Source organism: Pristis pectinata, chromosome 11 (assembly GCF_009764475.1).
Source record: "Pristis pectinata isolate sPriPec2 chromosome 11, sPriPec2.1.pri, whole genome shotgun sequence".
NCBI classification, from domain to species: Eukaryota; Metazoa; Chordata; class Chondrichthyes; order Rhinopristiformes; family Pristidae; genus Pristis; species Pristis pectinata.
In genome coordinates this window covers 39,402,290-39,979,005 of record NC_067415.1, presented here as the reverse complement: position 1 = coordinate 39,979,005, position 576,716 = coordinate 39,402,290, and the positions used below count along the sequence as shown (strand labels likewise).

The 576,716-nt window shown below is 39.1% G+C and overlaps 12 protein-coding genes and 1 long non-coding RNA gene across 25 annotated transcripts in view; 7 read left to right on the top strand and 6 right to left on the bottom strand.

The window, feature by feature from the left end:
* The window catches only part of gab2 (GRB2-associated binding protein 2), a 207,298-nt gene extending 184,465 nt beyond the window's left edge, over nucleotides 1–22,833 (top strand). Inside the window, exons 4-11 of one of the 2 annotated variants that reach the window (XM_052026219.1) lie at nucleotides 4,945–5,167; nucleotides 11,206–11,804; nucleotides 13,282–13,376; nucleotides 15,382–15,667; nucleotides 17,708–17,798; nucleotides 19,576–19,678; nucleotides 20,868–20,990; nucleotides 21,334–22,833. In XM_052026219.1, coding sequence (XP_051882179.1) covers nucleotides 4,945–5,167; nucleotides 11,206–11,804; nucleotides 13,282–13,376; nucleotides 15,382–15,667; nucleotides 17,708–17,798; nucleotides 19,576–19,678; nucleotides 20,868–20,990; nucleotides 21,334–21,474 — 1,661 coding nt within the window. In that variant the 3' untranslated portion in view covers nucleotides 21,475–22,833. The remainder of the gene's footprint in view (nucleotides 1–4,944; nucleotides 5,168–11,205; nucleotides 11,805–13,281; nucleotides 13,377–15,381; nucleotides 15,668–17,707; nucleotides 17,799–19,575; nucleotides 19,679–20,867; nucleotides 20,991–21,333) is intronic. The other variant, XM_052026220.1, reaches the window with a different exon arrangement.
* Nucleotides 22,834–34,940: 12,107 nt separating this feature from the next.
* Nucleotides 34,941–89,343, bottom strand: LOC127575949 (ubiquitin carboxyl-terminal hydrolase 35-like). Of its 2 annotated transcripts, XM_052026217.1 has the most exons (12): nucleotides 89,223–89,343; nucleotides 83,443–83,548; nucleotides 80,982–81,675; nucleotides 76,318–76,453; nucleotides 71,799–71,928; nucleotides 67,732–67,833; nucleotides 65,670–65,828; nucleotides 63,655–63,848; nucleotides 55,140–55,233; nucleotides 48,042–48,148; nucleotides 41,892–43,143; nucleotides 34,941–38,437 (listed from the first exon to the last, which is right to left on the bottom strand). In XM_052026217.1, exons 3-12 carry the CDS (start codon nucleotides 81,661–81,663, stop codon nucleotides 38,270–38,272), a joined length of 3,024 nt encoding a protein of 1,007 aa, XP_051882177.1. In that variant the 5' UTR covers nucleotides 81,664–81,675; nucleotides 83,443–83,548; nucleotides 89,223–89,343; the 3' UTR covers nucleotides 34,941–38,269. The 2 variants fall into 2 exon arrangements, with proteins under 2 accessions (XP_051882177.1, XP_051882178.1); XM_052026218.1 differs by lacking the exons at nucleotides 83,443–83,548; nucleotides 89,223–89,343 and adding an exon at nucleotides 78,238–78,438 and having other exon boundaries at nucleotides 37,638–38,437; nucleotides 80,982–81,109.
* A 213-nt stretch (nucleotides 89,344–89,556) lies between these two features.
* On the top strand, nucleotides 89,557–104,841 carry LOC127575952 (BTB/POZ domain-containing protein KCTD21-like). 5 transcript variants are annotated; one of them, XM_052026227.1, is made up of 3 exons: nucleotides 93,267–93,621; nucleotides 100,493–101,283; nucleotides 103,746–104,841. In XM_052026227.1, exons 2-3 carry the CDS (start codon nucleotides 100,528–100,530, stop codon nucleotides 103,752–103,754), a joined length of 765 nt encoding a protein of 254 aa, XP_051882187.1. In that variant the 5' UTR covers nucleotides 93,267–93,621; nucleotides 100,493–100,527; the 3' UTR covers nucleotides 103,755–104,841. The 5 variants fall into 5 exon arrangements, with proteins under 5 accessions (XP_051882186.1, XP_051882187.1, XP_051882183.1 ...); XM_052026226.1 differs by lacking the exon at nucleotides 93,267–93,621 and adding an exon at nucleotides 89,557–89,920 and having other exon boundaries at nucleotides 100,493–104,841; XM_052026223.1 differs by having other exon boundaries at nucleotides 100,493–104,841.
* Nucleotides 104,842–104,956: 115 nt separating this feature from the next.
* On the bottom strand, nucleotides 104,957–120,549 carry mitd1 (MIT, microtubule interacting and transport, domain containing 1). The gene is given in 11 exon segments (XM_052026230.1): nucleotides 104,957–105,217; nucleotides 109,483–109,546; nucleotides 110,991–111,106; nucleotides 111,926–112,009; nucleotides 112,433–112,453; nucleotides 112,455–112,505; nucleotides 112,508–112,548; nucleotides 112,551–112,571; nucleotides 115,191–115,292; nucleotides 116,508–116,663; nucleotides 120,402–120,549. Coding segments are annotated over 10 exon segments (741 nt in total). The 5' UTR covers nucleotides 116,653–116,663; nucleotides 120,402–120,549; the 3' UTR covers nucleotides 104,957–105,121.
* Nucleotides 120,550–120,705: 156 nt separating this feature from the next.
* On the top strand, nucleotides 120,706–129,693 carry mrpl30 (mitochondrial ribosomal protein L30). Its single transcript, XM_052026229.1, has 5 exons — nucleotides 120,706–120,868; nucleotides 123,388–123,471; nucleotides 126,059–126,205; nucleotides 128,887–128,960; nucleotides 129,506–129,693. The coding sequence occupies exons 1-5, from the start codon at nucleotides 120,833–120,835 to the stop codon at nucleotides 129,636–129,638; spliced, it is 474 nt and encodes a 157-aa protein (XP_051882189.1). The 5' UTR covers nucleotides 120,706–120,832; the 3' UTR covers nucleotides 129,639–129,693.
* Nucleotides 129,694–133,643: 3,950 nt separating this feature from the next.
* txndc9 (thioredoxin domain containing 9) lies at nucleotides 133,644–143,694 on the bottom strand. Of its 2 annotated transcripts, none has more exons than XM_052026746.1 (5): nucleotides 143,545–143,694; nucleotides 136,684–136,902; nucleotides 136,185–136,303; nucleotides 134,906–135,160; nucleotides 133,644–133,885 (listed from the first exon to the last, which is right to left on the bottom strand). In XM_052026746.1, exons 2-5 carry the CDS (start codon nucleotides 136,870–136,872, stop codon nucleotides 133,771–133,773), a joined length of 678 nt encoding a protein of 225 aa, XP_051882706.1. In that variant the 5' UTR covers nucleotides 136,873–136,902; nucleotides 143,545–143,694; the 3' UTR covers nucleotides 133,644–133,770. The 2 variants fall into 2 exon arrangements, with proteins under 2 accessions (XP_051882706.1, XP_051882707.1); XM_052026747.1 differs by having other exon boundaries at nucleotides 136,684–136,882; nucleotides 143,545–143,657.
* Nucleotides 143,695–150,570: 6,876 nt separating this feature from the next.
* Nucleotides 150,571–206,981, top strand: eif5b (eukaryotic translation initiation factor 5B). The gene is made up of 24 exons (XM_052026385.1): nucleotides 150,571–150,729; nucleotides 156,510–156,614; nucleotides 156,715–156,805; nucleotides 158,449–159,106; nucleotides 165,745–165,959; nucleotides 168,023–168,173; nucleotides 169,022–169,144; nucleotides 173,242–173,328; nucleotides 175,338–175,412; nucleotides 175,661–175,986; nucleotides 182,673–182,780; nucleotides 184,392–184,502; nucleotides 184,642–184,709; nucleotides 186,051–186,192; nucleotides 186,873–187,004; nucleotides 189,228–189,410; nucleotides 191,709–191,870; nucleotides 193,382–193,513; nucleotides 197,818–197,949; nucleotides 198,277–198,353; nucleotides 200,182–200,346; nucleotides 200,642–200,780; nucleotides 201,088–201,249; nucleotides 206,503–206,981. Exons 1-24 carry the CDS (start codon nucleotides 150,695–150,697, stop codon nucleotides 206,608–206,610), a joined length of 3,687 nt encoding a protein of 1,228 aa, XP_051882345.1. The 5' UTR covers nucleotides 150,571–150,694; the 3' UTR covers nucleotides 206,611–206,981.
* A 5,359-nt stretch (nucleotides 206,982–212,340) lies between these two features.
* Nucleotides 212,341–279,818, bottom strand: rev1 (REV1 DNA directed polymerase). Of its 4 annotated transcripts, XR_007957201.1 has the most exons (24): nucleotides 279,655–279,818; nucleotides 269,588–269,654; nucleotides 267,689–267,821; nucleotides 267,259–267,427; nucleotides 262,758–262,904; nucleotides 261,246–261,952; nucleotides 260,286–260,384; nucleotides 257,521–257,637; nucleotides 256,345–256,477; nucleotides 255,740–255,868; nucleotides 248,526–248,680; nucleotides 246,067–246,186; nucleotides 243,744–243,964; nucleotides 240,612–240,784; nucleotides 235,056–235,158; nucleotides 231,862–232,024; nucleotides 228,525–228,700; nucleotides 226,697–226,930; nucleotides 226,487–226,568; nucleotides 224,886–225,073; nucleotides 223,167–223,323; nucleotides 216,866–216,968; nucleotides 214,513–214,650; nucleotides 212,625–212,764 (listed from the first exon to the last, which is right to left on the bottom strand). XR_007957201.1 is itself a non-coding variant. In XM_052026764.1 (23 exons), the coding sequence occupies exons 2-23, from the start codon at nucleotides 269,642–269,644 to the stop codon at nucleotides 212,653–212,655; spliced, it is 3,678 nt and encodes a 1,225-aa protein (XP_051882724.1). In that variant the 5' UTR covers nucleotides 269,645–269,654; nucleotides 279,655–279,818; the 3' UTR covers nucleotides 212,341–212,652. The 4 variants fall into 4 exon arrangements, 3 of the variants coding, with proteins under 3 accessions (XP_051882724.1, XP_051882725.1, XP_051882726.1); XM_052026764.1 differs by lacking the exon at nucleotides 214,513–214,650 and having other exon boundaries at nucleotides 212,341–212,764; XM_052026765.1 differs by lacking the exons at nucleotides 214,513–214,650; nucleotides 279,655–279,818 and adding an exon at nucleotides 270,316–270,404 and having other exon boundaries at nucleotides 212,341–212,764.
* pdcl3 (phosducin-like 3) lies at nucleotides 263,786–513,922 on the top strand. 2 transcript variants are annotated; one of them, XM_052026771.1, is made up of 6 exons: nucleotides 263,786–263,792; nucleotides 501,779–501,905; nucleotides 504,024–504,114; nucleotides 507,467–507,610; nucleotides 508,231–508,439; nucleotides 512,716–513,922. In XM_052026771.1, exons 1-6 carry the CDS (start codon nucleotides 263,787–263,789, stop codon nucleotides 512,853–512,855), a joined length of 717 nt encoding a protein of 238 aa, XP_051882731.1. In that variant the 5' UTR covers nucleotide 263,786; the 3' UTR covers nucleotides 512,856–513,922. The 2 variants fall into 2 exon arrangements, with proteins under 2 accessions (XP_051882731.1, XP_051882730.1); XM_052026770.1 differs by lacking the exon at nucleotides 263,786–263,792 and adding an exon at nucleotides 494,089–494,276.
* lonrf2 (LON peptidase N-terminal domain and ring finger 2) lies at nucleotides 346,214–382,351 on the bottom strand. 2 transcript variants are annotated; one of them, XM_052026767.1, is made up of 12 exons: nucleotides 381,299–382,351; nucleotides 367,928–368,046; nucleotides 367,705–367,827; nucleotides 366,842–367,003; nucleotides 366,111–366,318; nucleotides 365,682–365,781; nucleotides 360,530–360,644; nucleotides 358,153–358,274; nucleotides 355,692–355,850; nucleotides 354,101–354,263; nucleotides 351,265–351,414; nucleotides 346,214–349,528 (listed from the first exon to the last, which is right to left on the bottom strand). In XM_052026767.1, exons 1-12 carry the CDS (start codon nucleotides 382,017–382,019, stop codon nucleotides 349,364–349,366), a joined length of 2,307 nt encoding a protein of 768 aa, XP_051882727.1. In that variant the 5' UTR covers nucleotides 382,020–382,351; the 3' UTR covers nucleotides 346,214–349,363. The 2 variants fall into 2 exon arrangements, with proteins under 2 accessions (XP_051882727.1, XP_051882728.1); XM_052026768.1 differs by lacking the exon at nucleotides 355,692–355,850 and having other exon boundaries at nucleotides 346,215–349,528.
* LOC127576282 (uncharacterized) lies at nucleotides 381,430–399,363 on the top strand. The gene is made up of 3 exons (XR_007957202.1): nucleotides 381,430–381,558; nucleotides 392,756–392,821; nucleotides 399,262–399,363. It is a non-coding gene; the product is annotated as an uncharacterized LOC127576282 (long non-coding RNA).
* Nucleotides 396,018–429,306, bottom strand: chst10 (carbohydrate sulfotransferase 10). The gene is made up of 6 exons (XM_052026769.1): nucleotides 429,184–429,306; nucleotides 426,329–426,446; nucleotides 422,564–422,658; nucleotides 406,809–407,043; nucleotides 399,493–399,598; nucleotides 396,018–399,317 (listed from the first exon to the last, which is right to left on the bottom strand). The coding sequence occupies exons 2-6, from the start codon at nucleotides 426,432–426,434 to the stop codon at nucleotides 398,780–398,782; spliced, it is 1,080 nt and encodes a 359-aa protein (XP_051882729.1). The 5' UTR covers nucleotides 426,435–426,446; nucleotides 429,184–429,306; the 3' UTR covers nucleotides 396,018–398,779.
* A 19,782-nt stretch (nucleotides 513,923–533,704) lies between the features above and the next one.
* Nucleotides 533,705–576,716, top strand: part of LOC127576163 (neuronal PAS domain-containing protein 2-like) — a 51,037-nt gene continuing 8,025 nt past the window's right edge. Inside the window, exons 1-3 of the mRNA XM_052026555.1 lie at nucleotides 533,705–533,835; nucleotides 534,127–534,317; nucleotides 572,186–572,239. Of these exons, the coding sequence (XP_051882515.1) occupies nucleotides 534,160–534,317; nucleotides 572,186–572,239 (212 nt within the window). The 5' untranslated portion in view covers nucleotides 533,705–533,835; nucleotides 534,127–534,159. The remainder of the gene's footprint in view (nucleotides 533,836–534,126; nucleotides 534,318–572,185; nucleotides 572,240–576,716) is intronic.

Sequence of the window (576,716 nt, the reverse complement as noted above, 5' to 3'; positions counted from 1 at the left end):
ACAATTTCCTCATTCATTTTTTTTAATAGCTTGAGATATATATCATTCATATCTGGTGATAAAGTTCTCATGTTCAAATATGCAAATTTGCTCTTTTACCATGCTTATTCCTTTCTCCTTAACCACAGCAGAAGTGTCGACCCTTCATTTGTAAAGACAATAACGTTGGGGCATAAACAGTAATTGCAGGAATCTTCTCCAATACAATTAAAATAATGCATGGAAAATGGATGAGGAGTCCATCTGAATTCCTGAAATGTGAATCTGGTACTCCAGACTCCAAGGAAGGTGACTCTTCTTGTACACTAACCCTGTAGTGTTGAAACAAAGATTGATCTTCAAAGGGGATCAGGTCATGTTGGGGTTTCTGTGTAACTTTGGATGTCTGATGATTAGGGGAAAGGATGGCTTGAGTCAGGAGGTGATGTACAAAACTGCAGGAACAAGAAAGAGATGGCCTGGAAAGAGAGACTGTTACGGCAGCTTGTTTGTTGGTGATGGTGTGTAGTTGGTATCGGAATGTGCAGATTGTCCTTGCGTTTCAGGGTTGGCTGATATGAACCAATCGTTCTAACTCCTTGTGCAGCTTCAATATGATACTGAAGTTACCATGCTGCTCTGTTGTATGTTAATGAATTTAAACAACAATTAGTTTTTCATGGCAAATCATGAAACTGATACATCAAGACAGTCTAATCTAAAAATTGGTGGTGGTGGTGATTGAAAAATCACATTTATTTTACAGTTTTGCACCTCCAGTTTTACCTCTGACATTATCATAATTGCTTTGGCCTCCAATAGAGATATTTTTATTTAAATTACAAACAACATTTACAAAATGATTATGCTAGGTTGGTCCTCTCTAATTCAAGTTAACCATAAAGTGCTTTGGTTTGAATGTTGGTTTCTGTTAAGCCATTGTCTGGAATATTCTGCATCAGACCCAGTCACCTTTGTACACAAAGAAGTTGCCAAATTATTGTGGAATTCCATCCTACCAGATAGCTTTGATTCTTAGGCTGTTCTGAGCTTTCGGATTTCCGAAGCATTTAAGTGGAAACCAAGCCTGAGTAATGAAGGCAGTCCTTTCAATAAATTGTTGTACTTTGTTTCCTCAGTTTTTCAGTGCAATTATATTTAACTTGCTTATATCTCAATGGTCTACTGATTTCCATAATCCAATATCATAGCTAATAACAATAATTGATGTATACAGGTTAATTTTTGTAAAATTATTAGTGGTGAATGATTTAATATTTCTCCAAGCTATATTTTGAATCACTGGTTGCTTTCTGAGTAATAAAAATAGCTTCTGTAAAAAAAAATGTAGAAAGTATGATTATGTTTCATTAACCTGCTGTATTTCATCACCAGAACCATAAGGTTTGTGTTACTTGTAAATTCAAAAATGAGTTAATATCTATTAAGAATGCATTTTTACATTTAAGCTTTGACTTTAGTGTGTTTCAGTTCTGTTTAGTATACAAGAACTTAAGAATAAGGAACAGGAATAAGCCATCTAGCCTTCAAGGATGCTTCACCGTTCATCAAGATCGTGGCTGATTTCCTACCCTGGGTAACATTTTCCAGCACAACCCTCATATCCCTCGATTCCCTTGTTATCTAGAAATCTATCACCCACCGTTTTAAATGAACTCAGTAACTAAGCCTCTACAGCCCTCTGAGGTGGAGAATTCTAAAGATTCATCACCTTCAAAGTGAAAAAAATCTTTCCTCATCTCAGTTGAGACGCGATTGTGCAAATGCAGCTTAAAATTGGATTCGTAGCCATACTGAAGTGAACTTATGATATCATCCTTCCTCCAATATTCCCCTTCCCCCCACACTGGTCGCATTCTGCACTTCCTATTTGCCTTGGCTATTTTGTGCACTTCTCTCCATTGGATAGTTTCAGCATTTGGCTCTTCATTCAGAATTAGTAATTAGATTCAGTAGCTCTGAGATTGATTTAAAAGGTCATTCCCCAGGCTGGTAACGATGTTAAATGTCAAACCAAAGCAGGATAAAAATATGAAATAAAAATAATTCTGGAAGTATACAGTGCTGCATCTATAATGAAATAAAGAAGAATCTAACACTTCAGTGTTTCCATTATACCTTAAGGCAGATTTTGTTTTGCACCATTTGGGAAGCTCAGATGCAGAAAGCATTAAGTCATGTAATGGCCTTCCAGAATGGATGCATCCTTTCCAGCCTTGATTACAGTGACAACTATCCAGAGACTTTGGTTAATAATTGGAACAACGATCCACAATAGATATGTCCACACCTGAGCAATTTCCAAGCAAAGGCACTGCCTGCTTGAACTCCTCAAGGAAAGGAAAATGGGCCAATAATGACATATTTTCAGTAACTTTCATTGTTATATCGTATGGCTGAATAATTGCTCGATGGGTTTGACCAACAATGATGTGTGATAAGACCTAACATATCTCATTGGCCTTAAGCTAACCCTCTAAGAATCCAGGAGAAATTATCAATATAGAGAGCCCCCGCCCTTCAACTGTGGATGTGACTCAGTCCCCCCATGGACATCTCAGAAAGTTAGTCAACAGGTTAGGACTTAGTATATGCAAGCATCAGTCTATCTTCCAGCCATTTTGCATTGCTAATTTTATGGCTGAAGTACACTAAAATGGCAATGGATCTTTGATATTTATTCCTCCAGTACTGTGTACACAAATTGTCCATGAAGAATAACTGAGAGTATAGTTTGCTTTGTATTAACCCCTCTGTGAAAAATACATCTAATATCTTAAAAGAAATTATAAGTATAACCTATTAATATATAAGTGGGGACTTGCACAATGATTTAAAATATTTCATACCTAGATCAAATATCCTACTCATAGTAGTCATACCGTCATAAATATTTGGATGCAATGTGACAATTGTATGTTTCTGATTAATTTACATCTTTAGAAAGTGTGTATTATAATTACAGTGGTTTCAGCAACATTTTCACATAGTCCTGGTTATTAAGAAAATACATTCCTGATATGTAATGTTTGACTGCTTGTTCAACCAAATGCCTGATAATTGCGATTCTGGTTAAATCTAAAAACCGGATAATACCCAGGATTTTCCACATTTCTTTTTCATTTTTGTTTGTAGTCAGAGAGCACTTCACCCACCAGCTAAATGTAATAAATAGGTTTCTGTTGTCTTGAATGAATGCTTTCAGCTGTCTGGGTCAGAAAGGACAGTGACGTGGTAACTCCTTTAAGGAAATCAATACATGGTTGTTTTAAACATTGATGACTCACTCTTTCTCTGGGGAATGAAGGCTTTTATTGAATTTCAGATTCAGTGACTAATGTGCAGTCTTGAGTAACTCTAACCTAGATAATCTCAAAAGATACAGCTAAAAAACAAGTTATCAAATTGTATTCAAGGATGGCAGGCCATCCTCTTTGACTTTCCCTTAAAATGTTATGCAGATTGGGTATGTTTGGTGAAATTAGAATGTTATGAATCAAGTATAAGCAATGCCTTTATGTTAATTTTGTGTTTTGGGAGAATAGCTATGCTATGTTTCTCTCATCAATATCTCCCCTACTATTCCCTCCTGTTTCCTGGATTCAGTGATCATGACAGGTTCCTAGCCCAAGGGTATTAAATCCAGAATGATAATTTTCACACAGATCTCCAGAGGCCTAATATGCACAAACTCCTTTGATCTTTTGCTGGGTTCTTTAATCCATGTTTGGGATGTGGGTGTCACTGGCAAGGCCAACATTTGTTGCCCATCCCTAATTGCCCTTGAGAAGGTGGTAGTGAGCCATCTACTTGAATCACTGCAGTCCTTCTGATGAAGGTACTCCCACAGTGCTGTGGGGGCAGGGGGGCAGACCCGGGGAGTGGTTCCAGGATTTAGATCCAATGAAGTTGAAAGAATGATGATCTGTTTCCATGTCAGGATGGCATACAACTTGGAGGGGAACCTGTGAATGGTGGTGATGCCATGCACCTGCTGTCCTCCTCCTCCTTGGAGATCATGGGTTTGGGAGTTACTGTTGGAGTAGCCTGGGCAAATAACTGCAGTTCATTTTGTACAGGCTGCAGTTACTGTGCCCTGGCAGTGGAGAAGAATGATTTGATGGATGATGGGGTGTCACAATATGGAAATCTACTTGTTGCTACTATGAACTGTTTGTGCTGTTTGCTATTCACTCAAATGCTTGCACAGCTGCAGTAGGATCAGTATGTGGGGAATGTGCCCGGTGCTGTCAGCTCATCCTTGGATTATGACAATCAGGTTGGGAAAGGAGTAATAATTATTGGAAGTGGAATTATTGGTTTATTATTGTCACATGTACTGAGATACAGTGAAAAACTGTGTTTATGTGCCATTCAGATCAATCATGCCATACATAAGTATATCGAGGTAGTTAAAAAAAAAACAAAATGCTGAATATAGTGTTGCAGCTACAGAGCAAGGGCAGTGCAGGTAAGCAAATAAAATGCAATGTGCAAACTGACATTTAATAGACTGAAAACTTCAAAGCCTACTTTGTCCAAAGTTTTCTGGCTAGTAACTTGAAAGTGTATACAGGTTTGCAACATGTGGAATCCTACAGATGGATATACATCTTAATATAACCTAGACGATGCAACCAATCATTTGCACAGATTAGAGAATGCTGTTAGCGTGCTTCTATAAGGGCCTCATTTAAAACTAGAATTTATCAAATAAAGATAATTATACCTTTATCATAAATTACAGATGAAGATGTCAAGTATAATGCATTGTCTTATTTTTTTAACGAGTGATCTATAATTTGATATTTAATTGGCATTTTGTTATACAGATTTGTTTTAACATTGATTTCGACTTGTCTATTTATTTCCACTTATTTCCACTGTGATCTTTGAGTTAGAACGGAATCCAATAATAAAATGATTTATTTCTGTTCCATATAGATGTTGCCAGAAATGCAGCAGTTGGATCACAGGTTCCTCGTTCATCTATTGCTAACTTTGGTCTAGTTGGAGAACATGGTGTCCAGAGCTCTGCACATGCCAGTCAACCATCGGTATTCACATTTGAAAACCCAATCCAGCTTCAGTCTGTTCTTTCATCCAGTGCACCACAAGACTACCTCTTTCTCCACCAATGTATGAGCAAGAAGACCGAAAATGCTAGGTATGAATCTTTAGTTGAAAACAGCAAAATGAAAAAAAACCTCTATATTTAGATCTTTAAAATAGCAGTCCAATACAAAAGCATTAATATCTGGCTCACAGTACTTGCTGGTGTCTGAATAGATAATAAGCAGAGCTGGACCTGTTTTGTATAGCATTAAATTAGAATCAAAAGAATTTGGAACTGAGCTCAGCCACATTAATTTACAGTGGATATTAGAAATGATTCATGAGCAGATTTACTTTCCTGTCTTTTGTTATTATTTCTTCAATTGATTGAGTGAAATGAGTGTGACAAAATAATTTGATCAGGAAGTAGGTGATGACATCTGCAAAAAAACAGTTTTTACACAAACTGCTTGAACATGATTTTCTCGACTCTGCTTATGGATTGAGACCTGATGGAAGTCAACATTCGTGTAGGGTCAAAAATGGTTTCTGTAATTCATTGGTTCAGAACCAGTGAGCGAGAAAAACAACAGCAGCAATAAATTTTACACACAAAAATTTTGAAAACATTAGTGTTAAGGTTTCATGGTCTATGGAGAAAGTTGAAGTGTTACATGGAGACTTGTTTTCTTTCAGGCATTTAAATAGTTTATTGGTGGCCTCTAATGGCAAGAAGCCAGCACTGCAAGTATATGCACACAGTCACATTGTCCCAGATTTCCAACATTTCCAAGATAAGTGCCAGCAGCTCCAGAGTTCTCTGCAATGCAGAAGTTCTGAATTTACAAGTCAAGCCAAGTTCACTGCTGGACTTGCATGGAGCAATGCTGGAGCAAAGGTTTGCTGAGATTCCTCAACAATTAAACTGGGGAATCTGCTCTTGGATCCTGTGTCTGGTCTAACCTAGCCCAGAGTCTGAAGCCCCTTTCATTTCAATTGGGTTGTGGGACAGCAGGGGAAAGAGGCAAGGAAAATAATTTATATTATTTTTTTTAAATGAATATTTTTTAATATCTTTTAATTGCTTATTTCATTTTCACTCATGTTTAGAAGTTTCTGAATTTCAAAAACATTCAAAAGTATTGAAAATCCCTTGAGGGCAAGGTTGAAAACATGAATTTGCCATCTGTTAGGGGCTTAGACAGAGATTTCAGGGGCTGGCCTTGTTTCCAGCTATGCCTTTCAAGGTACTTCTGCTTTTCAGGGCTTCATAACCTGCTTCATAGTCATTTCAGACAGCAATCAAGGGGTTACTGGATGGGACCAAAATGGCAATCTGCACCTGGAGTCAGAGGCTGTAGGAGAGGTCTTAAATGAATACTTCTCATCTGTATTTACTGACCAAATGAATCAGATGCATGGCAGAATAATCTCCTCTGATCTGAATGAGTGCATCTCCAACAACACTGACAGAGGTCAATGCCATCTAGCAGCCCACTAGATTGATGCCCCTTCCTAGAGCTTATGCACTTAACTCTCCTTACCATGAGTGTAATTGGTATTGGTTTGTTATTGTCAGTTGTACCCAGGTACAGTGAAAAACTTGTCTTGCATACTGTTCGTACAGATCAATTCATTACAGTGCACAGAGGTAGCACAGGGTAAAAACAATAACAGAATACAGAGTAAAATGTCACAGCTACAGAGGAAGTGCAGTGCAGGTAGCAAGGTCATAACAAGGTAGATGTGAGGTCAAGAGTCCATCTCATGGTATAAGGGAACCATTCAATAGTCTTATAACAGCGGGATAGAAGCTGCCCTTGAGCCTAGTGGTACGTGCCCTCAGACTTCTGTATCTTCTGCCTGATGGGAGAGGAGAGAAGAGAGAATGACTCGGGTGGGTGGGGTCTTTGATTATGCTGGCTGCTTCACCCAAGGCAGCGAGAGGTAAAGACAGAGTCCATGGAGGGGAGGCAGATTTCAGTGATGTGGCTGGAGAGGAACTATCTATCGGAATCATTGTAGTTGGAGAGAAATGAGGGATAGTGGTAATGAAATTGTAGGATCTCAGAAAGGAAGAGGAGGTATTAAATGTCTAAGCAGGCTTAAAGGCGGATAAAGCCTCAGGGCCTGTTGAGATGTATCCCAGTGCAATGGGAGGAAGTGGAGAGATTGCCAGGGCTCTGACAGAAATTTTCTAGCCACAGAAGAGGTGCCAGGTGACAGCAAATGCGGTACATTTATTCAAGAAGACCAGTAGGAATAAGCCAGATGATTAGAAGACAGTGAATTCAACATCAGTGATAGGAAAATTATTGGAAAAACTTCTGAGTCACGGGATTAATCTGCACTTAGAAAGGCAGGGATAGTCAGCATGGTTTTGTGAAGAAGTTATCCAGTTTGACTTATTGGATTGAAATTTTGGACAACAGTGAAATTGGTATTGCTATTCCACACAAAAGAAATGTTCCTCACTTGGCATCCTTCCACATATTTACCCAAATCAATTTGCATCCTATTGTTTCTAATTCCATGCATGTTTTTGTGTCATCTCAAAGTCGTGAATGTTTCGTTAATCAGGAAGCTACAGCAGCCCCTCAGAAGGTCTGTGTCAATGAACTGTTGGCAGCCTTGCTCTGGGAGAGAGCAAGCAGTTGCCATTTGAAGGAATGGGGGAGGAGAAGGCAGGGGAATCCATTTGGAAAAAAAGTGACTAAGGGAGGGACCAGAGAGAGGAAACTTGTGAAGGGGTACAAGTGTGAAGAGAAGGATAGGGAAGGAATCCAGAGTAAGGAGGGGTGAAGTGGGCAGCCAAGGAAGGAGGCAGGATCAAGCATGTGGGTGTGTGTGTGAGGTCACACTGCATCTGCATACATGTGTATGCTGGGACTCCAGTTGTCTTCTTGCCAGGAGTGACCAAGAGCTCGCACTTTCAAATGCAATGGCAAGCTCACAAAACAAATCATATATAGGTGTCTTCCCCTTCTCAAGAGTGGAATCAAGCCATCCATGACCCAGAGGGACTGCCTGAGAAGAAGTATGGCCTCAAGTGAATCACTAGTGATGATAATCATCAGAATTCAGAGCCACACAGGACTCCACAAATGTTCTGGTCTGACTTCTGTTGATAATTCCCATCTGCTTAGAAGCCAGCATCCTGGGTATTACATGGATCTATCACTTCAAAGTAGAACATGTACCTCTTCAGCTCCCTATCACTGTCGATAATTCCACAAACCACCTTCTGTCCTAATTATCCATTCTCAGCTCATCCCCATGTCCTTCAATTTGCTTCTCCTCAAATATGGGTGTAATGGTCTTTAACTCTGTTAATACTACCTGCCTTAGTCTGCTAAATGATTGAAAATTCCACACTCTTGTGTAAAGAAAATCCTGCTGAGCTCTTTTGGTCTGTTAATGGAGATTTTATTTTTATCTCCTTCAACTCGCCCATGTGGAAACAATGTCTCCATGCGCATCCTATGATTTTAAAGACTTGTATCAGGTTTCCTTTTAGCCTGCTTTTAATTCCAGGAAAAGGAGCCTCTACTTGCTCAAGCCATCTCAGTTTTAAAAACCACCTTGTATAGGATTTCTTCACATTCAGTTTTCTATGTCCTTTAGTATAGAATCTTGAAATATGTACTGTATTCCCAAGTGAGATCTGATCATAGTTCTAAATTCTAACATTACCTACATAGTTTTGTTTTCTATTCCTCTAGAAATTAACCCCAGTAATTTTCTTACACTATCAATATGCATTGCTGTTTCTGGCAGTTTTTGTATCTGCATATATATGAGCTAGTGACATTTGTTGGAATGTCCTCATGAATGGATGTCAAAGACCCAATCAGCGAAGAACACTACATAAAGTAAGACATTCCAGTACATTGTACATTTCATATTCTTGGAACACCTTAAAGCACTTAACAGCCATTACTTTTGAAATGTAGCATTACCGTTAAGTAAGCAAATGTGATTGCAAATTTGCAAACTCTTTAAAAGAGATGAATGACCAATTAGTCTGTTTTGAGGTGTTAACTGAAGAAGGACTGTTTGCCTGGCCAACAGGAGAACTCCTTATTCATGGAATGTTTTATGTACCTGAGCAGGCAGACCAAGAAAGGAGACAGATGAATATTATTCCTATACAACCTCACCTGTCACTACAATTATGGTCTTTTAGTTTAAGACAGAGCAGGGAAAAGACCCTCCATACTTTCCCTAAAGCCATCAGATAGCTTTGGAAATCTCTTTCTACCAGCACAGTTCACGTACAAACATATGAACTTGCAAATTAGGATTAGGAGCAGGAGTAGGCCACTGGTCTGACATTCAATAAGATCAGGGCTAATCTGATTATAACCTCAACTCCACATTCCCCTACCTGAGTAACCTCCTCCCTCCCCCCACCTCCCCACCTTGCTTATCAACAACCTTTCTACCTCTGACTAAAAAGTATTTAAGGACTCTGCTTCAACCTCCCTTTGAGAAGGAGAGTTCCAAAGACTCATGATCCTCTAAGAAAAAGAATTGTTATTGTCTTTGTTTTAAAAATGGCAAGCCAGTATTTTTAAAAAGTGACCCTAGTTCTAGATTGATCCACAAAACGAAACATCATCTTCCCTTCAACTTGTCAAGAGCCCTCAGAATCTTGTTTCAATTTTGTCACCTCTCACTCTTTGAACTTCCAGTGGATACAAGCCTGGCCTCATAAGACAACCTACCCTTTCCAGGTATTTGTCGATCTGAATTGGAGTAAAGCCTCACACTAGAGTGATTTATGTGTAACCTTTGATGATATCATTTCATTTTCTTGATGCTGATTAGTATTTGCTTTGAATCTCCATTACATGGACAGCTCAGAGCTCTACTCAAAAAAATATCCACTGACTTCCTATTTGGCTTACTATTGGAGCAGTTACGCTGGAGAAAAGCATTGTAAACTTCGAAAGTATTTTGGGTGTTTCCTTCCTGCCGGTCAATCCATTTCCATGCCTACATATTATGGCACAGAAGTACTGAATGTGCTGGAGGTCAGACCTTGTGCTTTGTCAATGGACTCGCCACTGAGGCCAGATATGGTCCCAGCTTGTCCTTAGCTAAGGAGCCAGATTGATTTCACACCTGGACCTGTAGATTAACACCAGCCAAGGCAGGAGACTGCAGTTTGATAACTTTTATTTCAATGGGGTCACCAGCTTTATTAAAGAGCTACGTGAAGGTTATGCTTTTTGTTTCTTTTTCTTTATTTCCCTTTATATTTGTTTTTAATTCATTAAATGTACTGCAACTATTTCTAAAAGTTTCTAACCATCAGAGCATCCCCATAGCTGAGGTATCTAAAACCAGTGGACGTAGGTTTAAGGTAAAGCATGGGAGGTTTTAAGGGTATCTGAGGAAGAATTTTTTTCACCTGGAGTGTGGTTGGAATCTGCAATGCTCTGCCTGAGTTGGTGGTTGAATCAGGGACCCATGTAGAGAGAATTTGAATTGCAAGGCACAGAAAGTGATGGAGCAAGTGCTGGTCAATGGGATTAGCAGAGGTGGGTATTTGATGGTTGGCATAGTCATAGTGGGCCAAAGTGCATGTTTCTGTGTTGTACGACACTATGATTCTTGGAACTGTATGGAAATGTCTTTGATCACACAAGCTGTCAGAAGGGAATTCAGGGTGATCTTGGGGTATGGGACCTCAGGATACACGGCTTAAAATTCAGTTCTTGTTTCACGGATCATCTGCAAGGATGTTGAAACTTTTGCCACTGTGAGACTAGGATGATGAGTGTGTCTTGAGTGCATTTTGGGCCACTGACTTTAAACCAAAGTTTTAAAGTTTCTTGAAAGCTGATGACATACATCATCGATCCTCTCCCATTTTTCCTCAGTTGGTAATTATCTTACAATGGCAGAGCTCCATTTTATTTATGATATTTTTTTAAAAGTTTATTCCCCATCTTTTCCATTCTTATGGTTAGTTAACTTTCCTTATCATATTTTACTGTTTGGTTTATAGTTTAGTCACTGAATTCAATATTTGTGGTAAGGTGAAGAACATAATCCTGGGGTGGAAAATGAAAGCATTATTGCAGTGATTAATTGGATGAAATACTGAACTGATTGCTGTTTGTCTCTGTTTGTATGATGCAGGAGTGCCAGTTTTTCTCAGTCTATGCACTTGCCTGGGTCCACAAAGAGGGATGGAGAGACCACTGCACAAAAATCACCACGGGGTTACTCACATTGTGTCAATGGGATCAATGGACAAATTCATGGATTTCATAGTTTACCAAAACCAGCAAAACAACACATGGAGCAAAGAGACACCAGTACTTACGACTTGCCTAGGAGTCTGGGGTCTGATGAAGTGGTCAGATTTGGCTCACCAGGGTTAGACAATGATGATGAAGCAGTGTACACATACAATACTCCCAATAGCACTCTTTGTAGGCGGCTTAGTGAGATTTCCACAGACTCTTATGATGTTCCGTCCACACCTACGTCCATCTACCATATTCCAAGGACATTCACCTTTGACAAAAACCACAACACGCTATCCACAGGCTCTGGTGAGTCAGCCTCTGTACCCCCTCCACGGCCACCAAAGCCTGCACAAGTAGATTGGAAGCCAGAAAGGAATAGCCCTAAGCAGCATCCTCAAAATGGCAAGGGCAAACAAACAACGTCTGCAGCAACAATCCCCAGAAGAAATACCATTCCTGCAGCGGATAGCAACAGACTTCACAGAGGTAAATGATTTGAGTGCATAAGTAAAATATTTTGAAATAACTTGCCCTTCAAGTTACCCTTCTGGCTTCAGGTGGATCACCTCCCTACACTCGGATCTTGAACCAAAATTCCATCTCTCCAAACATTATTCCTGACCAATGCTCGTGGTGGTTGCTGGAGTAATCCTGATCTTTCTGGTTTCACTCATCTCTAAACTAAACAAAAAGCAGCAAACCTCAAATCCGAGAAATAAAATATTCCTGGAGACACTGTGCAGTTAAAGAAGCATCTGTGGAGTAAGCATGAGAGTCAACAATGTGGGAACTAAATCAAGAGTTTCCAACACTTTCTGTCTGTGACTTAAAAGCAAATTACTAATGTTCAACAGAACTGAAACCTACAATATTATAACCCAAAGCTAAAAATGCCACACTTACAGATATGTAGGGTGAATGTTAGTGTAGTAATGATGCCAAATTATCCCTATTTAACAAACAGTATGCATAATGGCATTTTAGTAGTATAGAGCATGCAAGCTTATTATGTGCAGCCACACAGAATGAGAAAGGGCAGGTTTAAAATATAATCACTGAGTTTAGGAAATTATCAAGCAAGATAATGTAGGAAGAGAACACGAGTTATCCCTGTCAGGCCAATCTTGATAGTCAGGTGAGGGTAGTACCAGTGGCAGGCTGTAAATATGTCAAAGTGTTGCCCTCCCTGCACTAGACGTGCAACTGGGAAAAATTGTGATTGAAGAACTTTCTGACAATTTAAAAGAGGAATGCCCAAACAAAGAGGGAGACAGCATTTACATTTGCTGATACCAGTTCCAAACCCATTTGAAAACTAGAGCTGGAGAGGAAAAGCATTATACTATACCAATGGGAATTTCCTTGAATGGGAAGGGAGAAAGAACTTTGTGTCACTGTAGTGGATATTCTGGGAAGTGTGGCCGGTGGGAATCACTGGAACAACTGTAAGAACAGGGTTCCTGCTGACCTTCCTTCAAAGATACATTATCTGTTCAGAAAAGTTCCTTCTTAAATTCCTCCTTTAAATCTATTTGAACACATTAATTTTACTTCACTATCAAACCGATTGTTTTTGCGCTGCAGTCTTTTCAAAAGTATACAGCTGCATTACTAATTGCTTTCAAATTTGCAAAATGTCTACTGTCAGAAATCCTGTTTCAAGGTCCAGTTTATGATTTACAATCTGGTGGTAACCTTATTCCTACCCACCAGTAATAAGTATAAATAATTTAAGCATGCACTCCATAGAATTTTGCTAGTGGTAGTTGCTACATGAATTTCCGATGTTGCACTGCTGCTTGCAAAGCACCCACTGGGAACATGGAAGTCAAAAAATTTCCTCCATGTATGTATCTTTTATGAAACAAGTACTGTGTTCAGCTAAGTAATAATATAGTCCCTTTTCTCTGTGGATATGTTGACTTATTTTAAAAAATTCTAACTAGTGTTTCTCCTTTATCAGCTTCTTCGTGTGAAACATATGATTATCCCTGTCTTACTGCAAATACTGAAGGCCGTTCCGTGGAGTCTGTTAATGATGGATTCAGCTCTTACTTGGTAGGAAGAATGATTATATTTTTACACACCATTACACACATTGATTTCCGAATCTCTGACTCTTTGGTGAATATTATGTTGTATGATGTATTCTGCTGTAAATATTGCTTGTTCTCGAAACTAGAAATTGTGGTTGAAATGATTGCAGTCTCTATCGCTACCTTGTGACAATTTCCAGGGTCTGCATTTGCGGAGTCATGTGTAGGAATCCAGAAATTGATGTCAATGATCCCCACTGGGTGTAGTGCAGTAGTCTCTTCCAATGAAAATCTTTGAAATCCCTGCTTGACAAAGAACTATGGACCCTTGAAAATTATTAAGCCTCTTGGCATCAGGTGTAACTGAGCTGTTAACTGTGTAGTAAGTCGCAATTATTGAAGTTACAAAGTCTCTGCCCTTAACTAATTTTATACTTAAGGAATCTAGAATTTCCCTGTTTCGGGGTAATTGTTTTTATTTTTAAATCCTTCAATAGCTGTTTTTGAAGTTTATACTTCAGCTTTTTAGTTTCACTCCATTCTTGATCCAATCATTATTTCTCTTTCACCCAAACTTGTTAATTGCAATTTGCCTTCAAAGTGATTGGCTGCTCTGTCTTTGGCAACAGAAAATTAGCATTTGCAAAGTAAAAGTCATGCCACAGAGATCATTGGATGTGCACTTTGGCACTTGCTGCAAAATATGGGCCAATGTTTCCTAAACTTCACTTCTGTCATTTCCCTAACTAGACACTGAAACAACTGCTCGTCTGTACTAGAAAGGGAAAATACTACAGTTGATAAAAATCTGAAAAAAATCTGATGAAAGGTCATTAACTTCAAATGTTAATTCTGTTTGTCTCTCCCTCCCTAAAAAAGAAGAGGTATGCTTGAGATAAAGGTGAGGAGTCTAGAACGAGGGGTCACGGTTTCAGGATAAGGAGTAGGCCAGTTTGGACTGAGATGAGAAGAAATTTCTTGATACGGAGGATGGTGAATCTTTGGAATATTCTGGGCCAGAGGGCTGGGTAGGCTCAGTCTGTGAGTTCATTCAAAACAGAAATCAATAAGTTTACAGATATTATGAGAATCAAGGAATATGGGGATAGTGTAAGAAAAAAGGCATTAAAGTGGATTAGTCATGATCTTAATGAATGGCAGAGCAAACTTGACAGTTAACATAACCTGCAGCTACTCCTACTTCAGCTCTCAAATGCTCTCACTTTCAATGGTTTAGTTATGTAAATCCCCGGGTTACTGTTTCCACATTCTCCTTATGTTGTGAATTATCTTCACACTTGTCTTTTTGGATGTTGGCATCAAATGAGTTGTGTAACTAAACTTAATGTTTTAAACATATGCAGGGACATTAGAAAGTAACAGTGATTAGTAAGGTAAACAAGATGTTCTTTATTGGTTTCCCTTTGTCCAAATAAGCCCTAATTCAGCTCAGAACCCAGGAAAAGTCGTACATCAAACCACTTACAATTTTACTATTTTGGTGATCAGTTGTAATTCTTCATCTGCCACATTACACCTTTGGGTGGCACACGGTGCGTCTAATAGTTGCTCCCCGGCAGTGCCACAATCCCGGTACAATCCTCACCTCAGGTGCTGCCGGGATGGAGTTTGTATGTTCTCCCTGTGATCCTCTGGGTTTCCTCTGGGTGCTCCAGTTTCCTCCCACATCCTGAAGATGTGCAGGTTGGCCAATTCATTGGGCACTGTAAGTTGCCCCTAATGTGTAGGTGGGTGGTACAATGTGGCAGTGGTTGATGAGAATGTGGGAAGAAGGGCCAAAGGGCCTGTTTCCATATTGTATCTCTCTTTATAGGACCTACAATTTATCAGTCTTTCAGTTCATTTTCAGGTCTCCTGAGCTAAAGCAATTTAGACATTGAAAGAAAGTAAAGATAAATTATTTAGCTTTTTGGTTTTCTAAAAACACAACATTATGCAAGATGCATTGAAACGTATCTAGTTATGCTTTTGAAATAAGTTGAAATAAAGTTCTTGTGCCTTCACAGAGAACAAAGTTCACAGCATCCCAGTCAGAAAGTGTGGAATCCGAGGACAACTATGTGCCAATGAACCCAAGTTCCCTGTCCCCGTTTGTTACAACCAGTTTGGAAAGTCATCAAGATGTCTACATACCCATGAGTCCTGGTCCCCACCACTTTGACTTCTCTGGATTCTCTTCGGCTACATTTCCTACCCGCAAAGGAAGTACAGCTTCTTTCTCCTTCAAACCTAATTTTCCTACAGACTTGCTACCACCTCCGGTCAACCGGAATCTTAAACCAGACAGAAAATGTGAGTTTTAGTGGCTTCATCTTCATATATCTGGAAAGTATTCTTTTTTTGGTAATAGATTGACAAAGGTAGTGTGGTACAGTGATGACATAGCGGTTAACTTGGCGGACTAGTGATGCAGAGAACATGACTAATATTTCAGAATCCCAAGTTCAAATACCATCTCGGTTAATAATATGGCTTTTAAATAAAAATCCTAGCCTTGAGTATGATGACCACAGAACTCACAGACTGTCGTAAAAATTCAACTGCTTCACAAATGTCCTATGGGGAGGAAGCCTGCCAAGCTTGCCCAGTCTGCTCTGGATCTGCCAAATGTGCTTGAATCTCAAATGTGTATAAGCCACTCAATTACAAGGCAGAAAGGACAGACGATAAATGTTGGCCTTTCCAGTGAGACCCATAATTGAAAAATGAATAAGTTAAAAAATATACTTTTTAATCTGCAACATATAATCATAACACATTATTATAGGTTGAGTTATAAGTTCCAGTGATGCAGTGATTTACCTCATATAAGTTTGTTAAAGGGTCGTGAGTATTGCTGACAAGACCACTATTTGTCCTCTGGTTGTTTGAGTAGATGGGCCTTGCTGAAGAATGAAAGAAATATGATACATGTTCAAGTCAAGCTGATGTGTGACAGGGAAGATGGAGTTCTCATGAGGTTGCTGCTCCATTTTGATGCAAGTCAGGTGCTAGGAGACTCTTGATGAGTGATCTCAGTGCACCAGTAAACAATACATACTGCAGATGTAGTCAGCAGTGCCGCATCAAATTCTAATGCAAGGATACTTCCAGAAGTTGGCTTTGATTTAGCAGTGTAAGAGTTAGCTCATCTCCCCAAGGAATTCTTATTCATCATATCAGAAACAGCCTTGGAAAACGTCAGAGATTTTTAAACATTCTTGCGGAGACAGGAGCGGTGAACATTACCCTGACTCCGCAATGGACTGGCCATTCCACCCATCACTCCCTCCCCTAGAAACCCCTGCCCCAGCCACACTTAAGACCCCATCTGAAGCCTTGACTGCAAGCTACTGCAGTTATCAATGATGAATTTCACCACCACCTCCACTGCATCAGCACAGCCTTTGGTCAATTGAGGAAACGAGTATTTGAAGGTCAAGGCCTCAGACCTGACACAAAACTCACAGTCCACTGAGTAGCAGTCATCCCTTCCTTCCCATTTGTTTTTGAAACCTGGACAGCCTGCAGCAGGAACCTCAAAGCACAGGGAAAATATCATCAACGTTCTCCACACAACCCTTCGAGCTCACTGTTAAGGACAGAAAACAATGTTAGTGTTCTTTCCCAGGTCAATATCCCCATCATTGAAGCCAAGTTGCCTATTGACTATAATAGGCTAGCCATTGTCATTCACAGGCCCAACACCAGACAGGCACTCCATTCTAAGCTTGTCATGGGAAAAGATTACCAGTCAAAGGAAAAGATTCAAGGATGTGCTCAAAGCCTTCCTGACATAATGCAACATCCCCATGGATACCTGGGAATCTCTGGCCCATGACTACTCAAAGTGGCAAATAAGCATTTGAAATAGTACTTGAGAAACTCAAGGCCATGCATCGGGAGCATGCAGAGATCCTTCATGAAACATCAAAAGGATCGGACCAGGTCACAAGCTGCCGACCTGCCCTCCCCTTGGGCCACCAACTGCCCCATCTGTGGAAGAGTCTGTAGATCCCACATTGGCCTTATTAGCCACCTCAAAGCCAGAGTGGAAGTAAGCCATCCTCAATCCCAAGGGACTGCCTAAAAAGATGACTGCATTTCCTTATTGAAATGTTCAAGATACCTGTAGCTATGCAACAAATGCTGGGAAATTGTTCAAATATTAATGGGGATCAATGTTGGATCAGCCTTGACCTCCCAGCAGGGGAGTGTAGTGTCAGGGTTTGATCTTAAAAATATAATAGTTTCAAAAATATTTCAGAGATTTACACAATTTGAAATGCTCATGTTAACAGTTACTAATTAATATTATATTTCTCACTTATATCATTTGTGTTTCTATTTTAGCCAAGGCAGGACCTTTTGAAACCAGAAACCACACAGTCATTGATGAACTTCCCTTCAAGTCTCCCATTACCAGATCTTGGTCCAGACCAGTGTAAGTCTTTATTTTAAAACACAATAGATCACTAGTTGTAACCAATGTATAATACAATTAAACCTTTGCTTCTTGCTGAAAAAAAAACAGCCAGTCAGGTAGCATCTATGGAAAGAGAAACAATCAACTTTTTGGTTCCACAACCGTCCATCAGGATTGTACAATGACAATTCTGACGAAAGGTCACAGACCCAAAACTGTGACTGTTTTCCTTTCCACCGATGCTGTCTGACATTTTCTGTTTTTGTATCAGATTTCCAGCATCTGCAGTTAATTTCGGTTTTCCATCTTTACTTTTGGATTACAGGCCATCCATGATATTCAGTAGTCCTCGAGCACTATTCTTGCCACATCCTGAGATCTATCCACTGCCAAATCTGGGCATTCAACTTCTCTCTTCAACAGCACCATTTCACTCTAAGTTTTGTCCTAGTCTGCAGTTCCATTTCATCCTTTGCCATATCTGCTGCATTAATAAACCACTTCATTTTTCTTCCAAGATTCCATTCTTCTACAACTCTTGGGTACTAACGATCCCATTGATCCTTCTTCCAATTCACATTCCTCTAACTCTACCCAACCTCAGTTATCTGCGAGTCCATTGCTCCCTCATTCATTTTCCTCTGAGTTCAAGCAATTAGTCCTCAGCAACATCCTCAGTTTCACCTGCTCATAATACCAATAGAATTAATTCTGAGCTTGGCTTGACACTTCTGCCCTTACCCTTTGTCAACTTCTTCAGTCAGAAATCTGCCCCCGTCCCCAACTATTCTCCCTCCGTACAGTAGACCCTATCTCCTACTTTTAGAATTCTTGTTCCTCTGGCTTCTTACATTCTCTTTGTGTTACTGCTCAGTCTACCTCCAAATATCCATTCACCTATTTACATTTACCTGGTGTTGGGCTTTATCTTTACATAGAAACACAGAAAATAGCAGGAGTAGGCCATTCCGCCCTTCAGTTCTGCTCTTTCATTCAATATGATAAAGGTTGATCATCTATCTCAATGCCATATTCCCTCTCTTCCCATATTAAGAGAGAGGGGTATCTTTGTTAGTCACATGTACCTCGAAACACGCGGTGAAATACACCTTTTTGCGTAGTGATTTGGGGGGCAGCCCGCAAGTGTCGCCACGCTTCCGGCGCCAGCATAGCATGCCCACAACTTCCTAACCTGTACGTCTTTGGAATGTGGGAGGAAACCAGAGCACCCACAGGAAACCCACGCAGACACAAGGAGAACGTACAAAAACTCCTTACAGACAGTGGCCGGATTTGAACCCGGGTCGCTGGCGCTGTAAAGCGTTACGCTAACCGCTGCACTACTGTGCCTGTCCTTTTGCATCTAGAACTTTATCTTTTTGCTTCTTAAATACGTTCAGCAATTTGGACTCCACAGCCCTCCATGGTCGGGATTTTCTCAGGTTCACTACTCTCTGAGTGAAGACATTTCTCCTTATCTCAGTCCTAAGTCTCTTGTTCTATAACCTGATTCTGTGACCCCCTCATTCTCGGCACCCCAGCCAGGGGAAGCATCCTCCCATGTCCAGTCTATGCACAACCAATAGTAATATAGAGGCATTAGAAGTTAACATATTTAAAATAATTTATTCAGGTTACAGGATTGTAACAATGTTTCTTACAGTAGAAAATATTCATAAACCGCCAACATCAACATTCCTAGAATTGATCGCTCTACTTAATTTTATTGTGAGAAGAATATACTTTGACTACAATTTTGTTTCTCTAATGAACATTGTTCTATGATCGGTTCCAGAGCTGCTGTAAACCCCATTTCTTCACAAAATTGCCGTCCGTTGTCAACACAGAGTGTCACCAGCACTGACTCAGGAGACAGTGAAGAGAATTATGTTGCAATGGTAGGTGGGTGAAAAATATGTGCCACCCAGTTCAATCACAAATTACATAACTGAAGTGAGCCAAGATATAATTCTAGCTTTGATTATACAAGCACATTAAAATTCAAGACAGTAACAGACTTGCCTGGGCTTTCCATGCCATTCTTTATAGTTGTAATACCTCATGCATCAGCTGAAATACATAAATATTTTGCTTAACAAATCCAAATGATACAAAGACTATTTTTTTCCAGTTAATTTTTTGAAATGCTATTTTATTTTCTTAAAGTCCTCCAAATTTCATGAGCATGCTTCTATAGGCAGCTTAGGACTTGGCATTTTTGAAGGACTTTCCTATTTATAACCTGAGATTTGCCTCCTGCAATGCATGATGCACAACTGATGTACCTCTGTATTAAGGCACACTGCAAACCTAGCCCTAGTGCGCCATCAGCAGACTTGCCTAGATTGGGAGACCATTCCCACAGACAAGTAACAATCTAACTCTCAGAATCATGCCTTTCAACCAGCATTCCAGATTCTGTGTCCACACTTGTCTCTCAGGTTCCCATCCTAAAAATGTCTAAACGAATCAAAATAATAGTAATGTTCAGTTTAATTTGGCACAATCCAGCCAGTTCTTTACCCTGTATCTTTGCAAAACCTAACTGATTGTTCTCTTGTGTACTTAAAATTTGCATATGTTTGTGATTATCGTCAGCCTGATCTGTCTATAAGCTCAAGTTCATAGGTCTGATAAATGAAGTTGAACCTCTTAAATAGGGTCCCATGCAGGAAATTAAATTTGCAGGCATTTGAAGAGGCGTGTGCACTCATCAATGTTATGAGACAAACGTACGCATGCATCCATAACTTTGTTATGTATAATTTTGTTTTGGACACACATTCATGGAGCCCACGATCCTGCCCGATTCCTCTCATAACGAAATAATATGCTTACTGAGGAACTGATTGGAGAATGAATGAACTGTGTATGTGACTAATCAGTGAGAAAACATTTAATTTGTCATAAGCAAATTTATCTATAGCTTTAAAAAAAATGTTTAAATAAAATCATTAACATCATCCTTTTATAAACCTTAAACAGTGGTAGTTTTTTTTTTTAAGAGATATAACTTCCTAATTATTTTGTTAATGAATCAGTTCAAGCTGGAAACAACATTATTTCATTCAATTTATTTTAAAATAGCAGAATCCGATTTCTACCTCCCCAATGAATGCTGTGACTGGCAGTCCTATTACCAGGAAGATCGGAAGTGTTGATTATTTATCCTTGGATTTCCAACCCAGTTCTCCTGGTCCTCATCGAAAGGTAAATCTTTGGGTTTTGATAACATAATGCAACTTCATTAATTTTTTTTGTTTGCAAACATTGTATAAGTGTTCTTGATTTAAATCTGTCAAGTGTAATTTGCTATAGGTTAAAATATCAGAATGGAGGAAGATGCATTTTTTTCTTGAATTACCTCAAAAAGGCAAAACCAACCTACTCGTTTCACTTATTTTCCCTCTTCTCGGCTTATCCATTTTTTTTAGTCATCCAGGTCTTTAGGTATACTAATCAGTCTGGATTAGAGTCAAGTAACAACAAACATATTATACTTGTCTTCAGTGAAATCAGTTATTATAATGACCTGTATCTCATATCTAACCAGCCTTCCACGTCGTCCGTGACATCAGATGAAAAAGTGGACTATGTGCAAGTGGACAAGGAAAGGACCCAAGCTCTACAGAACACCATGCAGGAGTGGACCGACGTGAGGCAATCCTGTGAGGCTCTGAAGAGTCTGAAGTAGCAATACATCTGATGAAGAGTAGAAAGATAAACTATTTTCTTAAAAAATCTGGATTTTCTGGTACAAGTTATGTCAGAAATGGAGAAAAGGTATTATCTTACGAAATGCCTCAAAACTTTTAAAGTGGCTTCCCTTCGCCTTTTGATAAAAGCAGCCGCTTTATTCCACCTGTTCACATCAGAAGGTTCATTCTCAGAACAGTTCACGGGCATTAGCTGAAGCAGGTTTCACAGTCCTCAAGCATTCACAGCAACTAATTATCCTCTGTTGTCCTTTATTAGAATAAAATACTTGTCTCTCTGATTAGAATTCTGCAACACAAGGTGAGATAACCAACTATTTTTTTGCAACACTGTTATAGAGAAGTTTGTGAAACTAGCACTAGTGACAAGTCTATGACCACTTATTTAAAGAATCCCATGGGAACTTGTAATGTTTGCTTACAAAATTGAATTGGGATAGTTGACGCAGAAATATTTAAACAAATAAGAACATTCCAAATCATGTACACTTAATAAGGACTGAAGCATCATTGAATTATTTCAGCATGTGATAATTAGCTGAAATAAACTCTCAGATGAATTTTTAACTTGTAATTTAATCTTAAAATGCAAAGCAAAAAAAACTGCAGGTGTTGGAAATCGGAAATAAAAACAGACATGCTGGAAATGATGAGCATTTTTCAAGCAGCATATGTGGAGAGAAAAGCATGTAAATGTTTCAAATGAACCTTTCATCAGAACATAAAATGGTGATTCAATGAAAATTGGGCTATTTCAATAACAGTTAATTATTAAGCATTCTGGTTTAACCTGCAAGCGACAAGTTGAAAACCAAACCCTAACAACTGAGGAATTTCCACCTCTTTCTATTTGAGGAGGTAGCTCACAAATGAAGATTTCTACTCCAGGCAGGGTACCCCATAAAATATAGGAAGGTACTTCAAGAAATGACAGGGCTCTTTAGAAATTTTAAGGAGCACACCAGATGGAATTTTCATGATTTCACAGTGTGGAAGACTGAGTAAATTCCTTTGCAACAAGTCACTTCACAACTGATATCACTATAACTTTAAAAATCGTTTAGCAAAAAAGCAGGGCAGTTCATGACTTTAGTCTTCAAAAACCACTGAACGATGCATGTTTGCTTACCATTATGAATTTTAATACTAGCCAACATAATTTATAATATTTAAAACATTAATTCTAAGGTTGATTTATTTAAAATGACAAATACCTAGTTATGTATGGTGAAATGATTATTATTGGAAGTGGTGTTGTTTACAAATCCTTCCAAACAAATTGAATCGTTTTCATTATTTTATTGTTCTTAGGCAAAAAAGCAAAACAAATAGATTTGAATTCACTCCTGTGTCAACTTGTTGTGAAATCTTTTGTTCAGTAATAAGCATACATAAGTTTTATGACAATGGAAAAATTTATCAGCTGGATCATAAGAGTTCAAGATGTGAGGGGGGAAAGAGAGTTGAGGCTTAGGCTGATAGTGTTAATGGGGAAGGGTAAGAGGAGGCTCAACGGGAGCATAAATGCCAGCATGGACTCATTGAGCCAAGTGCCCTTTTTCTGTGTGATGAATTCTCTATAAAAACTCATTCACAAAAATGTTCATTTAAAAAAAACAATTAATGAGTTTTCATGATGCAGTAGTGGGCTTGAAAATGTAACCTACTGATCTTTTGTGATCCCTGTCCTGGTCAAAACTTCACAAGACCACATTTAGTTAAGATTATAAATGGGAAGATTATTTTTAAATTATTTTCATGCCATTACATTTTGTAGTGGGACGAGAAACTACAGGGATTAAATGTTCTAAATCTTCACAGCATCCAGTCCAAACATGGACTGATGGGCTGAATTTCACAGGTGAGTTGAGTTGGATATCAAAGCAGTATTTCACATCAGGGAGCTCTGGTAAAAGTGGAATTAGTGGGCCAATCAAGGGGAGTGAAACCCAGTGGTTAGAATCATAATTCACAAAAACAGAAGATGGTTGTGGTAATTGGAGGTCAATCATCCCAATTCCAAGACATCACCACAGGAGTAGTTCAGGGCGGCATCCTAGACCCAACTATTTTCAGCTGTTTTGTCAATGACCTTTTCATCAGAAGGTCAGGAATGGGGACACTTGCTGATTGAATAATGTTTAATTCCATGTGCTACTCAAAAAATGAAGCAGCAAGACCTGGACAACATACAGGTATGAGCAAGTAACAATCGTGCCACAGATAAACCAGGCAATGACTATTTCCAACTAGATGAGGGTCTAACCACCTACCCTCGATATTCAGTGGCACTTTCGACGTTGAGTCCTCCGCTATTAACATCCTTGGGTTGAGGGATAGGAAAGGGGGAAATAGGGTCACCAGTAACCAGAAGCTCATCTGGACCTGCTGCGTGAATACTGCGGCTACAAGAAAAAGTCTGGAAATGGGTGTCCTGCAGCAGGTATCTCACCATCAGACGTGCCAAGGCCTTAGCAAAGTCACAAGGTAGAAACATGAAGGGAAACTCATCTTTTATCAAAACCTGCAATTCCCTATCACCAAGAAGGACTCGGATGCATGGGAAAACCAAAACCTGCAAGTTATCCTTTAAGTTGCACACCATCCTGATTTTAAAATATATAATTCATTTTTGTCCTAAATCCTGGAACTCTATAGCCAACAGAACTGTGGAAGTACCTTTAACAGGTGAGCTGAGGTGGTTCAAGAAGGTGGCTCACTATCACCTCCTCAAGGACAATTGGATCTGGACAATAAATACTGGCCTTGTTATGAATGCCCAGGGTCCAAAAATATTGAATTACAGAACTGGGAACACCTTTAGAAGTAACACACACAAAATGCTGGAGGAACTCAGCAGGTCAGGCGGCATCAATGGAGGGAAATAAACAGTCGACGTTTCGGGAAGGGCCTCGACCGGAAACGCCGACTGTTTATTTCTCTCCGTAGAAGCTGCCTGACCTGCTGAGTTCCTCCAGCATTTTGTGTGTGTTGTTCCAGATTCCAGCATCTGCAGAAACTCTTGTGACACCTTCAGAAGTATTACTTTGACTATGAACTGTTTTGCGATATCCTGAAAGGAACGTGCAATGTGCTATATAAATGCAAGTCATTCATCCCTTCGAAGTATAATGTGCATATCATATGGTCATTAAAACACAGCAGGAATAGAAGAACTGAAACCGACCTTCCAGCTGAGATCATGATTTGTTTCTTAACTCTATCTCGCACTCTCACTCTCTCTCTCTGTGCCACATTTCTTATTCACTAACAATAATCTGTATTGACGGATCCAAATGTTTCACCATCCATATATATTTTAGTGGGGAGAAAGTTCTAAATTTCTGTTTGGTAAACATGTTTACTAAATACCGTTTACTCTCTTTCAATTACTCTCCAAATACTGCAAAAGCAATTTTAATTATATCCCCAGCCATGCACACTTTTGATGCCTCTATCAGGATAAATAGGAGCCTAGGAATTGGATCATTAAGTGCCCTTTTAGTTCACGTGCAGAATCGATTTAATCTCGTAGATCTCGTCCCCAATAATTTCCTGATGAAATCAGGCCTACCTTGAAATCACATCAGGTGCTTTCACGTGCTTTTCATGTTAGCATACCTGACCGCCCTCTCTGCCCCTCTGTCTCTCCGCCCCCCACCCACTCTCCGCTCCTCATTCCTCCATGCACCCCACTCTCCGCCCCCCCGCTCTCTTTCTCTCTCTCTCCCGTAATCACACTCGTACTCTCACACTTTCTCCCTTTCTCACTCTCCCTCACACTCGCTCTCTCTCACACTCACTCTCTTGCTCTCCTTCACTCTCACAATACTCATGAGCACATTCCCTCTCACTCACTCTGTCACACACTCATTCACTCTTTCACACACACACTTGCTCTCTCTCACTTGCTGTCTCTCTCTCTCTCACACACACACACACACTTGCTCTCTCTCACTTTCTCTCTCTCTCTCTCTAAGGTATAACCTACAACCACGGCAGAACAGTCTCTGTCACTGCAGAACATCAAAGTATAATGTTACTTTGTTGCTTTTATCATTACTTAAAGGACAGTCTGTTCACAGTTGGAGAACTTAAGAAATTATTGTTCACCTTCGAAAGTCGGGAGTGCTTTATTTAGCTGGTGAGATACTTATGCAATGGATTCTTCATCGATGATATTACTTCAGGGTGGATTGAGAACCATCAATGAAAGCCCTACTCTCACGGAGTCTTCAGAGATACAGATAGGATGTTATATCTCTCTAATCTGTGTGTTTACCTGCCTGGTTTTCCAAGGCCATTAATGAAATATGTCATATTCTGTAGAAAGTCTTTTGACTTCCTCACCAAATGATCTTTCTAAGCTACCACAGGAGAGTTTTTTTGCCTTGTTACCAATTTGCTGTTTCTCACACTTCATGCCTTTCACAATATTTAGTCCAGTCTCACTACCAGTCCTGTCTTTTCATCATGATAAGATGAAAGACAGCAAGGCCTCTTGAACTGGCAGCATCCCTACTGAAGCTCAAAAACTTGGCAGACAGGAACTTGAGATACAAACTCATCTCTTGCATCCAGGAAGAGGAGGATATGCCAGGGGAGGTCAGAACTGAAAGTATGGGCTGTTATTGTTGTACTAGTAAGTGGCTAAAGCTTATGTCTGCAAATGCTATCAATCATACAATTGACAACTTGTTACTTTCATCCTGTCCACAATTACCAACACTTTCAAGCAAGGAAACAAATCTGATCGCAGAAGCTGCAGAGGGATCCCTTGGTTGTCAACGTCTTCCCTCAGGCCAACATCTCCAGAATCGAGGTTCTAACGATATTCCACATCTAAACAATTCCACATTGATCACATGCCAGATGGCAGACTCCCAAAACCTATCCAGTATGCAGGTAAAGCAAGTAATGAGGAAAGCTGACATAATATTATTGTCTATTGTAAGTAAAATTAAATTAAATTCAATAGTAGGGACATTTTGCTTCAGTTATGCAGAGTATTATGTGTCTCATTTAAAGAAGGATGTTAATACCTTAGAAGCAGTTCAGAGCTGGCCTACTAGAATATCACCTTGAATAGCTGGGATGTTTTATGGGGATGGGTTGGAATAATTAGGTTTGTATAGAACCATAGAACACTACAGCACAGAAAACAAGCCCTTCTAGTCTGTGCCAAAACTTTATTCCCCTAGTCCCATTGACCTGCACCCAGTCCATAACCCTCCAGACCTCTCCCATCCATGTATCTATCCAATTTATTCTTAAAATTTAAGAGTGAGCCCACATTTACCACCTCAGATGGCAGCTCGTTCCACACTCCCACCACTCTCTAAGCGAAGAAGTTCCCCCTAATGTTCCCCCAAACCTTTCACCCTAAAGCCATGTCCTCTCGTACTTATCCCTCCTAATCTAGGTGGAAAGAGCCTACTTGCATTTACTCTGTCTATACCCCTCATAATTTTGTAAACCTCTATCAAACCTCCCCTCATTCTTCTACGCTCTAAGGAATAAAGTCCTAACCTGTTCAATCGCTCCCTGTAACTCAACTCCTGAAGACCCAGCAACATTCTAGTAAATCTCCTCTGTACTCTCTCACTCTTACTGATATCCTTCCTGTAGTTAGGTGACCAGAACTGCTCCAAATGTGGCTTCACCAATGTCTTATACAACCTCACCATAACATCCAAACTCCTATACTCAATACTTTGATTTATGAATGCCAGATTGCCAAAAGCTTCTTTACAACCCCGTCTACCTGTGACACCACTTTCAGGGAATTATGTATCTGAACTCCCAGATCCCTTTGTTCCTCTGCACTCCTCAGTGCCCTACCATTACTGTGTATGTCCTACCTTGATCTGTCCTTCCAAACTGCAACACTTCACACTTGTTTGCATTAAATTCCATCTGCCATTTTTCTGGCCCATTTTTCCCGTTGGTCCAGATCCCTCTGCAAGCCTTGAAAACCTTCCTCGCTGTCCACAACGCCTCCAATCTTAGTGTCATCAGCAAATTTGCTGATCCAATTTACCACATTATCCATCAGAGTTTCGAAAAGGCAACTTGATTGAAGCATATAAGAAGAGCCTGAGGGGTCTTGACCGTATGTGGAGAGGATATTTCATCTTGTGGGAGAATCCAGAATGAGGGCTCATTCCTTAAACATGAAGGGGTGCCCATTTATGACAGAGATGAGGGGGAAATTATCTTCTCTCGGACAGTCATGAATCAATGGGACTTTCTTCCTGAAAGGGCAGTGGAAGGAGAGCCTTTGGATATTTTCAAAGAAAAGGTGGATAAACTCTTAATAAGCAATGGGATGAGAAGCAAAGGGATGAAAGGGTACTCTGGGTAGACAGGAATGCAGAGCTGAGACTGCAAGCAATTCAGCTATGAGCATATTAAATGGCAAAGTGGGCTTAACATGACGAGTGGACAACTCAACTAATTCATGTTCTTAGTACTTAGTATGTAGTATATAGTAATGTAACATATGTAGTAAGCTCTGTCACAGCTTTATCACATCGGGTGGTCAGAGAAAATGTTTTGATTATATTTCTCAAAGCCTCCTTCAAAACAATGTAACACGTGCGGTGTCACGGGAATTCCTTTCCTGAGATCATTCAAAATGAAAATTTGAACAGCGTGAACCTCGTCACTTGGGCATCACATCAAACCCACCAAAAATGGTGGAAGGAGCCCAGCATCTCTCATGCTGTCCACTTGCCTGCCCTGTCAAGGACCTCAAACTCACTCCACTTGTGGTAGTTGACAGACATTGGCTTCATCAGCCATCTCAAAACCCACAGAACTCGGTCATCCTTGCATCTAAAGGATCTTTTCAGCAACAGAAAAGTGTTCCACCTCTTCAAAATTAAGGTGCCTGTGGATCATGAAACGATTTCCTTCATTGTTTCGAGAAATGCACTCTCTTCATCCACAGGATTCCCTGAAGATGAAGTATGGGATTTAAGCGGTACTCTCTACTTCTCTGGCCATTCACCATCAGTGCATTCCTAAACCACAACAACGGAAGGCAAGAGATCATACTAGGATCATGACGGAAAATGTCACTGAAGATGAAATTTTGCTGCCTGCATCAGTTGGAGAGGTGGTGCCTTGCAGTACATACCAAGCAGATATGGAGACTTTATTGTCTGCTGCATGCTATACAGCTATGCCAGTCAAAACACACCAACCACTGTTACAAGAGGAAGATCAAGGAGAACGGGAGCTGAGATGTTAGAAAGCAGTGAGGGGAAGAAGAGGAGCAGAAAGAAAAAGGAGACCAGTGGAGTGATGTTCTTGAGCAAAAAACAAACAGCTGGAGGAACTCAGTGGGTCGAGCAGCATCTGTGGGGGGGGAGGATGTTTTTGATCTTGTGTCCACACCGTGTTCTCCCAGCCAAATGGAGGAGGGAGGCATTGGCCCCACAGGAATATATAGGACTCCCCTAATGGAGAGACTATTTTCATATGGATTCTGCAAAACCTCTAATGGGACCAAGCTAACCTCTCCAAAGTATACATCAATGTAGTACAGCAGTAGGCAGCTGCAAAAGGCCACGTGACACAAAATTCCCTCACGTCCCGCTGTGCATATCCATCTGAATTGATGCAAACTGAATCTTGCTCAAACTACTGCGCAAAATACACTTTACTTCCATACATTAAAGAGAAAAATTATAAAATTCCTTCGGCGAAACAAACCTTTGTGCTTCTCTTTTGTACATGGGTTTCACTAGCTTATATCCGAGTATCTCTGTACGGCTGCAAAATGGTTGCTCGAACATTATTCCCTTTCCCTTAGCATCCATGCAGATGCCCCTTGATCAATAATAAGTAACTCTTGCCCTCGTTCAGCTTGTTTGGACTGCTGCCCAGACCAATTGAGGGAGTAGTCTGGCATTGCTAATTGCAGGTTACAGTTGATCATTTTGCCTTAAACGCTGTAGCGGGAGCTGAGTAGATGGGAGATATTAATATCCTAAGCCTGCACACCATGTGGCCTTATAAGGAAGGGACTGGATAGACAATGATGCAATGATTTACTGGCACATGAGCTGCAGTTACATCGCTTCAACTGCTGGTTTTAACTACCTTGATTAGATTACCCATCTTTCTGCTTTATTCAAAAGGAATACAAGTCAACTTTACACCACTTATGAGGTGCCCAGTTACTAGTTTTAGTATCTGTCCACAAAGCACGAGGATCTCTGATTGTGTTTATACTTAATATCAGTCACTACATTCCAAATTATAACATATTACAATAAGCTCATAATTTCACTACTTTTTTTTTAAAAACAATTACCTTAAATCTGTGCCCATTGTTGTCTTACACTCTGTCAACAGAAAACATTCTTTTTTTGTTTGTTTACTCTTACAATTTTGGACTCTATTGCATTTCCCATCAACCCACTACACAGCAAGAAAAATAAGGTAATCCTTGCTTTTCTAATCTTCCCATATAATTGCAGTAGCTACATCTTTTAAAAAAAAATGACTCTGACATTTCTCCATCCTAGCAGATATCTGACCCTGATTCATATTAATTTGGAAGATGTACCTCTTGACCAAACTATGCCATATTAGGGGGAAAAAAAGCTAATGATGTTCTCCCCTTTTTTAGGGAACAAAAAGATTGACATCAAACAAAATCATTTACAACAAATCATAGGTAACTAATAATGCAGCCAATTATGGTTAAACAAATCTGTTGCTCATTACTTTGATGCTTCAAATCCTTTCGCATTTCATGAACTAAGGTTACCAATATGTTGTTCTTGGCCAGAATGAAGTAGGTTTCAAAAAAAAAGAAAACATACGTCTAACCTTGAAAATAAAGCAAATTTAAATTGTACTCTGGCTTTTATGTTTATTTTCCCCTTTAACACAGGAATGCAGCTATACTTTTCATAAGGATGTTCAACATGAAACAAATCTAAATTTGCCAAAATTTAAGGACTAAACAGATAATATTTGTAGATAAACTAATTGTCATACTTGTTCATTATGTAATTTTTGGTATCTGTACTTCAGTTATCTTTAAATGCTGCTCTGATCCAATGTAGATTTTCATAGAAACGCATTCAAGTGGAAACAACCCCTTTCATACGAAATAACTGTTGCAATAATTGTTACCTACCATTGAAGAATTGATATTGGAAGGTTTAAAAAGAGATGCATTGTGAATCACAATGGAGATGAGTGCGATAGTGTTTGCCCGTGAGGAACTTCTAAAATTGTAACAAAAATTACAAATAGACAATGAGGGCATTAGTTGGAATAGCTTCAAACTCATCTTTCTTCTGTCCATTATTATTTATGCCTCAGGTAATTAAACACTGAAGGCAGTTCATTCACTTTATATTGTCATTATGGTGTCCTAAAAAAAATGCTCTACATGTTTAGAATTTTATTCATTGTAAAATGTAAAATTATTTTTTATTTAATGAACATGTCAGTATCTGTGGTATAAATATCATAGTAATAACAAATAAAACAATGTGGAAAATATACATATTTAGTTGAACCACAAATGTGGATTTGCAATGAGCACTTACTATTTTAAACTCCTGTACTGTATACATAGAGACTGCACTTCAGCACATTTAAGTAAATACTCTTTTTTTTCCCTGCATTATTAGTATTTGAAATTTTCCTTGGACAGATTCTTTCCTGAAGTAATGAAGTACTAATTCTTTAATATAATAAATTAATACCGTTTTGACTTTTGATCTAGCCTATCATTATACAACATTAAAGAGGTTTGAAAGAATTGAAGAAACCCTTCAAGTCCAGCTGCATCCAAAATAATGCCCATAGTACAGAATCAGAAAGATGTACATTACCCAGTTACCGAAAATTCCTAAAAGGAGCTACCATTTTGTAAATGCACTATTTTGCAAAATCTAACTTCTGGTTTTTTGACTGTTTACAGTTATTATAATAAGCCATTTGTTTCAAGGCAAATTGCTGTTTTGTTTCTGCATACTTTATAAACAACATTGTGATGTGAAGTGAAAATAAATCCACGCTGATACAAATCAGTGTTATGCCTCTATAAACCATGTGCATAGATAAACTGAAAATAGTGTCTTTCCTCATGGTGTCATCCAATATTGTGATTTATTCTGAAGGAAGTCATTTTGCAAAGTGACAACTGCCTAGTTAGGCATGCTGTCCATGGTCCCTGCTGTAGCAGTCCAATAATTTCAAATCACTATTTGGAAAATTCTTGTTTGAGAACTTTGGCCAAGAAGCCCCATCACAATAAAAACAAATTGATCAGGCAGCTTACTGCAGTCTGTGATTTTAATGCATTCAGTGAAAACCCCAGCTATTTCTATTAGCAATGAGGCCAGTGCCAGTCTTACTCATTAGTATACGGAAATTGTACCTGGCAAAAACTGATACCAATGTGCAGAAAGCAATCACATGTCCAAGTTCAATCCTTTCCTATTTAAATTGAAGTACAAACATTACATGCCATAGGATAGTATGCTTGGTGTAGTTTCACTGATCATTGGCTAGGTTATGAAAGGAAATCAAGATGGGTCCATGGAAATTACTGGTGAATGAGTGGCTTTCACCCATGGGAACGATAGAACTAATGATATAAACTGCCATCTCACAATTTTGATACTATTTCAGCCAAGTTTCATGGTTAGTTGATAGTGGATATTAAAATATTAAAAAGGTAGCCTTGGAAACCTTTAGATATTCCATACACAAAAGCCACTTTAAAGGCCTTGTGCTGTGAATGTGTACTTTTACATTTGAAGCAGAAGTTTCCATAATGCAAAGTTGTATTAAAATGGGACTTCCCCTATCACCACACCCTCAAATGCCTCCTGCCAAGAGGGAAAATGCTGGAGAAACTGTGGTAGAATTAGATGGCATTGATACATTTGGGGAGGATTGGGGCATTAAGGGATTATGGGGAAAGGGTGTGAAGAGATCAGTGGAAGAGCTGTGGAGTTTAAACATGTATGAAAACTACTTCATCAATGTACATAATCTGTAAAATAGATCCATTTTCTACATGTATGCTTTCCAATTCATTGGTCATTCTTTGAAAGTACAAAATCATTAAACAGTTTAAAATCATTTATCTTATTGTTCTTCCTGTAGGTTTGCAGTACTAAAACAGAATATTGGCTTCTATGGTGAGCTGTGACCCTAAGTGTTACATATTGTTATGAAATGTGACATTTGCAAATAAAAAAAAGGGCCTCAAAAATCCCAAGCATGGGATGGTGAAAATCTGAGTTCACTTGTAGGCCAAACTAATTTTGCCAGCCTTTTTCCTATTCAAATATTGCATTCAGAACTGCAAGGCACCATTTGTTTGGTGCACTGGAATATTGGAGTACCTAGAGACTAGATGACATGGACCTTGTGCCACTAGCACCACCTCCAACTGCAAGGTCAGGTTAAAAAAAAAGGTCCACTGCAGGAACCAAATTCTTTATGCTAATTCCACCAACCCCACCCTCAAAAACAAACCGATGTGGCATTCTTCAACTGTGGCAGAGACTCAATAACTTCCTTCTCTCCAGAATTGTCCTTGCTACTGGATTCTCACATTAGATGCCATTATCACTTCAAAGACCAAATTTCAACTGCTGCCAGTAATCTGCTGGACCATACAGAAGGAAAACACCAAGTTCCTCAGAACTCATTTGATGCTATTTGTTAGTGGGTTGCTGCATGAGCTACAGGGCAAGATTGCTAGTTATGCAAATCAAGGTCCTGAATCAATATTGATACTTAATCTGTAGTACCAAACAAGCAACATGCATATTCAACCAAAGCATGGTAACATGAGCTTTGACAACCTGTTAATTTCTCAGTGATTAGAGTGAAACCTCAAGTTTAAAGCATTCTAAATTTACTTTCATACATATAGAGCAAGCATTATGATGGTGCAGTAAGTATTTTTTTCAAAAAGCTTATACAGGCAACCCATTTTATGGGGGGGGGGGGGCAAAAAGGAGGGACTGTGTGCAGGACAGTGGAAGGTGCATTCCTGGAAAGCTATTGTGATTTTCCTCATCACTAATCCACATCTCAGCATGTGTCAAGAGGTGAGAACTCAAAACAAAAAAAGTTTTTCAATGCTATAAATAAATTTGAGAAGTTTATTCTGTTTTTCAGATCATATGGTAGTGATTTGTGAATTCTGTTAGGGCAACTTTGTTTCCCCAAACTGCTGTAACACAGGGGTTGCCTACATCTTAAGTTTCCTCCATACCCAGTGGCAGGTTCTTCCATCTCTTGGGCCAGAGTCCAATTACTAAAAATGGTAACTAATAAAAGCTACAAGTTTAGTATCAGTACATTTTTAGTGGAAGGGTCAGTTTTGTTTCCCCAAGGTAGCAAAGTGAATTTCATTCATCTGTTATACAGCAATACTAAAGAGCTTTAATAGAAAAGCATGCCTGTTCCAATGCAAGATCATTCTCTACAGCAATAAAATTGATAGTAGTAATACATTTGAATAAGCTGAAGGGGGCTCATTCATCACTTGGACTTTGAAGCTATAAAATCAATACACTAATGTTGGGCCAGTACTTGCTGGCCTGCTATCCTTCACACCAGCATGTAACTAGTGACCAAAGTTACATGGCTAACTAATTTGCATGCTGCTGGTAGTAAAGAGTTAAATGCTAAATTAAAGCAAAAAGTAATTTATCTTCCCCCTTTGCCTCAAATCTTTGCCATACAATTAATAGGGTCTTGATTTGAGAGCTAGGTCTTGCCTGTTGCAAAATCCAAGAGGCAATAACCTCATCATAATACTGGGTAGTCTCCAAGACTGGACTCCATAGAGTCCAGCAAAAGAGTGAACTGACAGATCTCAGCCATCCAAAATCAGTCAGTATACCCTGAACTTCAGTGCACATTTCAAAAAGGCACCAATTGGAATTGCCAGCAAATGGGAAAAAAGTGGTGGTTCTCCACCTCCCCCCCCCCCACCCAAAAACAAAAATCACTAGCTTATATTAAAAAAATAAAGAACAGAAAATGCTGGAAACAGTCATGTCAGGCAACTGTCTCTTCCCACAGATGAGGATGTTTCAGGTCAAAGACCCTTTGTCAGAGCTGGAAGAGAGAAACCACATTTTCCAATGGCACAGAGGGGCTTTTTGGGGTGTGGGGGGAGGGGAAGAAAGAAAAAGAAAGAAAAAAAGTGGGGAAATAACTTTTAAAATTAACTTCATTCAATTTTGTTAAAACCACATAGAAACTTAATTGGTACAACTTTAAAATATTATGAAGTGCAATTGGTCAAGTTTATTCACAACTTCTATTACTGCATCCATTTCCCCCAACCACCCTCCCCCCCCATATACACAACCACCAAAAAAAAATTTCTTAATTGACAGAAATTAATAACAAAGGATGAAGCATTATAATCAGTGTTTATTGTAGTTTTTTGTAGATATCTATTACTCACACAATGATAATTAGCACTGCTGAATAAATACACCATGATTTTAGTTTGAATTATTCTGGACAGGTTGATAACTGATTGAAAATAAATGCAACTCAGATAGCAATGTTTTGATGGCCAACTTCATTTGCACATAATAGAAAAATGTGGATGCAAAGAAAGTTACTTTTGTTGTAAATAAAACATGGCACTCACTTTATAAGCTAATGCTACTTTTGAAAATTACTTATTAGCAAAAAAAGTCTTCTTTACAACATTAATACAGGCAACCCACACGTTACAGTGTGTGGGGTGGGGGCTGTGGCCAGGCAAGGTTGCATTCCTACAAAACATTCCTCATTGCAGTTTTTCTGAAATACAATACTGTGTCATCAGTGCACATGTCAAGAAATTAGGGTTGGAAAAGTTGTACTCCTTGCACAGTTTGGGGGGGGGGGGGGGAGCAAGAGTGGATTTTATTTCATCTCAAATGTTTTTGGTGGTGATTCGTTAATTACTCAAACAGCCGTAACTTGGGGGTTGCCTGTATTGACTCAAGTGATGGCTTATAAATAGTTTAGTTGAAAATGTTGATTAGATCTTAAAACGCAATACAAAAAAAAAGAGTAGGCTTTCTCTAGTCAGTTGCTCAGTGGCAAAGTGCAGAATCCAATGTAAATAAAGAATAGAATTGTTCTATTGCAAACCTGATTTAGAAGACAAATGCAAGTTGTTCAAATTAGCATTTTCTATAAACCAACTTGCAATCCATGACAGAAAAAGGGCAAAATTACAAATTTCAGTTGTTCTATTTAAAATAAATAGCTCAAAATTACCCTATTGTATGCCCCAGCCATAAAATACATGCAAAATTTGAGACTTAAATTTCGATGGGAAAAGACAGTCCTATAACTATGATAAAGTTGAAACATTAAGATTTTGTCACCTCGAGGATTCAACTGCAGTTCTCAAGTAAACCTTGTGCAGCTATTCAAAGGGAAACTCCAATCGAATTGTAATGATCAAATCAGATCACAATAATAATTTTTAAAAAATCACTTAGTGCCTCGAGACCAACTAGTTATTAGTTTTGAAAATAAGAGCAAAATAATTTGCAAGATCTTGTAGATAAATTACAGAAAGGTTCTAGAGATGGCAAGCTTAACTCAAGTCTGAGCTGTTGGTAGTATCTAATGATGTTCAAAAGGTAGAGTTCATACATTGGAAAGCTCAAATGATTTCTAGTACATACAGCAATAACCAAAATACTGGATCTGCTACATCAACTTTATGTTTCCACACTAAAAAGGAACCTCAACATAATGTACAGTGACCAGTAATTCAAAATTCTAATCTTTCAGGAATCAGCTATTTGGAGAAGCCTCTGCTTCAGAAACTTTATTCAATTTACTTAACAATTCTCAGCATTACTTTTCTTTCTGTACTTGAATAGCAAAATCCAACCTTAAATTCAAAATTGTCCTAACCATGCTCAACCTATTGCTGTGCTTGTTGTAATCAAGTTGTGCAACTGCATTTCTACATTTTGATTAGTATACAGAATAAGTGATTAATTTTAAAAACTGGCACAATAAGAACACAAGTTAGGAGTTTATAGACTCAAATCATTCTTACCTACATGACTTTCTATAAGATTCCATTGATTATACCTCCTTAACTACATTTGAACAGCACCAAATATCTTTTTTTCTTTGTACATGGGCCAAGCTTGTAGCCACTGATTGTTGATTTGAGTTACTTATTGGGCTTTGTATTGTGAAAGTGAACAAAGTATGATCACTTTTCATTATTTAGGCAAATTGCAGTGAGCTGATAACAGAATTTGTCCATATTGGTTTGAGGTAAAAATTCAAACAAAGGTTTAACTCAATCAAGAATTTTCCCCACCCATAACCCTTCCTCCAGCCCAAGCCCACACATTTTTAAAAATACTCAGTCATGCAAAATTCAGATAAAGATGCACTTCTCTGACCAAGAAGAGATTCTCTTTTGCCATGTCCATATCCAACTCCATGATTTCATACAAGTTTGTTTTTTGTAGAAAGATTTCTTGCCCATCTTTCATCAGTCAGGCCAATCTTCATTCCAGACCCAAGAACAGGGAAGATGCTTCTCTGATTTTAATAATCTCCATTGACACTGATGTAAAGTACTACAAGTAGGAATCAAATGAGAAAATTCCATTTTGTATGCAAGGGACAAAAGTCAACAGAAATTAACTACCCCAGCTTTCCATTTTTGCCAGCAAAATCTCTCATCTGATCATCAATATTTACTAAGTTTAAGAAATATTGCACTGTTCAAAATTCAGCATGGATATTAGTACTTAGAGACCATTTATAAAAGGTCCTATAAGATGCAACTTTTTAGGATATAGAAAAGAACAGCAGCACATGAAACAGAATTTAATCAGGAAAGTCTCCTGAAAATTGCTAGTAACTGGAATAAATTAAAATTTAAGCAATATAATTGTACAAAAGCTAAACAATCTCAAGTGCAAAAATTAATACTTCTAGGCAAATAGTTGGACACTTTACCTGCCATACAAAAGGACTACCACTTCATGGTGAAAAGCCAAATATGACAGACACAAGATTGCGTATTACCATAGTCTTTGATTCCCCTGCACCCACCCCCCCCCCCCCCCCCCCCACAATGAGAGTAGTTGGCTTCATTTCAAGTTCCAAGTGTCTGCACGAAGTTAGTGATGATGAGAGAGAGGCATGGGTGAGTACTGTGGGCAGATTGTTGCTCTATGCCAGACAGGCTGCCAAGTGCAATATTAGAATCCATAGTTCTTTACAAGTATCCTAAAGCAGATTAACAGTCTATCACTGACCCCAAGAATCCAAACAATTGGTACCATCTTTAAAGCCAATTGATGCAAGGAAAAAATTCAAAGAAATTTTTGTACAGTAGTAAAATGCAAAAGCCTATAGCTACCTTCATGAATTGGGTAATTTATGAATACCTCAAATCCCCAGAGTAGATATGTAATGTTTTCCAAAGAAAAATACATTATATTGGAAGTGAAAGCCGGCATTTACCAAACATGTTGAATTTTATTATACTCCATTGTTTAAATGCATTTTGTATTTTTAAAGAGCAATTGGACAAAAATGTCAATTGCTGCTTCCTCAACAATCCCATAATCCAAAAATTTACCAAGTAGTAGGCAAATATACTGTACTTGAGCAACCATAAAGGCAAATCCCCATTGAACCCCCCGAAAAGATTGTTGTGCAACCACCACAAAGTAAATAATGTATCTGAGGTAAAGAGGATGAAGGCCTTAATCACACTTAGAAAATCAAACGTCCAAATGACCCCAAATCACTTCCTCCTCCAGCAGCTGGGCCACAACTTCCAGAAGAACCACCATTTTCATCATCATCAAAACGTCTCCACCATGATGGCATAGTAACAGGTGTTATACAGTCAGCTCTTTTCCTTGCTTCCTTTTCTTCTTCCTAGGAAAAGGTTTTAATATGCTTTCAATTAACACATCTTAAATAACTTACACTCCCACCCCCACCACACTTTTTAGCCCTTTAATTGTCTGGTACATTTGACTTTTCTGTTAGCCAAATTGTTTGCCTTCCTGTAGTTCCTGAAGCTGGAATGCCTTGTGGTCCACTCAAGCCTCACATCAGTACTGCTTACAGGCCCTTTGTGTACATATTTGCTGCCACATTTCCTTATATTACAAAAAGAGCTTCCTAGTTTTCCTCCAGAAATACCCAACTGCTTTTAGGCTCATTTCTGGTGGTGGTGTAATGTTGGACTAGAATGAACAAAAGGCAATCATGGGGAGATACAGCATAGAAACAGGATCTTTGGGCCACTAAATCTGCATCAACCAACAACTTTTGTTTATACACTAACTGACCCTAACCCATTTTACTGTTTCCATTACTCCTTTCATAGTTTATGCAATCTTTACTCTTAATCTAACCTCTGGAGCCCTGACATGTTCAAAAATCTCCACTGTACTCCTTACAAGGCCAATATACCCCAAGGTGCATTGCTCAGAATAGTACACAGAACTCCAGATGAGTCTAACGAATCAAGAGAAGAAGGTATCAAAAGCAACTAAAATGTTGCCATTAATCTTGAAGATTGCAAGACAATGAAGAAATTATGCTTTGCATCTTATTTGGGAACACCAGCTTGGTGGATAGGATACTATATTTATAGCCCCTGACCTGATGCAGGGTTTCAACCGGAAACACCAACAGATGCTGCTCAATCTGCTGAGTTCCTCCAGCAAATAGTTTGTTGCTCCACATTCCAGCATCTGCTGTCTCATAGGTGTACTTTTTTCTGGTCTTTTAAAGGATACATTAGTCTGTATTCTAACAACAATAGCAAATTGAAGGGTAGGGTTGATTTGGTAAGGTAGACATGGTTGGAGAATCAAGAAAACAAGTGTTATAATTTGATCAATGGCATTCAGGACATACATCTTCCAAGAAAAAAAATACATTCAAGTATCTACTATATTATAAATCAAAGCTTTCAAGAAACAAAAGTAACAAAAGCATGTAAAACAAACAAATTATTATACATATCTAGTTTATCCTAATTGAAAAGGCATATGGAGGTTCTAATGACACTTTTGCATTGCAATTAAATACTTGTGATCTACAAACATGTACTTAACGGCATTATTCCCTTTATCTTTCTCTAGCCTTTTACAATCTGAGCAAGTGAAACAGATTGGGAATACATTTAGCAGCCATTTGGATAGGTATGGATTGGTTAGCCAAAAGCAACAAGGATTTGTTAAAGATAAATAGTGTCTAACTTACTGGTTTTTTGATGAAGTAAGCAAAATAAAAAGTGGAGGGGAGATAGTTACAGAATCATAGTGCACTGAGAGACTTATTCCATGCTGTGTCTCTGCATCCACATTGATCAACCACCCAGTTAAACTAATCTCTTTTTTTTTAAAATTATTCTTCACATTCTCATGAACTGCTCCCAGATGCTACCAGTCATCTATACACTAGGGGCAAATGTTGCAGTGTATATGTATTCCTAAACATTTGATGTAGTTCCACATAATAGGCCCATCATCAAGACCGAAGGCCATGGAATAGGTTGTGGGCTGTAGAAGCCCAAATAGAAAGATGGCCAAGTAAAAGGAATCACAAGTTGTGAAAAGATTGTTTTCCATACAGAAGGCAGGCATACAGTGAAATTTTCCAGCAGTGAGTACTGGGATCACTGGCTTTATTTACATCAATAATTTGGACTTTGGTATAGATGGCACAAATCTTCAAGTTTGTAGATTATACAAAATTTGAAAGTGTATGCAACCAAGGACAGCAAGGCATAGTTGAGCAAAATGGGCAGATGCATAGCAAATGAAATTTAAATATTAAATGAAGTTTTACATTTTGTAGGAAGGCAAGAGGCAATAAAAATGGAGGGGCAAAATTTTAAAAAGAAACACAAGAACAGGAGACATGTAGGTATTAGTCATGGGCTTATTGGGATAGTCAGCATGGCTTCATGTGGTGGAGATCCATCTCACACATTTGATTGAGCTTTTGTTTTGAGAAGGTGACAAAGATGATTGCTGAAGGTAGTGTAGTGAGTGTTATCTACATGGGCTTTCATAAAGCATTTGACAAGGTCACTCATAGTAGGCTAGCTCAGAAGACCAAGTTACATGGGATCCACAGTGAATTGGTAAATTGGATACAAAATTGGCTTAGTCATAGAAGTCAGAGGGTAGTGGTAGAGGAGTGCTTTCCTGACTGAAGGTCTGTAACCAGTGGTTTTCAGCAAGGGTCAGTGCTGGATCCTCTTATTTGTAAAGTATCACACAAAAAGGTGATTTGGATGGACGTGTAGGTGGTCTGATTATTGAAACAACAAAAGTTAGTGGAGTTGTGGATAGTGAGGAAAGTTGAAGGATATAGACCAGTTAGAAATATGGACAAGAAATGGTAGATGGAGTTTAAGCTGAACAAGTGTGAGGTGATGTATTTTTGGAGGAGATCAAATGCAAGAGGATCATGTATAGTAAATGGCAGGACCCTTAAGGGCACTGATGTACAAAGGGATCTTGGGGTGCAAGTCCATAGCCCCCTGGAAATGGCAACACAAGTGGATAGGGTGGCTTGCTTGCCTTCATTGGTCATGACAGTCCAAAAGCTGGCAAGTCAGGTTGCAGCCATATACAAAAAAACTGGTTAGGCCACATTTGGAGTATCATGTTCAGTTCTAGTCACCACACTATAGGAAGGATGTGGAGCCTTTGGAGAGGGTGTAGAAGAGGTTCACCAGGATGTTGCCTGGATTAGAGTGTATTAGCTAGAGAATGGGTTGGACAAACTTTGTTTTCTCTAGACTGTCAGATGCTCACAGGCAACATTATAATACTATACAAAATTACAAGAGGTGTAGATAGGGTAGATAGTCAGCATCTTTCTCCCAAGGTGGAAATGACAAATACTAGAGGGCATAAATTTAAACTGAGAGGTGGAAAATTTTTTTTAAAGTGGTAGGTGCCTAGAGCCTGCTGCCTCCAAGGGAGGTGGTAGCAGAAGATATGATAGCAACATTTGAGGCATTTAAACAGACATGAATAGGTAGGGAATAGAGGGATAGAAACCACATGCAAGCAGATGGTATTAGTTAGACTGGCTTAATGGTCAGTGCAGACATGTACTGTGCTGTACTGTTTTATGTGCATAGTTTATTGAAAGCAGCAGTGCAGGTTGAGAAAGTAGTTAATGCAGCATTCAGCATCCTGGACTTATCTAAAATAGCTCCATTTGTAATCTACTAGATTTATCAATTGTTATGAAGCCTTACAAAAATTAATGCAAAATGGTAAGAGTCATAATATCCTTAAAATCAAGTTTGGTAAACCAATTAGTTTCAAAGTTAACATCAGTCTAAATTACCTACCTGTAAATATTGAATGTTGTCCCTGGAGATGGCTTCTATCAACTCTTTGTTTAATCCTGCTTCTCCATACAGTCCCACATTAGCTGAAACAGGTTCACCATCAGAGCAAGACTGTCTTGTTAATCGCTGTCTGTAGAACAACACATAAGCAGTGTCTTTGGGAAAGTAATTTGTAACATTGCTGATGGATTCAAATGATGAAAATGAAACTCTGGTGTCATTATACAAATACCATTTTTCATCAGCTCTACCCTCAGCATCCAAAATTTCACTTGGGCCAATTACAGAGTTAGCATCCACACATTCTCTTGCATAGCAATAGTAATGTCCACTTTCAGAAGATATCCCAGAGTGCACCACTACAGAACAGAGGTCATATATAATTGACAAATATGTAGTATCCTCTGCAAAAGGTTTCCAGTTTCCCAGTTCACATTGTTGATTTTTACCATGAATTGTGTGTTCATCCTTTGAGTCAATCCTAATGGGTAGTTTAAGGACTAAAGGAACAGATACATTATCCAGTATCTTTCTGCGCTTCATAGTTACAAGATCAAAGGAGAATCGTAATAAAGTCAAGATAAGATAATGTGGATTCCCAGTTAATTCTACCACTTTTTCTGCTTCCTGTAATGAGGTACATCTATTACAGTAATATCTGTTATCACCCGACAGCATTTCTGGTGAAAGAAAGTAGTTAATGAGGTCAGACACTGATCTACAACTTGCTGAGTCGCATACTTTCTCCCCAGAGGCCACTGCAAAATCATTCCGCAGCATGGAACTAAATGGAGAGGAATCATAATTTTGCATTACTCTAGATGAAGGATCTTCCTTCTTTCCTTTTCCATGGGAACCCATTATTTCAGATGGTACCATTCGCAATGAAGGCTCTTTAGGTTTTGTTTGTGTCTGTTTATTTGGAGATTTAGCAGTCATGTGTTGTTGCTCAACTTGTGATGCCAAATTATCTGCACCAGTAATCTTCATTGTAATATTAGGGTCAGTTGAATGATCACACCTTTGTAGAACCTTGTTAGGTGGTGGAAATGCAAGGGAAAGATCTGTAAAAGCTTCCTCTCGGAAGGAAACATTACAACAACAATGACAAAGGATCCTAGTCACCATCTTCCCACCAAACATTCTTTCTATTAATGTTTTCCCTGGATCTTGACCTTCTATACGAGTTTCAATGCCTGAATGTCTCTGTCCATATGAAGTTCCTTTCCTAGTCTTCTCTTCTTCATGTAGCCTTGAAAATAAAATTAAATATTTAGCTATAAAAAATAGGGTTGGCAATTTCATGATATCAATTAACCTTCCGGTTAAGAACCCAAACTTAGTTCTAGACATTACAAACTTGGAACAGCAAATACAAATGAATTACAACTACAATATAATTTTAGACAGTTATGATTACTTATTAATTAGCTCTTCTGATGATTTAACAGAAGACAGACAAACACCATTTCCACCCCAAGCACAGCAGGTCAAAAGCAAATTTAAATAGTCTATCCATGGCAAAATAAATGACGACATTAAGGGCATTAATGCTTCAAAATTTAATCCACCTGCTACGATACAAAATATAGCCATCAAAATTTGAAGTTTAATAATTCTGTATGTTTTCAAGTAAAATATTTGAATTTGCGAGCACAGGCATGATACAAAAACAAAAAAAATGCTGGAAACACTCAAAAGGCAGGACACACCTACAGGAGAAATGGAGTTAACACTTCAGGTCTGATGAAGGGCATTTGATCAGAGATGTTGACTTTTTCCTTTTGCAAGTGCTGTCTGATCTGATGAGCATTTCCAGCATTTTGTTTCAAGTTTGAGATTTCCAGCATCCAAGATCATCCAATGCACACGGACACAAATAATCTGCCACATTTCAGAGGGAAACCCAACTGGATGAATAGAATAAGAAATGGGAACAGGAGTAGGTAATTTATACCTCGCTACTTTCCTGCCCATCACTTTATTCCTGTATTCTCTTAATATCCAGAAATCTAATCTCTTGAATACAATGAGCATGCCTCCAGTCCTCTTGGGTAGAGAATTCCAAAGAATTAACTAACCTCCATGTGAAGAAATCTTTCAGTGCCAAATCCCAGAATCTGGAGGCTGTGAGCAGCCGCGCACACCCACCACCCCCCCCCAAAAACACATCCCTCTAGATTGCTTAGACAGGTGAAACATCCTTCTTGTTAAGCCTCCAATGTCACCTTTCATTCTTCTAAAATAGAAAATAGACTTCTAAACTATTCAATCTTTCTTTGTATGACCAACCAGTTATTCTTGGAACCACTCTGGTGAACCTTCACTGCATTTTTTTTTTATATAGCAAGTATGTCCCTCTTAGTAAGAAATCAGAATTGTACACCATACTTGGGGGGGGGGGGGGGGGGGGGGGGTCCAAAAGATAATGGGCAAGACATCCCTATTCTTGTACTCAAAAGCTCTTGCAATAAAAGCAAATACTGTTTTCATTGCAAGAGCTGCTTCAAACTGTCTGTCAGATTTGATTAACCAATTTATTGTTGTATACATCTGGGTACAATGAAATTCCTTGTTCACATGAAGCTCAGTAAACAGTTTACATGGTAATAATAAATGCATCAATGAGCACAACATATGCACATTATGAACAAGGACACTCCTTGAACAGCTTTCTCCAATTTCATTGCAAAAAGTATTTAGCAATTCTGTTTTTCCTGCTTAAGTGGGTAACTTTGTATTTTTCTTCCATTATACCCCTTCTGCCCAGTTGAGAGTACTCAGCTTATCTATACACCCTGAAGACTTTTTGCATCCTCAAAGCTATCCACATTCTCATTTAATTTCACATCATCAGCAAATTTGAAAATTTTACATTTCGTCTCCTTCAATGTAGATCGCGAATGATTGGGCTTCATGGATTTCTTGGGTGTAGGATGTTTCCAATCAAATTTACTGTGACGCCACTGCATGGATACTATGCAAAGGCTTTAACTAACTAGGTCTTCAACTTATGTCCCAAATAATTTTTCATTATTACTGTTAGTGATTATTCTGGAACTAGGTGGTTAGAAGGCATTAAAGTGAAAAACCAGTCTTCAAATAAAAAAAGCAAGCAGAATTTAATTGTGAACCAGTTTAAGGCCACCTAAACCAATCACAGGGGTGGGACATTTGGATTCTGTGCCATTGCAACTATGCAGAGCAAGATAATGGATGAATGTTCATGTTAATCCTCTTGTGGGAACCCTCATGATGAAATCAGAAGGCATTAAGTGGCCATCTCCAGTATTAAAACATTGTTAAAGGCATATTCCTGCTACATAATTCAGGGCATGACTGTTTCGTCAATTAACATTCTAGCTATATGCATATTCAGGGAGCCATCCCTCAACATTAACAAAAGGAGATTTTTGGGAGTCTGGTATTGTGCTCAGTACCTCTCAGACCAGTCACAAGAATTTGAATACTCAGTTCTGCCATTTGGATGTGGTCCCATTGCAAATGAGAATCTGCAAAGTTATCAGTCCAAATTCAAGATGTAGTAGGTAACTATAGGCACTGAAACTGTAGTTGCAGTTATCGTCCGTGTTTAAGTAATAGGCCTGTGTGACGAATAAAGACCTTTTATATCTATCAGCTTCAGTGCCTCTAGTGACTCACAGTCACAATATGGTTTCTTTTATTGATTCATCTGCTAACTAGATGAGTTTTAATTTTATTTTTACCTCTTATAACAAAGTTACAGGGCAATATAATTAAAAAGGAATGAAAAGTATAAATTTAAGCAACTTTCATCATTCTGTATGCTTCATCTGCCAGCTACGTGGTGACTAGTTTCAAATAATATGGCACTGCAAGATGTGAACTGGTTTGTATTAAGGCAGAGAACTGGCTAATATGTTTACTGGCTTCTGAAAATTTACACTGTCACTTTGCATCATGTACAACATAATTACATAAATCAGTTTGTACAGTAAATTCCCAAAGTCTTTTGTTTTGGAATTAAATTACTTTCAAGAATAGATTCTGCAAAGGATGCAACTATGATCTCCTTTTATTATGAAGGATTGCAGTCATAGCCCGAACTAATTCCATCAGATTTCCATGATGTCCAGACAAGCAGTTATCCAGACTGAAATTTCTTCCTGCTCCAGAGAAACCAAATTTTTTATTTTGAAAGACCAGCAAGCTGATATCAGAACACTAAACTGGTAGCTCCTGCACCAATAGGTATTGGATTAACTACAACTCAAATTGACTGATGCCTGCCAGCTAATGAGACAGAACCACCCAGATGATCTGCAGTAATGTGATATATCAGTACATTTTCTTCCATTTAAGATGCAGAGATCCCAAATGAGCACACCATTATTTTTTTGGAAGTGAATGTAAAATCTAAAAGCTTCTCTAGCAGAGCAAAACCCCCTGACCAAAGCTTGTGACAGTCACATCAGATTTCACTTGTCCTTAAAAAGGCCACACTTGCTTAGCATTCACAATGACAGTCACTTTAATATCTTGCTGATTCTTTCCACCTATTCTAAACTAATTTTTGTCCAAAAATAGGAGGTTCATTTTCTGCCATCAACCAACCAACTCTCAATATCTCCCTCTACTTGAGGGAATCTTGTCTCCTAATTCCCACATTACTCATTTCCCATCTTCTGATATCTTAAATTAAGAGGCCCATGACAAATACAAAATGTAATGGTACAGATGTGTCCTTCTCCCAAACAGAAGATTCATTTAATCAAAAATGGAGTTACTCATGCCCTTTCTTACATTAGGTCCTATTTCACTCCTCCTCCCCCCCCCCCCCCCCCCCCACCTTACTATTTTATTCACCTACCCTTCAGTCCCTTTATTTTCATTCCTACTAATATTTTCATTTCTTTCCTCTACCAATACAGATGACTAGCAATGATTGACATTAGCTTCAATACTAAAGTCAATTTCAGATAGATTTTCTGCTACAAACATGTAGTTTACAAGAGGCCCTTGCAAATGTGGTGGTAAAGGGAATACTAAGCTCAGCTTGTTCAAACAATTAGATCTTAATCTAATTAATTGCATAGGACACAGCCAGGACTAGATTTTCTACATGTTCAGTATAAAATTTTGTATGAACCAAAGTAACAACTTTTCATAGCATCATAAAGATGATAGTTCACCCTCATCTCCCAAGAGAAGCTGGCTAAAGGGGATTAAGGGGAGGAATACAATGGAAGGAACGTAGAGCACATAGGGGGTAGAGGCAAAATGAAGATGCGCAAAAGGAGATTAAATATTTTTCCTGCAAAACTAAACTCGATGGGGCAAGAGAATGGACATAGAAGCAAAGGGAAGGAAGTGAAAGGTGAACAGTAGCAGAGACCAGTACTACCTGCTGGTGACAGCAATAATAAAAGCAATAGAGACTTCAAAAGTTAGTGACACCATGCACATAAATGCTACACAACAGCTAACATCCACTACAGAGCAAACAGTTTTGCTCAAGAGCATGACACAAAGCTTTGCAGGCAATCATATTGATACAGCTAAATCTTTCAGATAAAGATCAAGACAACAAGGCAATACAATAAGTAAACATGGGGATTGGCAGGTAAAGTAGGCTTGCAATTAGGGGAAAAGTCTGTTGCTAGTTTAGTTTAAAAAAAGGAGAATAAATAGGAGAACATTAAAAGTGGGGAAAAAAGGGACAATTTTAAAAGTATGAGTTTTCCTGAAAGTTTACAAATTTCAACCCAAAAAAATGGTATCCCCGTCTTTAGAAACAGGACAAATTAGAAGACAGATTTACCCCTTTTCTTTAGATCTGTCAGGATAAGATAACAATTTGAGAGAGACTCACTTAGATGGAAAAAAAGACTTGAAAGTCTAGCCACAGCTGGTTGCCACTGGGAGAACTGGAGAAGGAAACTACAGGTGAATGATTACCAAGTACAATGAGCTTAAGATACTCATTTACAATTAGAACTTATAACCAAACAGCAGAAAGTTGAAATTGCTGTTTATATTCAAGAGAAGATCAACTACAACCATTAAGTGACAAATAAAAATCAAAAATGTGGTCATCATGGATTGATAGTGTAAATCAGATGCACACCAGGCAAAGAAAGGAACACTTAAAATGAGTCTTCAACTAACCTGTCCAATAGATATCTTAAATACTCTGAACAGTCTTGTTGCGCCCCTTGATTAAACCATGGAGGAGATGAAGCTTTCAAGAAACTACTGGGAGAGATGGCAGGTCTCTACGTATGCAAAACAGAAAGGAAAAAAATTATTTCTACTAGAGCCAAGGAGATCCATAAGTTGTTAAGATGTGTGTTCCTTTAAATTTATGTTCCAGTCGCACAATTAGTCACAAGAATAAATTATATGACTAAGCAGCTAATCCAATATCCTTCCTTTTCCATCTACAAAAGATACACAAGCATGCATAAACATTATTGGTAGTAGAATATTCATAATCTGAAAACATTCAGTAGACCAAATCTTACATAAACTTTAAAGTTGATCAGTAAACGATTACTGCATATACTTACTTCAGCATTCTATTAATCTGTTCATGTTGCATATCTGATCAGGTGAAACAAACTGACTTTTGTTGGTCATCATCCACCCAAAAATTATGTATTTGACAATTCAAATCAGAAGTGGTTGAAAATAAATTAAAGGATTAGCAAATCCATGGCATCGTGGGTAACTTTTCTCCTTTAAATTTACAACCTCTGAAGGAAATTTTCCAGAAATAAAGGGAATTCAAAACATACACCAGAACCTGTCCAAGAGGAGTTAATTCACCTCAAGAAGCACATTTTCAAAGAGAGACCCCACTGGGAACAATTTCAACCCATTAACACAGGTCAGTCAGCCTGGAACATGCTTTCTGCAAGCTGGCAAACGGATTAATGCTGGTCTTTAAACACAGATTGAATTTACGATCAGCAAAAAAGGGAAAGATCCTTCAAAATAAGATAACAGATAAGATAGCTGTTTGGAGGAAAAGATCAAATTATTGGAAGCATACAAGCCAAGCAAACAGTGATGAGATAGTTTGGCTGGATAAAAAGATATCTGAAAATGACTGTTTACATTCTGAATTGGCAGCAGCAACAACAACAATCCTGCAAGTCAGGGATCATCTCTACTGCACGTGGATCCCTAGATAACCCAGTAGTCAGATTCCAGAATCAAACTTGACCAATCTGTAAAAGGCAAGGATATTTCCTTTCAGATCAGTTGCCTGCTGGCAGGGTTTCCCCACCCGACCCTTTCTTCCCTCTTTCACTTTATAGCTTTGAGGGCAAAGATTTCCCTCTAAGCAGGCTATGGCTGTTGGAGTACGTAGTGCCACATTTTTAATCTCCACCCACCCCAAACAACCATAGGATCACTGACCATCTGGGAGTCAAGAGTTTATTCTCATCTTCCAGAATATGGCATCTGCATACAATATTGGATCTAGCAAAGTTGCTGCACAAGCATCATTGCCTCAATGGTGGGGACTTCATTCTCTTACCAATCAGCTAGCCTTTTCATTTGAAGAACACCTCACCCCCGGCACGTTTCTTTTCCCCCAAATTCCTGCATTACTCATTCCCTGCCAAGTCCTCAGTGAAGCTATTGGTACAATGATCTTCCACTTCCTGGAAAGATCATCCAGAGGCATCATTAGTGGTACCTACCAGAATCTGTGCTGTTGGTCAGTCACACAGGTTTCACATCCATGCAGATGTGAAGTTAGGACTGCATTATAAACTAGGACCTGGTCATACTTCCCTAGATCATGATCAGTAAAAATAGTTTTCCCCAAAAGAACTATTTGCACACTGAAACCCATGCAGAGTCTCCGATGACATTAGCACATCAACAATGTCCTTAGCCTGTGTCTCCATGATGTGACTCAAGCCTAAAGGGAGGCTACCAAAGAACCTTAGTCTACTCAATGTTAAGTGAAAATTCTAGGTTTCAACAAGTTTCTACAAAAGATCCAGCGATGATAGTACTTCAGTTTGCTTTAGTATGGTCATCAGCATGTAAAAAGGACAATATTAGATGCTTAACTTCATGTAGAGAAGATTAAAACGCCATTCTACAATTGCATGTCAATTTTAATAGGGAGACCATTAATGAGGGCAAGAGTGTGGTAAGAGTGTGTCAGGAAGGTGGAAGAGGGCAAGGCAATAACAATCTTGGCAAGGCAATAACAATCTTGCCAAGGCCTTGTTTGAATGACTAAAGGATCAGTTTCCATACCTCTACAAAGACATCTGATTTGGTGTTCTTCAAATCTAGTAAACTGAGAAGACTCCAAAAGACTTGAAAAATGGCAGCAATGTTACCTTTCTTTTAAAAGAAAATGTATAAAACAAAACATTACCCTGTGCTCTACATCAGGAAAAATATCTCACCCATACCCTCCAAATCCAATTTACTACTGCTGAAGAAATTCTGTCCAAATCTCAATGCAGTTTCAGGTCATCTTGCAGTACAACTAATATCTTAGTTGCCTGCCAAATCCAGAAAAGTTAAATCAGCAACAACAAGACCTTCAAATTTGTCAATCATGAAGTCCTGTGGAAGATGCTAGCTTGGTCTGGCTGCCCTCCAATAATAAGGTTTCAAGGCATCTACACACTGAATAAGTTGTAGTTTGTGGCCAACAGAACTAGAGAAGCCAATAGTACACGTTGAATACACTGGGCATTGGAAGTGATAGAATCTTTAATTGTAGTCACAATATAGTAGTAATGAGAAAAAGGCAGATCACAGATTGGATAATTAAAGAAAATGCTATTTTATATACACTATTGGCTTCTCTAGTTCTGTTGACCACAAACTGCAACTTATTCAGTGTGAAGATGTCTTTGAACCTTATTATTGGAGGGCAGCCAGACCAAGCTGGCATCTTCCACAGGACTTCATGATTGACAAATTTGAAGGTCTTGTATCAGCCTTTTGTTTGTGAAAAATACAGGATTAAGCTTGATGCCAAATCTCTGAACCCTCAAAAAGGTCAAATCAAAATGGCAGCCAGAATGGTTAATGCAGTACAAGCTGCAGACCCAATGCTGAGAATGAAATTTCAGCTCATGCAGATTTAACTCTAGGATAAGCAATAATACTGGATCTATAACTTTGGAATAACTTGAGACAAAAAAGGCAAGAGCAGACACTTGTAACAAATATGCATGCCACTGGCCTCTAAATAAAAGTGGTTAAAGAGAATGATTCCTTGTAAAATGCCATAATATCCTCCATGATATTATGTAAAAGTCACAAACCAGTGATAATCCTGACCCAAAAGCAGATTGCCCAATTACACCATAAATTCAGAATCAGGTTTATTATCACTGACATGTCATGAAATTCATTTTACAGCAGCAGTGCAAGACAGACATAAAAATCATAAGTTACAAAAATAAATAAATAAATAGTGCAAAATAGGAATAATGAGGTAGTGTTCATGGACCATTCAGAAATCTGATGGTGGAGGGGAAGAAGCTGCTCCTGAAACTAAGTATGGCTCTTCAGGTTCCTGTACCTCCTCCCCAATGTTAGGAACATGAAGGCAGCATATGAAGGAATGTCCTGGGTAGAGAGTCATTGATGATGGATGTCACCATCTTGAGGCACCACCTCTTGGAGATGTCCTCTATAGTGGGGAGGGTTGTGCCCATGGAGCTGGCAGAGTCTGCAGCCCCTTTCAATCCTGCACATTGGACTCTCCATACCAGGCAGTGATGCAACCAGTCAGAATGCTCTCCACCATACATCTGTAGAAATTTGCAACAGTCTTTGATGACATACCAAATCTCCTCAAACTCCTAATGAAGTAGAGCCACTGGCATGCCTTTGTGATTGCATCAATGTGTTAGGCCCAAGATAGATCCTCTGAGATGTTGCTGCCCAGGAGCTTGAAGCTGCTCACCCTCTCCACCACTAACCCCTCAATGAAGACTGGTGTGTATTCTCCTGACTTCCCCTTCCTGAAGTCCACAATCAATTCCTAGTTCTTGTGGATGTTGTGTGCAAGGTTGTTGCGACACCACTCAACCAGCCAATCTATATCACTCCTGCAAGCCTCTTCATTGCCAGAGATTCTGCCAGCAGTGTCATTGGTGAATTTATAGATGGCGTCATCTTATTTAAATAAAATATCCACAATCTGCCTTCCTGATGCATGCAGTACTTTCTGGTTTCACCAGCTTGCCCAGATCCCATTGTATACCAATTATTATTAGTTTTGCCTCTTATATAAAGTATTGCTTACTAAGTTAAACACTTATTTTCACCTTATAATCCACATCATATTGGTTTATTATTGTCACTTGCACCAAGGTACAGTGAAAAACTTGTCTTGCATACCATTCATACAGATCAATTCATTATACAGTGCATTGAGGTACAGGGCAAAAGCAGTAACAGAATACAGAGTAAAGTGTCACAGTTACAGAGGAAGTGCAGTGCAAGTTGACAATAAGGTGCAAGGACATAACAAGGTAGATTGTAAGGTCAAGAGTTCATCTCAGACTCCTATATCTTCTGCCTGATGGGAGAGGGGAGAAGAGAGAATGACCCAGGTGGGTAGGGCCTTTTATTATGCTGGCTGCTTCACTAAGGCAGCGAGGAGGTATAGACGGAGTCCATGGAGGGGAAGCTGGTTTCCATTATATGCTGTGCCCACAACTCTCTGCAGTTTCTTGTGGTCCTGGGCAGAGCAGTTGCCATACCAAGTTGTGATGCATCCTGATAGGATGCTTTCTATGGTGCATTGATAAAAGTCAGTGAGCGTCAATGAGAACATGCCAAATTTCTCTAGCCTCCTGAGGAAGTAGAAGTGCTGGTGAGTTTTCTTGACCATGGCACCTACACAGTTGGACCAGGACAGGCTATTGGTGATGATCACTCCTAGGAACTTCAAGCTCTCAACTCTCTCACCCTCAGCACCATTGATGTAAACAGGGGCATGTACACTGCCCCCTTTCCTAAAAGGGATGGCCAGCTCTTTTGTTTTGCTGACAGAGGGAAAGGTTGTTGTCAGGACACCATGTCACTAAGCTCTCCATCTCCTTCCTGTACTCCAACTCATTGTTATTTGAGATACAGCCCACTACAGTGGTATCACCTTCAAACTTGTAAATAGAGTTAGAGCAGAATATGGCCATGCAGTCATGAGCATAAGGAGTACCGTAGCAGGTTGAGGATGAACTTTTTGGGGCACTAGTGTTCAGAATAATCGTGCTGGAGGTGTTGCTGCCTATCATCGCTGATTGCGGTCTGTTGGTCAGAAAGTCAAGGATCCAATTGCAGAGGGAGGTGTTGAGTCCCAAGTCTTGGAGTTTGATGACGAGTTTGCTTGGAATTATAGTATTGAAGGTGGAGCTGTAGTCAATAAACAATAGTCTAACATCAGTGCCTTTACTGTCCAGATGCTCCAGAGATCAGTGTAGGACCAGGAAGATGGCATCTGCTGTAGACCTGTTTCAATGGTAGGTGAATTGCAGTGAATTGAGGTTTTCTGGGAGGCTAGAGTTAATGCATGCCATGACCAACCTCTCAAAGTACTTCATGATGGAGGATGTCAGAGCCATTGGTCAGTAGTTATCAAGGCATGTTGCCTTGTTTTTCTTAGGTACTGGGATGATAGTGGTCATCTTAAAACAGGTGAGAACCTCAGATTGAAGCAGGGAGAGGTTAAATATGCCTGCAAATACCCCTGCCAGCTGATCAGCACAATATCCGAGGACACAGCCAGGGACACCTTCTGGGCCAGATGCTTTCCTCAGGTTCACTGCAGAAGACTGCTCTTAAGTCCTCAATGATGACCACAGGTTCAGTTGCATTGGAGGCTGTCAGGGTGGGTGGTGACAAACCAATTCCCTGTTCAAAACATGCATATTGCATAATTGCTTAACCCATCTATATCCCTTTGAAGATGGTCACCTCTTCACATCTATACTCAATCTTTTTTCTTCAACAATTTTAGATGGAAAAAGTTTTGTGATTTAAGTGCTTCTAAAAATCCAGCCACTAAGTTTGCCACATTCATACATCTTTGCTATCAACCCTTCTATTAGCACCAATCTTGAGAACTTAAGTCTCTACATACACTATAACCCACCAAGCAAATCTTGGTTACTTCTATTAAATAGGGGTAGTTATACAAAAAAAAAATACTTGATTACCACAAACAGCAGGAAAACAGATGCTCTTAGTAGACAGATAATATCTGTAGTAGACAGATGCAGGAGTTGGCCAGAATATCACCAAAAGAAAACACTAGAGTTCCAACAACTAACACCAAGATGAAGAACCAGTTGAGGAAAACTGAAGAGGGGTTGGAAAAGTAAATATTTTTGGATACTGTAGGACACTGGTGCCAACAGAAGTCAGTCCAAGGTGGCCCACTCTTGTATATATTAGGCACTATTTTAATACCTCAATCACTGGTACAGTTTCATTTTCTTCCATCTCCATCCAGCCTAAATTTCTAGTAAGTACCATATTAGGGGGAAAGGATATGTACTTAATAAACCAATAATCAAATTACCAAAAAGGTTTAGAAAATTGATTAGAAAAATGAAGTTGTCATAGTTCAAAAGAACACAAGCAGCACCTGGGTTACGCAGGGGCTCCATTCCTGCAAATGGTCTGCAAGTCAATTTCTCCACAAGTCAGTAACATTTGTTTTCTACAGCTACCTATAGCATATATTAAAAAAAGAAATCACTCAACATACTTTCCATGATTTCTTTAATAAAGAAATGACCCTCACATTACCCATAATTAAACTAATGGAATACATACTGTATCTAGTCATTAATAAACATGAAACATTAATACCAGCTTGAAAATGCTTTTTAAAAAAGTATGGAGAATTTCCAGAAAGTCAGACTTTTCACAAGTCAGGTCATCTATATCCTAATGAGCCCCTGTATGCCAATATATTTGCACAACTTAATTAACAATAGAACATTCAGGTATATCCTTGCTCCCCCATGCCACAATCTAATCTACAGGCAAGTACATTTATATCAAATGAAATAAAAAGCCTTTTACCTCTCTGCACATCTGATTTTCAAATCCCTATTCATACAATTTCTGAATTCCAGTGCCTATCAATATACAGCTCAACATTCAGAATAGTACCACAGATCGCCTTTTGAATCAAGCTACATAAACTATAAAAAGCTCCCAACCCAAAACACCAGTGTTTAAGCAAAGTGGAAACCATACCTGACTGTGCTCCAGGAAAGCAAATAACCATTGAAGTTTCATCATTAATGACTGTGAATCACTCTCCTTGAGTAGCATTACAGCATGCCTGAAGCTAGAAAGGGAGCACAAATTTTGGTTAGATTGACAAGAGCAGGTGCAACATGCAATCAGGTCTATGAACCAGATCTTCACAATTCTGAGCTCATTTAATAGAGATCCACATTTCCCAGCAAAAGTGAAGCCAAATAAATCAAATGACACTGCTGTGGAAGAAGTGTTCAATTCAGCAAGCCTGGAAGGTGCTGATATTTAGCAAGAGGAATACAAATAAAAAACAAAAATATTCAATGTTATTTAAAAACATGCTCTCATTTCTTGAGACACTAGTGCAAGTTCACTCTGTAACTCTTTGCTGAATTAATGGTATTTCTAAGTATCAACTCAAGAATTTGGTAACACTGTACAAAGTTGCTAATGTTTCCCTTCTTAAGCCAGACTCCAGGTGGCACCAGTATCTCTGCCATTTCCTGCACTTCTGCTCTCACCCCCACACCTCCCAGACCCAACAGGGACAGTGTCCCTCTTATCCTCACATTTCATCCCACCAGCCTATGCACCCAACACATCATTCTCTGCTACTTCTGCCATCTCCAACAGGACCCCACTACCTAGAACATCTTCCCCTCCCCATCCCTTTCTGCTTTTTGCAGGGACTGCTCTCTGCAACATCCTACTTCACTCCTCCACACCCCCACCCACCCCCCCCCCCACCAATCCTGGAGCTTTCCACTGCCCCTGCCATAGGTGCAACACCTGCCCCTACACCACCTCCATCCAGGGACCCAAACAGTCATTTTAGGCAAGACAGATTCACCTACACCTCCCTTAATATCATCTATTGCATTCGGTGCTCCAAGTGTGGCCTCCTCTGCATTGGAGAGACCAAACACAGACTAGGTGATGTTTCACAGAACACTTGCACTCTGTCTGTAACTGTGATCTGCATCTCCCCATTGCTAGTCACTTCAATTCTTCCCCCCCCCCCCCCCCCCCACCTCCATCACAGATATATCAGTCCTCTGCCTCCTCCACTGCCAGGAGAATTCCAAGTGCAAACTGGAGGAACAACACCTCATTTTCCATCTTGGAAAATTGCAGCCTAACAGCATGAATATTAAGTTCTCCCACTAAGTAAACCACCCCACCCCCCCCCACCCCACATCTTTTCTTCCCTTTCATAGCCTCTTTCTAGGCTTCCCCCCCCCCCTCCTTACCTTTGACCCATCCCCCAGTGGATCTGCTCTCCCCTCTTCACCTGTACATCACCATCTCTTACCTGTGTCTACCCATCACCACCTTGTGCCCATCCTGCCTCCCCTATTTTGTCCACTTATCCCTGCACTGCTTTTCCCTCCTATATGTCAGGCTTTCTCTTTTCCAGTCTTCAGTCCTGAAGAAGGGTCCTGACCTGAAACATTGGCCACCTGCTTTTCTCCATGGATGCCACCTGGCCTGCTGAGTTCCTCCAGCATCAGTGTTTTTCATCTAGGTGGCAACCAAGATTTTTAATCAAGTATTATGGCAAAGACTCAAAAGAAAAAACTTATGCAATAATATTTCCCAGTATTGCAACTACATGCAGTACTACAAAATGATGAAATTCAAGTTTCTTAATCTAGCTGGACTGTTTAGGCAAGGAATTTTCCAATAGTGCTCCAAACTGGTTTACCCACTGCGAGTGTACGTCCTAAACTAGGGAGAAAATATCATCTTGACCAATTTTCATGCATTAGGAAACAACAATATGAAATTGTTAAACAATTCACCTTTTGATTTTTTTTCTAAATAATCACATTTTTCCTTAAATGTTTGCATGTAAAAGGACATTTGAATTTAAAAATGCAATACTTTCCCTGTTAATAAAACTCTGCTGTCCCATGTAACCCAGGAATATTTTATGCTTACATGCACATTTTGGCTCCTTTGCTTTCATTTCACCCCCTTGAATATGGCTTTACCTTCCCTTTCAGTTATAATGTTTCTTCAATTCTTCCCAAAAAGCTTTATACCCCTTTTCTATTCCAATCCAATGCTTCTCAGCCATCAAGCTCTCCAGGAATCATTGAACCCATGTTGCACTGACTCGTAATGTATGTAGAACAGAAGAGCACAGGAATAAGCCCTTCAGCATCTATACTGACCATGATGCAAAAATAAACTGGACCTATCAGCCTGCACATGATCCATATCCCTCCATACCCTGCAATGCTCACATGCCTCAAAAGCCTCCTAAACACCACTATTGGGTCTGCTTCCACCACACTGCTTGGCAGCATGTTCCAGGTACCCACCACTCTTAAAAAAAAATTACCCTACACATCTCCTTTAAACTTTCCCACTCTCACCTTAAATGCATGTCCTCATGTTTGACATTTCTACCCTGGGAAAAAGATTCTGACCACCTAGCCTATATGCGCCTCTCAATTTTATACACCTCTATCAGGTCTCACCTCAGCCTGCAATGCTCCGGAGAAAAGAACCCAAGTCTGTTCAACTCCTTTATAGCTAATGCTCTCTAGGCCAGCAAAATCCTAGTAAACCTCTCCTGCACCCTCTCCAAAGCTTCCACATCTTTCTTGTAATGGGGGTGACCAGAACTGCACACAATACTCCAAATGTAGCTAAACCGAAGATTTATATTGCTGCAACAAGACTTCCCGACTCTCGTACTCAATGTCCCAACTGATGAAGGCAAGCATGCCATATGCCTTCTTTAAGATCCTATCTACTTGCATTGCCATTTTCAGGGACCCATAGACTTCGACACCAATATCCCTCTTTACATCAATGCACCCAATGGTCCTGCCATTTACTGTATACTCTCCCCTTACATTTGACCACCTAAATACAACACCTCACATTTGTCCAGACTAAACTCCATTTGTCATTTCTCCACCCATATCTGCAACTGATCTGCATCCTGCTATATCCTTTGACAGCTTTCTTCACCACTAATTTTTGTGTCATCCACAAACTTACTGATTGTCCAAGTCACTTATATATCTCAAGACAAATACATCCTTCCCAAGGCACAGAAACCAAAACTATCCGATGCTCCAATGAGATTTCATTAAAGCTCAGTAACAATTGCAGGAAGATTTCCTTAAACTCTGCATCAAGAGCCAACAAGCCATTTGCCTTTCTTATTGCTTGCCATATCTTCCTTCTGCAAACCTATTCCCCCTCCACCACCTCAAAATTCACTGGATGCAGTAGTGCTAACTGGCCAATTTCCAATGTCCATCATTGCCTATCTTGAAAACCCTTGAGAATAAAGCAGTGGTATTCCCAGATGTTGAGGAGGAATATCCTGGATTGAAATCTAGGAACAAAGAAGAATATATTTAAGTTAATATTATGTGCTTTTTGAAAGGGACTTCCAAGGTGGCAACTATGTATTCAGTCAAATGCTGTCAGCACCAGGTCTTCTTCAGTCTCCTACCAGAGGGAGAGTCTCAGCTGATAAGTCCTTGCCAGACTCCAAGGTGCAGAGGATCAACAAGATGTACTCTCCACATCCAGCTCAGGCGAGGTGCAGGTGCAGGTCACGATCTGGTTTCTTTTCATTTCTACTACCAATAGCATAGTCTCCTTAGTTAAGCATGGATGGATCAATTTTCTTGGAGCTTTATTTCTCAATGAGATGTACATTTCCTGAGACTTGAGTACTTCAGTTCTCCAAATGTTTGTCATTAATTATCCAATGGTAAACCTTTCACTGATCCGTGCCCCTTTGAACATCATACAAAAATTCTGTAATACATCTTCTCAGGGATCACTTAATATAAAGATTACTCATTAACCCAGCCTCTAGCTTATTGACTCCATGTGGTCGTTTTCTTAATAATACAAGTTTTTGAATCATCCTCTAAACCATTTCTGACATTCAACTTGTTCAGTCCAAGTGAAGATCAAGGCCTCTCCAGATTATGTGGCATTATCTTGGCTTCTGACATTGTCCATTTGACAAAAATTTTTCACCAATCACAATGCTAAATTGTTAGAGTGATTTGGTCATTACTGCCATCTCATCTGGTTGCCCTTCTTATTCCTTTGGTACTTTCATTTTCTTCAAGCAGCTCACTTTAACTCATCTCCTTAGCTCTTTGAAAATCCATGTCTCATTCACCCAAATAACATGTTTATCTCTCCATCTTCCAATGCACTAGATCCTATCCTCTCCCATGCCCGAACCTATCTTTCTCTCCCATCCACCCTCCATGCTTACTTCTCACTTGCTTAACCACACTCCAAAAGTAGCCGACCACCCTTTAGTCTTCATGGTAGCCCAACGTAGATTGTTCCCTCTCACATCAGTCACTCATATATCCTGTTTTAGCAAGTTACAACCCCAATTCTAACTTCATTTTCTCAAAAGCTTACTGGAGTGTTTATGCCAACTTAACCAATCCACATCTCCAAGTGTGAAACTTGCCTAACAGGTTTTTAAGCACAAACAATTCTATTCATTACATTTACAAATATATTGTACAAGAAAAAGCAATTCAGGAATGATGTGCACCCTTTGAAAACTAATAACTGGATTTAGATCACAGAGTACATGAGCAGTTTTGAGCATCACATCTTGGGAAAGACGTACTTCCAAATGAAATTGTTCCCGTTTACCATGGGTTAAATTCAGGCTAGATTGTAGAAATTGGGAATGTACTAACTGGAAATTAAGTAGTCGGAGGGATTGCTCAAAGTTTCACTCAATATCATGGAAACAGAGCAAACCCATTTTCATAGTAGTATTATTAGGGGAAAGAATCTAAACATTATAAATCAGGTTTTCGGGAATGAAGTTAAGAAACTCTTCCAATAACAGAGGACAGTGGAAGTCTGGAATTCTCTGCAGACAGAATGCTAGATCAAAAGTACAGAGGGATTTTGGGCTCCAAGTCCATAGCTCACAGAAAGTGGTCACACAAGTAGGTAGGATGATAAAAGGCAGCATATGGCATGTGCACCTTCATTGGTCAGGGCACAGAATATAACAGCAAGGAAGACATGTTGGGCCACATTTGGAGAGTGGTGTGCAATTCTGGTTGCCCCATTACAGCAAGCACATGGAGGCTTTGCAGAGTGCAGAAGAGGTTTACCTGAATGCTGCCTAGATTAGAGGGTATGAGCTACAAGATGTTGGACAAACTAGGGCTGTTTTCTCTGGAGCAGAGGTAGGTGAGGGGGAGACCCAATAGAAGTTTATAAAATTATGAGAGGTATAAGTAGGTACACAATCAGAATCTCTCCCCCCTCCTCCCCCAAGAATAGAAGTGACAAATACTAGAGGTCATGCACTTAAGGTGAGGAGGTAAAGGTTTAAAAGGTGATGTGCAGGGCAAGTTTATTTTATCATAAACAGTTGTAGGTGCCTGTAATGGGCTGCCAGGGATAGTGGTGGAAGCAGATATGATTGTGGTGTTTGAGAGGTTGTTAGATTGACACATGAATATGCAGAGAATAGAGGGATATGGACGATATACAGGCAGAAGCTATTTAGTTGAATTCAGCATCATGTTCAGCACAGACATTGTGGGCCAAAGGGCCTGTTCTGTGCTATACTATTCTATGTTCCATATAATAGTTAAATCCATTCAGCCTCTGATTTGAAGTTATGGTAACCAAAGATATTACATAGAAGCTGGTATACAGAGTTAGGCCACAGAACAGCACAGCATAGTACAGGCCCTTCAGCCCATGTTGTTGTGCCAATGGATACAAATCTTATCCCCATTCTATCTATCCCCCTCTCTACTTTGCCTCCCATAACCCTCTAGTTTTCTTTCATCCATGTGCCTAAGAGTCTCTTAAATGACCCTATCATATCAGCCCCTACCATCCCTCCCTGGCAGTGCATTCCAGGCACCCACCAAACCCAACACTGACATCCTCACTGAACTTTCCTCCATGCACCTTAAAACAGGTGGCCTCTAGTATTGGCCATTACTGCCCTGGAGAGTAGATGCTGGCTGTCCACTCTGTCTATGCCCCTCAATCCTATATATACACCTTATCAAGTCTCTTCTTATCCTCTGTCTCTCCAAAGGATAAAAGCTTCAACTTGCTCAGTCTCTCCTTGTAAGACACATACTCCAATCCAGGCAGCATTCTTGTAAATCTCCTCTGCACGTTCTCCAAAGCTTCCACATCCTTCCTAGTGTGGCAACCAGAACTGAACACAATATTCCAGATGTCTAACCAGGGTCTTAGAGTGGCAACATTACCTCTCCGCTCTTGAACTCAATGCCCCCAACTAATGAAGGCCAGTACACTATACACCTTTTTAAACCACTATCAACTTGCACAGCAACTTTGAGGTCTACGTACTAAAACCCCAAGATCTGTTCCTCCACACAGCTAAGAATCTTGTCATTAACCATGTACTCTGCCTTCAAGTTTGATCTTTCACAGTGTATCACTTCAATTCTCCAGACTGAACTCCATCTGCCTCTTCTCTGCCCAGCTCTGCATTCTGTCAATGTCCTGTTGCAACCTACAACAATCTTCTGCACCATCTACAACACCACCAACCTTTGTGTCATCTACAAACTTACCAATCCATCCTTCTACTTCTTCATCCAAGTCATTTAATAAAAAAAAAAAAATCACAAAGAGCAGGGGTCCCAGAACAGATCCCTGCACAACACCACTAGTCACCCACCTCCAGGCAGAATACTCTCCATCTACTACCACCCTCTGCCTTCTGTGGGCAAGCCAATTCAGAATCCACTCAGCCAATTTTCCACGGATCTTATACTTAATGACCTTCTGGATGAGCCTAAGTATGGGGAACCTCGTCAAATGCCTTACTAAAATTCATATATACCACTTCCACTGCTCTACCTTCAATCTGTCTTGTTACTTCCTCAAAAAACTGTTCACGAGGCATGAGCTGCCCTTCACAAAGCAATGTTGACTATTCCATAAGACTATGAATCTCCAAATGCTCATAAATCTTGACCAAGTATCTCCTTTGATAGCTTGCCTACCACTGATGCAAGACTAAATGGTCTATAATTCCCAGGATTATCCCTTTTACCTTTCTTGAACAATGGAACAACATTTGCCATCCTCCAGTACCACTCCTATGGCTAGGGAAGACTCAAAGATAGTTGTTAACACTCCAGCAAGCTCTTCCCTTGCTTCCCATAGTACCCTGGGGTATATCCTATCTGACCCCAGGGACTGAGCTATCCTAATGCTTTTTAGCATCTCCAACACTGCTTCTTTCTTAACCTCAATGTGCTCCAACACACTTGCCTGTTCTATGCCAACCTCCCCTCCGTCTAAGTCTCTTCTTGGTGAGCACTGAAGTATTAATTTAGGACCTCCCCTACCCCCTTCCCTCCCACCCCCCCCCCCCCCACCCTATCCCTGAGCAGTCCTACCCTCAACCTAGTCATCCTCTTGTTCCTCACGTGTAGAATGCCTTTAGGTTTTCCTTAACCTTACTTACCAATCCTGTTCACCAAGGTCGTCTCATGCCCCCTTCTAGCTTTCCCCAAGTCCATCCTTCAGCTCCTTCCTGGCTACATTATAACTCTCAAGAACCCAGACTGATTTTTGCTTCCTGAACCTTAAGCTTCCTTCTTCCTCTTAACTAAACCTTCCACCTCTTGTTAACCATTGTTCCTTCACCCTACCATCCTTTCCTTGTCTCAGTGGGACAAACCTACCTGGAACTGATTGGGCTTGAATTATTCACATTTCTACCAAAAATGGATTCAATGGGATTAAGTAACAAATTTTAAAAATAATTTACTTCAAAATTATATTAATCTACATGAATTCAAGTTAAAAAACAGGACTTGGAGATTAGTACACATCATATCTAAATACCTGCCATTCGGGATGCCTAAAACAACGTTACTTTTTTAAAATCTTGATAACCATTACTGTTCTAATACACAGGTTTATTTTGAAAATTAACATCAAGCTCTTTCTAATGAATTCCTAATTTACTGCTCTTGAGACATGACACAATTACCCATGTAAATCTTCAAATATGAAAATTAAAAGGTCATACGTACAAAGCATCAAAAGGGCACAAAGTAGCAGCTGTATCCAATTTGGACAAAGAATTTCAGATCCCAGGGGTGTCTCCTACTCAAACTTATTTACCACTGCTCTGGACAAAGTTTCTAGTTCTTTACAGAATCATTTGATTGACTTCCTGGCTAAAATGCACAAGAAACTTGAATGTTATCTGCCTCACTGAAAATAAATCCTGTTGAGGAAATGAAAACTGCCATTAACAGCACTGAACTGCAGTTCATGGTCCAGATCATTTCACCTCCTAACTAAAACAGTCATTACAAGAAAGAAGAGTGACTTCCTTGCAGAGTTTCGAGAACAGGATTTTAAAAATAAATCTGGCCTAAAAGAGCCAAAAATTTCACAAACAAAATTAATGGTTAATAAAAGCAACATTCACCCACTTATTACCAATCCAAGTACATTAGATACATACTCAGAAGCCATGAAAAGGGCCTGAATGACACTGTTCATGTAGCAGGTATTGCCAAGATTAGCCAGTCCTGTCTTTCCTGTATCTGATTTTGCAGTAAGTCTTGGATACAAAGGTTCCAGTGTATTTTTTTGTGACGTCCAGGCATTCTGATTGAGTAGCTGCTTTATTTTTTCTTCATTTGGAATTGGAAAGTCCTAGAACAAAAAAGGCACACATTCTTCCCAATAACATTAAGAAAAAAAGATAAAGTCTTTTATTTTGTGCATGATGTTACCCCATCATCAGTACTTATCTGGTAAGAAATAACAGATCTCTTACACCAGTATGAAAATAGCATTAAATGATTTCAGGTAAACCATCAATAGGAATGGATGCAGAATTAACATCTCTCCCTACAGGAGATGTCTAGATCCAGGGTTCAATCATCCAAGCCAGAGGAGAAATTTCACCACCCAGGAGAGTAGCAAATCTTTGGAATTCCCTACTCAAGTGCACTGTAGAGGCTCAGTTGCTAAGTCACACTTTTAGTTGTTAGGAAGAAAAAATAAGGAAAATGTAGTGGGGGAAAATATGGCTGATCTCTTATCTCCATGCTAAGATTACTGTATAGAGGAGCAGACATGAAGGATGAAACGCTGAATCTCACTTCTATTCCTAGTGTTCTTATTTCACAAGAAAATGCCCCAGAAATAATATCATATGAATACAGAGTCTCTCTCAATACTTCATTTAAATTTTTGGACAGAAGCTGGGTTATACAGTTTATATAGATTAGGTAATTAGTTTTATGAAAGACAGGAGCTCAACACAAATTAGAGTAGTTGGAGATGCAAGCAAGAAATAAAAAGGACAATTTAAGATAAAGCAAAAAGAACAGAATAAATGCAAAAGAAAATATTAAACCAATGTATTGTCATCCAATTGCATAAATGGTGTTATTGAGATAACCAATTACAGAATGTTTAAGTGATGTGCCTAGTAAACTGTACTATTGACATGCCCCAAACCCAACTCTTCTGCATCTGGGTATACCTTGAGGCACACAACTCAATTGTAAATGCTAATCACCCACTACTGCATTGTAGCGGGAACTTTTCCTAACCAATTAGGAATCCCAACTACGGTGCAATATATTGTTACAGTGCACATTACATCAGGCTTAACGACAGCTTCTATCCCACTGTTAGAAGACTGTTGAACAGTACCCTAGTTCAATAAGATGGACTCTTGACCTCACACTCCACTTCATTATGGCCTTGCACCTTAGTCTGCCTGCACTGCACTAAAACTGTATTCTGTTATTGTTCTTCCCCTTGTACTACTTCAATGCACTGATATAATGAAATGACCTGTAGAGACAGCATGCAAAACAGTACGTGACAATATTAACCCAATTTACAGTGGGCATCAGGTTCTTATGAGCCAAATTAGCTAGGTACTGACTACAGAGGAATTGTTCATTTTCCTGTAATTATCACTATCACCGTGAAATTAGACTGCACAAGACCACATTTTTGTGAGCAACTCTAATTTATGGCAAAATTCTTTTTTTTTTTGAAGTCCACGATTTCCTTCTTCACTTTCCATATAATCTATTCAGTTATATATGAAGAACTCCAGATATGCACAATAGTGCCTATGATAGGCAATCAAAGCCTCAATTACTTCTGGGATTTTTATGTGCCTATGGCCTGAATTATCTACAAACCATTCATACAAACATAGGCCTTTACAACACTTGAAGCCTGCTTTAGTATTGAGAAGGGTCCTACCTAAGCAAATCCCAGTCTATGATATCAGATGCTGGGAATCCTTGTTAGGCAAGTTCCCTTCATGTTTACTGGGCTCTCCCTCGAGTCATGCCCTCCACCCCAGCTGGTAACCACCACATTATCCCCACCCTCAACCACTGATCTGTTGACCCAATCACAGATCTTACTTTATATAATACATCTCAATGCAAACAAAATGTTAACCAACATTAGTAAAATGATCAAGTTATTCTAAACACTTACCTTAAGTGCCTCTATGACAGGTTCATATAGGTCAGGGAAGCCTGAAAACCGGAAGATCATGCAGTGTACTAATTCAGACAGTTGTTGCCGACAGCTTATACCAGAGTTGGACTCTTCTTTAGAGAGTGACACCATTAATTTGGGAATGTGAGGAACAAGCTGTGGAGTAGTGATACAAGTTACAACAATTAAAAACTAATCTTTAAGTACTAACTGGAATATTAGATTGTCATACATTTGAAACGTACTTTAAATTTGTACTTTTAATGCCAGGGACATTCAAATCGGTCAAAGTTTTTGTCAGCTGTTCTGTGAACAGAGCTTGATACAGTCTACAAATGATCACATTAAGACATGCAAGATCTCAATGCTGTGCAGGGCATTGCCACTTTGAACTGGGACAGCTTTGGGCCAAAAGTGAACACTATTGCCCTAATATTATCTCCAACAAAGATAGTCAATTATGTGATTACATCCATAAAAGTCTATCCCAACTACCTTGTGCAGTCTCCAAGCATGAATAATGATTTTTTTGGGGGGGGGGGGGGGGGGGGGGGGAGGTGTGAGGGTGGTGGTGGTTGGAATTTGTTATCAATCACCTCCATTCTGACCAGGAATAACATTACCACTGATAAGATTTCCTTATTAGTCACATGTGCATCAAAACAGTGAAATGCATCTTTTGCATAGGACGATAGGATGTTCAGGGGGCAGCCTGCAAGTGTCACCACGCTCCCAGTGCCAAATAGCATGCCTACAACTTCCTAACCTGTATGTCTTTGGAATGTGGGAGGAAACCTGAGCAAGCCCACGTAGTCATGGGGAGAACATACAAACTCCTTACAGACAGCAAGAGGAATTGAACCTGGGTCACTGGCACGGTAATAGTGTTACGCTAACCGCTACACTACTGGGTACTGCTAAGGTGTACCTGCTCTCCCAGTACAAATCCATGCATCATATTCTCTACTTAAAGCAAGACAACTCAGCCTATGGAATTCTTGGTACACTGGCAACACAACTTAAATGAGCAAGATACATCTGCTGAAGAATAGACAATCTAAACCACACCTTGCAGCAAGTTCCACTTCAAAATTTTCTGGTTAAATAGAAACACAATGACATTTCACATTTAGGAGAAAATGAGCAGAGCAAGAACCTTACAAATGAGAGAGTTGCTAATTCTACAACTAAGGACTAGGTCACATATTCAAAATTTCCTGTGCACAATTTAAATTTAACTTAGTCTTATAGCAAAAATATTACAATTGAAAATACAGCTGGAGTTTTCCCCCAGTTGTTCAACCAGTTTTAAAATCTCCTTGAAGCTGACATATTGCCTCTCAAAGCAATGCTTAAAAGTAGATCCAAGTAGTAGTTAAACCTAGAATTAACAAGCATGTTCATAATTCAAAAATAACCTTTTAACAATACATTTAGGCATTTCAAATAGCTGATTGGGTAGAGTTTTTACTTTAAGTGCCTAGTTGCTACTCATTCAAAATATATTTGAACATTTTTTGTCAATGCCAAGCAGTTTAATCCCCTTCATTAAGGCAGCAGACTGTTATATTGAATTGAAAGTCCATTCAGTGAAAACAGCATCTTTGCATTCAGTCACTCAAATTGTCTATGTGAAGCTATTCAGATAACCCACTCCATAGTAATTCTTGCAGAATGCCTGTAGCTAGTTTCCATTAGTTTTGTCCCAGCTTTTCATAAATTTCTCAGCCCTGAAACAATTTAAAATATTGAAAAACCAAACATGCTCCTTTAGAAAAAAAACATCCTCAAAATATAGATGTAAACTACCTAATGAACCAATACAAGCACTTTAAAATTTGTATTTCAAATAATGAGCAAAAGCAGTTTTGAATTTGTGAGCAAAACACTTATTCCCAGCAAGATATACAGTTTTGCTTCCAAACCACAATTATCAAAGCATTTCTATTAACATTTGTACATGCTTAAAACCGCAATTAAAAAAAATCAGCCAGAAACAAACAAGATATGGTAAACAATTCCAACACCAGCCTCCCAGATCAAGTTTAATAACACATACCACATGGAAAGCTTCCGGTGAATGTTGAAAACTTAAAAGCATGTATTTCAGCACAGCAAGTGCTCCTGCTCTTACAATTGGGTAAAATAGCCTTGAGAACACCTGGAAAACAAAGTTTGTGTATCAATAAAGAGGACAGATTTGGCTTTAAATAGAGGCATGCAAAAGTTTGGGCACCCCGGTCAAAATTTCTGTTACTGCGAATAGCTAAGTGAGTAAAGGATGACCTCATTTCCAAAAGGCATAAAGTTAAAGATGACATTTCTTTTTTATTTCCATCTTTTACAGTTTCAAAATAACAAAAGAGGACGAGGGCCCGAAGCAAAAGTTTGGGCACCCTGCATGGTCAGTACTTAGTAACACCCCCTTTGGCAAGTATCACAGCTTGTAAACGCTTTCTGTAGCCAGCTAAGTCTTTCAATTCTTGTTTGGGGGATTTTCACCCATTCTTTCTTGCAAAAGGCTTCTAGTTCTGAGAGATTCTTGGGCTGTCTTGCATGCACTGCTTTTTTAAGGTTTATCCACAGATTTTCGATGATGTTTAGGTCAAGGGACTGAAGGCTGTGGCAAAACCTTCAGCTTGTGCCTCTTGAGGTAGTCCATTGTGGATTTCGAGACGTGCTTAGGATGGTTATCCTGTTGTAGAAGCCATCTTCTTTTCACCTTCAGCTTTCTTTGTTAAAAAACAGACGATGTGATGTTTGCTTCCAGAATTTGCTGGTATTTAATTGAATTCATTCTTCCCTCTACCAGTGAAATGTTCCCTGTGCTACTGGCTGCAACGTAAGCCCAAAGCATGATCGATCCACCCCATGCTTAACAGTTGGAGAGGTGTTCTTTTCATGAAATTCTGCACCCTTTTTTCTCCAAACATACTTTCGCTCATTGTGGCCAAAAAGTTCTATTTTAACTTCATCAGTCCACAGGACTGGTTTCCAAAATGCATCAGGCTTGTTTAGATGTTCCTACGCAAACTTCTGATGCTGAATTTTGTGGTGAGGACGCAGGAAAGGTTTTCTTCTGACGACTCTTCCATGAAGGTCACATTTGTGCAGGTGTCACTGCACAGTAGAACAGTGCACCACCACTCCAGAGTCTAAGTCTTCCTGAAGGTCTTTTGCAATCAAACGGAGGTTTTGATTTACCTTTCTAGCAATCCTACGAGCAGTTCTCTCTGAAAGTTTTCTTGGTCGTCCAGACCTCAACCGTTCCTGTTTACTACCAATTCTTAATTACATTAGGAACAGAGGAAACTGCTACCTGAAAATGCTTTGCTATCTTCTCATAGCCTTCTCCTGCTTTGTGGGCATCATTTATTTTAATTTTCAGGGTGCTAGGCAGCTGCTTAGAGGAGCCCATGGCTGCTGATCGTTGGGACAAGGTTTGAGTCAGGGTATTTATAAAGCTTTGAAATTTGCATCACCTGGCCTTTCCTAACAATGACTGAACAAGCCATAGCCCTAACAAGCTAATGAAGGTCTCAGACCTTGGTAAAAAGTTATGAGAGCTCAAATCTCTTGGTGCCCAAACTTTTGCATGGTGCTCCTTTCCTTTCTTCAACTAAAAAGGTACAAAAATAATTCACTAATCTTGCTTAAAATGTTGAAAAGAATGTTTTATCTTTACCTTTGAGATCAGTTCATCTTCTACTCACTTAACTATTCACAGTAACAAATTTTGACCAGGGTGCCCAAACTTTTGCATGCCACTGTATACAGAAAATTCTAAACTAGTCCAAGCACTAAGAAAATATTTAGCTATAAATCACTATTGTAATATGTCAAAACAAGGTAACCAAGAGAAACTCTGCACCATAACAGTACATTTTCAATCATAAATATTGCACCATAAAATCATCTGATCTTTTAATTCATTATTGCATTTAGTGAAGTACAACAAAACCTAAAGTAACAGAACATTGCACCAATGTCTTCCTTGTTCCTCTGAGCAAGTCAGTTACCATCGTATTAGTACAGATGATGTTCAAAATTTATAACAAACAGGACTTAGATCCAGAGTTTGAATTCTTGAAGTCAGAGACAACTGTGAGGGGGAAAATGGGGTTTCAGAAGACCAACCCACCATCAGATGTAATATCCCAAAACATACAATCCCAGATTTTGTGGTAGCGAACTATTGCACTTAGTGCCATTGCACCACAAAACTGGCAGGAGCTTCAAAATTTTCCTGCACATATAGTCGATACAGAAATCCTGAAGTGGCTGCCACTGACTGAATTCCATGGACCATGTTGTTTGTAACATTCTCCAAACTAGAGAGCTTAAATTCGTGACTATTCATGAACTAGTACTTGTGCAAAGTGATGTCATTATTACCTAGTGTACAAAGATTGTTTTTTTTTAAAAAATGCAAGTGAAGGACTCAAAAAAAAAAATGACCCAAGAAAACACTAATTTTATGGATGTGTTCCAATTCCTTTAATGAATATTTCATAGGAATTTTAAAGTCTATTTAAATGTTTAAGGTATTTCAGCTTTTACCTTAGTGCTATACAAAAGGTAGGCATATGCAGATACAACTGTCTAAATTTTTTCTTGGTTTTCTGTTTGAGAATTGATAGGTTGCTGGGCAACTGGTATGACAAAGCTGCTGGACATTAGAATTCAGTTGACTAGTTAAACACATTTACTGGACCTGAGCATCGCTGACAAAGATACATTTTATCATCTACCCCTAAATGCCCTTGAGAAGGGTTACCTTCTTATACCCCTGCAGTGCTATTAGATACTGACTGAAGGAATAGAGACATTTTCAGGAATATTAAATGCAGGAGGGGAACCAAAAAAAGTGATAATCTCATTGTGCAGCTGTGTTCTTTCAATATGGCAAGTACACAAGTCATTAGAGAATTGCTGCAGTGGGTTTTGTAGATCATGTACCAGTGGTGGAGGGAGTCATTTTGTATAATAGAGAACATGGCATCAGACTACTTTAACCTGGATGACGGTGAACACCAAGTGCTGTTGGAGCAGCAGCCATCCAGGTGAGTGAAGAGTAATCACACTATTTGTACAAAGCACAAATCAGGAAGTACTGTTGCAGGATATCCAGTTTATAACCTGCTTCTGAAGCCGCAGTACTTACTACTATCAGCAAATTCTAGGTCACATTTTATATTAAAAAAGTTATTCTACAACCAAAAGAATTTGAACGAGAATTAAAATGTTTTCCAAATCAAATGACTTAAAATATGTGAACAGGTAGAAAATAAATAGATACATAAAAAAAACTATTCCTTAAAATAAGGAAATCAATTTAAGGGCTGGTTTACTGTATCAACATAATTCCAGGTCAGAAATACCACATCCAAAGTAACATTCTGATTTTGGAAGTGATGGAGAAAAAGTGACTAACTGGTTGCTCTTGCATACAAGTGGTATGGATTCAATGTGTAGAGTAATTCTAGCATTGTGATTCTGCTTCAAGTGTTCAACCCCAATGTTGAGGAGAAAAATATTGCTGTGTATCATTACAATTCTTTCCCCAATCCACCTTCCTCTCCCACCACCCAACTTCCAAAGTAATCATCCTAGAAAAAAAGTGGCAAATTCTAATTTATGTGCAGGAAAATGATTAGAAATGAAGACACATTAAACTACTGACATAAGCAAAATCTTTTACATTCTCCCTTTTACTACATCCATTAGCAGTTATGATCTTTACAGTTCAAGTAAGTCTTTGCTGAGTTAAATTTGGTTAATAAACATAGGTCGAGCTGACCAATGTATACATTCAGCGTGCACCCAAAAGGAACCTCTCAAAAATAAGGGTCAACACTACAAGAAACAACTGCCACCATCCAACTCATTTATTAAAATTTCAGAGGGGTCTGGTAGGTGCTGCATTGAAATCCATATGATAATTGTAGTTTTATAATTAACAATAATATTCTAATAGCTAAAGAAATATTGCAGTACCAACTCAATTGCATTATCATCATCTTTGTTTTATGGCATTGCACCTTCCATCCGAAAATTGACTATTTTAAAAGCAACCTTTCAGGTGTTGACCTCAAATTTCCAAATTACCAGTGAGATGAAACTCACCTGTTCAATTTTTGAAAGTGTGACTTCAATCAAAATGCTGAACTTTTTCACAGCAGCCAAACCTTTCAGTAAGCCAATAATCCACTTATCTATGTTTTTGGCTAATGGCCATGAAAGCCAATCAATCATACTACAATTTAAAAAGATAAAAAAAAGTTAGAAACTGCTATTATGTTGAAAAGGACAGTCATCCCTAAAAACAGGATTGTCATTCCAAAAGTCCATCCTTGCAATCTAAACAAAAAAAAGTGCTCAAATGTTATTCCCAAATATCCTTTCCACCTTGTACTCAAAAGGTGGCATATATACCAGATATGATTTCTAATAAACTCAATTTATTACCAATTTACTATGAACTGGGAAAGTCTAAACCTTGTAACAGAAGATTGTAGAGAAATGCACCCTATGCTTGGTCATTCAAGGATGGACAAAAAAAAACTGACAAAATACTAGCTTGTGAACTTATGAATTAAAAATAGGTTTCCACAATTCAGCATGAAGACAAATACTGCAAATTGACAATAGATAAAAACATGTTTCAGGAGGTAAATGCAATTCAGAGACAGAAACCTTTGACTTTCAAAACTTAAAGGATTGCATGATGGAAGGAAAATTAAGAGGCAAAGATTTCTGGCTTTGTATTTAAAAGAAGAAACAAGTTCTGGAGATGGTAATAATGATTGCAAATTTTAAACTTGAAATTTTAGAGATAGGAAAACCATACAAAGTAGGGTTATTTGGAACATAGGTAGTACAAGAGGGAAATCTGGAGATACAATTACAATGGAAGTATCGATATTATACAAGTAATAGTATTGGTAGAGAGCAATACTACCAACGAGCAAAACTGGGTGGTGGTAACAATCTAACAGATGAATAGCAATCACAGCATTGAAAGCTAAAGGAATAGCTCCAACACAGCTTTGTGGGACATTCTATTATGGAAGTCTTTAAACTACACTATCAGAGTCTGAAGACTTGACCATATCAAAAGGTAAGGGCAAAAAGGCATATGAAAAATACCAAATCCACCCAAAGTGAGCAAAAAAAAACAATGATTAAAAAGGGATGAAAATTATACTGGTAATTACATTAAATTTTAAAACTAAATACAGTTTTGATAACAAAAGATATAGATGTAAAGCCACTAGAGTGGCAATTTACTTTTTGGAGTGACTTGAAAGCAAGAGGAATGGTAAAGAAAATGAAACATGGAACGTGTTAAAGCAACTCAATTTGAAGTCTTAATTTATTCACTGGTGTGGTGAGGAGGGTGCAAGGTTACAGAGTCAATGTGAGCTCAAGGCTTTTTAAAAAAAAAGAATGGTGCAGCAGGCTTGAGGGACTGAGTAGCTTACTCATTTGTATGCTCATGTTAGCATGAATTTAAGGCTTGAGTAGATAAGTACACGAGCAGGAAAGAAGATTACTTATTGCCAGAATGTCAAGATAGGACGAGGTTTACATGGACAGGAATTTGTTGGGTCATGTAGGTTGTTCTTGTGCCGTAGATGTTTGCAGCCTATTATGGATTTGTGCCTACATAAGTTTTTGGCCGGTCAATATATAATAGCCTGTACTTGGGCAAATTTGGCTCTCAATACCAACTGATAATGCTTCCTGTATTACACACCTTCCTAATGCACAACTGAGAAAACAAACAAAATAGGACATGCTTTTACAAATTCATTTTAAATCTAGCAATCTTTTAACTGAATGTTTTCTGCAAAGTAATGAATGTTACTTTGTCATATACATGACTTTCTCCTTCTAGTGCTTCATCTGCAGCAAATATTTCTCAAAACAAATTAGCTACAGAAAAAAATTCCAGTCAGCAGCAGTTGGTATTGCACTTAGTGTTTTCGCTAAAATAAAATGCAAGGAGAAACACCCAAAACTTGCATCTAGTGGGCTAAAAGTAGAAAGCAAACTTATAATCACATTATCAAAAGTAAATCTTAATAATGGAAAATGATAATTAAAACTTTTTGAAGTACACTGACCTAGTCCAAACTTGATCTTGATTCTGATTATTGTTATCAAGTAAAATCTCAAGCAATACATTTATGGGTTGGGCATTAGAATAAATGGATACAGTTACCAGTAAATGAATATCTTCAGTGATTACTATGTTGTTATAAATCTATGCCCAATTCAGTTTTAAATCTTCCCAGTCCTAGATTTCACAAAATTGCTTTGGATAATTAAGCTATTGCACAGGGATACACAAATTCTCCCTCTCTCTAGTCCTCTATTACCCATAAAGATTATGTACAAATAGTAAGAAAAAAAGATTTCATAGGTCACACATTAGAACTTAAATGCAATAATTCCTACATGTATTTAACATTAATGTTTCCTGGATCTGGGAGTAAAAGATGAAATGAAAAGAAATACATGTTGGTTGATGAAGGATTATTTCAGAACCAGAGAATAGATGGCCCAACCCAGCAGAAGTGAGATTTGTTCAGCATAACAATTAAACAGCATTAAGACAAATTAAAGTTTCAAGGGTTTTTAAAAACAAACTATAACACTGGGTATAGAACATGGGCAGTTAAAAAACCTTAAGATTGACAGCACTGTGGCATCTGTGATAGCACAAAACAGACGTAGCTGGACATTTGTAATTTTCAATAAATTAGGTTTCTATTTTAGATCCTTATTGCCAAGTACAAGTGGCTAAAAGATGGACCAATAACTTGCTCCCAAGTAGCTCAGGTTTGTCACCTATATTCCATATCCCCTTATTCCAAGATTCTTCAGTTCTACAATATTTGAAGTTTTCAGATGTCTTGAATTTCTACAAGTTGGTCTGACTTCAGACCTTCATCTACTTTCTAATTTTCCCTCAAGGAATGCAACACAGCTGGTGGTTAAAAGAAAATACTTATTCACTTCTGCATTACATTAGAGTCAGAGTACTACAGCACAGAAACAGGCCCTTCAGTCCATGCCAACCTGATCTTCTGCTTAGAAGCATCTACCTGGACCATATCCCTCCAAACCCCTCCCATCCATGTACCTCTCCAAAAATCTCTTAAATGTTACAATTAAACCTGCATCTACCACTTCTGCCAACAGCTCATTCCTCACTGGCACCACCCTCTGAGTGAAGAAATTCTCCTTATATAGTTCACCTTTCACCCTAAATCTATATCCTCTAGTTCTAGTCTCACCAATCCTTGGGCACTAAGCCCGTATGCATTCACCTTACCTATACCTTTCATAACTTTGTACAATTCTGCAAGATCTCCACAAGGCTGCGTCCTCAGCCCTCTACTCTACTCCCTATACACTCAACTGTGGGGCCAGATTCTGCTCTAACTCCATCTACAAGTTTGCAGATGATACCACTGTTGTAGGCCACATCTCAAACAGCGATGAGACGGAGTACAGGAAGGAGATGGAGAGTTTAGTGGAATGGTGTCATGACAACCTTTCCCTCAATGTCAACAAAACAAAAGAGCTGGTCATTGACTTCAGGAAAGGGGGCAGTGTACATGCACCTGTCTACATCAATGGTGCTGAGGTCGAGATGGTTGGGAGCTTCAAGTTCCTGGGATTGAACATCACCAACAGCCTGTTCTGGCCAAACCACGTGGATGCCATGGCCAAGAAAGCTCACCAGCACCTCTACTTCCTCAGGAGGCTAAAGAAATTTGGTTTGTCCCCTTTGACTCTCACCAACTTTTACTGATGCACCATAGAAAGCATCCTATCTAGATGTATCACGGCTTGGTATGGCAACTGCTCTGCCCAGGACCACAAGCTGCAGGGAGTTGTGGACACAGCCCAGCACATCACGAACACCAGCCTCCCCTCCTTGGACTCTGCCTTTACCTCTCGCTGTCTTGGTGTAGCAGCCAGCACAATCAAAGACCCCACCCACCTGGGACATTCTCTCCTCTTCCATTGGGTAGAAGATACAGGAGCCCGAGGGCAAATACCACCAGACGCAAGGACAGCTTCTACCCTACTGTGTTAAGACTATTGAACTGTTCCCTTATACAATGAGATGGACTAGGATCTCACAATCTACCTTGTTGTGACATTACACCTTATTGCATTGCACCCTGTAGCTGTGACACTTTACTCTGTACTGTCATTGTTTTTACCTGTACTACTTCAATGCACTCTGTACTAACTCAATGTAACTGCACTGTGTAATGAATTGACCTGTACGATCGGTTTGTAAGACAAGCTTTTCACTGTACCTTGGTACAAGTGACAATAATAAACCAATACCATTCTCCTGTGCTCCAGGGAATAACGTCCTAACCTATTTAACCTTTACCTATAACTCAAGTCCTGGCAGCATCCTTGTAAATTTTCTCTGCAGTCTTTCAAGCTTATTGATATCTTTTCTGTAGGTAGGTGACTAGAACTGCAAACAATACATTCAACTCGTTTTAGATTAGTAAGGAAAACTGCAGGTTCAAACTTGCATGTAATCAGCTGCAGTTCAATAAGTGAAAGCCAACATTTTGACAATCTGCAACGACACAAAACAACTTACTTGGTTAAAGCAGTCATCATCTCCACATCTATGATGCAATCATCATTCGTCAAGTTTTGAATGACCCCATCCATGATTTCCAATGGAACATACTGGACCACAGTGGCCAATGCATTTGATGGCCCATCAGATTCATCTGCAGAAGACCCACAAACAACAACTTTTCCTTTAGAAAATGCATTTGAAGATTTAACCATGCTCTCAATTTAAAAAACAAACTCTGGTTTCTTTGTATTTCCAATCAAAGTTACATCCTACTAAAGAACAATTAAGACTCATTTCCTGGCAGGTTACCTCAAGAAAAATTAAATTTTCAAAATTGTATTGCTGCATATTGTTATTTGGTCTAGTTTGTTCCATAGCCTTCTCTTGTGCCATTAAAAACAGCTTTTAAAAAAATGCACCATGCTTTAAAAAGAGACAAAGGCAACAGAACCACAACAGTTAAAATGGAGAAAGGTTAAGAAATTGTAATGCACCGCACAACATTTTCATTTTCTATGGTGGTTCAGTATTTGATCAGTCCACACAGCATCTTCACCAGTAGGTCAGTAGTGGAAAACAGTCTCATTCTATAGAATGGAAGCTAAAAAATAGAGGCTGAAACTGTAGTGCAGTACTGAAAGGAGTGCTGCACTGATATGGGTGCTGTCTTCTCCCTCAGAAGATGCAGAAATATCCCAAGATATTCAAAATACACTGGAGACAGTTTTTGCCCTCACTAGTATGTTAATTCATTAACCAGTGTAATAAATTATCTGGTCTTCTTCACATTGCTACTTGCAGAATCTTGCTGTGCCAGTTGTGTTGCTTGATTGCTGCTTTATTATGGCTAGCCTGCAGGACCAGATGAAATTTCAAGTATTAAAATAGGGTTGTATTAGATCAGTTTGGGCAACCATGATGCAATTCTTCTTTCTCCATAGATTTCTTCCCCCCCTCTTAAAGTGAGCATTAAACCCTGGCAAAACATTTGGTCATTTGTCCTAAGATCTACTTGATTTGATCAGTAAATTTTGCTTTAAAGTGTTCTTTTGAAGTGCTTGTGATATTTAGTGAAGTTGAAGCCATCCAAGTTTTTAACTGTACTGGAGTAAAAAAAAAATCATTTTTTCCCCCTACCATCTGGCTCTAATCATAAACAATTCAGCTAGCAAAGAACAGCCACTAGGTGGCTTTAAATTCAGGCAGGGAAAATCCATTACTTAAACTAGTCCCAAGAAATTAAAAATCATATACAAATAGACTTTATTAATAAAAATAACTTCTATAAAAAGGAATAAATGTACTAAAAGATACTAAATGTAGAGAAAAAGGACTGTAAATATTAAATGTTCCTTCTGTTTACCAGGACTGTGTAAACAGGTTTCAAGGCCCTCAAGTTGTGCAACCACTCCAGAGTACAGGCAGTACACAGAATCAAAAATAAAACGACCTAAACTTTCCATTCTTTGTAATGGAATATCACATGCAATATGTAGCAATGTAGAAAACCAAATAGGTTCACTAGGAATTCTCAGGTAAGCAAATGCTAGCTCAATTGCAAATGCGTACTTCAGTGTTGGATTGAACCATAATATACTGTAAAGCAGAAAGCCAGTAACCAGCCAAGCATTTTTTTGGGGGGGGGGGGGGGGGGGGGGGAAGAAAAAAAAGGGAAAAAAAGAAAAGAAAAAGGAGGCTAAAGAGCACCTTTGGTACTAAAGCAGTAATGAAATCCATAACCACTGATGATAAAACCTTTAACCTCACTATTGAGGTGTGGAAATCTGCTAAATAAAAAGCATACTAGAGAAATAGAAAATTGTGTAATTCAAATTGCAAATGTTTATCCAGGCCAAAGAACTAGAAAATGTCAAGGACACTTTCAATGGATTGACCAAAAACTTGGTCTTCAGTCAGTAGAGTTAAAACACTCACCTTGTCAGCAGTTGAAGTTCATTTCACCGGAACCAAACTTTGACACAAGATGCAGCCATACTAAGTTGTAGGTTTAGCATGATGAACACATTTCTACACAAAAACTTTGTTTTGCAATTGGTCAATGCAATGCAATGATTTCCTTTTGCAAATTAATAAGTCCAAACGTTTCTAAGATGTCATAGTTATTTCTCCCATGTTCTGAATAAAGGAAATAAAGCAGGTCTTTTGTTAAGAGTTCACAAATGTCAGATGACATTTTCAAATTGTTATTGGATTTTCTAATTTCAGGAGCCGAACAAGTTTCATTGTACAGCACAATTTCCTATTCACACATTCAGGTAGGATGCCAATTTGCATGGAGAGTTTCAAGAAAGAGTGCATTTTCTTAGCTGCAAGAATATGGAACCCGCCAAGGCATCAAAATGTGACATGTAACCTGTCGAATCAGGTTACTGCACAGACCTATGAGAAATGATGCATTCAAAGGATACTGCAAGTTTGAACACCAGAAACTCATGGTTGTTTGCAGCTGGACAAGGCCAAAAGATTAAGATTAGTGTAGCATATAAACAGTGTGCAGGGTCTACTGGTAGGATTTTAAGACACTTACACACATGGGATTTCCCAACACTGTAAAGAACACTAAGTAGGCAAAAGTATCACACATTTATGCATCACATAACATACAGCAGCAACATTTGGTCAGCCTACTACCACAAAAGTCATGACCAAATCATACGAGGTCAAGATTCCATTCTAAGTTAATGATTCCAACACAAAAAGATCTTCAGAGTTGTTGAAATAGAGTGTAATTAAATTTTTACCATATTATGTTACCTAACCATTCTAAATATTTTAATTTAACAATGCTTAGTGTTTGACACAAAAGGTTCAGGTAAAAAAAGTAGTTTTTGGATTGGGTCACATGTATAAACATTGTACCACATTATAGAGAATGACTTATCAAAAGTGCCCTTTTATTTGATACACAAACCACCATCAATGCAATAATCAACTGAATGAGGCATTGAAAGTCACAAGACCTATAGTAGGGAAATTAGTCATGCATGACAGAAAGATACATATCACAACTACCAAACAAATTAAAACCAGGTAAAAAAAATTAATGCTAACATTTTACAATCAAAATTTAATATTAATGGTTTTCTCATTGCATACAGTAGTTCTATCCCCACACAAAAAACATGCAGATGTAATATTTATGCTGCAAGATTGATCACATTTTGACTAATAATCTAGAATTCATGCAACTTTTTAAAAGTCAGATTTACTGGTGCTTTATGCTCATGGGACAAAGTTATGGAGTTAACCACCACTTTCTGGACACAAGCATTATAGTGTGGCCCAATGTTTACCATGGATTAAATATTGAACTGTCAGAGATGCAGTCCTTTGCAATAATTTAATTGAGGTTATACCTACCTATTCTGATGGTTTATATTAAAGATTTTTAAATTTAAAATGGCAGAATAAACAGGTAACACTTCCATTATCTTGGTAAAATGTTCTTATGCCAACTAAACCCAAAAACAAAAAGGCATTCAATGAAGAATTCCACAATCCAAAACGTGTTTATATTGATAGGACAGCAATCCCACTTCAAAAGTGGAACATTATCCACTGAGCATTACCATCACACTCAAGTGCCTCATACTGCAGTTAGTCTGAAATAAGAAGTCATTGCATGATATTTTCTGTTTGTGTTGGAAGCCATTCAGCAGGAAAATGTTGGAAAAGCAGAACAATTTTGAGAACAACAGTATCAAACTATTGAAAACAGGTGAAGAATAAGAACTTCTTGCTTAAAGTGTTGAAGACAGTGTACTTTGTAATTTTAGTTTCGGGTTTAACTTCCCAGAAATCAAACAATGTGCCACAAACTGGAAGAACCTAATTTTACTTCTAATGATCCAAATAAACTTGCATTCAATTACTACTATAACCGGTTCTGCATTATGGACTCAACCACAATGAAATTAATTTCACTTTTGCTTTAACATAAAAAGAAATGGAGCTCCAATTTGAAGCTAATGCTCTGCCCCATACATTCCATGGACATTCCCTTGCAGCATTACTTACCATAGTAAATACTACTAAAAAAAAGTGTGGCATAAAGAAGTCATGGTTATCATTGTCTCTTTCAATAGAGCTACTTCAATGCAAAGATATTTGGGGGTTGGGGTAGGGGGCATATCTCCACATTAAAATCATATATTGTACCACTAAATACTGTGGACTTAAGTACCTAATCCTTACCAAATTAGTAGACCAATGCCAAGATGAAAAAAAAACATTTCCCACAGGAAGGAAGATGGAAGATTTGTTTTATTCCCAGTTCTTCTATGTCTCCAAGCCTAGTATGCAGATGTATCAGCCACCACCACAAGTAGCAACAAAACCTGCTGGAGGACCTCAGCAGGTTGAGCAGCATCTGTGGAAGGGAAAGAATTGTGGACATTTCAGGTTGAAACACTGCATCAGGACTCCTGACCAAGGTTTCAACCTGAAGTGTCCACAATTCCTTCCTTTCCACAGATGCTGCTTGAACTGCTGAGTTCTTCCAGCAGATCGTTTGTTGCTCCAAATTCCAGCATCTGCAGTCTCGTGTCACCATAAGTAGGTTGGTTTGCAAGCAGAATGAGAGGAAGGATTGCAAGGGCAGGAGGAAGAAAAATAGCCAATAATTATTCCCTCAAGGTTAAAACATACATGTTCCTTACCAGTTGATGAAATAACAGTGAACAGCTCCCGCAAGGATGGAATTATAGCTGCAGTTTGTGTCCGCCAGATTCTATGCAACAGCCCGCTTACTTTGTTTACTTCATCCAGGAATTCCACGATTTCATCTTCTTCTTGTGATCCGCATTGGAATTGCCCTATACTTCTAACAAGTTGCTGACAGAACACCACTTGGAACTTTCCACTAGGAATGCACTGAGGATATTCAGCAAGAATTTTACTAATGCAGGCACACAACTTTGATCTGGGTTTCTCACACACTATGCGGAGAAGCTCAATCTGAAGGACATGAAATACTTCATCAGCAGACACATCATCCTGAATATATTTTAATCCTAGCTGAATGTACTCTAAAATTTCAATGCTTCTTTTGCTCAATGTTCCATAACCATCTTGCAGGAGCTTCAAGATAAATTTTACATTAAAAAAATCCTCAAAATCTGCAGTGTGGTTCTGGGCAAAAGCTTCGAGAACCTCCTTGCCCACATCCTTTTTGAATTGTGTATCACCCAACAGGATGAACTTTGTCGACAACTCAAACATGGCTATGCACTGTTTACTGTTGAGAGGTTCTTTTGCTGCTTCTAAAATACGTCTTACAAGCACATGCTTTACAGAAGTTGGATGGCGGGACAACATCATAGCTTCCAAAATCTTGTCCATGTCTTTTCAATCCTAAAAGAAAAAAAGCCTATATTAATTCTAATTTCACTCTTATAAAATTACAAAATATAAAAGAAATTCACACCAAAAAGGATACCCACCCATTTTAAAGTGTTCTTTCAATGGTCAGGCAAGATCCTGACTTTGCCATGTGCCAACACTGATAACAGTGGTGCAAAAGGTACCATGTCATGACCACATTTGATGGCTTTGAAATGGAAATATACCACACAAGGTTAACCAGCAGTTATAGTATTGGTGGGGTTCAGTTGATTTGTTCAATCACATTTAAGTCTGTAATTACTGACACCCATCAGTTGATAATGCTAGAGTAGATCAGCATACCTCAAGCAAGGCTGCCATGAACACAATGACCTCCGCTGTTGTGAACGTGGCAAGTGCTATTCCTTGATACTTAACCTGAAGATGGTTTTAATTTTGTTACTGCAGATGTATTAACAAAAAGTGGTACATTTTAAAATCATGTTACTCCATAGCTTATGACAATTTCATTTTTACTTAAATAAGATTAGCTACAATGATCGATCTGGGTTGTTAGATTGTTAATGTAATCAAACTAGTCAACTAGTCTGGAAAATTAGATTCCATGAGATCCAGTGAGCAATAGCTAACTGGATTCATAATTGGCTTGATGGTAGGAAGCAGAGGGTGATGGCAAAAGGTTGTTTCTCAAACTGGAGGTCTATGATTAGTGGTGTGCAACAGGAATCATTGCTGGGACCTTTGTTGTTTACGAATGATTTGGATAAGAAAGTACAAGGCACAGTTAGTAAGTTTGTGGACAATACTAAAATGAGTGGTATCATAGACAGTAAAGAAAGTTATTAAAAATTACAGGGGAATCTTGATTAGCTAGGCAAGTGGACCGAGGATTGGCAAATGGCTTCCAATGCAGCAAGTGCGAGGTGTTGCATTTTGAGAAGCTAAACTAGGGTAGGACTTGTACAGTGAATGGTAGAGCCCTAGGAAGTGATGTAGAACAGAGGGACCTGGGAGTACAGGTACACAGTTCACTGAAAGTCACAGGTAGACACTGTGGTGAAGGTGGTGTTTGGCCATCATCTGTCAGGGCAATGAGTACAAGAGTTGGGATGTTATATTGCAGTTGTACAATATGTTGGTGAAGCTGAACTTCAAGTATTGTGTACAATTTTGGTCACTTATAGGAAAGTGATTGTTAAGCTGAAAAGACTGCAATGATTTCATAAGAAAGTTGCCAGGACTTGAGAGCTTGAGTTTAGGGAGAGGTTGGACAAGCTAGGACTTTCTTGGAATGTAGAAGACAAGGGCTGACCTTAGACGTGTATAAAGTCATGAGGGGCATAGATAGGCCAAATGCATACATTCTTGTTCCCAGCAAAAGCAAACCAAAATCCAGAGGGCATAGGTTTAAGTTGAGAGGGAAAAAGATTTAAGGGACCCCAGGGGCAACTTCAGAGGATGGTGCAATTATGGAACAAGCTGTCAGAAAGTAATTGAGGTGGGTACAACAACAATATTTAAAAGACATTTTAATAAGTACATGGATAGATAAGGTTTAGAGGGATATGGTCCAAACAGACAAATAGGACTGGCTTAGGTGGGCACCTTGGCCAGCGTGGAGAAGTTGGGCCAAAAAGCCAGTTTTCATGTTTTATTATTCTATGACTAACTCAGCAGTTCCATTGAATGGCTAAAGATTTGCTCAATAAAACAAAACAAGAAATCGCTAATCCTGCTTCCTGGTATAGAACTGAAGGAAAAGGGTTAAAGATTTACCTGGTATCCTCCAATTTATTTATACTTTGATCACACCATGGTTCTCATACAACAAACATTCAATATTGCATATGCCTCCCATGGAAAGTGCCAAGTAGAGATCATCCTGCAAATAGATAAAATAAAATTTTTAACAACACAGGTCAAACTATTGTACCAGCAATCATCTAGTTCAGTGGCTTTAAGTAAAGCAAGCTCTCCACCAATTCAACAACAATTTGCATTTATATAGCTATATAACAAAATGAACACCACAGAATGGGGGAGGGACCAGAAACTGAAGCCAAGAGCAAAAATGATGGAGGTGACACTACAGATAGACAAAGGAGTTTTTGTAGATGGGGGGGGGGGGGGGGGGGGGTAGATTTAACAAGACAGTAGGAGAATGTTACAGCAAACAGGGCACATTAGGAGTGGCAGAAGGTCACTGCTGGAGAACAGAAACAAAACATGTCTTGGTTAAAGTGCTGGCCTCTTGGAAGATATGCATTTAATTGAAAATAAGTTTTAGAAACAGGAGACAGCAATTATAAGAATGATGGACAAGGGAATTTTTGAAATACATTCATACACACTGAAGCTTGACTTTCTAACAAACAGACCACAGTGAGGATAAGCAGCAATACCTCTGACACGATTATTCTCAACACTGGTGCCCCACAAGGCTGCGTCCTCAGCCCTCTACTCTACTCCCTATACATTCATGACTGTGTGGCCAGATTCTGCTCTAACTCCATCTACAAGTTTGGAAATGATACCACCATTGTAGGCTGTATCTCAAACAGCAATGAGTCAGAGTACAGGAAGGAGACGGCTTAGTGGAATGGTGTCATGACAACAACCTTGCCCTCAATGTCAACAAAAGAGCTGGTCATTGACTTCAGGAAAGGGGGCAGTGTACATGCACCTGTCTATATCAATGGTGCTGAGGTTGAGCGTGAACATCAACAGCCTGTCCTGGTCAAATCATGTAGAAGCCCTGGCCAAGAAAGCTCACCAGCACCTCTACTTCCTCAGGAGGCTAAAGAAATTTGGTTTGTCCCCTTTGACTCTCACCAACTTTTACTGATGCACCATAGAAAGCATCCTATCTGGATGTATCACAGCTTGGTACGGCAACTGCTCTGCCCAGGACCGCAAGAAACTGCAGAGAGTTGTGCACACAGCGCAGAGCATTACGGACACCAGCCTCCCCTCCTTGGACTCTTTACCTCTCGCTGCCTTGGTGAAGCAGCCAGAATAATCAAAGACCCCACCCACCCGGGTCATTCCCTCCTCTTCCATCGGGTAGAAGATACAGGAGCCTGAAGGCACGTACCACCAGACTTAAGGACAGCTTCTACCCCATTGTAATAAGACTATTGAACAGTTCCCTTATACAATGAGATGGACTAGGACCTCATGATCTACCTTGTTGTGACCTTGTACCTTATTGCACTGCACTCTGTAGCTGTGACACCGTACTCTATGCTGTTATTGTTTTTACCTGTACTACTTCAATGCACTCTGTACTAACTCAATGTAACTGCACTGTGTAATGAATTGACCTGTACGATCGGTTTGTAAGACAAGCTTTTCACTGTACCTTGATGCAAGTGACAATAATAAACCAATACCAAGCGTGTGCAACAAAAGGCTAATATTGCCCACAGATGAGTAACCATATCAAAGGGTTAACTAAAACCTATTTAACAAAGTAAGTCCTGAAATTATACATAAAAACCCTTGTTGGTTTAAGTGTCACGTGCCAACCTATTGAATTATGGCATAAACCAGCTGTATTCATTACATTCTGAAACATAAGAATGCACTTATGACTCAGCATGTTATGCAAGGAAAAGGTAGCTGTTACATTACAACACTCAAGAGTATAATTTCAAACAAAATTATAGCATTGGTGGGAAGGACCTTCAAGGGCAGCACAGCTGTACAGCACATAGTGCTGCTGCCTCATAGCTCCAGTTTTGATCTGAACCTCCATCACTGCACAGTGTTTACATATTCTCCCTGTAAATGTATGGGTAGCTACTGTACACTCTCGTTTCCTTCAACATGACAAAGATATGCTAGCTGGTAGAGTTACTCGAAATTATCCCTAGTGTAGGTGAGAGTTTGAGCAAGAGGGGATTGTAGGAAAGTATGCAGTGGAAGGGGATTCCTGGGATTGAGCATATGCTAGCTTTCAGCAATGGACTCCTATGTCATGAGGATATATGAGAAAGGAGAACCAGAAAGTGACAGCAAGTTCATTGAGCCTCAACTTACAATATTGAGCCTGTTCATGTCAAAACTTGAAACCATTGATTCAATTGGAAACATTCAGCATTACATCACTGTTCTGAATAGGAATTCAGAAGTACCCCGTACTTCAAGGCCTCCGTGAAAAATAGAGCATCTTCACTGACTCACAGGAGTTCATGACCTATAACTAATCAAAATGGAGAAAAGCATCTGGGTTGGTATTGATAATCTTAAGACTTCATCACAAGCATGCAACAGGCCAGTGAAAAGGGGCCCCAAGCAGCACACCATCAGCAACAAAGTTTGCAGACCCACATGGGCCTAATGAATCACCTCAGAATCCAGAGAGTGAGAGTAGAAGCAACTCATCCTCATGCTAGAAATGCCTAACATTTTAGGATAGATAACTTAATTTACAGGTTCTTAACCCATTCATTTAATATGAAAGCAAAGACAATTAAATTGCAAAATGATTCCAACTAAACAAGTTCAATAATTTTAGCAACAGCTTCCATGAATATAGTGCAAGAGAATCAGAATTAAGTTTATTATCAATGACTTGTATGACATGAAATTTGCTGTTTTACAGTAACAGTGCAAGACACCCAGGAATTTGAAGCTGCTCACCCTTTCCACTGCTGACCCCTTAATGAGGACTGGTGTATGTTCTTCCAACTTCCTCTTAAGGCCACAATCAATTCCTTGGTCTTGATAATGTTGAGTGCAAGGTTGTTGTGACACCACTCAACCAGCTGATTTATCTCACTCCTGTAAGCCTCCTCATTGCCATCTAAGATTTTACCAATGGTGGTGTCATTTGTGAATTTATAGATGGCTTTTGAACTGTGCTTAGCCACACAGTCATGAGGGTCTTCAGGGCCCTGTACCTCCTCCCCCCTGATGGAAGCAGCAAGATGAGGGCGTGTCCCAGATAGTTAGGATCCTTAGTAATAGATGCCACCTTCTTGAGGCACCACCCCAATGGTGGGGAGGGTTGTGCCCATGATGGAGCTGGCCGAGTCTACAACTCTCTGCAGCCTCTTGCTATCCTGAGCATTGGAGCCTCCATACCAGGCTGTGATGCTTTCAGAATGCTCTCCACTGTACATCTATAGAAATTTGCAAGAGTCTTTAGTGACATACCAAATCTCCTCAACCTCCTAATGAAGTAGAGCCACTGGCAATGCTTTCTTCATGATTGCATTAATGTATTGGGCCCAGGATAGATCCTGGGATATTGACACCCAGGAATTTGAAGCTGCTCACCCTTTCCACTGCTGACCCCTTAATGAGGACTGGTGTATGTTCTTCCAACTTCCTCTTAAGGCCACAATCAATTCCTTGGTCTTGATAATGTTGAGACACCAATGTTGAGACAAGGTTGTTGTGACACCACTCAACCAGCTGATTTATCTCACTCCTGTAAGCCTCCTCATTGCCATCTAAGATTTTACCAATGGTGGTGTCATTTGTGAATTTATAGATGGCTTTTGAACTGTGCTTAGCCACACAGTCATGAGTGTAGACAGAATAGAGCAGTGGGCTAAGCATGCATCCTTGATGTGTGCCTGTTGATTGTTATCGAGAAGGAGATGTTATTTCCAATCTACACTGTGGTCTCCTGATAAGGAAGTCAAGGATCCAGTTGCAGAGGGAGGTACGGAGGTACAGGTTTTGAAGCTTGGTGATTAATATTGAGGGAGATGATGGTATTGAATGCCAAGCTGTAATTGATAAACAACAACCTAATGCATATTTTGCCACTGTCTAAGTGGTCCAAAGCAGAGTGAAGAGCCAGTCAGAGTGCATCCACTGTAGACCTGTTGTGGCAGTAGGCAAATTGCAGTGGGTCCAGGTCCTTGCTCAGACAGGAGTTAATTCTCACTATAACCAACCTCTCAAAGCACTTCAGTTGATGCGAGTGCTACTGGGCAATAGTCATTGAGGCAGCTCACCCTGCTCTTCTTGGGCACTGGCATGATTGATGCCCTTTTGAAGCAGGTGGGAACCTCAGACTGCAGCAGAGAGGTTGGAGATGTCCTTGAACACTCCAGCCAGTTGGTCAGCACAGGTTTTCGGCACCCGGCCAGGTACACTATTGGATCCTGACGCCTTTCATGGGTTCACCTCTTGAAGGATGTCCTGACATCGGCCTCCAAGACAGATCAGAGTCACTGGGTGCTGTGAGGATTCACACAGGTGTAGTGTTATTTGCCCTTTCAAAGTACACATAAAAGGTGGTGAGCTCATCTGGGAGTGAAGCATCACTGCCATTTATGCTGGTTCCACCTTATAGGAAGTAATGGCATGCAAACCCTGCCACAGCTGTCATACATCCGATTGTGTCTCCAACTTCATGCAGAATTACCTTTTCACTCTCACGATGGCCTTCCATGGGTCATACCTGGACTTCTTGTTGGATTCTGGATCACTGGTCTTGAACACCACAGATCTAGCACTCAGTAGACTGTAGATTTCCTGGTTCATCCAGGGCTTCTGGTTTGGGAAAACTCAGCATGTTCTCTAAAGCACACACTCATCCACACAGGTCTTGAAGTCGATGACAAGAACATTATGTCAAGAGCATTAGTAACCAAATAAAAACCTTGCTGAGTCAGAGCAGAAATAAAAGAACACAACTTAAAGTTTTTAAAAGAGAAAATCCATGGTGTCTAAGCAATCGAATGCACGGGCACTAATGGGTGATCACAAGATCAGAATTAGATTACAAGTAGATGTCAAATGGAGGAAATTATATTAAGATGATAATAACATGAACAGTGTCAGGGCTGCAAGCAGGTCAAAGGATTATAACAATTACAACTGCCCCGAATATTTTTAATTCAGTCTTTTTCACGAAGGGGCAGGTATTCTGAAAATGCTGGAAACATTCGGCAGGTCAGGTAACAGCCATGAAGACAGAAACAGGACCAACGTTAACTCCATTCCTCTCTCAGTGGATGTTGCCGAAGGCTTCCAACAATTTGTGTTTATTTCGGATGGCCCGCATCTGCAGGGTTTTTCTTTGCTCTCTGACTGGAAGCCGAAATTGAGATGGGCACAAACGAGAGGCTACAACACACTGGAGGGCTTTGATTAAGGAGTGATTGGTAACGGGGCAAACGATTGCAAGGGCAGAGGGGTTATCGGTTTCAAAAGGACGTTTTAAATAAGTGACATTAAAGGCAAGTCTAAAATCAAAAGCGCAGGAAACAACTGCAAGATGACTAACGGCGTTGACTTGATACCCAGATTAGTGTCATCTTGAGAGGACCCAAATCTGATGAACGCTTCACAGGCGTAGTGACATTTTTTTAAAAAATGAAACTTTAAATTTAGTCTGAAGTATGCCTGCGCTGTTCCCGCAGCGACCCGATGATATCACTACACTTGATTGAGCCCCACCTACACGGCGCCAGGGACCCGGCCACTCCTGATAACTGCAGCAGGCATCAAGTCCCGGCCACTCGCTCCCTCCTCCTACTCCTTTCCCTCATGCCGCCCTCACCCCAGCGCGTCTGCAAACCAACGCCACTCACCTTCAAACTGGCATCCGACCGACACCAAGGGGAAGACATTAAACTTGAGGACGCCTGCTGCCAACTACAAGTTAGTAACCCCACAGCTACTGGAATATTCCTGCTCACGCTCTGATTTAAAGACGCCAGCGCGCACGCGCGCTCGTCCAGAACCTTCCGTTCGCCACAGGCCACACGCTCCCCCTGCCCTCCTCCCCAATGGCCAATCAGGTCGAGGCTGATAAACAGGCACCGCCCCTAAATATCTCAATAACCAATCAGTGCGAGGCCAGGCAAAGCTGCATCGTCCACACCCGCTGCGCATAAGTTAATGCTGTCAGGACCACATGTCGGGTTTTATGCAGCTGCATGGATCTTACACTGTGTTAGCGTTAGTTGAAAAGCAAGAAAAAAAATTGCTGGGGAGCTGAAGTAAAGACAAAAGGTGCTGGAAACGCTCAGCTGGAGAGCGAAACAGAGTTCCAAGAGAGAGAGGCAGAGGTCGCAACGTGTCCACACCCAGAATGGATGACCGCTTTGCGGAGCACTTGAGCTCGATCTACAGGGGCGACCCTGAGTTTACATTAACCTGATAGTTTAATACTCCATCCCACTCCGACCTCTCTGTCCGTGGCTTCCTGCACTGTTTTAACGAGGCCCATCGCCCATTTGGGCTCTTTACAGCCTACTAAATTCAATAGTGATTCCAACAATTTAAGGTAACTTGCTTTCTCTGTTCAAAGATCATTCATCGTAATATTAACTCAGTTTTTTGCTCTCTCCACTACCACTATCTGATGTGCTCGGTATTTCCTGCAGCTCTGGCTTGCATTTCACCACTATTGCGTGTTACTTGTTTGTTTATTTTCCACACGCTAACTTTCTTCATGAACGAACAACCAGATGACTTCATCAATAGCATATCCCCACAGCAACTCTAGTCTCATTCTGTCCTATTCGTATCTCCCCCACCTTCCTCAACTTAAAACTAACGTATTTTTCTCTTTTTCCTCAATTCTGACGAAGGGCCCTTTGAACTGAAGCACCATCTCTGTTTCTCTTTCCACAGATGCTCTAAACCTGCTGAGTGTTCCTAGCAATTTTTTTCTTCCTTACTTTCAGCTTTGAGCTATAGTTCCACGGGCTTCAATCTTTATGATAAGCCTATTATACGGCACATTATCAAAAACACATTTGATATGCCAAATATGATGTTTTGAAAGCATATCAACTGCATTTACCTCCTCAATCTTCTATTATTTCACCAATATCAAGTTTGTTAGACATGATTTTTCTTCAATAAATCCATGATGTCTTTCTCTAATAAATTCACAGTGACTGCTAATTGTGACCCCAATTATTGTTTCCACAACTTTCCCTACCAGCCAGGTTAAACTGACTGGTCAATAGGTTTAGCATTTATCCCTACACCTTTTAAAATATTCCAGTCCTGAATCTAAAGATGTTTGAAAGATTATGGCCAAAGGCTCTATAATTTCCTCCCTTTCTTCCCTCAGCAACCTTGGACCTGACCCATCTTGAGCATGTAATTTATTCTACTTTAAGTACAGCTGGCTTGCCTAGTACCTCCTCGTCAATTTTCAGCTCATCTAGAATCTCAATTACAACTTATTTTGCTGAGTTTTCAACAGCTTCTTATTGCATGCTCTATTATTTCCATTATTTGCAAGTTGTAAATCTTCTATGTATTTTCTCCAGTACTTAGTTATTTTAAGACATCCAACTTGCTTGATTACCACTTAATCTTTCACCCTAAACATTTATTTCACTCTGCCACCAATGACAGTTAATTTTGTTCACCAAATGCACTACAGCGTCTAAATAAAGGCTCCTTCAACAGTACCTTCCAAACCTTTAATCTGCGTGGCCTGAAAACTCAAAGATACAAAGTGCATTGTAATGCCAACAACCTAGAAGTTTCACTCCATGTCATACAATCTCCCAAATTGTATGACATGGAGTGAAACCTCTCAATTTGCCATGTTTCTACCCAACTGACCATCCATATCTTCCTTCAGTCTTAAACTTTATCTTCAAACTTTATCACTGTTATCTTCAAACACCATTAGCATGCCCCAAATTGAGCCCTATGTAACTTCCAGTTACAAAAATACTTGTTAACCATTACACTTCCTACCACTGAGCCAACTTTGGATCCAGTTTCCCTACTCTTCCTTGGATCCCTTGGCTTTTTATGACCAGCCTACTATGTCAAAAGCTTTTGTTGAAATCCATGTAAACTACATCAAAATCAGTGACCTCATTGACATTCTTTGTTGGCTCTTCAATGAATTTGATCGTTAGTCAGACACAAGCTACCCTTAGTAAAAATCCATGCTGACCGGCCTGTATTGATTAATTAAATGAAGATTTATACTGTCCCATCAGAACTGATTCCAATAAGTAGCCTCTCACCTAAGTTAAACCAACTGGCCTGTAATCACTCCAAGAATCAAAAGATCTACTTCTGTCAGCATTTCTCACATACTTGTATTCAAAGAATTGAATAAAAATATGGTCAAAGATGTTGCTTTAGAGGGGAAAGAGGGAGATGGAAAGATTTAGGGAATTCCAACCATTGCCCAGTAGCCAAAGGCATAATCTCCACTGCCTGGGAACGAGATGTATCGGGAGCCAGAGTTAGGGGTTGGAGCCAGAATCAGGCAATTGCAGAGTGTTTGAAGAGTGAAAAGGCTGGAAACCTTTACACAGTTAGGGAATGGCCTACAATCATTTTAACATGGGGAATAAAATTTTAAAATTGAGGTGTTGGTGAACTATAGAACCGTAGAACCATACAGCAGAAAACAGGCCCTTCAGTGAATAAGGTGATGAGTGACTAGGGGTTAATACCATTTGAAATATAGGCAAAGGAGCTTTGGATGGGCTAAAGTTCATAGATGTGTGCAAGCTGTAAAGCCAGCTTGGAGAGCATTGGAAATCATTAGACACTCAAGGTAACCAAAACAAGGAAGAGAGTAATGCTGAGGCCATCTTTATTATGGAGAAGATACAAAGTTATAGACTAAGGCCAGATCAGAGTTAAATATTAATTGCAGATTACAAGCAATCTGGTTTAGTTTAAGATGGTGGCAATGAATGGACTCTTGGTGGTAGGGCTAAAGGATGGTAATTAAATCATTGGTAAAGGAACAGCATTTGTGATAAATGCTGTAGACAATGGTTTTTGTTTTCCTGATGTTTAATTGGAGAATATTGTGACTCATCTGGTACAAAATGTCAGACATGTTGTTTGACAACACAAGGATAATGAGAGTCGAGAGTGGGGGGAACAGAGATGGACATTGTCATGGTTTTGGGAAAGATGTAGCTTGTTTTTCACTTTACTCAACATGCTCTTGTGATTTTTAGTACATATTTTCCCATGAAAAGCTGGTATCTTAATTATCAAGCATAAATGATTAAATAATATTGAACATTGCAAATGAGGGATCATAACAGAAATAATCACATTTACAACTATTGTAAACTTGACAAATATATTTTTATTTGCTGCTTTAAATGTCAGTGCTACACAATTATTACAGGAATTTATTCAGTATCAACAATGTACAGTCAAATCTTATGGAAATAATTTGGTGTTGTAATTTATGTGACAAAGTCTGTTTATGAAAGGAAAATATAAAAAGCAAAAAATGCAGGAAATACTCAACAGTCAATTTAATCCCTATGCAGAGAAAGACAAAGTTAATGTTTCAGGTCATTGGCCTCTCATCATAATTTTTCTGATGACTTGAAATATCATAGCTATTTCTCTCCTCAGACCTATGGCGAATTTGCAGCATTTTCTGGCTTTCAGATTTCCAGCACTTGCTGTATTTTACTTCTGAACTTAAACATCGTAGTCGATGTAAATATTAACCACGTAAATTATTGAGACCCTAGAGACCCTAAGTTATTATTGTGACTTCGTTTTGATCAATTTAGATGAAAAAATCATGAATTATAGTTCATAATTCTTCCATTGACCTGAAACATTAACTCAGCTTTTCTCTTTATTAATACTGCCTGCTCTGCTGAGCATTCTAACATTTTCTGTTTTATTTCAAATTTCTAACAACTGCAATAATTTGCTTCAGGACTTTTTTTGGGGGGTGGACTTAAGAATTGTTTCATGGCACCCAACAACACAAAACCTATGAAGTTTTAATTCACCCTGCGCAGAAGACGAAAGAACTGCGCTAGCTTTAATGCTGATTACAGCCATCCACACGGTAATGCGCATGTGTGTTGCTTTGCAATCTGGGAGTTGTGGTTCATTATTGGGATCAAGGTGGAGAAACTCACGTAAAACACTGGCAATAAAACTACAAAGTCCGGACGCCGATGCGCTACCAGCTTCCACCACGGGCTCGTCACGAAGTTGGGTTGAAGCAAGGTGAGTGCCGTGCACTGTGCACAATGCAGCGTTTGTGTGAATGCAGGTGCGCCTCATCTTCGCAGTGTTCGGCGATGTTGTAGTTGCGGAAGCAGAGATTCTGGATATGGTTGCATTAAAAAGTGCATGTTCGAATGGTGCTGTAATCTTCCGCATCTAGTGCGTTTCAATCGGAAAGGGTTTTTTTTACATAACAAATCCGCTGTCAGCGTAAATTATGCTTTCACGACGAAAGTAGTGGATACGAAAACAGGTTCATAGCGCAACACGGGGTCATGACTGTTTATTTAGAAAGTACGTGCTGCGTTAAAGTTAAGTTTTGACGTGTGTTTGTTTACCTAGTTGAATATTTAGCTGCTGGAATGGTTTTGACCAGCAGAATAAACTTCGGAAATAAGATTTCTGCTTGGTGTTAACGTGCTACTTTATGGGAATGTCTGTTCGAAGAATGTGATGGACGTTTAGTGTGCAATAAGTAACGCTTATCAATCAGAGCCTCCTTTTAAAAAAAAATGAATGCATTAAATATGTTAATAGTTGTCACAGAAGATGTGAGTGATTTTTGTTTTAACCTTGTTGCAACAGATATTCCTCTAGGCCATGTTTTGACTCAGTTGAGTATTGGCAACAGTGCTGTTTTTATCTCTTATTAAGATGCTACGGTACCCATTTGTAATTTGTGGAACTGAGAAATGATTAGTTAATAAAAAAAGTTGAAGAGGACTGTGAGAACAGATTGCATTTTATGAAATCACTTTAGATATCTCAATTTTAAAGTAAGCAGAAAAAAAATAGATTGACTTGTGAGATATGGTTCATTTGAGGTTTATTTTGCACTTTTCTTTGAAGAACAGTCTGATTTTCCTCTGCTTTCCTCAGTCTAAAATGTGTATTTCCTAGATATGATTCCACAATAACATAAATAATAAAACACATTTCTGTGAGGAAGAAAAAGAGGGATGGCAAGATGTGGGAACCTTGGTTAATGAGAGAGATTGCAAATTTGGTCAAAAGGAGAAAGGAAGCATGTGTGATGTTTAGGAAACATCAGACAGGGACTTGGAGGAATGTAAAGGAAGCGGGATAGAAATTAAACAAGGGAATCTGGAGAGTTAAAATGGGTCATGAAATGTCTTTGGCAAGTTGGATTAAAGAGAATCCCAGGGCAGTTTATAGATACATTAAAGACAAGAGGGTAACCAGGGAGAGGCTAGGACAACTTAAGGACAAAGGAGGGAATTTATACCTGAAGGTAGAGGAAGTGGGCGAGTTACGAAATTCGTACTTTGCATTGGTATTCACCAAGGAGAAGGATGTGGAGGATAGCGAGATCAGTGAGGTATACACTGATATTCTAGGGCATGTTGATATCAAGGAGGAGGAGGTATTTTGGGGCTCTTGAAGGACATTAAGGTGGATAAGTCGCCAGGGCCTGATGGGATCTATTCCAGGTTATTGAGAGAGGCAAGAGAGGAGATTGCTGGACCTTGACAGGAATCTTTCCATCTTATTTAGTCACAGATGAAGTCCCAGGACCGGAGAATAGCTAACCTTGTTCCTATGTTTAAGGGCAATAGAAGCAAACCAGGAAATTATAGGCCAGAGGGCCTTGCATCAATGGTAGGGGAATTATTGCAAAATATTCTTAGGGATAGAATCTACTCACCCCTGCAAAAGCATAGACTTATTAGGGATAGTCAGCATGGGGATGTCATGTCTTACAAACTTGATTGAGGTTTTTCAAGGGATGACAAAGTTGAATGATGAAGGCAGGGCAGTGGATATTATATGCATGTACTTTAAAGTTTCCAACGAGGTCCCTCGTGGTAGGCTGATCCAGAAGGTTAAGGCATGTAGGATCCCTGGAAACTTGGTAGATTGGATTCAAAATTGGCTTGGTCATAGAAAACAGAGGGTAGTGGTGAAGGGATATTATTCTGACTGGAGGTCTGTGACCAGTAGTGTTCCACAAGGATCTGTGCTGGGACCTTTGATGTTTGTGATATATGTAAATGATTTGGACAAACATGTAGGTGGTTGGATTAGTAAATTTGCAGACGACACAACAATTGTTGGAGCTGTGGATAACGAGGAAGCTTGGCAAAGAATTTCGCAGTACAGAGACTAGTTGGAAATGTTGGCAGAAAAATGGCAGATGGAGTTTAATCCGTGTGTGAGGTTTGCACTTTAGGAGATCAAATGCAAGAGGAAAGTAAATGGCAGGACCCTTAGGAGCAATGAAGTACAAAGGGATCTTGGGGTGCAAGTCCATAGCTCCCTGAAAGTGACCAACACAAGTTGATAGAATGCTAAAGAGGGTGTATTTGCCTTCATCAGTCAGGGTACTGAGTATTAATGTCAGAAAGTCCTGTTGCATTTGAATAAAACTTTGGTTAAGCCAAATTTGGAGTATTGTGTGCATTTCTGGTTGCAACATTACAGGAAAGCTGTGGAGGCTTTGTGAGAGTGCAGAAGAGGTTCACCAGAATTTTGCCTGGATTAGAGAGTATTAGCTGTAAGAAGTTGAACAAATTTGGATTGTTTCTTCTGGAGCGTCAGAGGCTGAGGGGTGACCTCATAGAAGTTTATAAAATTATGAGAAACATAGATAAGGTAGATAGTTCAGAGTCTTTTTCCCAGGATGGAAATATCAAATACAGGAGGGTATATCTTAAAGGTGAAGGGGGAAAGTTTAAAGGAGATTTACAAGGCAAGTTGATTTTTAAACAAAGAGAGTGGTAGGTGCCTAGAATGCATTGCCAGGGGAGGTGGTGCAAGCAGATATGGTAGCAACATTTAAGAAGCATTTAGACAGGCATGTGAAGAGGCAGGGAATAGATGGATGGCAAGCAGGTGGGATTAGCTTGGACTGGCATCATGGTCAGCAGAGACGTTGTGGGCCTAAGGATCTTTTCTTCTGCTATACTGTTCTATGTTCTGAGTGGGTTGAAGAGATATGTGAAAAGGCCAGGTAAATGTGATTATTAATATTTTCTTGCATCAAAGAAAATGTTTTTTTAAAAAACCTGCTGCAACAAATGACTTAGCTCTGTGTGGTAGGACAGTTGTAGTCCATCTAATCCCTTGACGTGGTTCAGTGAGACCATAGCTGACTTATGATCTAACTATACAAGTTTGGTTTTTTCTCATTTCTATTGACGAAAAAAGTACTTATCTCAGATTTAAATTCTACCATTGACTTAATAGAATAAAGTTTCAATATTTCTACCATCCTTTGTACATCCCTCCAGAAAAGCCTGGCTCTCTTTTGATTATATGCTTTAGTCTAAGATTCCCTAATCAGTGCAAGATTTCTCTCTATTTACCCTATTGGTTTCCTTTCATATCCTTGGAACACCAAATAGATCATCCATTAATTATTTATTCCAGGAATATAATCCTAGTTTGTGTAATCTGTCTTTGTAATTTAACCTTTTACATCTAACTGTCAATCTAGTAAATTGTAGTGCCCTCTCTCCAAGGCCACAATATTCTTTCTACCTTATTATGCCCAGAACCAATCAGAGTATTTTGGGTGTAACCATGGCTATGCTGCAACATAACTTCTACAACTTTGTATTCTCGTTCTTTGGATATAAAGGTAGCAATAATATTGATCTGTCTAATTTTCTTTTGGACCGGGACGTGACATTTTAATAATCAATGTGCTTGCAGTTTGACTCTCTTTGGCCCTTCGTTGCTTCCAGCTTTTCCCAACTTAGAAAGTGCTCACAAATGAAGATGGAGAGGGAGGGAACTGCAGGTTCTGGAAACTTGAAATAAAAATAGAAAATGCTGGAAAAACTCCGCAGGTCAGGCAGTATCTGTGGGAAGAGAAATAGTTAACAGTGAACCGTTCCGATGAAGGCCATAGACCTGAAATGTTAACCTTTTCCCTTTCCACAGCTGCTGCCTGACCTATTGAGATTTTCCAGCATTTTCTGTAGAAAGTGGTCTCCTTTGTCCTCCCAACTTGGCTGTTCTAATATCCTCCTGGCTCACCAATTTTGTATTCTCTGAAATGTTGTTGTCCAAACTGCTGCCTGTGCACTTTCTAGTACCAAATCCTGATTTCCCACTGTCCTAATATTCGTGACCTACATTAAAGAATGGATCAGAAATTTTCCAATTTTGTAATTCTCCTCTATATTTTCAAGTCCATTTGTGTTTTCTTCCATCTTTCTAATCTTCTGAAATCTCTGCATCTCTCCAATCCTACCATCTTGATGTTATGATATTTGAGTGCCACACCTTCATTTGTCAAGGCTATAAGCTCTAAAACTACTTTCCTTCCCTAATACTCTTTTCACCTTTAGGATGTCCCTTGAAGGCAGCTGCTTTGACTGTCATTTCTCTAATATCTTCAAGGTTCAGTGTTAAATTTTAATTGATAATGTTGTATAATGCAAGTTTTGTTCTGTTATGACACTAAATACAAATTATTGTTCTAAACTCTAAAGTGGATGATCTCATAATTATTTAGATTAAAATTCATGCCCAAGTTTTTTTTGCCAATTTACTATTACAATCTTTATAATTTGGTGCTTCCATCTATAATTTTTTTTATCATCAGTAAACTCTTTCTTGTGTTTTTTTTTTCCATCACGTAAATGGGCTACGAACGGAGCCCCATCACAGATACTATAATTACCTCCTGTTAATTTAAGTATGTACCCATTATCTCTGTGTATTCTGCTGCTCAGCAATTTTCCTAGCCAGGAGAATAATTTGCCTCCAATTCCTTGAGCTGTAGCTAGCAGTCTCTGATGAGGGACATTTCCAAAGGTCCCCTAAGTCCATATAAACAGCATCCACAGATATACCCCTGTTCATTACTTTAGTCGCCTATCAAAAAATTAATTGGGCTTACAAGACCATGCTAATTTTTTTCTTAACAGCTAAAAATATTTAAATTGTTCAGTCAACACATTAGACTTACTGGTCTATATAATTTGCTTTTTATATCTCTCATTTTAATTACATTTCTAGAATTTGTTATAGTTTTTTTAAATGATTTACATTTACATGAGGACTCTTTGAAGTCTAGTCCCTATTGCATTGGCGAGGATACAATAATGACCAAATAATCTGTGTTTTAGATGGTTACGGGATAAATTTTGACTGGGTGATTAGAGAAAAGCCCCTGTTGTCCCAAAGAATGCCTTAGAATTTTTTGCGTTTAGGGGTTTGATTTCATGACTTGGTTAAAAGATTACATTTCTGAGACTGCAGCACTTTTTCAATATGGGACTGGACTATCAGCATAGATAGACCCGAGTCCAGGACTTTTTTTTTGTAAAAATGAAGCTGCCACCACTAAACCATGATGGTTAACGTGCACAATGCTTTGCATAGGATGTATTTTTTTCCCATGAATTTGGTGTTTCAGTAGAATGTCAAATTGTATTTTGCCATATTTTCTACTTCAACTATTAATTCTGAAAGTAAGTTCTGTTGTCTCATCTCTCATATAAAGATGTTTCACCTGCCTTCTGCTCTAAATCTCTCGCATTTGATCCTTGATCTGTGACCTCGTCTTCTTGAAATCTTGATATTGGGCACTATTGTTTCGGTCTATGCTATCCTATCCTTGTATTAAGCTAACCACCTATAAAATTGGCTTCAGCAAAAAACAAATCAAATCTGTCTGTATTTATTTCCCTTAGGAGAAGGCATACAAACCCATTTCATAATGTTGTTTGTCTTAGGCCATCTTCAGTGTCACCTAACCAAGGCCATTCCTAAGATATGTGTTTAAGTGAAATAAAATAATTCTGTACCTGGACAGTACTTATTGACAATTTCTCTTGCCAGACAGAACTTATTGACAATTTCTCTTTTCACTGCTTTATTTAGCTTCTCATCTTTCTTTTAAAAAAAATGTCATGAACTAGTTTGTTTTGACTTTGTTCAAGTAGTGACCATGATTTGGAGAATGTTTTTCCTCATTTACCCATCAGCTTGATCTTTTAATTCAAAACAAGACACAGCCCTGCTACCTCCGAGGCTTAAAGAAGGAGCCTCTTGCATCTTTTGAAATTCCATTCCCTTTTCTCCATTTAAATTCCATATCAATCAACAGGTGAATAAGTAAAACTGACAGTAATAATTTTGTTGATCAATGTCTCAGATTGAGACCCTGTATACAAGGTTGAGACCCAAAAAGTCAACCATCCCTTTACCTCCAAGGATGCTGCTGGATTTGCTGAGTTATTCCAGTAATTTTTATTTTGCTCCTGATTCCAGCATCTGCAGTGACTTGTTTCTCTGTAATAATTTTGTTATTCCTTTGTATGTAATATGATCACACATTTCCTCTTTTATTGTTTTGTTGTTCCAACCTATTCACATCAAAAAAAATTGTACGGAGGCTAGAAGCAGTAGTCTTTTTCTGTGATTAAAATACCAAGTTATATATAAAGTAGACTTGAGTTCCAACCATATTGAGTCTTTGCCTTTCCTTAGTTGTATCAACCTTCTCTACAATATGTATACCCTCATTTACCAATATTGACACGTGTCCCCCTTTTCCAGATTTCCTCCTTTAGATAATTATTTAGTAATATTAGCATGATCTGCAAAATTAGAAGAGGTATTCATTATTGGCCACATAAGGTGGTGCCTGTAAGAAAGCCAATCTCTTCTCTTTCCAGCTATGTTGAAGAAAGAAACAGAATCACAAAATGTGCAATATGTGGCTGCCAATGAAGTAAAGAAACAGAATTATGTCGTTCCAACATATTCACATCAAAAAAACATTTGTACGGAGGATAGAAGCAGTACTTCTGTGTGGTACAGAGTGTTTTTGATCTTTGCATTAAGTACTGTTTCATAAAATCTTTTTCTCTTTTTGTCTCCTTTTATGAAACAGATTATAGGGAATTAAGATAACAGTATCAATTCAATATGTCTGATCCTATAACATTAAATGTAGGAGGAAAATTGTATACCAGTTCTCTGGCAACTTTAACACGATACCCAGACTCGATGCTGGGTGTAATGTTCAGTGGGAAAATGCCCTCAACTAGCGATCAGCATGGTAATTACTTCATTGACAGAGATGGGAAAATATTTCGATATATTCTAAATTTTTTGCGCACATCAAACCTCGACCTCCCAGATGATTTTCAAGAAGTTAGGCTTTTGAAGAGAGAAGCTGATTTTTACCAGATCCAGCCCTTAATCGAGGCTTTGCAGGAGAGAGAGTCTGAGAATGCCAAGGCGGAAAGGAATGCAATGCTCAACATTACTCTGGACCAGAGACTGCAGACTGTGTACTTCACTGTTAAACCAGCCCCACAAATGTACAACCTAACCTCATGTAGTACAGAAGTCTTTGATGCCAACATATTTTGCACATCAGCTGAATTCTTGAAGCATTTGAGCTCCAAGTTTTGTTACTTTGTTAATGGTAGACTTTTACCAATTGGTTATGAGAAAAAGGATCCACACCATTTGACATTACAATGGGTTGGACATGTGGCAGTGCTGCCTGAAGATGAATACACAAGACAAAACTTAAAAAGACTTTGGATTGTGCCTACAAATGAGCAAGTTAACAATTTTCAGTTGTTCGTAGAGGAAGTGCTAAAAACAGCAATGAGTGATGGATTCCATGTAGATTCACTGCAGCCAGATTCCTCTGACTTCATGAATTATAAGGTACTTCGTCTAGTCCGATATAAATAGAAAACATCTCTTAAAGTATTAACAATTAAACTTTTATTACTGTGACACAGTAAAAGCCTTAAATTATTTTTCTTCTAAACTATATGGCACTTTAAGTTCAAGGTTGCTGCATTTACTAAACCTGTCTTTGAATAATAAGAGCATAACAATGTAATCTGTGTGATAGTTTATTTTATGATGATATTGGCAAATTCCAACAATTTATTTTTACCCCAGCTTTTACAACTACTGTAGTGTTGTATAAATAGTTTTGCAATGCATTGTAAAAGAAATGTATAGCCTTGAAAAGAATACTTCTAGTAACACTCTAATTGTTTAACTTCTAAAACAAATATCACCCATTATTTTGGTCTATATATTAAATATCATGCTTTAGCTGAAGGACTCCAAAGAATCACAAGATTTTTTTAACAAAATAGTTTTCTCAATTTGTGGTGAATAAATGAGTATATTTCTTAACATGCATGATGTAGATGCAGTACAGACATCAAAGAAAATGGGAACAGGACAATTTACCAGATAGTTACTGATTGAACACTGACTCTGGTATCATGTTACATTTTATAAAATAATTTTACAAAATATTATGGAATTGCTGTTTGTTAAGGACATGGCATTCCTGATAAATTGCAATAACTGCTACAAGAAATGTAGTCTATGCAGAACCAGGTAGATACAGGACTTGTAATAAGAACAGAAAAGTAGCAGCTGTGACTTCCTGAAAATAATTTAAGGGATAAAATCCTGCTTTGGAAAATGCAATGAAACATTATTATTGCCGACCAGAAGTTGGAAATAAATGTTATTAATAATTGCAACAAGCATTAATAGTGGCTTGTGAAAATGCAACAACTGAGATGTTCCAGAAAAAAATGGGGACAGATAAGTTAAATTTTTTTTTGAAGATGGAGGTTGAAAATAGCAGTTTTGAATGGAATAGGGATGGTGCTTCAGCAAAGTACACCATTAAAGATGTTAGGGACGTGGTCTGGAAAATTGCAAAATGGTTTGAGGAGTCATGGAAGTATTCAGAATTGCCTTTGGATAGGTGGAGTTAGAATGCAGAAGAGGTACTGCAGAATGAGTGTGGTGCTGGTTGGGGTAGATGGTGGCAAAAACAGCTGTGCATTATTGAAGTTGAAGACATCCATTTGTTCTTTGAGATGAGAAGGTTCGTTGTGGAATGCAATTCTGAAATACTGGGAGGATTTGACTGTGGAAAGAGATTAATGCGGTCAAGCCAGATTTAATGAAGAATGGCTAAACCACTGTGCGAAGTTAACTTGAGTTACAGAAGTAATGGCTAAAACTACAAAAGTGATAAGAAGGAATGCCAAATGCAATGTGAAAGAACAGCTAAACAACATCAGAGTTGTCCTGGTTGGTGGAGGGCCAGAAAGAAGAGTGAATGACAAAGCTGAAGGACTGTTTTCCCCAGGAAATAAACAGCAAGGCAAACAAGTGATCAAAGAAAAGGGATGAGATTACAAGCAGGCAAGGATGGCAGAGATGCACAACAGGATCCTCTGGGTGAAACTGAATGGACAGCAGTCAGAGAAGAATGGGCTAGGAGAGACTGTCAGTTAACCTAATTAATCAAATCCAGATAAAAACCTGATTATTGTGTGAACATATTTGCATGAAGTACATGTATTTATATACTTAGAACTAAACATATAAAGAACAAGTGTGTATCAAGAATTAGCTAAATGTTCCTTTCAGCAAACTGAAAAAATAAATGAGGGCAATATGGCAGGTATAATTTACTTGAACTTTTAATAAGGACAGCACGGGTGCAGCTGGTAGAGCTGCTGCCTCACAGTTCCAATGACCTGGGTTCAGTCCTGACCTCTGGTACTGTCTGTGTGGAGTTTGCACATTCTCTCTGTGATGGGTGGGTTTCCCCTAGGTTGCCCCTCGTGTGTAGGTGAGTGGTAGAACTTGGGGAAATTGATGAGAATGCGAGGAGGATACAAAGGGAATCCTGTATCATTAGTGTGAATGGGTCAATGTGGACTCAGTGAGCAGAAAGGTCTGTTTCCAAGCTCTCTATATTAATGATCCTAACACTTGGTAAAGATGAGATATTTTGTACAATTATTATGAAAATGAAGAAATTGGGAATTAATGCTAACTGAGGACTGGAGTACGTTAACTCGCAATCTAAAAGAGTGAGTTAATCATTTCAGAAATATTAACTAATTAATCAGTCTAAGGTTGGAAATTGGTTAAATGCTTCATGCATGTTTATTACATGTTATAATTATTCATTTAAAGAGCATGAACACTAAAGAAGTCGCTAAATGTTCCTTATGTGAACGTTCTTGTAGCAAACTGAAGAGGTAAAACAATACAGCAGGTATAATTTATTTGAAGCATTCAATGGTAATCCAGCTCATTTAGTGGGCCTCATTATGCTTGTGTGTCATTCCCAGGGAGGATGAAGATGCAGTTCATAGTGATCAAAGTAACATGCTATGAATTGTTCTATACATGGGCTCATCTTCATTGCTGTGCCTTGGAGAAGGTCTACCACTGGGCTGTTCTGCTGCTTTTTCTCCATTTGTGGAAGTGGCTAAGAGGTTTTCCTGCATGGAGAATTTGTTGTTGTTCGATTATAATTGCTTTTGCATATTCTATCCAGTTTCTATATCTAGCTTCAATAATATGGTCTAAGGACTTCTGGTTTTGACAGTGCCCCTGATACCTTGAAGTCCTGGTGAGCTGCTCCCAGCTGTTGCAGTACTTTTTTCTTCAAGTGGAAGAAATTACATAAGCATTGCTAAACCATTGGCACTTTTGAATCAAACTTAAAATTCAAGCAATGCTTGAAAGATTGTGTGACGTCCTAGCTTTTTACTGCCTAAAAAAAAAATTTGAGTTTTTCAGCAGTTGTTCAAACTATTCTTCTCTGGACAAATGCTTGTGTATACAAGCTTTAAATTAGTGGCCACTTGGAAAATCATGAAAATGTATTTTCTTTAGCCTGTTTTAAATGACTTGCTTTTGTATTTGCATGTCTACATTGAGATATGAACTACTACTCCGTGGCTAAAGATGTTTTTAATAGCTAATGGTAAGGCTCGAGTACCAATCTGACTTTTGAAAATTATAAGAGTCCACAGTAAAATTATATTTTCTTTCATACCCTTCTTCGTCAATGAAGAATTTAATGTAAATACTATGATGTTTACTTATTACTATTAGAAATGGAGGCATGGAAAATTAAACTGACAAAACAATAATCTTGAGTGGCAAGAAGAATACAGGCTGATGAAGAGTTGTTTGAAGACCTGACATTTTTCTAAACTATAATTTGTGGTCATTATTACCACTTTTGTTAAATTACTGCATGTATGAAGATGAACTAAATATGAATATGTATTTAATATTTTTCTATGGTACATTGTGTAAAGCTGACATGAGAATGTATATCAAATGAAATTCATGCTATTGGAAGAGGAACAGCATGTGGTCAATTTCCAACATTGTTGTAATCTACCTTATTAAAATTGCTTGTTCTTTACAGTACTGGTCTTGCACGGAGTTTGTGTATATAGTAGCCATACCTTGACATTAACATGGAGCTGTAAGACAAAACTGTTATCAAATGTACAAACTATTAAACGTTCAAAAAAACAGCAGAATTGTTACATTTAGCATTTTAAGTTTATTTTTTAGTAAGAAAACTCTTCAGTGTGTCAGATATTCAAGTGATAGTAACTTAATAACTACAAAATATTTAAATCTTTTAAACATCAATTTCATAACATAATAGTAATAAAATCATTAGAATAGTCGTTGCTCCAAGTTATGAATTCTTTGTATGCTTGATATGGAAAATGTCCACTGTAGTTTCGTGACATTGTCTCAGGTCAAAATCACAGTAACCAATCGAAAATCGTCCCTGGAGACAAAACATGAAAATGATCTGAAGAATCATTTATGTTATTTTTTAAAAAATGAAATCTCACCATTTTCAGTACTTCCAATTTAAAGAAATAGTTGTGTGACAAATTGACCAAATTGTGTCATTCACCAATTTGGTGATTGTCAGGCGGCTCTTTGTTTATTTTTATTTTCTCTCCCTGTTCTCTGCTGTTCTTTCCTCCACTTCTTGTTTATACTCTCATTGATTTCTCCTTCGTGCACTTGATGTGTCAGTTGCCCAAATGATTCAGCTAAGTACACTTAATGAAAATATTTTCGGATGGTTGATTCTGCACTCAAGATTTGCAGAAACAATTATTTTGGATTCTTATTTTAAAGTTAATTATCAATATACCCTTGGATAAAAGTTAATTACAGCTGCACAAAAATTAAATACAATAAGCAATTTGTACACTCAGTAACCAGGAAAATAGCTGATACCCAACGTGTTGGAAAGTCTTTTGATTCATTATGTCTGTGAATACTGGAAGATAAGATATGGCTGGAAGATAAGATATGGCTGCCAGAAGTCAGGTCTTGGAAATAGAAGGGATATTGTTTAACTTGAATAATTTTGCCATCAGTGGATTGTATATGCTTTGCATTATTATATTGATATCTTTTGTTGATGAATAAACTAAGTTTCTGCATTTTCAACCTACTTTGAAATAAAGCAGGTTATCGGAAGACACAAGCCACTGCAGTCGCTGGAATCTGGTGCAAAAAAATAATGAACTGTTGAAAGAACTCAGTGGGTCAAGCAGCATCTGTGGAGACAAAGGGATATTTGATGTTTCAGGTCAGGACAGAGTGTAGAGGGAAGATAGCCAATATATAGAATTGAGAGGGAGGGATGTGACAAGTGGAACCAAATTGGTGTTGGAAGGGGGGGGGGGGGGGGGGGATGATGGGCAGGGTAAAGATGAGAGGCTAGTACGTGATAGGTGGAAACATAAGAAAAGAAAAAGAAGAAAATTTTAAGCAGATAGAGCCAGGTAGGGTAGGGGAGAGGGAAGGGTAGAGGCAGGCTGATAAGTGATAAGTGGAACCAGATAGGGGAGGGATGATGGGCAGATGGAACCAGATGGGGGGAAGGGGATAAGTGAACTAAGGGAGAAACAACCCATATAGATAGATATGTGGGTGATGAGCTGATGGAACCAGAAAGGAGAGAGTGATAAATCTTGGTGGTGGTGTAGAGGACAATGGGAAGGGAACGCTGCTGAACAAAGAGTTAATGGTTATACTGCCGTTGTAAAAGATTAAGCCATCTGTACCCCCCACTCCCGCAGGCGTGAAACAATAAAGGTCTGTTGATTACTTTTAACTTGGTTCTGGACTTTTTGGGTCACAATGAGATGTGACTTTAACAGTGGGGGTGGGAAGGAGAAGGTGGAAAAAAGGGAGAGACCCTGGAAGGACTGGTGGGTGTAGGAAAGGAACATGGGGAGTTGGTTTCCTGAAATTGGAAAATTCAATGTTCAAACCATTGGGCTGTCCAACCATTCTATCCTTGCCCCTCACCCATCTGGTTCCATCTACCCATCATTCCTCCATGACCTAGTTCCACCTATCACCTACTGGCCTTTGTTTCAACAATTCCTCCCCCCCCCAAAAAAAAATCTGGTTCTACCTGTCACCTACCAGCCTCTGTCTCATCCCTCCCTCTCACTTCTATATACTGGCTATCTTCCCTCTACACTCTCGGTCCTGATGCAGGGTCGTGACCAAACTCATCAACTACTCCTTTGCCTTCACAGATGCTGCATGACCTGCTGACTTCTTCTCGCAGTTTTTTTTTGCTGCATTATCATTGTATATTATTGAGTTTGCTTAGTAAACCAGAATAATGGGAAGCACACGCAAAAAGCACAGCTTCACATCAGAAGCGAATGTTATTGGTACTGAGTCTATAAACCCATATAGGATTGACTTAAATTGCAATCAAAAGGTAACTTTAGTAGATCCAAATTTGCATCAACTGCCAAAAAAATTGATGAGAAAGACATTTCAAAATGAACTTGTATAATTTAAGCCATAAAAGTAATACAGATTTTACCTTGGTCAACTAGATAAAACAAAAAGGCAGTAACTGTAAAATATATTCCTCACACTCAGGTGCCAGGGAGATATGGCACAATTTGGGACACACTGAACATTTCTCAACAGAAAAGATAATGATGAAAGAGTTTGTTTAATTTTTAATGCTTATTCTATGCCTAAAAGGCACTGAAAGGAAGGGTAATTAATATAGAAATAAAACAAAGGCAAATTTGCTGAAGCAGTTATCTTCTGTCATGCTGCCAGAAACCCCTACCTTTCAGGCGTGCCTATTGATAATTCTGACATTTTAAGACCATGTTTATTTCTGATCTCCCTTACTCCATTCTTCTGACCATTACCTGATCTGCCTCATTCAATGTCTTGTATCTTGATGCTCACTATGAACAATGAAGGGCAAGGTTTCTCCCCAGTCAAACATGGATTGAAATCACACTAATCATGTCAAATGGAATCAGAAATAAGGATTTCAGTATGCGGAGAAAGCAGTTGCTTTCCGTGAAGTTTGCTGTTTTGCTGTAATAAAAGACATTATCTGATCTAATGTGGCTGCACTGGCAGGGCAGAAAATGGGCACATTATGGGAGAGAGAGAAATAAATTTGTTCTGTACAGCAGCTGACAGGGTTATTGCATAAGCTAAACATATTGTCTTATCTGGTATTTAACATATTAGTTCCTTTCTCTTCCCTACATTGCCTGTCTCATTTCAATTCCGTTGTATTTGTTCAAGGTAAATCTGCCTGTGTATCCTTGGTGCTCCTGATCATGGATTCAAAACCATCAAGTTGGATCATACTTAACCCAACCCTTGACATCACTCTTCCCTGTGCTAGCCCTGTGACTGCTCTAACTTTTTGTGGTGACATGGTTGCTAGTGGAGAGCAGGCATATAAAACTAAGGGTTCTAACTTTTTCCAAATGTCCTAATGGTGGTACTCGGCACACCTGCTGGCTGACCATCAGCATGATGCTGCCTGTCTGTTTACATCATCCGCATTACTGTTTACCTCCACGTCTGGCCTCGTACTCCACTGCTGGCTTTCCAAGTCTCATGTTGAATAAACTTTCATACAAAACTGCAATTTTTTGTAAAAGTTGTCATCTCTTCTCAAACACTTTCATTACCATTACTTTTAAAAGCAATATTTAAGATACAGAACAACAACTTCTACAGTTCATGGATGCACAATGGAAACCTGGGAGTGCAGTCCAAATAAACTCCACAGGATGTGCCTACAAAACCTGGTTTGAATCTGTGTCAGGGATTAAGTTTCCAGTTCTCACCCCACTAGTTGCTACTAAAGGTAGAAGAGAAAAATAGGCAGTTGGCTGCAAGTTAATTTTTAATGGATGATAAATTTCTGACAAATGATATGACTCAAATTTTTATTTTCACAGTGTACTGTTTGCTTTAGAATTTAGTATTGCAAATTTACTTAACATGTTTCTTTTGCATCTTATCTCTCTCACTTAATTCCATTTTTCTGCCTAAAACTCTATTTGTTTCCAATGCAAGAGTCAAATACATGTTTGGTATTCCTAAGTTAGACTCCTCAGTGAGATTTCTTCAATCTGATTGTAGGGTAACACTACTGTATTCCCTGTTCCAATACTACAAAACAACCTGTAGAGGGTTGCAACACTTGATGCATGACGATACTGAGGTTACACCTATGCCTGTCAGCATGGTGATTCGTTCAATGCTAATTCTTCATTGCTGACTGCAAAATCCAGGTCATTCTTTAGCCTCTATGAATCCTACTTTTCTGAACAAGGCTTGTCACTTACTTTAACTGTCTTCCCTTCTCAGTGTCCAATACCTCTCCGAAGATTACTGGTATATTATTGTTGTGTTCTGGCCAAACTGGAAGTCATTGCATTTCCATAACCAAGGTGAAGGGTTCTGGAAGGTCGTGGTCTTAATCTTTTTGTATGAAAATAAGTCGGTAAGTGTTTAAAAGGTGACAATCAGGCCCAGCATGCTGAATTAGTAGTTACTATAGACAATCATGAGCACAAAGTGCATCAGGTAAGAGGTCATATTGTTGTATGTTAATTCTTAAACGTATTGAGCTTGGGACAGCTGCCACCTTTTTCAATATTTCATCTATATCATGTAGAAATAAGATCATTTATTTTGAATTAGTGTGCCTTGATCGTCAGACCTCCTTCAAGAAACAAACCTGTGTTTTTTTAAGTAATCTAATCCTCTTCCAATCTTGATCATCCACCCATTGTTGAATCTGTCATGGATAAAATATTACAATTACACACTTTTTATTTTTTAAAAAGTCAGTTTTCTGAAAAGTAATGCAAAGTGTATACTTAATAATGTTCTTGTATCTAAATTATGGCACAAAGAACATTAAAACATCAGTTGTAAAAGATACTATTACATTTAGAAACTGGAATCAGAAACATCTGTAAATATACCAATCACGTTCAATTGAAGTTACTTTATATTTCTACAATTCATAATTGAGGTATATTTAATTTTATTGGTCTGCACTCATTTCATTTTTTCAAGGTTGTGCAGGGATTGGGAAGAATGGGAGCAATATGTGAACTATACCTTGTACAGAATAAAAAATCTACTTAATGTAGAGAAACTTAACTAAATCAAGGTATTAATATAACCAAATGCTGTAAAGATTGGACAGTATGTATCAGTACTGTGAGTGGTTTTAGTAGACAAAGGATGACTTGAAGAACCTTACCTGCACTCAATGACCTTGGTCTATTTACCTCAGTGTAAAAACTGAAAATGCACAACAGACTACCAGCGTGTGTGCAAGAAAGAATCAAACTTAGCTTTTCAGTTAGATCACCTTTCATCAGAATGTTTTTGTTCACATGTAATCAATCTGAAATGTTAACTCTGTTTCTTATTCCATAAAAGTTGCCTGCCCCTGCTTTGTATTTTTGATAACTGTCTTTAACTTTGTAGGTGTTTTTACTGCTTTCTAGAGTTACCTGATAAGAGATCATAACAAGATTAAAAGGAATGGATAGTGTCCTATTTTCCCTGCAGTTACTGAGAATTAAGTCTTTGGAATACAATGCTAAAAGTACGGTGGGTGTTAATTTTTTGCATGCCTTCAAGACAGAGCAATGGTTTCTGACTGGATTAAAGATTGAATCATAGTAGTTAAGTCTTGTTCTTGATAATGTAATACTTTTGAAATACATAATACTCATTGAACTCTAGAATAGTGCAATAAAGCAGGAAGACATCTGGATCATCAAATCTTCATAACTTTTTGAGCAAGCCAGTTACTTTCACTCTTCCCCTCTTTTACCAAACACATGAATCTTTTTCTCCTTGTACCTAATTCTTTTAGGAAAATTATTAATGAATCTAATTCCATCACCTTTTCATCCAGTGCAATCCATTTATTATTACATAGCATAATTTTAATTTTTCATTGTCTCTGTCATTCCAAAGGTTATATAAATGTAAATTTCTTCTTAAAAAGAGGAAACATCAGGACAAAATTTTAGTTCTTATTAAACAAATCTCAATTAACTTTAGTAGCTTCTTTGGAGGCACAAATATTAGAAGGGTTCTCCACTGTCTCAAATGACAAGTGAAGAATGCTAAAACCTATGAACAAAAGCTAAATAAACACTAGGCGTGACAAAGTAGTAAAATAAATTTCTTACAAAAAAGTTCCACAAATAAGTTACCTGATTTCTCGATCATGTATTGAAGAGGAGTATTTCACCTCCAAGGTTATCTTGTAACTCTGCAATGACTGTTTTATTTCCTCAAGACCACTGGTCTGCTGCAAGTTACCACCACTCTAAAATTGAATAGGTGTAGAATAGATGAAATAAAAGAATATATATAATATAATTATAGTTTGAAAATCTGATGATACAAGTATGGTAGGAATAGCATTAGCGATACTGCATGCAATCTCCCCATAAATTAGACTTAGAATCATAAAAATATAACTGTCCATTTATTTTTGGCATTTCCTTATACTAGTTTTTTCCTCCTTTCTCTAATGTTCTTTTGCAGCATCCATAGCCTGAGGACATAAACGATCTGCTCTAAGGGTACAATCAATGCCCTTATAAAATTAGCCAATAGCTAACATACAAAATAGGCAAAGATGCTCCTAGTTTCATATTAGTTATGCAAACTATGTTCAAGGTTTTTGAATGATGACCAGGCTTCAGATAGCTTAATGATTAGCTAAAGAGCAGTTTGCCCCAGGAGTGCACATGGTATGGTTAAAAGACAAAATCTGTTCTTGGGTCTTCTAACAGGTGCTGTAACTCTGATTTAAAAACATAGCTATCTTCACAGTTAAGTCTTTACTGCTGAAACTTTTATTTTATCCCTTTGGAAATTTCTCTTTGATCAACGTCACATTGAAACAGCTGAAGTTGCTGTGCATACGATGTAAAAGCAAATCAGGAAAAGTGTTAATGTAAACACCCGTTTCCAAAAAAGACACTTTCAATATACAGTGAAATGAATTGTAAAACCTGACACTGGTACTGTGAACATCTTTAATAATGTATTTGCAGCAATCTAGCTGTAGTTGTAAGCTTGCAATAAAAACTATGGCCCTTCCAGCAGTAACATAATGATTCACTTGTAAGTTACATACATCAAGTGAAGTCAGTAGATGGATAGTTTTCACACTGCAAGGTCCTTTTATAAGCATCTCACAGAATCTCAAGAAGTTGTATAGCTAAAAAAAAAAATGCCATGAGTATAGTTTTTGTAGCTTGTAGAGTTAAATCTGCTTTGCATTAAGTTTAAAAGTAGTATGCTTCAATGTCTTAGTTACTTTCATCTCAACCAATTTGAATCTTGTAAAATATTTAGATTTGAGAATGGTATTCCACAACTTGATAAACTCCCATCTCCTTTCATTTAACCGTAATAGAGATAACATTAAGTCCATTACATTTACCTATATAATCACAATGTCTGGTAAATATGGTAAGACCGTAAAACAAAAAACAACTTTCTTAACCTATCTTCCATGAAAGTAGTGCTGTTTGGGACACTGTAGTTTAAAAAAAAACAAAAATGGTGATCTTGTTTACAAATTAGGCAAACTTCGAGAAGGCAACAAGGCATTCTAATGGCTACAGTAGGATAATATCACCTGATGAACATGCCTGATGTAATGGATCTTCTACCCAGACCTCAGTAACAAATGAATCCAAGTATGGTTTGAACCAATTTTTTCATAGCTAAACCCAGTAGCATCTTCTGGAATCTGATCTGTTCATGATATTTTCCTTCTAAAATACAGAAAGGTAGTACAAGATTATTCACACATTTGTATAATATTTTTAGCTTTGAATTATAATTGAGGCACAAGTATTTTCTAATTTCCAAGATGGACAGTCTGCAATGATAGAATTTACTACTCATTCATTAAGAGCAAATACTAAACCACAGAAACACAGTAGTTTCATTTTAACATGGCACTTGAAAGGCATGAAAATTAGACATAACTTTTGGCAAAATATTCTATACACAAAACAATTTCTATTTTTATATTTCAGATTGAAGTTCTTTATAACAGTTTAATTTTTTAAGATGAATTCTTTTTGTCCAGGAAAAAAAATGTCAAATTACACAGCCAACTTTTTATAACAACCATGCTCTTGTTGAGGCTTCATTAGTTTGTTATCAGGAAGAAATCTGACTTCTCAAAAAATGATGATAACAAAGCTACCATTTTCATGAGGTGATTTTTACTTAAAAAACCATTATCAAGAGACCGCGATGAATATTTGGAGGATGCAAGTTCAGATACTACAATGGCAATTGTGAAATTTTATTTTCAAATTTTAAAAACCTTCTGGAAAGTTAAAATGAAATATAAATCTGTTTGTATTGTCATTACAAACGAAACCAATTAATTTATAACATTCTATAGAAAAAGAAGCCTTGTCCCAATAAACTGGTCTGCATGGATACAATTGCAATTCCCACACTTGTAATTGGCTATTAGATAGTCACAAAAACTGCCCTCTGAAGCCTTTATTCAGTTTTAACCAACAGCTGCAAATAATTTCCTTGTTTTTCCATATTAGATGTACATCCCATCATATGAAGATTTAGGAGGTTGCATTCTCCACAGAAAATGTGGCTGAATGAGTCGAAGAAAAGGGATTGGGGTATAGTTACACAGATGCAGGTTATTTTAGTGCAATTATTTTCTTAAGTAAAAGCACCAGATTCATTTCCAGAGCAACAGGACGGAAAAGCAAACATTATGTGGAACTTACATTGCCATAGTTAAGAGTATTGTACAGAACTTGGAGAGCAAGAACATTTTACCAGTGCAGTGGGTTGTAGCGTAGGGTTGCCAATAGTTCCATTAATCCACTGTAATGTGAAGCAGTCTATTGCTTTATGCAGATCCAAGCTGACCACTCTGCTTTTATATTCTGTGTCTCAGCTGATAAAAGCAAATATCTCATTTGCCTCCTTAATCACTCTGGCTGTGAACTTAAATAGTGAAAGGAAAATTTACTGCACTATGACTTTGATACAGGATGCCAATTTTCCATAAAGCAACAGAGGCTAAGGGGTTGGGATAGGAAATTCCCAAACAGAAACACTCAGCACATTTTAAAAAAAGTACCAGGATAAGCACACAAAGTGCCCTAAAGTAAAAAGCCATAGACTTAAAACTGGAAAAGTCGGAGTTAAAAGTTAAAGACCTTGCCAACATTGATCTAACAGAACAGATGACCACCTTCTGTGCAATGTGGAGCTCACTGCCACATGTGAGTGGGAAAAGATTGCACAGAATATGATTCTGATGAAGATGGGTGATAAAAGACTTGTGTAAAGCATGAACCTGTCACGTGGTGTTAAATAGATTGCTTCATTGCTATAAATGTTTTAATTTCTTTTGTCACATGAGTGGGCAGTTAATCAGCTCCCTGCCTCTCCTCAAAACATTTTTGTGCTGTAGGGGACAATGTGTAAAAATTGTGAGGGGTGTAGATACGGTGGACAAGCCATAACTTTTTTCCCATTATGAGCAATCCAATATCAGAGGGCATGCATTTAAGACAAGAGGGGTAGGATCAGAACAGATATCAGGGGTACATTTTTCACTCAGAATGGTGGATGTCCTGGAATGCGTTGTGCCTGATAAGTTGGTGGAGGCAAACTCATTGGGGGCTTTTAAGAGGGGCTTGGATGGGCATATGAATGAGAGGAAAATAGAGGGATATGGGCATTCTGTAGGTAGAGAGGATTAGCCATGTCGGCACAACATTGTGGCCGAAGGGCCTATTCTGTGCTGTTACTGTACTGTTTCTATGTTCCATAAACCCAAGTAGGCTCCACTGAAATGCTTTTGCTATTTCTATGGTGGGGGGGGGGGGGGGGGGGGGGGGTGGAGGGGAAGTGTAGATTTGGTGAGATATTGACATAACTATACTACCTCATTCTACAACACAATCAGGTGTTCTATTCCCTTTATCCTTCCTTATTTCCTCTCCCATTCGGTGGGGGGAGAAAGGTATTAGGAAGGAGTAATTCATGTTCGCATTATACTTCCATTGATTCTGTGTGAGCCTATACAATTATCCTACACCAGTCAATACATCAGTCACGTGACGGAATGGAGGATTTAGCTGATATTTTCTCCCCTCACCAAGCAGACGTTGTAACTGTATTTAGTCCATTCCCAGTGAAAATCTGTTAAATCAGCCTGGAGTAAGAATTGAATATTGGATTTTCCTTTTTCTGTATGGCACATTGTAGCTCAAAATTGACTATTCTTAAGTTTTTTGAATTGATGCAAACAAAAAGTGTACTCAAATGATTCCATCTGACTTGAGAAAATATGCCAAATATGGGACTTACAAAAATATTACTGCAAAAATAGTTACTTTCTTTGAGGTAATTCAGCTGTTCTTTAATTTTTTCTGCTCGATCCATGTAGCCTGTTATCTTCTTTCGATAATGGACTTTTTTTGCTTCATCTTTTGTAGCTATTAAAACAAATAAATTCCTTAATTAGTATGGCAATCATGTCATATACAGTGTAAAACAGGTTTGCTTCCAAGTTCTATTCCTCTCTGATTTCTTGAAGTCGATGACTCATACTTGGATGCACTCGATTGGTTTTGCAACCCTATTGTATCTTACCCAAGTGCTTATTCATCATTGATAGCTGAAAGACCATTTGTCATCGTAACTGAGACCACTTTTACTTTAAACATAGACCTTTCAATGTGGGGATCACTGTTACAACCTGCTTGAAATGCATTTTGTATTCCTCTTCTAACCCAAGGCATGTTGCCGTTAATCGTTGTGCTCCTGCAGCTAACAAATTGGGGTTTAAGCCTTGTGCTTTCAAGGCTAATATGCTTGAGAATCATATCCAATGTAGATTTTGTACATTGAACAATCAAAAGAGCAAGTACAAAAAAATTGCAACTATTGAGGCCATAAGCATAAAACCCACTTGGGGCCCCTTGCATTACTTTTCTTGAAGTAATTTATTCTCCTGCTTCTCAGTTGGTGCTTATGTTCAGTTTATTTAGCTTGTGTAACCAGCAGCATTTTCATAATTATTAATATTTACTGCAGAAAAAAGTAGAATAGTAAAAGTACTTATATTTAGAATACAGCATTAAACAAATGTTCTTGTGAGATCAAAGTTTTGCCAAGTAACATGCAATATAAAATGTGGAGTCAGGCTAGTATATGATTTACACAGCCATGTAAAATACACATGACTTTGTAGTATAAGGCATTGAGAGCAGGTGGATCACAACTCACCAAGTCTGCATTAAACACACTGTTTCAGCATTAAACGTTGACTGAGGTTTACTTCTATGGATGTGATCAGTATCATGATACTGCTCAAGTCAAGATAAAGAGTATTGGCGGTGAGTTTGACATATGCACTTTCAACTTCACCGTGAATGATCAGAAGCAGAACCTTATTTTCTTCCATGGAAAGAGCATCTCCATTATCCATTTTTTGTCTTTTTTTTTATTTGTTGTTCTTGATGTAAGACCCTATTGATTAGAGGTGGAAAAACTAAACCTGCAAACTTCCATTCTGATTTAGTAATACTGCTTAGAATTAAAGTTACGGGAAAGTGAAGATTTTTTTGAAAGTTCTAGAACTCATGATATTTCAAAATTGCTGAATAAACTAAAGTAAATAACTGAAGGAACTTCAGAGGCTTTATTACCTTTCAGCACTTCCATAAGAAGATGGATGCCCTCCTGATAGCAAACCAATGCTGTTTGCAAACGGGAATCATTGTCCAATTCAATAGCCCTCTTCAACACAGTCACAGCTGAGTTCTCCATTCCTGCCAACACACTCTGAGACATGGCAGCAGAATCTATAAATAATAGTTAACAAAAGTTTATAAAACATCTTTAAAATTAAAAGAAATGGTAAACTCTGCTGCTGCAGAAAGCTAATTTTCATGGCATTTGTACCCTGGGTATGTATGCCCATGACAATAAACTAGAATTTGAACTTGATTGGACACTAGGAATAAAACTTAATGTTTTATCATAAAGATGGGTTTACTGTTTTTAGATGTATTAAGGAACATATTTCAGGCATTGAGGCTGTTCTAATATTTAATAAGAATATGGTCTTGATTCTAATTAGAGAAAAGGGGTTGAATGAAAAGAAACTGTCCCCTTTAATATTTTAAACTTTGATCAAGTCCCCCTCAATCTTGTACGTCGCACTGAATAAAAACACAATGTACAAAAGCTAAATACTGCATTTTCTGGAAATTTAAAACATAAATACAATACTGGAAGTACTCAGCAGGTCACACAGCATTTTTGAAGAAAAAGTTAATTTTTCAGGTCAATGACCTTGCATCAGAATTGTTAAAAATGAAATGTGTATTTACATATAAGTGAAGAGAAGATATGAGGAACAAAACATGAAGGTCTGAGAAGGTAGATGTCAAAAGGGATGAGGGTGCAAATGCAAGAGGGAGTGGTAATAAGTCAGAAAGTAAGAAAAGGGACCAAGAGGTGAAATGAGAATCTCCTCTGAAGACCTGCATCTGAAATCTATAACTCTGTGTTCAGTCAGGAAAGCATCTTACTCTTCCTAAGGTATAATAAGACGGTAAGATATAGGAGCAGAATGAGGTTATTCAGCCTATCGAGTCTGCTCTGTCATTCAATCATGGCTGATTTTGTTTTTACCCCATTCTCCTGCCTTCTTCCTGTAACCCTTAATTCCCTTACCAATCAAAAACCTATCAACCTCTGCCTTAAATACACCTAATGACTTAACCTCTAGCACCCCCTCTGTGGCCAATGAATTCCATAGATTCACCACCCTCTGGCTGAAGCTAAACACCTCATCTCAATTTTAAGGGACATCCCTTCATTTTGAGGCTGTGCTCTCAGATCCTAGATTCTTCCTACTAATGGAAACATCCTCTCCACGTCCTCTTATCCAGGCCTTCAGTATCTGGTATGGTTCAATGAGATTTCCCCCTCATCCTTCCAAACTCCATCGAGTACAGGCCCAGAGAAATCAAATGTTCCTCATGTGTTAACCCTTTCATTCCTGGAATCATTCTTGTGAACCTCCTCTGGACCCTCTCCAGGGCCAGCACATCCCTTCCCAAGATACGGGCCCAAAATAGCTGACAATCTTCCAACTATGGTTCTGTGAAACACCTTAAAGCCTCAGCAGTATACCTTGCTTTTTATATTCTAGTTCTCTTTAATGCTAACATGCATTTGCCTTCTTTTGGGCAGGCACGGTGGTGTATGCGGTTAGCGTAACACTATTACCGTGCCAGCGACCTGGGTTCAATTCCAGCCACTGTCTGTAAGCAGTTGTACATTCTCCCCATGTCAGTGTGAGTTTTCTGCTGGTGCTCCGGTTTCCACCCGCATTCCAAAGACCTACTGGTTAAGAAGGTGGTGGCATGCTATGTTGGCGCCATATCTTATATCTTATCTTACTACTGACTCAACCTGCGTTAACATTGAGGGAATCCTGAACTAGGACTCCCAAGTCCCTTTTGCACTTCTGATTTCTGAATTTTCTCCCCATTTAGAAAATAATACCCAGACCGCTGACCATTCTTCAGGTGCATTTAATAAGGACTTTGTAGAAGAGTTGTAAAACATGAGAGAGTGAATTCTTTAATTTTCCAATGAAAAGTATTTTGCCTTTAAGTTGTGGACCAATGAGACATTTTCTTTTTCAATGGTCCAATGAAGAAATTGCAACATATCAGATACAAGGGCTTAAGAAATCATGGAGGTTGTATTTGGCTCATGAGAGGTAAAGCTGTATTTGTTTTGAGAGTTACATTTTTATTTCTCCACTATTAGGGTACGTGGGCAGGAATATCTGAGGCACATTAGTGTTTGTGGGAGGGGGTTTGAGACAAACTGATGAACTGGGGGGGGTGGGGTGTGAAATGACAAAATGGTGACCTAGATGAGGGAGTGGATCCATTCACAACGAGGCAACAAGCGATGGGTGGGTGTGGGAATTGATTCTGTAGCAGCTGGGTGAATAGGGGTGTGGAGGAATACATGAAAATCTGGTGGATGATGGTGGGGATCCACTACACAGTGGTAGATAGGGCTCCAGGGAAATATGGCAGCTTGGCATGACCTATGGAAGGTATTATAAATATTACAAATGTATTTTTTTTTATCAAATCTGCATTTTCTTTTGGTGCCTAAAATAAATTTGTGATATATAATTATGATTTGTTAGCATGCTTCTATTTGAATTAGGCCTGCCCTGTATACTTATCCTTCAATGCTTAGAAAATATTCTGGTCCACAAAGAAACTGATGTTTCAGGTTAGTGATTCTGCAGCAGTAGCTCATCCAACTGAAATGTTAGCATTTGGGGGCAAAACAGAGTTGGCTGACCTGCACAGTATTCCCAACATTTTCTATTATTATTTCAGATTTCCAACAACATCTTTTTGGCCAACTGCTTTTATTTCTAATGTTATTATTTCATGAGTGTGAATCTTAGCTTAGCATTTCTTATGATAGACTTTGTGAAATGTCATTTGGAAGTTTATTCAAATAAAATCCACGGGCATACCCATGTCAACTACTGTATTCACTTCTTCAAACAATTCTCTTGTCAGTTACCACACTTTATAAATTCATACTGGCTTTCTTGGCATCAAAAACATTGTACAAATGTAGATATGATATAGTGTGACTGAGTTAGGGGAGGTGGCTCCAATGTGGAAATTGAAAAAATCAGATTTAGACACAAGAAAAAGTGAGACTGAAATCTTTGAAGACCCTTCACCTGAGAAATCGACATCATTCTTTGACATTTCCGTCATCTTCAACATTCTCGACGTGGCCTCCTGTACGTTGGTGAGACCCAAGTGCAGACTAGGCAATTGCATCACCGAGCACCTGCGCTTCATCTGCCATGGCTACCTGGCGCTCTTTTGCTAGTCATTTTAATTCCCCTCCCCATTCTCACATTGATATGTCTGTCCTTGGCTTCCTCCACTGCTAAGGTGAGGCCAAACACAAAATAGAGGAATAACACCTGAATTTCTGCCTGGGTAGTCTATAACCTAATGGCATGAATATAGAATACTTCAATTTCAGGTAATCTGCTTTTTCTCTCTTGATCTACCCAGTTCCTTCTACCCACCACCCAATTTTTTCCCCTCCTCAACCTACTCTATCACCCACACATTCCTCCACTGTTTCCATTTACCCATCCCACCTCCCTTATTTGGTTCCATGCTCCCTTTCCTATCCAACTCCATAATCTGAAGCCCTTTGTTGCCTCGACCCCGTCTCTGTCGTTACTTCCACCCTTCCTTCCCCCACCTAACCCCATCTGCCCATCACTCCTCCTCAGCTGGATCCCCCTATCGCTCGCCAGCTCTTACCCCACCCTTCCGCCCTCTATACTGGCTATCTCCCCTTCCACTCTTTCAGTCCAGATCAAGGGTCTCCACTCGCTGGGTTCCTCCAACAGTTTGTTTTTTGCTCCTCTCTATAATTACGTTTATAATGCCTCTTGCCCTTTAGTCCCGCATCACTCACGTCGCTTTTGTTTTGTTATTTGTCCCTGCTTCGGTACTTACTGTAATCCGGAGCCCAACAGCTCCCGTGTTTTGGAAGGCCACTCCGGGAAGTGCCGCCCTGCCAGCCACGGTGACAAACAACACCACCCGGTCGCTCTTGTCAAGAGCCGTGCGAAAGATGGCAATGTAATCGCATCGTAATACGGCGGTGAATCGGGAAAATCAAAATATCAGTAAGAATGGAAACAGAACTGCCGGCGAAGCGGGAATTGGAGGCAGAGTGGGGCCTGTACCCGGCCACGGCCCGGTGAGGGCGGGACACCCATGCGCGCCTGCCGTGGGTTTACGGGGAGGGGTTCGGGTGATTGGCGTGGAGCCGGCGTCACTGCAGACTGACGACGTTACGCCTGGTCTTTGCCGAACGAAACCCAGCTGCGTTTCGGCGTTTCCTACCGAATCAGCCGTAGTTGGCGGTCTACGGGTTTCAGGCGATGGCCGTCCTCTGCCGGAACATTGGCCGACTGACGGTAGGTTTGTCGGGCTCACCGTCATTTCATGCTGAGGCTGTGCGCGGAGATGTAAACGAGCCGCAAGTTCTCCGGGCCACGTACTTCTCCTGCCCTTGTAATTGTCAGGTATTTGGAAGGAGACAGTAGATATCATCATAAGTAAATGGCAGTCTCCTTCCACAAAGGTCGGGTGGGTAAATGTGCTCAGCGGCGCTGCAGATAGTGCCGAGGCCTCACGGTCCCAGCGACCTAGATTCGGATCTGGCCTCGGAATGGAGTTTGCACGTTCTCTCTAGCCACATGGGTTTCCCTCGGTGCACCAGTTTCCTCATGCTGATTGTTAGATTAATAGTTTCCTGCAAATAATCCCAGAAAAACTGCCATTACTGTTTGTCTGTTTTTACTGGCAACATGGTAATTTCAAAGGCTGCGCCGTTTCGATGGGAGGTCACCAGAGGCATGCCCCTTTGGTGGAATGGGAGGCAATGTGCAAAATATATTGACGTTGCACGCCCTTTTGTTGGGTATTGGATCTCTGCCACCACCTCCTCATTGCTTTATTAACACCCCATGGTGGTTGAAGTGTAGAAACATAGGCAGAATCTACCTATAGTGTTTGTAGGTTTTAAAATAATAACCTTTAGCCGTTTATTGAAAACTCATGAGAGGCAATCTACGAAGAGCCCCTGTTAAAAATATATATATTGTTTTGAACTGCTTGTGTCTCATGTATTTGTCTCTACACTCTGCAACTGGACTTGTTGGATGTCAAATATCCACAGAAAACGCATGGTCTACGTCAGTGTCGAGAATGAGACAGTAAAGAATATAGAGTCATCAGATTTGACAATATTGTGCTGTACGAGTGTGCTAAATTTCTAGGTTCACATCCTAAACTGAACATGAGCTTAAGGCCAGGAAAAAGGATAGTGGACACAAAATTGGCTGCACGCAGAAGACAGTTTGCAAATCTTGGGACAATAAATACGGGTTGATCCCAAGCTGGGTATATTGGAATCAGAGGCTACGATAAAGCATGGGATTAAAAGGGTGGAGATGTTTTGTGGGCAAGCAACATTATTAACATAAAGGACAAGGGTGAAGATGTTCCTTATGAAGCCACATGTGAAAGAAAATAATCTTGTAAATAAAAATTGAAACACACAATTGCATGTCACTGGAAAATTATATACCACTCATTGAAATATTAAATAAATTGCAAAGCCATTTCAATTCAGTGGCATCAGAAATTATGAAGAATTAAGTGTGGGAACTTTGCTCAAAGACTGGGAAGACAATGATAATTAATAGTTGTTCTGAAAAACCTATCATGGCATGGTAATTTAATTTTTCTGATTGTTTGCTGAGGAGGAGGTTAATTTGTGGACCTATGGATAAACATATCCAGTCCATGTTAACAAACATGCATAATCCAATATTCAAATGCTTATGCAGGATAGCCACATCTAGGGAAAAGGCCTCTTAAAAATGTGAAGGAGTTTTGGTTAGCACTTGATAACTTAAATGCGGTATAACAGTCAACAGCAGGAAGAATGGCAAGAGCTCCAACATTGAGTCTGGGTCATATACACACAAGTGGCATGAAAAACGGTTATGATTGGAAACCCTGCTATAATTTTCCAATGTCACACAATTGTGTGGTTCTATTTCTATGAACAATATTGTTTTCTACATTCACATTATGGCTTCATTGACATGGGAACCACTTGGCTCAAGCCCGTCAGTTAAGTGCTGCAAAATGTTTTAAATGTCATGAGCAAGGGTTCTTTATGAGATACCAGGCAGAACACCATGAATCAGAATAGAGGCAGTCCAGCAAAGAGGTTTACACAATATTGAGATGGATGAGCATAGAGTTATACTGCATGGAAATAGATATTTTCCCTAACTGTTGTAAAACTAACAGAATTATGTTCACTGGCCCCAAAGCGTTCCCCTACTGACACTTCAGCCACTTGCCCAGTCTCATTTCCCAAGAGGAGGTCCAGTGTTGCCCCCTCTCCAGTAGGGCCAGTGACATACTGCTTGAGAAAACTTTTCTGGACGCACTGAAGGATCAGTTATGAGAGTGGTATTTGGGGATCAATAATTGGTAATTATCATTCTATACAAGTGCCGGGCAAGAAGCACGTTCAAGTTTGAAATATCTACCTCCCTGTAATTCATTGCCAAGTTTCCTACAATCAATACCCTTGGTTAGCTACCGGGTTTAACTGGATCAAGTGTCAGATCGTGGCTACTGAGCTGGGTGGGGGCAGAGTACTAATATTTCAAACATTTAAATTTTACAAATGTACTGGGTTTGTTATTACCCATTTTACATTTACAATGAAGGTAATTTGTTAGTATTTATCAATTTGTAAACCACTTGCTTTTGTGACTTCTTCCAGCAATATTTCTAAGAACACTCCCTTTTATTTGAAATTTTCCATGGATCTAGGAAGCTAATGTTGAATTCAATTTGTTGCATGAAGTAAATGAATTACTTTAAGACTTGCTTCAATTTATTTTTCCAGAACTTAGTGGAATCAAAAGCTGTTCCATCAACATGGCCTGGATTCATACGATTGAAGTTTACAAAAACTCGTATTCCAGCAAAGGTGAGAGCATATTTTGTATCCATTCTATAAATGAGATTTATTACTAGATGGATGACCTGTTAAAACTGCAATCTTGCTTAGCTGGTGGTATCATCTCACACAGCTGCACAAATGTTTGTAGTCTTTCCCCTATTTCATTTTTTTATTATTTGACAGACCTGTTTTATAGTGGAGCTATCTCTTAATTTTCTTGCATGTCAACTGTCTTATGTCATCTGGTGTTACAAGCAAATCTTGTATAACTACATTGGTAAGGAAGAGAGATGGAAAAGTTTTAAGTTGATAGAATTCATTTTAGGACTTTGAGGTCAGGAAATATGTTGGATAAGTGCAAGTCTTTAAGGCTGGAATTAGGAAAGTAAAGGCTTATGGTAGGGAAAACATTGAGAAGGATTGGATTGAGGGGAGGAAGGTCAGAGACTGGGAGAAATGAAGAGATGAGAGATAGGGGAAAGAGGATGGATTCCTCTAGTAAACTTGTAAATAAATTCAGCTTCCTCCTAATTATTCATGGAAAATAATTGCTGAAGTCCACAATTTTGCCTCTACATTGGCACGTCTTCCCCCACCCTACCCATCTTATAAAATTTATACTTCCTGCTGTCTACTGTCAACCATCTTTGTGTATTTTGTACTAAGTCTCTCAGAAGGAACATTAAATCATATAATTAACAATGAGACAGTATTAGTACATCCCAATGAATAAGATTGTATCTGTGCATATATATACAAATATGAAAATATTTACTTTGCAGAAAGCGCAATACAGACATGAATTAGCACTTGGAAAATTATATGCTTACAAATGAAGTTTGGATGGATTTGTCAATAATAAATTATGTATGATTGAAGGAAGTGCATTTGACATTTAACAAAAACTTGTTACCAAAGTTAAGGTTATGGGATTAAAGTGAGCATGTTCCTTGCCAGTTCCACAACCATAAAGAATAGTGGAAATGTTGTCAAATTCAAAGGAAGTACTGTGTTTTCCAGGGGCTGATATTTGATGTATATTTATGATCTGGAGTTGGGTGTACAGACAAGATTTAAGACAAACCTTTTAGTAAACAATGAGAATGGTGACAAGACTTCAGGAGGCTACAGATTAGTGAAGTGGGCAGATGTTGTGAAACAGATTATGTGTCTCAGAAGACAAGGACTCTGAACACAGTCTTAGAGAGAAATTATTTACAAAAGACAAACGCAGGGAAAGGGTAACGGGAATAACACACACACAGTTTATAGTGAGTGTGGGAAAATCGCAATGGGGTAAAATACACACACACACAAAACGAACTAGGTACAGACAATCAAGGAAAAACAATACAATACCCACCAGTGTAGGCACCGCTCTATGCTACCAGGGATGCTAACTAAAATGCTCCCAACACTTTTAACAGTGCACACCTCACCAACGATTTCTCCAGCACCGTTCCACGGTTCCTCGGCCTGGGATGAAGCAGGGTGATCCCTTGGGGCAGGCAAAAGAGAGTGAGCTGAGCACATGTGGCACTCTTTATAGTGCTGGAGGGCTGGGGGTCCAGCCCAGGTAATTTACAAAGGCCAATGGCCCGGTGCCAGCAAGGACTAATCAATCACAAAGGCCAATGGCCCAAGGCCAAGTACAAAGGTGCTTAAAGGGACCAATGGTCAGGTGTGCACTGATGGGTGGGGGGGGGAGCCAAACCTTGATTGGCAGTGCTGTCACATGACAGGCACGACCCTCCACAATACAGCAGACACATGGCAAATGTAATTTTAAAGCAGTGAAGTGGTATCTCTTCGTAGGAATAATGAAGTGAGGCAATAAGATATTTAAAAAGGGTTTGGGAATGGTGAGACTTTGTGGCGTACTACACAAACCTTGAAGGAGATTGTTTAAAGAATATGATATTCTTGTAATTTATTAAAGAGACATTAAAAGACCATGAAAGTTGTACTATATAGTTTCAATATTTGGGCTTCATTTGGAATATTCACTTCTGGGCACTGCTTCAAGAATGTTGAGGCCTAAGGCCTTAAGGAGGATAAGTAACTTGTATGTTATGGAGTTTACTATCTCAAATCCTTACAGGTTATCTTTATTTTTGATACAGAGATTTGCTGGAATGTAGAGAGATTTCAGAGAATCCAGAGATCAAGGAAGAGAGATGTCAGTTGTATGGAGACGGGAGAAGCTGATCCTGTTCTACTTAGAGCAGAGAAGATAGGGAATGGTTTTAAAATTGTTAATGGTTTTGATAAAAACATTAAAACTCCCCTGCAGTATAAGGGTTGGCAACTAGTGGGAAAATTAGTTGGTCAATATGGAAAAATATTTTTCCTTTACATGTGGAGTGGTTTGCTTGAAAGTGTGTGGAATCACATTCAATAAGGATTTTCAGAAGGGAATTGGATAAATACTTGAGAGAAATTCTGCAAGTTTATGGGAAAAGAACAAGGGAATATGATTAGCTTGATTCTAAGTCCCCACAATTTGAGAATTCTCATTCAGCATCTTGTGTTTTGGATTTAGCTCTGGTTGTGAGAGTCCTATAACTAACTTGATTTATCTGTATAAACATGTATTTGTCATCATTGGATGTAGATGTTTGAAGTGGAACCAGCAGATCATGAAAAATATAATGGTGATCCAGACCAGCCACACCAACTGCACATTATTACCAGAATAAGATGTACAAAACGGCGTCCATATTGGGAAAAGAAAATTGTTCATGACCTTGGATTGGATAAGGTGAATTATCCTTTGCATGTGTTGTCTCTTGTGTTTGTTCATAATACTATAGTCTGTGATTCAATACAGAAATAGAAGTTTTGTTTTCAGTTTTTAGCTATTGAATCACTTTTGGATTTTTGTCCCTTGTGTAGTCCAAACCCAGCACTCTATTGCATCTTTGCTATTTAGCTGTGGCATCCAACCTCTTTCCTGAAAATGAACTACCTGACCTTTCAGCCCTCCCATGGGTCATTTCTAATTAACATCCTCAAACTATTAATCTTAAAATCCATCTGCTGATAGCTGCACAATAATAAGCACATGTTGGTTCACTCTGGTGATATCAGTTCCAAAGTTTCACTTTATTGCTTTGTTGTATTCCTACATCTTGTAGCTGTCTATACTTTTACAAAAATATACAAAACAGTAAATGTAAAAAGATTGTTACCTCCTTTATAAGCTGAAAAGCCTAAATATATCCAATCATTCTCATAACTCAAGTGCCTGACTGTAATGGTTAGCCCCATGGTTCTTCCCTACATAATCTTCATTGTCTGAATCTCTCAATTTCAGTAACCAGAACAGGTAAACAACTTGGAGATGGAGTCTAACTGGACTTATCGTCCAGTGTATTGATTAAGTTTAACAGCATTCTGTTGGCTTTGTTGTTACCCTTGTTGCTACCCTTTATTTCTTGAATAGTTTGATTCTTTGGGTTTTTCCACACTCATTATTGAGCTTTTCCTTCATTTTTCATAGCATACATTTTGGCCATTTTTCCTGTACACAACATTGTAAACTTAATGCATTAAGTTTGGAGTGCCATTATTCAGCCTACTTGCAGTTCATCTGCATAGCCCCCTTAATTTGCTGCAGTGTTTCCTTCTAATGGAACTACTTCTAATGGCTCTGGTAACTCCAATGCTGAAGGATTTACCAATTTATGTAGATGGTCACTTCCTCAGTTATGGTAGTGAACCAGGATCCTCCCTGTCTAAAAGAATGTTGACTTAGGAGACTAAGTTGGTAACCTTGGTGCACCTCTGAGCTATTTTACATGCATTGAAGCAAAACAAACTTGATTTTAGTTGTTGACTTTTTGCACTTTTTTTAAAAATGGGCCAAATTGAGCTGATACCAGGTACTTCAATAGGGAAGAGCTAGACAAAGTTGAGATTAAATGCTGAAATGAAAGGAACAGCTGTATTTCAAATTCAGCCCTGAACTTTGTATGGAATGATCTTTGTTCGAACAGTGACTCCATGGCTCCAGGTTTGATCCTGATCTTGAGTCTATCTATGGAATTTGGATGTTCTCCCTTTGAATGGGTAGGTTTCTCCTGGGTGCTCTGTTTCACTTCTATGTCCCAAGGTTAACTGGCTACTGCAAATTACCCCCGGTATAGGTTAGTTTTCAAAAGAACCAAAGGACAGTTAATGAGCATGTGAGAGAATAAGTTACACCAGCATAAGTAAATGAAAGGCAGAATGGAACTGATGGGATCGCTGTGTTAGGTGGCATGGACCAGATAGGCTGAAATGGCCTAGTATGTCATAAATAAGAAGGGCCCCTAACTGTCCCCTTACCCCCATTTTAGAGACATTTCTAAAAAAAAAGTTCAAAGGTTTTTGACAGTCATGAATATCGGCATCAGTGGTATACTTGGATGAATACAGTCAATTCTATTCACTGGGTTTGTTTTTTTGTGCATGCATACTTTCATATTCAGCATTATTACTGGCATTCCTTGTTCTGCTAAAATATTAATCAAATCCATCCTTTTTGTTCATTTTTGACATGGCTTTTAATGATTTGGTCCTTGCTCATGGTTATAATTAATATTTAACTTAACTATTCCTGTAGTCATCAATATCACCTTTTATTTGGGATGTGGCATCAAAGGAAAAGCTGGCAAGAATTGAAACTTTTAAATCAGGAGAAAAGGGCAGGAGTCAATTTTGTAATCATAAATAGAACAATTTAGATTTCCTAAATGTTTTTGCTACCCTAATTGCTACAGAAGAAAACATTCTTCAAGGATAGGTTTAACAGAGGGTGGAACTTATTGTCACAGAAGGCTGTGGAGGCCAAGTCATTGGGTGCATTTAAAGTAGAGATTGATAGGTTCTTGATTGGTAAGGCAGTTAAAGGCTACAGGGAGAAGGCGGAAGAATGGGTTGAAAGAATCAGCCATGGTGGAGCAGACTCGATCGGCTGAATAGCCTAATTTTACTCCTATATCTTATGGTCTTATGTTTTCTGGAGACTTGTCTCCATCCACATAACTTAACACAGATAAATATTGATTTTTCTTTTAGTTTATGCGTACTTAACAAAAATCTTACTAATAGTTGAGTACATGCTAACCCAAATCAGTACAATGCTTTGTAGTTACAACACCTTGGCTGGGCCAGGTAAACAACCTTCCAGGCCTAGAAACAGCAGATTATTATTTTAAATGCTACTTCAATTTGCCTAGGGAGTGGCTGCATTTGTTGCAGTAAGACTTACTGTAAGATTTTGTGCTGATAACTAAACTTGAGTGGTGAACTAGAATTAAGATAATGTATACCATTGAGAGTTTATAGGTAGGTGGGCTTGTGCAATCAGATTTCCAAAAAGACAGATTTCTTAGATTCACTTCAACTGACTTTGCTACCTTATTTTTCCTAAATAACTAAAATATTCTCTCTTACCAGTCAAATCAGCCACGGATCCATAAGAATGTTCCATCAGTTAATAATAAACTGAAAGTCATCAAGCACCTTATCAGGTATGTGAATACATTTTCTTATAAGGTATTAAACAAATAAACTTTTCCTTTGGCTTAAGCTTAATCACGGAAACCAGCCTCCCCTCCATGGACTATATCTATACCTCTCACTGCCTTGGTGAAGCATCCAGCATAATCAAAGACCCCACCCACCCAGGACATTCTCTCTTCTCCCATCAGGCAGAAGATACAGGAGCCTGAGGGCACATACCACCAGGCTCAAGGACAGCTTCTATCCCGCTGTTGTAAGACTATTAAACGGTTCCCTAGTATGATAAGATGGACTCTTAACGTCACAATCTACCTTATGACCTTGCACCTTATTGTCTACCTGCAATGCACTTCCCTGTAGCTGTGACATTTTACTCTGTATTCTGTTATCGTTTTTACCCTGCACTACCTCTGTGCACTGTAATGAATTGATCTGTACAAACAGTATGCAAGACAAGTTTTTCCACAGTACCTTGGTACAAGTGACAATAATAAACCAATACCAAGTTTAAATTTTGACTAAAATTTGGTGACAATGTTCTGTTTATTTCCAGAGTGCAACCTCTGAAACTACCACAAGGACTACCAACAGAGCAGGAGCTCGCTGACACTTACCTGAAGAGCACTGGGGAATTGATAATAAGACGACACCTTCAACCATTGAAGCAAAAAAGTCATGAATCTTAAGTTGCTGATTGTCCTTAACTTGTACATGAAATAAATTTTAGATGGTTTCTAAAGATTGAAGTTTGCTAAAATATTTTGTAGAAATAAAACCTAAATCTCACATTCTACATTACATCTGCTTAACACCTGTCTAGAGAGTTGGGGGAAAGGAAGATAGATCATTAAATCATGTAGTAATGGTTTTCAACAAAATGTGAGAAATAAATAATGCATTCATCCTACCCTGAGCTTAGTATAATTAAGAACAGGATTTCCTTTCTACTAGAAATTACCAATGAAACCTAATCCATCTCTCTTCTGCAGCAGGTCTTCATGAAGGATAGACCTAGATTTATTGAGAATGGAAGAAATGTGGGTGACAGATTGTTATGTTGTGCTACCCTGTTTACGTGCCTTCAGTCTCTCACATTCCAAGATTCTCTGCTTTGACAGATTTTCCCTACAGTAATTGGTTTCCCCTTTCATATTTACATCTTCTGGACACTTCTCATTCTCCTTTTTACCCATCTCTTAATCATATCCTGTCCTCCACTTGATCACAGATCAGTCTTTCTTGCCTGCTTTTATTTTCAAACTTGTTCATCTGTGATATTTTCCTATTCCATTAAAAAGTTGACTTGAAACATGTACTCTCCACAGGAGTGCTCCACATAGATGTTATATTATTTTCAATTTTCAACATCTGCACTGTTTTGCTCTGATACAACAAAAATATGCTTTGGTAAGTGGCCTACTGTTTTCAGCTATTAAATATTGTTTCAAATGAATGATTTTTCTGGAACAGGTCTCTGTGGCATTCTGTTGGACTTTCTCTCATGATGTAGCTGACTTAAGCAAAATACATCACAGGTAGTTGGAAGTGCAGGCAAATAACATTGTGGCTAGGACAACTTGGCATAGGACAGAATCTCCTTAACAATCACACTTAAGGATTGAGAAAGGAAGAGCAGAGAAGGAAATTGAGTTAGTCAAATCAGGACAGAAAAATTAGTATTTTGCAAAACAATTTAACATTTGAGTTCTTGAAAAGTTGTTCCCTTTCTGGAGTGGAGAACACAAATGTTATTTCCAGTGTATAAATCAGCATCAGTTGTACAGCACTTAACAGTGTAAACACATTTATAATTAGCTCGACAATTTTTGTAGTCAGGTTGTCAAATAACATCAGTTCAAAAATTTAATGAATCTTAGGTTGAGGTGCTATTTTAATAAGCTTTAAAATGGAATAAAATGTTGGTCTAGATGCTTGTGGAGATTACAAATGCTGAATAGTGTGCATATTAAACACTATTGCAGCAAAATCCAGGCTAATATGTATTAGTTAAGTTTGTTTTGCATTTCACTATGTAGTCAGTCATTGCTAGCTCTTCTGCCCTGTATTGAAGATGGATGGATTGTCATCTTCCTCACATGCCCAGAGGTGCTCAAGTGCCTGTTCTGAAACTGTCACTTGAACACAAGCAGAAGTGGTTATTTATGTAGAGCTGCAGAAAAACACAAATTTATAACGTGGTATAGTGCACAAACTCACAATGCAGAGTATGACTTTTGTGAGTGGGTTAGTAATTCCATGACTCCAGAAACAATTCAAATTGAACCATGTCAGTTTGGAACTAGAGTTCAGAAACATTTTGGAAATAAGGAACATACAAATCTGACAGCATTGTTAAAATAAATTCAATGTGTTCACTAATCCTCCTTGGGCAAGGAAATGTGCTACTAGCAGGTCTGACCTATGTAATTGTTTTCTTCCAAAATGATTGACATTGTTGTATTGAACTGCTACTACAGTGTTTTAAGATTATACACAATCTCCTCAGGTAGTGAGGCAGAGGTTTAGGAAGGGAATTCTGTAACTTTAGGCCTTGACAACTGTTTGTAGGGCCAACAATGATGAAACAATTAAAATGGATGAAGCCAAAATTTGAGTGTGCTTACCTGTTGTAGGATTTGAGGATTAGAGAAATTTTAAAGATGAGAACTATAAAGGTGATGCTTAACCCAACATTATGTTTGTGAATAAGACTTGAGGATAGGTCAACAGAGTGAGGTACAATTTTCAATGGTCTCTAGTTTATAAATGCAGGAAATCAGCCACATCTATATGTAACAAACAGTATGAGTGAATGTTTAAGCAGTACCTGAAGGCAGAGTAAGGTACTGAGGTGGAAATTGCTGATGGTGTAAAAGTGGTCAGAAGCTCATCTTGGGGTTAAATAATAACAAGACTGAAGTCTTTTGGCTGGAGAGGGGTTTGAAATCTGACTGGATCATTACGGACAGTGCAGACCAGAAGTTCACCACCATCTGTTTCTGCTGCAGAATATTACACCGCACATAAGCAAAATCCATGGAGAAATTCAATGTGGAGCATGCTACATATCCCAGGAGTCAGCTCTTATGAATGGCAGACATCAGTGATGCACTACCTCTGATACACCAGTACCTCAAACCCAGCATCAACCTTGCAGGCTTCAGGGCAGCAGTGATCCTTAACCTTCCATACATGAGGAGATATGCAACTTATAGAAGATGCCTCAGGCATTGGCAAGGTATCACCAATGATGCCTTCACAAAATCCTTCAAATCTACAGCCAAGATAGATGAACCAATAGCTGCATCCTTTCTCAGGCAAACATCAAGGCAATTATCATGCTTGACCAACTTTGACAGACTGCATTTTTTGCATGCCTGAACCAAGGACTATTCTAAACTGACACAGCATGCAATTCCAGCAGACACACAAATGACATTTTTAAAAAATATTCATTCAAGGGATGTGGGCTTCACAGGCTGAGCCAGTGATTAATTGCCTAGCCCTAGTTGCCCTTGGTAAGTTGCCTCCTTGAACCCTTGCAGTCCTGAAGTGTGGTTATACCTACAATGCTGTTAGAGGGAGAGAGTTCCAGGATTTTCACCCAGTAATGGTGAAGGAACAGAATATATTTCCAAGTCAGGATGGTGTGTGGCTTGGAAGGCAACTTCCAGGTGGTGGTGTTCCCATGCATTTGCTGCCCTTGTCTTTTGAGCTGGTAAAGGTCATGGGTTTTAAAGATGCTGTCTAAGGAGTCTTGCTGAATTGCTGCAGTACATCTGTAAAATGATACAAACTGTTGCTACTCCATGTTGGTCGTGAAGTTAGCAAATGAGTGTGGGTGGGTGCCTGTCAAGCAGGCTGCTATATTCTGTATGGTGTTGAGCTGCTTCATCCAGGCAAGTGGAGAGTATTCCATCATGCTCCTGACTTGAGCCTTGTTGATGGTGGACAGGCTTTGGGGAGTTAGGAGGCGAGTTACTCATCGCAGGATTCCTGGCTTCTGACCTGCTCTTGTAGCCACATTATGTATATGGCTACTCCAGTTCAGTCTCCAGTTAATAGTAATCCAACCCCTCCCCCACCCTTGCTATTGATGGTGGGGGATTCAGTGATGGTAATGCCATTGACTGTCAGGGGGTGATAGCTGGATTTTCTTTTGTTGGATATTGTCATGCTTGGCACTTGTGTGGTGCGAATGTTAGTTGCACCTATCAGCCTAGGCCTGGATATTATCAAGGTCTTGCTGCATTTGGATGTGGACTGCTTCATTATCCAAGTCGCGAATGGTGCTGAATATTATGCAGTCAGCAAACATCCCTACCTCAAAACCTTCTTGGTGATAGATGGTAATCCCTAACCCTAAATTGCTCAATATGCCAGGAAAGCATCTGAGAACCTACCAAGTAATTTAGTGCCTCTAACAGGATGACAAGAAGACAGAAAGGCCAAGTACAAGAGCATTCAGAAAAACACAATCAATACTCGCACCCACCCTGTATACCTCCACCCGTCTCTCTTGTTGTATATTCTGCCAATTCCTTAGAACCTCTCATCAGAATTGTACTGAACAAAATCATCCTTAAAAGAATGTGACTGCAGCAAAGCAGATAAATTAGATGAATTTAAAGCTTAATTCATGGAACCGTATTCTAATCATCTGCCTAATAGTTAAAATCCTCCAGTCACTATTTTGCATTGCAATAATATTTGCTTTTTTATTAGTCTATGAAAATTAGTAATAATAATTACTGAAATTAAAATTTAACAATGAGTAAGAATAAAAGACTATGTGGATCAAGAAACATGCTTAACAATCTAATCATCATCTGAATCAGAATCATTGTTCTTTCCTCTAATTGTCCTTTTCTCCATCTTTGTGATGCTTCCACATTTTTTTTGCATCTGGAAAGGTGGGTCCATCAAATTTCCACTAAGAAGAAAAGAGTCAGACTTTAGTTAATTTTATTTTGTTCTTTTAAAGTTCAATTATAAACTCCCCTAGGAAATTATATTTCACACTTATTGGAAAGATATGCCTGAATTTGGAGCAGAGAGATAAAATTACAGTAACATTTTTAAAAAGTTGGGTTAGCCGTAGGCAGGTGGCAAAGCAAGAGATCTGCAGTATAGAATTAAGTACAGCTTTTGGTGAGAAAATGGCAGGTGAATGATGGGATACCCAGCCATTTGTTGGAATACTATAACTTGGAAAAATAATCACACACACTGTAAATTATGAGATGCAAGTATCATGAGTCAAAATTGCCAATTTAACTTCAGTAATTTAACTGAATATGTAATACGGAGCTATTTCACCCACATTGATTTCAATGAGTTCTTACAATCTGCCAATTAATTAACACCTTTGGCTTAAGGATAGCACTTTCATATTTCAAGTGTGCTCATAGCACAAATCTAACCAGCAGTGCAATGGAAATTTTAAATCAAAGTCTCAGTTGTCTTTGCAGATGGACATAAAACATCCTACTGGACTTTTTTGATAAAGATCAAGGAGCTCTCCTGGTATCTGACCCAACATTTATCCCTCAGTCTACAACATAAAAGTAGATTACCCAGTCATTATCTCATTGAGGTTTCTGAGACCTGTATTTGTGAAAAATGACTACAGCATTTTCTACCTTTTGCAATAGTGGCTCTGCTTCAGATAATGTATTTGGCTGTAAAGTGATTAAAATGGGGAGGTATCTGACAAAACAAAATTCTATCAAGCTTCTCTTCCTAAGCAGTGATTGCATTTTACAGCCAATTATAGCATCAGCTTAAAGCTGCAAATGTTGAAATACATCACGTCTATTTTCTTTGAAAACCACACACTTAGTTGGACTTACAGCTATCTATCCAAAGCAATAAAGATTAAAAGAAACACATCTTATAGAAAACTGAAAATGAAATGTACCAGTATACCCTCATTACAAAATAAGGAGCCTACCTGTAGTTAATGATGGCAGCACAACCCAATCTCCATTCCAAAGTCTCTGTAGTGAAGTTATCTGTGCAACCAAGGTCATCAAACCCAACAATGTAATCTTTTGCTTTCCCATCTTTCACCAAGACCATTGTTGGAATTATTTTGATTCGTAATTTCTCCGAAAGGAAAGGAGCTTTTTCTGCATTTAATTTAATGAACTTCGTTTCAATGTGTTTTTTAGCCAGAATAGTCAAGTGCTTGTCTACTATCTTGCATCTGTACACAAGAGAATAGATTTAGTTTATATAGTTTTGACATGCATTCTTGGTCATTTCTAAATACAGAAATATTTAGCATTAGCAGGGAAATAAAATGCATCATAATAAGTCAGTGCAAAATGGTGATTCAATGGAAAGCTAAAATGCCAGGGAGGGACAAGAACTTGCACAGGATGATAGCAGAGTGGAAAAAAAAAGGGACAACTGTAAGATTTAGTTTACCCATTAATCCGGTAAAAGACAAAAATCAAAAACAGACATTTTCTCAAAGCTAATGCATTGAAAACATTACAGTAACTTAAATGCCGTAATGACTGATGTTAAAGCAACTGTTCAAAAAAATTAGTAGATAATTTGAATGAAAGAGCTTGTGCGAATGTGCCCTTAACGGCATGGATCTCTCTAGGAGACCAACTTCACAGTGCTGTATTCCCTGAGGCACTACTCACAAGGTACCAAGTTATAAATTATCCACAAATAATTAATGAGAGGCTGGAGAGTTAGGGCTTCCAGCTTTTCTTTTTACTTTATTCTTGTGTTATTCTACTACTGCAATAGCTGATCTTACAGCTCAAACTTTCTTTCGCATCCTCTGCAGCTTAAGAGACTATTCTTTCAGTAGAACAGCTAGTGTACTCAGCAGATATATGAGCACATTGTACAGGAAGATTTTAAGCCACAGTTGAAGGCTGTAGATTCCTGGGATTTTTATCTGGACTGGCAGCTGGAACCATGATCATGAGTTAAAAGATTAGCTGTACCACAGCAACTGCGTAACAACAATGCAGCAAAGAGCAACACGTAAAATCAGCAAATTAATAAAGGTGAATAGGAAATGAAGAGTATTCACTATATTTTAAGGGATAATAAGGTTGCATTGTATTTTAATTTGCGATTAATTTATTTAAGCTTAATGAAATAGCAGTAATGCACCATAATGATATTTATAATTATCCCATTCCCCCAAGTTCAACAAACAAAACTTGCTTTGTTATCTTCCTATTCAAAATGTAGTTTCTCACCTAAAGGTGGTATCTCTATAAAAGTGGCAAACCACATTTTTACTCTCCTTAACCTCTTGAAAAAAATCTTTTTCACTGGGAATCTCCTTGTATTCACCATGGCCCTTTGAAAGCCATTCCTGTAGACAAATGGAAGGCAACATTAGAAAACATTTATGTTCTTTGTAATCAAAAAAATGAAACCATAGCTCCATGAAATCAAGTCAAATTGAAGGGACTGTTAAGCTCTCATGAACCACCTGATATAAAAATAAATTGTGCTTAACAAATCAATTTACTGTTAAGAAAATATACTGTATTAAACTTTACCTTCAGGAACAAATTTAAGTCAGTTCCTTCTCTGCACTATAAAACACACAACATTTAAGCATTTGAGATAAAATTCCAACTCAGCAAAATTCATGTAATTTTCTTTAGCACTAGTTACTGTACAATTTGCATAAGCAGTTCCATTTAGTACAAAGTGATGAAAATATGTGTGTTTTTTTAAACTTTTCACCTGTTTCTGATGCTGTGCTCTCTTCATTGATTCAAGTCTTCTTTCTCGGAGTTTCTCCAGTTCATCTCCATCCATCTTTTCATATTTTTCAATCTCCGTATCTAGATGTTGTTCAACAATTTCTGTTGTTTGCAGCATTTGCTGCTCAATGACTTTACTGAGCATAGCCACTGAGGGGTTACTTGCCATGCTTGCCAATCTGGAATATACCTCACAAAACTCAAAAAGAAAATAACATGCTTTTTTTAAATAAATATATATGGCATTATGATAGTACTGTTAAATTTATTGTCTAGTAAAAATATATCACAATTAAGAATTCCAACTAATTGTCTTCTGTATAAACTGATTAAATATGTTCTGCGTGCACATAAAATTTGCATTAACCCCATATCTCTTAATATAAGAAAAATCTCTTGAGCATACTCAGTGACTGAGCCTCCAAAGCCACCTTGGGTATAGAATTCCAAAACTTCACACTGTGTGAAGAATTTTTTTCTCATTCTGTCTTAAATAGCTGATCCACTATTTTGAAACTGTGACCTCTAGTTCCAGCCAGAGAAAATATCAATTCTGCATCAACGCTGTCAAACTCTATAAGAAATTTGTATATTTGCAAGAGATCACCCTGTCACTCTTCTGACCTCAAGAGAGACCCAGTCTGCTTAACCTCTCCTCAGCTGACAAACCCACCATCCCTGGAATCAATCTGGTGTCTAGCTACAACAAATATATCCTTCCTTGGGATGGAAGCATAGACTCCATACAATGTTCCAGATGCAGTTTCAGCAAGGGTCTATGGCATCAGAGCAAAACATCTTTACTCTTGTACTCAAATCCTCTTGCAATAAAAGGTCAACATATTGTTTAGTGTCTTAATTGCTTGCCAGTGGCTCTGACGTTGACCATCATGAAGGGCTTCGAGAGGCTGGTCATGGCACGCATTAACTCTAGCCTCCCAGAAAACCTCGACCCACTGCAATTCGCCTAACAATTCATCTATGGCAGACGCCATCTCCCTGGCCCTACACTGATCTCTGGAGCATCTGGACAGCAAAGACACTTGCGTTAGACTATTGTTTATTGACTACAGCTCCGCCTTCAATACTATAATTCCAAGCAAACTCATCACCAAACTCCAAGACCTGGGACTCAACACTTCCCTCTGCAACTGGATCCTTGACTTCCTGACCAACAGACTGCAATCGGTAAGGATAGGCAGCAAAACCTCTGGCATGCTTATTCTCAACACTGGTGCCACACAAGGCTACATCCTCAGCCCCCTACTCTACTCCCTATACACTCATGACTGCGTGGCCAGATCCTGCTCTATCGTTTGCAGATGATACCAATGTAGTGGGTCGTATCTCAAATAACCATGAGTCGGAGTACAGGAAGGAAACAGAGAGCCTAGTGGCATGGTTTCCCTTTCCCTCATTGTCAGCAAAACAAAAGAGCTGGTCATTGACTTCCAGAAGGGGGCTAGTGCACACACTCCTGTTTATATCAACGGTGCTGAGGTCGAGAGGGCTGGAAGCTTCAAGTTCCTAGGAGTGAACATCACCAATAGCCTGTCATGATTCAACCATGTAGATGCCACAACCAAGAAAGCTCACCAGCACCTCTACTTCCTCAGAAGGCTAAAGAAATTTGGCATGTTCCCCTTGACACTCACCAGCTTTTATCAATGCACCCTAGAAAGCATCCTATCTGGATACATTATGGCTTGGTATGGCAACTGCTCCACCCGGGACTGCAAGAAACTGCAGAGAGTTGTGGACACAGCCCAGCGCATCATGGAAACCAGCCTCCCCTCCGTGGACTCTATACTTATCACTGCCTTGGTAAAGCAGCTAGCATTATCAAAGACCTCACCCACCCAGGACATTCTCTCTTCTCCACTCTCTCATCAGGCAGAAGATACAAAAGTCTGAAAGCGCATACCACCATGTTCAAGGTCACCTTCTAATGCTGCTGTTTTAAGACTATTGAACTGTTCCCTAGTACAGTAAGATGGACTCTTGACCTCACAATCTCCCTCATTATGACCTTGCACCTTATTGTCCATCTGCAGTGCACTCTCTCCATAGCTGTGACACTTTACTCTGCATTCTGTATTATTTTACCTTGTGCTACCTTAATGCACTGTGCAATTGAATTAATCTATATGAACAGTATACAAGTTTTTCACTGTACCTCGATACAAATGACAATAATAAACCAATTGCAATGTAGAAGGACATCTGGGCCTCTGAATAGCAACATCTTTCAATCTCTTGGCCTTGAAAAATCGTTTGTGAAATTAATTACCTCATTCCCCATTTCTTCCTAATTACGTGAGAATAATATTTGTCTTTCAACTTTTGCTGTTTTTTCATCATTGTTTCTTCCCATTCTGAATTTTAAAAAAAAATCTCCCCTTCTTCAGCTGTAACTCTTCCTTTATTTTTAGGATTGCTCTCTCTTGTGGAGTGTTGACTCCTGTAATTGTCTGTCAAGAACTTCCAGACCAAACAAAACCTCAGAAAATAATTATTTTGAAAAAGAAACCAGGGCCATGAAAGCAATAAGGAAAATGAGGGGAAAAAAAGCATTTTTACAATACTCCCATCTGACAGACTTTTACATTGTTTTCACATTTTAACACAAGCATGATCCATTGCAAACAGTCCTCTCTGCTTTAATTTTTTAAAATTGGAGAAAAACAAACCAAGATGGCAGTATTCAATGACCTAAAATGACAATTAGAAGATTAGTTTAATATAATTAAAATTATACTGTGTCTACAGACACATGGAATACACTTTAAATGGAGTAAACAATTTTTTTTTTCAAACATTATGATTTTCAATATATTAGGGTAATTTGTGGAATTGTTAAATTTTCCCTCACACTTTAAAGAGAGAATGGCAAGGAAATCGTTTTGGACAAGAATGGAGACAGACGTGGGTCCATCCAGGTTTCCATAAAAACCTTTTATCTGGAGGGAGTCTGTGGAGTGAAGTAACTGGCACAGAACAGGAGATGAGGTCCAGAGCAGATCAGCCACGACAATGGGCAGGCTTGACGGGTGAAGCAGCCAACTCCTGCTTCTATTTTCTTAACTTCTGATGGGATCAAAGATCCACTTGAAGTGTGAATGATAAGTGGACTATAAATGACTGGTGGTGTTTTCAAATTGGAGCTGTCAGTAATCGTGGAGAATGATCATTGAACGTAGGGGCTTGGTGAGATGCAAAGACAAGTACACAACGGACCCTGTCCTAGTTTTGGGATGGAGAAAAAGGGGTTAGATCAGAAGTGCAGTGAATGAATGGTCACAAAGGACCCATCAAATATAGAACATTACAGCACAGTAGAGGCCCTTTGGCCCACGATGTTGTGCCGACATTTTATCCTGCTCCAAGATACATCTAACCCTTCCCTACCACATAGCGCTTCATTTTCTATCATTCATGTGATTATCTAAGAGTCCTTTGATGTCCCTAATGTATCTCCCTTCACCACCTCTGCCAGCAGTGCATTCCACACACCCACCACTCTGTGTAAAAAAAAACTTACCTCTGACATCCCACCATACCTTCCTCCAATCACCTTAAAATTATGCCCCCTCATGTTAGCCATTTTCACCTTGGGAAAAAGTCTCTGACTATCCACTCGATCTATGCCCCTTATGATCCTGTACACCTCCATCAAGTCACCTCTCATCCTCCTTCACTCTAAAGAGAAAAGCCCTAGCTTGCTCAACCTATCCTCATAAGACATGCTCTCCAATCTAGCCAGCATCCTGGTAAATTTCCTTTGCATCCTCTCTAAAGTTTCCACATCCTTCCTATAAAGAGGTGACCAGAAGTGTACACAATACTCCAAGTGTGGTCTAACCAAAGTTCTATAGAGCTGCAACAATACCTGGCAGCTCTTGAACTCAATACTCCGACTAATGAAGGCCAATACACCATATGCCTTCTTAACAATCCTATCAACCTGCGTGGTAACATTGAGGGATTTATGGACGTGGACCCCAAAAGCCCTCTGTTCCTCCACACTGCTAAGAGTCCTGCCATTAACCTTGTATTCTGCCTTCACATTTGATCTTCCAAAGTGTATCAATTCACACTTTTCCAGGTTGAACTCCATCTGCCACTTCTCAGCCCAGCTCTGCATCCTATCAATGTCCTGTTGTAACCTACAGCAACCTTCTACACTATCCACAACACCATCAACCTTCGTGTCATCTGCAAACTTACTAACCCACGCTTCCACATCCTCATCCAAGTCATTTATAAAAATCACAAAGAGCAGGGGCCCCAGAACAGATCCCTGCTGAACACCACTGGTCACCGACCTCCAGGCAGAATACGCTCCATCTACCACCATCCTCTGTCTTCTATGGGCGAGCCAATTCTGAATCCACACAGCCACGTTTCCCTGGATCCCATGCCTCCAGACTTTCTGAATGAGCCTTCCATGAGGAACCTTATCAAACGCCTTACTAAAATCCATGTACACACCACATCCACTGCTCTACCTTCATCAATGTGCTTTGTCACATCCTTACTCATGAGGCACGACCTGCCCCTCACAAAGCCATGCTAACTGTCCTTAATTAGTCTATGCTTCTTCAAATGCCCACAAATCCTGCCTCTAAGAATCTTCTCCAGTAATTTGCCCACCACTGAAGTAAGACTCACTGGCCTGTAATTCCCAGGGTTATCCCTACTCCCTTTCTTGAACAAAGGAACAACATTTGCTACCCTCCAATCATCTGGCACTACTTCTGTACCAATGAGGATACAAAGATCATCGCCAAAGGTACAGCAATCTCTTCCCTCGCTTTCAGTAATAACCTTGGATATATCCCGTCTGGCCCCGGTGACTTATCTATCCTAATGTTTCTCAATAGTTCCAGCAGATCTTCTTTCCTCATGTCGGCATGCTCTAGCACAAGGCCTGTGTACACCATCCTCACAAACGTCAAGGTCTCTCTATCTGGTGAATACTGAAGCAAGGTATTCATTAAGGACCTCCCCTACTTCTTCCGACTCCAGGCACATTTCCTCTTTTATCCCTGATCGGTTCTACCCAAACTCTAGTCATCCTCTTATTCTTCACATACGTGTAGAATGCCTTGGGGTTTTCTTTAATCCTACTCGCCAAGGTCTTCTCATCCCCCCTTCTAGCTCTCCCATGTCCATTCTTAAGCTCCTTCCTGGCAACCTTGTAACTCTCAAGAGCCCTGTATAATCCTTGCTTTCTAAACCTTAGGTAATCGTCTTTTTTCCTCTTGACAAGATATTCTACGTCTCGTCAACCATGGTTCCTTCACTCTACCATTCTTACCCTGCCTCAAGGGGAAAAACCTATCCGGAACACCATGCAAGTACTCCCTAAACAACCTCCACATTTCCATTGTGCACTTCCCCAAGAACATCTGTTACCAATTTACGCTCCCAAGTTTCTGCCTAATAGCATCATAATTCCCCCTTCCCCACTTAAATACTTTTCCATATTGTCTGCTCCTATCTCTCTGCAAGGCTATGGTAAAGGTGAAGGAGTTATGGTCACTGTCTCCAAATGCTCTTCCATCGAGAGATCTCAAACCTGATCAGGCTCATTGCCTCGTACCAGGTCCAGTATGGCCTCTCCTCTAGTCGGCCTGTCCACATGCTGGGTCAGGAATCCTTCCTGGACCCTCCTAACGAACTCTGCCCCATCTATCCCCTTTACACCAAGGAGGTGCCAATCAATATTGGGGAGTTGAAATCACCTATGACAACAACCCTGTTACTTTTGCACCTTTCCAAAATCTGCCCCTCAATCTGCTCCTCAGTGTCTCTGGTGCTACTGGGGGGGTCTGTAGAATATTCCCAATAGAGTGACTGCTCCCATCCACCCACACTGACTCAGTAGACGATCCCTCCAGGACATCCTCCCTTTCTACAGCTGTGATACTATCCCTGATCAGCAAAGCCACTCCCCCACCTCTGTTGAATGAAATAGAGACTGTACAAGCAGGATGTAGTAAAGTTAGCCATTGGCAACAATGACGATGAAATTTCTCACTCAGAACAAACACATCAATGGCTTTTTTGATTATTTTCTACAGTTATTTGTGACAATTTTAACGTATACAAACCACCAAATTCCTTTCAACCTGTCACTTATAACTTAGCACCACTTTGAAAGTTTTGCCTATTCACTCAATCTAAAAGAAACTAATTTAACAATGTCATCCACACTCCTTACAACACTAATTGTGTTTTATACAACTTAACATGTTATCTAAATCATTCTCAACATGCCAAATTGATGCAAAGCTCAATTCCTGTTCGTTTGACTATCCACCCATCGCTCCCACTCTTTGTCTTCTATTGTTCAGCCAACCCTGAATAACGGTGTGAACAAACAGACTGTTAAACATTCTTTCTATGACTGTGCAGGTTTCCCCCAGATGCTCCGCTTTCTTCCCACATCCCAGAAACGTGGGGACTGGGAAGTTAATTGGCCACAGTAAATTATCCCTAGTAGTGTGGTAGAACCTGGAGGAAGTTGATGTGAATGCGAGTAGAAAAGCTGGGGAATCGGATTGCTCTGTGAACCGGCATTGACTCGGTGGGCTGAAATGGGCTCTCTTTGTGTCGTACGGATATATATAGATAGTGAGAGCTGCCGTGGACTGTGTTAACTGACACCTCAGGCCCAACCTCCCTCCGTTCGGTCTCGGTGCGGCCCTCGCCCTCCCACATGTTCCTGTTTCAACCCACATCAGATCAGCGGAGAAACATAAAACTCCAGGATCACTCCCCACGCATAAACACACTTGTCCCCGCCGGCCCGGAGAGACTCGGCTCCTCTACTTACACAGCTTCATCCCACTCGCACAACCGACTGTTTCCGCTTCTTCCTACGTCGCCGCCGGGTTATGGGTCACGGTTGCTGCTTCCCTGGCAACAGCCGTCCAATTGGAGCAAGGGAGAGAAAGCGAGCTCGCAGCACGACGCCGCGGCGGGGAGGGCGGGGCAGAGGTGCCAGCGTTGTCCAACCTTTAGACCTTTTGTTTCTGTTGGAATCACTGCTGCAGCACATTTATTAACATTTCAGTATCCTCCCAATTATAGGAAGGTTGAATTATTACCAAAATCATCAAGTCCCCCTTTACTTAATGTTAATCACCGTTTAAACTGCAAAAATCTGGCCACCAATTTGAAATGCTGCCCTTAAATGGGGTAATCTTATATGATCTAATATAATGAAATTTTCAGTATTATTTTTATTTTCTACATATCATATCTGTGCACAAACTTACAGCGTTATTGAGTCGCACAGCAATAGAAACAGCCTATGCTGTCGGTACCGTCCATAAAGTACCTGTCTATACTAATCAGATTTTCAGGCAATCAGCATGCAGCCTTCCATGCCACGACATTTCAAGTGCCTAGTCAGGTATTTCTTAAATGTTTTGAGAGTATATGCCTCCACCACACCTTCAGACAGCGCACTCCAGATTTCAAAGATCCTCTGGGTGAAAAAAGATTCTTCCTTAGCTCCCCTGTAAGCCAACTACTCCTTACCTTAAGCCTATGTCTTGGGAAAAGTCTTACTGAAATCCATATGGACACTATCAATCACACCGCTCACACTGGCACACTTAGTTACCTTTCCCAAAAAGAAAAATAATTAGTTAAGCAGGATTTCTCCTTAATAAGACTTTGCTAACTATTCTTGATTAATTCCTGCCTCCTGTCCTGTCCCTCAGTACTATTTCCAATAATTTCCCTACCCAGATGTCCCTACTCAATGACTTGTAATTACCTGGTTTATATGTTGTAGCCTAAATGTTGTAGGCTTCCATTGTTGACCGAACAATGGAAAATATACTTCACAGATTAAAAGAAACCTTTGTGATTTGAGAAAAATCCTTTCAATTTTTGAAGTTTGCCAGCAAAAAATTCAACGACTTGCATTCATATAACACCTTTGGAATAGTAATTGGAATCAAAAATGCACAAGAGGCCAAAATTACATCAGTGCAAAGATTTGGAAGGATGATACAGCTGGACAAGGTTCCAGGGATAGAGTAACAATGCCATGGAGGGGACATGACAGAAAATAAGAGGAAAGCAAGAGAATGATGCAAGTATGGGGGAGGGAGAGATGTAAGGGAAACTTTGCCCAGTGGGCTGCAGAAAGAGGAGGAAGCAAAAGAGACAGCTGAACAAGGCAACTTTGATTTTTTTTCTTTATTACATAGGCTTGAAATGTGCTCCACTGGCATGTCAATTATTGATTGGCAATACAACACAGAGATTGTTTCTTGGAACATTTTTTAATTTAGATAATCTTAAAGGATAAAACAAATCTGAAAACAGATTCCTAAGAATATATTATGCTCAATAGCATATGAAAGTAAAAACCTTTAAAATTGAAAATTAGGCAAATGCACCTTAGCAAGACTAAACAAAATGAAAATGAGAAGGAATAACAAGGAAAGCAGAAAAGAACTTGAAATAGTTATTTTGATCAAATTACGCTTGGATGAATTATTTAGGCTTTTCTTTCTCTTTCTGTTGTTAAAAACCATTAGGCATCTTACAAAAAAATTCTCACACTCTGCAGAGATACATGTGCAAAAATGTAAGTGGGAAGACAATCATAAAACCAGTTGTATGTGTTTAAAACTCTATTTGAGAAGGTGAGAATCAGTGAAATACCTTACTTTCACCCAGAACATCAAGTTCCTCTGATAGAACAGAATTCCAAGGAATTTTCAGTGCTGAATAAGACCTTCCATTCCTTTTGCATGATAAAATGTGCAGCTAATGATATGATTAGGTAGTGTTGCTTGATTTATCACACATGTGAATAAAACAGAGCAGTAAACAGTGCAAGAACAAGCCCTTTGGCCACTATGTCTGCACTGGCCATGAGACCAACCTAAATTTAATCTCATCTGTCTGCACATGGTTCATATCCCTCTATTCACTACCTGTTCATGTGTCTGTATAAATACCTTGTAAACAATGCTGTCATATCTGCTTCTACCACCTTCCCTGGCAGTATATTCCAGGCACCTACCAGTCTCTGTGTAAAACAACGTGCCTCGCACATCTCCTTCGAACTTTCTCCCCGACCTTAAACCTAGTCACACCTTTCCACCCTGAGAAAAGTATTGACCATTGACCCTGTCTATGGCTCTCATAATCTCATTGAAAGCTAAGTCCTAAATAATTACTTTTTGTCTGTATTTACAAAGAAGTAGGAATGTGGAGGATAGCAAGTTCAGGGAGGGATACATTGATAGTCCAGAGCACATAAATATTAAGAAGGTGGAAGTATTAGCTAACTTGACATGCATAAGGGTGGATAAATCCCCCAGACCGAATGAGATCTATCCCAGAATGCTATGGAAAAGAAGAGAGGAGATTTTTGGCACCCTGACAGAGATTTTTGCATCTTTGTTAGCCACAGGCAAGATACCAGAAGACTGGAGAATAGCTAACACTATTCTTTTATTTAAGAAGGCAGCAGGGATAAGCGAGGTAAGCACTGGCTGGTGAGCCTTACATCAGTGGTGGGACACTTATTGGAGAAAATTCTAAGGAACAGGATTTATGTACATTTGGACAGGGAGAGACTGATTAGGCACAGCCAGTGTTGCTTTGTGCAGGGAAAATTCTCTCTCATTAATTTGATTGAGTTTTTTGAGAAGGTAACAAAGGAGATCGATGAAGGCACTATGGAAGATATTATTTATGTTGACTTTAATAAGGCATTTGACAAGGTCCCGCATGGTAGGCTGCTCAAGAAGATTATGGAACATGGGATCCAAGGTGAGCTGACTAACTGGATCCAAAACTACCGTGGTGTTAGAAGGCAGAGGCTAATGATAGTAGGATGTTTTGCTGAATGGAAGTCTGTAACTAATGGTGTACCTCAGGGATTGGTGCTGGAACTTTGCTGCTTGTGATATATAGTAACGACTTGGATGTGAAATTTGTGGATAACACAAAAATTGTTGTGTTGGGGACAACGAGGCAGGTTGTCTAAGGCTCCAGCAGGATTTAGATCAATGGAAAATTCAGCAGAGCATTGGCAGCTGGAATTTAATCCCAAGTGCAATATGATGCATTTTGGGAAGTCAAGAAGGTTGAGGACATAAAACAGTAAATGCAAGGGCACTAAGGAACATTGAGGAATATAGAGACCTAGGGGACAAAGTCCATACTTCCCTGAAGGTTACAACACAGATTGATAGGGTGGTGAAGATGGCATATGGCATGTTTGCCTTCATAAATCTGGGCATAAAATATAAGAGTTGGGATGTTATGTTGTATCTTTACAAAACACTGGTTAAGCTACACTTGGACTATTATATGCAGCTGTTTGCCACACCAAAGGAAGGATGTGTCTGCACTGGAGAGAGTGCAGAAGAGACTCTCCAGGATGTTGCCTGGATTGAAGGATTTTAATTATGGGGAGAGATTGGATAGCCTGGGCTTGTTTTCACTGGAGCAAAGGAGATTGAGGAGTGACCTGATATACATTAGATTATGAGAGGCATAGATAGGGTAGATAGTCAGATTTATCCCCCCATATCAAAACAGAAGGCCATAGGTTTAAGGTGAGAGGAAGGATAGTTTTTTTTAATCCAGACACTGGTTGATAACTAGAATGTGCTGCCAGAGGAGGTGATGGAATCAGATACAATTAAGGGACATTTAAGGAGCATTTAGGCAGACACTTCAGTAGGCATGGCATAGAACGATACTGTCCTAATGCAAGCAAATGGGATTAGTATGGAAGGGCCAAAAGATCGGCATGGATTATGGTAGGCCGAGGGGCCTGTTTCTGTTCTGCAACTCCACAAAGTGGCAGGACAGGTGGAGAAAGCGGTTAAGAAAAGTATTGGGATTCTGGACACAACCGTCCCCATCATCGAGGACATCTTCAAGAGGCAGTGCCTCAAGAAGATCGCATCTATCATGAAGGATCCTCACCATCCAGGGCATGCCCTCTTCTCATTACTGCCATCAGGAAGGAGGTAAAGGAGCCTGAAGACCTACACTCAACATTTCAGGAACAGCTTCTTCCCCTCTGCCATCAGATTTCTGAACGATCCATGAACACTGCCTCATTATTCCTTTTTTGCACTATTTAGTTATTTTTGTGATTTATGGATTTTTATGCCTTTGCACTTTCCTGCTGCCACAAAACAACAAATTTCACGTCATATGTCAGTGATAATAAATCTGATTCTGATTCAAATATGGTGCAGTGTACAAGAGCAAGGAAGTCATTATGAACCTTGATAAAACATCAGATTGGCCACAACTAGAGTATTTTGTCCAGAACTGGAAGTCATAATTTAGAATAAATGGGAAGGCTTTGGAGGGGGTGTAGAAGCAATTTACTAAAATGATTCTAGATGGGTGACTTTAGTTATGTGAATAGACTGGAGAACTGTGGTTGTTCTCCTTGGTGCAGAGAGGTTTAGCACTTCAAATACAAGCTATCAAAATAGTTAATTATTTATTATCAATTTTAACATTTTGCAAAAAGCTATGACAGTAATATTGACGTTAGGTATATAATATAGTAAATAAATACATTAGGATTAAGGTAATCAAAACTTTTGAATCCAACTATTGCTAGCTGCTCAAATAAAACAAAACTTTCTCTTCCAATTTGCAGGAGAACCATCATTATTAGATATCCCACCAGTAACAAGCACCAAAATTTTAATTGTCCAGCCATATCATCCCTCTAATTGCAAGAAAATTGAAGGTGCTTGGCATTCCAGGGTCAAGGTTCAAGTCATATCAAAGCCAATGTTTAGTAGCACGTTCAAAGCCTGTAATGTATACCATAAAGACATAATACTAAACATGATAGCAATACCATTACCTGTATTTCCCCAAATCACACAATGTTTTTATATATAATTTCTTCACTTTCTCCAAAATTTTAAATATTCCACATCTAGGATCATCACCACTAGAAATAGCAGAGTCAGACTCACGAGGGTAACTAAGCATGAACAATAAATAGTGCCCTGTCAGAATCAATAAATATCCTGAAAGGTAAAAAGACAATTTTCAAAGTGTTTAAATGCTTAAATGTAAGATTGCAGAATAGAGGAATGAATAGAGAATAGAAGAATGAAAAGCAGCATCCATCATCAGGCAGAGGTACCGGAGCCTGAAGACCTACTTCTCAAGGTTCAGCACAGCTTTTTCCCCACTGCCATCAGGTTCTTGAACCAACCTGAAAAACCTTAACACTACCTCAGACTATATATTTTTTTTATCTTTCTCTTAATCTTGCACTAGTGTCGTTATGTTTATTTTGTTGTTTATTTTGCACACATGTAAGTTATGTATAATTTATGTTAATTTAAGTTTATGTTAACTAACGTTTTTCCTTGTCTTGCTGCTTTGAAAACCTAACTTTCACGGCATTTATACCCTGTGTAAGTATGCCTATGACAATGGACTTGAATTAATAGATTTTAACCTTTTGATAGGATAAGTAACCTCCAAGCTAAAATGAAATATAAGCAATGAGGAAATCTTTCTTGACCTGAGAAGTTTCTGTTGCCTCCCTTCATTGGGAAATTTGGACTAAACTCTTATAAAACTACAGCTTTGCCTCTCACCTAAAGGAAAACTATTTAAAAAGGAATATAAGACACAGGGGCTGGAATCTGGAACAAAAAAACCAAAATGCTGGAAGAACTCGGCCAGTCAAGCAGCACCTGTGAAGGCAGAGATGGTGGACCATTCGATTCAAGGCCCTGCATCAAGACTTTTTTGCTCCTAAAAAGGAATATATAATGTTTTTTCTACCTCACAGTTTGATCATTTTTAAAAATTTTGTATTACTGAGATGGAATGTGTTTTTTTAAGTAATTAGCATTAAAAATAAGAACCAAAGCTTGCATCCTCTTTGTAACTTGCTTTCCAGACTAACTTTGTCTCCTTAGGAAATTTAGTGCCTTCATTCAACCATATGCCTGCTGTCTTTGCTGTTAGTGAACTTCCACAACACTTTGGAGGGACAAACTCCAAGGCAGAGTACAAGGTAAATGGCAGGATTCTGGGCAGTGTAGAGGAGCAGAGGGATCTGGGAGTTCATATCCACAGATCACTGAAAGTCGCCTCACAGGTAGATAGGGTAGTTAAGAAAGCTTATGGGATGTTAGCTTTCATAAGTCGTGGGATCGAGTTTAAGAGCCGCGAAGTAATGATGCAGCCTTACAAAACTCTGGTTAGGCCACACTTAAAAGTACTGTGTCCAGTTCTGGTCGCCTCATTATAGGAAGGATGTGGAAGCGTGGGAAAGGGTGCAGGGGAGATTTACCAGGATGCTGCCTGGATTAGAGAGTATGGATTATGATGAGAGACGAAAGGAGCTAGGGCTTTACTCATTGGAGAGAAGGAGGATGAGGGGAGACATGATAGAGGTATACAAAATATTAAGAGGAATAGATAGAGTGGACAGCCAGCGCCTCCTTCCCAGGGCACCGATGCTCAATACAAGAGGACATGGCTTTAAGGTAATGGGTGGGAAGTTCAAGGGAGACGTCAGAGGGAGGTTTTTCACCCAGAGAGTGGTTGGTGCATGGAATGCGCTGCCTGGGGTGGTGGAGGAGGCAGATACATTGGTCAAGTTCAAGAGATTGTTAGATAAGCATATAGAGGGATATGTGGGAGGAAGGGGTTAGATAGTCTCAGGTGTGGTTTGAAGGGCCCGTATTGCGCTGTATTGTTCTATGGCAACACCATTCCCGTGCGTGTCATCTCAGCATCACCTAATTCACATCACTCACATCCTTCTGCTTCCGCTCGAATCATTGACCCTTTGAACCTACAGGTGGAGGTTACCAACGCAACCAATCAGGCCTCAGCGTTAGCTGTGCGTCAGCACTAGCCGCGCAGGCGCAGACCGGCGCAACTACCATATGTCTGAAAGAGATTTTAAAAAGTGACAGAGTGAGAAAACTGCGGAAAAGATGGGAAAGAAGCAGAAAAACAAGAGCGAGGATAAGTGAGTGTTTAGGCGCCAACAGCCCTATTTATTCGCAGTAGAAAAGGCAGGATGTCCTCAAGGATGGAGGCATGTTGCTGAAGCCGACCGTCTAGGCCACTGCCTGGGTGCTCGGTGCTCGAGTACGGACGAGCCCGTGTTCCTGTCACCAGAGTGACGCAGGCGCTGCGGGCAGGCGGGCTGTGGCTGTGGCTGCTGTGTTTCTGGCTGTGGTTAACGTTCCTCCGTTCTGTGGAAATGCCAGAATTACAGGCCCCTTTCTCACCCTTTTCTCTTTCACCGTCTTAATAGCCCTGGCGATTCTTTATGGATGTAATATTTAGTTTTCATTGACGACATCAATCCAGTATATTGATAATTTTAGAAGTGGGTGTGTTTATAGTTACTCTTCCCCACCCCCACGCCAGGGATCACAAACCACACCATTAAATATTACTTTTGTACTTTCTTTGATGCCGACTTTGTGCATGAAGTCTGTATTACAACTACAACTGCGAGGTGAAAATTCTTGTGAACTTGTAGACTCAGAATTGAGTTCAGTAAGTAATTCACCTATTTTAATTTTTCCAGCCATTGCTTGTAAATGCTGACCCAAAAAAAACCTTTGGTTAATGAAAGATTTCATGAGGATAGATTGTATCTGAGTACATTCAGTTTTTTGAGGTGCCTACAAGGAGTTGCATCGAAGATGGTGCCTTTGCTTGTCAAGGTGTTTGACGAAATTGGTTAAGAAATTAAAAGCATGTGAGATCCAAGGGAAAATGACAAGTTGGATTTTAAAAAAGTGCATAGTGGCAGAAAGCAAAAGGCAACAGTCAGAGCAGTCAACAGAAATTTTTATGACTGGAGAACATAATAGGGTTTCATAGGGCTCAGTGCCAGAACTCCTTTTTATGGTGTATAGAATTAGCCCCCTTGTGCCAAGTTATGGCTGGTATTCTATTTCTTGATATTCCTTGATTTCCTCTATCCAAAAAGCCATTGATCTGTATTGAATGTACTCAGTGAGCCTCCACAGAGAATTCCAAAGATTTGCCATCCTCTGGATAAATATATAAATGATTTGGACTTGCATTTTGGCACTATAAGTAAGATGTTTACTGATGATCCAACATTGGCAAATGAGATGGAAGTTCTGAGATGTAGGAATACATCACTTGACTGGTTAGCTAGGCGTAAAAGTGGCAAATGTAATTCAATGTAGAGAATTTTGAGGTAATATTTTGGGGAGGGCAAACTAGTCAAGGGAATGCATTATAAATGTTAAGATACCAAGGAATGTCCATGAACAGAGCTTGCAGTGCATGTCCTCAAGGCTCTGAAGGTAACAGGACAGATAGTGTTAAGAAGACATGTACAGCATACTTGCATTTATTCGGCCAGACATGAAGTACAACAGCAGGGGGAGGTCATGCTGGAAGTGTATATAAAACATTAGTTTGGCCACATCTTGAGCTATATTTGGTTCTGGTCACCATAAGTGCAGGGTGTTTTAACACGAGTGTGTGCAAAGGAGACTTGCTGTTGTCAGGGCTAGAGAATTGCGGTAAGAGTAGAGAATGTTTAGACTGTGGATATTTTTTTGGCATATAGGAGGCTGAAGGGAGGTTTAATTGAGGTGTATAAAATTACGAGAAGCTTAGATAGGGTAAACAGAAAAGACTTCATTTTCCCTCAGCTGAGAAGTCAGTAAATGGGAAATATGAATTTAAGTTGATTAGTGGAATGATTAGTTGGGTGTTGAGACAAAAGTACTTGGCTTGGTGAGTGGTAATCATCTGGAACTCTGCCTGAGAGAGCGGGAAGGCTGAAACACAACACATTTAAAAAGTTCCTGGGGAAGCTGTGGATGAGAGCAGGGAAGTGAGGGTAAACTAAGTTGCTCTGCTTTCGGTTGGCAATGGGAATGAATGGCTTCCTCCTGCGCATTTTTTTTTTAGAAACATCTATGATTAATGGAACAGAAATATCAGTATTATTTCAATTCCTGAATGCTTTTGAGTATCTGTTAGAAACGGCATGTGGTCCTCAATCTCATTTGTTAACTGCACGAGCAGCAGCAACAACTCCCTCAAAATAAAGATGAACATAGAATACAGAGCAGTACAGCACTGGAACAGGCTCTTCCACCCACCATGTCTGTGCTGACCATGATGCTAAACTAACTAATCCCATTTGCCTGCACAGGATCTATATCCCTCTATCCCCTGCCTGTTCATATGTCTGTTTAAATGCCTCTTAAATGTTGCTATCCTATCTGTTTCCATGACCTCGCCTGGCAATACATCCAGGCACCGACCGCTCTGTGTTTTCAAAACAAAACGTGCCTTGTAAATCTCCCTTAAACTGTCTCTTTCTCACCTTAAACCTATGCCCTCTAGTATTTGACATTTCCACCCTGGGAAAAAGACTAACTATCCTATCTATCCCTCTCATAATTTCATCAGGTTGCTCATCAGTCTCTGATGCTCCAGAGAAAACAATCCATGTTTGTCCAACCTCTTGTCATAGCTGATACTTCCCAATCCAGGCAATGTCCCATGAGCCACTTTTATGCCTCTACATTTTTCCTGTAGTGTGGCACCAAAACCACACACAGTATTCCAAATGTGGCCTAACTAAAGTTTTATATAGCTGCAACATGACTTCCTGACTTTTATTCTCAATAGAATTGTGTCAGGCTGTTAAAACTGGTAAGCTGGAGGCTTGGACAATTGATCAAAAAACATGAATCAAAATCTCACTGCTGCTAGGGAATTAAAATTTAGTTAAATAATCTGGAATAAAAGATCAGGATCAGTAATGGTGGGCTACAGTACTGTTTGAATTGTTGTAAAATCCCATCTGGTTCACCAGTGGCCTTTGTGGATGGAAATTTGTCATCCATTTTGGTCTATATGCAACAACAAACTCTCTGTAATGTGGTTTGCTGATCTGCCATCTGAAATGATCTGTCAAGGTACTCAGTTTATGGACTGTTGGGAATGGGCAATGCATGGCTGAGCTGTCACTGTCCCATAAATGAATAAAAGAAATGATAAGGTGTAGAAATACATTTAAGAAAGATTAGAAAGGCAAAAAGGTAGTATGAGATATTCCTGGTAGATAAGGTAAAGGAGAATCCTAAAAGATTTTGTAAGCATATAAAGAGCAATAGAGTGGCTAGGGAGAGGATAGGCCCCCTTAAGGATCAGTGTGGTAATGTGTGTGTTGAGACACGGGAGATGGGCAAGGACAGAAATGAATACTCGTCTGTACTTACCATGGAGAAGGACATGGAAGCTAGTGAATTCAGGGAAGAAAAAGTGATATCCTGAAACAGACCATCATCACAAAGAGTGGTCCTGAAGCACATAAAGGTAAATATATAGCCAGGGCCTGACCAGATGTACCCTAAGACACTAGAAGGTCAGGGAAGAAATTGCTGGGGCCCTGACAGATTTCTGTATCTTCTTTGGCCATGGGTGAGTTAATGGAAGACTGCAGGGTGCCTAATGTTGTGCCTTTATTTAAGAAGGGTTGCAAGGACAAGCCCAGGGAACTACAAGCAGGTGAGCCTTGCATCAGTGGTTTGCATTTGTAAAGGCAAGGACTGATCATGGGTAATCAGCATGACTTTGTGCATGGGAAATCATGTCTAATAATTGAGGTTTTGAAGATGTAACCAAGAGGATTGATGAGGGCAGGGTGGTAGCCATTGTCTACATGGACTTCAATAAAGCTTTTGACAAGGTCTTGCAGGGTAGGCTGAACCAGAAGGATTGAACATGGGATCCAGGATGAGCGAGCCAATTGGATACAAAATTACATTGGTGGTAGGAGGTGGGGGGTTGTTTTTAAGATTGGAGGCCTGTGACAGTGGTGTGCCACAGGGATTAGTGCTGGGTCCCCTGTTGTTAGGGAAAATTAATGATTTGGACATGAATGTAGGTGGCATGATTAAGTTTGCAGATGACACCAAAATTGATGGGATAGTTGACAGTGAAGGTTACAACAGGATATTGATCAACCAGGAAAGTGGGCAAGGGAATGGCGGGTGGAATTTGGACAAGGACGAAGTGACGTATTTTGGAAAGTTAAACCAGGACAGGGCATAAACAGTGAATCACAGGACACTGAGTTAGTGTTATTGAACAGGGAAACCTCAGGGTACAAGTAACTAGTTCCTTGAAAGTGGCAGCACAGGTAGACAGGATAGTGAAGAAGGCATATGACGTACAGTATTTGCCTTCATTGGACAGGGCATTCAGTAGAAGAGTTGAGACATGTTACAACTGTACAAAACACAGGTTAGATCGCATTTGGATTATTGTGGGCAGTTCTGGTTGCCATGCTACAGGAGGGATGTGATTAAGCCAGTGAGGGTGCAGAAAAGATTCATAATAATGTTGCCTGGACTGGTGGGCTTGAGTTATGAGGAAAGATCAAATAGGCTGGGACTGTTTTCCCTAGAGCGAAGGAGGCTGAGCAGTGACCTTATAGAGGTTTATAAAATTATGAAGAGCAAAAATAGGGAAGGTAATCACTTCTTTTTCCAAGGGTAGGGGAGTATAAAATTAGAGGGCATAGGTTTAAAGTGAGAGGGGAAATATTTAAAGAGGATCTGAGGGGCATATTTTTCACACGGTGGCATTGCCTAGATTAGTGTGTGTTAGCTACAAGGAGAGATTGGACGAACTTGGATTGTTTTCTCTGGAGCAACCTGAAAGAAGTGTGCAAAATTATGACAGGCATAGATAGGGTAGATAGTCTTTTTTTCCCAGTGTGGAAATGTCAAGTACTAGAAGGCATAGATTTAAGTTGAGCAAGGGAAAAGTTTAAAGGAGATTTAAAAGGCAAGTTTTTTTTAATGCAGAAAGTGGTAGGTGCCTGGAACACTCTGCCAGGGGAAGTGGTGGAAGCAGATATGATAGCAACGTTGAAGAGGCATTTAGACAGGCATGTGAATAGGCAGGGAATGGAGGGGTATAGATCAGTGCAGGCAGATGGGATTAGTTTAAATTAGCATCATGGTCGGCACAGACATAGTGGGCTGAAGCACTTGTTCCTACGCTTTGCAGTTCTATGAAATTCTCTTACTATTTTTCCAAAAAGCTATGAAGGTTAGGTCAACTTCACAACCGATTTGGAAAGATTTTTATTTTATAGGGTTTTCAGTATTATGGAATTAAAAAAAGGTTATATGGAGTTAAAATACAGATCAGCTGTGATGCAGTTGAATCACAAATGGGAAGGATTACGTGACTGACCTGCTCCAATTCCTGTATTCCTTTTGCTTGGCAGCAATTAAAGTTCCAAAGGTGAGCATACCATCGTATTAGTCATCAGCAGTCCTCTTGAATACTGAAATGTGGTTCTTTCAGGTCTTGCCATGAAACATGACCTTGTAAAAGGAAGTGATCCAGTCAATGTTTCTTCATTAGAGCAAAATTTTAATTGCAGAGATGCAGGGGTGGGTTTGCATCCCAACTACTTGGGTAGGATATACTTTTTTTTAAACCTCTTTCCTCATTTGGGGAGATTTAAGTTGTTGACTCTAGCAATGCTGCTTGACCAGAAACAATTGTATTTCCCTATTTGCTTTTTCTAAAATTCTTCACAATTTAAAATACCCTGAACCTAATCTTAAGCAATGGGAATAGTTCCGATATCTTTGTGTTCTTAGCCTGGTATCAATCTCGAGAATCTATGCAGTACTCCTGCATGGCCATTGTATCTTCCCTGAGGTGTAGTGCCAAGAACTGTGTGAAGATTTTTAATTTGTATATTTTTGTTCCTAGTGCCAAAGATGACATTGACATTGATGCTTTGGCGGCAGAGATTGAGGGAGCAGGGGCTCCCAAACCTAAAGCTGGAGGCAAAAAGAAGAAGAAGAGAGAATTTGAGTAAATATGAATTTGTTTTCTTTTGTATTTGATAAATTTTGTGATTTTTGTTTTACATTAATAGAAAAAATTTGGTTTTCCTTTTGTTTTCAAATTTCAGGGAAGATGATATACTGAAAGAACTTGAAGAGCTGTCTCTCGAGAACCAAGGGAAAAAGGATCATAAAGAAGCAGCTAAATCTTCAGCAAAAGTAAGTATTTAACGTTATGATTTTGATATTTCCAGAGTTTGTTTTCTGGAGTACAGGGTTACTATAAAAATCTGTGACTAAACTTCATTATTAGTTTTGTTTTGGAAAATTGTATATTGAAATTACACATTGTGTTCCTCTCTTGTAAGTAAGAGCAGCTCAAAATCTTAAAACCATTCAGGACAAAACGGCTGCTTTGTTACCACAACCAGTGCACTGTGGTTGGCGTTTGTCCTATCTACAAGATGAACAGCAGAGGCCTGCCAAGTTTTCAGTTACAGTTTAAACTCTTGAACCCTACTCACCCATTGATAGGGGCAGGAGGTGTGTGGGAGTTCTCCCACCTTCAAGTTGCTGTCCAAGATGCACAACATTTGGATTTGGAAATGTATTGCTATTCTTTCATTGTTACTGGGTTAAAATAATAGCATTATCTGCCTAGCAGCACTGTAGGATTACATAACACGATCTGAAACATTTCACCAGGTACTTGAAGGTGGGTGGAAACTACTGGCCTGGTTAGCATGGATCACATCCCCTACCTTGCATAGAGCCCCAAAATAAGCTTTTGTCATTGCTTGTTTGTTTTTTGGGGTAACTCCATCTCTGAGGAGCATGTTATAGAGAAGTCCTGTGAACAGAGAACAATGTAGAATTGTTGAATCATTGGTTATAGCACAGATGGAGCCCATTCCGCCCATTGTGGCTATCTCAGCTCATTACCAGAGCAACTCATTCTTCTCTTCTAAACCCCTAGTCTTCTCTCCTTGACCTTGCAAATTTTTCTTTCCATATATTTATCCATTTCCTTCGTGAAGGTCACTTCTAATCAGGCCGGAAGACTGTAACCACCTGGAGCTGATTAATCATAGTACGCCATGCTATAGTCTGAAAATGTGCTGCTTTTGGAGTTAAAAGGGTTCCAGACAATCCACGATCATCCTTTTACTACAAGATTTGTAATTTTGGAGGAGTACATTCAAAACCTTGATGTGTAACTTGTTCTAAAATGCACCCTACTTTTAAGAGCTGACTATCTAGGTTTTGTATCTTGTTTGAATATTTGTACACATCTGTCAATTATGCTTGTGACAGCCCTGGCCTTACCTTATCAGACATCCCTTTATCTTATCCATCCCTCCTCCCACCCTGTCTGCACCTTAAAACTAACTTTCTCTTCGTAGTTGTGATGAAGGATCTTCGACTTGAAGCATTCACTCTGTTTATTCCCCTTGCTGCTCAACCTGCTGAGTGTTTTCATTTTTTATTTCAGATATCCGGCATCAGCAGTTTTATTTCCTATTTTCAGTTGTAAATTGGGCTTTAAAATTTGTTTACCTTCTTCCTCCGCAAACCCCCCAACCTTCAAATTGTGTTTTCTCTTGGCGTGCTTTAAAAGCTTATTTTTTTTATTTATTAAGCATTTGGCTTGTAGATTACATTCTGGGTGAAGTAATAAAGCAAGCACTATTTTAACCAAAAATGTAATTTAAAGCCTGTGCTATTGCAGCATTCCCTTCCCAGCCCCCAGCAGTTTGATCAAATGAGTTATGTCAGGTAGTGATGAGAGCAGTTTTTCATTTCCTTTCTGGAATAAAATAATTTTTGTATTGATTTCGTTCAAACATATTTTATTTTAACAGAAAGAGGAAAAAGGTAACGAACCCGAACCAGTCAATAAAAAAGATAAGAAGAAAAAGACTCTGAAAAGCCAAAAATCTAGTTTTGATGATGATGAAGTAGAACAAGAAGAGGTGGGACTACCAAAAGCCAAAGGTCAGAAGCAGAAATCCGATCAATCTGATGATGATGATGATGATGATGATGAATTGGGTGAAAAGGCCAATAGGAAGAACCAGAGACTTCTGCAAAAGCTGGAGCTTTTAGAAAATGAAGTACTTGAAACTAAGAATCATCAAAAAAATTCTCTTGAAGACAGTGATGAAGAACCTGATGAGTTTCCTCAAAACAAGAAGGAAAAGAAAAATCAAAAAAGTAATCGGCTCAAGAAAGGTGAAAGTGATGAAGAGGATGCAGAAGACTCTTCGTTTAAATTAAAAACCGCTGCCCAGAAGAAAGCAGAAAAGAAAGAAAGAGAGCGCAAGAAACGTGAGGAGGAGAAAGCTAAACTTCGAAAGCAGAAAGAAAAAGATGATGCTGAGCGCCAGAGAAGGGAAACCGAACTGGAATCTAAACTTCAAAAAGATGCCGTTGATCTTGCTTCTAAAAAAGAAAGTGAAAAATCAAATGTTACTCCAATTACTGAAGTTAAAGGAGTTGATGACACTGGAGGTGCTGAAGGTATTTTTTCTCCATAGTTGATTGATAAATTGGGTTCCAAAAGCAAAATAGTATAGTTGCTAGAAATCTAAAATAATATAAAATCTTGGAAATTCCGAGTAGATGTTGGAAGCATCTGTGGAGAAAAAATAGTTAACAATTAAATTCGATGATGTGATTCAGAAAGGAAGGTAGATAAATCTGAGAGGGTGGTTATGTGTGGTGTGACTTGTGTGGTGTCCCCTCACTACCTATTCCCTTTTACATCAATAACTCCTGTAATCCTTCTTCACTTTTTGATTATGTTTTAACCAGAAAATTGTACTCTTAAAATGACTTAAACATAGAAAATCATTCTGAATACAATCAGATTTTAAATAAAAATGATATAAAACCAAAGAGATATTAGGATGGGGGTCTAAAAAAGCTATATACAAAAAAGGATCTGAAAAGGGGAGAAATGTGTGGAAAAAGATTCAATAAAAGGAGAAATTGCAGAAATTCAGACCCAGGTGGCAGAACCTGTAGTTGCCATTGGTGAGATGTAAGGAGTGTTGGATGTTGTACAATTCTAAGTTCTTGGTAGGTTTGAGGTCAGGAGGTGGTAACTGAAATTCATGGAAAATTATGCCTGGCACACCACTGCAGCATTTTCAATTGATCAATAATTGAAGTTGGTTTCTGTAAGTTGTTTATTTGGCCAGGCTAAGCTTTTAATTATTTAATTTGTACATCATATGTCCCTGAATCATGCCATCAGTATAAGGGAATCTAATGTAACGAGTGATCATGGTTGACAAATGATTTTGCTTCCCTCTCCTACAATTCGCAGTGATGTGGTCAAGATTTGATGATGCAGCTTGTAGAGGAGAGTTGATGTATGCTGGCACTCTACCAAGTGGCTATGTCTTGTTAATATATAACTTAAGTTGCCAGAAACTGCAATGGCACAATTTTAAATTTCTCAATGACAAAAAAAAATGTGGAACTTAAGTAAATATTGAGAAGAACATGCAAGTTGATGCAATGGATAGATGTTTGGCAGATGAAATTCAGTGTGTTACCGTGTGTGGTAATGCATTTCAATAGGAAGAATGAAGAGGGACAATGCAAGTCAAGTGGTAAAATGTAGATTATTAAGTTTAGGGCTTTTGGTGCCATTAATTGCTTCTCTCTCCATTAAGTTCCTTATTCTCATCAGAATTTTGGTTCCCCAATATTTTCAGTGTGCTCTTTGTGTCTTCTGTAATGAAGATGGACTAAAAATGTTTGCTTAACATATCTACCATTTTTTCTTTTCCTATTATAGTTTCCCCTACTTTTAAGGGGCACGTTCTTCATTAATACCTTTTGTACTAGTTGTAAAAGTTCTTACGAACATTTCTGTATGTTGTCTCATTTACTCATTCTATCAATTTACTGTTTTTACTCATTCTTAGATCCTTGCCAGTCCTCATTGCCATTAATCTTGTCAAATTAATGCAAGATATTTTGCCTCTAATCATTCTCTACTTGACCATAATTATATCACCTTTACAATGGAGTTTCTAATTCCTCAAAGGAGTGTTTATTAAGTATGAATTTTCCATTATTTCTCTGTTTGCAATCATGTTTCCACTTGCATCTGCTAATTTCCCAGTCTCCTTTCAAATTGTCCCTTATTCTTCCATAACTGGCATTATTTATGTTTAAGGCCCTTGTCTTGGACTTGCATCACTTCAAACTTAAGGCAATGCTTTTTATCTTCTGTACTGTTACCAAATGTTGCATTCTAAGTACCTGTTACCTTGTCGGTCCTTCATATTGTTCTAGAAAATACTCAAGTGCACACTGTGGACTTTTGAGTTTCTTCTACTTTGGTTCGCTCAATGTTCGTGGCAAATAAGAATTACTGCATTTTCTGGTGCTTTTCTAATTTCTTGACCCTTACTCCAAAATTATAAGCTGTAGGTGGGCCTGGAAAGAACTTCCATCTGAGTTTTGTTCCTAATATTATTTTGAACTACCTCCTATAGTAATTTGGCATCCTGATTTTTTTTTTGGATCAGAATCCTCTATCTGATAACTTTTCTGATCCTTTATTATTAAGGCTGCTATAACTTTCACAATTTATCTACTCTTAGAAAGGTTAGGTACCTTGGAATATTTACTTTCCAAACTTGTTCGTCCTATAATTCTCAGCGATTCTGACTAGATCAAACCCATTTAAATCTATTTGTCCTATTACAAGTGCTTTAGGTATTCAAATCCTAATTTTATTTTTGTTATTTTCCTTGACAAGACCTTAATTACTAATGCTCATATTGTTACTGTCCCTTTCTGAAACAATCTGCTTGATTTTAATCACGAATCTACAGTCTTAATTTTTCTTTTGAAACATGTAGATTTATCCTCGCTTGAAACCCCCAACCTCTTATTAATTTAAAGCCCTATTTAGCATCCTAATTATTCAATTTGCCAGAACACTGATCCCAGCCAAGTTGTACTGGAGTAATTTCCCCTTCACATTATCTGCAATGGTTCTGCTGATAGATTGGAGAAGTTGGGGTTCTCCTTAGAGCCGAGAAGGCCAAGAGGAGATCTGATAGAGGTGTTTAAAGCCATGATGGTTTATATGGAGTAGATAAACATAAACTATATTTCCACTGGCTGAAGGGACATTAAGAAGAGGTTTTAAGGTATTATGGTGGTGCAGCAGTTAAGTTATTGGAACCTTGTAATACCTGGACTGAAAAATTCAGAGATCAGAGTTCAGATCCCATCAACTTCCACTTTGGCAGCAGCAAGATTTAAATTTAGTTTATAATGTGGAAAATGGGGGAAGGAAAAGCAATTAACAACTAGTCATTAGCAATGAAGACCATTTTTAAAACAAAAACAATATTGCCTTAAAAACCCATCTGGTTCACTAATGTCCTATAGGAGGAAATCTTTCCTTACCTGGTGTGACCTATATGTGTCTTCAGACCCATTCAATGTAGTGGGTTCTTAAGTGCCCTTTGAAATGGCCTAGCAAGCAACTCAGTTGTACAGTTGCTACTAAGTTCAAGTTCTTGTAAAACTGAAGTCATTGGGCATCTGGGGGAAAACACTCCAGTAGCTGGAGTCATACTTTGCTCAATGAGGTTTGTTGTACTTGTTAGAAGTCAATCATGCCAGTGCCAGGACATCACCGGAGAAATTCTTAAGAGCCGTGTCCTAAGCTCAGCCATTTGTCTCATCAATGGTCTTCCTTCACATTATAAGATCAGAAATGGGGATGATGGCACATTATTCAATTTAATTTATAACTCTTTGGCAAATAGTACATTGCAAGATCTCGACAATGTTCAGGCATGAGCTGATAAACGGCAGATAACATGTCACAAAAATGTCATTCCTTAATGCAGGAATAAGTAGCAAACTGTGGGATGTAGCAGATATCAGGGGCTGCAGCATGGAATACTTGTGAGGCTAAGAAGCTGAGAGTGACTGTTGCCATGATCCATGGCTAAAGCAGTCCAAGCACGCATATGAGGTAGTATTTGAGACTGCAGGATGTCCTAGATCTCATTGACAACCAAGAATTGTGTATCAGTCCTTTAAATAATAGTTTCAGGAAAAATGGGTTAAGGAAAGCTCAATGTTCTGAATTTTCATGAGACAACCAAGAGAAGGCAGATGCTAGAATCTGGAGCAGCAAATAATCTGTTGGAGGAACTCAGCAGGTCAAGCAGCATCTGTAGGGGGGAAAGGAATTGTCGAAGGTCCTGATGCAGCGTTTCAATCCGAAACGTCAACAGTCCTCCCAACAGATGGGACCACTGAGTTCCTCCAGCAGATTGCTTGTTGCTCTGAATTTTCATTATCTAGATTGAATAGATTTTTTACAAAAAAAAGCAGTAGGAAGAACAAAAATCCTGTTGCGGAATGAGCAAACAAATTTTTCAGCTGGCCCTATGGCATTGAAAGCTGTGAAAAAATTGCTTCACTGTTTTTAAACAGCAAAGCACCATTTTCCTGCAGATGTGTGAACATATTTCTTACGTGCAGTCTCTAAAGGCATTTACATCACTGTTAGGAAATGGGTATTATTTAAAAATCTTGACTACAATAATACTGTGAACAAAATTCAGAAACACTGGGTGGAGATAAAAATTCACAGGTTTATAATCTTCATTTTGGTTGAGAGCCAGCTCTAGGACATTTTCATGAGTAGGTTTCTACGAACAGCTTACCTACGATGAGCTATAGACTGAGATTCACACAGCATGGAAATGAGCCCTTCAGTTCACTGAGCCTCCGCTGACTATTAAGCACCTTTTGCACAAATCCCATTTTTTTTTCCTCTCATATTGCCATCAATTCCACCCAATTCTCCTGCAATTAGGGGTAATTTACTGTAAACAATTAACCGCCGCATCTTTGGAGTATGGATGGCAACTAGATCATCCAGGAGAAATCCATGCAGTCACAGAGAATATACAAATGCCATACAGATGTTCTCCATATGTCTGCGTGGGTTTCCTCTGGGTGCTCCGGTTATCTCCCACATTCCAAAGACGTATGGGTTAGGAAGTTGTGAGCATGCTATGGCACCGGAAGCATGGCGACACTTGTGGGCTGCCCCGAGAACACTATGCAAAAGATGAATTTCGCTGTGTGTTTCCATATACGTGTGAATAAAAGATATTTTATCTAAAGTAAGGATTGAGCCTGAAATGCTGGAGCAGTGAGGCGGCAGTGCTAAACACTGCTGCCCCAGTTGGGATCCCTGTTTTAGAGTATTTAAACTGTGATGTGATTACAATTTAAATACTAGCACATAGTTGGCAATGGAAGTAGAATTGCACAAAACATTTAAACAATATGGGTACCCCAACTCAATGGAAAATCACTTTTGCCAAACTTCCTCCTTTTGAAGGGAGGGGAATTCTTGCACCTTTCTTTAGCTTCAATACCCTCCCGCCTCAAAGTACTTCAAACAGACAAAACTCAATGTCCATGCTCACAAATCTCTGGGACATCTATTCTTAACCGTTCCAGACTTCATCTACTCTTGTCATACTTCTGCACACTCCCCTAAACACTGTCAAGCATGTTATTTTTGTTTTTTTCTTTTCCCCTTCTGAATATATCATCGTGCTTAAATGCAGCATTGCAACCACACCTGCCTCATATTTCCTGATGCACCCAGTGACCAATATTCTCTGCTAGGCAGTTCTAGTATTTAGCTTTCATTACTGCTAAGCCCACACCAATGGCATTTTCTTTTTCAACTGCTCACACATTATCCACCTCTCTACGTCTTCAGTCATCTGACATTTAGATCTCAGGCATCTGTGAAGACTTTTCTTGTTTTACATATTTTATCACATTCTGTTATATCATTGCTCAAAATTACAAAATGAAAGAGACTCTTTACTATTTTATCTTTGAGCCAACGCTTCTCCACTTATCTCGCACATTATCCATTAATGGACCACTTTCTCAAAACTACCAAACCCCTTGCTTTGTCTCCTTCTCCTATAGTCATCTATTTCCAAAATATATTTAATATCTTATGAACAAGACAGGAAATGAAGAAGTGATGAGTTTGTTCAAGCAGTGGGGACTACAGTACAGTAGGATGTGTAATTTTCTGTTCCTCTATTTGGAAGAACATTCAAAATGTAGAGTATCTTTAGCATGATTCAGTAGTTCTGAGGAGAGATGTGAAATGATACCATTAATTTAAATGGATTAGATGAGGGTAAAAGATCTAGTGGAGCTTTTTACAATTATGAAGGTGAGAAGAAAAAAATTTACTCTAGTTGAAGAGTTAGTAGATAGAAAATTTAGGAAAAATTTCTATGTACACATTTGTTAAAGCAAATAATATTTTGCACAGGAATAAATTATAAACTTTTTAGAGAAAAGCAGTTACAGGAAGGGAGAATGATCCTGGGTGTAGTGTTTGATTGCTGTAGAAAAGACTGCTGGAATGCAATGATGATTGATTTTCAGCTAGAAGATGGCATGCAGTGAGTTCAGAACCAGATTATTTTCTATGGCAGATTTGGCCAGCCCCTGATCGAAGCAGGGTTGTAGATCTTCATGGCATTCCTGCTGATTGATTAGCCAGACTGTTGCTGATAGGGGTAGGCTAGCACTGAGTCATGGCCCTTTTGCTGTGCTCCAGCAGTCTCTGCAAGCTAATCCATTGCTAGGTGAGCCAAGTCTCTGTGTTCCTTAAATCCAAAAAAAACTGCAGGAAAACTGAAATAAGAATGAAAAATGTTGGAAACGCTCAGCAGGTCAGGCAGTAGAATTGGAAGTTTTCGGTCAAAGACCAATAATCAGAAAATAAATTGGCTTTAAATTGCAGAGAGGATGGGGGAGATATGGATAGAACAAAGGAAATATCCTTGATAGGGCAAGGTCAGGGTTGCAGGAGTACATCCAACCTTTTACTTTTCTCCCACCCCACCCCCACCCCCCGGACCACTGTACCTATGGTATCCTGATGAGACTGTAGGGTGTGAGTGCTGGTCCTGTGCTACCATGAACTGCCTCAAAAAATGCCTGTGAGATATTTAGAAAAAATGAAATCAAATGTTAATTTTTTTTTGATATGTGGAGATCATGTGGGCTGAAGGATTGAGGGGTTCAGAATAATGACCATTGTTTGTCATTTGCAGGTGAAGAAAATGATGGGGAGAAAAAGAAAAAAGACAAAAAGAAAAAGAAAGAAAAAGATGAAAAAGAGAAGAAAAAAGCAGGTCCCAGTAAAGCTACAGTAAAAGCAATGCAAGAAGCACTTGCAAGGTTAAAAGAAGAGGAAGAAAGACAAAAAAGAGAGGAGGAAGAACGTTTACAACGGTTGGAAGAATTGGAAGCCAAACGTTTAGAACAAGTATGCTCTTTCAAATGTAATGTAACTGTAGATTTTTTCTGTGAAAAGGCAGTGAATGGTTAATTGTCAAACTAAATATAAGCAGTAGTCATAAATGATAAACTATGGCAAGAACAACTTGCATTTATAGATTGTTTATTATGTCTCTCAAACATAGTGTTTACCTGCAGCTAATTGAAGTTAATTAGATGCAATTCTGATTTAGCTCAGTGTGGTAATGTAAATGGCCAGTTAATACATTTTGGTAGTTTTTGTTATTAAGGAAGTGCCATGTGATGCTATTCCCTTGTCCTTTTGAATAATATTTATTATTATAAGTGATCTGGATATGATTGTGGGAGGTATGATTAGTAAGTTTGCAGATAATAGAAAAATTATAGCTGCTAATGATAATGAGGAGGGTAGTCTTTGGACACAGAATGATATTAATGAGTTTGCAAGATGGACAGAGAAATGAAAAATGGAATTTGATCTTGGAAAAATTGTGTGGTGATGCACTTTGGGAGGACTGATAAGGCTAGGATATGTGATGAATAGAAGAATCCTAGGAAGTACTGTGGAACAGAAGGACCTTCATGAACATGTCCAAGGATCCCTGAAGGCAGTAGCATGGTGGTTAAGAAGACGTACAGAATACTTGTCTTCATTAGCTGCAGCATTGAATATAAGGGTAAGGAGGTTATGGTACAACTATTTGAAATGTTAGTTAGGTCACGGTTGGAGTACTGTATGCAATTCTGATCACCAGACTATAGGAAGGGTGTGATTGCACTGGAGAGAGTACAGTGGAGATTCACCAACAAACAAGTGAAAGTACCTGACCTTTGTCCAGCTTTTTTAGCCTTTACGATTGTGATAATGATTCAATTCATCTCTGGTCAGAGTTGGTATCCATGTAGTTGATGGTTGTGGGACTTAAAGATGGTGGTGCTATTTGAAGGTAAAAAAGACACTACTTTTTACTCATTACCTGCTGAAAGTGTTAATTATCCTTTCTTTAGTCAAATCTAGATATTTTCTGACACCTTTATATCTGAATCTGGAAAGTATGGGCACTGGGAGATAATGGGTGGATCGTAGGCCTGGGTCAGTAAGATTTGGCCCATAACATTCTGAAGGGGCCTGATATGGCACCAGCTGACATCTAACTTGAATTGTGTTCTCTTCAGTTGTTTGATGTTTTAAAGTGTGATACTGAAGAACCACTTTAGGTATGGTTCCTTTTGAAATATGACAGTTAGTCTCTGCTACATGCAAAAAATAATTATAAATATGTCATGGCAAATAGTTAAGTAATGGTTAGACAATACTTTGAATTGATCATATGAACAACAAGTAGATGGAGATCAATTGAACTAATCTAGAATAAAAACAAAATGCTGGAAGTACTCAGCAAGTCGGGCAGCAACTGTGCAAGAGAAACAATTAATGATCTTCCATCAGAACTGGAAAAAGTTAAAGAAAAAATGTTTCGAGTTTCAGTGAAATTGAGGAGAGGAAAAGAAAACAAAAGGGTAGGTCTTTGAATGGAGTTGAGAAGGGAGGGGATTAAATGACACAAATGATGCCATGGGGTAAAGGCTAGTGAATGGCAAACCGTGTGTTGAAGGAAAGTGTAAATGGAGGAGGCAAATGAAATCTGAAAGTATCAGGAAAGAGGAAAAAGTGTGTATGTTGGAAATGTGAGATACATTATTGGAATGTTGATCACTCATTTGTTGAACTTGTTGCAAAACAAAATTGCATTCAAATAATGAAATTCCAGGATGTATACCGGTTGAAAAGTTAAATTATTTTCATTGGCCAAAATACATTCTGCTAAACTATTGTCTAAGAATATTGCCTTTTCACACAGGTAATATTTTGATAGCCTTTGAGGTAGGAAAGATGCTTGAATAGTCTTGGTTGAATTTTGCAGTATTTCCCTGTGGTCGGGTTCATTTGTTGGTATATCTAAGATGGAAAGCCCCTTGCGAGTTCCGTTGTTTACTTGTATTGAACCTAGTATAATTAGGTCGCCAGTAAACATTTTGCTAAATATACTAATGTTTTTGGATTTTCAGGAGAAATTAGAACAGGAGCGAAGAGAAAAAAAGAAACAGAAAGAAAAAGAAAGGAGAGAACGTCTAAAGAAGGAGGGCAGACTGTTGTCAAGATCCCAGAAAGATGCCAAAGCAAGAGCTGAGGCTACACTTGAACTTCTTCGTGCTCAAGGTATGCATAAAGTAGGAGAAGCCTACACTTAAATGTATCAAATAGTGGTAAGGCACCTGAAGTATTTGCATCAGCAGGGGATGTGTCTTGTGGGTATTGGAGATGAGATCCACAAGATGTTTTGTTACAGCTGGTAAAACAGTACACTTGTTGCTAATGCCAGAGCTTGACCTGCTTATTATAATGTAACACAATAGAGCTAGCACATTTTTATGAATGGCAGCTATCTGAAGCTGCTCCAGTGGCCTCTAAAATTAGTGGACTTTATGAAGGTCAGCAAAGCAGGAAAGAACCATGAGATTGATTTCTAATACTAATTGTCTTATTTAGCAAGGAAGACTAGAGAAGTTGTACTTTCAGCCTGGAAAGAATCCTGTGAGGTGATCTTGTAGAGCTCCACAAAATGTTTTAAGGGAATGAAAAACGCAAATTCATACTTTACCTGAATTTGCAAGATTACAGAACTAATAAAAAGATTACATCCGTACATTTTTACCTGAATTGAACAATGTACAGAATAGACATTCAAATGAACTAGTGAGAGGAAAGCCCTCAAAAGCATTTAAGAAGTGAATTGAGACATTTCACTGAATGGAGGAATTTATTTGTACCAAATTCTCACCCATAACTGCCTAATTTTGCTTGAGGACTTAAGACAACTACCTTGCGTCCTGAAGGGTAATTTGTCCTATTCTTACAAAAATGTAGCCTCTTTTTAAAACTAGCGGCTGTTGGTTGTTGTGGACTATAAAAAAAAACATGGCTTCCATGGTAATGACATAAGCAGAGAAAAACTGAATTGATAATTATTATGGTACTATATTTCAAAATTTTACCTTGGTTTATAGGTGTGGATGTGCCATCCAAAGATTCAGTGCCAAAGAAACGACCAGTCTATGATACAAGGAAAAAGAAAAGACAGCAGGAGAACAAAGAAGAAAACAAAGAAGAAAATAAGGAGGAAAATAAAGGTATGTGGTTTGTGTTTATTTAGATGAAATATCTTAAATTATTAATGTTTGTGGATGAGTTAAGCCACTTCTATAAAGATATGTAATTAGCTGTACTTGTTTTGCTGTGGGTCCCAGCATCATGCATTTAGTAAGCATTAATTAAGGATACATGGTTATCACAAACACTTCATGTATCATACAGTATTTAGTCCTGCAAGTCAGAGACATCTTAAGTTACAGAATACAAGTGAGAAATGAATAATTTTATATTAGTTAAGAAGAGCAATGGTGGTGGGAGGTCGCAGTAGGGATATTCAGTGAGAAATTTATTTGAATTTTTTTTCAGCTTAGTTTTTAAGAAGGTGGGCACATGCAGCATGTTATAGACTGAACAAAGCATTCCCCAACTCAGGATCAAGTTTCTGCAGATCTGCAACATCCAGTTGTGAATGATCATGGGCAGTTAAGCTACTAATGGCATGAAAAAGCTTTAGTAAGATTCCTCTCCTCAATGATGGCAGAACCCAATGTGTGAATACAAAAAGGTGGACACGTTAATGGCTGTCATGAGGTGGATACATGGCAAGTTGCTTACTCTGGGATACCCAGCCTTTCGGCATGGTAATTATCTGGCTATTCTGGTTCAGTTTCTTGTCCATCATGGGAAACTTAATGATGGTAATGCCATTGAATATCAAGGTTAGGTGGTTAGACTCTAGTTAGACTGTTGTTGGAGATGATTGTTGCACAGCACTTTGTGGAGTGGATATTACTTGCAACTTATCAGTCCATGCCAGAGTATTGTTTAGCTCTTGCCATGTGCAGGCATGAATGATTTCATTTGCTGAGTTGCTGCATGTAGAATTGAACATTGCACAATTATCAACAGACATCCCACTTTTGATCATATGATGGAAGGAAGGTCATTGAAACAGCTGAAAATGATTGGTCCTGGGACACTGCCCAGAGAACCTCCTGCACCGATGTCCTGATGCTGGGATGATTGACCCAAAACAACTGCAAACATTTTCCTTTGTGAAAGGTTTGACTCCAACCATTCTGATGTTTTCCCCTTGATGCTCTTTTAATTCACCTTTACCAGAGTACCTTGACGCTACATTTGGTCGAATAATGTTGAGGACAATTGCTGTCACCTCATCTCTGGAATTCAGCTGTTTGATCTTGTCTTGACCAAAGTTGGGATGAGGTTTGGAGAAGAATGGCTCTGGCAAAATGTAAACTGAGGATTTGTGAGCAAGTTATTGGAGACAGAGCCCAGTTTGATAACACTATTGACAGTATCTTCCATTCACTTCAACAGATTGATAGTAGACTGGGCAAGAATTAGCCAAGTCAATTTTGTCTTGCTTTTTGTGAACAGAAATTACCTGGGCAACCTTTTACATTGTTGGCTACATGTTAGTTTTGTAACTGTACTAGAACAACCTGGCTAGATGAATGACTAATTCTGGAGGGCAAGTCTTCAATACCAGCCAGATGCTGTTTCATTCCTTATCCTTTCTCAGGTCAAGAAATGGCTGAGAGCACGAGGTATCGTACTAACTTACTTGAATTGGTGAAGGTGGGAGTTTGGAGATGAAACCTGGATGGATCATCTACTCTAGTTCTGGCTGAACATGATTGCAAATGATTCAACATGGTTCTGCTAAAGACCTGGCTTGGTACTACAATCATTGAGGCTGGTTCTGTTCTCGGAGCCCCCAACTAACGTTGGCTGTGTAATTGTTCATGACCTTTCACAGCTAGATCTGAGCTAGGTTGTGGAATTACTTGGCTCTTTCTATGTAGTCCTGCTTTGCAGCTTCACTAGGTTGGCAATTCATTTTGGGTAAGCTTGGTACTACTCCCAGCGTGCTGTTCTGCATTCTCTGAGCCAGGATTGATCTTTGGCTGGATTGGATTAGTAGGATGAGGAATCGTAATCAGGTTTATTATCACTGATTTTGATGACATGAAATTTGTTGTTTCATGGCAGCAGTAGAGTGCAAAGACATAAAATTACTATAAATTACAGAAATAAATAGTGCAAAAAAAAGGAATAATAAGGTAGTGTTCATAGACCATTCACAAACCTGATAGCGGAGGGGAAGAAGTTGTTTTTGAAGCATTGAGTGTGGGTCTTAAGGCTCCTGTACCATCTCCCCGTAATAATGAGAAGAGGGCATGTCCCATTCAGCAAGGGTCCTTAGTGATATGGATGCTGCCACCTTGAGGAACTGCCTCTTGAAGATGTACGTGATGGTGGGGAAGGTTGTGCCCATGATGGAGCTGGCTGAGTCTACAACCTTTTGCAATCTTGTGCATTTGAGCCTCCATACCAGGCTGTGATGCAACCAGTTGGAATGCTCTCCACCATGCATCTATAGAAATTTGTAAGAGTCTTTGGTGACATATCGAATCTTCTCAGACTCCTAATGAAGTGGAGCCGCTGGCGTGCCTTATGTGTGATTGCAACAGTGCGTTGGGCCTAGGATAGATTATCTGGGTGTTGACGCCCAGGAACTTGAAGCTGCTCACCCTTTCCACTGCTGACCCCTCAATGAGGACTGGTGTGTGTTCTCCCAACTTCCCCTTCCTGAAATCCATAATCAGTTCCTTGGTCTTGCTGACATTGAGTGTGAGGTTGTTGTGACACCACTCAACCAGCCTACCTATCTCACTCCTGTACACCACCTCGTCACCATTTGAGATTCTACCAATAACAATGGTATCATTGGCATATTTATAGATGGTGTTTGACTGTGCTTAGCCACACAGCCATGAGTGTAGACAGAATAGAGCAGTGAGCTAAGCACACATCCTTGAGGTGCGCCTGTGTTGATCGTCAGTGAGGAGGAGATATTATTACGGATCTGCACTGACTGTGGTCTCCCGATAAGGAAGAGGGTGTTGCGGAAGGAGATAGAGGCCCAGGTTTTGAAGCTTGGATTTGCATGACTGAGGTTAAAGATTGTGTTCATGTGCATTCCTGCTGCTGATGATTCACGCCTAATTTCCAGCTGACAGATCAGTTGCAAGTTTATCCTATATATCACAGTTGTTCTGCATAACACATTGGTGTCCATGGTGTGAAGATGGGACTTTGTCTTCACATGGACTTCGTGGTGGTCACTTCTGGTACTGTGCTGGAGTAGTTTGGTGATATCAAGATCAAGTAGGTTTATCCTTTCTGTTGGTCCTGTGCATCTGTTCATAAGTAGCTGAAAAGATCTGATCTGCGTTAATGAATTTTACAAACAAACGTAAAGATACAACTATGTAAAACAAAATATTAGATTACTTTTTTAAAGATATTCTTTTCACTTTTTCCTTGCCTTCTTAACACACAAACCTTCATGCAGAACGGATAATCTACTTCCAGACCTTCAACACTGCACCTTCAAATTTGAGTAAAAGAAAATGCGTTACATGTGCTCGAGGAATCTGCCATTACTGCAGACTTCTGGATTTGTGTTTATTACTTTACTATGTTATTGAAATTTATGATATTTGAATAATCTGCACTGCAGCAGTGCAGTGCCATCTGCCTCTTGCTTTTTTCTTCTTAAATCAAGTGTATGGATAATTTTTATTTCCATAAAAACTTCTCTATACTTGCATTTAAAACCTTTTCATAGTTGTCATTAGAAAGGGGATGCAATTTAGAGCAAATCATATTTAGCTAATTTTTAAAATTATATTTCATCTATGAGTATCTTCATTGTTACTTTAAACCAGATGGCTGACATTGAAAAGTTGTAGCTCTGAAGATGTAGTTAGCTACAGGTACATTTTGCATTTGACTTTTTTCTTCATTTATACAACATATCTAAATAGTGTTGGGAATGTAATTAGGAATTTGCCATTAAATCAGGTGCTGAAAAGTGATTTTTTTTTGAGAACACAATATTATTTTGTTACCTGTGTTGAAGTTTGTTTTTGAATGGAAGTATAAAATAATTCTGTTAATAAGAAACCCAAATGATTAAAACAAAATGTTCTTAAAATGGAACAAATTTTTGCTTTTGCTTTCTTAAAAGGAAGTTCCAGCATGATGAGTTGATCATTTTTTTCAAATAGTAATAAATGCTAGAATATATTTCACCTTATTACAGAAGCTTTGGTCAGTCCAACCCCACTACTTGAAGTTGAAGAACTAGAGGTGACTGAGGCACCAGAAATAGCCCCAGAAGCTATAATAGGTTAGTACTTTTATTTGTAACTTATGTGCAAAATGCTGCAGCCTCTTGTATTTTAATTCTGTTAAGGATATCATGTTGAATTCATGATTGTCTTGCTTTGCTTCATAACTACTTAAACTGGAGTGAAGAACAAATGGTTACAGGAGAAATGTCACATCTTTTGCATGTATATTTCTTCAATATCTTTATTGGACCAATTTAACACAGGATGGAGCAATGATGAGTTTGATTTGTTAAGCTGAAGTGCACGTGATATGATGGGTTATTTAATCCAACTGTTACATCTTGTACTTGTCTTTTTTTAATTTCACATTTTTGGTATCTTTGAATTATTCAAGCAGAATGACCTCCCTTCAATGCCATGTCTTTAATAACTAACTCGCAGTACTTTGTTGGGTGTTCTTTTAGGGAAAAAAAAATTCCCAGTCAATTTCATTTTTTTTAATCCAAACTTGATATCCTGACTTGATAATGACCCCTTCAATGTGTAATTAGTTGGGGTTGGTGCAGAAGTAATGGGAACTTCTGAGTCATAGAATGTTAAGAGTACAGAAAGAGACCATTCAGCTTATAGTGAATGTGCCACACCTTTTAAAAGGCCTATCAGATTTAGTCCTGAGCCTTTTCTCCCTCCAAATACTGCAAATTATTCCTCTTCAATTACATGCACATTTGCCATTTGAAAAATCCTACAGAATTTGATTCCACTGTCTTTTCAAATTGTGTGTCCTGATTCACAGCTCGATGTGAAGTGTGGTGTGGGAGAAAAATCATCCCTATTTACCTTCTAGTTCTTTTTGCCAATTATTTTACCTTCTCGTTTCCAACCCACTTGTGAGAGGAAACTGTCTCCTATTTGCTTAATCAAAATCCATTATAATTCTGAATACCTGTACTAGATCTCTGTTTAACTTCCTCTGCTCAAAGAAGAAAAGTTTCAACTTCTCCAATTTCTCCACTTGCTGTGATATCCCGAGAATCCTCATCCAAACTCTTTTGAGAGCCTTGACATCTTTTCTAGAGTCTCGTGTCCAGCATTATGCATGCAGTCTAACTGGGGCTTAATTGGTCATGACAGTGGCTTAATTAGACATCCTTGCTCTTATATTCAATATGCATATTTACAAAACACAGTATTCCATACACTTCTGCCAAAACAGCTTCCCCTGACAGCTTCAAAGATCTAAATGTGCATTCCCAAGTTCTTTGTCTCTTGGAAGCCCCTCCTTCTCAAAATGGTAGCCTTTAGATTTCAGATTAAAGCAGAAAATACTGGAGGTTAAAAAGGGAAGGTTTTGCATCTTCTGCGCTTCCATGAAGTGGGGAGGAGGGGGAGAGTAGGCATTGGGGGTGATTGAAGCTGGAAAAGGGCATCTCATCTCATTGGAGTGCTGAATTGGGAGGGGTAGAAGGTGTGTTTGGTGGTGGTGTTGTAAAGATAACACAAGTATTAAAGGATGATGGGATGGGAGGAGAGGTCAAGGGGAGCTCCATGCTGGTACTGGGAGGGCAGGGAATGAGGACGTGTGTGAACTGACACAATAACGGCCCTTTCAACTATGGTAGAAGGGAATTAGTTGAGCAAAAAGGAGCATTGACATCATTGGAATAGATGCAAAAGGACAAAATTGGAGAAGGCAGAAGTATCTGCTTTTATGATTAGAGTTTCCTTTTGCAACATTGCCTGATAATATATTATTTTGAGAATCTGTGTGAATGGAAATGCAAAATAAACTTAACTTTACAATTTAAAATTTAATTTAAAAAACACATGGTACAGTTCAAACACAACAAATGGACCTTGTCCGTTTCCATTTTCGGAAAATATTGTATGTAATTCCTTGAATTTGGAATGTTCATAAATTTGTTTACTTTTCTAAATGATTTAATATAATAGCCTTTGTGAAAGTCATGACTTTTATTTCTGTTGTGCAAAAATTCTACTTACCAAAGCTTAATGTGATAAAGTTGAATATTTTCACATTACTGTTTGAAATCTTTTTTCAAAGTACCCGAAGAAAAAAGTGATGATGCTGATCTTGATGACTGGGAAGCTATGGCAAGTGATCATGAACAAGAAAAAGGTGTGTATCCACTCCATTTCTTCCTACCCTAAAAGCTTTAGAATAAATTCAATTAGCTCTTTTGCTGTCGATACCCTTTCTCCCTAAAAAAAAACTTGTACCTTATATTTATACCAGGTGTTTTGACAGTAATTTCAGACTTTTTTTTAACCCCACTAATTGCTGTCTGTATCTGTCTGGTACCTTTTTTTTTGATAGTTAAGTAGTTTCCTTGGTTAATACTATTAATTTGAAAAATCTTTGATTAGAAGTGAAAACTGTCCACATTGAAGTAAAAGAAGATGCTGAAGTGGAGGAAAATGAAGAGGATGAGGAGGAGGAGGAGGATGAAGAGGAAGAAGAAGAGAGTGAAGAAGATGGTGCAAGTGAGGAAAGTGAAGCTGAAGAGGAAGAGAAGAGTTTTGATGAAACTAGGACAGTATCACAGAAAGTGGGTAAAGAATCTGAAATGGTAAAAAATGAGAAACCAAAACTGACAAAAGAAATTAGCTCAGATTCTGAACTTGAATCTGATTCGGATGATGGCCGAACAAAAGAAGAACGAATATATGATGAAGCAAAGCGACGTATTGAGGTAATGTTTTTCCTTAAAACTAACTCTTGTCTGATATTTTAATGACTAGGAAGACATTCTTGAAGAGGCAAGGATTGTAATGTATTACTGCATGTAAGTTTTATGCCACAGCTTTTAACTTTTTAAAAATTTGATAACAAGATGAGCCCACCTCTGGCAAGATGATCATTTATTATTCATTCCTGTCTGTCCCTGAATCAAGAGGCTCTCCAGGATATTTCAGAATATGAAGTAGACTTCATCAGTGAGTCTCGTGTCACATTTAGTGGACTGTATAAGGTTGGCAGATTTCCTTTCCTAAAGGGCACTGGTTAACCAGATGTTTTTTTTTGCAATAGTTCTACAATTTTATCATCATTACTCAAACGTGGCCTTTGTATTTGTCTCACTAGGTCAAACTTAACTTTGGGCTTCTGTTTCCCTGGAAGCTTAAACAATTTTAGAGTGTATTGCTTTCTTATTAATGTTAATGTTCTCAATTTATTTTTGAGTCTCCCCTTAAAGGTGGCAATCTTCCCAGCTACAATTCCAAAGAAAGTTCATCAGTACCTTTTCAGACAGATGCTTGCTTGAATATTTGAACACTGATGCTTGCATTTCTTTCATTAGAACCTTCACTGCTTCTATTCTGATGAAATATTATCTTCATTTTCCTTCCATATATGCTGGCTGACCTGTTAAGTATTTTCACCATTTCTTGTTATTGTTAAACTCTGTTTTGAATCTAGAAATTGTAAAATGTTTAATTGAAGTATAGTGTCCTCTTATTTGAGTTTACATTAAGTTTTATTGGAGGAGTGTAAAAGGCCAAGAACGGGGTTGGAGTGAGAGTGGTTTAGAGTAGTAAAATGATAGACCAATGCAAGATTTTAATTGTGTACTGAATACAGGTTACAAATGAAAACAACCTCGTATGGAACAGGACTTCCAAAATGAAAAGTAAAATTGGCTGTCCCATATAATTGACATTGGAAACCAATTTTCCAATAAATGAATAAAGAAGCTGTGGCAACGAAACACCTTATCATGCCCAGGAAGAGTCGCTGTACATTGAAGGTTGTTACAGTCTTCCGCATAAGCTGTCATATGTTGTTAGATCACAATGTTTGACAGTCCTAATGCAGATGTTGCATAAAGCACTCATACAATATACTGTATGTCTGATTCCTCCATTAAAGAAAGGACTAAATTAAGCAATACAAACTGCTGCTAAACCTGGGTGAGATGGAAGGATGATGGTTACATTTCCTGAATCTGCTTAAGAGAGTACAGTGCAAAGAGGGAAGATGTGGGTGATTGAAGAGACTAAGATCTAAAGATGTTTGTGCAAGAGTTTTGGGTTCTATGGAGCAAAGGCAGATGAATAAACAATTCACATCTGGCAAGGCAACGTTGACAAAAGAACTAAATTTCCACAGGTGAGGTGAGGGTGACTATTTTTGACATTAATGCAATGTTTATGACTAAGCATAGTATCAAGGAGTCCTTGAACCAGGATAAAAGATTTTGACGTACTGAAGTTGTACCTAACACCATAGAAAATGGTTGAGGTAGGAAGGCAATCATTCCAGTTTTTGTGTAAAAACACAAGAATTCCTCAGGACATTGTGCTAGCCCAAACATCCAGTATTGTATCAATAATGTTTTGTCCAATGTAAGATCAGAAGTGAGGATGGCTGCTGATGGCATTCTTCCATTCCATTCATGACTCAGATAACGAAGCAGACCCATGTCTGCATGCAGTGCTACCTGGACAACTTTAAAGTATGGTTTAGTAAATGGCCAATAACCTTTATTCCATACCATGACCATCAATGGAAGTGTCTCACCACCACCTTTGGCATTTGTCAACTTTACCACTGCCAAATTCTACAGTCTTGATATCCTGGGGGTCATCATTGATCTGAAACTTATTTGAACCAGCCGCATAAAGACTGATTCTGATTCTCCTGGCAATGAAACATGTTATAGAATGTGATAGAATATTTGTCAGGACGAGTGCAGCAAAAACGAGAAGCTCAATAGCTTTCGGAGCAAAGCAGCTACTTGATTTGTGCCTGATCCACCACTTTAAACATTGTAGCCTTGCTACTGGTGTAAATATATATATATACACACACACACACACACACACACACACACAACGCAGAACCGTACAGCACAGAATAGGCCCTTCAGCCCACAATATTGTGCCGACATAGCTAATCCCTTCTCCCTACACAATGCCCATATCTCTCCATTTTCCTCTCATTCGTGTGCCCATCCAAGCCCCTCTTAAAAGCCCCCAGTGAGTTTGCCTCCACCACCCTATCAGGCAACGCATTCCAGGCATCCACCACACTTACCCCACATGTCTCTTCTGAAACTACTCCCTCTCACCTTAAATGCATGCCCTCTGGTATTGGATTGCTCAGTGGGAAAAAGATATTGTTTGTCCACCCTATCTATGCCCCTCATAATTTTATACACTTCCAACAGATCACCCCTCAGCCTCTGCTGCTCCAGAGAAAAGAGCCCAAGTTTGTCCAGCCTCTCCTGACAGCACGTGCCCTCTAATTCAGGCAGCATTCTAGTAAAACTCTTCTGCACCCTTTTCAAAGTCTCGACATTCTTCCTACAGTGAGGTGACCAGAATTGCACGCAATACCCTAAATGCGGCCTAACCAAAGCTCTATAGAGATGCATCACAACTTCTTGACTCTTATACTCAATACCTCAATTAATGAAAGCAACCATTCCATTAGCTGCCTTAACGACCCTATCTACCTGTGTAGCACCTTTCAATGAGCCTTGGACTTTCACCCCAAGGTCTCTCTGCTCTTCAACACTGTTAAGGGTCTTGCCCTTAAGAGTGTACTGCCTCTTGACATTGGTCCTACCAATGTGCAACACCTTACATTTATCGGATTAAACTCCATCTGCCATTTCTCTGACCACATCTGCAACTGATCTATGTCACACTGTATCCATTGCCAGTCTTCTACACTATTCACAACTCCACCAATCTTGGTATCGTCTGTAAACTTACTAACCCAGCCATCAACACACTCATCCAGGTCATTTATGTACATCACAAACAGCAGAGGTCCCAGTACAGATGAACACCACTACTCACAGGCCTCCAGCCCAAATAAATCCCTTAAACCACCACCCTTTGTCTTCTGTGGGCAAGCCGGTTCTGGATCCACACAGCCAATTCTCCTATGACCCCATGCATCCAAACTTTTTTGATTAACCTGTATGTGGGGCCTTGTCAAATGCCTTACTGAAGTCCATGTAAATGACATCCACAGCTCTACCTTCATCAATCTCTCTCGTCACCTTGTCAAAAAAACACAACCAGGTTAGTAAGACGCGAATTGCCCTGTACAAAGCCGTGCTGGCTTTCCCTAAACAAGTCATTGGATTCCAGATGCTTGTATATCCGATCTCTAAGAATTTTCTCTAATTTCCCTACAACTGATGTGAGACTCACTGGTCTATAGTTCCCTGGATTTTCCCTTGTTTCTTTCTTAAGTAGAGGAACAACATTAACCACTCTCCAGTCATCCGGGACCTCACCCGTGGTCAAAGAGGACACACAGATGCTGGTCAAGGCCCCAGCAATTTCCTATCTCGCCTCCCTCAGTAACCTGGGGTATATCCCATCAGGCCCTAGGAACTTATCCACCTTGATACTGTTTAGGAGACCTAACACTACCACCTCCTTGACCTCTAAATGCCCTAATATGTTTACACCCTCCATTTCAATTTCTGCATCCTACATATCCCTTTCCTGGGTAAACACTGAAGAGAAATACTCATTCAGAACCTCACCCACATCCTCTGCATCCAAACATAGATTCCCTTCTTTATCTTAAGTGGTCCTACTCTTACCCTCATTGTCCTCTTATTCCTTATGTAGGTATAGAATGCCTTTGGATTCTCCTTAATCTTACTTGCTAAGGCCTTTTCATGGCCCCTCCTGGCTTTCCTAATTCCTTTCTTGAGTTCATTTCTATCTTCTTTATAGTCCTCAGGTGCTCTATCTGATCCTAACTTCCGAAGCTCTACATACTTGTCCTTTTTTTTTCTTGACTTAAGTTCATCACTTCTGGACATCCAAGGTTCCCTTATTTTGCCATTCATGTCCTTCCTTCTAATCAGGACATACCTATCCTGTACCCTATGTATTTGATCCTTAAACACTTTCCACATGTTCAACATGGGCTTTGCAGCAAAAAGGTGTTCCCAGTTTACTCTACCTAGTTCCTGTCTTATGCCTTCATAATTAACCCTGCTTCAATTTTAAAACCATCCCACTAGCCCCATACCTATCCTCATCTCTAGCTATCCTGAAAGTTAATGAGCTGTAGTCACTGTTCCCCACTTGCTCACCCACTGATAGGTCAAGCTCATTACCCAATACCAGGTCCAAAATAGCCTCTCCCCTTGTTGGACTGTCAACATATTGATTTAAGGACCCCTCCTGGATACAGCTAGCAAATTCTGCCCCATCTAACCCCCTTTCACTAAAAAGGTCCCAATTTATATCAGGGAAGTTGAGGTCTCCCATGACCACAACCCTGTAATTTTTACCCTAATCTGTTTGCATATCGTTCCTCAATGTCCCTGTGGCTATTGGGAGGTCTATAGTACACCCCCCTTCCTATTCCTGAGTTCTACCTAAATAGACTGTGTCCGAGCCCTCCATTATGTCTCCGTGGAGTGCAGCTGATATATTATCTCTAATTAGTATTGCAACTCCTCCCCCTCTTTTTACACCCCCCCCCCCCCCCCATTCTTCTTAAAACTTCAAACCCCTGGTACATCGATCACTCATTCCTGTCCCTCCCTGAACCAAGTCTCAATAATGGCCACAACATCATAGTTCCATGTTCTGATTCATGCTCTAAGTTTATCACTCTTGCCCATAATACTCCTTGCATTAAAGTACAAACATCTCAACCATTTGTCCCATCACATCTGTTATTAGGAATCTGCCTAATACTACATTTCCTGACATCAGCCCTCCTGCCTGTTTCCCTCACTTACTGACCTGTTGTTCCGGTTCCCATCCCCCTGTGAAACTAGTTTAAACCTTCTCCAGTAGCATTAGCAAACCTCCCTGCCAGGATATTGGTTCCCCTCCAGTTCAGGTGCAACCCTCCCTCTTGTACAGGTCACCCCTTCCCCAGAAAAGGTTCCAATGATCCAGGAACTTGAAACTCTGCCCCCTGCACTATCTCCCCAGCCACTCATTTGTCTGTGCTGTCATCCTGTTCTTTCCTTCACTAGCTCGTGGCGCTGGGAGTAATCCAGAGATTACTACTTTGGAGGTCCTGCTCTTCAGCCTCCTTCCTAACTCCCTATACTCATTGCGCAGGACCTCTACCCCTCTCCTGCCTATGTCATTTGTACCAATGTGCACCATGACCTCTGGCTGCTCACCCTCCCCCTTAAGAATATTCTGCAACTGCTCCAAGACATCAAGGACCCTGGCACCCGGGAGGCAGCACACCATCCTGGCGTCTGTTCTGTAGTCGCAGAATCTCCTATCTGTCCCCCTAACTATCGAGTCCCCTATGACTATCGCTCTGCCTGACTTCACCCTTCCCTTATGAGCCTCAGAGCTGACGACAGTGCTACTGGCCTGGCTGCTGTTGCCTTGACTAGATAGGTCATCCCCCTCAGCAGTATCAAAAGGGGTATACTTGTTGAGAGGAATGGCTACAGGGGGACCATGCACTGACTCATTTTTCCCCCTACCTCTCTCGGTGCTCACCCACCCACTACCTGAATCCTGCACACTGAGTGTAACCTGCTCAGCATCCCAGATGATCCTTAATTCATCCAACTCCAGCTCCTTAATCCGGTCTTTCAGGAGCTGAAGTTGGCTGCAGTTCCTGCAGGTGTAGTCATCAGGGAGACCATCAAGTTCCATGAATTCCCACATCCCACAGGAGGAGCATTCCACTGCCACTTCTGCTATCCTGCCTACACCGTACTAAGGGACCCTAAGACCAAAGCAGAAATAGAAAAGGACAAACTTGCCCTTCTTACCTGTTGGTTTGCTTCAACCTCCTCTCGTTGAAGCCTCTTGACTCAAAGCCTCTAATTTCCCACTGTGACTCTAGCCCACTCCGCTAGACCCTATCTCTCTTATGGTTAAAGACCCCAAGCAAGGGGAGAGAAAAAAAGCTCACCAGGTCAGGTGACTCTCCACTCTTTCCGTTGCTGCAGCTTCCCGTGCCTGCACACTGGCTTCTCACAAAATACTAATACTTAAGACAGCTTCTCCAGAACAATCCAAACCTATGTCCTCTATCACCAGTGTCAAGGCCAGCAGCTGCATGTGAATTTATCACCTTCGCATTTCTCTCCAATCATATGTCATGTTGACTATCCCATTATTGTCACTGGGTCAAAAATCATAATCCCTAGTGGCATTATGGATGTACCTTCAACATGCTGCTGTGGTGCAGGGTGGCATACCATCTCACGGGGTGATTGGAATGGGCATCTCAATGGCCTTGTGTACGGATTAAATAAAACCGCTATGAGGCAGGTAGAAGTCAGCCATGATTTAGTTCATCTGCAGAGTGACTTGTGTTTCTGCAATTAATTTTAATAATTGTATTTATATGTGCATTTTCTTGTTATGTTGTTTGATTTAAATTTTGAAAACGTTTTCTTTGCTTTCTCAGAAACGCAGAGCAGAAAATGCCATGAATGCAAATACTGAAAAACTGCGAGCACCAGTTATTTGTGTTCTTGGACATGTTGACACTGGGAAAACCAAAATTTTGGATAAGGTATGTAAAATGGATCCTGCGTTTGCAGAGTTGCAGCATGCAAATGAGTGTACTGCAACTCGGTGTGCGAGTTACTGACCTCCTTTGGCACTGCACATGGAGTCAATTTTAGGAGTTGATTTAACTGTTAAGTGGTCTTTTGGGATTTTTACTGGTGTTTATACTTGTATCAGGCAATATCTTGGCAAAATCTGAATGTGCTCCATTGTCTTAAATCTTTCCTGGAGTGTGAAGCCCATTGCTGCAGATAGTGGTATTCCTCCTGTCGTCTGGCATACACAAGTGAAGATTCAATTTTGTTGGTGTGACGTGGTGCTCACAGTATCATTTGGTTTAGACAAGTTAGGAAGAAAAAAGGTATTCCAAACTAAAGCACCTTGGATGATTAAAGATATTGAAATCAAAATGAAAGAGGAAATGAAAATTTATGATAACTAAGTATATACTATAATAGAAAGTAGAGGGAATACACTGCAAAGAAGAATTTAAGAAGGAAATGAGGGTTTGAGAAAACATCAGCTGATAATGTGGGGGGAAGAAATGCATTTTATTAAAACAAAAAGAATCAAGGGGCTAGGGTTGATGAGAGACTATTAAGGAACAATACATTTAATGCTGGAAGTACTAATTGGTATACTACATGTGTCATCACAAAATTTGAGGTTGCCACCAATTTTGAGTATGAAAAGCAGAGATGGAACTAGGAAACTGGAATTGGTTGAAGCAACTGTGGGCATCAATAGATTAGTTCTGTGGTGTCCCTCACTGGTATTCATGCTGGTGTGCCCATGTACTTGTCACTGCTCTTGTCATCAGAGTGCCTGCTAGTATTCAAGTGCTAATGCACCTGTTGCAGACCAACAGCAATTAAAGTTTTCTTTTATGAAAATTGCATGTATGCATACATATATGAAACAAACAACTCTAAAATAAACACTCTACATAAATTTTACCTTATGTCACTTGAAATCTTTCTTCCAGCTTTTCTAAAATAATTCAGTAGAATTTATTAATATGCTTCTGTCTTCGTCAATATTATTCAGCAAGGTAAATGCTAATGATGCAATCAGAGAAATAGTGCATACTGCTTTCTTATGCTATGAATCTTGGAGCTATCAGACTAAGCACAAACTTAGGCTTTCAGGTTAAAACAAAAATGTAATGATGCAACAAATAATCTGCTGGAAGGACAATTCCTTTCCTACCCCAGATGTTGCTCGACCCATTGAGTTCTTCCAGCAGATTTTGTTGCTCCAGATTCCAGCATCTGCAGTCTCTTATGTCTCTAAAAATGTAATGACCTTGTGAAAAGATGGAGAGTTGCACAGGAAATTTAGTAGATTCAATTGTAATTGTGAACATCCATTTAGTCTTGTTTTGAACACTTAAACATTTCCTTTACTGGGATTAGAAATACTGAATGAAAAATTTTAAAAGGTATTTTCAGTCTCTCAATTGTTTCATCAGTTAACATTGATGAAATATTCACTGGGGTATTTCCATGATGAATACTGGTATAGAAAGCGAGGTTCATAGATAAGAAATGTTTGGATAGGAAGATTTTTAATGAGAGTCTTTTTATGTACATTGTGCCCTTTTTGTTATCCTTAGCTTCGTCATACCCATGTCCAGGATGGTGAAGCAGGGGGTATAACTCAGCAAATTGGTGCAACCAATGTTCCTCTTGAAACGATCAAGGAGCAAACTAAGATGGTGAAAAATGTAAGTATGTAAGAAGTGAGAATTAGAATAGATTTCCTCTATAGTACTTAGACATAGTGTAAGTGAAATTTCCCATTTATCTGCAATTAGAATTCATTAAATATTTAAAGAAATAATCATTATTTGGTAACTCTTTTAGTTTGACAGAGATACCATTAAAATACCAGGAATGCTGATCATAGATACACCAGGCCATGAATCCTTCAGGTAAATATGTTCTCTTTCCTTTCTTAAAAAAAAACAATGTAAGTAACACAGAAATGGACCTATTATGAGCAAAGAAGCATCCATTGTAAAAGTGTAGCATTGGTGTTTGAGGTTAGAATGGGAACAATGTTTGAAAAGAAACCTAGATTCTGTATAATGCAATGAAGTTAAATTAGCACTGATATTCTGGCAATGTTGGATGTTAACTAGTCTGTTTTGGCATACAATGAGTTCAACTGCTAACTATGCTGAATCTACACACATCAATGGAATGAAATCTGTTTAGTTAACCCATTCAGAAGAAATTGAAAGAGTTGCTCTTTCCATAAGTACCTTGAACATCAAAAACATTTTGGTAGCCCTTAATATTTTTCTGATTTAATAATAAATGTATAAATTCATTATATCAAGGTTGATTGAAATTGAAATTGCTGTCCTAAAATTGAGAAGAATTGGATCTATTATAACTCATTAGCAGTTCAATAAACTTCAAGCCTTCAGTTATGTCCTATAAGATTTCTTTTCTGCCTTTTAATGAAATTAATTTGCATAGTACAGCCGGTCTGTTGGCTCGGATAACATGTTCATTATGAATACTTATCTGCATTTTACTGCAAATCCTCCATGATTGCAGAGAAGTTATAATTCAGATGATAAGTTCAGTACTCGTGCAAGTTTTTAATAAATGATGTGTATCTGTTAACATATCTGAATCATTAAGTAGGTTTTTTTTGTTTCTTTGCCACTGGAGTTTATTTCTAATTGTTCTTTCCTAATTTCACTGCTAGTACTTATGATTAATATCTTCAGCATCTAATGATTTTATCTCATCAGTGAAGCAATGATTTATCCAATACAATATTGTGTGTAATTCCTTCCCCGCATGTTTACTTAATTCATGATTCCAACTGTATTTCATATTCTTCATATTTCTTGATGCCATAGGCCATTTGATCAATTAAATCAATGCCAGCTCACAGAGCAATCCCATTTCCCAATATTCATTACCGTAACCTATTTGCTGTCCTCTTATTCCCATAAACTTCCTCCCAGATTGTACCATCTATCTATACCAAAGGATAATATAAACTGGCTAATTAACCTATGAACCCATACATCTTTAGGATGAGGGAGGAAACTGGAGCATATGGGGGAAAACCTATGTGTTTGCAAGAAGAACCTGCAAACTCCACACAGACATTGCATCTGGCTCATTGAAGCTGTGAGGCAACTAGCTCTACTAACTGTGCCAGTGTGCTGCCTTGGACGGTTATGAATTTCATGCTCTTAAATTAGAGATTCTCTATATGGAAGTCACTGTTGTTTTCTCCCCACTTGTAGTAACTTAAGAAATAGAGGAAGTTCTCTCTGTGATATTGCTATCCTTGTGGTTGACATCATGCATGGATTGGAGCCCCAGACCATTGAATCTATTAACCTGCTAAAAGAAAAAAAATGCCCTTTTATTGTTGCACTTAATAAGGTGAGTGATGACTTTAATAAATGGAAAAAGTAAGCTAGGCTACTACTTTTATGAAAGTTGAGATTGTTTGTAACATAAATGTTGTTTCTTCTCTGATTTTAGTCCCATTTCTTCTATTCAAAAAATGGAAAGATGAAATTAGCAAAGAAGGCAATTTTTTCGTCGTATTTTAATGCATGTTTTCAAACTCCATGGTCTGGCCCCCCTCAGCATTCTAATGTTCTCCAGCTTTGCAGCCCTTTGAGATTTCTGTTATTTCAATTCTGCAAAGTGGTGTGAATATTATTTTCTTAATATATTTGTGTTACTTCATAGAAAGTAACACTGCCCATCTTCATTAGAGTCCCTCTAGAATTTACACATGGCTTGCCACATTAGTACTTCCACAAATTGTCAAGAAGTAGAAGTGACATGAAAGGAAACTTATTTTGTCTGCACTAAATCTTGTGTGAGCTGGGAGGCCTATTTGCAAGTGTCTGACATCTCGGTACACCCATATGTTGATATTTAATATGCAACTCCAGCAGGATTAAACTGCATCTCAAGTTAAAAATAAAGATATTTTTGGCAGGTTGGGAATTTTTTTCCACCACTAGTATTACTAAATGTGGGTACATGGCATAATTACAGTTGAAGTAGTACTTCATTTCTGAAATTGTTTTTGTTTTAAAAAAATTAAGATTGACAGATTGTATGATTGGAAGAAGAGTCCAGATACAGATGTAGTTGCCACATTGAAGAAGCAGAAAAAGAATACAAAAGATGAATTTGATGAGAGAGCCAAATCTACTATTGTGGAATTTGCGCAACAGGTTTGAGATTTGTTTCTATTATGTATCTTTTTTTAAACAATGTGGGGTGGTAGTGCCCGAAGCGTTTTGGTTTAGTATTTTACTTTTGAATTTGTTATTTGGAACCTTTGCTTGTCTGAGCGTAATACTTTTCATTTGTGGAATCAAATAATGCTGCAGCACAGAAAGGGACCACTCTGTATGTTGTGCTAGTGCTGGATATTTGGTAGAGCTATTAAAGTAATTAGACTCTCCTGCTCTTCCCTCGTGGGCCTCCATAATTTTTTACTAATCTATATCAACTTTCCTTTTGAATATTCCCATTAACTCAACTTCCAGCATCCCTTTTAGGCATTGCAAACTAGAACATAACTCATTTTTTTTATAAAATCACATTGAAATTTTTGGTTCTTATGCCAGTGCCTTTTATATTTCATGGCTGTTAATCATTCTGCTTTTGGAAACTACTTTCCCCTGTTTTGCTCTATTTCAGTCTAATTTTCCAGAATCTTGTCTAGTACTATTTTGGTAAATTATTGTGGTACCCCTTCTTTTCTGAAACTGAGCACCAGATTTGAATGCCACTTCAGTGGAATCCCGACCAGTGCCTTAAAATAACTTCGCATAATTTCCTTGATTTTTGTATATTCCAAAAACTAAGAATTCTGTATCATTTATTAAACAACATTCTCATCCACCACCAAAAGTCCATGTCCAGATGTCGGTTCTGGATAGCATCTAAAATTATACCATTTAATTTTGCACTTCTTTGTACCAAATTTTGGCTGCCACACATCTGCTTGTTTCACCAGACTGTCGATACCATTGAATGCCTCACTCCGTGTAAAATAATAATTCACACCAGTCACTGTTTTCTGCCCCTTTTGTGTTGTAACTATAGTGTTGCTGTGGCCTTAATCCTATGGATTTGATGATGCTTATTATGCAGAACTTGGTCAAACCTTCCAAGTCCATGCACACATCAACGATAGTACCCTCAAAATTCTGTGTTATTTTATCAAATAACAATTGAATTAATCAGACACTATTAACTTTAACAGGTCTATGTAGACTTCCAGTTATTAATCTGTAGTATTGACTATTCTTTTTGTGCTGCATTGCTGTCTGTAAAAGCATCCCTGCTGACAGCCCAGCTGCTGTGTGGTGTCTCAATGACAGCAATGATATCATAGACCACGCCCCCCCCCCCCCCCCCCGCCCATGTCAACCAAAGCTTTGCGTTCATCTACTACTTGCATTAAAATTGATGCAGTTTAGCTTTGAATTCCCTTGATATTTACTTACTCACTTGTTCTGTCTACTGGACTTCCTAACTATTTCTACTCTAGGTTAACCATACCTCTCCATCTAAACAGCTACTCTGAGCCCCCTTCCCCTGCTAACTCAGTGTAAACCTTCCTCAACAGTATTAGCAAACCTCCCATCAAGGATGTTGGTTCCACTCTGGTTAAGGTGCAACCTGTCCTGCTTGTACAGGTCTTACCTTCCCCAAAAATAGTCCTAATGGAGGAACTTAAGGAATTTAAAGACCATCCTCCTGCAACATCCCTTCAGCTAAGCATTGATCTCACCTAGCTATTCCTATATTCACTAGCTCACGGCACTGGAAGCAATCCAGAGATTACAATCTTTGAGTCCTGCTCTTTTAACAATTACCTAGCTCCCTAAACTCCTACCTATGTCATTGGTACCTACATGTACCATGATCCCTGGCTGTACACCCTCCCCTTTCAGGATGCCCTTCAGCTTCTGCTAAACATCCATGACCCTAGCATCAGGGAGGCAACATACCAACCTGGAGTCTCTTTTGTGGCCATAGAAACACATACCTGACTGCCATTGTCAGATGACATCACTTTGCATTCACCCAAATCACATACCAACCCAGAATGACTGTATGTTGCAATTCCTTCATTAGTTCAAATCCTGAAATTCAGCACTAACAATGCTACAGGTTCGGAGAGTTCAAAGGTTATAGAAGTTGTTCAGTGCCACTTCAGAGCAATCAATGATGGAAAAGAAAGCAATTTTCATTGTTTTTGAACTTGAAATATAGGGAATTTCTACAAAGAATCAGCAAATGTTACGATTCAGTGAGCAATACCATTGGAGCTCACTTCTTTTGAAGTGTTTTAATTATCATCAGTATGCCACTTTAGTTATGGTGAAGTTATTCAATCCTAATGTCTAAACTAGTTCACAATGTAAAAATTTGTTTCATAGGGTCTGAATGCCTCATTATTCTTTGAGAACAAGGATCCACGTACGTTTCTGTCATTGGTACCAACATCAGCTCACACTGGAGATGGTATGGGGAATCTTATTGCACTGTTGGTAGAGTTAACTCAGACTATGCTTGCAAAGAGACTAGCATATTCTCTGGAACTAAGAGCTCAGGTTATGGAGGTAAGTTTTCAAAATCTATGATAAAACTGAAATAAGCATTATTATAGCTGGATGATTCTAAATTTACTTTTAAACTAAAAATTGTCAGAAAAGTCATTGCAGTTAATAAAGCAGCACACTTTCTTTGTTAGTTTATTTATAAGAGGCAAAGCCACAGACAGCTCTTGGGTATCTTGATGCAATATCTTTTTGCCATCTGAGAGTTTAGAAAATTAAATGTTAGCATGCTGCTGCTGACTTTGTGGATTCGCAACCAAGCACATTTGTTTTTTGCACCATAGGTGTATTTTACAGTTAGGATAACTGGGTTGCAATCTGGAGTAGGAGACTTGTTTCTCACATTTTACTAAACCTGAATATATTGGGACATTAGTGTTCCTTGCTATGGTTAAATGACTAAGACCAGGAATTGAATCTGTACTCATTTTGGTCTTAATTCAATCTGAAAAACATTTCATTGTGTATGTAGTACTTGAGTCATTGAGTCATTTACTTGATATAAATTTTTCTTCTCGCTAGCTTACTGAATCTGGGTAAAATGTGTGGTCTTCAGTTTATCCTGATTTTAATTCTCCTATTTTATAACCAAGAATGGTGAATATAAAATCAGAAAATGATGCAACTGTCTGTGAAACTTGTGATATTTATAAAACAAGTAAACTAATACCTTATTTTCCTCCATCCAATGAAACTGTCCTTACCATGGCAACCACAAGTTTTGAGTAGTGTGAATCATTTTTGGTTTTTTTTTGTAGTCTTTTGATTTGTTTGGTGTATTCAATTAGAGCTATGGTATGATGTTATATTGCCTATTAAGATCACAGGTTCAGCTGCTGTTTGTATGAACTTAGCTGATCTTAATTGGATTGGCTGCAGACACTACTGTTTCCCTCTATCCATAAACACGACCATAAGACACAGGAGCAGAATTAGGCCATTTGGCCCATCGAGTCTGTTCCGCCATTTGATCATGGCTGATTTTATTTTTTTTTTCTCCCTCAACCCCATTCTCCTGCCTTCTCCCTGTAACCTTTGATGCCCTTACTAGTCAAGAACCTATCAACCTCTGCTCTAAATATACCCAGTGACTTGGCTTCCACAGCTGTCTGTGGCACTGAATTCCACAAATTCACCACCCTCTGGCTAAAGAAATTCCTCCTCATCTCTGTTATAAATGGATGCCCTTCTATTTCTGAGGCTGTGCCCTCTGGTCCTAGACTCTCCCACTCATTAACTATTTTTCCCCAAGAAAGGGAAAAATAATCAGCTAATATTTGGGGAGTGAAACAGAGTTAATGTTTCAGGTTGATGACTCAAGTTGTGAAGAAAAGTCATCAACCTGAAACACTAACTCTGTTTCTCTTTCCACAAATGCTGTGTATTTCCAGATTTGTTACTTGTAACCAACTTGTGTTTGTTTGCTTTGAGTATTATTTATCAATATTTGATGGAAAATGAACATTTTATATACATGAGGAAGTGTCCATGTTCACCTAATATAGAAAAACCATAAAGGTGCTCAAAGTAAATTTGCATTTACATCGTGCCATATCACATCTTGAGGATTTACTAAACCATTTTATATCCTAGGATTTCTGAAGCACAATCATTTGGACTGGTATGACATTGTTTACAATGAAGTACCATAAACAGCCAATGAAATAAAGGAATAATTCACTTTTTGACTTTGATATTTGAAGGAGGCATGTCATTGTCTTACTGGAGCTTGTGTCTAATTCAGCAATCTCACCTCTGAAGGTTAAAATTCAAGCCCAAATTAAATTTCAGCGCATGATTTGCACAGATAAAGGAAATAATGCACCGTACATTAGTGCTGTCAAATCAAGACCCATGCCAGACAATATCTGACTGATTCTCTAATGATTCTCGTATCTAAGGTGACTTGTAAAAAATGGTGAAGTATCAGAGGACTGCATACAATCATAAAACTAGTGCTACATTGTGTATGAATGGGTTTTTGGAAGGGGGAGCCCAGTAACAAGAAAAGTTGAGAGAGTTGCATTTAAGTAACAGCTTTCATATCCTTTTAAAGAATCTCAAGTATTTTATAGCCAAGGAAGTGTTATCACTGATCTAATGCAAAAACACAGCTGATTTATGCATAAGTAAGCTACCACAAACAGCATTGTGATGCTAACAAACGACCAGTCAACATGTGGTGTTAATTGAAGGTTAAATATTAGGATCTAAAATAGAACTTGCTGAATAGCAAAACTACAAAATGTATATTATAGGCAGTAAATTTAATGCCTTTTCTGGGTACTCCCTCTCTCTTAGGTAAAAGCTCTTCCAGGAATGGGGACAACAATTGATGTGATTCTAATCAATGGTAATATGAAGGAAGGAGATACAATTATTGTTCCTGGAGTTGAAGGTCCTATAGTTACACAGATTAGAGGCCTTTTGTTACCACCACCTCTCAAAGAATTGCGAGTGAAGGTACGGAAAATAGTACAGATTTTTAATACTGATTCTGGTGTTTGACTTGCTACATTGATGAGTGGTATTATTGTAACATTTAGTTATATGGCTTTATGGTGGTAATATCCCATACAATAGAATGGTAAAAAGCTCTCTGAAGCAACATCCCAACGAAACGCCAAATTTCATGTCGCGTTTTTAAAATCCATTGAAGTAATTTTCAGCAGAGGCTTGATCCATTTTGGTATTTGTTGAGCTGAAAACAATCTGTCTGTGCTTAAGGCTTTTAACTTTTGTATGAATGAATTTTAAGTTTATGTTTAAAAAAAAGACTGTCTCTTGTTAAATATCTAATTAATAAATTAAGTAAAACTCCTAATTTTTTTCATATGCAATTTGCACAATGAAGAGAAATAGTTATTGCATGCAGTTTTGATAACTGCCCCAAAACCCCCCAAAAAATGCATCTGTATTGATCATGATGGGGAGAAGAGTGGCTAGAATAATCTTAAGGATGAACTGCAAATAAATAGTAGATTTTAATCTCCAGAATCCATTGAATTAAAAGTTAAGTGAATAGTCATTAGGGTATAAAAATTAAATGGAATGGATCTTTCATATTCATTAGAAACTTTATTTTAAATGTGTATTTGTTAGAAGAAAAATATTTTGGAAACTGAATAAACTATCAGCTAAGAAAGCAGAAGGATGTGATATTCAAAATGTAGTTCCAGGATGACTTGGAACACAAAATTTAGTAGATCTTTGTGGCTTGCATACTTTTTACTTTATGAAATTTGAGAGTGGGAATTGTTTCAAAAAATGCTAAAAAAAATTATATATTTTAATAAATTAAACTGCTCTAACCCTAGCTGGATGTAGGGGTACATTGCTACATTTATCGGGAATAGAAAAGGAACTCATTCTAAAGAAATTCATTCAGTAGATTGTTTGGTTGGGATGACTAAGACAATAAAACTAGCCAAAATTCATAATGTTTAATGTTAAATTGATTCACTATAGGAGTTGTAGGTTAAAGTATTTTTATGCTGATTCACAACTCTAAGCTTCAGATTTGTTTTTGAATGAAAACACTTGACAGTTTACGGTGTGAAAAAATTGGAACTTTGCAACTTGCAGATTTGGCAAAATTGCATTACAGGAACATTTCTTCGGTATTTGATTAAACAGATAGAAACTGAGCTTCCTTGATGGATACAGAGACTTCAGTCTAGATGGTACTGGAGCTCAAAATGGGGGGGGTGGGGAGAAATCAAACCAGGTTACTGTTTCTGATTACTCCTGTTCTAGGATCCATTCTGGAAGTGAACATATAACACTTTTATTAATCTGATTCTCATTTTTAAGAGTAAGTCAACAGTTGAGCTGAAATGGGCTGAAGGAAATTTGCAATGTAATTTGAGTTGTTCTTGCCTGTAGCCTGCTTTGCACCTGAATCTACCAGAAAAGAACATGGGATTATTAAATATGATTTTTCAATGATTTTGTGATGTGTTTTTTTTTCTCAGAATCAATATGAGAAGCAGAAGGAGGTCTGGGCTGCACAAGGTGTGAAAGTTCTTGCTAAAGATCTGGAGAAATCGCTTGCAGGTTTACCACTATTAATAGCTCACAAGGATGATGAAATTGCTGTTCTAAAGGTCTGAATTTTGGTTACTTGACAACTCTACCATTTTGAAAAGAAAATACAGTGTAGCCCCATGATACGGAAAGGTTGTATTCCTAGAAGACTCTACCATGATTTTCAATAATGCAAACCCTTTTTACCCATTGAATCCCACGTTATACGTGGAGATGCTTTCTTACTGGAAGCTTTTTTTGACAGTAATCCCTCATGGGTATGCAGTCTACAAGCAAGGGAACTCTGATTGTATTGTGGGCAGAAGAGAAATTAATGAGAAATGAATATTACGTTGTTTAATAAAGTATCATTGTACAAGTATCAATAGAAGAGATTGCCTTGTGAGTTTCCAAAGCAAATTTCTTTAGTGGCCTCCAGCTGTAAACTAATTCAGTTCCGTACATACGTTTTATTTATTTTTACTTTTTCACATAAATTCCAAAAGAGTGAATTTTCATTCAGTGTCTTAAATTTTTTTTGGTAGTAATTTGTGAATTTTGTAAGGGTGAACTGCCACAGTGTGGGACTACACTGTAACTGCAGATGCTAGAAATCTGAAATAACTGAATGCTGGAAATGATCAACTAGCATTAGTGGAGAGAGAAACGAGGTTGATGTTTCAGGACTTTTTATCAGAACTGGGAAAAATTACAAATCAAACATATTTTAAGTTTTTGGCAAGGGTGGGAGGGAGAGAGGGTTATAAGGGACAAGGGAATGTCTGTGATAGGATGGAGACCATGAGCAGGGGATTTACACAAGTTGTAGGCGGCACGGTAGCGTAGCGGTTAGCGCGACGCTATTACAGTGCCAGCGATCGGGGTTCGATTCCCGTTGCTGTCTGTAAGGAGTCTGTACGTTCTCCCGTATCTGCGTGGGTTTCCTCCGGGTGCTCAGGTTCCCCCCACATTACAAAGATGTACGGGTAGATTAATTTGGGTTTAAAATGGGCGGCAAGGACTCATTGGGCCAGAAGAGCCCGTTACCATGCTGTGAATAAAAAAAAATTATAGTATTGCTGCCTGAGAGAGGGTGATGAAGGCTTGGTAGTTGCAGCTAATCTGAAGCAGATGGAAATGGGGTGAGATGAATGGAGGAGAGAGGTAAACAGAAAAGAAAACATGCTGGAACTGTGAAGTTAAAAAAAACATTGCAGTTTCTGGAAATCTGAAATAAAATGTGTTTTGTGATTTTTTTTTTCAAGAGCTTATGTTATCAAATCCCAATGTCAGTATCAAATTTCCCAACCAGCAGCAAATACTTTGTAGTCCTCTCAAAGAGCTTAGTACAGTTTCCAGGACAAACATTTTTTTTTTCTTTGTGGCAGTATTCAAGGAAAAAGAAATCTACTAAATAGTAACAGATGTGACGGTAATTTAGTAATGATGGGAAATATATGTGCTGCTCTAATCATCAATCGTAACAAAAGACTAAGTTAAGCTCTATTCAACCTCAGTGATATTTGATAGGGGCAATCACAATATTCTGTACATAATCTATGAGAGAGAGAGAAAAGAAGCCATGCTATACACAAGACCAAGGGACTGAAGTGAGATCTGCATTGTGAATGTCTCTGAGCAAAGGTAGCTGAGGGGTTGCACGTTAATACATTCTGAATTGGTGAGCCACGGGTGTGTGATCAGTAGAAAGAGCCACACATAGGAGAGGCTGAACACCCAGTTCAGGCAGGGAGGGAAAAGCGATTGGTGTGTCTTCTCAATACATTCCACAGCGGTCAGTTACAGAACAACATTGGCTTTGGACTTTGCAACACTTCACCAGACTTCGGGCATGCATTTAAGGTGAGGGGGGTGGGTTCAGAACAGACGTGAGGGTTATGTTTTTTACTGAGAGAGTGGTGGATGCCTGGAATGTGTTGCCTGATAGGGTGGTGGAGGCAAATTCATTGGGGGCTTTTAAGAGGGGCTTGGATGGGCACATGAATGAGAGGAAAATGGAGGTATATGGGCATTCTGTAGGTAGGAGGGAATAGCTATGTCAGCACAACATTGTGGGCCGAAGGGCCTGTTCCGTGCTGTACTGTTCTATGTTCTATATAAAATACTGGAAATAACCCAGCAGGTCAGGCAGCATCTGTGGAGAGAGAAACATTGTTACAGATTGCTAACACTTCATCAGAATGGGTCATTTCTGATAATCTGGAAGGGCTGGTTATCTGAAATTGTTGAATTCGTTGTTGAGTCTTGCCTAGTTGGAACATTATACAGTACCTACTTGGTCACTTCAATTCTCCATTCCCACTCTTAGTACTTGCACTACCAACAAAATCCAAAGTCAGCTTGAACAGCATCACATCTTCAATCTGGCCACTTCTGATGTAAGGTCATCAACCTGTAAAGTTATAACTTTTCTTTTCACTGGTGCTGCCTGACCTGCCTGAATTTCCAGTATTCTGTTTTACCTAAGATTTCCACCAACTGTAGTGCTTTGTATTTCTAACTTCCAGCATGAGATTTTTTTCCTTTTTCTCCTTTTGCCCCTCTTCCTCCTCCAGACAGATCAGCTGTGATTAACAAGTCTTCATTACTCTGACACAGCTGGAACCATCACCTGTTGTCACTCATTCTCTCTTCATCTCCACTCTATTATAGACATTCCCCAAGTTTCTTTCAACACTCCCTTTCTGCAACAGCTTCTACCCCACTGTGATAAGACTATTGAACAGTTCCCTTATGCAATGAGATGGACTATGACCTCACGATCTACCTTGTTGTGACCTTGCACCTTATTGCTCTGCACTTTCTCTGTAGCTGTGGCACTTTACTCTGTACTATTATTGTTTTTACCTGTACTACATCAATGCACTCTGTACTGACTCAATGTAACTGCACTGTGTAATGAATTGACCTGTGCGATGGGTTTGTAAGACAAGCTTTTCCCTGTACCTCGATACAAGTGACAATAATAAACCAATACCAATAAAACATATTCGATCTCTAACATTTTGTAGTTCTGATGAGAGGTTATCGACTTGAAATGCTGGCTCTGTTTCTCTCTCCACAAATGTTGCCTGACCTGCTGAGTATTTCACAGCATTTTCTGTTGTTTTTATAGCAGATACTTTAAAAATTAGTTTGCTTAAGTTTTAAGAACTTGCTGAAATCTCTTAATCTTGCACAATAGTATGTTTTTATTATCATCATAAATAGCTTATTAACTCACCAATGCTATAATACTCCAAATTAAAGATTTGTAACAGAAAAATTAAGTTATAGAAAAACTGATGTACTCGCATGATGTTTTGTGTTTGAAGTGTCTGTCATATTCCTCCATGCATATTTTCCTTAAGGCAGTTTTGATGCCTTGGAAATTGGCTGCTTTCCTGTATTAAATTGACAAATACTTAGTTGGATTCTCTTAGTTTTGCTTATCAATTCTTCACATTTTTTTGGTAACTTATTGCCTAGGTGTTTAATTGTACTAAACAAGTTGTAGTTTTTTCATTATTCTGAACTCAGTCCCCATCTGCCTACACTAACCTGCTAAGGATACAAGAGCTGACCCTTGAAATTTTGCAGTCTGATAGTCGATGGTATTTAAAAACCCCTCATGTAGGCTAAAATATTGCTTAAATTATTGTTATAAAAAAAACAACTCTGGACATGTTAGAGTACTGATAAGTTAAAAACATGATGATTACTATGAAGTTCGAGGCAGTGGGGAAGAATCCTGCACTTCATTCAGAGAGCCCATTCAAATGAATAGGATCATGCTTGTGTTAGCCAAAGCTGGTGCAGAGCTGTGAGGCTGAATGCATTCAGCAACTCTCCCCTGTTTTCTTCCATTGGCTAGGATGGTAGATCCAGCTGTAGAGTAGCAGGCCAGGTGCAGTGGTATCTGACCTTGTGCTCTTCTCTGACTTTCATGTTTCATAGCACATTTGAGTTGAAATGGAGCAGAGGATAGCTAGCAAATCTCAATGGAGTACCATCTGGCCCCTTATCAAGAACATAGGTGATGATGTCCAGTGTGTTTAATTTCATAATTCTCTCCTCTGGAATGCAAGCTGTAAATTGACAAGTACTATTTAGCCTTTTCTTTAGGACCATGTATTTAGATTTTACCTTGTAATTGACATTTAATATTGAGAGGTATACAGCTTTGTTCTATATAGAAACTGGTATATAGTTAGAGGAAAAACTTGCATTACCATCATGGGAAAAGTTTTTGGAAAAAGAGGTAAATAGTGATTTTTTTTTTTTTGAAAAGATCTGTATTTTTGTAACTTCAGTAGTTATCTTTGTGCATTCAATGTATAAATATGACTGGTATATAATAGCTTTGTTATGCTGTTGTTAACAGGATGAGCTAGAACATGAACTGAAGCAAACACTGAGTTCTATTAAACTGGAGGAGAAGGGTGTTTATGTACAAGCTTCTACACTGGGCTCTTTGGAGGCACTCTTAGAATTCCTTCGACAATCAAATGTGCCAGTATGTATTAGAAATTTAAATTCCTTTTTCAAAATCTATTCTTTCTTGTTATGTTGTTGTGTATAAAGCTAGCATTCAGTCAGAGGCTGCACAGAAACCAAACCAGATAAGGATGATGATAGCCTTCCAGTAAAGGCATGAATGAACCAGAATTTTTTTGGACAGATTTAATTGCTTGAATTTAAATTCCCTAGTTGCCATGCCAGAGTTCAAACTTTTGTGTACAGAACAATGATTCTTGTCCAGTGAATTAATCATAATGTGACTGTCAGTCTCTCTTTTGATTTGACTTCAGCAATGATAAATTTAAGCCCATTTCTTTTTCAGTATGCTGGAATTAACATTGGACCTGTCCATAAAAAAGATGTGATGAAATCGTCAGCAATGCTTGAACATGATCCTCAGTAAGTGTCAAACAATGCTTTTGTTCAATAATCCAATATTTTGTGCAGGTTAGAACATAAAAACTAAGCAGAATGAAGCCCTTTGCCCCTTCACATCTCCCAATAGCTTCAAATATGGCTTTCTAGTAGATAAATCTTCGGTAATATACCCAGGATAATGAAGAAAAAATATCCCTGATTTCTCAAATCATGGAATTGTTATGGGGCAGGAGAAGGCCACATGGCTGAGCTCATGTCAGATCTCAATAGAGTAATCCCATTGATCTTTGTTCCTCCAACCTGCCCACGTAGTTCTTTAATTATTATCTCTCAGTCCTAACCCTTTTGAAGGTATTGATGAATTTTGTGTCCTGCATCCAATCAAGCAGTGAATTCCAGATTATAACTTTTTTTAAAATAAGTATTTTATGCAAGTTAGAACATAAAGAAATAGAAACAGAAGTAGGCCATTTGACCCTTGACACCTGCTCCGTCATACAATAAGATCATAGCTAATCTTTTACCTTAGTACAACTTTCTGCACCAATGCCATATCACTTTATTTCCTTAATATCTAAAAAAAATCTACCAATCTTTGTCTTCAGTATAATCAGTGACTAAGTCTCCACAGCCCTCAAGGTCTGAAATGCTATCTGCTTTTTCTGTATCTGTGACCCCTGGTTTTTGACAGCTATCCGGGGGAAACATCTCTCCTGCACCTGCTCTGCCAAGCCCAATCAGAATTTTTCTTGTTTCAGTAAGGCCACAAAGCTCTGCTGGCTCTTTACGAACTCAACCCTGGAGTTCTTGATTCTTCCCTAATTATTGATTCTAAACAGTTCCTCAGAACTGAGTTTAAATGTTTTTTTTAAAGTGACTGGAGTATGCTTGTGTTCTAAATGTTTATTTTGTCACCAAGAAATTAAAGAATATTAGACCTCGTTGTAATATAACAACATGATGCAGATGTATTAAATGAATATTGAATGCTTTATTTCCTTTTGGTTTGCTAAATTATTGAAACTGCCTTTTTCTTGTATGTGCTAATTTAACAAACCATACATAACTAGCTTTATGACAAAACTTGATTGCCTACAACATTGATATTCTACAGCATTTTTTTGAATGCATGGAGCTGTTGGCCCGTTAACCTTCCCACAATAGCACGACTTGTGGTGGTTGATGCAGTCACTTAACAGTTTATTGTTTGCTTCTAGTGGAATCTTGTCAACCACATGACCTTGTCCTTACATTTCATTTCATAAATCAAGTATTAGGATTTGGGTTCCAACGTCGATCTTTGCATGTCATTTATGTCATCCCTGCTATGACACAAGTACAATCAAGTACAATTGCATCTAAATAGACAATTGGAAAGACTTCATTTGGAGGCTTTGAATTAGATTTTGGACTATGCATCACAGAAAAGCTGTACTAGCTTTGAAGAAAGTTCCATGATATTTCATCATGGTGACATCTGGAAGAAAGTAAATAAGCTTTGTTGAGAAATTATGTAAACTTGAGGAGAATTCCCTAAAGTTGATTGTATGAAAAGTCTCTTCATATTAGTAGGAGAACTCAAAATATATGAATATAATCCTAGAATTAAAAAGAAATTGGTTTGCTTACAAGTTTAAGATGATGGAACATAGTGTGGAGGTCAAATAACTAGAATCGTGGATGAATGGGGGCAGAGGGCAGGAAGTAGAGCAGCTATGGCCAGCACAATAGTGGACGAGGTGTCAATGATGTGACTTCCCTTTCTAGTAAAAGTACAAAGTTTGTGCTCTGTTATCTGCTAATGTTCAGTCTTGTATAATGGATTGGTCTGTGTTTAACTTCTTTGTAGGTATTCAGTCATTCTTGCTTTTGATGTGAAGATTGAACGCGATTCCCAGGAGCTTGCTGATACACTTGGAGTCCGGATCTTCAGTGCAGAAATTATCTACCATTTATTTGATGCTTTCACAAAATACAGACAGGATTACAAAAAACAAAAGCAAGAAGAATTCAAGTAAGTTCATGACAGCTAAATATATACTGAAAGATATTACGTAATCATTAGTTTTTTTCTTTCATATAATCTAGATTTTTATGATGGCTTCCATCATGAAGGCTTTGTTCCTTTTTTTAAGGGCTATGACTCAGAAATTGTTTACTGCAAAATATGTCCATATTCTTTTACCAGGGTACTTATTGTCTTGAATATGTGCATATGAACTTTCAACTAAGAGAGATTTTTGTAAGCTTGATCCTTTGCCATTTTGTTCTCCCATGATTTTTTTTAATGTCTGAATTTTCCTTTTTAGGCATATAGCAGTTTTTCCTTCAAAACTGCGAATTATTCCTCAGTTCATTTTTAATTCTCGTGATCCAATTGTAATAGGAGTTGCAGTAGAAGCTGGCCTTCTGAAGCAAGGCACCCCAATATGTGTTCCTTCAAAAAATGTGAGTTTAGACAAGTTTCACATCTTAATGCATTTGTTTAACACCAAAAGAACACTATGAATTTCAATTTCTTTGTTTATCAACCTGTCTACATGACTTTTAGTTTGTGTTTGTGGAAACATGCCTAATTAAATACCAGGACAATTGAATGCGAATTAATGGCCAATTATTTAATACCATCAGAGATCAAGAAAGCAAACCTTTGCCTTGGGCACCTTGTTTAATGGGTAGTGCCTCTTGTGAGGTTAACCCTTTTGCTGTTATCCTGTCTGCTGTGGAAACTAATAACAATTTGTCCTTTTTTCAGTTTATCGATATTGGAATTGTTACTAGTATAGAAGTGAATCATAAACAAGTTGATGTTGCCAGGAAAGGTCAAGAGGTCTGTGTTAAAATAGAACCTATACCTGGAGAATCTCCAAAAATGTATGGGCGGCACTTTGAAGCTACAGACTTCCTTGTCAGTAAGGTATGTTTGTTTTGCATGCCTTTATTTCTTGAAGTTGTTTTTTTTTCCCCACTGAAGTTGTTCCTTTAATTGTTGCAGTGCAGGAAGGTTTCTTTAAAAGACCCAAAGGGATGGATAAACCTAACTTTTGCTGTTTGTACAGCATTAATAGGAGGTGAAGTACTCAATTCCAGATGATTTCTGCACTTATTCTGCACAAATGTGTATGTGAATGCACTTAATTGTTCAATGAGGAGACAACAATGGTATCCTACATCCATTTGGGAAACTTAAGCTTCAATAGCAGCTGCCAGGCTGTAAAATAATCCAGTTTACTGCTATACCTATTTTCCTTTGCTTGTTCTTCCTTTCACTGGTAACAGCTCCTTGTTATTGTGCACTACGGAAAAAAAATTTTGGCTAAGAAATTGGACTTGATATTGTCTGCCTTTGTGGTCGCCACATGTTCAGCTGGTTGCCCATTTTAAAAAGCAGTTAAGGTTTGCTGGAAGTATGCAGAACAGCCTGATCATAGTTGCATTGATGATTTGATGCCAGTGTTGCCATGTTAGTGATCACTTTTCCAACTACAGTCCTCTAGTAAATTCACATCGTTGAACATCGTCTAATCAGCGAAAAGAACTCCACCACCCTGTTAGTACAATTTAAGAGGATCATCAACTGCTGATGGTTTAGTGGCTGGTTTATTTCTCTGGCTGTTACTAGTCCTATGTGCCTTTGCTGCTTTCATAATCAAGTTTCAAAAGTCTACAAGGATTTCTGTGGCAGATACTGAAGTATTTTGCTGACTTCAAGACAGGTGGCACAGCGAGTAGAGCTGCTGTCTCTCAGTGCTGGAGGCACTGACCTTGTGTGGAATTTGTACGTTCTCCTGGTAGGTTAATTGGCCACTGTAAATTGCCACTAGTGTATAGGTGAATGTGTAGAATCTGGGGGGAGTTGAGAATGTGGGGAGAATTTTTTAAAGATGGGATTAATATAGGATTAGTGCAATTGGATTATTGATTGTCAGTGTGGACTCAATGGGTCAAAGGACCTGTTTCCCTGCTGTGTATCTCTTTGACTTCTGTACAAATCTGATACATCTAGATCTGGGTGCATTAGCAGGTCTTCCTCTTGGAATTGAGTTTGACTAAGACAATGAGCGAAGAATACTCAAAGTATAATACATTGCTAGAAGGTGGAGGAGGAAGAAAAGGACACTCACCAGAAGACCATATTCATTTGGGGAGCAATTTGTGAGCCTGAATCTCAGTGATGATGAATGTTGGAGATAGCTCTGCTTCAAGGATATCGGCACAGAAATCTGCCATCTGTTATAGCCACAACTCTTACCTTGGAGTCAGGGTTGTTGCAAATAGCTCAAAGGTGACCACAGCTATGCATTTTTTTTAATGCATCTGATACTTTCCAGGTTGGTCGTGGAAATATTAGTATTAGCTCTCTGTTTACAGTTCTCTGTTGCTTAAAGCAGTTCATTCAGATGTTCTATTCACCGAGAGGTGCTTGATTTCATTCTTTGCAGAGTCAAGAGACGGTGTACATGAGTTGTCAAGATTTTTTAGACTTCTGTGATGCAAAGTGACATTGACTGCACACAGCTTTACAGGTGGTGCATACTAACTCTAGCATGACCAAAACCGTAAGGGGGAAGAAAAAGCAGAGTTAATGGGCATGTGAGAGAGAGTTGCCAGGCCATGGGAAATGGGACTGACGGTATTGCTCGGTTGGCAGGCAACCTGAATGTGATGGGTTGAATGGCCTCTTGTGTCATGATAAGTAAGGAAGGAATTGCAATTCCTCATTATCTAGCTTGTGTGATGCTGGGCAGCAGATCACGTAGCCCAGTGCACTTGCTTCCTGGCCAATCCTTTAATTGGGCAATGTCTGTTATGTCCGCAGTATTGCAGCCACCATAGCAAACTAGAGGGTAACTACTAGGTAGCAATATCTATCTACTGTCATGGTTTATGATCCCTGTTTTTAATCCATAAATTCATGCACAACTTGGATACAAGGAGAATCATTCTACCACAAGAAGTGTTAGAGGTGGATTGCTTTGGAGGAACTGTGATGATATGCTACAAGCTGCAGGGAGAGATCTTTGAAGGGATCACTCTTCCTTTTGGATGAGAGATATGCAGGAGGATGAAAGGAGCTGACAGTCTAGACTGCCTCTTTTTATCCCAGGGTCTGCATGAAGAATCACCAAATTCATTACCAGTGATCTTAAGTCTAATTCATCTGCCAGATCATGTTACTGTTCTCTTGGCCTCTGTTGTAGCATCTTGAATATAATATTAAGCTAATTGCCCTTATCCATTTCTTTGGTGCTTCCTTCCATGTGTCTTTGCCTGTCCTCTGCTCCTGCAGAATGCTATCCTACTACAGCATGGATACTGGTGGAAGGCTGCTGATTTTCACTGAAGGAAGAGGATGACCTGAAGCACCTCTGGGCCTACTCTAGGCAAGGGCAGGAAATGAATTATCCTGATGGTGGACAGCAGATTTGGGAGTCCTTATTAAGTCCTAATGCAATGTACTGGTACTTAGAGGGTGAATCCTGAGGCACCTTTCAACACTTGTAACCACAGTATTGATGGCAGCAATCTGAGCTTGCATGACATTAATCTGAGCTGTACTGCAGAGTGTAACAGTATTTATGGAAAAGGGTATATCTGTTCTTGTGTGCCTGTTATCGGATGCTGTACATAGGTGTATTTATAAAGTTGGCCATCAATTTCATCTGAGAAAGGATGAGTTCCCAAATTTTGTGCAAGATCCTGTGCTCCAAGGGTGCTGAACTCCATGCTTCCTGAGACTGGATTCCAGCAGAAATTTGGACATTCCTCAATGGTGACAAGCTTGATATTTGTCACTGCCCATTTAAAAGGTTTATTTCCTCCACCAATTTTGGAAAACAATAGGAGTATATCCTAGCTGCTTGAGTTTTGGGGTTAGTGAAGGAAAGTGGCACCAAGGTTAAAAAAAAGCAGCCATGATCTTATTAGTAGTGAAAGGACTCAGGATTGAATGGCCTCCTCCTGCTTCTATTGCCAATGCTCTTGAACATTGTAATTCAACAGCTCATCCTTCCATAGAAACTACAAAAACAAGTACAGAAAGCAAAGAAATTAAGCACTTTAGGTTGGAGACTAAAACCTGGAATCAATGTTTTCCCTAGAGAATTAGTAAGGAGAAAATATAGTGTGAATGCATTAAGGAAAACTACTCCCATTTGAATTTGACATAGGAAACATAACTGTGCTATGGCTGTTTTCTTCAACATAGATTCATACAAAGCATTGTCTATATAAAAAGAAAAAATTAATGGGCACAAAATGCTTTTGTCTGCATTGGCTTTAAGTAGTGTGGAACAATTAATATTTCACAAGCACTTGTTAGTAATTGTAGAATATGCCTGTGGGCGAAATGTACCACAACTTGGACTTGAAAAGTTCATCTGTAAGAAATAACTTCACTATTAAATTTGTAAATCAGAACAATTGTATGGCTATCTGCATCCCTGACCATATTCTATATCTTCACTGACTTCTTGGATTTGCCCTTAACTCTTTTCTGGCTCTCCTGAATTCACTGTATCTAGTTACTGTGTTTCATCAGTACACTCCTGTGCTGGTCCGCTGTTAAATCCTGTTCACAGATAACAAATCAATAGAATCACACTTTTATTGTGCCCAAACTGGTACTCTGTTCCCATTGCAGGTCCTGGATCCATTTATTTTCCTGTATTGATTCTGAACCTAAACTGGAAAAAAGACCTGTTTGGTCTTTTGGATTTTTCAGATATCATTTAATCCTTAATTAAATACTTCCACTTTTCAATGTGTTCACATCTATTCTATTCTCTTTTGATGGTAATGAACAAAATATCACCAAAGAAATTAAGAAACTAATTCAGTGACTGCATTAGTTAATGTTAGTTTGATTTTATGCTGATAAAATAGGAATTATATTTTATAATTGGCCCTGTGAAATGTATGTTCAAATTACATATTCTGTATATTCTATTCTAGAATGTTATTTATTATGTAATTAAACTTTAGCTAAGTATTATAGAAAATTAATTGTTATCACTGTGTTCAGTTGATATGAAGATGTTATCATTGAGATTAGTAGAATTCTTGGATATTGCTTAAGGGCAATTCATTTTTTCAAGACAATCTTCTAGCCTTGGGTTAGGATATATTTGAAATATGGTGCAGTTTTAAAAATATTATGTTTAATACTAGATATTGAAGCTAACATTAAGACAGAAAAAGCTGAAAAATGACCAAAATGTAGTTGAATCAGGACAAATAACTCTAACTTTTGTAGTGTCTCTATGTAGAAAAAAATACTGATATTTTAATAAACTAGATAAATACACAAATAGGAATTGGCTGTAGAATTAAATAGCAATTAGAAGTGCTGGAGGTTGTTCCAAGAAATTAAATGCTGTGTAAAACCATGGTTTTAACTTGAATCTGAATTTAGATCTCCTTTCCAATGGGGTAAAGAAGAGTAGTTGTAATTATAACACATTCTTCTAGCATTAATAGATAAATGCAATTATACTTTGTGTCTAAAAATGATAAACATCCTAGTGATTAACTTGTGTAAAACAGGCTATAGGCAATCATTTTTTCACTTCCTAATTTAATTAAACGAACCCCAAGCCAGGATTCTGGAAAACATAGTAAGTTCAATCAGCATCTAAAAGCATCAATGTTTTAGATTGTGACATTTCATGAGAGCTGTTGTACATCACTTTTATACCTAATACAAATGAATTGAGGGAAACTGACTCTGTGGATCCAATCCATCTTAAACCCAGCCCTTGATCCTGTCAGCAGCAAAATCCATAAAAATGAGTTTGGAATTCTACTATCATGTAAAATTTAAAAATAGCTATCTGGTTTTGTGCTTTTGCTTTCTGTAGTACTACAAGTGATAGCAGATTTGTGTACATTAAACAGATGTCAAATGTAGATGGTGAAAGAAAACTCTACTGATGAAACCCCTAAAATTGAGTGCAAATATAGAGGCCCCAATACACAGCCTTTTTGACTAGTAATTTTGGATATAGAGAATTTTTCTCTGAAACAAAATGAAACAGGAGGGAAGAACAATCGATGAAAGGCTACAGAAGTGTTGATCATTCTTAGAAGCTCAAAATCATTTTTGTCCAGAGTTTATTTTGCATCTTTTGTAGCTTTTTTGTCTATTGAATTGTAATATTTTGTATTACAGATCAGCCGACAATCCATTGATGCCTTGAAAGATTGGTTCAGAGATGAGATGCAGAAGTCTGATTGGCAGCTCATCATGGAACTGAAGAAAGTATTTGAAATTATCTAACCAATGCAGTTTGTTTTCATTTCAAAACTTCAGCAAAGGGAGGACTGAGTGCGATTTAAGGTCTGTGCTTAAACAAGACTTTAATAATAAGCCACGCTGGAGTGCTGAGAGCCAGAATCCAGAGTAAAAAGTGGTTATAGCTAGTAAACGTTTTCCATGACAAACCAAAACACTTGCACTGGTTTGACAGTGATCAGTTTTACATATTCCTACAATTCTCAACGTGCCTGGTTATTTTTCCTGCCCCTCCCTTATCTTCAGTACCAGTTGCTATTTTTAAATCTTCCCCTTCATTACATGGAACTTGAAAGTAGTGCTCCCCAATCATTTTAACTGTGTGAAATAATGAATAAAGTGTTTAAATCCTGTGAGCTACAGTGCAGAAGCAGTGTACAGCCTTTTTGACAAGTAATTTTGGATATAGGGAATTTTTCTCTGATCCAGGAACTCCTTTTCTCAGTCACTTCATTATGCATACTCTGCTTTTGTGCCTATGAACTTTTATAGAGAATTAGGTGATAAGAGAATTCCACCTGCATTGTGGAAAACAATATAGAGCAGCCTTTTATTGTTTGTACAGTTGATGGTTATGTGACCCAGACTGTAAACTTTCAAAGCTGAAATCACAAATAAAGCTGAAGATGATGACATTTGTATTTCTGATAATGTATTATTCTAAAACCAAATATAATTGATAGGTGGAGGATAATTCTTGACAAAATAAGTGAAGTCCTTAATGGCTCACCAAAGATTTGCACGTTTAAAAGAACTACAGTGCTTCAAAGGATAGCAAAATAATGGCTGGATGTGTTGCTCTTTGAAAGGTTTCATTGCACCAAACCCCACCGCACACCATATTCCATCTTCCAGGAAAGACATTAATTCCTTTATGGTTCTTTGAACATTAGCCATCCTCCGGTACTTCTCCCAGTAGCCATTCTTTTTGTTTGAGCACTATGTATTCTGTTTTTTGATTAGGGTCACAGTGGAGTGCAATTCTACCTCAGAATCAGATTTATTACCAATGACATATGATGTGAAATTTGTTTTGCAGCAGCAGTACAGTACAAAGACACAAGAATCTATAAATTACAAAAATAGTGCAAAAAACAAGGAATGAGGTGTTCATGGATCGTTCTGAAATCTGATGGCGGAGGGGAAGAAGCTGTTCCTGAATCGTTGAGTTTGGGTCTTCAGGCTCCTGTACCACCACCTTGATGGTAGTGACGAGAAGAGAGTATGTCCTGGATGATGAGGATCCTTAATGATGGATGCCGCCACCTTAAGGCACTGCCTCTTGATGTCCTCGATGGTGGGGAGGGTTGTGCCTGTGATGTGCATTGGAGTCTCCATACCAGGCTGTGATGCAACCGGTCAGAATACTCTCCACTGTACATCTATAGAGACTTGCAAGAGTCTTTGGTGACATACCAAATCTTCTCAAACTAATGAAGTAGAGCTGCTGGCATGCCACCTTTGTGATTGCATCAATGTGTTGGGCCCAAGATAGATCCTCTGAGATGTTGATGTCTAGAAACTTGAAGCTGCTCACCCTTTCCACTGCTGACCACTCAATGAGGACTGGTGTGTGCTCTTCCGACTTCCCCTTCCTCAGGTCCACAATCAATTCCTTGGTCTTGTTTATGTTGAGTGCAAGGTTGTTGCAACAGCAACCAGTTGATCTATCTCACTTCTGTACACTGTCTCATCACCATCTGAGATTCTACCAACAACAGTGGTGTCACCAGCAAATTTATAGATAGCATTTGAGCTGTGCTTAGCCACACAATTGTGTGTAGAGAGAGTAGAGCGGTAGGCTAAGCACGCATCCTTGAAGTGCATCTTTGTTGATAATCAGCAAGGAGGAGATATTATTACCAATCCACACTATATCCCTATAAGGAAGTCAAGGATCCAGTTGCAGAGGGAAGTACAGAGGCCTAGATTTTGAAGCTTGGTTATTAGTACTGAGGGAATGATGTTGTTGAATGCTGAGCTGTAATTGATAAACAGTGAGATTACATCTGCTGTAGGCATGTTGTGGTATGCTAGTTGCAGCAGGTCCAGGTCCTTGCTCAGGCAGGAGTTAGTTCTAGCTGTAACCACCCTCTTGAAGCACTTTAACACAGTAGATATGAGTGCTACAGGTGATGGTCATTGAGGCAACTCCCCCTGCTCTTGGGCACTGGAATGATTGCTGCCCTTTTGAAGCAGGTGGAAACCTCGGACTGCAGCGGTGAGAGGTTGAAGATGTCCTTGAATACTGCAGCCAGTTGGTCAGCACAGGTTTTCAGTACCCAACCAGGTACTGTTGGGGCCTGATGCCTTACAAGGGTTCACCCTCTTGAAGGATGTTGTGATTCTGAAAATGAGACATCCGGATATAGATTCCATTTGCCATTATTATGACTTGCAATCCCACGTCTTTAAATTTCTCCTTGTGCTTTATCAAGTTTGAATAATGCTTTGTGTACATTTGTCTCCTTTGTTCTCATGATGTTAGGCTCATTTATTTTAAAAAAACAAGAAAAATGAGTTACCCAAAGCTCTCACTGTTGTAACATTTTCATGATCCTGGATTTTGTGATGAATTGGTATAAAATGATAAGCAGTTTGACATTTGGAACATAAATTAAAATGGAATTACTGTGCTGATTTTAATTTCTAATTGAGAAAAGGTTGCCTGTAATTTCTGTTATTTTATGACTCTGCTACCTTTTGCTGTTCCATTTTAATTTCTCCCCTGCTTTCTATTCTCGATTCTTCTATTTATTTCTATCCAAAGATTTTATTTTTAATTCTGATTTGTAGACTGAAGAATTTTGAAATTCAGTAGAGGTCTATGGCATGTTATGGTCAGTATTTCTTTATGGTGGGAACAGCATTTTTTTCTATTTTGAAAATTTAGAAGCTTAAACTAGTTTAGTGCCTTGCAGGTGTAATTGAGTAGTAGTAGTCTAATCCCGTTGACATGCAATATGGTTTAATCTAACATAGTGCTTTAGATTTCAATTATTTATCCCCCATTTAACATCACTAAAACAACGTACTTTGCCATTATCACATTCATGTTTGTGAGCATGCCCTGTGCAAGTTGGCTGTTGCTTCCTAGCTTTACAACAGTGACTTGGCTTCAAATGTACATCAAGTGCTTTGGAATGTGTCTCTGCAAAGTAAGTGGCTATATTATTTCTGCTTTTCATTTATCTTTTACTTCAATTTTTGATTTTTTTTTCTCATGATTTATTTCCATTCCACCAAACAAGGATGCTGCCTGGATTGGGGAGCATGCCTTGTGAAAACAGGTTGAGAGAACTTGTCCTTTTCTCCTTGGAGCAACAGAGGAGGACCTGATAGAGGTGTATAAGATGAGAGGCATTGATCGTGTGGATAGTCAGAGGCTTTTTCCCAGGGCTGAAATGGTTGCCACAAGAGGACATAGGTCTAAGGTGCTGGGGAGTAGGTACAGAGGATATGTCAGGGGTAAGTTTTTTTTACTCAGAGTGGTGAGTGCGTGGAATGGGCTGCTGGCAACGGTGGTGGAGGCAGATATGATAGGGTCTTTTCAGAGACTTTTGGATAGGTACATGGAGCTTAGAAAAATAGAGGGCTATGGATAAGCCTACTAATTTCTAAGGTAGGGACAATGTTCGGCACAGCTTTGTGGGCCGAAGGCCCTGAATTGTGCTGTAGGTTTTCTAAGTTCTATATTCAAACTGCCAGTTTTTATTTATCTTTGAGAGCATTTGTGTTCCTTGCTCTTAAAGCATGTGGGTGCTGATGGTGATGAATTATCTTAGTACATGTTTAGTATGTTGTGTGACTGAAACACTGGTAACATGTTATTGCACCCTCTGTCAGTGTGCAGGCTCGTCTGCATCCTCAATGTGGTCTTCCACAAATCAGTGTAGGTTGAGCTGGAGGTGTAGACTACCTTCTATGAACACGACAATGGTGGATGGCCACACTGATCTCTGCCTTCTGCCTCTCCTTCCTGCAGTCCTGCACCGGGGACAGAGCCCTCCTGGCCTTCATAGTCTGCTGAGTATTACTGTTCACTTATTTGGAAGTTATGACTTGCAACTGCTATAGTAGATAGGGTTAGGCATCCTCTTGGAATTGAGGATGGCTTGCTTCCACTTTGGTTTTATGGATTCTGAGGGTTCCAATGTGTGAATCACAGATGGGGAAAGAGGGAGCAGATGGTAGATAGTTTGGAATGTGTTATGCTCCTTTTTATGCAGAGCTTCTGTGTGGTCCCAATGCATGGTTCTCAAAACTCAAGGTTCTCAATACATGCCTGAACATTTTTTCCCACTTTAGTCATAGGCCAGAGGTTCCCATGAATTGGGGATATTGAAGGCTTCGAGTACATTCTTGAATCGTGTCTCTGCCTGGCAATCTCCTCCCACAACAGAGCTTGGAAATAGAGTGCCTGTTTCAGGAGTGAGAGGTTGGGCTTGCTATAGCTGATCGAGTACTCAGTGTCTCAATTTTGGGGACAGAATTCAGACTTGGATCATTTAACCTTCCAGTAGATTTGATGTTACGGAGAGGATGGTGGTGATATTTCAGTGCCTTGATGTCCCTTCTGTAGGTAACCTGGGTTTCAGAAGCATTTAAGAAAGCAGGCATCACTGTTGTACAGTAGATCAAGTTTTGTATCAGATCTGGTGTCTTGATCTGCAACTGCCCTTTTCCTAAATCAACCAAAGGCTGTGCTGGCACATTTGAAGCAGTGGCCTTTGCAGAGAGGTGGCTTCTAAGATATGGAAAGTGGTCCATGGTTTCCAGGGTCTTGCTGTGAACCATTATTTTTCAGTGTGGTGCAACAGGGGCAGATTGGTAGAGGAGCTTGGTCTTGCAGCTGTTGTGTAATCTGCAGTGTCTTGTGCTCTATGATGTCTTGGAGCTTGGCCTTCACTATTGAGGTTCAGGTGACCTTGTTACTGAAATGTAGTTGGTATAAGTTGAACAGTTTCCCATTAGTTCTTAAGTTGGGCCCCACAGGAAGTTTGTTGGTGAGGTGCAACATTGCAGCGAAAAAGATTGAGGAAGGTCTTGGGGCAATGACACTGTCTTCCTTAACATGGTCTTCATTGAGATTAGTTCTGTTTACATGCAAACAGTAAAAAGCACGTTTTTCATATTGTCAATAAACAGATGAATAATAGCTAGGACCCCTGGGAGAGCAGACAGGGTTTGACTTCTCAGCTGAGATTTGTGCTTTGGTCCCTGGCACAAACTTTGAACCTGGAAAAGTGGTACCAGCTGAGCCATGGCTGGCACTAATTATGGCTGCATGTCATGACAGCTGCCTAGTGTTCCTACTCACTGTAAACCACCTTTGCTAGAAAAGTGTATATGTAAATTGAGCAGGCCTGGCTCACAAATTGATCAATGTACACAACACCAGGAGTGAGTGGAGTTTTTAAAAAGAAAAATGTGCAAGTTTTCAATTTTAGTTTTTCAAACCTGCTAATTATTTACTGCTTCATTTGTACTTGTTCAGTGTTGGTGTGCAATTATTACAGCAGCTAAATTATATGTACTTATCATAAGAAACATGCAAAATGTTCCCCAATCCCAAGCTGCAAGACTTATACAAAAGCAATTGCATTGACCACAAATATTACATCAAAAGTTTTGGTGACAATATACAATGTCTTCTGTTTTAAAAAAAATTAGATGGGAGTAGACCAAATGTTATGAATTCACGACAAACTTTTTTATTAAATAGAAGTAAACCACTAAAAAACAAACTTATAAACAACAATTTTGTAAACACAATGTATTCTACATACATGATACTTTATACAACACAATTATTTACATGCAACTCCAACAAGAATTTGGCACAATATTTGCCAAGGGGAAAAAAAAAACTACAAAATGTTTCTTCAATATCAGAAATGTTTCATAAAAACACAATGCGTTTCTACCATGCAAATTTTAAGAGCTTCACAAAGGTTTTATGGCACAAGATGAGAGCTCCAGGCTCCAATGTTTTACAGGTTTTAAAAAATCACTAGCAGTGTCTTTTCATGTAAATTTTAACATGCTTCCATAGATTTGTTGCATTACAACCTGAACATTGTCAAGAATGAAGTCAAAAGCCATGTTCCAAAGGGAGTCTGCAGATTGTTGGATTAGCCTGTTAGGGAACAATAAATATAGAAAGTATAATTTTCCTTGCATTATTGTGGTAAAGTGGCTTAAAATAACAATTATGCAGCAGCCAGGAGCAAAAATACATAAGTAACTGCATCAAATTATAAATGACAAAAAAAATCAAGCAAAAATATAAAAACTAAAACAGTGAAATTCTGATCTGAAAAAATATTAATGATTGTTGTAAACCTACATTCAAAATATTAACTCCTTTTTAATTTGTCTATAGGCTTCTTGGTGTGTTGCAGGCATTGAATATTTAATGCAATTCACGATTTTCTACCAAAACCACATTTGTATAGATTTGTTCCCCCACCTCCCCACTTAGAGAATTATAGGTACTGGCAATTAATTTGGAGACAAAAGGGCAGAGCTAGTCAATGCAGCATATGAAACTATGCAAGACCGAGCTCTACTGGCAAGTAGCAATTTCTACTTCCACTTATGAATTATTTTATACATCAATGATGGGTAGTAAATAATAGTTGCATTGGTGTCATGACAGGTTTGAAGATCAGCCAAAGTTGCAATACCAGTGATTACTGTGGACACCTACCTCGCAGTTTGGGTAGATATGCAAATAAGTTCATTTTCTCAACATTAGTACAAAACTGTGGCAGATTTTACCCATGTTTATTTTGTGTACAATAAAAGTTGTTTCAGACTATTAAGAAACCATGAAGCTCCAAGCTTCATCACAGAGTACGAGCAAGGTTTTAAATTATAAGAATGAAAATGAGAGATCAGGAGTTAAGATATTTAATTTGTAATAGTTTAGAATTCAAAAGGAATGAGAAACTCAGGAGTACCAATTACAGGCAAGAGAAGAACTATACAGGATTTTCCTTGCATATCAAGTGCTAAAGTTCAGCAGCCTTCCCAGATATGTGAGCAGAATTCAAAGACTTGGCCCTTAAAGTGAACAGAGGAAGCAAGGGGGAAAATATCTTTGGTATGGAAAAAGAAAACCAAGGTCACTGAAGTTTTAACAATTTGCTTCCATTTGAAGTCAAAGGTGGGAGAGGCCAAAAATATTGATAGAAAAGAACAAAAGGATGGAGTCACCAAAGGTAAAAGGTGGTAGTTGTTGGTTAAATATGAGGAAATAGCATTCCTACAGTACAGAAACAGAACTCCATTGCTCCAAAGGGTAAGGATGGTGTCATAATCTGATTTAGGCTTTGACTGAGGACAAAATACTTGTGTGTGTCAAGGGCATTTTCTTTGAAGAGTATTTGAGATGTTTAGTGTGGAATTGTCACACAACAGGGATAGGTGAGAAGAGGTCATCATTAATGGAGGAATCATGGAATGTACCATTAATAAAGCAATTTGTAAGTTAAAGATTGCTTTGGTGGGGAGCTGGAAAATGGCAACTTTATCTAGAAATGCATCTCAAATGATTTGGAGAATGCCAAGGCACCTTTTCAGAAACTGGTTGATTGGCAAAATATAAACTTCAATTCACCAATATAGATCCTCATGAACGTTTTCAACCCTCAGTGAATCCCAACTAAAGATATTCTTCTACTTCTGGTTCTTCTAGTGCCTTTCTATCATAGATCAAAAGTCAGCAAACTCTAACCTAATACTAATTTCAATGGGGTGGGTGGGGGGGGGGGGGCAGTACTATGATAATTAGCTGTTTATTTTGGTAAAAGTCCCTCTGAGGCAGCACAACAGTGGCAGCAAAATTATCATGTGGCATATATAATGGCAGGAGTCACTTACGCAAATTTCCTGGAATTTCTGCAAAATGATAATAATGGTGTAGCTGTAGATGCACCATTACTATGGCGCAAGCTTTCAGTAAATGCAAGCCCATTGAAGATTAATGGCGTACGACAAGAGTAAGTTTGAAGGCACTACCTTGAGAATAACAAATGTAATACAGTCAGCACCATAAAATTGGACAGAACTTGCAATAATAAATGTTTATGTTGGTCATAGTAAGGAAACAAAAAGGGGAAGTTTCTTCACTCTAATCATTGTGATTTAGACCACAGAAAAATGAGTTGAAGAAATCTACTTTCTCCTTAAAGGAGTCAGCAGATGTAACAATGATGAGAGAACAGTAGCAAAGAGGATTTGCAGAAGTCAGATATGCAAAGGAACCAGAATAGCCAACTGCTGAAAACATTGCAAGACAGCAGTAAAAATACTTCTAAAGCAAAGTTACATTTAGAACTATTTTTCGTGGATTTACAACTGTACGTAAGGTAATGCAGTCTGATCATGGTGCTATGTCCAATATAAAGTATATAAAACAGAACAGACTAGCAACAGTACTGAACCAAGAAGCACTATTAAATCTATTCAAATAGAATATAAATTACTTCAGTGGCACTGATACAATGATCAGGCAAATATGACTGATTATTGGACTGGGAAAAAATACTATAACAAGTCAACTGTTAATCAAAATTTTATATGATGTGGAATATCCTAGAAGATACAGATGAAAGAAGGCAGAAGAGTCTAAAGGTGAGGAGATAAATCCAAGTAAAGAATTGGAATTGAATGCAAGGAAAAGATCTATTCAGGTGAATTACTGAAATGATTAAGGAGATAGATCAATAATTTATCAAAACAAAAGACTGAATTTTATTCAACAATGATCACTGCCAACAGTTACCACAGAAGTTATTAGGAAAGGTAATCTCAGCAGACAAAGTGTTGATTTATCTTAACAAAAATGTTAGTTGTTATGGAGCACCATCAAAAAATAGAACAATTTAGATTTACTATGTTATTTTAGATGGGTATGGCACAATGGGATTTTTAAACAGATGGCATGAATGTTGCGTAGTGTAAAGGGGGGCATAGTTTTAGCTTGAAATAAAGCCTTGCTGTGTATGACAGATGACAATTTAAATGTTTTAGTCCAAACTACAGGAAAGCATCTAGTGCCACAAAAGAGTATTTGTGAATAAACTCCCAGATGTACCATCTCAACAGAGAAAAGAGTTGTTCATTATAAAAAATATTGGGAATTCTATACAAGGGCAACAACAAATTTGTTATTAGTAGATCAGAAATGTCAAGAACATCTTTAAAAGTGTGATGGTGTAACATAGCTGGTTAGCAAAGTGGATTTTTAAACCGTGGACCTGCACTTGAATACTGCCCATGGTGGTGAGAAAAAAACTCAATTTTTTTTGGCTGTGTTCAAAGTGAAATAAGGTTTGTCATTGAGACCAATTTTTGTTTTTATTTAACAAAACTGAAATTATGAAATCGTTCACTGCAACTAGAATATTGCTTCCCTGGCACTAATACAATGATCAAGAGCATAAAATCATCAATTGGTTTGGAATAAATTTTTACAATATTGACATGACTGATCTCTCCTACAATATTATGGACTACTGCACATCAGCTTTCAAAATTGTAGAAGACCCATTTGTTCCTAACTTGTGTTGTTACTCAGAGATCACAGGATTATTACTTTGGGAAAATGGGAAAATTTCAGTATAGGGTCAAGGATCCACATGGCCAATTCATGCTCCTTCCTTTTTTTCCTTATGTTGCAATGGGCTTTTCTGAGGTTGAGCCCTATCTATTTTCTTGAAGGCATCAGAAGTTTGAATCTGTATCTAACTTTAATTGACAAATACGAGTCAAAGAGTGCCCAAATTGGGAAAAGCCCCTCCTGTGCTAATCTTCCAATCTCTATAGCACAAACCAGAAATAAAGAACTGCGTGAGGAACCTGAATCATTAAACTTTTGTGACCGACAATCCTGTGGTGCATCAAGGATAAGAACAAGAAAAAAAGGGGTTCATAATTTAAGAAAAATAATTTTACATTAGAACAAATTTAATTTCACATAGCCAGAAGCAATTCCACTCTGGGGACATCATGATTTATGAAATCTGAATTTACATCCCCACAAACAACAGAGTCAAAATGTATGCAACTGTTATGGCAACATACAAAAATCATGAACCAAACTCTGGCTGATTATAAAATAGTTTACAGTTCAGCAAATAAATACAATTCATGTATAAGCAGATCATAATTTTAATAAGTATACTTGAGCTGGATATTATAGTAAACACATCTTGACAGATAAATATATTACCTTTTCATGTACTTAATAACGAGGTCCAACTTTTCCAGATCTTTTTCTTCAATGAGATCAGTGCAATACTTAACAACCTGCAGAATGTCCTCTTCCACTGGTTCTATACAAAAAAACAGAGAAATTAGAGCGTTAACAGAAATCCATGTTCAAATACATTTTGTTTGTCAAGGGCAATGCACTCTTTGTATCATCTTTCTCTCTAAAATACTAATTACCATGTCCAAGTCACGTATTAATTTTCTGAAACCACTGTGGCTGCTACTTGAAACAAATTTAACAAAATGAATAGCCTGCACTACTTCTCCCATCTTAACATCTAAATAATGCTACTGCAACTGTGCATCTAAATGCTGTGCCATGTAGTGATGAACTTCATTCATCCCCAGTCTTTATCAGTACACTGCCAAACTGTAGTCAACCACGTTCTGAGTTGTGGGGTAAACTCTGTGGAAGAGGAATGACTGCACAGCATTATATATTGAATAGAAATGGGTTCATCTTAATTTTATTAAACCAGGAGTTTCCTGCATCATCAGACCAACTGATATTGTATACTGAGCTCTCAAGTGCAGAGGAGCTACAAAAAAACTTTCAAAACGCACATCAGTGAGGCACTTTGAGTATGAGAGACATCCATTAATCCCACTGCCCGGAAGCTAGTCCACAGCCCTCTATGCTCATGCGATTCAAGTGTTCATCGAGACATTTCTTAAATGTTGTAATGACCCATTGTCAACCACTCTCACAGACAGTGCATTCCAGGTACTTACCACTCTCTGGTTAAGGATCCCTCATATCCCCTCCAATTCTCTTCCCCCTTACTCTAAACCCATGTCCTTTATTTTTTATCTACCGTTAATATGAAGAAAAATTTCTGCCATCTACCCTATCTATACCTCTCATAATTTTATATATTTCAATCATATCCCTTCTTAACCTCTTCCACTCTGGGGAGAACAGTCCTAGCTTTTCCAGTCACGTCTCATAACTGAACTGCTCCATCCCATGCAACATCCTAGTGAATCTCTTCTGCATCCTCTTTAGCGCAATCACATCCTTCCTATACTTTGGTGACCAGAACTGCACGCAGTACTCCAGTTGAGGTCTGAACGAGGTTTTATAAAGTTGGAGCATAACTCCCTATTTCTGTATTCAATGAAGGCCAGTATCCTATCTGCCTTCCTAACCATATTGTTTACCTTTATTGCCACCTTCACGGTTTTATGATCTTGTACTCCAACATCCCTCCATTCATCAATACTTCCCAAGACCCCACCATTCACGGTGAATGTCCTAGCCTCATTAATTCCACCAAAATGTATCACCTCACATTTGTTTGGATTAAACTCTGCCATTTTTCAGCCCATTTCACCAACCCATCAATATCCCTTTGCAGCCAAAGACTACCTTCCACTATTAACAACTCCGCCAATCTTTGTGCCATCCACACACTTACTGATCCTGCCTCCCAGATCCACATCCAAGTCATTCATGCATATTACAAACAACAAAGTTCCCAGCACTGATCCTTGTGGGATACCACTAGTCACAGGCATCCAATCATAAAAACAACCCTCTACCATCATCCTCTGTCTCCTAATACCAAGCCAATTTGGATCCAGTTTGCCAACTTGCCCTGGATCCCATTTCTTTGACAAGGTCCCACATGGGAAACTGATTCAAAGGCTTTACTGAAGTCCATGTAAATCACATCGATTTCCCTGCCCTCATCGATATATCTGCCCTATATCTCATGATATATCTCATCTCATGATATATCTCTTCAAAGAATTCAATCAAATTGGTCAGACAGGATCTGCCCTTAACAAAGTTGTGTTGGCTACCTGTGATTAGTCCCTGCTTTTCCAAGTGATCATTAATCCTCTCCCTCAGATTTTGTTTTACAGTATCTTTCCTACCACTGATGTTAGGCTCACAGGTCTAAATTTACCAGGCCTTTCCCTGCTGCCTTTCTTGAAAAGGAGGATCACGTCTGCTGTCCTCTAGTCATCTGGTACCTCATATGTCTCCAGCGAACATTTTAAAATCTTAGCCAGAGTCCCAGCAAACTCTTCCCTTGCCTCCAGCAGCAGACCGGGATAAATCCCATCCGATCCTGGGGATTTATCCACCTTTAAGCCTGCCAAGGCATAAAGTACCTCCTCTTTATTTATGGAGGCCTGCCCGAGACTTACAACAACCCCTTCACTGAATTGTCCAACTACAAAGTCTGTTTCTTTTGAGAATACCGATGAAAAGTATTCATTTCAGACCTCATACCTTCTGGCTTCAGCACAGATCGCCCCTGTTGTCCCTAATGGGCCCTACTTTTTGAAGATGAAAAACACTATCATGCTGGAGGAACTCAGCAGGCCAGGCAGAATCCATGGAGAAAAAGGGAAGCTCAATATATAGGAGGGAAAAGCAGAGCAGGGATAGGTGGACAGGGCACAAGGTGGTGATAGGCAGGTGCAGGGGAGGAGGGGAGAGCAGATCCACCGGGGGATGGGTCAAAGGTAAGGAGAGAAAGGAAAAAAAGGGGAGGGGTAGAAAAAGAGAGATAGGCAAAGAAAGGGAGGAAGAGAAGAATCATGGTGGGGGGGGAGGGGGGGTTGTGGGGATTACTTAAAGCGGGAGAATTCAATGTTCATGCTGTTAGGTTGTCTTTCCTATCTTCAGTCCTGAAGAAGGGTTCTGACCCGAAACGTTGACCGCCTGCTTTTCTCCACGGATGCTGCCTGGCCTGCTGAGTTCCTCCAGCATCATCGTGTTTTTCATCTAGATTCCAACATCTGCAGTCCTTTGTTTCTCCGGGCCCTACTTTTTTCCTGGTTATCCTTTGCCCTTGATATACTTATGGAATGCCTTTGGATTTACCTTAATCCTGTCTGCCAACAATTTCTTGTGACCCTTCTTTACCTTCCTAATTTCCTTTTTAAGCATCTCCCTACATTTCTTACACTCTTGACAGGCCTCCCCCATCATTAGTTCTTTATGCCCATCATATGCTTCCTTTTTTCTCTTCACCCAACCGTCCATATTCCTCGACATCCAGGGTTCCCTATATTGTTACCCCTGGCTTTTTCCTTGACAGAAACGTGTTGGCTTTACAGGATTGATGTGGGAATGATGTTATCCTTTGCTGGGGCATCCAGAAGCAATAGTCAGTCTCAAAATAAGGGTTGACCATTCAGGACAGAGATGCCAAGAAATTTCTTAAGCGTGGGAGTGAATCTTTGGAATTCTCTACCATAAAGGGTTTTAGAATCTCAGTCAGTGGTCATTTCAAGGAAGTGACAAATAGATTTTTAGGTATTAAGGACTTCAAAGAATATGGTGTGGATTCAAGGAGGGGATACCAAGCCAAAGGGTCACTCATGATTTTAATAAATGGTCGCGAAGACGTGAGGGGCCAACCGACCTATGCCTGCTTCCTTATCTTAAATTCATATGTTCTGCTCACTCACATATACAACCTATTGATTGGTTCCTGTTTACTCTTTTAGTTGAGAAATAATACGGGAAGTAAAAGGAACACTGTCAAATCGTCAACATTTTCAAACAGCAACCTGCACTGAATCCCTGATGCTATTTTGTTTTTTCCAATATTACTTTAAACCTAACGATCTTTCAAGATATTAGAGCTTGCAAGATTGACAGAAGGTAATCTAGTACACTACATCTTGTCATGGATTTTTGGGTATTTTGAATAACATAAAAGATTTTCTTTTTAATTTTGCTGAGGAGATTATTTCAAGCAGTATAAACCAAAAACCTTCTCTGATATTTGTTCCAAATTTGTTTTTGTAATTAATTTCCATTTACACCCACAGATCCTTAACTTTTAGGTACTGGTGTAATAAGCTCGGTTTACCTTATCTATAACATCCATACCTTTTAAACTTTAAATGTGATTTTTATGACTACCCCCCATCTTACCCAATCCTTTAGCCACCTTCACAAAGTCCTACAATAGTATTTTGCTTAATGAGAGATCTGTTCTCCTTCCTTCTTATTTAGAAATACATTAAGTAAAAATTTAGTGAGGAGGCAAGAATTGTTCCATGACTCTGAGCTCTAATAACGTTAGTGAAAGATTCATCACCAGATTGATGTGTAATGCATTTAATTTGTGAAAAATCCACAATACTTCTGTTCTTGAGATAAGTAGGGAGTTTTTAGAATAAATGGAAAAAGTTTCAGTTTTAAGAGATCATGAAATCTTGCATAGAATGAGGTAACATCAATGAGAACCACAGTCCATTGGAGTATTTTATTTCACAGTTTAACTTTCATTCAAATATTTCTAGCATTGAGGTTAACTAGCAGAAATGAAAGGAAGACTCTGCAAAGGGACAAGGAAATTATTTCCTTCAGTGATGAAAAATATACATTTTTTGGATTTATTGGGTTAAACATTTACAAATTTCTGAGCACAAATTCAACGTGTAAGTGCTGTATATTTTGTTTTCATATCAATCTTCAATAGTTTCTTGTAATATCTTATATTAATAGTAGTTCCTGTATTTACATCATCTTATTTGTAGAATTTACTCACAAGAACACAAGAAAATAGGAGCAGGATACTCAGCAGGCCCTCAAGTCTGCCCTGCCATTCAATATGATCATGGCTGATCTATGCTGACCTCAACTCTTCCGTGCCCGTTTCCCCATAACTCGCAATGCCTCAATCTTAGTTACTCAGTCTTAATAAAGATTTAATAGTGTTCTAGCTTGTGCTATTCTATGAACCTTAAGTAGTTTATCCGTTCTGACAGGGCGAGACAGAACACTAAGAATAAGTGTATAGTAAAACTCTGATAATCTGGCACACTGGGACTTTGGTAGTGTTGATGAGGCAGACTTTTTCCTCAGAGGATCAAGAGTCTTTGGAATTCTCTTCCTCAAAAGCTAGTGGTAGCAGAGCCTTTGAATATTTTTAAGGCACAGTTAGACAGATTTGTGATAAGCAAGGGAGAGAGTTACCATGGCTGGTCAGAAATGCAGAATTGAGGTTACAATCAGATCAGCCCTGATCTTACTAAATGGTGGAGCCGGCTGGAAGGACTGATTGGCCTACTCCCACTCCTCAAGTTTGTGTTCAAGGAGCGACCACATTCTCAAAGGCAATTCAAGTTACTCAATAACTACTTAATCTCATGAATCAATTTATCATGTAAAACATTCAAATAATTGTGTCAGTACATGCTGTGGTGCTACTGAGTGAACAAAAAAGAGCAGGAGTCCATTACAAAACTTGAACTTAACCAGCTATTCTGTTTCCTAGTTCCCATTTCCCAGAAATTTGGAAGGGAGCCTTTGCTGCTTATCACACGTTATCTCCTCTGGCACATACAGTAGTAAAAATAAGAAACAATTTATGAGATAGACAAAGGGGGCAGGCCACTGCCTCACAGCCCTGGTGACCCACATTCAATCCTCACCCCCAGTGCTCTGTGTAGAGTTTGCACATTTTCCCTGTAACTGAGGGGTTTTCCCCTGGAAGCCTCCTACGTCAGCTCACCACACAAATCTATGTAAAATCATAGAAATCATACAACAGTACAGCACAATACAGGCCCTTCAGCCCACAATGTTGTGCCGCCCTTTAAACCTCGCCTTAGACTATCTAACCTCTACCTCCCCCATATCCCTCTATTTTAAATTTCTCCATATGCTTATCCAGCAATCCCTTAAATTTGACCGATGTACCTGCCTCCACCACCACCTTTGTTATTTATCTTTGTTAGTTCTAGACTTTGACAATTACAAGAATCTCCTGTCAGGAACACCGAACTTCCACCTTCAATAAACTTCAGCTCATCCAAGTCTCTACCTGTCTATGTCCTAATTGCCCTTCCCTACTTAGAATTTGCTCAAGCCCTTCAATCCAGAGGTAACTATGCTTCTCCAGTTGCAGACTCTTGCAATCTCCTTTTTAATTGCACTACTATGGATGATTGTAACTTCAACTGCTACAGGCCTAAAGCTCTGGATGCCTCAAACTTCTCCACCTTACTATCTCTCTTTCAATCTTTCTCATGCACCTTAAAATCTTGGAATTTATCTTTGGTTTTCTGTATTATTTCCCTTATGTGGCTAAATGTCAAAGACTATTTGATTCTGCATGCATGAAACACTTTAGGGAGATTTTACTTGTAAAAGATGCTGCATGTAATTGCAGCATGTCACATGTGCAGTGGTTTCCTATTTTACATTATTTTGTGAACAATTTTGGTTTGGAAACTAAACTCTGGCTTAAGTCATCAGGGTGCTATTGTCATTATTTTAGACATACCTCCAATTGTTGTAACCCATTCTTTTAGAAGTGACTTTACATCTTTCAGTTCATAGGCTCCAGCAAGGTTAGCTCTCAGATACACTGAGTCAGCACAAATTTCATGCTGTGAGGTTGCATTAGTCTGATGGTCGGATGTGGAAGCAATAGGATCACCCTGTAAAGCAAATAAAAACTCGTCACTTTGAATAAATTACAAAATAGCTCACTAATATTTCAGCAACTGATTAATTCTAAGATGACAGAATGGTACAGTGGCTAAAACAATACTTGGAAGCAAGATGGTATAATTAGTTTAGATCCATAATCTGTATAAGTTATATTAGTAAAAATATAATTAGAACTGTATGCACACATCTGCTGTTTTCTAAGATTAGGCTTTTTATTTGAATTGCAATGAACATAAGAAACAGGAGGAAATAAAGAGAGTAAATGACAGCTGATATGACCTTGGTATCAACTCCACTTTTCTGTCTGTACCCCACAATCCCTAACTTTTCTATAGTCCAAGAAACTATCTTGGCCTTTAATACTTTCAGTGATCCAGTTTTCATAGCTCCTGAGATCAAGAATTCCAAAGATTCATGATCGCTGAGATAAGAAATTCCTCCTTATCTCAGACCTGAATGAATGACCACCTACATGCTAATTTTGTATTTCATATGAGGACACCTACGTAAATCCCTCTTTGCAACAGTATTCTGTAGTCTCTGTCCATTTAAACAACATTCTGCTTTTATATTTTTTCTACCAAAACAGTTAACCTCACAATTCCCACATTTTACTTCACCTGCCAAATTTTTACCCACATATTTCACCTATCTATATACCTTTGTAGAATTTTTGCATCCTCTTCATAACTTTACTTCCCACCAATATTTGTGACATCAGAAAATCTGGCTACAACACACTTGGTCCCTTCAAGTATGCCATGAACATATCATAAATAGTTGAGGTCTCGGCACTGATCTCTGTGGCAACCCACTATCTATAGCTTGCCAATCTGAGAATGGTCCACTTATTTTGACTGTTTTCTGTTAGCCAGCCAATCTTCTATCCAGGCTAACATATTATTAGCTGCTACCTTATGCAGTGGCCTTTTATGGTGTCACCCAAATTAACATTTGCTGGAAAGCCAAATATCATTCAACTACTGGTTCCCCTTTATCCACCTGCTTGTTACATCTGCAAAAAATTCTAATAAACTTGTCAAACATGACTTGGCTTTCATAAAAAAATTCTGATTCTGGTTATTTGTGTTATGATCTTCTAAATGTCCTATTACTTCCTTAATAAAAGATAAAAGATTCCAACATTTTCCTCATTGACAGATGTCAGTATTCCTACTTTCTCTCTCCTTTTTTTCCTTGAACAGGGGCATTATATTTTGATTCTGCTGTGACCTTTCAGAAATGAGGGAACTTTGGAATATCATACTCACTGCCAGCATTCCTAAACCGTAAGAAAACACAAAAGATTTGGAATATTGTCTGCTACATGAATGGTTCTTGAAAATTTAGACAAAACACACTCAGCTTGTATAACAAATAAGGCTCCCACAGTCAGAATATCATAAAAAAGGGGACTGGAACAGACTTAGCAGCTTTAGGTGCAAGACTAAACAAAATTATTTCTCTATATTAAAATAAATTATTCAGCAAGTGTAAAACTAGACATAATTTACTATTGAACGATATTTAGTGAACAGCACAACATTACCTGAAATTTTTCTTTGTCTTGGTGTTCATGTCGAATCAAGTCAGGCAGTACTTTATGTGGATTGACCATTAACTTATTTTTAAGAGGACTTAGAGATTTAATAGGACTGGTATGATTCTTCTTTTTAAACCGTTTCTTTGATTTTTCAGGAAGCGGGTTCTTCAACTGTACCAACTGATTTTTCATGCCTAAAACAGTAAGAAATAAGTATTTCACCACTTCCTTAAAGATCACCCCCACAACCCTCCAGAGACACTTCATACAGTTTAGTAGCTTTACCTGCCACTCAGTCACTACAAAAGCTTCAAGTTCTATCCACTTTCTTCCTACAGCCAAATTCCTTAACCTTTAAAGTTACATGCCCTACCATCTAAGCAAATCACCAAAATGAACAATCATTTTGCTCCCTTGTCATTTTCTGGACCATCATCTACCACAACCCTCATTTCTAAAACTAAATGAAATGTGGGTTGAATGGCCAAATTGCATTCTCTACATAGGCTCATATATGCAAGGATGTCTCTTGGGTAAAGCAGTGCAATGTGACGAACATCTGGAACGGTATACCAAGAAAATGACCCAAAAAAAGAAATCTCACTCCCAATGTGCCCCAGAGGCACCTGTGAATCTCTACTGCTGTCCCCATGCTGATTCTGATAAACAGAGGAAGGGATGGCCCCACATGTAAGCACCGTCAACACTGCTACCAGAAATATTTAATACTGCTTAAACTGTCACATACAATTCATTGTGATTTTCCAGTTATCATTAACTAGATTTATTAAATATAACTTTAAAGAAAAATATAAAGATATAGCCATATAGAAAGACGGAAGAGTAAGCAGCTTATACTGTTGAAATGTCACTCTAAAGGCAACAACTAGTTAAAAGTGATACAAGGAGAGAAACCTTTGAGGCTAACTCTAGTTCAAAAAAACCCAGCAACAAATGGATATTTAGGTTAATGCATTCCTTAGCAAATTTTCTTCAAATGTTATCTAGTTGTTTAAAGATGGAGGGGATTGATAAAATAGTTCTCATAAATATTGATGTCATTATCTTCAAATTGTATTGATTTCTCCTCTTTCTCCTGACAATGATACGTAGTTAGATTGTGCATCTGTGAATAGTTTATTGTAACATTTGAAAAATAAAAATTTTAATACAAACAAGTTCATAACTTTTTAAATATTTGCTCCTTGGACTTGGACCTGGGTCAACAGCAGGCCAAAATGGCAAGCAGTAATCCTGCCCTGCCACATTCCCTTAGCGTAGCCAACAACATTTCAAACTTCTGCCTGTAAATTCACAGACCAGGTAAATTTTATTAAATTAGATTATATTTATGAATATTCACATATATTCGTGTTTCGTAAACATGCATGACAACTATGTCACTTTATAATCTCCTTGCATCTTACTTCTTCTGAAATGTCATTCATTTCTCCCTCGTGTTTATCCATTTATAAAATTATATTCAATGAAGATAAATATGCAAAATTACATTTTAACCTGCCAGTATTGAAAAAAGAAATCAGAAAATTAAGAGACTGTACTGGAATTAATATTATAAATAACTCCAGTTTTACTAGCATTCTCACCTTGTCGATGTCTTTGATCATAAGCAGTTTTTAGTTCTTCTTGTACATCAGGGGGAAGAGCAGCAAAAACCTCAGGATCAACCTGAAAACACAATACCCTGAATACTAAATCCTTTTTACGTGATGAAGATTTGATCAATTGCACAAATGCAGCAATTTGTTCATTAAGATTTACAAAGATCTGAAGTACAACAATAACAGGCACTGTACCTGTGAAAAGGCTGGGAGGGCTACAATCATTCCAGCAGTACTGCTTGGTTCCTGAGCTCCTGGCAACTCGAGAATCAGTGTCCCCATTGACGCAGGTACATGTCCTGTGGCATTGCCTCTCACTGACTCTTTGACACGGATGTCAGTAAAACTGGGCTGCTGTCGAGCTGAGAATGTCTGCTCCACCTGCTCTCTTATATCTGGAGGAAGTGCTGCCAAAACGGTAGGATCTATCTAAAAAAAGAGAAAACCATCATATTACTCTTTTAAAAATGTTTGTGTGAGCTCTTTTTCTAAAAGTTTTAGTTTTCAAATTTTTGGTGCACCAACTACTTAATAGCTATGTTAGCAGTGTATATGAATAATAAAAACCTAAAAAAAAACAAAACTATACAACAAATTTCTCAAAGCATTATCCAAAGAATAAAGCACTTACTTTCAGTACTTAAACAGAAAATTATGCAATTTTCTTTTAAAATTGTCATTGACACTTTGACTACAGAATTTCATGCCCAATATGAAAAATACTGTATTAATAATTCACCATACTTCAAAAATTAAAATGTTTACATCTACACATGCTCTAAATTCCACCTGACTTCCAGTGTAAAAGGTATACAGAGATGTATACAGAATGCTGAAAAGGTTATTCTGTAGATAGAAGGGTTAACTTGTCCCTGAGTGAATGACCACATAAATTTGCTTTTAGAGATCCACTAATCTGGTTTCAAAGTAGGCTGGTACATTTCACCTCAGTACCTCTCAGAATGTTGGGCAAGGTTCCTCCTCCTGATAGCTATCTGGTAACCAGTGTTGAAAGTGTGTGAAAAAGGGTGTCAGACATGGAAATAAATAAGACTTGTCCCAACAGTTTAATATCTTGTTGCGCTCTCTCTCAAGGTTCACAGATAAGCAACAGTCACTTGGGCAAGGTACCAAGGGAATTTTCCCTTGGAAGTGAGTCTGTGTTTTCAGGCAAAAAAAAAGAGGAAAAAAAATGATAGCGAAGCTTAAAAAAGGAAATACATCATACTGTTTTTGACGAACACTGAAAAAATGAGTTGGAATGGGCTATCAATTTTTCATTAGGTAGGGTGCCATAAATAAGAATTACAATAAACTTTTCCAGAACAATGAACTCTCAAAAAACAAAAGATGAAACCAATAAAAAAAAATCTAATGCTGGGCTCTCCTTTCCTGAATAGGATGTCCTCATTACTATCTGCACCCCATCCCTTCAAAATAAATCATGTGCAGTTCATGCTTTAAATTAAAAGCACTGAAACTTAGAGAGAAAAAAAATATGGTCAAGAGTTCCAAATACAACTAATTCCAGTCTCTGAAAAGGTCTTGGCTTTTTAACCAAGGAGTGATCAAAGCCAAGGAGGTTCTTTTAACTCTTCTCAAAGTTCACAAATTTGAAAGGACCACAGAGGTGACCTTACTAAACATTTTTTAGATATATATAAAATCTGTGCATCAAAGAGCCCATCCATGGAATTGACGTGCATGGATCCCAGTGTTGTTCAAGTATTACAGTAGTTTAAATACAATAGGGGTGAAAATTTTACATTACAATAAATTTAGCAATGTATGCTATTTACACCTTAGCAACAATTCTTAAGTTAAGAGACTTGTTCTTTTCTGCAGTTATTGTCCAGGGAAAGAATGAGATAACTATTAAGTTGTCTTAAGACTGTGGAAGGACATATTGATAATCTTTTGAAACAATGTTTCAAATAGATATAAATTAAAACCCGAGACCAGCTTATTCAATTTTCTTTTGTTGCTGTTGAAGATACTGTAATGACAAATATCTGTACGTTACCTGAGAAGGAGATGGCACTTCAATATTAATATCAGCTCTATCTCTACGGACAGGTGTGTTCTCAGAGGTAAGTATACCATCGGTTTTTAATGAGGTTTTCAAACTACTGAGATTTGTATTAGGTGAAAGCAAGGGAGAGTTTCCAGTTGTTGGTGCCTTTCTTGCAGAATCTGAGTCTGTAAACAAATGTAATAAAATACAGCAAAGTGAGTGCTGAGATAAATAAATATTGTACGTGATGGTTATGCACAACTGACAAGTGTGAAAAGTAACAGCATTTAATGCCTTAGTTTTCATAGTTAGTTACACAATGGCCTCAGAAAATGCTGCTACCTTCTGTTGAGTAAAATGAAAGGTTGAACAGAATGAACTACTTTTGTTTACATTATCTACATTATTTTTTTCTTATAAAACCCAGCAAGATAAAAATGAAAATCCATAAATATACTGCAAATTACATATCTACCATAAATATAACAGGTGAATCAAATGAACTACAAAATAGATCGACTCTTAATGCAGAAAAACTTCATTTTCAGTTTTATGGTACAATATTGTTTAAATACGGCAATCTTCCAAATGCCAATTTTGAAACCTGACTTGTCCAGTGAGCGCCACATATTCACCCAGTGGACAAATATTTAATGTTGAGAATTATATTTTCATTAGAATTGAGATTACCTCATTTTATGCTTTTCAAAGTCATAGCATTTTATAGTTAGGAAAGAAACAAAAATATATCATTTGGCCTCAGTGAAATAATGACACATGTGTGAAACAAAGTTTACTTTTGTTTTAAATGACCTATTCCTTTATTGCAGCTAAGGAAAGTGTAATGCAAAAAAAATGCAATATGAGAAACTAAATTTGCTAATATCTAGATATGCTCTAAAGTGTTGGTTGTGAACCAGAGACTTTGGGGAAAATATGCACCTTACCATATTGTTTGTAATTCAAAATTGTTGATGTGTCATTTGAACTCTGCTGCAGATCAGATGTCTTGGGTATTTTTGTGCTCTATCTGGTATTTTGTGGAAAATGCAAGTACATTTGGTAGACATAGGTAAAAACTATGACCATAACTCTTAGCGACATTTTTTAAGCTCACTGTGAGAAATTCAGGCACATTTCTTTTCTAAATGTGACACTGGAGAGTAATTCATAATGCAAAGATGCAACTATATGAACTTATGAATTCTTTCATTTGTTAATGGCATCACAGAAGTGACAATATTTTCAAGAAGGCTGCTATATTATAAAGCTTATTAAATTGAGAGTATTGATAAGAGGACAGAGTTGTCAAAGAAAGTTCCTTTACAATTAAGTCCAATTTTGGTCCTGTGGCAAGACTAAATTCTTGTTATTAGTTTTCAATTGATCATTGTTCAACAGAGGTTAAAAACAGGTTTCACTCGCACAAGATGTTCTAATTCATGATGCTGCAATAATTAGTTGGTTTGTCTAAAAATAAATGCTGCATTATGTTACAATACTGTTTAAGGTTATCAGAGAAATTATAGACTACTCTTTTCTATTATGAGGAGCTAATAGGCCTAACTGTTAACAAATTAGTAGTCCTTTGTGTGGGATTTTTTCGAAGATCAGCAATAACCATGAATAAACTATGCTAGTGAGAATTCAACCATTTACTTTATGTTCTCAAGGCCATAACAAATGTTTTTGTATAGGACTCACTAAAATTCCTGCAATTTCTTAACTGCTATACAGGCACACAACAAAATTACTCCTAGGTGATGGGGCTTATGTTATTGGATTTGAAAATATAGTTCTGGTCCAGGGATAGAGCATAGTGTTCAATTCTCATTAAACTAATCTTGTGTGACATTGCAGTATCAGTTAATTAATATTTCACCTGCAAGGTCACCAATTAACCTGTGAGCTCCCTATATGGAATAGACAATTTCACTATTGAGAGGAGAGCCATAGAACTTTGCAGCACAGGAGGAAGCCATCCAGTTAATCAGTTTAGAACAATCCAATATACTCTAGCTATTCCAAAATACTCCTGTATAATTCTCAGCATTAAATATTTGCCCAATTTTCTCTCACTGGATGCATTACTTCTACCTTAATCATACCCTGTCAGAAAACGTTCCATATTCAAGAAATTACTGATAACCTCCATGTCTCTTTGATGATCATTCTGAATTGCAAACCTCTCATCGCCGATTTGTCAAAGAAAGGAAATAATAGTTCACTTTTCATTATCAAAACCCTACATCAGTTTAAAAATGTCTATTAAATCTCCCCTTAATCTGCTTGGTAGGAAAGAAATCTCAGTATCTGATCTATCTACATTACCATACATTTCCCATCCTTGGCATCATTGTAAAGAATCTACATTGAATGTTCACCATATGTTTATAATTCTTCTGATTGGGGTGTATCAATCTGCGTTAAATGTTCTGTGACTTTACCAATATTTTGTATAAATTGAATAATTCTTTAACTCTTGTACTCTAGGTTACGATTTACAAAACCCAAAATGTAATTGACTATTATGACTTCATCTATTTGTACTTTCAAGGAGTTATGTATCAGGGCCACTAGGTGTTTACACCTTCTAGACTTTACCCTGAACACAGATAATGTAAAAGCAACTCAAAGTGTTAATACAGCTACATTAGAGAAAGCAGTATATATAAATAGCTCCATATTCAGGCCATGGGACAAATAGGAAGATACAACATGGCAACAGTTGATGACACTACTGAACTACGTCTAAAGTACAGCTTCTACCTTGGGATTGAAGGACACTTTCAGTAGCTGACTATAATGACCGAAAATATGCGCAAAGGTTATGTTAAGAGTTTAGCAGCCTTTGAATGATTATTCCAATTGCCTACACAAAGTATAGCCACAGTATGCCAAACGTAGCTCTTCTTTACACAGAGGTAGGCTCACTGAGGCAGTATGCAAAGTATTCATAGAACATTACACCTTTTATCACTAACAGGCTTGCTTTGTAGTAGAGCAACATTTTTACCTAAGTCTTAATTGTCACACAGAAATCACACAACAGAAAAGGTATGCATTCCCGTACAAGCTGAATTGTAGGACGTGTTTGGACACATGGCAGCTGGATATCTTCTGTCTACTTTCAAATGGTCTTTCACCCATTAATTTTTACTTCCCATATTTGCTCTATGTTAACTCTCATCACAAATTTACAACACAAGTTTTCTTCATCCTTTCCCTTTTTCCTCCAATCCTTCCCATCACTAGCATTTTATGCATTTCCTCTCCCCCCACCCCCCTTCCTTTTCTCTTAACCCATTCTACAGTGGGAATCATCAAGTTTTTCCAATTTGCTAACCTTCTGAAAGCCTGGGTTCCACAGCTTTCTTTGATCTGGATTTCTGAAATAGATCCACCTTTGGACACGATGACCCACCAGCAGAGTTACTTCGTACAAATGAAGAGAAGGAGTTAAGTGAAGTTTTGGTATCTGGGGTTAACTGATTCATCTGAATTCCAACCTAAAGAAAAATTTTTAAAAACTTGACTTCATTCAAATACATCTTCATACGATTATAACAACATTATATATTTTATTCACACTTTACATTTCAACTGCATCACATTCATTTTACAATTGCAAAAATATTTTACAATTATTCAATTTACTCAAATATTGGAGCTTCATACAAAAGTGCAACTTACAATTGGGGACACAGCAATAAAAACACAGCATACCAAACAATGCCACAAACTGCATGAATTTTTATATAGGGCTGTCCGAATTGTGTCACAGTGAATTATCTGAAAGCATGAGCATAGTGCATCTCCATTTGTTCCAGATAAGGAAGTATCTTACACTTAAAGTACTTAGAATCTGAGTCATATGTTATCAGAACATGTTTAAAAAAACCTCTGCATTTGCATTTTAATGACATCATTATTATATACCAAAGTTATGTACTTTAATAAATCCTCAGTAATTAATATAAATAATTTTGCTGAGCAATATCAAAATCAAGCTGTCAGCTAAGTTATTTTTCTCTTTCCTGACCTGCTGCTCCCTTTTATCATTGACCTGATTTTTAATGATGCAGTTCATTGTTAATAACCTTTAAAATGCATATAGCACAGTCATCTTCAATTTCACCAAGCTGAAAAGAAGCTATTTTTATTCAAAGATTACAATTTTCCAAATAAAATTTAAAAAATAACTCCCCACTATGAAAATGTGAAATTTGAACCATCATACCAGAAAGAAAGAGCTTAGAGAAAAAGTGCTGCATTTAAATTGGATATAATTATTGTACCAGCTATTACTAACCATGCAGGTTTAAAGTTCCTAAAAATCTATAGTATGTAATATTAAGGTATTCCATTTGCTTTCACCTTTCCTGTGGTACATCTTGCTAAATGTTCAAAGCAAAATTCCATTTTTTCAGTGTCCTAATTCAATATCTTTAATACATTCCAAAAGCAAAATATTGCAGATGCTAGAAATCTGAAATAAAAACTGAAAATATCAGAAATACTCAGCGGACCAGACAGCAATTTTGGTGAAGGAACAGAGTTAATGTTTCAGGTTGATGGCCTTTCATCACAAATTTGATTGAAGTCCACTGACCTGTAACATTAAGAGAGACACAAGAGATTGTAGATGTTGGAGTTTGGAGCAAAAAACAAACAGCTGGAGGAACTCAGCGGGGTCAGGCAGCATCTGTGGAGGGAAAGGTATAGTCGACTTTTCGGATCAAGACCCTGCATCAGGACTGAGAGTGTGAAAGGGAGATAGCCAGAATGTTAACTGTTTTTCTCCTTTCCAACAGCTGCCAGACTTGTTGAGTATTTCCCAGCATTTTCTGTTAATATAGGATACATTTTCATGTCATTATGTCTGAACTGTTTCAATTTTATTTCTAAATTTTTAAATCCCAAAACGAATGTCCCAGCTTGCTACTTTCACTCATCCCAAGGTTCACCCTTTGAGCTATCTGTTTGTATTGAAGTCTAACTTCACAGCTTCAATCCATAACTTAGATGGTATGCAAACCTTCTCAAACCATCAAAGTCAAACAAAAACAGCTGCATAATAAGTTTAAGTAGGAATAGTGATGAGTTAATGGGCTTTGCAAAATGGACAGCGTAGTTTTGCCATCATCTTAAATGGATTTATGGAGTTATCCTTTTCCAGCAAAAATAAAAGTTAAAATGACAAGAAACTTAAAGGTACATTAGAAACACTGAATGAACATGATGGGCGGCATTACATTAGCACATCACCTCTACTAGTATACATGACTCTATGACTACTTACAAAGCAAATTTAAAAACGAACAGGGCTGTGACATTGCTCGGGTCCCTTAATAGCCTGACTTGGAAATATATCACAATTCTTTCATCTTCCATGTACCTCTCTACCTAACTGTAACATAGGAGTGTTTTAACCACATTTCAGGAGTGCACCTTTTATGTCTTTTTTAGTTTCTCTACCAGAAAGGACAATTTCACATTTTCCCATGTTATACTCCATTTGCCAGGTCTTTGCCCAGATAGCCTACTGATATCCCTTGTGTCCTCTTCACAACTTAATTTCCTACCTACCTTTGTGTCATCAGCAAATTTAGCAACCACACCTTTGATGCCTTCATCCAAAAATTGTAAAAAGCTGAGGCCGCATCACTGATTATTATTGCACATACTACATATAGAAACGGACTCATTGGTGCCTACTTTCTGAATCCTGTTAAGCAGTCAATTTCCTATCCACTGGAATATGATCCTCCAACCCCTTAAGCTTCTAATTTTCACTATAACCTTTGATACAGGACCTAATCAAATGCCTGCTGCAAACCTAAATACAGTACAGTAGTTATCCTTTATCCACAGCACAAGTTACTTCTCCATAGAGCTCCAATAAATTGGTCATTTTTTTTTCACAAAATTTGTCAATTACATTAAAACTAAATTCTATTTTAAAATGTGCTATTTTAACACTATTCGTTTTGTTTGGAGTCTGGGAGCCTGGCAACTGACTCCCTATTCTATGTTGTTTCATCACTTTCTCTCCCCCCCCCCCCCCCACCGCCGAGTGGTTAAGGTGATGGACTAGACATCCATTGCAGTTTTAGGGCAGGCACAGTAGCGTAGCCGTTAGTGTAATGCTATTACAGCGCCAGCGACCTGGGTTCAATTCCGGCCACTGTCTGTAAGGAGTTTGTACATTCTCCCCGTGTCTGCGTGGGTTTCCTCTGGGTCCTCTGGTTTCCTCCCACATTCCAAAGACGTACAGGTTAGGAAGTTGTGGGCATGCTATGTTGGCACCGGAAGCATGGCAACACCTGCAGGCTGCCCCCAGAACACTCTACGCAAAAGATGCATTTCACTGTGTGTTTCAATGTACATGTGACTAATAAAGATATCTTATGCATTCCAACAGCACACCACAGATTCAACTAAACAATAACAAAACAGTTTAAAGTTTTGATCTTTTCATGGTGGCATTCAATTGCATAAATTGCAGTAATCAGTTTTAATCATTAAACTTTAACCTACCCCTCTCATATCTGTCACATCCAGCTTCATCATATGGAACATGTTTAGCACTTCTCTGCTAATTATTTTTGCATTGCCCGTTGCATGATCTAAAGTCACACTTCTGCAGAATCAAAATTTGGAGACAGTTGTTAAGATGACAACAACAAAAGTAGGAAAGAAATATTAAAAAGCTGCAAAGTGTTTTAGTTTTATTATGTTAACATGAAGTCTCTTGAAATGTATGAAAATAAAAGATTTTCAGAATTTGATCTGATTGCATAAATCACTAAGGCAAATTCTAAACAAAGCCCCTCAGAATTACTCCTGTATACCATAACATGCTCAAAAACTACATTAAAATCAGTTTGTTGCACTGCTGTAACCAGGAAGTTTTGTTCCAGAATGTTATTTCAGTTAATTTCTATGGTTAACGTTTTAGCGCTGCAAGGCAAAGATGAATAATTTAATATAGCGGAATTCAGAGAAAATTAGTTTTAATTTGCATATCAAAATATAAGTTTTGTTTTTGAGAATTCAAATGCATCACATGCACAGAATTAGATGAGGGAATCTGATGGAATACAATTTTGAGCCTGTCTCCTTATTCTCTTCCACATTTCAGTTATTAGTTTACAAACAAGATAGATACTTAATAATGCAAACACAATGAGCTTAAATGTGGGATCTTATGTCATGTTCATGGAAGCATCAAACAATTTTTAAGATTAAAGTGTTTTGAAAATGAAGAAATATAAAAGAAACTAATATCATTAAAAATACAGCAAATATTTGAAATTCTTTTTCAGCATCCTTTGGGCTGATTGTAATGACAGATGATAGAAATGAAAAGTAGCAAAGAGTGCAAGTGATTTATTTAGGTGGCACTGGCAAATACAGGAAATGCAAATCCACAGAGGTCTACAAAATAAAGACATATATGAGACAAAACGACGAGTGCTAATGGGTGATGTTGGCCAAAAGAACAGAGGTTTGTTAGTGCAAACTTTGGGTTATTCATCCCATATCATAATGACTCTGGACAAATAGCCCAAAGGCTCTGTTATAAAAATCTAATTGGTCCCTTTAGCCTTTAAGTAAATTGCCAGGAAGTAAGTAGCCTTGGACCACATTCCTAAAGCAATCACCAAGAATAGCCAATATATGAAGGCTATTTTTTGTTCTGCAGTATGCACTAGCATACTGCAGAACAAGAAAAAAATGGAGATTGCTGTTCAGCTCCATATTATCCTGTTACTTTATTCTTCTCTATACTTCAATTATCTTCCCTGACTATATACAAAACAGGATGTGGTTAAAAAGTTAAACTTAACCAATTTAATGCTACATAGACAAATTTAAGCAAATTATGAGATTAAGGGTATGTGTAATGCTGTGTTCAAAATGACTCTATATTTGCCTGAAAAACATGATAAAACACCGTGCAAGGAATGGCACAACAACCCATCATATTTCACAGTTTTTGATAACAAAGACAGTAAACAAAATATTGCTGATGGAGAGAAAATCTTAATGTAAACCATTATACATTTCAGCACCATAGTGATAAGTTTCTGGATTTTCCACTCGAGCTTTGGAGGCAGGCTGAAGGGTGACCTAATCAAAGTATATAAAATAATGAAAAGCATAGAGAGGATAGATGACATCTTTTTGCCAGGGTGGAAATGTCAAATACTAGAGGACATAGCTTTAAGGTGGGGTTGGGGGGGGTGGGTTTAAAGGAGGTTTCGAAGGAAGTTTTTATTTCACATAGAGTGATAGGTGCCTGGACCACACTGCCAGAAGAAAATGGTGGAAGCAGATATGATAGCAACATTTAATGGGTACTTAGACAGGCACAAGAATAGGCAGGGAATAGAGGGATATAGACCATGTGCAGGCAGATGCGATTAGTTTAAATTGCCATCATGGCCAGCATAGACATGGTGGGTGGAATGGGCTGTTCCTGTGATCACTGTTCTACGTTCTAAGTCTACAATGACTTAATGGTCGCAGCACGGTGCAGTACTGAATACATAGACAAGGTATGCTTTAGGATTAGTTTCTTGTCCATGCTAATGTAAAATCATCTCAGTCACACAATGACATTGAGTACAAAATGATTCAGGGAAATCATGCAGAATTCCCAGCTATCCAGTGACTTCTGCTGGAAAGTATATCGTTCATCAATTCAAGCACATCTTATGTTGCTCTCACTTTAACAAGCAACTGCTTTAAGTTGTTCAGGGTTTTCCCAGCCCACTGTTCAACATAGAATACCCAATCCACATACTGATAATCCTTTACATATTGACAAATTTTGATAACAATTCCTTCACTAGTAACATAGGAAGAGTAGACCATTTACCCCCTTGAGCCTCTCCATCATTCAATGAGAACAGACATAACCAGAGATTGGCATGATATATCTGCATCCACCCACATCAGTGCTATTTTTAAGCACTAGATCCATTCAACCTCAGATTTAAAATTAAAAATAACATTAATTGTCATGAGGGAGTGACAAATGTTAATCAAATCAATCTTTAAGTTCCAGAGAAAGCAACTCATAAGCTTTTGTAATTTAACCCTTGGAATCCAGATATTACTCAGGTGTATCTATGCTGCATTCCTTCAAAGGGTAATATTCCCTCCCTAATGTGTGGTTCCCAAAAATACACATTATATTACCAGTGTGGTACATTCTATCTTGTTTTCTAGTTCCCTGGCATTTAGTCTTTGGAATTATTTTCTGTATCCGTAATATTAGAACATAGAACAGTACTACAAAGGAAGAGCCCCTTTGGCCATGATGCCAATTTAAACTAATCACATCTGCCTGCACATGGTCTATATCCCTCTATTCCTGTCCTGTTCATGTGCCTATCTAAATGCCTCTTAAAAGCTGCTATTATATCTGCTTCCACCACTTCCCCTGGCAGTGCAGTGTGTTCCAGGCATCTATCACTCTTTGAAAAAACTTGACTCCTAAATCTCCTTTAAACTTTTCCCCTCTCATCTTAAAGCAATGCCTGCTAACATTTGACATTTCCACCGTGGGAAAAAGACTGACTATCTCTGCCTCTCATCATTTTATATACTCCCCTCAGCATTCAACGCTCCAGAGAAAACAATCCAAGTTTGTCCAACCTCTCCTTATAAATAATACTCTCTAATACAGGCAAAATCCTGGTGAGCCTCTTTGGCAGCCTCTCCATCATTCCTGTAATGTGATGACCAAAACTGCACACAATACTCCAAATGTGGCCTTTAACCAAAGTTTTATACAGCCGTGTCATATGCAAACCTACTAATCAGCCACCTACATTTTCATCTAAATCATTTACAAATATCACACCTGAAGTCCCAGCATTGATCCTTGTAGAACACCACTGGTCACAGACCTCCAATCAGAGTAACACGCCTCTACCACTACCCTCTGAGTTCTACGACCAAGCCAATTTTGAATCCAATCTACCAAGTCTTCGTGGATCCCATGTGCCTTTATCTTCTGGATCAGCCTACCATGATGGATGCTGTTGAAAACTTAAAGTCCACGTATACAATATATTGTAATTACTTATGCAATTGGAGCTCTACCTATCTCTGGACCTCCAATATTTCTGACTTCTCAAAATTTAGGATGTACTCTGTTCTATTCAAAGTGGAAGACATCACATTTGTCTACAATAAAAACCACTTGCCACAGTTTTTTTCCCCATTCATAATCTATTAATATTTACTGGTAGTTAAATGCTTCCATCTATACTGATTAATGCCTTAGCATTCCATCATTAGCAAGCTTAGGTGTGTGGCTTTCTATACCATCACCTAAGTTGTTTAAAAAAAAAGGGCTAGTAGTTCAAGTGAGATGGAGCATAGGGAGATACATCAACACACATTTATGCTAATCTGATGTTAATCCCATTTATTATTCTCCCCAGTGTCATCATCAACTCTCCCTAGATTCTACCACTCACCTACACACTGGGGGCAATTTACAGTGGTCAATTAACCTAGCAACCCACACACCTTTGGGGTGCGGGTGGCAGCTAGAGAACCTGAAGGAAATCCATCCAGTCACAGGGAGAATGTTGAAACTCCAGAGACAGCACCCAAGGTCAGGATTTAACCTAGGACTTTGATGTTGTGATGCAGTGGCTCTACTAGATGCACCTCAGTGCCGTTTACAACACTGGCCACCAAAAATTATACCCAGCCATTTAGAGCACCTACCAATTAACTTTTTGCCATATTTCCTGACCAGGTCAATAATTTGTCTTCAATTCCATGAGTTTCAACCTCTGGAAATCCAGATAATTAATTCCTCTGTTTCTTACTTGATTAGAATTGGACACTGTGTTTAAAGTCCAGCTTATCCAAAGGAGTGGATAGACCAATCATAGATTCTGTAATGCGCATTCTATGGCTTTGCCTTTAATGCTCGAAATTAGTTGGACATATTGAGCAAATCAATTAAAAACCTTATTCAGTCCACTGAGATCTGATCAGAGGACCTCGGGTGAGGTTTAACCAGGATATTGTACAGCTATGCTATGACATATGATCATAGTCTTTTAGTTCTCTACATTGAAATGCCAAAATTCAATCATCTTCTAAACATATCTAAAAATACAACTCCAGTGAACAGAAATAGCAAAACTACCTTCACCAGAATAAGTTATTAAGTCCACCCAGTTTATGAAGTTGTTAAAAGATAGGATGTAATGCCATGATAGAAACAAAATCCCCTCAACCACTGGCTGAAGAATATTCTTATGAATTTTTGTTAAAATTAAAACACCGACCTCAAGAGACTGGCTGAATACAGAATATTCTTATGAATTTCTGTTAAAAATCAAAGCACCAACCTCAAGAGACATGATCTATTCCAATTGGGATATCCAGAAGAATTCACACATTTGAAAAATTTGCATGCTTTTATTAAACCACCTTTTTTTCCAAACCACAAAATCCACCTTTGAGTCATTGTTTGTGAAACCTTGCAGGAAATGCATTAACTGCCCCTTCATACTTTACTAACCCCGTTTGACACAGTAACATGTCCTCAGATTACCATCACAATACACGAGTCTGAAACCAATAGTGTAAGGGATTACAGGTCAAAAAAACATATTAACCCATTTTTATTCACAAATTGCAAACAGGCTACTGTGCTGACTTAAATTTGAATTTTCACAATAATCTCAGTTTTACTGAAATTCTGCCTTTGTTTCCAATTTACCATTGTGTCCATTATTATGTTGTGTATTCCAGCTTTAATCGTTAATCACCAAAGAAAATCAGAGGAGTGTTTGATATGCTGAATAATATGAAACAATACAGTAAAACTTAAGCAACTGGTTATGAATGCAGAAATATAATTATACTAATAACCTAAAGGTTTAACAACACAGCTTAAATTCATTTTTTTAGTAAGCCACCATACTTTTATATGCATATAGTGAAGGAGAAAACAAAATCGTCTTGTTTAGCTAATCTTTGTCTCTCATTATTTCTTGCAGGAATTAAATCATATTTTCACTTTTACAAACACCTATTTACAATTCAACATACCTAGTAATGTTGTCGCAGATTCCATGCCCACCAAACTTAGCCGGTTCTGTAGGTGCACCAGGTTTTCTCATCATTACTTTAAGAGTTAGACGCTTCCCTTGCATTCTGGACATTTCCAGTCGCCGCTGAATTTCCCCCGCAAGATTGAGAAGAAATAGTTCTGCCTCTTTAGTCTAAGGGAGGGAAAGACAAGAAAATTATCACTTTAAAACCTAAACAATAAAAAGGTAGACCATAAGTTGAAACAATATGTACAGCATTCTCAAATCTGTTCACTATTTTTCACCTCTAAATCGCTAAAAAATCTCAACAAAGGTTGACAATCACAGAACAGACTCTAGGTATAAGCATCTGTTTTTATTTTTAGTTGCAAGTTAAGTAAAAACAGATTCTTTGGTTCAAAATGTAATTACTTTAAGGGAGAACCTAGCAGAGCTGCAGGCAGACACAAAATCAGAAGTGGGTTATATTAAGCATTTGTGCAGGGATACCCCCTCTCCATTTCTGACTTTCCTTTTATATTAACCTTCTGACCTTAAGTTCATAACTTTAATTACTGCCTCCAGCTGTCAACAAGTTAAAAAGTACCCCTAGGGAGAGAAAGTAGCTATCACTTCACGTCAATTGTCTCCAATTTTAATGCAGTGTACCTCCAAAAATGGCATCTAGCCTGCCAAATGTTTTCAGTGCTTTCTATTCTTAGCATTAGGAGGAACATAATTTGTGTTTTTGATGAGGGCTATTTTAGTACTGTGGGAAGCATGGAAATGGATTGGAAAGATTCAAACAGGGAGTTGCCAGAGAGAAGATTCACAAAAATTTGAGACAGCCAAGGATCTTGTAAGAAACTTTTCAAAATAGGTAAAAGCTAGCACGACAGATCACAGTTTTTTTTTTCTGAAGCGCCAAGGAAAAGGAACCATTTGCAATGTTAGTGAGAGTGGCGAGATAAATGGAAAAGAATGCATTTCAGTCTAGGATGGGAATGGATTGATAGGAACTGCACTGGGGAAGCTGTGTACCAATTAGAATGTATATACTCAATTTAGGTGACAAAGTTCCAAATGCCTGCTGCACTTTGAAAATCACCCCATTGCTCCATCTTTCCCACAAACACTATTCTCATTATATGCAACTATAAAAATAAATTGGCTATATATTTTCAAATCTTTGTAGAATTATTTGTTTTAGATACAAAACACCTTTGCATTTTATTGCATTCTCTACCTTTATTACCAAGTACTATTTACACAAAAAACAACTGAATACTGTGTTTTGTCTTGGTCTCTGACTGCCTAACCCTGGACAATTACCAGCCTCTGTCATAATTTTCAACATGTCTTAAATTGTTGCCATCCATGTGAAGATACCCCCATTGTGCTGTTAGGGAGGGAGCCCAAGTCATAATGGTGTGTGACTTGCAGAAGAAATTGCATGCAGTGGTGTTCCCATGGTCTGCATTGCATTTCATTTGAGGTATAGAGGTTATGAGTTTGGAGTATGCTATCAAAGAAGCCTATTAAAGAAAATCGATGCATGAATCACAAGTGACTCAGCAAATGTCAATGGTGCTGAGGTCGAGATGGTTGGGAGCTTCAAGTTCCTGGGAGTGAACATCACCAAAAGCCTGTCCTGGTCAAATCACGTAGATGCCACAGCCAAGAAAGCTCACCAGCGCCTCTACTTCCTCAGGAGGCTAAAGAAATTTGGTTTGTCCCCTTTGACTCTCACCAACTTTTATCGACGCACCATAGAAAGCATCCTATCTGGATGTATCATGGCTTGGTACAGCAACTGCTCTGCCCAGGACTGCAAAAAGCTGCAGAGAGTTGTGGACACAGCCTAGTGCATCACAGACACCAGCTCCCCTCCTTGGACTCTGTCTTTATCTCTCGTTGTCTTGGTGCAGCAGCCAGCATAATCAAACACCCCACCCACCGGGGACATTCTCTCTTCTCTCCTCTTCCATCGGGTAGAAGATACAAGTGCCTGAGGGCACATACCACCAGACTTAAGGACAGCTTCTACCCCACTGTGATAAGACTATTGAACTGTTCCCTTACACAATGAGATGGACTATGACCTCATGTCATTTGTTGTGACCTTGCACCTTATTGCACTGCACTTTCTCTGTAGCTGTGACACTTTACTCTGTACTGTTTTTACCTGTACTACATCAACGCACTTTGTACTAACTCAATGTAACTGCACTGTGTAATGAATTGACCTGTACGATCGGTTTGTAAGACAAGCTTTTCACTGTACCTCGGTACAAGTGACAATAATAAACCAATACCAGTGAAGTTACTTTGTCTATTGGCTAACAACTCTTTGCTACAAAAACAAAGACTAAGAAACCTGCTAACACCACTCAAATCTGAATCTGCCAGTCCAACCAAGCTCTTTTATCCGGGTTTCTTTCACTTGCTCTATACCCAGGTTATCCTGCTCAAAGACCAATGTGATTTGTCAATTCAGCTTCTTGTACCTTCCAACATGGCTTTCCCTGTCAGGCACCACTGTCTTTTATAAGCTGTCTATATTTGAGGAATCAACTTCACACCTTTACACGTCTTCTCATCCCAACAATGTCAGAAATGTTCCTCTAAAATCCTCCAGTCCCATCCCAAAAGGTCAGTTCTGATATGCACAAGCACTTCTAGTCATCGAATAAATGTTGCTCTCACTGATGTCCATATACTCTAAACATGTCACTGAAAAGAAAGATTACATTTCCACTTCCAGCCTACATTCCATGAAGACTGTCACATTATTTTATTCTGCACAGGCAATAAATGTCATACATGCAGTATTTACATTTTTATTCATTTTGCTTTAAGAATGCTGCATTGATTTGAAATATGTGCATAAATGACTGACCAATCCTGTTTGTTCATGGAATATTCTGGACAGTGGTATAATAATGGTAATCTGGTTCAAGATGATAAATTTTTATAGGACTTTGAATTAAAGACTTGCTGTCATTGTTACTGATTTCAATTTAGATGCATTTTATAGAGACCAAAAGTTGATTCAAATCATTCGATTTGAATAAAGCTCAGATCAGAAGTAATTTGCTATTTACATGAACAAAGGATAGCAAGTTCTCAAAAACATTAATGAATAATTTACCTGACTAAACCGAATTCCATAGTTAATCTCAGCAGATACAGATTTTCGCTCTTTCTCCGTTCGAACTGGCCTATCATCTAGGCCTCGGCAGAATCTGTAAAGCATTTGGCCTGTTTTGGGCCCAAATTCCTTTTGAAGTCTTGGCATCAAAATCTGCTGCAGTTCTCCGCATGTTTTAACACCAAATGATGCCATTTTATATTCTAATGCCCTTCCAACTCCTAAATATAACACCAAGAGTATATAAATGTAAAGTAAGAAAAGGAGAGAAAAATGACAACAAGAAACAAGTACTTAATATCATACTGCAGAATTCAGCTGATGATTTCTACTTGAAGGGTTTCATGTTTGCCCTTAATGATTTTTGCTCCTCCTTGTTAGTTGTGGCAAAAGTACAGATGTTTACATTCTTAATTCTTTAACAAGTTAAAAAATAACATCTTCATTGAAAATTCTTTCATTTTATGTATGCAACAACCTCCTAAGAAGTTTGAAGTAAAAGAAATATCATTTACCACTCACATGGACACTTGTATAACAGATTATTAATCTTGACAATCAGGACCTAAATTGAGAATTATCCTCCAAATAAACAGAATACCTAGACTATTAATAAGGTCTCAAATAATTTTGTATTCTGTTGCCACAGTTCCTTTTAGACAGGTTCCAAGGCATATGGAATATTCAGTATCATAAAATTATCAAATTACTCAAAATAAGTGTCAAATCTGATCATATTTAAATTAAGTCAATTACTTAAATAATTACTTGCATATTACCTATCCTAAAATACGACTGCTTAAAATACACTGATTTATTTAAAATAAACAACATATTATGCTCCTACTGGAAAATTATGAATAGAACATAAAATTAATTGGATAGCAAAGACAGAATAGTGAATGGTATAGTGAGCGAGCGAGTCAAATTAGAGCGGGTGGTTCATAAGGAGATAGATGTTGATGGCAACCTATTGGGTAAATAACCAGTTTCTATGATGTATCATGCTGCAACTCTACGAGTATACAGCTTTTCCCACAAATCACGTGTTATACACATGATAAGAGCTATATTCCTGTTAATCGTCCTGATTAAAGTTTTAAAATGCAAGTGCACCAATTTACAATTTTTACTTGTTAAGCTCACAACTCTGGATCTTATTCATTTGGTTTGATGCTACTGAATACCATATGAGCAAGCAGATAATTTAGAATACTAACATTATGTTATTTATTTCAACACTATGTGCCATTCCCTCACCACAAACTCCATCTCTCTCCCTGGTGAACTGTATGAGGCTGAACCAGTTTGCAGACAGTGCCATTTTTAACCCCAAGGTCAGCTTCCAACCACATTTGCCACCACCACCACCAAGACCAACGACTTGCATAACTGTTACACCACTCAACACTGACCCTGGCTCAACTCATCTGTTACTGAAATGCATATCTACACCTTTTATTACTTCTTCATTTAACAATTCCAGTGCTCTTCAGTCCAGTCTCTTATTCACATGAGCTTATCCAGAACTCTGCTGCCTAAATCTCAACTTGCATCTAAATCACTCCTGAGCTTTCTGACCTATAAAGGACATCAGTACAACATTGATTCAATTTGAAAATTCTCAATGTTTTTAGAAAATTTTCCACGCCTTCCTTTCCCATTTCCCTAACTCACCTGTAAATACCTGCGATCTTTGAGCCTTGAATTCTGGCCTTTGCATACCCATAATTTTATTCATTTGACTCTTATCACTTTTGTCATTAGCTACCTCAGGCTTAAAGCTCTGGGTGGGTTTCCATGGATAATTTTCTGTTTTTGTAGGTCACTCCTTAAAATTCACCTATATGACGAAACTTTAGTTTGTCTGTCTCAATTAGCCTTTGTGTAGCAGGGCGCTGAATTTTGTAAAATGACACTCGTGAAGTGCCTTGGGATGTTTACTACTTGAAATCATAACATAAATGCGATAAAACAAACTGCTGGAACTACACAGCAGATCAAGCAGCATCTGTGGAGACAGAAATTGTTAATGTTTAAGATCGATGACTCTCTCTACACTGGTGCTGCCTGACCTACTGAGTAATCTCAGCAATTTGTTTTATTCCAGCATATACAGTGCAATGCATTTAAATTTATATAAATGCAAGTTGTCATCTGTGAATTGTCTGCTGTATCTTCCAAAGTACTATAATTCGTTGTGAAATGTGATGGGGTAATTCTTAAGTCATAAGAGGCATTACATAAAAAATTCTGAAGGCTTCACTTCATTTTCAAGTAATGTCAGTTGCCAATATTATGCAAATGAATTAATCTGACTAACCTGGTAGACTGCTTACAAGTTGATCTTTGATAAAATCATCCACTTCCTCTGGTTTTAAATAATACTGCCCATCTGGTTTAGCCTTGCGAGTGGCCATTCTGGCCAGCAGAATGTTCGATCCTATTAAATACAAAATAGTAGCATTAGTATGTCTGCAAATAGAACTTTTAAATTTTGGCATATCCTCTCAGCATTTGCTCCTCTATGAAAGACATTAATACTTCCTACAAGTATGATGTTGCGAGCTCTGATTATTCTCTGGCACCTCACCCAAATAGTAATACTTCATGCATAATCCTAAACAGCAAGAGATTCTCTGCGCAGGTCATATCAGCAACTCAAATCTTCTACTGAGATCCTTGTGTACCTTCTAGCTTAGGCCAACAGAAAGTAAAGGCTAGAATGCCAAATCCTAAAGTTAAATAAAACCTCCACAAATCCTATGTAACAATGTGACCAATATATCTGTTTTAACAGTGAATATCATCAGTGGTGGGATTTGCCGTAAGCTTGCATAGAGTCAGAGTTCTGGGTTTAATTATACAAATATAATTATGATTTTTTGAGAAAAACAGTGCATAAGAATCAAAAGAATCAATTGTTCAGTGTTTGGTAAATATCTGGCTTATTTTTGGATTAAACAAGTATCTCTAGTAAGGATTTTTTAATTTATTCCTTCTTCTTGACCTCAGCATTGTCGTCAAGACCAGCATTTATTGCCCATGCCTAACTGCCCTTTAAAAGCTGGTGGTAAGCTACCTTCTTGAACCACTGCATTCTTTCTGATGAAGGTATGCCAATAAATTTCCAAATTGGGCTGGTGTGCAAATTGAAAGGGAACCTGAAGATGGTGAAAAACACTATGATGCTGGAAGAATTCTGAAGATGGTGATGTTTTCATGTGCATAAAGCCTTGATCTTTTGGGTGGTTGAGGTTGTGGGTTTGAAGTGCTGTTGGAGTAAACAAAATAAGTAACTACAGTGCACTTTACAGATGGAACACACTACAGCCACTGTACAATGGTGTGGAGGGAATGAATTTTTTCTGGGTGGTGCACATCATATCTATCGAGAGGTTGTTTTGTGCTGGATGGTAACTAGCTTCTTGAATATTCTTGCAGCTGCATCTTGTATATGGTTGAAAGGTTTATGGGATAGATTAGGAGGAGAGTCACTCATGGTAGGATACACAAACTCTGACTTACTCTAGAATCCACAGTATTTAGTGGCTGACCCAGTTGTGTTTTGTTCAATGGTGGCCCACAAGATACAGATGGCGGTTGCCTCAACTATGGTAATGCCAATGAATGTTGAAGACAGGTAGTTACACTCTCTCTTGTTGAAGATGATCATTGCCTGGCATTTCTTTGGTGTGAATGTTATTTGCCACTTATCAGCCCTTGCCTGAATGTTGTCTAGATGAGCATGTGGACTGCTTCATTTGTACAGGATTTGCAGGTGGAATTGAAAAATGTGCAATTAGCTGCAAACATCCCCACTTTTGACTTTGATGGAAGGTATGAAGGTCATTGATGAAGTAAATGAAGATAACTAGTCAAATAGGGTAATAGAGAGATACAGCACAGTAATAGGCCCTTCAGCCCACCGAATCCACAGCAATCAACCGCCCATTTGCACAAATCCTACATGAAATCCTATTCTCCCTGCATTCGATCAACCTCCCCCCACCCCCCCCCCCCCCCCCCCCCCCACATTCTACCATTCACCTACACACTGCAGGCAAATTTGCAGCAGCCAATTAACCTACCAACCCACATGTCCTGGGATGTAGGAGGAAACTGGAGCACCCGGGGGAAACCCACATGGTCACAGGGAAAACATACAAACTCCACACAGACCAGACGAGGTTAGGATTGAACCCAGGTCTCAGGTACTGTGAGGCAACTGCTTTCCTAGCTTCACCAAGCTGCACTGCCTTGATGTCAAAGACAACCACTCTTCCTTCACCTCCAAAATTCAGTTCTTTACTCCATATTTGGACCATGGCCATAATGACTTGTGGCAAAACCCAATTATCAAATATACCATTTAACGACAGAAAGAATGGGATTTAAAGAGGGAAATTCAAAGCTTGGGATCTAAATGGCTGAAGATATGGGGGTCAACTAAAATTTTAATGATGCATAGATGCACCAAGGACCAAAATCCGTGAATAGTGAAGCTCTTAGTGAATGCTAGAGTTTCAAAAGTTTGCACATAAAGGAAGAAGACATTTCAACATAAAGATGAGCATTTTAAATCTGCAACACTGGTCAAATGTAGATTTGCGAGTGCCAGAGGAATGGCTGCAATTCTCTTTGTGCAGGATATAATTTGGACATTTGGGAATATCCCATGTGCCTGAAATAGCCTTTCTATTTAAAATGAGAAGCTATAGAAGTATTTAAAAGTTCAACAGTGAAGAACAAAGGTCCAATTTCTTGTTCCTAGATACATACCCATTCCAACTGATGCAGTACATCGTGTCTTTTCCTTAATCTCAGAGCGAATAACTGTTGCTATCTCATCAGGCGTCAAACCAGTTTCTGTACATATTGTTGTTATGTCTACAAGAGCTTCATCACAGCTGACAGCTTCAATATCATAAGTATAGCTAAATACAGATAAGACAAGGGAAATGAATTAGTGCAAATAATGTAGTGGTTAATCTTTAAAATATAGGATGTTGCATTTATTTTCTAATGCTGAATTATAGTTATAATCAAGATCATTGCTTGGAATACAAGTTTCCTTTGACCATCAAACGTTGAAGTCTTGATTCAATGCATAGTAATCAAGATCACTGTGTAAAATTGGCAATATTTCACACCAAAGTGGTTGTCTCTCTTAGAAAGATAATTCAATCTGAGCAAGTTATGGCTTCTCCAAGGGTACAACTAGTTCTTTGTGAACAGATGGAGCTTAAATCCATATCAAGGCTGTGCTGTAATTGACCTACTGTTTTTAATTGTGGTAACTGGTGATAGATAGAGAATATACTTAATTCCCCTCATTAAAAACACCACATTCAAAGTATCATTCAAACTATTTACCATTCATAGCCACATCAAATAAACATACTTCCTACATTCAACAGATTAATGTCTGATCCAGTGGAGTCATGATGGACAGAAGCTCCGTTTATCTACATTCAAAGGTGGTGAAGCACTTCATGAGTTGACTGTTTATTTTGATTTCAGTTAAACTTTGAAAGCATCTGTGCAGCTCAAAACCAAGATTAATTTTCTGAAAAGCTCCAAATGTTTTACAGTAATTGTGCCTATATTCTATTCACATTTTAAAATTCACATATAAAATTCTAAGAGTCAAAGATCAAAAATTTGGAAATGTAAAATTTAAGTAAAATGCTGGAAATACTCAGCAGTTCAGGCACCTGCCTCCTCTTCAACTTAAATTACACTTATTTCTATGCTATTCCACTTGTGAAGGGTCATTGACAAGAAGCATCAACTCTGTTTCTCTCTCCAAAGATACTGCCTGTCCTGCTCAATATTTTCAGCATTTTCTGGTTTTTAAAGGTAATGTTCACTTACATATAAAAAATACATTACTAAGAAATTGATCCGACTTATAAAAGAGAGTAGGTTTTTAAGCATAAGGAAGATTCCAATGCCTGATCTCATCCATCGTATTCTGGAGTATTTATTTGTAAACAATCTTTTTTTTACCCCATAGATAATTAAGTTCCTTCATTTTGAATACTGAAATTTCAAGTTAAACTCAATAAACAGAAACTGTTGACTTCTACTATGCTGTGATCACCTATAAACATTACAATATGATTAAAGCTACAGAAAAACAGCTGAGTTCCAACTGTAGTGATACAGAAATTATCTAGAAACCCAGAAGTAAATGAGTCCTGGCTCTAGGTTTGACTATTGCCTCCCTCCACCCTACACCTTAAATTCCACAACCAGAAAAATATTTTCTATCTGCCCTATTAGCTCTTCTTATCATAAACATTTCAATAAAATCACCCCTTAATCTTCCAAATGCCAAGAAATATAACTAATCTCAGCCAGTAATTTAACCCCTTAGAGTCCAGCATGTTGTGTATGTTTAATTATCCTTATTTTCCAAGGCTCATTAATATAAACCTACACAGCACACTTCCTTCAAAGGCAATACATCCTTTCTAAGGTGTCAAGCTCTTGGAGGGGTGGGTGCTGAGAGAAGCAGAAATGGGGTGTGGTGTCATAGTACTGGAGGAGGTTACCAAGGTAAAGAAATGAGAATATAAAGATATTAGGCAAAAGAATCAACTATATGGGCACTCGAGTCTGCTCTGTCACTCAATTGGATCATATATAGTTACATATTTCTGAATCACTACAAAAAAGCATAAAAAATGATAAAATAATGCTTAATGGAAATTCTTGTAATTGTCAAGGCATTCCTTAGAGTAAATAAGAAAAAATCTATTTCCTGCAGTTGGAGAATTGATGACAGCCTCTCATGAGTTGATTGCATTCATTAAAATACAGAAGTGATAATCTGGCATTTTAAATTATATGCCAGACACTGATTGTGGCCAAACCAAATTTATAAATACTTAATTTATGCTAATCTATTAAACCTCCAAATCTAATCAGGCTCTTGCATTGCTTAACCAACCTGCATCCACTTTCTGGGAGGTATGTAAATGAACTCACAGGAATCACTGTTCATTCACACTCAATAGCTTCACTCCATCAACTGCACACTTCCATATCGTGCCTTTTGCCCAAAATGTATCACCTGACTCTTATTCGCACTAATTTGCCATCTGTAACTTTCTTGTTCATTTTGTTAGCTTCCTTTAAATATTTCAAGTAGTTTGTACTGATTTGCCAAATTACACCACTTTTGTATTGTCATATTGATTTCTAATACCTGTCAAACAAAAGTGGACTCAACACTCACACATAGATAAACAACTTCAAAGCCTTCTCAAACAAAGATGACTTAAACAATGTGATTGGGGTTAGGTAGAGGTAGATGGGGAAAATAGCTTTCTTCTGGTGCAGTCCAAAACAAAGGGAGATAATGATACAGTTAGAAATGAGCCATCAGCAATAACTTCAGGAGACTCCTCTTCACACAAAAATGGCACCAGAGGCAATATTTTACAGCCAGCAGGCAGTGGAACAAATTTATATTCATGTCCTGACCTTTTAAAGCTCGAACCTGCAACCAGAAATACTGCAGTAACAAACTGGCATTTAAGCCATTTAAATGCATTAGCGATCTTATGATCACCCAATGGATCCCACAGACCCGACCTTCCAGAATGTAAGTACAGCCCCTGGAAGCGCTGGGGAGGCCTCCATTGTGCCAGAAAGCATGGATATTGGGGAGGCCTTCAGGCAATTCTGAAGCATCAGGGCATGAGAAACCCCCCCTCCCTAGCACCCTTCTATCTTGTTCTCCAGCAAATGTACATTGGCTAGAAGACCTAACAGCAAGACTGCTGTATCAGATGGATATGAGGGACTACTCTGTACTCTGCTTCACAGAGGCATGGCTCAGCGCCAACTCTCCAGATATGGCACTCTAACCCAAGGGTTTCTCCATCCACTGTATGGGTCGGACAGCGGTGTCAGTTAAAGAAAGAGGCAACAATTATTTGCTTCATGATAAACTCACTGTCATGCTCAAATGTTCATGGCCTTGTCCCATTCCTGTTCCCCCAACCTGAAACATCTGGTAGTTAAGTGCCAACCTTTCTACCTACAGAGGGAGTTCTCCACCATCATCCTGACTGCAGTCTACATCTCGCCTCAGGCAGATGTCAACCTAGCACTTGGGGAACTGAGCACCATGATCAACAAGCACGAAACAGCGTACCCCAACACCTTCTTCATCATCGCTGGGGACTTCAATCAGGCAAGCGTGAAGAAGTCTCTGCCTAACTACCATCAACATGTCACCTTTAACACTAGAGGACCAAACACACTCGATCACTGCTATACCACCGTCAGAAACGCCTAACACTCCATCCCTTGCCTGCACTTTGGTAAATCTGGCCACCTGGCTGTGCTGCTGCTTCTTCCTGCATACATGCAGAGGCTGAAGAGTGCAGCACTGGAGGAGAGACCATGAAGAACTGGTGAAGGGGGGCAGAGGAGCAAATACAGGACTGATTTGAATCGGTGGACTGGGCCACGTTCGAGGATTCATCAGCAGATCTGAATGAATATGCCACAGTCGTCACCGACTTCATAAAGAACTGTGTGGACGAATGCGTACCCAGAAAATCATTCCAAGTCTTCCTCAAGCAGAAGCCTTGGATGAACGAGGGGATTCGTAAACTGCTGAAGGCTAGCTCTGTGGCACTTAGGACGGGTGATCCCGAGTCATACAAGAAGTCAGGGTATGACCTCCAGAAAGCCACCTTAAGTGCGAAGATACAATTCTGGACCAAACTGGAGTCATAGACTGACATTTGACAGCTGTGGCAGAACCTGCACACAATCACTTCCTAAAAGGCGAAAACCAGTGGCATTAATGGCAATGACACATCACTTCCAGAGGAGCTCAATGCCTTTTATACACACTTTTAAAGGAAGAAAAATGACCCGCCTACACGAGTCCCCCCCCCCCACAGCTCCTGATGACCCTGTGATCTCAGTCTCTGAAGTCAATGTCAGAGCATCCTTCAAGAGGGTGAACCTACGAAAAGTGTCTGCCCAGACGGTGTACCCAGCCAAGTGCCGAAGATCTGTGCAGATCAACTGGATGGTGTATTCAAGGACATTGGTAATTAGTTTAATATTGTCACATGTACCGAGATACAGTGAAAAACATTGTTTTGCATGCCATCCATACAGATAATTTCACAATGAAAGTACATCGAGGTAGTACAAGGGAAAAGCACTAACAGAATACAGAATATAGTGTTACAGTTACAGAGGAAGTGCAGTGCAGGTAGACAATAAAGTGCAAGAGTCATGATGAGGTAGATTGAGGTTGAGAGTTCATCTTTATTGCACAAGTCAGTTCAATAGTTTTATTATAACAGGATAGAAGCTGTCATTGAGCCTGGTGGTGTGTGTTTTCAAGCTTTTGTACCTTCTGCCCGATGGAAGGGGGGAAGAAGGGAGAATGTCCAGCGTGGGAGGGGTCTTTGATTATGTTGCCTGCATTTCCAAGGCAGCGAGAAGTATAGGCAGAGTTGATGGAAGGGAGGCTGTTATTTGTGATGGTCTGAGCTGTGTCCACAACTCTCAAGAAAATTGGTGAGGGTCAACGGGGACAAGCTGAATTTCCTTAGCCTTCTGAGGAAGTAGAAGCACTGGTGAGCTTTCTTGGCCATGGAGTCAATGTGGTTGGACCAGGACAAGCTATTGGTGATGTTTACACCTAGGAGCTTGAAGCTCTCAACCATCTTCACCTCAGCACCATTGATATATGCAGGGGTGTATGGTCTGCTCCACTTCCTGAAGTCAATAAGCAAGCTCTTTTGTTTTGCTGACATCTTCAACCTCTCGCTTCTGTGATCTGAGGTTCCCAACTGTTTTAAAAGGGCATCTATAGTACCAGTGCCCAAGAAGAGCACAATGACCTGCCTCAATGACTACTGTCCAGTATCATATACATCCACTGTAATGAAGTGCTTCTAGAAGTTGGTTATGGCACAAATCAACTCCAACCTCAGGAATGACCTCAAACCCCTCAAATTACCTATTGCCACAACAGGTCAACAGCAGATGCTATTTCACTTGCTATCCACTCTGTTCTGGATCATTTGGACAACAGTAATCAGAACAGTACATCAGACTGCTGTTCATTGACCACAGCTCAGCATTCCATACCGTCATCCACTCCAAACTTATCACCAAACTGCAAGACCTGGGCCTCTGTACCTCCCTTTGCAACTGGATCCTTGACTTCCTCACCGGCAGATCTCAATCAGCATAGATTTGTAACAACATCTCCTCCTCACTGATCACCAACACAGGTACCCCCCAAGGCTACATGCTTAGCCCCCTGCTCTACTCTCTTTACACTCACGACTTGCTAAGCACAGCTCCAATGCCATCTACAAATTTGCCGACAATACCATTGTTGGTCAAATCACGGATGGTGATGAGTCAGCATAGAGGAATGAGATAGAATATCTTGTTGAGTGGTGCCAAAATAACAACTTCACGCTCAGTGTCAACAAAACTAAGGAGCTAAGCATTGACTTCAGAAGGGGGAGTTCAGGAGACCACGTTCCATTCTCATTAGTGGGTCAGAGGTGGAGGCAGGGCATTAATATCTCGCGTGACTTGACCTGGGTCCAGCATATACAATATATGCAATCACAAAGGTGACAACCAGTGCCTCTACTTTCTTAGAAGCTTAAGGAGATTTGGCATGTCACCAAATAGTCTAACAAACATCCACAGATGCACCATTGAAAGTATCCTGATTGCATCATGGCCTGGTATGGTAATTCCAACGCACATGAATGCAAGAGGCTGCAGAGAGTAGGGGACACAGCCTGATCCATAACGGGCACAGCCCTCCCCACCATTGAAAGCAATGACACGAGTCGCTGCCTCAAGAAAACAGTACCTATCATCAAGGATCCCCACTAACTGGGTCATGCCTTCTACCCTCCTGCCTTGACAGTAGCAGTGAGAAGCCTGAATTCCCATATTACCAGGTTCAGGAACAGCTACTTTCCTTCAACCATCAGGTTCTTGAATCGACCTGCAGAACCCTAATCCTACCTCAGCAGTGGAACACCACTACGGACTACCTCTTGCACTACCATGGACTTGTCCCTGACTGTCTTTTTTTTTTACAGATATCTTATTTTTACAGTGTTCTTTTTCCCTCTCTCTTCACTGTCTTGTATAATTTATATTCTGTGCGTTGTCTGTACCTACGTGCCTGTGATGCTGCGGCAAGCAAGTTTTTCCACTGCACCGTACTTATGAATATGACAATAAACTCGACTTGACACGACACAAAGGTTAATTAATATCTGTATCTTTCTTGATAACAGGCAAGGCAGAGTCAGTTGAAAACTTCAAAACCGAGTGATAGAATTTTCCTGTGCAAGGGCATCAAGAGATAGGTAATTAAGGTGGATGTTTGGAGTAGAAATAAAGATAAACCACAATCTAATTGAGAGAAGATTCACAGGGCTGAATGTTTATTCCTGTTCTGAAATTCTAATCCCCACTTAATTTTCATTGCATGTTCATTAACTGACTTTTTACCAATTTGTTTATATTTCCTCATGAGCCAAGTTATTGAAGCTTTTGAAATATTGTACACACTACTACTACACATTGTTCATGTGTTCACAAGACTAAACTCGTCAAACCTGAACCAACTTTACAATTCCTAGTGTGAAACCCTCTCAATGGCCAAGTGCCATTGCCCTTTGTTATTGTGCTCTTAAGATTTAGCATATTGCGTACACACAAGTAGGAAGCTAAAATTTTGCATATGGGTATCCATATTACACATATAGGCAAATATCTGTATGGTACTTAAAATGAACTAGATCAGAAACATCTACTTTTATAGAAGTACAACTAAAAGTAATTAACAAACAGCAGTAAATTCAGCACATTTATTTTTTCTTGCTTTAATTATATATTTAGATTACTTTTATTAAATATAACAATGTGTTGATATATTAATTGTGTTAATTTTATATGCAATAAATTACCTCGCCAGGGTTTCATACATAATTGATGCCACTTCTTTGTAAGCTTTGAAGTTGTAGCTGACAGCCTGAAGATCAGGGCATAACTGTTTTGCTCGTCCAAAAAACATGCCATTCTTAATACCAGTCTGTCTGCCGAGGAACAACAATAAATTACATTCAAAATTCATAGTACATCTCATTGCACAAATTAAATGTAAGATTTTGTAAGGAGGAACATTCCATTATTCAATATTTTAACCCAAAGTCAAAGAGTCCAAGTGGATGTCAGTCATTATAGACAGTCAAATAAACAGCTGGTCCACTAAGCCTCAAGCAGAACAGCCTCTTTTTCTTAACTGACTGACTAGCTAATTACATGTTTTTGATCACTCTCAGGATATCCCACTGGATCATCATCAAGCTGCTGCCACAGACCCAGATTTAATGTTAGCAGATGGTATTTCTATATATAGCTCCTGAATTAATCACAACATTTATAAAGTATCTATGCTGACAATAAACAAAACTTAAATAAATCAGATGCAACAAACACCAGACGAAATGAATAAACCTCTTGGTATATTCCAATTTAGAATTATCTTGGAAATCAGAAATCCTTTATTTACCTAGCTTCATAACTGCAGGATGCAATTTCTGCCATTGATAAGGTCATCAGATCCGTGTTAATACCATTCACAGAGGCAGGATTTGGATTCTCCCAGGTGTTGCCATCTACTTTGTCAGGCACTTTTTTCTCTTCTACGAAAACAATAAAATTAGCACTACAAATCTAGCACTGTTAGTTTTTTTTTCCATTTCTCTTTTTTATAGTACATTAAATCCCCATAAATAAGTGTAGGATGCAAAAGTAGTAATGCAAATAAACATCTTACACCAACATTAGGCACCTCCGGTTAATATTGTCAAAGGAATTTAGTCCATGTACCTTTCACACTAATGGAGTCATTTAATTGTTTTGTTCAAAAGTCACCAACAACATCCTGCAATACAGCACATTTAGCCTGGGCCACCCAAACTGAATTCTCTAACTTAAATTTCAGTACTTTTAGATTCTTTAAAGTGCTAATTCCCAAGGGGTCATGCAGCGCCTTTTCTCTACACAACGCTAGTTGGTGAAACACTGCCTCAACATTAGTGTTGAAGAATTAGGGTTAGGGTTAGTGTTTTTAATGTATGGATCATCATATATACATTCAATACTTAGCAATGTTTGTCTTTACCTCCCATTAATCATACAGTAGCTTGTTTTGGACAGGGAGGGTGAAGGAGTGATGATGTTGATGCAAAAGCACTACTGTGGAGCAACTGGACCAGGAAACCCCATAGTACATTGGAGACATTGTTTAAATTTAATTTGTACAGTAGCTTAAAAAAGATAATGGTGAATCTTCTACTTATTATACACCTCAGCCGATTTTCATTGACAGAAATCAGGCACCAGATTTGCTAGTGGCATCTTGCCCTTCCAGTAAACATAAAAACTTCTCCAAATGGGTAAGAGTTGCTTATCAATTAAGAAGGTGAGCAAATGAATTAATTATTGCCTTTGAGGAAATTACTTTAGTGCCTAAGTCATTAGCTATTTGTCTCTTGTGCTTTTAAGAGCTTCTGAATAGTTCCATTTTGAAATTAACTCTTAAAAGTCATTCAGTTCTACAATTCCTTCAGTGAAGAACAAATGCAGTGAAAAATCCCAGAATATGACATGCACACAAACTGAAAGCTATATACTTTTGCCCTAATAAGAGTAAATATATACTATGGCAATTATAAATCCTTACCCATCTTGTCATTTACCCACTTCTTCTGGTAATATTGCATTTCAAATTGTGGGTTAGCATTTGGTCGAACAGACACACAACCATGACCTCTGTTGTGGGTAACAGCCACTGGCTTTCCTAGAAGGCAGAAATGGAAGAGATCTTATTTACTTTTATTCACATAATAAAACTATACTCATTCTTCCCCTTAGGGTAGGGATAAGAGAAAGCACTGAAAGCAAATTATTGGCATGAATTAATTCTAATCTACTCATACAGATATTCCCAATTTACTTGTGGTAAGCCATGACCATCACTTAAATAGTTCAAGAGTGTTAAAGACTTGTCCTAATATGGCCACTATAAAACTGGCCTAGAACAATCAGTTTGACTTGAGATACAAATTCAAAAATTCAATTCTTTCTGAATTTCTTTCTTGCAAAAGCTTTATTTTTAAAATCATTTTGACAATTTGTACTTATTGATCCAACTTGCTTTGCACATTGAACTTGTAGGCTTTATGGAGGATGCTTCCCATGAGGTGCCCTGTTGTCCCATAGCACCCCCCTCTCTGATTCTTAATTTTCACTCTTCCAGATACTAATTCTAACTCACTGTGCATCCATCTATTTCCCTTAATAAGCTGACATTTAGATTCAATAAGTTGCCCAGTCATATAGACCATCACAACCCATGCAAAGTCTTCAGGCTGAGTGATGTTTTACTGTACCCAACTTGAATCAGTTATCTTTCTTGCATTTATATAATCATGCATTTTTAAAAGCTTCAGGTTAGCTGCCAAGCTATCCTTTCTACCTATATTTTCTCTACTTTGCAGCACTAAATTGATCAGCAACTCACTTCTGCTTCAGTCCTTACTTGGCAGATGCTTTCTCAGATGCTACTGTAGCTGTTACCCACAAGTATGGAACTACTGGCAATTTTCCATTCTTTTTCTACATTACAGCTGTGCCAACACTTCAAAAGTACTTAACATGCTGTAAGGCATTTTTGCACTTATATAGCATCTATCAAAGGATGCCTAGACACTAGAATCAGATTTATTATCACTGACATATGACATGGAATTTGTTGTTTTGCAGCAGCATTACAGTGCAAAGACAAAAATCTATAAATTACAAAAATAAATAAATAGTGCAAAAAAAAAGGGAATAATGAGGTAGTGTTCATGGACTGTTCAGAAATCTGATGGTGGAGGGGAAGAAGCTGTTCCTGAATCGTTGAGTTTGGGTCTTCAGGCTCCTGAAACTCCTCCATTCGCTTTCTTCCGCTCCAAAGTCCTTGTTGCCCCACAGACTTACGATTTTTGTTTGCCGTGAGGCATTAAGCAAATGGAAATTAATGTGTCCTTCAATCTACAACCTTCCACACAAACACTGGATTTCTCCAATCTCAAACAGCAGTCAATATTGTCTTTACTAATACTGATTTTAATCACTCTGCCACTGGTAGTCTTTAGCTGCCAGCAACCTAAATTCTCAAGTTCCCTCAATAAATCTCTCTGACTCTCCACCTCCTCCATGACACTCCTTAAACCTGATACCTGATCAAGTTTTTAGTCAACTGCCCTTATACTTCCCAATGTGGTTCAGTATCAAATTTAATTTGATAATATTCCTGCAAAGTATGCTATAATATTCTACTACATTAACAGTAGTTTATGAACTCCTGTTTCTTTCTGCCAGGAAATGCTCTTCCCTTTGTCCCGCCCAACTAATTTGATTCTGCAGCCAACCTCCTGTGTTACCATCCCAGATCTGAGTTTCTTCTGAATGAACCATAGCCTTCCTCGACTCAAATAATTTTCAAAATGCTTTTCACCACACATCCATCATTGCAATAGATTCCATTTCCCAATCCAGTTCCACTGCTGTCAAAGCATCTTTGTCAACTCAAGATCCCATTCTCCACCCCCAGCTTCTAGGAACAATAAAATACTGATTCTGCTCAAATATTATCCATCCTTGATAATCTACACTTGCCATCAACATATTAGATTTAAGACCTGTTGCATGAATTGCTCCATGGTCCAATTAATTCAATCGCTAAATTGCTCCAGCCTTGAGAGCTTCTTGATCCTGACTCACTACCACTGCATCATACTCCTCCCTCTACTTGACTATTGACGAGAAACTTCAATGCTCTTACCTCTATTTTTAATTTCATCCCCAAACTCCACGGTCTCCTTAGCTCACTTGAAAAGCCCCTTCAAAACCTTGCAAAACATCTATTCGTTTTTTTTAATATATACAGTATATGATTTGATCATTTAGGTACTTAACCTCTACCTATGAGGGTGATCACTGGTAATTTTGTTCTATTAATTATTGCAAATGGAATTTCTCCTTTTCAGAAATTGTTTTTAACACTACATTTAGTTCTGACTCACGAATGAACTCTCAACTCCTAGCCCAAGAATCATAGAACATAGAACACTACAGCACAGTACAGGCCCTTCGGCCCACAATGTTGTGCTGACATTTTATCCTGCTCTAAGATCTATCTAACCCTTCCCTCCCACAAAACCCCCTATTTTCCTATCATTCATGTGTCTATCTAAGAGTCTCTTAAATGTCCCTTAAATCTCTTAAATCATTCAATTATGTTCTTCAGCCCATTCATATGGCAAGTTAACATGTTTTCAAAATTCCACACAAGGCCTTAATCAGATTACATCTCCATGCTCAGTTTGAAGTCACAACAACATAATCATTGTATCTTGTTGGCTGAACAATTGATAAAAATAGATTTTAATATTTACAAACCCTTCAGTTCTGGATGATCACGAATGGCCACTGATACAAAGAAACAGTCCATATCTATATGCATTATGCAGTTCTTATGTCTGGGCAGATCCAGAGTGCCTGTGGAGAAAAACAGTAAACAGAGCAGATGTTCAGGTGCTAAACGGCCACCTAAGCATTCAACATGGTAGACAGTAACCACCCAGTCATTATGAGTCCCTATTCATCCTATTTATGAAAGCCAGTTATCGACATGACTTTAGTCCCTTTATATGAAAAGAAAGGTTCTATCATCTGTTTGAGGCCCACAGTGCAACACAGTTTTACCCAGAGAGAGCTGATGAAGAGTTAAGCTGAACTTGGGAAAACCAAGCCTACATACAGGCTAACTAGTGGTTATTTTTTTAAAAAGACTGAACTCAAAGAACACAAACAACAGGGCAAGTTTCCAAATGGAGATAGGAGTGCTCTTTCTGACCTTGCAGTAAACAAACATGAACCAAAGGTGTCTCACCTCCCTTTGGCCACTAATAACAGACCCTGGCCAATTACTGATTAATATCAGAAAGGTTCAATCTACCTACCAATCTTTCCCACTACAGTCACCTTTGTTTTCTCACTTTCCCCTAAAGTGAAGCTTAATCATACAATCTGTCTCTTGATCCTCCATGTTCATCAGTTTCACAGAAATTTGGCTCAGTATCAGCGCATCTTGAGCCTCACCAATCTGGTGGAAAGATTGTACTCTGTACCCGCCATGGAGTACAGAATTTTCTAGGCCTACTATTGTGCCAGATCTTCCAGTAAGAGAGGAGGCTGGAACCTTTAGATTGTTGAAGTGAATGAGAAACTTTATTTCTGATTTTTGAGAAGAAAGCAAACAAATCTCTCAGAAAGGGTAATTCAATCAAATGAAGAACAAGATGCAAGGCCCAAAAATGTAAAACAAATAACAAACGAAACAAGTCAGTAGAACCTTACCCAAATGGTTGGCGTCTCTAGGATTTCTCTGAAACTTTTCCATGTTAATTCTTTTTAGTTTCTCTCTGCCTGGGTAAACACCATTATTTTGTCTTTGAAGTCTGTTCACATATTCTGTAAACTCACACTTCCACATTGCTATGTGATGCAGTCTTGAATGAGCATAAAACTCTGATATAAAACTTGCGTCTGCAGGTTTAGATGACCAGTGGGAAGATCCTTTATTAGACGAAGGCTCTGAAGTGCTTTTCATTCTTGGAATCCCCTGAATTGCAGATTGGTTAGCCCCATTTATTTTAAAGCATTCACTTAATGAAGAATTTGAAGGAGTCCTTGGGCAGTCAGACAGCAAAGTACTACCTTCTGTCAATTGCTCTTCACAGTTTTTGAAATCTGTTTCACAGTCATCGTTTTCTTCTTCCAATGCTTCAGGGGTTCCAGGTTCCTTTTCCCACAAAGTTTCACTGCAAAGTTTTAGATAATCCTGTGTTTTTAAGGCACTATTAGAACTGGGCTCGCTGGTGTTATAAACAGAAAAATGGTCTCTAGAACTATGAACTCCATTGTGATTTAGATTGGGATAAGCAGGCTCCAATTCCATTAGTTCAAAATCTTCACTGTTTTTGTCCCATCCATTCATTCCACTGTTGGTCTGGTTCCCCTTTCCCTTGTGTTTCACATTCTCTTGGTTGTTGGTTATACTTTTTCTAGAAAAAAAAAGGACCACAAATCATTTCTACTCTTCATTCTGCAAAAACAATGCATTTTCTTCATAAACTGAGTGTCCCATATTTTTGTCTATGGGGTTGACCAAGGCTACTTAAAAAGAGCAATAAGATCAGAAAATATTAAAGACAGATGATGATTCATGTAGATGAGAAATAGGAGGCAGCTAAGGATAGATAGCGGTACACCAGAGGTGATAATGTGGGAAGAAAACCACTGCTGTTGATTCTCGTTATAACTGTTCAGGTTGAGCATGGACCAGGCAAGTGCAGTATCTTCCAGCTGGTCAACAGTGGAGAGGTTTTGGAGGAGGATGGTATAGTCAACTGCTGCAGACTGTTTGAGAGGATGAGGGATAGATTACAGTTGTCATAATTAGTAACTAATAAAAGCTGTTAGAACTACCTCTGGTTCCATACTTCTGTTTCTAGCCAAATAAATTTGCAGTTCACATACTTGAGATTATTTTTATATAACTGATCCAATCATTTCAATGAAATCAGAACATCAAATTGAAGACTGGATGAAATAACTGATTAAGTGTAGCAAATTGCAACTTAGGCTTTTTCTCTACTAATGTAATATTGCAACAGGAACCCCTTCCTAGAAGCGCTGGGACTTTTCTGAAAAACCATTAATCAATATCATCAATTTTCAGCTTGCATTTAACTCAACAATCATAAGACCAAAACAACTTCAGCTTTAGTGTCAAACTAGCCAAAATGAAAACTACAGGTTAAGGAGTAAGATTTTGAATCAAGCTTCTAAAATGTCAAAATTACTCACACATTTCTATTAAGTTTGTAAATATTGCTAGGGCCTGGTGTAGCTTCTTCAGGTTTGTTCACAGTGAAGTTCAATCCTTTCTGGACACTTGACTGCTTGGTATAGAGTTGATAAGGAATGTAAGAAAGGAGGCACCCAGCTTTTATGCTGCAAAGTAAACCAACCAATAATTTAAAATGTTATCATAAGAATTTAATTTCATACTCAAAAATGGAACGTACTACTCTGAACCTTAGCAAGTGGTTAAATTAACTTTTGATTTTATTTCATTAAAATAGTAGGTAACAGTTTTATAATGTTTGTACAAAACAATGCCGAATATAGTTCACACTTAATATGAGAATAATTGCAAGACTTTATAAATATGAATGATGAGAAGAATTCTAGAGAGATTTACATCAGTTTTAGGAGGATTTAAGTTCATTTTTCATTTCTGTGAGACCAGTAGATACAGGAAATACAAACATGTTTCTGGTGTGATAGGAAATGATCTTTTTTAACCAGAATTTAGCTACGTCACTGGGGCTGCATAGAACAAGGATGGAGAATGACAGCTCAGATTTTTTATTTTAAGATGGAATGAATCAGTATCAATGAAAAGAGAATTAGAAAGTGAGATCACAGGATACCATATACAAAAAAAAATTTTGAAAATTTAAGTATCTTCAAACACATTACATAAGTGGTAATTAAGATGCAAATTTCATTCATGGTACTGGCTAAATGCAAGATTAATTGGGTAACTGGCTTCAGAAATACCACTTGTCTTTGCTCTACAAGCTTAATCAAACGCACAGCACCTGAAATATGGGGACAATTAGCTATTACTGCAGATCCTTATGCAGGAAATAATAAGGTGCAAACCTGAACTCCATCGGCTATATTAATTCTATATGAATAGTTTGTTGTTGATTTTTATAATAGTTTATTTAAATTAATCGTAAATCTAATATAGAAGGGCAGGGATCACCGAATGGAAAACTGGTCTATTGACAACGGCACCATAGGACGTAATGAACACTCAGCACTATGCAGGTGAATGACTGAATGAACATACATCAGATATGGCTCATTAAAAAATATTTTACAAAAGCTATTGTGCCCCATCTGGAAGTTCATGATTAAATTGAACTTTTAAGAACCTCAATGCTGTTTGATAAGTTGGGTCAATGTATTGGAAGTGAAGTTTAAAATCAAACTAAGAACAAATTTATCCCAAGTAACAGAAAGGGGGTGGTGTACATGCATCTGTCTACATCAACGGCGCTGAGGTCGAGAGGGTTGAGAGCTTCAAGTTCCTGGGAGTGAACTTCACCAACAGCCTGTCCTGGTCAAAGCACGTAGATGCCACGGCCAAGAAAGCTCACCAGCACCTCTACTTCCTCAGGAGACTAAAGAAATTTGGTATGTCCCCTTTGACACTCACCAACTTTTATCAATGCACCATAGAAAGCATCCTGTCTGGATGCATCACGTCTTGGTACAGCAACTGCTCTGCCCAGGACCGCAAGAAACTGCAGGGAGTTGTGGACACAGCCCAGCGCGTCACAGAAACCAGCCTCCCCTCCTTGGACTCTGTCTTTACCTCTCGCTGCCTTGGCGAAGCAGCCGGCATAATCGAAGACCCCACCCACCCAGGACATTCTCTCTTCTCTCCTCTTCCATCGGGTAGAAGATACAGGAGCCTGAGGGCACGTACTACCAGGCTTAAGGACAGCTTCTATCCCATTGTGATAAGGTTACTGAATGGTTCCCTTATACGATGAGATGGACTATGACCTCACGATGTACCTTGTTGTGACCTTGCACCTTATTGCACTGCACTTTCTCTGTAGCTGTGACACTTTACTGTGCACTGTTATTGTTTTTTACCTGTACAACCTCAATGCACTCTGTACTAACTCAATGTAACTGCACTGTGTAATGAATTGACCTGTACGATCAGTACGCAAGACAAGTTTTTCCACTGTACCTCGGTACAAGTGACAATAATAAACCAATACCAAAGGGATTTTTCCAGAGGTAATACTGCATTAGGGTAGTGGTAATGATTGCAATTCCGAAAGAAAGTCACTTTCATAATTTTTAAATTTGATGGTCATCCATAAACCAAACTAGCACATTATAAAGTATCTGGAATTACGATGACCAAAATCATCAAAAATATTGCTGCTGGTTCTGAATCGGACCGAAGTTTGGTTGATTAATCCAGAAGTTCCACGACACGGTGTCAAATGTGGAAGTCCAGGATTTACTTACAGATTTAGGAGAGTGGCAGACCCTAGTCTTCCTGGGATTTCCAGGAATATGAAGAAGAATCACCTATTGCATTGGAAGTTGGGATCTCTAGTCCTTAGTTTGAACAATGTTGCTGAAATAATAAGGCAGTGCATTGTTGAAAAGAGGCGCACGGAACTTTAAGCATTAATTTCAATCCTGTGTTTATTAAACAGAGAGATATCAATGATGGGGAACAAACAGAATGGGGAGTAGCTCCAAGAGTCTATTGATTTCAAAGCAGGTTACTGGGCAAAGGAAAAGGCAAGTCTTTAAAAAATATTATTTAACATTGTTTTTAATTTTATGTTTCTAGGTGTTTAAGTTAACTGTGTTTAAATAATTTTTGATGTTTTAAGCTTACTTCAATTTTAACAATTTTTAAAATGTCTCTGAATGCCTGGGCCCTGACACTGGACTCCAGGATGGAGAGGGCCAAGGGGATTGGCCCTCTGTCTCTGGACAAAGACTAAATGCGGGCTTGGGGGACTGTGCCTGGTGATCTTTTGAGAAGAGACTGAGCCAGAAAGATCAAGCCCATGGAATAATGAAGGTTACAGCATCAAATTAGCAATGCAAGGATCATTTTCAAATCCCACCATGCAAAGTTACAAAATAAGCTGAATAAATCTGACTGACAATGGCTCAGAATGGAAAAAGGTTGATGATGAAAACTACTTGGTTATCATGCACCAACCAAATGCCCTTCAAGGGCATTTGTACCCAGTCTGGCTCACACATTACTTTAACCACACATTAAGTGGTTGACCCTTTTAACATTGTCAATTGTATTTGAAAAGCCCTACCAACTGGGACACTGTGGAGATTGTGGTGCCTGCCATAACAGGCCTCAGCCACAACGGGCTGGATTACTCAACTCATTCCAATTTCCAGGGTCTCTGGCCTCTATCATGCTCACTCTTGGAGCTAGTCCCCATTCTGTTTGTTCCCCATCATTGATATCTCTCAGTTTAACAAACACAGGATTGAAATTAATGCTTAAATTTCCATGCGCTTCTTTTCAACAACACACTGCCTTATTATTTCCGCAACATTGTACAAACTAAGGACTAGAGATCCCAACTTCCAATTAAAACAGTTCTTGCACTCAGTAACAACTTTACTTGATAATTCTGTTGCTTTCTTTATCCCTTAAATTCAATTTGTCAGCACTTGTATAGAATCAAATAGCTGACTAGACAAACATGTATTTTGTGAAAGGAGAGAAACACACAAAAACATAACAGATACAACTCATTACAGGTCCTTCCCAGGTTATGGCAGGGTTCTATTCCTGTGAACTGTTTGTAACTCAAACAGCTCGCAAGTCAGAAATGCGGCAGCAAACTGAGTTATGAGGCAGCAGAAGATACCTGCAGCCCCGCAGCAACTGGCAAATCCATCCAGCTGGTCTCCCAAACACCCATTCGTATGTATGGGCTGTACATAAGTCGGACATTTGTAACCTGGGGAGGACCCATATAAAGCAAATCATGTAATGATTAACAGAAATTGCTGAGAGAACCATTGCACTGGAAAATTAACCAATATATTCACTATTATAGCACCAAAACAAGAGCAACAGTTCTGAAGTATCACTGATACCTAAAAGCCTTGAAATGAGCATAAATTATTTTGCTTCGAGTGCAACTTTAATACAACAGGCCACTTAGTATGAACAAAAATAATAAAAATGTTTTATAATTCACTGAAATGTCAATTTCTTTTTAACTGGGATATTAGATTGCAGACACAAATTAATGCTGATTTTTCAAAATAATAAACAAAATATCTTAATAAGCAATTTGGCGGTTATGCCACTAAAATATAAATGTCACCAAAATATCCTACCATAAATTCCAAGACACATAGATAACAGAAATTAAGGACAAAGCACAACAAAAACTAATGTACAGCAATAATAATAACTAATTTATGATACTCATAAAATAAATGAAATTTGGAAGAGGATTTGATTACAGGTTGAGAAGTACATGCTGAATTTTTATTTCTTTGCATTAAAAATTTTTGCATTAAATCTTAACTTTTGGTCTAAATCAATTTCATTATCCAGTTGGGAGTTTACATATACTTAGGTTGGAGTTATATTGCAGCCGATTCATAAACATCATGGAAGGAATCATAAACATTAGGGGTTTAGTGCATTCAGTGCCACTTCCTTCTCACCCAAAACATAACAGTAATAACTTGTACTTTTACTGACCTGTCTGTGATCCAATTAGGCCGAACAACTTTTTCCTCCTTTAGTTCTTTTATTTTTGCATTCGGTAAGTTAGTGGCAATAATGTGTGTAGTTTTAGACCTTGAGTAGTACATATGATACTGGCCTCCATGCAGCATCATAAGCCTTCTCAGCTCATCAGCTGTTGGTTCTAAAACAAAACATTTCATTTAAAGATGGAGAAAATCAGAGCCCAAATGTATTCCGTGTCTTCACATCTGTAGCATTTCGAATAATGTAATTTCTTCTACTTACATTTTTTCTTACAAATATTTAGTTGAAATGTATTCAAACTCCTTTTACTTGAACGGATTACGAATCAACCTACTGACATAACATGCTATATTCAGGTTGGTTCCAATTTTGTGCAGGTAACAATTACTTAAGTCTAGTTTTTAAAAATCACACATACCTGTGTAACCATTGACATAAATTGCAACACCTTTGAAAATGCAGGATGCTGTCCCTTCACTTTCTTGTTGAAGTGAAGAATCTGATTTGAATTGCCTTTCCAGCTTGTCTATCTTTGCTGCCATGTAACCACCCTAGGAGCAATTCAGGAGATTTTATAAACCTTCAGTTCCACTAATTTATACTTAAACACAAATTAAAAACAAAATATTTTAATTTGCACAGTCCTGAGAATCCTTCATTATTCTATTTTTCCAATTTTCTATTGATAAGTAAAAAAAAGCTTCATATTAATTATGCATATATTTTTGATATAATACTTTCACACTTTGCTTAGTTTTGTCCTTACGCAATTTTAGAAATGCTGAAATGTAGTGCGAGAAGAGAGGACGGATGTGAAGAGGAAGTAGTAGTGCAGTTTAAAATCAATTATTATCTTAAGTAAAAGGAAAACCAATGCAAAGGAACCAAAGCAAATCCAGCTCAGCAGCAGTGTGTAAACAAGAGGTGTTTGGTGGATGGGGGTGGTGGAAGCTGATGTCTGTGCAGAGCAAGTCCTTCTCATGTGAATTATTGAATCTCAAGCATGATGTATTTCTTTAGTATATTTAGTTATTTTGACACAGAATTCCACTCGGTCCATTGAGTTATACCAGCCCCCACAAGCATAAATCCCACTTCCCCTCTCATGTCCCTGTTGCCTTGCAATTTATTTTCTCTCATATCCCCATCAATGCCCCTCTGATTTTTCTGCCATTTACTTACACTAAAGGTAAATGTACAATAGCCAATTAACATAACAGTGCAACTTTGGAACATGGGAATAAACTGCAGAACCACCCGTGATCCCAGGGAGAATGTGCAAACTCCATACAGAGAGCTCGAGGTCTTGGTTGAACCTGGGTCCCTGGAGCTATGAGGCAAAAGCACTAACTGTTGCACCACTGGGCCAATCCATGTGTCAATTGGTACATATTTCAATGTGTGGTGGTATTAACATCCAGTAGTAGTCCACGAGTTAAGAGACAAATGATGTTCATGGCCTGAGCTAGCAAAGACTTACCTCATGTAACTGGTTAATTGAAAGTTGCGTGTAATATTTGATTTAGCAGAACTTCTTAGAATTTAGTCTAGAGTGAGTATGTAAAGGGGTCAAGAGCAAGATTACACAGATGAACCAGAAGAACAAAAAGCAAGAGCCAGAGGTCATGGATACCCCCAGCAAGATCACAACATGGTAATATAAATCTCCTGGTTATTTCGAAAATTACTGCTCACATTGAATGTATCAAGTCTTCCTTGTAAGATTAAGGCATGATCACAGTCCCTAGTAAAGGTCAATAGTCAATCATTTCAAAGAGTGTAGCGTTAATTGGCAAACAGTCCTTATAACTCTAAGAATACTTTAAAGTGTCTTACACAATGAATCACTGAAAAGTAAAACAAAGGTGCTTTGTAAGATCCTTCAAAGAGCAATGAAATAAACCTACTGCTTTTGCCATCAGCTGAGGAAAGAATGTATCCCATGGCATTTGGAAATCTCTCTATTCTTTGAGCAATGTGATTGGGTTTTAAAATATCCACTTGCATCATTAATAAGTAGTAAATGGGGATTGATTTAGAATCCCATCCAGAAGATGGGATCTTCCCATTGCCTCATTCCTTCCGTGTTTAACTTAAGTGTAAAGCATTATGAACTCAAATTCTAGAGTGGACCTTGAAGCCACGACTATCTGACTCCAAGGCAAAACTATTAACAGCTGAACCAAGCCAAGTGGAATGACAATTCTTATTTGATTAAAACTTGATTGAATACCAGTATTCAAATATAGAGGAAAAAAAATCAATAAATTTACAAATAGAAGTCCAGAATATTACGGGCAATTTGCGCTGAACATACCCAATCTCTCCAGCCATCTCCTTCGCTGGCACGTTTCCTCCATCCTCCACGGCTCATAGTAGATTCTCTGGAATTTAATTTCAAATTGTTGGTTTTAGAACATTATGGCTTAACTTTATATATGTGAAAATATAATGCAAAAGCAAGTGGGATTATTCACAATTAAAAAGCAGAATCGCACATGACCTCAACAGATGTGCAGTCAAAGCTGTGATTGTTTGTTAACTTACATGGATAAAAAACAATGTTAACTGAATCCAAAAGATAACTCCAACATTCACTGCACAAGCATCGCAGGAATTTGTTTCCCAAAAATAAAAATTTCTACCGAAAATAGAAAATCCTCAAAATTTGCATCAAAATATCAGCATCCAAGGTGAAAACATTCTACTGTTTTGGTAATAACCTCCTCTCCCAGTGCCAGGAATACATTACAACTTTGAACACATTCTTGTAACATAATCTGCTCAAATTTTCAGGGACTTATTTAGTATAAATCATTTTTAGCTCTGAATAGTACCTATACAATACATAGTAAGCATAGAATTAAATCAGCAGCCACTGTAGGGAGCAATACATCTGCAGAATTGTGTGGCAAGAATACTCCAAGGATTTGGTCAATGAATTAAACAGGAAACAGCAATTTAGATCTGGAACTTCAAAAATATGATTCAGCTTTGAAAATACTTGCATCTATTTCTCAAAATGCAAATAATTGTGATATTTACCCTTTTTTAATTTATTTGTTGGGAGATGCATTTCTGTTATCGCCATTATTGTGACTGCTCAGCCGTACAACAATAGAGAAGTATTTCTGTAATATTATAGTAATACACTGGGATCAGGAGAAAGAAAAGAGCTTTACTGACAGTAAAGCACTGCTTTGCAGAATTTTAATAATCCTGCGCTTAACATTATCCGTCCCACAAAAACACCTGATTCCACAAATTGTTCCTCACTGCTACATACTCTGCTTCAAGGACATTATAATCAGTGATGCTGTATCTTTTAGTCAATTCCAGCGCTCTGTTGCTTGTAAACCTCATTAAGATTGCCCTCATAGCATTCATCACATCAGCACAGTAGGTGGATATGTTACTAGATTAACAATGCTGTAATTGAAAATTTTACATTTTCCTGGATTCTGTATATCCATTCAACTCAATGTGCAAATAAGAAACCATTGTCTGGTGTGGAACATCAAGATTTGCTTTCCAATCTTCCATACAAGGCTTTATTTGTGAGCTGTATTTACACTTGTTGACTGGCAAAAGCTGCAGTCATTCAAGTAAAACACAAAGGACAAGCCACTGAAAAATTGTTCCAACAACACCAAAGAAAAATTGAGAGGTTGCATATTTTTCTTGCATGTGGCTCAGCTCTTTAGTATAGCAAAGATTCTATCTGAATCATAAAATCTAATAAACATTTCTATTCTTTCAACAATTAGAAGCATACCAAAACAGAACATAATCTAGGATGTCACAGGATCAACCATTATAAGAGAAATTTGAAGGATTGTTTTGCAGAAATATCAAACACCTGGAACTATCAAAATAACGTTGTGGTTTAAGAAAGAGGAACAAAGTACACAAAAGAAAGAGGTAGAAAGTATGGTGAAATTTATTTAATATAGGTTTTAAAAGATATCACAGAAAGCCTCATAATTCATCCCCCAAGACCGCTTAGTGTTTCCTTTGCAACATTGCCTGCACATACCAGCCTGATTGCTGCTGCCACAAAATTTTTTCACTTCTGCACACAATGAACCAGCTCCTGTTGGCACAAGTCCATTTGCAATTGTCACCAGTAGTCACACTACACCTAAACATACCTGGCCAGAATATAAAGGGTGAATATTTTTAGTTTGAAACATCCTAAACTCCAGTGATATGGCCCAAAATCTCCCTTGACGGTTTTGACAGCCAGTAAAACTCAACACTGGGTTTGCCAGCTGTCAAAATTATGTGCTTTTAAATATCTCTGATGTTCATAAAGGTTTAAAAAATTAAAGATGTAGTAATTAAAAATAAATTATAATATATAAAATTAAATACTACACTTAAAAACTAAACAAATAGACATTAAACAAAATGAAATAAATGTGTAAGGAATTTACCTTCCACTTTTCTTTAGACTTACTATCCCCACTGTAATGCCCATTCAGCCATCTAGTAAGATCATGGCCGATCAAATTTAACCCCAACACTATCTTGCTGCCTATGCCTGTGAACCTTTCACCACTCTTGTTTAATAAGGTGTCAACGAAAGACTCAGGTTTCACCCACCTTTGACACAAAGTGTTCTCATGACTTTCAGAGAGAAAAAATTTTCCCTTATTTGCCTTAAATGGGTGACCACTTAATTTTAAACAGTAAGCCCCAGTTCTAGAATCTTCCATAAGAGGAAACATTCTGTCCACATCCAGCCTATCGAGAAGCCTCAGGATCTTATACATTTCAATCAAGTTCCTCTCACTCTTCTAAATTCCAGCCAAGTCTGTTCAACCTTTCCTCACAAGACAGCCCATCCATTCCAAGTATTAATAAACCTTCTCTGACCCACTTCCAACACAATAACATCCTTCCTGAATAAAAATACCAAAGCTGATCACAATATTCCTTTGTGTTCAATTGCTCAAGAACAAACAATATTCTGTTAGCTTTTCAAATTACTTGCTGTACTTGCAAAGCAGCCTTTTGCAAATCATAGACTAGATCACCTAAAATTCCTCTTCATCTCACATCCTGACTGGTACGATGCTCACTTCTGCTGAGTAAGTTCAGGATTACAACATTCTACTGTACATGCATGGAAGTTCCAGGTGTGCATTTAAATAGGTAAATACCAATTCCATTCAATAGCTATTAGCAAAAGCTGGGCAATCCTCCTAAACTTAGCACTTTATAAACTCCAAATTAATTACAAGTAGCTGGCACCTGCAATGCTAACAGTGGAGACCAAGCTGGCCCAGCTAGGCAGGGGGGTGGGGTGGGAGGGGAAGGAAGAAGAACGAGCCACTATCCAACAGCATGAAGATTTCCCAGTCTGAGAACTGGGAAATCTGTGGAAAGTGGTGGGCTGTCATTCAACACAAACAGGCCCTTCAGACCACCAAGTCCACGCTGACCATGAAGCACCAATTTACACTAATCCCATTTTATTCTCCCTACATTCCCATCAGCTCTCTCCAGATCCTACCATTCACCAATACTGGGGACAATTTACAGCAGCCAATTAACTAATCCACATGGTGTGGAATGTGGAAGGAAAACTGAGCACCCAAAGGAAACCCATGTGGTCACGGAGAGCATGCAAACTCCACAAAGGCAGCACTTGAGGTCAGGATCGAATCTAGATCATGGGAACTGTCAGTTGACAACTCTACTAGCTGCATCACTGTGTCCCTGGGCTCTATTGATTGAAAGGCTGCACTTCAGCCGACTTAGGAGTAGCTCTGTTATTGACTTGCTTGCCAGAAGACCCAGGTTGATTCTGGTGGAAAATCTGCTTGTGTTCTTTTTAAATCAGCTCTGACCAGCTGAATACACATGATATCTTAAGCACCTCACACAGATCTTTCAACAAGGTGGTACACACGCACCTCTCTGTAGCAATCATGCACAACTTTTTTTGTCAGTTGGGCTACATGAATAATCTGAGATGTTTCAGAGGGCCACTCATGCAAATTCAGGAGTCCCTAACTTCCTGGGACACCCTGATCACTGTCAATTGCACACTGCCATTGCACTCCTCATGGAGACCAGAGCTGGAGCAGTTTTCTTGCAGCTAAGCTGAGTAGGACAAGCCAAAGAGCATGGAGGAGTTTCAAAGTTGGGCAGGTCTCACCTATTTGCTACTGCAAATATGCAGGGCAAGGAAAGAAAAAACAAACCAATGAATGAAAGGGGAGTTACCAGAGTTTTTATCCTTCCTTAAGATCAACCTTTGATTTACAAAAACACAAGTGTTGGTGGACCAAAACTAGACCTTCCATAACCCATAGCAAATAAACAAGCAGCAAGTTAACAATTACTTCTGAAACACAGTAAATTTCATCTGGGATATGCATTTGCTTGCTGGGAAAATTTAGGAGGCTTAACCTGCCATGTGTGTCAACCCAGTGATAACTAAAGCCAATAACACAGCTAGTGTGAGCAACAGTAACAAAAAAAATGGCCTTGCTGTCACTTATGAATAGTAATTGTGGCAGAATTCAATTTTTAATCTCCAGCTCTGTTGTGTGCAGTTAAGGGAATGGTGAGTGCCAATCAGATGATATTGTCGCCTGGACTGGATCCAGTCCCGGGGCTGCACAGTGCGCATCACAACTCTATAACATCCCCTCTCTCCTACCCCTCCTCTTCAAGCACCACTGACTTATCATTACCATCCATATTATCTCATCTCTCAGTTGGACCGCAAAACACAAGTTTCTAGCTTCTACTAAGAAATGACAGACATTTCATGCATATGCAAGATATTAAGAATTGAGGGTTGATAATGGTCCAAGCTCACTTAGTCATAATCTGCCTGTTATCGATGTGTGCAAGCACATCAGAATTCAGGGAAGGCTGTATCCTTTTATGGTGTGCAGTACATTAAAGTTGCTATTTATGGTTCTGATTATTTTTCCATCTGTCCTCTCAAAATACAGTGTTGTGTGTATATACAAGTTTTTGAGCAAAACATTGATTGCAAGAAATGTTTACATGCTAAGGGTTACTCTTAAATGTACAAACACTTGGCTCCTCACATTTGGCCAGGATATGATTAGTCAACCCATAAACAGGACAAAAGCCCACAGGTATTTGGTGCATATAAATCTCAGCATTTAGTTTCACAGTTTATTCCACTCTCCCACACTACCAGCAATGCTTTGCTAAATACTTCAAAAATTAAGTACAATCTTGTGATAGAACATTTTCCTAGCCACACAAAAACTTTACATTTCCTATAAAGTAACAAGGTTTGTACATCATTGCCATCATTCCTCTGCTCTATCAACCCACTGACACTCTTCCCCCAATACTTGTATCCTTAACTTTCAAAATACCATGGAACTGCTTCTAAGGCAAAACAAAGTGGAGCAGTTATACATACACACCTAACAAGATTAATGCCTGGGTTAATCTTGTATAAGTTACTTGCCTTCAAATGTGAACATCCAATGAAGTCAACACTTTAACCGTGAACACAGAAACTTAGCGAGAGGTGGAATGACCACATTTTTCATGCATTCAGTTTCAAATTTTAAAACTAAGGTTGAGAAATAAAAAGTAATAAAGGCATGACTATTTTATTGTATTAATTTGGTGCTTACTTTTAATTAATTAGAATAGAGTATTATGGAAATGACCAGAGGCATTGGAAAGACCATCAGTCCTTTACTTGGCAGAGATGAGCAAGTTGAGTGGATGATCCAATTACTCCAATACTAATGCATTTCACTACATCCTTGCAATTTTGCTCTTATCTACAGACATTTTGTTTTAAACCTCATTTTAAAATAGCAGTCCAACTAAAATAAAAATTGAATCAAGATGGAGTTTAATTGGGTAACACTGATTTTCCTTCAAAGAAAAGCCATCACTTTCTCTTCACAGGAACACTCTTCAGAGTTGAGGATTTCTTGCCTCTCCACATCAGTTCTGATGAGACCCAGTGAAATCTGCAGACTCTACTACAAGTGTTTTATGGGACAAGTGGGTTTCTACATGCTCCCAACAATGAGATTCGCATTGTGATCCAGGGTGCACTTTCTCCATTTTGATTGGTTACAGGCCAGAAACCCCCATAAATCTGCAAGGACATTTAATCTTGTCAAGAAGGCTTTGAGAGCATCCTGTAGCACTTCCTCTGTCCTTCTAGTAATATCTTGCCATAATGGAGCTCAGTGCTGAGTGCCTGTTTTGGGAATCTATGTCAAGCATGTGAATGGTGTGACCTACCCTTCAGAGCTGGATAAATAAAATCACAGCTTAATATTGGGGAGGTTCGCTGAGGAGAGGACAATAATTTTGCTTCCCGATCCTATCACTGGATTTAGAGGATTTTATGCATGTAACATTGGTGGTCCCTCGACAGTGTCTTGAGGTACCTGTTATAGGCAGTTTATGTTTGGTGTACAGGAGGGAAGGACTGCTGTTTGGTGGACCATGGGCTTGGGTCTGCATCTTGATCTCTGAGCACTTTTCTTCAGAAAGCCAAAGACTGCACTGGTACACTAGAGAAAGTGGTTAATTTGATAACTGATGCTTACCTTCATCGGGTGATGACCCCAAGATAATGCACCCAATCATGCCTTTTCAGGGTCCCATTGAGATCCTTTATCATCGGGGGGGAAGTGGAGTACCTTCAGTTTGTAAGTCTTTACTCCAAGACCCATTTTCATATTTGTCTCAATGAAATAGTCAATGATTGGAACTCAGTATCTGAATGAGCACGTAAACTAGCATCAACTGTATGCAGCTCAATGAACAAGGCTATGGTGACCTTGGTTCTGGAATAGAAACCATGGAGGTTCAACAGATTCCCTTTAGTTTTGCAGCTTAACTCTATTCCAATGGGAAGACTGTGGAACAGAAGGTGCAATATTGCCAGAATAAAGACTGAGAAGAGGTTTGGAGTGATGACATGGTATTCCTTTGTCTGCACACAGATCAGATCTATGGGGACCCAGTGGTTAGAATCATAGCTTGCAAGCCATCGTAGCTGACATATGAAGTAAATGAATTTCAAAGGACAGCAAATTTGAAAAGGGCTCTCCACCATCTCCTTCTATTAATAGAGTTGAAAACTTCTATAATATTCTATAAACTTCAGAAAGGAGTGGGGAAGGGAAGATACGCTTGGTAGTCGGGTCCCGTTGGAGATGGCAGAAGTGGCAGAGAATGATGTGTTGGATACGTAGGCTGGTAGGATGAAATGCAAGGACAAGGGGGACCCTATCCCTATTGGGTCTGGGAGGGGTGGGGGTGAGAGCAGAGGTGCGGGAAATGGCAGAGATACGGGTTCAAGCCCTCTCAGCCACAGTCAGGGGGAAGCCCCAGTTAGAAAAGAAGCTGGACATCTTGGATGTCCTGGAGTGGAAAGTCTCATCATGGGAGCAGATGCACAGAAGTTCTAAAAAAGGGATTTCTCTGCCACATCTGCTTAAAGTGGGAGAATTCAATGTTCATGCCATTAGGCTGCAAGGTTCCAAGATGGAAAATGAGGTGCTGTTCCTCCGGTTTGCGCTTGGAATTATCCTGGCAGTGGAGGAGGCTCAGGACTGACGTATCTGTGATAGTGTGGGAGGGGGAGTTGAAGTGACGGGGAGCTGCAATACCCTGCGGGCTTTGGGCCCCTAACAAATGTCTAGGCTGAAGACTTGGATTGCAGAATTCACCAAACGTGTAGCCAAGCTTGTGTACAGCTATGACACCAGCATCTATCTGACAATATGGTAAATTACCCAGGTATGTTCTCTCCACAAAGAGGACAATCCAATCTGGTCAATTACCATCTTATGAGCCTACTCTTAATTATTAGGAAATTTATGGAAGTTGTCACCAATGAGGTCAATAACCTTGGTTTGGGTTCAGCCAAGAGTATTCAGATCCAGGCCCGAGTACAGCCTCACAAACAAAAACAGCTGAATTCCAAAGGCCAAGTCAGATAACATCAAGGCAGCATTTGATCAAGGAAACAATAAAGTTGGTCAATGGGAATCAAGGGGGAAATGAATAGACAAATTTCAGTCCCCAAAATTTTACTGCAGGAGTTCTTCAAGGAAGCATTCTGGATTTAACCATCTTTGGTTGTTCTATCTTTTCCTACCTTCATAATGTAAGAAGTGGGGATGTTCACTAATAAATGCCTAGTTCCATTCACAACTCATCAAATAATGAAACAATTGGTGCTTGCATGCAAGATCTGGACACATTTGGACTTGCACTAACAACTAGAAGGATCCAGGCATTGACAATCTCTAACCTGAATGGTGGCCGTGTCAGTGACATCCATATCCCAACAATGAAAGTATTTCAAAAGAAAGTATCCTCTCAAATGAAAGAGATCACATCCTCAAAGATTAAGGACAACATAGCTGAATTGATTAATCTGAAGCATTCTTTCTCAATAAGAGATTGTTTTGCGTAAATTTTCTAATACACCTTTTTCTTTGAGATAATCACAGATCAATCTCTGAGGCTATTTCTTATTTAAACTGTGAAGATATTAGACTGGAAATTGCTCACCAAATCTAGTACTCAGCAAATCTGATTACCATCTATGGTCACAATAGATTTCTTGATCAGCTATTGCCAATGTAGTAAAGCAAATTTCACTGCTTCTTAGTAGCACACAATTAATGTGCAGATTACAGAAGAAGTGTGCTCACAGATTGGAGGTAAAAGGTTCTCTCAAATTAAAAAGAAATCATGCTTACACTGGAATCATATGATTTCAGAACTGTTCTGGCACACAAGGATTCAGCTCATAAAGCCCACACTGGTTCTTTCCAGAGCCACTCACTTAGTTCCATTTCCCCACTATTTGCCAATGGGCCCGCAAATAATTTTCTCTCAAGTGCTTCTCTAATTCCCTTTAGAAAACCTTAATTGACTCTGTAGGAGCAGTGAAAACATTCAGTAAACTCCAGATCATAACTATTCTCCATTAAAAAATGTTCCTTCCCTCTCTCTACCTTTTACCCACTTTGAATGTTTTCCCTGGTCTTTGAACCCAATAGCAACATCTCTCTGCTTCACTACGAAATTGCATACCTGTATCATAGAATATTTACACCACAGAAGGCCATTTGGCCCATTGTAACTATGCCTGTAGAATAAGAACTTAGCCTCATCCAACCCCACTTTGCAGCACCAGGTCTATACCTCTACAATTCATGGCTTTTCCTGAACACATCCCAAGATTTGTTTGTTTGTAAAAATGAAATGAGGGTTTGTGCTTTCACCATCATGACAGGCATTAAATACCAGTCTCCTACAAATGCCAGGATGAAAAAAGGAAGTGTTTTATCTAACTGCTAATTAATCAATCAAAATTAATGCTTTTGGTTTCTGACCCCTTTGTTAAGGGGAATAGGTCTTTCCTATTTACACCAATTGAGCCCCTTATAATTTTATACATCCGGAATTATGCCGCCTCTTAGCTTTCCTAGAAAACACACCGAACTTATCCAATCTTCCCTCAGAGCCGCGATTTTGTCAAAATCTCCGCAAACCTCCTCTGCGCCGTCTCCGGTGCAATCACATCTCTCCCGCAATGAGATGACCAGGAAGGTACACAAACCACCTCTCAATCTCTCCGTCCCAAGAACAAGCACCACAGCTTCTCGACTCTAATGTTGGAGCTGAAACCAGTGGTTGCCGGAACAGTCCCGGCAAATTTCTTCCGCGCCCTCCTCCCTGAAGTGATGTGAGCAGCAGCGGAGGCGCCCCCTCAGCCCTGGCCTCACCTCGTCTCCACATCAGCCAGGAGGTGGGATGGGTGACTGATGGAAGGGAAACTCAGACTCGGCAGAAAGTTTGTGGCCGGGTTGAGGGGAGGCATCGAGGGGAAGGGGTGCCGGCTGTTGCCGCTGCGGGCTGGGCTGTGACCCGGGATCCCCCTCACCGGGCCGTCTCGCCGCTCACTGATCCGCCCGAGCGCCCCAGACGGGGGGGGGGGCGGGACTCCGACGTCCCCGGGGTCAACCTCGGCGCCGGCCGGCCGCCCGGCTCCTGTCTACGGCTCAGCAGCGCCCGCCGGCCGCCCGGCCGGTGGCAGGGCTGCGGGTAGCGGGACCGGGCTCTGGCCTCGCCCCCGTCCCTCTCTCCCCCCCCCCCGGCCACCCCCGCTCCCGCCCACGGGAGACCCCACGGGGGAGGCGCCGCTCTGTTGTGTCTGCGCCCGGGCCCCCGGTGACAGCGGAGGCCCGTCAGCCTGAAGCCGGGGTCGCGGCCCGGGGTGGGGGTGGCTGAGGCCGGCGGCCGGGTCGGGCGGGTGGGGAGCGGGCGCCCACGGCCCCTCCGAGCCGGAGCCACCGACCGGTCTCGGTCACGTAACCGGCGAGCGCTCACCTCACGGCCGCGCACTCATCCCCAATCGCGGCTACCGGCGGCTGTCCCCCCCCCCGCCCCGTCCACTCGGTGCCGTCGCTCGTTCGCTCCGACTATCGCCTGGCCCTGTCTCTCAATCCAGTCCCCGACTCCGCGCTTTCTCCATCCCCGGCTCCGGCGCTCCGCTCCGCTCCACCCCGCCCCGGCTCGGCTCCGCCCGCAGCCGCCGCAGCGCCGCCGGGCGGCCGACTCCCGCCACTGCACCCCGCCCGCAGCGCCGCCGGGCGGCCGACCCCCGCCACTGCACCCCGCCGGCAGCCGCCACAGCGCCGCCGGGCGGCCGACCCCCGCCACTGCACCCGCCGCCGCAGCGCCACCCGGCGGTCAACCCCCGCCACTGCACTCCACCCGCCACTGAACCTGTCGTAGCGCCTCCGGGCGGTCAACCCCCGCCACAGCACCTGTCGCAGCGCCCCCGTGTGGCAAAGCGCTGCAATTTACACCCACAACAGAGATTCCGGGTCCCACAAAATTGAAATAAAACCTTAATCCGGCACGCTCGGGACTTTCGTGGTGCCGGAGTAGCGGCTTGTCCAATACAGTTTTAATTTACTTTACGTAATGACATTTCAGTGAACTCAGTAAGTTTAAAAGGGAGCACAGAAAATAGAACCAGATAAGATCCTAAGGAATGCTGCCAACAGAACCAGGTGAGTTTAATGCAGTAACTGGGGATGCACAGGAACCAGGTGAGTAGATGAAGGCAAAGGAACCGGTGCCCAGTTGAGTGAAAATTACAAACATCACCCATTGAGCCAGATGCCAAACCATCGGGATCCCTGAAGTTTTGCTGCAATTGAAACATTTCCAAAAATTGTTTTCCATGGAGCATGGAGATGTTTCCTGTATGGGCTGCTCCTGCACGCTTTCTAATTCCCCTGGCAAAATCCTGCAACTGCATCCCCTAAAGCTGAACCAGGAAGAAAAACTTCATTGCTGCTGACATGATTTAAGATCTCAGAAAATGCTGGAGATATTAAAAAGGTCAGCCAACATCTTTGAAGACAGACAAGCAAAAAAAAACTGCAGAAGCTGGAAGTCTGAAACAAAGACAGAAGATATTGAAAATGCCAAGAAGGTCAGGCAGCAGCTGTGGAGAGAAACAGATTTAACATTTCAGATTGTTGAGCTTTCTTAAGAACTGGGAAAATTTAGAACACGGTCATATTTAAACTTGCAGGGAAGGAGGTGGAGAGAACAAAAGGGAATATCCATGATAGGGAGGGTGACCCAGTCTGGTGTAAGACCATAAGGCATAGGAGCAGAATTAGGCCATTTGGCCCATTGAGTCTGCTCTGCCATTCCATCATGGCTGATTTATTTTTCCTTCTCAACCCCATTCACCTGCCTTCTCCCCATAACCTTTGATGCCCTTACTAATCAAGAACCTATCAACCTCTGCTTTAAATATACCCAATGACTTGGCCTCCATAGCCATATGTGGCAATGAATTCCACAGAATCACCACCCTCTGGCTAAAGAATGCCTCCTCATCTCTGTTCTAAAGGGTCGCCCTTCTATTCTGAGGCCGTGCCCTCTGGTCCACCACTGGAAACATTCTCTCCACTTCCACTCTATCCAGGCCTTTCAATATTTGGTAGGTTTCAATGAGATCCCCCTCATCCTTCTAAACTCCAGTGAGTACAGGCCCTGAGTCATCAAACACTCCTCATACATTAACCCTTTCATCCCCAGGATCATCCTTGTAAATCTTGTCTGGACCATCTCCAACACCAGCACATCTTTCCTTAGATATGGGGCCCAAAACTGCTCACAATACTCCAAAAGTGGTCTGACCAATGCCTTATAAACCTTCAGCATTACATTCTTGCTTTTATATTCTAGTCCTCTCGAAATGAATGCTAACATTGCATTTGTCTTCCTTACTACTGACTCAACATGCAAGTTAAACTTTAAGGAATCCTGCACTAGGACTCCCAAGTCCCTTTGTACCTCCAATTTCTGAATTCTCTCCCTGTTTAGAAAACAGTCTATGCCTTTATTCCTTCTACCAAAGTGCATGACCTTACACTTCCCTACACTGTATTCCATCTGCCACTTCTTTGCCCGTTCTCCGAACCTGTCCAAGTCCTTCTGCAGGCTCCCTGCTTCCTCAGCACTATCTGCCCCTCCACCTATCTTTGTATCATCCACAAACTTGGCCACAAAGCCATCCAGATTATTAACATACAATGTGAAAAGTAGCAGACCCAACACCGACCCCTGCAGAACACCACTAGTCACCAGCAGCCAACCAAAAAAAGACCCCCTTTATTCCCACTCTTTGCCTTCTGCCCTTCAGCCAATCTTCTATCCATGCTAGTACCTTTCCTGTAATACCATGGGCTCCTATCTTGTTTGGCAGCCTCATATGCAGCACCTTGTCAAAGGCCTTCTGAAAATCCATGTAAACAACATCCACTGACTCCCCTTTGTCTATCCTGCCTGTTACTTCCTCAAAAAAATTCCAAACGATTTGTCAGGCAAGATCTCCCCTTAAGGAAACGATGCTGACTTTGGCCTATTTTCTCATGTGCTTCCAAGTACCCTGAAACCTCATCCTTAATAATGGACTCTAAAACCTTACCAACCACTGAAGTCAGGCTAATTGGCCTATAATTTCCTATCTTTTACCTCTCTCCCTTCTTAAAGAGTGGAATGGCATTTGTGATTTTCCAGCCCTCTTGAACCATTCCTGAATCTAATGATTCTTGAAAGATCACAACTAATGCCCTCTCTTTTGCTTTTATGCTGTCTTTGACTTCCCTTCTCAGCACCGGTTCCCTCATCCTCCCTTTAGAATGCTTCTTCTTCTTTGGGAATGAAATGATCCTGAGTTTTCCAAATTACTCCCAGAAACTCCAGCCATTACTGCTCTACCATCATCCCTGCTAGGCTCCCCTTCCAATCAACTTTGGCCAGCTCCTCTCTCATGCCTCTGTAATTACCCTTACTTAACTGTAATACCAATACACCTGATTTTAGCTTCTCCCTCTCAAACTGCAGGGTGAATTCTATCATATTATGATCATTGCCTCATAATGGTTCCTTTACCTTAAGCTCCCTAATCAAATCTGGGTCATTGCACAACCCCAAATCCAGAATTACCTTTTCCCCAGTGAGCTCAACCGCAAGCTGCTCTAAAAAGCCATCTCATAGGCATTCTACAAATTCCTTCTCTTGGAATCCAGTACCAATCTGATTTTCCCAATCTACCTGCATTTTGAAGTCCCCCATGACCACCATAACATTGCCCTTTTTACATGCCTTGTCTATCACCTGTTATAATTTGTACTCCACATCCTGGCTACTATTCAGAGGCCTGTATTCAACTCCCATCGGGGTCTTTTTTACCCTAGCGGTTTCTTAAATCTACCCACAAGGGTTCTACATCTTCTGATCCTATGTCACTTCTTGCTAAGGATTTGATTTCATTTTTTTTTCAACCGAGCCACCCCACCCCCTCCACCCACCTGCCTGTCTTTTCGATAGGATGTGTATCCTTGGATGTTAGCTCCCAGCTGTGATCTTTCAGCCACAACTCATACCTGCCAACTTCTAACTGCGCTATAAGCTTGTCTACCTTATTTCATATACTCCATGCATTCAAATATAACACCTTCAGTTCAAATGAATAATAAAAGCTGTGAATGCTGGAAATAATCAGCAGGTCAGGCTGTGGAGAAAAAAGAGAAATTCTTTCAGATTGGTGACCTTTCACCAGAAACCAGTAGTTGTCCCTTATCTCTCCATTCTCTGACCTTATTTGTTTATTTAATCTTTCCCCCTTTTTTATTTTAAGTGTACTTATTTCTCATCTCATCAGTGAATATTCTGCTCAGTCTCTCTGGTAAATAATGATTTAATATTTCTCTATTTCATAACACTCGGTTCTGTCATATTTCTTAATAGCCTGATTCAAATTCCATGTTTTTTATTGATATTTCCATAAGATATTTAACTATTTTGTTTTATGTTACTTTATAATTTAATTTCATAGCTGCTCTTTGCTTTTCTGATTATTTGTGTGAGTTCCCTCCTAATCCCTTTGTATTCTCTCCAATCCTGCACTGCTTTCTAGGGTCGTCTCCAATCCTGCACTGCTTTCTAGGGTCATCTCCAATCCTGCACTGCTATCTAGGGTACTCTACAAATGCCTCTTTCCTTACTCTCAATTTTTGTGTTATGTCCCTTTTCATCCATGGGTCTTCATGATTGTTTATTTTGGTTTTTTTTTCCTTTTAGGGGAATACATCTTCCTGTACACCTTTCCATTATTGCTGTACGTTGCTGTTTGCCCACACTGTTTCCCATTTTATCTTCCCTAATTCTTTTTTCTGCCCCACAAAGTCACCTTTTCAACAATTGATGGATCTGGTTTTTGTCAGACTTATGTCCATCTCTATCATAATCTTAAAGCACATTGTATTATAATCACTATTACCTAGACGCTGCTCTACTATTATTTCCCTTTTCTGCTCTGTGACTTTCTGCAACCTCAAACAACAGGTTCACATGTGTCAAGCCTGCTTTGCCAGAGAAGTCAGTCTCAGTTTCCAAACCTCAGATTTATTCCAGTCTGCTGCTCTTATTCCCCGTCACACCTCACAGTTTGATGCAATGCAGAGGTCACCAAACTCTATACTCAAGGAGAGAAGGCTTCCTGTACGAGGAAGAGCAGGTTCGTGGATTTGGTGGAATTTCAGGCTTCTCCATGTTGTACTCAAGCAGTATGCTCCCTACAGTGACATCACTTGCAATTCCTGCCAGAGATGCCTGGTCAAAATCCTGAAGAGTGTCTGTGACCCCTTTGCACAAAGAATATACCTCCTGTGGATGCTGTCCTACACCAACCTGTCCAAGTCCCCGACCCCCCTGAGCACTCTTCCACCCCCTCTCATTATTACAGCAACCATTCTTCGAGCAGCCATACTGCCCAGTAGCTGAAAGGGTGCTGCTTGCATTGTCATATGTCCCTTAAGGACTGGCTGTCAAGCTTGCTGTTGTGATAGCTCAGGAGTAAGGTGCTGCTCTGAAACTAAAAAAATGCTGCATTATTCAGCAAAACCCACCAATACTGTTCCATATACCTCACAAATTAAGATCTTGCTGTTTATGGGTGATACATTAAATGTGGTAAAGCAATTTTTAGGCTATAGTCTTTAGGAGATTTGGGGTGAATGAAAATGGAAATAGTCAGAGTAGCATCAGCTTCAAAGGACTGGCAGATAAAACATTTTGGCTGTTTAGTAACATCCTTTTCATTCTTACAACATAGTTCCCTCCTTTACCATATCAATTTCCACAAACTTTTATATAGTTATTCCCAGGACAGGATAGGGTAGAGGAGAGTCAATGAGCAAATGCATTAGTTAAAGCACTGCAATGCTGTTTAGCATTTCCTATGGGGAAGAAACCAAAATAAAACTATTGAAGCCTGCCAGGTTTGCGAATAACTGAATTTAACTTCATTTGTAACTGGCGATAATAAACTTTGATAGCAGGAAATACACACCCCATTGTCTAAATGCGTCATATTTTCTATGACAAAGGTAGAAGCAGTGATTGAGCAAATCTTATATAAGCCTAACCCTTAAGATTGGAAATTGACTGAGAGGGAAAATTAATATTGAACTTATCCCACTGGTATTCACATTTTATTTTGGAATGTTTAATAACTGAAAATACGTCAGTTCCTTTTCTGTCAGTAGGTGGTCACAAAAGATTGATTAGGGACAATTTGATAATAAATATTGAATGTCTTTTAGTGAAAAAAAAACTCCTGAGAGGCAGGTTCAGACAAATAGAAACTGATGGATGATTTCAATAAACCATACATGGCAGTATTAGATTCCCCCTGGCTGCGCTTCACCACAGAGAGACGATAGGTGAAATATAAAGTTTTTAAATGGTTATATGGGGACCATGACTTCCTGATGTCATTGAATAACAATTAAAATTAATTGTTTGTCAGGCCTCTAGCATTATGTTAGAAAAGAGCCATTTGTTATGTCTCAGAGTGCCAACTTCATCCAGTTCTTACTCCTACTGTTTTAAGCCTTTGTTTGCAAGTCACTGCATAGAGAGTATTGGTAGACCAACCTGTTGCAAAGATGCAGCAATGATGGTGTAGAAATTGTAACATCATTTAAAACATCATTTAGAGATGAAACTCTCATCAGCTGTTTACCAGGCCAAAATCCAGACACAAATATTCTATCAAACACAAGACATAACGCACTGGAGAGTAGATCTTGCTCAAATTAAACTCCAGCGAGGATATTTCCTTCTGTGATCTCCCCCAACCCTGTTTGATTGCGGACATTGTGGGTAGTGACTATCACGGGATGTAAGTTGTGGACCAGATTGGTGGTGAGGGTCGGTGATCTAGATGTTGATGGGGCAGTGGTGTGGAGTGGCCTGCAGAGGAGTGGAGGATCCATTAGTGGGGATGATTGGGCAGTGGAATGGTTGGTTATAGAGGAGACTTGGGTGTGAGGGTGTTTGCTGTGAGACAGTTGGAAGGGTTGAACAGCTTCGGAAATGACCAGAGTAGTGGGGGATTTGCTGGGGAAGTGATTGGAAGATGAGATAATGATCAGGGGAGGTTAAGAATAACTAGTGGAGAATCAACCAATGATTAGAGGAATCGGTATGATTAAGAGGTAGCCAGGGAGATGATTTGTCCTGAGGACATTGACAATAAGGGTTGGGGACGGGATGGGGTATCAATTATGAAAACAGGAAGAATGGCTACGGTTACTTATAAGAAGGTGAACATCCAGACTACCTGCCAGTGGCCCAAGTGGGTTCTGATTCTTCCAACAATGCCGAAGCAGGTCTCAGTTAAGACCAGCTTCAATGTTCAAGGTCTACACCATTCTCAAGCCTCACACTTGTAATACATTTTTGTGCAGATGATATCAAATCAAGCATTGCATTCTGTTTGATGTCAATACACATGTCCCGTGGCATCTAAGTCAATGTGCGTTACATGCATGTAGGGCCTGGATCTTAATCCAGGCACAGACAGTACCTGATTATTTTTTTTAAATAATTCCATCAGTACTACACGTAGACATTGCATTTTGGGCAGTATTTCTGGATTGGTGTTGCTGAACCAGTTCTGGATCTCTTTGACATGTTCTTTGATCACTGTCCCAAAGCTATATGGGGAGAATAGTTTATGCATCAATTAAACAGATTGACTGGGATGACAGTTGCCTTGAGTGGATAACTTTTTGATTTCCTGTAGTAGGTCAAATATATCATCATCCCTGACGAGGTTCTACATATTAGTCTGTATATCCTGGCAGAGGTTTCAACCTATTTATTCTCACCAGCAGACAAATTTTCAAAGTCATTTGGCTAATACTTGAACTGCACCTGCTCTGGCTGTGTTTCAGCACCTTGTGAATGATGAATTCTAAGTTCTGTGATAGAATGGTGCCATCCATTTGTTGTAGACCAACTGAAGGATAAGCGGCAAATGTTTTCCTGCCTACTAACACCAATATTGACTATGTACCTAAACATTTCTATTTTTGCAAGTTGCAACCAAAATAACATTCTCAGGGTATGTAAGGGATAATTTTCCAATTTTGTATTCCCAGTGGGAAATTGACCCTCTTCACATGGAAACATAAGCATTCACAGCACAGGAACAAGCCCACCTCAGTGGCTTTGTCCCACATAGACCCTCTCATTGATTTCCTCCTTCGGTGTTCTGCTAATTTTATCTTAAATACACTTTTTCCATGTTAAAATTGAAAGCATTGGAAGAGATGGAAACTTCATATTCATCCACTTTAGCTTTTGCTATTAGAAAGACAAAATGCTGCATAAAATAATTGCATTTATAATTGGCCATTTATTTATTTGTGCTGTGCTTGAGTAGCATTTCCACTAAAAATATTCACATACACCACACCGTCTGGTTCTCCCTCATATATTCTATTAGATGCATCCTCAACAAACTCTAATAGGTTCGTCAGGCATGATTTCCCTTTTCATAAATCCACGTTAACGTTGCTCAATAAAATCATTATTTTCTCAGTGTCTCAAAATCATATCAACTTTGACCACTTTGCACTACAATGGACTTTGTTTTTTCTTTGTTTTTTTTGTTTTAATTGTGTTCTTTCTTGTAAAAATCATGCATAATTTATACTTAATCTATGTTTTTCTTGTGAATGCTGCTTATCTGATGCTATGTGTCTGTGATGCTGCTGGAAGTAAGTTATTCATTGCACCTGTGCATACATGTACTTGTGCATATGACAATACTCTGGACTTTGAATTTATTATAGATACCATAATTTTCCCAACCACCAATGTCAGGCTAACAGGTCGGTATTTACCAGCTTTCTCTTTACCTTCTTTCTTAAGTAGTGGAATTATACTCCAAGCTGTTGAAAATGTTATAGCGATATTGCCTGTTGGACGGTGATAATCAGTGATCCATTATCTCCACAGCCATGCCTTTCAAAATTCTGGGTTGTAGATTATAAGGTGCTTGGGATTTATCGATGTTCAGGCTCAGTGACTTCTCTAGTATTATATTAATACCTATTTCTTTATTTTCACTGGTTCCTTGAGTCACTGAAATTTCAGGGAGTTTTTGTGTGTCTTCTGTGGAAAGTGACACAAAGCATTCATTTAATTTCTCTCCCATTTCTTTATCTCCCATTATAAATCTCCCGTCTCTGTCTGTAAGAGACCCACATTTGGCCTTGCTGATCTTTTCCTTTTTACATACTTATAGAAGCTCTTAGAATCTGTTCTTATGTTTCTCGCAAATTCACTCTCATTCTCTATTTTCCCTTCCCTTATCACTTTTTTGTGATCCTTTATTGGATTCTAAAAGAGTCCCAATCCTCACACTTCCTGCTTTTTCTAGCAACTTTATAAACCTTTTTCTTAGACTTAATATTATTTTCAGTTTCTCCTGCAATCCATGGCTGGACCATTTTGTTGTGTCTTTGTGCCTTGAAGGAATAGCAAATCATGCGTTATTCCTTTGTACGCTAGCTGTTGCCTGTTCAGTGTCATACCCTCTACCTGAATCTGCCACAAACAATCTTCTTCTCATTCCTTCCTTTGTTTAATTGATTGAAAGTCGATGTCAGATGAAATTACATCACTTTCATTTCTTGGTTGCTCTTTCTGAGCAGCCCCTCTGCAAGAATGTAACTAATTAACTCTTTCTCTTCACACAGATCTGAATTAGCCTTTTTTATAAGACATAGGAGCAGAATTAGGCCATTCGGCCCATCGAGTCTGCTCTGCCATTCGATCATAGCTGATTTATTTTTCCCTCTCAACCCCATTCTCCTGCCTTCTCCCCGCAACCTTTAACAGCCTCACTAATCAAGAACCTCTCAACCTCCAGCTTAAATATACCCAATGACTTGGCCTCCACGGCCGTCTGTGCCAATGAATTCCACAGATTCACCACGCTCTGGCTAAAGAAATTCCTCCTCATCTCTGTTCTAAAGGGATGTCCTTTTATTCTGAGGCTGTGCCCTCTGGTCCTAGACTCTCCCACTACTGGAAACACCCTCTCCCTGTCCACTCTATCCAGGCCTTTCAATATTCGGTAGGTTTCAATGATATCCCCCTTCATCCTTCTAAACTCCAGCGAGTACAGGCTCAGAGCCATCAAATGCTCCTCGTAACATTAATCCTTTCATTCCTGGGATCATCTTGTAAAGCTCCTCTGGATCCTCTCTAATGCCAGCACATCCTTCCTTAGATATGGGGCCCAAAACTGCTCACAATTCTCCAAATGCGGTCTGACCAACACCTTATAAAGCCTCAGCATTACATCCTTGCTTTTATATTCTAATCCTCTCAAAATGAATGCTAACATTGCATTTGCTTTCCTTACTACCGACTCAACCTGCAAGTTAAACTTTAAGGAATCCTGCACTAGGACTCCCAAGTCCCTTTGCACCTCCAATTTCTGAATTCTCTCCCTGTTTAGAAAATAGTCTATGCCTTTATTCCTTCCACCAAAGTGCATGACCGTACATTCCCCTACACTGTATTCCATCTGCCACTTCTTTGCCCCGTTCTCCCAACCTGCCCAAATCCTTCTGCAGACTTCCTGCTTCCTCAAGACTACCTGCTCCTCCACCTATCTTTGTATCATCCACAAACTTGGCCACACAGCCATCAATTCTGTCATCCAGATCATTAACATATAGTGTGAAAAGTAGCAGACCCAACACCGACTCCTGCGGAACACCACTAGTCACCAGCAGCCAACCAAAAAAGACCCCCTTTATTCCCACTCTTTTCCTTCTGCCAGTCAGCCAATCTTCTGTCCATGCTAGTACCTTTCCTGTAATACTATGGGCTCCTATCTTGTTTAGCAAGCTCACGTGCAGCACCTTGTCAAAGGCCTTCTGAAAATCCATGTAAACAACATCCATTGACTCTCCTTTCTCCATCCTGCCTGTTACTTCCTCAAAGAATTCCAAAAGATTTGTCAGGCAAGATTTCCCCTGAAGGAAATCATGTTGACTTCAGCCTATTTTATCATGTGCTTCCACGTACCCTGAAACCTCATCCTTAATGATGGACTCTAACATCTTACCAACTGCTCTAAAAAGCCACCTTGTAGGCATTCTACAAATTCCTTCCCCTGTTGGTTCCTCAAAATACTGATAAAGAAATCCATTTTGTCTCTATTCCAAGAATTTATCCTTTACATTGTTGGTGCTATCTGTAAATTAAAATCTCCCGTGATCTTGTTGAATGGAGTAGGTTTGAGGGGCCCAGTGATCTACTCCTAGTTCAATCTCTTCTGTTTGCATTTTATATTCCAACAGTGAATAATCAAATGGTTGACATAAATACCAACGTCGCCATTTGGGCACATGCACCTGACTGCTGTTCAGGAACTGAAGTGATATCTCCAGGACACGTTAATGACCCTGGAGAAAAATCACAGAGGCATTAAAAAACATCAGAGGCATTTTTGAGATGGAAGATAGGACAATTGGACTGACAATTGTGAACCATCAAATAAATTGTGCAAAAAATTTCATCCACTTTTGTCGGAAAAATAGAAAAGCACAATATTTTTTGAAAGGTGTTTGCAAAACATTATTATTCAAAGAAACGTGAGTGTGCCAGTTAGTCTCTATTATAAGAGATTGGGCTATAAATAAAGTAGTCTTACTGCAATTGTGTGGGGTCTTGATGAGATCATACCTGGAGTATTATATATATAGGTTTGGTTTCTTTACTTAAGGAAGGGTCTTCTTCCCTTAAAGGGAATGCAATGAAGCTTCACTAGACTGATTCCTGGTTTGTGGGAGTTGTCCTATAAAGAGGGATTGAGTAGATGGGGCTGTATTCCTTGGAGGTCAGAAGATTGAGAGGTCTTATTTTAACACAATTATTAACAGGCTTGATAGAGTTATAGAGCAATACAGAATAGATAAAGGCCCTTTGGCCCAATGAATCCATGCTGACCATGGTGCCCACCCAGCTGGTCCCAAATTCCTGCATTTAGCCCATATCCTTCTAAGCCCCACCCCTCCATGTGCCTATCCAAGTGGTTCTTAAATGATACTATTGCATCTGCCTCAACCCTCTGGCAGCTCATTCCACATGCTCATCACCCTTTGTGTGAAAAAGTTGCCCCTCAGGTCCCTTTTAAACCTTTTCCTTCTTACCCTAAACCTATGTCCCCTAGTTTTGGACTCCCCTAACCTGGGGAAAAGACTGATCATCCACTTTATCTATGCCTCTCATAATTTTAAACACTTCTATAAGGTTGCTACTCATTCTCCTACGTTCCAAGGAATAAAGACCTGGCCTGGACAACCTCTCCCTATAACTCAGGCCCTCCAGTCCTGGCAACATCCTCATAAATCTTTTCTGCACTCTTTCTAGTTTAGCCATGTCTTTCCTATAACAGGGTGACCAAAATGTACACCTCCAAGTGCGGCCTCACCAACAATTTATACAACTGCATCATAATATCTCAACTCCTATACTCAGTGCCCTGACTGATGAAGGCCAGTGTGCTAAATGCCTTTTTCACCACCCTGTCTACCTGTGACACCACTTTCAATGAACTATACACTTGTACTCCTAGGTCCCTCTGTTCCATTACCCACCCTAGTGCCCTACCATTCATAGTGTAAATCCTACACTGATTTGACTTTCCAAAATGCATCACCTTACACTTATCTGTATTGAAGTCCATTTGCTGCTCTTCAGCCCACTTCCCTTACTGATTAAGATCCCCCTGTAATCTACGATAACCTTCTTCACTATCAACATCACCTCCTAACTTCAAGTCATTTGCAAACTTACTGATCAAGCCTTGTTTATCCTCATCCAAATCATTTATATAAATAACCAACACCAACCCCCTGTGGCACCGGCCTCCATTCAGAGAAACAGCCTTCAACCACCACCCTCCGCTTCCTACCTCCGAGCCAACTTTGAATCCACCTCACTAGCTCTCCCTGGATTCTATGGGACCTAACCTTCCAGATCAGCCTACTATGCGGGACCTTGTCGTAGATCTTGCTAAAGTCCAAATAGACAACATCCACTGCCCTACCCTCATCTACTCCTTTGGTTTCCTCTTCAAAAAACTCTAAAAGATTTGTCAAGCATGACTTTACACACACAAAACCATGCTGACTCCTCCTAATCATACATTGTCTATCCAAATGCTGGTAGATCCTGTCCCTCAGAATTCCCTCCAGTAACCTCCCCACCACTGATATCAGGCTGGCCGGCCTGTAGTTCCCTGGCTTGTCCTTGCTAACTTTAAACAACAGAACAACATTAGCCACCCTCCAATCTTTGGGAACTTCACCAGTCGCAACAATGAAGCAATTTCTGCTATTTCTTCTCCAGCCTTGCACAAACTCTGAGGATGCACTCGGTCATGTCCTGGGGATTTATACACCTGAATGCGCTGTAAGGCTGTAAATACCTCCTGGTAATATGAATGTTCTCCAAAACATCTCTGCTTGTTTCCCTTATCTTTTGACCAACCGTGATTTTCTCCCCAGTAAACAACGAGGAGAAATATTCATTAAAAATCCCGCCCATCCCCTGTGGCTCGAGACATAGGTGGCCCTACTGATCTCTAAGGGGACCTACTCTCTCCCTAGCCACCCTTTTACTCTTAATATAGCTATAGAACCTCTTGGAATTTTCCTTAACCTTACCTGCCAGATCCATCTAATACCCTCTCTTTGCTCTCCTGATTTCCCTCTTGTATACTCTTGGTCTTTTTTATAGTCATCAAAGGATTCCCTCATCCCCAACCTCCAGAACCCAATGTATGCTTCCTTCTTTACCTTGACCAGAGCCTCAAATATCTCTCGTCAGCCAGGGTTCCTTAAACTTGCCAGGTTTACCTTTCACTCTAACAGAATATGCTGCCCCTAGTTTCTTGAGATCACACTCTTAAAAGCCTCTCACTTGCCATTCGTTCCTTTCCCTTCAAACGGATTCACCCAATTGACCTCTGCTAGATCCCGCCTAATTCCCCCAAAATTAGCCCTGCTCCAGTTTAGGACCCTAACCTGTGGACCTGTCCTATCCTTTTCCATCACTGTCTTAAAATTAATAGAATTATTGTCACTAGAGCCAAAGTGCTCCCTGACTGCCACTTCAGTTACTTGTCCTGCCTTGTTCCCTAGGAGGAGGTCCAGTATTGCATCCTCCCCAGTAGGGCCCTCTATATATTGACTCAGGAAACTTTCCTGGACACATTTCACAAATTCCACCCCATCCAGGCCCTTAACATTCTGGGTGGTTCAGTCAATACCAGGGATATTAAAATCTCCCACTAATACAACCCTATAATTCTTACAACTATGAGCAATTTCTCTACGCACCTGCTCCTCAAGATCCTGCTGACTATTGGGCGGTCTATAGTACAGCCCCACTAGAGTGACTCTCCCCTTCTTGCTTCTAAGTTCTACCCATATGCTCTCACCAGATGATCCCCCAAGAATGTCATCTCTCTAAGTACTGCTGTGACATCCTCCCTTATCAAAAAGGCAACACCGCCTCCTCACTTACCTGTACCTCTGTCACACCTGAAGCATCTGTATCCTGGAACATTGAGCTGCCAGTCCTGCCCTTCTCTCAGCCACGTTTCTGTTATGGTTATAACATCCCAGTCCCCAGAGCCAATCCACAGTCTGAGTTCATCCACTTTACCTGTTAAACCACGTACATTGAAGTAAATGTTGTTTAACTGAGTATTCCTTTCCTTCCCTTTATGGTGCCCCTGGCCATCCTGATGACTAAACTTGCTCTTGCTGGCTACTGCCTGGGTAGATGCTAGAATGATGAAGGGGCTGGTGGTGGGGAGAATAAATGGTCTGCTATTCTGAATTGATGTGAAGCAGGAATTCTTGAAGAGGGAATACTTGATTCAAATTATTATGAAATTGTGGTTCTTGGATAAACTGTTGAGGAGCATATTCAAGGTAGTATTAGAATCTATGATTAATTTATATTGGTAACTCAGAGTTAATTTTAGGTTAAACATATAACATGTTTAATGCCTGCTACTATGATTGATTGTGGAAAAATAGTAATGCTTTGATTTGGAAGTGGGCAGGAAATCAGACGTCTAATTAAAGTGATTGAAACCATATGAATTTAAGTGACAAAACCAGTTCAAAAATAGAAGTTGAGGAAATGGTAGGAAGAGATTGGTCATGTTTGTACTTTTAAAGGGAGGGTCTTACAAAGCTTTTGACAAGAATCTATGAGTGACTTTCCAGAGCCAGGAAAGATAATGTTGCACATTCCTTCCCTGCCACGTGGTAGAACAAGAGATAAACCATTGATAAGGAATTAGTAGATTAAATCAAATTGGTGATTTTTTGAAGTGTGAAATTTGAGGGGCTGCAAACAGCTGGCAGTGAAACACTTCAAAAAGAACTTTGGAGATTGTTCCAGAAAGTTGTTTGCTATAGGCACAGACTGGAATGTGAAGCCAGGGGATGATGAAGTTGTCCAGTAAACAGTAAGTTCCTTTTGAGGATGCTTTAATTTATTATACCTGCTGGGTGTTCCAAACTACAAACAAATTGAAAGATTCAATATTATTTTTGTATATAAATAAATGGAAATTTGTTGAAGACAATGCCCCAAATTCCTAGAAAAGTAGCACAGAATTAGTTGTTTGCAGTTGGTGGAAAACGATCAATGAGCAACTCCACCCTTTGCCTGATCTGGTGCAGGTGAATATGCACTTGTTTCAAACTGGGTTATCCATTCACAGCAAGACATTGGTAACTATTGTGATTGCTAAATAAAGTATTATGGGAATTTCCACATCAGTATGAGCTGCTGTTGTAGAAAGTCCCTGTAAATAAACTGGCTCACTTTAAATTCTCTAACAGTAGAGATAATAGGTTTTAGATCCTGAAGGAGTAAAGGCATATTGTGAAATTGCAGGAAGGTGAAGTTAAGGCAGCGATTGACAATATGTATTGTAAGGAACTTTAAAGACTGAAAGGCCTATTCCCATTCATATTTTTTATGTCAATTTTTAATTCCATTTGGTTTGGGAAGGCAATGAGGATGGATATTTTGGGTGACTAATGACAGAAGTGGAAGGATGGGAAGGACATTTGGAAACAAGGTAATATGATGGGACATGTAGAAATGTGGGAATATTTCAGAGCTGGGAATTCCATTTTGTCGGTAATTTTCTCTGCCATAACGACAGATGGCAGTGAAGGAAAGAGATTTCGTGGAACAGTTCACCAACCATTTTCATCTTCTTGCTGGCCTGAAACCAGCCAAGAGGTAAAGTGGAAGAAGATAAAGGCAAAGGTAATTCATGCTTCAACTATTAAGATGATAGGTTGGAATTGTTAAAGCAAACTCTCTGTTGCTATAAAACTAGTTGTAAGCAGAAATTTGCTAGGATAGTAGTCTGTGAAAGGTAAAATCTGTAGCTGATATATTTTGAAATGGCCTCCATCATACATTTAAAATTTGTATGTTTAAAAAGCCCTCTCAAGTTTGGTTGACTTGCTCTGTTACTTTGTTACTTCAATGACATACAAGTTATTATGGCAAAAGACATAGACAGTAGTGTTCTTGAAGTGTCCAATTAGTATTTGCTATCTTATATAAAAATGCTTATTGATAAAAATCTTTCAGGTTTGTCCAGTTACAGTTGAATAATATAAATTTTACAATGATCTTTCCAGAAACGTTGATATGGGAGCATAAACCTACAAGAATTTATGCTCAAAATCAACTACCCATTTTCAGTCAATGGAACTGGATATTAATTTTTATATTACTTTTATAGTAATTAGTTCTATAAATGCAAGATATTTTCAAATTAATTGAAATTGGTTGGGAAATTATAAGTTTCAGACATTTACACATTTCATTTAAAAACACAAAATAAAAGACAGCAGTGGTGATCATGTTAGATACCTTATGCCAGATTATATAAAGTAAATTAATTTGTTTTTGCATCAAGTGCATTAACTCCAGGTATTTTTATACATTGTACAATATGATAATTAAACAGAAAGAGGTGAGTTATAAGTAGCAAACTTGCCATGTTGAAGGAGTAACATCTGAATTATTTCAAGCAGGACTATGTGAAAAGATTATCAACAAAGAGATAAAGAGTAGCAGTTCATTCAGGTTATTAATAATTAAGTAAAACACTTTATATGATATTTTAAAATAAATGGTCCATCCAAATTCATTATTGCTAATGTCAGAGATACAAAAAGTTGACTATGATAGAGCAGATGCAAGGCTCAGTAAAGAATTAATCTTTATAGCATTGCTGTAACAGAATACTAAGGAAATTAATCCTCGAAAGTCACTGCTGTTAAAAGCTGACAAATATCAAGGGTTATTATTATGAAATATAGTGGGAATATTTTTAGATGAATTGTTGTCATCAATATTGTTTTGCCCTTGAAAAACTTAAATAGTTGATCCTATTAATATAAGGCTTCTATATTATTGGTACCACAATTCATTGTTTGATGGCAGCCTCTCATTATTATAATGTATACAACCTTATTAAATACTTATTATTCTCATCATTAACATTAAACTTAAAACATAGAGAATAAAAAAGAAAATTTCCATATAAAAATCTCTGGAAATTTTGAGGGGTTAAAAATTCCATCACGTAGTATTTGCTCTTCAAGCACTACACAAGTGAAAAATGCAGCTGAAGATACATGATGCAACGTGGCAAAACACTGTGCATTGTGGACCCTGAAAATGTTTTCTAACATATCCATGCCTATGATTCTGTAGCATGTGGAACACATATGCTAATTTGTAGATTTCCTGATTTAAAATGATTTGGGATACTTATAAGGATTGAGGTTTTGAAAGCATTCCCATCCACGGAATCTGCACAGATTATTGGCGCAAACAACTATATGCTGTGATCTCCTCAGATTCTTATCGGGGCAGCAAGAGTGGTGAAGCTCCTGCTCTCTGTAGTTTTTTGGGAGCACTGAGCAAGAATTTACACTTGTTACCTCTCTGCTGTGGCTACTTCCACTGCTGACCTACTAGATCTGCGTCATAACCATAAGCAAGGGGAATGGGCTCAAAGGCAAGGCAATTTGCCAGAGGATATCGAAGGAGGGGGGAAAAGAATGACTTTGTCCAGGTACTGCTTGACTAGTTCATTATTTACAGCTTTTTAAATTATTCTTCAAACATTTCACAAGTTCTTCTTCAATTTCTTGGCATATTCACAAACTGAATGTTAATTTTTCATTACCATTCTGAAGCCTAATCCTCTGTGACATCAAGGAAAATAAACTAAATTTAAGGTTTAAGGTTTGAAAACAATCCAAAGCTTGCTTTCAATGTGTTCAAGAGCTATTATGAGTAAACCAGTTCAGAACTTTAAAACTGAAAGTGTATGCAGCCTGCTAATTTGGAAAAACTGACTATAACATGCAATTACTGGTACATATCCAAAGCAGTCCTTGCTGAGTATGTCAAACAAGATGGTTCATACTGCTCCGCAATGTAATAAGTCCCATACTCACATCAAGGTCATAAAAGAAGTCTAGAAAGAGTAGAAACAAAAGTCAATTTTTATTGTGATCGAACAATGATTAAACAAAAAAAAAAGAGAAGCAAAAATCTAAACAGGTTGAATGCTCTCTACAATCAATAGAGCTGTTATTTGCAGTGAGTAACACATAAACATTTATTTAGCTTGAAAAGAATGTTTCATTAAAAATCCATGACAGGAAAAATATAAAGTCTAGTTTGATTTCTCGATTCAGTGTTGTCATGAAGTGGAAAAATATGTTCAGGCCCAATTTAGACTGATCACGATCAAACTTGATCTTAAACTATAAATTCTCCCTGTAAAATTTGAAAGAACCCATTGAAATGTATGTTGTATCAAAGTTATATGGTATATATTCAGAGATGTATCATTTGATAAAACTGACATTACTTTACAGCTGCAAGTAACAGATCGATTTTAAAAAAATAGCAAAATCTGCTGGACCAATATTGAGCATATGAGATCAGTTGTTATTATGGGTGAGAAAACTGAATGACATAAATGAAGATTGTGCCATTTATTTTCAATATTTTCGCTGTACAGCAGTAGTAGAAGAGGTGGTGTGCTGTGCAATGAACAACAATGGTTGACAATGGGAGAGAATGGACACCCGAGGCGCTGAACTGGCAGTCTTCTGGTATATAGACTGAGTCCTTGTTATCCACTAACTTATGATCCACTGATCCAGATACTTGCAGCATCAGTCATATATTACTGGGACTGTTGTTAAATATAGTGCATTCATCCAGAATCCTGTTGTGTCTGTGGTGTCTGATGAATCCTGTTTACCATGAGGTGGCTTGCATTTGATCTCCTGTGGTGGGGTCAGGGTTGGGAACAATACAGGCTAACATTTACAAACTGAAACTTACATAGAAGTCATTATTTCTATGAAGGGGTTGACTGCTGTAGGTCACTGCAACCTTAGTGTCATTGCCAGAGGCCATGGTAGTATTTGCATTTTTTTGTTCAGTGCTTTCGACTGGGGATAAATTTCTAGTTCTGTTTCTAAAATTCAAAATCAATTCAAAAATGATAAATAACTTCCAAAACTTAACATTTCATTTTTTATTGATTACAAAGAATTAAAAAAGCTTAAAAACATTTAAAACATTAAAAATATCCAAATTTATTAACATTTATCTTTGTCTCTCATGGCCATTCCCCGCCATTGAAATCAATGGCGATACAGTCCAGTCAAGTCCATGCAGAATTGGCTTCAGGCTTTTTTATTATACTCCATGATGAAGTGCAGCAGTTACTAACAGCTACATGGAGAAATATTGGCTGTCATGTGGGCAAATTCCAAAATTTCCCTGTTAGAACTGAGCTAATTCTCCCCTTGTTCAATGTTCAACTCTTTCAAACAAATAAAACTTCTTTTAAAAAATTAATGGATTCTGATCTATTATCTCAATTTACCTTAAATTATGAGGTGACTGAGATGATTACATCAGTTATTAATCTTTTTAGCTCTCAAACATAAACTCTGGACCCCAACTCATTCTTCATAATCATGATTTCTGATTCCTGTCAATAACTAAATGAATCTACATGGTGCCTTTTACCAAAAGACTTTGACAATTCACCATCTGATTTTTCAGAAAACCCATTGGTTTGGCATCTGGTCACCTGGTTCTCTTTCCCTTACTTCATTTAAACTTACCAGGGTCCCATTCCACACTCCCACTAAACTCACCAGATTCTCCCTCCCACTAAACTCACCAGATTCTCCCTCCCACTCTCCATTTAAACTCATTGGGTCCCAGTGCCATGCTCCTTTTAAATTCTCAGGGGACCTGTTCCCACAATCCTTTAAGCTCACTGGGCCTCTTTCCCAGGTTCCCTTTAAACTCGCATTAGTATTGGCTGGTGATGTATAAAGGACGATCTGGAATATTTTAATGAAAATAAAGAAAACCTGCAGAATCTTGAAATCAAATAAAAACATAACCTGCTGGAAGTGCTTGGCATTTTGACCTGCACCATTAACTCCCGTTTCTCTTTTACAAATGCTGACCTCCTGGGTGTTTTCCAGTATTTTCTGTTTTTATTATGGGATTAGTTGGTTTATATAAATCACTTACAATTTTTCTATCTATTGAAGATGATGGAAAATAAAAAATCAAGCAGGATTTGTAAAAGAGAGGACACCCTCTCTTATGCCTAAAAGAGGTAAAAGAGATCAAGCATTTTGCATCATTATCCTAAGTTAAGATTATCCTACAATGTCTGTATAAAATAGAACAGTATAAAATAATACTGAAGAATACCTCTTAATACAGATTAAGCATCTAAAAAATGCTTGAACAAAACAAAAATATATGGGAATATAATAGTTAAGTTACTTGATACCATCTGGAGTCCACGATTATCATACTCACACACATGTGCGTGCACACACATACAGATGGGCATGGGCTTTTGCTCAGTGCTTTCTTCTCTGCTCGCCTTCCTCACACTTCCTCTCCTAGACTCTTCTCTCTCGGTCTTCTTCACCCTCTTCTTCAGTTCTTCTCCAATCTCCTCCAGTCCTTGTTTGGTCTTCTTCCCAGCTGTACTCCTCCATCCTATCACGCAGCCTCCTCCTTCCTTTCTCCAGGTGCCCCTCCCCTCTGTTCTCCACTCTGTCACCCCCTTCTCCCTCTCCACTCCTTCTCTCCGTTCCTTGCTCCTTCTCTATCCTACCCCTTGCAACTTCTCTTCCTCACTTCCTCACTCTCCCCCCTGAGAAAAGCCTTGAGGAAAAGTTGTTGTCCTTTAGGTACGACTGGTCGAAACTTCAGCGAAGGTTAGGCTGATCGATGCTCCCCTTAGGCAATCTGAAGCTACATCACAAAAGCAATATCTTAAAATCTAATAGCTGAAATTTCTTCCAGACAATGTCTCAGCATCTCTCTTATTCATTCTCCATTGTCCCAGATATATTCAGTAATCTAAACCATCAACAAAGATAGTTTAACTTACCGACTTTCAGTTACTGTTCAAGAAGCAGTTTATAGAGCTAGCTGGATCCTAATAGCTCTCCAACACCCTCCTTCTGGAACTTTAACTGTTGGTACAACTCAAAGTAATTCGTCTGATGAAACTATCTTTAAAGAGGTCACAGCATGAAAGAAACAATTATTCTCCATGTCTGATTTCCATATGACACAGATACCATAAACTGTCACATATGAAATTAGAAACACAAATTGAGCTACAATTCAAGTTTTGAGAATCAGCTTTGGGAGTTTTACTTTAATTGTGTTTTTTTTTGGTTGTTTGTTTTTTGTTAACTTTGAGATTTTTGCTTTTCATGATGTAAAATTTTAAAATATGTCATTAGGCACTCAGCCAGAGTACCTTTGATCTGTTTAAAGTGCCTTGGGTGAATCAGCGATCAGATGATTAAACTGGAAGTGAATGAGGCACAGTTGGTAAATACCCCAGTGGTAGTTGGTGCTTAGTTTCAAATGGTGCTTCTGGCTCTAAGTGGCCGTCTCTCATCAACGTCAACAAACGCTAGTTTTTGAACAAATCATAGCAAAATCCTTGGAGAAGTGATGCACTGACAAGGTATTTACTGCTCCATTATTGAATGCCCCTTGATTCACAAATAATGCCAATTCCTACCTTGTTGAATTTATTTATTTTGTTAAAAAAATACTATAAATAACACTTCTTTAGATTGAAAACAAAGAAGGAATGCAGAAAATAAAATCGTAACTTCAGCAAATTTCCTGACTTCTCAAAAATTTTTACTTTCCTGAAATTGATGTCAAAAGCAACAACATTTAGTTGTCGATATTCCTTTAATCTTTGCAATCTTGGAACTAATCTTATAAGATAAGATATCTTTATTAGTCACATGTACATCAAAACACACAGTGAAATACATCTTTTTGCGTCGTGTTCTGGGGGCAGCCCGTATCGCCACACTTCCGGAACCAACATAGCATGCCCACAGCTTCCTAACCTGTACGTCTTTGGAATGTGGGAGGAAACTGGAGCACCCAGAGGAATCCCACTCAGACACGGGGAGAACTTACAAACTCCTTACAGACAGTGGCCGGATTTGAACCCAGGTCGCTGGTGCTGTAAAGCATTACGCTAACCGCTACACTACCATGCCTAAGATCAGAAATAAGCTGTGTGGTTATGCACATGATAGCATACATCTATAGATTATCATATATAACAAGTTATGACTTATTACAAACAGAAACAGATCAAAGCACATTCTTTGGCACAAAGTTCTATGTGCCTCATAATCTCTTTTAAAATTCCATTTGCTGTGGAAAATGGTTTTACTAAACATCTGTCAAAATAATATTTTAAATAATCAATACCCCTCCTTGTCTAAAACTGCAGCAAAATGGAATGACGAAGTTTTGACCTTGACCGGTTGATTGCAATACTGATGTTGCGTGCAGGAGTCCTTCTGAACTGCAGCAGTATATTCAATGCCTCTGTTTATCACTTCTTTTTTGTTGCACTGAGCTCATAGAACATAGAAAAAGAAATTATTTGATAACAAAGTATTCAGTTAATGATTGAATAAAAGAACATTAAATCAATATAGCAGATAAGTGCTTCTGTTATTGGCAATATCCAATTTCCTAATATTCAAGACTATAAGCTGGACTTCAAAGCTCGTGTGTGAAAACAAACTGTGCAGAGTATGAGAAGGAAATCAGTATTACTGAAGTTTGTTAATTAGTGTAAATGTCATTTTTCTGAAAACTGATTTGTAATGATGCATTTTTTATTTTTTTCTACCAAATGATAAATGCTTTACTGGAAGTTTGTTATAACAAAACAAAACCATCACTTACATTTGACAGAATAATAGGAATGTAGCGCAGTTATGTCTATGAAGTCTTTTGATGGCTTAGATGTGTGTCCATGCTTGCACAATGTATCTCAGAACTGAAAACATATTTGTGATTCACTCCCCATAGTTCCCTTATTAAAACCAAAGAATTACTAACAACAATATACTTGACTCCCTAGGGGATCCTTTATTAGAAAAATGCCAGATTTGAAGTGTAGTGAAAAAATAAGTAATTATATTTTTAAAAAACCTTTGAAACTAATATTCATTGGGTCAGAGCTTCCTAGCAAATGCTGCCAGTTCTGCAAGTGCCACCAAATTGGGTTTCTCCTGAAATTGCAGATTTTCCCAAGCTTGTGGGCAGAGCTCTGCTGGCAACCATGCTCCAAAGCTGGGTCTGGAGATGAAAATGTGAACTTGCTGCAATTCCCCAAGAATTACAGGGAAGCTTTCCCATTATACTTGTATCAGCTTGGAACTGAGGCAGGAGCAAGTCCACTCAGTTGAACAGAGTGGAATGGCACAGGGGGACAGGATAAATTTAAGGTAAGTAAATATTTTTAATTGTCCAAAACTATTTTTGTATGTTTTTGTTGATACTTTAAATTTAAATTTCATAGTTTTTTTTAAAAGATTTTTTAGTCATTTAATTGAGGTTTACTAGCCTTGGAATGTTTTTGACTGTTTCTAAATGTCAAATACATTCAGATACGTTCAGAAGCATTCAAGGCAGTAGATAAGTTTAATGAAATGTTGAAATATTTTTCAACCTTTTCATAGGCGGGTCTTGTTCTGGCCAAGGGTAGCATTGCGTTAAACAAGGGTCTCCAACTGTGAAAGGCCTTGACGTTTCAGAATGGAAAAAACTGTTTTGTGTTTCTTTGTATGTACATAGGTAGCTGGCTGAGGAGGCTTGCCACTGCCAATATCTTCTGGCCCAATCACATCAATTACTTTCTCACAATGGATTCTTAGCTAAAGATTCAGAAAATATGTCAAATATTTACCTTGAAGTAGTTGATCAGGGCTTTAGAATAGTTAACAGCATTTTCCCTCTTAAGTCTGAACATCCTCCAATAAAGGAGAGCCAAGCATTGGTAACTGTAAAGATAAAAACAAAACATGTCAAAGACTTTGCTCAGATTTACAGACAGGCCAATAGTACATGATGATATTCATAGTTATCTACCTTGTGAATTCTATGAACTCAAGGATTCTTGTTTCCAATCCAAGATATTTTAAACTCACAATTGTAACTTTTTAGCAACAGCCTCTTTCACAGCCACAAATAATAGTTCAGAAACACATTAGGCTGGATTTTTCAGTAATGTTAATAGAAGGGATATCGTGCTCTCAGTTATTTCAGAGTAAATCAGACAGAAAATTCTACATCTCCACACTTTTGTATTTTACAGCCTCATTGCTGGTGTCAAAAGTACCTCAACTCTCCACAAGGTAGACAGTCGCTACCGTCACTGATAGATTTGGCACTGAAATCACTGTGGTGATGAGAGTTTGTACTTGTCCTCTAATTCCCCCCCAGAGGATTGATGAAAATGATAGGGCTGTTGCATTCAAGAGTAAGTAATAACTGATAGTTCAGGGGGTGGGCTTCTGAAGAGATGATCTGGGATGGGTGGAATATGGGCAGATGATGAGGGAGAGCAGGCATCTAGGGCAATAGGGAATGGGTGGGTGGGAACAGATCTCTAAGGGAAAAAAAGTTAAAGAAGCCACCTACCTACAGGAAGTTGGAACTCCTACACTCTCTATCAGTGAGCTTGGTGACAACCAGTGACAAGCCTCTTAGCTAATGTTGAATGATCCCTCAATCAGCTGATTAAAACTTGATTGAATCTTCATGATCCTTCTTTGTTCAGTCGCATTTTGGGCAAATGGCCTCAACATGCATATGCCATACATTTGGAAGGAAGCTCCAGCTAAAATGTTTAAACTCCTAACATGTAAACCAATTTCAATAGGAATACAATATCTAGTCACTGCTGCTTGCAATATGCAGTAACTTTTGAAATTAATTGGATCCATACTACTTGAAAAGTAGTGTAATCACAATGAAGTACAAATTCAAATAAAAATCAATAATGAAATTGAATAAGAATCAGATATATCTCTTAAAATCTTTTTATCTGCTCAGTATAGCATTTCTTCAGCTCTAGATGTAATTTCTTTCCATAAATTGTTAATTGTTGGACATTGGCTAAACACTTCTGGAATTAGTGCTGATGTTGAGGCCAGAACAAAACATCTCTCGATGTTTTCAAATTCCTGATAGTTATAACATCTTCTCTGGCTGGCATATTAGTCGATAGTTTTAGTACTAAACTCAAAGTCCAGATAAATTTCCTCCAAGTTGAATTCAATAAGTCTTCTAATTTCAGGGCTGGCAAAGATGACGTTGGTCTATTGGTTTGTTGCAAAAACTTAATGTATTCCTTGAAATGATTCTAATCTCACATCATGTGGCTGACATTAATACTTTCTCTAAAATGGGAAGACAGCCATTTGGTAATACAAGTAATCATTTTTTTAAAAATTACAGATATCATTCAGTAGGTAATGTGCCAGAAACTTGTTCACACAACTCCAAAACTCCAAACAAAATGGGTAGAACAATTTTATGCACATTTCTGAGTGCTTTAACACCTGTCAGAAAGTTCATCTTCTCATTTTTCAGCAGCAATTTTCCCAAGTGATGTCAACAGGAGTGCAACATGGAAAATCCATCTGTGACAAAACTTTCAAACTCACAGGTCTGGACAATGATAGTTCTTAACTATTCATGAAACAACCAAATTTTATTAACCCCATTTTCATGAAACCATAGAATCCAAAAGGCTATTGCCCAGTTTGCATTCTTTGTCCTCACTGAGATCTCTGACCTCGTACAACCTCAAATGCAATCTTACATGTGAGCCTTGAAAGCTTTGCATGTGGAGATCAAGGCTGTAGCCCGCTTTTGGATCATTCCAAGCTGCTGCTTCTGATCTCTGCCATATTTCACAGTTTGCTGCTCTGCTGCATTAGCGAGGTCACCCAGATTCAATGGTCGAGCCTTCATCTACTTTCCATCAGCCACAGAAGGCAGCAGAGCATGCATGGGGATTTTACCGCTTTGTACAGATGGAACGTTTCTCTGTAGCATGTATTGTGTGGTACATAGCTTTCTGTGAAACCTGCGATAGATGTTCTCATTAATGTAAACCATAATGCTATTTTAGTAACATAAAACAGTGCAAAGCAATTTCTGGTCAATTAGTCTTGCTAGCAACAACCAAGGAGTATGTAATAAAAAGGTATGTGTCTGGTAACCATGTAGCCCCTCTTCAGTTCATACATGAAATCTTAGTGTCTCTCAGAATCAGTTCAAGAATCCTTGAAACACTAGGGATTTCTGCTTTTTTTAAGGCATGGTCTTTCTTAGTTTGTGTTACTAATTGACCAGTTATGGCTTGTAAAGTCAGGAAACAAGATGGTAACCTTAGTATTTTGAACATTTTTGCCATTCATTTCAAGAAAGTAATTTCAATTTAGTCCTTCTGCAATGAATGTGTTTTATGTATTCCCGAACATTTGTATTTTGAACTCGCAACTATTCATATTCAGCTTCATAATGTATTTCTTTACCTGTTCTTTGGATTTTTCAAAGCCTTTTGGCTATCTTCTTATTTGTTGTATCCTAAAAGTGGAATATCTGCTTGTCCTTACCATCTCAAACATGTGACATTTAAGATGGAACATTAGTAGTGTTGAAATTATACTAAAAGACTACTTAGTTTACATATAACTACTAAAGCCACCATTAAACATCCAGAACTTTAATGATTTTTATCAAATTGTTCCTGCTAGTTGGCATAATTTAAAGATTTCAGTGTTTGATACCAGTGGCACTATTTCCTCTTTTGCTCAGCATGGGATAATGATTTCCTTCTGTAGTCATATTAAATCTTAGGGTTGAACTTTTACAGTTGCTCGATTTAACTAATCATTACATACTGTTAACCTGTAGATGTAGTTCTTTATTACCTCAGGTTTCTTCTTCTTTTGGGTTACTCTTCTGTTTTAATCACAAAAATGCAGCTGACATTTCCTTTGAAAATGTCTAATGGTATGTTGCCCTTTGCTGCAATGAGTTACAAACTATTAAATATATTAGCTAATTTCTCTAACACTGTGTATATTGTTAATGGTTGCATCAATTCTTTTCTTTAATGTTAAGTGCTTTTACAGAATTTGATATGTAGTTTGGCATTTATTTTGTTGCCATGAACTCCATCATATTTTCCTATCGACTTGATGCCGCAGCCAGAGTACGTTGCTATCTTTGGTCAGTTGCTCAGCTGTATATTTAAACTCAGTAAATTGACTATGATTTTCTAATTTAACGTTGATGTCTCTTGGGCTATCTTTTATCTCGAGTTTTTGTTGCGTTTTCAATAAAATATCCAGACTGAATCTCACCCATAAAAACAACCATTTTCTCAGATTATTCTTCCATTCTATTACCACTTTTTAACCAATCTTTTATTTATCTGTAGAATGCTTTTGATTTGTGTTGGCATTTTTTGATAAAATGATTTCATTTTTCACACCCATGTAGACATGTGACCACAGTCTGGATAGTTTCTCTTTTATGCAACTTAGCCCAGTGATTATCATGACTCATTGATCAGCTATGTATGATCTTTACCTCGTAGTGGACAAGGTCTTCTATGTTGCATGCATATTATTTATAGAACTAACAATAATGTATTTCCTTTCTCTTTCACTGGCATCCTCTGCTATCCAAAAATTAACCATTCTCTATCAGTTTAGACTTTAGCTTAAGAATTGATGCAACCATTAACAATATGCACAGTTAGAGAAGTTAGCTCATATATTTAAAAGTTTGTAACATCGCAGCAAAGGGCAACATACAACTGGACATTTTCAAAGGAAACATAGAAAACTGCAACATGTGTGGTCACATGTCTACATGGGTGTGAAAAATGAAATCATTTTATCAGAGAATTAGGTTATCTTATATTTAATAACTGCAAATAGTGACCACAATGGCAACATTTGAGTTGGATTGGTTCTCAAAGCTAGGTGGAAATGTAGGTTGTGAGGAAGATGTAGGGAAGCTTCAGGGAGATATAGTCAAGCGAAGTGAATGGATAAGGACGTGACCAAAGGAACATAATGTCTATAAATTTGAGGTCATTCATTTTGGTAGAAATAACTAGAAAGGTGAAAAGATTGAAAGTTCAGAGCAACTTGGGGGTCCTCATACACAAATCACTGAATGTTAATGTGCAGGTACAGCAAGCAATTAGGAGGGCAAATGGTACATTGACATCTAAAGCATGTGGATTTGAGCACAAAAGTAAAGACATATTGCACCAATTATATAAGACACTCATGAGATTGCACCTGGAATATTATTTACAAGTCTGGTCATAAGGGATTGCAACAAGGATTTAGCAAATTGACCCATCGAATGGTGGTTTGCCACATGAAGAGAGGCTGATTTATACTTTCTTCAGCTTGGAAGGACTATGGGTGAAACTTACAAAATTCTTAAGGGGCTTGATGCAATAATGATTCCCCTGGCTGGGTGTCTAGAATCAAGGGTCACCACCTTAAAATAAAGAGTAGGCCATTCAGGACTGAGGTGAGAAAAAATTTGGAATTCTCTGCTCAAGAGGACTGTGGAAACTCAGTCAGTGACCATATTCAAGAGTGAGATTACTAGGTTTTCAGCTATTAAGGAAATCTAGAGATATGGGACTGGTGCAGTAGTTCTTGTGATGCAGTGGGGAGCAGCAGATTAAGAAACATAGCAAAAAAACAAGCTGCAGGAGGAAATAAGTGAGTCAGGCAGCATTTTGTGGAAGGAAATGGACAATTGACATTTTGGTTCAAGACCCTTCTTCTGAACTGAAAGAGTTCAGCCTCCACTCTTTCAGTCCAGATGAAGGGTCGCAACCTGAAACCTCGACTGTCCATTTCTCTCCACAGATGCTGCCTCTCCCACTGAGTTCCTCCAGTTACTTGTTTTTATTTGCTCCAGATACCAGCACCTGCTGTCTCTTGTGTCTCCTAAGAGACATAGCAGTTGCTTGGAAAGATCCTGCAACAAGTAAGTTGAGAGTCAACATGACCTTGACCTCCATTGAGTCGACAGTCCAGACGTGAGAGCATGGCCGAAAGTCTTCCTACAAAATGGCATTTATCTCAGTGATCATGAGGATACATTTTTCATCATAGAATTCCAGGAAGGATGTGGTGATAACATTTTATGGGAGTCGGCTCTTCACCAATGTGCATGCTTTTACCTCCTCCCCCAAGGTTCCCAACTCAACCTGAGTGGCCATGCATGGGCAAAACTACACCTCCATTAATTGAATGCTGAGAACATGTCATCACTAAGACACCTACTGAAAAAGTAGCTCAACAATAAAGTGCTAGGAAATACACTTCCTGTTTATTGCAGAACACTGTGTGGACTTTGAAACATTTTTTGAGCAGTCCACAGTCAGACTTCCAGTATCAGTAGACACTCTATTTAAAAAGGCCACAAAAATTACAACCGGCACAATGTGCTCCTAGTTCCACTGAGATTGTTGCATGACAGTTATGCCGTGGAGCTTTCTGCTCCAGTTTATGTTAGTGTGGGTGGAACGGGAAAATGACACACAAAGCCTGCCAGATGTATTAGAAAATCAAAGACTTAGTGAGAATGAGGGACTGAAAAAACAAGAATTAAGCAAAAAATACTCATATAGAAGTTGATGAGCTTGAAAGCTGATAAATCTCAAGAGTCTGATGACTTACTTCCCAGAGTCTTGAAAGAAATGGCTTTAGAGGTAGTGGTTATTGTCTTGCAAAGTTTTACTGATTCTGGAATTGTTCCTGTGGATTGGAAGGTAGCAAATGTGACCACACTATTTAAGAAAGGAGGAAGAGAAAAAACAGACAACAACCAACCCGTTAGCCTAACATCAGTGGAAGGGAAGATGCTGGAACCTATAATGAAGGATGTAATGACAGAACTAACATGAATTTGGATGTGACTAGTAGAGTAGGTATTGGGGAACCAGTGGATGCAGTTGAAGGCTGATTAACAAGGTTAGAGCATGTGGAGTTCTGGTAATGTACTCATGTTGAGAATGGATTGAGGATTGAAATCAGATATTAAGCTAACAGTGGAACTAAAGGAATTGTTCTCAGGTTGGCAGGCTGTGACTGGTGGGGTACAGCATGGATCCATGTGTCGGATCCGGCTATTTTCGAATCCGCAGGTTCTTTCAGGAGTCCAGGAATGAGTTGGAAACAACTTGGTGCTTCACAAAGTTTTATTGGAAAAGTTTAAAACAAAGAAACAGTCACAGAGCACATGGCACGAGCTTTACTACTAGGAGATGAGCCGAGACAAAGGAACTAAAAATGAGCTAGGGCCAGGGAGAAGAGACCAAAAGAGAGATTAACAAAAAAATGACACCTTTTATACCTGGGATAAGAGGTACTCCTTAGCTAACAATAGTTCAATCAGAAAACTTGTTAGATACCTGTGGCAAAACCAACCAGTGAGAAAACACGTATTCACCTGATGGACGAACCAATTAGCTAAGAAGCAGCCATTCCTTGTACAACCACTTTGAGGTATATTAAACACTATACGTGTTTAAAAAAAACACTTATAACAGTCGAATCCAACACATGGTTAGGTCGCAGGTACTCACAATCAATGGAGACACAAGACACTGGAGTTGCTGGAATTTGGAGCAACAATCTGCTGGAGGAACTTAGTAGGTCGTGTAGCATCTGTGGGGGTAAAGGAATTTCAACATTTCAGGTTGAAAACCTGCATCAGGACTGCAAAGTTTGAGAAAGCGTACATGGCTGCAGTAGCCAGTCTTGGTAAGAACGTGGTCGGAGAGCAGGAGAACAGTAGAAACCACAGGGGGGAGCAGTGAGAGAGGGTCTCACATAATTCCCACTGAAGAGAGGAGGGAAACTCCTTCAAAGTCTGCGTGCCTTGAAGAGGCTTCGCAGTGGAGTAGTAGAATGGAGACACTGGAATCTGGAGCAACAAACAGTCTGCTTCTGAAACTCAGTGGGTCGAGCAGCTTTGGTTGAAGGGATCAAATGTCATAGTTCAGAGTTTGCTGAAGATGTTAATCTAGGTAGAACAGTGAGTACGGAGAGACATATAAAGAGGCTTCAAGGGGACGGACAAGCTGCGTGAGTGGTGGAGAACATGACAGATTGAAAATAATGTGGAAAAATATGAGGTTATCAGCAATGGCACACATAACAGAAAAGTGGAATACTTGTTAAGTGGTGAGGGATTTAGTAGTGTTAGTATTCAAAGTGTCCTTGTACACAAGTTGCTGAAATTATTATGAGAGGATTTGAACACAGGAAAAAGGAAGTCTTATTGCGATTGTATAGGTCCTTAGTGAGGCCATGCCAAGAGTATTGTGTACAATTTTGGTCTCCTTACCTAAGGAAGATGCCATTAAGAGAGTGCAGTGAAAATTTGCTGGTCTGGCTCCAAGGATGGTGGGTTTGCCATAAAAGGATAAATTTTATAGGTTGTGACTGAATTTTCTGAAGTGTAAAAGAATGAGATTAGGTTTCATTGAAACAGACAAAATTCTAGAAGAACTTGGCAGGCTAGATGCAGGGAAAACATCCCCTTTAGAGGCATTGAGAACAATGGTGCAGAATTTCAGAATATGGGGTCAGGCTGTTAGGTACTGAGATGAGAAATTTCTTTACTCAGACGGTAGTGAACCTTAAGAATTCTTTACCTCAGAGGGCTGTAGGGGCTTGTTCATTGTGTGGATTCAAAATAGAGATCTATGGGTCTTAGGACATTAAAGGAATCAAGAGATATGGGGAGATCTGGAAAATGGCACTGAGGCAAAAGATCAATTATGATGTTAATAACAGTGGAGTAGCCTCAAAAGGCTGGATGGCCTATTTCTGCTCTTATTTATGTTCTTATGTTGTTAGTCGCATAATTGCATCATTTGGCATGTGCGTGATGCTGGAAAAATGTCAGGAACGCTAACATGAATAGCACACTGAAGTGTCCGATACAAGTTTACATCTGGCATGATTTCAGCAGGAACTGATCACCGGGTAAAGTTGAAACCAGATCACACAGCACTCAAAAAATGAACACCATGCAATCCAATTTCTAAGCTTTATCCACGTAACATAATTGTCAATGACACTGCACAAGAGGTGACAGAGTGTAACGCTCAGGACTGGCAAGATCTATGACAATCGTGAATCAGGGCCAACAAGAATCTCACAAAGGAATGAGTCACAGAAAATTAGCATATCAGCCCCAAGAGCACTTAATACCAAGAGGAAAGCTGCCATTCATTTCTTGGATTCCACTTATGATTTACTGTTGGAAGATATCAAGGCAAAACCTAACAGTCTCACTCCCCTTACTGGTGGCGAATTACAGGACACAGGTGCATAGCTGTTGGTAAAATGAGAAAACGTGATGGAACTAGAAAGGAACAAATACATTTTTAAAATAAGCTTCGTCACAATACCATACGGTCTTCTTATAATTCTCAAACTGCCAAGAGCCTTTCAAGATAAATTACACAGGAGTTTTAACTCAAGCTATTTATAAAACTCCAGTGTTACAGACCAGGTTACTATTGGTGAATGTCCCTTTAAGATAGAGCATAGTTTGTGTGTGTGTGTGGCGTGGTTACGACAACAGAAGATAAAGGACGTAATGACGTTTTTGAAGCAGTCAGTCGGAGTCAGTCAGAGGAGAAGAGAGAGACAAAGAGAGAGACTAGCCTGCTAGTCTCTATAGATGGATGAAAAACAGTAACTGTGCCTGTCACTACAATCCACGTATGGATTTTTGGAGTAATCCGGTGGAGTCCACTTTGTCATTAACCTGTAGAGGGAAACAGGTATTTGTGTGGACAGCCACATCTCGGATGCCTTTCGGGGTGGCAGATACTTCGGAACAAAGCAGTGGAGTTCACTTTGTTGTTGACCTGTAGAAGGAAACAGGTATTTGTGTGGACGGCCACGATTCGAGAGCCTTTCGGGGTGAGGAAGATGTGGTGGACACAGAGGTGTCATATGGGTTCCACCGTGGAACATTTGGATTTCGTAATTACTCTCTCTATTTTCTCTCTACATCTATGTTTTGCCTTCAGTCAATGGTGGTTGTTGAAGAAGCCTTTGCTCACGTTTCACCTTACGGATTGCTGAACTGAACTTTGAGACTTATTCCTGGACTTGGAGTTTGGGAATTTGCCACACACACACTACGAGTTTAGTTTTTGGGGTTAATGTTTAAGATTTAACATTTTTTCTTCTAACATCCTAACATTTTTACTTTTATTTTTCTTATTATCATAAGTAGTTATTAATAAAATAATTTTTAACACTTATACATGACTCGGTGTGTTTCTTTTGTTGCTGGTTCGTAACACCAGCTTTTAGGAACATAAGAACACCAGGAATAAGCCAATTAGCTACTTCCATTTAAAAATATAATTGCTGCTTTAAGTGGGGTAATGGGACTGATGCTCTGAAAAGCAGTGTAGACTTGATAGGCTGAATGGTTACCTTCTATGTTGTAAGGAAATATAATACAAAAGCTATGGCTGCTCTGTGACCTAACTTCATATAACTGCTATTTGTTCACTACCATTGGTTTACATAACTCTGTTCATCTCAGATTTAAAATTAACAGTTGACCTAGCATCAAATGGTTTGTATAAGAAAGTTCTAAATATTTGCAGTTCTTTGCATGTCTCTTGAAAGGCCTGGCTCTGATTTTTCAGCTTTAATATCTAGTCCTAAATTCCCAAGCTACCAGAAATAGCTTTTCTCCATCGACCTTATCAGTTTCCCTTTATATTTTTAAATCTTTTTCTAATCATCCCTTGATCTTTTAAATTCCATTTTGAGTAATCTCTCCCAATAATTTACTTCTTGGAGTCTGTGCAACATTCCAGTAGCTCTGTGTTACATGACCTCAAGGGCAATATATGATTCCTAAGCTGTGCCCAAACCTGAACACATTACTCCAGGTGTCTTATAACTAGGAGTTTGCACAGCTGTAATATAAGTTTTAACCTATGTATTTTAATTCTCTACATATAAAAATTAGCATTCCAATAGTAGTTTTAAAGCATTTTGTCTATTTGCCGCATTTCCTCCCCCCTTCATTTAATGCATTAATATCTCTGTAATTTCATGTTTCTAAAAACTTTGCTTACAATTCCACTCAATTTTGAGCAAACGGCAAATTGGGATATCTGGCTTTCCATCCCAGCATCTAGGTATTTAATAAGTGCACTTCATAGTTTAATCTTGAAAACAGACCCCTACAGGACTGTTAAAGTTAGGGAGCCAATACATAATTCATACAACATGCTTAAATCCTTTTCTATTTCTTAATTCTACCCATAAAATTCCCATCATCTGCTTAGCTCTTGTTATATAACATCTTTATCATATAAATAATTTTCTCCTTGATCACCAGTGCTTCTCCTGCTCTACCAGATTCTCTAACCTTCCTATGACGTAGCACATTCAGTGCCGAGTCCTAACCATCTTCTAACTATACATTAGTCATGGTCATCACTTTGTACTCTTAAGTTTAATTTGTGGCTGCAGTCCATTCATTTGTTCTTTATACTCCATGCATTTGAATAAACAACATTTAAGTGAGCCTCACATCCTAACCTTCTATGCCAATATTTCACACATCTTATTCCTCTCTCTTCATTTAATTATTTTACACCTTTTGTTTTCCTCCTCACTTGTAGTGGCTAATGTACAATTTCTATTCTTCTATTTTCTTCCTTTTCATATGCCGAAGAATTATTATTTACACCACCTTCCCTTCAGGACTCACCCTCCCAACCCAACTACAACACTCCCATCCCCATCCTCCAACTCTGAGTGGACCCCATCCCAACCGGCCAATTTTTTTCCATTTATTGTGTTGGTGTTAGCCTCCTAATGAAATGGGACTCCTGCTTCCCACACTATTCCTGCAATATAAAAAACTGATTTAGAATTGTCAATTATATACTCAGTGAATAAAGCATGATTGTGCTACTTTTGGATGTTGTGTCTATTGACTTAGATACGTTTCTGAAAAAAATAACTGATTTATTTCTGAGAATAGCCTTTACATGGAACTTTGAGTTAGAATTTTTGAAATGCCAATATTTCTTTCCATATCTCTCTGACCATACTTAAAAATAGATCACTAGACAATAAAGGATGATCAAAGTAGCAATGAATGATATGCTTCTTCCTGCCTTTTTCTTTGTAAATATTAATAGATCCAATATTATTTTCAAGTAGTGAAGAACTGATGTAGATTTTGCAATGAGTCATCATGTCATAAAACAAAGATAAGCCATAGTCAACCAAAGAAAACTTAATGTACCTTGGGGTCTGTGTTCCTGGAAAACGGTCTGCATCATGATTTCCATAACATGAAGCCATGTCATCTGTGGGAGAAATGCAAGCTGAAAGTAATAAATGTTGTGTTTATTTATTTACTTTCTTCATATGAATTTCGTAAGAGTGAATTTTTATTCCATATCCCAGATGTCTGGTGGTAATTTGTGAATTCGATAAAGATGTATTTCTATTAACCAAACAAGAGTAACATGAGGGTTGCCTGTATTTCCTGTGACTTTTATAGCCAACACATCCAGCTAAAAAATGAACATAGTCTTATTTATTTTACCACCAACTATAATGGCATCTGTAGCTTCTCTGCTATATTTACAAGACTCTGTAAAAACTGAAAGTGTAGTACATATATTGCCTTTGATGTCAACCTGTTTTAGTACAGTATTGTAATCCAAAAACTGCAGATGCTGAAAATCTAAAGTGAAAACCGAAAATGCTGGAAATACTCAGCATCTGTAGAAATGAAAACAGGGCTAATGTTTCAGGTTGATGACCCTTCATTAAAAAGAAAAACAGTTAGAGGTAAAGAAATTACTCAACATCTTGTTTCTACTTGGCTGAATCCATACATTAAGTTGTAGTCTTTCCAGCTAGAGGAAGCAACCTCTTAGCATTAATTCTGTCAATCTATCTCCGAACTTGTCTTAATTATACTGCAACTCATTCTTCTAAAATCTAATTTGTTCAGATCTTAATAAATCTATCCTTATAAGAAATACACTCTCATACTCAGAATCTACCAAGTAAAATTATGTGGACTACAAAGGAAAGATACTGTTATTTGGGTTACAGAAATGAAAATTGCACTAAGCAATCCAAATAAGGTCTCACAACAACTTTGTAAAATCTCATCAAGATTTCCAAATCTTTGTACTCTACCCCTACCTTTGCAATAAAGGCCGATATACCATTTTCCTTCCTAATTGTTTCCTGTGCCTTTATGTTTAATTCCCACATCTCACGAATTCACACAACACGAACCTTCTGAGCACTAATCAGCTATTTTCTCATTGTTTTAAAAAGTATTTTGGTTTTTTTTCCTCCTACCAATGTGCATTACTTCACAGAGAAGACACAAGAGAGACACAATATAGCAGAGCATGTATGAGTACTGGTGCAGGGTTTTGACTCGAAATGTCGACAACTCCTTTTCTCCCACAGATGCTACTTGACCCCCTGAGTTCCTCCCACAGAATATTTGTTATGTTACTTCACATTTTATCACATTATATTTTACCTGCCAACTTCTTGCCTACTCTCTTAACCAGTCTATATGCCTTTGCAAATTCTTAGACCTAAAAATTTGCATGGGTAGCATTGTTTTTTTTTCAGAATTGTCCCTCTGAAAAATCACTTATTCCTGAAGTGAATCTTGTGGCCTCCAAAGATTAAATCAGACTCCTCAGGTCCTGATTCACCTCTGAATCTGATGCCCAGGAAATTAGGTTGCATTGTTCCAAGGTGGGCCTTTATTGGGTTCTTATGGAACAGCATGTTTCCAGTACTCTTTTCAGCAGAATTATTGAATGGGTTCTGCTTGAGTGTGTCCTGACCCAACTGTACCACTTCAATTTTTATAATTGACTTGATCTCTTCAGGCCACCACCTGATCCTGTGACATTCCTGTTGTTACAAGTGAAATGAAACAATGAAATCCCACAATGAACAAAGCAGGCAGGAGATATGAACTATCCTTGGACTCGTCCATAGCTAGACAAAAGAGTCTTTCCGTGAATTCCATTGTTTCATCTTTCTGGCAACATTAGTTGTTACAAAAAAGCATCCAATTAATTCTGCTGACCCAGGGTAGGTGATGGTTTTCACAGTCTCACTTCTGTTACCTTGACTTTAACAGTCAAAGTAGTTACACCATGAACAGTAAACATGTCTTGATTGTTTTCTCACATTTATTTGCAAAGACTTACTGTTATTATTCTGAAAGCATGATGTCTAATTTGGTCAAGCCACCCACAATTTCAGTACAAAATTTAATCATCATTTCCTTAAGCTTCTTTCTCCTTTGCATACTTACTTAGCGTCTTAATGTCACTAACATTTACTTCACCTCATATATTCTGACCTGGAGTTCTCTGACCAACATCAGTTGTTGCATATTTGATAGGAATAATTGTATACTTTACACACTGTAATCACTCCTCCAGCATAGTACAATACTAGTTTACTGTATACCATGTCAGAACAATAATTGTTAAAGAAAATATATTCTTATGAGTGACTCCAGTAAAGATATGATGCACCATGATTTCTTAACTTCACAACCATTCCAATCTGCCCTTGATATATGAATACCAAATCTGTGAACAGTTTTTGTGATGAACTAAGATCTCTCAGAGGCATTTTTAAAAATATAGCAAATTACACCACGATATAGTGAGCAGAATGTAGATGCTTCATTTACTTACACATAAATCTTTAGTGTAAGATGGCAATATAATTTCAGATTTCCAATATTTTAAGGAAATGGATGATGAGTTGTTTGGTAATAATTTCTTTCAGTAGTGGTGATGCTTTTAATGAGATATTTCTGATCTGCAGTGTAGGATAATGGTAACAGTGGAGTCTGAAGTATTTTCTCTTCATCGTTTGTTTGGACAGATATCTGCATTAAAATAATAACAATAGGAAACAGTATAATTCAAACAATGGCATTATAAGATGCCGACAACAAGGTTCAAATAATGATCTGACATTTCTGTATATATTCAATTTCTGATTACTGTAACCTACATATTAAGATTAAGCATTCTCTTTGGTGTGCATTGTACAATGCTTTAATAGGTTTACTCAATGGATATGCACTGACAGCAAGACTGGATAATGCTCTGATAGTGTTAACACCAGGAAGGGAAGGAGTGGGAATTCAATAGCAAGAGCTTTAAATTACAGGTTCAGTGCCTTAAAGAGCCACCCACTCTTGCAGATTTTGTGGCTACCTCTTTTTGTTGCTGCATGTTTCAAACAATAAGTTGGAAAGCCACAAATGCTTAAGGAAGGGTGAGGTAAGTTTTTTTTTACAGAGTCAATACTAAAAGTAATTCTTGGAATGGTGATGCAAGCTTTTGTTGAGAGGAGCACCCTTCTAATAAATTGTCCACTTGGACTGCATTTCAGTATGCAATGGAAGAGATAAGTGCTGATTCTATTGCTTTAGGTCTTTCTCCAAGGTGTAGATACAAAATAAAGTAAAACAAAAAAAGTGATGCATAAAAGTTACATTGCCACGGTTTCCATAGTATGTACTGCAGTTATAATATATAAATGCTGTAAATTGATAGAATGGCTTCCTTTCCTGTTTGAAAATGCAATTGGAATGACATAGGGAGCCTTTAAGTACACAAAGCTTATACCAATAGAGCCTGGTGTTTTGCAAAGATACCCATTAAAAAGTGAAGAACACACTTTTACTGATAATCATCCTTAGGAAAATTGGTAAAATCCTAACCCTATTAAGCAATGCTTAATTTTCCTGATATTTGCCGTGGTGCATTGTCATGGAGTCATTGAGGCAATGAGTCATACAGCACTGACAGGCCCTTCAGCCCACCATGCCATGCTAACCATCAAGTACCCTTCTACACAAATCCCATTTTCCAGCTCTAGGCCTGTAGCCTTCTATGCCTTGGTGATTCAAGTGCTCAATTTGAAGCCTAATTGACTTGTCATATATGGTAGTTAGAGAAAAGCCAGTGGTGTAGAAATTCATGTCTAAAAATTGTACAGTTGTGACTTCTGCACAACTGTGCTGGCCAGGTGCATAGGGCATTCCGAAATCTACTACAGTGTCAGGAGAAAACATTCAGCTGCTCTGACATATTTTGTTCGCAACAGTGATTTTCATACACACTTCCTTCAGACGGACATGAATCTGCTGATGACATTGGTGGAGGCATACCTGAATTAGAATTTATCATCCAGTTTCCTGAGAGCAAAAGAAACTTCCCATTGACCAGTCACACTTTGCAAAAGGATCTGTTAATAATCTCAGTATAACTCTTTTGGACACTAAAAGAAAGAAAGACTTGTAAAGTCCCTTTCACAACCTTAGGACAGCATTTTCTTTTTTTTATATATCTGCATCTTGGAGAAAGACCCGAAGCAATAGAATCTGCATCAACTCTTCCAAAGCACTTTATTAACACTCTTTTGAAGTGCAGTTGCTGTTGTAATGGGGGAATTGTGGCAACCATTTTCTGCACAGCTTGTTCCTGTGAACTGCAGCATGATCACAACCAAATTAACTGTCTTAGAGATGTTGATTTCAGGATAAATATTTATCAGGGCACCAGAACATTTGCTACCTTTCAAAATAAAGCCACATCCCTCCAGAAGAGCAGACGGGTGTTCGGTTTAATGTCTGATCTAAAAGGCTACAGTGTTTCTTCTGTACTTCACAGGTGTGCCAGCCTAGATTTTTACACTCAAGATTTTGATAGGTGGGAAGAAGAGACAAATAAATAAAGTAAGTGTCAGATAAAAGTGGAAAGCCAAGAAATAAAATGTAATTATATTCTTGCAAAAAAAATAAGTATAAAAACTATTAATAATGGTAGAAAGTGCCATGGAACTAGCATAAAGAACACACAGCCCTTCTATCTGTTGTGCACTCCCTTAATTTAAATGTTAACTTTCATTTCTCATTGTTCCACTGAAAATACATGATGTTGGTTGTAAACAATGATTGTTATTTCAAGATTCTCACTTCTTAAAGGGTAACATCATGTGAATAACTGCTCCCTGGATTTCAACAATGTTCAGTTGGACATTCCAGAGACTTCTTTAATAAAGCACATACACTTTGCTTGAGCTCCTCCTATCTCATGCGTTTTTTCCGATATACTTCATTAGAGATCAAGAGCCCATTGAGCATACATACCTTACACTGGCGATGAAGAAAGAGAAATGTCACAACCATTAGAAGTGATGAGACAATTATATAGAAGATTATATGTCATTATATTAGTTATTAGAAGATTATATATTAGATGTCAGGAATTCTGCCTCCTAAACACACTTCAGGTGTGGGAGTGGCTAACAAGACTATTCTAGGGGGAGAAAAAGTGGAATATTTCTTAGTATTAGTTGAGAATGTTTAAAGTGGCTAAAAGGAAACCAGGTGTGGTTGTATACTATTGCAGAACACATGACAAAGGAGTTAAGATCTACGTCTGCAACAAATGGATTTCCATTAGTATAATCAGAAAATAGCCCACAATGTAGATTGTTTCAGTAAGAACAATTCATGAAAAACAATGGAATAAACCACCATTTTACTTCTCCTTAATTCCCAGCTTCAAATGGGTGAGACAAAGGGTGAGCTTCTACAGTAAGGGAAGTATTGAAGAAATAGGCAATGGAAGGTTGATGAAAAATTACTATGACGCATTGACATAGCATTTCTCCTTAGCTTTGGAACAGTGTACAATCCAAAGCAGGATATACACCTGCTGGAATGTTAATGAACAGACACTCAATGTGACTGAGGTTTGTCCATGTGGGAAAGTGGAGGAGAGGAAACTGAGAAACTCTCACAACACAAGCTGCAAGGAAAAGTGATTCAGTCTGCACGACTGAGTTTCTGCACTGAGACCTCCCTGCAAATTAGCAAAGAGGAGATGGGACGTCAAAGAAAAAGTGGAGGTGTTCTGTCTCAGAATTACCTTGAGACAACTGGAGAGAAATTCTGTCAAGTATATAGAATAATGAACACTAAGCACAGTAACAGGCCCTTTGGCCCACAATGTCTATGTCAACATGAACAATATATATGAGAAGAACAAATTAAGCTGAAAAAACACACAAATTGCTGGAGGAACTCAGCAGGTCAGGCAGCATCTATGGAAGGGAATGGACAATTGATGTCTTGGGTCAAGACCATCCATCAGGACTGGAAAGAAAGAGGGTAGATGGCCAGTATACTAGGGTGGTGGGGGGGGGGGGGGGGGGGAGGGAGAAATGAAGCGAGAGCTGGCAGGTGAGAGGTGGATCCAGGTGAGAGTGAGAATGACTGGAGGTGATCGGTGGAAGTGACAAGGGGCTGAAGAAGATGGAATCTGATAGAATAGTGGACCATGGGGTAAAGGGAAGGAGGTGAGGAGGGGAACTGGAGAGAGGAATGTGAGGATGATGGGCAGATCAAGAGGGCGGGGGAGAGGAAAGAAAAGGGGGGGGTGATGGGCTGGTGGGATAAGGGAGAAAAAGGCAGACAAAGGGGAGTGGTTACCAGAAGTTAGAGAAATCGAAGTTCATGCCATCCGGTTGGAGACTACCAAGGCGAAATGTGGTTCTCTAATCTGCGTCTAGCCTCAACCTGGCAGTAGAGGAGGCAGTGCACAGACATGTCGGTGTGGAATGGGAAGTGGAATTAAAATGGCTGGCCAACGGGAGATCCTGGTTGTTATGGTGGACGGAGTGAAGGTGCTCGACAAAGTGATCCACCAATCGGTCCCACTGATGTAGAGGAGGCTGCACCGGGAGCAAATTAAACTGAAAGATCTAAGATATTTCTGAAGCGAGTCTAAGTATTGTCCAAGAAAAATCAACTTGTAATATTTCTAATTAGACATTCCATTGCATACGGCATGTTTTTTTATGCACTAAGGGATCGAACCCCACTGTAAGATCGATTGCAGAGACTTTATAGTGTGCATAGGAAAAAATGAGACATTTGATTGTATGGTTCTGTTCGCATAAACCCCAAATTCATAAAGCACTCAGAGAAAGCAGCAGTGATATCAACCTTCATGCACTGCACAATTGACAAATTCCACAGTATTTTCCACATACAGGAAATCAAGAAACCCTGCATGGATCAGTTTTGATTACTTGCAGACTTGTTGGTGTGACAATTCGAGCTGTGCTGTGTTGAATGGAGCTAAAGTCTATGTGGACTATTCGGTGACTTTCATTGCACCTTGAAGTGAGGACTGCCTTCTTTCTTTTGAAGTATGTGAGACATATTAGTAATGCCATGGCATCCCCAACACAAAATAAGCAGCCAAAGGTCAGGCCCCACTTGCAAAGGAGACAAATGAAGAGAGGTAGAATGGTTCCAACAAGGAGATATTAACCCCTAATATCTTCCGATAGCAACTCTTGAACCTTGACTGTCCAAGAAACAAGCAGCTAGAAGTTAAGGTTTTTCAAAGGCATCGGTGAAAGAGATCTGTCAGCCACTGTATGCAGTGCACCAGGGCATGCCTGAATTGCTTTGCTTATAGAGGTGAAGATTAGTGTCACCTGAAACTTTGGATCATTCCAGGCAACATGATATATGCCAGTTTCTCCATCTTATCTTATCTTATTATCTTGCTGCATAAAAGACACCATGGATGATTTCTACTCAAAGAGAGGGAAATTCATCTTCTTTTCCTTGGTTAGAGAGCACCAGGCAACATGGACACAAGGATCTGGACAGATTATTAACTTCCTGTAGGTTCAGGAAATAGTGAATTATACTCGTGAAGTGCTCTGGGCTCCAATTTGTACAAAAACTCTTCCTCAACCAGAAAGTCTATCACTCATACATAGGATAGATTCTGACTGAACTGCAACAGAGGTCATGACTTCTGTCATCAGATTTTGTACCATGCATGAGTCTATAAGTGTTGACATGCAGTTGGCCATTGCTTCCATTTTGGAAAGAGTGGGCAAGTCTCTCCATATGCAATGTTGGAATTAGACATCCCCCCATTGCTTCCATTTTGGAAAGAGTGGGCAAGTCTCTCCATATGCAATGTTGGAATTAGACATCCCCCCATTACCCTAGACACTTCAGAGGTACCTGCAGGCAGGCTGGATAATTCCCTAAGCATCTCTTTAGCCTCCAACTCTTGGTTTCTCTCCCATAAATCTTATTTGTGTTCTCTGGAACAGGATAAATAATGAACTTGCCCTCTATGGAGCTGGCACACACGCCATCCTTTCCCAAGGTCTGGCTGCAGTCCACTTGGGCCATGTGAAGGTCCCCCTCTCAACTATTTGGCCACAATATGGATCTGAGGCAGTGGATGTGACTGTCAGATGTGGTGCTGTGGTTTGTTCTTCTGAATGAGACGGCTCTGTGTTAGGGCCTGGACAGGCTGTTTCTCTTATGATCCTGGAATGAGAAAGTCACAAAGGTATAATCATGTTGGGGAGGTGGACGTTGAGAGGGGACACTCAAACCTTAGAAAGCAGAATAGACTGTGGAATGAGAGAGAAGTGGAATCTATGTGGGCAGACACTCTCAAGGATCACTGATTCTCTGGTGGCCACAGATTCAGTGGTGGCCAAGTCTATGATTGCCAACATGATGCCAGTCAGCCTTGCAGATTGCTGCTGCTTGCCACCTGCCCTGCAAGAGAAAGGAAAGAGTTTTGTGAGTATATTCCAACTTGTGTTCATCAGATATCCCTGCAACTGAACAACTAAAGGTTTGTGTAAAGCGTGAGATGTGTGGATGTATGTGTGTAGATGTGTGTGTGTGCACGCATGTGTGCGCGTGCCTATATAAATGCACACATTAGATCAGTGCCAAGTCTGTGAGTGAAGTAGTGCAGCTGTTAATGATGGGAATAGTCACTATTTCTACAAACCTTGACCAGATGTGTGGAGTCATTACATTTTTTTCGGCATTGGGATCAGATCCCAGGGGCATAATTTTTGATATTCATCTCTGTTGTCACCTCTGCTCACTGGCACTTAATTACAACTTTGGAAGACTTTGTCAATCCCCCAGTGTACAGGACTTTCCTTTGGTTGTCCAGCTCCTTGACTCAGATTATGCCGCATTTCCTATGAGTGAAGCAGGGTGCCCACTCTCAATTCAATGCAGTGATCCCCAAGCTGCACAATGACTGCCAGCAGTGGTTGGATTCAATGGTCATCTCAAAAGACACAGACATGATGTCAAATAGTGCAGATTCAACTGGTTTTCAGGACTTCTAGTGTTAATATGTACGAATAGGGAAAACGTGATTGCTCCCTTCTGTGTTCTTGCATGAGGAAGTCAGAGGAAAATCATGCACTATTTGAATTGGAACAAACTGGTTCACCTCACTCTACAGTGCCATTTTAACATATGTTTTTGTGGATGATTCAACTTGTATTCCAAGTAGCCTTTAATCCTGTTTAGGTTAAAAATGTTTGCCTGCAAGAAGAAAGCAGATGCAGGACACAAAATCACTGCAATGATAGAAAACCTAATTGCAAAAGCTTTTGTTTTTCTGGATGGTTTTCACAGCATCTTTTGTCTCCTTCTTCTGATGGCAGATATCCAAAAACACATTAAATAATATGTTTCCATTTAATTGTATGTTGACATACCTTGCAGTTTCTTTTTGATTTTATTGATGGTTTCTCCCCTGAGTGACTAAAGTCTTCATTAATGCAGCTGCTGCAAATCGCCTTTGCATCTGTTTTCTGGGTTACAGCCTCTTTAGGAAGCTGTGTAGGAATTCTGGATACAAGTGTCAAATCTATTTTTACACAGAGAGAGTTGAGGCCCTCATTGCCTTTTAAAGGGGAAGGTTTATTTTGACCTAAAGGAACTAAAGCAAACAGCTGTTTCTCTGAATCATTTGTTGGATTATTAGTACAGTTGTGTGTATTACAGCATTTACTCTGCTGACACTGTTGCTACAGTCATTTAGTTTGTGGTTGTCTGGTGATGTAGAAGTTGGATAAGTTGTGGCTGAATGAAACTCTTCATTGGTTAACTCTGGTCCTGAGCCTAATGAAGTTGATAAAGATTCAATGTCAATAAACTCTCTGGATGCAAGCACATTTTTAACCAGGTCTCTTCCAAAATGCCCTATTAGTAGTTTCCTTTTAGGCCTTATTTTGTTGGCAATAGGTTTGCTCTTTTGCTTTTCAGATCTACAGGAGTCATTGCTTCCTTTTCCCTTGAAAATTATGCTTTGATTTGCCAAACTGAGTTCAGCTCCAATGGACATTTTCCCAGTCTTTCTGGTTTGCTTGTTTTCCTGTTTCTTTCTCTGGGAGCCAACCTTTTGTTTTCTAGTTTTAATTTTAGTCGGACTGCTAGGCCTTTGCATTTCTCCATTAGGACTTTGATTTTTGTGCTGTTTCAAGTCTGTTTGACTGAGAACAAGAGCTTTCTCCTTTTCCTGATTCTCACACTGCTACAGACTATGAAATAAATTGTCATTGAGCCTATAATTGCCATTCTCATTCACAGTGCTCCTACCGTTATGTAAATTCACTTCGTTTAACCATTTTTCAAGTTGTCACTGGTTGGTTGTGGTCAACTCTGGCTAGAATCAGATGCAAATGCAATAAAATCTTGCAATATAACATAAATTTAAAAATATACACTACTAAATTAGTCATAATTAGGTAACAAGCTAATGACTATAGCCCAGTGGCTCTGACATCCACCATCATGCTTTGAGAGGCTGGTCATGGCACACAACAGCTCCAGCCTCCCAGACAACCTTGACCCACTGCAATTCACCTACCACCAAAACAGGTCTACGGCGGACGCCATCTCCCTGGTACTACAGTCATCTCTGGAGCATCTGAACGGTAAAAACACCTATGTTAAACTATTGTTTATTGACCACAGCTCTGCCTTCAATACTATAATTCCAAGCAAACTCATCACCAAACTCTGAGACCTGGGACTCAACAGCTCCCTTTGCAACTGGATCCTTAACTTCCTGACCAACAGACCGCAATCAGTAAGGATCGGCAACAACACCTCTGCCATGATTATTCCCAACATTGGACCCCACAAGGCTGTGTCCTCAGTATACACTCATGACTGCTCTAACTCCATCTACAAGTTTACAGATGATACCACTGTAGTGAGTCTAATCTCAAATAATGATGAGTCAGAGTACAGGAAGGAGATAGAGAGTTTAGTGACATGGTGTCATGACAACAACCTTTCCCTCAATGTCAGCAAAACAAAAGAACTGGTCGTTGACTTCAGGAAGGGGAGCAGTGCACACGCTCCTGTTTACATCAACGGTTCTGAGGTCGAGAAGGTTGAGAGCTTCAAGTTCTTAGGAGAGAACGTCACCAATAGCCTGTCCTGGTCCAATCACGTAGACACCATGGCCAAGAAAGCTCACCAGTGCCTCTACTTCCTCAGGAAGCTAAAGAAATTTGGCATGTCCCTTTGACCCTCATCAATTTTGCACCATGGAAAGCATCCTACCTGGATGCATCACGGCTCTGCCTGGGACTGCAAGAAACTGCAGAGAGTTGTGGACACAGCTCAGCACATCATGGAAATCAGCCTCCCCTCCATGGACTCTGTCTACACTTCTTGCTGCCTCAGTAAAGCAGCCAACATAATCAAAGACCCCACCCATCAGGGACATTCTCTCTTCTCCCCCCTCCCATTGGGCAGAAGATACAAAAGCCTGAAAGCACATACCACCAGGCTCAAGGACAGCTTCTATCCTGCTGTTATAAGACTACTGAATGGTCCCCTAGTATAATAAGATGGACTCTTGACCTCACAATCTACCTCGTTACGGCTTTGCACTTTATTGTCTACCTGCACTGCAATTTCTCTGTAACGATAACACTTTATACTTCATTCTGTTATTGTTTTCCCTTGTACTACCTCAATGCAATATTGTAATGAAATGATCTGTATGGATGGCATGCAAAACAAGTTTTTCATTGTACCTTGGTAATGTGACAATAATAAACCAATTTACAAGCTAACTAACTAACTGCAATTTCATAACACTATTATTTCAGAAGATTTGTAGCTATAGTTGTTTTTGGTTTTAACAGTTTGGGAATACATCCTAGCTCTATAATTGCTTACATTGTTAAATTCAATTGATAAAGATAATCTTATGTTAATTCGTAGCAGCTGCCTGCTTATGCCTTATATTCAATTATAAACAACAATTGCATTAATTGAATAATTAAGGGCAGAGAAACAAATTTTTCAATGTATTTCAAAGATTAAGGTTAGATGAATTGCCTGCTTCCATTGCCTAATGTACAGAAAAGCTATTTTCAAAATTAAGTGGGCTTAAAAAGTTGACTGCACTTACAATAAAATAGAATCTCTGCTTTTAAAAGTAATAAGCCTTCAGTGCAACCTTCTTGACACCTTCCAGCCTTTTGCTTCTATTGCATTATGATTCTGCAGATGGTTTTTAATGGCTCCCTATGTCTGGAGTAGCGATCTGCAAAGGTCTGCTGTTATTATTATCACAGGAGCAACTTTCAGCTTCAGAGCCAGATTCTGATTTGTCTGAACTGCTCGGCTCATCACTATGATGATTCAAAGCTGGAGTATCTTGCATTGGGCCACTGTGAGGAAATATGTAAATAAAACTCTTTACAAATTAACCAGCTTTTGGTTCCAATATCTAGCAAGAATATTCACTTAGGGTGTATTATTACTTCTCCATATCTGGTTTAGGTCCTGATTCAAGATCGCTGGAGGAAGGCATCTGTTTTGGCTTGGAACCAAAAAGAACTTGATACTAGTCTGATTTAAAGAGTACTCAGAGATATACTGGAACTGGAGCAGAGGTTATTTAAATACAATACTTGGGAGTGAGTGCGCTTACATCCGTGTTCTCAATAAATGTTAAAATTGCTGCTGGGAAAGGAGTCCTACTGCTGAGTCTAAACACATAGGTGTACAAAAATTAGCTGGATCCCGGAATCAAATTCACAGCTAATAGTATAAACAAGTTCTGCTGATTATGAATTGATAGCTTAATTGATATAAATGGCTGTGACTGCAGCCTCATTTCAGAGAACATAAAACAGTACAGCACAGGAACAGGCCCTTTGGCCCATGATGTTGTGCTGAACTAATTAAACTAGCAATTAAATGCCTAACTAAACCAATCTCTTCTGCCTACACAATGTCCATATCCCTCCATTCTCTGCACATTCATGTGCCTATCTGAGAGCCTCTTAAACGCCTCTATCATATGCCTCCACTACCACCCTGGCAGCACTTTCCAGGCACCGTCCACTCTCTGTGTAAAAAACATCCTGCACATCTTACCCTCTCTCACCTTAAATGCATGCCCTCTAGTAATAGACATTTCGACCCCGGGGAAAAGATACTGGTTGTCTACTCTGTCTATGCCTCTCATAATCTTATAAACTTCCATCAGGTCTCCCCTCAGCCTCTGCCGCTCCAGAGAAAACAACCCAAACTTGACCAACCTCTCCTTACAGGACATGCTCTCTAATCCAGGCATTATCCTAGTAAACCTCTTCTGCACCCTTTCCAAAGCCTCAACATCCTTCCAACAATTAGGCAACCAGATGTATCTTTTTCAACTTTGTTTTTAAGTCTTCAAAATGGTTAGGGGATTTGAGGGCTATCATTCACTCAGAGGAGTTCTCCCATCCACAATAGTGCCAATGTTCCTCTTCTCCTCCGGATCTGGAGGAAAATGGGACACAAAGCTCAATTTCAAAGTTAAAGTCACCAATACCAAGTCTTTTGTCATATGCACATACAAGTATGCTAAGGTGCAATGAACAAATTACATGCAGTAGCATCACAGGCACATAGCATCAGATACACAACATTCACAAGAAAAACATAAATTAACAACATTAATTATACAAAATTATACAAGAAAGAACACAATTCAAACAAACAAAACAAAGTCCATTTCAATTTCAATTTAGGGTGAGGAATACTTATATTTGGGTGGTTCCTGGCAATCTGGGAGGAAAAGGAATTCAGAAGGCACTTGTCCTAAATTTCCACCTATTTTCTAAAGCTATCCTAAACTTGCAAAAGCACATTACATCAATTTCCAAGAAATCTCCTGGGTAACATAAAGGGGATTGAGAATTAGTTTTACGAATCTTTTCCCTGATCCCTCTCATTTGTGCCTGGAATCTGACCATTACCCATTTACAGAAGTACTTAAAATTTTCATGGAAGTTTTTTCATGTATATTGATGACATAATGAACAACTTAGCACACTTTTCAGTGTGAAGTTAAGATGTGACTTTGACTAGAGTGAGCAGTTCAAAAATGACAACATTACGCCACATCACATTTGCACAATCATTTGTGTCAATGATCTGTCTGTTTTGACTGTGGTTGGCAGTTATTAGTTGAGCAAGCAAACCTTCATATGAAGGTGGAGTCTTACATACTTCTCGTCAGAAGTCCATGTGCATATAGTGGACCTCATTTTGGAGTCTTTGGTAACTGTGCAGCACCTGAAGAATAGCTACTATGTAGCCCAGGTTAGCACCTACTGCTAATTCTTGGTAAATTTCATTGGAAATTTCATTGTGAATTAATCTAAATCCTTTGGCTAACCTGTCTCTGCTCTCACATTCAAACTTTGTTCGCAGGGGTCTTTTAATTTTTGGTGGGGAGGGTTATAGATTGATCAGACACTCTCATCCCCATGTTGACGAAGTATGGCTGTGTCAAATCCCAGGGCATTCCCAAGAACTGTTACCATTACACCCACAGGAGATCATTGAGAACTCATGAAAGCTAGGAGCTGGCATGTAATTGTGTCCATAACCTCTGAGGTCATTAGAAAGGTCCTGGGCCTTCGCAAAACAAAACCACCACTAGTTGTGAAAACCTTCTCTGTTGTGAAAAACAGAACACTGAAAGAATCAGTGTGCCAAGCAGCATCTGCGGAGGCCAAAGGTGTATGTTGCATCAGGATTGAGAGGAAAGAAGAAAGGTTGCGAGTATGAGCAGTATGAGGCTGGTTGGTGAGAGGTCGAACCAGATGGAGCAGGGGGGGGGGGGCGGTGGGGGGGAGATGATGGGCAGATGGAACCTGGTGGGGGGAGTGGACGGGAAAGGTGAACAAAGTGAGAAGAAAACTAGGTGGACAGGTGTGGGGGAGAAGAACATCGGGGGTATGGGTTACCTATAATTCAATGTTCATACTATTGGAACATGTGGAACATGAGATGTTGCTCTTTCATTTTGCGTTATTCTCTCCGAAGCAATGAAGAAGGCTGAGCACAGACAGGCCGGTGTGGGGGTGGGAAGGAGGATTAAAATGACATGCAACCAGAAGCTTGAGATTGCCTTTGCAGACAAAGCATAGGTGCTCTGCAAAATGGTTGCCTGCTCGATGCTTGGTTTCTCCATTGTAGGGGAGTCCACGTAGTGAGCACTAAATGCAGTATACCAGGTTGGAAGAGGTGTAAGTGAATCTCTGTTTCACTTGGAAGGGCTATTTAGATCCCTGGCCAAAAGCCCAAGTTATCGATTGAAAGAAACTGTACTAGTTTAATGTTTCTTAATTTAATATGAACTCTATGCTTTAAACACAAATGCTCAATATATACCCATCTCATTGATCTTGTAGACAGCCATCTAGATGTATTAAAATAATAATGAAACAGTTAAATTAGGATATCCATCCCTTGATTCCCTCCTGATAAACAGCGATAAATCACAAAGATGAATCATTTCATTGTGTCATAAATTGATGTCTGAAAAACAATACACAGTAAATCATTTAAATTGTTCAATTTCACTCCCTCATGTGTCAAACAACAATAGGGATCTGGCTTGTCTCAGCTTAAATAGGTTACGGATACAATTACTGCCAGGTTCATTGATCTGCGTACAGTCCATTTATCATTCATGAAAGTTTCTGGTTCTGCACAGTTTATTAGATGTAACCAATTCTATTGCCTGCCACATGCAATCATTTGTCAACTTCCTGTTCCCAAGGGATGCATCTACTATGCTGTCCCTACTTGAGTAAAAGTACTTAGCAACAAGAGTAGCAACATTTTAGATTTCAGTGTACTAAATAAAAAGTTGAAATTAGTCTATGCCATACATCTTGCAGTGCTCTATAAGCATGCCATATGTTTTTTGAGGCAAATTGAGGCAATTGTGCTTATGCCGTGATTCCTTCTGTGTGTTTTAAAAAAACCTGTAATCAGAATTCAAATGCAGCGTTTGAACATAAGTGTGTATGCAGCTAATTAATTCATAATATAAATTTAATTTTAATATAATATAAATTAATACAAATTAAATTGGAAATTTCAAAATCAAGTCTTAACTTACCTACTGTACAACTGATGTTTCTTCTCAGAATAATACATTATATTTTACCATATCCCTTGTTAACTTACTTTCATTAATTTTAGTATTCTGCTACATTAATTAATACTAGGTACTAAATGAGGCTTAGGTAAAGATGCACAACATACGCAATGATTATTAAAGGGCCCACCAGTGTGACTGTTAACAATCTGTAGACTTCTACCTTCTCAGACCAAAACTAAGTGAACAGAGGACAAGTGAATCAGATCCTCCATAGTAAATACCCATGAATCTTAGTTCAAGCAAACTCTCCTTCTCTAAATGTTACTTTTCAAGGATTTTACCCACAAATAAATCAATTTTAGATACTGCTCTGCTGTTCTATAAATTTTAGAGCTCTGCTCTGTAAATTTCTGCACATTTCACACTCAATGTTCGGATTTCCTCTCCTGAAAATAATGCTTCATACTGGGGTGCAGTTCTTTGTAAAACAACTGTGCTCTGATGTCTCACTCAAGTAGTCATTCTTATAATGATGCCATGACTCAATATCTTTGATTATTCCACACAGAATATTTGGAAATACAGCTATTTTTAATCCTGGCTCTTTCATATGTAGTGATACATTAAAATAAAACATGTACCCAGTGAAAAGTGGTTAATGTACTAAACAGTGATTGTTTTTCTCCCTTGGCCGTAACAATAATTAAAAACATTTGTCAACTTTAATCTGCCTCACTGTGGAGCAGTAAGTGAAATGGTAGTTTAGCTTTTCCTGGCATGACAGAGAAGGCCAGGAATTGCACTTTTAAAAAAGTAAAACTGCAAAGGGAAACGAGGTCTGTTTCTTTCAACAAGATGTCTCCCTTGAAAAGCTTAGCACTGTATGTTCATTACTTTTGTTTGCTTGTGGAGATAAATTATATCAATTGAACTAAGTCACTTTGTAAGCATTTCGTTGCACATCAATTTTATTGGGGACTAAAGTACGATGACTAAAATAGCCAAATGCTGACTGATGTACTGTCAACATCATCTGCCATCCTGAAATTGAAGCAAAGCAGATTAGAAGACAAATGACTGATTTAGATCACAGGAGGTACCAAATGTCCTTCTTCCTTCATTTTGATGTAAAATATGTCAATCAAGGAGAAAACCCTGGTGCTTAATTAATTAATCTCATGAGGCAGCAACCATTAGATGCTCAGTGTTATTGTTTTGATAATCACCTAAATCAGGCTATTGTGCAAGTAGTTACAAAGCTACATGAGTAATGTCCTTTAGAAGTATAATGCACAGACACTTATGCTATAGGAGTGATTACCATCAGAGAAACCTGTAAAATATTTACAGCAGCACTAAATTTGTGACAGTGAGGCTTCAAGGAAATTGGTAGCCATTGATGCATGACTAAATGGTATTATTAGCCCAACGGGAATCGCTGCCAAAGACGTTGTCACTTTTTATTTATTCATTTATGGAATGTGGGTGCTGGTAAGCTCAGTATTTAAGGCTCGTTGCTGGTTGCCCTTGAGAAGATGGTGGTGAACAGCCATTTTCTACATCAGCAACCCATGAGGTGAAGGTACACCCACAGTACTGTTGGATAGGGTGTTCCAGACCGTTGATCCAACAATAATGAAGCCACAGGAACATTTTTCCAAGTTAGGGTCATGTGTGACTTGGAGGGAAACCCATTCCCGTGTATCTGCCTTCTGGGTAATTGGGATCATATATTTTAGGGGTGCAATCAAAGAAGAATGCTATGATTCATTTTGTAGGTGGCACATACTGCAGCCATTGTTCTCCTGTGATGGAGTGAATGGATGCTCAGGTTGGAAGATGGAGTGCCGATCAACTGGGTTACATTGGAGACACAAGAGACTGCAGATGCCGGAATCTGAAGTAACAAACAATCTGCTGGAGGAACTCGGTGGGTCGAGCAGCATCTTTTGGGGGAAAAGAATTGTCAGCGTTTCGGCTCGAAACCCTGTGTCAGGACTCATTGGTTTCCAATGTTGTAGATTGTGCTGAGTTTCTTGAGTGCTGCTGGCACTGCACTAATCAAGGGAAGTAAAGGAGTAAATAAAATTTGTGCTTTATTAATAATGGAAAGGTTTTGGTGAGGTGAGTTACTGCTGCCAGATACCCTGTGACTAGCATGCCCTTGTAGTCATTTTGTTTTTTTCACTACTCCAGTGGAGTTTCTGGCCAATTGTAACCCTCAAGCTTTTAATATTGTTGGACAGGGGGAAATGGGGGGCATTTGCTCAGCAAAAGTACTGCTACTGAAATGTCAAGGTGAGATAAGTAGAATCTTTCTGGTCACAGGTGGTCAGTGTCTGAGTGGGACAAATATATTCAGCCCATATCTGAAAATCATCCAGGTATTGGTATTAGTTTATTATTGTCACTTGCACCGAGGTACAGTGAAAAGCTTGTCTTACAAACCAATCATACTGGTCAATTCATTACACAGTGCAGTTACATTGAGTTAGTACACAGTGCATTGAGGTTGTACAGGTAAAAACAATAACAGTACAGAGTAAAGTGTCACAGCTACAGAGAAAGTGCAGTGCAATAAGGTGCAAGGTCACAACAAGATAGATCGTGAGGTCATAGTCCATCTCATTATATAAGGGAACCGTTCAATAGTCTTATCACAGTGGGGTAGAAGCTGTCCTTAAGTCTGGTGGTATGTGCCCTCAGGCTCCTGTATCTTCTACCCGATGGAAGAGGAGAGAAGAGAGAATGTCCCGGGTGGGTGGGGTGTTTGATTATGCTGGCTGCTTCACCAAGACAACGAGAGGTAAAGACAGAGTCCAAGGAGGGGAGGCTGGTGTCTGTGATGCACTAGGCTGTGTCCACAACTCTCTGCACCTTCTTGCGGTCCTGGGCAGAGCAGTTGCCATACCAAGCCGTGATACATCCAGATAGGATGCTTTCTATGGTGCATCGGTAAAAGTTGGTGAGAGTCAAAGGGGACAAACCAAATTTCTTTAGCCTCCTGAGGAAGTAGAGGCGCTGCTGAGCTTTCTTGGCCATGGCATCTACGTGATTTGACCAGGACAGGCTGTTGGTGATGTTCACTCCCAGGAACTTGAAGCTCTCAACCCTCTCGACCTCAGCACCATTGATGTAGACAGGTGCATGTACACTGCCCCCTTTCCTGAAGTCAATGACCAGCTCTTTAGTTTTGTTGACATTGAGGGAAAGGTTGTTGTCATGACACCATTCCACTAAGCTCTCTATCTCCTTCCTGTACTCCGACTCATCGCTGTTTGAGATACGACCTACAACGGTGGTATCGTCTGCAAACTTGTAGATGTAGTTAGAGCAGAATCTGGCCACACAGTCATGAGTGTATAGGGAGTAGAGTAGAGGGCTGAGGACGCAGCCTTGTGGGGCACCAGTGTTGAGAATAATCATGTCGGAGGTATTGCTGCTTATCCTCACTGATTGCAGTCTGTTTGTTAGAAAGTCAAGGACCCACTTACAGAGGGACGTGTTGAGTCCTAGGTCTCAGAGTTTGGTGACAAGATTGCTCGGAATTCTTGTATTGAAGACAGAGCTGTAGTCAATAAACAACAGTCTAACGTAAGTGTCTTTACTGTCCAGATGCTCCAGAGTTGAGTGTAGGGCCAGGGAGATGGCCAATAGGCGAATTGCAATGGGTCCAGGTTGTCTGGTAGGCTAGAGTTGATGCGTGCCATGACCAACCTCTCAAAGCATTTCACGATGGTGGATGTCAGAGCCATTGGTCGGTAGTCATTGAGGCATGTTACCTTGCTTTTCTTTGGTACCGGGATGATAGTGGTCTTCTTAAAACAGGAGGGAACCTGAGATTGAAGCAGGGAGAGGTTGAATACGTCCTCAAGTACTTCCGCCAGCTAATCAGCACAAGATCTGAGCATGCGGCCCGGGACTCCATCTGGGCCAGGCGCTTTCCTCGTGTTCACTCTCTGGAAGACTGATCTTATGTCCTCCACTGTGATCACAGGTTCAGCTGCGTTGGTGGCTGTTAGGGTGGATGGTGACAATCCACTTCCCTTTTGTTCAAAATGTGCATAGAATGCGTTAAGTTCATCAGGAAGGGATGCACTGTTGTTAGCTATGCAGCCCGACTTCATCTTGTAGCCTGTAATGGCATGTAAGCCCTGCCATAACTGGTGGCTGGTCAGGGACTCTATTTTGATTTGGTATTGCCTCTTGGCATCCCTGATAGCTTTCTGAAGGTCCTACCTCGATTTCTTGTACAGATCAGGATCACCAGATTTGTGTGCAGCATTCCTCTCCTTCAGTAGGGAGTGGATCTCCCGGTTCATCCATGGTTTCCTGTTTGGGAACACCCGTACAGGTACTTTCTGTTGGTACCTGTATTTCAAACAGAAATTTTCTGTTTCAAACAGAAACAGAAAAAAACAGGTATTTCTGTTGGCTGGCATGGTCTGCTTCTGTATCTGAGGAGTTTTAAATGGAAATATAGAGCAACAGACCGTAAATTGTTAACAGTGAAATCTGCAGTAAATGCATCATACACAATTTGGAAACCTCTGTGATACAATAAATTGTTAATACTAATGGTATTAGTTCTGCAGAATTACAGCATTAAAAATGTTTAAGATGTCATAAAAGGCATTTAATATTTGAACTAGGGAAAAGCATGGAATCATTCCATTTTCATTTTTTATGAACTAACATCAAGAAGTCTGTTACTCCCTCATTTCACAAGCACAGTTTATTATAATCTGTGGATAAGTAAATGAAAGGACACAAAACTCAGCTTTATATTCACATAACTCATCTGGATATTTCTGCTTGTTGTCTTAATCTTTAGTTTGCACAAGAATGCTACTTAAAATTTACCCTTTTGAAACATTTCAAAATATCAGAGGAATGTAGCCACAAGTACTAAGGAGCTGTTATAAATCCCATTGGAAGTGAAAGTGCAGTGAACTGCTAAACTAAGTGAACAAATTACAGATAAACACAATTGATCTATTTCGGAAAGGTTTGGCAGTTGGATATGGATTACTCTGAAGGCAATAAATTTTCACGTCCACCAAACAGCCACAGCAAGAACTTTCCTGTAAAATAAATCTGCATTGAATAAATAGCCTAACTTTTAAGTAGGTTTGTGACAATAGATTATTTCTTTAGCTAGTTAAAATGAGAACATTTGTGTACCTAAATGTGACTGATTAGAAACTGACACTCCACTGTTAACAACATGGCTCTTGAACGATGACTTTTACTAGACAAACATCAACATCTGAATACAATCTTTTCTCTAATTTTGTTTCCGCAATATTTGTTAAGAAAATGCATACAAAATTAAATATGTAATAAATTTGAAAATATGCAGTTTCAGGTACTTTAGTTAGCATCCAATTTCATGGTTTAATTTTACGGTATCGGAATGGGCATTTTAATAATAGAAATTATCAATAACAAATTACTGCAGATTACATTTGAAGCTAAAATACTTTTTTCTATTTCCTTATTATAACAATTATACCTTCCGTAATATTAGTTAATTAGTTTATTCAATGCCACTTCAGAAGAGGGACGATCAAACTGCCATGGATCTGGAGTTGCATGTAGGTGAGGTGGGTCAAGGGGAGCAGATTTCTTCCCTCAAGGAGAGTAAAGAAATAGATGAGACTTTACATCAGTCCAGTAGTTTCTTTGACACGAATACAAGCTTTGTATTTCAGATCACATTTCAGAAAGTGATGCAATCTGAGGCAGCCGATTGGAGAGTAGCAACAGGTGGCTCTTTCTACCTTTCTTTAGTACAGTTAATTCTACATCCCAGACCCACCACCTCAGCGAGTTGCTGTGCAAACTAATATGCTTTTCTTTATACTTATACATTTGATATTGCTTATTTTGTTTAGCATTATGGTTTTATCAGGAATAATTTATATCATCTGCACCAAACAAATGTATTTGTTGAATGATCTTTGGAGCTCATAAGTTGTCTATCTTTTCACAACTTTCAAACTAAAATGTTTAATTGAGGTCGTACTCAGCAGTATAACAATGCAATTGATAACCATGCCTTACCACTTACTTCTCCGGATGACCCTATCATTTCAGTCTTCTGAGGCCGACATCTGGGCATCCTTCAAGAGAGTGAATCCACGAAAGGTGCCTGGTCCAGACGGTGTACCTGACCAAGAACTAAAGATCTGTGCGGACCAACTGGTTGGAGTATTTACGGACATATTCAACTTCTCGCTTCTGCGGTCTGAGGTTCCTACCTGCTTCAAAAAGGCATCCATTATACTGGTGCCCAAGAAGGGCATGGTGACCTGCCTCAATGACTACTGTCCGGTAGCGCTTACATCAACTGTAATGAAGTGCTTCGAGAGATTGGATATGGCGCAAATCAATTCTTGCCTCAAAGGTGACCTGGATCTGCTCCTGCCGCAACAGGTTAACAGCAGATGTGATTTCTCTGGCTCTTCACTCTGTTCTGGACCATCTGGACAACATAAACTCATACATCAGGCTGCTGTTCATCGACTACAGCTCAGCGTTCAACACAATCATCCCATCCAAACATCATCAAGCTTCAAGACCTGGGCCTCCATACTTCCCTCTGCAACTGGATACTCGACTCAAGAAGGCAACATCCATCATCAAAGATCCCCACCATCCGGGCCATGCATTTTTTCACAGCTAACATCGGATGGGCGGTACAGAAGCCTGAAGTCACACACCACCAGGTTCAAGAACAGCTACTTCCCTTCAACCATTCAGTTCTTGAACCAACTGGCAAAACCCTATTCACCACTACAGTTTAGCAACACTATGACCACTCCGATCACTTTGCACTAAAATGGACTTCTGTTTGATGGAATTGTGTTTTTTTTCTTGTAAAAATTGTGTATAATTTATGCTTAATTTATGTTTTTCTTGCGAATGCTGCTTATATGATGCTATGTGCCTGTGATGCTATTGCAAGTAACTTTTTCATTGCAGCTGTACATACATGTACTTGTGCATACAACAATAAACTCGATTTTGATTTTGGAATCACCTCAGGGTGATTCCCATTCCCAAAAGACATGTCGCTCTCTTTCATTCCTTTGGTACTTTATGCTCTGTCAAGCACCTCACTATATTCCATCCTTGCCCTTTCTTTAAAATCTTTGCTATGCTACTGCTCACTCCATACTTCACACTTCCAAGCCTTCCCTAAGATTTTCTGAGATACATTTTTCCTCTCTCTGTATCTAGACTTTCTATTTTAGTGTTTTTAATCTGCATGTCAATTTCAATGGGGTTTTTCTTCTGTGAATTCACTACCTTCCTATCCATTCTAAATCTCCCTTGCACATAATATCACAATCCCATTCAAGGTCATGTTCTGGGCCTCTTCGGAATTACCAGCATCCATGGTCGCTCAATTCCTGTGATCTCAATCACTGATACAACCATCTATCCACCAAATAAATCATTTTCTTTTGTCTCTGTTATATTGTTACCCTTTACTCTGACCTCAACTATTGCCAAAATATTCATTCATGCCTCAATCACCTCCAGACACAAGTGTGACCCCAAGTTTCCAGTTACCTTTCACTTTAATTCTCCAGCTCACTCCCAATCTGACCTTGTCATTCACCTGTACTATTCCAGTAAGGCTCAATGTAAGCTCGAAGAACAGCACTTCATCTTCTAACTAGGCATATTACAATGTGCTGGACTTAATACTGATTGCAGAAATTTCAAATAATCTTCAATTCAGTCATTTTGTTTTTGGATTTCCATTGTCATTTAATCTTGCCTCTGTCTTAAACACCATCTCCCAACATCCCTTGTTCTCTCCACCCTTACCCCTTTCAGTTTTGATGAAATTTCATTAATCTTGAACTTTAGCTCTGTTTCTTTCTCTATGAGTGCTGCCTGAATAGCTGAGTATTTGTGACATTTGTCCCTGCAAGTATCAATATGAAAGAGTTTGCAGACATTACATTGATGGTGAGAACGGGATGCTACTGCCTGCGAGTAACGCAGGAGAGTATTTTGGTATGAAGAAGTTTGAGAATATGGTTCTCTGTATCTGATAGATAGCAATATTTGAGTACTGTTCACATTCAAGTTGCAAATTACAACTTAAAACCCTGTCATAATCAAAACTACAAAAAGCTTCAAATAATCAACAATTATATACCATTTCTAATGAAAATCAGCACAGGTTGAGACATGCCTTCTGAATAATGTGTGCATCACATTGGTCAATTTTGCAGTGTTGACTGGGAATGAATTCCTAGCATAACATTTTATGGCATGGATGACCCTACCAGTTTCTGGTAATGCTTTCCTCACATCGTAAATTGACAATACTAAAAGACAAAACTTGTTAACTGGCTTTCTCTGACCCAGAACTCACCTCCCAACTCTAGAGTTAATGATCTGTGTTATGCCATTCCAATGCTGCAACAGAAGAACTTTAAAATCGCTCTATTCGTCCATAAATGTGTTTTCAAAGTATTAACTATTATTGTCATAAACTCCTCCCAAATGCTACCACTCACCTGTACACTAGGGGCAATTTACAGTGGCCAATTTGGCAAGTCTTTGGGATGTGGGAGGAAACCAGAGCACCCAGAGGAAACCCACACCTCCACACAGGGAAAATGTACAGACTCCACAGAGACAGGACTCGAGGATCAATAGCTGTACCACTTTGCTAGCCAATGTTTAATGATTAAATGCATTTAAGTGTTAAATGCATGTACCTAGAAATTCAATTCTGATCAGTTGTGCTAAACACAAACTATGTCTCCAAGATACAGTTCCACTGATTTCTCCTGTCAAGAGAGGGAGGGCAAGGGCAGGAGGAGGTGAGAGGGAAGAAGTGTGTAGGAAGGAGGAGGGATGGAGAAGAGAGTGTGGGAGAAAGGAGGGAGGAAGGAGGAGTAAAGTTGCCAACAATCCTGTTTTGAATGGGAAGCCCTGTATTTAAATGGAATGTTGTTAACCCTGCACAATATTACTACTAGGCCTTATTTCCCTCCTTAATTTTCCCAGTTCCAGTACTCAGTTGAGTCCTGGGCAGAGCTTTCACTGTCACATTGAAGGATTAGGTGGCATTTGCCTGACACTGCCATCAGAAGCTGTACCAAGGTTGGATTCACAAGTGTTGACATGGAAATTTGGAAGTTTGAAACATCAAGGAATTTAGCAAATCCACGCACAAGTTTGGAGCTGAACACTCCCATGCTCCTAGACATTTTATTCATGCTTTCAAGCAAACTGGACAATGCTTTAACTACATCTATGTGCAGGCTCAGCAAACTTCATTTAAAGGTTGCCTCACCATAGTCCATTGGAGCAGAACTCGAGTCACACAAGGGTTCTCATTTCTCCTGCACTCTGAGCAGACCACTTATATATGGTGACTCACCACATGCAGATCCTGCTTATAAACTAGCCCAATTGTCCACTAAGTGCCAGGATCTGAGATGATGGATGTCTTCTCCTTCTTCAGTCTAGGTGGCTTGTGAGTAGTCTGGGCAACTGCTATTTCTTCACTCTTTGAGATAAGAATGACAAAAGGTTGTGATCATGATGAAGAGAGGAGCATATTAAACCACCCAGCTGCAGAAGAGATTTTATGATATGCTTAAGCCATGTTTTCATGAACAATTGAATTTCTAGGCCAATGTTTTATATTGATGAAAGTGCTAAACCATGAGATGCACATAATGTTACCCTATAACACTGGCTTTTATAGTTTGTAATGTCAATGGAACTCTATGAAATTATAAGATGATTTTTAATCTTTGAGTCAGCTGATGTGTTTTGTTCCTTCATGACTGTTAACTTTAAGATAATTTTCTTGCATTTTGTGGATTAAAAGATCAGAAGGATCAAGAGTCATCCTTTGGTGAGTCCTTTGCTGCTCTTTTTTGTTGGAAAACCAAATCCTGTTGGCAGAAATTATGAAAAAGAAAATGACTGAGAGAGAAACTGTTCCCCTACCTCATGAATTTTTGCCAGTCCCGAGTTCACCAAACTGTGTGATATACTGAGCAAGTACATCATGACAACAGAAAATAGAATCATATGAACGGCCTTTCACTGACATTTGTTAGTGCAGGACTTAACAACATAATCAAAATATTCAATTTAATTTATTCAATTGCTAAAAAAGGAATTAAAAATTAAACCGTCCACAGTTGAACATAGAACATTACAGCACCGTATAGGCACTTTGGCCCACGATGTTGTGTCGACATTTTATCCTGCTCTGAGATCTATCTAACCCTTCCCTCCCACATAGAAAAATAGAGGGCTATCATTCATGTAGCTATCTAAGTGTCTCTTTAATGTCCCTAACGTATCTGCCTCCACCACCTCTGCCAGCAGTGCGTTCCACGCACCCACCCTCTGTGTAAAAAAGAACAACTTGCCTCCGACATCCCCCCATACCTTCCTCCAATCACCTTAAAATTATGCCCCTCCTGCAGCATTATCACTGCTTGCTCAGTTTAGTGGTTTTTCTGGCTATAGATTAAATCTTAATAAGAGTGAGCTTTTCTCATTAAATATGCAAATCCCAATCTATAGGCAATTACCATTTAGATTAGTGACTGATTATTTTACTTAATTGGGTGTTAAAATTACCAAAAAGCATAAGGACTTATTCAAATTTAACTTTTTACCCTTAATTGATCACGTTAAACAATTGCTTACTAAATGGTCCCCATTGTCTCTATCATTGATTGGTTGAATCAATGCGGTTCAGATGAGTATTTTACCTAAATTTTTGTATTTATTCCAGGCGGTTCCAATCTTCATCTCAAAATCCTTCTTTGATATTATTGATTCTAAAATTCTTTCATATATATGGCAGAATAAAAACCCAACGTTAAGTAAGAAATATTTACAGAAATTTTAAAAAGATGGCGGTATGGCTTTGCCCAACTTTAGATTTTACTACTGGGCAGTTAATATTAGATATTTAATTTTTTGGACACAAGATTTAGATGTAATTCAATGTCCACGATGGGTGTATCTTGAGCATGAGTCAGTGCAAGGGTTTTCATTGGCTTCTATTTTAGGAACCTCGCTCCCCTTTGCGCTTACTAAATTGAGTAAACAAATGATTAACTCAATAACTAAACATACAATATGAATATGGTTTCAATTTCGTAAATTTATTGCATTGAATAAATTCATTTTATCAAGTCCTATCCAATCCATTCCAATTTTTTTCTTTCAACCATCTAGAATTGATTTAGCTTTTTCTTTATGGAAAATGAAGGGAATAACAAGCTTTCGTGATCTATTCATTGATAATTGTCTTTTGAACAGTTGTCTAATAAATACAATTTGCCAAGATCACATTTTTTCGATATTTACAGATTAGAAGTTTTTTAAAAGTTACTTTACCTACTTCCCGATACCACATAAAATTGAAATTACAGAAAAAATTTTAGGTTTTAATCCTTATCAGAAGGGCTTGATAGCAACAATTTATGATCTGATTATGAAAATACATCTAGAGACACTTGATAAAATTAAGAATGATTGGGAAAGAGAACTTCAGATACTTTTACCTACAGAGACGTGGAAGAAAATTCTCCAATTAGTTAATACATCTTCAATATGTGCTAGACACGCTTTGATACAGTTTAAGGTGGTTCACAGGACCCATATGTCTAAGGATAAGTTAGCCTGTTTTTATCACCACATAAATCCTATATGTGACAGATGTAATTCGGAGGTGGCTTCCCTGACACATATGTTTTGGTCCTGCCCTCTTTTGGAAAAATATTGGAAAGACATTTTTAATATTATTTCATCTGTATTGAATATTGATTTACACTCTCATCCTATTACTGCAATTTTTGAGTTACCAGTGATGGATTCTGGCCATCTATCCGCTGCAGCTTGTTGTGTGATTGCATTTGTTACATTAATGGCCAAGAGATCCATTCTATTTAAGTGGAAGGATCCTATACCTCCTACAACATTTCAATGGTTTTCTCAAACTATAACATGTTTAAACTTAGAAAAAATTCGGAGTGGTACTGTTGATCCTTCGCTTAAATTTGAGGAAATTTGGAGCCCATTTATTCAGTATTTCCATATGATGTAAGTCGACCTTCTTCGAATCCCTTTCAATAACCGTCTATTTGAATATAGAGGAGCGGAGCTAATGACATAATAGTGTTTTTCAACTGAAGAAATATGACAGTCCAGCTTTTTTTGTAGTTTTTGATTTGCTTTTATTTTTTTTGTTGTTTTATGTTTTTTTTTAATTTTGGGGTTCTCTTTTCATATAATCAAATTTCTTTTCAAATTCTTTTGTATCATGTTGATTTAGTAAGAAATTGGGAGGTTCAGATTATATATTTTACTCCCTGTGTTTGTATATGTTAACTGTTATTATTGTTATCCCCATCTCTTCACACCATGTGTATAATTACTATTGTTGTGTATTAATCCGAAAATTAATAAAAAAGATTGAAAAAAAATTATGCCCCTCGTGTTAGCCATTTTCACCCTGGGAAAAGGTCTCTGACTGCCCACTCGATCTATGCCTCTTATCATCTTGTGCACCTCTATCAAGTCACCTCTCATCCTCCTTCGCTCCAAAGAGAAAAGCCCGAGCTCACGCAACCTATCCTCCTAAGACATGCTCTGCAATGCAGGCAGCATCCTGGTGAATTTCCTCTGCACCCTCAGCAGCTGAAAACAGTTTGCCATTATTTCCAAGTGAAATGCTACAATATTCATAAGCAATACATTTATAGGTGATATTTGAGAAAGGTTTGTTGAAATATAGAATTCAGCTGTGCTGTTTAACTGCATTGTGTCTGTTTATTTTCGTTGGGCTCATCGCAAGGAAGCTAATATAATTGCTTGCCCAGGCAATATGCAATGAGTTAATTAAGTTATGCACTTGCATGCTATCCAGTGCAAGAGCCTAAAAGCATCTCCTGTCCAGCACTGGAATGATTGCAGGATAAAGAGATTGAGGACAACCATGGCTTTGACAGCCAGTGGTATTAGGCGGCCATTATGTTCAGCAGCAGCAGGTCAGTAAGCTGCAAAAAATCCATTTTCCCCGATTATCTTCCTCATTAATCACAAGTAGTTGAACATCAACCTTTTGGCGCGGTAAATTTGGCAACAAATAATTGAAATGTCTTTAGGGTTAAAGCTTCTAAGGGGTTCAGCAGCACACAAAAAGTATGGTGTGCATTGCACCAGCAAAGTATGCATGTAGGTATTAGGCTATAGTTAAGCAGGTCATAAACTGGTAAATATGCTTCTAGTTGCATTCTGGCAAACCAGAATGATTTTAGGTTTCAAGTTAAAAATGGCCCCATCGCTCCACGACAAAGCTACTGTAAAGGCTTCCTCAGGTAACTTAACTAGTTAACTTCTACAATCTTCAATCAAGATAACTCCCTGACACAACAGACATAGAAGGCAGCTTTTGAGAACTTTTAAGACACCAGGAGCGAACTCACTTCCACTGTGTTTAATAGCACACTGTGCTTCTATGAAGAGCAGCAATCTATATCCTCTTCTCCACTGTGCTTTCAAAATTCCATAATTTCAAATATAGCATGGATTCTTTAGATCTTCACAAAGTATCGCCACAAATACAAAGCTTGCCTCACAAGAATTCTTGAAAAAGTAATCTCCACTGCATCAAGTAACCATTGTGCTTTTATAAAACTAGAAATAGAAAAATCCAAAAAGCACAGATAATGAAGATTAGTCACTTGAAATTCTCTTTCATATGATTAATAAAATGACTGTTGCAGAAATGGTTCAGGTTAAAGAGACTGTAAAACAGATTGTTTCTGCCCTATGGCCTCACTCCTAGATTTTCTTCCATGTGTAATGTTAGTAATTTCACTTGGCCCCTAGCTAGTTTTAAATAATTTGCTGTGTGTCGTATTAATTCAGCATAATTTCTATTTATCTTTACACAAAAGGCAAAATAAAATCAAGAGTAGACATTATTAACAAACAAAAAAAATCATGGCTTGAGAGAACAATGCTATTCTTATAACCTAGCTGACAGTCCAAGTTGTGACACTTTACTCTGGATATTATAAGCCACTAGGTGTAGCATAATGTACAATCCAGTGTCTCAAGTTTCAACCAACTCATTTTATGAGCATAATGTTTCTAAAAAGTGTTGCCTTAGCAACAGGGAATCTTAACCCAGCATTCATGTCAGAGCTTTGACCTCAACCCATCACTCTGTAAGAGGCAGCATTATAAGGTTAAGAATTAAGCTACAAGTTGAACTAACTGGAAGTTTGCCCAATCCTCAAGTTGAGGTCTCAATATCTCATTGACATTCAAAATCATAAAGCAACTTTATAATATACAGAAAAGAATCATAAATCAGCTTATGCAGGTCCAATTTCTGTCAGATAAAAAGGGTGAAAAGCCAGAGCTATCAAGCTTTCTCAGTAACAAAATTCAGCAGCAAAGGTTAGATTTCATTCTCCATTCGAATATGGAAGAGTTCAAGGCAACAACATACCACCTCCAAGGTTAATTAGGTGTAGGCAATAAATACAATCCTTCCCAGCAATACCAACATCCAAAAAACAAATTAAAAATATAGCTCAGTGCTCAACTAATCTCATTCTATAATGGTGCCTCCAGCTTTTTACATTTAAAAAATGCTTAGTTTTAAAATTTTATAGGTTTCCAAAATACATTTTGATATGTATCCTGGTGCAGTGATTGGATCATATTTGAAATGCAAATGTTTGGTGCAGTTTCCACTGTGATCCAATCACCAAACAAGCGTGGAATGTTTGTAATTCATGCACTTTTCAAATATTGCTAAGCTGACATCTGTTTACCATAGTATTTGGACCAAGTCTGCTGTTTTATTGCAATTACCCATACCATTTATTGATAAAGGAAAACAATTTTATTACTGTGTTAATTTGGAAGAAGGAACCCCTCTGTACTAGCCCAGAGGTGAGGATATCTCATCACGAAGCTGGCCTTACTGCACATTCTATTCAAAAGAGGATGAATGGAAAATAGAGGATGTTAATTATGCAAAACAGTGACAAAAGACAAATTTAAGTAGTTTTTAAATCCAAATAAATATATTTTGTACTTTGTATAATACATATTTACACAAGAAATTGCAGCATCTTATATTAAACACTTTTGAATCATGGAAAACAAGCACAGAATCAAAACATAGTAACACATCATACAATGGCGCAAATACATTTTGAACAGTAAATTAAAAGATCTGGGGCCAGAAATTAGTCCTTGGTTGCTTGTACTAAATTCAAAGTTTGAGGGATTTATACTGTGGAACTGCTACTTTATTATTTATTTAGTGCCAAGGGTCAGAGGACAAATTTCTACCCCACAGACTTTAGGTTAAAAGGCCTCTGGTCAAATATATTTTAAATGAAAAATGCTTTGTATAGAACCTTAAGATTCAAAACTTAAAAGTTTGTTAGTTTCCGGTTCAAGTTCAATGAGGTAGCATACCATGTGTATCTATAATCAGAATGTAAACTGGTCTGGGGTTTGCATTGGTATATTTTAATTGGTGAAATACCAAATGCTAGATTCTTTTGCCTGTTACAAATTGCAACATGGTATTAACTTTCATATCTATACAACTTAGAAAACTGTGTGCAAAATCAAGAATGAGAGGTTGTATATTTTATTACCTAACAAAGTAAAAATGCTTTGTAGGTAACAATTGTTTAATGTTAACACAGCCACAGTTGAGAATTCGTCATGCAAGTGTTTACCACTATTGCAAAACAAATTCTGCATTTGTATATATGCTCCATAAAAGTTATGATAAATTTCAAAAACAATATCAAGATGAGTACAAATTGACAATATTTGGCCAATGCTTTTTCATGAGCTATGTCTCGTAACAAATATATATCCTTGTTCTTTTTGGTTTCAACTTCAACAATTGCAAAAAGTGTGTCCAAGCAGTCCTATAGTTTGAAAATGCATATGAAATTGTACAAATTCAGCAAATGTATTACCACAAATTAGTGAATCCTTTTCTACATTGCAAAATAACAGCACAGTAAAATGGCACTTTACAAACCTTGGTAACAATTCACAGCAACAATGAATTTTTCAAACACAATGAGTATTTCACATTACAAGTGTGCAATATTTTTAACAGGCAAGTTACTAGAACTTTGACAACATTGCTAGAAATTAGAAGAAACAGATTCTAAGTAGTTGAGTGGCACAATGTTACTCAGCAATTGAAGAAAACTGGTTCAAATTATAGTAAGGAAATGAAGGAATTCAAATAAGTCAAAGTAAAATTAACATTTGCCAGAAAAATAAGACTCAGAAGGATGGGAGGTAAAAAAAAAACAGAATTCAGAATTTTCCTGTACCAGTTAATTTCTTAAGAATTACTGAGCTTTAAGAGTAATAATTAACAATTTAAACTAAGTTGAAGTCATGTTTCAGAGATAGTTAAGATCGGAAACAACAACGGCAGAAGAAGATAGTGACTGGAAATTTACTGCCACCCATCTGCATACAATCATGACTGAAGCATGATGAATTTATACTCTGCTTTTAAAATCAAAAAGTTACTCATAGATAATTAATGATAAAAAACAGATGCCAAATCTGAAACCTAGAGTGATGTAATATTAACTGAAGTTCCATCCTGTGAAGTTATGCAATAAGATACAAGTTTCTTCCAAAATCTCCATATGTTAACTTCACAAACAATCAAATTGACCAATTAGGCTAAGAACAGGCAATTGAAATAATTAGGTGGAGGAAAATGCTAGGGACAGAATTTCTCCAATCTGCTATCATGAGCCTAACTTGAATGGTACTGAATAATTCAACTTGGAAACAGGCTTACCTGAGAAAATAAATCCATTAAACCTCAGTAAAAAAAAATTCCAGCAATGAAATTTTATTTTGTGATAATCAAGTTCTCCCGATTTAAAGACACTGTCCAGTGTAGAATAGATAAGGTCTCTATCAATTCCCAATCTGAATTAAAGCTGACTTCAGCACCTACATGCAAGGGTGGGAACAAAATTCTGACTAGGTTTTCCACTCTAAATCCATGTCTAATTATCTTTTGGAAAGTTACTTGGCTAGGACTACAAGTGAGATCTGGATTTAGATTGAAATTGCATTGCTCTCTCCCTTCTGGTACCCTGGTAATGCTCAGTCTGGACAGACTTAAACATCCAGCTAAATGAGACATCAATAGGCCATCAGGTGTGACATGATTGTAAATCATGGATTATTGCTACTATTTCCATCATCTGTCCTCGAGGCAAAAAAATAAAATATGCTCTTGATGACACTGAAGTAACTATTGAAGAGGAAACTTTATACTAGCAGTATCAAACTCACCCAAATTTGAGGTAGAACATTTTCCTTCAATGCTGCAGACTTCAGACATAGTTAACCCCTAATATTATGGTAATTTCCCTTAATCTTAAAGTTTTGAAAAGAATATCCAGGATGGCTCTGCTCTGTATCAACAACACTGTACATGCAGAGAATGACATACAAGTTTAATCTACAGTATAACATATGATATCTTGGTGAGATGAATGGAAACAACCCTAAGATCTCCCTACAAAAGATTCCTACTAGTAGTATAAACAGACCATGTGTTATCCATTCAATAATGACAATCAATGAAAAATAACTTCTCCCATACACTGCCCATATTCCAAATTCAGAACAGCAATTTGAAAATTTGAGTTTCAGCTCTGCCACTCTTGACTTCCGGAAAGGTCAAAGACTTACAATCTATGGTCATTATCTGCATTGCTTCAAGTCTATGTAGCATTGTCTGCCACCTCAGATTTGAAGACTTTAATTTCACCTTGCCAGTATTGTAACAAAATGTATTCCTCAATAGTTCTGCACAATGAATTTTTATTTATTAGGAGTGGTCGACTCAACCTACAGATACTTTATCTAAGACTCTTTCAGTAATAAGAGAATGTTTTCTAAAACAGCATTGATGGTTTCAAATACAACTCTGGAACCAAAGGACAATTCTAACACATGAAATTTAATTGCTTGTAAGCACGTTTTCTTAGACTAATTTATGTGGAAAGGAGCAATTCACTGCTTCATTTTTCTTTTCAAAAGTTACATTATTTTGGTTCAGATGGGGCTTCAAAAACTTTTCCATATGTAGATTAGACCAAAAAGTAACACATTTGGAAGGCAGCTATAAATCCCATCAAATCATCATCACAATGATCGGAACTGTCGTCGGGTCACAAACACTAATACACGGCGAATAGCAATAAGGCGATTTTTGAGTGAGGTCATTGAAAGAACCGCTAGCTGAGCACGACTTTCCAAAGGTAATACAGCTAACAGCCACCAACACCAGGCAGGGCCATCTTGACTTGACTGCAATATAAACACAACAATTAACACATTTGTTCTTTATGTTCAAAGCCTCTCAGCCTGAAATGCCATTCTATGCCATCTACTTTATCTTGTCCTGAGGGAGGTATTAACAAATGGAATATGTATTTCGCAAACCTTCACCCGAATCTGATATTTACATTTTATTTTTAAATACTAGATCTTCAGAATATTAGTCAGACCATCCACAAAACCTTTAGTTTCTAAAACACTTGAAGTTTACTTTCTTTTTACAACTATTGAATCCTATTCTCTCAGTTACCAGTCATCTGCGCCGAGGCCTCCACCAAAGTCATCAGATTGCAGAATTGTTTGGCAAGGTGACTTTATTTCTTCACATCCACCCAATTGTATCCAAGAGCAAAAAAATTCTGCAAGGATGAAGAGTTTACTGGTATGGAGTAAAGAATATACTCCACAATAGTAATTTGGCACTGCACATGCAGAGTTAAATGCAGGAATCTATAAGCCGCTGTCAAAGAGAGTTCACCCCAGATTTTCCACTCAAAAGCAGACAGATCCACTCAGACTTGCAAGCTTTTAAGTACTTAACCAGGCAGGAGTTCAGGATAAATCAGGCATTGGCTAAAGCATAACCTTTTACTCTCATTTCCAGCCCATGGGCATTCTGCACATTCCAGTGAACTCCCAGGCCAGGAATTCTGCCCAGCGAGCCCATCACTGCCTTACACTTGCTACAGGTACAAAAGCTCCATTGAAATCAATGGGAGCAAATGGCTGCTGGGAAAATGCTAGGGACATAATTTTTTTATATATACAATAAAGTCAGTTAGTTAAAAAGTATTTACATTTATTTAAGTGGCGAGTGTTAATGCATTTTTTTTAAAAGATTGAGCCCTTTAGAGATTGTAAATGTCAGGTAAGCACAAGGACAGACATCATGAGCTGTTAAAGCCATTCTGGGAGTACAGCCAGCCACATGTATTCAGGAAGCCCTTGTGCTGACCTCCCTGATCAGCTAGGAGCCGGACACTTGGTGGAAGACCATTCCCAGAACCATACAAGAAACAGCATAGTCCAAGTACACAAGACTAGCAATCTTGGAATCAACAGAAGATTTACCCCATCCTGTTAATATAACGGCATGAACTCTGCTTGCCCACTAAAGACAGTGAACATTTGACAGTGTGGCAAGTGATAATAAATGTCAAACAACCTTGGCTCCAGAAAATTTAACGATAATATCTAACACTACTAATATGTGAGAGAATTTTTAAAAAAAAATTGTCTCCTCTCTCACTAAATCCTAAGCAAATCTCATTTGTTTTCTATAGATGATCAAAAACAGTTTATATTTCCTGATTTAGCCTTTCTGATTTATGTGGCGTTTCCACAATTTGGTTGAAGAACCATGCTGCTTCTTTTCCTCCTCAAAGACACCACAGGTTCCCTATAGAGGGCATCAAACTGAATCACTACAATACTACAATTGCCCCCTCAGGAGAGAGAAAACTGAGTAACTATTAGCAAGGTCAAAAGTATGCATTATCCTTTTGTTTCCCACTGAAAAGTCCTTTCCAAGTGGTTGGAAACCAATTATATCTAACAATTTTATAGTAGTATATGCACCGCACCATTCAGGTTTTACTGATGAGAAAGACACTGCTTTAGAGTTAATAACTACATCACAGTAATCAAGCTCCAATATTGTCATCAGTTTAATTGCACCCACAATATTACTGTGCATTCCTATTTACCTGAGGTATTAGCTCCTTTCCTGGCATTGGTCCAAAATGATTCAGAATTTGAGTTCTCATATCATCCTTGAGTGATTTAAACCAATTTAATGCTTGGTCATACACTGAGTTAGACAGACAGACAAGTTCATTATACTCTTCGCCTTCCACCTGTTGGAACCAGAAAAATATATCACTTAAAAGGAAATGAACAACACTTCAGGGAAAAAAAAACAAGCTTTTGGTAATATTTGATTTAAATATTTTTTCCCACAAGATCAAATTGCTAGTGCATACAACCAGTAACTATATTGAAACTCTCATATATTAGCAAATCTCCATTTAGAAAATCTGTTTTAAGTATCATGTCATTTCCTCATATTGTAAACTGACTATAAGTTTTACAGTTACCTTAGTTCAGTCCCTAAAAATACTGTACTTTGACAATTAAAAAAATACTATAATTGGGTGTTAGAAACAAAACTTGCAAATTCACAGTCAGAATCATTGTTCCTGCCTTCTAAAAAAGCTAAACTCAGGATTTTGCTAACTCCAATTTAGTGATAACACCATTGTCTTTGAATCTTAATGGAAAATTGTAAAATATATTGAGCCAGCAATGCCAACATAACTGACTAAACATGCAAAAGAACATATCATTTTGAACAAAAACTACTTTGGATTAAACTCATCCTTAAAGTCTTCCTGGTTCAGGCCTAATCCACAAAACCAAGTCTCCAGATCAAAAAATTCTATTAATTTTCTTAGCCACACAATCACTAATAAATATTTTCAACATTTCAGATGGAATATTTAATTTACTAAAGGGAAGATGAAAAAGTATCAATTTACATTCTTCAATTGAGTCTGATTAAATGTTTAATTACTCAATTTTAATTAAAACAAAAGATTTATTCAATTCAATGCTTGTTGATAGCTTAAGTGTTTGGGACATTAAAAAGCATTCAAAGTTCTTGACAAACTTGATACCAGACTTTTGAACATTTTTTATTATTCAACTGGTTTCTGGGCAGGGCCTGTTCTATACTATCCATGTGTAGGCATTTTCACATGCAAGACTCCACTGTTAAATTGGGCATTGTCTTTTTTTAAATTGGGATGGCTTCAGGCCACAAGTTAACAATGGTGTATCTGAAAAGACAAGTTCAAATTTATACATCAGCTGTGAACCTGGGCAACTCATGTTGTGGATAATGAGGACCTGAAAGTTTAGATTTATAGAAAGCATTTGATAAGATGCTGGATCAAAGATTGTGGTAAATAAAAGCTCATGGGTAAGAGGTAATGCACGAGCGTTAACAGAAAATCGTCTGATTAACAGGAAAAAGCGAATAGACATATATGGAGACACAAAAAATTCTGCAGATGCTGGAATCTGGAGCAATACACAAAAAGTGCTGGAGGAACTCAGCAGGTCAAGCATTATCCATAGAGGGAAATTAACAGTCGACGTTTCGGGCCAAGACCCTTCATCAGGACTGGAAAGGGTTTATGTCTCCGTAGATATATGTGGGTTGTTTTCTGGTAGACTAAACATAACATGTGCCAGAGAGATTGGTGCTGGGGCCTCAGTTTATAGTATGTATAAATTACTTGGATGAAGACATCTAAAACTATAGTTATGAAATTTGCTGATGATAGAGTAAGATGTGAAGAGGAAATAAGGAAGCTACAAAAGGGATAGAGATAGATTAAGTGAGCAGGCAAAGATCAGGAAAATATTAGAAAATACAAAATTGTGTAATTTGGTAAAAAAATAAAAAAAGTATATTATCAAAATGGTGCGAGATTGCAGAACTTCAAGATGCAGAAGGATCTGGCTGTCCTAGTATATGATTTGCAAAGAGCTAGTATGCAGACACAGCAAATAATTAAGAAAGCTAAGAGAATGTTATCATTTATTGCTAGAGGATTTGAAAAGTAGGGAGGTTATGCTTCAGTTATATAGCACATTGGAGAGGCCATACCTGGAGTAATATGACAGTTTTAGCCTCCTCAAGGAAGGATTTAATACACTGGAAGTAGCTCAGGTTTACCACGCTAATACTTGGAATGGGTACGTAGGCTTATGAGGAGAGGTTGACAGGCTTTGTATCCACTGGAATTTAGAAGAGCAAGAGGGGGACACTGAAACAAAAAGGAACCTGAGATGTCTTAGGAAAGTGGATGTGGAGAGGATGTTTCCTCTTGTGGGAGAATCTAGAACTTGGAATGCCTGTTTAAAAATGAGGGTTTGCCCAATTATTTCAGAGATGAGGCAAAATTTTCACTGAGAGAGAGTTGTGAATGTTTGGAACACTCTTCCTCAAAAGGAAACGGAAGCAGAGCCTTTAAATGATTTTAAAGACAGGGATAGAGGTAGGTACTTGATAAGCAAAGGTGGTGAAAGGTTACTGTGGGTTGAAGGGAATATGGACTTGAAGTTATAGTCAGGTCAGCCATGATCTCCTAAGATGGGTGAACAGGCTTGAGGGGCTGAGTGGCCAAATCCTGCTCCTAATTTTTATGTATGATCATATGGTCACCTTTGGCAACATGTTCTCCGGCCTGCAGCACTTTGCTGAAGCTAGTTCAGTGATGCAAACCACTATCTGATGATGGGATGGACCAATCTCCCATGCAAAATAATAAAAACTCCATTGCTCAACCAAATTACTTCAGAAATCGAACTAAACGAAAAACATTACCATCACCCTTTTCCATAAACTGCTTTCAGGAGCATGGACTAACTGAGACTTGGAAAAAAAACATTTCTTTTTGTTGTGGCATTGAAACGTTGATTGCTAAAGTAAGGCCCAGGAAAGAGAACATTTTACATAAATCTTCTGACATTTACCTGCTTGTCTTCCAGATATTCAATATTAGCAGTATTATAACCATCTCGCTGGCCATGGTGTAAAACTTTAAATCGACGCTTGCCAACAGTATCAACTACAGAACGACCATCAGGAAAAAACTTCACATCCCTGATTTCCAGCATGCAGCCATAATCAGCAAACCTGAACAAAAAAAAGCACACAAACGTAGAACAGCATTGCTTGGCATAATTTATTGCAAACAATAATGGGACACCTGTTGGATGTTAGTTTAGGAACATGAAAGGTGGAGAAAGAAAAATACTCCTATCGCATTGAACATTATGGGGAAATAAGTCTTGGGGTGGTGGAGCCAGGAACTAAAGACTGCATAATCTCAATTTAAAATAGTCAATATAGCACTTGCATCATGCATGCCATGTAACCTATCTAAAACTTAATTTCCTTTTGTACTCAAAAGCCAATCATTTCCAAGTCCATATTTTTTTCTCAACAATACATTCCAAATGGTTGAGCTATCATACCAGCATGAGAATGGATCACATAACGAGCAAGGATCACATAACTCTACTGTACTCAATTTCAGTAACCCCTCATTAAATATTATTGGGGCTGTATCTATACTTTCCTTCAATCCATATACTGGTATTCAGCCACTCTGTATTCCTTCCATCTTTGAAATCTGTTCTTTAGTTTCCTTCCTAACTTTTAACTGTTATGGTCATACTTTCCCTTTACACTTTCAACAGATTATAACAACTTTGCTTTAAAATTCCCACTAATGAAGTTTTCCAGCATCTACCTGATGCTACCATTTCCTCATTGGTAGCTCTCCTATCAGCCCCTCGCCTATCCCACCACAAAAATACTGCTATCAATATAATTTATTTTGGGTCAATAATTGTTAGCGTGGTTTTAACATTTCCTCCTCTAATTATGCCAGCCATTTCTTACTGCAAGAGTAACTCTTTACCCACTGCTTTTATATTGGTTCAGCTCAAACTTCCCCCACAATGAACTGGTTCACAAGCTTCCTCTACTTTGGCTTGTGATGGGAAAGGAGTCAAAATATCTTGTTAAAATTTCAAGCATATATTTTTTAAAATCTACTACCCATTACATTACAGTTGTAGTCAATCAATTTTTAATAAACTAAATATGCAAAGCATCACAAAACTTGCTCTATCAAAACAATCTGTTTGGCTAAGACCATACCAAAATAATATCACTCAAAAGTGCTAAATGTAAAGAACACTCAAAAGTGTGTTATTTTGGCAAGGTGAGACAAAGTATTCTTCACATTTAGTACATTCAAAAATCACTTTGCACCTAACAAATTATTTCTGAAGTGTAATCATTGTTAAGATGTTAGCAGATGCAGCTGCCAATCTGCAGAGAGCAAGGTCACAAAAGTTAAATTAACATGCGATCTACATTGCTTCTGTGTTAAATGCTGGTCACTGTTCAAAGAAATGCAGGAGGAATTTCCAGTCTCAGAAGTCATTTTCTGAAATGGCCCTTGATCCATTTGTATGCAAACTCAAAAGTGATACCACTGAGCCAAGGATGGCACTGGTACGGTATACATATTCAGGTTATCTTCGCACATACCCTTTAAGCTCATTTCCAATGCACATTCCAAATTGCTTGGTGCCAGTTTCCATACACCTGCGAATCATGAGTCGATAACGTGGTTCAAAAACATGAAGAGGACATGGAATAGTTGGGAAGCTCATGGTGCAGACAAAAATCGGAACATCTTCAGTGAGGCTACAAAAGTAAATAAATATGCATTCGCTCAATGTTCACTTGCTCCTTTGGTGGTTTAATTGTTTGTAGAAATGTTGGGGAAAAATGGTCAAAGTAATGCTACTGGCGATTCAGTGACTGACAGTAGTTGGAAACTCAGTTCTTAATTGCATGTGTTAAAGTGCAGCCATCTTTTAAAAGGAGTTTTAACATTTAACTGAGCATTAGAATGAATTCTACACCAGATGGTCTCCAAGAAAAAAAGCACACATTTACCCACTTTGTTTCCATAATTCCTTTGGAATTTCACCATGCTTCTTACCCCTGCCAACTTTAATGCTGAAATTTTGCTTTGACCATTTAATTCCAGAAGTAAATTCTTAAATTACCTTCGGATCACTGCATGAACCTCTGTCACTTAGAGCCATCTGTACTTGAACCCTGAATAACTGAAAACGATCTGCTTCTATCTACCCCATTCTTTTAACATTTTCAATTCCTATAACATCTGATAGGAATTTTTAGAGCCTCACTTATTTACCGAATGCAGTCAGAATCCTGCTCTATATCCTTAATTTGCAATATTTCTCCTACTAAATGGCATGCAAAGAACTCTAAGGACCTTAAATCGGCTTGCAATTATACCACACGATTTCTATATTATACATCTTAGTACTAAATCCTATAAGATACATGTAATTTAATGTAAAAATCAAATCAGACAGCATTAATTCTCTACATTCTTCAATGAGATTACTCAGTGTTTTTATCTGGAAGGGCCATCTGCTCCAGTTGCCTTTATAGTACTACTTGAAGCAACATCAAAACCTATCAGTTAAGTAATTTTGCTTCTTGTGCTTTGCTGCTACATTTGACAATAGCACTTCCCGTTAAAGCGCAACAAACAAATGGCAAGTTGTTGATGTCACATATTCCACTTGATGACCTATTTGTTATTTGCTTTTAATAGATCCATGCTGATTGTATTTATTGAGTCATGTCCTTCACAATCAATCCTGGTCCCAATTATCTTTTTGTGAGATTTGATGGCTTCACTCCCTTTTTTCCCCTGAACTGGGATGTAACTGTTGCAATCCTCCAATCTTCTAGCACCACTTCCGTGTCTTAACAGCCTTTGGTGAAGTTCGGAGGAGACATCTTCAACTGATTTTTACAGTTTTACATTTCTTTGTCGTGTTAATCAGATAATGTCCCAAAAACTTGTGTCAATGGCTAGTCATCCATACTTGCCACTAACCTACAAGAAACTTCCCTCTTGCCTTGCATCACTGAGCAAGCTCCATCTAATTCTTTTTTTATTCATTCACTGGATGCAGACATCTCTAGCAATATTAACATTTATTATACGTTCCTAATTGCCTTCTAACTTCAAGAGGATTAAGGCCCACTAACCTGGTATAGGCCAGACTGGGAAAGAATGACAGGTTTCATCCCACTAAGGTTATTCGTTAAGCAGGAGAGAAAAGGTAAAGGCAAATGCTTGCCTACCAAAATCATTACTCAATCAAGATTTAAGACTTCAGCAAAATTCCTCAAAGTCAAAAAATGCTACGCTCAAGGATTCTTTTAAACTTGCAACAATGTTAAATTTCATTATTGATAAAACTCTTTCTGGGTATCAATAAAAGCTCAAAGCAGAGCAGCACAGATCAAAACAATAGTTAGTTATCTTACTGTTAAGCAATTAAGTACACGATTGACTGAGGTCTCTATTGCCATTCTGGAGACGGCCAGCATTGTTTTATGTGGCACCAATTATTAAAATAGCAAGCACTTAGAAAGCGATCCAATATCAGAAGGTATGCATTTGAGGTGAGAGGGGGTCGTTTCAGAAGAGATGTAAGGGGCAAGTTTTTTTACTCAGAGAGTGGCAGATGCCTGGAATGCATTGCCTGATAAGGGGGTGGAGGCAAACACATTAGGGGATTTTAAGAGGGGCTTGGATGGGCACATGAATGAGAGGAAGATGGAGAGATATGGGCATTCTGTAGGTAGGAGGGATCAGCTTATGTCGGCACAACATTGTGGGCTGAAGGGCTTGTTCTGTGCTGTACTGTTCTATGTTCTATAAAGTTCACAGTTGCCACTGCCTTGAGGCAAGGGTTTCCTCTGAGTTGTGCAGAGGTCTCAGCAAATTATGAGTTAACAGAACTAATGGTACATTTCCTAGAATCTCTGCACCATTGCTGCTGGAATGTGTTTAGAGGTTATATTTTAATTTTAAACCCACATAAAAGGGCAAAAATAATACAACACACACTTTTGACCCAATGTTCCAGGCCAGATATTAAGTTTCACATACTTGGACAGCTCTTTCATTTCTTCTTCATGAAACTTCTTTCTCTCCTTTAATTCTTCAGGCAGGTAACAAACAATCAGTTCTTCTATCAAGAACGTCTTACCAAAAGCCCTCGTTACCAAATACTGTAGCAAAAAGCAAAAAGTTACTGTTTTATCTAAGATAATATAATGTTTACTTTAAAAATGTTACACAGAAAACCCCCTCGAAAAACATGCACAATCCTGAAGGTCATTTAGTGCTTGGTGTGACTGTTGAAATAGTTCAGATCAGGTATTATTTTGATCTTTAACAAGTCAGCTGGCAAATGCATACAAAGTCATGTCTACCAACATTTCTAGTTATCATCAAGATTGACATTAAGAGTTGAAGGTTTCAGCTTAAAAAAAAACTCACTTCCATTTCCCATCTTCAAAATACTTTTTCAAACCATGTTTGATCACTGCAATCTTCCAAATATGCAAAGGTCTTCAAGAGCATGTGATCAGGACTGATTTAAATATCTGGTCCATACACTGCAATTTACAGCACTGCCACTGTAGTAAGCATCCTAACATACAGGAGCATTATCAAATAAAACCTAATGCTGAACCAAATAGGGGAATACAAGGGCAAGTGGCTAAAAGCTAGGCAACAGAGGAAAGTCTTACAAAGCATCATAAAGATAGATGAGGAGAGATTTGGAAAGGGAAAGCATAGCACCTTCGCTGCTTAAGACTGCAACAAGAGGGTTAAAGACAAGATCTTTTTACTCAAAATGGAGTTGTCTGCTCACAGTCCTCACAATGAGCAGGCATGTTAATTGGAAAGATAAGTAAAATATAAGGCCTTGATTCATGGGGCCATGAGGCCTTGAAACTTGCAGATGTAAGACTTAAAGGGTTGTGATATGATAAGGTAAACTTGTTTTTCAGAGGCGAGTGAGATTGGTTCAGTTGACAATGTAAAAACTTGCCTATCATTAAGAATAATGATTAGTTTTAGAGTTATAGCTGACTAGTATGTGTAGATTAGGGAAAAAAGGCGTGGGTTTTTGATTATATAAGTGTGAATAGTGAGCAAGCTCATCAGACTTCTCCTCAGACCGGAATCACGATTGGTGCTAAGGACCCTCTCGAGATTCTCCAGACAAGCCGTCGTAAACCGGAGTCCTCAACGAGCAGAAGGGCGTGAAACTTGTTATTTTTGATTTTTCTATATTGTATCTTAGACTTGTTGTTTGTTAATCTTTTATATTACTTATTACACTTTAATAAAATACTCTGTTGCACCTTTGAAGTGTTCTTTCTCCCTCATTGATCCGAATCCTCAGAAACCTGCTCATTTTTCCTGTTATAAAGACTCTGCCAATGTTGGGACAATTAAATTTGGGAACAATTAAGAGGGCAGAATTAAAGGAGAACTGATGTCTGGCAATGCAAAAAAATTACATTTACAAGGACAGTGAAATTTACAATTAATGGTGAAATTCTACCAAATACTATTTTCATGCAAATGTATCAACATTTACCATGGAAGGATTTGAGATCAAAAAGGGGAGAAGTTTTGAATGAAGGTGTTGCTTTAGAACCTAAAGACAATGCTGGCCAGAAACCTAGGATGCTAGGTGAATATGAACTAATGAGAGTTAAGTCACTGGTAGATTTTTCTGAGTCATTTCAAGTTAATGGCCAATAGGACAAGGCCGGCCAAGATTGGATTGGAATCATCAAATCTAGAAATAACAAAGGTATGGATGAGGATTTCCACAGCAAATGAGCTAAGGGTGAAGTTGGGTGACATTGGTGGTCTTAACAATGGCAGGGATGTGTGGTCTAAAACTCAATTACTAGGTTAAGTATAACACCTAGACTGCAAACACGTTTATTTTACTTCAGCCATCTTACAAAGATTTCTTCATCCTCATTTCTAGTTTCCTCCAGCCCTACAACTCTCAGAGATTATCCCTCCTCCAATCTTGGCCATTCAATCATCCCCAAACTGTGATTAGTCCTGCGCTGGTGGTTGTAATTTCAGTGATGCCAAACTCTGGAATTCCTTCCAAATCTCCGCATCTCTGACCTTAATATCTCTTCAACCAACCTTTTGTAAGAGGCCCCGATTTCTCTTTTTGAGGCTCAGTGTCAAATAAAAATATGAAGTACCAGGTGTAAATATACACATGCAAGTTGTATGTGCATTTATTGGGAGTGTAAATATACTAGTTATTTATTCCAAAAGTTCTTTCAATTGTTTTCTTACCCATTACCATGGTGTACAAATGGAAGTAGCAGCAGATAAAATTCTTTAACTCCTCATTAAAATTAATGGAACCACAACCAGTACAATACAATTTTGTTCCTTTCAAAATACTAAGTATTATTGAATTTTGAACACCAACCTCAGCAACATTTTCTTTACAAAGTGGGCATCTGGAATTATGATCCAGGCAGCGTTCTAAACACCGTAAACAGAAGGTGTGCCCACAGGAAGTGGTGACAGGTTCATAGAACAATCTGTGGGGGAAAAAAAAACACATTTTATACAGGTATAAATGGCTCCATTACTTTATTGCTCATAAGTACACATACATACAACATAATCTTTTGTTTTAAAAAATTACATTCTACATAGGAGGTAAATTGATTTAAGATCATGAAATGAGAAGGTGAATAATGGATTAACTGAAAATAACAGAGTGGGTTCTCAATGCTATGCTCTCATTAGTCAGGTGGAACATGAGGTGCTGTTCCTCTAATTTGTGTTTAGCCTCACCCTGGCAGTGGAGGCGGAAGAGGAAAGAATGGTCAGGGTGGCAATGGGGACTGTTCATTTCCTCCCACAGCTGCTGCCTGACCAGCTAAGTTCCTCATCAGCTCGTTTTTTGCTCCAAATTCCAGCATCTGCAGTTTCTTGTGTCAGCATTAAATCTACATCTTTTTTGTAATGTTCCTTTTGTAGCGGTCGCTACCGCGGAATGAACACAAGACACTAGTCGTAGAGTTTCAAAACAGAACTGGTTTATTTTCCCGCCTTGCGCGGGCCTTTTAAGAGAGCCTGTTCCCGCCCACTCAAAACGGCAATGACGTATATGCCACGTCATCAAACCTTTCCCGTGCGCGGGTTCTCCCTGTCGCTCGGGGAAGACGAAGGCCCACCGCCATCTTGGGCCTCGCCGCTTCAATGACGCGCGACCTGACCGCCGAGCCGGTTCGCTTGCTCAGACGGTGAGTCGCTACACAACCCCCCCCCCCCCCCCCAGAACCGGCGATACGGTCCCCAAAGTCCGTGGGCTGTGTTAGCCACTGCTTAGGTCGGCCTCTGCATCATGGTGCTGGAACCTCGACTGGTTGTTGTAGATCTAAATGGGCCGGTTTGAGGCGGTCTGTCGTGAAGACCTGTTCTTTGCCCCCAATGTCCAAAATAAAGATGGACCCGTTATTCCTGATGACTTGGAACGGCCCCTCATGTGGTCGTTGCAACGGTGCCCAAGGTGTGCCCCTGTGAACGAAAACAAACCTACAGTCTCGTAGTTCTTTGGGCTTACAGGACGGGGTTTGACCGTGCCGCGAAGTGGGAATCGGGGCCAAGTTGCCGAGCCTCTCGTGCAGTCTTTGCAGGACTGCCGTGGGTTGCTCCCCTTGGTCCCGAAGGGAGGGTATGAAATCCCCTGGGACGACCAGGGGCGCTCCATACACGGGTTCAGCTGACGAAGCGTGGAGGTCTTCTTTGGGGGCAGTGTGTATGCCGAGCAGGACCCAAGGCAGTTCGTCGACCCAGTTAGGACCCTTCAGGCGGGCCATCAGGGCTGATTTCAGATGGCAGTGGAAACGTTCCACTAACCTGTTTGATTGAGGGTGGTAGGCCGTGGTGGTGTGCAGCTGCGTCCCTAGCATGTTCGCTAATGCAGACCAGAGGCTAGAGGTAAATTGGGTGCCTCTGTCTGAAGTGATGTGGGCTGGAACACCAAAACGTGAGATCCAAGTTGTGAGCAGCACCCGGGCACAGGAATCAGTCGTGATGTCAGATAGAGGGGTTGCCTCTGGCCACCTCGTGAACCGGTCCGTGATGGTGAGGAGGTACCAGGCCCCTCTTGAAACCGGCAGAGGGCCTACGAGGTTGACGTGGATGTGGACGAACCTTCTACGGGTAGGCTTGAACTGCTGCGGTGGGACCTTGGTGTGTCATTGGATTTTTGATGTCTGGCAGTGCTGACAAGCCCTGGCCCACTCCCTGACCTGTTTGCGCAGGCCATGCCAGATGAACTTGCTGGTTTCGCCAACCCATGTATCGAATCGAAACCGCGTTTCCGCCAGGCTGCAGGAACTATAGGGCGGGGTTGACCTGTTGCGATGTCGCAAAGGAGGGTCTGCTGACCAGGACCAACTAAGAAATCTTGGAGCTGCAGGCCCGAGATTGCGGTTTTGTAGCTGGGCAGTTCATCGTCGGCTTGCTGTGCATCAGCCAGGGCCTTGTAGTCGATACCCAGGGACAAGCTGTGGATGGTCGGTCTGGAAAGTGCGTCAGCAACGACATTGTCCTTCCCGGAGACATGTTGGACATCCATTGTGAATTCAGAAATGTAGGACAAATGTCTCTGCTGATGAGCTGACCAGGGATCAGAGTCTTTGGAGAAGGCAAAGGACAAAGGCTTATGGTCAGTGAAGACGGTGAAAGGCCTGCCTTCCAAAAAGTACCGGAAATGCCGGACCACCAGGTACAGCGCTAGAAGTTCCCGATCAAAAACGCTGTATTTCAGTTTGGATGGTCTAAGGTGCCTGCTGAAAAATGCCAAGGGTTGCCAACTGCCTTCGATTAGTTGTTCCAGTACCCCACCAACTGCGGTGTTGGATGCGTCCACCGTGAGGGCGGTTGGGACGTCTGTCCTAGGGTGTACGAGCATCGTGGCGTTTGCCAGGGCGTCCTTGGCCTTAACAAAGGCAGCCGCAGCCTCGTCGTTCCAGGCGATGTCCTTGCCCTTACCAGCCATCAGCGAGAACAAAGGGCGCATGATATGGGCTGCTGCAGGGATGAACCGATGGTAAAAGTTGACCGTCCCCAGGAATTCCTGTAGGCCTTTGACCATGTTGGGGCGGGCAAAATGGCGGATAGCGTCCACCTTGGCAGGTAGGGGTGTTGCTCTGTCGCTGGTGATTCTGTGGCCGAGGAAATCGATAGAGTCAAGCCTGAATTGGCACTTGGCTGGGTTGATCGTGAGGCCGAAATCACGGAGACGGGAATACAGTTGGCAGAGGTGGGAAAGGTGTTCTTGGCGTTCACGGCTGGCGATTAGTATGTCATTTAAGTAAATGAACACGAAGTCCAGGTCTCGGCCTACCATATCCATCAGCCGCTGGAACGTCTGCACGGCGTTCTTAAGGCCGAATGGCATTCGAAGGAACTCGAAGAGGCCGAATGGGGTGATAATCGCAGTTTTGGGGACGTCATCCGGGTGGACCGGGATTCGGTGGTATCCCCGAACGAGGTCCACCTTGGAGAAGATGCGGGCCCCATGTAGGTTGGCTGCGAAGTCTTGGATGTGAGGGATGGGGTAGCGGTCTGGGGTGGTGGCGTCATTCAGCCTGCGATAGTCGACACAGGGCCTCCACTCGTCGGTGGCTTTGGGGACCGTGTGCAGGGGGGAGGCCCAGGGGCTGTCTGACCTGTGAACAATCCCCAGCTCCTCCATGCGACGGAACTCTTCCTTTGCCAGGCGGAGCTTGTCTGGAGGTAGTCGTCGTGCTCGGGCATGAAGGGGTGGCCCTGTGGTAATGATGTGGTGTTGCACCCCGTGTTTGGGCATAGAATTCGTAAACTGAGGTGCCAAAACTGATAGGAATTCAGCTGAGAGCTTGGTGAACTCGTTGCCTGACAGGAAAATGGAGTCCAAGCGCGGGGCTGGTAGGCTGGTTTCTCCCAGGGGGTAGGTCTGGAAGGTTCTGGAGTGGACTAGCCGTTTCCCCCGCAGGTCGACTAACAGGTTGTGGGCCCGAAGGAAATCTGCTCCTAGGAGTGGTCGGGCAACGGTGGCAAGGATAAAGGTCCAGGTGAAATGGCTGCCGCCGAATTGGAACTGAAGTGTACGGGTACCAGAAGTCTGTATTGTTGTGCCGTTTGCGACATTGAGTACCGGACCTTGTTGCCTGTTACGAGTGTCACGTCCGGTCGGGGGCAAAATACTGACCTCTGCTCCAGTATCGACGAGGAAACGCAGCCCGGACTGCTTGTCCCGAACAAATAGGAGGCTTTGTCGGTGGCAAGCCGCCGTAGCGGTTAGTGGCGGCTGGCGCTGGCGTTTCCCTGACTTGCAGGGTGGGCGGCATTGACAGGCTTCTGTGCTCCACCTCTGATGGTAGAAACACAGCTGGTTGCCATTGTCATCGTCTGTGTTTCTAGGGGGTGGTCGCCCGGTTGCTGGAACTGGTTTAGGCAGGCGTTGGGCTCGTGGCCTGGCGATTTGGCCGACGGACAAACCGCGCTCGTGTTTGGCCTTCCACAGGACATCTGCCCGGGCAGCCACCTCACGCGGGTTCCTGAAATCAGCGTCGGCCAACAGCAGGTGAATGTCATCGGGTAGTTGTTCGAGGAAGGCCTGTTCGAACATTAAGCAGGGCTTGTGTCCCTCAGCCAATGCCAGCATTTCATTCATTAGGGCGAATGGGGATCTGTCCCCCAGGCTATCGAGATGAAGCAGGTGGGTGGCGCGCTCACGACGGGAGAGGCCGAAGGTCCAAATCAGAAGATCTTTGAAAGCCGGGTACTTATCCTCCTCCGGAGGAGACTGGATGAAGTCACTGACCTGGGCGGCTGTCTCCTGGTCCAGAGAGCTGACCACATGGTAGTACTTTGTGGAGTCGGAGGTGATCCGCCAAAGGCGGAATTGCGCTTCGGCCTGGTGAAACCAGACGCTGGGACAAAGTGTCCAAAAGGTGGGCAGCTTGAGTGCCACTGTGTTGGATGCTGCGTTGTCGTCCATTGTGCAGGTCCAAAATCCGTTTGGATCGTTGGGGTCACCAATGTAGCGGCTGCTACCGCGGAATGAACACAAGACACTAGTCATAGAGTTTCAGAACAGAACTGGTTTACTTTCCCTGCCTTGCGCGGGCCTGTTAAGAGACCCTGTTCCAGCCCACTCAAAATGGCAATGACGTATACGCCACGTCATCAAACCTTTTTCCGCGCGTGGGTTCTCCCTGTCGCTCGGGGAAGACGAAGGCCCACCGCCATCTTGGGCCTCGCCGCTTCAACAACGCGCAACCCGACCGCCGAGCCGGTTCGCTTGCTCGGACGGTGAGTCGCTACACTTTACTCATTTTAAAATATACTCTGTGCCTAGCACATTAAGTCCTTGAGAGAATTAGTTAACGCTCTAACTGCTTTTTTGGCCTGAAACAGAAAATAGCACTGTTACAGAGGTAGTCTACACAGAAAATTCTCAAATTAACAATATTTTTAAAATTACATTGTGAATTTTTCTTTTTATGCAGCTTACAAAGCTAATATCTGATTAATTCAATATTCAGATATTTGGAAGAGATTTGAAATTTAAATACCTCATACAAAGAGAACATTCAAAATCAGATGGATCCACAAGCTTCTCAGGAATCTCCCCTGAAGCTTTGACGTTGTTAAATGTCAACGGAGCAAGTTCATCTAAGTTAAGAGAAAAAGAATGTTTTCTTTAAAAAAAAAGAACAAATACAAGTTTTATTCTAGAGCCAAGTTTTAGTAAGATTAAATATTGACCAGCTCAAGAGGTACAAAAATGTTTCTTCATTTCAATTTAGGCAAATGAAAAATCAGATCATGTGAAAAAAATTTAAATATTGCAATCATCGTGTACTTCATTTCTACTCCACTTGAATGGTAATGTTCATATCATGCTGTTATGATCACCACCATTCATCAGTGAGGGCTGGAGAAATAGTCATTTTGTGTTGAAAATTTCAATTGCCAATTAAACAAAATTCAAAATATCAAACCTTTTTTAGCCACTTTGTTGGGTCTTTTGAAGTTTTCACAGAACTCTGTCTCATTTGATAGCTTTCTCTTTTTGCTGTCATCAATTGGCCTAGATGGAGCTGCATCAACGGGCAGAGAGTTTTCAACAAGTGTTATCTTGGACTTTTTCAGTGTTTGATTCAACTCATTTGGTTCCTGGACTATAATTTTGTTCACTTTGATCAAAGACTGGCAAGGAGAGAAAGAACATAATTCACATGGTGACATTCCATGTGTTCACATATATATAGTACGTGTTAGATAGCAGGTTGATTAACAGTACATCAAGATTCTTTTACATCTATGCTATTAATTTAAAAGAAATATCCCGTTTATCAAGATTTTCTAAGTACAGTAGAATTTTACACTCAAGTTTTACCTCCACTCTCAAGTTCCATGAATTTCCATAAAGCTGAAACTCAGGTTGATTTTATCTGCTAGTCACTGCACAAGCCATCACATGTTCTATTTGGCCAACCTATACCTATCCATCTTTTCCCCCTTACGTAACATTATTTAGGAGTTTCCCATTTCAAATTAACAAGCTAAACTAATAGGATCCAAGAATAAAATAGATTGAACAAAGATTATGATCCAGAATAAAACAGATTGTCACAGAAATCAAGTTTCAGGTCAGTTGTTTGGTCTGAACTTAATGAGTCTGTCTTGCACTTAAAAAGAAATGCTTAAGACACTTAAAGTTAATGCATACCTCAAAAGACCCAGCAACTGTACCATCTTTTACAACTGATGCAGAACTAAAAGTGCTGAGAAAAGTAGGCTTGGGTCTTATAGAAGATGACTGCACTCGCATGTTGGTTAGTAGAGTGTCCTCCATATTTTCCACGACAGGTGCAAAAATATCACATAAGATCTATGATGAAGTGAAAGCAAATATCTCAAATTATGAAATGAAGATGCCCCTTTGTTTTCCCTCATTACTGTAGCCCCCTTACTGCTTCTCTTTCCCCTCCCCCGCCCTCACAACCTGCCCACCTCCTTCCCTTTATTCCATGGTCTACTGTCCTCTCCTATCAGATTCCTTCTTCTTCAGCCCTTTGCTTCTTCCACCTGTCACCTCCCAGCTTTTCACATCATTCCCTTTTACCCCCCTCCCCCACCTACCTACCTTCCCCCTCTCACCTGGACTCACCTATCACCTGCCAGCACATGCTCCTCCCCCTCCCCTTTTATTCTGGCTTCTGCCCTCTTCCTTTCCAGTGCTGATGACGGGTCTCGGCCCAAAACGCCGACTGTTCATTTGCCTCCATAGATGCTGCCCGACCTGTTAAGTTCCTCCAGCATTTTGTGTGTGTTGCTCAATAAACAAGTAGATACTTGAAAGCTTTGGGATGCCCAGTCACAGTTATCCATTTGTCAAATGACTGGTCAGCAATTTTTAGCCAACCAGTTAGATAAACCATTTAGAACACTACTTCACTCTCCGTGAATAAAAGTCACTTGCCACACATGCTAGAAAGGAATTAAGAATAAAGTTAGCTTGCCCATAGCCATCCAAGAGCATGGTTGTTCAAATAGTTTGGTGGGGAGTTGCAGGCACAAAGGATAAATTACCTTTTGTGCTTTTAGTTTTACAGCTTTCCAGTCTGGTCTCAGAGCAAGGCAGTATAAATATTCCTTTAAAGCTTCTTCAATTCTACCCATTTCAGCAAGAGCTTCAGCTTTCCAAAAATGCCCCTATCCGGAAAACAGATACAAAAAGACATGGTGTGAACATTGCCAATTCAGCCATTCAAAAATGCAAGTTCTTATGTCATTCGAGAAAACAATGGATTACCTGTGCCTTTAGTGGTTTAAGTGCACATGCTACATCTCCATCACAAAGTGCTTTCTCATACTTTCCAAGAGTTACATAAAGCTCTGCACGTTTACACAGCATCAAGTAGTCATGCGGTACTGAGGAAATAAATTAAGGATAGAATTCACTTACAGAAAATGGTTTAGTATCAGAATTAAATATGGTCAACCACGTCATCTCAAAATTACTCTAACATCTTGTAAGTGTAGGCTACATTAAAAAAAAGCTCTCATTCCTGAGTATTAATGAGGACAACTGTAAATTTTCCCTCATCAAACCATGAATTTTTTAAATAAGCTGGTTTCCGAAAACAGCAACCTGTTTATTCTTTACAAGAGTTATCTACATTCTGCTAAGTGTAGATAATTGGTACTATGCATCCTCTTCCAATCAGGATGTATCAAAGTTATCAATTTCTTACACAATTCCGTTTGTAACTCATTGCCGAAAAGGCCACTTCTCACCTTTCCAGGCCATTACTCACATCCACTCCAAAAAGAAATCTTGCAACTGAATGGTTTGTAGAGAATTACTATATTGGTCAACACAACTAGTAGCTTAACTATGATGAGGAAACATCACTGAATTTTTTAGGCAGAACTGCTTACCAAATTGCAGATGGCCTCCACTCACTACATGGACTGAAATTTAATAAGCAAAATTAAATTTACTTTAGAAATTGTTGTGAAAAAGAAAGCCATACAATCTTTTTATAGCTGTATAACTTTAAATGAAATGACAAATGTCAAGCACAGGGTTGTAAAGCTCTGAATCATAATGAGGTACTTCTATCATAGAGAACACCAAAAACACAAGTACATTTTATTATTCTGGACTTTTGGACAAACAATTGCTGGGTTTTTAAATAAAAGCTACAATATTTGGTTTCTTTTAGTGTAAAATGTATCTGTTCTTTCTAGATTTGCATTTAAAATATGGACTGTGGTAGACAGGCTTGCAAAATTGGCTCTTTTTCATGGTTAACAAACAGAGATCCAGGCACATTTCCTGGAAAGCAGAACCAGACCAGGATACTCTCAATTGTGAACTGCACTTATAAAATAAAACTTTAGTTTCACATAAAACTAAACATTCGTTAAGGTTTTGAAGCAGAAAAGCATTTATCATGTGTTAGTAATTAACTCTTGTATTTAAAGAGTTTGAATCTTTCCTAAATATGGAATGAGAGCAAGATATCTTTGTTAGTTACATGTACATCAAAACACACAGTGAAATGCATCTTTTTGCACAGTGTTCTGGGGGCAGCCCGTAAGTGTCACCACGCTTCCGGTGCCAAGACAGCATGCCCACTACTTCCTAATTCATAAACTCACGCAGACACGGGGAGAATGCACAAACTCCTTACAGACAATGGCCGGAATTGAACCCAGGTCACTGACACTGTAATTGTCTTAGCAAAATAATTTTTTTTAAATCAGGTATCCTCTGTGGCAACAATAGCATCTTTAATTACACCTTAAACTACCCAGACTCAGCAGCGACTAGCATCTAAAGGCTAATTTAGCAATGCAAAATTTACTTCATTACTCCATGGAACAAGATGGTGTAATGTCATTGTAATGCATTACAACAATGGCATGGTGTCAAAGATCTGTTATGAGACACTGAAGAAATATTTTTTTAAAGCTCAAGAAATAGGCTGGAAAAATCACTTTTTAAAAAGTATTTAGGTTTTTTTTAAATATTCATTTTACCATACAACTACATCAATGGCAGGGACAACTTTAACACCAATGTTGTATGTAAGATCAGCAGTTACCCAATTTCTGTCTTGGGGGACAAGATAATGCCAGATTCGTATCCAAAACTGTGATATGATGAGACACATTATATCGAGGCTGGACTGTAATTTGCATCTCTGAAGTTAACTTGTATAACTGCTGAGCAAATTTATCCGTCAACAAGGCAACTGTACAATCTCCAGAATAATCAAAGATGCATATTAAGCACAAATAGGATTGAAATGATCAATAAAGGGCCACATTGTCTAAAACTGAGAAAGCATGAATTAGATTTCCACTTTGCATGGAATTCAGATCACTAAACTGCCAGGATTTTGCCTAATTCCAAATTTAATTATTCTGGGATTTGCTGTGGGATTACAACTAAAGAAACATCAACTTTAAAGTTTTATTCTACTTTTAATTTCAAAGTACAGGTCCTCCCCAGGTCACTGCAGGGTTTCATTCCCAAGAACTGTTCATAACCCAAACAGTTTGCAAGTCAGCAATGTGGCCACAAACCAAGTTCCCACATGGCAGAAGATGCCTGTAGAGGTTGGTTGTAACAGGTGCTCTGGAGAAGCATTTTAAATCTTGATTTGCCATTCTTAATAATGAAGTTGATATTAATAAATTTAGCTTGAGCCTATCTCAGGCTATTAATAACAATCTTTTAAAACATTTTACTGCAGATTAGTTTTTAAATGCAATTGATGGTTTTTAAAAAGGACATTGCTGGTGTCCTGGACAGCATGTCACTAGATAGGATTCACAAAATGGACATCAACGTGTTAACTGGAATGTATTCATGTCTTGGGTTCGATGTGGCAAATTTCCAACTAGCATCAAGAAGAGTTGCCTGCAGCAGCTGGTAAATCCATCCCGCCAGTCGCCAGTCTCCTGTTCCCAAATGCTCTGTCATATGTATGGATGCCCAACTTATGTACAGCTCGTAAGCTTGGGGGGTGGGGGGGGGGCCTGTATGTGCAAGAAAACATCCTTACCAGCCTGGTGTTAATTCTATTGAATGTATTCATAGATTAAGTATCTAACCAATCAGAGATTCCATTTCCACTTTTTAAAATCACCATGAAAAACAGCATATTAATTTTTGCTCAACAAATGAGCTGAGCATTAATCCAAAGAAAACTGCAAACTCAAATTTTAGCACAATGCCACTTATAAATGATAACTGTCCAATATGGAATTCTGAGATGGAGAGAACTAAAATGGTAAGGAAGAGCCTTTTCATGAATATCAAATGGTTGTATATAAAATCATTTGCAGCCAAGTATTTCAATATTTTCCATAGGCAGTTGAGTGCAAAATTAGCAATATTACATTTGATCAAAAAATGAAAAATTATCCTAAAAATAATTTTAATATTTGCTTCTTATGGAATAAAATGCTCCATGCCACCTAGCAGATTATTATTAAATAAAAAAATAGACACCAAAGCACAGATGAGGAGCAAGGAAAGAGCAAAGTTCAGAGGTTACAAAACTGTAGATGCCAATAATCTGGATAAAGGGAGCTGTTTGAAATTTGCAAATTATACCAAAATCAAAAGTATAATCCATTAACAAAAAAAAAGAATTGGATGGTCAGTTAACATCCATGGGTAAAGAAACTGTAAATATTCTAAGTCATAATCATTGTTCTCGTTTTTCCAAGCTTAGCTTTACTATTGGTTTAACTATTAAAATGTGTTTACTATTGCCATTTAAAACTTAAGTCTCTTGTTTCTTTTACCCCAAAAGAATCTTGTCATAATACCACTTCCTTTACTTTACATATCATCATGCTTCTCATCTAAATCACTCTTGCTTCTCATCTAAATCACTCTTGCTTCCCATCCTATCAGAGATCTTTCCTTTGTTTTTCTCCCCTTCTAACTTATTACCGGTTTTAACAAAAACATCACATGCAATATCGTGCAGTACATGTGACTGGAGGGATGACAAAGCTAAGAATGGGTGTGACATAGATTTTGTAGGACACTGCCTTGGGACTTTTGACATAAAACTTGCATTATCAAATCTTTTAAGAAGGCAAATTCAAATAAATGCCCAGAATATACAAGTTACCAAATCCTATGTGACTATTACTATGCTTATGGAGAAATGGCTACCTGTTCCATATTTGAGAGTAGAAATAGCAATAGTCTGAGAAAACTTGCCAAATGTTTCAAGACTAAGAAAAGGCAGACAAATTTATACCTCAGAATAAAAAGTCTTCTGTCAATCACGGCAAACCCATCAACATTAGTTTGCAACATGATAGCATGCAATACAACAGCATTGGCAAGAGAAGCCATGACTTAGTGTCCAATGTTATTCAACTAAACATGTTGCAAGCAAGGCCGATGCAAAGCATTTGGATTAATGGACTTCTAACTTTACAAGCAATTTTTGACAAATTTGTCAGCATCTCACTTTAAGTGTGCGATATGCAAGGCTTAATAGTTTTACATCCAGGGAACTTGTAATGACTACATACTTAAGCATACATAATTCCAATATAACCAAATTATTTCAATGTCTTCCAAGAATTTTAAGCAGAACAGTTCAGCTGCAGAAGGTTTAAATTCCTACACCTAATTGTTTCATCTCCTTGCCCTCAACAAATCTAACTTCTGTCTTCTGGGACATGATAATGCTTGCGGTATATTCAAAATCACAATATAAGAAGGCACATTTTTGTATCTCACTTAATCCCTCATTTCCTTATGAAGCAAGTCTAACTCAGCTGATCTTAATGAAAATTCTATTTAGCATCCACAATTCATAAGAGCATAATGAAGGCCAGCACATAATATGCCTTCTTAACCACCCTATCAACTTGCGTGGCAATTTTGAGGGATCTATGTACTTGGACCCAAAGATCTCTCTGTTCCTCCACACTGCTTAAGAATCCTGCCATTAACCATGTACTCTGCCTTCAAATTCGATCTTCCAAAGTGTATCACTTCACACTTCTCCAGATTGAACTCCATCTGCCACTTCTCCGTCCAGCTCCACATCCTGTATATATCCTGTTGCAACCTACGACAACCTTCTGCACAATCTACCACACCACCAACCTTTGTGTCATCTGCAACCTTACCAACCCACCTTTCCACTTCTTTATTCAAGTCATTTATAAAAATCACAAAGAGCAGGGGTCCCAGAACAAATCCCTGCAAAAGACCACTATTCACTGACCTCCAGGTTGAATACTCCCCTTCTACAACCACCCTCTGCCTTCTGTGGGCAAGGCAATTTCGAAACCACACAGCCAATTTTCCATGGATCCCATAACCTCATGACTTTCTGGATGAGCCTATTATGAGGAACCTTGTCAAATGCCTTGCTAAAATCCATATATACCACATCCACCGCACTACCTTCATCAACTTGACTTGTCACTTCCTCAAAAAATACTCTGTTAGGCTCGTGAGGCACGACCTGCCCTTCACAAAGCTATGCTGACCATCCCTAATAAGACTATGCTTCTCCACCTCATAAATCCTGTCCCTAAGAATCCACTCCAGTAGTTTGCTCCCCACTGATGTAAGACTCACTAGTCTATAATTCCTGGGATTATCCCTTTTACCTTTCTTGAACAATGTTTGCCACCCTTCACTCCTCTGGTAAGGGAGGACTCAAAGGTCATCATTAACACTCCAACAATCTCTTCCCTCACTTCCCATAGTAACCTGGGGTATATCCTATCCGACCCTGGGGACTTATCTATCCTAATGCAATTAGTACCTCTAACACTGCTTCTTTCTTAACCTCAATATGTTCCAATATATTTGCCTGTTTTATGCTAACCTCACATTCAAGTCCCTCTCCCTGGTGAATACTGAAGCAAAATATTCATTCAGGACCTCCCCTACCTCCAGATACATTTTTCCCTCCAAAAGTTGAACAACAGTGTCATTCAGGTGTGCTAAATTTATCAAATGCCAGAAACATTTATATTTGAACCTAATGAAAAAATTTAATACTACAAGACCTAGAAGAAAAAAATGGCTTGAGACATTTTCCATTATATAAATGAAAATTCTTATAGTGTTTGGAATTATTTTACAAGCAAAATCACAGGGAAAGAAATCTGCCCAATTGGAACTTTATAGTCAAGGACAAACCAGCACAAAAATGTAATTTTTCAAACCAAAGTCCATACTTGTAGGAGTCAGGACTTGGAGTTCAATTTGGAGCAGGAGATTTGAAAAGAGGCAAGTCTGTGTGCTTGTGAGTTTCACCTTGCAGGAGTCTAAAAGGGGCACAATTGCAAGTCATTAATAGTTCATTGGGTGGTTAACAGCAACCAATAAAAGGAAGAACAAGAAGAGTTTCACTTGCAGGAATTTAAGAGGTAAGTCAGCTAATTGTTAGTTAATAGGTGATTGGCTAATTATCAGCAGCTAATAAAAAGTTGGGGTCAAGTGGTATAGCTATTTTTGGAATGAATATCAACCTGTGAATACCAGACTTCAGTGAGGAGGGTAGGTTCTTATTCTCTTTTTATTTTCCCCCAAAACTTGCTCATGGTAGGTGAGCTCAGATCTGTGTCCTGCTCCTCCTACACAATGTGGGAACTCAGGGAGGCTGCCTATGTCCTTGATGATGTGCACAGGAAGTGTGTCCAGCTGCAGCTCTTGAAAGACCACATGATGGTACTAGAGCTGTGCATGGATTCACTTTGGAGCATCTGCAATGCTGAGAATGTTGTGGATAGCACATTTAGTGAGTTGGTCACACCACTGTTCAAAGGCCTAAGGAATGGGTGACCAACAGACAGAGCAGTAGCAGGAAAGTAGTGCAGGAGTCCCCTGTGGTCATGACTCTCCAAAACAGATATACCACTTTGGCTCATCAGGGGAAGGCACTGTGAGTGGCTCTGCTGCACAGGAGGGCAGAAAAAAGAGTGGCAGAGCTATAGTGGTAGGGGATTCCACGGTAAGGGGAACTGATAGGAGCTTCTGTGGCTGCAAATGGGACTCCCAGTTGGTGTGTTGTCTCCCGGGTGCAAGGGCCAGGGATGTCTCAGAGTAGCTGTAGGGCATTCTGCAAAGGGAGGGTGAACAGCTAGTTGTCATGGTATATGTGGGTACCAATGATATAGAAAAAATGTGGGATGAGGATAGATTTAAAAAGTAGGACCTCAAAGGTAATAATCCCAGGATTGCTACCTGTGCCGGGTGCTGAGAGAGGGCCTCAGATTCCTGAGGCATTGGAACCAGTTCTGGGGGAGGTGGAACCAATACAAACTGGATGGCCTACACCTGGGCAGGACTGGGAGCAATGTCCCAGGGGGATTGTTTACTGGTCCTGTTGGGGAGGGTTTAAATTAATACGGAGGGGGATGGAAATCCATGCAGAAAGAAGGAAGAAAAGCAGAGACCAGAGCAAAAGTTAGAAAAGAGAAGTGGAGTACAGAAAAGTCAAATGCAAAGCACACAAAGCTTACTAGACTCTAAATGGAGTGTAAGGGCACTTTATCTGAATGCCCATAGTATTCAAAACAAGGTCAATGAACTTGTGGCACAAATCAGTACAAAGGGGCATGACTTAGTGGCCATTACAGAAACATGATTGCAGGGTGGAGATGAGTGGGAATTAAATATCCAAGGGTGTCAGGTGATATGGAAGGATTGGCAGGAAGGTAAGGGAGGTGGGGTAGTGCTCTCAATTAAGAACAAGATCAGGGCAATAGTGAGAGACAATATAAGATCTAAGGAACAGGATGTTGAATCTATCTGGGTAGAGATTAGGAATAGGAAAGGGGGGGGGGGGGAATCACTGGTGGGAGTTGTCTATAGGCCACTGAATAATAACATTACTGGCATAGGCAATAAACCAAGAAATAGTTGATCCATGTAGAATGGAACAGCTTTGTCATGGGGGACTTTAATTTCTACAGATGGGGTGTCAAGTTGGTTGAGGCAGTCTTGAGGACTTCACAGAATGCATCTGTGATAGCTTTCTTGAACAGCATGTTAGTGAACCTAAAGGGAAAATGTTATCTCGGATCTGGTCCTGTGCAATGAGACAGGTAAAATTAACAATCTTGTCATTGGGTATCCTCCTGGAAAGAGTGCTCATAGTATGATTGAATCTCTCATACAAATGGAGGGTGCAGTAGTTCAATCTAAAACCAGCATATTATGCCCTAAACAACGGAGACTACAATGGGATGAGGGAGGCATTAGTTAGCATAGATTGGAAACACAGGCTATGTGGTGGGACAGTGGAAGACTTTCTCTGGTGTTCAATAGAAGTATATTCCAGTTAAAAAGCAAGGACAGTAATTTCCTTGGAAACTAAGGAAATAAAGGCAATAAGCTCATGCATACAAAGTTGCCAAGAGTAATGGGAAACTGGAAGATTGGGAGAATTTTAAAAAGCAAAGAACCACTAGGTAAGCAATAAGGAAGAAACTTTATGAAAAGTAAACTAGCACAAAATATACAAACAGATAGTAAAAGTTCTTATATAAAGTAGAAAAGGGTGGTTGAAGTGAATATAGGTCCCTTGGAAGATAAGGGGGAATTAATATTGGGCAATGTGCAAATGGCTGACACCTTGAATGACTATTTTGTCAGTCTTCATGGTGGAGGACATGTCTAACATGCAAAGATGTTATGGATGCAATGGGAGGTGAGGACCTTGATACAATTGCAGTCGCTAAAGAGGTAGTGATGACCAAACTAGTGAGCCTAAAGGTAGACAAGTCCCCTGGTCCTGATGGGAAGCATCCCAGGGTACTGAAAGAAATGGCAGAAGTTATAGTAGAGGTGCTTGTGATAACTTACCTAAAATTCACTGGATGGGTCCCAGCAGACTGGAAGACAGCAAATGTCATACCACTTTCTTTTGGGGGGGGGGGGGGGGGGGGGGGGGGGATGTAGGCAAAAGGCAGATAAGTGTAGGCCAGTTAGCTTAATGTCTGTAGTCAGGAAAATGCTTGAAGCATCATTAAGGAAGAAATAGCAAGACATCTGGATAGAAGTGGTTTCATCAGGCAGACAGCATGGATTCAGAAAGGGCAGGTCCTATTTGACAAACATTGGAGTTCTTTAAGGATATAATGACTGCAGTGGAAAGAGGGGAACAGGTGGATGTTGTATACTTGGATTTCCAGAAGGTGCCACATGAAAGACTTGTCCATAATGATGCATGGAGTTGGGGGTAAGGTATTAGCAATGGATAGAGGATTGGTTAACAAATGGAAGGCATAGTTGGGATAAATGGGTGTTTCTCTGGTTGGCAATCAGTGCTGTGTAGGGGTCAGTACTGGGCCTGCAACTGTTCACAATATACATTACTGATTTGGAAGAGGGGATGGAGTGTAGCGTACCTAAGTTTGCTGATGACACCAAATTGTGGAGAGTCTGCAGAGATGTAGATCAGTTAAGTGAGTGGGCAAGGGTCTGGCAGATGTAGTACAATGTTGGTAAATGAGGTCACCCACTTTGGAAGGAAAAAGATTGAAGTCAGATTATTACTTAAATGTTGAAAGACTGCAGCAGAGGGACTTGAGTGCTTGTGCATGAATCACGAGGTTGGTTTGCAGGTGCAGCAGATTATCAAGGTGGCAAATGGAATGTTGACCTTCATTGCTAGAGGGATTATTAGATTTAAGAACAGGGAGGTTATGCTGCAACTGTGCTACTGCATGCAGTTCTAGACTCCTTCCTTTGGTAGGCAGTGCAGAGGATGTCACCAGGTTGATTCTGGAAATGAGGGGGTTAGCCTATGAGGAGAGAGTCGCCTGGGATGATACTTGCTGGAATTCAGAAGAATGAGGGGATCTTATAGAAACATAAAATTATGAAAGATAGATAAGAGGGGCAGGAAGGTTATTTCCACTGGTAGGTGAGACTAGAACTAGGGGACATAGCCTCAAGGTTCAGGGTAATAGATTTAGGACAGATGAGAAACTGTTTTTCCCAGAGAGTAGTGAATCTGGAATTCTCTGCCCATGGAGGCTACCTCATTAAATATATTTAAGACAGTGAGATAAATTTTTGCATATTAGGGGAATTAAGGGTTATGGGGGGAAAAAGCAGGTAGGTGGATCTGAGTCCATCAGCCATGATCTTATTGAGTGGTGGAGCAGGCTCGATGGGCCAGAAGGCCTACTCCTATTTCTTGCATTCTATTTGCAGGAAATGAAAACCTACTGAGAATTATGCTCTTCAATGCCTTAACAAGATATTTCTTCCTTTATACCATGACTATCTGCAGCAAGATAGCAATTCTCTTTGGAATACCTAGACACTTCCACAATTAAGACATGTCCCATTCTTGGGAATCTATTGATATATTAAAGATTTAAAAATAGCACCACCAAAACAGCTAAAAGTTAAATAAAGGAACACCAGTGTTGCTCCATGGAATAATCTCCTCCAGCATGTCATGTAAATGTATAATTAAACTCTTGCTCATGCTAAAGTATTTTTTTAAAAAAACTACATAGGTGAACTCCCTTTCCCTCTGCTTTTAGACAGATCTAAAACGTGATTGCTCTGGTTGATCCTGTCACTTTAAATTGTATTTTAAAAGACTCCAATAAGCATGTGTATAGCATAATGTCATTCAAATAAGTGGATAAGAATATCTGTAAAAGCAATTTAAATGGACTCAAAGGCATTCCACTAGGTTCCATACAAGCATCTTCAAGAAAATGGGATTTGTACAGAATTGAATACAAGCTATTAACTTTAACAGTACAGGTATGCACCCACTGATGTAGGATTGGGATCTATACTGTGGTTCCAGCCTTTATTTATTTACTGAGATATGTATATCTGAGTAGTCAAAGTACAGAATGGAAACTGGGCAAAATTATGGCAGATGAAGTCTAATCTGGCCAAGTAGGTCATCCACCTGCATCCAAGAGGGAACTATAAATGTGCAAAGACTTTCAAGTCAAAGTACAGAAATTAGCAAAAGCTAGCACAGGTCGGGGGGGGGGGGGGAGAACTAAAAAGAAAATGGAATATTGGCTCTTGAGACAGCTGGAATACAGACTTGGATACAGTGCAGAAACAGGCTCTATGGCCCACAGTCCATGTCAACCATCAACCCACCCATTAACATTAATCTTTTTCTCCCCCATATTCTCATCAACTCCCAGATTCTACCACTCGCCTAACACTGGGGACAATTTACAGTGGCCAATTAACCCAACAACCCACATGTCTTTGGAGCACCTGGAGGAAACCCATGAGGCCATTGTGCTGCACATATGGAGATTACTGGGGTGGAGGGAGGAGGAAGAAGAGTGAGATTAATTATAGTTGTAAAGTCATATAATGTAAACAGACTGTTGCCCAGTGAGCTAGTCCCATCTGACTGCGTTTGGAGCATAGTCTTCTAAACCTCTCCTATCCATGTATTGTGTATCTAGATGGCTTTTAAATGTTGCTAATGTGCCTGCCTTAACCACTGTTCTAGCAGCTCATTCAAAATATGCAGCACCCTTTGCATGAAGTATCTGTCCCAATGTCCCTTTTTAAATCTCTCACCTGATCTTAAACCTATGCCCACTTGATTTTAGCACCCCCCCCCCCCCGGGAAAAAGACTGTGCTTTCACTCTGTCTATGCCCCTCATGATCTTGTATACCTCTATCAAGTCACCCTTCAATCTCCTATGTTCCAGGGAATAAAGTCCTAGTCTACGCAACCTCTCCTCTCAACTCAGGCCCCCAAGTTCAGGCAACATCTTGGTAAATCTTATCTGCACTTTCTAGTTTAATATCTTTCCTATAATGGGGCAACCAAAACTGCACACAATACTCCATGTACAACCTCACCAATGTCTAATAACTGGAACATAATTTCCCAACCTCTACACTCAATGCCCTGACTGAAGACCAGCACACCAATGCTGCCTTCACCACCCTGTCTACTTGTGACACTTTGTGTACTGAGTACTATGCACTTGCACTCCTAGGTCCCTCTGTTTCACAACACTCCCCAGGGCCCTACCATTCACTGTACAAGTCCTAACCCAGTTTGATCTCCTAAAATGCAATACCTCCCATTTCTGTTGCATCTTTATAATGCAATACCTCAATTTTGTTGCATCTTTATAATGCTACTGGTAAAATACATCTGGAGCATAATGTTCAGTTCAAAAAATATGTATTACATAAGGGCACAAGAAAATAGGGGCAGGAGTACACTACTCAGCTTCAAGCCTGCCCTGTCATTCAATATGACCACAGCAGATATTGGCTTGGAATATCTTTATCTAATAAAGATAATAATAATAAAGATAAAAACTTTATCTAATAAAGTTATAACAAAATATAGTACAGCCTGGAATTTAATTCCTTTGAATGTAAAACATTAAAATGCTGACCTTATTGAGATTGTTGAAAGATTTCATAACAGATAACAATGAACTTTCAGCAGCAGATTCCAAAATGGGGGATATAACCTTGGGCAATTCAAGATACCCTAAATAACTATTGGTTAGTCAATTTAAAATATTAATGCTGAGACTTGTGTATTTTTGTTAGGGCAAAAGGGTGGATGGAGTTATCAGTTATAACCTAATTAAATTGGTAGAACAGGTTCCAGAGACTAAATAATTTAGTTCTGTTCCTGTAAATTAATATTGCACAAGACTAATTACAGAAGCAAAACATTAGAGACCCAGATACCAGAACTTTTCTGCATTTTGGCCAAAACCAAAGCAATGCCATTAAACCTAAAACATCTGTTCTTGGGGAAAAAATAAAATGACAATTTTAAAACCTTAAATTACTTGAAAGCAATTAATAATGGACCTTGTGTCACAAAGAAACCCAACCTTTCAATAGAAACAATGAAACGTTTAAAATATGCATTGTATTTATAAACCCTGCAAGACAAAGTCTAAATATTCTAGACCCAAGAACGTGTAGCGAAACCGAATTTACAGAGCACCTTTCACAATCGCAGGATTGTCAAAAATACTTTTGTACTTTAAGATAGCCAATAAAGCACTTTGGAAAGAGTCAACAAGTCCCCACAAACAACAATATGAAGATGAGCAGATAATGTGATTAAGAATGTCAATTGAAAATAAATATTGGCCAGCCGTTAAAGTCATTGGGAGAACTCCCCTGCCCAGCGAAACAGCGCCGTTAGAACTTGTATGCACCCGGGAGATCAGTTGGATTCTAATATCAAATTCCTCCGCGCCAGTCAGCCCGGATTTCTGAGCTCAAATTGCAGGAATGGGACTTAAAACCTACTGACTCAGGAGGCAAGAAGTGCTAATAACTACAGTAACGCTCCGATTCATTTTAATAAAATGCATTCAACATTTTTCAGCACAGTATGTCAAATAAATCCAACACAAAATTAACTTTGGATATGGATTAGTGTGGTTAGCAGCTTCTTCAGGTCTCAAGACATTGAAACGCAAATAGCACTGAGTGCAAGTGTTTACACGATGTTTGGCTGCAATAATGCACGAAATGTTTAAGCACGCCTCTGGTTTGAAGTCTATTAACGAGTTTATTTTAAGTAAATGAAACCAGAGGGTGGTCGCTCAGATTCTAACCTACTGCCACTACTTCACACCCATCACAACAGGTCGAAATTACTCCAGGTCGCTTACCCAGCGAGAGCGCCTGATCCATTAGCTTCAGAGCGCCCAGATAGTCGCGGCCCTGGAGCAGCCCGTCGGCCTCGGCCAGCAGCCGCCAAGCGCGACTCTCGCAGGGGAACCACTTGTCCATTAAGTTGCAGAGAACCACATTGGGTCGGAAGCTGGAGTCGGTGGAGGGGGCGGCCCCGGCCTCAGGCCGCACGGCAGCGGGGAGCTTGCAGAGCCTACACTGCGCTGCCGCCGCCTGCTCCAGGCAGCGCCGGCAGAAGGTATGTCCGCACGGCAGCGACACGGGCTCGAAGAGCAGCCGCAGGCACAGGCGGCAGCTCAGCAGGGAGGGCGCAGCGTTCTCTTCCTCGTCGCTGTCCCCGGGACCAAGCGCAGAGTCTGCTGAGGTACTGCTGCTCGCCCGGGGCTGGCCCGGAGCTTGCGGCCTGTCGCTCCGGAGTATCTCCTTGCTGCGGATGTTGGCCGTGATGCTGTCCAGTAGGTTCTGCATGTCCTCGGGCCGGAATCGGCCCAGCTCCGCGGCCTTCTGGTAGGCCTCCAGGGCCTCGCTGAAGCGGTCGCAACGGCACAAAGCGTCGGCCTTTCGCAGGTAGAGGCGCCGCTCGGGGCCCAGCTCCAGCAGCTGGCACTCGTAGATATCGGCCGCCAGCTCGTAGTTCTTGGCCCGGAAAGCCTCGTCGGCCAGCTGTAGCATCTCGTTGAGAGCGCCTGGTGCTTCCATCCCTCTCAGCGGCCAAGCACTGACTTCCACAGTAAAAGGTCCCAGGACTGGGCTCGGCGATCGGAGCCGCTCGTTGCTTGGGTTGTGACACAGGCCACAGCCGCCAGCCCCCGCACAACCATTGGGCTACGGGCTGTTACATAAGCAGCTGTTCTGTAAATAGCAGCGGGCTGGGCTGGGCTATTGCTCGCATTTTTCAGCTGCGGGCTTGCAAAAATACAGCAGATTTTGTCAATGTGGTGCTCAGTTTACTCGGGGACACACACACACACACACACACAAACCAGGAAATACAAATCTGGATTGACAACTTAAAATGCCGAGCTGTTCAGGGAGCACCTACCTTCCCATGAGGATCACACCTTCCTTCAATGTTAGCAACTGCAAACAGATTTATTTCTGCCCTCCATATTTTTGAAGAGGAACAACTAATAGAATGAACCCTCAACGAGACGAAAGGGAACTACCTTACACTTTAGTTTGTGTGTGCCACCAGTAGAGGAAGATCTCTTGTTTTTCATCTCCAGGAGTACACTAGCATCTGTGAAAAATAATTATTAAATGTTTTGAACAAGTGCAAGCTCAAACTCAACAGGTAGTACAATAAACTATTTTTAAAAATATCCATTCTGTACTTGGAGTACACTAAATCATACAGCATTGAGACAGAACCTTTGGCCCACGAAGTCCACACCCACCATCAAGCACCCATTTATCCCAGCCCTACACTAATCCCATTTTATTCTCCCCACATTCCCACCAACTCCCCCCAGATTCTACCACTCACCTACATAGTTTACCATGGTCAATTTACCTACCAATCTGTACATCTTTGTGATGCGGGAGTAAATTGGAGCATTCATTTCAAGTCCACGCAATTGCACACAGTCCACACAATTACAAATTGCACACAGACAGCATTCAAGAGCAGGAATCAACCCAGGTCACGAGCTGTGAAGCAGCAGCTTTGTGAGCTGTGCCACTGTATGTTCTTTACTACTGTTTTCTTTCCATGATCCTTTCAAAGTAGGCAGAAGTGGCTAATTACTTTCATATTTTCTGTAAGCAGGAGTAGACCTGAGCCTGTTTTGCTGTTCGATAAGATAGTGGCTGATCTTCCAGCTTGACACCATTTTTCTGCCTTTTCTCTTATCCCTTGATTCCTCTAATATCCAGAAATCTATCAAACTTTGAATGCAATCAACAGCTTTGTGGGGCAGAGAAGACCAAAGGTTCACCACACTTTGAATGAAGAAATTTTTTCTCATTTTGGTCCTAAATTGCCTAAACCATATTTTGACTAGACTTTGACTAGGAGTTCTAGACTCTTCAGGAAGAAAAACATCATCCCTGTATCAACCATGTTGAGCCTGCTAAGATTTTTGTATGTTTCAGTAAAGTCACTTTCATTCTTCTAAATTCTAGAGAATAGAGGCCATTTTACTCAATCTCTCCTCATGACAGACCGATCCCAGGAACCTGTCTGGTGAATCTTTGCTATATTCCCTCTAGAGCAAATATATCTTTCTGTCAATAAGGAGAACAGAAGAAAAAAAGGACTGAAGATGCTGGAATCAGATGAAAAACACTATGATGCTGGAGGAACTCAGCAGGCCAGGCAGCATCTGTGGAGAAAAGCAGGCAGTCAACATTTTGTGTCAGGACCCTTCTTCAGGACTGAAGATAGGAAAAGGGGAAGCCCAATATATGAGAGAAAAGCAGAGCAGTGCTAGGTGGACAAAAGAGGGGAGGCAGGGTGGTCACAAGGTGGTGATAGGTAGATGCAGTGATAGGCAGGTGTGGGGGAGGAGGAGCAGATCCACTGGGGGATAGGTCAAAGGTAAGGAGGAAAAAGGGGGGTAGAAAAAAGAAAATAGGCTAGGAAAGGGAAGAAAAGAAGAAGCATGGTGTGTGTGGAAATTACTTAAAGTGGGAAAATTCAATGTTCATGCCATTAGGCTGCAAGTTTCCAAGACGGAAAATGAGATGTTGTTCCTCCAATGGACTGCTGGTTTTTATTCCAAAAGGATTTGAGTTACAAAGTAACGATGCTTTAGTACAACTACATCAGGCCTCGCTAAGAACACATTTGGATTATTGTGTACAATATTGGTTCCTTACCTAAAGAAGGTTATACGTAATATAGAGAGTGCACCAAAGATTCATCAGACTAATTTCCGAGATGAAACAAGACTGATAATCTGGAGCTCTAAACTTTAGAGTTTGGAAGAATGAGAGGTAACCTCACTGAAATAGAGGCCTCAAGACTTTAGGTACAGAGATGATGTTACCCCTAGCTCAGGAGTCTAGAGGTAGGGGATACAGTCTCAAAATAAGAAGTAGACTACTCAGCCCTGAATCAAGAAGAAATTTCTTCATACTCCACAATGCTCCTGCCAAAGTGTTAATGAATAGAGGACTCTGAATGGAGTTGGGTCCTGTCCAATCCAATTTGTGTGGTAAGGTGGAGGAGAGGCGATTAATACTGTGAAAGTATCATAACACAAGCCACACTGAGAAGAGATTAGGCCTGCATGATGGAGTTTGTGTACTAGGACCTCTCCAAAGGTCAGAGGTGAGAGGATGGGACAGTGGGGAAACTTGGTCTAAGAATTATCTTATGAGAACTGGAGAGAAATTCTGCAAAGTCTGTGTTGACCATTTAATCTTAGTGTATGGTACTTTGGATAATAGCAAAAAGGATTGCAAGATTGAAGATGTTTTTGAAGTGGGTATAATAGTCATGAGAGATCTGCTGATACAAGGAGAAAGACACAGGCATTGCAGACAGTGATCCATATAAGGGATCTAAAGGGGATTAATTTGTTTATTAGCAAACCTTATATTTTTGGAGTATTCATGGAAAGTACACTGCTGGCAAAGTATCAAAACCTCAAGATTTAAGTGGAGCCAATTGAAATAAAGTGGATGTGCATATTTATGAATTGGAGTATCAAGATCGGACTGTGCAAAAGGAAAAGGCTTTGTGGTAGGTTTAGTCAATCATTGCTTACCGAAGGGCAGTGAAGGACAATGCTTCCTGATGGATGGGCAAGGAAAGGTGTGCCTGGCTTTGGAAGAGGAGCATAGAACTGAGAAGCATCAGTAAAAAGAAGCCCTGAGTAGAGCTAAGCCATTATTGAACAAGGGAGGGCAACATTTGCCCAACACAACCAGGCTGTGGGAGAATACAGTAGCGATTGTAATTGAGAGAGATCCTGAGAAAAACCCAGAAAAGCGATATAATTTCCCTAAAGAAGCAGAGAGAGAAATAAAGGTAGCAGTAAGGTCCCTTTTGTGGACAAAGGGGTTTTTCAAACTCTGGCAACACACCTTAATTCATGGATTTAGCCTATTAGATAACCAAGTGGATCGAACTGATTGTAGAACAATAAGAACATTCAGAACATGTCCCATTGAGCACTGCTGTGGTTGATCTAATCAGCAGCATTCCTTGCTCAGCAACGTTATGCAGTACAACTGATAATTCAGGCACGTAGCACCTTGGTGGTGCAAGACTAGCAGATTTTCTGTACTACTGGATGTTATTTCTATTAATACCCCAACAAAGTTTCTAGATGTTATACAATATTATAATAAATATTCCAGATTGTTTAAAAGCATGGGAAATGGGGCACTGGTCAGTTTAAAGGGAGTGCACAAACTAGGTCATAAGGGAGCACAGTAACTGGGGTCCTGGTAAGTCAGAAGGGTGCTTGGGAACAGGGGCTTAATGAGTCAGAAGGGAGCACAGCAAATGTTATCTCTTGTGCCAGATGCTGAACCATCAGGATTTCCAAATGGTTGGATAGCAAATTCTCTGGGTTTTACTGTGCACAGTTTTGGATATCCCTAAAGGGTTTAGATCTATTCTGATGAGAAGAGATCAGTACACACTTACCTTCAAACTTCAGAAGCAGAAGTTCACCTGTTCATGTCTGTCATTAAGATTCCATAATGGCTCAATAGCACATGGCTAAGTGTTTAGAAGGGTTTTTGAGCAACGGCAGTCTGATTGCAATGGTGTTGCTAAGGGAAATTTTACAACTCCTAACACTGGGCTAAAAGTAAAACCTAAAAATACTAAGATAGGGCAAAGCGACATACAGTTGTAGGGACCCACATTAAAACCAGGAGAAAGTAGTATAGATAAGGCAAAAAGGTAAGTAGTACAGCAGCTACTAATACTAGCAGATGTTTCAGCTTTAAGATCATTTCTGGTATTTGTTGAGAGTTGATAGAGGATCATTCAGGAATATCTAGATCTTATATAAACATGGAAGTCAGCTGAAAGGGACAGAGGAAAGTGAAAAAGCTCTACAGTTAATGAAAAGGTGCTGACAGCTCTAGGAGTTTGGGAGCAGCAGATCTTGTACAGGATATCTGGCTAGAGTGTGAAGCCACAGGTTAAATTAAATGTAATAATGTTCCAGTTAGCCCATGGAAAACTTAGATCAATAGCAATACCTCTCAAATGTTAACTCTGTTAGTAACAACATGTTCATCTTGAGAAAGACATTGTTGCTCCTTATTGGGTAGTTAAGCATTTTGCTGTGTTCACAAGACAAAGTACAGTAGACTCATGAAAGAAGCACACCTCAACATTATTGATGGATGGGAGGATTAAAGAAGGAGCAGTGTCCAAACATCCTATTAGAAGATGGCTATGTCATTGGGTTCATATGATCAAAATATGGAGCCTTTGAAATACTCAGGCCTGACAGTAAGTGTGGTTATGTGAGAAAGCCATATCAATGTAGAAAGGGTGTGATAAACAAAGAGGATTTAAGAATTGTATCCACCCAAAAGGGTGGGACATCTTTGTGAATGGGTCCAGTTATTTGCAAATGAGAAAGACACAGAGAATGTTACATTTGGGATCTGAGTACCGAAATAGCTATGTCTTTGAAATTACCAAGACATCTGAAGATCTAGCAGAAAGAGTTGGCTGCTGTTGTATATGCAGTGATTCACCCAACAGAATGCCCATTCCATACACTCCCTGTTCAGATTCACTGTTTGTCTCCAATTCACTGATGAAGTTTATGGCCATTTTGGAAAAGCAACAATTTAAAACAATAGAATACAAAACAATTTTTGAGTGGCCCAATATTAAGCATAATTTAGCAAGAGGTCAGGGGTAATGCAGCAAAGCATTACTGTTTCAACAAAAAGTCAACAAATGACAGCTTTAAGATGGGAAGGAAAAGAAAAGATGCAAGAGTTAGCAAAGAAAGGCACTGCCAAAGACGTGTCTTGGGATCCTATGGAAGGAATGGGAGAAATAACAATGGCAGTGGTTTAGCATGAGTGGTTTCATGGAATTGAAAAAGACGGATCCAGTGATTCAAGAACTGTGAAACAGAAAAACTACTGAAGGACTCTGGATGATCTGAAATGTGACAAAAAGGTACCTACAGCCCAGAAAGGGCACTTCTTCCAACTGTGGCTTAGAAGACCAGGGCCAGGAAAACCACGTGCAGAAGAAATGGGGAAAAGAATGAGAAAGGAGTTGTGGAGGATCTTCTTGTAATTGTTTTATCTGAGCAGCTCATAATCCAGACCTACCAGGGAGAAAAACACCTTTAGGGCACACCTGATGATCAGAAAGTCCTGGCATTGAGTGTATTGGATAATTTTATTGGACCTGATTGGTAAGTCTGCAGATGACACTAAAATAGGTGATATCATAGATGGTGAAGAAGGCTATCAAAAGTTACAAGGGTATCTTGATCAGCTCAGTAAATGGGGCGAAGGAATGGCAAATGGCGTTCAATCTAGATAAGTGCGAGGTGTTGCATTTTGTGAGTCAAACCAGGGTAGGACTTTCGCAGGTTATGATAGGCCCTGGGGAGTGTTGAAGAACAGAGGGACCTAGGAATACAAGTACATAGTTCCCTGAAAGTGGCATCGCAGGTAGATGGGATGGTGAAGAAGGCATTTGGCATGCTGGCCTTCATCTATCACAGCATTGAGTATAAGAGTTGGGATGTTATGTTGTAGTTGTACATAATGTTGGTGAGGCCACACCTGGAGTATTATGTACAGTTTTGGTTATCCTGTTGAAGGAAAGATGTCATTAATCTGGAAAGAATTCAAAGAAGGTTTACAAGAATGTTGCCAGGAATCAAGGGCCTGAGTTATAGGGAGAGGTTGGGCAGACCAGGATTTTATTCCTTGAACTGTAGGAGACTGAGGATGACCTTATAGAGGTGTATAAAATCATGAGGCTGAATGCACACAGTTTAATTTATCCCAGGGTAAGGGAAACAAAAACGAAAGGGCTTAGATTTAAGGTGAGAGGTGAAAGACTTAAAAGTGACCTGAGAGGCAACTTCTTCATGCAGGGGGTAGTACATATATGGAACAAGCTGCCAAAGGAAGTGGTTGAGGCAAATACGATATAACATTTAAAAGACGCTTGGACAGGTACATAGATAGGAGAGGCTTAGAGGGATATACATGGGCAAATGAGACTAGCTTAGATGGGCATCTTGGTCGGCATGGATGAGTTGGGCCGAAGGGCCTGTTTCTGTGCTGTATGGCTCTATGACTCTCCCAACTTCCAGCCATAGGAGTGAAAACTATCTAGTTTTGGTGGATAACTTCACTAACTCATTCAAGACCTTTCCATGCAAAGCAGTTACTGCCCTGATCACAGCAAAAATCTTATTGCAGGAGGTATTCTATAGTTACAAGGATTGTGCAATCAGATCAGGGAAGTCACTTTACTAGGCAAGCTCCTAAACATGGGAAATGGCACTAAGTGAAAATCTAAATTGTTTGGAAATTGTCAAGTGCATGAATAAAAAAATAGAAGAGAATTTGAAAAATGCTAGAAAAGCAGAAGAAAAAATGAGAGGAAGTGTTACCACAAATATGAGTATCAGTAAATCACCACACAAATTAATGACAGGGATACAAATAAGAACATTAATACAGTTAATATTTACTCTGAAAGCAAGAGAATAAGATATTTATTTATTAGTCACATGTACATTGGAACACACAGTGAAATGCGTCTTTTTGCATTGCTGAGAATGGTTAGTTAGGCTTACAGAGGGACTATGATGTACTTTGTAATCATAACTGTAAAACCCTTTCCCTATAGAAATAATCTGCTGCACCCAGTGACACACCTGACATTTTTTATATTGAGCCAGATAGTGTCAATAAGACCATAGAATCCTACAATCCTTAAATCATAGAAAAGAAATGTGTATTTATATATCTGACCATCTCTCTAATTTAAACCTGGTAGAACGTGTTAGCAAATCTTGATATGGTATTAGTTTGCCAGAACTTGAAGTCTGGACTGAAGTAACTAAACTACTATACTTAGCAGTGAATGAAAAACAACAGTAATAGAAGAAGCAGCAACAAAATTTAATGCACAATGTTTTGGTTCAAAAAGAACAGGAGAAGCCTGTTAGAAGTGACTGATATCATGGGGTGTCAGTACATTATTCAGTTGGGGTGGATTCTTGTACCAAACCTGCAACAAGAACAAATTTAACTTGTGGCAAGCCACCATTAAATCAACACTGATTGTATGCATGAGGATCTACGGGACATTTTATAAGAAGCCTTTGAAAATGTGCCGTAAGCTTAAGATTCTACAGGAACAAAAAAAGATGACACCCACGGGCACAATTTATTTACCTGTGTTCTCCAGAAAACCACTGTAATAGGACTGTCCGTGGGGTTTTTCAAGTCAACAGATAGGTGTTCTCTCACATAACAATTTTTCATGGTGCTGTAAAGCTTACGGCTGTTCTCCAACAAAACAACTTTCCTGTGAAAATGATGAAAGGGATTCTAAAATCAAGCAATTCATAGGCATAAACGGGCTTATCAAGAGGGAGGTGTTAATGTCTATCAGTTGTTACATGTGTGAATTTTATATTATAATAAAGGATGTTTGAGGGAAACCCCTTAGCATCCTGCAAGTGAACTGTGGACAGGATTGCTCATTTGTACATGAGTTCAAGCTCATCTCAATGATTACTACGTGAACTGTGTTCGGAGTCAGAAAGAAATGCATTTAAGTTACAGTTAGAATGTAAATGTGTGAGATCTTTGAGTACAAAGGCTGTATCAGTCATCAGTGATTTATTGTAGTATTCTGTTGCAGTTCTTATCACGTATTCCTATGTCATTCTTGTTTTGTAGTTTCTTGTAATAGTCTTATGTTAATCATTTGTAATATTTTATGTTATGCCAGTTATATTGTTTCTTGGTTTTATTAAAGTTTTAAAAAGAGTTTTGTGTTGTGCCGCTCTGTGAGTCTTGGCTAGTTTTACCCAATCTCAAAAGGGATCAGACCAAAAAACAAAAGGAATCTGGGAGGATCATCTGCAATGAATAGCCCATATATTCAGACAACAATCTAACCATGAGCTACTGATAAGATTTTCAGCTATTCGGCTGCATCTTGGTAAATGTGATCCATTGCAACTGGGAAATAAAGATATGATGAAATGCAAATAAAAAATAACCAGAAAGACCAAAATGGCAAGGAACCTTGAATGGGATTTTCTCTCCTTAATGCATAAAAGGGCAATTGAAAAAAGGGTAAGGAATAAGATTATAAATATGGTTCACATTGTACTGTATTTCTTGTGCATTAAACCTCCAGTAGAATATGGGTGGGTAATAGCTATATGTTTATGCTCTGTATATTGCAAACTTAGTTTTTCTTTGAACTCCTGTAGTGATATGAGATTGATCACCGTTATGTTGAAAGAAAGGGAAATTGCATTTCATTGCTACACTTCATTGGAGACAATACATTAAAACTCAGAAAGAATCTGAATAGTTTACCGCAAGAAAGGCATTAATAGACTATCAACTTAGATCTTAATGGTCAATGCATAATAACAATGTTCAAACATATACACTAAACCAAGATACATAAACAAAGATTATCCAACCTTTCAGAAGTCTGTGGCTATACATTATAATTAGAATGTCTTAAATTGGAAGATCACCCATACACACAACTGTGGATATTTTTAGTTTAACCTGTGGTATTTGTGTTAAGCAGAAATGAGATATAAATTCCAGCCAGTAAATATTGTTGATGGTTTCCTAAAAATGTAATATACCAATAATTACTAAAATTCAATGCAAATTTCAATAGTAAAGAAACAATGTTGCTTCTATTTATTATAGTGTGCCAATATTATAAACATTTAACTGCCACTGTTGAATTTATTATTCTAAGCAAATCTCCAGTAATTACTACAAATAGTATTTATATTAACCATCATTACTCACATTGAAATATTTCAATTATTTATAAATCAGAAGCTTGATCCCTTCATCCTACTTTTATAATGGTGATAAAATGGGTTTCTGCTCTTAGAGCTATTAGTTAAACTACATAAAAGTGGATTTTTATTTGCATTTGGGATCTGGGAGTCACTGGCAAGGCCAGCATTTATTGCCTATTCCTGATCACCCTTGAAAACATGGTGGTGATCTCCCTTGAACAGCTGCAGTCCTTCTAGTGAAGATAATCTAAACTGATTTATTTGATCGAAAGCCAATTCTTTGAAATGAGGTATGGTCAGTTTTGACATAAAGTTGATATCACCACCTCAGCAGAGAAAATTGATTGAATCTCCCCAGTCAGAAAGGTGAGGATCTTCTATGAAAGAATCTAGAACAGGAGCACTTGCAAAGGAGTTGACTGACTATTGGCTAATCACGGATTTAATCTAATAATCTAGTATACTATTCGGTTTGATAGAGCATGTCAGATCCAAGTTAAACCAAGATCAATTCTGAGAAGTCTAACATTTTTTGGTCATTTGGGAATTGGAATCAATTACCACAATGTCAGAGCTGATTTTCTGGCAGCACCCTTCACTCTAGTTCATAAAATCATGGGCTTTCATCTCATTCGTGAGACTAAAGCGCTTGACATTGAGATATCTGGAAATATTGCAATTAGTTATTGATTGCAACTTGTGCACGTATTGCTCTGGGGAGGGTCTTTCAGACTCTAGTGACCCAGAGTTTGGTCCAAACTCTTTGGCGCTCCAAAGGTGTGCTTCAATTAGGACACAAAACAGAAATCAATCTAACTTTTCCAAGAGAATATAAAGGGTCCCACAACACATCTTGAAAAGTGTGGGTTGATTTCTTTTCCTTCTGTCAACAACACTGAAAATGCAGTAAAGTATCTGATCATTCATGTCATTGCTGTTTGTGAGATTTTGCAATGTGTAAATTGGCTGCTGTGGTTCCCTATGCACAACAGTATGTGCATTTCAGAAGTATTTAATTGGATAAGATGTGCCTATGGAGAGTCCCAAAGCTGTTAAAGATGTTAAATAAAGTCTGACCTTCTGTGGTGAATATAATGTACAGAAATGCATTTACATGAACATATATCAAACCCGATGAAATGAAAACATATACTTTAACATTACATAAAAAGAGAAAAAATTCAGAATACTTCACCTCAATAAAATGACATTTACTTTAAGGACATGTGTAATCTTTAATGCAGCACAGTTACCTTATATTTAACAACAATGATAACAAAATAACTTGAATACTTTCAAAAGATTTATTCAAATAATATTTATGTTCAGCTGTAAGTACTGAAAGTGCACAAATATTCTAAGTATCTGTTCATATTCATCTATACACAGCTACCAGGGAGACATAAACCCTGTGAGTTTAGTGACTTAAGATAGATTTTTTTTCATTTATTCATTTTTCAGGATCTGGGCATTGCAGGCAAGGCCAGGATTTATTTCCCACCCATGGCTGCTCTTGAGAAGATATTGGTGAGTTGCTGCTTTGAATTGCTGTAATTCTTCTTGTGAAGGTCCTCCCATGGTGCTGTTGGGGAATAAGTTCTGGGATTTAGACCCGGTGATGGTGAAGAAATGGCAATACATCTCCAAATCAGTTTGGTGTGTGACTTTCAGAAGAACCTGTAGGTGGTGATGTTCCCTTGTGCTGTTGCCCTTGTCATTCTTGGTGATAGAGATCACAGGTTTGGGAAGTGCAGTCAAAGTAGGCTAAGCCAGTAACATGGTACACATTACAGCCAAATGAGACCAGCATACTATTTGCCTTGCCATCTGCTTGATGCACCTTCGTGATTGATTTCAGTAACTCCCAGAGGAGAACAGCAGCAACAGCCCAGTTTGAGGCCCCACAGTGGGCGCTGCTTACCGAAGTGAGGGAACTAGACCAGGACAGTGATAGTGGATTCCATCATAAAATCAGATAGACATTTTTGTGGCCACAAAAGAGTCCAGGTTGGGTATGTTGCCTGCCTGGTACTTGCATCAACGATGTCTCAGAGCAGCTGTACGACATTCTGAAAAGGGAGGGTGAAAAACCAGAGGTCATGGTACCTGACATGGGTTGGAGAATGAAGTGCAGCATGAGTCTGGAGAGCTAGGTAGCCATTTAAAGAACAGGACCTCAGTGACTGTTTTCTCTAGCTTGCTTCCAGTGCCATGAGCTAGTGGGTATAGGAATAGGTTAGGGAAGGTGAATGTGTAGTTGAAGAGATGGTGCAGGAAAACAGGCTTTAGGTTCTTGAATCATTAGGACCATTTCTGGTGAAGGTGGGACCCATACAAGTGTGATGGGTTGTGCTAGTGGGAGGTTGGATAGTGCTGTTGAGGAAGGCTTACACTAAGTTGGCAGGGGAAGGGGGCTCAGTGGTTGTTAAGATGGAGGGGTACCAAAAAGACAAAAAGTTAGTAAGTCCAGTTGGCGAGTAAGTGAATATCAAGGGATTTCAAAGCTAAATTGCATCAATTTTAATGCAGGGTATAACTAGTAAAGTAGATGAACTCAAAGCTTTAATTAACGCGGGGGTCTACAATATTGTTACTATCACTGAGACAAGGTTGAAGCATAGGCAGAGCTGGTAAATCAACATCCTAGGGTATAGAATTTTCAGGTGAGACAGAGTGGGGGGTAAAAGGGGAGGATGTGTTGCACTGTTAGTCAAAGATTACTCTGGTATTGAGGGAGGATATCCTCAAAGGCTCCTCAAATGAGGTCATATGGGTTGAGATTAGAAACAAAAGGGGGGGGGGGGGGAAAGGGTTGTCACTTTGCTGGAGGTGTATTACAGACCTCGCAACAATCAACAGGAGATAGAGGATCAGATATGTAGGTATCTGATCAAATCCGACCAGATATCAGTGAGGTGCAAAAAAATAAGGTTATCGTACTGGGGCACTTCAATTTCCCAAAAATTAACTGGGATTGCCTTAGCTTTAAAAGCTCAGAGGGGGAAGAATTTTTGAGGTATGCCCAGGAGAGCCTTTTGACACTGTATGTAAATAGACCAATGAGGGAAGAAGCAATACTGGACCTTATCTTGAGGAATGTACCTGGTCAAGTGGAGTGAGTGTCACTGGGGGAACATTTTGGATATAGTGACCATAACTCTGTATAGTTTAAACTAGATATGGAAAATGATAGGGATGAACCAGTAATTAAGGTCTTAGATTGGGGTAAGGCTAGTTCCATTAACATAAAGGAGGACCTGGCAAAGGTAGATTGGGAGCATCTACTTGCAGGTAAGTCTACATCTGCACAGTGGGAAGCATTCAAAGGAGATATAACAAGAGTTCAAGGCCAACATATTCCTGCAAGGGTAAAAGCCAGGGGTAACAATTATAGCAACCCTGGATTTTGAGATATTAAGGGTTGGATAAAGAGAAAAATGGAAGCACATGACAGGTATACAGAACTGATGATGCAGGAGAACTGTCAAGAGTTATCTGCAATAGTCCAGCCCTGAAACAACAGAACTGAAAATTGGTGGTTTTCAGTTCCCCACAAAGATTTACTCTCCTCATAGCCTCACAGACAACATGAGAGCCCCAATCAATATAACAGCGATCCAGACATGATGCAGTTTAAGTCCACTATAATTAGTGCCTGTAAAAATCTTCTCTACTGGAAAAACACCAGGATTGATTTGATGCACATGACCTGGAGATTCAGGAGCTAACCAAGTCAATTGTAAGGCTTTCTTGGATTGCACCTTAATTCAGTAGCTTTTAAACAATTCAAGCCAACATCAATAGAAACAATTCCATCCATCACTTAGAATGAATTTGTGTGTTGGTGACTTCTTGATTTTGGAACAATCTCACGTTACCAAAGTAACTCCAAAAACAATTCTCATCCATGCAAGGACCGATAGGTACTGTATAGTCCTTATAAAAGAGAGTTTCTTTATTTTTAAATCAAACTTTTCTGCTTAGTATTATATGTTAAAATTTCAACCGTGGTTCCTTGTTAAGATGTGGAAACCACAAGAAGAATGGAACAAAAGGGGAAAGAGTAAGAGAAACATAATGAGTTGAATACCAAGTTCAGGATTTATAAAAGTCTGAAGCTGATGAAAGCTGATGTATTTAGGGAGGTAAGTGGAAAAAAATAAAGCTATTAGTAAATAAAAAAAAACCATGAAAATAGCTGAGAAAGACAACAAAAAGACATTGAAATATCAGATACATGAAAAATGTGAGAAATTTTGACCAAAAATTGCAGTAAGCAAAGTCTACTAACATCTGATAGAAGATTAGCCAAGGTCCCAAGTACTGACCTTTCCACAGAATTCTATTTTTATGACATAATAACCTTTTCCACAAATACAAATTGAATACCACCATAAAATACTACCCCATGTCTCTTACCATTTTGAAAAAAAATGTTACGAGGTATAAAGTTGCTAAATGATTTGATCGGGGGGATAGGGGTCACTCAAGAATAGGATACTTCAATTTGCGCTTTGAGCTTGGCTCAACCAATAAAAGAGGAAAACAGATTCAAAGTTGAAACACTTGTTAATGGAAAGTTGGCAAGGTGATCAAAGTTACATTGTAGAAATAGGTTTAGAGGAGACTTTTGAAGATGGAAGATTTTGCAAGGAGTGTAATTTTTGAAAATCTTAGTGACTAGTGGTGAAGCACAAGGACAGACCACAGACCAAGTCACAGACCAAGTTTCAGTAGGCATTTATTTGACAGTACTAAATCTCAAAATCGAGAATTACAATCAAACCAAAGAAGTTAGTGCAAATACTAATGGAATGAATAATTAGCATTGATGTAAGCCAAAGAGGTGTCCCAAAATGTTGAATCCAGAACTTGTATAAAGAGAAACTGGCTAGCTGAAGAATAAAATTAATATATCACTTGTACAGAAAGCAAAATTAAAATAAGAATTTGACTAGGTACATTCTTGAAATGAATGAAAATGTGAAAAGTAACAGGCTCTTTTCTCTGGTGTTAGGCCTTTAACTGGAAGTTACATTTAAACTGTAATAAATTTTACTGTAGCTAAGGACTAAAATCTTAAGTACCATATATATTCTCAATTATTTCAATATTTGCATCTGGTAATATAAAATTAGTTATTGGAGAAATTATATTTCATAAATCTGGTCTAATACTTGTTTGCTACTTAAAATTAATTCAAGATTAAGTACCAAATCACTCGCGCGCATTACTAACTGGATCAAGTTCTAAGTTTTTGAAGGTTTTTCAGTGATCTCTCCATTCATTCAAGAGTTAAGGTTAACTTAAAGGTTTCACATCAAATTTGACTAAAAGGAGGGAAATCATTATTCCACAGATAGGAGCAAGATGGCAACCACCAAAGGAGCAGTAACAGTCAATAATGAAAGGTTAATAAAGTGATATACACGGTGGACATGCAAGTCATGTCCTACTGAATGTTTCAAGCATTTTTAAAACTTTACTTTCTGAATATTTTCAGAATTAGAGTGGTAGCTTTCATTTCTTGTTATTTTACAAGCTTACACTCTAGATAATTATCTCAGTAATCCTGGCAGTAATGATCTGATTCATCAAAATTTTGAAAATACTATCATAGAAAGCGACATCATTTTCTGTGTGAAAGTTACTTTTAACATGTTGCATTAAAAGAATTCTGGAAGACTAATATTTAATGTAGAAAATATGTTAAATACCATGTAACTCAATACTAATACATTGTTTCTGTCAGTGTACAAATAATGTGACATGAAGTTTTCACTTAAAAATTGAGCATTTTTAATTGAGCCTCTGAGCATTTCTGCTGTATTCCTCTGTCACCCATTCTTCAGCTAGTTCAATAGAACAGAGCTTCACTTTGTAACAATAATTACTTGTATTCAAAACAACCTAACTGGAATTTTGTCGAAGAAGATATTGGTCAAAGATGTGGATTTTGGGAATAACTTTCTTGGACAAGAGGGAGACAAAGTTTATAAAGGGAATTACAGACCTTGGCTAAAGCCTTCAATGGTAGAACAAAAGGCACGAAGTGTATGCAGGAGGTGGGAGTTGGAGATATTGAGTTGGGAAAAAAAGTTATACAAATAGGGAGAAGTGAGATCACAGAAGTCTTTGAACAGAAAATAAGAATTTTTAACAACGCTGGGGGAAAGGTAATGACTAAATATGTTTTGATGAGGGGCAAGAAATTGGCAATAGTTTTAAATGAGCTTTTGAAACTTTGGAAAGTTTTTGGAAGATGTGAAACCAGCTAGATCACAGAAGTAGACACTTCAGAAAGTGGCAAATGACAGATGGCTGCTCAAACACTGAGGCATGGAGGAAGAGAAGCAAAGTTAAAAAGCTGGAAGTTAAGTTTCATAAAGTTTGGTATAATCATGTATTATAACATGTTATTTTATAGATACAAAAATAATGCATTTTCAGAAGAAAAATGCTAATGCCCTGACAACTGAGAGGTTAAACCAAAATTCTGCATGTAATTTGTGGAACAGCTTTTAATGCATTTATGGACACTTACTCAAATGATTATTTAATAATTGTCAACTAGCATATTTAAATATTGGAATCATGATGCACAGAAATTCAAGTACTCCTAAATAGCTTTATAAAATAAAAGTCTATTTTGTGAAATTAATCTTTATAATTGTATAGTGCATTTATCAGTAGATAAACTTAAAAGTTTAGAACTAACAGTTGTTTAGTGGCTTAGGCAGTTAGCTGTTTGATGCTCCAGCATATTGTTGGACTATTTCAGAATTGTTTGCTGCATGTTTGAGCAGTTTCTATCAATATTCACCACCACATATGCTGGGTATTCATAGGAAAACAAAATAAATTGCAACTAAATCTAAATAATGTTTTCTCACCAACTCCTTAAAAAGTTTTATTTCCTGCCTATAATTGGTGAGTGGGGTAGTCGAAGGTGGGAAGAATTGAAACCAAGTTCACAAACTGACCATTGGATGTTTTTGCAAATAAACTATGCAGCTGTAAATGTCCAAATTATATTTTATCTTTTGTATTAAAAGACTTCCTAAGCAGCAATGTTTACACCTAACTTTAAACTAAATGGTTTTATTTCAGTATCTGTGACTGAACATCTGACAAAGACAATACAGCATTGGGGTCAATAAACAAAGAAATATCTTACAACTGATGTTTTGCTCAGCAATTCAATTGACTTTTACTGTCCTTGTCTATGGAAATACTTTCATTAAATTTTAGCAACATATAATGTTGTTTTGTTGGGCTCCATGCATCAAACTACTACTTATCTACCTCTAAAGATCATGTTGTGCCTGCAAACATGCATGGATTAAACTTAAGAGGTTTCAGGTTTCCTTCACTCAGTGATTTCATTGACCTCTGCTGGTGATAGCATTGTGTAACAAAAAAAACCCCAAAAGAAATATAAATATGCACTGTACCACCACACAACAGGCACAATACTTAAGTATATCAATTTAGCAAAAAATCAGGTTCAGCATAACCAAACAGTTTGAAATCTCCTTGGAAACGAGCAGCAAGGTGTTTTATATCTCGCTTGTCAATTCCAGCAAAATACTGCTCAATCTTAGTTCTGTTGTATGTTGTAATACCAGGTGGGATTTGGGGATAGGACACCAAATTATTTATTCCTGCTTTCTTTATTATGTATGGAGCATCTTTTTCCAGTGTTTCATGATGTCCAATGATATCATACTTGATTTCACAAGGTGCACAAAGCTCAACATAAGTAGCCCAATGAATAATAGAGCTTCCTATTTTAACATCAAGCCACTTGTGGTTAGGATCACCTAGATAGCGAATAAAATCATCAAATTGGAGTCCTTTAGTCTCTGTCCGATTCTTCCTATACTTTTGAATGATTGCTGGAGCAATTTTAACTTTGTACCATGGCTCAAATCGAGGATTCTTTAGAAACTTGTCTTTGAATGCAGAAATAAGCCTTTCAAATGGATCCCTTACAATGAAGAATTTGAAGTATGTATTCAATCTGAAAGAAACAACACCAAAAAGAGTTATAATTCTTCCAGTGTTCCAAGGAAAGTATGGACATTATAGCTGCCATCCAGTAGGTAAGATTTTTTAATATTATGCTTAATAAAAATTCCAGTAATTTCAACAGGATACATTGTGTGCAGAAACACTCAAAATGGGCTTTCTCTAACCTTTTTGTTACTTCTGGTGCACTGTATGATGATAAGCGAGGTAGGCCATTCTTCTCATGATTATGGATCAAAGGCTCAGGGATGTCTTCAATGGATTTAAATTCTCCTATATTGGGGAAAAATATTAAATCAAACCCTCTTCCAAAATTTAGTAATCCTAACTCTAAGCATGTACAGGAATGTTGTTGAGTTGTTGAATGTTGTACATTGAGTACAAAGTATTACATAGCAGTTACAGCAAAGGAAAACATTTGGCCAAATATATTTTCCTCTTAAATGTATCCTTGCTATTTGTCTCAACTATCTTTTCAGAGTAATGATGCAAAGGTAGATAAGGCCATTGAATGTGCACAATTGTATTTGGCATTCTAGGTTATAAGCCAAAGGAGGCAGACAGTAAGCAGTATAAGCAGGAAATAATGAAGGGCAGGATGCAGATTAGCCAAAGCTAATGAAGAGCAGTGGAGAAATCAGCTCTGAAGTAGCTAAATTGACAATGAGGCCTCAGCAATAACAGGGAAGATGCGAGACTAGTGGGGGATGATGATACTGATAAAGGAAATCAATAGATGGGTGGAGGCAAGCTTTCCAAAATATGACATTGGTCCCTCATGAAACAGCTTTTTCCCCCTCCCAGGCACAACAACTATGCCTTAATCTTGTAGATCCAGAAAGAATAACATGAGCCAGCAAAGTGGCCCAACCAATTTGTTTTTGATGGGTACAATATGAGGCCTTGATCTCAGCCATGACTTGTGTCTATTGCAAAAGAAATTCATTGGGCCATTCTAAAATTTAAATGTATGGCACAGTTGAATTGGAAAACACCTGTTCACAGGTAAGTCTGGCCCCATTCTACAATAGGGCTTGCCAGTATTTTTAAGATGGTTTTAAAAGAAAACAGAATCCAAAGTGGTATAAACTGTATAGTAGATTAGTACATTTTAGAATATTTGAAACAATTTATCACAAATTTCTAAAGATTTTTTGTATTTCGTGAGCTAAAGAAAAATGTTCATAACTAAGTTCATAACAAGAAACAAAACATTGTGAAATCAGATGACTATTACTTCTTTGGATTCTTTTGTTTAAAGTTATACCAATCAATTACTTTCCCTTAATTAGTCCAGTAGAGAGAGCAGTATGTACAAGGTAATAAAGCCAAAAATATTGAATAGATATGCTCACACCTGAAAGCAGCTTTTGAGAATGAAGGTAAAACATTTCCTTTATATTTTGTAAGACAACATTCTAAACAAATTTATTAACATGTCCCAAAGGGCAAGTTTCCTCAAAAGTTGTTTCAAACAGCAATGGATATGCAGGTACTTACTCAAATAGAAATCTATGCTAGGAATCATATAATGTACATAAAGTATTGAATCAATCTCAGCATTTTTCATGCAAGCTATTTTAAACAGAAAGAAACAATTGACATTTACTGGCAGTTTCAGAGTTATTTATGGGAAAGTGCATCACATTAATAAATTGTCATTAATTTTTTTAGCTTTACATTTCTCAGAGTCCAAATAAGTGATGCATGTTTAGAAGGTAAAGTGCATTGTACTGTAAAATTGAATAATAGGACCTAGAAATTAGGAGAAAATATGACTTTTTTTGTTGTTGTCAATCTTTTCTGTTCCTCCTTGAAGGCATTGGCATTCATTATATTCCAGTTCTAGAGACATCATCTGACCTTTGGTACCTCGTCCAAATAACCATACTACATCTATGAGAGAGCCAAAAATGAAGCACTTCTGGAATTCATGATTTTTCAGATCCCTCACTATTGGTTATGGTATACATAGATGTAATAATGCAATAACAGGTGTCTACTTGATTACCCAAAAGTTCACATTAATTTGGCTAATTCCTACACATCAGTAGGAAATACAAATATTAGTATCTTTGAAATTCTTTAGTATATTGTGTTCTTATTATGTCCAGCAGGTAATTCAAGTATTTGGCACACATCAGTGAAAATGTCCACCTCACTTAATTCCAAATCAGCCAACTAGTTTGTATCTGAACAAAGCCCTGTAATTTATAGCTGTACCTTATAAAAATACAATAAACTAATTCTAACATACATGATGATGTGCATTGAAAACACAAGTTGCTGGAAAGATAAAGCAGACAACCACCAAGTAGTTATTATTTCATGTCTGATAATCTTTTGTCTGAACTGGAATGTGTTAGAGATGAGTATCACGTTGGGGTGGGTGATGGAATATAAACAGAGAATGAGAAACAAAAAGAGTGAGGGAAAATAAAGTGATTATATATCCAAGGAATGATCTGTAAAGTGATTAAACAGTGATTAGGTGCTAAACAGAATACAGAAGTAAAATTAGATTTCCTCTCTTATTGAAATGCTACATTGGCCTCTTAATGGGTGCAGGTGAAGGAACGGTTTTCATGTGTATAGTGCTCTTAGTCCTTAATACCTGTATGCTGGGGGATAAAGGAGAGTGTAAGAGGCTAAATCAATCATCCATATATTCCAGAATACAAGTAGTACCAAGGATTGAAAAAGGGGTCCTGACATTATTCAGTATAAAATTTGGATGGAGATGGATGAGTAGAAGCTTGGACCTGAAAGGCCAACATTGATAACCAATTCCAAAAGCAGCGTCAGCAACTGCACCACCATTTTAGAAGTTCTCCAATATACTTATTATGGATACACAAGTCGGTGGACCTAAACATTCAAAAAATAATGAAAAGTAACAAAGCTGAAATATTAACTGCTTCTCTCCATGAAAGTTACCTGACCTACTAAGTGTTTTTAGTGCTTTCTGTTTCTAGCAGCGATTTCCATGGGTCCAGAAGCCTTAATTCTGTACATGTAAGACGGTACCCAAAGAGTACTCAAGGCATTACAAGAAACATTAAATCCCTTGTTGGAATGTAACATTATACAAGAGTTTAATTCTATTTGCATGTCTTATATTGGCTGATGTTAAAGTCAAATAGAAAATGGAGAATTACAAGTTACAGAAAATTCAACTGCCAGGCCCCAATGCCACATGGGTCACTTAACTCACAGATTAGCAAAATTAATAGAAATACATTAATCAACTAATCTGGACAGAGCCAGGTCCTGATACTAATAGTACAAATTTATTCAAAAGACTTGCAAACTAAAGTCTACATGCTTATAGTTGTTAATTGATTTTTGGATTTTACATTCTTATAATTTGGTGTTGATGATCTACCTCATCTCCCTCTGGAAGATATTATTACCCACCTGGGACCAGAATAATGAACTGCTGTCTGCAAAGATTGCTGCTGGATTCCCTGCTGCTGAGTAAATTCATCTTTCTTACTAGTAGCTTTATTTAGACCCTTTTACTTTCCTCTACTACAAAGATTACTGAAAGAACTATACCTAAATGAAGACTCAAAAGTTGAGGACTAGAAACATCTTTTCAATAGAACTGGGGATATTTAAAAATAAACAAATTTAAAGATACAGTGATGGGGTGAGGTGCAGCAAAAAGGAAATGAAAGGTCTGTGATAGACCAGAAGGGTAAATTTTTAGTTCATGACTGTTTGACTTCTTTGTTAACTAGCAGAAAGAATTAATTCATTCTATCAGAATTTTATGTGGATGCTAATGGAGGTCTAGTAATTTGTGAACAGATAATAATATGAACTGGTTGATATAAGACAAACAAGTCAAAGGTGGATTCCTGGGCATAAACTCTTGTGTTAAGAAATTATCTGGGGTTTATCAATGAGCTAAGGTTAAGGAGTTAAGAATTTGTCTAATGCTCTTAATAAATAGTCAAACCAGAACATCAATGCACAATTGCATAAAGGTTGACTAAGGTACATTGATTCATAATTTCACTTTGTTTTAATTGCAAAAAGAGAATGCTCAGTGGCGTTTTTGCAAAACATAGTACCTGGCAGCAATAACAAAATGAGAGTCTGTCAGCATTATATTACCTTTGCCCTTCCAGATGTAGAAGTGACCTTCGTTTGGGGGTGGGAGGTGGAAATCAATACAGAAGAGATAGCAAAAAGCTTAGGATATCCTTAGCATAAAAACAACCAAATCATAGCGATCAAAATGCCATGTGTTTATAGGTGCCTAGAAAATGGATTATGCCCAAATTTAGGCATGTAAGGATATCCAGGCTGAGCACTTCAATCACCTCTAAGTAATCCCAAGCACAAACTAAACTGATGCAGTGCTAAGCATGCAGGTACTGCTATCCATACTATTCACTGTGCAAATACACATCTGTGACCAGATGGAGGGGTGGTTGTGGTGGAGAACCAACAATTCTGCAATATAAATGCACCCAGCATCTCTGTAAGGAAAGATGGACTATGGCTTTGCACAGAAGGCAAACACACTTGAACAGAGAACATTTGCAAGGCATGCAGAATGCAGTAGGTTCTTCAGTGCTGCTTTGGAGGCCTTGGCCAATATATTGAGATTATGTTTAGGCCAGAAGGTCCTCTGGTCAGCATTGGTGTCACCTACATGAAGAGATCTTAAGGAGATCAATGCTAGGAGACTCCCTCCAAAACAGCTGCAATGGCACAAGTCCAAAAGATGTAGATGAAAGAATTCTTCACTTTTATTCTCTGGTCCCAACTCACTATTCCCTACACTTTCCTCCAATCATTGCATCATGTTTTAATCTAAGTCATTTTCATATTGATACACACAATACTATCATTGTCAAAATTACCTTGCACTATCAGTGCAGGAAAAAAAAGGCAATAAACCAGTTCTGCATGGAACCCGCTTGGAAATGAGCTATTTTAGATCCTGTGTTGTGTAATGATGCAGAATTAATCAGTAATCCAATAGCCATGGATCTGGAAGGGTAAAGTTGATTGCTATGATAGAATAATATTGTAATATTGAAATCCTCTCAATTCCTACCTGCTCATATCCCTTTTTAGCATCACACAGATGATGCTGTCTATGGTCGCAATCTAGTTAGATATAGTGTAATCCTTTTCAACTGATAGCAACATCAGGCTCAAAACAGTGCAGGCAAGGCAACATAGTTACCCTGTGTAGCACATTCATTCTTAAGGAATCCTATCATGCATACAAAGCTGAGTATTCTTTCACCCTGTTTCACTACGTCATTAGAAAAATAATATGGCTACACCTCCTAAAGTAGTGCATTGGTGCCTTTCCCAATTTTGCAGTGTGCTGCAAACTTTCAGATGCTTCAACTTTCACTTAGAGCACAGAATACAGTACACGCAGGAACAGGCCCTTTGGTCCACAGGTCTCCGCCAACCATAATGCCCATCTAACTAATCTCACCTGTCTGCATATGGTCTGTATCCTTCTATTTCCTGCCTATTCATGCATGTCTAAATGTCTCAAAACATCACAATTGTATCTGCTTCTACCATTTCCTCTACCACTGCATTCCAGGTACCTACCACTCTTTGCAAAAAAAAACTTGCCTCACAAATCTTCTTTAAACTTTCCCCCTTTCGCATTAAACCTACTCTCTAGTATTTGCCATTTCCATGCTGGGAAAATGCCTATCTACCCTATCTATGCCTCTCACAATTTTATATACTTCTATCAGGTCACCCCCCCAGCCTCTGACACCCCAGAGAAAACAATCCAAGTATGTCCAACCTCTTCCTATGGTTAATACACTCCAATCCAGGCAACATCCTGGTGAACTTCCCCAGAGCCTGTGCAACCAGAACTGCACACAGTATTCCAAATGTAGCCTAACCAAAGTTTCACACAGCTGCAACATGACTTGCCAACTTTCATTCTGAATGCCCATACCGATGAAGGCAAGCATGCTCTACGCCTTCTTTACCACACTATTTACTTGCATTGCCACTTTCAGGGAGCTGTGGACTTGCACCTCAAGATTCTCCCAAGGGTCCTATTTACTGTATTACTTTACTCTTACATTTGACCTACCCAAAGGCACCATCTCACAATTGTTCAAATTAAACTCCATCTGCCATTTCTCCACCCAATTCTACAGCACTACTTTCACTACATTCCTCACCAGCCCACCCCTCTTCCCCCAAGTTCAATATAACACCCATTGAAGAACAATGTAGATCTTCCACTGTTTATAAGAAAACACTTGCAAAATGTTGCTTCAGTTTTCTTTTGCAAAACACTCCTGGAAATACAAAGCACAGAAGCATATATTTTATCAAATGACCCAGTAAAGGTTGACCAACAGAAATGGAGCTTGATTGTGTCATTAAAGAAAGCAGGCTTATTCCTGATCTTGGCTATCAATCAATCCATCTGCTTGACCTGAATCCCAGCTACAGCAGATACACTGCATAGTGTTACAAAGAGCAACACAACAATCAGTGAAAACCAATTCTGTTTCAGCTACTGTGGGTTTTCTGTCTGTGTTTGCACGCTAATTCCAGCTGTTGCTCTCAACCCAAGTTCCTGGACCATCTACTGATTTTTAAAGAGCATCTATACTCAGGGTGCATTTGTCACTGGCAAAGCCAGCCTGATATATTTGAGTGGTGTTCTAAGCCACTTCAGAGTGCAGTTCGGGTCAACCAAGGCAGAGGGGAAGTCGTAAATATTCTGATCTACTTCCACATAGGACATAGGCAAAACTAGTAGTTTTTCCACCACAATTCAATGGCTTCCCCTGAAATGATAATGTTTTTATTCCCAGTTTCTATTTTTAGAAATAGGTCCTGCTAAAAAAAATTAATGCAACCTCACATTGGGATACCTGGCATTAACCTGCAAGTAATGGATGGGCTTTTTAAAATGCTGCAAGTTCCTTTCTGTCAGTTAACACCACTGGGTGAGAGTATCGTGGGACAAACTATGCTGGTCAGCCTGATATCAAAAAAGTCCTACAACAAGTACAGGATCCTTATTTAATTATTTTAATTTGCAATTTTAATACTTTTGGCATGCGTGATCAACAACCCCATAACAGCCCTATCCAATATGCAGGGCACCACATTTCTGCCTCTTCACTCTCAATTCTGGATGCTGCATCTGGAGCACCCTATCTAATTTCTAGGCCATAGTGTCAAAATGATACAAACAAAGCTTCGCCACATATTATTATTTTTGGAATGAAGTCACGGCTTTTAGCTCATGCGCATTCTGCAAACAACATGAAAGTCTTCAACTGAAAAAAAATTTTTTTTTAGAATGTCTTTTAGCAAAAAGAATGAAATGCTCTTTGGGGCATTACAAACTAAATTAAAAAAAAACGTTTCCTCAGAAAACTAAGTTTACTTTGCTGTTAGCAAAATACTTAGATATATCTAAATATAGATTACATATTTCACAGAACTCCATAATTACCGTTTAAAACAATAAGAACTTTCTTCCACTGCGTATTACCAACTTTTGGGGTTTGACAGAATAAGATTTTATGTTTATCACACACAAATATACGGTCCAAGACAAACTGTGTGATAGAAGAATGTGTCAGATTCCTTAAAGAAGTATTTTTGCACACGTTCTCAAGAAGACTCAGCCGTTCAATATGTACTGCATCCCACTGTAAATCCACTTCATTCCATGGACTTTGTGTAGGCTGAAAGAAAAACACAATTTTTGATTTGATAATGATCACCAGCAATTCTTCATCCATTGATTTCACAAATGCATCCCTTATGGAGTGAGAAGGCATAGAACAGACGGTGTTTTGCATTGAATCAGGGTGGAAAAAAAAATCAAAGAGAAAGTCAACCTGTGCAACCACTGCATGAATCCTCACCACTTGCAAAAAGAGCATAAGGTCAGGGGAAAGAAGATTTGTGGGTGAGGTGGATTTGGGGCAAAGGAGAGACTGGAAGTTGAAGTAAATGTTGGAAGTAATGAGGTGTTTGGAAGAAAATGGTAGGAGAGAGGTTATGAGGAAGTAAAGACAGATAAACTATCAATGCAAAGAAAAGTAGCCCAGATTTTCACAATGGATGCATGGTGAGTTCTCTCTTCACTCCAGTAAATACTCTCATTTGGGGACAGGGATTTCCATCTTCCCTTCAACCAGGGACAAACAACATTAAAGATGCAATATCATTGCTGGTCAAGATATTCCTGCAACTAGGGAAGGAACAGGTAAGTCAGGAGAGCAGGAAAACCCATGGAAATGGGAGGAGTGTGGAACAGGAGGAGTGGGAATGCAGGAGGAAAGGGGTGAGAGAAACTGGGATAAGCGGAGAAGGGATGAAGAAGGAAGAAAGGAACAATGAGGAGGAGGAACAGTAAGTAGAGAACAGAAAGCTGAGGAAGAAAGGAGCAAAGGGAGTTTGTAACTCATCAAAGAGCAGCTTGGACTTTGACTTGAGATGGAGGGGTAGTGGAAGCGCAGTGATGTGTGGTTGGATAAAAGGTTGGGTGTTGTGCTGAGCTGCATATTTCCAGAGAAAAACAGCAACAAGATAACTGAGACAGGTAAGAAAAAGATTTTCTCCGATGATACATACAACAATTAGTGCTATAGTAAAAGTTTGTACTTATAATAATGCGCACTTCCTGTCAGAGTCATGCTTATTTCTGTGTAAAACTCTCCCTGTCACTGTTTCCCCATCACACTAAGCCCAAATGCTACAAAATAACATATCACCACAGTAGCAGACATCACAAATATTGCCATACACAGCTGTACAATTAAATCTTGTATCAACCAATTAAATGTAAATATTGGGATAGGGCCTATCAGCTAGGCACATACTTTGAGACAAAACCCAAAAATGAAATTTTATCTTGCCAGTGCTGCATATGCACTGTAATTGGGCTCCACGGGAGTTCAGTGGCAAGGCCCAATCTTGCTGGCTCCCTCAGCATTGTGCTGATCAGATCTGTGTTGGATTAGAAACTCCATTGATTTCAGTGGAGACTTCAGGCCTGCAGATTAGGAGAAAAAGGAGAAGCAATTTTAAAAAAAATATTTTACTATCATTTAAATGTTTCGAATTATTTATTTTAATTAGGTTACTCATTTAACATTCACTTGCATGTTAATTTTAAGTCTCTTTGAACATCATTTAAAAACCCTTAAAATACTTGAAGCATTGAGGGAAGGCAAAGCTCCAGATTCAGTGTCTATCAAAGTCTCTTGAGGAAGATTTTAGGGAGGGCCTTTGGGCTACACCATTTGAGACTCAGCTGTCAACCCAATGAGGACCTGCAAGATGAGTTTTTCACATCTGGATTAGATGAGTGTTGGTAGGTGGGGACAATGGAAATTCTGGGCTGCAGGATAATTCCAACAAGTTCTGGATCAATGGATGTTACTTAAAGACAAATTGAAAACCTGCTTCAATTCTTTGTCCAGCCTGCATTCAAATTATTACCAAAACAAAATGAAATACTTTAAGAGCAGAATCAAAAGTTCCCAATGAAAAACAAGATTAAAGAACACAAACTTTATTTTAATAAAACTTTGGAAATGTGCATATTCGCTACTCATACAATTTGAAAACATTGTATATCATGAAAATGCTATTCCAAGATGGAGTGCATGCGATGGAATAATTCCACTGTCAATCAAGCCTGCTAACCATAATGCTTGAATTGAAGCACATAATTGATTTTCAAATAGTCTCCACTCCATAGATTCCTGGTGAAAATACCCTGCTTATATTGGGAGAAAACTGCTGTACATTCTTTCACAAGTTATTTCTTTCACACCTTAACTAGAATGCTTTCTGAGTAAGCTGTGGTTATTGCTGTTGTTTCACAGCTCCAAAAACCCATATTCAATCCTGACCTTAGATGCATCTTTGTCGAGTTTGCACTCTGTGACTGCAAGGGCTTCCTCCAAGTTTCTCCTACATCCCAAAAACATGTTGGTTGGTAGGTTAATTGAATACTGGAAAATTGCCCCATGTGTAGATGGAGAATCAGTGTGTGTGTGTGTGTGTGTGTGTGTGTGTGTGTGTGTGTGTGTGTGGGTGTGGGGGGGGGGGGTAGAAAATAGGGAAACTCAACTACTATGCTGCTGTGCCTGCCTATAATGTCTTTTTAGTTAAACCTTTTTTGCTATAATGTTATTAAAGATGGATAAAGCTGATTCTTAAGCACAGCTGCTGACTAATGATTTAAATGTTAATATATCTACCTTAATAAACAAAAACCTAATTGAATTTCTAATGAATTTCCTTTCTGGAAATAGTTGTGACTAGAATCTTCCTTGTCGTTTGCAGACACAAGAGATTGAAGACGCTGGAATCTGATGCAGGGTTTCAACATGAAATGTTAACAATTCCTTTCCTCCCACAGATGCTGCTCGGCCCAAAGTTCCTCCAGCAGATTGTTTTGTTTATTCATTTCTCAGAATGGGAGTGTCTCAAAGGCGGCCAGCACATATTAATTGCTCCAGATGACCGAAGAAAAATGGGATTAGATTAGTGTAGGGTTAGTATAGATAACGTTATAGCCTTTTTGCTATAGCGTTATTAAAGATGGATAAAGCTGATTCTTAAGCACAGCTGCTGACTAATGATTTAATTGTTAATATATCTACCTTAATTAAAAAACCTAATTGAATTTCTAATAAATTTCCTTTCTGGAAAAAGTTGTGACTAGAATCTTCCTTGTTGTTTGGAGACACAAGAGATTGAAGATGCTGGAATCTGATGCAGGGTTTCAACATGAAAGGTTAACAATTCCTTTCCTCCCACAGATGCTGCTCGACCCAAAGTTCCTCCAGCAGATTGCTTGTTGCTCCCTTCTTGTTTAGTTTATTCATTTCTCAGAATGGGAGTGTCTCAAAGGCGGCCAGCACATTAATTGCTCCTGAGAAGATAGTGGTGAGCCATTTTCTAGAAATTTGCAGTTTGTCTGGTAAAGGTACTTTCATTAAGTGTTGAGTAGGGATTCAAGGATTTAGGCCTTCTGACAATGAACAAATGGCAGTATGTTTCCAAGTCAGGATGGAAATCAACTTCGAGGGGAACCAACACATGTTGGTGTTTCCATTCACCTGCTGCCCTTGTTCTTATAGGTAATTCAGACTGAGAGATTTTCCAGCTGCAGCCAAAGTAACTTTGGCAAGTAACTACATTTTGTATGACAATGGTGGAGGTAATGAAAACAATGAGAACCACAAGAACTGAATAATAACTTTTGGAAAAAAAAGTGGTGTACTAATTGGATTAACAGCTACCTGCAGTTGGGGAAGGGAGGACTGGGGAGGAAATGTTTGGTATAAGAGTGGAATGTGTATAAAGTATGTAAATCATGAAAATATTAAGGTTTCAAAATGAACTGGGGAGAGATCTGAAAACAGATATGTGAATTTTGAAATAAAAAAACCAACGCTGTACATACTTGGCAAATTAAACAACATTTGTGGAAAGAGAATTATAAATAATGCTTCAGGTTGCTGACTTAACTGTTTCCCTATACAAATGTTGCCTATCCTGCTGAGTATTTCTAGCATTTTCGGCTTTTATTTCCAATATTCAGCACTTGCAACCTTTTGGTGCTAATTTTGAAATTGACATGCTGGAGCACAGAAATGCAAGGACATCTGTCCACAATACAAATTAGGGAAATGGAATTTTACAAGATGTCTTGGTTTTGTTCTTTCAGACAAAAGCCAAGCTTCTGTCATCAAATTTTCATCATGGTTGCCTTATATACACGAATATCTTAATGCTACACAAGTATGTTAGGCAACATGGGGAAAATAAATATATTGCACATGCATAAGCAAAGTGTTTGCATCATATGTTAAGGATTTATTGCTGGAATAACTATATAAAAATGATGAAATACGTTTTGCAGATACTCCACCTAACACAAAAGGAATAATTAGCTACCATTTTGCAAAATTCAACACAGCTGGTTGCTAGTCCTCTTTCATATTTTTCTTACAGCTAAAGTAAATGTCAATTTCAAACATTGGTATTGACTAGATAAATGCCTTGCAGTATAACCAGTTTCTGATGGTTTTCTACAAAAGGTTGCATCAAATATATTTCAATCAATTTGAAAAGGATTAAAATCCTAAATGTTATGATTGTATAAATACCTCTATTTCCATCATACCAAGAACATGAAACATGAATATTTCAAATGTTATCGTGCCAATTTTTTTTGAAAGGATTTACAAACAAATATTTTCTAAATGCTATCCTACAATCTACCTGCTCAACTAAATGAAGTTGTACTCACAAGCTTTTGCAATTTTTTCTCTCCACCCCCCCCCCCCCCAAATTTCTCCACATAATGACATAGATAAGGGTAAATACTCAAGCAATGTGCTCTTGTTCCAGTATTACAAAGGAGGCATGTGACAGCGTAATCTTTGGGGAGGTCAGTTCCAGAACAAGAGGAGATGTGGGATAAAACTTAAATCCCAGGAGAGATCTCATCTGGTAAATCCTAAACTAACTTTTCAGATTAAATTCTTTAGCTGCACAAATAAGACATGGATCAAATACCATGGGTCCTCATGTATACTAATTACACAATCAGTAAATAATTACAATTAGAACTATTAGTGTCATGTAAATTTCATTTTGAAATTGTAACTGAACTGATGTACTGGGTTGAGTCAGGCAGTGAAATATATCCTACTTGAAGTACAGTCTATTCTTAATTGTGACATCTTTTCCATGAAATACAAAACGATCTCATGGAAATGGGGCTCCATATGTGGTAAGCAGATTCTGATGCAAGTGACAATAAAGGCCTCCAGATTTCATTCTGTATAAAGTAAGGAACACAATTCCGCTGAAACAACCTTATGATCATTATACGTAACCTGCTATCCCAAATCATATTATTACAATAGTTACATTTCTGTTCATCAACTGAAACTGGTTAATTTCTGGCCAAAATCTGTAAATAGCAGATATTCTTTATTTTAATGTAAATTCAATTTTGGACACCATTTCTCAATACCCTACTTTTAGATCATTTAATTAACCTGCTTCATTTGCAGAAGTAGACCTATCACTTTATTCTTCCTCACTGTGCAAACAACACACTGACGAAACAATCCTATGTGAACTTGAGAAACCTCCACCAAGTTCTCTGATATTCTGCCTTTGGCTTATCATGGCTCTGTCAGCCATCAAGTACCCATCTATATGCAGCCCATTTACCAGCTCTTGGTCCATAGCCATCTATGCCTTTGCACTCCAAGTGCTCACCTAGATACTACCTAAATGTTGCGAGAGCACCTGTCTCCACCACCCAGTCAGACAGAGTATTTCAGATTCAAGTCACCCTCTGGGTGAAAGAATTCTTCCTCAGATCAGGGCGGCACGGTAGCATAAGTGGTTAGTGCAACGCTATTACAGCGCCAGCGATCGGGGTTCGATTCCTGTCGCTGTAAGAAGTTTGTGCATTCTCCCATGTCTGCGTGGGTTTCCTCCAGGTGCTCCAGTTTCCTCCCACATTCTAACGACATACGGGTAGGTTAATTTGGGGGTTTAAAATGGGTGGCGTGGACTCGTTGGGCCGGAAGGGCCTATTACCACGCTGTAAATAAAAAAAATAAAAAATGTAAATAAAATCCCCTGTAAATCTCCTATCTCTTACCTTAAACCTATGTCCCCTACTTTTCAGTATCTCTTCTGGGGAAAAGTTTCCTATCTTGTCTATGCCCTTCACAACTCCATTTATCAGCCTTGTTTTCACATCTCTTTATACCCATGTCTAACAAAAAACTAGCTTCGTTTGAAGTTTTCAAATAATCTAGACCCAACAATTTTTAGGAATCAGAGTTAAAATATTTCTTTCTTTAAAAAAAATGAAGAATGCTTCCTAATATTGCTGAAAGTTTTTAACTTTATACTCACTTACTCACACCTCCACCCACTTTGTTCTGCAATCCCTCACTAAAGGAAATATAATTTCTATCAACCCTCCTAAATCCTTTAATCATTTTGAACACCTCAGATAAATCAACCCTTAATTTTCCACACTCAAATATAAAACTAGGCAATGCTATCCTTCCTCACAACTTAACACTTTTACTTCAGGTCAATTAGTCCTAGTTAGAAACTCTAGTTTTGTTATTTTACTTCTAAATAGACTTTTCTCCCCCTTTTGCATTGTGCTTATTAAAAAAAATCTTTTTCCTTTATTATCTGTCTCCTATCTGCTCACAGGTAAATCTTGCCATACATTTGAACTTGTGCTTTAACCTGCTTTTGTTCTATTCTGCCACTTCATTATACTTATACCTAACCACGCTCTACAGTTTATGATTTCATCGTCTTTTCAGTAATAGCACAAAATTCTAAGCTCTCGAAAGTGAGGCCAGAATTTATTGCCAACTGTAAGCTATCCTTGCTTGCTGTTGCCCTGTTATGGCAAGTGCAGACAATGTTTTGGATGCAGCATTGCTGGATCCAGCATTGATCTGCTGCCCAAAACTGTCACAATCCTAAATGGACAACTAACTCATACTTCCAGGTTCAGCTAACTGTCAAACCTGTCAAGGTCCGAATGTATTTGAGTTTTCCTATCACTATTTAAAATTCAATGAAATAATTAAGACAAATTAAATCTGGGGTTTATAGCATCTTTCCACTTTGTTGTTTCCAGAGTGGAGTCTACAAAACACCAGCGAAGAGTACGTATGGGACTTACACGTTATACATAAATCCTGAACCTGACAGCACATATAGTACACGGAGAAACCATGGCAGTTCTGCACTAAACCATTGACCTTTCCCACTAAGTTCCAGCTGAGCCTTACCTGTTCATTTTGCGAAGTCCATCAAGTTGGTTAAAATTTCCCCAACTCTAGAATTTGTGTAATGCCTTAATCTCAAAGCCTCTACAAACACCATCTGTCAAACTATGTTATGAAGTATCTAATCTCCTTTAGTCTAATTTACCTAGCCCTGTCAAAGGAATAATCCAAGATCATCCTTTTTTTAATTAAATTGTTTAAGATGAATAAACCCCTTAAACAACACCACCAGACAGTTATTCTACGTATTGCTGCAAATCACAATTTCATGCCCTTTCTGGAAACTTCTATCAGTTGGTTTTTGCTTGTCATTTCCAGGAACTGGTAAACTAGACAATCCAGCAGCAACGTGAAAACCTGCTATCTTTTGCTCTAATAATACTCCAAACAAAACTTGACTATTCTTGATGGAATTATTTCATCTTCTGGAGTAAACAACTATTAAAATTGGCCCTAACTTTCTGCAGAAATACCAGCAATTCCATTATGATCCAACTGTGTGGAGGTTCAGGGCTCTCAAGCAAACATTCAAGTCCTGAATTTCCATACAATTGATCACCAGAAATGTTCTATTTGCACTGCAATGTTGGATTCCTCATGGAGTTCAACACAGCAAGAACTTCTGCAGTTTCCCAGCACAAGTGCTGGGAGATCTGCCACTAAACCTGAGCAAAGTCAAATCCTGTGAAGAATCAATGAGCCCTTTCGTTTGAATGAAAAAGAATGGCTGCATGAGAAAGGGGAAGGTATAAGGAAGAGGAAGTGTATGTTATGTATATTAGATGTCTGATTGGGAGAATGGGACTGACAAGATTGCTCATCCAGGTGTTGGAATAGACTCAATGGGCCAAGTAGATATCTCCTGTTCCATAATGATTTTCTAGGGTAATTTATATTATTTTTATTTAATTGTTGTTTAAGTGTTTCCTAGCAGTTGTAGTTTGATTTTTATTTGAAAATAATTTCAATGTTTAATAGCTTATTTAATTTTTTAAACATATCTTTAGTGTTTGTGAATATTCAAGACATTCACAAACATTATAGTTCTTTAACAGCAATTAACAGGCAATTAACAATCAGAAGGTCTCATTAATCAGCTAGGAAACGGCTTCCTGGAAGAAGCTTGCAGCTTTGTATAAAATAGAGAATGCTGGTAACGCTCAGGTCATGTAGCATCTATACAAAGAGAAACAGAGTTAATGTTTCAGGATGAAGGCCTTTCATCAGAACGGTCTTGGTACCCACTCGAGGTAAAAGCAGATTCAACAGAAAGCTAATCAATGAGTTTGAACAGAAGATTCAGGCAATTGGCCTGCTGTTGTTCACAATAGAGCCTGGCTCCCTGACTGGAGTCTGATGAGACCCAACTACATTTGTTGGGTATCAAAAAAATTACAGCTCTTTGCATGGATTAATTTGGGATCTTTATCAGTAAATGAACTGAGACTCAGTACTGTAGGGTGTGATAACTGGGAGAATGCAGGTACCACAGGAAACAGTTCCTATTTTGCAATGTACGACTTCTTTGCCAAGCCTGACTACCTGACCTGTATCCGACAGGACCCAATTATACATGTTATTGTATCAAAATAAAATTCTGTCTGGGTCTCACTTGGGTTTGCATTGTCTCTGGTCAGGTTGGGTTTTAATTTTACATTCAAACAGACCTATAATTCATGATTGAAGTCACAAGAGACTGCAGATGCGGGAATCTGGTGCAACAAGGAAATCACCCCTCCTCACCTGGATCCACTTATCGCCAGCTCTTGCTCCACCCCTTCCCCTCACCTCTTTATACTGGCCATCTCCCCTCTGTCAGCCCAGTTGAAGGGTCTCAACCCAAAATGTCGACTGTCCATTTCCCTCCCTAGATGCTGCCTGACTCACCGAGTTCCTCCAGCAGCTTGCTTGTTGCTTATAGTTCATGATTACTTTCCTTCACAGCACCATGGATAACCCACACTGTTTACCTACCACATAATTTCACGTCTAAACTGCCTCTGCAGGTCACTATTTCCCCTGCTTTGGTATTCTTTTGACTATGGTGAGCGGAATGGGGTAATCATTGCAATTGTAATTGTAATTGCAGGAACCTCTCGTCCTCTGGAAAGGAGTGGAGCATCTTAAAACTCTTAGTCAGTGATTTGAAGTAAATATGAGTTATTTCATATATTTTTGTACAGTTTTCACATCATATAAACTCTGTTCAATAAAAGCATTTTCTTGATGCATTAATTAACTGCTTATTCAACTAAGGCTACCGCTGAACTTTCACTCACCAGCTAAGGCTTGTACAAAATTTCAATTTCTCTGATTCACTTGATGTGCTCTCCAAGCTTACAAAAATCAGCATAATTGGTTTTAGTCTAATTAACTATTACACTGAGGTAGTATAAATATTTTTTGCTGATGTTCATTCTTTTGTTCTGTACATTAATATCTGAATCCTTCAGGCCCTGACTAGAAAATTTCTATTTTTTGGCTTCCAGCCTATTAGTAAAACTCCAATAATCTGGCACACTCAGGACTTTAGTGGTGCTGAACTATCAGCTTTTCTGGACTATTGGACGTTATTCCTATGAATCGTCCAACACATATTTAATTCAACTTTTTTTTTTAAAAAAGCTGTTATACAGTATTATAACAAATTTTCCCCAGGAACTAGGTAAGTTTAAACAACACGAGATCTGGGACAAACATTATCAGATGAGCCAGATGCTGAATTTTCAGGATTTCTGAATCATCAGATAGCAAGCTGTCAGAGTTTTACTGCAGTGGGATGATACACAATTCCGATTTCTACTACAATCCCTTTAATAATAACCCCTTTTGATTTTTCTGCCCTTACTAACTATTGTCATCTCCAACTTCCTCTTCCTACCAAAAGGGTTACTTTTTAAAGAGATTCACTGTCTCTCTCAGAATGAATACTTCCCTTTAGGTTTCTGCCATGCCCAAAATAATAAACAATCTCTTAACAAGTTATGAGTGACATCCTTTGTTACAATCCTCTGCACTATCCCTCCTCATTTTCTCTGTACATCTCAGCATGGTCCTGTCTGTCCTCATCCTCCTTTTCTTCTCAACACCATTCACAAATATATGGACAACTTTCAAAAGTACATTGGTGATCCCAAGCCTCTATCTTACCACTATTTCTGCCAATTATGCAAATTTAACACCCTGAACTAGAACTTACATTCTGGCTAATCTCTCAGATCCAAAGAAGTGAAACAAAGAAGTTTATGATGTAGGAAGCCTTCATTTGGCCTACTGCATCCATGTTTGCAACCTTGGCATCTTGCTCAATTCCTAGTTGAGTTTTAGAGAGTCAGAGAGACAGTCAAACAGCAGAGGAAAAGGTCATTTTCATATCTCTGCTAATCATCAAGTATCCATTAAATCTATCTCACTTTACAGCCATAGCCAGAACATTGGCCCATAGCCTAGTATGCCATGGTGATTCAATTACTCACCTTATAGTTCTTAAACGTTGTAAAGGTACCTGCCCCCACCACTCCCTAATGTAATACGTCCTTGTTTCCATTCACCCTCTGGATGAAAAAAATGTCTTCAGATCCGTTCTAAATCTTCTACTCCTTACATTAAGCCTGCGTCCTCTGCTTTTACATACCTCTGCCGTAGGGAATAATTTCTTTCTATTTACCCTACTTATACCCCTCAATTTTGTACACTCAATTAGGATCCCCCTTAGCTGCTTCCACTACAAGGAAAACAAAACCAGCTTATCCAACCTCTCCTCATAACTGAAACATCCCATTCCAGGCAGCATTGAGGTGAATATCCTCTGCACTCTCTCCAGTGCAATCACATCTTTCCTATAGTTTTGCAACCAGAACTGCAAACAGTATTCCAGCTTTGGTCTAACCGACATAGTTGTACCACAAGTCCCTACTGTTGTATTCTATGGCCCAACTAATGAAGGCTGATATCCCATATCCATCTACCTTCAGGGATCATTAGACCCTCTGTTCCTCAATTCTCTTTAGGCCTGTACTGTCCTAAGCTTATTAGTCCTCCCAAATTGCATCATCTTACACCTATTGGGGTTATTTTCCATCTGCCATTGTTCTGCCCATCAATATCATTCTGTAGTCTGACTCTACCCACCTCATTATCAAGATTGCCACCAATTTTTGTGTCATCTGCAAACTTGCTATTCATACCTCCCACATTCATATCCAAATCATTTATGTGTATAACAAACAGGAAGGATCCCTGTGGTACACCACTGGACACAGGCTTCCAACCACAAAAACCCTCCAGCATCACCCATTGCTTAGTATTACCACATCTACTGTTCTTCAGTCATCTGGCTTCTTACCCATGACCAAAGATTTAAAAATCTGCCAGATCTCCAGTAATCTCGTCCCAGTAATCTTCGTGTAGCACCATGGGAAACATTTAATCAGGCCCCTTAAATTTATCCACATTTAAGACTGCTAGGACATCCAATACCTCATTTTTAATGGTAACTCATTCTAGAATTTCACTGTCACCCTTCTTGAATTCTCCAACTACACTGTCCCTCTTAGTGAATACTGAAGTATTCTTTTAAGACCTCATCTACATCCTGTCTCCATACAGACTGTCCCTCTGGTTGCTAAAGGGCACTATTCTTTCCCTGGTTACCCTCTTGTCCTTCATATAGTTTTCTATCCTCTCCAAAATACAGTCCACCACTAACATCACCATCTACAGGAGATGCAGAGAAGTGAAGAGTGATAATGCAGCACTGTAACAAGTAACACTGCTCATAATTTTAATGAGAGGTTTATAACTATGGGAAGGGCAAACCAGGAGTTAAATGTTCAGTCTGAGGTACTGAATAGTTAGTTCGTCTACTGCCAAAATTCCTTTTGCCTCTGAAGCTCTGCATTTAGCCGAGACCATTCAGGCCACAGATTCTAGCTACAGGAGCAACAATGACACTTTTATTAATTCAGGGAAATCTGGAGTTCCCAATTATGCAAATGGAGGTCAACAACCTACTAAAAGCAACCAATAAAGCTCACAGATGCTGGATAAATTGTTTTATCTGAAGTTGTCAGTTCTCTCTTCCCACACAAGTTGCTGATCTCTTAATTCTTTTACAGTAAGTCCTGATGTACATTGGAAACTTTATAGGCAAGAGATAATGGGAGAAAAAAAGTTCACCTTCAGTCACCAGTGTAAAATGTGTGTGTGAAATTAAGCCATTGGTTGTACTTAGCTCTGTGAACTTAGTTCCATCCAAGTCAATGCATTTCCTATTTTAATATATTTTTAAGAATATCTTTAAAAAAAGTCTTTTAATAACTTTGACAATATTTAATGTACAAGCATGGTTTGTGCATTACTGTTGATTAAGTATACCCAAGGAAAATGAATGAACCATTGAAAAAAAAATGAAAGTTTCTTGTACATTAAATACTTGGGAATAGCAAAAGGAAGACCTTCTTTTCTTCCTGTTTCTCATTGGTTTAGGATCCTCACTGAATGTGGGGTCACTTTGTTGCCAGTTTAATAGCTGGCAGTATACCTGCCACCTGGAGAAGGTTCTGCCTGTGAAACAGGGGTTAAAGGTAAGCAGAAAAAATGACCATCTCCAAACTTAGAGTGCGCATGGGTGTCCTCTCAGCTGTGGTAATTTCTATAAATTACCAGCAACTCCAAGTCAAATCGAGAGTTTCCACATATGGAAATCCTTATTTATTGCAGCCAGTTCAACATTGTAATGCTCTCTTGGTCAGCCTTCTACTCTTCACTTTTACAAAGTTAGTCATCCAAAATTTACATGTCCTGACTTTGTTTATCTATGGTTCCAATTCCACCTAACCTCCGACTTAGCATGCTCAAAATCGCATTCAAACTCCTCAAAAGGCTTTGCCCTCTTCTATATCTGTAATCTACTTCAGCTCTACGAATTCTTTTCTCCATCCCTCTACTCAGCCATTCTTTTCTTTCTGAATCCAACATTTTGTATGCCTTCTTTCTTCTGTCCCCACATCAGTAGTGCATTAAGCTCCCTAAGCTGAAAACCCCTCTGTAGAAGCTCTATTTTTCTCCTCTTTAAAAATCCTACTGAGCAAGCTTTTGATCTCCTAATGTCTACTTCTTTGACTCAATGCCTCAGCAAAGCACCTTTTTATATGTGTGTTTTCTAAGTAGATGTTATTGCTATTTTAATAAGTGCAATAAAAAAAATGCTTAGTTATGGCTCTTCTCCATTTCGCTTTCAGACTTTGACTACCTACATACTATATTTTTAGGGATAATTTCTATAGTTTTTTTTCTGGCTGCATGGTGTCACAGCCAGTAGAGTTGCTGCCTCACTGTTCCAGCAACCTGGGCTCAATGTTGACCTCAGGTGCTATCTGCATGCAGCTTGACTCACAGTGACTGCATGGATTTTCTCTGGGTGCTCTGGTTTCCTCCCACATCCCAAAAATGTGCAGGTTGATAGGTTAGTTGGCCTCTGTAAATTGCCCCTAGCGTGTCAATGAGTGGTAGAATTTGGGGATGGGGGCTGGGAATGGACAGAGGATAAAACTGAATTAATATCAATGGGTATTGGATGGTCAGCACGGACTTGGTGGGCCAAAGGGCCTGTTTCCATGTTAAACCTCTTAATGACTCCAAATGAACTAAGAAAGCCATGTCACTTAACAGTGACCAGTTAAATGGAGACTCTCAACTCTCAGTCCTGGTGCAGGGTCTTGACCCAAAATGTTGACAATTCCTTTCCCTCCACAGATGCCGCCTGACCCGCTGAGTTTCTCTAGCAGTTTGTTTCTAGCCAACAGTTAAATGTGTTCTTAATTATGTTAAAGATCGTCCTTCCCAAAGGAGTATTCTTTTGCCACGGAACACTGGAATTCACACTACCAGGATTCAATTTCTTTGCAATCTAGATTTCCCTACAAATTGTTTTTAATGTCAGGTGAAAGACTTAGTTTGCATAACCAAAAGTACAAATAGGAAAGATTCTATTTATTCACCACATGTTGTAATAGCATCAACAGTACTCTACCATTGATGTTGGGCTGTTTCCAGGTTGGAAAAGAAGACCACATGCGATGGGCTAGCATACAGAGGCCCCTAAGCATGCAGAATTTCATTTCTGGCACTTAATAATTTCCACCAGTATATCTTTAGAAGGTGCGAGGTATTCAGGTCCCTGCTTACAGTGACATCAAACTATGTACAATGCTAGATTAACCTCACTTGAGCAGAATTCTACTATGCTTACAAGTCAGGGAGAACACTGAAGCAGGTTTTAAGTGGACAGCTGAGGTCTGTTTAGGTGTGAATTAAAGGATATGGGTCTTATAAGGCTGCAGCTGAGTCTGCAGCATCAATTTATCAACAGCTATGTATTTTCTTTAATACTCTATTGTTATTGATGGCTCCCAAATGCCTATTCCTCCACCCCACCAAAGTTTTGCCCAGTTCTTCACCCCTCAGGTATTCACCCCACCATTCATTACTGTCATTCATCTAATCACTATAATCATCTGCCTGACCCTTGACCTTCCAAACAAACCCCCCCTTTGACCTTCTTGCAATCTAATGACCTTCTTGCAAACCACTGACTTCCTCCTTCCACTTCATCTTCTCTCTGAACACCACCCATCACAATGTTCCCAAATATACCTTTACCTCACGATTCCCTTTCCATGAATCCTTTTCCAACAACCCAGTGAACTTCTCCCAACTTCACTCCCTTATTGATTTTCATTCTTTGCAATTGCATATAATCAGATAAGAAAACATAGTCAATTGTATGTGACATCTACAGTTTTACATGTGGTAGAAAGTTTAAGTTTTCCCTTCAGAAGTCCTCATTTTTAAATGGGCCAAACCAAACAGTTCTATGTACATATTTGTTGATTGCCCATTGTTTTCTTCCCTTCCCAAGAACCCTCAGACTCATCAGCACCAAACTACTACCCAACCCTTCAGGTTATCTTGCCCATTTTATTTTTCTGTGCTTTAATAAAATCCACATTGATTGTTCCATAAATTAATGGGTTTAAAACAATTTATTTTCTGGCTTTAATTATAATCTGGTTCTCTAGTGATCTTGACCTGTTTCGCATACATAAAGATCTCTCTCTCTCTCTCTCTATATATATATATATATATATATATATATATATATATATATATATATATATATATATAATATACACACACATATATAATTAATGGAACTGTAAATGGAAACACATAGCTCTTAAAAGAGAAATATATTTCTCTTAGATTCTTTTGAAAGATATTAACTTCAGTGAGTAATATGGTTATGAAACCTTTATGATAACTGTGATTTAAAGTATATAAGTTCTGTTATAAAGTCCCAATAAACCAAAAAGGGAGCTATTCTGCTTACCTGATTACTTGCAAGTAAAGGTTCTTCTTGAAGCTTTAGTTTCTTAATGTATGTCGTCACAGTATCATCCAACATTTGTGGTTTAGTACCATATTCTGTTAAAACACAATATTCGATTCAGATATGTCATGACAGTACAACCTGTCAATAAAAGCACAATTGCCAATGACCTTACTTAGCCTAATAGTTTAAGGGTGAATCATTCATTTTGTTGTCACTTGTACAAATTGTTGGTGTTGCCTTTGGGCATTGATGTACTCTATGCACCGGCCTAAAATAAAGCTTATCAAAAAAAAATCACTACACTGATTCTCCTTTTATATCTTTGCTGTTACCACTGTGTAACATTGGGAGTAACAGTACATTTTTCTCAGTGATCACATGGTAATTATGATGTGTGTTTTGCCATTAATCTGTATATCTATCTTTTAGCAGCAAATCTAATATCACAAAACTGTTTAATTGTGCTCAAGTCTTTCAAGGCAACATAATCTGAAGTGCCTTTCTAAAGAAATTGGGAAAGGGTTCACACATCTGTATTGTCACATAAATAAGGCCAATTTTATTTTAACAAGATAAACAAAGGCAACTATCTATGGAAAATTGCATAGGTTACCCAGGCCATTCAAAATTATTCAGTTAAACTAAATAAAATCACATAAGGAACTAAAACTTAATATACATTAATATAATTCACCAAATCCCTCCAGCTCTAGAACTATACCTAACGTCATGAGAATCTGAAGTTCTCCTTGCACTACTCTTCCAGCCATACAACAATCCATCTTATTCTGCTATTCCGATACTCACTAGCACAAGGCATCAGGAGCAATCCAAGATCATTACATTTGAGCTTCTGGTTTTTATGCTCCTCTGACATCTGAAACTCTGACTGCTGGTCCTTCCCATGTCACCTGATCACACAACTTCCGGTTATTCTCTGTAACTTCAACTAAATTTTCTGCACTCTCCTCTGCTTTGACATCAAGGGGACAAAACTCCAAGCCAAGAATAAGAGTGCTTTATATGAGTGACTTTACTTGGGTAAAGCTTGAAATTAATCTGCAGTTTACAGAACATTTGTTGAAATGGAGCTCAGAAAACTTTTCTCACAGCCTTCTGTTAAAAAAAAATTAATCCTACCAACTGGGAAAGATAGGCAGAGTGTAAAGTAAAGGAATAAAATGCTGTATTTTAGTAATTTAGTATTTTAGTAAAGGAATGAAATAAAATGCTCAGTGCTGGTTTAAATGGTGACTGACATCTTCATGCAGAAGCTTTAATGAAGGTACACAATGAAAATTTCATAAGTAGATTTAATCATGTTATCTTAGAACATTTTTTATTTTAAATGTTATTGTTGATATTAGAAAGTTCACTTAGAGGGAATAAGCAACATTTTACTGCAGCAATTCACGTAGTTCATTGCTTTATTTGTATTTAATGAAGTGTGATTTGAATGTGAAATTCAACATCATACTATATAATTTGCTTAAGTGTGACAGTCACAACAATGTTACAAAAAGAAAATGCACATTTTCAATCTTAAACACTTCATGAACCCATTCATTACAATAGATTACAAAATAAAAGAGAAAAGCTGGCAAGCATTTAATGATTAATAATCACAATACTAACATTTTCATCCACATTTTAACACCAAGGAAAATTCATTTCATATTCTCATGGCAATATTAATGGTATATAATCAAAATAACATTTTAAAAGATGGTACAATCCCAGTACATGGCTTTCTTCCTTTTTGTATTATTTTACAGCCAACAGTATTTACCCAGCAACTTAACATATTAGGACAGAGATAGACCAGAAGAACACTAGGGCTATCTTAGCTTTTTAAGAGTTATATTTGGGATGCACCAGCCTTTCTGGTATTGTTACGGACTCAGTGAAAGTCCCTTTAAGATAGAGAGTGTGTGTGTGGGGCGTGCTTACGTCAATAGAAGATAAAGGACGTAATGACGTTGTTGAAGAAGTTAGAAGAAGAAGAAGAAGGAGAGAGAGAGAGAGAGAGAGAGAGAGAGAAGGGAGAGAGACACCAGCCTGCTAGTGTTCTCTATCGATGGATGAGAAACAATAACTGTGTCTGCCACTGAAATCCATGTATGGAAGTTGGAAGTAATCCGATGGAGTTCACTTTGTTGCTGACCTGTAGAAGGAAACAGGTATTTGTGTGTGGGCGACCACGATTCGGATGCTTTTCGGGGTGAGGCAGTCACTACCGAGTAAACACTGGAGTGTCGTTTGGGTTCCATTGTGGAACATTTGGATTTTGTATGTACTCTCTCTCTGTTTTTCTACGTCTACGTCTTATCTTCAGACAACAGTGGTTGTTGAAGAAGCCCTTGCTCATGTTTCACCTTATGGCTTGCGGAACTGAACTTTAAGAACCATTCCGGAACTGGGAGTTTTGGACTTTGTCACACACACACACACACACGAGTTTAATTTTGGGGTTAACGTTCGAGGTTTAACATTTTTGAATTCTAACATACTAACATTTTTACTTTTATTTTACGTATTATCATAAGTAGTGATTAATAAAATAGTTTTTAACACTAAATCATGCTCAGTGTGTTTCTTTTGTTGCTGGTTCGTGACAGTATTCTGATTGCAATGGCATCAATCCACCCCTTCCTCTGGAAATCTATGCTGTGGGATGAATGAGAGGGAACTTGTTATGCAAAACTCCAGGATTAGAGAGCAGACTTCTGATCTGCCTTCTACCAGAAAACTATCATTTCCTCCCACGCATTTTTGTTGCAAGTGACTTGCCATGTTCCCTCCCTTAAATCGCAAGGGAATATACTGGGGAATTCCTAATGCCTTGATAACCTGTTACTAAGTGTATTAGCTTGTGAAAATAATTGGAATTTCAGGCAGGATAAATGGTATGATCTACAAGTCTGGCACATCGCACTCTGCAATATCCATAAAACAAGGACATGCAGAATCTAAAAAAATCCAGTCATGTCTGATTGAAGGTAAAAGGAGAGGCAGGATTGAGAGTTTTCTGCTTATTTTCTTTCATTCTTTGAAACTTCTACAGGTGACTTTACCACAGATACATATAGCTCTCCTAAAATTGAGGAAATAGTGAACCTCCTTAAGTCATAGGCATTATTACTAAGTATTTTAATTCTAGAGCATTTGGCTTGAAATATAGATTAAAATCTGCCAAGCTCTCCTTCATATTCAACCCTGCTACAGCTCAACAGGAGACCAAATCAACACATTAGCATTACACTAATGCTAGCAATCTGAAAAACAGCTTGTATTTCACTGAAAACGCTGGAGAGTATTCACTCATTGAGCAATCTGATACAACACGGAACGTTGAGGTGTATGAACGGCGAATGGATTCTGAACCTGCCACAAACAAGCTTCTTGACAAAGATCAGGCTTGCTTTCAGATAATAATGACAAATTTCAACTCACTGAGTAGAATATGTTTAGATAGTTCCAAATTCAACACCTCATCCAAGAGTCAGCAAGAGATAAGCCTTCTACGAATATTCATTCTCAATCTCCAAAATGTCTTTCAACATTTTCTGTGCTCATCCTCCACAATGTTAGTAAGCAAGGTTTAAAAGCAGCTTCAGAACAACCCTAAATCATCACACAATTTTCATAACTATATTTATAGGAGGGGGAAATGCATTTCATGACAGTACAATTGCTACTATGAAGAAAAATTAACAAATTAAATCGCAAAGACTGAATGTGAGGAATGATCATCATTAATACCTGTTCTACTTCCTTTATCTTTGAGAAGTAGGACAAACAGCAACGTGAAAGATACCCATCCACATATAACCAGCAGCAAATATCGGTGCCGCATGTTTTCAGACATAAGCCATGTGTTCTGCAAAATAAAACAATATTTGAAAATTAGAGTATTTTTCATATTTTGGTTCTCAGTACACTTACAGCATTTGTGTTGCTTTACTTGAAAAGCTTTTCAATTTTGTTGATTCAAAACTACTTATGCAGTGAAAGAAAACTTACTTAACAAAATGAAATTTAAAACTAAATTATTCACTGATTTACTTTAAACTGATAAAATGCAGTGCAGTACAGAGTATTAACACAAGTTCATAAGGTACAAGAGAAGCCAAAGAAATATATTACCATCAATGAAGCCTTTATCTTTAGTCAAGTAGCTCTCTCATCAAAATGTGCAACACTTTGATTAATAGAGACAAACAATCTAAATTAATAGATTTGTTGATTATTTCAACAAAGTTGCCTTCCAGTTTATAGATACCAGAAGCCACCTGTGGAAGTCAGCATTCTGAAAAGGCACATTAAAGGCATCTTTGTCAACAACCCTCATCAAAAAGTACATGGGCAGCTAGAAGCAAGGTGAATGACTACGACCACCTTTTTGCTGTTGAAAGCAAAACCAGGGCACTCTGAGAGGTGCCAGAGATAAGATTTTAAACTAAATGGAAATAAAACAGTACAGAACAGGAACAGACCCTTCGGCCCACAATGTTGTGCTGAACTAATTAAACTAATAATTAAATTCCTAAACTAATCCCTTCTACCCGCAAAATATCCATATCCCTCTATTCTCTGCACATTCAAGTGCCTATCTAAGAGCCTCTTAAATGCCTCTATCGTATTTGCCTCCACTACCACCCCTGGCAGCACAGTCCAGGCACTCACCAGTCTCTGTGTAAAAAAAAACCTGCCCCACACTTCTCCTTTGAACTTACCCCCTCTCATCTTAAATGCACGCCCTCTAGTATTAGACATTTCAATCCTGAGGAAAAGATACCGGCTGTCTATCTATGCCCCTCATAATCTTATAAACTCCTATAAGGACTCCCCTCAGCCTCCACCACTCCAGAGAAAACAACCCAAGACTGTCCAACCTGTCCTTTTGCACACGCCCTCTAATGCAGGCAGCATCCTGGTGTACCTCTTCTGCACTCTCTCCAAAACCTCAACATTCTTCCTATAATGGGGTGACCAGAATTGAATGCAATACTCCAGATGCGGCCTAACCAGAGTTTTATAAAGCTGCAACATAACTTCCTGATGCTTGAACTAAATGCTTTGACTAATAAAGGCAAGCATGCCATATGCCTTTTTTACCACCCTATCAACCTGTGCAGCCACTTTCAGGAAATTATGGACTTGGACCCCCAAATCCCCCTGTACATCAATGCTATTAAGGGTCTTGCCATTAACAGTGTATTGTCCTTTTACATTCGATCTCCCAAAGTGCAACACCTCACATTTGGCCGGATTAAATTCCATCTGCATTTCTGATCAATATCCTGCTCTATCCTTTGGCAATCTTCTACACTAGACACGCCACCAATCTTTGCATCATCTACAGACTCCATCATTGGAATTCCAAGCGCAAACTGGAGGAACAGCACCTCATTTTCCATCTAGGAATCTTGCAGCCTAATGGCATGAACATTGAATTCTCCCACTTTAAGTAATCCCCATCCCCCCCTTCCCCTCAACACCCCCCACCATGTTTCGTCTCTTCTTCCCTTTCCTAGCCAGTTGCTACAGAGCCATAACAGTCTAGATTCAAGTCTCACTTCAAAAGCACGAGTACATACGCACACTCAGTGTGGTGTTGAGAGGGTGCTGCATTCTTTGAAGTACCAACTTCCACAAATACAACAAGACCCCTGCTTTATGTGGACGTAAAAGATCCCATGTCATCATTTCAAGGAGCGGGGGAGTTCTCCAAATGGACTGGTCCAACATTGAACCAACGTTATCAGGTCATTGATTACTTAACATTTGCAAGACTTGTCCAGAAATGTTTTTCGGAAACTTACAGTGCAGCACTGACTTGCTTCAAAACTATTTTGAAAAACACCAATCAGAAAGGTCTAAAAGAAAGCCCTTTCATAAAATAATATTGAAAATAAATCTCCTCGTAAAATTAATTCAAACAATAAACAAAATCAGATTTTTAGGCTAAAATTGTGTCCACACTACTCAGGCGCTGCTCCGCTTCCAAAGTCACTACAACCTGTGCTAAAACGCCCTGATTGTAATTGTTCCCAGGTAAATGTGACGTTCAAAGAAGTGACCGCGCCCCCTTTATGTGGCTGAATAACCAGCTGAGTTGCAGGAGGCACCGGTCCCCTCCTCCAGCCCCAGCAGCCGAGGCACCAAACCTAACCGCCCCCCCCCCCCCCCCCGCAGCCGAGGCACCAACCCCCCCCCCCCCCCCGCAGCCGAGGCACCAAACACCCCCCCCTCCCAGCAGCCGAGGCACCAAACATCCCCCCCCCCAGCAGCCGAGGCATCAACCCCCCTTCCCCCCCAGCAGCCGAGGCACTAAACCTCCTCGCCAGCAGCTGGCACCGACCCCTCCTCGCCAGCAGCTGGCACCGACCCCTCCCCTCCACCGTCTCACCGACCCCCCCCCCCCCTCCACCGACGCCCCCTCCCCGACCCCTCCACCCTCGCACCGACCCCCTTCCTGCACCGGCCGAGGCACCCAGCCAGCCTCCCCTCCCCCCACAGCTGGCGCAGCACGGCCGGAGTGGGTGAGAGCCCAAGGACTGGCCGATAACGGCCAAAGCCCTGGAAACCCCCGCCCCCAACACAACCTCACCCACCTGCACGTCAGGCCGAGGGAGCGACCATGAGCCCGCAGCAGCCCGGCTCCCTCACGTTCGCTCCTCCGACATAGCGCCAGCCCCGCCGCCCATCACAGCCCGCTACAGCGCCCCAGTGGACGTGACCGGAACTGCAGCCTCGGGTCCGCCTGGTGGACAGGGTCGGAGCTGCAGGCCTGGGTCCCTGGTGGACAGGAGTGGAACTGCAGTTCCACGGCATTACAGCTTCACAATGGTCTTGACTCCAAGTGTCGACTGTCCGTTTCCCTCCACAGAATGATGCCTGGCCCACGGAGTTCTTACAGCTTCTTGTTTGTTGCAGCCTCAACACTGGAGAAAACGAACGCAGATTGGGTGATCACATTGCAGAGTACCCGTGTGCTCAGTTCACAGGAGTGACCCTGTGCGCCCTGGCCTGTTACTCTAATTCATCATCCCACTCCGACTCAGACCTCTCTGTCCCTGGCCTCCTTAATTGTTACAATGAGGCCCAAGGCAAGCTCGAGCAACAATAGAGATCAAATGTAAGGGGAAAGTATACAGTTAATGGCAGGACCCTTAACAGCATTGATGTACAGATGGGTCCAAGTCCAGAGTTCCATGTAGTGGCCATGCAAAGAGGTAGGGTGGTAAAGAAGGCGTATGGCATGCTTGCCTTCATTGGTCGGGGCATTGAGCATAAGAGTAAGGAAGTCATGTTGCAGCTATATAAACTTTGGTTAGGCGGCATTTGGAGTATTGTGTACAATTCAGGTCACCAGTTTTGGAAAGGGTAAAGAAGAGATTTACCAGAATGCTGCCTGGATTAGAGGGTATAAGATAAGGTATCTTTATAAGTCACATGTACATCAAAACACACAGTGAAATATATCTTTTGCGTAGAGTGTTCTGAGGGCAGCCTGCAAGTGTCGCCATGCTTCTGGCACCAACATAGCATGCCCACAACTTCCTAACCCGTACATCTTTGGAATGTAGGAGGAAACCAGAGCACCCGGAGGAAACACATGCAGACACGGGGAGAACACACAAACTCCTTATAGACAGTGGCCGGAATTGAACTTGGATCGCTGGCGCTGTGATAGTGTCACACTAACCACTATACCACCGTGTATGAGCTATAAGGAGAGATTGGACAAACTTGAGGTTTTTTCTGGAATGTCAGAGGCTGGGGAGAGACCTGATGGAAGTTTATAACATTATAAGAGGCATAGATAGGGTAGACAGAATCTTTTTCACAGGGTAGAAATGTCAAATACTAGGGGACATGCATTTAAAGTGACGGGGGAAAGTTTAAAGGAAATGTGCGGAGCAAGTTTTTTACACAAAGGGTGCTAGGTGCCTGGAATTGGCTGCCATGAGTAGCGGTGGAAGCAGATATATAGTGGTGTTCAAATTCTTCTAAGTATTTTGTATGTCTTAAGAGATCACCTAGTATTCTTCTAAACTCCAGAGAACAGAGGCCTAGCCTACTGATTCTCTCTTCATATGACAGGCCTAACCTTCCCAGGAGCCATTCTGGTGAATCTTTTCCCTTTGTGCACACCTTCAGGTGCACAATACTCCAGGTGCAGTTTCACCAAGTTCTTATTTATGTATCGTAAGACATCCTTATTGTTATACTTGAATCCTCTAGCAATGAAAGCTAACATACCATGTGCCTTGCTGATCAGCTGCTGCACCTGCTAAAACCATGTTAGTTTACATTTATATGTGTAAGGACACCCAGTCCCTTTGAACATAAACATTTTTAATCTCTCACCACTTAAAAAAGTGCTCAACATTTCAGCTTTTTTTCTACAAAAGTGTATAATCTCTTTTTTTTCACATTATAGTCCATTCGCCATGTTACTCTCAAATCACTTAGTTTATCAGATTTGTCTTGAAGCTTCTTTGCATTCTTTTCACCGCTATCACTTGGTTTCACTTAGGAATGTTATATTTGGTTCCTCAGCGAAATCATTGACTTAGATTGTGAATAGTTGGGGCCCAAGCACTGATCTCTGAGATATCCCACCTGTCATAGCTTGACAACCTGAGCAGGGCCTATTTATTCCTATTCTTTGTTTTCTATCTGCTAACAAATTCTCTATCCAGTCCAGTGTATTGTCTCAGTTTATGTGCATGTGTTCAGCAACCTCCTATGTGCGACCCTATTGAAAGCCTATAGAAAATCCAAGTACACCATATCCACTAGTTCTCCTTCATCTTCTCAACTAGATACATCCTCAAAGAACTCCAATAGATGTTTTCTCTTTCATAAATCCATGTTGCATCTGCTCAGTCATTTTATTATTTGGTTCATCAGACTGAACATGGATTGACCTCATTTCCTTAATTATGGATTTCAGGCTCACAGTTTGGTGGTTCTCTCTCAGTTCTTTATTAAATAGCGGGGTCGCATTTGCTATCCTCCAATCTTCAGGAACCATTCCAAATTCTGTAGAATTTTGGAAGATGATGACCAAAGTATCCACTCGCCATAGTATCTGTGAAAAGAGAAACAGTTGATGCTTCAGGTCCATAAGACGCATTCGAAGCACAATCTGATCGCAGCTGCTACTCCCATTGTTACATTTACTCATCCCATCAGAGATACTCACTTTGTTCTTTCCATCCCTCTCCCACTTCTCTGCTTTTGAAAGCTAACTTGATTTCTCTCTTTCCCAGTTCTAAAGGATCCAGGACCTGAAGCATCAAGAACTTGAAAAAAAGCAACAGAAGGAAAGTGACAGGCTGAGAGAGACTTTGTGGAATCCCCCATAGTCCATAATTTTCCTTTATGATTGTTTTATTGAAATTCAGTCTCATATGTGAGAGGTGTGTTGTCCAATTTCTAGGCCACAGTGTATTCCCAGCAAAAATTTGCAACTGCAGTGCACTAATTTCCATTGATCATGAAGTTAAAAGAACAATCTCAACCCATCTGTATAAAGATGATGCACAATGTGCATTGGGCATCATTCTGACAAAAATGTTCTCTCAGGGATGAACAGTGGATGGTTGTGATTCTGCAGACCTTAGGACCAGAATATCATTGTTACTATTTCAGCTATAACAGCTGTCATCATCATCAGACAACTGAAACACTGAGAAACTATTTTTATTTGTTCACAGAAGTAAAACCTGCAATTTAGGATTCTGAAGGTTGTGACCACCCCATAGATTCCCCCACAGCAAGCAACCCGCACTTGATGGAGCTCAGAATTTCATAATTTCTCACCAATCAAGTGCTTTCTATTTTGATAGAAAGAGCTGAAGGAATACCAGAAATACAAGCTGACATTGGAGCAATTTTGAACATTGCAGCTAAGTCTGGGGAAAATATTGAGGGAGTTTTGATTTAATTTAAGTTAAGGGAAAATGTATAAAGATTATAAATTTATCAGAAAGCTTCAAAAATTAATTGCGTTACATGCAAACATCAATCACACTGCCGGACAATTTTCAACATATAATATAACTTCTCTCTGATTAGCCATTGTTTCAAAGGATTGCTTTTTTTTTCATCATGTGGTTTTTCTATAAAGTCATCTGAAAATGAGAGAGAACTAATTTTAGAAACAAGATTCCCAGTGAATGACTTATCAAATAGAAAATAGCAACCTGCCTGTAGGTTTTAGTGCACATGACTTAATATTTGTTCAATCCAAGAACATGAGAAGCACTGACATTTTACATTTTGGAAGGTTGTGCCCACGTCAAAGAGTTTCCTGGTTTTGCATGTTTAAGTGCTATTAGGGAAATGTCACTGAATGATGATGTGATCAAATAACTCACTGTGATGAACTCATTAACAAAAAAACATGTTGTAGCAACCTATAATCCTCAATAAGTAATTTACCTCTTTAGCAGAAGGGCAATACAGACTGGTTGTTCAGCAGACATCAGAGGTTAAAATCATGGGGCCAAACATACAGATGGAGCCAAGGGTCATAAGTTGCGGCTGGAATCGAGGGTCAGGAACATGGGGCAGCTGATGTGGGGGCTTGGGAATATAAGAAGGTTTATAACCAGAGCCAGGGACTGGAAATGGGGCCCAGAATGTGGCCAAGCTCAGGACGAGTTATGAGGGAGGCATTGTGCAAGGGTTCCTGTGCCTGAGCCCACACATACGTGTATGTGCGGTGTGTTTGTGCATGCTTGTGTGTGTGTTTGTGATGTGTGTGTGCAAGGGAATGAGGGCACACATGCTAGTGACACCTACACATATGCCACCATTTATGTACTAACGCTAGTACGCACGCAGCAGAGTCTGGTCTCCAGTCACCTTGTTGCTCCTTGCTATTGGATTATTGGTATTGGTTTATTATTGTCACTTGTACTGAGGTACAGTGAAAAGCTTGTCTTACAAACCGATCGTACAGGTCAATTCATTACACAGTGCAGTTACATTGAGTTAGTACACAGTGCATTAACGTAGTACAGGTAAAAACAATAACAGTACAGAGTAAAGTGTCACAGCTACAGACAAAGTGCAGTGCAATAAGGTGCAAGGTCACAACAAGATAAATCTTGAGGTCATAGTGCTTTTCATTGTATAACAGAACTGTTCAATAGTCTTATCACAGTGGGGTAGAAGCTGTCCTTAAGTCTGATGGTACGTGTCCTCAGGCTCCTGTATCTTCTACCCAATGGAAGAGGAGAGAAGAGAGAATGTCCCGGGTGGGTGGGGTCTTTGATTATGCTGGCTGCTACACCAAGACAATGAGAGTCCAAGGAGGGGAGGCTGGTGTCCGTGATGCGCTAGGCTGTGTCCACAATTCTCTGCAGTCCTGGGCGGAGCAGTTACCGTACCAAGCCCTGATACATCCAGATAGGATGCTTTCTATGGTGCATCGGTAAAAGTTGGTGAGAGTCAAAGGGGACAAACCAAATTTCTTTAGCCTCCTGAGGAAGTAGAGGTGCTGGTGAGCTTTCTTGGCCATGGCATCTACGCGATTTGACCAGGACAGGCTGTTGGTGATGTTCACTCCCAGGAACTTGAAGCTCTCAACCCTCTCGACTTCAGCACCATTGATGTAGACAGGTGCATGTACACCGCCCCTTTTCCTGAAGTCAATGACCAGCTCTTTTGTTGACATTGAGGGAAAGGTCGTTGTCATGACACCATTCCACCAAGCCTCTGTCTCCTTCCTGTACTCTGACTCATCGTTGTTTGAGATGTGGCCTACAACAGTGGTATCATCTGCAAACTTGTAGATGGAGTTAGCAGAATATGGCCACATAATCATGAGTGTATAGGGAGTAGAGTAGTGGGCTGAGAACGCAGCCTTGTGGGCACCAGTGTTGAGAATAATCGTGTTGGAGGTATTGCTGCCTATCCTCACTGATTGTGGATCAAGACCTTGTTCTGTGAGGCCTGCTTGGTAGCTGGTGTGCAATGGCTCCCACATATTAAAAGAAGCCGCACACAGCCAACTTTCACTTCATGATTTAAAGTTCGGGATTTGGAATGTCAGGAGCCTCACAGATAATTCCAGCAGTGACAGAGTGAACGCCACACTGCTATCACGGTAGTGTAGCGGTTAGCGTAATGCTATTACAGCGCCAGTAACCCAGGTTCAATTCTGGCCACTGTCCGTAAGGAGCTTGTACGTTCCCCCCGTGTCTGCATGGGTTTCCTCTGGGTGCTCCGGTTTCCTCCCACATTCCAAAGACATACAGGTTAGGAAGTTGTGGGCATGCCATGTTGGCGCCAGAAGTGTGGCGACACCTGCGGGTTGCCCCTAAGGCACTCTACGCAAAAGATGTGTTACACTGTGTGTTTTGATGTACTAATAAAGATATCTTTCTTTATCTTATCATACCTCAGGAACTCTGATGCTTTCAGCATCTCCAGACAGGATAATACTCACTGGGCAGGAGATGACCAGTTTAGAGAACAAACCCATTGATAGGTCTTCTTCTGGAGTAAGCTTCAAAATCAAGAATGGCCTGGTCCAGTCTCTCAGGGACTCCACTTGCATAATTAGTGAGCACCTTATGACCTTATGATTAAAAGTGAATAAGGAGTATTTGCGATGGTCTTGCAAATCTTCTCAATATTTAGTTGAAGGAAAGTTCTGCTCAATCAGTTCTGAATACCGGATTAATAGTCTGACAATTTTGAGGCTGTGGAATGATCAGAGAGGTATGTGATGGTGAAATAAAGATAGGTGTCAATAGCTCATTTGTGCAAAGTGGCAGCACCTAGATTCACAGTGCCAATAACAGACTGGATCCCCGCACATACATGCCACCCAGATTCAGCCAGAGTTGGCAATTGTTTACAAGAATAAATAGACAAATTACACTTTAGTTAGACAGAGATGATTGGGAAGAGGGATGCTTTAGTCCAGGTTCAAAGTCACTCTAAAATTATGCTATTCTGTATAAAGATAATTATTGATGTGTTTAGATTGTATGCAAGGTAATGAATGTCTGTTTATTTCTATCTAGCAGCTTGAAATAGACTGTCACGGGAATCTGCCTGCTGAATGGTTAATTGATAACCAAGGTCCCTTGATGATCAGCCTGGCTCCTTAAATATAATGTGAGCCACAACCAACCAGGGACATTCTTCCAGCAATCAGCCAGATCTAATTTCCAGTCATCCTGTAGCCCACTTGGCCACTCAATACCCAGAGACAGTGAGCTGTGATTTGGTTTGGGTCTGATCTGGCACATATTGGGTGGGAGCACCAATGCATTCATGACTCTGTTAGCGTTTTTGGTGGAATCAAACCTCTCCACTAGAATTCTGTCTGATTGTGGGGGGAAAGCTATGGAGAGAAAATATTGATTTTTTTGTAGATATTTATTTATTAGTTCAATGTACATTGAAACACACAGTGAAATGCGTCTTTTTGAGTTACAGAGAATGTGCTGGGGGAAGCCCAAAAGTGTCGCCACTCCTCTGGCACCAACATAGCATGCCCACTACCCCTAACCTGTATATCTTTTAGAATGTGGGAGGAAACTGGAGCATCCAGAGGAAACCCACGCAGACATGGGGAAAACATATAGACTCCTTACAGACAGTGGCAGAACTGAACCTAGGCCGCTGGCGCTGTGATAGTGTTACACTAACCACTAAGCTACTGATAAAAATTTAAACAGCTATGAAGGAAAATTTATGGTGTTGTATTATAAATTTAATTTTAATCTCAGTGATCATTTCGAAAAGCAATGTTACCAGACAAAATAACAAGAATGATTTTATCTTGTGTATGTCATCAATCTACTGCTTGATCCCAATCAGAAACTTAAATTGGAAATTTCAATTTTTATGCATTGAAGGAGCACATTAAATGCACAACATTAACCCATTTAATGATTATTGATGGGGTCTGTAACTGGTCTATGCCACCCCATGTCTCTCTCCCTCCTTCCCCCCTAAGATTCCACACATGCACCTGATTCCAGAAATAAACACTTAAGATAGATTATCATGGGTACTTTACAAAATGTTACCAAGACTATGACAGTGTGGACGTGAGTGGACCAACACTCAGAACCTAAGTACAAATTGAAAGTTTGATCTTCAAGTTGATCTGTAGATGCAGTTATACAGTTACTTTTTCTGGCCACTTTTGTTAAAGAATTCCTACTGAATAGAAAAATTCCCTCCTGAAAATGTTTTAAGACTTCTGACAATTTAAATATTTCATGGTCATGACAGGAATAGATCCTTTCTCTAATATGTACTCAAAAGGCCAGAAATTGGATTCATTAGCACCTGTTTTCAGGTTCAGTTCCAGGTGAAACAATGCCCATTGGGAAATTTGCTGAGCACTACCATGCCTGATTTCCATTAGCGCCCCAAATGCTTTCCTGGTGTCAGTCATACATCTAATGACATCAGGGGTTGCAAACTGCATGTTTCCTCCCTTCCAATGTAAATTGGAGAATTTGGCTCCATCATACAATCTTTTTGAACATTCACACAGAGATTGCCAATGGAATATCAATTAAAGGGTTTTTGCTCTGACATTGATGGCAGCATCTGCCAGTCTCTTTCAGTGATAATTATATTTGTTCCCTCACTGACTGAACACCATGCACATCAGGACCACATAGTGAGATCCCTGCCCCACTGATCACTGCAGTTCATGGTAGAATGGCTGCAGTCATGCCACACTTCTCAATCAGGGCAGACAACATGGAAGATTGGCATTCCTAGCACCCCTGCACTCAACATTTTCCCTTACCTCCATGGCAACTTTTTATGCAGCTGTTCTGTGGCTGTTATGTGGAGAGTTTCTTGAATGTCTGATATCCTTTCCAGTGATTGTGTGACAAAAACAACACTTGGGAGATGTTCATGAAGCTCCCATGATTATGGGTATAAACAACCAGAGCACTGTTTTTAATATATTTCTGGCCAATATCGTGATGTTTTGCTGCAAGTCTGATTAGACGGAAGCCACTACATGCAGCACAAGTTTAGCACACCAAAATAAGATTAACTAAAATTTTCATGCATAATTCTTTGAAAATTGGCATCAAAATGAGTCCAAAGTAAAGAAGTAGGTCGAGACAAAAGCATTCAGAGAAGGGTAATTCACACTGACCACATTTTCATTTTAAGCACAGAGTGTGAGCTAAATAATAATGATATGAACATGCTGTTACCTGCTTTCTTATGAACTTACTGGGTTAACAAGGGGTCCAATTACCAACATACGTTAAGAATGTGAAAGAAGCACTAATTGGAAGTCTCCAAAGTGTCTTTGATTGGGGGAACCAAAGCTCATGAAGAAATGTTACAATATATGATATTGGATTAACTCTTTCTGCAGGAGTAACTTGTAAATTCCGTAAAAATTAATCAACAGAATAATCTTTGTGCATTCAGAATTATTTAGAAATCCAATTGTCTGCAAACATAACCGCAGTAACATTTGACCAAGGTAGCATTTGATTGAGTGTTGGTTCCAGGAGCCCCAGTAAAAGTGACATCAATGGTCATGAGAAGGAAAGAATTCCACACAAAGGAAGTGGTTGTTGGAGATCAATCAGCTCCAGGACATTACTGCAGGAGTTTGGCTTCATCAATGACCTTCCTTCCATCATGAGGTCAGAAGTGGGGATGTTTGTTGCTGATTCCACAATATTAATTTCATGCACAACTCCCCAGCAAATAAAGAAGTCTATCCTTGCATGCAGCAACACTTCAATAACTTTGAGGCAAGAACAGATAAGTGGTAGGTAACATTCATGGCATAAAGGTGCCAAGAAATGACTATTTCCAACAAGAGTCAGTCTAACCACCTACCTTTGACATGTAAGGGAGTTACCATCTCCACATCCTCCGCCACCAACAATCTTAGGGTCATTATTGACCAGAACTCAATGGGCCCAGCCCCATTAACACAGTAGCAACAAGAGCAGGTCAGAGGCTGGGTATCCTGTAGTGAGAAAATCTCCTGACATTCCAAAGCCTTTCTACTATCTAGATGGCACAAGTAAAGCACATGATGGGATACTTTCCACCTGGCTGAATGAGTTCAGCTCCAACAACTCTCAAGAAGATCAATGCCGTCCATGACAAAGGACAAAGAATGGCTCCCAATTCACCACCCTAGACATTCATTCCCTTCATCTCAAATAAAAAATATTCAAGCTTTTTTCTATGAAATATTAATCTTTTATTGGATTAAACATGCATTCATCAAGATTCACATATTTGAAGCCATGACAGGTTCTTTTCAAGTAACTGTCAAGTTAGTTTTCAGCACTCATTATTCTTTAGAGATAACTCAGGCAGCAGCTTGCAGCAACCGCACACAATTAAACATGAAAATCTAGAATGTATGCTTAGTCCACTATTCATTGGTGAGCTGACTGTAATCTCAGCTCTGCATTCCTGCTACCATTGATAACCTTTTGCCTCCTTGCTTATTAATAATATTCTGCCTTAAAAATATCGAAAGACTCTGCTTCTGCCATTCTTAGAGAGGATTCCAAGGACACATGACATTCGAAGAGAAAAAAATGTGTTCCATTTCTGTCTTAAATGGGTGAACCTCTATTTTTAAACAGTAACATTTAGCTTTAGCTTCTCAAAAGGAGGAAATATCCTCTCCACATCCACCCTGTCAAAATCCTTCAGGATCTCATATATTTCAATCATATCTACCCGCATTTCCTAAGCTCCAGCATATACAAGTGTAGTCTGTCCAACCTGTTGCCATAAGACAACTTGTAATTCCAGATATTAGCCAAGAAAACCTTCTCTGAACTGCTTCCTATGCATTAATATTCTTCCTTAAATAGGGAAAGCAATACTGTCCACAGGATTCCAGATGTGGTCTCAGCAATGCCCTTAATAACTGAACCATAACCACCTTACTTTTGTATTCAATTCCTCTCATAAGAACAGCAAACATAGGTAACATTCTGTTAGATTTCCTAACTACTGGCTGTACCTGCATACAAGCCTTCTGCACATCATGAGCAAACACACGCATATGCCTCTACATCTCAAGGCTCTACAATTTCTCACCATTTAGATAATACGCCTCTTTTTAATTTTCACATTTTCCCACATTACATTCCATGTGCCAGAGCTCTTTCCATTCACTTAAACTATGTATATTCCTTTGTAGCATCCTTATATCTTCTTCACAATTTGTATTCCAACCTATCTTTCTGCCATCAGCACATTTAGCAACCACATCTTCAGATCCCTTCATTGAAGTCATTGACATAAATTATAATTAGTTGAGGCTCCATCACACTTTCTTGTATCACACTATTTGTTACATCAAAAAATTGTACTTAAGTCCCCAAAAGTCAACATGCAGCTAATGATTAGGAAGGCAAATGGTATGTTGGCTTTTGTTAAAAGGAGTATAGGTACGAAACCTGAAATGTATTTAGGGGATAAACAGATGATAACTTAGTGGCTGAGCTGAACATCATATAGGATGATGAGTATAAACATAAAAAAAGGCTTATGAATAGCTGAGAGAGGGTAAGTAAATCTGAAATAAAAACACAAAAGGATGGAGTCAAAGGGCAGGACCTAACATCCAAAAAGAAGAATCATAAGACACCATCAAGGAACCAGATTCCTCTGTTAACATAGTGTGCCAGCAAAGGATCTTCACATCACTCATCATCACATCTCCTCTCTCCTAATGCTGAAACATCCAAACCACATCATCAGAATCTCCTATTATAAAGAAAGTGGAGGGGAGGGGAGTTAATGGATAAAATTATTAAAGCCACTGATAAAGCCAGAAGGTTGCAGAGAGCTGGAGAGAAAAATAAGATGCTGCTCCATGAGGATGCAATGAGTTTCATTTGAAGAGCATAAAATACCAAAGATGGAAAGGTTAGGGTGTAGAGGCTTGGGGAATTAATGTGGTAGGTGACAAATTGTTTGGAATCAGATCTGTAGCCAAAATGGAGATATTTGGCAAAGCAGTCATTTTATTTGACAAGAGGACATAATTGCCTGATCTCCTTCTGAAGATAATGTGTTGAATCTGCCCCCTATTCCCTCTAGGCTCATGTGTACCCTGTCAACAGAAAATATAGATTTAAAAAAGTCTTTCTCAGAAGAGAACAGCACAGATAAAATTACTAGTTGGCATTTGTCTGGGGCAAACAGAAATTGGTCAAAGATGACAATAGAAACCTTTATCAGTTTAAAATATTCACTTAAAAAACTCGAGATTAAATAGTCTCCTTTTCATAGAATTGAATCATGCAATTTTGATCAGCACCCAACAAAGTGCAAAATTACCTCTACTCACTAAACTGATGAAATTAGAAGACAAAGCAGTCATGAATTTAAGAGTGACCAACTTCCTGATAATTGAGCAAGATTTCCCACCTGCACAGTAGGGACCACATACAGGTAGAGAATTAAGCACTTGAAAGGAAACTGAGGTTAGTAAAATCGAATAACGGCAATCTTTCTATAATCAATTCAGGATGTCCCTGTGGTATCAACCCAATTCTGACCTCAATGAAATAAACTAGTACAAGGAATAGGCAGAAAGGGAAAATATCTTGGTAAATGCCTTCTCCACTTTGTGGTCATTTTCCAGAGATTCCCACGACCCAGAGGGGATATTGCACTTCTTCATGGAAGCCTTGAGGTTATCTTTGAATCCTTTCATTTGTGGTCTGGTGTTAGACTTGACAACAACATGGCCAGTCCAAGGTAGCCAACTGAGTGTAACCAGGGCCTCAGTACTGGGGATATTAGCCTGGGAGAGGAAAGTGACATCAATTTGCTAACCCTTTCAGTCAATTTGGAGGATTTTGAGGAGACAGCATTGGTGGTATTTTCCTGCGTCTTGAGATGCTTATGGCAAGTCGTCCAAGTTTCAAGAACAAATAAAAGGACAGGGATCACTGCTGCCCTGTAACCTGGTGTTTTGAGCCAGGATACGAGCTAAAGACTGATATGAGCCCAAAGTGTCTGCTCTCGCTACAGACAGTGAGTAATCTGCTGTGTGCTTCATGGTTTTTGATCTGTTTTATGTTCAAATACTATTGTATTGCTAAATGAAGATCTCATTAAAAGGGATTTTGATTGTAACAGATACCTTTATAGATAATTATTTTATTTACTTTATTTATTTTAACATTGTGTCCCACAATTCTTAAATAAATATGTATGGTTTGTTACATTTAATTTAGAAAATTGATCAATGCTAATTTATTCCATTTGATGTACACAAAGGAAAAGGATCATTTCTATTAACATGTGTTATTCACAGACTTATGGTACCCTAGAGAATAATTTGCAAAATACACTTTAATCCATTGCAACATTTTCATATGAAAGTTAGTAACATTAATAGCTCAGACATACATTTAGTCCAATATTAAGTGATCAACATAAAAGTTAATGAACAGCTGTTTGATGAAAAATTATACCCTATACTTTAAACTTTCCTATATCTTCTGTGTTCGTATGATTTAATCACTGGCCAATACCATATCCTTTACTAAAGAATTTACTGCAGTATATTGATAGCAGCATCATCATTTGAATTTGTAAATTCTGATCCACTTTTATGTCTAGAGTTTGGAATGAAAATTTGGCAGGGCCCTGGGGAATGTTGTAGAACAGAGAGACCAAGGGGTACAAATACATAGTTTCCTGGAAATGGCAACACAGGCAGACAAAGTGGTGAAGAAGGCGTATGGCATACTTGCCTTCTTTCAATGGAGCATTGAGTACAAGAGTTGGGACACCATGTTACAGCAGTATAGGACACTGGTGAGATCACACCTGGAATATTATGTGCAGTTTTGGTCACCATACTATAGAAAGGATGTGATTAAGCTAAAGAGAGTGCAGAAAAGATTCACAAAGATGTTGTTGGGACTGGAGGGCTTGAGTTATTAGGAGAGACTGGAAAGGACTGTTTTCCCTGGAGCGAAGGAGGCTGAGGGGTGACCTTACAGAGATTTATAAAATCATGAGGGGCATAGATAAGGTGGATAGTCACAGTCGTTTGCCTAGGGTAGGGGAGAGGTCATATGTTTAAGATGAGAAGGAAAAGATTTAAAGGGGAACTCGGGCCCGTTTTTCATACAGAGGGTGGTGCGTGTATGGAACGAGCTGCCTGAGATAGAGGTAGAGGCGAGTACAATTACAATGTTTAAAAAACATTTGGACAGGTTCGTGGATAGGAAATGTTGAGAGGGATATGGCCAAGTGCAGCAAATTGGACAAGCTTAGGAAGGTACCTTGGTTGGCATGGACAAGATATGCTGAGGGGCCTGTTTCCATGCTGTATAACCCTATGAATCTATGAAACATTTTCAGGGTCCCACATTCAATAGTCTAATTTTGAAGAGAAGGAGCAGTGTGATATTCTGTGAAAATCTCAAATGGAACTAACACAAGATGCAAATAAAATGAACAGAGCGAAACTCATAATGGTGATCTGACCTGGAATAGTTAGAATACTAACTAATTCTCAAGTGATTTCAAGTGGCATGACTACAGCTCCATGTCAGCTTTTGTTGACAGGCTATCCAATTTGCATATCCTCATTTTTTGCTTGTATTTTTAATTAGTTGTCCATTGGGTATTTGTACAAATGGAACATATGTTGAAAGGCTGCTCATCTTGTTCTGTTACCACAACATCAGAGGGATTGATGTATGAAATAATTGCGTTTGGTCATCATTCTGATTCTGCGCTCAAACTTCAAATAAGTTAACCTTTTCATTTTGTTATCCTAATGAATCACAGTCTAGCAGTTAGAAACTAATACTAATTAAATTTTCACTGCAATTTATGCAGCACAGATCTTTATTTTGGAAATAATTTTGCTCTTGTTTTAAATGTCACATCCAAATAATGATTGGACATACTGTTGCACTTTGCTTCCTTGTCAAATGCAATTAGGGATGACTAGTAAATACTGGCATTTTCCAGACCCCATAAAAATGAATTTAAAATCCTTTAATTTTACTTTTTTGTAAATTATGAAGAAAGTAAAGAAAAATTGCAGATACTAAATAGATCAGAAATAATTTGATAAATTAAATATAGTAAACAATTAAGTTTCATATTTGTTATTCATTGCAATAGTGCAGTTCAATATGCTAACAGATCCATATGGCAAATTGGAAATCTAGATGGGAATAACTCCATTTTTGATTGGTAAATAACAAAATAAATAATTGTTTAATGTGTAATCTCAATATTAGTTTTCATGCAGTGTATGAGAGTATACATTAATCTTTTTGATCATTAGTCGATAATATGGTAATATGAATAACAAAGATTGTGCATTTCCTCATTTGCTAAAGTATTGCATGAATTTGTTAAGCATATCACCCAAAATGAAGAAGAAATATTTGTGGTGGGGTTGAGAACCTTGAATCCATGCTTCAGGAGCACAGAGAAACCCAGTGCAAATAGTGGAAAGAGCACACCACCTCCCAAACTACTTGCCTGCCTCATTATACACCTCTGCTCCACCTGGCCTCATTAGCTACTTTAGAAACCTCAAAACAGGAATGGAAGCAATTGATCTTTTACCCTGACAGAACGCTGAAGGAGAAAATAAATGTGAAGTACATTTACCAATATTTTGTGTTGTTTGTATGTGTGTGTATATATGTGTTTTGTTCAGCAAGCTAATGGCCCAAACACTTTGGTCAATTTAAAATGGAGTGTATTACAGCAAAGTGCAATTCAAAAGACAATTGGATAGTATATAAAGTTGGCTGCAAAGTCATTACTGCCCATTTTGCAGTACCCTATAAGACCACTTTAAGTAAAAAAAATTTATCATGGATTCCATGGCAATTGTAAGAATGCACAATGTATTTTTGAATATATCTGGTAACCAATGGGCCATATTATGGAAAGTAACAAATGAAAATTGGAATTAGTTCTTCACATACTCTTCACATCAATTTATCCCCAATCTGTTCCAAATCTATAATTGTTTTACATTATAATGAAGCCATTTTCATTTCTATTTTAGCAATGTGTATTTAATACCAATTATAAATTGCCACATTATTTTAGACTATGCAATTTAGTTTTGTTCTACATCTAAATAACACAGTATGACTGTTTATATATTTTTTTTACAAATAATTGTCTGGTTGTCATCGAGTTACTGTCATGTAGTGAATCCATCAATTAATTAAATTCACTTTGCTTTTTAACTCAATTGCTTACTTATTAGTGATGTGTAATTTATGTTATGTGAAATATCTGTTTCTTTGATATAATATAAAAGCAGAAAATGCAGAAAACACCCAGCAGGTCAGACAGTTCCTCTGGAAGTAGAAACAGAGTTATTGTTTCAGGTCAAAGTTGTTTTTTTTCACAGAATTGGAAAAGATAGAAAACAAGTTTGTTTTCCTTCAGAGGAAGGGAGATGGGTGATTGGATAAAGGGAATTTTGTTGATATGGTGAGGCCAGATTAAAGATGAAGTCAATTATTTGCTGGAATACAAACAAAAGAACATAAAAGCTGTAAATTGCAGAGTCATGGGAAATGCCCAACAAGCCAAGCTGTGCAAGTGGAGTTAACTCAAAATTGAGTTAATATTACAGACGTATGATTTACTGCAAGACTGACCAATTGCGATACAAAGTGTAAATAAGTTATCTGAAGCTGTAGAATTCAATCTTGAGTCTGGAAGGCTACACGCTGTCCAGGTGGAAAATGAAATGCCGTTCCTCAAGCTTTTTATAATATTTTGGGAGGTTACAGTCAGGTAGGTCAGAGTGAGATAAACAATAGGGATCTCCCTTCTATCCCTCCTCCACCTTCTTTGTAACCTAAAACGAACTTGTTTTCTGTCTTTCCCCATTCTAGCAAGGGTCTTCAATCTGTATTGTTAACTCTCTTTCTCTTTCCACAGATGCTGCCTGACCTGCTGAGTGTGTCTGGCATGTTCTGTTTTTATTTTGGATTTCCAGCATGGCAAATTTAAAAAATATATTTATTTTCTCTTTGTTTCATATGTTGCATGTCATTTAAGATAGTTCTTAATAGATTCTCCATTCGACAAAATATTTTTTATTCTCTAAACAAATTATTTTAAGTAAGGACGATAAATCATTCAATAAAATTGGAGGAATTTGACTCTATGAACTCAGCCCCACCTTACAATATCAAGATGTTGTGGCGACTCACTGTCTAGTCGGGCGAACCGGCTCGGCAGTCGGGTCGCGCGGCGTCGGAGCGACGAGGCCCAAGATGGCGGCGGGCCTCGTCTTTCCGAGCGACAGGGAGAACCCGCGCGCGGGAAAGTCCTGATGACGTAGGACTTACGTCATTGCCGGTTGTTTTGGGCGGGAACATTCTCCCTTAAAGGGCCCGCGCAAGGCGGGAAAATAAACCAGTTCTGTTTGGCAATCCTCCGAGTAGAGTCTTGTTTTATTCCGCGGTAGCAACCGCTACAATGTGAACTATTTTATTCAGATTCTGTTTATCTACTTCTTTTACCAGAGATTTTGCATAAACTGCATTGGAAAGAAATTAATGTTAAAAAAGTAAAATAAGGTACAACATTTAAGTTTGGTGAACAATCATAAATTAAAAGTATATAACAAATTTAACCTTGCTGGTTAATTTCCTGGAATGGAATATAAGAACATTTGAATTAATTCGAATTGTCACATTTAGTCATCCCACCCACTGTTCTAAGTTCTGCATTAATGCTTTCTCCTGTTGCTCTTTCAAAAGATGTAACACCTTTTCAATAAGATTCACCTTCATATCATTAAATTAACCTCTGCATTGAGTTGAAAAGGTTATATCCCTTCTTCAGCTTTTTCAGTGTTCCCATGAAACAATGGAGAAGGAAGTGATGCTGGTAATTGTAACCCCATCACCCTAAAATAAACCAGGCAGTTAGACAATTAAAGTTGCCCAGATTACTTTTCCCTCATGGACCACTGACAGATAATCATTCCCAATTGTAACCTACCCAAATGGCTAGATAACAAACATATATTTCCCAAGGCTAATGGTGGGTTCTTTATTAATTATACCTGTCAGGTCCCTGCAATGTCATCAGGTCAATATAGCAATTTTAACTGGACAACCTAAGGAAAAAGCTAGAATGTTTTACCCGCAGTTAAGAATACCAGCCTTCAAGTAATACCTTGGGCTATACAGAAAATAAAGGTTAATCTCCAGGACATTGCAGTGGTTAAAAGGGAAGGAATATCATGCATATTAAAAATATTGTGTACTTAATTGGGTCAGAAAAGCCCAAACAGTTGAGTTTTCTAACTGCCTAGTGGTATCTCCAGATCAGAATTTGGGGGAAATGATAGATAATAACTTGGGTCTTTTTGTTGTCAAGAAAATGATTGGAACTTTTGGGTTGGTGGTATCCGATAATGCTCTTACTTTAAATACCTTTGCTAACCAGCAGAGATTCAAATTCAGACAAAATGCTTAAGGAGGAGTTTCTTATCTGCTGCATCTTCACTAAATGATTTACAAATTAAGATAATATGGCCTTTTCGACAGAAAGGTAATTAGTTAGATAATCTGGGGCTGTCTAAAAAAGCAAGCCTCCCTCAACACCATCACCACCAGTAAAGGTAACCATAAGCCAATTCACTGACTTCCTTCAGAGAAAGAATCTCTTATACAGATCTATTATGGTTGACTTTAATTGCCCCGATATGGCTTAGCAAATGTCTGTCTTAAACAGCATAAGTAATTAGGGCAGATCATCTGGCATTGACTATGGCACTGGATTTCAGCATAGCAAAGTTGCTTCCAGTCTAGTTGACATTGCAAAATTCTTTTTATGAACAATTGGCACCTAAAGTTGAGGATCACTACTTCATCAGCTGAAGGAGAAGGGTGGGTGGTATTCAGTCAAATGCTTCCATTCCATTGTTTGTCCTGACACCATGGGACTTAACAGGATCAAGAGCCCAGACCAGAAATAGCAGTACTGAGTCCTGAAAGCCAACTAGATCTGTGAAAGTCAATGAGGGAACTAACCGCATCTGACTTCATCCTCAGCAAAGTACCTATTGCTAGTACTTCCATAAATGATAGCAGAAATAACCACCACATGGTCTTTGTAAGGATCATCTTTAATGTTTCTATTATAAAGTTTCATCTTTACATTCCTTGAAAATTTTAAATCTTGTGTTTTGTTCAAATTTCTCTCTAACCACAGCTTCTGTTCTGCTTTATACAAAAACTCATCTATAAATACCTTTTAAGTATCTCCATTTTCAAAGCTGATTTCAAAGAAACCCAGTTACTGTTTTTCATTTGTTTTGCAAAACAGATTAGTTCCCCATCTGGCCATATGTATTAAATTCCTTTGATTATTTTTATGTGATTCAACAAACATAAAGTTCGAGCACAAGGGCTATGAAAGAGTAAAGATAATGAGGTACAGTGAGAGACAGCAAACATCCATGTGTTTGCTCTATTTATTTTACATTTCCTGTGTTACTTTTTAAAATCTGGGCAACAGCTTTATGCTAAAGTACCTGTAAACTTAGTTTAAATATCAATTTGCTGCATTTACTCAATAGACTGCCTCCTTTCTAGGATGTATGCTGATTTAAGCATCAGGAATAGTCTTCCCTTCTTGTTACCTTGGAGACAGTGCATTATGAATTTGAATGTGGTACTCTGTCTCCTCCACATGCTCCAGATCCAGATCCAGATTCTCCCCATTCACAATCTGGGTTAAGATAAGTCTGAGTTAAGAGCAGAAAACGCTGAAAACACTCAGAAAGTCAAGCAACATCTGTGGAAAGAGATGCAAAGTTAATGTTTCAGGTCTATAACCTTTCATTAGATCTGCTAAGTATTTCTGGCATTTTCTGTTTTTATTTCAGGTTTCAAGTTTCAATTGGCATACCCATGACTTCGACAAGCAGAGTTCCAGACACCATGGGACTTGACAGGATTGGAAAGTGGTCAAGGAGCCACATTCCCTAAAATTGACATCCTCAATTTAAGCAGCCAGTTTCCTGCTGGAGCAAGGCCTTATGGAAAAATCTAATTTTGCCATGGATGCAAATACCAGTCTACCACCTATGTATCCAGTCAAAGCTCTCTTCCTCTAAAAAGCCCTATAAAAGACCAATGGGCACAAAGGTATATCGGTCCATATCTATGAACTGGAAAATTTGGAAGATAGCTTGCAAAGCACCCACTGTTTGTTCTCTCTTCCAGGCAGAGGAGCCGTGACCTTCCAGAGGATCTGGGCATGAACTTTGAGCTTTGGCTCAAGAATGATGATATTCAGCTGACCATCTGCTTCAACATCATCTGATCAACTGGTAAATTTCACATCACCAGATGTGACTGCTTTTATTACTTCCTGATCCATTTCTACATCCACCCTGCCCGAGGGGAACTAATTACTTTAGAACTGACCCACTACACCAGAGAAAAACCCCACAGGATATTTCAGCCATCTGCATAGTTCAGAACATCTTCGTGAATGTGTTAGCCCTGCTTGTTGGACCTTCATACGTGACCCTGCTGTAGGACATTGGAACACTGCAGAATGACACTGTAATTGTAATAATCCGAAATAATATCAGTTTTTTTTCAAGTTTATGTGTTACTAACAATTAATCCACTATTCCTGCAACAGTTTCTACCTATCAGTTAGAAACAATTTAACTTCTTTTTAAATTTACTTGATCAGCTTTTATTAATTGTGACTTTTTTAAAATAGGTAACTGGTGTTAATATTCTTACACTAAGAGGTGTGTGTCATATTGTATTAATATAGTAAGAGATGCATTTAAATTAATTTTTTCTTGTCAGGAGTGTGTTTTATGTCAGAGCATTATGATGAGGGGTGTACATTATATCACTGGTATAATGGGAGGGGTGACCTATATCAAACTTTAGTAGAAGGACTATTGTGCAACTCAACAATCACTCTGATAATTTAAAACTTCCTCTTTCAAATGCTGGGCAAAAGTTTAGAAACTGCACAAGACTGTTTAATAAATTCATGCTAGCATTTCAAAGTTGGTGAATCAAAAAGTTTACAAAGCTTTACACTGAATAGCTTGTTCAACCAATATACATGTAAAATAAAAAGCATACTCAACTGTATTTTGTGCAAGGTGCTTTTTAATAAACTCAGTGCAAGCAGCTAAAGTGGAGCTGCAGAGCCATCCCTGTGGGTGGAGGGAACAAGCTCATCATTCTAGCTCAATCTGTGCTCACAATTTCCACCTTTACAGCTGCTAAATTAAAACTTATTGAAATTTAGTGAAGATCATTTTCACCTTTGTTATCTGTCCAAATCAATGCGATGAACATCAGGAGGGTTGTAGGGCAAATGCACCATCAGACTGAAGGTGAAAAATGTCCCTACATGTTAAGGCTCCAGACGTAGCAAGCAACCAAATGAATAAGAGAGTGAACTATACTGATCAATCAATACAGCAAAACCTGGGGGTTCTTCTAGGGGCACTCTTGGCAAAATGCATCCCAATAGCACAGGACACTGCCCTAACATTATGAGGACAATGTAATGCTGAAGGTTCCACATAATAGAATAGCATAAATCCATAAACAAAATCTACCAGGAATCATTGCAATCTGGTATTGTAATTGAACAAAATTGATTTGTAACGTAGCAGTGCCAATGGGGCCTCAGGACAGCATAAAAAGCAGGGAAAAACCCATTTTTCTTCAGAGAGTTGCAGTAGATCACAAGGTCAGCACACTGGTCTTCCTGTCCGATTAACTGCTGGTCATTGCTTTCTTCAATTAACTAGTTAATATCTCTGCAACAGAATAGGACACATCTGTGGCTTCACTTGGCTTCTGCTCACAGGTCTCACAAGGAAGGCAGAGCTATTAAAATTAATTGCTGCGGCAGAGAAGCAGACCTTGGCAATGGCTTCAGTTGACTACCTGTTACTGCGGGTCAGGTGATCAATACTGAATTAATATGACTACAAGAACTGTGAGTCAGAGGACCTGCCCCCTTATTCCCACTATTCCCCTTCCCCACCGAAGCAGTAAAATTTTCGGAAACTTGTTTTCTGACCAGGGAGAACATAGTCAGTTTTATCAATGGGAATTATATTGGCAAAGAATCTTCTGAACAAAAGCAAACAATTCAGCTATAAATTGATAAGAGCAGACATTGCTTGCATATCAAATCAACCATTTTCATATCTGCATACTACTTGATGTAATCCTGCCCAGATAGCACTGTCACCTGCACTGAAATCATGGAGAAGCACTAAGCCCCTAAATCAGAGGATATTTTGCTTGTACAGTGGTCAAGTCAAATGACATCCCGAGAACTGAATCAAGTTTTAAACTGCTGCACGTAGAAGTAATGCTCAAGCCTAGGAAACAAGTCAGAGTAGGGCCATTACACTGATATCTAGTGCCCAAGAGAACCTGATTAATCAAAGAAAGCTTTACACTGAATGGCTTGTTCAACCAATATACATGTAAGATAAAAAGCATAATCAACCGTATTTTGTACAAGGTGCTTTCTAATAAAATTGGTGCAAACAGCTAAAGTGGAGCTGCAGAGCCATCCCTGTGGGAATATTTTGGAGTGAAGTTTTGCAGGTTAGGTTAAGTACAAATGTTTATTTAGCCCTTCAGAATTAGTGCAGCTCACAATAGTGTAAACATCCCACCTGGTGAACCTTTTTAGTTCAAACCAATGGGTCAACTTGCTCATAAAGCTGCTGTATTTTCAATCTCTTGGTTTGGTGTCTGCATGGCAACATTCAGTGAGTGTAGGATGCTGATTGTGTTCTAAGCCTGGAAAAGGTTTGGGCCCTTGTGGTGAAGGATTTGGACAAGTGCAAAACCAAACTTGTGCACATCCTAGGTGTACATTTAAAATTATCCCTAGTATGTTTCTTTTGTTTCTTCTGATCATGCTTGTGTTTCTGCTTCTGTCTCTACCTAGTTTACTTCTTTCTATATTTTTCAGCTTATCTGTATTTTTATCATTCTTTTTGTGATATTTACTCGCAGATGGAAATTGATGGGTGATGGGCTGTGGATAGGCAAGATGCACAAATTGTATTTTCTGCTGCATTGGCAGTTCCATGTGAAAGAAAACTGTGAATGATTAATCACAACATTTTGTGATGGCGGATGTGGTGTATTGAAGAGAATTATAACTTGTCAGGGGTTAGGAGAACTGTTTGTACTTGTGAATCCAACTTCAGCCATATCATTAAGAGAGCTTCCAGGGCTGACTTCAACAAAATGGGCAAAATAGCCATATCCAGCTGGACTATAAAGAGAAGCAATTTGAAGGTTTTGTAGCTTAAGCTACATTGTCAACATCTGATTTCCCCCCGTTACACATGCAATGCCTTTGATAATTCCAGACTCCAACTCTACAACTTCCAGTGTCTACCCCATCTTAGTCCAGATGAAGGGTCTTGACCTGAAGCATCAACTGTCCACTGCCCTCTACAAATGCTGCTTGACCCACTGAATTCTTCCAGCAGTTTGTTTTTTACTCCAGATCCCAGCATCTGCAGTCTCTTGTGTCTCCTACCCCTGCACTGTCTACTCCCTTACATTACTTGATTCTAACTATACACCTACTCCATTTCTCTATTTCCACTTCCCTCTCTCTGGCACATTAAATACTCCCCTTGCCTTTGAGTTTGTTTCTCTTTTCTTCCATTCTGACTAATTTTATTCAATTTAGCCAATAAGCTAGAAACACATTTTGGAGGAATCAGTGTATTCTGCATTGTGGAAGTTTGTATTGGCAATAGAGCACAAATCATGACTTCAATAGATGGATTTCAGACCCTTGAATGGTTGTGTGATGCCACTGTGGAACTCTACTCTTGAATTCCTTTGATAATTTATCTGTTCTATCTTTGTACACATTCAAAGCTTTCAGCATGTGATAATGTGCACATCTGAGTAATTTGTCATTATATTCTCTCTTACCAAAGATGTGTTCAGAGCCATGTAATTTCCTTTCAAATTGTTATGTTTGTGCTTAAGTTAATATCTTAATATCTGATTCATTCCCTATTTGCTTAGTAGTTCCACCCAAAACTGTGACTCCTCTTTCATGCAGCTCTGCTTTAATTACCATGTGGTCATCTCCCCTTGGGAATGATTCCATTCTATATTCACAAACATCTGTCAGATCACATGCCTTTATTCCAAGCAGCCCAAATCTACCACATTACAGTACACCCTTTATTTCAATATTCCATACATTGATTCCAACCATGACTTTCAGTAAGGCACTGAAAAACCTGTTTCTTACAAGTATTGAAATATCCTGTTTTCACATGTCAATAACTAATCTGTGACTATACACCTTCTTGTTAGATTTTAAATGAATAATTGCAAACTCCTTCAGGTAAATTTGACTGTAACTTTAATGACATTGACATTCACACAGAAGTACATCTCAAACACATGAATGAATTAATGGATAAGATTGTCAGAAGTGCTGGCAATTACTTTCGTCTTCTCTTTGGTTGCTGACTGGTACTTGTTAGAGCACTAGGTTAGCATGGATCCATCAGGTAGAGTTAGCCACTCCTTGGCAGATTTAGCCCACAGCAGTGTCCATCTTATATATTAAACACATCAGTTTAGGTCCCACATGGCCTGGGACAAAATTAACACTTCATTATCAAACAGTTTATTGGTTCTAACCAGATTGTCTCTATTGATTTACTTTGCCAAAGTCTGCCTCATATGGCTGGAGATGGCTCTTTTGACTCCCATTCTTTGTTACTTAGATTGTCCCTATTTGTCTGGTTGTTGTTGAGGCCAAAGTTTTATTTTGTTCCCAAAGCTCACATATGTTATTATAACTATAACCATCAATTAGTTGAGGCAGATGTTCTTCAAATGAGTAGTCTTCTTCACAATGAACAATAGTCTGCTTCTATGTGAGTTAATTGTAGCGCTAGGGATTTCTGCAATTAGCTGAAATTTATCTTCTCCTCTGTAATGTGATCTTTTTCTGTTGGAATGTCCACAAGTGTTGTTCATACTCCGACTTTGTGTACAGCTCTGGATATATGAGGGAACTGAGTTTTGGTCTGAAAGGCTAAATTCTTTACTTTGTTAGTTTCCTTCTACAGCTAATGTTCTTAGGTCTCTACTATCAAAACAAATAAAAGTTAATATACTCAGATCAAGGTTTTTGATATTATAATTGTGTTAAATGGTACCACCTAAAAGCTATACAAATACTGATTAAATTGAAATCTAAATTTTATCAGGCTATATGGTAACCATTCTAGCAAGTTTAAATGGTGCTTGGAATTCTAAGATTATGCTTGTCCAAGACTTTCATCCTGTTGCCATATTTTAAAAAAAACATTTGAATGAGATCAAATAAAACTGCAATGAGATTGATTTTCTCCCAGTATTAATTTAACTGTTTAACCATTCTGTTCTAACCTTGCTTGTTTTGTTTTATTTTGTTATAATTTATACTCCTCTAGATTTTCCTCTTGTGTTCTTCCTAGGTTTCAGAGATTCTACTCTTAATGGTCTTCTCGTTATTATTATACGATTTGGAATCTTTGTCAAATTCCAAATCAGAAGAAAGTTTACATTAATTTTTTGATGCAATTGAGATGTTCCTTTAAGTTTCTCAAGTTTCCTTACCTTAGGGAATGAGGCCATTTGGCCCATCAAATTTATGTTGACACTCTGAGAGCATTCCTATCAGTCCCATTCACCCACTATTTCCCTGTAATTTATTTTTCCTTTGCATCCCATCAATTGCCCCACCCGCTGCCTGTTCACCTGTCACTCACCAACACCAGGTGTAACTTACAACAACTAATTATCTTACTAACTAAAAAGTCTTTGGGATGTGGGAGGAAACTGGATAACCCAGAGCAAAACCCCATGGTCACAGATAGAACATGCAAACATCACATAGACAGCATCCAAGGTCAGGGCAATATCTAGGTTGCTGGAGTTGGAGTTTAAGCGTTATGTGTTGAGAGCTTTGCTCGAACATGTGTCACTTCACAGTTATTATTCCTATACAAATATACTTTGACTTCAAATCAAATGGAAACCATTTAACCATCAAAATGGTTTAATTTAAGGAAAAAATGTTGCGTAAGATATAGAAACTGAATGAGTTTTCACACTGTTGCAGAGGCAATAAATCTATTTAAATGTGGTTAAAACCTCGTTTGCCATAATCTCAGACCTCAACTCCTCTTCTGTATCAGTTTAACATAGCCCTCAATTCCCAATCTTTCAAAAATGTATCTATTTCCTCTTTAATTACCTCCAGTGATCTCACCTCACCAACACTTGGTACAATTGTAATAATATTTCTCTATGTTTAAACTCTAATCCATCAGCAGTAAAGGCCAATATGCCATTTGTCTTCTTAAGGCACAAATGTGCATAACGAGAGAGGTGAAGGCTAAAATAAAAGCAAAAGGGGCGACGTACAAAGAAGCAAAAATTACTGGGAAAACAGAAGACTGGGAAGCTTTTAAAAACCTGCAGAGAGAAACTAAGAAGGTCATTAAGAAAGAAAAGATGAATTATGAAAGGAAGTTGGTGGATAACATTCGAAAGGATACTAAGAGTTTTTTTAAATACATAAGGAGTAAAAGAGAGACACGGGTTGATATAGGACCAATTGATAACGGTGCAGGAGATATTATAATGGACGATAGAGGGATGGCAGAGGAATTGAATGAATATTTTGCATCGGTCTTCACCATGGAGGACATCAGCAATGTGCCGGTTAGTCAGGAGTCTCACGAAATGGAACTGAGTTCAGTTAAGATTACTAGGGAGAAGGTGCTAGGAAAACTAAATGGGCTAAAGACTGATAAGTCTCCCGGACCAGATGAGGTGCATCCCCGGGTTCTGAAGGAGGTGGCTTTAGAGATAGCTGAGGCATTGGTGATAATTTTCCAGGAATCGATAGATTCCGGCATGGTTCCGGAGGACTGGAGGGTCGCAAATGTAGTTCCGTTGTATAAGAAAGGTGGGAAGCAGCATAAAGGAAATTACAGACCTATTAGTCTGACGTCAGTGGTGGGAAAATTATTGGAATCTATCCTCAAGGATGGGGTTACGGAATACCTAGAGGCGGAAGGCAAGATAGGTCCTAGCCAACATGGTTTTGTGAAGGGAAGATCCTGCCTGACCAACCTATTGGAGTTTTTTGAAGAAATCACAGGTAGGGTGGATAAGGGAGAGACGGTAGATGTTGTGTATTTAGACTTTCAAAAGGCCTTCGATAAGGTGCCTCACAAGAGACTGATTAATAAGATGAGAGGTCATGGAATTACAGGTAGGATAACAGAATGGGTGGAGCATTGGCTGGTTGGCAGGAAGCAAAGAGTGGAAATAAAAGGATCTCGTTCTGGTTGGTTACCGGTTACTAGTGGTGTGCCGCAGGGGTCGGTGTTGGGACCGCTCCTTTTTACCTTGTACATTAATGATTTGGATAATGGAATAAATGGTGTCGTGGCTAAGTTTGAGGATGACACCAAGATAGGTGGAGGAGTAGGGAGTATTGAGGAGATAGGAAGGTTGCAGAGAGACCAAGACAGTTTAGGAGAATGGGCAAGGAAATGGCAGATGAGATTCAATGTTGAGAAATGTGCAGTTGTACACTTTGGAAGCAGAAATAAGCGGGCAGATTATTATCTAGAAGGAGAGAAAATTCAAAGTACGTAAGTACAAAGGGACTTGGGGGTACTCTTGCAGGATACCTTAAAGGTTAACCACCAGGTCGGATCGGTGGTAAAGAAAGCGAATGCTATGTTGGCATTCATTTTGAGAGGTATAGTGTATAAAAGTAAGGAAGTGTTGATGAGGCTCTACGGGGCACTAGTGAGGCCTCACTTGGAATATTGTGCGCAGTTTTGGGCCCCATATCTTAGGAATGATGTGCTGACGTTGGAGAGGGTTCAGAGGAGATTTACGAGGATGATTCCAGGAATGAAAGGGCTTATGTATGATGAGCGTTTGTCGGCTCTTGGACTGTATTCACTGGAGTACAGAAGAATGAGAGGGGACCTCATAGCGACATTTAAAATGTTGATAGGAAAGGACAGAGTAGATGTGGCTAGGCTGTTTCCCTTGGTGGGTGAGTCCAGGACCAGAGGGCACAATCTTAAAATTAGAGGGTAGAGTTTCAAAACAGAGATGAGGAGAAATTTCTTTAGCCAGAGGGTGGTGAATTTGTGGAACTCCTTGCCACGTACAGCAGTGGAGGCCAGATCAGTGGGGGCATTCATGGAGGAGATAGATAGATATCTAAATAGTCCGGATATCAAGGGATATGGGGATAAGGCCAGAAATTGGGATTAGAATAGTTTTTTTTCTCTCCCCCATTCCCCATTTCTCATTTCTTTTTTCCCTTTTCCTTGGAGCAGACTCGATGGGCCGAATGGCCTGCTTCTGCTCCCTTGTCTTGTGATCTTGTGAATTGCGTGTTACACTTGCATGCACAAAAACATCTAGATACCTCTGCACTCCACACAAGCTCTTCCCATTCAGATAATAATCTGCCTTCTAATTCCTCCCACCAAAGTGTGTGACCTCACAGTTTCCTACATTAAACCCCATTTGCCAAGCATTTGTCTTATTCCTCAACCAATTATATCCTGTTGCAGAGTCCAAATATCCTCTTAATGGCCCTCCCACCTATTTTCGAATCATCAACAAACTTGGATGTCTTACAGACTGCCTCCTTTCCATGACATTAGGTAGTAAATAACTGAGTGTGACTCAACAAGTTATGCCTTTCCAGTAACTTATTCCAACTCTCTGTTCTCTATGTGATAACTAATCTATAATCCATGTTAATACACTTCCCCCTTTTCAGCTTTTTATGTGGCACCTTATCGAATGCCTTCTGGGTATTCAAATACACCACATCTACAGATTCTGTTTGTTATAGCCTTGAAGAACTGTGGTAAATTTGTCAAAAATGATTCCCCTTTCCTAAAAACATATTGACTTGATTGCATTAAGCTTTTGTAAATGACTGACTATTTCATCCTTAATTATGGGTGGCACTGTCTTCCCAACAAAAGATGCTAAGTCAGCTGGTTGATAGTTTCCTAGAATTTGTCTCCCTCCCTTCTTAAACAAGGGTGGTACATAAAGACAGTGGTGAGTTGATAAAGCCCACATATAAGCAAAATAATCTGGACCAGGTTTGGAATTGATCAGAATGCATGTCGAACACTTTTTTTTATATTGGAATTGTGTAGATTCAACATTCTATAATTTTGTGGCACACTGTTTTTACTTTCTTTATAAGTATTATTTTTAATTTTCTGACAATGTTTATTTTTCCACTCTCCAAGGATCTAGAGATAAGCTAGTCCTCCAACAAAAATTTTAATTCAACTCTATCATCAGATGTTATTCATATAAACTCCATAGAGAGTGAATACTCATTCACAAAAGATGTCTTTGATACTAAGTAATAACATATGATGAGTGAAAAACTCTGCAATGATTAAATCAAGATCTGTGACAGTCTCCTGTTCTTATGTTCTTCCAGCTTTGAGGTCTGGGAAAAAATAACTTTGTTATGTTTATATTTTAACTACCAGTCTGAATTCAGTAGTTTCAGTGTAAGTGCTCTAATTACATAAAAGATTATATTGTGATCTTCTAAAACTTGCACTCTAGTATTGGGTCAGAATTTAACTCAGATGAGGAATGCGAACTTCTTCCACACTGATTGGATATCACATCAACTGAAGTGTAGTTCTAGTGTGACAGCAAATCAGAATTAACAAATGTTCATACACTAATGATTTCCCATAACAATCTGCTAATACTGTATTTGGATATTCACCCTGAAACTATTAGACTTGGAATGGCAGCTAAAATATACTTGCAACAAAGTTCATTTCTCCTACACCTCAAAACTGCAAGAACGTAAGAAACAGGAGCAGGAGTAGGCTGTTCAACCCCTGAAGCCTGCACTGCCTTTCAACAAAATCATTGTTGATCTTCAACCTCAAACACCATTTTCCTACACCATCTTCATATATTTTCATTACTTTAATATCCTGAAATCTATTGGTTTCTATTTTGAACAGTTTCAATGACTGATACTCTGCAGTCCTTCAGGGTAGAGACTTCCAAAGATTCAAAAACATCTGAGTGAAGTGGTTTCTCCTAGCTTCAGTCTTAAATGGCCTATTCCTTATTTTGACACTGTTCCAGGTGCCTTAACAAGGGGAAACATCCTCCCCAAATCTACCCTCTGAAGCCTGGTAAATAATTCAGTATGTTCCAAAGAGGTTACATCTGATACTTCTAAACCTAGGCCTCTGTTCTCTAATCTCTCCTCTCTAACATCAGATGCTACACTAACTGGTCGATACTTCCCATAACAGATTGCTATTTGAAAAAACAACAAGACACTGGAGGAACTCAGCAGGCCAGGCAGCATCCGTGGAGAAAAGCAGATGGTCAACGTTTCGGGTCAGGACCCTTCTTCAGGACTGAAGATAGAAAAAGGGGAAGACCAATATATAAGGGGGGAAAAACAGAGCAGTGATAGGTGGACAAAAGAGGGGAGGTGGGGAGAGCACAAGGTGGTGATAGGTAGATGCAGGTAAGAGATAGAGATAGGCAAGTGCAGGGGAAGAGGGAAAAGCAGATCCACCAGGGGATGGGTCAAAGGTATGGAGGCAGGCACCCCATGGGGGAGGGGAGAAAAAAATTAGGTGAGGAGAAAAAAGAGAGGTAGGCCAGGAAAGGGAAGAAAAGAAGAGGCATGGTGGGGTTGGGGTTAGGTTTACTTAAAGTGGAAGAATTCAATATTCATGTCATTAGGCTGTAAGGTCCCAAGACGGAAAATGAGGTGCTGTTCCTCCAGTTTGTACTTGGACTTCTCCCCGCAGTGGAAGAGGCCGAGGACTGACATATCAGTGATGGAGTGGGAGGGGTTGAAGTGACTGGCAACAGGGAGATGCAGACTGTTGTTACGGACGGAGTGCAGGTGCTCTACGGATGGCTAGTTCTCTGTTTTCTCTCCTATTTCATAAATGTTGGGGTCACATTTGCTCCTTTTGATCTGCAGGAAGTATTCCAGAACCCAGAAAATTTCGAAAGATGATAACCAGAGCATCCATTGTTTCCAGTGGCACCTCTTTCAAATTTCTGGTATGTAGATCATCAGGTCTTTGGGATTTGTCAGTTTTCTGGCTTATTAACTTTCTAGAAGTATGACTTTACTAATACTTCTTTTATTTAATAACTTGTACTAGATAATGGCTCTCTGTTATTTAAGGTGAATGTCTTTGTTTTCCTGTGTGAAACCAGACAAGGCATTCATTCAATTCCTCAGTCCAGGGGGTTCCTTAAATGTTTCAGATTTTCCCTCCTCTTAAAATATTTAGTTGTTTTTAAGCCTTTGTGGACAGTGAAGACACCAATGTTAGACTATTGTTTATTGACTACAGCTCCACCTTCAATACTATAATTCCAAGCCAACTTGTCAACAAACTCCGAGACCTGGGACTCAACACCTCCCGCTGTAAATGGATCCTTGACTTTCTGACCAACAGACTGCAATCAGCGAGGATAAGCAGCAATACCTCCAGCACGATTATTCTCAACACTGGTGCCCCACAACGCTGCATCCTCAGCCCTCTACTCTACTCCCTATATACTCATGACTGTGTGGTCAGATTCTGCTCTAACTCCATCTACAAGTTTGCAGATGATACCACCGTAGTAGGCCGTATCTCAAATAACGATGAGTTGGGGTACAGGAAGGAGATGGAGAGCTTAGCGGCATGGTGTCATGACAACAGCCTTTCCCTCAATGTCAACAAAACAAAAGAGCTGGTCATTGACTTCAGGAAAGGGGGCAATGCACATGCACCGGTCTACATCACCGGTGCTGAGATCGAGAGGGTTGAGAGCTTCAAGTTCCTAGGAGTGAACATCACCAATGGCCTGTCCTGGTCAAATCACATAGATGCCACGGCCAAGAAAGCTCACCAGCATCTCTACTTCCTCAGGAGGCTAAAGAAATTTGGAATGTTCCCTTTGACACTCACCAACTTTTATCAATGCACCATAGAAAGCATCTTATCTGGATGCATCACAGCTTGGTATGGCAACTGCTCTGCCCAGCACCACAAGAAACTGCAGGGAGTTGTGGGCACAGCCCAGCGCGTCACAGAAACCAGCCTCCCCTCCTTGGACTGTCGCTGCCTTTACCTCTCGCTGCCTTGGTGAAGCAACCAGCATAATCAAAGACCCCACCCACCCGGGTCATTCTCTCTTCTCTCCTCTCCCATCAGGCAGAAGATACAGGAGCCTGAGGGCACGTACCATTAGGCTCAAGGACAGCTTCTACCCCACTGTGATAAGACTATTGAACGGTTCCCTTCTACGATGAGATGGACTCTGACCTCACAATCCACCTTGTTGTGACCTTGCACCTTATTGTCTACCTGCATTGCACTTTCTCTGTAGCTGTGACACTTTACTCTGTACTGTCATTGTTTTTACCTGTACTACCTCAATGCACTCTGTACTAACTCAATGTAACTGCACTGGGTAATGAAATGACCTGTGCGATCGGTATGCAAGACAAGTCTTTCACTGTACCTCGGTACAAGTGACAATAATAAGCCAATACCAATACCATATCACCATGGCTTTATCTTGTGGCCTTCTTTCTAATGTTTTCAATTAGTGTGTAATTCTGCTTTACCACTTGGCCTTTTGCCTTGGTTTTGTAATTGAGGATAATTAATATAACTGTTTCAACCTTCATCTTATTCGAGAACCCTGGAAGTATTTTGCATTTATCTGTAAGTTAATTGTATTCAATTCTGGAACTGGCTGCGCCTTTTGGACCGATCAAAGTGAATAATGCGGTTACCATTTACTGGTGTTCGCTCTGTATGTTGATATTGAATATGTCCTATCGTTTCTTTCCTGTTGTAGGCGGGAGTCGAATGGAAATACATTGGCATTGTAGAAAAGGAGGAATGTAGTAAGACACATCATTATACAACAAGCTCCTGTGACTCATAAAAGTGCAATTTTGTGTGACATTTGATTAAACTCCCCTCTGCGTAGTAAAAAAGTAGTTTTTATTTCTAATCTTATTAACTTTTTAAGCAAGAACTGTTTGAAGCGTGCCGGAGATCAGCGGGGATATTGCTTTATAAATAAGAAAGCAGTGTGACATTTATGCGGCAATTGGGATGCCCGCTGGGCGTTGATTAGACGCCTCGGTGCAGGAAGTGAAATACTATAAATTGAGGATTTCTCGCGTCTCGTCACTGAGTTTTCAGCGATCACAACACTACTGCGAGTAAAACCATGCTGAACTAACGCTCCGACAAGGCAGTAACCCTGAGACCATCAGGAAAAATCGTCAAAATGAAGAGCAGCTCTCAAATGCACATTATCCTGGTCGTCTGCTCTCTGTGTACTTTACCCATAAGTTCAGGTGCGTCGCTTTTGAAGTTTAAATTTAAGGACGAGCAGTAAAACATTACAGTCTGTTTTATTTTTAGTTTTCCAAATTGAATTTAAAATGCAAATATTCCACCAAAGTTTAAACTTACTTTGCGAAGGACGGCGCCTTATCCTGACTGTACAGCAGTTTAATTTGAATCAGAATGAACTGTCACGTCACATTTTCAACCATCCAGACTTTTGTGTTGTATCGAAGTGTTAATGTCTAACTTTCCCGACGGTACTCACTTTAGATGAATGCCGTTGCTCCACGGAAGAATGGTGGCTGAGGATGCTTCCAATGACTGATTGTATTGTGGTCTATGATAGTAAAACAGTTTTCGCGATTAAAATCAGATTTTTATTAAGGTTTTGACACAGTACGTTATTCTCTGCACAGGAAAAATGGGTCGAAGCAGACAATTATACTACATATGACTTTATTTTATTGTGTTAAAGATGCTTGTCATTTAAAATTTCCATCCATGGTTAGATTCAATTCTATAAGTTTTGTGCGACTTTAAATTGGAAAATTGTTTTAATCCGAAGATTCATCGCGAGGCGATAATTGTAGATATTACACGACAGATAAGGAATGCGCTCGGCTTCGTATTGGATTGGAATGCAAAAGGATGCAAGATTTTGCCATCAGTCCAAATTACACTGGACTTTAAAGGATTACGGTTCCACTTTCAGGAATACGCCGTCTCCTGTATAGATCTGACCCGTCAAATGGCAAAAGGTTGTGAGAACGTAACGAGAACACTGAGAGAAAGCAATAGTTCACAGATTCATGGTTATACCGCATGGAAACAGGCCGTTCAGTCCAACTCGTCTAAACCAACCAAGATGCCTATCAACGCTCACCTCGTTTGCCAGCGTTTGGCCCATGTCCCTCCAAACCTTTCCTTTCCATGTACCTGTCCAAATGCCCTTTAAACGTTGTAATTGTACCTGCCTCTAACACCTCTCCTGGCAGCCTCTTCCATATTCCCACCACCCTCTGTGTGGAAAAACTTGCCCTTCAGGTCCCCTTATTTTTTCCTTATTAAATTAGTTTTAAATAAGTTCTACTTATTTTAAAGATGTATAGATCCCAAGATAGTTGTCAAAAACTACAGTATGTTCATAACTTGCTGTTATTATAACTGTTTTGCAATAAATACAATAATAATCCGTACATAGTATTGCTCTCTCAGAGTTGCTCACAATTAGGCAAAATTGATTGAAATAGAGGTCCTTTAAATTGGACTGGGAAGATATCAGACAAAGGTCTGAAATTGTGCTTACTGCTCTTTTAACTTAAATATGAGTTACTGATATTAACAAAATGGCAATAGAATTCAGGCCATTATGTTAAACATTCCTACGTATTTTACCACATGAATTGATTTCAACCTCCTATCAGTTACTCAGATTACCAAACCGTCAATCATGGGACAGGTAAGATGAAACATTATTCACTAAAGATACATTACACCTTCTAGCGTACAAACAAGGAAATTAAAAGTGGGTTGCTGTAGTGGAGGACCCAGGTCTTGAAGAGTTTCTCAATCATTTGTACCATTCAATAGATTTAAAATAAAACAGAAATGATTTCTTCGAGTTATTTTGGGTGAAAATATTATGGCACAGGAAGCTACAAGTGGGCAGTCATTTTTCTCAATTTTAATTAGAAATTTGGAAATGATTTTAAATGTATGTCCTCCACTTTTAACCTTCCACTTTTCTATTAAAAATATCATGGGAATCGGTTGGTGAAGCTATTAGGATGTGTACCTCTTGTTGGAAGTAAATCAGGATTGCTCATGTCCTGAGAGCATTATTTATGCTGCCTATTTCAAGTTTTCATTGTTTACAGTGGAAATTTACCCTTTTTTTGATGTCATGCAGTTCAAGGTTACTGCAGTTAATATAACTTACTCTTTCTAATGCAACATAACCAATTTAATGTCAAAATTCCCCAGTGATAACTCTCTGATCAGAGACTTTTGCATTCAAGACCAAATCAGGATTTCAATCTGTAATTTAGATTGGCACCTTAATGGACCCCTGCATTGTTGGTGAGGTGCATATCTGTCCCTAAAGGCTCTTGCAATACTAAATATTTTTACTTCTCAAGCATTTTACATACATGTGTGAAGTCAATGTTTCCTGCAATGCTCATTGGTAGTAGGCCTGTAATTTGGCAAGTGATGGGAAGTTGGGGAGGGATATTGGTTGTGTGTCTGACACGATGTAAAGACTACATAAAAACATCTTTAGAATTCTGTGGCAGCACCAATAAGCTGCCTGGGAGCTCCTGGTGCAGAAAATAGGCAGAATTGGGGACCTCCTTTGTCCTGACTGGCAGGAAGCACAATAGACATAAGTTATAATGATATTAGAGATCACAGTATATGTGAATTTTACAAATCTATTATTTGCTACATAGATGCAATGCCAGCAGTTGTTTTATAATCTCATGGCCATTGTTTGAAAGCATTGAGCTCATGCTCTCTGCCCAGATGTCCATCAATTACACCCTCAGTAATCACAACTCATAAGACAATCTCCCTCATGTGCTTTCACTACACTCCTGGCAGCACATTGCCATTCCTCATTTGTCCACACTTATTCTTATAATTCTCTTTTCTTTACAGTACATATCATACCAATGAAGCATCAGCTATTTCATCACACTCTCCAGACACTTCAAGACTCAGTGGTGCATTCTATTTGCTCATGAAAAAGAAGTCACATGCTATTCAAGGCAAACTAGCATTAACAGGAGGAACAAAAACCATACATACCCTCCTCCCTCTGAACAAAGTCTGCTCACCATCATGGGCAAGAACAGGGTCAAAGCTTTGGAGACCGATAATGATGGAGAAGGTGTCATGATGGTTTCTTCAAGCCTAAACCTCTGTATATTCTGATTTCTTTCTCAATTTGCATGTTCTTTTCTTATTTGTTCCTTCATATCACTAGCTAAATTTTCTCCCTTTTACTTAGGCACTGAGAGTCTTGAAACTGCGGTGACAGTGGAGTAAGATTAGGGAAGTGCCCTTAACAATGCATTGTCACAAGTGTGATCTGTACAAGCCCCAGCTCAGAAACAGGGACCATGCAAACACTAGAGGCTAAATTATCCTTTTGTTTCCACAGATGCTGCCTGACCTGCTGAGTTCCTCCAGCACTTTATTTTTTGCCCCAGCTCCCAGCATCTGCAGTCTCTTATGTGTCCATTAGACTAGAAGAAGTGTCCACAAGTGGTCATTTACAGGCAAATAGCCTAGGAGATAGGGCATAGGGATCACATGCTGCAGCTGAAGACTTTGAAGGGCCAAACTACTGAAAAAGACATGTAGCTGTACATTACGAGATGTAAGGTACAGTTCACAGCTTACCAAAACTGTAAACCGTGGAGATATATTTCTGACATGTATCAAAGCTTCAGATAATACATAGTGTGTGGATCAATGTGAGAGACCCCAGATATTACCTTTTCAGGTTACTGATGTTTATTACAGCCTTTCTGCCAGTGCCCAAAATGCCACAAACCAGACTGCTACACTGATGTTAAATCTGCAACCCCCCCAAATCCAGTCTCCAGTATTTTGTACCAAGCTAGCACCTGTTATTATCAAATTTTCATGTCAAATTGGGTGTTGCATTAGATCAATTATCTTTTCTCAACAATCGTAGGGTTGTTATTTAAATATTATAATAATCATTGTGAGCATCAGCTACGACTCATTTAGTAGCACTCATCCCTCTTGAGTAGGAAAATTGTGGGTTCATACACCTGTTGTAATACTGTACAAGGGTCATCTTTCAGATATTACAAATTTGTCCTCTGATTGGTAGTGCTAAACATGCAATATAATAGCATTTCCAAAATTGGGTTCCTTTAAAGTCTGTGACAGTCTGAGTCTCCTGAAGATAAGCAAGCAGTTTTAAATTACCCACCACCCAAAACCTCCCTAATAGAAGCAGTGCAACCTTCCAACTTGTAGCCATTAGGAATAGGTACACAAGATAACCACCAAGTAGTTGTAAGTGAGTGATTCTTAATTATTCTTGTTAATTGTTATCTAAAACTGGAATAGAGATATTAAAGCCCCATCCATTCCTCCCCTATCTTCCCAGCAACTGAAAACAGTGTTTTCCTCTTTCCCAGTTCTGAAGAAAGTTCTTCAACCAGAAACATTAACTCTGTTTCTCTTTTCACAGATGCTGCCTGACCTGCTGAATATTTCCAGCATTTTCTGTTTTTGATTTAATAGAACCATGGTTGATCCTGTACCTCAAATCCAGTTTGCCACTTGATCCTCATACCTTTGGAAGTCCTTCATATCCAAAAACCTATTAGTCTCACTCTAGAATATACTCCTGTTTCCTCACCAGATTGTCCACAACAGTTCTCAGCCTCATTCAGCTGGAATCTGTCAAAATGTATAACAGATTAGAATGAAAGCTTCTGGTTATTTATGAGCTATATTTCACTTCTAATATTTTTAAAAATAATGGTTACTCATTCACATCCACTTTCCACATTCCCATGAATTGTTATATTTGGAGTTAATGCACATTCTTTGGTCATATGCTTCTGTCACACTTATTTGTTTCTGTTGACAGGCTCTCCACATCACTTTCAAGATTATTCTGAAGAATGGGACAATAATAGCGCAGAGGTAAGATTAATGACAAGTTAATGTTTAGCGGATGTTAGATTTGATATTGCCTAACTTCACCAATAAATTACATTCTCCAGGGCTGTACAATGTAATTTAAATGTACTTGTAATTTTGATTTCTCCTCCACAGAATTTGGCTTTGTGTTTCACTCACTTGAGAGCACTTCAGATACAGCCTCAGGTAAAATAACAATCTTAAATTTATGTCTTGAAAACATAGATGAGAATTATTTTTAATCAATGAGCTGTTTGATGGTGAATTATTCTAGATAGAAATCGCAATCCAATAAGGACATTTTGTTTCTGATCATTAGTCTCTCTCCTTCTCTTAGACAGGCCCTTGGGTCATGGATAACCTGTTTCCTCTCCAGTTCTGAGGGCTCTGATGAAGCCAGTGTAGTCCCACAGACATTTCTACTGTGGGGGAAGGGTTACTTGAGAGGTTGGGTATGTGGGCAGCTTGAGCAGTGGTGTGTTCCTTCCTCTATTTACACTGAGTATCCGTGTGCTTCCAAAGAATGGACTTGAGGTTCTCAATGCCAATCTGAATGCAACTGCTTCATTTTGACCAGTCATGGGTAGGAATTCCATGAGTTTGGTTGGGAATAATACACTTTTTCAAGGATGCTTTGAGAATGACCTTGAATCATTTCCTCTATTTGCCTGGTACTCTTTTGCCATGGTGGAGCTCAGAATAGACCATCTGATTTGAGATTCTGGTACTGAGAATGCAAACAAAATGGCCTGCCTACTGGAGCTGACGGAGTGTAATTAGGGCCTCAATGCTTGAGATCTTGGCCTAGGAGAAGATGCAGATGTTGGTTCAGTTTTCCTGCCAGTGGATTTGGAGGATCTTGTGGAGGCGGGATTGGTGGTACCTCTCCAGTACTTTAAGGTGTCTGGAGTTCATAGGCCGTGGTTCAAAGGATTAGCTTTGTCTGAGGTTTTAAGTCTTGATCTTTAAAGTCTTGATCTTTAAAGTCTTGATCTTTAAAGTCTTGATCTTTAAAGTCTTGATCTTTAAGTCTTGATTTTCCTCACTCAACTAAGCATGCACAAGGCTGGCAACAACTTTTGTTCTCTTTGACAACACTATGGTCAAATAGTCTTCTGATGCTTACTGTCTTTTACCATATCTTTCATAATGACCACTTGGGCAAAATATGGAATTGGTACTGAGTGTCAGAAAATTAAATTCTCCTCCAAAACCATAGATGCTAGACATCTGCTGAGGAGATATTTTTATTCACTATATGGGCCATGGGCTTTGCTGACCCAACAGCATTTATTGCCCATCCCTGACTGCACTTGAAAGCGGAGGTCAGCTACCACCTTTAATTATTGCAGTCTGTCTGGTGAAGCTATTCCACTCTGTTGTGGGGTAGAGAATTATAGGACTTAGACACAACAGTGATCAAGGAACCTCATTATAGTTTATGACTTGGATGCAGTGTTCCATGCGCCAGTTGTCCTTGTCCTTCATGATGGTAGAGGTCATGGGTTTGGGAGATGATGTTAGAGTAGCCTAGATAAGTAACTGCAGTGCATTTTGTAGATGGTAGTACATCACAGGCAATAATGGAGGAAATGCATACTTAGTGTAGCAAATGAGGTGCCAGTCAAGCAGATTGCTTTGTGCTGAATGAAATCAAGTTTCTTGTATGTTGCTCGGACTTTACCTGTCCGATTAAGTGGAGCGCATTCCATCACATTCCTGACTAATGTTTTGTAAGTGGTGGAAAGTCTTTGGGAAGTCAGAGGTGAGTGGAACGCTCCTATATATGTAACCTCTTGCCTTCTCTTGTGGCCACAGGTTTTACGTGATAGGTCCAACTGAGTTTCTGGTCAATGGTGAGTCTTCAGAATGGGGAACTTAGTGATGGTAATGTCAAGGGCTGGGGGCCAGACTCTCCTGTTGGAGAAGTTCACTGCCTGGCTCTTGTATTACACAAACATTACTTGCCTCTATTCAGTCCATGCCTGATTGTTGTCTGGCCCTCATTACATGTGGGTAGAGACTATTCATAATCTGAGGAGATTTAAATCAATAAAACTGAATATTGTGGAATGTACAATATCTCCACTTCTGATCTTACAATGGAAAAAAGGACCGTGATGAAGCAGCTTAAAATGGTTGGACCCTGGATACTGCCCTGAGGATCACCTGCAACAATGTCCTGGGATGATTATAGTTATAGAGCACTACAGCACAGAAACAGGCCCTTCGGCCCATCTAGTCTATGCCAACCTGATCTTCTGCTTAGTCCCATCTACCTGCACCTGGACTATATCCCTCCAAACCCCTCCCATTCGTGTATCTAGCCAAACTTTTCTTAAATGTTACAATTGAACCCACATCTACCACTTCTGCTGGCAGCTCGTTCCACACTCACACCACCCTCTGAGTGAAGAAGTTTCCCCTCATATTCCCTTTATATATTTCACCTTTCACCCTAAACCTATGACCTCTAGTTCTAGTCTCACTCAACCTTAGGGGAAAAAGCCTGCATGCATTCACCCTATCTATACCCCTTGTAATTTTGTATACTTCTATAAGATCTCCCCTCATTCTCCTGCGCTCCAGGGAATAAAGTCTTAAGCCATTCAACCTTTCCCTATAACTCAGGTCCTCAAGTCCTGGTAACATCCTTGTAAATTTTCTCTGCACTATTTCAAGCTTATTGATATCTTTCCTGTAGGTAGGTGACCACAACTGCACACAATACTTTAAATTCGGCCTCACCAACGTCTCGTACAACTTCAACATAACATCCTAACTCCTGATCTATTGCCAAAGTGCCAAAAGCTCTCTTTATGACCCTATCTACCTGTGACACCACTTTCAAGGAACTATGGATCTGTATTCCCAGGTCCCTTTGTTCTACTGCATACCTCAGAGCTCCACCATTCACTGTATGAGTCTTACCCTGGTTTGTCCTCCCAAGGTGCAAAATCTCACACTTGTCTGCATTAAATTCCATCAGCCACTTTTCAGCCCCTTTTCCTTGCTGGTCAAGATCAGGCCGCAAGCTTTGATAGCTTTCCTCACCGTTCACTATGCCCCCAGTTTTGGTGTCATTTGCAAATTTGCCAATCCAGTTTACCATGTTATTATCTAAATCATTAATATAGATGATAAACAACAATGGACCCAGCACCGATCCCTCCGGCACATCACTAGTCACGGGCCTCCAGTTAGAGAATCTACTACCACTCTCTGGCTTCTCCCGCGAAGACAATGTTGAATCCAATTGGCCATTTCATCCTGAATGCCAAGCGACTTAACCTTCTGGACCAGTCTCCCAGGTGGGACTTTGTCAAAGGCCTTGCTAAAGTCCAACGTCCACTGCCTTTCCCTCATTGACCTTCTTGGTAACCTCCTCGAAAAACTCAATAAGATTGGTTAGACATGACCTACCACGCACAAAACCATGTTTCCTATATCTAATCAGGCCCTGTCTATCCAAGTACCTATATACCCTGTCCCTTCCAATAACTTACCCACAACTGACATCAGGCTCACCAACTATAATTTCCTGGCTTATTCTTAGAGCTTTTCTTGAACAATGGAACAACATTAGCTATCCTCTAGTCCTCTGGCACCTCACCCGTGGCTAAGGACATTTTAAATATCTCTGCTAGGGCCCCTGCAATTTCTGCACTAGTCTCCCACAAGGTCTGAGGGGACACCTTGTCAGGCCCTGGGGATTTATCCACCTTCGTTCGCCTCAAGACAGCAAGCACCTCCTCTTCCATAATCTGGATACAGTCTATGACCTCACTACTCTTTTGCCTCAGTTCTGTAGTATCTGTGTCTGTCTCCAGAGTAAATACGGATGCAAAAAAATTCATTTAAGATCTCCCCCATCTCTTTCAGCTCCATGCATATATGACCATGCTGATCTTCAAGAGGACCAATTTTGTCCCTTGTTAACCTTTTGCTCTTAATATGACTAATGAAACCCTTGGGATTCTCTTTCACCTTGTCTGCCAGAGCAACCTAGTGCCCTCTTTTTGTCTTCCTGATTTCTCTATTAAGTGTTCTGTTGCATTTCTTATACTCCTCAAGCACCTCATTTAATCCTAACTGCATATACCTGATATGCAGCACCTTCTTTTTCTTTACCAGGGCCTCAATATCCCTCAATAACCAAAGTTCACTAAACCTGTTAGCCTTGCCTTTTATTATGACAGGAACATACAGATTCTGTACTCTCAATATTTCACTTTTGAAAGCCTCCCACTTACCAAGTATCTCTTTGCCGGAAAATAGCCTGTCCCAGTCCACGCCTAGCAGATCCCTTCTGATGCCATCAAAATTGGCCATACCCCAAATTAGAATCTCAACCTGAGGACCAGTCCTATCCTTCTCCAGAATTATCTTGAAACTAATGGAAATATGATCACTAGATCCAAAGTGTTCCCCCTACACACACTTCTGTCACCTGCCCTGTCTCATGCCCTAAGAGGAGATCCAGTATCATACCCTTTCTAGTTGGGACCTCTACCTATCAATTGACCTTGGTTAATTAAAACCATGCAAGGTATGACTCCAGCCACTGGACTGCTTTCCCTATGATGCCCATTGACTTCAGTTTTTCCAGGTCAGCTAATATTTAGTCAAATTCTGTCTTGATCTCATGAACAATCATTATGTCCCCACCTCTGGAGTTCAGCTTTGGTCCATGTTTGGATCAAGGCTGTAATGAGGTTTGGTAGTAAATGGTCCTGGAAATTTAAAGTTAATGGTAAGTATCTTGTGTTGGCACTGACACATTCCATCATTTGGCTGATCAGGTAGTAATTAATCTCATTGGATTTGTCATACTCGTTGTAAACTGGACACATCTGGACAATTTTTCATGTTGTTGAGTAGACATCTATGTTGTAACTGTACTGGAACGATTTGATTAGAGGCAGAACTGGTTTGGAAGCACAAGTCTTCAGCACTACCTCTGGGATGTTGAGTGATCCCATAGCCTTTTCTGGTCCTCTCAGCTATTTCTTGATATCATGTGGAGTGAATCAAATTGTCTTAAGACCACCTTCTGTGATGGTGGGAAGCATAAGAGGAAGCCAAAGTGAATCATTCACATGGCACTTCCAGCTGGAGATGGCTGGAAATGTCTTGTCTTTGGCACAAACATATTGGTTCTCACATTGTAGAGCATGGAGATGTTCTTGAACCTGTGTCTTAACATTAGCTTTTAATTGCCCACCACAGTTCACAATTAGATGTGACAGGAGTTCAGGGTTGTGATCTGATCTAGTGTTTTGTGGCATCACTTTGCATATTGTTTTTGCTAATTAGCATATATATATTGCAGCTGCCAGTTTGGAACCTCATTTTTTAGACATGCCTGGTGCTCCTGACATGCCCTTACTAGATCTATTCATGGTAAACACTAGTGTGATCTTAACATCCTAACTTCCCACTCCACTCTCTCACTCTAACCCACATCAACCTCACCCCTCCTTCCCACAGCCTCTGAACTTGCAGCATTCTATTCACTAAGAACCAACCCCAGCGTTATCATATAATCTGCTAATAGAATGATACAGTTGCTGTTTGGAAAACTGACCTCTACTTGCACAGACTGATTGCCAGCTCTCTGACACCCCTTCTGGACCAGGACCTTATCACAGAACATCAGGCTATTATCTCCCTTGCAGTCACTGACCTCATTTCCTCTGCAGATCTTCCTTCCCGAGTGTTTGGCCTCAGTCCCCCAGCCATATGCAGCCCACTTCTACCTCCTCCCTAATCCATAAACTGGACTGTCCTGGAAGACCTCTGTTTCAGCATATTCTTGTCCCTCAGTACATGCTGACTACTCGATCTAAGCCCAACCAGGGCAAGTTTTTTACAGAGTGGTGGGTGCCTGGAATGTGCTGCCTGGGGTGGTGGTGGAGACAAATAAGATAGAGACGCTCAAGAGGCTCTTAGATAGGAACATGAATGTGAAGAAAATGGTAGGTTGTGGACTTTGTGTAGGCAGGAGGGCTAAGTTTAGTTGGGCATTTTATTACTAATGTAATTGGTTTGGCACAATATTGTGGGCTGAAGGGCCTGTTCCTGTGCTGTACTGTTCTATGTTCTAACAAGACTTTACTATGTGTTCGGTCTGGGTCAGGTATCAAAAAGATCATAGTTTGTTGGATTTGGGTCACTTTTGGATTAGCTGTGGTCAGGTCAGATTCAGGTCAGCTTTTAAATTTTTACCTGGCCAAATTTCTACACTGTTGCCTTAAGTGGCATATTTACTTCCTGGGCTGTATGTACAAAGTCCCTGAAAAAGTGTATAAAAGATGATGAGCGAAAAGATTTCAGGAGGCATTAGTTATTATCATTTCAACATGGCTACTCTTTCTAGATTGATGGATTATTAAATATCCTTTTACAACTGACCTGGGGTTGAATCAAAATGGGTAAATTGAATCCAGGTCTCTCTATCCTGACTGGAAGAGTTCTGAGTAATATGAATTTATCAGTACAATTTCATCATAATTTTTAATTAAGAAGTAAATCCTTGAAATTGGCATCAATTTAATAATGTCACTTAGAAGTGGCTAAGTGTTGAAAAATTCATAACTTTCATGGTTTGATAATCAACGCCATTTGAAGCTGAACCTAAATGTGTAATGTTTGGACAAGGCAAAGAAAGCTTTTCTCTTGTTCTGATGGTGTTGATGGATCCTCCAGATGTTCCAATAATAACAACTCTTTTGTTAATCATGCACCACTGCAGGATACTAGTTCTCAGCTACCAGATATAGCACTTTGGATTAGCAGGAAACTGCACCTTGAGATGGAAGGAGAGGGAAAGGATGTCCAATTGATCTGTTTTCTCCTAAAAGCAGATCTGACTTACATTCTTTGTTTTTTAAATGTCAGTGATGCATCCATTTGTTAAGCATTTTAGGTAAAAGAAACGAGGGACCACAACACCAGGACAACATTGGAACAATAGAATTACCTTAATGTGTTTATGTTAATTAGAAATGTTTATTTCTGTTTCAGATGACTAAATTTGTTATGGAATTTTGCAATGCTATCCTACAAAATATGCCAAGAACTGAGGCAAGTATTTGGCATCAATCCTTTGAAGTTACTTCATTCAGGTTTTCCTTCATTTTTGCATACTTTGCTTTTTTTAATAATGGAAGTCACAAATGTTACTGTTACTTTCACTTTGCTAACATTGCATTGTTTCACCCTCTAGAGTGATGATAATGAGGCTATGTATAAAAGAGTAAGTATACTTTATCTTAAAGATTAAAATTGTGAAATTTGTTTGTCTCACTGAATATTATTAAAATCTTTTTTTTCTCTGATGCAGTTTTTATTTCATTACTCCAAAACACAAACACCACATCTGAAAAATACAGTAAGTATTATCAGTTAAGATGAAACTATATCAGTATTTAAGCAGATTTTATTGTGAATACTATTCCACTATCAGTTTTCTTATATTGTCAGTAGGTTCTTCTGGAAGGAATTAAATCATTTCACTTTCCAGTACTACTTCATAATCAATAGCAGCAAAGAAACGTATTCCAAATTCTTAAGAAACAAATGAGCTATTAGTAGTTTAAGAAACTACATATATTTCCCCATATTTTAAATTTAAAATATTTAAATACAAGGACTTGAGTTTAGATTTAAATAGTAGTTAGATTTCAATAGAATGCATGAAGGAATCTGTTATTAGAATAATTGTGTCTCGAAGCTTATTGTCTGACCAAAATGGTGCTGGTACTTAGATTTTCTGCAAGTGTTAGTCTATTGATATTTTCCATCTAATGTTTCTTTTTGTTGTAGATATCTGCCGTGCACCCCTTATTGCATCTTGCTCCAAAACTTTCTGAAAGAAGAATGGACAGAACTCTTTATTCAGTATGTATCTTTTCCTTTTTTTAACTGTGAATGTGCCTTGATCTTATTTGCCCAAATCTGCAATAAATAGTTTTTGTCACAAGGTTTCTTAATAACAAAATAATGTTTAATCTTTCTGTAAAGCTATGTTGTATTAATTATGAATGAGAACGACGTCTGATTTGAAAATGGAATAAGTGGATAATGTTTTGTGGTTCTAAAATTCAGAAAGGCCAGAATCAGAATCAGATTTATTATCACTGACTTAAATGACGTGAAACTTGTTTTGCGGCAGCAGTATGGTGCAAAGACATAAAATTACTATAAATTACAAAAATAAATAAATAGTGCAAAAAGGAATAACGAGGTAGTGTTCACGGACTGTTCAGAAATCTGATGGCAGAGGGTAAAAAGCTGTTTCTGAATCACTGAGTGCCTCAAATTTGACTTTAAGTTACAAACTAGAGAATGCCTGTGAAATCAAATCTATGAGAAAAAGCATTACTAAGCAAACCTACAGTAAAATTTTGTATCCATAAACTACAAAAGATATTTGGAACAGTAATGTTTCATGTATGTATACATTTTTGGTCTTTATTGGTCTGTTCTGTTGATGGGGAAGTAAATAATTTCTTATTTTTTCTTAGCCTTGGCAATTGTAGGTCATTTTGATAGGGAAAACTCTGCTCGCAAAAGGAACATAAATAATTCAATATAAGGATATGGGGATTTTTGTCGATAGGGCTCCTTTTTATTTCTGTCGCTCTGGTAGCTTCAGGTAGACCACTTAAGACATGATGAGAAATGCAACAGAAAAATTGCAAAGAGAATGTGGGGAGAACAAAATGGATTAGGGTAGGATTAGTATAAGTGGATACTTGATGGTTGGTGTAAACTTGGTGGGCAAAGGACCTGTTTCTGTGCTTTGACACTGTCTCCATAGCTATAAAGATGGTGGAAATTCAAATACTAATATTTGAAATAAATGATTACCTCAATCACATGGCCAGATAATACTTGTAATTAATTGTTCCTATTTTTGTGAGTTTCTTGTTTTTGTGGGCTTTTACTTTAAAGTTAAGCCACTTTCTGTGAAAGCACTTAATTTTTAAATCTATGAGAACCATCCCAGGGAAACTAAGGCCAATACTGCAACATATGTTACACAAAATGCTTCAATTCATTGCAATGAAATCAGGTGAAAGAGGAATTCATAGGTTTACATTTAATTTAAATGCAGTTGTTTTAGCTTTTTTATGGGAGATTGTTGAAATTAATTTCTCTAACCCTACAACTGAATCCACTTGCGTGGAAATTGTAGGGTTTTTGCAATGTTGCTATCAGCTGGATTGCACAAGGGTGGATCATTACGAAATCTTTTTTAGTTTCCTTGCAATTGCTATGCAGTTAATGCTACATCACACTTCCATTTTATTAATTGGTGAGGTGCAGGAAAGTATACCAAACATATCTGAATTTTTTTTTTGATTTTTAGTAAACTGATCTGAAACTTGTTTGCCACAAAGTTCAGATAGGGGCTGATAGAAAATGTTTCTGGTAAGTATGTATCCCCTACAATCTGCTGAACTACAATTTCATATACACTCCATTTGGGTGTAGCTGGATTTCCTGCAGCCACCCATTCAGTGTTTTAATGACTGCCTAATTCACTCTGTTCATTTCTACTGAGTATACAAAGAATTATACACAACCAGCTATATATTTCCAAACTGTTTTCTGCGAATGTGTTTTCACAAGTGGCAAGATTTTAAACAAAAAACAACCTGGAATGTTATACAGATTCAGTTAGATGAAGTTGTTTGGATGGAAATTTTATGGATCATAGACCCTGGGTCACATGGACCAAAGAGGTTGAAAACTTGTTTCCTGCTGTAAATTCCATATATGACAATAGAGGAAAGTTGAGCCTTGGAAACCATGGTCTGCACATGCCATATCTGTGTAAATGTCAGATAACAGAAAAGATGAAGAATGGGGGAAAAAAGGCATAACCCATAAATAGAATGATCTGCAATTCTGATAAGCAATATAGTAACTAAAGAGATATATTCAATACACGTAAGCTTCATATATAAGAATTATCTTTTGAGAGTCAGCTCCGTTGTTTCATAGGCTAATGTAGCAATGTCCAATAAATTTTGAAAATGTAAGTGACGAGTTGCTAGACTGGATTTGGTGATTAAAAATAGCAGTGATGCCATCAGCAGTCACTGTTTTTAAAGAATATTGAACAACAACTTCCAGTGACCTCATGTGCACAATTAAATATAGAAATCAGGAAATAACTGTTGAACATACTGGTTCTTCTCAAGCTTTGTTACATCATTATTTCGCTGAGAGACTTGTCATTGAATACCATGGAATGGCATAATCTGTAATACTTTCTAGCTAATAGTTACCCATCAGGTACACTAGAAATAGTTATGTTCAAATTATAAATGAATTTTAAATTGTGCATTAAGCCTCCATTACAGACAGAACCTCTAGGGCAACAGAAAATGAACTTTACAAATGTGGTCTTATTCCCTCAGCTTTAAATTATCTTTGGAAATAGTAATAAAGAAATGATTTTCTTGTCAATCCCTTGCATCTCTCTCTCTTTCTCTCTTACTCTATCTTTCTTCCCTCTTTTATTTTGCACATTATTTGTGGCTGAATTAATTATTTTAACCAGCACTTCCTGGTTCAGAGTCGATGGGGTAATTTTATCCCCCCAAAACTGAGTCAAGGGTTGAACAGAGGTGTTAAATCTCCAACCTACCTCCAACCCATTTTTTACATGTCCACTCCCAAACAGAATGGGATAGGGAGCAGGTGGCTAAGCAATTCTCAGGGGATGATTTAATCATTGAACCATTTTAATGTCTCTAGCAGTAGACTTGGTGCTTGGTGAATTGATTATGGTTGAAGATTTATGTTGGGGATATTTGTTGACCAGGAGGAGCAGGAGTTTGCCACACCCATTGCAGACCAACAACCATTTCCATCCCCTACCCTACCTCAACCAATTTCAACAATTACCCAGATTCTCACCCATCTCCCTAGGGACAGAGGTTAGATCCAGAATGCCCTGGGACAAGTCCCTCTCCTAATGTTCCCAGTAGCAGCTCCAGAATTCTTATCTCAGCTGTGTCCTCCTCTGAAGTACAGGTTTCCCAATGGAAAGCCAAGCCATTAGTCAATTTGACTTTTTGATTGTGATGCTTGCTGCATGTTAATATATGCATGCAGTGGATTTAAGCTCTACTATTAATAATGAGTAATCATAACCACTGCAGCTGAGATATGAATCTATTCAAAAGTACTCTGATTTACCAAATGATAGGTGAGTAAGTCAAAATAAAGTTATTGACTTTTTTGTAGTTTTAATGGGAACTAAACCTGTTCACTAAAAGTGGACTTGTCTGGTGATGTTATAATGAATGTCTTTTTCACATTGTTATTTATCTTCAATTATGATTTTATCACTGAAATATGAGATGTTTGCATTATAACAAAAGGCAACATCTTAAGTTTAATGTGATCTGAAGGTTAAATTGGAAAGTTTCCATTTAATTAACTTTTACAATTACATTGGATAGATTTGGATATTGTATAACAAATGAAATAGTTCAATATCTTGTAATTTAAAAAAGTAATTACTAGGACATCATTTCAGGTGATCAATTTTTTAACCACGTCATGAACCTAGAATGAACATACAGATTACTACAGTATAGCCTCAGGTCTTCTCTCACATTATTTATGACCTTAGTACATGACTAGATTTCAGTTTGGTTTTCGTTCTCCATTGCCTATGTAAAGAAGTCTTAGCTGCTATTTTGCCACTCTTCTCAATAAATATAAAAAACCCTTGCCATATTTCAACACTTTCTTCACACACACATATGCAAAGTATTTCAGACAATTAATTCAAATCCCAATCACTCATCTCCCCTGTTCTTGTTGTCCAATATTGGCTCCCCTGAAGCAATGTCTCAAATTTAAAATTCTTATTGTGTTATAAACCATCGATGGCTTTTTATTCTATGCTCTCAGTCACTTCCTCCAATTCTATAATGTTTTGTCAACTCTATTTCTCTAATTTTGGCCTTTTTTTCCATTAATGATTTTCTTTACATTACAGTTTCACAGTCATACCTAACCTCTCTGTCTAAGACTCATCCTCTCTCTCTGAGGCTCTCTTTCCAAGCCTCCCTCACATTCTTACACTCCAAGACTCTCTCACTCTCTAGCCTTCTAAACATCTCACTAAGATTCTATCTCACTCTAAGACTTTCTCTTACCCTTCTTCACTTATACATTTTTTGGGGAACTGTATTTCTCTGATTCTGGCCTCTTTTGTATCAGTGATTTTCCTTGGCTTATAGTTTCACAGTCATGGCTTCAGCTAGCAAAGCCTTAACTTTCTCTCTCAAAAACTCTTTCTCTATAACTCTCTCTCACTTTCACTTTCCTTAAAAGTTACCTTGTAGAGTAACCTTTTGTCTTGCTTGAATTGACTTTGTCTTGCTTATCATATTTTGTATGATTTACCATCATTTTTACTTTTATTTTATTTGAGTACAAGTAAATGCAAGCTATTTTGATTGACTTATGAATGTAATTGGAGAAAATGAAGCAGCTATTTTGCAAGAAGCTGCAGATAATGTGGAAAGCACTTACTGTTTGTGGTGTTGAGAAAGGGGTAAATGTTGGCTGGGAATTCAGAGGAATGTTTTTCAAGGTATCCTTAAGATTCACCTGAACCAATAGGATAGAGTTGCAGTTTAAAGTCTTAATCCATGCAGCTGTAATTTTTTCTGGTGCTGTGCCAAACGAGTTGCTTGAAAGTTGGTATTTTTGTTCACCCCTACATTATCCTTTTGGGTTGGTTGATATTTCTCCAAAGGGAAACTTAGACATGGTAGAGTTATCAGATCATTTTCTCTTGAGATTTTAATGAGGCTTCTGAGGCTCCTTCAAGATGTGCACCAGGAGAATGTGGGGAGAATAAAATGGGATTGATATAGGATAAGTATAAATGGGTTATTGATGGTCACAGCAGCCTTTGTGGGCTGAAAAGCCTGTATCTATGTTTTATGACTAAATTTATCTGTGTAATGTCATCCTTATTCCCCTTACTAAATCAACTTCACTTCATCATTGGGAATTGTACTGATCCCATTTCCTTCAAAAGGTTCCCTCCTTACCCTTTCAGCTTCATTGTTGTTCTCTCATAAAATTACATAGAAGTTACAACATGGAAGCAATATATTTAGGTTGGCCCTCTGAGCATCATCCTAATTCACACTTTTCCAATATTGCTTTATTACTTTTACCTTCAATCAACTGTTTGTACAGTTAAGATGGATCTGAGGCCATGACCACTTCTGCTAAACAGATTAAGCCCAATGAAAAATATAAATACAATAAAAGGTTTCGAGAGCATTCATTGCATTTGTATTTTTCTCATGCTCTCCGTTATTGCAAACACACACAGCATTCCAGCCTCATTCTTACTAATGTTTTGTGTATACACCATAGCATCTGCACTTTTATTTTCCTGATTTCATGCCATAAAACCCGACTATTGCGATATCTGTACTCTTTTCATAGCCTTAGAGACACAAGAGACTGCAGATGCTGGAAATCTGGAGCAATACACAAAGGCGCTGGAGGAACTCAGCGTGTCAGGTAGCATCAATGGAGGGAAATGGACAGTCGACGTTTCAGCTCAAGGCACTTGATCTGGACTGGGACTCAATCCAGATGAAGGGCCTCAACCTGAAATGTCGACTGTCCATTTCCCTCAATGGAGGCTGCCTGATCCACTGAGTTCCTCCAGCGCCTTTTGTGTGTGTTTTTCATAGCCTTATTCATTTCAGGTACTCTAGTTGAAGACTTGAAAACTGAATTTCCTGGTACCCTTTCTTTCCATATTCTACAGAAGAGGGACAAGTATAAATAAGAGTACTATGTTAATTTGCCAATATCAGGGCTTCTATTGATTAAAAAATGTCTTGCTTTTCAGGAACAACAGCTTGCTCAAACGGAATTCAGCAAAAAGGTATATCCGTGATTTTTCTAGATAATAAATTTGTATTAAGAGTATTCCTAAATGTAACATAATTTTGTGGGATAGTCTTGGGAAGACCATTCCTTCCATTTAGAGTATATTGAGTTTGTCATATCTGTCTGCTGCAGTTCAAAGATAATGCAATTAATATCCTAATGTCAATTTTAATGATCTGTTTCTTTTGTATTTTTGTTACATATTTGTTCATACTTTTATTGTTGATTTTAGCCTCATAATGGAAGAAATCTTGATGTATACTCACGATAAATGAAACACCGGAAATGTATGTATAACACAGCTTTTAATTTTCCTGGTAGAATAATCCAAATGTAATAAGTATAATAAAAATGTATTTTTTTATGGAAGACTACATGGAAGGAAAGACTGAAGTGAGAAGTAATTCCATAGTTCTGAGGTGGAATGAATTAGACTTGACTAATTCATAGTCCTGCAAATGTAACAACAAGTACTTCCAAGTTTGGTGCTAATCAACAAAAAAAATGTTATAGTTAAAACTTAATTCCAATTTCTACCAAACTTTGGGATATATTTTCATATTGGTATAGATCAACCTGAAAATCACTGCCAAGATGCACTAAGATCTGCTGAAAATAGTTTGTTGCTTAGACCTTGTTATAAGATGACCTGAAGATGTTCAAAAATATCAACCTTGCCTTCACTTTTGATATATTATACAAAATTAGTCTACATGTAAGTTTTTTTAACAGATATTTTTGAAATAACCATTTAGGAAGTGAGTAGTTACAAACTGCAATCAACCTTCATCCTGCAAAGTCCCTGATGATCATCAGCTACAAGTGATAAACTATAACTTCAGATATGTTGTTTTAAATCACAAAGTGTTGTAATATGTGTCATAAAATTAGTGATGTGTATTCTACTGTGAATAATAAATATTTCATACAGCATTTGTTATTGTCTATAAAAATTGTTTACAAAATATTCACTTCAGCCAAATATTGGTCTGGATATTTTGCTGATTTTTTTTTCATATTGTTCACTTGGCACTCAGCTGGCAGACCTTTAAATCACTGCCTTTCATATTCTCTGAGTCTCACATCTAGGATGTTTGTAATCACCGAGTCACCTCCAGCTACTCCCTTTCTACCATGCCAGTGCATCTGTGCTGGTGACACCGCTGTAATAGTGATAACTATGTAACTGCCTTCCAGTACATTAGGTGATGCAGTTTCTCTGTAGACTAGAGGTCCCAAACTAAGGACTCAAGGCCAAAATTGACCCACAGAACTAATTGATGGATTAGCCTGCTGACGGGAAGCTCTCTTGAAGTGGAGGCTCAATGTTCTGTTAGGAATGAAGCCCAAACCCTCACCCACAGTAGAACAGGCCTTGGTCTCCCAGCATTGTAGAGAGTGAGTGGGTGGGAGTGCGTTGTAGGTGAAGGGCAGAGGATCATGGAAAGGGAAATGGGTGTTAGGTAGATATAGTGGGGAGGCTTTGGAGTTCAGGTTAGACAAATGAGGAAGGGTGAATGGGTAGGATAAATGATTGGAGGGTTGGGGTCATGTCAGATGATAGGAGAGGTCTAAGATCACAGCCAACAGAGGTGAAGGGGAACAATCTGTAATGATGGAAAATTAACAGACAACTAATGAATGAACACCTCATATAGTATCAGTGGCACAGGTAGGGGTCAAGCTGACTGAAAGTAGACTTCAACCCTCCTCTGTGATCTGCTTTAATGTTCACATGAGCCTCACAACCATATAAAATGAATGCTGTGTGCTGTTAGACAACACTGCACATGCCTCTATGTGCTTGCATGTCTCATACACAAAAGTGCTAGCATGATTTTCATTGCACGGTCTTCTGTTCCCCTCAAACCAAAAGTGGCTATCCAAGGTGAAAATTCTGGAAATTTCTTTGCTGTTGTGCTCCATGTTATTCTGCAGAAAGTTACTGTGTGGTTTGTACAATTAGAGAGTACTGTTGGTGTGTACTTATCACAAAATGAAAAGTATTATTCATTCTGTGTGATGCATAGGCAAACTTATATAAAAAAGGCACTTACTATTGTCATTAGCAGGTAGACACATTTTGTCCTCTGCCTTTTAATGCAGTCTCTCTCACACATGACTTTTCAGGATAATGTCACACCATGTTCTCTAGTACCAAATAAGGACTTAAGAAATCAGAAAAGGAGTAGACTATGTGATCCCTTTGAGCTAGCTCTTCCATTTAATAGTGTCATGGCTGAGCTTCTCTATCAACTCCACTATCCTCCGCTTTTCTTATATCCCTCAATTACCTCAATAGCTAAAAATCTCTTGATTTTATCCCCAAACATCAATCGATCAATCATTTGCAATTTTGGAAGTAGAAAATTCCAATGATTTACTACATGCTGAGTGAAGAAGAGTTTCCTCGTTGCAATAATAAATAAGAATATGAACCATGGTTCCAGACTTGCCAGACAGAGAAAACACCTCTTCCAGCACCCACCCTTTTTTCTCTAACAATTCTACACATTACTATTGATCATTTGCCATTCCTGTAATAAGTGCCCATTTTATTCAATATCTCCCTGTCTCAGCCTAGTAATCAATCTAGTGAACCTTTGTGCATCTCCTCTGTGGCATGTATAATGTTTTTTCTGGATAAGCTACCCTAAACAAAAGGTCTCATTAAAGCCTTATCAAAATGCAGCAAGCTCTCCTTACTGTTATACCATGCTCCTAGCATGGTAAAGCCTAACCCTAGCACATTTTTAACAGTTTTAAGCCTAACCCTAGCACATTTTCATCATGGATGTTCAATCCCTTTACACCTCTATCCTGCATCAGGAGGGGCTGAGGGCCCTCCATTTCTTCCTGAAATGGAGGTCCAGCCAGTTGCCCTCCACCAACACATTCATGTAATTGGTGAAACTTGTCCTTATGCTTATCAACAACTCCTTTGATTCCACTCACTTCCTCCAGACTAGCTATGGAAACTTACATGGGCCCTAGCTACACCTATCTTTTTTGTTGGATATGTGGAACAGTCCTTGTTCCAGGCTTACTTGGGACCACTCCCCCAACTTTTTCTTCAATATGTTTATGACTGCATTGCCGCATCCTTCACCTATACTGAGCTCAAAATGTTATCAATTTTCCTACCAATTCCATCTTGCTTTCACATTTACATGGTCTATCTCTGACACTTCCCTTCCCTTTCTGAATCTCTCTGTCTGCATCTCAGGAGATGGACTAGCCATTACCATCTTCAAGGGTAGTCCTAAGCTTCCTGTTGAATGTCACTTTAATTTTCAATCCTACTCCCATTCTGAGCTGTCTTGTCTGCGGCCTCCTCCACTGCCAATATGAGGCCCAACATAAGCCAGAAGAACAACATCGTATCTTCCATCTGGGCATTTTATAATCTTCTGAATGAACACTGAGTTCTCCATATTCGGGTGTAACTGCATCTCATCATTTCCCATTATCAAGCTTATGTCCCTTTATCACCCTGTTTCTTTAAAATGTTTCGTTGACAGTCAGTATTCATTCTCCCTATCACCTGACCTGTCTTAACCAATCTGCATTCCATTTTTTTTGTCTTACACCTCACTTGTCCCCCTAATTTGGTTTTGAAAACTGTAACCTTCCCCTTACCCCAGTTTTGAGGAAGGGTCCCTGTCCATTTCCCTCCACAGATGCTGCCTGACCCGCTGAGTTCCTCCAGCAGTTTGTTTCTTGCTCCGCATTCCAGCATCTGCAGTCTCCTGTGTCCCCCTGAGCTGAAACATTAACTGTTTTTTCTTTCCAACAGATGTTGCTTGACTGGCTGAGTTCTTCTGGTATGTCTGCTATTGCTTCAGATTCCAGCATCTGCTGTTGTATTTGTTTTCCAAGCTTTCCTTATTCTTGTACTCCAATTCTCTTTCAATAGAGAATATCATACCATTTGCTTTTCTAATTGCGTGCTGCACCTGAAAAATATACAGGGACCCTGAAATCCTGCTAAATCCTAACATGTGAGGTTGAGGTCTCTCATCTTCTTAAAAAATCAAATCCAGTTTTCCATTTTCCCTATCAAAGTGGATCATTTTGCATTTCCCCGTTCTGCTCCATCAGCCATCTCCTTGCCCAAACACTTAACATCCCTCTTTGAATGCTCCTTATATACACCATATTTTACATTATCAGAAAATGTAGATATTTTATATTTGTCTCCCCTTCCCTTCATCTAAACTGCTGATGGAGACTGTAAATAGCAGAGACCTTGCTTCACCTTGGCAGTTTCTGACAGTTTTCCAGGCAAATGATTCATCTGGTCCCAATCAGTCTTTTTCCCAAGGTTGGAGAATCAAGAATGAGAGGGCATAGGCTTAAGGTGAGGGGGATAGATTTAATAGGAACAGGAGGGGCAACATTTTCACCCAGAGTGTGGTCAATATATGGAATGAGCTGCTAGAGGAAGTGGTTGAGGCAGGTACGTTAACAGAGGTACTTGGACAGGTACGTGGATAGGAAAGGTTTGGACGGATATGAGCTAAACGTGGGCAAATAGAACAAGCAATGATGGGAATCTTGGTCAGCATGGACCAGTTGGGCCGAAGGGCCTGTTTCCGCGCTGTTAGACTCTATGACTCTATGGTAGGATACGGCAGTTGAAAATGCCTTTGCTAAATTTGACAATGCACAAGGTCTTTGTGTTTCCTCTCACAGTTTAAGTCTGAACCTTGGTTATGATTGCCATGGCCATTTCTGCCCATAGCCTTCAGAGGAATGTCTGAAGGGCTATCTGTAGAAACAGAATCTCTCTCCATCCCTGCAGCATGGCCTCCAAAGCTTCATTTGTCCCTTCTTGTACAAAATCAAAATGGTGGGGATGGTGGGGATCTGAAATAAAAATAGAAAATACTATAAGTACTCACAGCACATACAACATCTCTGGGGTTTACACTTCAGGTCAGTGACCCTTCATCAAACTTAGAAATAGTAGGGAGATAAAACAAGTTTTAAGATACACAGTAAATTGAGGGGGGAAGAGAGGTTAAATGATGGTGGAAGAGTATTCTACAGACCCCCCAATAGCAGCAGAGACACTGAGGAGGCAGATTTTGGAAAGGTGCAAAAATAACAGGGTTGTTGTCATAGGTGATTTCAACTTCCCTAATATTGATTGGCACATCCTTAACATAATGGGGATAGATGGGGCAGAGTTTGTTAGGAGTGTGCAGGAAGGATTCCTGACACAGTATGTGGACAGGCTGTCTAGAGGAGAACCCATACTGGACCTGGTACTAGGCAATGAGCCTGATCAGCTTTCAGATTTTTCGGTGGGAGAGCATTTTGGAGACAGTATAACTCCTTGACCTTCATCATAGCCTTGGAGAGGGATAGGAGCAGACGATATGAGAAAGTATTTTATTGGGAGAGGGGGGATTACGATGCTATTAGGCAGGAACTTGGGAGCATAAATTGGGAACAGATGTTCTTGGGGAAGTGCACAATGGAAATGTGGAGGTTGTTTAGGGAATAGTTGCATGGTGTTCTGGATAGGTTTGTCCCCTTGAGGCAGGATAAGAGTGGCAGGGTGAAGGAACCATGGTTGACAAGAGACGTAGAATATCTTGTCAAGAGGAAGAAAGTAGCTTACTTAAGGTTTAGAAAGCAAGGATCAGACAGGGCTCTGGAGAGTTACAAGGGAGCCAGGATGGAGCTTAAGAATGGACTTAGGAGAGCTAGAAGGGGGCATGTAAAGGCCTTGGCAAGTAGGATTAAGGAAAACCCCAAGGCATTCTACGCATACGTGAAGAATAGGAGGATGACTAGAGTGAGGGTAGAACCAATCAAGGACAAAAGAGGAAACATGTGCCTGGAGTCGGAAGAGGTTGGGGAGATCCTTAATGTATACTTTGCTTCAGTATTCACCAGTAAGAGAGACCTTGACATTTGTGAGGATGGCGTACAACAGGCTGATACGCTAGAGCACGTCGACGTGAGGAAAGAGGATGTGCTGGAACTTTTGAAAAACATTAAGATACATAAGTCACCGGGGCCAGACAGGATATACCCAAGGTTATTACGGAAAGTGAGGGAAGAGATTGCTGCGCCTTTGGCGATGATCTTTGTGTCCTCACTCGCCACAAGAATAGTGCCAGATGATTGGAGGGTGGCAAATGTTGTTTCTTTGTTCAAGAAAGGGAGTAGGGATAACCCTGGGAATTACAAACAGGTGAGTCTTACTTCAGTGGTGGGCAAATTACTGGAGAAGATTCTTAGAGGCAGGATTTATGAGCATTTGGAGAAGCATAGGTTGATTAGGGACAGTCAGCATGGCTTTGTGAGGGGCAGGTTGTGCCTCACAAGCCTGATTGAATTCTATGAGGATGTGGCAAAGCACATTGATGAAGGTAGAGCAGTGGATGTGGTGTACATGGATTTTAGAAAGGCGTTTGATAAGGTAGATGGAGTGTATTCTGCCTGGAGGTCAGTGACGAGTGATGTTCCACAGGGATCTATTCTGGGACCCCTGCTCTTTGTGATTTTTATAAATGACTTGAATGAGGATGTGGAAGCGTGGGTTAGTAAGTTTGCAGATGACACGAAGGTTGATAGTGTTGTGGATAGTGTAGAAGGTTGCTGTAGATCACAACAGGATATTGATGGGATGCAGAGCTGGGCTGAGAAATGGGAGATGGAGTTCAACCCGGAAAAGTGTGAAGTGATACACTTTGGAAGATTGAATTTGAAGACAGAATACAAGGTTAATGGCAGGACTCTTAGCAGTGTGGAGGAACAGAGGGATCTTGGGGTCCACATCCATAGATCCCTCAAGGTTGCAGTGCAGGTTGACGGGGTTGTTAAGAAGGTGTATGGTGTGCTGACCTTCATTAGTCGGCGTATTGAGTTCAAGAGCCGTGAGGTAATGTTGCAGCTCTATAAAACTCTGGTTAGACCACACTTGGAGTATTGTGTTCAGTTCTAGTTGCCTCATTATAGGAAGGATGTGGAAGCTTTGGAGAGGGTGCAGAGGAGATTTACCAGGATACTGGCTGGATTGGAGAGCATGTCTCATGAGGATAAGTTGAGCGAGCTGGGGCTTTTCTCTTTGGAGTGAAGGAGGATAAGAGGTGACCTGATAGAGGTGTACAAGATGATAAAGAGTGGACAGCCAGAGACTTTTAATCAGGGTGAAAATGGCTAACACAAAGGGGCATAATCTTAAAGTGATTGGAGAAAGGTATGGGGAGGACGTCAGAGGTAAGTTTTTTACGCAGAGATTGGTGGGTATGTGGAAAGCACTGCCGGCAGAGGTGGTGGAGGCAGATACATTAGGGACATTTAAGAGACTCTCATTAATTAAGCAAAAACTAATTTATTTTTAAATGTAATATGGTTATAATTTGGGGAAAATGGGGCTGCCTCAATTGGATAGTGCTGGAAAAAAGATATAGGAATTATAATGTATGAATAATCTATGCCTGTTTGCCCAATGCTGTGAATCTCATTAATATGCTTTCACCAACCAGCTAACAACGATGCAGCTTTCTTCATGCTGGTCATTTTTTGTGTGTGTCTAACTCCTCTTCAAGCTAGTTAATGCTGGTTAAAGCCATCCCTTCATTCATTAAAAGGGAAACACTTGTGGCTGCAGCCTGTTATCTTTTTATAGGTTTTTGTGCTTGGTAGAAGTCATGGCTAATTACCTTGGGCAAGTTGATTTCTGATGTAGATACAAAAGGCTTCAGATGCTGGAATCTGGACAACAAACAATCTGCTTGAGGATCTCAGTGGGTTGACCAGCATCTGCGGGAGAAAAGCAACTGTCGAAGTTTCAGGAGGGTTGAAGGATGACAGGCAGATGGAACCAGGTAGGAGAGAGGGAGGGGTGGAGTTGGGAGGCAGAGACAGGTGGATGATAGATGGAGGCAGACAAGAAAAAACAGGAAGATGGAATCAGATGGGGGGTAGGGAGGTAAATGTGGAAACAGCCAGGAGGGTGATAAGCAGGAACACAAAGGCTACAAGTGCTGGAACGTAATAAGTTATGAAGGTGATAATGGAAACCATTACGGAAGACGTAGGCAGATGGAAGCTCCGAATACAGTGTAGGAGGTTGGAGGAGGTACATAAGAATCTTTGCCTCAGTGGGAAGGGCTGTTTAGGTCCCTGGATGGTGATCAGTGAGGAGGTGTAAGAACATTTGTAGGGAAAAGTGCTAGGCATCAGGGAGGGGCGGGTGGGGAGGGATGAGCAGACAATGGAGTCATGGAAAGAGTGGTCCCTGTGGAAGGTGGTCAGGGATGGGGAGGAGAAGATGTGGTTGGTAATGGGATCGAGTTACAGCTGGCGGAAATGATGAAGAATGATGTGCTGGATGTGAAGGCTAGTATAGGGTGAAAGGTGAGGACTGGGCAACTCTGTCTCTGCTATTTTGCTGAGTACTCCCTCATCAGTCTACTCTCAACTATCAGCATCGTGATGGAAGGTGTGTTAACTTGAATTTATTTACCATTAATCTGTTCACCGATATAAAAACAGAAAATCTGGCGATACTCCGCTAGCCAGACAGCATCTGAGTGGAGAGAAGCAGTTAATATTTCCGGTCAGTGACCTTTCATCTGGACCAGAAAAATGAGAAAACAAGTTGCGGAGAGGGAGAAGATTGGAGGGAGCAAAGGGAACATTTGTGATAGGGTCAGGACCAATATTGTCGAAGTGACATAAAAGCCATTGTGAAAAACAAACTCCTGGAGGAATTCAGCGGGTCAGGCAGCATCTGTGGAGGGAAAGGAATGGTCGATATGGGTTGAATGGGTTGAGACCATAAACTATAGGAGCAGAATTAGGCCATTCAGCCATTGAATGTGCTCACCATTCAATCGTGGTTGAAATTTTTTTAACCCCATTCTGCTGCCATAACCCTTAACCCCTTTACCAATCAAAAACCTATCAATCTCTGCCTTAAATACACCCAATGACTTGGCCTACACAGCCTTTTGTGGCAACGAATTCCACAGATTCACCATCCTCTGGCTGAAGAAATCCCTGCTCATTTCAGTTTTGAAATAACGTCCCTTTATTCTGAGGCTGTGCCCTCAGATCCTAGACTCTCCTACTAGACCCTGCATAAGGCCTTTCCCTTCAGGGATGCTTACTTCCCTGCTGAGTTCCTCCAGCGGTTTGGTAGAGGGGAAGGGAAAAGGAAGACAATTCACAACCATATGTGTGGAAGGTCAAGGTAGTAGTGGTATTGGTATTGGTTTATTATTGTCACTTGTACCGAGGTACAGTGAAAAACTTGTCTTGCATACCGATCGTACAGGTCAATTCATTACACAGTGCAGTTACATTGAGTTAGTACAGAGTCCATTGATGTAGTACAGGTAAAAACAATAACAGTACAGAGTAAAGTGTCACAGCTACAGAGAAAGTGCAGTGCAATAAGGTGCAAGGTCACAACAAGGTAGATCGTGAAGTCGTATTCCATCTCATTGTATAAGGGAACCGTTCAATAGTCTTATCACAGTGGGGTAGAAGCTATCCTTAAGTCTGGTGGTACGTGCCCTCAGGCTCCTGTATCTTCTACCCGATGGAAGAGGAGAGAAGAGAGGATGTCCCAGGTGGGTAGGGTCTTTGATTACGCTGGCTGCTTCGCCAAGACAACGAGAGATAAAGACAGAGTCCAAGGAGGGGAGGCTGGTGTTTGTGATGCGCAGGGCTGTCCCCATGACTCTCTACAGTTTCTTGCGGTCCTGGGCAGAGCAGTTGCCGTACCAAGCCGTGATACATCCAGATAGGATGCTCTCTATGATGCATCGGTAAAAGTTGGTGAGAGTCAAAGGGGACAAACCAAATTTCTTTAGCCTCCTGACGAAGTAGTGGGTCTGTAGGCTTGTAATGAACATTGGTTACTAAACAAACTGAGCAAACCTGGTGCTGTCAGGTGCCAGAAAAGGAACATGGAACATATTTTAACTGTCTTTATTGAAACCAGGTATGCACCTTACAAATGTCCTAATGTGATAACCACCAATGTTGTCACCCCCTTTAAATAGACATAGATCTATTTATTTTTAAAATATATACTCTTCAAGTCTCGGCCGAATCAATAAAATTCTCTCGCATACTCAGGCTGCTGTGACAGCCAGCATAAATGTGATGGGCCGAATGGCCTCCTTCTGCATTGTAAGATATAAGCAAAATAGCTGATCGAGAAAACTTGGAGCATAAGGAAAGGTGGTTGTTGAAGTCACACATCTCAGACCCAGGGTACAAATGAAAGGTTGAATTTGAATGATCAATAACTATACACTTGTCGATATAGAACAGAGAACAGTACAGCACAGGAACAGGCCCTTCGGCCCACAATATTGTGCCGAACCAATTACATTAGTAATAAAATACCCAACTAAACTTAACCCTTCTGCCTACACAAAGTCCACAACCTACCATTTTCCTCAAATTCATGTGGCTATTGAAGAGCCTCTTGAACGTCTCTATCTTATTTGTCTCCACCACCAGCCCAGGCAGCACATTCCAGGCACCCACCACTCTCTGTGTAAAAAACTTGCCCTGCACAACTTTGAACTTTCCCCCTCTCACCTTAAATGCATGCCCTCTGGTATTAGACATTTCAACCCTGGGGAAAAGATACTGGCTGTCTACTCTATCTATGCCTCTCATAATCTTCTAAACCTCTATCAGTTCTCCCCTTAGTCTCCGCCACACCAGAGAAAACAACCCAAGTTTGTCCAACCTATCCTCATAGCACATGCCTCCAATCCAGGCAGAGTCTTGGTAAATCTCTTCTGCACCCTCTCCAAAGCCTCAACATCCTTCCTATAATGGGGCGACCAGAACTGAATGCAATACTCCAGGTGCTGCCTAACCAAAGTTTTATAAGCTGCAGCATAACTTCCTGACTCTTGAACTCAGTGCCTTGACTAACGAAGGCAAGCATGCCATATGCCTTCTTTACCACCCTATCAACCTGTGTAGCCACTTGCAGGGAACAATGAACTTGGATCTTCATTTAGGGCCTTGCTATTAACAGTGTACTGTCTCTTTACATTTGATCTCCCAAGGTGCACCACTTCACATTTGGCCGGGTTGAACTCCATCTGCCATTTCTCCGCCCATATCTGCAACTGATCTATATCCCGCTGTATCATTTGCCAGTCTCCTACGCTATCCACACCACCACCAATCTTCGTATCATCTACAAATTTATTAACCCACCCATGTACATTTTCATCCAGGTCACTTATACACATCACAAACAGCAGAGGTCCCAGTGCGGATCCCTGAGGAACACCACTAGTCAGAGACCTCCAGCTAGAATAAGTCCCATCAACCACTACCCTGTGTCTTCTACAGACAAGCCAGTTCTGAATCCAAATGGCCAATTCACCGTGGATCCCATGCATCTTAATCTTCTGGACGAGCATCCCAAGAGGGACCTTGTCAAACACCTTACTAAAATCCATGTAGACAACATCCACAGCTCTACCTTCATCAATCAACCTCATCACCTCATCAAAAAACTCAATGAAGTTAGTAAGGCACGACTTGACCTGTACAAAGCCATGCTGACTGTTCCTAATTAGACTACATTACCAGTATGGAGAAAGCAATTCTATTTATAAAGTCACAAATGATAACTTATTTAAAAAACATTTTTATTTCAGTTTTTTTAACATACACGGTCTAATGCTGGAATATGTCTTTGATATATACTGCAGGTAAGTATATAGAATTCTGAGACACAAGAAATTCTGCAGATGCTGAAATCTGGAGCAGTACACAAAAAGTGCTGGAGGAACTCAGCAGGTCAGGTAGCATCCATGGAGGGAATCAAATAGTTGACATATCAGGCCGAGACCCTTCATCAGGACTGGAAAGGAAGAGGGCAGAAGCCAGAATAAGAGGGTGGGGGGAGGGGGAGGAGCACACAAAGCAGGTGATAGGTGAGTTCAGGTGATAGGTGAGTCCAGGTGGGGGGGGGGGGGGGGGGGGGGAAGCTGAGAGGTGATAGGTAGAAGAGGCAAAGGGCTGAAGAAGAAGGAATCTGGTAGGAGAGGGCAGTGGACTATGGAATAAGGGATGGAGGAGGGGAGGAGAGGAGATGGGCAGGTCATCAAGGCGGAGGAAGGGAGCCACAGGAATAAGGGAAGACAAAGGAGTGGGGGGGGGGGGGGGGAGAAAAAGAAGGGGTGGGGTTACCGGAAGTTACAGAAATCAACGTTGAGGTCATCAGGTTGGAGACTCCCAAGGTGGGATATGAGGTGTTGTTCCTCATATCGGTATATACTGCCTCACAGGCAGTAGAGGAGGCCGTGGATAGACATGTCGGTATGGGAGTGGGATATGGAATTGAAGTGGATGGCCACCGGGAGGTCCTGGCTGTTGTGGCAGATGGAGCAAAGGTGTTCGATGAAGCGGTCGCCCAATCAGGTCTCACCGATGTACAGGAGGCCACACCGGCAGCACTGGATGCAATAAATGACACCCCCGGACTCACAGGTGAAGCGCTGCCTCACCTGGAAGGATTGTCTGGGGCTCTGAATGGTGGTGAGGGAGGAAGTGTACGGTCAGGTTCAGCACCTGGTGCGGTTGCAGGCATAAGTGCCGGGGGGTTATCAGTGGGGAGGGACGAGTGGAGGAGGGAGTTGTGGAGAGACCGGTTCCTGCGGAAAGCAGAGAGAGAGGGTGAGGGGAAGATGTGCCTGGTGGTAGGATCCCGTTGGAGGTGGAAGTTGTGGAGAATGATGTGTTGGATGTGGAAGCTCGTGGGGTGGTTGGTGAGGACAAGTGGAACCCTGTCCCTGTTATGTCGTGGGGGTGGGGGGTGAGGGCAGATGTGCAGGAAATGGAGGAGATACGGGTAAGGGCAGTATTGATGGTGATGGAAAGAAAACCCCGGTTACTGAAAAAGCCTCATCTTGGGAACAGATGTGGCGGACGCTGAGGAACTGGGAGAAGGGGATGGCGTCCTTACAAGTGACAGGGTGGGACGAGGTGTAGTCAAGGCAACTGTGGGAGTCAATGGGTTTGTAGAAGATGTCTGTGGTTAATCTGTCTCTGGAGATGGAGACAGGGAGATCCAGAAAGGGGAGAGAGGTGTCAGAGATGGACCACGTGAATCTGAGGGCGGGGTGGAAGTTGGAGGCAAAGTTGATGAAATTGATGAGCTCAGCATTGACAAATTCTGAGATCTACACTTCCAACTAATTGAAATGATTAAGTTCTAGAAATCCGTGAATATCAGCCGCTTACTGCAGCTGTTGGACAGAGAGGAAGCAATAGGCGCGGCAGCGAATCAATGACTCACTCAGTCATTAGGAAATGTTATCTCTGCTACACCTTGTAAGGAAGCATCGGAAACCGGAAATTAGTGCAACGTAAAAAGAAATCCCTTGCACCACTCGAAAAATGACTATCATTTGTGTGGGTATTGCTGTAGGACAAGTTACAGAGGAAGTGTGTGCTCCGGGACATCAGCGAGTGTGCCATCCGGAAGCGCTACTCTGGGCTGTGTGACAGCAATACTCCAGCACTATGCAGGTCAGCAACTTCTCTCTTTGCAATTTATTTAAATCGACAGAGCAAGAAATAAAAGTGACGTGCGTTCTTGAGAATGTTATGTTATGTAGTTGAACTGTTTCTATTGATACATATCCAGGCCGATAAGCGACTAAACCCCAACTCGCTTGCACCACAGTAGTATTCTTCAATGCTTTTAATGCTCGAGACTTGTTGGTTACTTTCCCTAATTAACGCCGATTTCTTTCTGAAACCACGCCCATTTTATTTTACTAGGGATTTGTGCATGTAAGGTTGAATTTAAATGAAAGTATACCCACTGGGATTTAATTAAGTTGAATAATCTAGAGCTCATCATGTTTAATATGTATAAAAAATCTGAAATTTACCATTACAGAAGAAACCTTTGACATGAGGTAAGCATGTTTTTTTTCAAATATTGGCCCATCTCTCTAGTAAAGTTGGAGGGAAGTGCTTTACCATTTGCACACATTCCGTTCTCAAAGTGAACAGTAGAGACCAGTCCATCTTACATAATAGCAAGATCAAACTCTCTTGTCACTTTACAAATTTTACATTCTACATTTGCATATTACAAATAACTTGGTTAAAATTTTAATTTAGCAATAGTATCCTAATGAGATCTGTGTCTGTCATGTTAATGCAAGCTTTCGAATGTAGGGATGAATGTTAGATGATAATACTTTGAGGTTCCTTCCAAAGCTTAGTCTACTTTGGAAACACAAAAGACTGCAGATGCTGGAATCTGGACCAACATACAAAATGCTGGAGGAACTCAACGGGTCGAGCAGCATTTATAGAGGGAAATAGTTGAAAATGTGGGCCGAGACCTTTCATCTGGACTAGAAAGAAAGAGGGGAGATAGCCAGTGTAAAAAAAAATGGGGGGAAAGGGTGGAGCAAGAGCTGGCAGGTGATAGGTAGATGAGGGAGGTGGGGAGTGGTAATGATGTCAGATGCTGGGAGGTGACAGGTGGAAGTGACAAAGGGCTGAAGATGATGAAATCTGATAGGAGAGGACAGTAGAGCATGGAATAGAGGGGAACGTGGGAGGAATGTGTGGGTGATAGGGAGAGGGTGGGGGAGGGGAAAGAATCAGACTTATTATCACTGACATATGATGTGGAATTTGTTGTGTAGTGAGAGCCGTACAGTTGAAAGACAAAAAATCTCTAAGTTACAAAAATAGTGCAAAAAAAAGAAATAATGAGTTAGTGTTCATGAATTATTCAGAAATCTGATGGGGGAGGGGAAGAAGCTGTTCCTGAATCGTTGAGTTTGGGTCTTCAGCTTCCTGTAATTGCTCCCTGATGGTAGTAATGAGAAGGGGGCATGTCCCGGATGGTGAGGATTCTTAATGATAGATGCTGCCTTCTTGAGGCACTGCCTCTTGAAGATATCCTCAATGGTGGGGAGGGTTGTGTTTCTGATGGAAGCTATAACCCTCTGCAGCTTCTTGCAATCCTTTGCAGTGGAGACTCCATACCAGGCTGTGATGCAACCAGTCAGGATGCTCTCCACTGTACATCTATGGAAATTTGTAAGAATCTTTGGTGTCATACCAAATCTCCTCAAACTCCTAATGAAGTAGAGCCACTGGTGTGCCTTCTTTGTGATTATATCAATGTGTTGGGCCCAGGATAGATCCTCTGAGATTTAGATGCTCAACAACTTGAAGCTGCTCACCCTTTCAACCATTGACCCCTCAATGAGGACTGCTGTGTGTTCTTCCAACTTCCCCTTCCTGAGGTCCAATCATTTCCTTGGTCTTGCTGACGTTGAGTGCGAGGTTATTATTGTGACACCACTCAACCAGCTGGTCTATCTCATTCCTGTAAGCCGCCTCATCGCCATCTGAGATTCTACCAACAACAGTGGCATCATCAGCAAATTTATTGATGGTGTTTCAGCTGTGCATAGCCACACAGTCATGAGTGTAGAGAGAGTAGAGCAGTGGGCTAAGCATGCATCCTTAAGGTGCACCTGTGTTGAAAGTCAGTGAGATTTAGTATGTCCTCAAAGACTCTTGCAAACTTCTACAGATGTACAGTGGAGAACTTTCTCACTGGTTGCATCACCGCCTGGTATGGAGGCTCCAATGTGCAGGATCGCAAGAGGCTGCAGTGGGTGGACACTCAGCCAGCTCCATCACGGGCACAACCCTCCCTCCCATCAAGAACATCTTCAAGAGGCGGTGCCTCAAGAAGGTGGCATCCATCATTAAGGACCCTCACCACCCAGGACATGCCCTCTTCACATTACAACCATTGGGGAAGAGGTATAGGAGTCTGAGAACCCACACTCAATGTTTCAGGAACAGCTTCTTCCCCTCTGCCTTCATATTTCTGAATGGTCCATGAACACGACCTCATTATTCCCCTTTTGCACTATTTATTTATTTTTGTAACTTATAGTAATTTTTATGTCTTTGTCTTGCACTGTACTGCTGCTGCAAAACAACAAATTTCACGACATGTGACAGTGAAAATGAACCTGATTCTGAGGAGAAGATATAGGGTGATGGGGGCCAGTTGGATCAGGAGGAGAGAGAGAAAAGAACACTGGGAGGGAAAAGGTTACCAGAAGTTTGAGAATTCGACGTTCATGCCGCCAGGTTGGAGACTGCCCAGGTGGAATATGAGGTGCTGTTCCTCTAGTTTGTGTTTGCCCTTGACCTACTTTGGAACTTGTTTTTACTTGCAGTTATTGCAGAAAATCCACTCTTGTGCAGATAGTAGAATGGAAGGGTAATAAGATTTTAACTGCTAACTCAGTGAGTTCTGGATATTCTGTATTGACTTTGATGTAGGAATTGGGTAATGTCAGGTTTTGAAATTGTAACTTAAGGCCTTTTGTCACTTGATACCTACAGCAATTTGTCCTCTTGAGATCAGTGATGTCTTGGTCTTTACAGATGAGAATGCATCACAAATCCATTGTTTTCATTCTATGTGGATCAGAATATTTGGAGCATTGATTTTTGGGTGGAACAGTATTATTTCTCATTTGAGAGTGAGGTTGACCTCTTTGCTATCGTCAGTAGTTATCATCATGCAAAAGAATGTGCCAAAAAATTGTGCTGATGTTTCTGAATGAGGCACTGTGTTGCTTGAGTGTTTGGTGCAACTTCCATCACTCTGGTCACGTCACCTGACTGTCAGTCATTGTGGCTGCTCCATTGGTGCAAGTTCCAATGCAGCAGTATGACAGGAGCCCATGTTCTGTTCCATTGCCATGTTGGTCTCAAATTTCAGCACCTGTTGTAATTTATGATAGTCATTCACAGCAAAATAAACCTTCATGAAGGGCCCTTTCTTGGGCATAGTACATGTAAATAATAAGAAACACAGCATTGCAAATGTTTTGTAACAATTGGGATTTGATGTCTTCTGTGATATCAGTAATTCATCATGAGATGAAAATATTGTGTGATAATTAATACTGCTGATTTTTCTTGGCAGCTCTATTGCTCAAGAGGTATCAATAAGCATCTATTATTGAAGGCATTATTAAGTTTTCACCTAGTGTAAATGGTGATATCTTTTTTCATTGGCGTTTGACAATGTAATGGACTAGGAGATACAGTTCCTTTAACATACTTTAATGTAGCATGTGGTAGTTCATCTCTTCCATGAGAAATGTGCCACTGGCTTTTTGTTTAAGTTTGGGTGTTTGCTGTTGAATCATTTGGAAGGTTTCGTATCATTTCGTTGTTTGTCTACATTGGGGGGGGGGGGGGTGAGTATGATGATAACATTGAGCAACTTTGGCAAGAAATTATGAAGGGAAAATCGTGTTTGACTAGACTGGAAAAAGGAAAATCATAATGTTATTGTACAAAAATTCAACATTGGTTCATCAATGATTTATGACATTAAATCGCAAAGTGCATAGATTGAAGAGTTCTTCCTAAACTAACAAGTGATAAAAGTATTGAAAAGTGCCATACAATGCATACAGCGAAGCTTGACAATCTTGATTGCACGTTATATGACTGGTTTTCCTTGAAGAGATCAGAGGGTGCATGTATCTCAGAACAGGATTCCAGGGTAATACATTGTTATGTGAAAGTATATAGTTTGGCAATTTATTTAAAGATTTATGCATAGAATACTAGTGTGTGATGTACAGTAATGTTTATTTTGGGCAATTCTCATGCAACCGGCCCCCGCATTCCCCATGGATGCTAATTGGCTGACAGTATACTTTATTTGGATTTTTGGAAGGCTTTTAATAAGATCCCACACAGGAGCTGGTCAACAAGATTAAAGCACGTGGAGCTGGGAATAATGTAATAACATCAGATGAGAATTGGTTATTGGACAGAAAGCAAAGAGTGGGTGTAAACATATCTTTCTCAGATTGGTAAACTGTGACTAATGGTGTACAATCAAGATCAGTGCTTGGGTCCCAGCTATTCATGATCCATATCAAAGATTTGCCTGTGGGGACCAAAATTCATATTTCAAAGTTCGGAGATATAAAACTTGTTCCAGGGATGGCAAGATTTCTGCATGAAGAGAGATTAGAGTAGACTATGCCTGTATTCTCCAGATTTTAGAAGAATGAGCGATGTCATTGAAATGTAAATTCTTACAGGGCTCAGTGGGTTGTTCTTTGGCTGAGCAATCTAGAACCAGGATGTCAGAAGAGGGATATGCTGTTTAGATGAGGAGAAACTTCTTCACACAGAGGATAATTAATCCTTAGAATTCCATCCCCGGAGGACTATGGTAGCTCATTTTAAATGAAGTTGGACATATCATTTTGTATTTGGAGACAGAAGAGAATCTTGTGCTTGATTACCTAACTACACCTAAATGTTGTTAGAGAATTGAATGAATGACAGTGTTAATGTAAGACAAATGGTTGTTGGACAGTATGACTTGTGGTTCATCCGAACAAAGAGTTGAGTTTAGGATGGTGAGCCATCAGAAAAACTGATTTTAACAATGTGTTAAATTCTATATATCTAAAGTCAAAACATGTGAGAAAGTAAATAGCAACTGTATCTGAAAGAGACATGTTAGATGTAGTCCATTGTCACAACCAGAAGTAAGGCGGAGAGATTATTCAACAGATAAATTTTGGGGACTAATATTAGATTTTTTAAAAATTCATTCAAGGAATGTGGTCATCACTTGTGAAGCCAATGTTTATACCTCATCTCTATTTGTCCCTAAAGAAAGTAAAGTTCAGCTTTCTCCTTGAACTGCTGTATTCCACGTAGTTTTCCCAAATTAGGGGGAGGGAAGAAATTCCACAGCTTTGACGCAGAAGGAATGCTTCTATATTTTCAAATCTGGTTTGTGAGTGACTTGAAATGGAACTTGGAGGTGAAGGGATGTTTTAGTGTTTGTTTCCCTTGCTCACTGAGGTTGGGGAATGCTATTAACAGTTTTGTTGATTTTGCTGTGAGTGCACCATGGCTGCAATGTGTTGGAGAAGGCGACAATTAGTTAATGCTGAGGTAACGTTGAGATTCTTGAGTGCAGTATTCAAGCAGGTGGAGAGTATTCCATTACACCCATTGTTTGGTGTTTATAGATGGTGGAAAAGCTTTGAGGAGTTGAGAATAGTTTGCCATTATGTACTGAATATGCCATCGTGCAAAGGTTTATATTGTCAGAGGATCTCAACACCAAATTAAATAGTTATCTCTTTCCCTATAGAGCATCATGGGATAAGGAAGCATTTGTCTTTAGAGGAAGCACGTGAATAGAAAGAGGAGAGCTTTAAAATAAAACATTTGCTGGTAGAAAATATCTGCAGTTCTTTGTGAACTATTAAAAAGGGAAAATAGGATAAGATGTGAAGAAATCCTTTGACAATATCTTTGCTGCTGGCACTTGCCCATGGCTGTAATGCTACCTGCTCTAGCGATTAGTGCACCTTTCCTCCCTCGGGTCAAAAAATATTCAGAGTTATGTTCTGCCTCTGATAGTGGTGTCCTCCTGTTTTGGATGATAGATCCTGCATGAAAGGCATAGCAAAATTATTATGAGATGTTTGGAGAATAGAATGCTTATTGTGGAACAGCTTGCAGTGTCAAATATGTAGTGTGAGATTATAACAGTCCACCAGCATTGAGGATGACTTGGTTCTACTCTGGTTTTGTGAGTTCTGATATGACTGATGCCAATGTAGGACCTGAAAACTCTTCCACATATTGGGGTGGTGAGGTGGTGTATCCCTTCCACTATTTACACAGAGCTTCTGTGTGCTCCTGTTGGACTTGAGTTAATCAAAACCATCCCAGGTATTTCTCTATTTTGATAGATGGGCCAGTAATTCTCAGGAGTCAGAGGGGTTGCTGCTTTTTTTCTTAGGTAGTTTCATCTGTCCAGTCTGGGTAAACCCTTCTCGTGATGGGACCCAAACTGTTTCGGGAGTCTCATGTTGTGCATGGAAACAATGTGGCCTGCCCAACAGAGCTGGCTAACTTTTGCTGAGGTTTCAGTGCTGGGCATGTTGGCTTGGACAAGAATTTTGGCTCACTTATCATTCTAATTAATTCGGAGGATTTTGCAGAGATTGCATTGGTGGTATCTTTCCGGTGCCCGCTGAAGGTAGTCCAGGTCTCAGAAACATTTTATGAGGATTAGAATCACTGCTGCTTGTAAACCATGTATTTAGTGCTGGGTCTGAGGTCTTGATCTTTAAACACTGGCTTCCTCAATTGACAACTGTGACTTTCAGAATCAATATCAGCCTTCACCGGGAGGTGGCTTCCGAGATATGTGGTCCATGTTTTCCAGGATCTTGCTGTAAACTTTTTATTGCTGAAGGGCAGTATTGTGCACCAAGGGCAGGTTTGTAGCAGACTGTTGTCTTCTGGATGTTGAGTGCAAGGCCAATGCACTTGTATACTTAGTATATTATTGCTTGAAGAAGTTGACAGTGGCTTGGAGTTGGAATTTGAGCTTGCACGAACATCAGTGTTGTCCGCACACTTGAGTACAACTACTAGATTTGGGTGATCTTGGCTCTTGAGTGCAGTTGCTGTAAGTTGAACAGTTTCCCATTAGTACTGAAAATGAACTCCATGCCTGAGGTGAGTGTTGTTGGAGATGAGTGCAGCATTGTAGTGAGAAAGATTGGATAAAAAGTGAGGCAGTGTGATGGTCTTGTTTTACACTGGTCTTTCCTGAGATCGATTAGGATTGTGCCTTGCAAGGTACCATGAAGCAATCGCAAGGAGGAGGTGGTATAATTTTACAGGAGCATTGTGAGCACTGAGCCAGGAGCTGTGATGTTGCCTTTCTAAATCCAGTGACTTCTTAATTCAATTATCTTTTTTCCTGTCCTGACAGCCAAGTTCTTGGCAATGTTACCTTTTATAATAAAATTTAGTTGTCTTTTGACCTTCTCAGTTCCTCTGCACTCAAGCTCAGCATAACCATGTAAGCAAAGTTTATATCAAACTAATCTTTCTCTTCTAGGTGCACCTACTCATTTCTAAACATACTGTATTTTTTCTTTATTTACATTTATTTTCCTTAGGATCCAAATGCAGACACTGAGTGGAATGACATTTTACGGAAAAAAGGCATCCTTCCTCCTAAAGAGGATCCAGATAAAGAAATCGAGGCACTGGAGGAGGAGATCATTCAGAACCAGCAGTCAGTTGGTAAGTGAAGAGTTAATTTTATTTGGCTGGAATTTACTGACCCAATTCTTTAATCCAGAATCTCTGTCAGCAGCCTACCTACACCTGTAGGTATTGGTCTGGGCGCAAATGGCCAATCTCACTAGCCCTCTGCACCAGCAGCGGTGGGGGGGGCCATCTTCAAGGCACAGTGCAGACCCTGACCCTGAGGTTCCCTGGTACCCTATTGACAGCTGGTAAAGTTAGGGTCAGGGATGTGCTGGTTATAAATGCTGCAAATTATTTTTAATTGTTTCTGGCATATAAACATTTTCAATTGAAATAATTCACATTTTTTTTAAAGTTAACTAAAACACAATTAAAAGTAGTATAATATTTTATTTAAGATATAATTTGCTTTCCCCTTCCTGCAATCCCCATTGAATTCAATGGGATCTTGGATCCTCTGACTATATCCTGAGCTTACTGCTGGGGAATTTTCAGCAAGGCTGTGCACCATCACTGGAGTTCTGTAACAGAGTGAAATAGATTCAGCTTCCTGAATCTGACAAAGTTCCAGACTTCCACCTTTTACAGAACAAACACCGAAGCCTGGTACTTGTTGCCATTTAAGTGCTGAGTGCTGGCAGATCTGTTCAGCACAGCTGGTCGTAGCAAGGTCTGGCTCATTACTACAGCTGATAGTTATATATGGATAGTTCATATTTAATAGGGTCATGAATGGTGCTATTAGCTTCAAGATGTTTTGAGAGTTGAGCTGGTATCCAGATTTGTAGTTGTCCGCTGCATACTCCATAACCTCGTGTTGGACCAGTCCTTGTCACCATCTGCCAGACAACACACTGACAAAAGGCATGCGGTTATGCTCCTACTCAGTTTTGGACTGATCTGGTGATGCAAATTCAAGTCTCAACAAAGCTGTTAGAGGATTTTAATTTTTTTTTCCTGCTTTTGTTCTCACCTGTGTCAAGCAGAGAAATGTTTCTTCATTGTTTCATTAGCTATTGCAGGGTGAGACATCCTGACTTTACCCCTCCCTCCCTCCCCCCCTCCCTTTTGTCTCTATCTTCTGCCTGGATTACCTTTACCCTTTTCTTCATTATATGGTCTCTTTGGGAGAAGTGATGGGGCTACATTCCCTCCACCCCCCCCCCCCCCACCTTTTAGTGTCCAGTTAATTAATTAAACTTAGCATAAAAAGTTAACTTTATAACAATGACTATGAAACTACCAGATTGTTGTAAAACCTAACTGCTTTAATAATGCCATTCAATAAAGGAATCCTGTCCTTGCCCTCCAGACCCATAGCAATGTGTTTTTAAAATACCAATTTTTTATGCCTGCTTAGTTTTGCTTTCAGCAGCATTTTGATGGGATATTTTTTGTGCGTGAACCATCAACATCGTGCATGCCTGTAAATGTATTAATTTGATATCTCCTTTGCCTAATCTGTAGATAATAACAAATGGATTGGCCAGGAAATTGCACCAAAGCACCTTTATGAGAACCACATATTTTAAGATGTATATTTGGGGTGAAAAAAACAATTAATCTTTTATTGTAAAAGTTGTAATGTGTTTGGCTAAACCATAAGCCAAAGGGAATGGTCTAAATAGTTGATTACTCAGGTATCGAGGCAAGGAAGTCAGTGCTGTGAAGTGAAAATCCAACTCTGGAAGGTCTTTAATCCAGCGTTGCAACATCCCTGCACCAATATGAATTTCATACTTTCCTCCCCAGACTTCCTCCTTACAAATTTTATTATAAGCATGTTCCATGTCTGCTGTCAAGCTCGCACCACACTGTTTGCTGGTAAATTGCTCACTTTCGTGTTTCACTGACAGTGGTTTGGAGAGTTGGATTGAAATCGGAAGTAAAAGGATGAAATTCAGTCACACAGAACTTAAGCTGCATAGCTGCTCTAACTTTTCTTTACAATCAACCAAGTAACAATCCATTGTTTTAATCATTTTTGTGTGAACATATCTTGGTGGTTCTGACTGCTCCCTCTGTGAATGTCTAAGTTTGCCATTTCTGTTTGCAAAAAAAAAATGTCCTTTTACATGTGCTAAGTGGCTCATCAGATTTTCTTTTTAAATGTCTGGTTCCCAGTATGACTAATGACTCCTCTTCCTTCAGTTAAAAGGTATGAAGACATGACTCTGGATGAGCTAGAAGAGAATGAGGATGAATTTGCTGAGGAAGATGAAAGAGCCATTGAGATGTACAGGTAAACAACATGAAGATGTTCAAAGTTATGCAAGGGTGTAATAAATGCAGATCCATCTTTTAATAAGGTTCAGCAAACTTGAGCGCATTAACTAAAGCAGACACGAGAGTGTCCTGGTGTGTAATCTCTTTTACTTTGATTGTTTGCTATCAATATTTGGCATGGCTTTTGTTTTCCCAAAGGCTAAAGAGTGGGGATGTTGCACAATGTAACATTTATGTTGGTGCTTTATGCATGGTACAGGAAATGGCAATCATTTTATGGATTGTTGCTGGGAATTGGATAGTTCCAATTAAATTATTTTAGGTAAGATCTCCTGCTTGTATGATCTTTTTATCTCTTTTTTGCAAATTAATCATTTCTTTTTCAATTTAATGCCAATGCAATGCTGTGCATCTTTAGGATGACACGTTAAATGCAGTCTTCAGCTGCCCCTTCAGGTGGACATCAAATATACCATGCTGTTATTTTGGAAAAGAACAGTGATTCCCAATATCACACAACAGATTTGCTGGTCGTTATCTGATTGATGTTTCTGGGAGGCTGCTGCAAACAAATTGGCTGCTGTACTTCTTGCTTTACACATTGACCACAGTTCAAAAAGCCTTTGGCTGTCCAAAGTGTTTTTGAGATGTCCTGGAGCGGTGAAAAAGAGCTATGAAAATGAAAGGTTACTTTCCTTTTGTTCTGTTAACTAACTACATTGTTGTTCTTTGCCTGTTTCTTTACCTTTAAATATTGGCTGAAATGTAATCAAATTAATGGTCAAACTAATGATGATTGCCATTTTTAAAATATAAATGGTGTAGCAAGTTGAGCTGATGGTTAGGTGGGTGATGAATGATTCTCTTGGTTTCATTTACTGGAAACACTTTTGCTGTCTGTTTCAGTTCTCACTAAGTTGATTTTGATGATCCTTTGATATGATAATTGTGCAAGAACCTTTTGATGCCATAAACCACCAAACACTGCATTATATCTCTGATTTTTATTTACACACACACACACACACACACACACACACAACTTGCAGCATGTAGCAAATTGCACTTTACAAACAAGTTACTTATTAGGAGTTTTGCATTATACCATAATTATGCAAGTTGTGGTGTCCAACTTGATAACATTAAGGGACACCAGTAGTAGGTAAATTATTGGAAGGTGTTCTGAGAGATCAGATATACAAGTATTTGGACAGCCAAGGGCTGATTAAGGATAGTCAGCATGGCTCTGTGCGTGGTAGATAGTGTTTAATGAATCTTGTAGAGTTTTTCAAGGAGGTTAGCAAGAAAGTAGATGAAGGAAAGGCTGTGGATGTTGTCTACATGGACTTAAGTAAGGCCTTTGACAAGGTCCCACATGGAAGGTTAGTTCAGAAGGTTCAGGCACTAGGTATCCATGGAGAGGTTGTAAACTGGATTCAAAATTGGCTGTGTGGGAGAAGATGGAGAGTGGTAGTGGATGATTGTTTCTCAGACTGGAGGCCTGTGACTAGTGGTGTGCCTCAGGGATCTGTGCTGGGGCCATTGTTGTTTGTTGTCTATATCAATGATCTAGCTGATATGGTAAATTGGATCAGCAAGTTTGCTGATGACACTAAGATTGGAGACGTTGTGGACAGCGAGGAAGGCTTTTAAAGCTTGCAGAGGGATCTGGACTAACTGGAAAAATGGGCCAGAAAATGGCAGATGGAATTTAATGCAGACAAGTGTGAGGTGTTGCATTTTGGAAGGACAAATCAAGGTAGGACATACACAGTAAATGGTAGGGCACTGAGGAGTGCAGTGGAACAAAGGGATCTGGGAGTTCAGATACATAATTCCCTGAAAGTGACCTCACAGGTAGACAGGATTGTAAAGAAAGCTTTTAGCATCCTGGCATTCATAAATCAAAGTATTGAGTATAGGAGTTGGGATGTTATGGTGAGGTTGTATAAGACATTGGTGAGACCAAATTTGGAGTATTGTGTGCAGTTCTGGTCACCTAACTATAGGAAGGATATCAGTAAGATTTAAAGAGTGCAGTGAAGATTTACTAGAATGTTGCCGGGTCTTCAGGAGCTGAGTTACAGGGAAAGATTGAACAGGTTAGTACTTTATTCCTTGGAGAGTAGAAGAATGAGGGGAGATTTGATAGAGGTTTACAAAATTATGAGGGGTATAGACAGAGTAAATGCGAGTAGGCTCTTTCCACCTAGATTAGGAGAGATAAGTACAAGAGGACATTGGTTTAGGGTGAAAGGGGGAAGGTTTAGGGGGAACATTAGGGGGAACTTCTTCACTCAGAGAGTGGTGGGAGTGTAGAATGAGCTGCCATCTGACATGGTAAATGCAGGCTCACTCTTAGGTTTTAAGAATAAATTGGATAGATACATGGATGGGAGAAGTCTGGAGGGTTATGGACTGGGTGCAGGTCAATGGGACTAGCGGAATAAAGTTTTGGCACATACTAGAAGGGCTGAATGAGCTGTTTTCTGTGCTGTAGTGTTCTATGGTTCTATCAGTAGGACAATTGGGCTGCCTTACTGTCACCATGTCTATTCAGTTTATACCCCTTTCAGATGCCTTGGAGAAATTCATAGAAAAAGATAGCTGGAGGATGAGAAGTTACTACTACCTTCATTCTGAGTATAGCATTTGTTTAATGGAATTGCAGACAAGTTTAAGCAAATAAGCTCTAAGGCTACAAAGAGATTGTTTGGAAATTAGTGTGGAGAAGAGCAAAGTAATAACATTTGCCAATAGCAATGATAAATATTAACAATGAGAAGCTAAAAGAAGAAACACTTATTTATTTTGGAGCAACCATCACAGAAGATGCTACATCAGAAAAAGTATAAAAAGTGAGAGCAGTCATTACTAAAGAAGTTGAAGCAAAGCTAAAGAAAATCACAATGAAAAGTAAATGCTTTTATCATTTCAACATTCTTCCCATGCATTAGAGACCAAGCAATTCACTAAAGGAGAATTGAGACCTCCTAAAGGCAGTGTTTCAGAATCCTGGCAAATGCAAATCCTTGCTTGAAACCAGAAGAAAGTTGCAATGGTTGGCCATGTAACCAGAAGCCCTGGCAGCATGAAGGTTGGTTAACAGACAAAGAAGAGGAAGACCTAGTTTGAACTAGATTGCCAGCATCAAAGACTGAGTTGCTTTTGGGTGTAGTAGGGGCTGGAGTTAATAGAGGAATGTGGTTGCTATATCAGAAGTGCCCAAATGCTCAGGTTCATGATAGACTTGGCTATCCTAGGTTTAAATATCACATATCACATGCACTTCATTGTTTGGGTGGTTTTTTTTCTCTCTACTAAGGCATAATGATTCATTAGTTAATTAATGATTTAATCTTTTCTAGGCAACAAAGACTAGCTGAATGGAAGGCAAAACAGATGAAAAAAGTATTTGGAGAAGTTTTGGAAATTTCTGGACCAGAATATGTACAGGAAGTAACTAAAGCTGGAGAGGGTCTGTGGGTAATACTGCACCTTTACAAGCAAGGGTGAGTTTTAGATTTTTGTTTATTAGTTCTCAAGATGTGGATGTTCTGGTAATGCTAGCTTGTGTAGTCCATCCCTATATGCTACTAAAATGAGGTGGTTAAGAGCAATTAATGTTTACGTATGATGCCTGTATTTTTCAGAGCAGAACTGCAAGCTACAAATAATCATCAGTCTTACGTGCTGTAGCCTATAGCTACAATTGTTGGTGTACTCCCTTTTTTAAAAACCAAAATGTAACACAAGGCAATACCTTTTCAGTTCTTTGGTATAAATGTTATGGACAGAATATTGTAGACAATTGTGCCTGAATGTGTAACTTGTTTTCTCCTACTTCTACTTTGCTCAACAGACATGTCATGAAGAGAAATTCTTTTTAAAACCTGTTCTTGCAGACTGTAACCAGTAAATGTTACAGGTGTTTGAACTTTATACAATATAAATTATTTTGGTTCACACAGCTTAGTCCTCATTGGTGACAATCCAGTAGAATTAATTTTTAAAAAAACATTTAAGACTTTAGCTCATAGCCTTAACTGAAATGTGGACTTATCACAACTTGTTGCTGATTATCCTGCTGTATGGTTTTGCTGTTTTCTGATTGTTTCTTTGTACATACTAGGATACCTATATGTGCCTTGATAAATAGGCATCTAAGTGAACTGGCAAAGAAGTTCCCAGAGACAAAATTTATTAAAGCTATATCCACAACCTGCATACCCAACTATCCAGATAGGAACCTCCCAACGGTCTTTATTTATCGAGATGGTGATATCAAGGTACAATATGTTGGACCCTTAGTATTTGGAGGCATGAATTTAACGAAAGATGGTAAGTGATTAACTAAATTGAGTTGTACAAAGTTTTGTTTTAAATCATTGAGTTGTATCATTTGGAGAAAGTTGTGAGCTCTATCTTTGCAGATTTTTCAATCTAAAATAACTGAACATTTGACTTCCCAGATTTTAGCAGTTATCAGTCCAATGGTATTGCCAGAGAACAAATAAGGAGAGGGTGTAACATTACTCCCACAGAATGATTCCACTTCTCTGAAGAGCAGAGATTACCCCAGGAAAGGCTTGTCAAGCATTCCAGTAGGTCTTCATTCCTCTGCTCAATCCACAAGAAACTTAATACATATGGTATACTTGCAGAGAGACATCCTTCTCTACCACCTTGTCTTTTATGTGTTCACAATATTAAATTTCAGCCATCCTCTTTTAATATTCATTGCAGATTTGACCATTTTTGCCTTGAATCTGAATTGTAATTGGAAATTACAAAAAAATGATGCCAACTTTCACCTCTGGAGTACTTCAGTAAGCAACTCCACTCTTGTGAATCAGAATCTGATTATTTCCATCCTTTAGAAGAACCTCCCCTTTTTGGGTGGTTCACCAACTTGTACATTCAATAATCCTGGACTTCAGTATCAGATCCACTCCCAAGTTTTATTGTTATGTGATTTACTCGTTTATTTCTCTTGCTATGTAATTAGTCACTAAATTATGGGAAGGGAGGTTGTGTATCTGTAATTGATGAAGCAATAAACTTCATGGAATACAATGTAAAATGAATGTTTCAATGGAATGTAAAATGCTAATAGTAAGCCAGTTTTCTCTTGGTCATAGTTGATGATAGCTTTAGTCAACACTTAGCACAGTGTTCCAATAAATTAGACCTTCTGTATGGTGTAGTTTTTGTTTTTCAGGATACTGGTCAATATTTGTCCTCGATTAACACACCAAAAGCAGTTCAGCTTTTCTCTAGCTTGCTGTTTGTCATAAACTACTTGGTGCAAGTCAGTTCCTGAATTTGTCAACATCCAACAATAACTGTATTTCCACAAATTGTTTGTAAAGCACACTGAGACTTCCCAAGTATATGAAGAGCATTGCACTTTTCGATTACTTAAGCAACGCACAAAATGCCGGAGGAACACAGCGGGTCAAGCAGCATCTATGAAGGGAAATGGACAGTTGACGTTTCGGGTCAAGACCCTTCATCAGGACTGGGAAAAAGAGGGGAGATGGCCAATGGGGGGGGTGGGGGGGAAGGGGTGGTGCAAGAGCTGGCAGGTGATGGGTGGATCCAGGTGCTCTGCCACACCTTTTGATTACTTCCTGTTTTTCTTATGCTGGCACTTTAGGCCATTTTAGCAGTTGTGTGATCTTCTGCGAGAAAAGCAAAAATGGTTTTGTGTTCTATGTCCTTGCGATTGCTGCACATGCTATGGTGTAATGAATCATCATAAAAGTGTCATGCATTTCTGGCAAATGAACTCCTTCCATAAGCCAGCATTTCAAAGAGAAAGGATGCTCCAGAAAGACTTCTTCAACCATATTCAAAGTATCTTTTAACTGCAAGTTCTGTGAGGTTGTGATCCCTGGGATCATCTAAGAGCTGGCATTCAGCCTAGATGGAAGATAACATGCTAGCCTTCAAATTTACACTGGGAATTGTTGGAATGGTTAAGAATTGGTATCAGGAGTGGGATGGAGAATTAAAGTTACAGGCAACTAGATGCCCAGGTTCCCCCTTGCAGATTAAATGGAATGTTCTGTGATGTGGTCACCCAAATTGCATTTGGTTTCTCCAGTGGGGAGGAAACTGCATTGTGAACAACAGATGCAAGACACTAGTGTTGGAAGAAGTGCAAGTGAATTCCTGCTTTGCATGGAAGGACTACTTGGGTGCTGGAAGATTCAAGGGGAAGAAGAGGCAGGTGTTGCATCTTCTGTGGTGGATGGTACTGTGAAAAGGGAGTCGTTGCTGGAGATGGAAGAGCAAATCAGGGAGTTATGGGAACTGTACCTTTTGGAACATAGAGAAGAGGTGTGGGGAAGATGTGGTGGAATCTTGTAGAAGGTGGATGAAATTATTTGGGATGATCCATTGAATGTGGAGGCTGGTGGGGTGAACATTGAGGACAAGGGAATCTTGTCCTTATTCTGGCTGGGAGAAGAGGTGCTGAACGTGGAAGTGTGGGAAGTAGGGTGGATGCCCTGTGAACTATGGTAGAGGTAAGCCATGGTTAGGGAAAAAGAGATCTCAGCAGTATTGGTGTGGAAAATCTTGTCATCAAAATACATAATATGGAGCTGGAGAAACTGGGAGAAAGGAATGGAGTCCTGGTGGGAAGCAGAGTGGGAGGAGGTGTATTGAAGATAGCTATGGAAGTCTGGGCTTGTAATGAATATAAGTTGCTGATCTATCCCATATCCACAAGATGCAAAAGGTATCAAGGGTACGAAGAAAGAAACGTTTAGCCATAATAGTTTTAAATGGCAGAGCAGACTCAAAAGGCTGAATGGCCTACTCCTATTTTCTATGTTTATGTGAAACCGATTTGGAGAGGTCAGGAAGGGAAAAATTGGATATAAATTGCATGAAAAATAAAGCAGGGTGAAAATTGGAGGCAAACAATGAAATCTGAGAGTCCTGTGCATATGCAAGAAGCAGCACCAATGTGACCATACATGTAATAGAAAAGTGGCGAGGATGGAGCCTGAGTGAGATTGAAACAGTGTTCCACTATCCATGAAGACACAGGTATAATTTGGACCCATGTGAGTTCCCTTAGGTACACCTTTGACTTTGAGAAAGTAGGTGGTTATGAGAACAAGTTCAGCCAGGAAATTTTGTGATTGTTGGGGACTGGTTGTACCTCTGTTCAAGAAAGTAAAGGGCCCTCAGGTCATCCTGGTGTGGGATGGACATGTAGAGGGACTGAATATCCAAGGTGAAGGTGAACTGGTTGGGACCAGAAAACTGAAAAGCTGGAATAGGATGGCATCAGTGTCACTGGTAAAAGTGAGAATTGACTGTACAAGGGGAGAAAGAAAGAACAAAAATTGACAGATTGGGTCTATTAAGATAGTCTGCCTGTAGATCTTGGGGAGGAGCTAGAAGGGGCTGTGTGAGTTTAGGGGACCATGAAGCTGATGACTGTAAGGGGAGGATCTCCTGAGTAAATGAGGTCAGTGACTGAGAAGTGATAGTGTGCTGAGGTCATGTTCCACTGGGAGGTAATGAGGAGATGTCCAAGAGGTAACATTTTGTCTGTATGAGGTAGAAGTTTGTACACCAAACCACAACAGCATGGCCTTGTCAACAATGTTTGACAATATTGGGATCAGTCCCTTGGTGAGCAGAATGCTGCAGTTCAGAAGGAAGTAGTTTAGAATGAGTAAATGTGGTGGAAAACTTGAGATATAAAGACATCACTGGCAGTTAGTAGTTAAATCCAGAGAAAATAAGATGCTAGAATTAGGGATCTGGGTGTATTAGGAATCCTGGACATCGGAGAAATGGTCCTCACTCAGGTGAAGATTTCTGCTCAAAGAAATGAGCACAGAGGTGAAGGTGGCAGAAGAAGAGCTCAACTTCATACCTGGTGGGATATAGCTGGATGAGGATGGAGCCTCTATAGTGGTCTGATTATTCAGAATCTGAGTGGACTAGATCAGGAGGGAAAGTGAAAAATCAGCAAGGGGTGGATGGAGAAAAGATGGGTTCATAGGAAAGCGAAGGGGGAGAAAGATCAAGGGGAGTATTACAATTAAAGTGTTGCTGAATTTTGTGATCTTTGATGTCTGAAAGGAAGGAGAGAAGTCTTTAGTCGAAACACCAAATGTGGTGAAAGATGAAGTGGAACTGCAGACCAGGACTGCTCGAGATGGAGTGAGAGAATCAAGAATATGTGTGTTGATAGATGGCATTGAATATGGATCTTGGGATGCAATGAGAATGGTGATTCGAGAAGCACAATATCTTGAACATACCTGTGATCAAGATGAATTTGAACATAAAGGATGAGATTTTTGTTACAATCCACTTTGATGTGTAAGCTTTAAAGTGTGCTGTTCATCAGGTGCATTATTAGATAAGGCATTTGACTATGTATGGTGCTGCATATAGTCAATGTAGTGCTGTAACAATGGAAAAAATATAATTTCGTAGTCTTTATGCCTTATTAGTTATGGAGGGGAGTGGTTTGGGAGTAGGGGAGGGGTGGGGGAAGTGTAAGCATTTGAATTGAATAATATAACAAATATTTTTCTATTACCATTTTTTTTCAATGCATAAATTTTCATTTTCATTGAAGAACTGGAATGGAAGCTGTCACGTTCTGGTGCAATCAAAACTGAACTGGAGGAAAACCCAAGACAACAAATTGAAGACAGAATGATGTCATCCATCAGGACTAATGCTCCAACAACGAACAGTGATTCAGAAGAAGATTAGTTGTTTAAGCGCTGTGGGATAAAGTTTCTGATGAGGGTGTTGTCAAGCAATTCTGATATAAAGTGCACCCAAAATTGTGCCTGTTTTTGTTCCATGAGTGTGCATACTGGTGAATGCAGAATCTGCAAAATGAACCAGCAAAATGAGGCAACACATTAAAAGGGAATTTAAAATACAAATTAACAAATATTAGAAATGTTAAAGTCTGATTTACTTAATTACAGAAGATTAGTTTATCATAAGAAATAAGGACTTTATATCATTCAACAGCAAAATACTGCAGATGCTGGAAATCCAAAGTAAAATCTGGAAATGCAGATAAATTGGGGAACATCTGTGGAGAGAGAGATGGGTCATGTTTCGGGTCAATAACTGTCCAGTAGAACTGGGAAAAGTTAGAAATGAAGCAAATTTTAAGTTGCAAAAAAAGTGGAGAGAGAACAAAAGGGAGGCTCTGAGATGGGATGGAGGCCAGGAGAGTTACCAATATTGCTGCTGCCCAGCTGAGAGACAGTTGTAAAGGTGCATGAGAAACAAAGTGTGAGTCTGAAGGAAGTGAATGAAATCTACAGTTACCAGAAGACAGAAATAAATTCTTCTGAGCAGATTTTTTTTTCCCCTCTTCCTCTGGTAATTTCAGATTTCTCCAGCCACATTTGTTATTTGAGAGCCTTTACCACTGTCTCAGCTGGCAACACCACCACTTACATTGCTCATTCTCTTTGGGTCCCCACCATATCGCAGACCTTCCCCTTCATTCTCCCTCATTTCTGTGCAATTTATTCCAAACTTCTCACAGTTCTGATGACTGGTCATTAATCAAATACATTAACCAGCTTTCTCTCTCCACAGATGTTGCCTAACCTGTTTAGTGTTTGTAATTTCATATCATTGTCAATTCAGCACTTGCTGAGTAACCTGTTTAAAATACTGATGATGACTTTTTAAAAAAAGTTTTCTAGTTGGATTGAGCCATAGCAATGAGTTTCCTGGTAAATATAAAAATTGCATTCAGAAAGCTTGGCTATTAATGTGTTCGCATACATTAAATCAGCTTAATTTATTCAGCCTCCTTGTAGACTAACTAATTTGGTGCAAACTTCTGAAGGTGAATGATTGATTCAAAAGTAACGGTGTTAGGCATATTTGGGGGGGAAAAAAGGAAATTATTTATGCTAAGTGCAATTTATGTTTAGAAATCCTTTTTCTTTTTGCACTGTTGTGCTGACTTCAAGGAGATTGTGCTTAATAGTGCAATTTGAGAGGAAACTCCCGAGCATCTAATTTTTAATAAAAATAGAACTCAAATTCTGGCTTTTTAATCTTGCATAATTTTTTAATATTTGCTTTTTGTTTTAACATTCAGAAATCATAATTAAACTGCCTTCATAATATATTCTGTGGAAAAGCTCTTGAAATTTGTGCAGAATCTTTCTGCTTATAACTGTTCACTAATATATTTGTTCTAAAACATCATAAAATTAGATAAACAGCAGAAGCAGTGTACCAACTTCCAAACTGTGTGTCTGTCTGCACTGTAAGCTGCTTGTTGCCCCACCTGTGACAGAGTCTGTTGCCCCTACATTGGCTTCATCAGTCACCTTGCAACTCTCAGACTCCTCTAGACCTAAGGGACTGCTTAAAAAAGGAAGTTAAATATACTGAGGAGTAAATGTCAATTTTAAGGAGTTCATATACACTAAAATTATTATTGCTAAGGAAATTTTACTGGTGGGATAATGCTACAGATGGCCTCTTTCAGCATATTTCTACACTTAATGTAAAGAACTATGGATCAATTTAGTTTCCTTCATTATCAAAAATCGAGATTGAGAACAGACAGACATCAATGGTGCTTCAACATGTATCTGGGGAGTTGCTAGGTCTAATGATCTTGTGTATTGGTTGGTTTCTTGAGTAAATCATAATGGCATTGGACCCCTGGATAAGTGCAGATGTTGGGGTGAAGGTTGTTCTTGTGGATGAACCCACTGTTGAGCACAATTGAATGACTTCTGTTGGAAGAGAATATTTCGTATATTAGACAATTCAAATGCAAGTACCCACTCTAGATCAGTAGGAGAGACTTAATACATTGTTGATGCTCATAGATACAGGCCCTGTCCAGATTACAAACACTCAGCTTATGAACACCCCTACAAATGAATGAGCTGACTTATGAATCATTGACTTTATAAAAATTTTCCCATGAATTTTTTAAACAATTTTTGAAACAAGCTTTTCTTACTTCACAGCAGAGCTTCCCATGTATGTGTGAGGCAAGTCAGGTGATTTGGAGTTGGCCAGTGAGGTTAGAGCCTGACCATGCAGCTGTGTGCTGTGGCAGTGATACTAGTGACTTGAACCCCTGTGCCACCTGTTCAGAGGTCTGTAATGGGGATGGATTTGCTGGCTGCTGAGGGGCTAAAGCATCTTCTGCTGGGTGGGAATGGGGCATTTCCACGTGCCAACTCCTCCAAGCAATTGGGGGCTGGGTCGAGTCGAGCAGAGCTGTGAGTGCTGAGCAGACTCACCTGCTCCCTCACTCACCAAGTTAGTGAGGTGGGCTGATGGCTGCTTTTCCAGTGCCTGCTTGTGTCCCTGTCACAGCTGTTCCTTTGATTTCCCTTCCCACACACTGTTTCTGTTCATTTCCATCAACAAAAAATTCCAGTTATGAATAGTTCTTTGGAATTGAACTCTATTGTAACCAGGGACTGCCTGTAAGTAATGCCCATTTAGATAATTGCTGAATGGCATCTGTGGAGTCATTTTAAATGAATTCAATGCCTCCAGGAAAGAGATGGAATAAAAATTACTGGTGATGTGAAAAGGAAAAGCACTGGTGTTCATTGGCCAAGAACAACATTGTGTTCATCTGTGAGCCCATCATGGTCAATTATGCCAAAATTTCATTGCTGTTTTACTTGTGTGAGCCTGACCAGTGAACTGGATTGCTACTCGTGTCTAAGGAACTATACCTTCTGTTTTGAACGATACTTGGAAACATTGAAAGTAACAAGGCACATAAGGAACTCTGGTAGAGAAACTTCAATGTTTCTAAGAAGTACCACTACCAATTGAGCTGACCAAGCACTGAAGGGCAGAGTGAACAGATAGCGTCTGCTGCGGGTGCTGATTGCATGAAAGGTAAACCTACTTGATCTTGTCATCATCATCATCATTTCATCTGTTGCTATTGCATCTGCCTATGAAACATTGGTAGGAGTGATCCCCCACAAATAAAATCCCATCTTTGCACTGAGAATGCCTTCCATCATGTAGTGTGGCGCTACAGTTGTAATAAGTGGAATAGACATGGAGCAAATCTGGCTGCTCAAAAATTGGGTATCCATGAGGTGCTGTGGACCATTATCATCAGCAGTAGAAATAATCACCATTAGAAATTGTAAGCTCATGGCATGGCATGGCATATCCTTCTCACCCCACTGTTACAATTGAACCAGGGAGTGAAAGCAACAGTATGCATACCAACAAATGAGGTGCCAACCCACTGAAGCTGCAGTCTTGATCAGAGTATAGTACGCAATAGAGGTAATCAATCCCATAACCAATGGATCAGATCAAAGCTTGGCAGTCTTGCCACATCTAGTCGTGAATTGTAGTGGACGATTAAACAACTAACAGGAAGAGGAAACTCCAAGTACAACCCTGTGCTCAAAGGCAATGGGGCCCAGCATTTGAGTGTTAGAAAAAAAGCTGAAGCATTTGCAGATGCATTCAGCAGAAGTGCAAGTACATGATCCATCTCTGCTTCCTCCTGAGATCCTCACCATCACAGAAGGCAATCTCCAGCCACTTTGGTTCACTCCACATAACACCAAAAAAAAAAGCTGAGACTATGGAATTGGACATTTAACTACAATACTGAAGACTTGTATTTGATAATTAGCCTCTAGCCAAGATTTTCAATACTGTTACAATACTGGCATCTACACTAAAATGCTGAAAATTTCTCAGTTATGTCCAGTTCACAAAAAGGACTACTTAATACAGTCTACTAGCTGCCCCACTGTGCTCCTACCACCTAAGCATTCTCAGCAGTATGCTGAGTAAGCCGCAGTTGAGAACCACTCCTTTAAACTAAAGGATTCCTGAGTCATCTGGGTATCTTACCCTTCTTCAGATATCAATTACATTCCTTGCACTTGGCATGGAACAAGCAAATTAAATATCGCGATCTCAAAAACTCAGGTGTAGTTTATTCTAATACTGATTGCAGAGCATGTGCTGTATTGGAAAGAGACACAACCACGTAATCCAGCTCATTCTTGCAATTAATTACCAAATATTAAGCTTTGTTGGGTGATATATTTATGTACTTTCCTTTCACACATCAGATGTAAGACTCTTCCTTTTCAAGTCCTAATTTGTCCCTACAACACTTTAGCCATATTTTGTTCCAAATAGTTTCTCAGGTAAGATTTTTCCATAAAGTTAGTGGTTTCTTTCTCATCTGTATAATTTTTATTCATACAGATAATCCACTATCCAACCATTTGGAAATCCTGATGGATCAGCATCTGGCTCACCAGGTAATGTTTGCTGTGGTGTCTAATAACACAACAGGACCCCGGTTCCTGCACTCCCCAACTTGTTGCAGCCTGGTACCATTATTCCCATCCACTCACCAGGGCTCCGGATCCCGCGCTTCCTTCTGACTCGCTGGGGCCCCAGTTCCCACACTTCCTTCAAGTCACTGAGGTCCCAGTTCCTGAGCTCCCTTCCGATTTGTCAGAGCCCTGCTTCCCACATTCCCTTTAAACCTGCCTGGTTCAATGGGCAATTTATTATAATACTGTGTAAAATCTAAAAGAGTGAATTAAAATTCATTGGGATATTAATATTGATTAACATAGTCCAGAAAATTTGCTAATGTGGCTCTGCCAAAGTCCCAAACATGTCAGATTTTCAGAGTGTTACTGTACTTTCATTTGTGCCAGAGAGCTTGCTGATTTACTTTATAGTTTTGTGGATGGTCCTCAGTAGAAACATGCTTAATGAAATAGGCAGCAATGTTTCACCTGTCAAATACAATAATGGCAAGTAGCTTTAATATAATTTCATTAAAGGTGACAACTAATGTTGTAGGTTACAGAAACAAATCATTCCATTGACTGAGAGTTCATGTGACAATGTGCAAGCTAAACCAAAAGTGAAGAAAATTTTAAGTTTTCCTCTGTAGCATACAGGACCAATAAGTAATTTCCAATTAAAATATACTGTTGCATTAATGGGATAGTAGCAAGTTGTAGTGATTAAATTACAGGACTAGCAGTCTGAGTTCTGAATCATTAGTTCAGAGATCTGAGTTTGAATCCCTGCATGAGATTTGGAGAATTTAAATTCACACAGTTAAATAAATTTAAAGCTTTAAAACAAAATCTAATGTCAATAAGAGTAACCATTAAACTATTGGATTGTCTTTCTGGCCCATTGGGAAAGGAGATCTCCCGTGACCAGACCCATCCATGAAGATGACCTTTAACTGCTTCCCCAATTCAGAGGCAATTAGGATGGAGAATAAATGCTGGCATAATCCCTGTTACCCACAACCTGTGAAGAAATTAAATAAACAAACTCCTTGTTCCCACCTTCTTCATAGAAGCCAATATACAAATTTTGACTTATAAAATGTATTTCTTTGAAAATATTTTAATATTGAAAGGAAACTGCAAAAGTGTCTTACCTATATGGAACTGAAATATTTTATGAAATTAAAGCAAAATTATTTAAATGAACACCAAAGACAATTTGGTTATTAACACTGTATTGTTCTTTATAATCCTATTGGAGCTGAAGCAAGAATGTAATGAAGTTCCAAAGGACTTTTGAAAGGGCTTTGTTGGCTCAGACTCGTTCTTTTGACAGTTCCACAGACAACTGCCAGCTAATAGCTCTGCATGGGCCATCATGTTCCCGACCTTTGTGCCTGTACTGTGTAATGGAAAAGTGAGGAATGGGAAGGAACAAATGGGAAGCTTGCACATCTGACCTCCTAATCTGACATCAAATCTAGTGAGACTGAATTCTCAAACTAACAGTTTGCATTTTCCTTGCAAACAGGGAGGATATCATTACCTCCCTATGTTGAGCCAATATATTGCCATATATGTTATCATACAATATTAATTGCTTCCATTGCCAATTTAGGCAAAAATCAACAATGAATCAGCATTTTAGCTGTCAATCATAATTAAGTGCTGATAGTTGGATACCTCCTCTTTCTCATCTGCTTGCTTCTCCTTGGAAACATAAGAAAACACACAATAATTTTTTGCATGCACACTGACAATAGTAAGCTCTCCATCTTCACCTCTCTTGACCTCTCAACTAACGCTGATTAATCTATTGTTTATCCACCACATTGGTAATCAAAATGTAGTTCTTCAAAATAATTACTAGCAAGACTGAAATCATTACCTTTAGTCCCCATTATAAACTCAATTGCCCATCCACCAAGCCTATCCTTTTCCTTGCCATAATCTGAAGCTGCACCCAACATTGCACTATCTTGGTACCCTCTTTGACCACATAGTCATCATAAGATCAGACTTGGGAATGTTTGCTGATCACTGCATGATGATAAATTCTATTCACAACTCCTCTGAAAATGATTCAATTCATGATGGCCTTGCCCAGTGACACATAGATCTAAAAAGAATCTTTTGCTGAGTTCTAGATCTTAGCTATGCTACAACAGGGTCAATTTCTTCACAATGACTAGAAGCAAGTATTAGACAACGAATTACTGCAAACTATTATTACTTTCCTTTCAGCCATCCTTTAAAGCATTACATACTTGTTGTATTGTGCAGAGGTATAAGGAAACCAAGAAAACCAGTAACACAGAAAACTTGTTTGTCAAATTAATGCATTTCTTTTATTTGCCCTTGAAACACTGGTGAAACTGACAAAGCTTAATTCCATTGTCTTTGTTCTGGTATTTCTCTGTTTCTCATTTCCTTTTTTCTCTGCTCTCTGTGACCAATTTATTTTACTTCTCAATCTCTTTCATTGTTTTTTTAAGGCCTAGGTGACAATCATTTGATTTCTTTGAGAAGGTAATGGTGGTTAATCTTTAAAATGCCGTAGTCCTGTGATATTGGTTAAGGCCCCACCAAATTCCAATTTTGTGGAAATTGCAGATTCTGCTTTATTAGACCGCCACTACAGTATTTTGTCCATCAGCGCTGCGGGTAGCCCTGCTCACTCAAGAACGATAGAGAAGACATAGACAAATTGCAATGGTGCAAGAGACGAGCATGTGCAAGTAAAAAAATTGGTGACTATTTTTTGAATCTCATCCTGAAATTTAGGTAGATCCTTAGCAATGGTAATGCTACAAAGGAAAAAATTCCAAGTTAGTGACTGAGTATTAACGTAGGAAAAGCAATAATAGTATATCCACAACATTGTTGCTGTTTTCCTTTTTGTTGCTTGGTACATCAGGGGAGGGAGTTATTGTCAAAGTAGACCTGGTGATTTGCTGCAGTGTAATTGTCCATACTGCAGCCAGTGCGCTCATGATGGACGTCAGTAGTGAATTTATGGCAGGGATACCAATGAAACAAACTGCTCTTAAAATGTTCACTTTTGTGGATGTTGTATAATATATTGGAATAAATGTTTGCACTTAACATACTGTGAATTATTCCCTCTTGTCATTACTTAATCTTAATAAATAAATATGTATATATACATTTTATTGTTAGATTAAAAAAATTTGAAGAGATGTGGGCATTGCTGGCATGGCTGGCATTCAGTACTCAGTCCTAATTGCCCATGGCTTATTGAAAGGACAATTAAAAGTTAACCACATTGGTGCATGTGGAGACACATAAATGGCAGACCAGGTAAGTGCAGTGTCATCGTGCTACATTCAAGCTGAGGACCATGCATGTTATAAATAGACAATAACTATTTATTGTATATATTAACTATAGACAAAGATCCATGCTAACCCTATACATGTTCTGTCCAGTCTGCTCTAAAACAAAGATGGCTGCATTTTATATACACTTGATCAGTCCACATAAATGCCCACATTAAGGATGACAGATTTCCTTCCTTGCAAAGTGTGAGTGAATCAGATGAGGTTTTATGTTAATCTAATAAACTGTTATGATCCCTATTACTAATATTGGATTCTTAATTCCAAATATTCTTTTTTTAATTACTTGAATTCATTTCCCCAGCTTCCATGATGGATTCAAACTCATGCTTCCAGATCAATAGTTCAGATCCCCAGACACTGGTCTAGCAATTTAACCAGTACATTATCATATGCATTAGATACTAATGGGAATGGATGTTAGATGATTACATGCTTCATAATATGTCTCACCCTATTTTTAACAGTGCCCTATATTTTGAGGTAAAATGATGTCAAGTTAGTAATCAGCTTCTGTTGCTGAATTCTACAAACAAACCTATCTCCGTTAGACAGTTAGTGGGAGGCTTAGCATTGACTTATATTGCCAATCATTACCTTTTAGGGAGGTCTTATCTTTGACCTACTTCTGCTTAACATAAAATGTGCTTATTTTTAGACTGAGCAGCCATTAGATGCAGTAAGAGTGCCCTAACACTGTTCGTTACAGCTATGACCAACAAAATACTCCTATCTTAAAATGTGATATAATAAGTCAGTAGGTCTATAAACAACAATATGTATAAATATATGAAAGACAAATATCAGAAAACAGTGTTTCTCTACCCACAAATGTAACAGAACTAATTTTATGAGTCTACGACCCTGGTTCGAGAGCCTTAATTACTGCTGGAGTGTATCACAAATTTAAATGAATCATCAGAAAAACGTGGGCAGTTTTCACTGGTTTTCTTAATATGCCCTTCTGTGAAATATGCCCTGCCTTGATTACATATCCATAAAAATACCCTCAACAAAGAAAGATCCAATGAAAGGAGTGGTCCCATGTGAAAACCTTTTGATCAAATCTGGACACATTTTCTGAATAATTGTATAAAACTAGTGGTATTTTAAAGTCATGAGTGTAATTGCAGTGTCTTACCCAGGGGTGACAGTCAGCTTGATGTGGAATTGTGAAGGGGAAGGCTGAATGGCTATAACTGGAGACACAAGAGACTGTGATTCAAGAATCTGGAGTAAAACAATAAATGGCTGGAAGAACTCAGTGGGTCAAGCAGCACTTGTGGAGGGAAGGGGATGGTTGACGTTTTGGGTCAAGACCCTGCATCAGGAATGGAGCTGAGATTGGGCACTGTAACCTGATAACATAAACTAAGTCTGTTCTCGAGTGAAAGTGGAGAAAATCTCAGAGAGGTTGAAGAAAGAAACACAGTAAAACTTTGTTAATTTGCATTAAGACTATTCAAAACTCTGGATAGCTTGACAGCTGGCCCACCAGTGCCCTGGTTCCCGTGCTCCCTTTCACACACAAGGTGTCTACACACCGTTTCACATACTGGTCACTGTGCTCCATTTTACATACTGGAATCCTGGTTCCCGTGGTCCACTTCACATATCAGGGGCCCTGGTTCCTGTGTTCTTTTGAAACTCACCTGATTCTGTTTCCTGTGTTCCGTTTAAGCTCACAGGGCATCGGTTCCCACTCTCCCTTTAAACTCATCGGAACCCCTGTTCTCGCATTCCCTTGAAACTCACAGTTCGTTTTCCAGCATTCCCTTGTAATGTATTGGGGTCTTGTTTCCCATGCTCCTTCTAAACTTTCCACGTTCACTGGAATATTTATTATTCTACTATGGAGGGAATTTATGTGTGGAGCCAGAGGATTTACCAGTTGCATTGGTATTCACCAAGAAGGAGGACATGGATGATGGTAAGATCAGGGTGAGATATGTCGATATTGTAGGGCACGTCAATATTAGAAAGAAGGGGATGTTGATTCTCTTGAAAAAAACATTAAGGTGGATAAGTCCACAGGCATGATAGAATCTATCATGGGAGAGGCAAGGAAGGAGATTGCTAGGGCCTTGACAGAGACCTTTTTATTCTCTTTAGCCATGGGTGAGGTCCCAGAAGACTGGAGAATAGCTAATGTTGTTCTTTTGTTTAAGAAGTGCAACAGGGATAATTCAAGAAATTATAGGTCAGTGACCCTCATATCAGTGATCGGGAAATTATTGGAGAAGATTCTAAGGAGCATGATTTACTCGCATTTGGAAAAGCATGGATTTATTAGGAAAAGTCAGCATGGCTTTGTGTGGGGGAGGTCCCATCTCACAAATTTGATTGAGCTTTTTGAGGAGATGACGAAGATGACTGAGGAGCATAGGGCAGTGGATGTTCCCAAAATGGACTTTACTAAAGCATTTGACAAGATCCCTCATGGTAGGCTGGTCCGGAGGATTAAGTCACATGGGATCCACGGTGAGTTGGTACATTGGATACAAAATTGGCTTGGTCATAGGCAGTAAAGAGTAGTGCTGGGAGGGGTGTTTTTCTGACAGGGGTGTCTGTGACCAGTGGCATTCCACAAGGATCAGTGTTGGGACCTATAGGATAAAAATGTAGGTGATCTGATTAGTAAGTTTGCAGATGACATGAAAATTGGTAAAGTCGAGGATGGTGAAGAAGGTTGTCAAAGGATACAGATCAATTGGAAATTTTGACAGAAAAATGGCAGATGGAGTTTAGTCTGGACAAATGTGAGGTGACATATTTTGGGAGGTCAAATGCAAAAGGAAAGTATACAGTAAATGGCAGAACCCTTAGAAGCATTGACATACAATGGGATCTTGGGTGCAAGTCCATAGATCCCTGAAAGTAGCAATTCAAGTAGATAAGGTGGTAAAGGGCATGTACAGCCCATTTGCCTTCATTGGTTGGGGCATCAAGTATAAAAGTTGGCAGGTCATGTTGCAGCTGTATAAAACTTTAGTTAGGCTACATTTGGAGTACTATATGCAGTTCTGGTTGCCACACTTTGGAAGGATGTGGAGGCTTTGGAGAGGGTGCAGAAGAGGTTCACCAGGATGTCAAAGTCAAAGTTGGGTTTACTATCATATGCACAAGTACATGTATGCACAGGTACAATGAAAAACTTACTTGCAGCAGCATCACAGGCACATAGCATCGTACAAGCAGCATTCACAAGAAAAACATAAATTATATACAACTTTTACAAGAAAGAACACAATTAGAACAAAAAAAAACAAAGTCCGCTTTAGTGCAAAGTGAAAGTGGTGTCTGGACAGGAGTGTACTAACTATAAAGAAAAGTTGGACAAACTTGGATTGTTTTCTCTGGAGTACTGGAAGCCGAGGGATGACCTGATAGAAGTACATACATTATGAGAGGCATAGATAGGGTAGATAGTCAGAGTCTTTTTGTCCCTCCCAGAGTATTTAAGGTGAGTGGGGAAGTTTAAAGGAGATGTGTGAGGCAAGTTTTTTTTTACATATTAGTGGTAAGTGCCCGGAACCTTGCCAAGGCAGTTGGTAGAAGCAGATATGACAGAAACATTTTAGAGACATTTAGACAGACACATGAACAGACTGGGAATAGAGGGATAGGGACCATGTGCAGGCAGATGGGATTACAGGCTGTCCCCAGGAAATGAATGGGTTCCATTTTTCCAGACAACCGTAAGACAATTTGTCTATAAGTCAGAAAATACACAAAAATCACTCAATATAGTAACTATATCTCCATAGTATTATAATGCATGACAATCAAAACACATTAAAATGATAAGAAAGAACAATTACTAAAAGTGGAGAGAGATGTAACTAGATCTGCCGTTCATAGAAATGGATGTATGTACATATGTCGGTCTTTTGAATTCAATAATATTGTGGGAGTTTGATTGTATGTGCAGATGTCCATAAGTCAGGTGTTTGTAACCCGGGTCAGCCTATAGTTAGATTGGTATTATGCTGTACTTGTGCTGTACTTCTCTATGTTCTACGTAACATCTAAAAAATGTGAATTAGAAATGTGTAGGTGCAGAAAATCCGCTAGTCTGGCACAACCAAAGTACTGAGCATGCTGGATTAATAGAGCTTTATTGTAACTTGGGTGTTGAGAAATAACCAGGGCCAAACACTGGAATAGTTGGGAAGCATTACAAAAGCCAGGAAGCAATTACGGACTCCCAATGTTGGATTTTGAATTGAGAAGAGGCTACAGAATGGGAAATAAAATGCATTTACCTTATAAATTTTTCATTTTTAAAAGTTATGCTACAATCTTATACATTAGTCATTACCTTAAAAGTTGATAGCTTTAATATCCTGGTATTCTATGAATTTTTTTTGAAAGTGCAAATCAAAAACAAGTCAGCTGGAAGAAACTGCAGACTAGAAATAAATTTTCCTCTATGATGGACAGGAAAAAAATATAATTAAAGCAAAAAACTGTTTATCAATATTATTACTAATTATCAGTATCAAGGAGCATTACAATTCCAATTTACTTAGATGTAGATTCAGATCTTATCCTGAAGTGCAAAATCAAAGTATGACCTTCTCAGTAGTAATAGTAGTCAGTTGTTCCAGAAACTATCATAATGTGTTTAACATGTTACATTTTAACAGGCCGCAGGAGATTTCAGGGGGAGAGCAGTATTTACTATCATGAAGGATATAGACAGAGTAGATAGAGAGAGACTGTTCCCATTCGCAGGTAGGTGATGAACCATGGGATTTAGAATGGTGATGGACAAAGAACCAAAAGTGACACGAGGAAAACATTTTTTATGCAGCAAATGGTTAGGCTCTGGTATGAACTACCAGAGGTAGTAATGGAGATTCAATTGTAGTGTTCAAAAGGAAAGAGAATACGTATCTGAAAGGAAGGAAGTTGCAAAGTATTGGGGAGGGGATGGGAGAACAGGTCTGGATGGAATGCTCTTACATAAACCCAGTATGGATTTGACAGGCCAAGTGACCTCTGTCCCTGTTCTAACTGTTCTGTGATTCTGCTGGCTCAATTCCACCATATGCCTCTTCACTCTTTCACCCCTGCCCCTCGATCACTATCTGGAACTGCTGCCCATGGTTCCCTACACTCACACATACCTGGACACATTCTGGTGGCTTAATCTCACTGGCCTGAAGCATCCAGGATTCCAACGGGATGATGTCAGTGGAGAAACCACTACCTCTAAAATGATACTTAAATTTTGGCCTGCCAGCAAACCTCCACAACCATTTGTAAAAGAATTGATAGATTATTAATCTCTGACATTCTGGAGATATTTAAAACAAATTAAGTTTAAGGTAAATAATTTTAAAGCATTAAATAAAAGAGATGACTAAAACACACAGAAACATTTATGAATAATTAAGAATATGAAACTAATGCTAAGTAAAAAAAGTAGCTTAACTTTCACTTTGTCTCCTTATCAGAATCCCTATATCCCCAATAAAATCAGTGGAGGTTGGATCCTGTGCCAATGTTTGAACCTGTTGCAGGATCCAAGAGGCGATTCTCTAGTGTAATGTGAAGCCATGGGGAGTCCAGCCATAAAACAAACAGATAAATTCGGCACCCTGAATCTATTAGTAATTCCAAGACTTCTGCCTCCAACAGGGCATGTGTGGAAATTTGGAACCACTAGCATTAGTCTGTGAAATATGCCCCAATACCTTGGTGCGCTACACTTAGGTGCATTGCGAAACAGGATAAATGTCATCATTAACCACTCCTTAAAAGTTCTTCCTCATCTCCTCTATACCTTCAAGTTACAATCCCATATTTAATCATTAAGGAGTCCCTGAATAAATTGTAACCTAATCTGTGCTCAACTTCAGCACCTCTGCCTGTTCTGTCTGGTGCAGTTTCTGAGTAGCTATACTATTAAACCAATTATGGTTAAGGCTACAATTTATTTCTCTGTGACTGACTATGTTTTCTGATCTTCCTTGGACTTCCTTTAATACCAATTATTCAATTCTCCTCTGAAATCCATTGCAAGTCATGCATAGTTTCATTCCCATCTGTACCAATCCAATCAAAAGGCTTTGAAATTCTTTCCTTTTCTTTGCCTGCACTATCACATCTGGAGTCTAATTCATAGGATATTAGTTGTTAGATGCCTAGACTATTGATCCAATTGAGAGTTCAAATCACATCATGGCATTTGGGGAATTTCAATTCAATTGACTGAATAAATTTGAAGTAATTAAATTAAAGCAAAAATCTGGTTCACTGTTGTCCTTCAGGATGGAAATCTTCTGTCTGTACTTAGTCTCGTCTATATATGATATGTGACTGAAGACCATCAGTTTATCTGCCTGTTGACATGACAGGTCAATCAGTTCAAGTACAATTAGGGATGGACAATCAATGCCCATCTTGCCAGTAGCACCTACTTCCTGTGAATGAAAGGCAACTTGCCTGTGTACACATAATCAACCATAAAAAAATCTGATTTTTATTTCACAGTGCAGATAAGAATTTTTATATGCATGGCTGTTGACCTTTTCATCTACCAAATGGTGTCTAGGCTACATTTACCTGTCTTTTTATAAATGTTTAGGAAATTTGTGACTCAATTCCAGGCAAAGGATGGCTGTTGTTTTGCTCCTTAATCTATTACCAAAGATCACAATAACCGCTTTACTGGTAACCTAGTTCAAGTAATCTTTGGTTGGCATAACCTTAACCAAAGTGATCATTTAAATCTGATTAAGTCTTTGACATGCTCTGAAGCCTATTGGCAGGCAGACCATAACAGCAATTCTTAGAACATAGGTAGCATGCCTGTGGTTGGCTGTTGGCTTTTTAAAATTCTCTCACTTACTTTTTTTAAAGGGGAGGTACCAAACCCAAAATATAAGTTTCCTATTTGATATGCTGTCAATTGTCCATCACTTCTTTTATTTTCCATCTCTTAGGAGTCTCAGCCATGGCTTGAGGTTTAGATTCAGCTGATTATAGCCAACTATAACTCTTTATGGTTTATTCTGATATTGGAAACCTTTCTTTGGAACCTCTACAAAGTTGCCCAACAACTTAATTCCCCAGAAATTCAGAAACAGCTGCTCTGCTGCCACATACCTCAGAAGAGTTAGCTATGTTAAATATCCAATTCTGCATGTTGCAAGGAGGCTTGGCAAAATACTTTGGCTGTTCTAAAGAATGTACATACTTGAGTCCAATGGGGGAGATTATTAATCATGAATATTTTATTCCCATGGGATTCTAAGTGAGAATCAGATGACGTAGATAAATATATTAAATGTGAGGAAGTACAATATGTAAAATATTCATTAATCATCTATAAAAAGAAATCCTGAAAGCTTTCTACATAATCTAGTTCAACATTTTATTGGAGCAATGTGATAACTTTGTTCAAATTATGAAAATTTTTAAAAAAGCTGCAAATGCTAGATATCTGAAGTAAAAGCAGAAAATTCTGGAAACATTCAGCAAATCAGTCTGCATCTGTGGAAAGAGAAACTGATAAATTTTCAGGCTAAACTTCCTTTGTTAAGATCAAGGTTCTGGGCTTAAAATAGGTAGTGGTGAGTTGAATTTACTCCCATAGCTATTTTTAGCAAGGGACCTTGGGTCATATGAAACAAGGGCTATTTGAAGATCAAGAATTCACACCTAGCACAAAGCACGTAGTCTATCTGGTAGCAGTGATTCCTGCCCTCCTATTGGCTTCTGAGACCTGGATGACCTACAACAGGCACTCAAGGCACTGGAAAAATAACATCAAGACTGCCCCCACAAAATCGTCCAAATTCTATGAAGGATAGGCAAACCTTCGCGAGTGTCGTCTCCCAGGCTAACGTTCTCAGCACTGAGGCCCTAGTTACAGTCCAGGTATAGGATCTCGACCCGAAACATCGACTGTCCCTTTGCCTTCATAGATGCTGCTTGACCTGGAGCTCCCCCAGCAGTTTGTTCTTTGCTCCATCTTCCAACATCGGCAGTCTCTTATGTCTCCAGAATCTTTTAACATCTCTAGTAGGCAAATAATAAATGTTTTCTTGTAGTTCTGCTCATTGTATAAAAATAGCTTCTGGTTAAGTATGCTAATGTACTTTTCTGCCATCAAATGTTATGACAATGATACAAGGTGAAATGACTTTTTCTTTCATTTGGCTGCCTCTATAAATGAGGCATTAATTTAGCTCTGAATAGGCAAAACTCTCCCTGAGACCCAATCCCTGATCATTTCCAGCAATCTCTCAGAAGATCCATAGACATAAAAGCTCCTCCATTTGGATCCCTAAACACGTGGTTAACATGCAGTTATTCTCCAGCCACCATCTGATGGATATGGAACCACAACATCCATGCCAATTCAAAAAGTTTCTTAATAATGGATTAGGTATACAATAATGCTTATTATGTTGCTCTGGTTTCTTTACACTTTGATGTTGGCCATGTGCCTAACAAAGTTTAGCTTCAGGTAAAACATCAACCTGTTCTACCTTTCAATCCTGCAAGAGATGCCTTAAATATTTTTGTTTGCATATTATATTATATTTCAAGCTAAGGAGATTTGTGCTAACAAAATACACAAATTCACAAGTATTAAGAGCTACAAAGCTTCCAAATTCTTTGAAGTAATTGTGGCTGATATAGAATTTTGTTTTTCCCCACGTTAATGGCAGTCATGTTATTCAGGCAACTTCATCCAAGAAAGCACTGGATGAAAACAGCGAATGTGTTAAAGTGAAGAGTCGGCTTCTCCAATCCACCTTTCTGGCTGCCACTGCTGGCTTGTCCGACTCTTTCCTGATGCTGCTGTCAGTCTCTTCGATCCCCCACTCTCCAAATGGTGCTGTTAACCTCAATGATCTCACCACACTCTCCAAGTGTTGGACCAGTCAACCCCTCCCCATTTCCCAAACCCTGGGCTGATCTACCTGACCTTCCCCACGACCTGCTTGCATGATCCACCTTCCTACTGTATATGTATTGTCATGATGTTTCCTTGACCACCGTAAAAGTGCCAGGCTGAAATCTTTTCCCCTCGGAAAATATCAGTAACACCGATGTTGACATATATATCCAAGGCCCCTATCTACTCTAATTCTTGGGAGAAGAAAACTGGGTGCAGCATGTTCAAGTGTAAAAATATCAACAGTTAGTAATTCTGAGGTGGCAGGACAACAGCTGAGGGTGAAGTTCCAAACTGTCAATGCTAAAGTACACTGGAATTTCTAGCCAAATATCTATACAATCAAAAAATGGTTCATAATTTACTGTTATTTTTAATTAAAGAAAATTTGTGTGTACATGGGAAAGCATTTCAAACAATTTATCTTTTTCCCTCTAATTGAATTGAAACTTGGAATGCCAGTACCTATTTGTTTAGGTTATATTTCACACATTTCAATTTCAGACTGATTCTTGTGTTGTATTCATGGTGAATGATGAAAGACAAGACCTTTGAGGTTTGTCATTCACTAGAAACTAGGTCAAACTGAGCTGTGGAACCTGTTTTAATACAGGTCTTGTATTCAAATGATTAAAATTACCCATGTTTCTAGTTGGTGTGTAGCAACAATTTGAATACAGCTGCTATTAACAAATTGTTCTTTCATGTGCATTTTATATAATAAGAAAACAAAAAACATGATATTTAAAATAGCAATTTGACCTACCGAAACCACTCCTTCCAAAACCATATAATGCAAGTTCTTTATTGTGGTATCTCAATTATCAAAGATCTGTATAAAATAACGATATATTTCTACAACTGCACAGACTCTTTGAACAGAACTGATCAAAATGGTACCAAGAACTGCTCGGGGCAGCAGGAGTCAAGATCCATTTAACATTGGTATACAATACCAAAGGGACACCAAGTAGATAAGGAGAACAACCTGAATTTATATACTCCCTTTCACATCCCCAGGGCATTCCAAAATGTCTCACAGCCAAAGGAATATGTAGTAACATGTAGGCAAAAACCCCTAACAGTGAAAAAGTTTTTTTTTGCCATGTGCTAATACGTTGCATCAAGAACTGCAACACACGTTTTACATTGTTTTGTGTTTAGTAGTCTGACTGACAATGTGCAACGATGTTCAAGAAGAAAAAAATCAAGGAAGAAATGGCTAGAAATTCTTGATTTTATTGGCAGCATCTTCTGCCCCAATACTCCACTACAATTGGAAATACTTATTAAGAACCATTTGATTTTATATTGATGTCCCCTTTTATCTTTACCTCCACTCCACCATCCCCTGTTCTAAACCAAGTAGGAAGCAAAAGTTTTGTCAGCCACCCTGAAGTAGCTACTAAAATCATGTAAACTGTATAATGAAAGAAGGCAAACAGCAAACTCCCAGGTATTACTATTCGAAAAACAGAAATTAGCAGGAAGATAGAGTAACAGGAATGAACTATATACAGAAATTGAAGACAGGGAAAAGACAAAATGTGATAAATCTATGTTTTCTACATAACTTCACCATTCAAAAATCCTGGGAAGATGGCTAAGGCAGTCTTTGAGATGCAAGTAAATGGAGATCTGCCCCAGTTATGCAGAACAAACTCTATCGACTCGTGCAATGGTATCAGATATAACTGATCACTGGTGTCTTTTTTCTGCCTTTCTTAGCCACTAATCACACAAATCCTCCTACACTACCTTCAAATAAAAAAGTAATCCTTAATCGTATATCTATCCTAGAATATTACAACACATTTCTTTTCTCCCTTATGACTATGGCAATAAAAGCCACGCAATTAAAGTAAATCATCTGAAAATAACTGCATCCACTTTGATATGGCTCTAGTCTCCATGAATAAAAAGCAAGTCTTCAGTGCACATTCTTCAGTGATACAATAATCTTCCAAATGAATACAAGCCAACATATACATTCCTAACACTGTGCCTTCTCTGGATGCCTATAAGTACCTTTCTTTCTCCAATTCCATTGTTTCTACATCTGAGCCCATAATCTTCCTCAGAAATGTGGGTGCTACAGCTGACAAAACTGCAGTATTGTGGCTGCTGGTAGGCAATTGCACATTAGATTATAGGATCAGATCCTACTGCCCTGAGCCACTGCCAGAAATCACAATCTGTGGTCATTCCACACAACACTTAACTGTATCTAATTTGCTGGTCTGCAGAGTCCTGCCTCCAGCAGCATAGCCTGAGCAGTGATTGCACTTTCACTGGGGCACTGAAGAACCCTCATACAGAAATAGCCCTGAAAGCTTTGACATCAGCAAAGCCTTACTGCAGCTTTTCCAGCTGTCAATTTTTCAAATGATGTAAATGTCTATCACATCCAAAGATATATAAAATTCTATAAAAATGAGTAATTTTTCAAAGAGGAAATTAACTTTCTATAATAAACTTTCTAAAAACATCTAAAACCATGTAAAAAATTAACATCTTAAATAAAAATGCACTTGTCTTCCCTTTTACTTTTTTCTCTGTCCAAAGGAAGGAACACACGGATTGCAACTGTTTCAGTAATATATCAAAAACGATTGACAGTTTTTGGCACCTTGCTCAACCCCGCCTCTCCAGGTGGTTGTTAACCAAAAATAATTAGCAATATTCTTCCATGTCTATAGATATTGTGATTTTTTTTGCAACACTCCCTCTACAAAGGTTATAAACCTTTGCAGGATAAAGGTTTGTTACAGAGGAGGTCAATTTTCATTTAAATATGGGCCATCTTTCTAATAAAGGACTGTCAGCTACCCTGGCATTGATCTTCCAGGGCTGCAGTTGGGTGTTCCTGGCAGGAAGTTGCCAGAGGTCTCTCTAAGGACATGAATGCAGTCTCTGAATGCCTGGATTTTGGGGAGATCTGCAATGCAGACAAATGCATGTGGGCAGTCTGTTTGTTCCTGTGGAAGGAGATAAAGTCCGGTCTTGTTGAATAAAAGTGTCAACGGGCTCCCTAATGCAGCAGCGGTCTGCAAATTGTGAGATGTCAGCGGATGCTTTTGAGGACAGGAGACCCTGAGGGTGAATGGAAATCAGCACTTGCATGCCCATGTTAACCATGAAGAGGAGAATTGGGTCTAGACAAATAGGCTTGGAGAGGAGATGTGGATGCAAGGGTCAGCGTGAGCCCTGTGCAGAGCAAGCTGCAAGTGTGTGCACAATGATGATTAACCCTTTAAGTAACGTGTATATTAAAAGTTGGTTCAACTGTTGAACAGCACCTATAATTATTCAGACTAGTGGGGATGAAACTGCCGCTGGAGATAAATTTCGGCACGGAGCTGCTGTTGGTATAATTTGGGGAAAGTGAACACCAGAAAAACAGGCCATGATACATGAGACATCTCCCATGAAAATGAGCAATGACTGTTAATCACTTGTGTTAAGACGACGAAAACCTGCTCAAAATTGCTTACTACCACGTTAGCGCGATTTTCAATTGCACAATGACGTCTTTTTGGCGCTGTCCAGGCCAATTTCTCGGCTGTTGACTTTGGTTATAAGCATGACTGCGCAAATGCGTCCAACTGCTCCGCATTCACTCCGAATAGTTTATGCTGCGGGTGCAGCGAACGAGCGCGAACACTTCAAAATCATAGGTATTTCATGCCGTATTTCGAAACGTCGTAACATCTTACATAACGAGTGTCTAATTTCAGCGCAATGACGGAAGAAGACTGAACATCGAAGTTACTGACCTACTTTCCAAAGAAAAAAAACCCGCACTTTATCGTGCAGCCAGCGTCAATGTGCTGTCAGCTCGGAGTGAACCAAGAGTAGGGTGCACCCCTTGCCCGCCAACACTCTGATCATCGCGCCACACGTATTTCTCAATGAACTCTGCATCCGTCCCTTGCTAATGAATTAATTGTTCTCCGCAGTGAGTCGGGTAATACTCGTGCGAGAGCCGATCCCTTCGACGTGCCAAGCATGGCAAATGCATCCCAACCCCCGCCACAGGAACCTCACCTCCCTGCCGCAGATTTCTCTTGGCTCCGCTCCTTGGACCCGCGCCTGTCTCCTCCCACAGGAGCCAGAAAAAGGTCACAGATGTTTGGAAAAATATTTAGGTCAGTGGATCATTTCCTCCTCTTCCAGTTATAGAGATTTGCTTTCACCGACGGGGGACAAGTAAATAACAATCCGATTTCAGTGGAATACAAAAGGGGGAAAATCTCCCTGACCTATTTAATGTTTATTTATCCTTTTTGTTAAGAGTCAGTTTTTCTCGATCACTTGACATAAAGAGTGACAGAACTGCATTGATTATATAATCAGTTCTCTTTTAAAAGCGCTACTGCCGTTTAGTAGTTTCTGTATTGCTTGGCAAGTCTGCAGATCTCACTGTTTCCGTTGCCCAGGTTTAGTTCTGTGCCTTGAGATGCGTTTGCAACATGAGATTCAACGAGAAGAAACCGGGTAGGAGAGCGGGATTGGTGCTGAGCCGGGGCCGCCCGGGGGTGCCCAGTGACCGAGTGCCGATCGCTTCACCTGACAGCAGCAGCGAGCCGACCTGGTGGAGACACACGGCTGGTGTCAGCAACGGCAGGAGGTAACCCTCAGCCACTCACTCCCTTAACCGCAATCGCCCTCTCTTGTACTGTCTGTTTCTGCTCCCCAAATATCCAAGAGAAAAACAACTTTAGAATCAGCCCCCTGGATATAAAAGCTTTAAAAGAACTCGCGGCTTAATGCTCTGCACGGATATTTACGGATACAAAATCTGTTGCATTCGTGTGACCTCGCAGTCATAAAATATTTCAAATATTTTAAATGGTGGGATGACAAAAATAATTATTTCATCCTTCAGTTACTGAGTGTCTTTAACAACTTGGTAAACGCATAATTCATAATTGGCTGACGGTCCATGAATTTTGAACGCTAAATGTCCTGATGTACTGCGCGCAACTTAGCTCGTGTTATTTCTGAACCAAACCGCGAAGACATATGCTGTGTTTCCCATTATTTTAAAGGTATGCTTGAAATGAGTGGTTGTATTTCCGAAACCTGTATTTAATGCATCATCGTTACTGTAGAGTACATCCCTGGTATCGACAGCAGCATTCGACTTTTGAAATGTACGCCATTGTTTTTATAAGCTTGCTTCCACAAATTGAGCGTATAACAATATCACTTTAAATCAAATTGCGGTCCCTTACGTCCATGCGTAAGTAGCCATAACGATATATCACTGTAATTCCTCTTTATTTTAATTGTATTATTCTGTTACAATACTGTATCCATTTTAAAATATCTCCAACCCGTGTCGAACTTTGAACATGTTATCCTCCCATCACCATCACTGAATACAATCGATCCTGTTCATTAATAAGAGACTGCAGAAACCCCTGAGAACTAGCAGTTAATCACACAAATGTGTCTTTGTACCACTCATTGACTGGTAGGTAAAGGTACTGTTTACTGTAGCCTTACCACATACAGAACAGTATATCCCAGTTGAATTGTACGCTTACTTCGGGTTAGTTGATTTCAGTTAGGTCAACAATGGATTGCAACAGTTGATTTCTGAGCAGAAAAGAGGAAAATGTGCCAAATCTGATCCACGATTTAGTGATAGGTATGTGAAATTCTGTTCGAATATATTTTGGGGATATAATGAGCTTAGTAGCAATGCTGATCAGTCAAGTAACCCATGATACACAGTATTCACATGAGAACCCAGTGAGCCAACGTGCATTCATAGAAAATTGTTTATAAGAAGGTGGAGAGAACAGGCCATTTAAAATGTATTTTGTAGTTTATTAAAAGCATAATTCAGTGGTATGTTTTACAGAATTTGACCAAAGTTATTTTTAACTCTTTGTGTGGAGATACTGGAAGTAGATTTTTAGTCTCCACTTCCTGGATATCAACTAACAGACTATATTGTAAAGCCATCCTGATTTTCATTTCCATTGTGAATATGAAAATAATAGCTTCATCACCTAGGCTGGTGATCAAATTTATGAGCTTACTGCCCAGACAATGAAAATCAAAGTCTATTTCATACTACATGTTTGATTTTACTGCATCTTTTTGTTGTATCCTGAGGGGAAACTACTGTAGAGTAAAACAGTGGTTATGCCTTTGCTAATCTATTGATGCATTTTCATTAAGTATTAGTAAAGTAGGTTAATGTGCATTAGATGTTTCTTGATTTCCTTCCCCAATTTGGTAAATTGTTATTTTTGTCACATGCTTATTTTCATTCAATCCCTATACCATTCCATATCTGAAAGATTGTTTGGAGAATTTATCAAAAGGCATACACATCACTCTTGTTGGCATGTGTACATCCTCACAGATGTTTCTGAATTTAACGTCACAGCCCATTGACTGAGAGGATGTATGGTCACAAGTGGGAGGGGATGCAAAATTTCATGCAGTAAATTTGCCGTACTGCTTACCACAGCATTAACATATTAGTTCTAATTTTCTGTTTCCTGATCTGATTAGATCCTTAACTTGCTTGTGGCATTGAGTCTAGGAGCAGGGATGCATACTCCTGCAAAATTCAGTGGCAATATCCTGCCAATTTGCCTTGTATCTATTCAACAGGAAGTGCGATGCCTCTGATGACAAAGCATGATATCCAAACTTCTATGGTATACTTTCTGACTTTCCATTGAGCTACAGAATGCTTTACGTTTCGTGCCTTTAATGTGCCTTTACGTACTGAAGCTGAAATTGAGTAGAAAATCAAAAAAACTGCAGATGTTGGAAATCTAAAATAAATATAGAAATTACTGGAAGCACTCAACATGTCAGGCAGCATCCGTAGAAAGAGAAGCAGAGTTAATGTTTCAGGTTGAAGAACATTCATCAGAACTAGGAAAGAGATAGGAAGCAAGTTTGTTTTAAGTTGAAGAGTAGTTGTGGAAGAAGATATTTCAGATAGACATAGGGTGAGGCTATATCCTTGGGGATAAGTTGTAGAAGTCATCCAGTTGATAAGTTAATGGGAGCAGATAGAGAGTGGAAAATGATCCAGAAGCTATGAGATGAGGGCAGTTAGAGCATGAAAATACAGACAAAGGAATGTGAAAAGTGTGAAATGCAGGGCTGTGCTAACAGAGAGAGAAACACTGAGTTAATAATGCAGATGGAAGACATGTAGCAGAAATGGTCAGTTCTGATATAGGCAGAGAAAGTGAGATCCCTGAAATTGTACAACTTGATATCGAGTCTTGGAGGCTGGACCAAGGAGTCGCAAAGGAAGTGGCCCCTTTTAAATGCTGAAAGGGGATGGGTATGTGTGTTTGGTGGTGTAATCTTATTGAAGATGGTGATTATTGCAAAGGATGATCTATTGAATGAGGGTGGAAGGTGAGGACCACAGGAACCCTATCCTTGTACAGACTAGGAGGAAAGCAGGTGAGAGCAGAGTTATGCGAAATAAAAAGATGCAGTCAACGGCTCTGTCAATGGTTAAGGAAGAAGAAAGGCATCTCAGAAGCACTTGTGCACAATGTCTCTTCATTATAGAAAATGCAACAGGGATGCAGAAACTGGAAATGGAAAGGAGTCCTTACAGGAGGTGGGGGGCATGTAGTTGAAATAGCTGTGGGAGTTTGTAGGCTTGTAAAGGATGTTTATCACTAGCTTATCCATTGAGTTGGAGATAGAGAGCTCAGGAAAGGGAATGGAAGAGTCAGCAATGGATCATCTGAAGGTCAAAGGAGGGTGGAGATTAGCAACAAAATTAATGAAATTTTTGAGCTCTGTATGAGTGCAGGAATCAGCACCAATGTAATTGGTGATTTACCAGAAAAATCATTGAGAAAGAATGGAAGTGAGTGGAGTTGAAGGAAAAGGTGAGATGTAAAGGATTGGGACCAGTGGGTGTGCTCTGAGAGCCAGTATAGACTTGGTTGGTTGAATGGCCTCTTGTGTTATAAAAAGATATGAAAAATCATCATGTGTATGATGACAGTTTTAAACATTCCTACCCTGACTTTTCTAACACATGCTTTGAAACCCCATAGGGCCATCAACTATCTCATTCAGCAAACAAAAAGACAATGAAGATGATGTCTCCTTGGAGGAATCAATTTATGTTTGAGAGTGCATGTCACAGGATTCTTCCCTACTATTAAGATTGAAAGTAATTTAAATCTTTTGCTGGTACATTTAGGTCTGGTAGGAAAGAGAGTTGGTTTGTGACCTAGTGACACACGTGACAAGTCATCAAAATCAGATTGTGAAAGGAAGTTCGTGCTGGAAGGCACTGGACTATTGCAACTCTGTTCATCTAGATGCAGACTCTACACCTTCGTGGCCATTACGAACAGAATACTTTTTGACTAGCAAGAAAGAACATGTGATGTACTAAAAGGCAACCCAACTGCAGCATGCACACCTGCTGAAGGACTAGAGGAGACCCTCATGAGTGTGAGAGGCACAGGTTCTAGCTCTGTACACTGTTGTCCTTGTCTATGGATAGAGTGGCCACTTGCATGGACCATCAAATCTTGCATTCATTTGAGTTTGTCCAGTCCCTGATTGAGGACCTGCATACCATGAATGCCGCTTTGAAAAGGTTGCATGATACTTAGCCTTGACTTCTATGCATCCTATTGATCTGCAGCAAGATTCCCAGTAGCTCATTGCAACTTGAGAAGACACAAGATAATTGATGGCTACAGGGGCAAAGATGTTGGTTATTGGTGTGGGGGGTTGGGGGGTGGTGGGGACGCAGGTGGGAAGTTTAATCAAATTGCTTCTACTTATTATTTGTTGTCTGCCCCTCTCCCCTTGTTTCAGTTGTTTAATATAGCCACATTCCATTTTATGCAATGTTAGTGAGTTAAGTTTCAACTCTAAACTCAGGGAATTACCGGTTGACAGACTGTCTAGTCATATTAGCTAATAATTACAAGTGGCCTCTTAATACATGGATTAAGGAGACCTAGGCTAGTGCTAAGAAATAAGGATTGGACAAGATATGCTTGGCTGTTTGTTGATAGAAGGTGGAGAGTGAAAGAAGGTTTTGGTACCTATAATCAAATGTAGGGACTGATGGATCCTCAATGAGCCTTACAGTAATAGCAGCATTCTGGGATTCAATTTGTATTACTCCTTTTGCTTTGCCTGCAACCTCTTTTTGATCTTTCTTTTCCTCATCTGAAGAGGTCCTCTCCTGTATGTGTTCCTATAGGTTCAACCCTTGCTATTGAGCATAGGCTAATACATCAGTGCCATTCAACAGATCCTGACTGGTGCATATTAAGGGGTGCTTCCAGAATAGTCAAGGCAACTGGAGTGCATATTCAGCATGAGGATGGCTTGTATAATGAGACTTAATGTTGTCAGATGTCTTTGTTTCAGTTACAGTGCTCTCTGGCCTGTTTGGTTTCCTTATGGGTGACGTCAACTATTTATAAGGGAGCATTCCTGGTCTCTGACCTTCTAGTTGGGAAGTTTGATAAGAGGTGTGGAGAGATGAGAAAGGTTGGACTGCCACAGGACAAAGTCATCATGGCAGTTCTCTGGCATTCTTGTGCAGACCTGTAGCAATATCTTGTGGTTGGAAACCAGCTATATGTTGGTGGAGTGTAGGCTTTTACCGTCAATGAACATACCTGGGTGATGAGGAGCCTCGATTGTCAAATTAAAGAGTGATGACATCCTGCACCTGTGGAAAGTTGCTATCCCAAAAATCCCTTCATTCCAACTGCTCTCATTGCAAGTGTAATTGGCTGGCAGTATCACCTACTGTGAGTTCCCAGAAATGTCTTTAGCAGCAGCCTGGGAGGATCCTAAGACAAAAAAGTTGAGGGCTATGGTTTCTCTGGCAGTTACTAGTGGTTTTGACAGTCGCTGCAAAATGTGGCCACCAGGTCCAACAAAGAGCCATATTTCCATATTTCTCTACAACATAGAAAGAGGCCAATTCAATCCATGCTAGCTCACAGAGCAATCCCATTCCCCATTAATTTCAAATGAGGAAAAGAAAGATCAAGAAGAGCTTATCCACTTTGGAACTCCCAACAGAAAAACAGGGTATTTGCTCATTGGTGAGAAATTGGATATTGTTGATGTTCAAAGAAACCTGGATGTGCATATAAACAAATTATCGAAAGCCAACACGCAGGTGCAGCAATGGATTAGGATGGTTTTTGTTATGAGAAAGTTTGATTACAGGATTAATGAAGTATTATGCAATTGTATAGGGCTTTCATGAGACTGGACCCAGAGTATGGTTTTGATCTCCGTTCGTTAAGAAAAGATGTACTTGCCATAGGGGTAGTACTGCAAAGATTTACTAGACTGGTTTCAGGGGTTACGGGTTTGCTGCACGAGGAGAGACTGAGTAGACTGGGACTGTATTACTTAGAGTTTAGAATAAGAGGAGATCCCATTGAAATTTACAACATTCATAAAGGGCTTTGCAGGCTGGATGAAGGGAGGATGTTTCCCTTGGCTGAGGGGTCTAGGAACAGGGAAGGTATAAGCCCAGTTAGAATTGAGATCAGTCTTCCTTCAGAGCATGGTGAAGCTTTTGAATTCTCAATCCCAGAAGGCTGTGGAAATTCAGTGTATTCATTCAAAACAGAGATCAATAGATTTCTGGGCATTAAAGGAATCAAGGGATATGTGGATAGCGCTGGAAAATAAGTAGAAGATTAGCCTTGACGAATGGTGGAGCAAACTTAATGGCAGTTGACCTTCTCCTGCTTGTATTACTTGTGTCTTAAAGTGCACATAACATAATAAAATATTCCATCACATCGTGGGAGAATATTAAAATAAAATCGTCTATTTTCCTATTTCTTTAAAAATATTCCTTTAAAAATATTCATATGTAAAGTATTACATTCAACTCCAAAGGATAATACACATCTTTGCAGTGTTTCCTATAAGAATAATTTTTGAATAATAATGTATTTGTATTTTAAACCTTTAGGGAATTGAGCCGCAGTTGCCTAATAAATGTAGTAATGTATTTGCTTTGGCATATGAGAGGTAATTTATTAAGGATTCCATGCCTTACCAGGGTCCAGAGCCTTGTACTAGGAAGTACATGTGTGTGAAAGCCGGGTGAGAACAGGATTAGGATTGACTTTGATGCCTCCGGTGTTAAATATCTTTCCAACACTGATATGTAAATAGTAACATTGGAAAATAGCCAGTTCTCATGGAATTATACTGCAGTATTGAGCTAACTTCACAAAGGAATTAAAGGGAAGAGAAGAAAATTGGCAAGAGAAATATATTCAAGGACTAACAGACACCAAGGACTAATCAGAATAAAGAGTTATGTTTAAACAAGAGAAATGTTTAAGAACTTGTCTTGGTATCATTAAAATTTCTACAAAGTGTATCATCATGAACCAGTGCTGCTGAGTATTATTATAAAGTTAATGTAGTTTATACACAACAAATAACATTTTAATAGTTGAAGAGTTGCCAACATATTATTTTCATATTATTTTCATAGTATCACATATTATTTTCAAACACAGTTTATCCACAGTTGCAGAAAATAAAAGTTGAGCTGCTATATTCGCTGAATACTTTATTCACTGTATATGATACCTTTATAAATAACTGATACTGTGGTTGTTACAATCCTAAGGCCTGGATTAATGATTCAGAATCATGAATTCAGATGCCATCACAACAGCTGGGATATTTAATTAACCAAATTTAAATTTGTTTAATGAAATAATCTGGATAAAAAGCTACTGTCAGCAATGATGACTATGAAATTTGCTGGATTGTTGTAAAGGCTCATCTAGTTCAGCCAAGTCCTGTGAGGAGAGAAATGTGTCATCCTTGCCTATCTGGCTTGTAGGTGACCCCAGACTCACAACAATGTAGCCAACCCTCAGATGGGTTCTGAGAGTTGGCCTACCCTTAGTGGCCTACAAGCCATTCAATTGTATCAGGACCATTATGATAAAATTATAATGCAATCAGAAGCGCTATTGGTCATGACCCTAGTACTAGATTTGTGCTCAACAGAAGCACACTTAACTGATTTCACTCTGCATACTCCTTCTTGTAAGCATTCAAAATATGTCTGACTTGTGAGAATTATCATGTACGCTAGAATTGCAACAATTTGAGAGAGTTATTCTCACAGAATCAGTTTTTTTAGCCAGCATTCCAGACTGCTACCTCTCAGACTCTGTAAGTCCAGTCCCATTGGTATTTAGACCCCACTAGAGGTGGCAACACCATGGCATATAGTTAGGTGTGAGTGGCCCTGGAAATCCTTATCATTAACAATGGCCTCTGTGGAGGTTCATGATATCAGATCATCCTCCTAATGATCACCAACTATAGCCCACCGTTGATGGATAAATCTGTGCTCCTTCATGGAACACTCCTTCATGTTGGATATCATTTGGAAGGGCACAAAATATACTCTAGGTGGGGAACTGTAATGTTTGTCACAAAGTGTTGCGGTACCACTTACTGAACTGGCCAAATCCTGAAGGGCAGAACTGCTGGGCACAGCACATAGCAGATGGTGAGAGAACAATATGGGAAAATCTATTTGACCTCATCCTTGCCAAACCGTCAGTTGCAGCTGCATCTTCTCATAACAATGTTGGTAGGAGCAACTACTGCACAGTCTTTGTGAGAAAAGCTCAAACTTTTTATACTGAAGATTTAATCAGAATAAATCTAGAGCCCAAAGCAACAATGAGCATTTTGGGTCATAAGGTACAGGAAATAAGGAATTCAATTTACCACAGTTCCTTAATGTCACAATTATTCAAATAACATTTTGAAATCAAGATACAATATACCACCGCAATCTGTACCCTTGTGAAATGGCAGATTTTTATTCAATTATTACCATTGAGCCAAGTAGACATACCTAAAAATGAAGAGCAGTCCTGGTGATGCTGTAGCACCAGACTACATGGATGTCAGCCAACAGATCAAAGCTCTGCAGTCCTTCCACTTCCAGTCATGGCTGCTGGGAATGGTAGTGGAAATGACCAACAAAGAAGAGGAGGTTCCAAGATCATTCTCATCCTCGAGGGTAGTGGACCTCAGCGTGTGAATGCAAAGGATGAGAATAAAGTGTTTTCAACCATCTTCAACAATGTGAATGATCCATCTTGGCCTTTTCCAAGATTATCAATGTCATGAGGTTGCCTTCAATTGATTTGTTTCACTTCAGGTGATATCAGGAAACAGCCGATTGCTCTGGATGCAACAAAGGCTACTGCCCTGGGAACATCCAACAGTAGTGTGGAAGATCCGTGCTTCAGAATTAATTGAGCTTTTCTCTTCTAGTTGTTCCAACACTAGTATATAACTGACAAAGTGGACAATTTCCCACATATGTGGTGACAATAAAATTTGGAGCGATCTGACCTGACCAATTACTGCTCTCAGATTACTCACAAAAATGTTGTAAAGTGTCATTGACTGTACTGTCAATATTGATAGGACTGCTCAATGACTCTTTCATTGATTGTAGTCTGGGTTCTACCAAAACCATATAGATTTAGACTTCATTATAATCTTGGTCCAAAAATGGACAAAAAAGCTGAATTTCATGGGTGAGGTGAGAATGATTGCTCTTGATTTCAAAATGTTATTTGAATAATTGTGACATTAAGGAACTGTGGTAAATTGAAGTCCTTGTGAAACAATGGGAAAACATTCCAATGGTTAGAGTCATATCCAGCTCAAAGGAAGGAGGTCAAAAATCATGTAAATCAGCCCAGGGAAATCATGGCAGGGGTTCTGCATGCTAGTTTCCTGGGCCCAAGCATCTGTAGATTCTCTATCAATCCTTTCCTATATCATAAGGTCAGAGGTGAAGATCTTATCAGATATCTGTGTAGTGTTCATTTCATTTGCAATTCCTCAGTTAGTGAAGCAGCCTGTGCTTGAATGCAGCAAGATCTGAAAAACATATGAGTGCATGCTATTTCATGCTCTGTAAGAACTAGGCAATGACCATCTTTGTAAGACAGCATTATTTCTAATGCAATCTCTTCAACCTGAAACATTAATTCTGTTTCCCTCTTTGCAGATGCTGAACATTTTCCGTATTATTTCAGATTTCCAGCCTCTTCAATATTTTGTTTTAACAAAGAGAAAATCTAATCAACTTCCCTTGACATTCAATGGCATTACAGACACTGAATCCTCTGCTATGAACATCCAAGGGGGAGTAGGAGGTTATCCCCACTGGTTAATATAAAATATTTCATATATAATATATTATATATCTAGTGTAAAAATTTTCATGCATATTTATATATTTATAAATCAGCTATACAAGAGCAAGTCAGAGGCTGGGTATTCTAGATATATTTTGCTAGAAGCTTCATCATTCCTTCTATATGCTTCAGCCTGGAGGGAAAGCCATAGTGCTTTTTTCTGCTTAAGTCCCTGTCAAAATGCATTTGAGTCCTAATGAATGCTTTGAGCTTGATTAACAGTTATAACTGAACTCCTGCCTGAGTCTGGCAGCCATTGCCTCCACCAGCAGGGCCAGTGAGGTTAAAATCAGAGACTGTGGGGAAAAGAGCCACTCCATTTAACTGCTTATCTACTCTATTCCTGACCAGCAAGGGGAGTTAAATTGTCCCCTATTGATATTTGTTCTGTTATCCACAATTTTATAAGCTCTTGATTCAGTATCATGCAAATTTGTAATCTCATCATTTTTAGTGATGTTCACTGGAAATGATTTTCAGAAAAGTGGGAAAGTAAAATTGAATTTTCTTGCAGTTTGAAATTACTGATATTTCAGCGCAGTTGCACATAGCTGCCAACTAGTTGTGAATACTCATTGTTCTTAACAAATTAACTATGCAGAATATTTGCATCATGTTATACAAATTCATATCCTTTCTCCTTCCCTTTTTCATGCTTGGAAACTACTAACTCTGTAGCTTGATTGCATGTAAGAATAAAGAATATGTCAGTAAAGTATAAGTGCTTGAATTCCATTCATTGCATGAAAACTATCATATTTATTAGTGCTGGTACAATTGGTATCCTATAGACAAACTTGTACAGTTTTTCAGTCAGTAATTTTTGATATTTATCTTCTAATACAGGACACTGTGTGATAATTAGTGACACAGTGACCACTATCTGAATTCTAAGAAACCAAAATTTAAGTTCTGGATGTATTGTTGATACCTTCTTAGCAGCTTTCTTTCTACCAAACTCATGTCCCTTTAAAGGACTGCACTAATTTTATGTGATTTGGGAAAATTTTTATACATTGAAACAACATAATACACTAATGGTGCCATGTATTTACTACAGCATTTAAACTTGATTTCTGTCTAGATTTGCTACGAACAGAGGACAATTTTGCCAAGTGTGTGATGTTTTGCAATCTAGATAGTAATTTGAAATATAGTTTAAAATACGAACTTTGACAACTCCTTCCAACTCCATATCTAAGCTCACAGGAGTTCATTTCAAATAATATAAATATAAATTTACTACTGCAAAATAATTGAAAAATAATTAAAAATGTAACTTTATTTACAGCAGAACTTTTTACTGTTCTTGATAATTTAGGATTTGTATATCTGTATCCTTCCCAGGTAACCTCACAGTGTTCCTGCAACATTACATGAAATTAAAAATGACGGTTAAATTACAGACATTAAGGAATGACAGAGACTTAAGGAAGACATTTTGAGCAGTGAGGTAATGGAGATAGTTGGTAAGTTAGTGGTGAAGTCTGGGCCATATATTTTGTTTTATTTTTTACTATCAGTGCAAAATGCCTTATAAAGCAAAAGTCATTTTTGAAATGTATTTTGCATCCTGGACAATATTCTTCTACATGCCTTGACTTTAAGCTAAACTTCTCTTTGTCAGAAGTATATGAAATAATGTGTAGCTCCAGTGCTAATTTATTGATAAGCAATTTAATCAATAGCTTACTGCTGGGAACGATCTTGATTTACAAAGAAGGAGCTCATGTCATTGGGATTTAAACATTTATTTTTGTTATCCTTGAAAATTAAGCATCTTATTTATTTTTTTAAAATATTTTATTTTTCTGATGCAATTACAGAATAGTGGTAGATATTTTCATTTATAAAAAATGCGCTTTGGTTTATATGCTAGCCTTTTTATCAAGTGTGTCAGGTGGAAAACTTTAATTATGGGACCCTCAATCTGTATTGTGCCTGGCTTCAAATATATTATTAAATAAGGTACGCATGGAAATGGATGGAATTTGCCAATATGTAATAATGACCTTTGTGATAATTTTATGTCAATTATTTAGTGTTTTATTCAGTCATATTATGAGTTGTGAGTCATAAAATTGAAATGTAGACTAACAGGCCATGCTGCCAATAATTTGATGTTTTTCTTTGTTGATTAAAAGGCAAATATTTTGATCTGGAACTTCTAAGAAAATGCCAGCAATTTCATTTGGAATTGGCAGCATTTCTCAGCCTAAGTTCCAGAATGTCTCAGGCTCCCATGTGAACACAGAAATTGTGGTGGAATACTGAAACTCCCAGCAGTGGAGTGCAGACCTGCTGAATTCCCCCTGGTGAACATGCAGGGGAGTCTGCTCATGCCACATTTAAGCCCTAGCACACGATTAGTGAACTCATTCGAGTGAGATTTTATGGCTGTAGGGAAGAAAAGTAGGAACAAGTATTTGATGTTTTTAATTAATTAAAAGCTTTTAAACATTTTCAAGTGATTTTGTTTTTTTAAATTGCATTTGATTTTTACCAATTTTTTAATGCTTCAACATGTGCAGAACATTAGACATTGAAAAAGGACGGCATACAAAATCCATGCTGCTTGCTCACTATGATTTCAGTGACCAGAATGGTGTTAACTGTACTGTTCATTGACTGAGCTTATTGGTTGAATCTCATGAGTGGCTAATGCCACTTCAAGCTTGCTACTAATGATTAAAACCATCTTGTGCCTCTTAAAGGAGAGGTGTTTTTTGACTGAACTGGTGGTGGAAGTCATTCAATCTTTCTGGAAGTCCTGGCTGAACACAGGTGAGTGGCCACTGGGATTTTTTAATGCAGCACTGAAGCTCTTGCTAGATAATGTGAAGAAATAGGTACAGGTCCTATACCTGCAAGGGGCCAGGAAGTCCTCCCAGCATGAATCAAAGAATTCCACAGCATGTTCAATGTCAGGAGTATAGCACCAAAGCATACCTACCAAAATCCTCCATCTAACAGGACCTGGAGCCCAAATTCATAAGCCTTACCATACACCCACAGACTTTCTACTTCTCCATCAATTCTTATATCCAACATCTCATAGTCCACAAGCATGTTCAACTATAGACAACACATTCATCCAAACATACGTCATGGAACTCAGTAATATGCTTCCTTCCTTCAAGCAGAAAAAGGTAGCACGCAGTTAGGGCTAACAGCAACAACCCATCTGTATCACACATGGCTGTAAAGTTTCCCCTTATGCACCCTGCTTTAGGGGGAGAGTGCAGGATATTATTAGAATGGCCATTGTGTAGTTCTGCACAAGTGCTGCAGATTATTGAAGGTGATGGTATGCTCATAATCACCTTTCCAAATTCCTCTTCCTCCTCAACCAAAGATTTTTATGATTAAAAGCCTGCAGATTGTGTAGGTGTTCTCCCCGCACTATGGCTCATCCCTTACCCTTACCCATGAAACTTTTTCCTTTCAGAGAGCCAGGAAACCCCATTTGGCCAGTTAGCAGCTTGGTAGCAAGAGAGTAGAGATGAAGGAATCTGTCACTTGATCCGATGTTTGTAGCCATCTGTTCAGATACATTACAATTGCACATTGCAAAGGTTAGCTTAGAAGTGGTTGGATATAATCCATTATTAGGCACAAGTAGGGCAAGTCAAAGTGTAACCCCAGGTGTCAGCTTCCCAGAGTGAATTTGCCCACTGGTCCTACATTGGTGTTTCCAATGAGGACTTCAGTCAGGAAGCTGCTAGAAAGGCAGCTTGTAATGGTATAGTGAAACTCTTGGTGTTTGACAGGCCTGCCTGTAAGCATCTGTGCAATATCAAACAGCTTGAGGGAATCTAATTCAATTTTCTGCTGGTCTGGTCACTGTAATCTTAGTGAGCAAGCAGATTTTGGAGACGATCTTTTGCATTATAAAATTGATGGCCAGCTCCATTTGAACATCTGCAGGTTCCAAATATCATACAGCTCTGATGGCTGAAACCTCAATTTCCATTCCAGCTCAAGAAGAAGACAGCCAAGGTCTGAGTGTTGAAGTGGGGGCTTAGATATCTCTTACAAGAGCTCAGACAAAGACAGCTTACAGCCATACAAGCTAGACTGCTGCTACCAAACAGTTTTGAGAGTGGTAATGAAGTTCAACAGCCTGTGCTGCCCAGAAAAGTAGCGGTGGTTTTGTAGAGCATAAATCTTCTGACCTCTCTCAGAAGTCAGCGTTTTTGATCTCATAACCCCCATTCCAGTCACACTGTACCTGCTGCTTGTCAGACAGTCCAGACTACCACCAGCCATAACAGTGCTTATCCTTCCTAGCCACACTGCAGACTTGTCCACTGCATCTCTGCTGCCTTCCACTAGTTGTGCTACAACTAGGGTAGAAGTTTGTGTACAAGAAAAGGTAACAATGGTATATGGAAGACAGGCACCAAGGAATTGCATAAGGTTGGTTAGCTGATGGTGTTAACTATATCATTGCATTCCAGTATGGAAGCAATGGGCTCAATGTACTGTTACTCATTGATTGATGTCATGGCCTGCCTACTCTGCCTGGTTCCAGGGAATGTGAACGTGGCAAGCATAGCCATCCTTCCCAATATCACAAATCACACAACACATTGTGCAGCAAATTTTCTCTGACACTTAAGTTCAGAGCAAAGTGCTTGGAATCAAATTTCAAAAGCAGAATACAACTTGTTCTTAGATTTCAAAATGAATTATTTGGTGGAAAAGAAAGCTTTAGAATCAGTTCAACTAATTAGTGTAAAACACGTGAAACAAAGAAGAGTCATATCCCACAAACATAATCTTCAACAGACCAAGTCTAATCAAATGGCTTACATCTTCTGTGTCTGTACATCTTCCATGATTTCCCCTTCCGACTGCTCCAATCCTTCAAAACCAATTCTGCACTTTGAAAGTCCTCCATCATTCAAGAAACTCACAAACATAGTCTGAAATATTTATATTGTTGATGCTACAGTTCTGAGGTACATAGCCCTTCTGATGTATGGTTTCCTGCCTTTTAATTTTGGAACTACATTATGCAATGTTTTAGCATTCATACATGGGTGAATTTCAAGTTGTTATTGATTCTTCCTGCTTTTAGCATCTGCTTTCTTTTTATTACAACTTGTATTGTAAAGCTGCTTGACACTCATCTTGTGAACAGGATGTCTTGAAAATAAGTAAACAAAGCCTTCTGATGTTTCTTACCATCTCCACTTTATAAACCTTTAATTTTCCTTATGAGTGGCATATTCCATTTTTGGGCCAAAGTCTTGTGTCTTACCTGTTCTCTTCCATTGGTTTCTAGTGGATTTATTTACCCTTTCTATCCTGCATACATAATTACTTTATGGAAGGAGAAGAATTTACTCCTTTAACATTTTACTTTCTTTTGTGAACAACATAATGTTTCCCATCTCTCTCTGGGTTCAGGTGTAATGTAAAGGTCTCTTGTAAATAGCTTTAAAGCCTTTAGCTTTGTGTATTTAAAAAGCAAGCTTGAATTAATTTTAGTCATCATTCCTTTGTCATCTGCTTTAACGGTGTGACCTAAATTCATATTCACACAACTCAATGTGCTTTACTATACTACTGCCAAAGCAATGTATTGCTACACTTACTCAGTTAAGCATTCTCTGTCAATGCAGTTACAGGTGTTAATCAAAAAATGACTTCAATTTAAACGTAATTCCTAATTAACCAACTATGGTCAGTATTTTATTATCAGCAAACCTGTCCAAAAATGTTGCATTCCAACATTGCAACCACTACTATATTGCATGGTGCAAATGACTAAGGACAGATTTCAAAAATCTAGATTCTAATCCAGAATGATTTTTATTTTACATAGTTTGTAAAATCAGGGATTTGTGAAATGGACAACGGGTCTGATAACATCAGCCTCCCACTTGATGAACCTGGTTAAAAATTTGAAATGAACGGCTGTATCATCTGCCCACCAACCAGCAGTTATAGGAGTAACTGCTGGTAACGGCCTATTTTCAGTTGTATGGTGGCCAGGTCAGTGAAGTAGATAGTCATTCCCTTCCCACTGCCCTCTCACCAGCAATGCCAGTCTCTGCCACATGCTCAGGACACAGCTGAGAAATACCACAAAGAATTTCTTTGTTGATCTCCTGTGAAATGAAGGAAGTCGTGACATCAGTGTGTACGAGGGCCAGTCACGTAACCTCCCTGAGCACTGCTGATTGCCAAGTGGAATCTGCCACAGGGTTGTTCTGCTGAACTCAGTTGGAAGTCCTGCAGGTCCCTTTGTGATTGCTCAGCAGCACACATGTGGCTGCAATTAAGCAGTGAATGGCCGGTGGATGTTGGGTTGGATGATCTGGCTTGTACAGCTTTCATCATCAAAAATACCAGCGTTTCAATTTCGAAAACCTCTTAATTGATTTATGTGTGATTTAACCTTTAATCTCTGGTATCAGTTAGTAATCTGAAAGGAGCACCAGCTATTTTAAATTAGATTAATCTTAACTGCCTGGTTTTTGCAGTTGTAACGCTGTTGAAAGTATCAGAGTTAACATTATCACCATGTAAAAATGACAGGAACTTCAGGCTTCTGTCTTTATACAACAGAATGCGGTAATTCAGAGGAGGTTATAGAAGTACCATGGCCCTCTAAAGAGTGTACTGTTGCAGACTTCAGAGATGCAATCAAAAGATAAGAAACAATTTGGGAGATCCGTCATTTGTTAGATACTGCTCCTATTAAAACCCATCAAGAATGTTAAGCCTTCTTGAATGTTGTGAAACTAAGTTTTTTAAGGGAACTCCAAGTTATAATTACTGCTGAGCAACTTCTCTGCCTTGTGGAACAATTTTATATCTATTCAGTCTCATTTCCTTTAGTTTGAGATTAATTATTTTAAATAATTAAAGAATGAAAGTTCAGTAGCTTAGAACATAGAACAGTATAGCACAGGAACAGGTTCTTCAGCCCATGATGTTGTGCTGAGGTAATTAAACTAGTAATTAAATGCCTAACTAAACTAATCGCTTTTGCCTATACAATGTCTATCCCTCCATTCTCTGTACATCCATGTGCCTACCTAAGAGCCTCTTAAACGCCTCTATCATATTTGCCTCCACTACCACCCTTGGTAGTGCATTCCAGGCACCCCCCACTCTTTGTGTAAAAAAAACTTGTCCTGCATATCTCCTTTGAACTTACCCCTCTCACCTTAAATGCATGCCTTCTAGTATTAAACATTTTAATCCTGGGAAAAAGATACTGGCTCTCTATTCTATCCATGCCTCTCATAATCTTATAAACTTCTGTCAGGTCTCCCTTCAGCCTCTGCCACTTCAGAGAAAACAACTCAAGTTTGTATAACCTCTCCTCATAGCACATGCCCTCTAATCCAGGCAGCATCCTGGTAAACCTCTTCTGCACCCTCTCCAAAGCCTCCACATCCTTCCTATAATAGGGTGACCAGAACCTTCCTGAATCCCATCTGTTTTCTTAAATTTTTCTTTTAATTTCTGCAAAATGATGAAGATATTAACGGTAATCAGTGTCTTAAATATACTGGTTTGCTGTCTTATCTGAATGGCTGCTCAACTTGCTCAATTATTTCACTGATTTTGGATGAAACTGTTCCCTTATAGATTGCATCAGACTTAAAGTTACCTTGGAACTGGGTAAATTGATACCATGGAACTAGTTAAGTGTTTTTGCAGCTTTCTTTTACGCCTGCATTTTTCACAAAATATTCTCGTGAACAATTTCTGTGGTTTTATTGCTCTTCCCTACAACCTTTTGATTTGCTGTTGGAGACACAATAAAGAATTTGCCTGTGCACTTAAATATGATGATTCCTTTTGTTTTTATTCTTTTAATGTAAAGATTGCAATTGAGAAGATTTGGATTTTGGGAATTTTCTTTTTCCATTTAGTCACAGAATGGGTTATTTTCATTTAAGTGACAGTGGAAAATGTGCAATATCAACTTATGTACCTTTAAAATAGAACATGTCAAATAGGTAGATGTTTGAATTTGCTACCCCATCCAGTAAGATCATAACAGATATTTTACCTCATCAACACTTCTGCATGATTCCTATATCCCTTGGTTCCTTTAGTGTTCAATAATCTATCAATCTCTTATGACATAGTATACACAAACTTCTGTGGTAGATAATTCCAAAGCTTCATAACCATCTGGTTAAAGAAATGTTTCCTCATCTCAGATGCTTTATCTTGACACTTTGTTCTAAACTCAGCAGTGTGACCAAACAATCTTCTCTGTATCAACCCTACTGAGTTTTTGCCCATTTAAAAAAATACACTTTTTTTTGTTTTCTTCCTCACATTCTTCCTCATCATGTGAATAACCTCACATTTTCCTACAATATACTCATAACCCTCCTCATGCTTATTCCCTTAACCTGCCTAAATTCTTCTGTAGACTTCCAGGCTCCTTTCAACTCGTTTTCTCGCCCAGTCTTATATTGTCTTGGATACATGACATGCTGTCCTTTAATATGCATTATAAATAGCTGAAGACCCAGCACTGATCCTCTTGGCAACCCACTGGTAACAACCTGCCAACCTGAAAATAACTTGTTTGTTTCTACTCTCTGTCTTCTCCCCTTTGATTCTCTACCTGCTAATCTATTAACTCTAATTTGTGAGTTTTTATTTACTACAGTTTCAGGAGTGTATGAAAATACTATAATCTTTATCTACTTTGCCAGTATATTGTCAATAAACACAATGAGATTTGTCAAACCTTTTCTAAACCCATGTTGATGTTGCCTAATTAAGTTAAGATTTTCTAAGCACTTGTATAATATTCGACATTTCAATCTGGAATATAGAGAATTGTGGTTCTCAGAACCACAGATTGTCTTGTACAGGGTTTTTTTTACTTTTTGTCCTTTTACTTTCACCAGTACAACCTCTTTACAAATTTAAATCCTCATTCTTACTAGATCCTTGGCTCCCACAATTTACAGTATATTTTCAAGGCTTCTGCTGTGAAGCCAGATGTGAAGAATCTATTTCCTTATATTGCCATTATAATTTCCCTCATCTAAAATAAAGCAAAAATGTTGGAAACACTCAGCATGTTAGGCAGAATCTGTGGAAAATGAAACCAGAGTTAACTTTTTGAGTTGAAGATCCCTGGTCAGAACTGGGAGAGAGTAAAAAGTTTCTCTTGTTTCTATCTCTAAGTGACACATTTACTTTTGTTGCTTACTTTCATTTAACATACAAAGAGAAATTTTCATTATTTTTTTGTTAATTTACTTTAATATTTCATCTTCTCACTCAATTTACTGATCACCTCTGCTGGTTTCAAAAACACTCCGAGCTCAGGCTTGTTAAACTTGGTAATGTAAAATGCTTCTTCATCTCTATAATCCCTGGTCGTTTTAATTAGCCACAAACAAATCACTCTACCTGTGCAGATTGCTCTCCTGACTCTTTTTTCATTGAAGTAAATGAAGGATATTAACTCAAGTTGAAAAAAAAGAAAAAAATGGAGAATAATAAAATTAAGGGAAATGGAAAATGTGGAAGAAAGGGAATTGGCATCTGGGTGTTACTGACAAGGTCAGGATTTAATGCCCATCCCAAAATGCTTCAGAGAAGCTGATGGTTAGCCACCTACTTGAGAGACTGAAACTCTTCTGGTGAAATTGCTGTTAGATAGAAGGTTATTTATTTAATCCATTGATAAAAGATAATTTTTTCTTATGTCAAGATGGTATTGGAATTGGTTTATTATTGTTATTTGTACTGAGGTACAGTCAAAAACTTGTGTTGCATACTGTTCATACAGATCAATTCATTACACAGTGCATTGAGGTAGTACAGGCTAAAACAATACAGAATGCAGAGTAAAGTGTCAGAGCTGCAAAGGAAGTGCAGTGCAGGTAGACAATAAAGTGCAAGATCATAATGAGGTAGATTGTGAGGTCAAGAGTCCATCTTATCGTACTAGGAAACTGTTCAATAGTCTTAAAACAGCGGGATAGAAGCTGTCCTTGAGCCTGGTGGTACATAATTTCAATCTTTCGTATCTTCCGCCTGATGGGAGAGGGGAGAAGAGAGAATGTCCTGGGTGGGTGGGTGGGGTCTTTGATTATGCTGGCTGCTTTACCGAGGCAGCGAGAAGTATAGACATGGAGGGGAGGCTGGTTTCTGTGATGTACTGAGCTGTGTCTACAACTCCCTGCAGTTTCTTACCGTCTTGCGCAGAGCAGTTGCCATACTAAGCTGTGATGCATCCAGATAGGATGCTTTCTATGGTGCATCGATAAAAGTTGAGTGTCAGGGGACATGCCAAATTTCTTTAGCCTTCTGAGGAAGTAGATGTGTTTTGTGATTTAGAGAGGAACACTCCAAATGTTAGTGGTATTCCATGGTACTGGCTTCCCTTGTCATTTTAATTGGTGGAGATCATGAGTTTGGGAGATGTTGTTGAAGAATCCTTGATGAGTTGCTGCTATGCACTTAAGAGGGAGAGAGAGAGAGAGGGAGAAAGAGAGAGTGTACACTGAAGGGAGGGTGACAACTTATGGATGGAGGGAATGTCTGTAATGTTTGTTGGAATGCCAGTCAAGCACCTGACTTGTTCTGAATGGCATTAAGCTTCTCCAGTTTTGTTGAAACTACAATCATCCAATCAAACAGAATATATTCACTCACCCTCCTGACCAGGGCCATGTGGATGGTGGAAATTCTTTTGAGAGACAAAAATTGAGGTGGTCTCTTCAGTATACACAGAAATTCTCTGAATTCTGGTAACCATAGTTTTTGTGTATTGGCAGGTGGGCTCAAATTAACATGGAAAGAATTAAAATTACTGGATCCCTGATTACTGACAGTCATTTTTATACTTAAAGTAAAATTACAAATAGAAAGACTTCAGTTCTTCTTGGTGTAAAATAGAATAAACATACACAAACTATTTCAAGATAAATCTAATGATTAAGGAAAAGAAATACGGCAAAATATATATTGCTCTCAATTACTTTTAGCTGTACTGTATTTATTTGTGAAGAATAGATGATGCAAGCAGCAGATTTTCTTTAAAAAATATTTTTCCCATCTGGTTTCCATGTGTCACAAATTGTTGTTAAACATCGTGACATTTGATTCAAATGAGGAAAGTAACTAGATGCATCTGTGCAGGATGTTCGGCAGCCAAACATTTATCAGTATTTGCCGACAAGACGATTGTGGATTTATTTCCTTAGCTTCCTCACAGATGAATAAAAATTATCTCAATATTTTTATCACAGTGTTGCTCAGTGCCTGGAATAGCAGTGCAGTCTGTTGGTGCCACAGCTGACAAAGCTGTCTCCTGACACACAGAAGAGCAGATTATTCCAGATTTGTACGGTGGGTTCTAATATTTCTCACCTTCTTTAGCATGGGAGGAGAAGAAACCCCTGATAAAACTAGGATGCTTGTGGAAGAGAATGAAATTATAATTCAAGCTGTTTCTGTGCTGCTCTTGTACACCTCACTGAATTGCATTGTGAAAGTGTTTATATTATCTTTTATTGTCTTATATATAATTAACATATTCACAGATGAACATGACTGTAACTATATGTTCAAGAAAATAACAATGGAAAAACATTGAATAAGCTTAAGAAAATCACATACAGCTGTAGTTATGATCCTCCCTAATGAAAGAATGCATGGCAAAACAGCTGACTTTCAAACACTTAGAAGAATCCTATGGCATAAACACTGAAGATCCAGATGATCTTTGTTCTCTTTGGCACAGCTTGTTGTCTTTGTGAACCAAGCTTCATTATGCAGTCATCATTCATTGTGCATGGGCATTAGACTATGACTTTGGTGCAGTTGATGTGCTCAATGGTTTATATTTCTTTTGTGAGTCAATCACCACCTTCCCTTTCCTCTGTTGACCTGAGGAACCCAATAACGACTTGTGCTATCCATGCTGGAGAGTTGCAAATTGCTCTGACATTATTTACTTCTATTAGCCCGTTGTGTTGATATTTCAAACTGTTCTTCAGATACAAATTTCTAAGCTATCTTTTTCTTTATATACTCTATCGCCCTTCAAAATTTCTCATGACTGGCCTTTATCATGGTCTAAAGCAAAATTATATCAAATAACCATGACCCTGGAGGAGGAGAGTAATAAAAACTTGCGACGAATGATATTTCATTTCTACATGGAGTATGTTGGGTTTTTTTTTACAAACTAGCTTTTGCAACATAGTTGGCCAGGAATTTTTGCCCTGAAAAAAAATATGTTTGATTAGGACTGCTGAAGGTTGACTTTTGTGCATTCATTCAGTGTAAGGCTCTGTAGAGTTGTGAATAATAACAGTGATTAACAATGGGAGCTGCAAATGAATTGCAAACCATAAATTACTTTGTGCAATATGTTATAATAACTGGAGTTAATAAAGTAGTGGTTCTTAATAGGAACTGCTGCTGAAAATAGGGGGATGGCTCAGTCTGAACTATTGTGAGGAATGCCAGATAGGCATGGCACCTTACTTCTCCACTACAGGAGTGGATATTGCAGTGGATACCCAGGGGTAGACTTGGAGCACTCATGGCATGCCACCATCTGAATATTGTTTAAAAATCTAGTCCATTATTGCACTTGAGATGAATATAAGGGCCAGGATGGGGTGGAATTTGTGAAATGTGTCCAGAAAAGTTTCCTGAGTCAAAATATAGAGGGCCCTACTCGGAAGGGTGCAGTACTGGACCTTCTCTTCAGGAATGAGGCAGGGCAAGTAACTGAAGTGGCAGTCGGGGAGCACTTTGGTTCTAGTGACCATAATTCAATTAGTTTTAAGATAGTGATGGAAAAGGATAGGACAGGTCCACAGGTTAGGGTCCTAAACCTGAGCAGGGCTAAGTCTGGGGGAATTAGGCAGTATCTAACAGAGGTCGATTGGGTGAGCCAGTTTGAAAGGAAAGGAATGAATGGCAAGTGGGAGGCTTTTAAGAGTGTGATATCAAGAGTCCAGGAGCAGCATGTTCCTGTTAGGGTGAAAGGTAAAGCTGACAAGTTTAGGGAACCTTGGCTGACGAGAGATATTGGTCAAGAAAGAGAAGGAAGCATACATTGGGTTTAGGAGGTCAGGGACAAGTAAATCCCTTGAAGACTACAAAAAGATTAAGGATACTCTTAAGAGGGAAATTAGGAGAGCAAAGAGAGGGTATGAGATGGATCTGGCAGGTAAGGTTAAGGAAAATCCCAAGAGGTTCTATAGCTATATTAAGAGTAAGAGGGTGGCTAGGGAGAGTGTAGGTCCCCTTAGAGATCAGCAGGGCCAACTATGTCTCGAGCCACAGGAGATGGGTGCAATTTTTAACAAATATTTCTCCTTGGTGTTTACTGAGCAGAAAATCATGTTTGATCAAGAGATAAGGGAAACAAGTGGAGATGTTTTGGAGGACATCCATATTACCAGGGAGGAGGTATTTGCAGCCTTACAGCACATTAAGGTGAATAAATCCCCAGGGTCTGACCAAGTGCATCCTTGGACTTTGTGGGAGGCTGGAGAAGAAATTGTGGAGGCCCTTGCAGAGATATTTGCTTCATTGTTAGCCATTAGTGAAGTTCTGGAAGACTGGAATGTGGCTAGTGTTGTTCTGTTGTTTCAGGAGGCTCCCCAGGACAAGCCAGGGAAATACAGGCTAGTCAGCCTGACGTCAGTAGTGGGGAAGTTACTGGAGTGAATTCTGAGGGACAAGATTTCCCAGCGTTTGGATAGACAGAGTCTGATTAGGAAGAGTGCATGGAAAGTCGTGCTTGATAAACCTGCTAGAGTTTTTTTGAAGAGGTAACCAAAAAGGTAGATGAGCAGTGGATGCTCTCTGTTGGACTTTAGCAAGGCCTTTGACAAGGTCCTGCATAGTCTAGAATGTTGGGTCTCATGGAATCCAGGGAGAGCTCATTAGGTGGATTCAAAATTGGCTTGGAGGTAGGAAGCAGAGGGTGGTGGTTGAAGGTTGTTTCTTGGAATGGAGGCTGGTAACCAGTGATGTGCTGCAGGGGTCAGTGTTGGGACTCTTGTTATACGTTATTTATGATTTGGATGAGAATGCGCAAGGCTTGATCAGCAAGTTTGCAGATGACACGAAATTTGGAGGTGTTGTTGATAGTGAAGAAGGTTATCGTAGATTACTGGGGGATCTTAATCAGTAAGGGAAGTGGGCTGAGGAGCAGCAAATGGATTTCAATACAGATAAGTGTAAGGTGATGCATTTTGGAAAGTCAAACCAGCATAGGGCTTGTACTATGAATGGTAGGGCAGTAGGGAGAGTAATGGAACAGAGGGACCTAGGAGTACAAGTGCATAGTTCGTTGAAAGCTGTGTCACAGGTAGACAGGGTGGTGAAAAAGGCATTTAGCACGCTGGCTTTCATCAGTCAGGGCAGTGAGTATAGGAGTTGGGACATAATGTTGCAGTTGTACATAGAACATAGAACATTATAGCACAGTACAGGCCCTTCAGCCCACAATGTTGTGCTGACATTTTATCCTGCTCTAAGATCTATCTAACCCTTCCCTCCCACATAGCCCCCCATTTCTCTATCATTCATGTGTCTATCTAAGAGTCCAGTGTCCTATCTAATAAGTCATTGGTGAGGCCACACTTGCAGTACTGTGTACAGTCTTGGTCATCCTGTTATAGGAAGGACGTGGTTAAACTGGAAAGAGTGCAGAAAAGATTTACGAGGATGTTGCCAGGACTAGAGGACCTGAGTTATAGGGAAATGTTGGCCATGCTAGGTCTTTATTCCTTGGGGGGGGTGACCTAATAGAGGTTTATAAAATCATGAGGGGCATAGATAAGGTGGATGTCACAGTCTTTTCCCCAGGGTAGGGATGTCCAAAACTCAGAGGCATAAATTTAGAGTGAGAGGGGAAAGATTCAAAAGGGACCTGAAGGGCAACTTTTTCATGCAGAGGGTGGTGAGTATGTATATGGAACGAGCTGCCAGAGGAAGTGGTTGAGGCAGGTACGATAGTATAATCTGAGAAGCACTTGGAAAGGTACATGTAGGGGCAGGGCTTAGAGAGATATGGGCTGAATGTCAGAAATTGGGACTAGCTGGATGGGCACCGTGGTTGGCATGGGCTCGTTGGGCCGGAGGGCCTGTATCTGCGCTATATTGCTCTATTTCCCTATGTACTTTGATGATGATTGTTGTCATTGATGAGCGCCTGGCACTCTACATGCGCAGACGCATTATGACACAGAAACACAAGATCCAAAGCTGTATTTGCACTATGCATGCTACAAGGTCACAACTGCAATCTGCATCAAAATCACATCTTTAATACGTTTCCATAGCACATAACACATCCACCATGCAGCTGAATTTCTGGACCAATATTGTTTGTATTTCTGGAATTAGCTGCTTATTTTAAATGTGTCATAAAGGATTGCAGCCTATGGTGTTCTTCAGTGTCTTATATAAAATCCTTGTATTCATATCAGCTCATTACATATTTAGGATAGGAAAATAGCCTATTTAGGCTGTCAGCATTCAATGTAACTGGATATGTGCTATTATAATGCATGTTCTCTCTCAAAAGAATTACATATTGTTTAATGACATTTTCAATGGTAGAATAGCAGACTGGGCTTGGTCTTATCATAAAACAATCCCTCCTCCAAAATACTCACGCCATCCCAGGAATTAATCTGTTAAACACTTATGCCTCCCCAAATATTATATGTATCTGGGATAGGGAGAATAGAGCCATGAACGATATTCCATGTGCAGTTGCCCCAGTGCCAAGTATAATTAGATTAAGATGTCTTTTGCAATAAAGTCCAACATACAGTTTGCTTTGGTAATTGCTTACTGTACTTGTATGTTAACCTTCAGTGATATTTCTGAAGGCCAAAACCTTTCAGTCCCTCAGCATTTTAAAAGTACTCTTGTTTTTTAATTCTAATTTTTGTGCAGCTGGATGACTTTGGAATAAGAGTCACTAAAAGTTTGATCAAAAAGATAAGTTTCAATGAAAGTCTGAATGTAGAAGAGTCTGTTATAGGGGCTGCAGGAAAGAATTTGAATCAGTGGAACAGTGAACTGATGCAGATATTGGAGCCAATTTGAAGGGTGGCGTTGGAGGAGCAAGTGGGCAAAGGTAGGGAAGTGAGCAGGGGACGTGCACAGAGGCTAGAGTATGTGGAATGGGAAAAAATGGGTCTGGAGGATGTTCCTGGAAAAGGGAAAGTGAAAGCTAGTGATAACTTGTTAAATTTAAGACATTAGGATTCGGCTAGAAGGCCAAGCAACTTGCTTTATATACTTGAAGTTGTTATACGTTTGGGAAGCAGTAGTTCAAGAGCTAAACATATCATGCTTATATTTGATGAAAAAACAGTGATCAAAGTTCTAAAAAAGAAACATCCAACAAACTAAATGTCTTCTCATTATTACATATTAGTCTAAGTACTTTTGTTGTTAAAGACAGTATTTACATAGCTAGACTTCTAAAAGACTTTGGCTTGTGTGAAGTTTGTGTTGTTCTGTACATGCTATAATACTTAATGACTGATAACTGGGATGTGTATTATATTTCATGTATATGGTAACACGAAAGGAGAAAGAATTCCTGAGATTAAACTAACAGTTACTCTTTGTATCTCCCAGGAAATATTGATAGTTTGGAAACATGAGCTTGAGATGATGTATGTGGATGTGAAAAGCATAAAAGAGTAGAAGGAAACCAAATAACATTAGAAAGAATGGAAAGCTTTCCTGTTAATAAAAAAAAGTGCAAGTTGTGTGGATCTTAAGGAGAATTTCATCATGGTGAATATCACGTTCCCCAGAAGTACTCAAGTCTTTCATCTTGAGGAAACCCATGCTGCTGGATACTTTCAGCTGCTGGCATTGCTTGGAGGCATAGGTTCTGGGATGCAAGAGCCACGTTCTACATCCTTGGCTACTCACACCCATGTGCTCTCTAACCCCAATTGCTGAGCACAGATAAAATGATCCAGGATTGTCATGGAAATAGTCATAGGTTTCCTGAAAGTGAGTTTTCATTACCTGCATCAAACTGGGTGCCACATGCTATACATGTCAAATAGATTCCTAACCTAGCTAATCAAAGACAGCAGCCATTGCTGGAGGAAGAGGAGCAGTGAGCCCAGAGCCTGAGGACCATGAGATGAAGCCTGGAGAGGAGCATGAGGAAAGTGGCAGCTATCAGAGGGATATCCTTGCTCAACATCAGCCTCGTCACCCATTTAAGTGAATGAGATGGCATTGCCTGCATGGGATATCAGGAACTCCCTAATAGAGAAATCATTTTCAAAAGGAGCATGCAAAATAAAATTCACCCATGCAAACCGTGTGATCCCCTCCACGCTACCATTCTCAACCACAGCATAGTTCTCTATTAAGTCAGCAGAAAAGCCCACAAAGTGCATAAAATTTCCTGGCATCTTGCTGGGCCGGTTCACCTACTCTGAATAACTTGTGAATGAACTCCTACTCCAATTACTTTAATGGCTTGCTACAACATCTCTGTATTTCTTGCTGAGTGACCTCTACGTAAAATATTTCTTCTTTGAGGATCTCTTCTCTGCAGGTGTAACAGTGGTCTGCAGATAACTTTGACATGTCTTGTGAGATCACAAAATTTCTTTCAGCTCTGTTCCATTGTGTGGGGATGATCAATCCTGGAGGTGACCTTTAGTCATCTCCTGCCAGATTCTTTCTATAATAGACCTTGTGGGTCTATTGTTTATTGCTGCGCTCAATATAAAATATAGCCATCCTCACGAGATGACTCAAGATTATACTAAACTGAAACTTTCTTTGAACGTTTCAGATTACAATACATACACCTGAAGAAAATCCTGTTTACATTGTACTTATTGGTGGTTCAGATTCAGTTTTCATTTTGTTGAATAATGATGCAATGTGACCTATATTAACATTACCTATAATTGTCCTAAATTCTTTGTGTTTATGAACTGCGTATCCACAACATTCAGAGTTTTAATCCTCAATGCACTTTAGGTAGCTTTATTCCAGGAATATTAAATAATGAAGTTCTTATCAAACATGTTACTCTTATATTAGAGTTTACTCTTATATTTGGCGAAATGAACTTTTGCTAGTCATGAGAGAAATGTTAAGAATGTTTATATTATTACTTGCCTGATAAATTTTTGCATCAAAATTCTTTATAATACCGGTTAAGTGTGCAATAGATTGAGTTCGAAAACTATTCTAGTGTGCAGTGACTGGACCCAGGGCCAGACACTGGAGCAAGTCAGTATTAAAATTGCAGACTTCACAAACCAGGCTGCAAGTTTCCAATTCTCAATCACAATTTATCTTTTATAGAAATTGGATGGAATAGCATGGAAAAATGAGGCACTGTAAGATTTAACTTCAAAACAAACATAAGGTAAATCTGTAATGCTACCTTAGTTCTTTCAGCACCATGATTCAAAATCAATTGAATTCCTGTGAAAGATCACACAAATGTTAGCACAAATTATATTCTGCAGAAATTGACACATGTTTCTTTGCACTGATCTAAAAAAAACTATTGTATTAGAAGAAAGCCACACCCAGAAAACTGGCTGCGCCCCACAATGAATTAATCACCAGTGTGAAACACCACTAGTTGGTCATCCATGAAGGTCATCACCCTGCAACATTCACCTGTGCAATACCGTAAAAGCAGGTGCAGCTGAAAACTGCATTAAACAATTTGCACCTATTTCCGAGAGAGTTAACACAATTCTTTAATATGGTATGATCTTTTTGAGGCCAGATTTTCTCATACCCCACTGCTGTTTCACTGGCATCCAGCTGCCCAAATAAGTGCAATCCCCAAACTTTGCTTTCAATCAGATTTGTAACCGCATTGGGCTGAATAATGACTGGAACTGTTCTCTCGCAGAAAAACTAATTTTTACTAATGCTGAAGAATCCTCAGCAGTTATTTAAAGGGTCAGACACATTTCAGCTACATTCTTGGCATATTGCTGCACAATTCTCTGAAAACAAACTTCTTAAAAAGTGTCTCAAACTGGAGTCCCAGTCACTACATCATGTGATTTCAATAGGTTCCCTCTAAACTTTTAGAGGCCAGAAATGCCTGAAGGGATCCTGCAAATTGATAAGTGATTCCATGTTCATGAGAAATGAGTTAAAAGAAAAACAGGAGAAAGACGTCTAACAAAATAGGTGACCAGTTTAGAAACCTGTGACTAGTGATGTACCTACCACAGGAATCAGTGCTGGGACCCTCAACTATGTTATATGCGTTAACAGTGTGGGTATGAATGTTGGATGTATGATTAATAAGTTTGCAGATGACACAGATTGGTGGTGTTATTGATACTGAGGAGTACAGTCTTAGATTACAGGGAGGTATTGATCAGTTGGCAAATGGACAGAGCAAGGGCAGATGGAATTTAATTCTTAAAAAGTGTGAAGCACTTTGTGGGAAACTAATAAATGTAGGACATACACAATGAATGGTAGGGACCTAGGGAGTATTGAGGAACAGAGGGCCCTTGGTGTACAGGTCCAAGGATCCCTGAAGGTGACAGCACAGGAGATAAGGTGATGAAGAAGGCATGTGGGATACTAGCCTGAATTATCTGGGACATAGAATATAAGAGCAGAAAGGTTATGGTATAACTTTATAAAACATTAGTTAGGTCACAGCTAGAGTATTGTGTGCATTTCTGCTTATCCATGCAGCTTTCAAAGGAAGTTTCTTCTAGGAGCAATATTTATGTGGACTCCCATCATTCACATCTGTGACCTCAGAAAATGTCCAGTACAAGCTTAAATAGGTCCCTCACTGTCCTCAAAGTTAAAGTTAAGGTCATTCTCACTCAGAGATCTAGTTTCAGGACCATTCAGAGCAACTCTGTTGATAAGTGCTCAATATGATAACTTGCTGCTGCATTGCAGAAGGCAAAAGAAGCCCAGCTACAAAGCCTTTGGATTTTCATTTAATGTGACTTCAGCATTCAGAGCTGGCACTGCAGGAATTCCCAAATGTAGGTAAGCAGAGAGAGCACTCTTGCCCTCATTCTTACCTTGTTAGCAACGTGCTCTCTAACTTCAGTGGTAGGAAAGTTATTGGAAAAAGTATTGGTGTTGATTTATCATTGTCACTTGTACTGAGGTACAGTGAAAAGCTTGTCTTGCATATCGATCGCACAGGTCAATTCATTACACAGTGCAGTTACATTGAGTCAGTACAGAGACCTTTGATGTAGTACAGGTAAAAACAATAACAGTACAGAGTAAAGTGTTATAGCTATAGAGAAAGTGCTGTGCAGTAAGGTGCAAGGTCACAACAAGGTAGATCATGAGGTCATAGTCCATCTCATTGTATAAGGGAACCGTTCAATAGTCTTATCACAGTATGGTAGAAGCTGTCCTTAAGTTTGGTGGTACGTGCCCTCAGGCTCCTGTAGCTTCTACCTGATGGAAGAGGAGAGAAGAGAGAATGACCCGGGTGGGTGGGGTCTTTGATTATGCTGGCTGCTTCACCAAGGCAGTGAGAGGTAAAGACAGAGTCCAAGGAGGGGAGGCTGGTGTCCGGGACACGCTGGGCTGTGTCGACAACTCTCTGTAGTTTCTTGTGGTCCTGGGCAGAGCAGTTGCCATACCAAGCCATGATGCATCCAGATAGGATGCTTTCTGTGAAGGATCGATAAAAGTTGGTGGGTGTCAAAGGGGAATTTCTTTAGCCTCCTGAGGAAATAGAGGCACTGGTGAGCTTTCTTGGCCATGGCATCTACGTGATTTGACCAGGACAGGCTGTTGGTGATGTTCACTCCCAGGAACTTGAAGCTCTCAACCCTCTCGACCTCACCACCATTGATGTAGACAGGTGCATGTACACCGTCCCTTTTCCTGAAGTCAATGACCAGCTCTTTTGTTTTGTTAACACTGAGGGAAAGGTTGTTGTCATGACACCATTCCACTAAGCTCTCTATTTCCTTCCTATGCTCCGACTCATTGCTGTTTGAGATACGGCCTACAACGGTGGTATCATCTGCAAACTTGTAGATGGAGTTAGAGCAGAATCTGGCCATACAGTCAGGGGAGTCCTGAGGGACAAGATTAACCTGCATTTGGAAAGACAAGAATTGATCAAAAATAGTCAGTATGGCTTTGTTGGAGGGAGGTCATATTGAAACAATTTGATTTTTTTGAAGACATAACAAAATGTGTTGATAAGGGCTGTGCAGCTGATGTAGTCTACATGAAGTAAGACCTTTGACAAGGTCCCTCATGGGAGACTGGTCCAAAAGGTTAGAGCCCATGGAATCCACGGAGTTTGAAAATTGGATCCAAACTTGCCGAATTGGATTGATGAAAGTTGTCTAAGGTTACAACAGGATGTAGATAAACTGGGAAAGTGGGCAAGGGAATGGCAGATGGAACTTAAATCAGACAAGTGCAGAGATGCATTTTGGAAAGTTAAATCAGGGCAGATATACACAGTGAATGACGGGGTCCTAGGGGGTCTTGTAGAACAGAGAGACCTAGAGGTACAAGTACATCATTCCCTGACAGTAACAACACAGGAAGACAGAGTGGCGAAGAAGGGTCATGGCATGCTTGCCTTCATTGGCCGGGGCACTGAATACAGGAGTTGGGACATCATGTTACAGTTATGCAAGATGTTGGATACGCCCCACTTGGAGTTTTATATGCAGTTCTAGTCATCACACTACAGGAAATATATATTAAGCTGGAGAGGGTACAGTAGAGATTCACAAGGCTGTTGTCTGGATTGGAGTGCTTGAGATATATAAGGAGAGATTGGGCAGGCTGGGTCTGTTTTACTGGAGCAAAAGGAAGCTGGGAGGTGAAATGATAGAGAGGTATAAAATTATAACAAGCATTGATAGTGTAGATAGCCTGACACTGTTTCCCATGGTAGGGGTGTCTAAAACTACAGGGCATAGGTTTAAGGTGAGAAGAAGGAAGTTTAAAGGGGATCTGAGGGGTAATTTTCTTCCACAGAAAGAGTAGTTGGTATTTGGAATGAGCTGCCATAGGATGTGGTAGAGGCAGGAACATTAACAACATTTTAGAGGCATCTTGGCAGGTACTTGAAAGAGCATGTTTTAAAAGGATATGGAATTAATGCAGGCAAGTGGGATTAGCATAGATAGGCCTAATGGTCACCATGGATGTGGTGAGCCAAGGGGCCTATTTCTATGCTGTACAACTCAATGACTCTAAATGTTGAGATCACTTTAGAGCTTTGGGAAACAGGAGGTTGTGAATGCCACTTCAGTACCAGAACACAGTGCAAATGAGTTTCTGGGCTGTTCACTCTGTTTTTCTTTCCATTGGTTTTGCCTGGCCTTATGAGTATTTTACTAATCCAACCTGTTAGCAGAGCTTTGAGAAGGCTGTAAAAACTGAGCATTTTTTTGTTTGTAAAGTTGTTCAAATATTTTGTTTAATTTTACTATTGTAATGGAACTGGCAACGAGTTCTATAATTTTTAAGCTTCATTTAAGTAATTCGTCATAATGAGTTGATACATATTAATAATCATTTTGCAATAAACTCATTTCCATCTGTATTGAATAAGCTGTACCAAACTACCAAAGCACTGATCTTAAGTATACATATGGTGTGCCTTTCCATTGGTCCATCCAAGACTAGTTTATGTAAATGAGTTTGAGGAAAAATTAATTTCAAAAATACTTACGAAAAGTCTTTATAAAAACAGGGAGTTTGTTTTCAGATAACCAACTAAGCACAAAGTGGTGACTCAGCTTCTATGTTGTAATGTTTCCCTGTGCTATAGCACTGAGTACACTCTTCAGAAGTGTGCAAGAAGTTCTTTAGGACATCCTGAAGAAGTAAAAAATGCTGCTTAGATATGTAAAAACATCTTGGAGTTCTGCCAAATCATTCAAGATGGGTCTGATTCTTATTCTCCATTAAGTCAAACCTACAAAAGTAAACATGATCAGCATGTGGAACACTTTTGCATAGATATGCTATTAAGGAGAAAGATGGTATGTGTTGCTGCAAGCTTCCACTGAAAGTAACTATTATAAACAGAGTAATAAATGCCATTGCTATCATATACCACTCTCTTTTTAAACTGACCTACTTTTCATAGTTGCCAGCAGCAGAATAATGTTTGGAGGGGTTTAAATTCCCAAGAGGTTTTGGAAACGTTCAAATGACTATTCCTACTGATGAATATTGTCACAGGCTACTATTGTGAATGGTGTAGCTTTTGTAAGGCAGTTACTTTCTTTTCATATGGCGAACTAATCACTGAAATATTATTTTGATGTGGATTTTATTTTAATGAAAATGCCAAATACTGCATTGGAAGATTAACATTCCAGTATCTCCAGCAACTTAATTCATCTATGCATATTTTAGCATTTTTCAATTGTGTTTCTCTGTAGTTTGGATTTAATCAATAGAATTGTGTCTGTAAAGAATAATATTAAATATAGTTCTATTTTTACAGTACTATAGGAAAAGAAAAAGCTTCACTTTCATGTTGCTAAATGGATATACATGTTATAGATTCAATTGGAAGTTTATGGGGAAGTTCTCCTGGTTTGCACTTGCAAGTTAAATAGGAGGCTGTGATTTTCTGGATCAACATAAATCAAAAGATAAGCTGAATTTTACAGCAAAATCAATGCTATTCTCGCTGACTGATATGTATGCAAAACTTCCTGCCAGTTTCAATTGTATAAGATGGAACTTAGAATCGTCAAAACAAGCACAAATTAATCCAAACAATCCTTTCCTAAGGAAAGCACAAAATTTATGCCACGTTCCTTTTATAATTCCTTTTTTACAAAAATTAAAATGTAAAACCACAACCTTCGGTATAGCATTTTAAAGAAATCTTTTCATGGAAGATTTTCAATTTTTATTACAACAATTTCTGATGCCAAATAGAAGTATTTAGATATATAGTAAGGGCAGTGCAGATTGCAGTAATTTGGTTTTGTAAATTTTACAGAAATATTTTTTAAAACAGCATGAATTGTGACATTTGTTCCTGCTATGCCTAGAAATTTCTAGTTTAAATCTACTGCCACAGCTAAAAAGCATAATTACAGGAAACCTGTGTAAGCCGCTCTTTTTAATTGGGGCTGCGTTAATGAAATGCAGAGAATTTTGGTAGAAATTTCATTGAATTGTTCAGAATTTGCTTAGTGATTCTAACAACCATCTCGTGCTCAAATCCGATATTAATAACCACCCAATCATTCTAACTCATGTGATGTAAAAAGTCAGTGACAGTGCTATCAAGCAGCACCCACTCACCAGTATCTGCATACTGATGTCCAGTTTGAGTCTTACCAGGACAACGTAGCTCCAGATTTCATTGCAGCCTTGGTTCATGAGCAAAAGATGTAAATACTGGAGGTGAGGTGAGGTAATGTTAGCATTTGATGGAGTGTGGTAACAAGGACCCTGGTAAAACTGAAGTCCATTGGCATAAATAGAAAATACTCCTAATGACTAGAATCATATTACAAACAAACAGAAGATGGTTTTGGTTGTTGGAGGCTAGTCTCCCCAGCACCCAAACTTCATCGCAGGAGTTCTCAGGATTGTGTCCTACGACCTACCATCTTCAGTTGCTTCATCATTTTTTTTTTCCTTCCATCATAATGTCACTGTGGAAGTGTTCATTGATGATTACACAAGGCGCTGCCACAAAACAACAAATTCTCATGACATATATCAGGGATAATAAACCTGATTATGATTCTGATAAGTGCCAGAACAATTAGGGACAGACAATAAATTCTGGCATTGCCAGTGATCCCCACATCCTTACTGGAATTAATAAAATAAATGCTACTCTTAAAAGCAATATAGACCATGTGTCACCATCTGAGAAGGAATGTGGCATTGGCCCGCTGCTCTTTTCCACCACTTCCACCTGATGTTGTTCTTTTCTATACCATTGCACAGATGTAACTGACCACCTAAAACCTCTACTGTGGCCACTTGTGTACCCATGCTTGTCCTTGTGAGGGGCAGTTATGTGGTATTACATGATGTGTTTTCTAACTGTGTCTTCAATAGCCATCGTCAGGTAATCCCTTACCACCACCTGGATATCAATAAGCTTAGGAAGAATAAGAGGTGGAAGAAGATACACAATGAGGATGAAGAAAAGTAGTGAGCAGTAGTCTGTACCTTGGAGATCCCAGAATTCTCAAATACGTATATACTCACTGCAGGGCCACGTCAATTATATAAGCAGAATCATTCCCCATTCCCCACAACCCTGCAGGCCTTACTATTCTTAAAGCTGATTTACTTACTTCACTCCAAACTTAATGGTGTTCGTTCTCACAATTGTGCATGACTGTTGTTCATCATTTACATTAACTACTTTGTTTAGAAATCAGAATGCAGTTTCAAAGTGTGTGGAGATGATTCCTGTTAAGCATTATAAAAAAATTTTAGAAGCACCTCCAGAAGACTTCTTTAAACCTGGGTTTTAAACAGTGTAGATCTGCATTGGCAATATATTTTATAATGTCAACTATGTATTCTTGTCTAAGAATTCAGCTTTCAAAATGGGGATACTGTTTTGCAACTACTTGCCAATCACATTTCTTTTTGGACACTAGTCAGTGATGTGATTGAGTAACCTGGAGAAAGAGACCCAGAATAATAAAAGCCTGGGCAGTAATGATCAATTTTGAATGCACAGATATCATTATTGCCATTAGCAATTTAGTTGCAATTTATTATGGAAACAAATAGCTGATACATTTGCCTTAAGTTTTAATAAATCAGATTCACTCTTCTTCAAAACTTCAGCCAGCTACAATGTGATCCCACCACCAGCCACATCTTCCCCTCCCCACCCCTTCCTGCTTTCCATGACTCCCATGTTCACTCATCCCTCCTCCAGGGTCCTAAACAGCCCTTCCAGGTGAGGCAGAGATTCACATGCATTTCCTCTGACTTTGTTTACTGCGTTCGGTGCTCTCAATGTGGCCTCCTGTTCATCAGTGAGGTCAAGTGCAGACCAGGTGACTGCTTTGCCAAGCACCTGTGCCTTGTCTGCCATAGCCTTCTGGAGCTCCTGGTTGTTAGCCATTTTAATTCCCCTTTCCATTCCCACACCGTCATGTCTGTCCTCAGCCTCCTTCACTGTAAAGGTGAGGCTAAACACAAACTAGAGAAACAGCACCTCATATGCCACCTGGGTAGTCTACAACCTGATGGCATCAACACTGAACAATTTCAGGTAAACTGCTTCTCTTCTGTCCTTTTTCACTCTCCTCCTGATCTACCAAGTTCCTCCTACACCCTCCAACTGCCCATCACCCACTCACTTCTCCCACTGGGTCCCCTCCCCCTACTGTTCCCATCAGGCCAGACGAAGGGTCTCGATGCAAGATGTTGACTGTTCATTTCCCTCCACAGATGCTGCCTGTCCCACTGAGTTCCTTTGCATCTTGTTTGTTGTTCCAGATTCCAGCATCTGCAGTCTGTTATGTCTCCCCTCTGAACCTCATTGGCTGCAGTTTGAAAAGGTTAACAGTTGCTGAGCTTTCAAAAGGGCCACTACAGGTGTAGATGAGCAGTTTTAGGTCCATGGGGCCTGATTGCAAGCTGCAGCATCTTGGTACAGGCTGCAGAAGTTGGCTGGCCATTTGGAGCTATTTTGTGTTTAACTCCAACATCAGTTTGTAAGACAGAATTCAAAGTGATCTTTGGAAAGAAGAAAATTGTATTTCTTTGTATTTAGTCATCAGGCGATAAAAAGGGTGATTGGGATTGGTGGGGGGAAGGGGGTTTGGTGGAATCAGGTTGATTCGTGGGTGGTGAATGCAGTTGGATGTAGGTAGGAAGAGCAAACACAAACTCTTTTAATTAACCAGATTTCAATGTTGAAAGATCAGAATAAACGCAGAAAATGAAGAGGCATACCAAGTACTTTTTCTAATCATGGCGAAATTTCAAGACTGCTCCTACACTTTCAAACAGCTGGACCATTGACTGGATCTGTCTGGGGAACCAAGTGATCTACATGAAAGATCATTCTGTGTCAGAAAAAAAAATGGAGAAAATGATCTGAAACCATCTAGGAACATGTACACTGCATCAAAAATATGAGCTGTGAATGTGACTGAGGGTTTAAATGCAAAGGCAAAGATAAATAAAATTAAGGAAAATCTCCTGCTGTGCAGCACATTACAGAAAATAGAAATACTATCATTAGGATAATGCTCTTATCATTTCCTTCATAATTACACTGAGAGATTAATTAGAGACTTACAACATGAAGGGTAATGGCTAAGTATTCACTGGCATTTGAGGGTCCCATTGTAGATGCAATTTACTATCAATAATCCCCATCAAAGCTGAAACCTAACATCAAATGCACCTTCATATCCAGTGTAGCTCATCTTAGCTTCTATTGCAAGACATGCAGAAGCAAACCAACATTTGGGTGCTTTTCTGCATCTCAGTTTTCTTGCTTGCAAGTTCAACTTAGATATGTCTATTCAGATTGTTGCCATAATGGCTCTGAAAAGCAATGTTCAAAGGTATTCTGGACATGTAATCTGCTGGATGATGGACTGTCATTGCAAGTAAAGCTGAGGCACTGCCTCAGAGGAGATATCATGGTCTCCAGTGCAATGCTGTAAAACTGTGGAGTCTGCTCTCTCCCATATTGTGTCATTCTTAAATGTGTCTAGATCATCTTCAGTGACAACCATAAGGCAATTCCTATCTAACTAGTTATAACTGGTGCTAATTTATGACAAAATTAAACCTGCTTCTGAGGTGATAAGCCATTGAATAGCACAGTTAATGCAGTCTGTACTCTGAAATCATTATAATGTGCAGGCAACACTGCGGATATGCCCATCTTTCCATAGTATGCATTTTAGCCTCCACTGTTTCTTCTGTTCAGGATCTTGCTAATGGCTGAAGGATATTTAGGACTAAAAAGGTTTTCATTTATAAATAACTTTTCAATCTTTACTGTGCATCATTGGCGAGAGACTTCAATTAATAAGTCTATGAATAGGAAGCATAAAACAACTTTTGTTGGTTGGTAAAATGGCACAACAGTTGTACCTGATATATTGAAAAGTGTCAATGATCTAGAATGTTGTCAACATTCCTTTAAATATATATTAAAAATGAATCAACAATTTATAAATCTGCATTAATAGAGAAGGATAATACAATATTCATTTTATAGGGACCATTTTGTAGAAGAGCTAATGGATGAAGATGACAAAGACAAGGCAAAGAGGTGAGTTTTATGCAACTGTTAATGTAGTAAAATTAAGGTAAGCATTATATTTCAAAATGTTTTACTTCAAATTTTAGTTGCAGTATTTTTGTACATGTTTTCTTTTCCTTCTGTCTTTTGGTCATGTGAAACTGTGACCCATAAAAAACTATTTGAATGAATGACTGAATCAGGAAGCATAATGACAGTATCATAAGCCTTTAAGAACCTTACCAAATATATTATACTTAATAGGAATAAGAATATTGAAATGAAATGGTTGATTAATTGTATGAACATAGTTTTCTGAACTTTCTCAATATGGAATTAAGCATTACTAGAAAAAAGATGGCTGAGCAGTGGGACATTTTTTAAATTATGAAGTATTTCTTTAGGTTAGTCCTACAGACCATTTGTCTTCTTATGGGACTGTTGCAAAACACAGATTTATTACAATATGGCTTTGATCCAGTCAATATGTTCAAGAAAATTGCTTTATTACACAATTAGTGACAAGAACAAACAGTATTCACCATTCAGGTAAACAGTAACCAGTCACATTCTGCTCTTCCTAGCAAAAGGAAATATAAGAGTCTTCAGTAGCCTTTGACAATACTCATCCACAATTACAGTTTGAGGCAAAGTCTACTCAATCAATCCAGGAAACAAACAGTTCTCAAGAGAAAAATCAAACAATGCTCTCATGTCCTTTCTGCTGTTCCACAGCCCTGGCGACAGCAAATGTAGGTGTATCTTCTCTGGTCTGGTCCTTGGCACGATTTCCAACTCCAATCCAAATAAGTTCTCGCTATCAATGACAAAATCTCCACTTATATGTATAATCAAACAACTTCCTGTGGCATGACAAGTACCTCCTGACATATAACATATCACAAAAGCAACTAGCTTTAATTAAGCTGTTTAACACAATATCCATTACCACACGAGTGGTTTTTAACAATGTTAGTTGCACACATCACAAAGTTTTGATAAACTAAGTAGAATGCATGATATTATTCTGAACTGATTACAAAGTTCTTGTTGTCTTCTGCACCATATTACAGGGAGAGTAAAAAAATCTAGGGGTCATAAGCATAATATAGCTACTCATAAATTCATAAAGAATTCAGGAAAAAGTTATTTACTCAGAGTGGTTGCAATGCAGAATGTGCTAGGACAAGGAATAGTTGAGGCAAATATCAAACATACACTCAAATGAGAGAAGAATAGAAAGACAGAGCATCAGGGGAAGCTAAAGGAATGTGCCTCTGCTGTCTGTTCTATGTAATCTAATGCATAGATTTTCTGGGCCAGATAGAAAGTTAGAATAGAATAAAGATTTGCATAATTAACAGGAATTTATTGAAATATCTACCACAATTCAGTGTAAACCAGATCTAATTCTATCTGTCAAGGCATAGATGTTATCCTACTGCATGGCATTTGACTCACTAAGGTCAATGAGATTCCCAGTCAGGTGCGAAAATTAGAGGTAGTTGTATGGCATCAACCCAGACCTTTGAGAGCTGGATTGAAATAATCTACACTAATTTAATGTGGACTCTGTCAGTCACTTCGCAGGAGACTTCATCCACCAGTCTAGGCTGTATTTGATCCTCAGTGCCTGAGAAAATACCACTATGACACCCAATCCTCTTCTCATAAATTTCCAATTTTAACCGGTGAAGAAGAACAATGGAAGGTAACCAGCCTGTTGAAGCAAAAATTAATAGAAATTATTGAATGAATTACAGGATGACGGCAGAGCCTGACACTTTCCATTCTTAAGATCTGAATAGTTTTTCATGTTTCTTATATAAGATAAGATATCTTTATTAGTCACATTTACAACAAAACGCATAGTGAAATACACCTCTTGCGTAGAGTGTTCTGGGGGGCAGCCTGCAAGTGTCACCACGCTTCCAGTGCCAACATAGCATGCCCACAACTTCCTAACCTGTACATCTTTCTTTGGAATGCGGGAGGAAACCCACACAGACACGGGGTGAACATACAAACTCCTTACAGACAGCAGCCGGAATTAAACCTGGGTTGCTGGCGCTGTAATAGCGTTACACTAACTGCTACACTACCGTGCCTGCCCACATCATGGTGCCTTCTTATGTAAATTTTGTAGACATATATGACACAAATTTGAGCCTTTTTGAACTCGATACTGGAATTTATGGGGAGAAACTGAATAGTCGTTGTTGAGAAACAGAAAGAATTACTGATACTTTGCATTACTTTTGGAATGTATGAGTAAGCAGCCAAAAGAAACATCTTGCTGCAGAGCTCAAAAGCGGGATGTGCACTGACAGAAATAGAGAGAAGGAATATAAATGAATACAGACTGAAAATGGGAAATAAATCCTTGGATAGGCAAGTATTCCTCAGTGGATGCTACTGTACCACTTCTGAAAAAGCAAAATTCCTTTATATTAATAGCAGTTGTGTAATAATAACGTTGTAGCTTCAGTCTATTTTTAAGGATATGTCTCATCAAGTTGATGGTAAAGATATAAATGTTGCTATTTGCTGTTTTAAGCTGATGGGAGCAAGTTTAAAATAAGGCTGTATGTTTGGAAATGATCTCCTTCAATAGGACAATGGAATAGGCATGATGACATTTCCATATATTTATTATGTGGATTAACAATGTGCTGTGAGCAAGATTTAGAGTCTATAGCCTTGGAGCACTGGACAGAAGTATCATCAGAGAGAGGAATTTTTTTCCAATAACAGCAAAATTCACTATCTGATTATTTAAAATGTGCATGCTTGCCAATACTTTTGACACAATTGTAACATTTTTCCCAAGTGCTCTGTATTCTTAATTAGTGCCTTTAATCACCACAAAAGGATTGACTAGAAAGGAGGCAAAAGAGAGAACACCATGTCATTCTGTTTTCTTTTGCATTAATTAATGGTTTGACCCAGCTAATTCAATCCTTAGGCAACACTTCTGACTGATTCTCATAGTTACACTGAGCACTTAATTAGTGATTAAACATTTGTAAAGCAGAATTATTTTGAACTCAAAAATTCTTTTACTGATACCTTCCATGGATGGAATACATTAGCATAGCATATTGCAGATGCTGCAAATACCCTGCATATACTATGGTTGGGCAGCATCAGTGGAGAGAGATAAACAGTTAACATTTCTTGTCAATGACCTTTCATCAGTAGCCTAATTTGCTGAACATTTCCAGCTTTTTCTGTTAAAGCAACGACAAGCCATTAGAAGTAGTCCAAAGTGATGAGGTTGAATTAAACTGTTACCTAATTTGACATACTTTATTAATATCTAAACAAAGATTATAGACATCAACATCCATGTTATATTCTAAAAAGGAAAGCATTGCTATACCAGAAGTACATGCTAGCAAGACTGCTACAAACTGTTTTAGATTAAGCAAACTCTCCTCTTAAGAAGATGGAATCATGTGTCATAGCTTTTTAGATAAGGCATTGTAGCTGGTTGTTAAATGCTTTCTGGAATGGCCTTGCAAACCACTTAGTTCAAGGACAATCAAAAATGGGCAATAAATTCTGACATTGCTAGCAGCATCCACATCCTATGAATGAATAAAAAAATACTTAAAACATAATGTTTACTAAAAGTTATGCAAAACACTAAGGCTGGTACAGAAATTTACTTAAAAACATAACAATACATGAAGTCAAAGTCTTACAATAATTAGGCAGTTGCACGTTTGTGTCAAGAATAAGTGTATGAATACAGAGGTGAAGTTTACCTGGAGTGAGCAGTTCCTAAAATGCATGGTATAATTTTGATGCCAGGGACTGCAGGTTTACAGGTTATTTTTACAGCCACTTGTGTAACATTGAATTAATATGAACTATCTCTGGAGAATGGCTTAAGTGCATTGTAAATAATTGGAGCAGCTCATGTTCTCTGGTGTGGGATGAACTTAAAATTTCAGTGATTACAGTCAATGGAGAAGTTGCATTCAATGGAAGGGAGAGCAGGTCAAGGAATGGTCTACTTAACTGTAGTGTTTCTTCTCCAGCCCACACTCATTTTGAGCATTGCTCTCTGGCACTGTATACTCACTGAATTTACCCTCAAATATTTTAATCTTCTGTGAAAGCAAATTTTGTATACATTTATTCATGCATTTTTTTTGAGTTTGGGGGGAGACTATTACTCCCATAAGCAAGTATTATTAACAGCATCATGCCTTTTTAAATTACCTGGTTCTAATATTTTATTTTAGGGGCCTTACCTTGACTTCTACGGTAGTGTATAATTCTATTTTAGTTGAATTGTTGCTTAAAATATTCTGCATGTTTTCACTGCAAACGTTTTAGGGGAGGACGACATCCTGCAGAGACATGCTTGATGCAATATGTTTAGATGTTCTAGAGGTGGCCACTGGATGCTTGTCAATACAGATGATGAACCCTTTAGAATATGTTAAAAAGGGGACCAACACTTATTTTAAGCCCAAGATGGAAATTGATTTACCTG

What these genes read in the sequence shown, in the direction of transcription:
- lonrf2 (XM_052026767.1), bottom strand. Translation starts at nt 382,019, where the DNA reads ATGGAAGCACCAGGCGCTCTCAACGAGATGCTACAGCTGGCCGACGAG. An exon ending in GAAATGAAAGAGCTGTCCAA is followed by an intron (nt 355,851 to 358,152) that starts GTATGTGAAACT and finishes TTACTTTTGTAG; the next exon opens with CCTCACTGAAGATGTTCCGA. An exon ending in AATATCTGGAAGACAAGCAG is followed by an intron (nt 351,415 to 354,100) that starts GTAAATGTCAGA and finishes TGGTTCCAACAG; the next exon opens with GTGGAAGGCGAAGAGTATAA.
- rev1 (XM_052026764.1), bottom strand. Translation starts at nt 269,644, where the DNA reads ATGAGCCGTGGAGGATGGAGGAAACGTGCCAGCGAAGGAGATGGCTGG. An exon ending in TACAAACTTAATAGAAATGT is followed by an intron (nt 261,953 to 262,757) that starts GTGAGTAATTTT and finishes TTTTTTTTCTAG; the next exon opens with AAAAAGTATAACCAACAACC. An exon ending in TGATCAAAGACATCGACAAG is followed by an intron (nt 225,074 to 226,486) that starts GTGAGAATGCTA and finishes TTACTGTTTTAG; the next exon opens with GCATGAAAAATCAGTTGGTA.
- LOC127575952 (XM_052026226.1), top strand. Translation starts at nt 100,528, where the DNA reads ATGTCTGATCCTATAACATTAAATGTAGGAGGAAAATTGTATACCAGT.
- mrpl30 (XM_052026229.1), top strand. Translation starts at nt 120,833, where the DNA reads ATGGCCGTCCTCTGCCGGAACATTGGCCGACTGACG. An exon ending in GGAACATTGGCCGACTGACG is followed by an intron (nt 120,869 to 123,387) that starts GTAGGTTTGTCG and finishes TTATTTTTCCAG; the next exon opens with AACTTAGTGGAATCAAAAGC. An exon ending in GTCATCAAGCACCTTATCAG is followed by an intron (nt 128,961 to 129,505) that starts GTATGTGAATAC and finishes GTTTATTTCCAG; the next exon opens with AGTGCAACCTCTGAAACTAC.
- txndc9 (XM_052026746.1), bottom strand. Translation starts at nt 136,872, where the DNA reads ATGGCAAGTAACCCCTCAGTGGCTATGCTCAGTAAAGTCATTGAGCAG. An exon ending in GAGCACAGCATCAGAAACAG is followed by an intron (nt 136,304 to 136,683) that starts GTGAAAAGTTTA and finishes ATTTGTCTACAG; the next exon opens with GAATGGCTTTCAAAGGGCCA. An exon ending in TATAGAGATACCACCTTTAG is followed by an intron (nt 135,161 to 136,184) that starts GTGAGAAACTAC and finishes TCTTGTGTACAG; the next exon opens with ATGCAAGATAGTAGACAAGC.
- LOC127575949 (XM_052026217.1), bottom strand. Translation starts at nt 81,663, where the DNA reads ATGGACAAGATTTTGGAAGCTATGATGTTGTCCCGCCATCCAACTTCT. An exon ending in CTTTCCTGGAGCACAGTCAG is followed by an intron (nt 48,149 to 55,139) that starts GTATGGTTTCCA and finishes TTGCATACGTAG; the next exon opens with AGACCTGCCATCTCTCCCAG. An exon ending in ACAACATTCAATATTTACAG is followed by an intron (nt 38,438 to 41,891) that starts GTAGGTAATTTA and finishes ACCTTTTCCTAG; the next exon opens with GAAGAAGAAAAGGAAGCAAG.
- pdcl3 (XM_052026771.1), top strand. An exon ending in TCAGAACCAGCAGTCAGTTG is followed by an intron (nt 501,906 to 504,023) that starts GTAAGTGAAGAG and finishes CTCTTCCTTCAG; the next exon opens with TTAAAAGGTATGAAGACATG. An exon ending in AGAGCCATTGAGATGTACAG is followed by an intron (nt 504,115 to 507,466) that starts GTAAACAACATG and finishes AATCTTTTCTAG; the next exon opens with GCAACAAAGACTAGCTGAAT.
- chst10 (XM_052026769.1), bottom strand. Translation starts at nt 426,434, where the DNA reads ATGTCTGAAAACATGCGGCACCGATATTTGCTGCTGGTTATATGTGGA. An exon ending in CTTTACTTGCAAGTAATCAG is followed by an intron (nt 407,044 to 422,563) that starts GTAAGCAGAATA and finishes TTTTTCTTTCAG; the next exon opens with CCTACACAAAGTCCATGGAA. An exon ending in AGTTCTTATTGTTTTAAACG is followed by an intron (nt 399,599 to 406,808) that starts GTAATTATGGAG and finishes TCCCCAATATAG; the next exon opens with GAGAATTTAAATCCATTGAA.
- eif5b (XM_052026385.1), top strand. Translation starts at nt 150,695, where the DNA reads ATGGGAAAGAAGCAGAAAAACAAGAGCGAGGATAA. An exon ending in TGACACTGGAGGTGCTGAAG is followed by an intron (nt 159,107 to 165,744) that starts GTATTTTTTCTC and finishes TGTCATTTGCAG; the next exon opens with GTGAAGAAAATGATGGGGAG. An exon ending in AAGCCAAACGTTTAGAACAA is followed by an intron (nt 165,960 to 168,022) that starts GTATGCTCTTTC and finishes TTGGATTTTCAG; the next exon opens with GAGAAATTAGAACAGGAGCG.